Source organism: Scyliorhinus torazame, chromosome 2, assembly GCF_047496885.1.
Source record: "Scyliorhinus torazame isolate Kashiwa2021f chromosome 2, sScyTor2.1, whole genome shotgun sequence".
NCBI lineage: Eukaryota > Metazoa > Chordata > Chondrichthyes > Carcharhiniformes > Scyliorhinidae > Scyliorhinus > Scyliorhinus torazame.
In genome coordinates this window covers 335,242,784-335,771,426 of record NC_092708.1, presented here as the reverse complement: position 1 = coordinate 335,771,426, position 528,643 = coordinate 335,242,784, and the positions used below count along the sequence as shown (strand labels likewise).

The window sequence follows — 528,643 nt, the reverse complement described above, 5'->3', positions numbered from 1 at the left end:
AATTCCCCGGCCTTGCAAATCTCCAAGGGTCCACCCCTCCCATTTGGTGCATAAATACCCTCAACACTCTAGCCGCCGCCGGCTTCCTACCCGTCCTAGACCTGGAGCGATCCCGTGCCGGATCCAACACAGTGTTAAAGTCTCCCCCATTATCAGGTCCCCCACTTCCAAGTCTGGGATCCGACCCAACATACGCCGCATAAAACCCACATCGTCCCAGTTAAGAGCATATACATTGACCAGTACCACCCTCTCTCCCTGCAACTTACCATTATGTACCTACCGCCATTGTCTGCCACACTGCTCAACGCCTCGAATGACACCTTCTTTCCCACCAAGATCGCCACCCCTCGATTTTTGGCATCTAGCCCCAAATGAAACACCTGACCTACCCACCCTTTCCTCAGTCTTACCTGGTCTGCCACCTTCAGGTGTGTCTCCTGGAGCATAACCACATCCGCCTTGAGCCCCTTCAGGTGCGCGAACACGCGGGCCCGCTTAACCGGCCCATTTAGTCCCCTTACATTCCAGGTTATCAGCCGGATCAGGGGGCTACCCGCCCCCTCCCCCGCCGACTAGCCATGACCCCTCCTCGGCCAGCCCCGCGCCCGCACCCCACACCCGGTCCGTTCCCCACAGCGGCAGCCCCCCCCCCATTCGCTCCAGCTCCACCCTGACCTTAGCAGCAATTCGATTCCCCACCCCCCCCCCCAACCCCGGCTAGGACCCATCCAGGCTGGTTTATTCCCCCCGTTGCACTTCCGCAAGTCACCTGACTCCTGCTGGCCCCGGCCACTCCCGCCTCCCCATGGCAGAGGCTCAATTAAGAGCAGATATCAAAACTTGCGTACACTGCTCCCCTTAGCTTTGTGAAATCAGCATCGCGCTTTTCCCCAACCATTGAAATGCATTGATGTTGACTTCCGGTTGCGGCTATGCTGAGCTCAGTCGCAAGGTAGGCAGCTCCCGCCAGAAACGGACTTTTGGGCTCTTTTGAGGAACGCCAGCGGCATTCGTTCGACGATTCCCAGTGTGGGAAGGTGAGAGTACGATTTCCCCCGCACTGTATGGATTGGAGCAGGAGTGGAGCGGTGAAAAAAGTTATTTTGGTGCAGCGAGTGAGAGGGAGGAAGACCAAGATGGCGGCGGGTGGAGACCAGGCAGTGTGGGCGCAGTGGTCGCAAGAGCAGCAGGAGTTTCTCAAGCGCTGCTTCACGGAATTGAAAGCAGAGCTGCTGGAGCCGATAAAGGCTTCGATCGACAAGCTGGTCGAGACCCAGAAGGCCCAAGGGGCGGCGATCCGGGAGGTGGGGCAGAAGGCCTCGGAGAATGAGGACGAGATATTGGGCCTGGCGGTGAAGGTGGAGGCGCTGCATCAGAAATGGCAGGACAAGTTAGAGGACATGGAGAATCGGCCGAGGAGGAAGAACCTGCGGATTCTGGGTCTCCCGGAGGGAGTGGGGGAGTCGGATGCTGGAGTATATGTGGTCACGATGCTGAACACATTGATGGGCGCGGGTGCCTTCCCGAGGCTCCTGGAGCTGGATGGGGCCCACTGAGTCCTGGCGAGGAGGCCCAAGTCTAATGAGCCGCCAAGGGCGGTATTGGTGCGGTTCCACCGCTTGGTGGACAGGGAGTGTGTCCTAAGATGGGCAAAAAAGGAGCGGAGCAGCAGGTGGGAGAATGCAGAGGTCCGGAGATACCAGGACTGGAGCGCTGAGGTGGCCAAGAAGAGGGCCGGGTACAATCGGGCTAAGGCGGTTCTGCATCGGAAAGGGGTGAAATGCGGGATGCTGCAGCCGGTGCGACTGTGGGTCACGTTTAAGGACCGGCACCATTACTTTGAGACGCTGGAGGAGACGTGGACCTTTATTCAGGCCGAAAAGTTGGATACGGACTGCGGGTCGGTTGGGAGGGGAGGTCGCGGGGGGATACTGTAGTTACTGTGCTTTGGGGGATGTTCTGTTCTGTATTGTTTCCTTGGGGGCTGGGTGGGGTAGGGTGAAATGGCTCGAAGTGGGGATTTTGTGAGAGTGTGGGCGTCGTGGTTGGAAGGACGGGGCCCCGTTGTGGGGAGGGGAGATGGGAGGCCCGAGGTGGGGGAGCTGGGATTAGGCCGCTAAAGGGAGCTGCGCCAGAGAGGGCCAGGCCAGTTTGATGGAAAGCGCGGGCTTTTTCCTGCGCTAGGGAAGGGAGCGGGGCCGGGGGGAAGGGCGGTGTTGGAGAAGAGCACCCGCTGATGGACAGGCGGTTTGGGGGGGGGGTTGAGAAGACTACCACACTGGGGGGTCGATGGAGTGGCGGGAGTGGCCGGGGTCAGGAGTCAGCTGACGTACAGAAGTGCTATGGGGGGAGCAACGCAGCTAGGGGGGGGGGACTGGATTGCTGCTGTATTGGCCAAAGGGGAGCTGGAGCTCGGTGAGAGAGTCGGGGTGGGCGTCTGCCGCTGGGGGGGAATGGAGAGTGCAGAAGGCGCGGGCACGTTGCTGGCCTAGAAAAGGGGATGGCAAATCTGCAGGGGGGGGGGTGGGGAGGTAAGCCCCCTGATCCGGCTGATAACTTGGAATGTGAGAGGCCTGAACGGGCCGGTCAAGAGGGCCCGTGTGTTCGTGCACCTGAAGGGACTGAAGGCAGATGTGGTTATGTTCCAGGAGACGCATTTGAGGGCAGCAGATCAGGTTAGGCTGAGAAAGGGGTGGGTAGGGCAGGTTTTCCATTCGGGGTTGGACGCAAAGAATCGAGGGGTGGCGCTTTTGGTGGGGAAGGTGTCGTTTGAGACGCTGAACATCGTGGCAGACAATGGGGGTAGGCATGTGATGGTGAGTGGTAAGCTGCAGGGGGTGCGGGTGGTATTAGTGAATGTGTATGCCCCGAATTGGGACGATCATGTTGGGCCGGAATCCGGCCCTGGAGGCAGGGAGCTTGATAATGGGGGGTACTGGACCCAGCATTGGACCGCTCCAGGTCCAGGACGGGTAAGAGGCCGGCGGCAGCCAAGGTGCTGAGGGGGTTTATGGACCAGATGGGAGGAGTGGACCCATGGAGGTTTGTCAGGCTGGGGGCCAGGGAATTTTCTTTTTTCCCCCACGTCCATAAAGCCTACTCCCGGATAGACCTCTTTGTTATGAGCAGGGTACTAATCCCGAGGGTGGAGGACACGGAGTATTCGACCATAGCCATCTCAGACCATGCCCCGCATTGGGTGGAGCTGGAGCTAGGGGAGGAGATGGACCAGCGCCCACTGTGTCGCCTGGATGTGGGCTTGCTGGTGGATGAGGTGGTGAGCGGGCGGATACGGGGGTGCATTGAAAGCTATCTCGAGGCTAACGATAATTGGGAGGTGCAGGTGGGGGTGGTCTGGGAGGCGCTGAAGGTGGTGATTAGGGAAGAGCTAATCTCCACTAGGGCCCACAAGGAGAAGGAGAGGAGAGAGAGGGAGAGATTGGTGTGGAAGATTTTAAGGGTGGATAGGAGGTATGCAGAGGTCCCCGAGGAGGGACTACTCAAGGAGCGACGAAGCCTCCAGGCCGAGTTCGACCTGTTGACCACCAAGAAGGCAGAGGTGCAGTGGAGGAAAGCGCAAGGGGCGGTGTAGGAGTACAGGGAGAAGGCTAGTCGGATGTTGGCACACCAGCTTCAGAAGCGGGAGGCAACGAGGGAGATTGGGGGGAGTTAGGGATAAAGGGGGGAACACGGTGCGGAGTGCGGTGGGAATAAATGGGGTATTTAGAGCCTTTTATGAGGAGCTGTATAGGTCTTAGCCCCCGACGGAGGAGGGGGGGATGCGTCGATTTTTGGATCGGCTGAGGTACCCGAGGGTGGAGGAGGAGCAGGTGGCTGGGCTTGGGGCACCGGTAGGGCTGGAGGAGCTGACTCAGGGGCTGGGGAGTATGAAGGCTGGGAAGGCACCGGGACAGGATGGGTTCCTGGTGGAATTTTACCGGAAGCACATGGACCTGCTGGTCCCTCTATTAGTGAGGACTTTCAATGAGGCGAGAGAGGGGCGCCCTACCCCCAATGATGTCCAGGGCGCTGATCTTGAAGCAGGTCAGGGACCCATTACAGTATGGGTCGTATAGGCCAATCTCTATCCTCAACGTAGACACAAAGCTGTTAGCGAAGGTGTTGGCAACCAGAATGGAGGACTGTGCCCCAGGGGTGATTCACGAGGACCAGACGGGTTTTGTTAAGGGTAGGCAGCTGAATACCAATGTGCAGAGGCTCCTTAACGTAATCATGATGCCTGCAGTGTGGGTGTGTGTGGGGGGGGGGGGGGCGCGGAATACTTTCGGCTGTACCAGGGGACGAGGCAGGGGTGCCCCCTATCCCCCTTGCTATTTGCATTGAACCTTTGGTTATGACTCTAAGGGAGTCCAGGAACTGGAGGGGTCTGGTCTGTGGGGGGGGGGGGGGGGGGGGGGAGCACGGGAACCGGGTATCGTTGTATGCCGATGACCTGTTACTGTATGTGGCGGACCCAGTTTGGGGGGGGGGGGGGGGGGGGGGGAATGCCGGAGGTGATGCGGATCCTCAGGGAGTTTGGGGACTTTTCCGGGTATAAGCTCAACGTGGGGAAGAGTGAGCTCTTCGTGGTGCACCCAGGGGACCAGGGAAGGGGGATAGACGAGCTTCCACTGAAGAGGGCGGAAAGGAGTTTTCGGTACCTGGGGATCCAGGGGCCAGGAGCTGGGGGGCCCTACACAAGCTCAACTTGACGCGACTGGTGGAGCAGACGGAGGAGGAGTTTAAAAGGTGGGATATGCTGCCACTCTCCCTGGCCGGCAGGGTGCAGTCGGTGAAAATGACGGTGCTCCCGAGGTTCCTTTTTGGATTCCAGTGCCTCCCCATCCTGATCCCCAAGGCCTTTTTTAAGCGGGTCAGCAGGAGCATCATGGGATTCGTGTGGGCGAAAAAGACCCCGAGGGTGTGAAGGGTGTTTCTGGAGCGGAGTAGGGACAGAGGAGGGTTAGCGTTAGCTGGGTATTACTGGGCTGCCAATGTGGCGATGATACGCAAGTGGGTAATGGAGGGGGAGGGGGTGGCATGGAAGAGGCTGGAGATGGCGTCCTGTGTGGGCACGAGTCTGGGAGCGCTGATGACAGCACCGCTGCCGCTCCCACCGGCGAGGTACACCACGAGTCCAGTGGTGGTGGCGACTTTGAAAATTTGGGGGCAGTGGAGGCGCCACAGGTGTGAGGTAGAGGCTTCGGTTTAGTCCCCGATCCGGGAGAACCATCGGTTTGTCCCGGGGAGAATGGATGGAGGGTTCCTGAGCTGGCACAGGGCAGGAATTAGAAGGATGGGGGACCTATTTTTAGATAGGACGTTTGCGAGCATTGGGGCGCTGGAGGAAAAATTCAGGCTTCCCCCTGGAAATGCCTTCCGGTACATGCAGGTAAGGATGTTTGTAAGACGGCAGGTGAGGGAGTTCCCGCTGCTTCCAGCACTCAGGATCCAGGATAGGGTGCTCTCAGGGGTGTGGGTTGGAGGGGGCAGGGTCTCGGCGATCTACCAGGAGATGCAGGAGGAGGAGGAGACCTCGGTGGAGGAGCTAAAGGGTAAATGGGATGAGGAGCTTGGGAAGGAGATCGACGAGGGTTCGTGGGCGGATGCCCTGGGTAGGGTTAATTCTTCCTCCTCTTGCGCCAGGCATAGCCTGATACTATTTAAGGTTCTTCACAGAGCGCATATGACAGGGGCGAGGCTTAGAATGTTCTTTGGGGTGGAAGACAAGTGTGGGAGGTGCTCGGGGAGCCCAGCAAATCACGGCCACATTTTCTGGGCGTGCCCGGCGCTGGATGGGTACTGGAGGGGTATTGCGAGGACGGTGTCTAAGGTGGTGAACACCCGGGTTAAGCCGAGCTGGGGGTTAGCACTATTTGGGGTTTCGGACGAGCCGGGAGTGCAGGAGGCGAAAGAGGCCGGTATTCTGGCCTTTGCGTCCCTGGTAGCCCGGCGGAGGATTTTGCTACAGTGGAAAGATGCGAGGCCCCCAAGCGTGGAAGCCTGGATCAGCAACATGGCAGGGTTCATTAAATTGGAGGGGGTAAAATTTGCCTTGAGAGGGTCTGTGCAAGGGTTCTTCAGGCGGTGGCAACCGTTCCTAGACTTTCTAGCAGAGCGTTAGGAGGTGATCAGCAGCAGCAGCAACCCAGAGGGAGGGAGAGGGTGTACTTTGTGTTTTCTACTGTGTTTATTATTGCTTAACTGGGGGTTTGCATATTGGGGGAATTCGTGATGTAGTTGTAAGATATTTATTTATGTGTTCTTTGTTTTTCTTTTTTCTGTAGAAAATATGTAAACATTTGAATAAAAATATTTCTTAAAAAAAAAAAGAAATGCATTGATGTTGCAGTAGTTCATAACTATTGCACATATAATCTCCCCACAGAAAGTTAAGCCAAGTGATTTCAAAAAGCCTTTTAACAACATGTTAAGTGCTAATTAATCATATTGGCACTGAAAATCAAATGTTTACAGAACGCAGTCTCATTCTTTTTAAAAAAAAACTTTTCTTTTACAAATTTAGAGTACCCAATTATTTTCTTTTTTCCAATTAAGGGGCAATTTAGTGTGGCCAATCCACCTAACTTGCACATCTTTGGTTGTGGGGTGATGCCCACGCAGACATGGGGAGAATGTGAAAACTCCACACAGATAGTGATCGGGATCGAACACGAGTCCTCAGCGCCGCAGGCAGCAGTGCTAATCACTGGGCCACCGTGCTTCCCTAGTCTCATTCCTTCCGAGTTACAAATTATTCAACTTTGAATTTAATTTATGTTAACTTTTTCTGCCTCTTTCTTTTGCTCTTAATCCAAATTTTACTTTCCCTATTTTCTTTCAGAACTTGATTTGACATTGAAGTCACCCACTGTAGTTTACACTTCCGGCCCACACTGCCATTTCCTTCACAATCCTTCCATGAGATTAGTAAAGAGATACAGTTGCTTACTCTGTTCACTCAGGTCCCGATGCCGTATTACCCTTGCATTAGTGATTTGCCCTTTTAAAATATGCCATGCAAAAATTAGAAAATCTATATGTGCAAGGGTATATTTGAAAGCAGACACTGTTAGATGTCTTTCGTTGCAGCAAACTTTAGCTCAAAATTAGGCATCTGTAGGAGAAATGTATTTGGCATATAGTAGAGATGGAAGGGGATTATATCGGACTAAAAATATCAAGGGCAGCGATCCTTGGAAGAACTGGAATTTTCCCACACAATAGTTTGTCAATAAATATTTTCCTGCTATCTTCAGTGAGCAAAACAATTTGAAATGTAACAGTGAGTTGGGTAACTATGGCTGCTTAATTAGTTTACTGGTACATGTGAGACAATTTGTAGACATTTAAGAATAAATGTGAAGAACTTGGATCCCAACCATCCCCCACTCCATAGAAGGGATTAAAAACAGAAAGAACAATATATATCTCAGCACCAAACTACAAAGCATTCAATTAAGCACAAGTTTCTGGCCAGTCATTATAAATTGAGATGGGCTTATGAACTCTGAATATTCATTAGATAGAATGAATATAATTTGTAAAGTGTCGCTGTTCATGCCACTGTATTTTATTGTATACGTTTACATAACACTTTTGTTAAGCAGTGTATTACTATCAACTATGAAAAAAAAGTTGTCACTTAGTCATACATAATATAGCCCACTGTTATAATCTTATACATCACAATATTTACATTCAATACTACCCTGTGCTCAGTTAACAGAGCTGCTCATGAGCAAAAGATTAGATATGAAACATGGTAAACAAGCCAAAGATTGTTTTGTTACATGTATAAACTCATCATTTGTTAGGATGTATGCCGAGAATTATTTCAAAAAGAAAAATGTAATTGGAAAAAATAAATCAAAGATTCTTTAATATAGAAATATACTTGAATACTTATTTCAATGAAGTGCTGTAGTGTTTTGCACCAAAATGTGGTAAAAGTTATTGCATCATTTCCATAATAAACACAGAAGTTAATCGATGACAATATCCTCTGCTCATTTTCACATTCGCTGTTCCATTAGTCACATACACTTCACTTACCTCAAACGACTCAGACAGTGCACCTCACCGTACTAAAACCCTTGTTTCATCTCAACTGCAGCATTGTCACATTACTTAAAATTCTTCTTTCATGTCCAAGCATACATTTCATAATCCTTTAACGGCTCTAATTATCACAAAACCAAATCAAACTCTGCTAGTCCACTCACATGGCCTTTCAACAATCATTATAACTTCCTCCCTGAAACCAATGAAAGTTACATTAAAACACTTCCCTTACCACCATTGCCAGCCAAGCATGCCACATACTAACAATACTGAGGTCATGTGGTTTTCAGATAACACCACTTCCTCTGTGTGTGTGTGTGTGTGTGTGTGTGTGTATATATATATATATATATATGTATGTATGTATGCTTGGTGTGTATGTGTGGTGTGTGCACACGCAGTGTATGTTTGGCATGTTCACACATATTGCATGTGCGCGTCTATGTGGCAGAGTGTGCAGACCCAAGAGTGATATCCAGGTCCAATTGAGTGTGTGGGCCCATGTGCACGTGCAAGTGTGCATGCGTTTGAGTGCACGCACATGTGAAAGTGTGCTTGTGTACACATATGCGTGTTCTTCGGATGTAGCAATGCAACTTTGTTCAGAGAAAAAGCACCATAAACTACTGCATATCCAAATCACAGCACATAAATATCTAGTTCTTTGTCGAGGAGGAGAGCACCTCCATTGTGTAGCATATCGTGTCCGTTCCAGATTCTGATTAGAAGGAGTAAAGAATATTCCTAAGCCAGAGATCGCTGCCGGGGCTTTATTCTAGGATACAACTGTAACAAAACAAAAATAATAGGACATCAAAATGATGATTATAATATTACTTTATTATACTTTCCACACAACTGTTTTCCTTCTTCAGCAGCAGATTAAGAGACAACCTGAGCTATGGGCGACACAATAGTCAGTACTAACACTGCTTTGAATTCAATGACAATTAACATTTATAGGAATATATGTAGCGATGAAGAATCAAATGTCCAAAGGTGGTTTACTGTAGAATATGACGATAAAAATTAGCCCAGAGTAAAGGGAGGAGATATTAGGTGATTAAGAGCTTGATCAAAGACGTACATTTTAAGGAGGGTCTTTTAAAAAAAAAAGAGGTGGCAAGTTTGGAGGTTTAGAGGAGCAATTTCATAACTTGATTCCTCGACAGCCAGGAACAGTGAGGGATGCATAAATCCAGAGCTGGAAGAATGAAGAGTCCTTGGAGAGTTGTAGGCCTGGGTGAGGCAAAGCAGGGATTTGAACATCAGGTTGGAAAATTTGAAAAGGTTGCCTCCATTTTGAGGCTGAGTTGGCTATAATTATTAGTAAATTACCTCTTTCTTCATCTAAATCAATTTTGTGATAATTACTAGCAAACAAAGGGGCTAAATACATTCAAGTACATTAATGAACTCCCTCCATTTCATAGTAGTGTTCTGATAGTAGAAAGATTGATCCATGCCATAGGAGACTGCTATTCGGCTCACTGTGCTAGTGCCAGCCAGAAAAGTGCTATCTGTTTTAATCCTACCTTCCAGCTTTCGTTCCATGCCTCAAGGGCATTTGGAATTGACTTAATGCACTAGCTAGTGCAGCTCTGGGCTATGGAGGCCACTGTAAAAGGGTTGACAATATTTGCCCTCAAGGTGAGAGGGCAAGGAGAGTGAACACGTGTGGTTAAACAGTCAATATAAATGCTCTTGAAAAAAGGTGAAAATTCTTATACAGAAATTTACAGAATTTTCATTCATTTTTTTCCATGCCAATTATTTTCTTTTGATCAAATTTGGGACTGGTCTCCCTCGAGTCTCTCTGGTTCAGCTACCCACTGGATGATTATTGGCATTAGTAGCAGTCTATACTTTTTTTTTTTAAACATAATATATTCATATAGCTCACAGCTTTAAAGTATAACTTGGTGTCACTAGCCATTAAATCTTCTTGCATTCTCAGATTTTTATTCTTAATACTAAGCGATTTAACTGAAACTGAAATCAGTATTTGTCCAAAACAGCATCAATGACCTTTCTTTTTTAAACTTGTATGGTAATCTCAACTCTAAAGGATCCATAATTCTATGACAAAGGGTGCGAAAGGGTATAATTACAAGTTCTCTGAGCTTTCTTCATTTCATCCTAAGTAGAGCAGCAACTACAGAAAACTATCTGCAGTCCCCAAACAGCACAGCAGTAATCATATCATAAATTATGACGACGGAGCCAAACTTTATGCTACAATCTTTGCGTTTTACACTTGATATGTTTCTAGGTTGCCTTTAACCAGCAGTTTTGAAAAATAAAGGATGATAAGAAGCACTGCAGTTTGTACGCACAAAATCTTCCTTTGTAACATATAGGATATGTAGTAATTGATCTGAACATTTAATAAATACAGTTTGTACTGTAAAAACTAATGATCCACAAGGATCCATAGGACAAAAGACAATAACTGACATGTAAAATTTAATGATGCACCAGTTGTTAATGCAAATATTTAATTTTTTTTCTTCCATTATGTCGCTTGTCCTTTATACTAGCTTCTATTTTCTGTGATTGGTCCCCAAGAAGATTGCTATAACTAACCTGACCTTTTATACTCTTTAGTTAGTCTCTTTAGCTACTGGTTCGTTCAGCTAGCAGAATTGGATTACGAATTATTGGAACCTTGGGCATAGAGAACATTTTGGCCTCTCCCCTAGGCACAAAGCATCACCCCAATCCATTAAAATTTATGTGTCTAGTAAAATACATGAAGCTACAGGCCTGCAGAATATTTATAAACTTGATAAAATAATCAGAATTACAACATATACACACCACAGGAAACTATTCTTAAATGAGAGACGCATACATAAGGGTTTGGACAGAAGTTTCTAATAAGCTGTACTTATAGGAAAAGATAAAGTTACAGAAATTTGGGTTATAGTTACCCCTAGCAGATTGCGAGGGACATAGCCTTCCTTGTCATTCAAACGAGCCCACCACCAGTCTGTTTCATTGTCATCTTTACGCCTCACGACCGTCAGGGGATCTCCTTCATGAAACGATAATTCATCACTGTTCTTGGCCTCATAGTCCCACAAAGCATAAACCACACCTTTGTTCATGACACCCATTTTTTCTTGTACTCCTATTGTGGATTGAAAGTAATTCTCAATTACCTCAGAAACTGACAAACATGTTGCTGGTCATTGAACAAAATGTACACTTTAGAGCTATGCTTAGAAGATCAAACGCAATTTGTTTTGCCTTCAAAAGTGCACATTTAAACATGTTTAGCTATTGAAATCTTACTGTGGGGATTTCATGACAGTTGCTAATATATGCACCCAGACTTATAAAACAGACCAAGTATCCTCTTAGGTTGGTCACTATCATACATTCCTCTACAGTTAAAGGAAACAACAGCGGTGCTCCTGGATTTCCAGGGGCAAATAGCTCCAGTCTCAAAAGTGATGTTCTGTTTCAGGAATCAAGTCAAATCGTTAGAACAGTATGCTAAAATGACCATTACAACACAATTGAATCTTTGTTGTATGGATGCTGAGGAGATGCTATTAATTTACTCTTTACAATTTTGTATTACATACAAGTGGCAGGACATGTTGAGAGAGCTGCTAATAAAGCATATTGCATCCTAAGTTTTATTAATAGGGTCACTGAGTAAGGAGGTCATGTTGAACTTTAAGATACTAATTAGGCCTCATCTGGAGTATTGCATCCAGTTCTGGGTGCCATACTTGAGGAAGGATGTGAAGGCATTGGAGAGAGTACAGAGGAGATTCACAGGAATGATTCCAGGGATGATTCCAGGGATAAACAGCTACAGCCATGTGAGGAAAAATGTTTCCAATCAGAAGGCAGTTGGAATCTGGAACAAACTTTTTGAGAAGGTGGAGACGACAGATTTGATTGATATATTCAGACGGCAATTGGATGAGACTTCTGGTGGCGGCCATGGAGTAGCAGGTCGCACATTTGGTACCTCCCACTTGTGACAAAACTTTTGGACCTTTTCTCCCGGTTTTTTCGGAATTTTATTGGATAAATCGGTGGAGAGTGAGACAGTGAGGAGAAATTCCCCACCAGTGTATGGAGCATTGGACTAGAAGTGGCCGTGTAAGGAGACATAGTCAAGCAAGGAAGACGCGTGCAGAACCGGCAGTGCAGGAAAACATGGCGGAGGTGCAGGATCCTGGGGTGGTGGCCAAGTGGTCGACAGTACAGCTGGTGAAGTTCTTTGAAGAGAGCTTCGCCAAGCTAAAGAAAGATAAGCTGGACCCGATTAAGGCATCGATTGATCGGGTGGAACAGGCTCAAGAAACCCACGGACGGGCGATTCAGAAGGTGGAGGAAAATGTGTCCGAGCAAGAGGACCATTTAACCGCTTTGGAGCCCGAGGTGGGGCTGATGAAGGACCAACAGAAAAGGTTGCAGGAGAAGTTGGAGGACAGGTCGAGGAGACAGAACCTGAGGATCGTCGACCTCTCGAAGGGCAGTGAGGGATCGGATGCAAGGGCATATGTGGCAAATATGCTGGAAAAGTTGATGGGAGATGGGGCATTTACGCAACCCTTGGAAGTGGACAGAGCGCATAGAGCTCTTGCAAGGAAGCCGCAAGCGAATTAACCGCCGAGGGGATGGTAGTGCGAATGCACTGGTTCCTGGACAAGGAACAGATTTTGCGGTGGGCCAAGCAGGTACAGAGCTGCGAGTGGGAGAACTGGGAGTTGCGCATCTCCCAGGACCTGGTGCAGAACTGGCCAAAAGGCGAGCCAGATTTAATAGGGCAAAATCGGTCCTCTTCAAGAAGGGGGTGAAGTTCAGGATGTTGTATCCAGCGCGTTTTTGGGTCACGTTTGAGGGCCAGGAACTTTATTTTGAATCACCAGACGAAGTTATGAACTTTATCAAGGACAAAAGGCTAGCAGGGGGTTAAGGTCACTGAACCTTGGGGGAGGACATTGTGGTGGCGATTTGGTCAAAATCACTTCTGTGTTCTTTTGAATATTTAGTGCTCTCTGTAACAAGGAGTTATTGTTGTTTCTTGTTCCTTTTTTTTTCTCTTTGGTTGCTTTTGCCCCTTCCTTTTTTCTTTGGTTTTCGTTGTTATAAGATTTTTCAGCAGCTGCTCAGAAATGTAAAGTTAACTCTGTTCCATTGGAAGTTGGGTGGAGGGATTTTTTCTACTGTTTGTTTACTGGGGACTGTGATACCTTGAATATGTGCGGGGGACAATGGGGAGATAGGATGTCTGATGCCATGGGCGGGAGCTCCCAGGCTAGCAAGCTCACGGAAGTGCAGTGGGAAGGGGGAGGGGGGGCGGTCTAGACTGATTACATGGAACGTCAGAGGGCTAAATGATCCAGTTAGGAGGGCTCGCGTGTTCATGCGTCTGAGGGGATTGAAGGAGGACGTGGCAATGTTACAAGAGACACACCTAAAGGTTAAACACCAGACCAGAGTGAGGAAGCAGTGGGTCATCCAGGTATTTCATTCAGGGCTGGATTCTAAGACCAGGGGGGGGTCGCGATCCTGATTAACAAATGGGTGGCATTTGAGACAGGGAGAATCGTGTCAGACGCGGGGGGACAGGTACATTATGGTGAGGGGTTTATGGAGCAGATGGGGGGGGGGGGTGGGGGAAGAGAGAAAATGAGTAGACACATGGAGGTTCGGATGGCCAAGAGTGAAGGAGTTTTCTTTTTTTCCCATGATCACAAGGTATACTCTCGGATTGACTTTTTTTATCATGAGCAGGGCTCTACTGCCGGGGGTGGTTGATACGGAGTACTCAGCAATCGTGGTGTCGGATCATGCCCCACATTGGGTGGATCTATGGGCTAGTATGGAGAGAAGGCAGCGCCCATTATGGAGGTTGGATGTGGGACTATTAGCAGATGGTGCGTGTGTGGGCGGGTGAGCAAGTCCATCCAGAACTATTTGGAAATAAATGATACGGGGGTTGGGGAGATACTCCAGGTGGATAGGAGATATTCGGAAGCCCCGGATGTGGGACTACTGAAGGAGTGGCGGAGGTTACAGGTGCAGTTTAGACTGTTATCTATAGGGAAGGCGGTGGATCAACTGAGGAAGGCAAAGGGAGCGGTGTATAAATATGGGGAAAAGGCCAGTAAAATGTTAGCCCACCAGCTGAGGAAAAGGGAGGTGGGCAGGGAGATAGGGAGAGTAAAGAACAGAGGTGGGAATGCAGCCCTGGACCAGTGGGGGTGAATGAGATGTTTAAGGACTTTTGTAGAAAATTATATGAGTCGGAACCCCCCCCCGGCTGGGGTGGAGGGGATGAGGCAGTTCTTGGGTCAGCTGAGGTTCCTGGAGGAAGAACTGGTGGAAGGGCTGGGAGCCCCAATTGAAATTGAGGAAATAATGGAGGGGCTGGAGGTCATGCAGTCAGGCAATGCCCCGGGGCCGGGCGGCTACCCGGTGGAATTCTACAAGAAGCTCTCGGAGATATTGGGCCTAGTGCTGGTGAGGACATTTAATGAGGCAAGGGACAGGGGAGTCCTTCCCCCAACAATGTTGCAGGCCTCGATCTCATTGATTCTGAAGCGGGAGAAGGACCCTGAGCAATGCGGGTCATACAGGCCGATCTCCCGATTGAATGTGGACGCCAAACTGCTGGCTAAGATATTGGTCACAAGGATTGTGTCCTGGGGGTGATCGGGGAAGACCAGACGTGGTTTGTAAAGGGCAAGCAACTCATGGCCAATGTTAGAAGACTCTTAAACGTTATCATGATGCCCTCAGAGGGGTGTGGGGGGGTGGGGGAGTGGGGGAGGAGATGGAGGTGGCGGCTGCGATGGATGCAGAGAAGGTTTTGATCGGGTGAGTGGAATTATTTGTGGGAGGTGTTAGGGAGGTTTGGGTTTGGTCAGGGCTTCATTGAATGGGTGCAGTTGCTGTACCAGTAGCAAGTGTGCGTACGAATCGGCTGATGTCGTGCTATTTTAAACTGCACCGAGGGGCAAGGCAAGTGTGTCCCCTCTCTCCCGGGGGGGGGGGGGGGGGGGGGGGGGGGGCAATCGGGATGACCTGCTCCTGTACATTTCAGACCCATTAGAGGGGATGTGGGAGATTATGCAGACCTTCGGGGAATTTGGCAGGTTTTCGGGGTATAAATTGAATATGGGGAAAAGCGAGATGTTCACGATCTAGGCAAGGGGTCAGGAGAGGAGACTGGGAGAACTGCCGTTTAGAGTGGTAGGAAGGAGCTTTCGCTTTCTGGGAATCCAGGTGGCACGGGAATGGGAGACATTGCACAAGTTAAATTTGTCCCGGTTTGTAGAACAAATGAAGGAGGACTTTAGGAGATGGGACATGCTCCCGCTGTCACTGTCAGGGAGCGTACAGACCGTGAAAATGACGGTCCTCCCCAGATTTCTGTTTGTCTTTCAGTGTCTCACCATCTTTATCCCGAGGGTCTTTTTTAAACAGGTGAATAAGGTGATTTGGGGCTTTGTGCGGGCAGGTAAAACCCTGCGGGTGAAGGTGGTGGTGTTGGTGCATAGTTGGGGTGGGGGGGGGGGGGGTTTAGTGGCAGAGTCTGGGGGCAGTGGAGGAGATATAGGAGAGTGGAGGGAGCATCTGTCTGGGCCCCGATTTACAACAACCATCGGTTTGTGCTAGGTAGACTGGATGGAGGGTTTCGGAGATGGCAGAGAGTAGGAATTGAGAGGATGGGAGATCTATTTATAGACGGAGCTTCCCTAGCTTGAAGGATTTGGAGGAGAAATTTGAACTGCCAGCAGGGAATGGGTTTAGATATCTGCAGGTACGGGATTTTCTGAAAAGCAGGTTCCAACCTTCCCTCTCCTGCCACCATGGGGGATACAGGACAGGGTAGTTTCCAGAACATGGGGGGGAAGGTATCAGATAGCTACAAAGAACCTATGGAGTCGGAGGAAACTCAGATAGACGAACTAAAGGGTAAGTGGAAAGATGAGCTAGGGGGAGAGATAGAGGCGGGTCTGTGGGCGGATGCCTTAAGCAGGGTTAACACATCCTCATCATGTGCCAGGCTTAGCAATTTAAGGGAGTCTACCAGGCACACATGACGGTGGCCCGGATGAGCAAGTTCTTTGGGGTAGAGGACAGGTGTGCGAGAGGTCCAGCAAATCATGTCCAAATGTTTTGGCATGCCCAAGCTTACTGGGTTTTGGCAGGGTTTTGCTAAGGCTATGCCCATTGTACTTAAAACACAGGTGGTGCCGAATCCAGAGGTGGCGATCTTTGGAGTATCGGAAGAGCCGGGAGCCCAGGGGGAGAAAGAGGCTGATGTTTTGGCCTTTGTCTCCCTGGTAGCCCAGAGTCGGATTCCATTAATATGAAGGAACTCGAAGGTCCCGGGTGTAGAGACCTGGGTTAGTGACATGGCTGCGTTTCTCAGTCTCGAGAAAATAAAGTTCGCCCTAAGAGGGTCATGTTAGGGTTCATCTGGAGGTGACAGCCGTTCGTCGACATTCTCGGAGAAAATTAAAATGTCAGCAGAGGCAGAAATCTAAGGGGGGGGAAAAGTTAGGCTATTGTTTCATTGATTAGGGATGCGAAGAACGAGATAGGGATGGAAATGTTTTATGTACCATGTTTATTTTGCTGTTATTGTTATTATTATAAAAACTACAAATACCCGAATAAAATGGTTTTTTTTTTTTTTTTTAAAAGGCAATTGGATTGCTATCTGAAAAGGAAGAATGTGCAAGGTTTCAAGGATAAGGCAAGGGAATGGATCTAGGTAGGATGCTCTTTCACAGAGCCAATGCAAACTCAATGGGCCAAATTACCTCCTCCTGTACTGTAAATATTCTGTGATAAACCACTCCACAGTGAAAGAAATGTCAGGGTGTCGAGTGTTCAAAAGTATATAATCTAACACTAGTATATGTCCTTCATTGGCAGTTTTCTGATCATACCACACTTGAGACAGAGCACCTAGTGGAGGGAGAGATGTGAATCAATCTAAATACTGGTTACAGTTGAAGAGGCTTAAGTATAGGGTTAAGATAGAACATTTAACTATGACAGGGAAACTTGATAAAGTGGCCAACAGAGAACATTTAGTTTAATTTATTTTGCCGAATTTTTGAAGAGGTGGAACATGAGTACAAGGTTAAACATTTTTATGAAAGAACCACAAAGTTAATAAATACTTGCCATAAAGGAACTGTGAACACTGTACAAAGCCTTCTTCCATCTCCTCACATTTATCTGCTGCTGTTTCAACATCACTGATGGTGGTGGCAAAAATAGCAGCACCAGATTCCACAAGTAGTTTGCAGAGTTGGACACTGTTGCAGGAAGCAGCACAATGTAATGGTGTCCTGAAAAGAAACCAGTACAACTTCAGATAACTTCCAGATTAAAAATCACTCAGATACTTCATGGTAGTTAAGTATATAGTCTTATAACCATGTAAATCATATTTCCATATATAGAATAACAATTCTTACAGGGACAGCTTTTCGAACAGTCCTTAAAATTACAGCTGAGGAGCCGGGTTCGATCTGGCCCCAGATCACTGTCTGCGTGGAGTTTGCACATTCTCCCCATGTTTGCATGGGTCTCAGGCCCACAACCCAAAGATGTGCAGGCTAGGTGGATTGGTCACGCCAAATTGCCCCTTAATTGGAAAAAAGTAATTGGGTACTCTAAATTTATTTTTAAAAAATTACAGCTATAGTTGCCCAGAATACCATGTAGTTATAATGTGGGATGAGTTTGACCCATGCTGCAAATCAACTCGGCTGCAACCATATAGATCAGAAGATTTGAAGGACCATATCAGTTGTGTGCGGATAGGGGGTTGGGTGTGAGTGGCAGGGAAAGAGAAGCACATATAAACCAAGCTATTCATCCCAGGAAAGGCAGTATGAGAATCATTATACATTTTGCTCTTGACACTTGTTGCAGACCCCGTACTTCATTCAGAGGTTTGCAAATTCCTTTTCTTAATAATCAGCTGGCCATGGAAAGGCAAAGATACAGCAGTTATTTTTGGAACTTACCCAATTGAGAACATTTTCAAGCAATATCAAATTTCCTTCCCATTTAACACGAGGATAACCGTATATTTGCATTATTAACACACCCTTGAATTTTGTCTTTAACTCGGATACTGCCAATAAAGTATTCAAGGTATAGCCTGACCATAGAAATGTATAGTTTGAAAACTATCCCCTCTATATTATATTTGTTGATTGCTTCTCTAAATTGATTGAATATGTTTAATATCAAGTTTAAGATTCCCAATCACCTGCAGCTGTGTTAACAAAGTACACATGACATTTATTTTTCTTTCCTATCGACAGTACTTTGAACCAGTTTGCTTTAATCTTCATCTGCCTTTATTCTATGCACATACATAGTTTGTCAAAATAATTGAGCAATGAAAATTCTATTTGAGCATTCAATACAGCAAGGGTAGAGTCAGCTATAATTTTTACCACACTGCTCGATTCTCCAAGGCACAGAGCATCACAGATTCATTTATTTACTGACAATCTATTTCACTTAGTGGAAATGCATTTAATGGAGGGACGAATCATTTTACTTTGTTGCATTTAACTCCAAAAAAAGAAATTAAAATTTCCTACGGATAGAAAATAGACTCCACAACTGTCCTCTGTTGGCACAATATGTACCGAGAACTGTACATGTGAGGTAGAACTATCCTACTTGAAGTTCATAATCAACCATCACATTAAATTGCCATACTTGTAACTAATTTGTTTCACAGTAATTCTACCGTTGATAATTTTTTTTTTTTTTAAAAAGGCTTTTTTTTTAAATGGGGAGAGAGAAGTAGGGGAAGAGAAAAAGGGCAAGAGGGAAAGAAAAAAAGCAGAAAAAAACAAAAAAGATGGAAAGAGAAAAATGGGAGGGCGAGAGAGCAAAATTGGGTTACGAGCACGCAGACTGTGGGGCAAGTGTGCAGACGGGGGTGGGGCAGGGGGGGAAATAAAAAGGGATTGAGGGAAAAAATGCGAAGGAATTTCAGTCCAGGGAGAGCAAGGCTATTGTGGCTGAATTCCACAAATGGAGAGAGAGATGAGGGAGAATGAGATGAGAAAGAAAATGCAGAGAAGGAAAAAGTTCATACAATTTCAAGTCCAGTTTAGATCAACTAATTGGAAACCTTTGCAACAGAAAAATACAATTATAAGGACAGCTTTAAGTTGAATTAAGGACAGATTTCATCAGCTTGGTCTAAAAACATAATGACCCCATTTCAACCAATATTCATATCAACATGAACATCTCAAGCTTACCATCCATCACTGTCTGCTGCATTTGCATTTACACCAAAATCAACAAGGAACTTCACAATGTGATGGTGACCAGCACACACTGCATTGTGTAATGGTGTTATCCCTTCGTCATTAGGTCTACTGGGATCATTAACCTGGCCAAAACAAAAAGAGCGAACATACTAAGTAACTGTTTAAACATTACTTTCTATTGTGTAGGAATTTCAAATGCAGCACGTAACAATTTACAATTCAAAATGATATAGAAACGTTACCTCATAAATTATGCGCTGCACAAGATCGAATTCTCCTTCTAAAGCAGCATCTAGAAGTAAAGCTAGAGGGTCGAATTTTACCCTCATCCCACAACCTGTCCTTTCTGAATCAGGCTTTTTTAAATTTGTACGCTTAATCTGAGGAAATAGTGATTTAAAAGTAAATTCAACAATTAGCAGAACAGAAACAGATTTTCCCATGACTAATAACTGCTTTCTGCAAGAAAAGGGGTGCACAGATGACTTACAAAGCTGCAAACCAATTACATACAGTGGATTGGTCTCAAAAATGAAAACCATAATAGAAATATTACTGTACCATTTAAGGTTGTACATTTTAGGTGTGAGTATCTCCAGATTTATGCAGAGGAAGAACAAAGCCTAGGTTTATTGCACCTGATAGTATAGTTTAAGAGACTACTCGCCATTTAAAAAGAAACTTACTTTAGGTAAAGCGATCACTTGAATAAACTTATCCATTTTTAATCTAATTTCAAAATTCAACATAAAATGGCACAGTAGGATATAAATTATTGCCCATTCATAGTAATGGGCTGCAAATATCAATACACAAGAGTTGCTTGAATTTAAAGCGACAAGCCCTTTTGTGATGCTGAATCTAAACTCAACAGACAAATTCCCTGAGGTTTTTGGAATTTTAACCAACTTTGCTTGATAGATACTCACACCTCTAATCTTCCATTCACAAAAGGTCAAAGCACCCACAGTGCCAAGAAACAAATGGCTATTCAATGCAACTCTCGTTGAATAAGGGACCTGAACGGGGAATGCTTGGCCGAGGCTGTATATAGCCCTGTTTTGTACAGTGGGGAACTCTGCTCGCCGGGTCTCCCAATTTGCAACGAGAGATTGGGGCACCATTTTTAAAAAACGATCCCCGACCTCGCCCCCAGCCCAAATGCAATGTGGGAGGGTCCTTGGCCCCACCCAACACTCACGCTGAGCAACCCTGCCCACACATCGCAACGTCTCGCGGGATTGCATCGAATCTCACAAGGCGTCGTGAGCGGGGTACATCTCAGGAGCGGGGTTTCCCGGTTTTCAACAACCATGCTGCGGCTAGCTGCTTTTCCTGCGCAGCGTGGCCTTTGGATCGCAGCCCAAGTCTATGCTTTTCCATCTTTGCCAATCGCTGCACCATAAATCTCTTTTCACAACTAGTGTATTATCCCAGATATCATACTGGTGAATCTAAGCTTTATGTTCCTCATGACTTCATTTTTCTTTCAACGACCTGCCTAAAACCAAGTACCCCAATTATGCGGTACCAAATTAATCTTCATTTATACAATGGGTTTTATACCTAGGACATTCAAAAAGTGTTCAAAGCCAATGCAATATCGTTGAAATATCACTGCTGTAATATGGGTGTGGCCAAATTGTTACCTCTGCTTTTATTTATGGAATTGGAATTATTTATGGAATTATTCATGGAATTGTGTCTATGGAACTTTAATGACCATTATGCTGCTCTTTAATGTTTTTCCATTGTGTATATACATTCAATCGCTGCTTTTTTTCTGAAAACTTGACAGCAATAAATATATATAGGAGGAACAGAAAAATTAGGAAGGAGACATGTTGGCAAGAAGGAACACATGGCATAGAGGGGGATAATGTAGACATGGAGGGGTATAAACATTGCCCAAATAGTTGGATTGGCAAGATAAAAAAAAGAAATTGCATCATTGGTAGGCATAAATTGTCGGAATAAAGTCACTGTAATCAGCCACGAATCGGAGTCGAGTAGGAAATTCTGTTCCGATTGATTTTAATTATTAATTTATTTATTAGGCCATAAGAGTAAATAGAGAAAAGGGAATGAAAATCGCTGAAAAAAGATGTTGCTACAGGCTTCGATTTCACTCATTCTCAAACGGGAGAAAGATTCGCTACAATGTGGGTCCTATAGACCGATATCGCTCTTCAACGTGGAGGCCAAATTGCTGGCCAAGATTTTGGCCGCTCGAATTGAGGACTGTGCCCCAGGGGTGATATGGGAGGATCAGACAGGCTTCATTAAGGGCAGGCAACTGAACTCCAATTGTCGGAGGCTCCTAAACATTATGATGCCCTCAGAAGGAGGGGAGGCAGAAGTAGTGGCTGCGATGGATGCAGAGAAAGCCTTTGACCGGGTGGAATGGGAGTACCTGTGGGAAACGCTAAGAAGGTTTGGCTTTGGTGAGGGATTCATAGAGTGGGTCCAACTACTTTATCAGGCCCCCGTAGCAAGTGTATGCACGAACAGGGTGAGGTCGGAATACTTTAAGCTCCATCGAGGGATGAGGCAGGGGTGCCCCCTCTCCCCGTTATTACTCACCCTTGCAATAGAGCCGTTGGCCATAGCGCTGTGGGCTTCAAAGAACTGGCAGTGGTTGGTTTTGGGAGGGGGGGGAAAAAAATAGAGCATTGGGTCTCGCTCTATGCGGATGATCTGCTCCTGTATATTTGGGACCCACTAGAGACGATGGGGGAGGTCACACAGATTTTGAGGGACTTCGGCAATTTTTCGGGGTACAAATTAAACGAGACGAAAAGCGAGATGTTCGTGATCCAAGCTAAAGGGCAGGAGAAGAGACTGGGAGAGCTTCCGCTTAAGCTGGTGGAGAAGAGCTTTTGGGACCGAGGTATACAGGTGGCTCGGAACTGGGATGCCCTCCACAAGCTTAACTTATCCTGGCTGGTAGAGCAGATGGAGGGGGGCTTTAAAAGGTGGGACATGCTCCCGCTTTCTCTAACGGATAAGATGACGGTCCTCTCCAGATTTTTGTTTGTCTTCCAGTGCCTTCCCAGCTTCATCCCGAAGTCCTTCTTTAAGCGGGTGAACAAGATCATCTCAGGATTTGTATGGGCAAATAAGACCCCGCGAGTAAAGGGACTATATCTAGAGCGCAGTCGGGGGGGGCTGCTGAATCTTTACTGCTACTATTGGGCGGCTAATGTAGCTATGATTAGGAAATGGGTATTGGGGGAGGGGTCGATGTGGGAGCGGTTCGATGCGACCTCATGCAAAGGCACCAGCTTAGGGGCACTTATAACGGCACCTCTGCTGTTCTCGCCGGCGCACTACTCCTCAAGTCTGGTGGTGGCGGCGGCATTAAGGTTCTGGGGTCAGTGGAGAAGAGACAGGGGGGGTGGATGTATCCTTGAGTTTGGACCCCGATATGCAACAATCACAGATTTGTCCTGGGCAAGGTAGACGGAGGGTTTCAAAGTTGGCATAGGGCAGGTATTAAAAGGATGGGGGACCTGTTCATAGACGTGACTTTTCCCAGCTTGAAAGCACGGGAGGAGAAATTCAATTTGCCCCCTGGGAATGCCTTCAGATACCTTCAGGTACGCGCCTTTCTTAAAAACAGGTGGTGACATTTCCGTTGCTACCCCCACGCAGGATACAAGATAGGGTGGTCTCCGGCACCTGGGTAGGGGAAGGTGTTGGGCATCTACCAAGAACTACAGGAGGCGGAGGAAGCCCCAGTGGGGGAACTTAAGGATAAGTGGGAGGAGGAGTTAGGCGGGGAGCTGGATGCGGGCCTGTGGGCAGATGCCCTAAACAGGGTTAATTCCTCTTCATCATGTGCCAGGCTTAGCTTAATCCAGTTTAAGGTGGTCCACCGGGCACACATGACGGCAACGAGAATGAGCAAGTTCTTTGGGGTTGAGGATAGATGTGCGAGGAGTCCAGCAAACCATGTCCATATGTTCTGGGCATGCCCGGCTCTTAAAGGATTCTGGCAGGGATTCGCTAAGGCAATGTCCAAGATCCTAGACACACGGATGGTGCAGTCCAGAGATAGCGATCTTTGGTGTGTCAGACAATCCGGGAGTTCAGGAAGCGAAAGAGGCCAACGTATTGGTCTTTGCCTCCCTGGTAGCCCGGAGACGGATCCTTTTAACGTGGAGGGACTCGAAACCCCCGAGTGTGAAGACCTGGATTGGTGACATGGCTGGGTTTCTCAGTCTTGAGAAAATAAAGTTTGCCTTGAGAGGGTCCATGATGGGGTTCTCTCGGAGGTGGCAGCCGTTCCTCGTCTTTCTAGGAGAGCACTAAAATGTCAGCAGCAGCAACCCCGGGGGGGATTGGGGGGGGGGGATGAATGTTACGTATTCTTGTTCTTTTTTCTGTATATAATGTCAATGTTTACCTTGTTTTGTTAAATGTTGTTAATGGTTATGCAAAAATTATGTTTTGATAAAAATCTGAATAAAAATAATTTTCTTAAAAAGAAAAAAGATGTTGCTGAAGCTCCCGCCTTGCATTCATCAGGATAAACACAAGAATGCACCAATCGTGAGTGCTCTAGTAGCTACAGTATTAAACAATTAAGATAATAACGTGGTTCATTTACACTTGCTAGAAGCAACATACATTCATATGTGGGGACCTGTTCTCTGGAGAGCACTATGCTCATGCCTTGTGCCCTTTTTTAAATTACCCAGGAGCTTGGATTTGTTTATTGTCACGTGTACCGAGGTACAGTGAAAAGTATTTTTCTGCATGCAGCTCAAACAGATCATTTTGTACATGAAAGGAAAATAGGGCAACACAAGGTATACAATGTAAATACATAGACAACGGCATCGGGTGAAGCATACAGGTGTGTAGTATTAATCAGATCAGTCGATGAGAGGATCGTTTGGGAATCTGGTAATAGCAAGGAAGAAGCTGTTTTTGAATCTGTTTGTGCGTATTCTCAGACTTTTGTATCTCCTGCCCAATGGAAGAAGTTGGAAGAGTAAGCCAGTGTGATTATGCTGCCCGCTTTCCCAAGGCAGCGGGAGGTGCAGATAGAGTCAATGGATGGGAGGCAGGTTCGTGTGATGGACTGGGCGGTGTTCACAATTCCTGAAGTTTCTTGTGCTCCTGGGCCGAGCAGTTGCCATATCAGGCTGTGATGCAGCCAGATAGGATGCTTTCTATGGTGCACCTGTTGGGAAGCAATGTTGGTTTCTCCATGGCAATGCCTTACCCAGAGTTAACTTGCCAACTCTTTTTTGGCATTCTTGCATTTGCCCTAATGGTTTTTATAAAAAAAAAAAAAATTTGTTCATACAATGAGGGCATCGTTGGCTCAGCCAGCATTTGTTGCCAATCCATAACTGCCCTTCAATTGAGTGGCTAACTGGGCCATTTCAGAAGGCAATTAAGAGTCAACCACATTTCTGTGGATCTGGAATCACATATAGGCAGACCAGGTAAGAATGGCAGGTTTCCTTCCTTAAAAGACATTAGTGAACCAGATGGGGTTTATATTTTTTAAAACGACAATTTACAATTTACACTCCACCATACCCAGTAACTCTCCCATCATTTATGGCACCATCCCATGCAATCGCAGAAGGTGTAACACCTGCCCCTTTACCTCTTCCATGCTTAACATCCCAGGCCTAAAACACTCATTCCAGGTTAAGCAGTGTTTCACTTGTATCTCTCCCAATTTGGTCTACTGTATTCGCTGCTCCCAATGTGGTCTCCTCTATATTGGATTGACCAAATGCAGACTGGGTGATCGCTTTGCTGAGCATCTTCGGTCTGTGCGCATTCAGGACCCTGACCGGAAGGTTGCTTGCCATTTTAACAAAAGACCCTGCTCCCATGTCCACATGTCTGTTCTTGGCCTGCTGCAATGTTCCAGTGAAGCTCAACGCAAACTGGAGGAACAACATCTCATCTTCCCGGTTAGGTACGCTACAGCCTTCCGGTCTCAACATTCGAATTCAACAACTTCAGATGATCAGCTCTACCCCACCTTGACGCATTTGTTTTCATCCCATTTCATTTTAACTGTCTTTTACCATTTCTTTCTTTCTTAATATATATTAAATCCCTCCCCCCCCCCCCCCAATCTTATCCACCTTTCCTCAACCTTTCTCCTCTTTGCTTCCCCCTTCCCCTCCCCCACATCTACAGTTCATCCTCTGATGTTAGTTTCTCTGCTGTTTGACCTTTCACATCTTTTGTTCTCCCTGGGGACTGTCATTAGCACTCTTTCCCCTTGGTTTCTGTGGCCATTAGCACCCGGTTTCCCTGGGTTTCTGTGGCTATAACTCATCTTTCATTCTCATTCCACAGTATAAATATTTCCCACATTCTCTGCCTGTTAGCTTTGACAAAGAGTCATCGGACTCGAAACATTAGCTCTTTTCTCTCCCTACAAATGCTGCCAGACCTGCTGAGATTTTCCAGCATTTTCTCTTTAATTTCAGATTCCAGCATCCGCAGTAATTTGCTTTTAATTTACAATGGTTTCATGGTCATCATTAGACTCTTAATTCAAAATTTGCATTGAATTCAAATTTCACCATCTGTTCTGGTGGGATTCGAACCCTGGTCCTCAGGACATTGATGGACGTATCTTAGGATCATGAGGCGAGGTAAATATGAAATTGCTAGGACCCTAAATATAATTTTTCAGTAGTCTATTGTGCGTGAATGGAGGGTGACCAATGTAGTGCCCATTTTTAAAATGGGAGACAGAACCAGTCTGGATAATTACAGTCAGAGATCGAGAAATAATTAATTTGCATTATATAGTCAATTTCATGACATTGCAAAGTATTCATAGCCAACAGTATAACATCTGTGAAAGAGAAATATTTGTAAGTAATTTCATCTCTATTTACATAACGAGAAACCAGACGTAGCCAGCATGGATTTCTCAAGGTACAACTGTGCTTAACAAGCCTCATCATTTCCTCGAGATATCTAATCTATTACTGCCTCAAAGAATTTGAAGTGGATATAGTAAACATGGATGTTAGGAAAACCTTTCAAAGGGTGCCACACAGGAGATTACAAGAGAAGAGTAAAAGTAGAATTAAGGAACTGGATTAAAAATTAGTTGGAATGCAGGAGAGGGAGAGAGTTGGAGTGAAGCATAGTTTTTCAGGATAGTTGGAAATGAGTGCTGTCCCATAAATTCACTTCAATTCATTGTGTATACCAATAATTTGGGTCCTTGATCAATATTATGATCCCCGTTTCAGTCCAAACCATCCACATACATGGAAAACAGTCACACAGATGGAACATTCTACTTTAGACACAAATCTCAGTATAATGTTCTTTAACTGCAATGATCAAAATTTATAATGTTTTGGACAAAACCTGTGAAAATGATATGCACATATCACATGATGTAATGCAAAGTTAAGCCTTGCTCTATCCTCTCCGAAACACAGAATAGCTCTCTGCTACATCAATTCTATTTCCCATATCAGGCACACATGCAAGCTAAAAGAAATTCCCAATTGTCTTGTTACCGATTCAGAAGAAACAATCCAAACTAATTTCACAAACTGGATTTCTCGCCAACAATAAAGTTGTATCCATCATCCTATGTTGGATTTAAAACCAGTTGTACAGTATCCTAATTCATTATGCTATTCAGTCCCAGCAAATACAGCTTTACAAAAAAACGCAATGATTCGACTGATATTATTCAGCTTATAGTTTATACTAGGTACAACACAACTTACAGGAGGGGGCAGTGGCACAGCAGGTGGTGGAGGAACGTCTTCCTCTGGTGACATGACCTCTGGCTTAGGACTTGGTAGCTGCTCTGTTTGAACAACAGCAGGATTATTGTTATTGTCCTCTATTGTAGCAGAGATCTCATTGTCATCTGTCTGAATCAATTCAGAATGTGGAGAAGGCAGCTGGTTATCATTGGCATCCGATGATGGTTGAACTTCAGGTAGAGTTGGTGGTTCAGGCTGCACAGAACCAGATTCCACTAGGCTGGTGTTACCATTATCAACATCTGCTAAAGCGCCAACGTAGTCCTGCTGGTTACTGGGGAGATAAAATGGCATGTTATCCATACCCCCAGCAAGTGTATTAAAACGCTGATAGAGTAACTTCTGTATATTTGGTCCACTTGGGCCTTCTGGCTCAGTTATAGAGCTCCGTTTCTTCAGGGGCCTTGGTGCATGCGCCAGTTTCTTCCTTAGAGCTTCAAGATCAGCATCACTTTGATAACGTAATGGCGAGTGCACAATAGGCAATAATTTTGTTGGACTCAGAGGACGTGGGATGTTTTCAACATTTGAGTTTGCTGGTGGCAAGTTCTCATGTTCAAGATCTTTTTCAGTACTAGTTTGGTTTTCATCACTGGTCGGAGGATGGGAACTTTGGAAAGGCTGATTATGAGCAAACGGTAAAGGTGATGGGGAAGCAGAACCAGATCCAGATGGCAATACTGGCTTTCCATACACTAGAAAAGGGAAAAAGAAAATCAAAAGTAATAATTATACTTTACTATACCAAATACCAAAAGTCCCACCATTCATGACTTTCCCTTTCACAAATTTGCTGCTTTGTGCAAAAGACTTGGTTCACCAGATCTCTCATTGCAGGCCCAAATGCTCACTTGCCCGCCGTTTTAAATGGTAAACAATAGAAGCCAACTTAAATGACCAAAAAAACACCCAAGTGAAGTTTTATAAAAAACTGTAGATATCCATGATGCATTTCCTGCAGTAGATAGTGCACATTGCGCATCCGTCATATGCTGTTGCTGCTTGCACATGAGTGTTCGCTGTTGTTGCGATTTAATTCCTGGTCATAGTCCATCTCCACTCTGAAAAGAAGTACTGTAAATGTAGCAAATTTTAAACCGTTCTTGTTTTGTTTTATTAAACAATTTCTCCAATACCCGTCTCTAAATCTGTTAACAGCATAGTTTTGATTGCCTTCAATCCTTTGTGTGTCAAAATTTGAGATAGCTGGAACCTAATTAACTCCCATTGTAAAGTATGTACGTAGTTTGCAATCTCGCCATTTGAGAGTTTTCGCAGGAACGTAACCCATGCAAACAGCGGGAGTTGACTGCATAATATTTATACTTAATTATATCTATATATGGGTAATATATAATAATTATACACCATAGACACAATATTATAAAAGCTATCAAATTATTAATGGCTTTGATCAAACATTTAAAGTTAAACTACTTACTTGCTTTAACAGTATGAGTTTTGTTTAGGGTGTTATATGCAGCCTGTTGATAGTTCTTTGGTGGAGTAGCTTGTTGAAGATACATGGAATAAATCGAACTGGAATTCACGGTTTGAGGCCCTTTGCGTGGAGACTGAGGTCTAGAACCTTTATCAGTCAAGAATGGCCTTACCGCCACAGCTAGTGGTGGATCAGGTCTGTTATCTCCAGCAGGGAACAATGGGGAACCAGCTGGCTGATAAGTAGGGCTTGGAGGCACAGTAATTCTCTGCTGAATTTGTTGCGAGGCACTAGCTTGAAATGTACTTGCAGGTTGTGAAGGCTGGATAGGTCTTTGCCAGCTTGCTGAGGTTATGTTGGAAACTGAACCCATACTAGGCCGAGGCAGAGTGCTATCTTTAATTCTTTCCAGTGAATTGGTAGAACCAATGGTCATGAGAGAAGATTTTGAGTGAGATCCATAAGACTGAGGCAGCTGCTTTACTGCACTTGACACTGATGGTGGTATTTTTCCTGTTTCAATACCCTAAATTAAAGAAGATATTGTTAAAACTAGTCAGAAGCAGACCTTAATCTCCAAAACAAAGCTTTACTTAACCAATTTATGACTAATAGACAGTTTTGAAAACATAAACACTTAGAACAAGAGCAAAATAGTGAAATGAAACCAGAAAATGCTATAAGTATTCAGCAGGGCTGACAGCATCTGTGGAGAGAGAAAGAAAGTTAATGTTTCATGTCGCTGATCCTTTTACAGAACTGGGAATGCTCACGAGATCGATGGTTTAAAAACAAGCCAGGGAAAGCAGGGTGGGGGAAGAAAAGAACAAACGGGAAGGTCTGTGATACAGTGAAAGGCAGGCGATTAAAATTATAAAAGGGATCATAGTGCACAAGTAAAGAAATGAAAGATGTACCCAAAGAAGATGAAAATAGGAAAGTAGAATTACTATCTGCCCAAAGAAAAGGGCAGAAGTAATTCTCTGAATGTTCAGTCAGGAAGTCTGTAAAGTGCCTATCATTATCTTGTTCTTTCATAAAAATCTTTCACTTCATAGTGTACAAGTAAAGAAATGAAAGATGTGCCCAAATAAAATGCAAATAGGAAAGTAGAATTACTTTCTGCCCAAAGAAAAGGGCAGAAGTAATTCTCTGAATGTTCAGTCATGAAGTCTGTAAAGTGCCTAGTTCTTTGTCTGTAAAGTGCCTTGTTCTTTCAAAAAAATCTTTCACTATGTTCATATTATCAAGTAAGAAAAACACTGTTAAATGTTCAAAAACTAAAACTTTGAATTCAGAACAAACTGGATTTAATTGTGTGTCCTGGAGAAGTACAGGCAGGTTGCCATCTGGAGTTCATAGAATCATAGAACTTACAATGCAGAAGGAGGCCGTCTGACCCATCGAGTCTGCACCGACCCTTGTAAAGAGCACCCTACTCAAGTCCACACCTCCACTCTATCCCTGCAACCCAGTAACCCCGCCTATCTTTTTGGACACTCAGAGGCAATTTATCATGGCCAATCCACCTAATCTGAACATATTTGGACTGTCGGAGGAAACTGGAGCATCCGGAGGAAACCCACGCAGACATGGGGAGAACGTAAAGACTCCGCACAGCCAGTGACCCAAGTCGGGAATCAAACCTGGGACCCTGAAGCTGTGAAGCAATTGTGATAACCACTGTGCTCCTGTGCCTTCCCAAAGTTGCTAAAATAAAATAGGCAAAGATAGCCTCCATATTAAATGGATCATCAAAGTATTGCCAAAACCTACCACCATTTTTTCATTGCTTGAAATAGCTGAGGAAGTGGACAATGCCTGACTTGATCCAGCTCCTGGTTTCAAAACTGTATCCATGTTGGATTCCTTCCAGTCATTGTTTGCTGTTGTAGGTAATTTCCCTGTAGTAACAGATCCCTGTGAGTGTGCTGGCCAATTTCCATCGTTAGCTAATTAGGACATGAAAAATTGTGATACATTTAATAAATCCATTGAAGAAAAGATTCAAACAGCTACTTATTTTAATTAAATTGATCACAGCTGATTATTAAATACTCAAGCTTTCCCAATCTGTCACTGCAGTTAGGACAACATGGGAGAGAAGGCACCAACAATTGTTCAAGAACAATCATAGGAGCCATTTTGGGGACAAAGAGAAAATATAATTTCCTTATTCCATTGATGTACATGGCACATGCAAACAGTTGAGTTCAGTTCCAAACTGATTAGATAAGGAATTAATATTTGCTCAATGTCATATGTTCTCTGCCTGAAGGCAGAGTCTTGGCGCACTGTCTACTAATACTTCATTCCAAGCTGTTTTCTTAGTAATTTTTAAATTTTTACTCCACTCTCCAACGCCAATGCACAGAGTGGAACAGGGCAAGCCCTTAATCCAGTTTATTGCTTGCTTCAAAAACCAATTGAAATTGAATCCAATTCATGGCCTCCACAAGAGAGACATACAAGATCCAGACTGACAAGGCATTGCACCTTGTCTTGGGTTTCATCTGACACTTGATCTTAGCGGGAAAAAATGGTGGCTTGTCATTGCCTTCATTCAGTTAATTGACATATCCTAAAGGCAACAATCTTCTAAATACCAATATTACATGTCATTTGTCCAACATGACATAGAACATACAGAGAAGGAGGCCATTCGGCCCATCGAGTCTGCACCGACCCACTTAAGCCCTCCATTCCACCCTATCCCCACAAACCCAATAACTCCTCCTAACCTTTTTGGACACACAGGGCAATTTAGTGTGGCCAATCCACCTAACCTGCACGTCTTTGGACTGTGGGAGGAAACCGGGGCACCCAGAGGAAACCCACGCAGACACGGGGAGAACGTGCAGACTCCGCACAGACAGTGACCCAGCAGGGAATCAAACCTGGGACCCTGGCACTGTGAAGCCACGGTGCTAACCACTATGCTACCGTGCTGCCCACTCACATCATAACAAAAATGACAAAACAAATTCTCTTAAGTGTTTGCTTAGGCTTCCGTTAGCCTGATGGATCAGCACTTTTTTAAATATAAATTTAGAGTGCCCAATTCTTTTTTTCCAATTAAGGGGCAATTTAGTGTGGCCAATCCACCTACCCTGCACATCTTTGGGTTGTGGGGGTGAAACCCACGCAAACACGGGGAGAATGTGCAAACTCCACACAGACGGTGACCCAGAGCCGGGATTGAACCTGGGCCCTCAGCCCCTGCACCACCGAGCTGCCCTTATGGATCAGCATTTTAATACAAATTTACCGAGATGGACAAAGCAGACCTTACAGTTAAGGGGTTTGAAATATTGGGCGGGACAAAATTTCCTCCCTATGTTTAAGATGTTAGCATTCTTTAAAGTACGTCAATCACCAGGTCAAGAAGAAACACATCAGGTTATTAAAGGAAACATGATTGGATTGGTTTATTGTCACGTGTACCGAGGTATAGTGAAAAGTATTTTTCTGCGAGCAGCTCAACAGAAATAGTGGAGATTTCGACCATCACGTTACCAATCCTCTGACCACAGGTGTTGTACCAGGGGACTACAGGGCTGCTTAACTTGTATAGTTCTTGGGAAGGAATAAACCAAGTAATTACACGCCAGTTGCAATTACCTCAGTGGTGGGAAAATTATTGGGAAAAAATTCTGAGACAAGGTATAAATCATCATTTAGAGGGACACTGATTAATCAAGGACAGGATGGATTTGTAACGGCAAAGTGGCTTCTGAATAACGTGATTAAATATTTTGAGGAAGTAACAAGGTGGGTCGATAAGGGTAGAATGTTTTAAGTAGTCTACATAAATTTTACCAAGGCTTTTGTAAAGGTTCCACATTGCAGACTGGTCTGAAATGTAAAAGCCTATGGATAATTGGATCCAAAACTGGCTCTGTGACAGGAAGCATAGGGTAACGATCATGGTGTTTTTGAGCCTAGAAAGCTGCGTCCATTGGGATTCCACAAGGCTCAGTACTTGGTCAATAACTGTTGGTGGTACATATATTAATGATTTAGACCAAAACGTATGGGGCATCATTAGGAAGTTTGCAGATGATATGAACATTAGTCAAGGTGTAAAAGTGTGGAAGAAAGCTGTAGTCTGCAGGAAGATATCCACAAACTGGATAGGTGGGCAGAAAAGTGGTTAATGGAATTCATTCCATAGAAGTGTGAGGTAGTGCATTTGGGAAGGATACAGGCAAAGGAATGCACAATAAATGATATGTACTATGGTATGGTAGATTTTTGTGCCAGGCTGCCCAAATCCCAAAGGGAAACCTGAACAGGCTACCACAGGGTTTGCAATTTGTATGTTTATGAGGAGGTATCTGAAGTCAGGACCTTTCAGATCACTTGTGAATATTTTAAACAACAAGAACACCGTTACACAGTTAACAGTACTTGTACAAATATTTCCCACAATAATTTCCCACAATATTCTCGCTTTAAATAAATTCAGAGCTAAACTCCCTTTTGGTGGCAACAGTCCTCATTGATATTTAATCTTTTTAAGAAATTCTAGTTACCACAATATGTCCTCCAGATAATGGAAACTCTTACTCAGGCTTTTCCTTCTCTCTTATTTAATACTGGGAAGCCAGTAAAAAACACCTTTCTCTGATGGTGGCAGCAGCTGGTTTTTCAAAAGTATGTCCCCAACACACCAACTTTTTTAAAACAAATTTAGATTACCCAATTCATTTTTTCCAATTAAGGGGCAACTTAGCGTGGCCAATCCACCTACCCTGCACATCTTTGGGTTGTGGGGGCGAAACCTACGCAAACACGGGGAGAATGCGCAACTCCACACGGACAGTGACCCAGAGCCGGGATCGAACCTTGGTGCCGTGAAGCAGGAGTGCTAACCACGACGCCACCATGCTGGCCCCCCCCCCCCCCAACACTATCTTGGCAGGATCTCATAGACACATTTTAATGATCTTCAGTTTATCTTTAAACACATTTTGACCTTTGATCCTGCACGCTATTGTTTCTACAGTCCATTTGAAGAAGTTCCTTTTCCCAAAGTTTAACAATCTTTCATTTTATGAATATTTTTTTCAAAATAAAAGTAAATTTACAACTTTGTCTCACCCATTTACAATCTCCCAATTGTATATGTTCCTTTTGAAATATAAGTAAACTTTGAAGCATTTATTCATTCTGTCCACCAGCATTCTATCTTCGTTCTGCACCATTTCCACTTTAACCACTTGGCTTCACACCTATCTTATTGTTCTGACCCTTGCAGTCTGTCTTCAGGTTAATTAAACCAGTCACTTACATATTTACACACACACAAGCCTGTTTCACAGTATATTTCGGTGATAATAGAAAATATTAAGAAGTCCAATTTTCCCTCATAGATTTTGGGAAAGTGTAGAGGAACAGAACGATCTTAGGAGTATATGGCTACAGATCTCTGAAGGTGGCAGAATAGTTAGATAAAGTAGTCAACAAGGCATGGAGGATTCTTTCCTTTATTGGCCAAGACTTATAGTATCAGAGCAGGGAATGTTAAATGAGTATTACTAAGACCGCAGCTAAAGTACTGCCTACAGTTCTGGTCACCTGATTACAGCAAGGATCCGATCACACGAGAAAAAGTACAGAAGAGATTTATAAGGACATTATTAAGAATGCTGAATTTTGGCACTGAGTAAGGAGTAAATAGGCTGGATTTGTTTTCCCTGGAATAGAGCAATCCAGGGAAATTTCATTGAGATGGATAGGAAAGACCTATTTCCATTTGCAGATAGGTTAATAACCGGGAGGTATAGATTTTTTAAAAATGGTGGATGGATTAGAGGCGAATGTGTGTGTAGTTCTTTCACCCAGGTGGTGGGGTCTCAACCTCACTGTCTGAAAAGGCAACAGAGGCAGAAACACTCATAATTTATTGAGCACTTGCGATGCAGTAACCTATGGTGCTGCAAACCAAAAGTTGGAAATTGTGGTTGGACTGGATAGCTCTCTTTCAGTTGGAATGGACACATCCTCTCCTTCTGCAGCTAAAATCTTTCTATATATCCAAGCATGAATTTCTGATCTTAACTGGGTGGATGGAAATGAAATAATCTTTTTTTAAATTAGTGTCACAAGTAGGCTTACATCTGCTTCAAGAAGACCACCATCATAAATGGTGCCATAGGACTGTAGAAGCCAGGTATTTCGAATACAACTAGTATAGGTAAAAGATAGCTGTTTAAATACTCATTTTAAAAATGAAAATTTTAGCACACATAAATTCAGGACTTCAATATGATACATGAAACAGCATAAAATTCCATTATAGATTATAACATTAGATTATAAGATTATGGGGCGATGGATAGTTACAAGGCAGCGAGGAAGGATCTAAAGAGAGAGCTAAGACGAGCAAGGAGGGGACATGAGAAGTATTTGGCAGGAAGGATCAAGGAAAACCCAAAAGCTTTCTATAGGTATGTCAGGAATAAGCGAATGACTAGGGAAAGAGTAGGACCAGTCAAGGACAGGGATGGGAAATTGTGTGTGGAGTCTGAAGAGATAGGCGAGATACTAAATGAATATTTTTCGTCAGTATTCACTCAGGAAAAAGATAATGTTGTGGAGGAGAATGCTGAGCCCCAGGCTAATAGAATAGATGGCATTGAGGTACGTAGGGAAGAGGTGTTGGCAATTCTGGACAGGCTGAAAATAGATAAGTCCCCGGGACTTGATGGGATTTATCCTAGGATTCTCTGGGAGGCCAGGGAAGAGATTGCTGGACCTTTGGCTTTGATTTTTATGTCATCATTGGCTACAGGAATAGTGCCAGAGGACTGGAGGACAGCAAATGTGGTCCCTTTGTTCAAAAAGGAGAGCAGAGACAACCCCGGCAACTATAGACCGGTGAGCCTCACGTCTGTAGTGGGTAAAGTCTTGGAGGGGATTATAAGAGATAAGATTTATAATCATCTAGATAGGAATAATATGATCAGGGATAGTCAGCATGGCTTTGTGAAGGGTAGGTCATGCCTCACAAACCTTATTGAGTTCTTTGAGAAGGTGACTGAACAGGTAGACGAGGGTAGAGCAGTTGATGTGGTGTATATGGATTTCAGCAAAGCGTTTGATAAGGTTCCCCACGGTAGGCTATTGCAAAGAATACGGAGGCTGGGGATTGAGGGTGATTTAGAGATGTGGATCAGGAATTGGCTAGCTGAAAGAAGACAGAGGGTGGTGGTTGATGGGATATGTTCAGAATGGAGTACAGTCACAAGTGGAGTACCACAAGGATCTGTTCTGGGGCCGTTGCTGTTTGTCATTTTTATCAATGGCCTAGAGGAAGGCGCAGAAGGGTGGGTGAGTAAATTTGCAGACGATACTAAAGTCGGTGGTGTTGTCGATAGTGTGGAAGGATGCAGCAGGTTACAGAGGGATATAGATAAGCTGCAGAGCTGGGCTGAGAGGTGGCAAATGGAGTTTAATGTAGAGAAGTGTGAGGTGATTCACTTTGGAAGGAATAACAGGAATGCGGAATATTTGGCTAATGGTAAAGTTCTTGAAAGTGTGGATGAGCAGAGGGATCTAGGTGTCCATGTACATAGATCCCTGAAAGTTGCCACCCAGGTTGATAGGGTTGTGAAGAAGGCCTATGGAGTGTTGGCCTTTATTGGTAGAGGGATTGAGTTCCGGAGTCAGGAGGTCATGTTGCAGCTGTACAGAACTCTGGTACGGCCGCATTTGGAGTATTGCGTACAGTTCTGGTCACCGCATTATAGGAAGGACGTGGAGGCCTTGGAGCGGGTGCAGAGGAGATTTACCAGGATGTTGCCTGGTATGGAGGGAAAATCGTATGAGGAAAGGCTGATGGACTTGAGGTTGTTTTCGTTGGAGAGAAGAAGGTTAAGAGGAGACTTAATAGAGGCATACAAAATGATCAGGGGGTTGGATAGGGTGGACAGTGAGAGCCTTCTCCCTGGATGGATATGGCTGGCACGAGGGGACATAACTTTAAACTGAGGGGTAATAGATATAGGACAGAGGTCAGAGGTAGGTTCTTTACGCAAAGAGTAGTGAGGCCGTGGAATGCCCTACCTGCTACAGTAGTGAACTCGCCAACATTGAGTGCATTTAAAAGTTTATTGGATAAACATATGGATGATAATGGCATAGTGTAGGTTAGATGGCTTTTGTTTCGGTGCAACATCGTGGGCCGAAGGGCCTGTACTGCGCTGTATTGTTCTATGTTCTATATTCTATAACAGCACAGTTGCAAAACAATTTGACACTGCTTGTGCTAATTGTCAAGGACAACGACGGAATACCATAGCAACATGAAGGCACCATTGTCCACAATGCAGACAACAGCTAAGCTCGCTCAAAATCCAGTCTATTGCTGGTAAAGATTAGCAGAATATCACATTCCATAACATGTAAAAATGAAACAATTAAAAAGCTGATGTTGCACATTGAAGGAGGACGGCTTGCCATCAAATCAAATGTGTTTGAGTCTAACCCAAACCAATTAGGATTATATTGGGGTGTGATTAGATGACTTAAGACAGATATGAAAGTGTATAACTGAAAAGTTTCCGCCCGCCATTTTAGTGTTGTCTGTCCTTAAGTTCGGTCTTTGATTCTGTCAGTGAGTCTTTCTGGAGTATCTTTGTGTTGTGTTGTCTTTCTGTTAGTTTAGTCAGTTTGTCCTTAATAGTCTCTGTTTGAGATGTCTTTTGGGGGTTCTGTCAGTCTGTTAGTCTGTGTCAGTGATGTAATGCACTTTTGACTTTGAGTTTGAGTTTAGCTGAAGATTAGCTCTCTCTCTCTCTCTTTCTTCATGTTTCATTGCCAGACTTTGACCGTTTAAAAGTTACTTTCGAGCTGTCTGCCTAAGCAAAAGAAGATAATGTCTGCAATTCTCTGAAAGCTTCGAATTGTCTACGAATTGCCTTTTAAAATGACTTTCAAATTGTAATCAAGCGACTACAAATAAAACAATTCTTTTTGGCACCTGAGAAGTTTTAACTGCAAATTTCTGCTGAGTCCCAGTATTCGCAAAGTGCTACTGGTAACCGAATAGCAGAGATAATATAAATTCCTTCAACTTTACAGTCGAATAATACAAGGAATCGAACAACTTGGCATAGTCCACAAATATTACAAATCTTACAACTTGTCGTATTGCGCCAGGACTTTGATTCATCAACTAAGCTTCCCCCAAACTTGGCGTAGTTTGACAGGTTAAGATCCTATAAATTAAAGATTCCTACAAGGAAAACCACGCAACGTGCCTCAATGACTATCGTCCAGTGGCCCTGACATCGATTGCAATAGTGCTTCGAGAAGTTGGTCATGAGGCACATCAACTCCATACTCCCAGAATGCCTAGATCCATGCAGTTTGCATACCACCGCAGCCAGTCCGTAGCAGACGCCATCTCCCTTGCCCTACACTCTCATCCCTGGAGAATCTCGACAACAAGAACTCCTACATCAGACTCCTATTTATTGACTACAGCTCTGCCATCAACACCATAATCCTAGCCAAACTCATATCACAGCTCCAAAACCTCGGAGATGGCTCCTCACTCTGCAACTGGATCCTCGACTTTCTGACCCATAGACCACAATCTAGCAAGAATAAACAACAGCACCTCCTCCACAATAGTCCTCAATACCAGGACCTCACAAGGCTGCGTTCTTAGCCCCCTACTATACTCCCGATACACACACGACTGCATGGCAAAATCTGGCTCCAACTCCATCTACAAGTTTGCTGATGACACGGCTGTAGTGGGTCGGATCTCGAACAACGATGAGTCAGAATACTGGAGGGAGATAGAGAAGCTAGCGGAGAGGTGTGACGACAGCAATCTCTCCCGCAATATCAGCAAAACTAAAGAGCTGTGTACTAATACCCACTGTGCTACCGTGCTGCCACCGCCCAGTCCATCACACGAACCTGCCATCCACTGACTCTATCTACACCCACTGCTGCCTTGGGAAAGCGAGCAGCATAATCAAAGACCCCTCCCACCTGGCTTACTCATTCTTCCATCGGGCAGGAGATACAAAAGTCTGAGAACACGCACGAACAGATTCAAAAACAGCTTCTTCCCTGCTGTTACCAGATTCCTAAATGACCCTCTTATGGACTGATCTGATTAATACTACACTCCTGTATGCTTCATGTGATGCCTGTGTCTATGTATTTACATTGTGTACCTTGTGTTGCCCTATGATGTATTTTATTTTCATGTACTAAATGATCGGTTTGAGCTGCATGCAGAAAAATACTTTTCACTGTACCTCGGTACACATGACAATAAACAAATCCAATCCAATCCAACATTAACACTGCAATGAAGTTACTGTGAAAATCCCCTGGTCGCCACACTCTGGCGCCTGTTCGGGTACACTGAAGGAGAATTCAGAATGTCCAACACCCCTAATAAGCACATCTTTCAGGACTTGTGGGAGGAAACCAGAGCACCTGAAGGAAACCCACGCAGACAGTAACCCAAGCCGGGAATCGAAACCGGGTCCTTGGCGCTGTGAAGGAACAGTGTTAACCACGATGCTACCATGTCACCCTGGTCAGCACATCAATCGATAATTACTCTGTGGTGTTTGCATTTTAGTAGTAGCAAAGAATTGGTCACTAACGCATCTACTTTCTAGGGAATGGAACATAATGCAATGGCGGCTATCAAATGGAAAAATGGTGCTTTGCAAAATTTTAGTAATATGGTAGCTCATAAAAATACATGCATTATTTTTCCAAATTCAATACTCAGATAATTCAATGTTGGAAGTTTTAAGTTTGTGCAGAATGGTAAAAATGATTCACTTAATACTATTACACTTAAAAATTAATGCAATGTTTAACAACATAATTTTATCATATATTACTAAAAGAGCAAAGCATATATTCTATTTGCCCACAATGCCACAACTGGTGTAATAAAAATAGCTTAATTTAAAGAAACTCTACACCAGCTAATTCTGCCAATTTTCTGCCCATCTCCATTTCTGAAAGCATCAGTTCAGTTTATTTGGCACTACACAGTATGTTAATTCATAATACAATTATACAGGAAAGTTCCATGGGAGGTTTTATACTAATCAGTTTCAATTATGGCAAATTTAACAATCCCGCCATTTACCCACCAAGTTCACTGCAGGGATTGTTTAAACACAACCCAGCCAATTAAATGTTGTTTGGTTGTACACTTAACAGTAATATTGTGACTATTTAATAAAATTAAATTTTATCTGCCTGGATTGTATTGATTAATGGACTTTTTTTGTTACTTGTTGGGATTATGTTTGTAAACGATTGCAAAGCTAGGAGGTACTAAAAAAGTACTTCTGTACTAAAAAATCAACTTTTCCTGTTCTTGCTTATAAACTTAAAATGGTTTTAAAACATTCTGCATTAAGTTATGTTGTGCCTTGGGAAACAGAACTGAAAAGAAAAGATCTTTAAATGCCTGACAAGTGTAAAATCATAGTATTTCAATCACAAATCTTGCTTTCACAAGATCTTGATTTAAAGCTGGGAGAATAATTATTTTAAATAATGAAAGAATAAAGAAATTACTAGAAGGTCACATGAATAATAATTATATTGAGCAGTTTCAAAATAAACATGAAGGAGGAAAATCTTTTAGGCCCATCTTAACTTTTCCATCTAGAAAACCTGGTCACAAATAGATCTACTGTAGTTATATAAAACAGTGTCTTTGCATTCCATATTAATGACTGTAGAATAATAATAATAATCTTTGTCACAAATAGGCTTACATTAACACTGCAATGAAGTTACTGCAGAAAGCCCCTAATCGCCACATTCCGGCGCCTGTTCGGGTACACAGAATTCATAATGTCCAATTCACTTAACATCTAATTGGATCATGTTCATGCAAATGATCACATTACATTTAGCAAAACATTAGAGAATTTGTAACTTTTTATACTACTGGACCATTAAAATCAATGGCAGGCTGTTAGAATTATTTGTGAACCATTGAGTTTTGAGGAGTTAAAGCAGGTGGAAAGGTTTCATTCAGCTTAATGGCAGTTTAACAGCCAATCATAAAATGAAATTCCATGCACCAGGCATGTACAAAAACATGCATCAGTTAGATATACTAAATATAATCCGATCCGATAGATATGCTAAATATAATAAAAACTCTCAAACAGGATTCCAGTTTTAATTGTGGATGCATTATCAGGGGCTTGTAGCATTCAAAATTATAACAAATACATTGGTCTATTTAAAAAAGCAGAACTGTATAAAGACGTACAACCCAAGCATCTGCTTTCATAGTTTTTAAAATGCAAGGATGAACCAGAGTCAAGACCCACATCCAAATCAGACACCACCCAGGAGCCGGTCAGCTTGTGTTTAACGATTTCATCAAGTATAATGGAACAGAAAATAAAAGACAGACAATTGTAGAACACATTAGGCTTAAAATTTCAAATGTTTTTACCTCAAATATTAGCTGCATTTTTAAAAAGATGTAATTTTGTAATCTAGTACTTTTTGAATGAATACATATAGCATTAACATTTAACTCTACAATTATGTTATTTGCAGCTATATTTGGCGGTATGATAATACCCACTTGAATCTACAATAAATTCATAGGACTATTTTGCAACAAAAATATTAAATGTAACCAGAAATGTTCCAACTGTCACTTCGAAGGCAAGCAGCAAGATTGTCTTATGCAAGTTTAAAGCATACAGCAGAATATGTCCTTTAAGCAAAGTCAGTAACAGTTCCACAGACTCACAATGTAGTTTGTCAGGAACAGAAGTTGCCAAGTGGTTCAAACTCTGATCTGGAGACTTTAGAGAGGTAGTAGAAGAAATTAAAACAGGATCCACTATGATGTCTAAATCAGAAACTTTCCAAATTCGTGGAGGTTTTTTCAAACTGCCATCTGATTCTGTCCAAGAAGTCAAAGCAAAGTGAGTCATTGAATGACCCAGCAGAAAAGCAAAAGAGAAGCACAAGGACACAAAAGATAGTAAATTAAACACGAAAGAAAAGCGTTAGAAGAAATCTGAAATGCTAACGTTATAAATTCAAAATATGGTGCTATAAAAAATGTAAACCCAAGTACTTGACAACTTAGTAACTTACTAACAACCGGTAAGAGCTTAAATATAGTATGTGAAGACACCTTAAAAGAATGAAACACTCAGACAGGTATGGTACAACAGTCTGGGAATAAGACCACTTTTGAGCTCTTCCAGGGGAGGGAACTAGTGCCAAGAAATTGTTAAGATCCAAGACTAGACTCCCAAGTTTTTGGTAATATCTGGTTAGGGACGAATAACATTTTGTTTAAAGTAGACAAAATTTGAGAGTCAAGAAACTTGCTCGGAGAATCCACAAGATTCCATGAGTTTCGAACAAACAAAAACAAACTTTACTATTCAATGTCAAAGATATAAAACCATTTAGTGTTGATGTTATACTCTTAACCTTCAGGGTTAATATGAGGGACGTGTGAATAACAGGAAAACTGTAATTGAACACATCACAATTAATAGCAAATGCGACTAAGAGAGATACCACGGATTTCGCAGCAACCTACCAGGTGCAGTAAATCAACCAATCTCTGAAAATCTGTCTGCCACATCAGGATCCCAAACTTTTGAGGACCAAGCTACCAAATTCTCTCAAACCTGCTCCAAAGACTGCACACCTCCCAGGGTTTCAATCTAATTTCCTGGGACCCCATTTGCTTGAATTTTTACATCTGCACTCTAGCCTCTACTTATTGGTGCAATTTCAGCTTCATGGAACTAGCACTGGTTCAAATTTCAGAAAAATATTTTATCGAGGTATTTATATATTTACACATCAAACACAATCACAAAACAAGCCAACAGGACTGCAAATAACCAAATAACACCCCCCATCTCTCCCCCCCCCCCACTCCTTTGCATCCACATTTTATCCCCCCTCCCCCCAATTGCTGACATCTTAACTGTTCTCAAAAAAGTCGATGAATGACTGCAATCTCCGGGCAAACCACTCCACAGAACCTCTCAAGGCAAACTTTATCTTTTCCAGCTCAAGAAACTCCGCCAGATCACTCCCCCACTCCCCCTTACTACTGCCTTTAATGTCTCCCACAGCGTGGCGGCCGCAACCTCACCCGTGTCATTCAGCTCCACATATCCCCAAATGGCAGCCTCACCCACTCACAAACCTCAAGTGCCAGCAGCCTCCACTGCGGGCACTGCACCCCCCCCCCCCCCCAAGCCCCCCATCCCCCTGCAAGTCCATCCAATGCGACGCATGACCCAAAACCACAATTGCAGAGTAGTCAGAATCGACCACTCCAGCCAACAACGTCCTATCCAACACAAAATAATAGATTCAGGAGTACACCCTGTGCACATGGGAGAAAAACGAGACTTCCTTTGCCCTCGGTACACCAAACCTCCACGGGTCTACCCACCCCAATGCTTCCATAAACCCCCTCAGTTCCCTCGCCACCGCCAATACTCTCCCCGACCTAGGACTCGGCCGATCCAATTTGGGCTCCAAAACTGTATTTGGGTTTGATCCTGGCCCTCCATCTGTGTGGAGTTTGCAGATTCTCCCCAGGTCTGTGTGGGTCTCATTCCACAACACAAGAATTGGCAGAGTAGGTGGATTGGTGCCGCTAAATTGCCCCTTAGTTGGAAAACAAATGAATTGGGTACTTTACATTTATGAAAAAAAAGGGAAAGATCATTACACCACTCAGTTCCCAAATTAAAAAGCGACAGAAGGATGCCATTCAGCTCATTGTGCCTTTTCTGGCTGGAAGAGGTATCCTGCTTAATCCCACCATCTAGTTGGTCTGTAGCCTGTAAGGTTACAGAGCTCCTGGTGAGTATTCAAGTTTTTAAAAATGTGATGAGGGTTTCTGCTGCTATCGCTCTTTCAGGCAGTTTCAGAGTCCACCATCCTGAGTGAAAACGATTACTTTAATTTTACAACCAATCATTTCAAATATGTCGCCAGGTTATTGAACTCTTGGTTCTATACACCTCAATGAAATTTTTTCTCAGTCTCCACTGTTCCAAAGAAAACCTCAGCTGCTCCAATCTTTCTCAGCAGCTAAAATTTTCCATTTCTGGCAACATCCTCCTAATTCTCCTCAGCATCCTCTCCATTGTGATCACATCCTTCCTGTAATGCAAAAACCAGAACCGCATGGAATATTCCAACTGTGAGCTAAACAGTGGTGTCTGCAGTTCTAACACATCTTCCCTGTCCTGCTCTTATACCCTAAGCCTTTTACAATAAAGTATGCCTTCTTTTAAAAAAAATATATATATTTATTCAAGTTTTTAAAACAAATTTCCAACAACCCCCCCCCACAACAAAAAGAAAGCAACAAGAACACAACAAGTAGAAATTATACATTGGATTTCCCCCATATACAGTAACCCCCCTTATAACAGTAAACAGCACAAATAGGGGAAAAAAAAAACACCTTAACCCAACCCCCCCCTCCCCTGGCCTGCTGCTGCTGACCTCCTCTTAACACTCCGCGAGATAGTCTAGGAACGGTTGCCACCGCCTGAGGGACCCCGGCACAGACCCTCACAAGGCAAACTTTATCCTCTCCAGCTTGATGAACCCTGCCATGTCATTGATCCAAGCTTCCACACTAGGGGGCTTTGCATCCTTCCATAGTAGCAAAATCCTCTGCCGGGCTACCAGGGACGCAAAGGCAAGAATACCGGCCTCTTTCGCCTCCTGCACTCCCGGCTCGTCCGATACCCCAAATAATGCTAATCCCCAGCTCGGCTTGACCCGGGCATTCACCACCTTGGACATAGTCCTCGCAAAACCCCTCCAAAACCCATCCAGTGCCGGGCACGACCAGAACATATGGACGTGATTTGCCCGGCTCCCCGAGCACCTCCCACATCTGTCCTCCACTCCAAAGAACCTACTCAACCTCACCCCTGTCATATGCACTCTGTGAGTAACCTTGAACTGTATTAGGCTGAGCCTGGCGCAAGAGGAGGAAGAATTAACCCTACTCAGGGCATCAGCCCACAGACCCTCATCTATCTCCTCCCCAAGCTCCTCCTACCCTTTAACTCCTCCACCGAGGCCTCCTCCTCTTCCCTCAGCTCCTGATAAATCGCCGAAACCTTGCCTTCTCCAACCTATACACCCAAAATCACCGTCCTGAATCCCACGTGCCGGAAGCAGCGGGAATTCCCTCACCTGCCGCCTCACAAACGCCCTCACTTGCATGTACCTGAAAGCGTTTCCCGGGGGTAGCCCAAACTTCTCCTCCAACGCCCCCAGGCTTGCAAACGTCTCATCGATGAACAGGTCCCCCATTCTTCTAATCCCTGCCCGATGCCAGCTCCGAAACCCCCCCCATCCATCCTTCCCGGGACGAACCAATGGTTCTCCCGAATCGGGGACCAAACCGAGGCCCCCACCTACCCAGTGTCGCCTCCACTGCCCCCAGATCTTCAGCGTCGCCGCCACCACCGGACTCGTGGTGTATCTTGTCGGCGAGAGCGGCAGCAGTGCCGTCACCAGCACCCTCAGGCTCGTGCCCACACAGGACGCCATCTCTAACCTCTTCCACGCCGGCTCCTCTCCCTCCATTACTCACTTACGGATCATCGCCACATTGGCTGCCCAATAGCCACACAGATTTGGCAGCCCCAGCTCCCCCCTGTCCCTGCTACGCCCCAGAAACACCCTCTTCACCCTCAGGATCTTATTCGCCCACACAAATCCCATGATGCTCCTGCTTACTCGTTTGAAAAAGGCCTTGGGGATCAAAATGGGAAGGCACTGGAACACAGAGAAACCTCAGAAGGACCGTCATTTTTACCGACTGCACTCTACCCGTCAGTGAGAGTGGCAGCATATCCCACCTTTTAAAATCCTCCTCCATCTGCTCCACCAACCGCGTAAAATTAAGCTTGTGCAGGGCCCCCCAACTCCTAGCTACTTGGATCCCCAGGTACTGAAAGCTCCTTTCCGCCCTCTTCACTCGTCTATCCCCCTTCCCTGGTCCCCTGAGTGCACCACAAAGAGCTCACTCTTCCCTACGTTGAGTTTATACCCCGAAAAGTCCCCAAACTCCCCAAGGATCCGCATGACCTCCGCCATCCCCTCCACTGGATCCGCAACATACAACAGGTCATCGGCATACAACGACACCTGGTGTTCCTCTCCCCCCCCCCCCCCCCCCCGAACCAATCCCCTCCATTTCCTGGACTCACTCAGTGCCATGGCCAACGGCTCAATTGCCAGTGCAAACAACAAGGGGGATAAGGGGTACCCCTGTCTCGTCCCACGGTACAGCCAAAAGTACTCCGAATTCCGCCGGTTCGTAGCCACATTCGCCACCGGGGCTCTATATAGCAGTCTGACCCAACTGATGAACCCTTCCCCGAACCCAAACCTCCGCAGCACTTCCCAAAGATACTCCCACTCCACCCGGTCAAAGGCTTTCTCCGCATCCATAGCTGCCACTACCTACGCTTCCCCCTCCACCGACGGCATCATAATCACATTAAGGAGCCTCCGCACATTTGTATTTAGCTGCCTACCCTTCATGAATCCCGTCTGGTCCTCATGAATCACCCCCGGGACACAGTCCTCAATTCTCGTAGCCAGCACCTTCGCCAGCAACGTAGCGTCAACATTGAGGAGCGAGATCGGTCTATACGACCCACATTGCAATGGATCCTTGTCCCGCTTCAAGATCTAAGAAATCAGCGCCCTGGACATTGTCAGGGCAAGGTCCCCTCCTCCCTCGCCTTATTAAAAGTCCTCACTAGCAACGGGCCCAGCAGGTCCACGTATTTCCTATAAAATTCAACCGGGAACCCATCCGGCCCCAGAGCCTTCCTCGCCTGCATGTTCCCCAATTCTTTAACCAGCTCCTCCAGCCCAATCAACGCCCCCAAACCAGCCATCTGCTCCTCCTTCACCCTCGGGAACCTCAGCTGATCTAGGAATCGTTGCATCCCCTCCTCCCCCGCTGGGGGCTCAGACCTGTACATATCCCCATAGAAGTCCCTAAACACTTCATTTATTCTCATCGCACTCCGCATCGTATTCCCCCCCTATCTCTAACTCCACCAATCTCCCTCGCTGCCTCCCTCTTACGAAGCTGATGTACCAGCATCCGACTCGCATTCTCCCCATACTCATAAACCGCCCCTTGCGCTTTCCTCCACTGTGCCTCTGCTTTCCCCGTAGTCATCAGTCAGCTCGATTTCCGTCTGGAGGTTCCGTCGCTCCCTAAGTAGCCCCTCCTCGGGGGGCCTCTGCATAACTCCTGTCCACCCTTAAATCTCCCCCACCAACCTCTCCCTCCTCTCTCTCCTCTCTCTCTTCCCCCCGTGGGCCCTAATGTAGGGCCTGACCACTGCCTTCAACGCCTCCCAGACTACCCCCACCTGCACCTCCCCGTTGTCATTGGCCTCCAAGTATCTTTCAATATGCACCCGCCCGCACACCCCCTCATCCGCCAACAGTCCCACATCAAGGCACCACAATGGGCGCTGGTCCCTCGCCTCCCCCAACTCCAGCTCCACCCAATGCGGGGCGTGGTCCGAGATGGCTATGGCCGAATATTCCGTTCCCTCCACTTTCGGGATTAGCGCCCTACTCGAAATTTAAAAATCTATCCGGGAGTAGGCTCTATGGACGTGGGAAAAGGAGGAAAATTCCCTGGCCTGTGGCCTGGCAAACCTCCATGGATCCACTCCCCCCATATGGTCCATAAACCCCGAGCACCTTGGCCGCAGCCAGCCTCTTACCCGTCCTGGACCTAGAACGGTCCAGTGTTGGGTCCAGCACCGTGTTAAAGTCCCCCCCCTCCATTATCAAGGTTCCTACCTCCAGATCCGGAATCCGACCCAACATGCGTTTCATAAATCCGGCATCATCCCAATTCGGGGCATATACGGTCACTAGTACCACCCGCACCCCCTGCAGCCTACCACTCACCATCACATATCGACCTCCATTATCCGCTACAATATTCAGTGCCTCGAACGACATCCGCTTCCCCACCAGTATTGCAACCCCTCTGTTCTTTGCATCCAGTCCTGAATGAAAGACCTGCCCTACCCATCCCTTTCTCAGCCTAATCTGATCTGCCACCTTCAAATGTCTTTCCTGGAGCATAACCACGTCTGCCTTCAGTCCCTTTAAGTGCGCGAACATCCAGGCCCTCTTGACCGGCCCGTTCAGGCCCCTCACATTCCAAGTTATCAGCTGGATCAGGGGGCTACTCCCCCACCCCCCCCCTTCCGCCGACTAGCCATCTCCTTTTCTAGGTCAGCCACGTGCCCGCGCCTCCTGCACCCTCCAATCCCCCAGGCGGCGGACCCCCGCCCCGACCACCTCTCCTACTTCCAGCTCCCCTTTGGCCAATGCAGCAGCAACCCAGTTCCCACCCCTCCCCCCCCCCGTTAGATCCTCATCTAGTCATTTTGCTCCCCCCATGACACTCCCGTAAGTCAGCTGACTCCTCTTCCTCCGCCAGGCCCTGTCCCTCCAACACCAACGGCCACACTCTCCCACAGCCCCCACATCAAATCCATTCACCTATCCCCACCCAGCACCGAAACAAAAAGAACATTCCCCAAACGCAGTAAACATCCCCCCACGACAAACCCTCAGTTTGAGTCCAACTTTTCAGCCTGGATAAAGTTCCATGCCTCATCAGGCGTTTCAAAATAGTGGTGCCGATCTTGGAACGTGACCCACAATCGTGCTGGCTGCAGCATCCCGAACTTCACCTCCTTCCGATGGAGAACCGCCTTAGCCCCGTTAAAACCAGCTTTCTTCTTAGCCACCTCTGCACTCCAGTCCTGGTAAATATGGATCTCCGTGTTCTCTCACCTGCTGCTCCGTTCTTTTTTGGCCCATCTCAGGACACACTCTCGGTCCATAAAGCGCTGGAACCTCACCACTACAGCCCTTGGTGGCTCGTTGGCTTTGGGTCTCCTTGCCAGGACCCGATGAGCCCCATCCAGCTCCAGGGGCCTCGGGAAAGCTCCCGCGCCCATCAGCGAATTGAGCATCGTGCTCTTATATGCCCCGGCATCGGGCCCCTCCACTCCTTCAGGGAGACCAAGAATCCGAAGATTCTTCCTCCTCGACCTATTCTCTAGGTCCTCAAATTTTTCCTGCCACCTCTTGTGCAGCGCCTCGTGCGCCTCCACCGCCAGGCCCAAGATCTTGTCCTCGTTCTCCGAGGCTTTTTGCCGCACCTCCTGGATCACCGCCCCTTGGGCCTTCTGGGTCTCCACAAGATTCTCAATCGCCGCCTTCATTGGCGCCAGCATTTCTGTCTTCAGCTCCGCAAAGCAGCATTGAAGGAATTCCTGCTGCTCCTGCGACCACTGCGCCCATGCTGCATTGTCTCCACCCGCCGCCATCTTGCTTTTCCTCGCTTGCACTTTCCGCTGCACCAGGATCACTTTTTTTTTTTAAAACCGCTCCACTCCTGGTCCAATCCATATAATGTCGGGGGAACCTTGCTGTCACCTTCCCACACTGGGAGCCGTCGAGCAATTGCCGTTGGGGGCCCTCTGAAGAGCCCAAAAGTCCGTTCCCGGCGGGAGCTGCCGAACGTGCGACCTACCTAGGCATAGCCACAAGCATAAGTTAAAGTATGCCTTCTTCACCACCTTGCCCATCTGTCTTGTTACCTTCACGGATGCGAGTACATTATTACGATCCCGGACCAGACCCCAACAGTGGCTAGGATACAGGACAGAAACCCCAATATTTTATTTGAATTTTGTAAGACTGTGAGGAAAGGATACTTCGCTCCAGGAGTGATTTCACACAAAATAGGAATAGGAAACTTTATTACTAACACAGGATTAAAATATCTTTAACTTCACAACATCACAAGAAAAATAGCTTACGATGAAATGAAAATGAAAATCGCTTATTGTCACAAGTAGGCTTCAATGAAGTTACTGTGAAAAGCCCCGAGTCGCCACATTCCGGCGCCTGTTCGGGGAGGCTGGTACGGGAATTGAACCGTGCTGCTGGCCTGCCTTGGTCTGCTATAAAAAGCCAGCGATTTAGCCCAGTGTGCTAAACCAGCCCCTAATAAGGATTACTCCTTTAGTAATGCTAATCAATATAATGTCACACTAACCCTTAACTGCTATCTTTATTCCCCTCAGACAACAAAACCATCTCTACTCTCAATCCACTTTTAAATACAATTAGCATCCAGGAATACCTGGTGTACAGAGATGACTGGATACTCTGCTTTGAGACTGTTGTAAGAGATTTTTTAAAATAAATTTAGAGTACCCAATTTTTTTTTCCAATTAAGGGGTAATTTAGCATGGCCAATCCACCCACCCTGCACATCTTTGGGTTGTGGGGGTGAGACCCATTCAGATACGGGGAGAATGTGCAAACTCCACACAGACAGTGACCCGGGGCTGGGATTGAACGCCGTGGGGCATCAGTGCTAACCACGGCGCAACCGTGCCGCCCGGAGGCTGTTGTAAGAGATAGATCTAAATCTTGTCTGAACAATGCATAAATTCTGGCTGTATTTCTTCAGTAACTGCTTCTCAGCTTGTTTCAGCTCACCTTCCTGCTACACAATTCTGAACTTCTGAGAAAGAAACTGCTCATCTGGCTACAGAGATATTTAACTGAACTTCAGCGAGAATAGACGCTTGACTTCTGCTCATATCCCAATCTAAAACTCAATAAAATTGCTTTTCTGCAAAATGCTTGGAACATTAGCGTCTTCCATTAATTACATATTACAAAGCGGAAACAAAATGTATCTAATTAATCCAAATAAAACTCCATTAGGCCGAGCTTTTACAATGCCTTAAATGCACCTCTGGTTCCAAAACCTTCAAACCAGGTTTCTTAAAAACACAACTGCAGCAGTCATGCACATTAACCCAGGCTTTTAATCTTTACTGCACCAAATACCTATAATATAATATATACATACATAGATACCAAGAATTTACAGTGCAGAAGGAGGCCATTCAGCCCATCGAGTATGCATCAGCCCTTGGAACGAGCACCCTACTTAAACCCATGCCTCCACCCCATCCCGGTAAAACACCTAACCTTTTGAACACCAAGGAGCAATTTAGCACAGCCAATTCACCTAACCTGCACATCTTTGGACTGTGGGAGGGAACCAGAGCACACGGAAGAAACCCACAGGTGCTCCGGTTTCACCCTACAGTCCATATATCTGAAATTCCTATATTCATCACAACATGCACTCCAAGGTCGCTCTGTTCCTCAACACTTCTCAGAATTCTACAATCCGTCTTGTATTCCCTTGCCTTATTTGCCCTTCTCAAATGGATTAACTCATCTCTTCAGATTGAATTCCATTTGCCAATTTTATGCACACCTGACCAGTCGACTAATATCTTCCTGCAGTTTAGTTTTGTTCCTCACCATCAACACTGCCAATTTTTGCATCATCTTCACAATTGGGATCCCCTTGTTCTCACTGTCCATACCACCCGCCTTCATATTAAATGGATCATACCCCACTGTTCCAACCACCTCCGGGTTGACATCACCAAAAAGGCTCCCAACCTGCATTTAGCATTTAAAGGGTCCATTCCCTTCCTGAAACCCTGACCAAATCTCAAATTTCTCAAAAATCTCCAAATCTCCAACAATTCCTCCCCATTCTGTCAGCTTTCTACGCAAGATTCGGAGGTGTAAAACCTAGCCTTTCAACTTTTCTTCTTACCATTTAATGCCCCAGGCTTTCCTTCCAAGTGCAACAGCAATTTAGTATACTGTATTCGCTGCTCACAATGGGATCTGCTCTATATCAATGTGAAAAAATGCAGACTGGTGACCACTTTATAAAACATCTCCATTTAGTCCGCAGCATAGCTTTTATTTAAACTTTTACACCTTGCTCTCATGCTGACCTGTCATCACCTTCTTGCAGAATTCTACTGAAGCTCAATGCAAGTTTGGTAAACAGCACCTAATCTTTCGATTCTGCACTTTACAACCTTTCAGCCTCAACAATTTCACACCATAACCATTTTGAGTCTGTTTTTTGCAGGCTTTGATTTTACACTCCTTTTCCCTTTTGCATAGCAGCGGTTCATCTCATTCAATCATTCACATGTTCTCTAGACACATCTTTTGTTTCTTTACTTTACCATTCCCTTTGTCCTTGTACCATAAACTCTTTGTCATTTAATCCACACTGTTTTTCAGTTCTTCCTATATGTTTTTCTTCCCAACCTCTCCCCTTTCACTCGCTCAAAACCCATCATATGTTTTACTGATACATAGAAGATAGGACCAGGAGGCGGCCTTTTGGTCCTTCAAGCCTGCTCTGCCATTCATCACAAACATGGCTGATCATCCAACTCAGTAGCCTAATCCTGCTTTCTCCCCACATAGCCTTTGATCCCATTCTCCCCAAGTGCTATATCTAGCCGCCTCTTGAATATATTCAAAGTTTTAACATCAACTACTTCATAGATTACATAGAACATACAGTGCAGAAGGAGGCCATTCGGCCCATCGAGTCTGCACCGACCCACATTCATCCCTCACTTCCACCTTATCCCCGCAACCCAATAACCCCTCCCAACCCTTATGGACACTACGGGTAATTTAGCATGGCCAATCCACCTAACCTGCACGTCTTTGGACTGTGGGAGGAAACCGGAGCACCCGGAGGAAACCCACGCGGACACGGGGAGAACGTGCAAACTCCGCACAGACAGTGACCCAGCGGGGAATCGAACCTGGGACCCTGGCGCTGTGAAGCCACAGTGCTAATCACTTGTGCTACCGTGCTGTCCTCTAGTAATGAATTCCACAGGCTCACCACTCTGTGTGAAGAAGTGTTTCCTTATATCTGCCCGAAATTGTTTACCTTGAATCCTCAGACTGTGATCCCTGGTTCTGGACACACCCATCATTGGTAATATCTTCCCTGCATCTACCCTGCCTAGTCCCGTTAAAAGTCTCCAGGAGGTCCCCCCCCTCATTCTTCTGAACTCCAGCGAGAACAATCCCAACCTAGTCAATCTCTCCTCATATGACAGTCCCGCCAACCCTGGAATCAGTCTGGTAAACCTTCTCTGCAAGGACATCCTTCCTCAGAGAAGACGACCAAAACGGCACACAATACTCCAGGTGTGGCCTCACCAAGACCCTGTATAATTGCACAATACATCCCTGCTTCTATACTCAAAACCTCTTGCAATGAAGGCCAACATACCATTAGCCTTCTTCACTGCCTGCTGCACCTGCATGCTTACCTTCAGCGACTGGTGCACAAGGACACCCAGGTCCCGCTGCATTCCCCTCTCCCAATTTACAATCATTCAGGTAATAATCTGCCTTCCTCTTTTTGCTTCCAAAGTGAATGTCACACTTATCCAAATTATGCTGTATCTGCTATTGATTTGCCCACTCGCCCAACCTGTCCAGATCATGTTGTAGGATCCCTGCATCCTCGTCACAATTCACCCTCCTGCCTAACTTGGTATCATCTGCAAACTTTGAGATGTTACATTTTGCTCCCTCATCCAAATCATTAATACATATTGTGAATAGCTGGGGCCCCAGCACCGATCCCGGTGGTACCCCACTAGTTACTGCCTGCCAATTTGAAAAAGACCCATTTATCCCTACTCTTTGGTTCCTCTCTGCCAACCAGTTTTCTATCCATCTCAATACATTTCCCCCAATCTCATGCGCTCTGAATTTGCACAATAATCTCTGATGCGGGACTTTGTCAAACGCCTTCTGAAAGTCCAAATATACCACATCGACGGCTCCCCCTTGTCAACTGTGCTGGTTACATCTTCAAAGAATTCCAACAGATTTGTCAAGCATAATTTTCTCTTCATAAATCCATGCTGACTCTGACTGATCCTGCCACTGTTTTCTAAATGCTCCGCTATGAAGTTCCGAATAATGGATTCAAGCATTTTCCCTACTACCAATGTTAGGCTTACTGGTCTATAATTCGGAGTGAAGTGAGCTACCTCCAATCTGCAGGGACAGCTCCAGAGTCTATACAATTCCAGAAGATGACTACCAATGCGTCCACTATTTCCAGAGCCACCTCCTTAAGCACTCTGGGATGCAGATACTCAGGCCCTGGGGATTTATCCTCCTTCAATCCCATCAATTTTCCCAGCATCATTTCTCTACTAATATTGATCTCCCTCAGTTCTTCTCTCTCACTAAACCTTTCATTCTCCAGCATTTCTGGTATCCGATTTGTGTCCTCTTTTGTGAAGACAGATGAAAGATTAATCTGAAACTTTAACCATAATGCTTGCCACAGATGCTGCCTAGGCATTTCCTGCATTTTCAATTTTAATGTTAAATCAGGAGCACAGGCCAAATGTTTCCCACAATTAGGGACACTAACAATGTATTACATTGAGAAAACTCAAATTTCTATCTGTAGGTTTAATGCATTTGTGGTTTGCACAGCTCGACACACTGTATAAAATGCCCCAAATCCAAATTAAATAATAATTTACTGGATGTGGGCATCAATAACTAGGGCAGCATTTATTGCCCATTCCTGGTTGCCCTTGAGAAGGTGGTAGTAAACTGCCTTCTTGAACCACTGCAGTTCCAAGTTATAGGTACAAAGGTTTTCTCAGCACACTTTAGCAAATGTTACTTTTTGTCAATCTTTCCATATTATAAATTCCTACATTCATATCAAAAAGGTATTGCTGGAAAGAGAGATTTTGTCGAAGCTTTTCATCTTGCACTTACCAGGGCAATTGCAAGAATACCAATGTCAGGAGAAACAACAATTTTATACTGTATTAGAAAAGGGTGCTGCTTGGTGGCAAGTGGACTCTGACTGGTAGAGGCATTGCCAGAGCTGATGGTGACTACCCAAATATTGTTTGAAATTTAAAACAGGCAGTTTGACTGATTACTCAGGACAATGCCGTGGACCAATGAACCAGAGAATGACCATTTATTTTGTTTAGCTAATCGGGCGCAATGCATGTACTTGTCCTTTCTGTCTGCAAAGAACAGGGCACTGTACATTGCTTCCAGTACAATCAACTGTGCCACATTGCAAGCCTGACTGGCAACCTTGAATTAATTGCCAGCATAATTTTTAATACAGAGGGTTATTTAGCAAAGATTGTCCAATCGTGGAATCACATCTAAAGTTGGACACTGTTCACATTTGCAAGCAAGGATTGTTTGGGTATCTTCTGTAACTTGCCAGTTGCGAACAGCAGAAGGTATATGCCATCTGATATAATATGCCAGTCTTTGGGATGTGTAGCCTCCGTAGCTAGCATCACACTGGCACTGAAATTCATATACCATATTATCCATTTTGGCTTGACGGCAGCATTTCATTAGTGGTGACAATACTCGTGTTGTTCAACTTCTTCAGATACCTTGCCCTTACAGGGTAATCCGAGGTAGACTGGGCAAATTTCTGGACCTTGGGGCCCATTCACATGTTTGCACAATATACAGCACAAAATGATCTGATCAGGGTAGCGGTTATCCCGCAGTATGCCTTTCACGTGCCCTATTTCAGAATTAAGTATGCATGATGAACAAATGGCTCGGCTCCTATTTACAAGGTTACCAATAAGGCCAATTTTATAGCGAGTGAACTGTAAGAATCCCAACCAGTGTATTGACCAACGAAAGTCAACTTGCAGTAGACCATGATAGAGTCCCCCCAACAAATTTCTCAACCAGCACATCAAGGAAACCGTGTTAATTTGGCTTTGACCATTTCAACGGTGAATTTGAGTACAGGATAGACGGTGCCCATTAAGACAAGCAAGGACATTATGATATGTTGCTAAGGATTTAAATATATCATCCACACTACAGAAATATGCAATGGTGGTTAGGTGTCATTTTGTTGAAGACCTGCTTCTCATGGAACCCAACAAAGATAATAATAATCTTTATTAGTGTCACAAGTAGGCTTACATTAACACTGCGATGAGGTTACTGTGAAAATCCCCTAGCCGCCACACTCCGGCGCCTGTTAGGGTACACAGAGAGAGAATTCAGAATGTTCAATTATACTAACAAGCACGTCTTTGGGATTCATAGGAGGAAGCAGGTGCACCCAGGGGAAACCCACGCAGACACGGGGAGAATGTGCAGACTCCGCACAGACAGTGACCCAACACTGGCGCTGTGAACCACTGTTCTACCGTGCCACCCAGATGCGTGCAACTGCTGGGCCTGGATGGTCCCATGGCAACACCATCTATTTGGGTATACACGGTGTTGAGAAAGCTGAACTCAACTTCATATGCTCAATAAATACGGATTCACGGAATGGGGGCAGGTCTAGATCGCCATGATATAGTGCTGCAACACAAATATCTTTGCCTTCCTTGAGTGGTACATTAGTGAAAAGGCTATGTTCCAACCAGCCCATGATTACAAAACTCAAAACAGTGTCCAACATTTGATCCAATTCCACGATTGTAATGTTCACTAAACGAGATAAGTGATAGCTATTCGCTGGTTCATTCCACAGGGCGATGCCTTGACCAGAGTCAAACTATCTGGTTTAAAATCTTTTAATAATGCTTGGCAGTTAACTGTCAGTTCCCATCAACACCAGTCAACTTGCCAACCAATCTGCATTCTCTTATCAGACAGTACAAAAATAACGTTGTTGTTACCCAAGACAATGGTACTCTTGCGATTTTTGTGAACCAAATTATTAATAGGGGGGGGGAAAAATGGGAATTGACTATGTAAACTTGATCCACTTTAATTATACCTTCCTACCGCAGCACCTCAGTTGTGAGATTCATCTCCATAACCATAACATGCAAAAATAAGTAATTAGCCATAGTCGACACAGGGCAATAGGCATCTTTCTCCATTAGAGAAAGACAAGTGATTCTACAAAGCTTGAGGGCACCGTCCGCAAGTGCGGGAGTCGTATTGTAGAGAAGATTCAGTGCTTCAGCCAACTGCTTCCCTAAATTTATTGTTTAACTGCAAATAATAAAATAAAAATGTTACACAAAATAATGTGCGAGTGCGTGTTTTTAAAACTGAATCAGAATACATCTGTATACACCCCAGTCGGCTATGTTAACCCAAGTTAAAAAGAATGACAATTGCTATTTACACAGCACATTTCACTTCCTCAGAAAGTCCTGAAGTGCTTCATCAGCCAACAAATTATTTTTGAACTGTAATCAATTGTTATGAAAGGAAATGCAGCATCTGAATTGGTCACAGTTTAATGTCTCATTTGAAAGATGGCAACTCCGACAATGCAGCATTTATTTAGCATTGAAAGAAATGTCAGCCTTCTGTGGAGCTTGAACTCCCAATGCTACCAAAAAGTTAAGCTGACAAAGGCAATTAAAACAAACCCAAAGTTTAAAAAAAAATCAACTAGATTGATATCTTGGATGGGAAGGATGAGATGTGAGAAAAAATCAAGAAGAATTGGTCATTACTCTCTGGAGTTTAGAAGAGTGAGTGTATTGGTCCCTTGAGGGCAAGACTAAGGAATTAATAATGGAAAACAAGGCAATGGCAGAGGCTTTGAATTAGTATTTTGTTTCCATCTTCACAGCAGAAGACATAAAAAGCATCCTCAGAATAGGAGAAAGTCCCAAAAAGGAGGGAAAAACTTAGTCACTACCACTAGAGAAAAATGGGAGAATGAATGGAAGGCTGACAAACCCCCTGGACCTAATGATCTGCACCCTCGTGTTTGAAAAGAAGTGGTTGCAAAGATTGTTGTATTGGTTGCAATCTTACAAAATTCTCTAGATTCTGGAAAGGTCCCAGCAGATTGTAAAACTACAAATGCTACACCTCTGTTCAAGAAAGGAGGGAGACAAAGCATGAAACAATTGAACTGTTAGCATAACACCCATCATTGGGAAAATGGTAAAATCCATTATTAAGGAGGTAGTAGCAGGGCATCTAAAAAATCATCCGAGGACCTGGGTTCAATCCCGGCCCTGGTTCATTGTCGGTGTGGCGTTTGCACATTATCTCCGAGTCTGCGTGGGCCTCGCCCTCACAACCCAAAGATATGCAGGGTAGGTGGATTTGCCACGCTAAATTGTCCCTTAATTGGAAACAAATAATTGGGTACCCTAAATTTATTTTTTTTAAAAGGGGGGCGCAATTAGCAGGAAACAGAGAATTGGGATAAATGAGTCATTTAGTGGAGTGCCACAAGGACCTATGCTGGGACCTAAACTAGCTATGACCAATATTAAAGATTTGGATGAAGGGACAGCGGTAATGTAGTCAAATTTGCTGAAGATACGAAAGTATGCAGAAAAGCAAGCTGTTGAGAGGATACAAAGAGTCTGCAGTAATAATAATCTTTATTATTGTCACAAGTAGGCTTACATTAACACTGCAATGAAGTTACTGTGAAAATCCCCTAGTCGCCACACTCCGGTGTCTGTTCGGGTATAGGTTATTGAGTTGGATGATCAGCCATGATCGTGATAAATGGCGGAGCAGGCTCGAAGGGCCAAAAGGCCTCCTCCTGCTCCTATCTTCTATGCATCTATGTATTAGACACAACATAAGTGCAATACATTAGTTTTCAATATACTGCATTATGCAAACCCAGGTACTGCCTACGATTCATTTCATAGCTAGTTACCCATTTCAAAAAGATGTAGAGATGCCGGTGTTGGACTGGGCTGAGCACAGTAAGAAGTCTTACAACACCAGGTTAAAGTACAACAGGTTTGTTTCAAATCATTAGCTTTAGGAGCACTGCTCCTTCTTCAGGTGAATAAAGAGGTAGGTTCCAGAAACATGTATATAGACAAAGTCAAAGATGCAAGACGATGCTTTGATTGCGAGCATTTGCAGGTAATTAAGTCTTTACATATCCAGAGAGAGGGGTAATCCCAGGTTAACGTGTGAATTGTCTCAAGCCAGGGCAGTTGGTAGGATTTTGCAAGCCCAGACCAGATGGTGGGGGGTGAATGTAATGCGACATGAATCCAAGGTCCCGGTTGAGGCCGTACTCATATGTGCAGAACATAAGAGCATAAGAACTTGACTATAAGTTTCTGTTCGGCGATTCTGCATTGTCGCACGTCCTGAAGGCCGCCTTGGAGAACGCTTACCCGGAGATCAGAGGCTGAATGCCCTTGACTGCTGCAGTGTTCCCCGACTGGAGGGGAACATTCCTGCCTGGCGATTGTCACGCGATGTCTGTTCATCCGTTGTCGCAGCATCTGCAATCTTACCAACTGAGCTAGCTTGAGACAATTCACACCTCTTTAACCTGGGATTACCCCTCTCTCTGGATCTGTAAAGACTTAATTACCTGCAAATGCTCGCATTCAAAGCATTGTCTTGCATCTTTGACTTTGTCTATATATACGTTTCTGGAACCTACCTCTTCATTCACCCGAGGACGGAGCAGTGCTACGAAAGCTCGTGATTTGAAACAAACCTGTTGGACTTTAACCTGGTGTTGTAAGACTTCTTACTGATTTCAAAAAGAGATAGAAGGGTCTTGATATAATCATACGGAGGAAATACAATCATGATTACATTCATATTTCTTGGTATCCAAAAGCAGAATTCAGAAACCAGGGAATAAGTTGCTTATTAATAGGTTCATTCAAGAAAACTTTGAGACACAGAATATTCTATACTACCTGGGAATGAGGGGAGTCAGAGACAATAGAGCCAAAGTTCCTATTTTACATCTACTGGGAATCAACAATGTTTTGCTCTGGAATACATGTAATTCCCTATTGCTTAAATCATGATTAAATATATCAATCTGAACTGTGAGTTTAGTTTTTACTCAATGTTTTCCCTCTTTCTTAATTAAGTTAACCCCTCTCACAACTGGATCATTGTTTTTCTTTTAAACCGCAACTTACACCCCTGCTTACCAGATTTTGCTCTCATCATAGCACAGCTACCATTGCTAGATGTAGTCAGTGACTGAGGTTTCAAGACTTCTCCTGGTGATGACTCGTTACCTTCTGGTCTTGTTGCAGTAGAAACTTGGATGTAGGGTCCCACAGCAGCAACACGACCTGAGGTATTAGAGTGCGTCTGTGGTGGTGTGCCATTCACTCGATTCAGCTGCTAAAGGAAAAAGACAAGTTTGTTAAATAAACATTATCAGATATGAAGGTCAATCTACTGCAGTAGATTTGCATTTCCTAAGTTTTTTAACAAAATTCATGTTAGGGGAATGAGCGGATCTCCTGTTACAATGAATTGGAGGTATGCCACACCACTGTAGTTGGATGGAAGGGATGTATGGGGAAAACTATGAATGTTGAGTGTCGATTACGGCTTTAAGTAATAATAATAATAACTTATTGTCACAAGTAGGCTTCAATTAAGTTACTGTGAAAAGTCCCTAGTCACCACATTCTGGCGCCTGTTCGGGGAGGCCGGTACGGGAATTAAACCTGCGCTGCTCCTTGTTCTGCATTACAAACCAGCTGTTTAGCCCACTGTGCTAAATCATCCCCTAAACTACCTACTCAACCTGACTAGCCCTAACCTGACTAACCCTCCCAATCCAACTACTGAAAATGAAAAAAAAAAAAGAAAATCGCTTATTGTCACAAGTAGGGTTCAAATGAAGTTACTGTGAAAAGCCCTTAGTTACCACATTCCGGCACCTGTTCGGGGAGGCTGGTACGAGAATTGAACCCACGCTGCTGGCCTGCCCTGGTCTGCTTTAAAAGCCAGTTATTTAGCCCTGTGCTAAACCAGCCCCTAATTGCCAACCCACCTATTCACCCACCTCACACAGCCCACTCATTTATCTAATATTCACACTGGACCTTTAAACTTGCCAACTCTGAAAGAGTTGAAAGAAATTTCAGTGAGCTTGAACATAATTGAATGGAGTTAGCATAACAAGAACGGATAGCTGCAGCAACTGCATACGGTTAAATGAAAGTGATTACAAAGAGGCATCAGTTTCAAGAAAACTAGGAATTAATTACAGTAGTTTAAGAGCTATTGAATTACATAACATTAGGCACAACAGTGCAGTACATTGGTCTTCCAATATGCTGCTCTATGCAAATCCAGATACTGCCTAGCAGAGAATTGATCTATGGCTAGTAGTCACTGGAGGAAGCAAGCTATATAGACAGATGGTAACAGCCAGTGAGGAAAAAGAGAAACACCTAGATGGCCAAGCTTGGAATTTTCCTATTGTCTACATATACTTACTACCTTTATATGTTTCTGCTATAAATTCCAGTTTTTTTAGATTGTATATATCGTTCATTGGTTGAGGAAACAATTAATTTTACAAAGTAATCGCAAATAAATATATGAGCAATTTGACTGCTTGGTTTTATGTAGTTGTTAATTTGTAAATAGTTCAGCTTTGGAAAAAAAAAGTGATTTTGGTTGGTCATGCCATTGCTGCTTGCTGAACTTTCCTACCTACCTAGAGAATGAAACTGTCTTCTGATTGGCTTGAATGCCCAATGACTAAATGCAAACAAATCAGTACAGATAACTTTAAAAGCTATCTGAGCTGTTTGTGTCTTTTGCCCTGTGGACACTTGTTAGATGTGATGCTTTGAAAGATGAGACTAATAATGTACAAAACATGAATAAATTTCAATTATACAAATGATAACGAAGGTGATTCTACTGCCATAATTTTATCACAGTTGCACAATAACCCACAGGAAACAAAAGATGCAACAATATACCACAGTATTATCATTTGGTCATTAACAAAATAAAATTAGTCACATCTTCGCCTCTTAGAAAACGAGTATCCAAACTAAAGGTTAAAAAAAACAAATATGCTGAAAAGGGTATTATAAACACAAATCAGAGCAGTTCAGAATTGAAGTTCTTTCATTGAAGAATTGCACACAATTTGTTCAATTACAAACAAAATTTAAATTTAAAAATAGAAAATCAGCATCATACAGGGATGTTTTCCTTTTGACGTGCATCAGATTTCTTCTTCCACAAGCGCTCACGAAGTTCACTGATTCTTTTGTCCATCATAGTCACTTCCACGTTACGCTTGTTAAGCAGTTCCTTTTGATGCTGAAGTTTAGTATTTTGCTCCTGATTAAGCTTATTGCGAATCTAAAAATGACAGTAAATCCATAGTGTGAAAATGTTTGGTGTCATAATCGGTTTATAAACTCTTCCTCAAGTTCAAGTTTCTTTAGCTGGTCAGGGAAGTTAGGGAGTGTTAAACTTCTCTATTGCTGCTTTTCTGTTGTGTGAAACCTATGCTAATGGTGCTGGCTCCCAGCACGTTGGTGTTGTGCAGCAAGTGCCAACCCCAAATTGAAGCTGCCAGATTGGTGAGGCTGGATGCCAGGATGACTTTTTTTAAAGTAATTGGTCTTCCTAATGCCTGGCTTAAGTGAATCATCCACTTGATAGTCTAGTTTCGTTTGCCTGCCTTCTTAACCATTGTGCAAAATAAGTACATGGAAATGGAATGAAACAGTATATTTTTTAAAATCCTTAATAAAATCTCATTCTTCTATAAATAACTTCTTCAATCCAATGAAGATCTCCATAAAAGTCAAGTTAAATGTAGGTTTCACTTGTAACATTCAACAATACAGTAATAATTAACAAAAATTACAAGGTTCATAGTTCACTTTAAAAAATGAAATCAACTTTGTTCTCGGATCCTTAATACAGTATTATAAAAATGTATACCACAGCTTTGGTTCATTCTCCATGCTTCACCTGCAACTCTTGATATAACTTTTTTAATTCAATTGCAGCGGGTCCTGGCACTTGTCCATTATAAGCCTGCAATCCATTTGTTTTTCCTTTCCTCAAGTCATCAAGTTGCTGCGTCAGTTGATCAACTTTTAACACAGCCGATTGCAACTCCCGCTGTTTCTCATGAAACATATCGTTGATGTGCTCAATTTCAGCTGCTGTGAGGAGAGAGAGGGGGAAAGAAAAGTGAAAAACTGAAAGCCTGAAAATTTGCTCGTTCTGAAAATGCATTATATTTATTTAAATTTCATTTTACGTAGTTCATTTTGCAAAGTGTGAATATAAAACTTTAAAATAATAGAAAGACATTATTCTAATATTAAAGTTAAAGTGGTGTAAAATAGTTAAAACCCACAATGTGCAGTACCACCGGGTTGTGGAATGTCTTGGATGCAATTAAATGCTTTTCAGGGATGATCTTCTTAAGATGCAGCAAAAGTAGGCCATTCGGCCCAACGAGTCTGCTCTGCCATTCAATTAGATCATGACTGATCGGATATACTTCTCAAAGCCACTTTCCCGCGCCTTATCCCCATAACCCTAGATTCCGTATTTTAAATTTAAAGTACCCAATTCTGTTTTTTCCCAGTGAAGGACAATTCAGTATGGCCAAACCATCCACCCTGCGCAACTTTTTGAGTTGTGGGAGTGAGACCCACACAGACATGGGGAGAATGTGCAAACTCCACACAGACAGTGACCCTGGGCTGGGATCGAACCCGGGCACTCAGCGCCGTGAGACAGCTGTGTTAACCATTGCACCATCATGCCACGCTACCCCTAGATTCCTTTACTGATTGAAAATCTGTTTATCTCAGCCTTGAACAGATTTAATGACAGCCTCCACAACTCTTTGCGATAAAAGAATTCCATAGATTATCTGAGAGAAGAAATTCCTCTTCATCTCTGTCTTAAATGGGCAACTCTGTGATTGTGCTCTTTGGTCATACAAGAGGAAACAATCTCTCAGCATCTACTCTGTCAAACCCCCTGAGAATTCAATATGTCTCAATAAGGTCACCTCTTTCTTCCAGACTCCAATGAGTACAGTCCTAACCTATTCAACAACCTCTCCTCATAAGAATAACCGTACATACCTGGATCAACCGAGATGAACGTTCTCTGGGCTGCCTCCAATGCCAGTAAACCTTTCCTTCGATACAGGGACCAAAACCGTTCACAGTATTCCAGGTGTGGTCTAACTAGTACCTCATAGTTTAAGCAAGACTACCCTATTCTTATACTCTATTCTCTTTGAAATAAAGGCAACATTCCTACTACCTGCTGACCTTGCTTGATAGTTTTTTGTGACTTATGCACGAGGACCCCCAAATCCCTCTGTTCTGAAGCTTTCTGCAATCTTTCTTAATTTAAACAATATTCAGCTCCTTTATTCTTCCTACCAAAGTGCATAACTTCACATTTTTCCAATATTATATTTTATCTGCCAAGTTTTTTCCTAGTCACCTAACCTGTCCGTATCCCTCTGTAGACTATGTCATCCTTACCACTTGCCTTCCCATCTGTTTTTGTGTCATTCACAAACTTAGCAATAGTACATTCACTTCCTGATCTATATTATATTTATATATATATCCTTATATATATCTCCGAACAAGCATGTCTCTTGGGACTTGTGGGAAGAAACCGGATCACCCGGAGGAACCCACGCAGACACGAAGGAGAACGTGCAGACTCCGCACAGACAGTGATCCAAGCCGGGAATTGAACCCGGGTCCCTGGCGCTGTGAAGCAACACTGCTAACCAATAAGCCTGTGTTATATATTTCTATGGTATTGTCAATTATTCTGAAATACTCCAAATTAATTATTTAACAAAATATCAATTAGAAAATAGAAAATATAGAAAAAAATGGGAGCAGGAAGAGGCCATTCAGCCCTTCAACCCCTCTCTGCCATTCATTATGATCACGGCTATCATCCAACACAATAGCCTAATCCCGCTTTCCCCCATACCCTTTGATCACCTTCGCTGCAAGTGCCATATCTAACTGCTTCTTGAAACCATACAATGTTTTGGACTCAAATTCTCTTGAAATGAAGGCCAGCATACCATTTGCCTTCTTTACCGTCTGATGAACCTGCATGCTTACCTTCAGTGACTCATGTGCGAGGACACCCAGGTCTCATTGTATGTTCCCCTCTCCTAATTTATGACCATTCAGGTAATAGTCTGTCTTTTTGCCACCGAAGTGGATAACTTTGCTTTTATCCAAATTATACTGCATCTGCCATTTATTTGCCCACTCACTCAACTGTCCAAATCATACTGAAGAATCTCTGTATCCTCCTCAACAGCTCACCCTCCCACTCAACTTGGTGTCATCTGCAAATTTGGAGATATGACATTTTGTTCCCTCAACTAAATGATTAATATATATTGTGAAAAGCTGGGGTCCTGGCACCGATCCCTGCGGTACCCCACTGGACACTGACTGCCAATTTGAAAAAGACCCATTAATTTCTACTCTGCCAACCAGTTTTCTATCCATCTCAATACACCCCAATCCCGTGTGCTTTAATTTTATACGCAAATCTTTTATGTGGGACTTTGTCAAAAGCCTTCTTTCTGAAGTACAAATACACCACATTCGCTAGTTTGCCTTCATCAATTTTTACACGTTACATCCTCAAAGAATTCCAGTAGCTGTTAAACATGATTTCCCCTTCATAAATCCTTGCTGACTTTGTACGATCCTGTCACTGTTTTCCAAGTGCTCTGCTATAAAATCTTTGATAATGCATTCTAGAATTTTCTTCACAACTAACGTCAGGGTTACTGGTCTAGAATTCCCTGCTTTCTCTCTACCTTCCTTTTTAAACAGTCGAGTTACATTAGCCACCCACCAATCTGCAGGAACTGTTCTGCAGTCTATAGAATCCTGGAAGATGATGACCACCAATGCATTCACTATTTCGCAAGCCACCTCCTTCAGTACCCTAGGATGTAGATTATCAGGCCCTGGGGATTCAATCTCATCAATTTCCCCAACACCATTTCTCTACTGATAGTGATCACCTTCAATTCCTCCCTCTCACTAAACCCTGCATTCCCCAACATTTCTTATTTGTGTCCTCATTTGTGAAGACCGAACCAAAGTATGTATTTAGTTGCTAGGCCACTTTTGTCCCGTATTATACATGCCCCTGTTTCTGACTGTAAAGGACCTACATTTGTCTTCACCAATCTTTTTCTCTTCATGTAACTACAGAAACTTTTACAGTAATTTTTAAGTCTCGAAAGACGTGCTTGTTAGGCGAATTGGACATTCTGAATTCTCCCTCAATGTACCCAAACAGGTGATGGCGCATGGCGACTAGGGGATTTTCACAGTAATGTAAGCCTACTTGTGACAATTATAAAGAGTATTATTATATGTTCCCTGCAAGCTTACTTCTGTTCTCTATTATCCCTTCTTAATCAATCCCTTGGTCCTTCTTGGCTGAATTCTAAACAGTTCCCAATCCTCAGGCCTGTTGTTTTCCTTGGCCAATTTGTATGCTGCCTCCTTGGGTCGAATATTATCCCTAATTTCCGTAGTAAGCCATGGATTGGCCACCTTTCCTGTTTTACTTTTGATTAATGCTTGAAAATAAAAATGTTTTCTAAATTATGAATACTCACAAAGATTGCCATTGATAATTTTACTATAGTCCACCTGTCCTCGCATAGCTCGTATCTTCTTCAGCTTTGCTTCCTGGCTCTCCATACGTTCCTTCAGTTTTTGTAATTTGTCACTTTCTGAAATGGATTGCTGCTGGCGCCTCTCTTGTTGTTTCAGATAACGCAAACGCTGCTCCTTTGAGGGAGGAGGAAGAGTAATTACGCATTTTGCTTTTTAAAATTAAGATGTTCAAGAAACAAATACTCACATTGTATCTTTGGGTAGTTCAACACCCGAGAACTTATACAAAAGCAAAATACTGTGGATGCTGCAAATCTGCAAGAAGAACATGACACTGGAAATACTCAGCAGGTCTGGCGACATCTATGGAGTAAAACGCTGCAAAATTATACTGTTGTGTATTTCCAGCATGTTCTGTTTTTACCCAAGTATATAAATTCCAATTGAAATGTTACAATGTTGCACTTAGGGCGAGTAAAAACAATTTGCTGGACTGCATTGGATACATAAAAAAAACTATCCAAACCTCAAGGTAAAGTGCTAGGACAGCTTGATTTAGGGGAACTTTATCTTGTGTCAGATATATGACAGTGCAACAATGATTGGCAGACAAGGAGAAACCTTAGCTTGAGAATTTTATTCTCTTGAATGGCAAAAGTACTTATGCTTACATTTCCCTTGCAACTGGCAGCTTTACATTCTTGCTTCTCATCTTGATCACAGAGAGGTGAAGTATGAGAATTGCAGTACTAAGTGACTATTCTACATATCCTAACTGGACAATTAGCGAGTGACTTCTTGACTTTGCTGCTCTTCATATTTTGGCTGACTGGCTGTCGATGCAGACACGAGAGTTACCAGATAACCTCAGGACACGGGAACTTTTCCTTCTCACTAGCTTAGGAACACTGACACTGACTGTAATAACTCCACTGCCACCCATCCTGGTATCTCCCAAGTCAGTAAAGGCCAGTGATGAAAACTGTCCGCTTCCTCAACTATATTGCTCAATATCCCCTGAGGAAGGAGCTGCGCTCCGAAAGCTAGTGATTCAAAACAAACCTGTTGGACTTTAACCTGGTGTTGTAAGACTTCTTACTGTGCTCAATATCAGTTATAGAACACAATTTACACTGTGCCATCTTTGATTGCTTTGTCTAAAAACATTATGGATGATTTGTTAGAATCAGAATATTGTTGCACCAGATTAGATATCAGATTCATGAATGCATGCAATTTTCTTAACCTAAAGGTACATCTGTTACCTATAAAATATTAGCAAAGCTCATGTGTTTGACAAATTTGGTATTGAGAAATATTTGATTTGCAAAGAAGCGATAGAAATCAGTTCCCAAATATTATGTGCACCTAGCAGATGCAGCTCAATGCTATCATTCAGTAAGATTCTGGATGGGGTATGGGATGATCAATAAGTATGATTACATCCTGCTGAAAACAGTTATCTGAACATGACGTGATTTTATAAATAAGTTTCACTTTGATTTTGTCTAAATCCATTTTCACCTAACATAAGTTGCTAACGGGAAGTGGTGCTGTCAATCTTGCTCTTTTTTTCTAATGATATTATATTGTTACAATGAAACTTTTCTACCACCAGTCACCTTGCAAAGTGTCCAAGCTGCTTTGATATGGCTTCTCCTGGATTTATCGGTTTCCCAGAATCAATAAGAAGTTCCTGCGTGGAAATTTCTATTCTGCTGATAAGAGTTGCCACATAAAATAACTCACTGAAAGCAATCAACTTCGCTAATTATACTAGTTTGTTTCTCATCAGCATGAATTCTTCAACCCCAAACACTGCTTTAAGACTAATGATGAGTCTTTTATGAAACTGTATCAATTGGTGTCAAAGGAATTTCTTGTTCTTTTCATCGAATTTACAGAAACAAACTACTTGCCCACGGCAGCATTTATGCTCCATTAGAGCCGTCTCCTCACTTTTCTTACCCAACCATCAGCACAAACTTCTATCCTCTTCTCCCACATATGCTAACCTAACCTCCCTACCAACTCCTGTGGGAAGGTCCAGATTCTCACCATTTTCATGCATGTTTCTTCAGAATTTTTCATTTGATTTCTTGATGGCCATCTTAAATTATTGGCTATTAATTTTGTACTTCCTTACGTGTGGAATTACTCGGCACCTATTCTATTAAAACTTGTCAATTTTACAAGCCCTCTACTTGGTCTGAACAACCAAGGGAACAGGCCATCTTGGACTGGGTGTTGTGCAATGAGAAAGGATTAGTTGGCAATCTAGTTGCGAGAGAACCCTTGGAATGAGTGACCATAATATGATAAAGAATTCTATCATGAGTTAGTTGATTCTGAGACTAGGGTCCTGAACCTCAATAAAGGTAACTTTGATGGTATGAGCCATGAGCTGGCTATGATAGACTGGGAAATATTACTGAAAGGAAGGACAGTGGACAGGCAATGGTAGGCATTCAAGGAATGAATAGGTGAACTCCAAAGATTGTTAATTTCTATTTGGCGCAAGAGTAGAAGGGGAACTGTGGTCAAACCATGGTTTACAAGGGAAATTAGGGATAATATTAGATTCAAAGAAGAGGCATACAAATTAGCAAGAAAAAGCTAACTTGAGGATTGGTAACGGCTTAAAATTCAGCAAAGGCGGACCAAGGGATTGATTAAGAGGAGGAAAATACAATTGAAAGTAAGCTGGTGGGGAATATAAAAACTGAATGTAAAAGTTTCTACAGGTGTGTAAGGAGAAAAAGATTGACAAAAACAAATGTAGGCCCCTTAGTCAGAAACAGGGGAATTCATACCAGGGAACAAAGAAATGGCTGAGGAACTAAATTCGTACTTTGCTTCTGTCTTCACAAAAGAAGATATGAATAACGTACCGGAAGTTCCGAGAAACACAAGTTTAGTGAGGAGCTGATGGAAATTAGTATTCGTAAAGAAATAGTTTTGGGGAAATTAATGGGATTGAACGCGAACAAATCTCCAGGGCCTGATAATCTTCATCCCAGAGCACTTTTAAAAAAATATATATATTTTATTGAAATTTTTTTCTAAACAACATTTTTCCCTCTTACAAAACAAACGGAACAGTAACAAAATATTTTTTTTTTTTAAACAGTACACAAGTAACAAAACCCCATTATCTATTGACCTATACTAAACTAAACCCCCCCCCCCTCCCCCCCGGGTTGCTGCTGCTGGTCATCTGTCTTCCCTCTAACGTTCCCTTAGGTAGTCGAGAAATGGCTGCCACCGCCTGGTGAACCCTTGAGCCGATCCTCTCAGGGCAAACTTTATCTGCTCCAGTTTAATGAACCCCGCCATATCATTTACCCAGGCCTCCAGTCCGGGGGGTTTCGCCTCCTTCCACATAAGTAGGATCCTGCGACGGGCTACTAGGGACGCAAAGGCCACGACATCGGCCTCTTTCCCCTCCTGCACTCCCGGCTCTTCCGCAACTCCAAATAGAGCTAAACCCCAGCTTGGTTTGACCCGGGCATTCACCACCTGCGAGATCACTCCCGTCACTCCCTTCCAATATCCTTCCAGTGCCGGGCACGCCCAAAACATATGTGCGTGGTTTGCCGGGCTCCCACATCTGTTCTCCACTCCAAAGAACCTGCTCAATCTTGCCCCCGTTATGTGTGCTCTATGTAGCACCTTAAATTGAATCAGGCTAAGCCTGGCGCATGAGGAAGAGGAGTTTACCCTGCTTAGGGCATCAGCCCACATACCCTCTTCTATCTCCTCCCCTAATTCTTCTTCCCACTTTCCCTTTAGTTCTCCCACCGACTCCTCCCCCTCTTCCCTCATCTCTCTGTAAATCTCTGACACCTTGCCCTCTCCGACCCACACCCCTGAAAGCACCCTGTCCTGTATCCCTTGTGTCGGGAGCAACGGAAATTCCCTCACCTGTTGTCTAGTAAACGCCCTCACCTGCATATATCTCAAGAAATTTCCCCGGGGTAACTTATACTTTTCCTCCAATGCTCCCAAGCTCGCAAAAGTCCCGTCTATGAATAAATCTCCCACCTTCCTAATTCCCAACTGGTACCAGCTCTGAAATCCTCCATCCATTCTTCCTGGGGCGAACCTATGGTTGTTCCTGATAGGGGACCCCACCAGGGCTCTCCGCACCCCTCTCTGTCGCCTCCACTGTCCCCATATGTTCAGTGTTGCCGCCACCACCGGGTTCGTGGTATACTTTTTAGGTGAGAGCGGTGGCGGTGCCGTCACCAGCGCCTCTAAACTCGTCCCTTTACAGGACTTTCTCTCCAGTCTTTTCCACGCCGCTCCCTCACCCTCCATCATCCATCTACGTATCATTGCCACATTGGCGGCCCAATAATAATCTCCCAAGTTCGGTAGTGCCAGTCCTCCTCTATCCCTACTACGCTGAAGGAACCCCCTCCTTACTCTCGGAGCTTTCCCTGCCCATACAAAGCTCGTGATGCTCCTATCTATTTTATTAAAAAAGGTCCTGGTGATTAATATAGGGAGACATTGAAATACAAATAAGAACCTCGGGAGGACCATCATCTTAATTGCTTGCACCCTGCCCGCCAGCGATAAAGGCTGCATGTCCCACCTCTTGAAGTCCTCCTCCATTTGTTCTACCAGCCGTGTCAAATTAAGTCTGTGCAAGGTTCCCCAGCTCCTAGCGATCTGAATCCCCAGGTATCGGAAGTTTCTTTCCACTTTCCTTAGCGGTAAGCCTTCTATCTCTCTATTCTGGTCCCCTGGATGTATCACAAATAATTCACTCTTTCCCATGTTTAGCCTATACCCCGAGAATTCCCCGAACCTCCTCAAAATTCGCATAACCTCTATCATCCCCCCCGCTGGGTCCGACACGTATAGCAATAGGTCCTCCAGGAAATGGAGAGGGGTGATTAGAGGGGGAGAAGAACATCGAGTCTCCTTATACGCGGATGTCTTGTTCCCCTATATAATCGGAAATACTCCGATCTATGTCGACCTGTAACTACACTTGCCGTTGGTGCCCCATAAAGAAGTCTAACCCAGCGAATAAACCCGTTCCCAAACCCAAACCTCCTTAACACTTCCCATAAATACTCCCACTCCACCCTATCAAATGCCTTCTCTGCGTCCATTGCCGCCACTATCTCTGCCTCCCCCTCCACTGGGGGCATCATTATCACCCCTAATAGTCGTCGCACGTTAACATTCAGTTGTCTCCCTTTTACGAACCCTGTCTGGTCTTCGTGCACCACCCCCGGGACACAGTCCTCTATCCTCGATGCCAGTACCTTTGCCAGCAACTTGGCGTCCACGTTCAATAGTGAAATAGGTCTATAGGACCCGCACTGCAACGGATCTTTGTCTCTCTTCAAAATTAGCGATATCGTCGCCTCCGACATCGTCGGGGGTAGAGTCCCCCCTTCCCTGGCCTCATTGAACGTCCTCGCCATCAACGGGGCCAACAAGTCCACATATTTTCTGTAGTATTCCACTAGGAACCCGTTCGGCCCCGGAGCCTTCCCTGCCTGCATGCTTCCCAGTCCCTTAATAACCTCATCCACCTCAATCGGCGCCCCCAGGCCTGCCACCTCCCGCTCCTCCACTTTCGGGAACCTCAATTGGTCCAGGAACCGCCGCATCCCCTCCTCTCCCCCTGGGGGTTGAGACCTATACAGTTCCTCATAAAAGGTCTTAAACACCTCATTTATCTTTCCTGGCCTTCGCACAGTGTCTCCCCTTTCATCCCTAATTCCTCCTATCTCCCTCGCTGCTGCCCTCTTTCGCAGTTGGTGCGCCAGCAGGCGACTAGCCTTTTTCCCATATTCGTACCTCCTCCCCTGTGCCTTCCTCCACAGTACCTCCGCCTTTCTGGTGGTCAGAAGGTCAAACTCGGTCTGGAGTCGTCTCCTCTCCCTGTACAGCTCCTCCTCCGGGGTCTCTGCAAATTCCCTGTCCACCCTTAAAATTTCCCCCAGTAATCTATCCCTTTCCTTGGCCTCGGTTTTCCTTTTGTGGGCCCCAATAGAGATCAGCTCTCCTCTGACCACCGCTTTTAGTGCTTCCCAGACCACTCCCACAGGGACCTCGCCGTCGTCATTGACCTCCAGGTATCTCTCAATACACCCCCTCACTCTTGCACACACCATCCTAGAGCACTTAAGTGGCCTTAGAAATAGTAGATCCGTTGATGGTCATTTTCCAAAATTCTTTGGACTCGGGAATGGTTCCTATTGGAGGGTAGTGAATATAACCCCACTACTCAAAAAGGGTGTTAGTGAGCCTAATGTCGGTAATAGGAAAGTTGCTAGAGTCAATTATCAAGGATTTCATACCACAGCATTTGGAAAGCAGTGGTGCAATCAGACAAAATCAGCATGGATTTACAACAGGAAAATCAAGCTCAACAAAATGACCAGAATTCTTTGAAGATGTAACTAGTTGAGTTGACCAGGGAGAACAAGTAGATGTGGTTTACTTGGACTTTCAGAAGGCTTTCAACAAGGTCTCACATAGCAGATTACTATGTAAAGTTAAATCACATGGGATTACAGGTAGTTTGAGGTGGATAGAAAGCTGGTTAGCAAATAGGAAGCAAAAAGTTCGAATAAATAGGTCTATTTCTGATTGACAGGCAATTGCTAGTGGGGTACTGCAGGGCTCTGTGCTCGGACCTCAACTGTTCACATTATATATTAATGATTTGGATACAGTAACTAAATTTATGAACTCCAAATTTGCAGATGATAAATTTGGGTCAGAGGGTGAGCGGTGAGGAGGATGTAGAGATGCTTCAGCGGGATTTGGACAGGCTGAGTGAGTGGGCATATGCATGGCAGATGCAGCATAATGGGGATAGATCCAAGGTTATCCGCTTTGGTAGCAAAAATAAGATGACAGATTATTTTTTGAATGGGTGTAAATTGAGAGAGGTGGATACTCAGCTAGGCCTTAGTGTCCTCGTGCATTCGTCGCTGAAAGCAAGCACGCAGGTACAGCAGGCAGTAAAGGAGGCAAATTATATGTTGGCCTCCTCAATAATCACAAGTTGGCTTCAAAAAAGTTACTGTGAAAAGTCTTTAGTCGCCACATTCCGGCACCTGTTCGGGGAGGCCCGTACGGGTATTGAACCCGTGCTGCTGGCCTTGTTCTGCATTACAAGCCAGCTGTTTAGCTCACTGTGCTAAACAACTAGCAAGAGGGTTTGAGTATTGGAATAGAGATGTATTACTGCAATTGTATACAGCATTGGTGAGCCCACACCTGGAGTATTAGGTGCAGTTTTGGGAGTCCTTATCTGAGGAAGGTTGTTCTTGCTATGGAGGGAGTGCAGCGAAGGTTAACCAGGCTGATTTCTGGGATGGCTGACTGTCATATCAGGAGAGATTAAGCCGGTTAGAATCATATTCATTGGAATTTAGAAGAGTGAGAGGGGATCTCATAGAAACTCAGAAAATTCAAACAGGAACCGACAGGTTAGGTTCAGAAAGAATATTCCCGCTGGTGGGGGAGTCCAGGACTAGGGGGTCATAGTTTGAGGATAAGGACTGAGGTGAAGAGAAATTTCTTCACCCAGGGAGTGGTGAATCTGTGGAATTCACAACCACAGAAAGCAGTTGAGGCCAAAATGGGTAATTTCAAGAAGGAATTGATATAGCTCTTAGAGCTAAAGGGATCAAGGGATATGGAAGGGAATGGGGATCAGGGTATTGAACTTGGATGATCAGCCATGATCATAATGAATGGCAGAGCAAGCTCAAAGGGCCGAATGGCCTCCTCCTGCTTCTATTTTCTATGTAGGTTATCCTCAGGTTTCTCTTTTAGAAAGAGACCAATTCTGCTCATCTTGGGTCTTTATTTTTGGAGATCGGCATATTTCTACACAGATCCCATTGTGATTGTTTTTTTAAATAAAATGATCTCCTTACTTTTTGTTGCCAAAATGGAATATCTCACACTTACGTATTTTCCAGTTATATACCCATGTGCCCATATTGCAAACGTATTAATGTCCACTTGTTGCAGTTCCCTTCTGCCAGTTTTATTGAAGATATACATGGCATAATGAAAAACCCTTCTATAGCATTTAAATCACATCTTGGAGGAAGAACAATCTGTTCTCAATTGTTCTGCAAAGCCAGTGAAATTTTAAAATTATTTTTATTGAACTTAACATTGTCAAAAATGTACAAACAAACCAACACGTGCATCAAAAAATTCCAAACGACAACAGTAATAATAAAAGCAAATTACTGTGGATGCTGGAATCTGAAACCAAAGAGAAAATGCTGGAAAATCTCAGCAGGTCTGGCAGCATCTGTAGGGAGAGAAAAGAGCTAACTTTTCGAGTCCAGATGACTTTGTCAAAGTTGAACCCTAGTTACAGAAGTACAACCAATCAACCCACCCCCACTAACAGTTAACAATAACCAATTCCTTGAAGAACAATATGAAAGGCCGCCATTTATGTTAAGAGCCCATCGATCGACCCCCTCATTTGTAAACTTGAACCTCTGGAGGAAACTCCATCAAGTCACCTAGCCACGCTGAGGCATTAGGTGGCGTCGCCCCGTCTCCAGCCCAGAATACGCAATCAATGAGGCAAATATCGGGCCATCCTTCCCTGCGCCCGTCCTCAATTCCAGCTGGTCCGACACCCCAAATATAGCTACTAACAGATAGGGCTCCAAATCAACACTTACGATTGCCAATATAGTGCTGAAATAAGACCCCCAAAAACTCACCAGTTTGGGACAGGACCAGAACATGAGTAGTTCGTGGGCCCTCTTGAATACCAATCCCACCTATCTTCAACCGCCGCAAAAAATCGACGCATTCTGGCCTGGGTGAGGTGCACCCTAACACTACGTTCAGTTGGATCAAGCTTGTCCCGAAAGATGTGCTTGTTAGGTGAATTGGACATTCTGAATTCTCCCTCAGTGTACCCGAACAGGTGCCGGAGTGTGACGACTAGGGGATTTTCACTGTAACTTCATTGCTGTGTTAATATAAGCCAACTTTTGACACCAATAAAGATTATTATATCCACGCACAGGATGACATAACATACACCCTGTGGAGGGACTCACCCCACCTGTCCTCCTCCAAAATGGGCTGCAGCTCCTCCTCCCACCGGGCCTTCACCTATTCGAATGAGACCGGCACTTCCCCGCCCCCCCAAGATCTGTCCATACAGTCTGGACATGCTGCCCTCTTCCTGCCCCAAAGTATCCTCTCCAATAAATTGGACTTCAGCGCTACCGGGAATGTCTGCCGAACAAAGTCCCGTACCTGGAAGTACCTCTCTCTCTCTTCTTATAAAATTCTACTGGAAACCCATCTGGCCCCAGCGCCTTCCCCATCTGCATCTTTTCTAAAGCTGTTCAAACCCCCTCCGACCTATAAAGTCCCTTGTAAAAGGTTCAAAATACCCCAGACGGAGACCAACTATCCCCCTGGTTCCCTCACCTGCATAATCTCCCAAGCAGCCGCCTGTCACTGTAACTGGTGGGCCAGAAGGAGACTAGCCTTCTCCCCATATTTGTACACCACCCTCTTTAAGCGCTGCAGCTGGCGTAAAACCCGGTCCTTGGATAACAGGTAGAACTGCATTTGCAGTTTCTTCCTGCATGCCCATAGCCCAGGCATTGCATTACTTGCATACTCCTGAACCACGCCCAAAATCTCGTCCACTAGCTTCTGACGATCCTCCTTATCTACATATGCCTTGTATGAATGATCTCCTCCTGCCCAATCACTACCTTTAATGCCTCCCACAAAGTAGAAGGCGGGATTACCCCATTCTCATTCAATTCAATGTACTCCTTTATGGCCCAAGACATCTTCCAACAAACTCTCATATCCGATAACAGTCTACATCCAGCCTCTATCCCATGCGCTGCACCCAACTTACTTTTGACATAAAGTCCGCAAAGTGCGGCACGGGGGAGCAGGGTCCTACCCAACAAGAAAGTCAATCCTCAAATACACCTTGTGTACCTTACCCCCCAGGTATCTAAACCGTGATGGTTCGCCCCCACCCCCAACCCCCTCCATGAATGCGGCTAACACCTTCGCTATCCCCGAAGGGACCAGCGACCTCCGCCTGGAACGGTCCAACTTTAAATCCAACACGCAGTTAAAATCCCCCCCCCCCAAATTAATTGGTGTGTATCTAACTCCGGCATTGCAGCCAGCAACCGTCAACCTTGACGTTGTTCCAATTCAGGGCGCACACGTTCACTAACACCACGGCCTTCCCCTCCAATATACCTGTAACCATCAAGTAATGGACTAACATCGTCAGGGGTCTCACCCCGCCCCTCCTCACGTCAGCCATCCCCACCATGATGCAATACTCCTATAAAAATTCCTGGGTCCCAGGTCTACCCAAGGTGGCTTCCAGCCCCACCTCTAGGATGGGACAAAGAGGATACCCATGTCACTGTTAGTGCACCCTCCCCACAGTGAAATAGACCACCATAAGATGTGCAGGAGCAACTCTTCACTTGGATGTTCTTGCTGTGAGGAAGCACCTGGTCTCTAGTCGGTGCTTTCTTATGGTAGCAGAACAGAAGGGTGGAATCTCAGCCTGGGACTTCAGTCACAAACATTCCAGCTATGCCAAATTACAGTACCAAACTGAACTGAATCAAGGAGCTGCAACAGCTTATGGAGGGTGAGGATTTGGGATGGTTTGCAGTATGGAGAAACTTGCAAGGACATAAGGAGGCTACAAAGGGATATAAATATAAGTGCGCAAAGATCTGGAAAATAGATTAAATTGTGAAATTATCCATTTTGGGACAAAAAGTAAATTATCTAAATGGTGAACGATTGCAAGCTCTGAGATGCAGAGGGATCTGAGTGTCCTAGTGTATGAATTGTAAACAGTTAGTATGCAGGTACAAAGTAATTAGGATAGCTCATAGAACGTTATTGTTCATTGTAAGGGGATTTGCATATAATAGGGAGGCCCACGTCTGGAGTACTATTAACAGTATTGGTCCCCTTATTTAAGGAAAGATGTAAATGAATTGGAAGTAGTTCGGAATTTTATTAGACTAATACCTGGAATGGGCAGGTTGTTCCTTGAGGAAAGGTTGGACAGACTAAGCGTGTATCCTTCGGAGTTTAAAAGAGTAAGATGCAACTTGATGGAAACAAACTAACTCGAGGAGTTTTGACAGGACTGATATGGAAAGAGTGGGAGAATCTAGGACTAGGGGCCACTATTTAAAAATAAGGCATTACTCACTTATCATAGATGAGAATTTTTTTCCCTGAGTCTTTGGAACTCAATTCCTCAAAAGGCAGTGGAAGCAGAAGCTTTGAACATTTTTAAGGCAGAGATAATGTATTCTTGATAAACAAGGGGATTATCTGGGGTAGGTGGGAATGTTAAGTTGCAGTTACAATCAGCTCAGCCATGATCTTATTAAATGATGGAGAAGGCTCGAGGGACCTACTTCTGCTCATAATTTGTACTTTATCAAATCAGTTGGAGCAACAGAAAAATAAAGGGAAACTGGAGGGCAAGTTTACTTTGACTGATGTGAAATTTTCTTTTTTATTTAAGAAAATATTTTATTGAGGCATTTATAATTTTAACATTTTCACATTTCAAACAAGAGATCCAACATGCGCAAAAACTCCCCCCAGCCCTAAACCCCGACTGTCCATACATTGGATTCCCTGCCCTTATTCGTCACTTCCATGCCTCCCTCCCCCCCACGGTCAATTCTCCTTGAAGAAGTTGATGAATGGCTGCCTACTCCGAGCGAATCTCTGTACTGAACCCCTTAAGGCAAACTTAATTTTCCCTAACCTAAGAAACTCTGCCATGTCACTGACCTAAACCACCGACTTTGGAGGCTCCGAGTCCTTCCATCCCAACAGAATCCTTCGCCAGGCCAGAAAGGCAAAGGCCAAAACATCAGCGTTCCTGCCCCCCTTCTCCCATAACACGACTTTCAACTCCCCTCCCAGTTCTTCCTTCCACTTCCTCTTCACCTCCCCAATTGGAATCCCTTCCCACTCCATCAGTTCCTTGTATATTTCTGAGACCCTCTCCTCCCCTCCCCCTGTTTTTGACATCACCTTATGCTGTAGTCCCCTTAGTGGGAGTCGAGGGAAGCTCGGGACCTGCCTCTGAACAAAATCCCGCACCTGCAAGTACCGCAACTCAAACTCCTCCTCTAGCTCCTCCAGGCTCGGGAAACCCTCCTCAATGAAGCAATCCCTAAATCTCTCAATCCTTGCCCGCTGCCACCTCCTGAAGCCCCCGACCAGCCCCCCTGGAGCAAACCGGTGATTGTCACAGATCGATGATGATGTGAAATTTTCAAAGGCAGACTATTATATAATGATGGAAACGTTTGATAGGTTGTGGTTTCACTCAATCAGCTCAGGAATTGTATGAAATAAAATGGTGTACAAAGAAACATTTCATTATTTTTTAAAGTATCAATATAGTTTGTGACATTGAAGATAAATCATTAGTATTCAAATTTTAAAAAATTCTTTCATGGGACGTGAGCATAGCTATCAATGACAACATTTGTTACGGATCCCGAATTGCCCAAACGAAGGTGATGGTAACCCGCCTTCTTGAACCGCAGCAGTCTATTGTAGAAATACCTACAGTTCTGTTAGGAAGGGAGTCCAGAATTTTGACACAGCAGCAGTAAGGTATCTGAGGGCAGCTCGGTGGCACAGTGGGTAGCACTGCAGCCTCACAGCGCCGAGGTCCCAGGTTCGGCCCCGGGTCACTGTCCGTGTGGAGTTTGCACATTCTCCCCGAGTTTGCGTGGGTTTCGTCCCCACAACCCAAAGATGTGCAGGGTAGGTGAATTGGTCATGCTAAATTGCCCCTGAATTGGAAAAATGAATTGGCTACTCTAAATTTATTTTTAAAAACAGTGAAGTATTTGGCAATACAGTTCGAAATGAAAATAGCATGACCGTTGGGGGGAGGGGGGGGGGGGGGAAGAGAGAGCCTGCAGTTGGCGGTGCTCCCATGAGACTGTTGCCCTTGTTCATCTGGGTGGTAGATGTTGTGGGTTTAGAAGAGGCCAACAAAGTAGGCTTTGTAAATTTTGCAGTGAATCTTGTATATAGTACATACTGCTACCGCTGTGCTGAAGGAAGTTAATGATGTGGATAAGGTGCTGATCAAGTGGACTGCTTTGTCCTGGATGGCATTGAGCTTTCAAACACCATTGGAGTCGTACTATTCATGCAAGTGGAGTGCATTTCATCACAAACCTACTTGTGTCTTGTGTATGGTAGACTGGCTTTGTGGAATCAGGAAGGGAGTTGCCGGTCACAGAATTCCCAGCTCTTGTAGCCACTCTAGTAATATGGTTTGTCCAGTTCAGTTTCTGGTCAACGGTAACCCCCAGGATATTGATGTTGGGGGGGTTCAGCAATGATAATGTTGTTGGATGACATGGGGAGATGGTTAGATTCCCCCTTGTTGGAGATGGTCATTGCCTGGCAATTGTGAGGTGTGAATGTTACTTGCCAATTACCAGCTCATGCCAGAATGCTGTCCAGGTCTTGGCGCAATGAACATGGACTTCTTCTGTGTGAGTCGTCGCGAATGGTATAGTACACAGTGCGGTCACCTGCATAACATCCCCAACTTTGACCTTATGATAGAAGGAAGGTCACTGATGAAACAGCTGCCTTGATGTCAAAGGCAGTTGCTCTCACCACACCTCAAATTCAACTCTTTTGCCTATGAATTGAAGGTTGTAATGAGATCAGGAGTTGAGTGGGCCTGATGGAACCCAAACTGAGCAGCGAGTAGGATATTGCTGCATGAGTGCCACTTGTTGGCACCTTCGGTAACAAATTCCATCACTTTGCTGATGATCGAGAGTAGAATGATGGAGCTGTAATTAGTCAGATTGAAATGATCCCGTTTCTTGTGGGCAAAACATAACTGGTCAATTTCCACATTGTTGAGCAGATGCCAGCATTGTAGCTGGAGTGAACAGCTTGGCTGCTGACACGACTAGTTCTAGAGCAGTACTACAGCTGGGATGTCACGTGGTGCCATAGAATCCTACAATGCAAGAGGTGGCAATTCGGCCCATCGAGTCTGCACCGACCCCTCTGAAAGTGCACCTCACCTAGACCCACTCTGCAGCCCTATCCCCGTAACCCCACCTAAGCTGTAGACCTTTGGACACTAAGAGGCAATTTAGCATGACCAATCCACCTGATCTGCACATCTTTAGTGGGGGCAGAAACTCTCAGCACAGGTGGCTCCTTGAAGAGCCGTGATCCATAGACCTATTGACCTAGTCCAGGAAGTTGGGTTTAGGCTGGGTAGCCATTGTGAAAACCAAATGTTTGCTAATTAAACGTCAGACATTAAGTTGGATTTGTTAAAAAAAAAAATGTGCATATCTACCTTGGCAACCAACATCTGCTGCTGGGCTTCAATCTGATGCTGCTGTCTGGAAGCCATTTCTTGCAGCTCTGAAAGGGTCAACTCTACCCGAGGATTACCACCCTGTGTGTTAAAGGAAATTAGATGTTAGCACCGTCAGTATTTTGCAAATTAAATATCAGCACTTTAACTCTGAAGAGTCAATATTTTAGATTTTAAATATAACTTCCTCTCACAAGAATTGTTCATTAGCAACACAACCACCTGCGTATTAAGTTGACCTGTTACCAACTGTCCATTCAGTGTCTCAGTGCTCAGTATTTGAAACATGTAAACTCATCTTCTACAAGCGATAATGAGTTTTCAAAATCCAAATTTTTCAGAATAGAATAGAAGCTGCCTTTTTCATGAGTTTTCTCTTTTAGAATTCGTATTCCAGATTTCGTCAGTATGCGCTTAATCATACCTGCCATAGCAAGACAGGTAAATTAGCCATGCAAAATTGCCCCTTAATTGGAAAAAAGAATTGGGTACTATCAATTTTTTTAAAAAAAATCATACCTAACATAGCTAATTAAAAAGTAAATGTTCCCGTTAAGTGCAAGTTCTAATATTTAGTATGGCCAGTTTCATATAAACCATAAAATATTTACCACACCATAGGCCTTTCAGCCATTTGTCTCTATGTCAGTTGACCAAAAGTTACTCCGCCTCATTCCAACTTCTTGCATTAGGTCAACAGATCTGCAGCTCACAGTTCTTCAAGTAATCAATTATGTACATTTTAAATGTTTTGAGAATTTCTGTCTCTGCTATCTTTTCCAACAGCTAGTTCCAGGTCCTTAAATCTATTTCCCTGATCGTTGAGCTCTCTGCTAAGATAAATAGGTTTTGCCTACATATTGCATTTAGGCCCTCAAAATTGTGTACACCTCAATTAAGTCACCCCTCTATTCCAAGGAAAACAATCCCAATCTAATCTTCCCTCATAAGTAAATGTTTTTCCAGTCCTGGCAACATCCTCACAAACTCCTCTGCACCATCTCAAGTATAGATAGTCAACATCTTTTCCCAAAGGTAGAAGAGTCTAGAACTAGAGGGCATAGGTTTAAGGTGAGAGGGGAGAGATACAAAAGAGACCAGAGGCACAGAGGGTGATGAGCATCTGGAACGGGCTGCCAGAGGCAGTGGGAGAGGCGGGTACAATTTTTTCCTTAAAAAAAGTTAGACAGTTACATGGGCAGGATGTGTATAGAGGGATATGGGCCAAATGTGGGCAAGTGGGAATAGCTTAGGTGATAGAAACTGGGCGGCATGAACAAGTTGGGCCAAAGGGCCTGTTTCCATGCTGTAAACATCTATGACTCTATGTTTCCTGTAACATGATGGCCACAAGTGTATGCAGTACTCAAGCTATTGTCTAACTAGTGTTGCTTACAGTTTCAATATAATCTCACTGCTCTTCTATTCTATGTTCGCTAATAAAGGAAAATTTGAGCCTTTTCAACCACTTGGATTTGGATTTTATCTACCTGACCTGTAATTGTTAAGGATTTGTGACATGGCACTTCAAGGTCCCTCTGTTCTTCCACTACTCCGTATCTTCCCATTTATTCTGTATTCCCTCAGCCTTCTGGACCTCTCAAAATGAATTACCTCATTTTTTTGGACTAAATTTAATTTTCTGTCCCTCCTCCTTCAGTCTAAAGCTTTCTAGAAAATACAAAAAACAATGGGGTACTGAGTCCTGCAGAAGCAAACTGCCTTTTGAGTCAGAAAAATAAGAGTCAACCATTACCTTTTGTCTCCTGTCACCAAGCCAATTCTGGATCCAATTTGTCACTGATACATGGATTCCAAGGACACTTCCTTTTTGAAACAAATCAGCCTACCATGTGTGACCTCATCAAAAGCGATGTTAAAATCCATGTGGATCACATCTATCACACTGAACTCATCAACCCCATTTGTCACCGCCTCAAAAAATTCAATGGTCAGACAAGACCTTCCCTTAACCATCCCATGTTCACTTTCCTTAATTAATAAATGACCTTTAATCAATGCCTTTCTAAATTAATGTTTTACTGCCCTACAGAATTAATTCCAATAATTTGTCCAGAACTGAAGTTAAGCTGACTGATCTCAAATTACTTGGAATATCCCGCCACCATTTTTAAACAACAAACACGTTGGCAGTCTCCCAATCATCTATGACACCAATCCTGTAACCATGGAGGGTTGAAATATGAGGGTCAGGGAGTCTGAAATATTTTGCTTCTTTTAACAATCCGAGATATATTTAATCTAGCCTAGCAGTTTATCTATTTTTGAAATTGTTAAACACTTTAATGCATCCTCCTTTACAATATTTATCCCAGCCAATATTTCACACTTCCTTCTTAGCCATGATGTCATCATCAGCCACCTCTTTTGTGAAGGTAGCCACAAAGTGCAAGCTGAAAGCATTAATTAAGAATTTTATACACATTCTCACCCACCACACGCAGGTTAGCTTTTAATTCCCTAATATGTTCTATTATTTCCTTGGGTATCTTCTTGTTCTCCATGCACTTAAAATATCGGTGTCTGACACAAGCTTCTCTTCTTTGCTTAATCTTACCCTGTATGAACCTCATGAACCAGGGGACTCTAGACTTGGCTAACCACCCTTGTTTGTTATGGCAGTTTAATTGCTCAATAGGAGTAAAATGCATACACACCCTTCCTCCACCATTTATTTTTCAGTTGTTGAAATGCTAAAATTACAAAACCAGCTGAATACTAAATTGTCTCCACAATTCTAACATACAGTAAAAAGACTCCTTACTTGCTGTCATCACCAAAATGCCAAATAATACAAAGCACTTCTGGATACATTCTGGTAGAAAATAAAAATGTTCACTTGCTAAAATTTATTTTAATTAAAAGCTACTTCCACTTAGGTGAACAGTGGCATCACTGTAGGATAATGCTAATTTCCATTAAACTCCTTCGCGTTTAAGTGATTAATGGGCTCATTTTTGGGGACAGTACATGGCTCAGTGGATGAATGCATCATGTGGGCTGCACTGATGCATTTGGGCCAGGAAGTTCGATCCACCAGAAATATATGCTAGGATCCCGGTTTCTAAACATGATCAAATGGCCTTTGATAGAATGTATACATATGTATCAGGTGAGGACAGGACTGGAGTCAGCATGATATCCTGTACAGACAACAGCCTACTGACAGTAATTTACTGACACACGTAAAGTGGTCATTGGGACAAGATGGTAGACTAGTAAAAATCAAATCCTGTCACAAGTTATCTTGAGAAGAAAGAGTGAAGAGAGTAGAAAACACCGAGGCGGAAAAATTGAAATGGTGTTCTTTTCTGAACAAAGTTCAACGACTGTCTTGAAACATACAGAGAACCATGTTTAGATTGAACCTTTAGATCCTAGACATGTCTGCTCTCTTTCGCATGCATGTACACAGATGACAGCAGTCACAAGAGATCTTGCGCAATTTTGATGTGAACTTTTAAGTTTTAAAGAATATTACAAGCCTCTTTTTCATTAAGCCCTTTACAAAATACGAGGTCGCCTTGTGGCATCAAAGTAATATAAATACTTTTACAAATATTATAGATTTATAGACCGGCGTGAGGCTCACAATTACAGAAAACTGGACAAAACACAATTCCAAAAAGTTCCTGGCGAGCACCTGTTATCAGCCATGAAACAATATACAGTACAGTTGAATATTTCTTTTTCTAAATTTTGTTCTTTAAATTGAGTGCCCAATTAATTTTTTTCCAATTAAGGGCCAATTTAGCATGGCCAATCCACCTACCTTGCACATCTTTTGGGTTGTGGGGTTGAAACCCACACAAACACTGGAAGAATGTGCAAACTCCACACAGACAGTGACCCAGAGCCGGGATCGAACCTGGAATCTCAGCGCCGTGAGGCAGCAGGCCAACTACTGCACCACCGTACTGCCCCAGTTGAATATTTCTTACAATATCGGAGTGTGATTTAGTTTGGGAGGAAAGTCTGACCAACATTTTTGAGATTTGTGTAATTTTACAGAAAAGGCCGATAATGCTATCAGGACGCAAAGTTCAGGGTTTGGATTGTTAGTGAAATCATTTAACTAGCAGTTTCCATATTCTACTGTAGGCGATAAGAGGACCAGGAATGTAGCAGCTGATAGCATTAGTTTGCTGCGGCTGGGTAGTTCTCTATTTGCTACCAGGCGAGCCTAAAATCTACGCCCATGAGATTCAACTCTAGGACACATGGCTGACAATTATGTCATGGAAAGGTTTGGCGGTGACAACCAACTAAATGATAAGTTTCTCAACAAAAAAAATTACGACATATCATGGATATCCTGCCACTTTGCACAAGTCGCATACTCCAAACCTCTGCATAATGTGGACCTTATATTTTCACCACATTACCCTTGCTACCTTCATCATCATGTCTTTGGCATCTTTGTTATCATATGTCCTCAATCATCAAAGCTCTTTTTTGTTCAACATATTTTGCATTTTCCTTGCCAACCATGTACTAGTTTCCTGCCAGAGTTCTGAATTTCTCATACCGCCGCAAGCAATCCATAGCAGATGCCATCTCTCTGGCCCTACACTCATCCCTAGCGCTTCTCGATAACAAGGACTCCTACATCAGACTCCTATTTATTGACGACAGTTCCGCCTTCAACACCATAAATCCCAGCCAAGCTCGTATCAAAGGTCCAAAACCTAGGACTTGGCTCCCCACTCTGCAACTGGATCCTGACTCGGCAATTGGACTCTTGACTTTCTGACCCATTGACCACAATCGGTAAAGATAAACAACAACAGCACCCCGCAAGGCAGTGTACTTAACCTCAGAATATACTCTCCATACACACACAACAATATTTGGCTCCAAGTCCATCTATAGGTTTGCTGACGACACGGCCGTTGTAGGTCGGATCTCGAATAACGATGAGTCAGAATACAGGCAGAAGATAGAGAACGCAGTGGAGTGGTGTACGACAACAATCTCTCTCAATGCCAGCAAAATTAAAGAGCTGGTCATTGACTTCAGGAAGCAAGTATTTTACAGCCGCCCCCACCCACCCCTCCCCACACACACACTTCCTCAGAAAACTAAGAAAATTTGGTGTGTCCACATTGACTCTTACCAGTTTTTAGAGGTGCACCAGAGAAAGCATCCTATCTGGCTGCATCACATCCTGGTATGGCAACTGGTCGGCCTAAGACCGAAAGAAACTAGTCGTGACACCGCCCAGTCCATCACACAAACCCGCCTCCCATCCATTGACTCTGTCTACATCTCCCACTGCCTTGGGAAAGCAGGCAGCATAATCAAAGACCCCTCCCACCCAGCTTACTCACTCTTCCAACTTCTTCCATTGGGCAATGATCGACCCTCTTATGGACTGATCTGATCTCTTCAACATCGTCTGCTTCACCGATGCCTGTGTTTCTGTATTTACATTGTGTATTTTATGTTTGTCCTATTATGTATTTTGTCACATGCGGAATGATCTGTCTGAGCTGCACGCAGAACAGTACTTTTCACTGTACCCCAGTACACATGGCAATAAACAAATCCAATCCAATCTCTGCTCCATCACTGTCGTCCTTCTCGATCTTAGCTGCCATTGAAGTCTGCCCAGTTTATCATCTCTGCTAGTTGGAGTCATACCTGACACAAAGGAAGATGGTTGTGGTGGTTGGAGGTCAATCTCAGCTCTGGGACATCATTGTTGGACTTACTCAGCCTCAAGGTCGTGTCCTTCGTCCAACCATTTCAGCTGCTTCATCAATGATTTTCTTTCCATTATAGGGTCAGAGGTGGGGATGTTCATAGATGACTGCACAATGTTCAGCACCATTAGCGACTCTTCAGATACTGAAGCAGTCCACGTCCAAATGCCGTCAAGACATGGACAAGATCCAGGCTTGGGCTATCAATTGGAAGTAACATTCATGCTACACAAGTGACAGGCAATGACCATCTCCAACAAGACAGGCTCTAACCACCATCTCTTGACATTCAATGGCATTGCCATCACTGAATCCCCCAGTATCAACAAACTGGATTACCATTGACCAGAAACTGAACTGAACTGGACTTGCCATAGAAATACTGTGGCTACCAGAGCAGGTCAAAAGGCTAGGATTCATGCGGTGAGTAACTCATCTCCTGGCCCTCCAAAGTCTGTCTACCATCCACAGAGCACAAGTCAGGAATGTAATGAAATATTCTCCACTTGTCTGGACAAGTACAGCACCAACAACACCTCAAGCAGCTCAACGCCATCCAGGACAAAGCAGCATGCTTGATTGTTACACCTTCCAGAACCATTCAATCCCTGCACCACCAATGAACAATGGCAGCCGTGTGTACCATCGACAAGATGCACTGCAGGAACTCACCAAGGTTCCTTAAGCAGCACCTTTCAAACCCACAACCACTACCATCTGGAAGGACAAGAGTAGCAGATACCTGGGAACATCACCTGGAAGTTCCCTCCTAGTCACTCAGCATCCTGATTTGGAAAATATCTCCGTTCCCTCACTATTGCTGGGTCAAAAACGCACAATTCCTTTCCTAACAGCACTGTAGGATAGGGTGATCTCGGGTGTATGGGTCGGAGAGGGCAAGGTGTCGGCGATATACCAGGAGATGAAAGAGTGGGAGGCGTTGGTAGAGGAGCTGAAGGGTAAATGGGAGGATGAGGTACCCTCAATAATGATGCTTAGAGATTAAACTGTAAAGAAGGCTTTATTAGGCTAATAACTATGCTACAGATTTGGACGAGAGCTGACTGCTATACAGACCATGAGGCAGGCCTTTATGTATGGCTCCCAGATGGGCGGAGGCAGAGGCGGAGTCCCCAGGGTTCCAAGCCTGGTCTTAAAGGGGACATCACCTTACATGATGATAAGGCAGTAACAGTTCATCACATTCACCCCCTGTTTAAAAAGGAGTCCGGCGGGGGTGAAGTGCCATCATAGGTCCATCCGTCTCGGCGGCCGGATCGTCCTCCTCGATCTCCTCAGTTCGGGCGGTGGTGCGGCGGGCACGGACGTCCCGGTTGAGGGCACATCCGGGAGCACAGCGGTCGGAGCTTCGGTCCGGGTCGGGGCAGAGGAACTAGGCAGGGCCGGGGGTAGTGGAGCCGGGGCAGAGGAACTAGGCAGGGCCGGGGGTAGCGGAGCCGGCGCCGGCGGGGTGTGTAAAGGGGGGGGGGCGCAAGGGGGGGCGCACGGTAGGAGCTCACCAACGGGTGGTAGGGCCGGAAGGGGGTGTGTTGTAGGGGGCGACGGTCCTGCAGGGGAGCAGCGCGGGAAGGGGCGTCTGTGGTGGAGGATCCAGCGGGCGCCAGATCCCGGAGGGAAACCGTATCTTGCCTGCCGTCGGAGTACTCCACGTAGGCGTAACTGGGGTTGGCGTGGAGCAGTTGGACCTTTTCAACTAGGGGGTCCGTTTTATGGCTCCTCGCGTGCCTCCGGAGAAGAACAGGTCCCGGAGCCGTCAGCCAAGGTGGAAGCGAGACCCCGGAGGTAGACTTCCTGAGGAGGCAAAACAATCGCTCATGAGGGGTCTCATTTGTGGCTGTGCAGAGGAGTGACCTAATGGAGTGTAGGGCATCGGGTAGGACCTCCTGCCAGCGGGTGGTTGGGAGATTTCTCGACCGCAGGGCCAGAAGGACAGCCTTCCACACGGTCGCGTTCTCCCTCTCCACCTGCCCGTTTCCCCGTGGGTTATAGCTGGTCATTCTGCTCGAGGCGATGCCTTTGCTGAGCAGATACTGACGCAGTTCATCGCTCATGAACGATGTACCCCGGTCGCTGTGGATATAAGCAGGGAAACCGAACAGGGTGAAGATGCTGTGCAGTGCCTTAATCACCTTGGCTGCGGTCATGTCGGTGCAGGGAATGGCGAATGGGAAACGGGAGAACTCATCGATCACGGTGAGGAAATAGGCATAACGGTTGGTGGACGGGAGGGGCCCCTTGAAGTCCACGCTCAGTCGCTCAAAGGGGCCCGAGGCCTTCACGAGCCGAACCTTGTCTGGCCGATAGAAGTGCGGTTTGCACTCCGCACAGACCTGGCAGGCCCTGACCATGGCCTTGACCTCCTTGGTTGAGTAAGGTAGGTTGCGGGACTTGATGAAATGGACGAGCCGGGTAACCCCCGGGTGGCAGAGGTCATTGTGGATGGCTTGCAGGCGGTCCTCCTGCGCGTTGGCGCATGTGCCGCGGGACAGGGCATCTGGGGGCTCGTTGAGCTCCCCTGGACGATACTTGATATCGTACGAGTAGGTGGAGAGTTCGATCCTCCACCTCAAAATTTTATCGTTCTTTATTTTGCCCCGTTGCGTGTTATCGAACATATAGGCGACTGACCGTTGGTCGGTGACGAGGGTAAACCTCCTACCGGCGAGGTAGTGTCTCCAGCGCCTCACAGCCTCCACAATGGCTTGTGCCTCCTTTTCGACTGCAGAGTGTCGAATCTCGGAGGCAGTGAGGGTTCGGGAGAAGAACGCTACTGGTCTGCCTCCTTGATTGAGGGTAGCAGCCAGGGCGATGTCTGATGCATCGCTCTCTACCTGGAAAGGGATGGTTTCGTCCACCGCGTGCATGGCGGCCTTGATGATGTCGGCCTTGATGCGGTTGAAGGCCAATTGGGCCTCAGCCGAGAGGGGAAAAGTGGTAGTCTTTAGGAGTGGGCGGGCTTTGTCCGCATACTTGGGGACCCACTGGGCATAATAGGAGAAAAGCCCCAAGCACCGTTTGAGGGCCTTGAGGCTGCGGGGGAGAGGGAGTTCCTTAAGGGGGCGCATGCTGTCGGGGTCGGGACCTAGGACCCCGTCTTCCACGACATAGCCAAGGATGGCCAGCCGGGTGGTGTGGAAAACGCATTTGCCCTCGTTATAGGTCAGGTTAAGGGCTCGGGCGGTCTGGAGGAACTTTTTGAGGTTAGCGTCATGGTCCTGCTGATCATGGCCGCAGATGGTGACATTGTCCAAGTACGGGTTTGTAGCCCGCAAACCGTACTGGTCCACCATTTGGTCCATCACCCTTTGAAAGACGGAGACCCCATTTGTGACACCAAAGGGGACCCTGAGGAAGTGGAAGAGCAGGCCGGCTGCTTCGAAGGCAGTATAGGGGCGGTCTTTTGGTCGGATGGGGAGCTGGTGGTAGGCAGATTTGAGGTCGACCGTGGAAAAGACTCGGTATTGGGCAATCCGATTTACCATTTCCGCGATGCGAGGAAGTGGGTACGCATCAAGCTGCGTGAATCGGTTTATGGTCTGGCTATAATCCACGACCATCCGTTTCTTCTCCCCGGACCGGACTACCACCACTTGCGCTCTCCAAGGGCTGTTGCTAGCCTCGATGACCCCCTCTCCCAGTAAACGCTGGACCTCTGACTTGATAAAAGCCATATCTTGGGCACTGTAGCGCCGGCTCCTGGTGGCAACGGGCTTACAGTCAGGAGTGAGGTTAGCGAATAGCGAGGGGGGTGCGACTTTCAGTGTCGCAAGGCAGCACACCGTAAGGGGGGGGCAAGGGTCCGCCGAACTTCAGTGTCAGGCTTCGGTGGCTGCACTGGAAATCCAGTCCGAGCAGCAGGGGGGCACAGAGGTGAGGGAGGATATAAAATTTGAAACGGGTGTATTTGGCACCCTGGATCGAGAGATCCGCAATACAGTATCCCGTGATTTGTACCGAGTGGGACCCAGATGCGAGGGCTATGGTTTGGGATGTGGGATGGGTGCGTAGGGAGCAGCGCCTTACCGTTTCAGGGTGGATAAAGCTCTCCGTGCTCCCGGAGTCGAAGAGGCATGCAGTGTCGTGCCCGTTGACCTGGACCTGCATCATGGAGTCCTGCAGGTGTTTTGGCCGAGTTTGATCGAGGGTGACCGCACCCAGTCGCGGGTAGTCGGAGTCGTAAAATGGCCGCTGCCGTTGGTCGCACGTGTCGGGTCGAGAAGATGGCCGCTCCCATGATTCGCACGAGGCTGATGACGAGTCAGAAGAGGACGTGTCAGGTCGGTGCGCAGCAGCATTGCGAGGCCTTTGTTCTTTGTTTTTCTGGCCCCTGGGCCTGGCCAGGCAGACCCTCGCAGAGTGCCCTTTCTTCCCGCAGTCGCTGCAGATCGCGGAGCGGGCTGGGCAGCGTGGGCGTGGGTGCTGGCCCTGCCCGCAGAAGTAGCAAGGTGTGCCCCCATGGTGAGCGGGTCGCCGCGTGGCGCAGGCCTGTAATATAGGCGAGTCTGAGGAAGTCCGGGGGGGGGCTGGCAGAGTCCGCGGGGTACGTACCCAAGTTGTGTCGGGCCACCTCCAGCGAGGAGGCGAGCGTTAGCGTCTCCTGGAGGTCTTTTGCACCGTTTTCGAGCAGTCGCTGCCGGATGTAGGTCGAGCGGATGCCGGACACGAAAGAATCTCTGATGTGCAGGTTCATATGGACTTCCCCTGTCACATCCTGATGGTCACAGCCCCTGGCCAGCGCGGTGAGTTTCTCAACAAACTCGTCGAGCGATTCCCCCGAGTGCTGCCGGCAGGTAGAGAGCAGATGCCGGGCATGCACCTCATTGACGGGTTTGACAAACCGCTTGCGGAGCAACTCAATCGCTTCCTCATAACTCGTCGCCTTTTCGAGCGTGGCGGAGATTCTGTGACTCACCCGGGCGTGGAGTAGACGCAGCTTGCGTGGCCCCAGGATGGGAGTCTCTGCGGAGTCCAGGTAGGCCTCGAAGCACCGCAGCCAGTATTTAAAAATTTCCTTTGCCTCCGGCGTTCGTGCTTCCAGATTGAGCTTCTCTGGTTTTAGGCCTGCGTCCATCCTGAATCTAGTTTAGCCTAATAAATTGAGGTACCCTCAATAATGATGCTTAGAGATTAAACTGTAAAGAAGGCTTTATTAGGCTAATAACTATGCTACAGATTTGGACGAGAGCTGACTGCTATACAGACCATGAGGCAGGCCTTTATGTATGGCTCCCAGATGGGCGGAGCCAGAGGCGGAGTCCCCAGGGTTCCAAGCCTGGTCTTATAGGGGACATCACCTTACATGATGATAAGGCAGTAACAGTTCATCACAGAGGAGGAGCTGGGGGAGGAGATTGAGGAGGGGCTATAGGCCCTAAGTAGAGTTAATTCCTCTTCTTCGTGTGCCAGGCTTAGCCTGATACAATTTAAGGTAGTTCATGGAGCGCACATGACGGGGGCGAGGCTGAGTAGGTTTTTTGGGGTAGAGGACAGATGCGGGAGGTGCTCAGGAAGTCCGGCAAACCATGTCCATATGGTTTGGTCATGCCCGGCACTGGAGGGGTTCTGGAGGGGAGTGGCGGGAACAGTATCTAAGGTGGTGAAAGTCCGGGTCAAGCCAAGCTGGAGGCTAGCACTATTTGGAGTAGCGGACGAGCCGGGAGTGCAGGAGGCGAAAGAGGCTGACATACTGGCCTTTGCGTCCCTAGTAGCCCGGCGAAGGATCTTGTTCATGTGGAAAGAGGCGAAGCCCACCAGCGTGGAGGCCTGGATAAATGATATGGCAGGGTTTATCAAATTGGAGCGGATAATGTTTGCCTCGAGAGGGTCTGCGCAGGGGTTCTACAGGTGGTGGCAACCGTTCCTAGACTATCTCGCGGAGCGTTAGATGAAGGTCGGTCAGCAGCAGCAACCCAGGAGGGGGGGGGGGGATGTCTTGCGTTGGGGGGGGGGGGGGGGGGGCTTGTTTTGGGGGTATTTGAGCATGAAAATACATGAAGGATCTGGAAAACTGACATGTACGGGAGGAATCAAATGTACAAAGCTCTGTATCATATCGATTTACTATGTTCATGTCTTGCTATGTGCGCTTTCTTTCTTTTTGTTACGGGGGGGGGGGTTGTTTGTAAGGGTGAAAAACGGTGTTAAAATTCTTAATAAATATATTTTTAAAAAACAAAAAACAGCACTGTAGGTGCACCTACACCTCCAGAACTGCAGTGGTTCAGGAAGGCAGTACACCACCACCGTCTGAAGGGAAACTAGGGATGGGCAATATATCCTAGCCTAGCCAGTAAGGCCCAAATCCTATAAATAAATGTAAAAAAACCTTCTCCATCTCCCATCTCTACAACCCTCCCAAGTATCTGCACTGCTCTAATTATGGCCTCTTGACACCCCCAAGTTTTATCACTCCAAAACTGGTGGCCATGCCTTCACTTGGCAAGGTCCAAGCTCTGGAATTCTCTCCCCAAACCTCCCTGCCTCTCTCCTCTTAAAACTGCTACTTTGTCTGCCCTAATGTTGCTTTAGGTGGCTTGATGTCAAATTTTGTTTGATAACAGTCCCATGTCTTGCATCTCTTACTATGGTTTTTTTTTTAAATATAAATTTGGAATACACAATTTATTTTTTTCCAATTAAGGGCAATCCATCTATCTGGCACATCTTTGGGTTGTGAGAGCGAAACCCACACAAACATGGGGAGAACGTGCCAACTCCACACAGACAGTGACCCAGAGCAGGGATTGAACCTGGGACTGCAACACTGTGAGGCAGCAATGCTCACCACTGTGCCACCATGCTGCCCTGCACCTTTTACTATGTTAATGACACTGTATGAGTTGCTGTTTTGCTGAATTTTAAACTTGAGAAAAAAAAATTACTAAAATGTTTATCAAAGATTTTCCAAATAAACAAAACGCTACACACAATTAACCAAAATTACACAATAGAACATAGGAATCAGGAGCAGAAGGAGGCAATTCAGCCCTTCGAGCCTGCTCTGCCAATCAGATCATGGCTGATCTCTTTCTGGTCTCAAATCCACCTCCCTACCTGTTACTATATCCCTTTAATCTGTTTTTTTTTTTAAATATCAGAAATATATCTATAACCCTTCTTGAAACCATTTAATGACTCAGATTCCACTGCACTATGGGGCAGTGAATTCCACAAATTCACCATCCTCTCTGCAAGAAGTAGTTCCTCATCACCTCAGTTCTAAATCTACCACCTCTTATAAATCACTGATATCTGTGATCTCTCGTTCTAGATTGCCCTAAATGGAGAACAATTTGGTCTATGTTTACTATATCAACCCCTTTTAGCATTTTATATACCTCGATCAGATCCCATCTCATCCTTCTAAACTCCAGCAAGTATAAGCCCAAACTGTTTAAAATCTCCTCATCCGTCAATCCTTTCACCCCGGAATCAATCTGGTGAATCTCCTCTGAACTGCCTCCAATGCCATCGCAACCTTCCTCAAACGAGACCAAAACTGAACACAATACTCCAGATGTGGTCTCAGCAACACCCTATACAATTGCAATAACACTTCTCAACTTTTATACTCCAGTCCTTTTGCAATAAACGCTAACATTCAATTTGCCTTTTTAATTACATGCTGTACCTGCATACAGACCTTCTGGGATTCATGAACAAAGACACCCAGATCCCTCTGCCCAGACGCATTTTGAATCTGCTTTTCATTTAGATAATAATTTGCCCGAGTATTTTTTGGCCAAAGTGGATAACCTCACACTTATCCACATTAAACTCCATCTGCTAAATGTTGGCCCCCATCTCCTAGCCTATCTAAATCCGTCTGAAAAATCTTTCTCTCCTCTTCACTGCCTGCTTTCCCACCTATTTTAGTATCATCTGCAAATTTTGGTATGTTGCACTCTGTCCCTGCCTACAGATCATTTATATTGACAAAGGGTCATCTGGACTCGAAACGTTAACTCCTTTCTCTCCCTACAGATGCTGCCAGACCTGCTGAGATTTTCCAGCACTTTTTCTTTGGGTTCATTTACATAGATTGTAAACATAGAAGCAAGAGACGAACAAGCAAAAGCACTTATGCACTTTAACCCCAAAAACTAAAGCCCCTAACAGCTGACAGTGTCTAGCTCCTTAAAAAAGGAAATGTATGGCTGCCATCTTAGATAGAACCCTTCTACAAACCCTCTATTTACACACTTAACCTTCTCCAAATGTAGAAAATACGAGGTCACCCAAACAAGCAGAGGCACTAGGCAACCTCTACCCAAGCAGAACCAACTCCGGGCTATAAACGAGGCAAAGGCAAGTACATCCAGCCCCGCTGAGTAAGATATCCCATCAGCGGACTCAAATTAACAGCGAGCATCTCCGACATGGGTTTTGAAGAAAGAGGCACAGAAGCTTACCAACTTGGGACAAGACCGGAACATAAGAGTGTGGCTAGTCGGCCCCCCAAGAGCAGCGCTCGCACTTGTCTTTCACCCCAGGGAAACAACCACTCATTTTCGCTTTAGTCAGAAGAGCTCTATGCACCATGGGGGGGGGGGGGGGGGGGGGGGGAAAGAGAGATAGCCCGGAGTTGGTTCTGCTTGGGTAGAGGTTGCCTAGTGCCTCTGCTTGTTTGGGTGACCTCGTATTTTCTACATTTGGAGAAGGTTAAGTGTGTAAAGAGAGAGAGAGAGAGAGAGAGAGAGAGAGAGAGAGAGAGAGAGAGAGAGAGAGAGAGAAGAAGGCCTTGTGCGAGAAATCGTGAATCTGAAAGTACCTGAAAAGACTGGAACCAGGAAATTGGAATTTCTCCAGCAACTCCTTAAACTGGCAAATCTCCCCTCCACAAACAGGTCTTCAAATCTTTTCAAACCCTTCCCCTGCCAGGACTTAAAACGTCAAGTCCAAACACATTGGCAGAAAAAGATGGTTGTTGCTGATGGGGGCTAGTAAACACAGGGAACAGAGCTTAAAATGCTGCCCGAGCTGCTTCCAAATTCTCAGCATGGACACAACCACTGAATTCAGGGAAAATCTTACCAGAGAGAAAGGCAACAATGCAGTAACAATTGCACCAAGCCTAGAAACAGTGCAGGAACCTGCTTCCATTTGTCCCCATATGAGGCCAGGATCACTGAACCAAAACAATATCTTCTGAATTGGCTACCCAATAGTAAAACAATACATTGGGCAGAGCCAAGCCCCCTAATGGGTCATTTCTTTGGTGAAAGCCCCACAGATCCTTCAAATTTTACCCACCCAAATAAAAGAGGACATTGATTTTTTGATTTTAACAATAAAGGACTTGGGCAGAAAAATAGGGAGACATTGAAAAATAAATAAAAATCGCGGGAGTACGTTCATTTTAATAGTCCGAACCCTGCCCAAGGACAGGGGGAGGTAATTCTACCTCTAAGTCTTATTTAATAATAATCTTTATTGACACAAGTAGGCTTACATTAACACTACAATGAAGTTACTGTGAAAAGCACCTAATCGCCAGAGGAGGTAGTGGAGGCAGGGACGATAGGGACATTTAAGGGGCATCTTGACAAATATATGAATAGGATGGGAATAGAAGGATACGGACCCAGGAAGTGTAGAAGATTGTAGTTTAGTCGGGCAGTATGGTCGGCACGGGCTTGGAGGGCCGAAGGGCCTGTTCCTGTGCTGTACATTTCTTTGTTTTGTTGTTGTTTGTATTCCGGCGCCTGTTCGAGTACACAGAGGGAGAATTCAGAATGTCCAATTCACCTAACAGCATGTTTTTCTGGACTTGTGGGGGGAACCCAGAGCACCCGGAGGAAACCCACACAGACACAGGGAGAACATGCAGACTCTGCACAGACAGTGACCCGAACCTGGGACCCTGGAGCTGTGAAGCAACAGTGCTACCCATAGTGTCAAATGGGCAGCATGGTAGCACAATCAACCAGATTAGTGCAATTTAATGTATGAAGAATTTTAAACTTGAGACCTTGGAGAATGGACCCAATGTAGGCCAGCAGTGCAGAGTTCTGGAAACAACTGTAGACAAATAGCTCAGCCAAGGGAGAATTGGAATAGTTGAAATGCAACAAAGCCATTGATGAGCAATATTTCATTTTGTTTTGATTAAGTCTTGATAAAGCAGATAGCTGTGGTGGGATGGAGACAGGCGATGCTACAGAGGTAGAGGTTGGCAGTCATTGTGGTGAAAAATATCTGGGGTCAGATGCTCATCTAGAGTTGGGCACCATGGTTGTGATTTGAGGCAGTGACGAAACAACAAATGGAGGCATCGTGAAGGTTAGAGTTTGTGACACCTTGGGCAATCAATAAGTTCAGCTGCAGAAATTGAACATTGGCAAATTAGTAGTGGAAGATGGGAGATGTAGACAGACATATGGAAGCTGGGTGTGGTGCAGATCTAACTGCACCATTTGAAAGAATCTGTTTTTATATGGTAACTTTTCATTTTCTCATGCTTTACAATCAGTGACTTATGTTACCATTACATAGGCAAACAATCAACAATTAAAGGTCCAACCAAGGAATGTTGGCAAGAAGAGCCCTTGCTTTTCTGCAAATAGTGCCATGGGTTTTTTGGTACGTCCACCATGGTTTAACATCTTATCTTAAAGATGGCATATCATCTAAGCATAATACTGAGGGAATGTTGCATTAAGCATCAGCATAGGTTACATGTTCAGTGGGCTGAACATTGTGATTCAATAACAGGAGTGCTACCAGTTAAGCCAATGTGGCAAATTGCTAAGACTTCCACAACCATGCCAATCTCACACATAAGCAGATTTATTTTAAGAAACAAGAGTCTTATTTTCTGATAATATTTTGTTACAGTTCAAAATGCTACATCTTATGCAGCAAACTGTGAAGATTAGGAAATGCTTGAAACTAGCATTTATGATGTGCAAGAATGATGGGTCTGGAAACATGGAGTCATGTTTACTTTTAAGAGTGAACCAATTAGCTTAAGATTTTAAACCACAATGGATAGTCATCACAGTCATGAGTAACATTTGGCTCATCTATATGAAGCTGTAGAAAATAAAATGTATGAGCTTATTGCTCCGACAACAGACAACCAGCAGATATGTTGAACTGGCCATTGAAGCAGCTGTCATTTAAGAATCAACTCATTATACGTGAAACCAGAAAAGGGCAGTTTCCTTGAAAGATTTTGATGTATAAAACAAAAAGCACTGTACAAATTTAAATAACCCACACAGTAGAATGACAAATAGCAATTTCACTAGGTTTCGGTTTGGAAGGAATTTAGTTATTTTCAGTGGTGTCCCAGCAAGCGTCATTTAAAATTAGATGCTAAATTCAAATAGGAAAATCAATTTTTTGTACATTTAAAATCACTTCTACATATTGGTCCAAATTTTCCAATCAGCATCAGAGCTGTTGTGCCAAATGCTGGTTGGACTTCTATGTACTTGCCTGGCTGCATTTAAAGGGCCCAGCTTTCGATACAGCAATGGAAGAAGTCACTCAGCAAAGGAATCCAAGCAGAAATCTGTGAAAAGGATCAGTCCAGAAGGCATGCCCCCATTTGAGAACACAAGCTGCAGGGTAATCAGTTTTGTAGTTACCCAGATGTTAGACTAAGTTTCAATTTGTCTAACATTTCCTGAATTACTATTCAGCTAGGTCCCACGGATCTCTCCCCCTGACTATCTCAAGAGTTGGAGATATTGACCAAGGGTTCTGGGGATCAAGGGAATCACCCATCGGAAGTTGAAACACCCCAGATAATTCCCACATCGGTCTGCATCTCAGGCCTTCCACATTGTCCTGACGTGCATCTCAGTCGTATGTCTGGTTTCCGACCATCCAAAGGCTGAAAGATTTGGCCCTATGATGTTGTTTCTAGAGTCACCATAAACTTTCCAGTCTGGAAATCTGTTGTTCGGAAACACCAGTTGCCTGGAAAATTTTTTGAGCAGGTCCTTGACATCATTTTAGTGCAGTATTTTCAAAGCAGAAACATGGAAGAGTGTGTTTATGTAAAACGAGTTTTATTACAGGTTTATCACTATTTTGTGTTTCAGATAAATACTTATATCAACAGTGCTTTCCGGCCCACATACTTGTAGTTAAGCATTCTAATCCAGCAAATCCCAAAACCCCAAAACATATTGGTCCCAAGAATTTTGGACTCTAGAGGTTACAGTGTAGCATCTCAAGGCTATTTTTGCCCCCCACCCCCAAGGTCAGAAAGCATAGCAATATTATGGTAAAAAATAAATGATTGTCCTGTCTATTAGATCAGTCATTTACTCTAGTCCATGGGTATAACGAACACCTGGCTGTCCCACACAGGCCATTGGCATAATTTCCATATTTCTGCCTTGTATGGACCTTCCACGATATCCACTGAAAGTAATCCGCAAATAGAACTATGATATTGGATTAACTAACACTGCAGATTTAACCAAAATAGTCTACATCAATAAGATCCCTCGGAATGTAAAGAAAGAAGGTAGACCAAAAAATATAAAATAAACACTTTGACAAGTTGACATTGATTATAAACCCCATTTTTGATGATCGGTAAAATTTATTTGTCCAAATAAGGAGGTGTCCCTGATATTCAGATTATATCTGAGAACTGCAAATTCAAAAGCAAACTGCCCATCGAGTGAGTAAATACTTCTTTCCGTTTGTGAAAAAGGTCCTGGGCCTCCAGTGCAACAATTATAAAGGAAACCAGACACAAGATGTCACTTCTGATGAACAGTCACAGATTTGAAATATTAATTGTTTATTTCTCTCCATCGATACTGCCAGACCTACAAGGCTGTTATGCTGTATTCTTATATAACATCATTTGTTCTTGGGATGCAGAGAACGCTTACTTCTTCCATCCCTAGTTGCCTGAAGGGCATCAAGGGCAAACTGCACTTAGGTCAGTTGGGTTTTAACAACAATCCAAGAGCTTACATTATATTTTTTCAGGCTGTAGTTTACAATTGACCAGAATTATTGAATTGAATTTCATAATCGAAAGATCGGAATTCAGGATCATTGGGTTGCTAGGGCAAGTGCCATTACCAACAGGCTGCGACACAGTCATAGGAAAGTCAAACACTACTTCACATATAGAATTTATATATTGCATTATACATTATTAAGACGTCTCAAAAAACTTCACAAATTATGGTACTTCTGGACTGCTGTTGGCATGCAAATATTAAGTTGGTACTGGAGTAGATTGCTTGTAAATGGGGCTGGAGTCCACCGTCATTGACTACATGGATCATTTTTACAGAACAGAATCCCAAGGAGGCCATTCGGCCCATCGTGTCTGCACCAGGGCTCTGAAAAAGCACCCTACATAGGCCCAAACCCCACACTCACTCCGTAACCCCACTTAGGGGCAATTTAACACAGGCAATCCTGCATGTCTGGCATATCTTTGGACTGTGGGAGGAAACCGGAGCACCCAGAGGAAACCCACACAGACATGGGGAGAAAAGTACAAACTCCACGCAGTCTCCATAGGTCGGAATCAAAGCCAGGTCCCTGGCACCGTGAGGCAGCACTGCTAACCACTGTGCTGCCAGTTCTCAAGTGTTTTTCTGATGATTGTTTAATTTAAGAGTTATATATAGCCAATACAAACACTTTCACATTCCATTCCTATATCATTTAAGCAGGCAATTAAATTATAGAAAAAGGGAATGTGAAAATGCTTGTATTAGCTACATTCTAGTGTTATTCCATTTTCTAAAACTTTTCAGATTTCTTGTTTCCAGCTGTTAACCTTTGTGTCTTTGATTATGCAACATGGCAATATTACATGTTTCACATAGTCACTTTTATATTTTCCCAAGATGTTATGAGCCTATTAACCTAGTGCTTATCGCAGTGGATCATCAATCTAAAGGTCGGAACTCAAATAAATGTGGTAATTTGTGGTTGAAACCATGATGGATACTAGATTATGGTGAAATCCAAATGGTCTACATGTGTTTCACATAATGTGCTTCAGTCCAACCCAGGTATGAGCAATAAATTGCCAGTGTTACCCACATACAAAGAACAAATAATGTTAAGAAGAGCAACAACTTGAAATTTAATAAAAAGGATAACTAATGCTTTTAAAACAGTGATTTAATATTGAACGGCTATACCATTAGATCTTCCAGAAAACTATTCCAATTTCAGCACAATTAAGAACTTAAGTGGATAGCACAGTGGTTAGCACTGTTGCTTCACAGCACCAGGGACCCAGGTTCAATTCCCACCTTGGGTCACTGTCTGTGCAGAGCCTGCACGGTCTCCCAGTGTGTCTGTGAGTTTCCTCCAGGTTCTCTAGCTTCCTCCCACAAGTCCCAAAAGATGTGCTTGTTAGGTGAATTGGACATTCTGAATTCTCCCTCTGTGTACCCAAACAGGCGCCGAAGTGTGGAGACTAGGGGCTTTTCACAGTAACTTCATTGCAGTGTTAATGTAAGCCGACTTGTGATAATAAAGATTATTATGAATTGATAACAAAATGTGAGTCAGGTTCCACAACATGTGAGCAAACCTCTATTTTGCATTCCATAAAATTGATTTTCCAAAAGGTTTTCACAAAAAGAAAAAAAAATTAAAAAGTTACTAGCACACACGGTAAGTGTGGTATTCTTTTTTGTACAATAATTCAGTTCTGTACGAATACTTGTCTCCATTTTGCATGTTTAACCTAATTTTAATGGAACGGTTTAAAAATGAAACAGATCAAAGAACTGAGAACAGAGATAAATGTGGGACAAACAAAGGTCATTCCTAAGGTTTTTGGGTTGTAATAATGAGCATGTAACATGAATATGGTTCTGTACAATTTTCAAGGTGTTCTGCCGTTATTCCAGTACCATTCATGGGCTACGCGCTGTGCATTTTCTTTCAAATATAGTGCCCACTTGTACAATTTGCCCATCTCATGGTACAATTTTTAGCTGCCGCCTCTCAATTTATTACTAATTTGCAAATTTGATCAACTTCTGAGTTCAAAGCAACAATGTAAATTACAAACACCAGCAGTTCCAACTCTACCCTGATGTCATTTCTCAAACAAGTACTCAATTGTTTTCGAACCTGCAGGCAATTTCTTATCAACATCCAACATTCGGCTTGAAGGCCCATAGCTTTGAGCCCTAATTGTGTGAAATGTTACCAAAACTCAACGTCACATAACCAATATCCACAGATAATCCATGCCGGTGACCCGCTTAAAAATGTTTCCTAGCAGACAGTGCTAGGAAACAGCAAACAAGCAACAGCTGGGTTGTGGAGTTTGCACATTCTCCAATTTCTGCCCAAACCAAAAAGATGTGTTGGGCAAGTGAATTGGCCACGCTAAATTGCCCCGTAATTGTAAAAGAAAAGAATTGGATAATCTAAATTTATTTTAAAAGATGCAACAGCTGGGTATTGTACACATGGAAGTTGAATTTTTGCTTGTAGCCAAAGTTGGTGCAAATGATGGGGGCACACCAAAGATCACCCTGATGCTATAGTGGCGAACAGCACGATGCTGAAGTACAATAAGCTGTGGCTGCATACTGACATCATATTTCTTAACCTTGAATAACACATTCTCAGCAATGTGGGTAGATTGAATACAAGTTGGAAGGACTTGAATAGATAAAATAAAGTTAAAAGTAGCTTACAGACTTCCGGTGACGGCGGGCGGGAGGCAGCCGCACACTGGAGGGCTCCCGCACGGGAATAGACATTTTGGGGTTTTAACACCCGGTCCCGGGGGCAATGGAGGCTGAAAAGGCTGTAAGAAGGCACAGTGAGGAGAAATGTCCAAGTTTGGGAGAAAAACGGCTGTGAAAAAGGGGGTTAACGGAAGTCCGCCGGTGAGTGAAAAAGTCAGCGCAGGAACTGTAAGGAAAGACGAGGCTGGAGCACCAGGGGAGGCAGCATCGTTCACAGCAGAAGAAATGACCAAGGTGATGGCTGTGGAGCTTGAAAAACAGTTCACAAGACACATGGAAGCGATGAAGGAGATGGGGGCGGTATTGAAAGTGCTGGTGGAGGAGGCGATTGCCCTGGTGAGGGCGGCGGTATCAAGCACAGTGGCAGAAGCAAGGTGAGGCACTGAAGGAAGTGGAAGAGGCATTGTCGCAGCACAGTGATCAACTCACCTCGATGGGGAAGGAGTTGCGGAGAGTGATAGAGGCCAACAAGGGTCTGCGAGCCAAAATGGAAGACCTGGAAACAGATCCAGGCGACAGAATCTGAGGATTGTGGGTCTGCCCGAAGGGGTGGAAGGCCCGAGGCCGATGGAGTATTTTGCCACGATGTTGGCGAAGCTATTGGGGGAGAGGGACAATCCCTCCCGATATGTACTGGTTCGGGCTCATCGATCGTGGAGGCCTATACCAAAGGAGATATATACCAGGACTTTACGTATATACCAGGACGTATATACCAGGACTTTACAGTTGAGCTGGCGAGGAGGCGGGCTGCCTTCAGCCGGGTGAAGAAGGCACTGTACATCAGCAAGGTGCAGTGCGGCATAGTATATCCAGCTAAGTTGACGGTGACCTACAATTCCAGGACTTTTATTTTGGGACAGCGGAAGAGTTTATGAAGGCAGAAGGACTGTGGCAGAATTGAGAAATGGTCGTGTACCGATGTAGCCTCATGGAACTTTATTTTTTCACTGCGTGTTGGTGTATGTACTAAATGAGTCAACACTGTATATATTTGGACAAGGGAAGAGATGGGACTTTCATTTGCAATGATGGTTCTTTAGGGCTTGGGTGTGTATGCGGGGGTTGTGCGCTAAAGGGGAGTTCTTGGTTTTCCTGGGACCGGGCAAGGGGGAAGGAGACCCGGGCGGGGGCCTCCACGCTGGCCAGTTTAAGCCGGCCAGTGAACGCGAGTGAGGTGGGGGGGAGGAGCTGTGGCCATCGGAGCCTGGTAGAACAGGTTTCGGTGAGTCTAGCCGGGGTGAAAAGTTGGGGGAAGGAACCGAGATTGGGGGGAGGAGTTTACAAGAGGAAGTGGAGGGGAGGAGTCTGGGGCGGGGGTCTACAATTCATGGGTGTCATTCACGGTACTCTTTCGGGGATTGGATGGCATTGAATATTAGGGGGGTGGGTTGGGGGGTGGACTGTATATGTCAATGGTGACCATAGGTGATTCCTTTTTCTTTAGCCTTTCTTTTCCCACCTTGGGAGGGTTTGTTTTATTTGATGCTTATATTGTCAGGTGGGCTGTTGTTTGGGTTGGTGGGAGGATGGGATCGTTATTGTTATTAAGGGGATTGACGTTCCGGGTGCGGCGATGACCAGCTAAGTCGCACGTTTCGGCAGCTCCCGGTGGAACGGACTTTTGGGCTCTTGATAGGAGCCCCAACGGCAATTTTAACGGCAAAAAACACTGTGCGGTAATCCAGAAGGGAATCCCCCCTGGACACGGATGGAAAAAAGAGAGGAAAGTGGCCGGATTGCGGTGGATCCTCTAGAGCAGCGGCCAGGAAGGCAGGCACAAAGCAAGATGGCGTCGGAAGGAGGCAGTTTAATATGGGGCCCTGACCAACAAGAGTTCCTGCGGCGTTGCGTGGAAGAACTCAAAAAGGAGATGAAGAAGGAGCTGTTGGCCCCGATATTACAAGCGATTGAGGGGCTAAAGGAGGAGCAAAAGACCCAGGAACAGGAGCTTCGGGTCGTGAAGGCAAAGGCTGCTGAGAATGAGGATGACATACAGGGCCTGGTGGTGAAAACAGAGATGCACGAGGCACAACACAAAAGGTGTGTGGAAAGGCTGGAGGTGCTGGAGAATAATGCGAGGAGGAAGAATTTAAGGATTCTTGGTCTTCCCGAAGGTTTAGAAGGGGCAGACGTCGGGGCATATGTGAGCACGATGCTGCACTCGTTAATGGGATCGGAGGCCCCGACGGGTCCGCTGGAGGTGGAGGGAGACTATCGAGTTATGGCGCGAAGACAGAGGGCTGGAGAAATTCCTCGAGCCATAGTGGTGAGATTTCTCCGATATAAGGACAGAGAGATGGTCCTCAGATGGGCAAAGAAAACTCGGAGCAGTAGGTGGGAGAACGCGGTGATCCGCGTATATCAAGATTGGAGTGCGGAGGTGGCGAGAAGGAGGGCAAGCTTTAATCGGGTCAAGGTGGTGCTGCACAAACGGAAGATTAAATTTGGAATGCTGCAACCGGCAAGACTGTGGGTCACACATCAAGGGAAACACCACTACTTCGAAACGGCAGATGAGGCGTGGACATTTATTGTCGAGGAGAAACTGGAGTGAGCGGGCCAGAAAAAGAACGTTTGGGACAAAGTGGGGGGGTGAATATGTGGGATGAAGGGGGGGGAAAAGAGGGAAGAGATGACTTCCCAAGTTGTTAATCCTGCGACCCTGTAACTTTTCTCTCTTCCCCATGTCGTGGGGGAGGGAGGATGAGGAGCTGAGGGCGCCGGCCATTGGGGGCGGGGCCAAAAGGGAAGCGCGGGCTTTGTTCCCGTGCTATGGTAATCACGGCGGGAACAGGGAAGCAGGAAGGAGGGGGCCTCGCACAGTGTGAGCCGAGGTCACGGGGGGAAGCCGAGGTCGGCCAGAGTTTGCTGACTTCTGGGAGCAACATGGGGGGTGCAATTACGCTAGTTTGGGGTGTTAACTGGGTTGCTGCTGCTGGGGAGAAGGGGGAGCTGGTATTGGGGGGGGGGGGGGGTGGTCGGGGCGGGGGGGGCGCCGCTTGGGGGAGATACGGCTACGTGGGAACCGGGTGAGGAGCTGGATTGAAAAAGGAGATGGCTAGTTGTCAAGGGGGGGGGGGGGGGTAAAGAGCCCCCCAACCCGGTTGATCACGTGGAATGTGAGAGGGCTGAACGGGCCGATTAAGAGGGCACGGGTACTCGCACACCTAAAGAAACTTAAGGCAGATGTGGTTATGCTTCAGGAGACGCATCTGAAGCTGATAGACCAGGTCAGACTACGCAAAGGATGGGTGGGGCAGGTGTTTCATTCGGGGCTAGACGCAAAAAACAGGGGGGTGGCCATACTAGTGGGGAAGCGGATAATGTTTGAGGCAAAGACTATAGTGGTGGATAGTGGGGGCAGATACGTGATGGTGAGTGGCAAATTGCAAGGGGAGGCGGTGGTATTAGTGAACGTGTATGCCCCGAACTGGGATGATGCCAACTTTATGAGGCGTATGTTAGGACGAATCCCGGACCTAGAAGTGGGGAAGTTGGTAATGGGTGGAGATTTTAATACGGTGCTGGACCCAGGGCTGGAGAGATCGAGGTCCAGGACCGGAAGGAGGCCGGCTGCAGCTAGGGTGCTTAAGGACTTTATGGAGCAGATGGGAGGAGTAGACCCCTGGAGATTTAGTAGACCTACGAGTAAGGAGTTTTAGTTTTTCTCCTATGTCCACAAAGTTTATTCACGAATAGATTTTTTTGTTTTGGGAAGGGCACTGATCCCAAAGGTGACGGTGACGGAGCACACGGCTATAGCCATTTCGGATCATGCTCCACATTGGGTGGACCTGGAGATAGGGGAAGAAAAACAACAGCGCCCACCCTGGAGAATGGACATGGGATTATTGGCAGATGAGGGGGTGTGTTTAAGGGTGAGGGGGTGTGTTTAAGGGTGAGGGGGTGTATTGAAAGGTACTTGGAACTCAATGATAATGGGGAGGTACAGGTGGGAGTGGTCTGGGAGGCGCTGAAGGCAGTGGTTAGAGGGGAACTGATATCTATCAGGGCACATAAAGGAAAGCAGGAGGGTAGGGAAAGGGAGCGGTTGTTGAAAGAACTTCTGAGGGTGGACAGACAATATGCGGAGGCACCGGAGGAGGGACTGTACAGGGAAAGGCAAAGGCTACATGTAGAATTTGACTTGTTGACTACGGGTAATGCAGAGGCACAATGGAGGAAGGCACAGGGTGTACAGTACGAATACGGGGAGAAGGCGAGCAGGTTGCTGGCCCACCAACTGAGAAAAAGGGGAGCAGCGAAGGAGATAGGGGGGGGTGAGAGATGAGGAGGGAGAGATGGAGCGGGGAGCGGAGAGAGTGAATGGAGTGTTCAAGGCATTTTACGAAAGATTATATGAAGCTCAGCCCCCGGATGGGAAGGAGAGAATGATGTGCTTTCTGGATCAGCTGGAATTTCCTAAGGTGGAGCAGCAGGAGAGGGTGGGACTGGGAGCACAGATTGAGACGGAGGAAGTAGTGAAAGGGATTGGGAGCATGCAGGCGGGGAAGGCCCCGGGACCAGACGGATTCCCAGTTGAATTCTATAGGAAATATATGGACTTGCTGGCCCCGCTACTGATGAGAACCTTTAATGAGGCGAGGGAAAGGGGGCAGCTGCCCCCGACTATGTCAGAGGCAACGATCTCACTCCTCCTAAAGAAGGAAAAAGACCCGCTTCAATGCGGGTCCTACAGGCCCATTTCCCTCCTGAATGTGGACGCTAAGATTCTGGCCAAGGTAATGGCAATGAGGATAGAGGATTGTGTCCCGGGGGTGGTTCATGAGGACCAAACTGGGTTTGTGAAGGGGAGACAGCTGAATACAAATATACGGAGGCTGCTAGGGGTAATGATGATGCTCCCACCAGAGGGGGAAGCGGAGATAGTGGTGGCGATGGATGCTGAGAAAGCATTTGATAGAGTGGAGTGGGATTATTTGTGGGAGGTGCTGAGGAGATTTGGTTTTGGGGATGGGTATATCAGGTGGGTACAGTTGCTGTATAGGGCCCCGATGGCGAGCGTGGTCACGAATGGACGGGGGTCTGACTATTTTCGGCTCCATAGAGGGACGAGGCAGGGATGTCCTCTGTCCCCGTTATTGTTTGCATTGGCGATTGAACCCTGGCCATAGCATTGAGGGGTTCCAGGAAGTGGAGGGGAGTACTCAGAGGGGGGGGGGGGGTACTTGGGGATCCAGATAGCCAGGAATTGGGGTACATTACACAGGCTTAATTTAACGCGGTTGGCGGAACAGATGGAGGAGGACTTTAAGAGATGGGACATGCTGTCCCTGTCATTGGCAGGTAGGGTGCAGGCGGTTAAAATGGTGGTCCTCCCGAGGTTCCTTTTTGTGTTTCAGTGCCTCCCGGTGGTGATCACGAAGGCTTTTTTCAAAAGAATCGAGAAGAGTATTATGAGTTTTGTGTGGGCTGGGAAGACCCCGAGAGTGAGGAGGGGATTCTTGCAGCGTAGTAGGGACAGGGGGGGGTGCTGGCACTACCGAGCCTAAGTGAGTACTACTGGGCCGCCAATGTTTCAATGGTGTGTAAGTGGATGGGAGAAGGGGAGGGAGCGGCGTGGAAGAGATTGGAGAGGGCATCCTGCAGGGGGACTAGCCTACAAGCAATGGTGACGGCACCGTTGCCGTTCTCACCAAAGAAATACACCACAAGCCCGGTGGTGGTGGCTACATTGAAAATTTGGGGGCAGTGGAGACGGCATAGGGGAAGGACGGGAGCTTTGGTGCGGTCCCCGATAAGAAACAATCATAGGTTCCTTCCGGGGAGAATGGATGGGGGATTTGGAGCATGGCAAAGAGCTGGGGTAGTACAACTGAGAGATCTGTTTGTAGATGGGACGTTTGCGAGTCTGGGAGCGCTGACGGAAAAGTATGGGTTGCCCCAAGGGAATGCATTTCGGTACATGCAATTGAGGGCTTTTCCGAGGCAACAGGTGAGGGAATTCCCGTAGCTCCCGACGCTGGAGGTGCAGGATAGAGTGATCTCAGAGACATGGGTGGGGGGTGGTAGGGTGTCGGACATATACAAGGAAATGAGGGACGGGGGGGGGAGATCATGGTAGATGAGCTGAAAGGGAAATGGGAAGAAGAGCTGGGGTAGGAGATTGAGGAGGGGCTGTGGGCTGATGCCCTACGTAGGGTAAACTCATCGTCCTCGTGTGCCAGGCTAAGCCTGATACAATTTAAGGTGTTACACAGGGCGCGTATGACTGGAGCACTGCTTAGTAAATTTTTGGGGGTAGAGGACAGGTGTGCGAGATGCTCGAGAGGCCCAGCGAATCACACCCACATGTTCTGGTCATGCCCGGCACTACAGGGGTTCTGGGTGGGGGTGGCGAAGGTGCTTTCGAAGGTGGTGGGGGTCCGGGTCGAACCAAGCTGGGGGTTGGCTATATTTGGGGTTGCAGAAGAGCCGGGAGTGCAGGAGGCGAGAGAGGCTGACGTGTTGGCCTCTGCGCCCCTAGTAGCCCGGCGCAGGGTATTGTTAACGTGGAAGGAAGCCAAACCCCAAGGTGTGGAGACCTGGATAAACGACATGGCAGGGTTTATAAAGCTAGAACGGATTAAGTTCGTGTTAAGGGGTTCGGCTCAGGGGTTCACCAGGCGGTGGCAACCGTTCGTCGATTACCTCACAGAAAGATAGAGGGAATGGAAAAGAAGTAGACAACAGCAGCAACCCAGGGGGGAGGAATCGGACGGACTCTCAGAGATGTTATTGTATATGTATAATATGTATCGGTATTTGTTATAGGTAATTGTATATAGGATTGTTGGATTGTATTTTTGGAGAGTATTTATTTTGGATAAGGCAGTTGCCATTCAGTTTTGTTTTTGTTTATATATTATTTATTTATTTGTTTAAAACTGACCACTGTTATTTATATTGCTTTATTGTTGTGTAAAAGAAACACTACGTACTGTTATGTTTGGCCAAAAATCTTGAATAAAATATATATTTTTTTAAAAGGGGATTGACATTGTATTTGTTACCGTTTACGGTTTGTTGGTGGGGTGTAAATTCCAAAGAAAATGTGAAAATGGAGAATAAAAATATTTTAAAAAGTAGCTTACATGTATTCAGGGAAATTATGAACAAAAAAAGAAACTAAATACCCCATTTTCAAAACGCTTGTCAGTAGAAAGGTTTATTCCGTTCCATCTATTCAGTTGATCTTGAGATTGACGTGCATCTGCAAAAGCAAACCAAAGTTTATTTTAAAATATGCTTAGATGGATTCAAGTGAAATCAAAGAGATAAATATATCTGCACACATCAAACAAAAGGATGTGCTGATTATGCGGTTTGACTTTACGGTTTAATATCATAAACTGCATTATTGCCCATGTAAAAAATGGAAAGTCTGAAGTCCTCATGTAGTATCACATTCACTACATCGGGTATACAATGTAGCCAGGTGTTATTGTTTAGTGCATACTATATAGTCAGATGTTATTGTCTATTACTTGAGTATAGTAACTGCAGCCAAAGACTGTCCTCCCATTGTAATTCTCAATCTGTAACTTCTCTCTCTTGTCTCTGAGTTAGTGTGCTTGGGTTTGAGCTCAACAGGCTTGACAACTACTACATGACCATAGGCACTGTATTTCACATAAGCTATCAAACCAAGAGCATGTTTATTTGATCCAGTTACTTACATTTACAGTAAATTCCCATGGTATTATTGGAAGACCAGTGAATGGAAAAAAGGTGTTATAAAAACTGAATGCGGAGATGCCGGCGTTGGACTAGGGTGGGCACAGTAAGTCTTACAACACCAGGTTAAAATCCAACAGGTTTGTTTCGAATCACTAGCTTTCGGAGCGCAATTCCTTAATGAGGTGAGTGAAGAGGTGGGTTCCACAACCACATATATAGAGCACACCTGATGACGGAGCTGCGCTCCGAAAGCTAGTGATTCAAAACAAACCTGTTGGATTTTATAACCTGGTCTTGTAAGACTTCTTATTATAAAATCTGAAGTTCTTTATTTCAAATGAAAGTGAAAGCATAAGGGCATGACAACACATGTTCAGACTAATGAGATGAATTTAAAATGAAATGAGAAAATTCTCCTTTTACAAAATAACTAGCATTTGGAATAAACTTCCAAATAAGAATAGTAGAGGCAAAAATTCTGGAATCATTTAAGGAACAACAAGATGCGAGAATATCAGGACTGTAGGGTCTTTCAGAATTGATGAAAATGCCTTCCTTAACCCTCAGTACCCTGCGATTCTACTTTGTGACATTGTAATGGGATACTACTTCATAATCTGCAGCTCATTTTCCATGCCACCCAATTTTCTTTCCCATCTACTTCAAAGGAGAAAAATGGGAAGAATAGGCCGTTTGGCACTACTGCTCATTAATTTTACTCTCCAAAGCATTAAAATGTGATTATCTAACAATACCTTACAATAGAAATCGAATTTGATCTCTTGTACTAGCAGTTCTGATGATTAGGCCTTTTCTTATGAAGCGCATTGCTTAAATGTTCAGCGGAATCAAATTCAATAGTAACTTTCACCAGGTAATTGGAAATTTGCAGGTCTATGGGGCAAGAGCAGCGGAATGCAACTGTTGGATAGCACTTTCAAAGATATGCCACAGGCACAATAAGCTAAACCGTCTCTGCTCGCGGTGTATGCTTCCATGATTGGGAACTTTTCAGTAATCTGCATTTTCACACAGTACTTTGAAACATCAACATTGCCACAAATAAGTCCTTCGGGAGAATTTAAATATACATATACATTTTATTCATAATTCACAAGTTTCAAAAATGGTCAGTGTTTTACTTGCTTTGTTCACTATTTTCATTGGGTGAATCCTCATGACGGAGAAAGAATTTGACTTCTTCCTTACGAGGTCCCCACTTCTGCAGATGTTCATACATCATATGTTCAGGAGGAATGGCACGCTCTATTGAAGAAACAAAATGTTACCCCTGTATAACATCACAACACTAATTTGGATCAAATTGTTTAAAAGTAAATAAAATGCCAGACTTAACCTACATAAAACATTTTGGTAGTATATTACAATAAATTACCCGGCAACAATCCAAATTAAGTGGTTCTAATGACACATTCAACAGGACCCTTAAAATCTACTGCACGTCATCTGCTTATTTAGGTAACAAGTTTTCAGGTCACGGCGTGTATACAATACAGATGGGTCAAAGGATTAATAAGCAAATGGTGATTTGAGTTTAAAAATATCTGGTGTCAAGGAACCGGCATCGGCATTTTTCTTCTCGATGAATGTAGGAGAAAGAGAGCAACAGTCAAGAAAGTGCACGAGCAAGAATGAGAAAGTGCATGAGAAACGGACTGTATGCGAGAATGCGAAAGATACAAAAGACAATTTAAGGTCCCAAGTATTTCGGTTTGGGTTGGGTTTTCTTACAATATAAATTTGATTGGGAAGGGTTGGAAGGCAGTGGAAGGGAAAATAGTCTGCAAATGGAGCAAATAAGTGGACCAAATAGAAAGAAATTGTGTTATATTGTGTTGGGGGATTGGCTGAGATTAGATGCTGATTCATGCGGATGTTTCTATGTGGGTAGCTCGGTCTAAGATAGGCTCCTTAAGTTAACACTGAAAAAGTTTGTTAAAACTCAGGTAAAAATGCAACAATTATTAATAAAAGGTTGTTACCATGATAATTTCTTATACTGTGTAGATTATAAGACCATACATCAATAAACACTATTTCCATAGGGCAGCACAGTGACGCAGTGGTTAGCACTGCTGCCTCACAGCCCTAAGAATCCAGGTTCAATCCTAGCCCCGGGTCACTATCCGTGTGGAGTTTGCACTTTCTCCCAGTGTCTCCGTGGGCCCCCCCCCCCCACAAGCCAAAAAGCAAAAAGATGTACATGGTAAGTGAATTGGCCAAGATAAATTGCCCATTAATTGGGGGGAAAAAAAGAATTGGAGACTCTAAATTCATATTTAAAAAAACACTATTTCCATTTTATGTATACCTGTTTGAGAAATATGAAACGCAAAAATGAGGAAAATGTTATTGTGTCAGTTAAATTACAATGCCAAATTTTAGGAAAACTTAAATAAGTTGGTCTTGAATTTCTGGGCAGACTGATAAAAATATCTACAGATGAGCTAACTAAAAGGGCCTACATAAGCAACAACCATTTCCAATTCATAACTGGTCACAAGTGAATCCAGATCCACATAGGAACCATTCAGCCATTTGCTTTCGCCACCACTTTCTGGGGAAGAGAATTCCACATACTATTGACCCTTTTGAGAGAAACAATTTTCTCTTCATCTACATCTTAAACGGTAGACCCCTTATTTTTAAATCCCTGGTTCTCGTCTCTCCAGATAACTATCAAGGTTACCCCGAGTGGATGGGTCAGACAGAAAAATGGAAAGATAAGAAACATTCAGGAGAATCTCTTAGGAAAACCCCATTATCCAATGTATTGCATCAGACAATGATTCTATTGTATAGAAAAAAGGGTTGAGGGTTTCATATCCAGATATTGGTCACTTCCTTGCCAGGGTTGCAGTATCCAATGTAAATCGGGAAATTTAGGTAAGACTTGAGAGAAACTGATGTCAATTTGCTATTCCAAACTATCATAAATCAGACAAAACTCAACCGGAGATGGACTTAATACTGCCATTTTAGGTTTAGATAAATTGTCAATCTAAATGGTAGTTAATTTATAATCCAAATCACCTTGCACCAACACCAAATTGTTTTTACTTCATCTGCTCAGCACGAACCACTTTCTTGCCTACTGCCAAGAATTTCTGGTTCCTATCACTTTTACATTTAAAAGAACCATGTCTACATGCAAATAGTCCAATTGCCACATTTCTAGTTGATGTTTTAAATAAATTCACTCACAGTATAGTACTGAGGCACATAAACTAGGTTCCAGTTTCAATCCATGATAGAATTATCTGATCTCAACTAGAGCAATGAATTGTTTTCACCATCCCTGAACTAAAATGGAGATAGAGTAAATCATCCAGAATTCATGTTACTAACTGCAATTCAAAAGGCCTCTGCCAAAAAGTGGGTGCTTCTCAGCAGAATGCAAGTTGATGGGCTTGTAAAGCCCTACTTCCAAAGGAAGATGCGCCATATAGCTAAGTACCAGAGAACTGTTGGAATCACAGGATCATATTCCCTACCACTTCAGATGATCGGGGAGAAAAATGGAAACCTCGTTATATAAATGGGCAACATAGAAACTAGGAGGAGTGGGCCATTCAGCGCTTTGAGCCTACTCCGCCATTGAATATAATGGCTGATCCTCAAGCTCAATGCCATATTCCTGATTTCTCCTCATACCCCTGAAATCTAAAAAAATCTATTTCTTGAATACATTCAGTGACTTGGTCTCCAAAGCCTTCTGCGAGAAAGAATTCTACAGGTTGCGTAATCCTGAGTGAAGAAATGTTTCCTCATCTCAGTCCTAAATAGTCTACCCCATATCTTGAGACTGTCACCTGGTTCTCAATTCCCCAACCAGGAAAAGCATCCCCCTCATCTAGTCTGTCCAGCCCTGATAGAATTTTATACATTTCAATCAGATCTCCTCTCATCCTTCTAAACTTCAGTGAATACAGGTCTGGCCAAACCAATCTCTCCTCATAGAACAGTCTTGCCTCTGCTGCACTCCCTCTATTGCAAGTATATCCTTTATTAGGTTTGGAGAACAAAACTTCACACAATACTCCAGGTGCGGTCTCAGTAAGGCCATGTATAACTGCAGTAAAACATCTCTACTTCTGAACTCAAGTCCTCTTGCAATGAAGGCCAACATATCATTTGCCTTCCGAATTGCTTTCTGAGCTCACCTCCCAACCTTGATTGACTGATGTACAAGGACAGACTTTGCATGTCCACACTTCCCAATATAACACCATTTATATAACACCCTTTCTTTCAGTTTTTCACACTAACTTTTAGTTTTTCACACTAACAAAGTGTATAACTTCACATTTAGCTGTAGTGTGCTACATCTGCCATGTGTTTGCCCACTCACTCAACTTGTCTAAATTCCCTTTAAGCCACCTTGCATCCTCCTCCCGCCCAGTTTTGCGCCATCAGTAAACTTGGAAATGTTACATTTATTTCCCTCATCCACATCATTTATACATATATCGTGAACAGTTTCATTCAAACATATTCCCTTCCAGTGTGTATTATTTCCACACATCCAAGTTTGATCGCCAAATTACATAATATCATGTGTGTGATGGGTAAGAAATGAAAAAATCCCACTCCAGCCATTTAATTGCATATATAGGACCTGCTCAGGCCATTTTATCATGTCTACATGAGAGAACATTTTATTTATCTTTATTCCTCCTCAAATCCAAGCTCATTTTAATTTATTCTTCCCGTTAAAAATGGTACAACGTAGTTGCTTTTAGCCCACCACTTCCTCATTCCAGTCATTTTCTTTGTTCGTTGCAAATACTATTCATTTGAATTTCGGTGTGCTCTTTCACGAGTTACTAGATTTAAACATATTGACTTAAACATACTGGAGGAAAAGTAATAACATGCCTAATTATTTTTAGTAGACTTTGTAAATGGGATAAAAGTAAATAGAAAATGTCAGGGGTGGATTATGAATGCTGTGATAATTTTAAAAATGTATTCATAGAATTTTTCATAGAATTTACAGTGCAGAAGGAGGCCATTCGGCCCATCGAGTCTGCACCGGCTCTTGGAAAGAGCACCCTACCCAAGGTCAACACCTCCACCCTATCCCCATAACCCAGTAACCCCACCCAACACTAAGGGCAATTTATCATGGCCAATCCACCTAACCTGCACATCTTTGGACTGTGGGAGGAAACCGGAGCACCCGGAGGAAGCCCACGCACACACGGGGAGGATGTGCAGACTCCGCACAGACAGTGACCCAAGCCGGAAGTGAACCTGGGACCCTGGAGCTGTGAAGCAATTGTGCTATCCACAATGCTACCGTGCTGCCCCTAATGAGATGGGGGACTCGTTGGAAGCCAGCATTCATTGCCCATCCCCAATTGCCCTTGAGAAAGTGGTTTTCTTGAACCGCTGCAGTCCACGTGTTGTAGGAACACCAAAATGTTGTTAGGAAGAGAATTTTAGGATTTTGACCTGGCGACAGTGAAGGAACAGCATTATATTTCTAAGTCAGGATGGTGTGCAGCTTGGAGGGAAACTGCCAAGTGGTGGTTAATATGTTTATCAACTCGGTTATATGTCTCATGAAAAAAACAACCACAATTTGGGGCTACTCTCGGCTAAGGAAGAACTTTATGATGATTAACCTATGGCAAAGGAACCTGGAGAAGTAGTGGAAACAGAATCCCTCCAGCCCTTGCAGCATTCTGGTTTATGGGGATAGTGTGGGGAAAAAGGTACTGAAGTAGGTGATCAGCCATGATTGTACTGATTGGTGGAGCAGGCTCAACGGGCTGAATAGCCTACTCCTGCTCCTATGTTCCTATCAAATGAGGCTATTAAGATACATGTAAAAATAAAGAATTCTAAACAAAAATGACAGAATTACAGATGTAGAATCAGACCATTCAGTCTAAATGGTTCATGCCAGTGTTTGTGATCCACATGAGCCTCCATCCATCCTATTTCAACTCACCCTATCCCTTTTTGCTTCTAGCCCTTTCCCTTTCATGTATTTATCCAGCTTCTCCTTAAATGCACCCATCTTTATTACTTGGCTCAATTACACAGATTTCAACCCCTCTTCAAGAAGTTTCTCCTCAATTCCCCATTTGCTTATTGATGATTATCTTATTTTTATGGTTCCTTTTTCTCAACACCAGTATCACTGCCCAAGTAAAATCATCTACACGACATCTATTATATCAAATCCCTCTGTAAACAAAAATACAATCAGGCCCCCTCTCAGTCTTCTATTTTTTGAAAGTTAACTGCACTTCCTACGAGAATCCCAATGGGCTTCTCAGTAAATAATGGTTCAGGTTCAGATTATGGCCTATTTTATTCACATTAGACTTTTCGGTGACTCAATCCAAGATTGCTTTTTGCTTTTCTTCTCTAGAAGGATCATGGAGTTTGGGATCTGGGTCCTGCTGGAACTGGTCAATCACTCACATGGTTAAGAGATAAATGTGTAAACAGAAAATTCATGAGTTGGTTACTATCCTTTGGGAGATGGGAGAAGAGGGATGGTTAGTGTATGGACCTGAAATTAACCAAAGAATGGTGGTGAGCACATAGTGGCTGATGGTCCTTTTGGTCTGTACAGATAAAACATTGTTATACAATGATATATACCTGATAATGGTAAATGAGTGAAACACCTACCATTTCCACGCCACACCTCAGCTAAGTGGCAACCAATCTCACCAGGTTCTTTGCAGAATTCAATAACATCTCGACATGTTGTTTCTGGAGTTATGGGGACTTCCGTTAAACCCTGTTCATTGTTGCTCAAGTACACAGTCAGTATCATCTGAAAAAAAAGGACATTTTAGACAGTAAATTTAAAGCATAATTTCTTCCCTATTTTCCAATAAGCACAGATTTCCAAATAATATTATAGGAACATTCAAATTTAAAGAGTCAGAGTCAGAATGAGTCAAATAAATAGTGGGTCAAATAAATATTGCATTGTGTGAATTGAAAGTACAGAAAAAATGAAATCAGTACATATTTAAACCTGTTTTTAAGGTCAAAATTGGATCATGGACACAACATTCTCTATCCTCTAGAGAGCTTGCGCTCACTTTTGCTCTAAACCAAGATAAAAGCAAGATATATTTATTGTTTTTTAAAAATGCCCAGGAACAGAATTAATGTAACAGGAATCTACTTGTCCCTAGTGATATTTTGCACAACCTGCAGTACAGCTATCTCAGCAATACATCAGCAAACATTCAATCCCAGTTAAACTAAAATGTCTCAAAAAGAAATGTCTGAGCCACATTTAACACAATGTCTACACAATTTCCTCGCACATCTGCAGAACCACTAAAAAAATCAACTGCAGATTCTTCTTTCATGTAGTATGCAGATTACTAATCATAGTACACGCTCTTTGTTCTCATCATACACGATAAAATTACATTAAATAATGTTTGAATAATAAAACCATAGATGTTATAATGGATTAGAATAGTGGTATCCAAAAGCACTAAGTGGCTGGTGAAAACTAAAAGTAAAAATCTCAGTTTGAATTATTTTTTAATCATTCCATCCTGTATTTTCATATTAAAAAATCTTCTGATATCTATTCCTTTATTCTATTACAAGTAGGTTTAGTGGTCGGTGAGTTTATAACAAATACAAAACAAAAAGATTGCTAACTTGAATCCAATGGAAATTAAAATAGAAACTGATTAAATGGGCAGCCAACACACAAGCACCAGTTTTATGCCTGGTGGCAAGTTGACTCTCAATGTCTTTTCTGACTTAAATGAAAGGGACAAAAGATAATGGCTATTCATTTGTGAGCTGTAAAAAATATTTCCAGTAATGTTATCAGAAACAAATACTACGTCTGTTATCTCATGTTTTGCCAAAGTCACGTACAAGTCAGTTCAATTGTTTTCCATGAGGGTGCAAAATTGCTGCATGTTTCCAAGAACTTAAGGCTGCATACTAATTGAGTGGAAACTAAACTATATTCTACCTACTCTATTAAAATGCACTGCACATTCAAGACTGCACAAAATGCTGGATTCATCAGAACACTGAAACAATAACAGGACCTCACACTGTTCCAAATTCTGCTTTGCCAAAGTACACAAAAAACAGCAGTTCATGTTTTTATGCCCCCAAATAAACATTAACTTAATGTTTGCATGCGTTTTGAAAGCAAGGTCAAACAAAGCATTCATATACTGTAATAAACTTCCTCCACAAGTTACATTAGTTCAAAGAATACCAGATTACTTATACTTTACCTTCCCATGATTGAAATTCCTTTTATTCATTATATGAAGTTTTTGTCCAACTTTCTTACGTTGCCAAGAATTCTCTCTCGACTTAATTAAGCTCTGCAGCACCATTGCCACAAAATCCATCACGTGCTTTGCATTAATGATCAAATTTAAATGAGAAAATAAAATGGAAAGGGAAAACGAAGAACAGTAAAAGGTTCCAGTGAACTGGAATAGAGTTTCAACGGTAAACCGCCTCCTGGTATGCCTCTGCACTGGGCTCAAATGGTAATCAGCTTGAATGCAGACGTCATTGAGTCCTTGTGTTGCGAGAATCAGCAGGCATATTACGACTTTAGCACTGATAAGATGGCCCAAATAAAACAGGACAGCATTTTCCAGTGACAGCAAGGGCATATCAGGTACACTTTAATCTTGGGTACATTGGGAGAAAACATTCTTCTCAGTGGGGTAAAAAAACAATTTTAGATGCAAAATTATTGAGCTGATAGTATACAATTTTGCAGTACACACTTCAGATGCAGGATGTTCCAACTCCATAGCATTACATGACTAGACAGTAAACATGTCCCACTTGGTGTGCAGCCAATTTCACAGCAAAATGCAACACAATTTGATGCAACATGTTAGACTGTAATTTAATTTCCAGCTTACATAATGTTATGTTTGCTGTGTGCAGCACCATGGCACAGTGGCCAGTGCTGCTGCCTCACAGTGCCAGGGACCCAGGTTCGATTCCAATCTTGGGTGACTGCCAATGTGAAGTCTGCACCTTCTCCCAGTATCTGCAAGGGTTTTCTATGGGTGGTGTGGTTTCCGCACACAGTCCAAAGATGTGCAGGTTAGGTGGCCAGGCTAAATTGCCCTTAGTGTCCAGGGCATGTGGAGTGCTCTTTCTGAGGGTCGGGGCACACTCGACAAGCCAAATGGCCTCCTTCTGCACTGTAGGTATTCTATCCTATGAAATGCAAACAATATGGACTTCCGGTGGCAGCATGTAGGTGGAAGTCGCACGTTGGGCAGGTCCTCCTTGAGGCTCTAGTTATTGGAGTTTAATGTTCCAGGGACATTTTTGAATAAGTTGGTGCAGGAAGATACAATGAAGATGGGGAATGTCGAAGACCCAGAAAAAAGCCGCTGGGAAGAAGGGGGCGAGCGAAAGATCGGCGTCCAGTGATGGGGCCAGACCATCAGCTGGAAAGATGGCGGGGGCTTGGATCGCTAGGTGAGGCTGCGCCCTTCACAGGGGAAACACTGACTGAGGCGATAGCCGGAGGGTTTGAGAGACAGTTCACTAAGCACATGGAGGTGATGCGTAAGGAGATGATGGCTGCGATGAAGGTGTTGGTGGAGGAGGTGAAAGCCCCGGTGAAGGCGGCGGTGTTGAAGACATTGGCTGAGGTACGGGAGCAGGGGGAGAAGTTGAGGGGTGGAGGAAGCTCTGTCGCAGCACAGTGGCCAGTTCACCTGATGGATGAGGAGCTGTGGAGGGTGGCGGTGACCAATAAAGGACTCAGAGCCAAGGTGGAGGACCTGGAGAATAGGTCGAGGCAGCATAATTTGAGAAAAAGTGGGCTTGCCAGAGGGGGTGGAAGGCCGACTGAGTACTTTGCGAAAATGTTGGTGGAGTTATTGGGGGGAGGGGAAGAACCCTTCCAGTATTAGCTAGACAGGGCTCATCAGTCACTCAGGCTAAGCCGAAGGCAAACGAGCTGCCAAGGGCGGTCATAATTTGTTTCCACAAATTCCATGTTAAGGAAAAGGTCCCGAGTTGGGCAAAGCAAAGGCATGAGGTGAAGTGGGAAGGAACTGGCATTCGTTTATACCAGGATTTAACTATGGAGCGGACGAGAAAGCAGGCGGCCTTCGGTAGGGTGAAGGCGGCACTCATCAGCAATGGTGTGAGGTTTGGTGCGGTCTACCCGGTGAAAAATTGTAGGGTGACCTACAATTCAAGGGACAGTGGTGGTGGCCACCTTGAAGATCTGGAGGCAGTGTAGGCAACATTTCAAGTTTGGGGCCTGGTCAGGGGCGATGCCAATTAGGGGGAATCATGGGATTGAGCCGGGAAAGATGGATGCGAGGTTTCAGAGATGGGAGAGGGGCTTAAGGAAATGAAGGATCTGTTTCTTGGGGGATGATTCGCGAGCTGGGAGAGAAGTACGGGTTAGCGCAGGGGGAAGGATTTAGATACCTGCAGGTTCGAGATCTTGTAAGGAAAGTTTTCCCAATCTTCCCAAAAGCGCTGACCTCCCCGGTGCTGTCAGCGGGGGAGGATCCTGGGGGAGGACAGGGTGTCTATGGAGGGGATAAGGCAATGTGGGAGGAAAAACAGGTAGGGGGTGATGGAAGAGGGAAGAGGTGATGTGAGGTGTTGCAGAGGCTAAATACCTCAACCTAGTGTGCGAGGCTGGGGCTGAAACAGTTGAAGGCAGTGTATAGGGTGCACCTCATAAAATCAAAGATGAGCCGGCTGTTTGAAGGGTGGAGGATGTTTGTGAACAATGTGGGAGGAGCCCTGCAAACTATGTTCACATGTTTTGGTCCTGCCCAAAGCTGGAAAAGTATTAGGAGGAGGTATTTATAACAATCTCGGGGGGTTGCATACAGATGTGGAATGTGCTCCCTGGAAGCCATTTTCGGGGTGTTAGACCGGCCCGAGTTGCAGGCGGGTGCAAGGTCTGACGTTTTAGCCTTCGCCTCGCTGATTGCTCGTAGGCAGGTCATGTTGGGGTGGGGGCCAGTTTCTCCATCTGTGACGGGGGCTTGCTGATGTTTTTGACCCTGGAGAAGGTGAAGTTTGAATTGGGGGGGGGGGGGTCCAAGGAGGGGTTTTACAATTCCTGGGGTTTGTTTATTGTGCACTTTTTGGAGTTGGTTGCTGTTAAATGCTAAGGGGGGGCGGGGGAGATGCTTTCTTTTCTGTTTCATATTGTTGGGGTTGTTCTGTTTCTGTTTTGTATGGCGAATATGGTGAATACATTTTTTTTTGAAAATGCAAACGATACAACTTGCATTTATAGCGCATCTTTCATGCAGTAAAATGTTCCAAGGTGCTTGACAGGCTTGTTATTAAACAAAATCGAACACAGAATGCCTTGAAGGAGGGAAGATAAGTTGGGGGTTTCGGAAGGAAATTCTAAGTGTTGGCAAGTGGGTTTAGGTTGGCAAGAATACAATTATTCTAGAAGCACAAGAAATTTGGCTTGTAGCTCTGATAACATTTTTAGAACGAATCATGCTTTGCTTACTTGGCATGAATTGCATTCCTCATATGTGAATCTAAAATCTGCATAAATTATATTGCAATCACAAGATGGTCAATTCATAGCCAACCAGCAAGATTTGAAGAAAACTGCATGATACTGTCAGTCACGGAATTAATTTCAAAAACTGTACAAATTGTTGTGTTATGTACTCTGGGATAACATAGGCTGCAACTTGATGCAGCTTTGACCAAAAGATACTCCAGACTTTGAAGTAAGTTCAATGTGATTTATTGAACCATTAGCACAGTTCTCTGTGAGTTTGACTCTCCTGCTAATCTTGCTATAGTAACTCAGTCTAACTAACCAGTCTGCTCTAAGCCACGTGGTGAGTGTGATGCTTCTGATCTGCCCCTGTCCTACTCTCGAAGTGTTGCCTGTGGAAAGAGACAGAGCATGTGTGCCCTGTCCTTTTATATGGGTTGTGTAATGCCCCCTTGTGGCAATGCCACCTCTGGGTGTCTTGACTGCTCATTGGTTTGTGTCCTATTCTAAGTGTTCATTAGCTGCATGTTTGCATATCATGACATCTCCAGTGCGCCCTCTAGTGTTTACTTAGTTGTAGTGTATTTACATTAACCCCTTGGGTATATACGGTGATGCATATCACCACATCCCCCTTTTTTTCGTGTTACATATTTTCTGTACTTGATTAAAGAAAATTGAACAAAATAGGTAGATAAGTGATGACATTGAGGATTATACAATACCAAATAATAGTTATGACTGAGGATTATACAATACCAAATAATAGTTATGAGTCCAAGGTTCATGAATTTACACGGTCGAGTGGCTTTCTTGTGCTGTTATGGAAGTGTTGTGTTGATGTTGTCATTCCCTTGTGAACGCCGTCAGTGTCCTCGTGTTTACGTAACCAAGAAGTCATCAGATGTTCAAATGGTCAAATCACTTCATTGTCTGAGGCGGACTTTTTTTTAATGGTTGTGGTAGCAATTCTTGATGACATCTTTCCTGAAAGCTGGTTTGCTTGTCCGTAGTGTAGCAAACGTGAATTGGTAAGATGCGTGACATGTCATGGTATGTTTGCACTCTCGCCTTTGTTCTGAGCTGAGCAGTAGCATTGTCCTTCATGGGCAGAGTTGTACCATGTCGTACCAGTTGTTGTTCTACTGTTTTTGTCATTGTTGTTATTGATGTGCTTGTTGTTGTCTTTGTAGCCTTTGGTAAGCTTCTTGTTGTTGTCTTTGTTGTTGTTTTTGTAGGTTTTGTTGTCGTGTTTGTTGCGCTCAATGACCACACCAAATGGAGAATTTGAGTCCATCACAAAGTTACTTGTGTCAGTGTCCTTTGTGGCATCTGATGTTTCATTGAGCGTGCCGTCTCGGATTCCTCGGCGCTCCCCGTCTGGAGTCATGTCCGGTTCAGTGAAATCATCTTTGGCTTGTTGATGCTCCCCGTCTGGAGCCCTTACTGGTTCACCTGAATCAGCCTTGGTTTCTTGATGCTCCCCGTCTGGAATCATTTCAGGTTCTTGTGGAGAGGCTCGAGTAGATGAGGTTTGAATTAACGTGGTGTCACTGGAGTCACTAGTAGCCTCACTTTGATTGTCGAGTGCCTCTGTACATACTAGCTGAGATCTGTCAGTCTCGCTGAGATGTCGCACATCTTGTATGGAAATTATGAAGCCTTTGTCACTTGTGGGGGAGGAGAACACGTCCTGGGGCGGGGGGGGGGGGGGGGGGGGGGGGGGCTGCCTGGGAGGGTGGATGAGCAAGAGATAACATGAAGGGTTGGGGAAACTGGCACGTACGGGTGAGGGCCAGTGTACAAAGCTGTGTAAATATATCATTTTGCCATGTATATATCTTGCTCTGTGCGATTTCTCGGTTTTTTTTGTTACGGGGTGGGGGGGGGGGTTGTTTGTAAGGGAGAAAAATTGTGTTCAAAAACTTTAATAAATATATATTTTTTAAAAAGATACGGTTGCTAGACCTTCATGGTCTTGTTCATGCAAAGACTGCACTCTGGAGTCTTGCGTTGCTTCCATCAGGGAGTCTGTCAACGAGCTTGCTGTGGAGGCTTGTATCGCTCTCTCTGTGGAGTCTGGCATCATTCCCTGTGTGGAGTCATGCAGTGGTCTCGCTGTGGAGTCTTTGTGTTCTCCGTTGGAGACGTGCAGTGGAGTCTGTCATCGCTTTCATAGAATTTCATAGAATTTACAGTGCAGAAGGAGGCCATTCAGCCCATCGAGTCTGCACCGGCTCTTGGAAAGACCACCCCACCCAAGGTCAACACCTCCACCCCATCCCCACAACCCAGTAACCCCACCCAACACTAAGGGCAATTTTGGACACTAAGGGCAATTTATCATGGCCAATTCACCTAACCTGCACATCTTTGGACTGTGGGAGGAAACCGGAGCACCCGGAGGAAACCCACGCACACACGGGGAGGATGTGCAGACTCCGCACAGACAGTGACCCAAGCCGGAATCGAACCTGGAACGCTGGAGCTGTGAAGCAGTTGTGCTATCCACAATGCTACCGTGCTTTCTGTGCGGAGTCCGGGACTCTTCATGGTGCGTAGACCACTCTCTTTCTCTTGGCGTCAGGCCGCAGCAGAATCATGGGTCGGGATGTCGTCTATGCTGGGATGAGGATCCTCAAATCCGAAGAACTCGTCCATGACTGTGTCGGATGCTTCAATGTACAACACATCTCGTTGCGGTTCGGATTTAGCACTGAGGTTGCCACGTCCAATGACGAAATCATCGTCTGAGTCGTAGTCTTCAAGGACTAAATCATCTCTTCGGGCGGTGCTAACTGCTTGTTGCAGGGTTCTGCTGAGGTTACTTTCAGCTACTGGTCGAAGTTCAGGCATTGTGCTGTCATTCCAGGTGAAAGAACTGTGTTTTCTGGCTTTAAAATATTTTTTCACTATTTTCGGACATTTCCCCTTTAAGTGGGTGTGGTCCGGGGCCTCTGACATCATGACACTTGTGGCGTAGAGTGTAGGAATGGATTGCGCATGCGCAGATCATTTTTCCTTCACTGTGCGCTCTTTTCGCAACTGCGCATGCGTGGCTTCTCGCACATGCGCAAAACACTTTCACCGGTTCGCGTCTTCTCGGGTACTGCGCATGTGCGGCTCCTTGCGCAAGATGGCTGCCAATCAAAATTGCTGTTTGCTTCTGTTGGAAGCCTACCTTTGCCTCCTGATGAGTAGAGGCGCCAGTTTTACCGATTTACGTTGTATTCACCTCGCAGTAGTTTTCAAATTTGTCCAGCACTGTCTGGAAGTCTCTCTTGTCCTGCCCTTTGGAGTACTTGAAGGAGTTGAAGATTTCGATTGCACTTTCACCCGAAATGGTGAGTAGAAGATCTATCTTCTCAGCATCGGCCATGCCATCTAGGTCGGATGCTACCACGTAAATCTCAAATCTCTGCTTGAATGCACGCCAGTTGGCACTGAGATTGCCGTGGTACCGGAGCTGCTGAGGAACTGGTGTCTCGATCATCTTGCCTGGGTGCTGTTGCTACTATTCACGGATCTTGCTGAGTTGAACGATATAGATTCAACAGGCACTACTGGTACCATGTTGAGTTATGCATGCTGGGATAACACAGGCTGCAACTCAATGCAGCTTTGACCAAAAGATACTCCAGACTTTGAAGTAAGTTCAATGTGATTTATTGAAGCATTAGCACAGTTCTCTATGAGTTAAACTCTCCTGCTAATCTTGTTATCGTAACTCGTCTAACTAACCAGTCTGCTCTAAGCCATGTGGGGAATGTGTTGCTTCTGATCTGCCCCTGTCCTACTCTCGAAGTGTCGCCTGTGGAAAGAAGAAGAGCATGTGTGTCCTGTCCTTTTAAATAAGTTGTGTAATGCCCCCTTGTGGTAATGCCACCTCTAGGTGCCTTGACTGCTCATTGGTTGTGTCCTGTTCTAAGTGTTCATTAGCTACATGTTTGCATATCATGACATCTCCGGTGCTCCCTCTAGTGTTTACTTAGTTGTAGTGTATTTACATTAACCCCTTGTGTATATACGATGCTGCATATCACCACACAAATTAGTTTTCCACTTTTGTACTATGGTGTTTAAATAGGTTCCAGACACAGGTTCCAGAAATTCTCTTGTAACAGTCTTATGCTGATTTGCAGCAGTGTTTATTTCAGCATAGTCTACTTGGGATACTTGTGTGAATGTGATCAAAGCCCTGTCCGAGATCAAGTACAGAAGTATAGTCAAATTTCAAAGGAGGTTTAATTTCCAGATATAAAACAACAGGGGCTCCACTTGAAAGCTCTTTACTGGGCACAGATAATATTCAAAACTCACTGGAGAAAAAGGACAAAAAACCGTCCTGGGTCCAATTGCTCAAACTTGAAAATTGTAATAAATGAAATTTCCATACTCATTAATATATGAGGGATCAATGCTAAGGAATTAAAATTTCCCACATTTTGTAGCCATTGATAAGCACCCACAATGAAGTTAGTAATAATCCTGGTCAGATATAGTGTAAAATGAACTCCATCTTAAGAACACTGTATATAACAGTGCTGGGCATACTTCTGCATAGACAAATTTATTTACTCTCAGGAATTTCTCTTAAACACACAATTGTGTACTATTCCTATAACTAATGAAGACAGTATATGCAAATTAAAGTTCAACACACACAAGCAGATTCTGGTGCACAACAGAAGGAAACAAGAGTCTCTTACTCAGTTGTAGACTTCAGACACACCCACAAATTAGCACATGGAAGCACGCAGGCCCATTGCATCATTTTATGTGAACCGACATGCAGGGTCACACAAGACGCATTGAATCAGCGTTATTACAAAGTAGGGTGTAAGGTAAAGTCGCCATAGTCCCAGATGACCATAGGCTGCTTTCCCCTTCGAGGGGGAGAGCTGACTGGTGGTTATTTATCCAGAGGATAACCAACCCTCAGACGAGGGACATGGTGCGAGGCAGGGCCTTCAAGAATAACCTCAGCCGGTAAAGGAATTGAACCTGTGCTGCTGACCTCGTTCTGCATTACGAACCAGCTGACTAGCCAAAGTACTGAACTAAATTAGGGTATGCACAGCTCAATTCTAAAATGCTCTATTTTTAACCGCACCCTAGCCAAGGATATAATTTCAGTCAAATGTGCTTTTTAAATTTGCTTCATTGGCACAGATTTTTCACAGTATTTATACAATAAACAGATTGTGTACAAGGCTATCATTTAGACTTCAGTGAATGCAACAGTTACATTAGTAAAGACCAAGAATCTGACCAAGACCAAGAATCAAGAAAGTACTTTACTTGTGTGCCAAATATGCTATTATTAAAAATCATAAGTTTTACATATGGCAGGCTCATGAAAGGAATTCACCTCTTCTGATGCACCATCTCTCCTAACACTTCTGAAATGTCTGTTTTTTCGGACACAATCACAATTCACAATTAAAGACAGACCAACTTGACTTCCGGGTGCGGCGATGACCAGCTGAGTCGCACGTTTCGGCAGCTCCCTGTGAAACGGACTTTTGGGCTCTTGATAGGAGCCCCAACGGCAATTTTAACGGCTAAAAACACCGTGCGGTAAACCAGGAGGGTGTTCCCCCTGGACACGGATGGAAAAAGGAGAGGAAAGTGGCCGGATTGCAGCGGATCCTTTGGAACAACAGCAAGGAAGGCAAGCAAAAACCAAGATGGCGTCGGAAGGTGGCAGTTTCATATGGGGCCCTGAACAACAAGAGTTCTTGAAATGCTGCGTGGAGGAGATAAAAAAGGAAATGAAGAAAGAGTTGTTGGCCCCGATACTACAGGCGATCGAAGGGCTAAAGGAGGAACAAAAGACCCAGGAGCAGGAGCTTCGGGTCGTGAAGGCGAAAGCAGCCGAGAATGAGAACGATATACAGGGCCTGGTGGTGAAGTCGGAGATACAGGAGGCACACCAGAAACGATGTGTGGAGAGGTTGGAGGCACTGGAAAACAACGCAAGGAGGAACAACCTGAGGATTCTTGGCCTTCCTGAAGGTGTGGAGGGGGCGGACGTCGGGGCATATGTGAGCACGATGCTGCATTCGTTAATGGGAGCGGAGGCCCCGACGGGTCCGTTGGAGGTGGAGGGAGCGTACCGAGTTATGGTGCGAGGATCGAGAGCAGGAGAAACTCCCAGAGCCATAGTGGTGAGATTCCTCCGTTTTAAGGATAGAGAAATGGTCCTTAGATGGGCGAAGAAAACTCGGTGCAGTAAATGGGAGAACGCGGTGATCCGCGTTTATCAAGACTGGAGTGCGGAGGTGGCGAGAAGGAGGGCGAGCTTTAATCGGGCCAAGGCGGTACTTCACAAAAGGAAGATAAAATTTGGAATGCTGCAACCGGCAAGACTGTGGGTCACATATCAAGGGAGGCACCATTACTTTGAGACGGCGGATGAAGCATGGACTTTTATTGTAGAAGAAAAACTGGAATGAGTGGATTATGAAAAAGAACGTTTGGACAAAGTGGTGGGGCGAATGGGGGGGGCGAAGAGGGGTTTTATGTTCTAATCCTGCGGTATGGTAACTTTTCTTTCTCCCACAGGTGGTGATGGGGGTAGGTGGGGAGTGAGAGGAGATGGGGCGTTGGCCATGGGAGGCGGGGCCGAGGGAGAGGCGCGGGCTTGGTTCCCGCGCTATGATAATTATGGCGGGAATAGAGAAGCAGGAAGGAGGGGGCGTCGCACGGTGCGAGCCGTGGTCACGGGGGGAAGCCGAGGTCAGCCAGAGTTTGCTGACTTCTGGGAGCAACATGGGGGGAGTAATTACGCTAGCGGGGGGTCTAGCGGGGGGGGGGTGGGAGGGGGGAATTACTGGGTTGCTGCTGCTGGGGAAAGGGGGGAGTGGGTACGGGAGAGGATGGGCGGGGGGGCACCGCCTGGGGGAGATACAGCTGCGTGGGAACTGGGTGAGAAGCTGGAAAAAGATGATGGCTAACCGGCAAGGGGGGGGGGGGGGTGGGAAGCCCCCCAACTCGGCTGATCACGTGGAACGTGAGGGCTCAACGGGCCGATAAAGAGGGCACGAGTACTCGCACACCTTAAGAAACTTAAAGCAGATGTGGTTATGTTACAGGAAACGCACCTGAAACTGATAGACCAGGTTAGGCTGCGTAAAGGATGGGTGGGGCAGGTGTTCCATTCGGGGCTGGATGCGAAAAACAGGGGGGTGGCTATATTAGTGGGGAAGCGGGTAATGTTCGAGGCAAAGACTATAGTGGTGGATAACGGGGGCAGATACGTGATGGTGAGTGGCAAATTACAGGGAGAGATGGTGGTTTTGGTAAACGTGTATGCCCCGAACTGGGATGATGCCAACTTTATGAGGCGAATGCTAGGACGCATCCCGGACCTAGAGACGGGAAAGCTGATAATGGGGGGAGACTTTAACACGGTGTTGGAACCAAGGCTGGATAGGTTGAAGTCCAGGACTGGTAGGAGGCCGGCAGCAGCCAAGGTGCTTAAGGATTTTATGGAGCAGATGGGGGGTGTGGACCCGTGGAGATTCAGTAGACCTAGGAGTAAGGAGTTCTCGTTTTTCTCCTATGTCCATAAAGTCTATTCGCGCATAGACTTTTTTGTGTTGGGTAGGGCATTGATCCCGAAGGTGAGGGGAACGGAATATACGGCTATAGCCATTTCGGATCATGCCCCACACTGGGTAGACTTGGAGATAGGGGAGGAAACAGGAGGGCGCCCACCCTGGAGAATGGACATGGGACTAATGGCGGATGAGGGGGTGTGCCTAAGGGTGAGGGGATGTATTGAAAAGTACTTGGAACTCAATGACAATGGGGAGGTTCAGGTGGGAGTGGTCTGGGAGGCATTGAAGGCGGTGGTTAGGGGGGAGCTGATATCAATAAGGGCACATAAAGGGAAGCAGGAGAGTAAGGAACGGGAGCGGTTGCTGCAAGAACTTTTGAGGGTGGACAGACAATATGCGGAAGCACCGGAGGAGGGACTGTACAGGGAAAGGCAAAGGCTGCATGTGGAATTTGACTTGCTGACTACAGGCACTGCAGAGGCACAATGGAGGAAGGCGCAGGGTGTACAGTATGAATATGGGGAGAAGGCGAGCAGATTGCTGGCACACCAATTGAGGAAAAGGGGAGCAGCGAGGGAAATAGGGGGAGTGAGGGATGAGGAAGGAGAGATGGAGCGGGGGGCGGAGAGAGTGAATGAAGTGTTCAAGACATTTTATAAAAAATTGTATGAAGCTCAACCCCCGGATGGGAGGGAGAGAATGATGGATTTTTTGGATCGGCTGGAAATTCCCAAGGTGGAAGAGCAGGAAAGGGTGGGACTGGGAGCACAGATCACGGTAGAAGAAGTGGTGAAAGGAATTAGGAACATGCAGACGGGAAAGGCCCCGGGACCGGACGGATTCCCAGTTGAATTTTACAGAAAGTATTTGGACTTGCTCGCCCCGGTACTGACGAGGACCTTTAACGAGGCAAAGGAAAGGGGACAACTGCCCCCGACTATGTCTGAAGCAACGATATCGCTTCTCTTAAAGAAGGAAAAGGATCCGCTACAATGCGGGTCCTACAGACCAATTTCCCTCCTAAATGTGGATGCCAAGGTCCTGGCCAAGGTAATGGCAATGAGAATAGAGGAATGTGTCCCGGGGGTGGTTCACGAGGACCAAACTGGGTTTGTGAAGGGGAGACAGCTGAACACGAATATACGGAGGCTGTTAGGGGTAATGATGATGGCCCCACCAGAGGGTGAAACGGAGATAGTAGTGGCGATGGATGCCGAGAAAGCATTTGATCGAGTGGAATGGGATTATCTGTGGGAGGTGTTGAGGAGATTTGGTTTTGGAGAGGGGTATGTTAGATGGGTGCAGCTGTTGTATAGGGCCCCAGTGGCGAGTGTGGTCACGAATGGACGGGGATCGGCATATTTTCGGCTCCATAGAGGGACAAGGCAGGGATGTCCTCTGTCCCCATTACTGTTTGTACTGGCGATTGAGCCCCTGGCGATAGCGCTGAGAGGTTCCAAGAGATGGAGGGGAATACTTAGGGGAGGAGAAGAACACCGGGTATCTTTATATGCGGATGATCTGCTACTATATGTGGCGGATCCGGCGGAGGGGATGCCAGAAATAATGCGGATACTTGGGGAGTTTGGGGATTTTTCAGGGTATAAATTGAACATGGGGAAGAGTGAGCTGTTTGTGGTGCATCCAGGGGAGCAGAGTAGAGAAATAGAAGACCTACCGTTGAGGAAGGTAACAAGAGACTTTCGTTATCTGGGGATCCAGATAGCTAAGAATTGGGGCACATTGCACAGGCTAAATTTAACGCGGTTGGTGGAACAGATGGAGGAAGATTTCAAGAGATGGGATATGGTAGCACTGTCAATGGCAGGGAGGGTGCAGGCGGTTAAGATGGTGGTCCTCCCGAGATTCCTCTTTGTGTTTCAGTGCCTCCCGGTGGTGATCACGAAGGCTTTTTTTAAAAGGATAGAAAAGAGCATCATGGGTTTTGTTTTGGCCGGGAAGACTCCGAGAGTGAGGAAGGGATTCTTACAGCGTAGTAGGGATAGGGGGGGGCTGGCATTACCGAGCCTAAGTGAGTATTATTGGGCCGCTAATATTTCAATGGTGAGTAAGTGGATGGGAGAGGAGGAGGGAGCGGCGTGGAAGAGATTAGAGAGGGCGTCCTGTAGGGGGACCAGCCTGCAGGCTATGGTGACAGCCCCATTGCCGTTCTCACCGAGGAACTACACCACGAGCCCGGTGGTGGTAGCTACACTGAAGATTTGGGGACAGTGGAGACGACATAGGGGAAAGACCGGAGCATTGGGGGGGTCCCCGATAAGAAACAACCATAGGTTTGCCCCGGGGGGAATGGATGGGGGATATGGAATGTGGCAAAGAGCAGGAATAACGCAACTGAAAGATCTATTTGTGGACGGGAAGTTCGCAAGTCTGGGAGCGCTGACCGAGAAATATGGGTTGCCCCAAGGGAATGCATTCAGGGACATGCAATTGAGGGCTTTTGCGAGGCAACAGGTGAGGGAATTCCCGCAGCTCCCGACACAAGAGGTGCAGGACAGAGTCATCTCAAAGAAATGGGTGGGGGATGGTAAGGTGTCGGATATATATAGGGAAATGAGGGACGAAGGGGAGACTATGGTGGACGAACTAAAAGGGAAATGGGAAGAAGAGCTAGGGGAGGAGATCGAGGAGGGGCTGTGGGCAGATGCCCTAAACAGGGTAAACTCGTCGTCCTCGTGCGCCAGGCTAAGCCTGATTCAGTTTAAGGTATTACACAGGGCACATATGACTGGAACACGGCTCAGTAAATTTTTTGGGGTGGAGGATAGGTGTGCGAGGTGCTCGAGAAGCCCAGCGAATCATACCCATATGTTTTGGTCATGCCCGGCACTACAGGGGTTTTGGGTGGGGGTGACAAAGGCGCTTTCAAAAGTAGTAGGAGTCCGGGTCGAACCAAGCTGGGGGTTGGCTATATTTGGGGTTGCACAAGAGCCGGAGTGCAGGAGGCGAGAGAGGCCGATGTTTTGGCCTTTGCGTCCCTAGTAGCCCGGCGCAGGATATTGCTAATGTGGAAAGAAGCCAAGCCCCCGGGGGTGGAGACCTGGATAAATGATATGGCGGGGTTCATAAAGCTAGAGCAGATTAAGTTCGTCCTAAGGGGGTCGGCTCAAGGGTTCACCAGGCGGTGGCAACCGTTCGTCGAATATCTTGCGGAAAGATAGATGGGGGAAAAAAGAAGGCAGCAGCAGCAGCCCAGGACTTGGGGGGGGGGGGGGGGGGGGTATAGCCTGTGACAAGGCAGTTGCCAATTAGGGCTAGTTTTCATTTTTTAAATTTATTTGTTGTTTTTTGTTTATATTAAAAAAAAGGTCATTATTAGCTGTATTGTTATAATGTTGTGTAAAGGATGCACAATGTACTGTGTTGGTTGACCAAAAATTTTCAATAAAATATTTATTTTAAAAAAAAGACAGACCAACTTAAGATACAGTACAGCATATAATATCACTTCACAAAGCAAAGTGTGATGAACATTTACACAACTATGAAGTTCACTTATGTGATTCTTGTAGTACAGATGTGTAGAACCATCACTTTAAACAAATAAAATGAAAGGCTGTGAACAAAAAAAGCTGAAAAAAGTTGTCACTTATGAACGGTGTAGGCGTTCAATGTGAGGGTCTCAATTGAAAGAAATACATTAAGTATAGTATGGTTGGATAAAATTAAGTTGAGCTTTTTTTCAAAAACAAAGCAAGCAAGCTGGCTCCATATATTACTGCGAGCAACCTATGATTTTGATGTTTTCCTTGGTCTATAATATCGTTGTACATACTGTACAAGAAATCTGTATCACCTCTCAACTGACTTGTTACCCTGCTCATCTGACATCAAGTACTGGAGGAGTGGAAATTTCCAATAAAATAATAGGAAGTCAGAAGTCATTGTCTTTGTTTTCAACAACCCTCCTCCCCCTCACGTCTTATTTGCAACAATGATGGAAGTGTACAAAAGGAAGATTTTTCGATATAGCCTTTAACCTCTCTGCCTCAGGAAGCCTCGCTCATCAGTATTAAAATAAAGGAGCTTTAAGTGCACCATTACAAGAGCAAGATACTGTGGGATGTTGGAAATCAAGTTAAATCTAAAAACACTGAAAATACTCATCAGGTCTGGCAACATTTGTGGAGAAAGAGAGTTAACAAACTGGGAGGGCTGAGGGATGTAATTGTTTTTAAGCAAGGCATAATAGGAGTGGAGGAGGTGGGGTGAAAGTACAAATGGGAGAGTCTGTCACAGCTTGGAAGGCAGGAAAGATTATATGACAAGATTAAACAAAACATTAATGGAAAAGTAAACAAGAAATTGATCGGGAAGAGTTGTAAATGAGAAAGAATCACCACCAACAACTGTTCAATAAAAAAAGGGGCTGATGTTATGATCTAAAATTGTTGAGCTCAACACAGAATCCAAAAGACTGTAAAGTGCTCAGTCTAAAGAGGTGTTTTTTCTTAAGCTCTGTTCCTTATTATGTGTTGTATCATTCGAGAACGCTCAGTTAAAACTAATGTCAGCCTCATGTTTTTGTCAGTACCCATGTGAATTCAACTGTATTTTATGTTTTTGTCCTTGGGAAGAAAAGAAACGTGGCAGGTAATCCAGCTGGCGACTGGAAAAGTATCACATCTCAAACAACTAATACCAGTATAGGCAAGTCCAGAAAATTCTTGCTCTTGTGCTTGAGATAGACATGGACAAATCATTAAGTAGCATTTACCATGGGCGCTTTTAAAAAAATGAACAAAAACCATCTGATGTTCCCAATCAAAAGTTGGAAAAATCCAAATTGCAAAAAAAAATAAAAAAAAAAATAAAAAAAAAAAAATTTGCCCACTGGAATAATATGCAATTTAATTCAGAGTTACTGAATTATTTTCCTTTGCCATTGCTCACCTGTTTGAAAATAATTCTTTCCCTAGCCCATGGATCATTAATGGCATCAGCAGAGGGGAGCAGGCAAGATAGCTTGCTTGGTCACTGACCACCACTGATTAGAACATACATGTGAGTAGAAACGTGTAAGTTAAAGATTTTTCCTTTCTGTGAAGAAAGAAAACAATTGCATCCCCTCTAACTCTGTAGTACTCTGCTTAATTACAGCTGTGAACTTGCTAAAACCTAATGGGACATAAATACAGAGTCATATTTAGCTGCACAAAACCAAACATTCATTTTAATCAAAATTACCACTTGAAGGTGTCACATGAATATTGAATTGGCACGATTAGCCACATGTACATTTCCTGGGTTTCACCGAGATTCTGTAAAATTATAAAATATACATTTTTCATAAACTTGAAAATCATACCAGACACTGGTATTGTTTGCTTCCAGTATACAAAAACAGGCAATGAAAAAAGACCTTGGAATTTAGTAAGATGCATTGCGCTTCAGCACTTCATAATTCCTATGTTCCAAAGTACATCGACCAGCCCCCAAATTAAAAAGTTTTATCTGGCTTTCTTATGTTTCAGTAAAACGGACTTTACTGTGAATTGAGACACAATATGATTTAATGCATGAAAACAAAAAGCAATCGGTCTCCTTGCCAAACTACACTAGAAATATTTTCGAAGCATTTTTAATAGTGCTCTTCAAAACTAATCATCTATAAATGCCAAAACAATATTCTTGGTATTACACAAGTACACACTGATAATACATTCATGTAATTTCAAGTGTTTATAAAAGTACCAAGTAATTCAGCCGTCTACTGCACTACTTACATTCTGATAAAATAAATTTGGCAGTACAATATATAAAATAATTCCATGTTAGAAGAGATCCATATTTCAATTGCACAATATTCATGAAAAGATCTGTGCATAAAATATACTAAATTAAAACATTCTGCTTTACTTTAACAAGACAATATGTACATAATGCACATTTTTTATCTGAGCCAGTCACAAAATTAGCAGTAAACAAGTGCTTACCATGAGCACTTAAGCAGTTGCATTTTGTGTTACATAATTCAGAAATACATTATGGACCATTGGAAGAACTATTTGTTTCCACGAGGTAGCAAATTTAAAACAGAGTCGAGGAGAAACTACTTCTCTCAAAGGGTTGTGAATCTGTGGAATTCGCGACCCCCAGTGCAGTGAATGCTGGCACAGTGAGTAAATTTGAGGAGTTAAGGACAGATTTTGAATTGGTAATGGGCTGAAGGGTTATGGAGAACGGACAGGATGGTCGAGTTAAGGCCAAGATGAGATCAGCCATGATCAAATGGCGCAGTAGACTCGGATGGGCCAAATGGCCTAATTCTGCTCCCATGTCTTATGAACTATATTGCCAAATTTCACATCATGTGGATGAAGACTGCTGCTCATTCCTGAATGCCAGCAATTACATGTGAAAGCTTAATCCTTGGCATAGACCCATATTGTGTTGAAGCACATCAATCATGTAAACGAGCAGAGCAGCTCCAACAGTATGTTACTGCCTCCAAGTGATGAATTGTTCAAATGGTGAAGAAAACAATCCTTCACCGTTAAATTATTGTAGCTATGCATAAATTGTGTTAAAAAACAAAGGAAAGTTGGACGTGTACATCAAAAGAGTCAGAAAATGTTTCCTATACTGCATTGATTGCCATAAATGTCTACCCAATTATTTTTTCCAATTAAGGGGAAATTTAGTGGGGCCAATCCACCTACCCTGCACATCTTTGGATTGTGGGGGTGAAACCCACACAAACAAGGGGAGAATGTGCAAACTCCACACGGACAGTGACCCAGAGCTGGGATCGAACCTGGGACCTTGGCGCCGTGAGGCAGCAATGGTAATCACTGCACCACCATTGCTTCTTCTGCCAAATAGCTTAAATCTGTGCCCTCTGGTTCTTAATAATAATCTTTATTATCGTCACAATAATAACACCGCAATGAACTTACTGTGAAAATTCCCTCGTCGCCACATTCCGGTGCCTGTTCGGGTACACTGAGGGAGAATTCAGAATGTCCAAATTACCTAACCGCACGTGTTTTGGGACTTGTGGGAGAAAACCAGAGTGACTGGAGGAAACCCACTCAGACACAGGGAGAACATGCAGACTCTGCACAGACAGTGACCCAAGCTGGGAATCAAACCTGGGACCCTGAGAAGCAAGAGTACGAACCACTGCGCTATCATGCTCCTTTCGCAAATGGGAACAGTTTGTCCCTATCTACTCTGTTCATATCCCTCATGATTTTGCATACTTCTCCAAAATCTTCAAACAAATCTCTTCTACAAGGAAAACAGCCCCAACTTCTCCAATCTATCTTTGTAACTGAAGTTCCTCATCCCTGCAACCATTCTCATGAATCTTTTCAGCACTCCCTCAAATGCCTTAATATCTTTTCTAAAGTGTAGCACCCAGAACTGGATGCAATAAACCAGTTGAGACTGAACCAATGTTTCAATAAGTTCTGTACTTTTGTACTCTCATGCTTTTTAAAATTCTTTCATAGGATGTCAGCGTCACTGGCTAGTCCAGAATTTATTTCCCATCCCTAATTGCCCTTCAGGGCATCATGGTGGGCTACCTTCTTAAACTGCAGTCCATGTGGTATAAGTACACTCACAGTGCTAAGGTAGAATGTCCCTATTAATAAAGCTTAGGATACTACAAGTTTTATTACATTGCTCTCTCAAACTGCCCGGTCACATTCAATGATTTTCACATATCACACCCTTTGCTCCTGCATACCACGAGCACCCAGTTTATAACTGTACCCTTTATTTTATATTCCCTCCATGTTCTTCCTATCAAGATGAATGACTTCACATTTCTTTGCATTGAACTTCCTCTGTCACCTGTTCACCTATTCCACCAACTTGTTTATGCCCATTTGAAGTTCTGCACTATCTAGAATGAGAGGTCATAGGTTTAGGATAAGGGGTAGCAGAGTTAAAACAGAGATGAGGAGAAAGTACTTCTCTCAAAGCGTCGTCAATCTGTAGAATTCACTCTGTAAAAGTCACTATCCCAGAGTGCGGTGGATGCCGGTATATTGAGTAAATTGGAGGAGAAAGACAGATTTTTAATTAATGGGTAGAAGGGTTTTGGAGAACAGGTAAGAAAGTCGCATGGAGACCGAGATGAGATCAGCAATGATCATATTCATAGAATCTACAGTGAAGGAGACCATTAGGCCCATCGAGTCTGCACCGGCCCTTGGAAAGAGCACGCCACCTAAGCCCACACCTCCACCATATCCCCGTAACCCCACCCAACCCAACCTTTTTGGATGCTAAGGGCACTTTAGCATAGCCAATCCACCTAACCTGCACATCTTTGGACTATGGGATGAAACCGGAGCACCCAGAGGAAACCCCGCAGACACGGGGAGAACGTGCAGACTCCGCACAGGCTGTGACCCAAGCTGGGAATCGCACCTGGAACTGTGATCAACTATGCTAACCACTGTGCTACCGTGCTGCCCACAATTCAATGGCAGAGTAGGCTTGAGGGGTCTACTCCTGCTCCTAGTTCTTATGTTCTATCCTCCTCATAATTCACAAGACTAATATCTTCCTCCAGTCCAAAAACCATCCATTAAGGGCTGGTTTAGCTCAGTGGGCTAGACAGCTGGTTTGTGATGCAGAAGGCGGCCAGCAGCGTGGGTTCAATTCCCGTACCAGCTTACCCGAACAGGCGCCGGAATGTGGCGACATGGGGCTTTTCACAACTGCATACTGGTGACAATAAAACGTTATTCTTATTATTATTATAACTACTGCTGTTTCCTGTCATTCAGCCAATTTCATATCCAGGTTGCGAAATTGTCCTTTTTATTCCACGAACTACAAGTCTGCTGTGTGCACCTTGTCAAATGCCTTTGGAAGTCCATGTACACTACATCAACAGCATTGTCCACATCACCCCTTTCTGTTGCCTCATCAAAACAACTCAAGCAAGTCAGTAAAATATGATTTGCCCTTAACAAATCTGTGCTGGCTTTCTTGATTAACTAGCATTTTCCCAAGAGACTATTAATTTAGGCCCAAATGATCATTACCAGAACATTTGGCATCAAAGTTAAACTCTCTGGCCTGTATTTGCTGTATTTAACCTTAACCGAACAAGGTACAACAATTCTCCAGTTCATGAGGGGGTCGAGCAGGTGGAGCAAAGTGGTCAATGATAGGAAGCTAGGAGAGATTGCAACAAAGATATCTTAGGCACAAGGGTGATGATGTATTAATGGCAGTGTGAGGACTACAGAAGATACTGATAATGGAATAAAGATAGCAGAATGTGTAAATAGGAAAATAATGCAAAACTTAAATGACAGATCCAGTGGGTCGGGGGGTGAGGGGTCCTGGATTTTTAAAAAGGGCTCAAGATGGAGGAGAAAGTTGTTGAACTCAAATGTCCAGAGGGCTGTAACATACCTAATCAGAAGATGAAGTAATGCTCCTCCAGTTTGCATTGGGCTTCACTGGAACATTGCAGCAGGCCAAGGACGGACATATGGGCACGAGAGCAAGATGTGGAGTTGAAATGGCAAGCAACAGGAAGGTTGATGGTCATGCTTGTGGATTGAGCAAAGGTGTTCTACAAAGCAATCACCCAGTCTGCATTTCGCCTCTTCTTATACCCTCTTTGCTTTTTCACTTCCCCTCTGAACCTTTAATTCAACCTGATTCTCAGTTGTATTGTTCACCTGACATTTGCCCTCAGTTCATTTTTTTCTATTTCAACTTAACTCTCTCTTCTTTCTTCCAGGGAGCTCGGGATTTGTTTGCCCTGACTTTCCACTTCATGGGAATGTCTGTGCCTGAACACACATTACTCCAAAGGCAGCCCATTGTTCAGATATCGTTTCGCGTGCTAACCTTTGATTCCAATTTACTTGGGCCAGATCGATTCTCACCCCATTGAAGTTGGCTTTCCTCCAGTTAATTCTGATACTGGATTTCTCCTTGTCCTTTTCCATCGCAAGCCTAAACCTCATGATACAATGATCACTGCTCTCTAAACATTCCCCAATTGACACTTGATTATTTGACCCCCATACCATTCCCAAGAATCTTTAATTACAGTAGCCCTAACTTAAAGTTAATGTTGCTTTTCTAAAACATGCTACTTTAAGTGAAACAACTTTACGCAAATCACGAATGTCCTTCAGGGAAGGAAATATGGCATCCTAACCTGGTCTAACCACATGTGACTTCAGACCTACACAGCAATGCAGTTGACTCTTAACTGCCACCCACTGAAATGGCCCAGCAAGCCACTCAATTCAAGGGCAATTAAGGATAAGACCATAAGACACAGGAGCAGAATTAGGCCATTTGGCCCATCAGGTCTGCTCATTCAATCATGGCTGATCTGTTTCTCATTCCCATTATCCTGCCTTCTCCCCAAAATCCCTGACCCCTAATTAATCAAGAACCTATTTATGTCTGTCTTAAAGACACTCAGTGATTTGGCCTCCACAACTTTCTACAGCAAAGAGTTCAACAGATTCACCACCCTCTGGCTGAAGAAATTCCTCATCTCAGTTTTATAGGATTGTTCCTTCAGTCAGAGGCTGTGCCCTCGGATTCTACTAGTGCAAACATCCTCTCCACGTCCACTTTTATCTCGGTCTTTCAACATCCTGTATGTTTTAATAAGATCCCCCCCTCATCCTTCTAAACTCCAACGAGTACAGACCCAGAGTCTCTAACCGCTCGTCTTGATTGCAGGGATCATTCTTGTGAACCTCCTCTGGATACTGTCCAAGGCCAGCACATCCTTTCCTAGATACAGGGCCCCAAACTGTTCACAATATTCCACATGGGGTACGACCAAAGCCTTAGACAGCATCTGTACATCCTTGCTCTTGTATTCTAGCCCTCTTGAAATGAATGCTAACATTGCATTTGCCTTCCTAACTGCCGTCTGAACCTTCACATTAGCCTTAAGAGAACCTTGAACAAGGACGCCCAAGTCCCTTTGTGCTTCTGATTTCCGAAGCCTTTTCCTATTTAGAAAATAGTTTATGCCCACCATTCTTTCTACCAAGTGCATAACCTCATGCTTTTACACATTGTATTCCATCTGCCACTTCTTTGCCTACTCTCCGAATCTGTTTGCCTACTCTCCGAATCTGTCCAAGTCCTTCTGCAGCCCCCCTGGATCCTCAATACTACCTGTCCAGGGTGGGCAACAAATGCTGGCCCAACCAGCAACGCCCACATCCAAAGAACGAATAAAATAAAATCTCTCATTAAACCAATCCAAAAGCTGTATTTAGGTTCTGGAAGACCTTTCTCATCACAAAAAAATTAAAACATTATATTCTAAGTTGAAACGTTTTATATTGCTAAATGGCTATATTGCTGAATGAAATTACTTTTAAAATAAGATGAATTTAAAAATATTTTAAAAATATGGTAACTTTCGACTTGCCACCCACCCACTGCTTCCTGAACCTCCTGCTCACCACACATTATCTCCTGGCCGCTGCAGACTCTTCCTCTCGCCGACCTTCTTGTGCGCACTAGCCTATCACGCTCTCTAACCCACCCTCTCGCTGCTAGCCCTTCAACTTACGGCCTCACCCACTCCATGACTCACCATCTCGCCAATCATCCTGCTCCCCGACTTCGATTCCTGACAGAAGTTAAGGAGCTGCTGAATGCCTTGCTCCTTGCCCGCATTCCTGGCTTATGGCCTCTTCTTTTATTATTATATTTCTGCGTCTCCTCAGTCTCCCAGAGGATGTCCAGGAGTTCGTCAAAGCAAGTGGTGGCAGTGCAGCCATGGGACCTGCTGGCTCGCAGGTTCCTTCCCTCCCTCCCGTCCTTGCTGCTCCTCCAATCACAGATTCTGTCTTTGGAGGAACTGGAGCAGCGAGCATGGGAGAGACAGAATCTGTGACTGAAGGGGCAATTTAAACTCTGCATTATTTTCCCATTTTCACTGCCGTTTTCACTTTCAATGTTCAGCTGTTTGGAGCTTGTATCGTCAGGATCAACTTTTCTTTGTACGTTGTATTTCTTTGGCCCTCATATTATTTTCACACGCTATTTTGAAGACTGAGGGCAAATTCGACCACTGCCCCTGTGTATTTTGAGCCATGTCACAAAGTCTCCCAATAGCTAAAAATGAGTAGTTAACCATTTTCCCACATATTCAGTTAAGAGCCATGCATGAAGAGAAAGCATATTAATTTATTATTTTATTTTTGCCTTATTGTAGGGGGGGGGGGAAGAAAGCATATGGCACTCCAAACAAAACATCCACTTTGAGAAACGAAGTTCATCATGATTTGGCACACAAATTGTAAACCACTTCAATAAAGCTTTTGACAGCACAATGCAGCTCAGACAAGACAATGCCAAGTTTAGTCAATTTGTAATAGTAGATTGTTATGTTCGTTACAAAACTATGCTAGATATGCCTTTTATGGAACAATTTACAATACATTGGATTGCATAATGCATTAAAGTAGACTATCAATGAACTAACAACCAAATGTATTATTACAACATTGGCAGGGGCCAGTAAGTGCAAAATGTAGCATGTTGGAAACTAGAAACTTCTCGGTCATAATCCATCCAAGCATGGTACTTTCTCAATCTGAACTATTTGACATGAATTGGATTTGCCAATTCTGACATAGCGAAGGGCTACTCCTTTCGAATAAGCCTCAAAACATTTTTATTGGACAAATACGCCTGCAGCCATTTCAAACAGCAAATTTGATAACTGCCCACTGACAGATGTATTTGGACTTTCAGAAAACAAATGCTGCAACTTGTTCTCCTTTACTTGAAAATCAAATTACCAACAGTCACACCTTGAAACATAGTACGTTGATTGAGATGCTGGCTAAGTTCAATTCTTATCAATAAATACAGGCTTTTGAAAGTCCTTTAAAATTGTTTTAATTCTCAAAATACTTGCATTTTAGACTGAATTTATTTGAAATGATTTTAGCCTATTCCACAGATGCTTAAATTCCGAATGACAGCATGCATAATTTATCAAGCTCCTTACATAATAAATTCAATAAATTAAATACAGGGAATGCACATTCACTGTTAACTTTAAAAGCCCAAGTTTCTTCATGTAGGGCTTAACTTAAAAATATTTTGTAATTGGTCGGAGTTCAGATATCAAAAGGTATTCAGCAATGACACTTCTATCTCAACAATTTTCCAATTCTAAACTATTCAACACAGAAAGTAAAGGCTAAAAGGTACAAAAATATTTCCTCCAGTTTTTAGGTTTTTCAGATGAGCGATGGATTCATTTTGACCTCTTTTTTAAAAACTAAATCTGGAATAAAAACCGAAAGTTCTGGAAAAGCTCAGTCGTCTGGCAGCATCTGTGCAGAGAGAAACAGAGTTAATGTGCTAAGTCCAATATAACTCTTCAGAAGAAATGCAACTCAAGTCAAATAGTTCAGACTTCTGAAGATGTTATACTGGGCTCGATACTTTTTTTCACTCTCCACAGATGCTGGGTTTTTCCAGCACAGTATTTTTATTTCAGCTCCCCAGCATCTATGGTTTTACTTTATTTTATTGTAAATCTCAAGTCCTGATGACTGGTTACGATTGCAAGGATAAACATTTTTTTAAATTATGGAATATGAGCGCCACTGGGAAGACCAGCATTTGTGGCCCATCCCTAATTGCCCTTGACCCGAGTGGCTTGCCAGGTCATTTCAGAGAGCATTTAAGAGTCACCCACATTGTTGTGGGTCTGGAGTCATGTGTAGGGCAGACTAGATATGGACAAAGATTTCCTTCCCTAAACATACATGAGTGAACCTGATGAGATTTTACAACAATCAACATTACTGAGGCTATCTTTATAATCTAGATTAATGGAATTTAATAATATTTTATTGAGGTATTTGAAAATTTTTATAACAGCAACATAAACAATGACATCAACATGGTTAAATAAACATTTCCCCCCCCAGCCCAATCTTCACACACCTCAGCCATACAACACTCCGCCCCCCCACCCGCACGACCCCCCACCCTTGGAATAGTGCATCTGCTGACATTTTAATTTTCCCCGAGAAAGTCGACGAATGGCTGCCACCTCCGGGTGAACCCTAATATTGACCCTCTAAAGGCGAACTTTATTTTCTCGAGACTGAGAAACCCAGCCATGTCACGAACACAGGTCTCTACACTCGGGGGCTTCAAGTCCCTCCACATTAACAAGATCCGTCTCCGGGCTACCAGGGAGGCAAAGGCCAAGACGTCGGCCTCTTTCACTCCCGGATCTTCCGATACTCCAAAGATTGCTACCTCCGGACTCCGCACCACCAGTGTTTTTAGCACCGTGGCCATTGCCTTAGCAAAATCCTGCCAAATCCCTCCAAGCTTCTCCAGCACTCCAGCAATACTTTCTTCACTCACAGGGTTTTTACCCGCCCACACAAAGCCCAAAATAATCTATTCACCCGCTTGAAAAAGGCCTTAGGGATGAAGATGGGGAGGCACTGAAAGACAAACAGAAATCTGGGGAGGACCGTCATTTTCACGGTCTGTACCCTCCACGCCAGTGATAGCGGGAGCATGTCCCAACTCTTAAAGTCCCCTTCCATTTGTTCTACCAACCGGGATAGCTTTAACTTGTGCAGTACCTGCCATTCCAGGGCCGCCTGGATTCCCAGATATCTAAAGCTCGTCCCTACCATTCTAAGCGACAGCTCTCCCAGCCTCTTCCCCGTCCTCTCGCCTGGATTGCAAACACCTCGCTTTTCCCCCCCATGTTCAATTTATATCCCTAAAAATTTCCAAATTGCCCCAAGGTTCGCATTACTTACAGGTCATCTGCGTAGAGCGAGACCCGGTGCTCTCTCTCCCCTCCCCCCCCCCCCCCCCCCCCCTAAACCAGCCCTTTCCAGTTCCTCGAGGCTCTTAATGCCATGGCCAATGGCTCGATGGCCAGAGCAAACAGTAATGGGGAGAGGGGGAACTCTTGCCTCGTCCCTCGGTGTAGTTTAAAATACCCCGACCTCAGCCGGTTCGTACGCACACTCGCTACTGGTGCCTGATAGAGCAACCGTACCCAGTCAATGAAGCCCTCACCAAACCCAAACCTTCCCAGCGCCTCCCACAGGTAATTCCACTCCACCTGATCAAAAGCCTTCTCCGCATCCATCGCCACTACCACCTCTGCCTCCTCTTCTTCTGAGGGCATCATAATAACATTGAGCAGCCTTCGAACATTGGCCTTGAGTGGCCTGCCCTTAACAAATCCCGTCTGGTCTTCCCCTATCACCCCCGGGACACAGTCCTCTATCCTGGTGGCCAGTATCGTAGCCAGCAGTTTGGCATCCACAATCAGTAGAGAAATCGGCCTGTATGACCCGCATTGCTCTGGATCCTTCTCCCGTTTCAGGATCAATGAAATAGAGGCCTGCGACATTGTTGGGGCGAGGATTCCCTTCTCTCTTGCTTTGTTAAATGTCCTCACCTGCAGTGGGCTCAATATCTGTGAAAACTTCTCATAGAATTCCACCGGGTTGCCGTCAGGCCCCGGGGCCTTGCCCGACTGCATGCCCTCCAGCCCCTTGATTATTTCCTCAATCTCAATTGGGGCTCCCAGCCCCTCCACCAGGTCCTCCTCCACCTTCGGGAACGTCAACTGATCGAGAAACTGCCTCACCCCCTCCACCCCAGGCGGGGATTCCGACTCATATAATTTACTACAGAAGTCCTTAAACACCTCATTCACCCCCGCTGGATCCAGGACAGTATTACCGTTTCTACTCTTTACTTTACCTATCTCCCTGGCCGCCTCTGTTTTCCTGAGCTGGTGCGCCAACATTCTGCTTGCGATTTCCCCGTACTCATAGATCGCCCCCCTTGCCTTCCTCAACTGTTCCACTGCTTTCCCTGTGGTCAACTGCCCAAACTCCACCTGTAACCTCCGCCGCTCCCTCGGTAGCCCCGCGTCCGGGGCCTCCGATTATCTCCTGTCCACCTGGAGTACCTCCTCAACTAACCTGTCCTTTCTCAGCCCGTTCCACCTTTTCTCTGTGGGCCCGTATTGAGATTAATTCCCCTCTGACTCTGCCTTCAAAGCTTTCCAGACTGTCACTGCAGAGACCTCCCCCGTATCATTTGTTTCCAGGTAGTTCTGGATGGACTTGTTAACCCACCCACAGATCGCTTCGTCTGCTAGCGACCCCACATCCAGTCTCCACAGCGGGCGTTGCCCTCTCTCCACACTAACCTGTGGATCCACCCAGTGCGGGGCATGATCCGACACTGCGATTGCAGAGTACTCAGTACCCACCACCTTTGGTATTAGCGCCCTGCTCAGAACAAAAAAGTTGATGAGAGTATACCTTGTGGACTTGTGAAAAAAAAGAAAGCTCCTTCGTTCTCGGCCGTGCAAACCTCCATGGGTCTACTCCCATCTGTTCCATAAAACCCTTCAATTCATTTGCCGCAGCCGGCCTCCTCCCTGTCCTGGATTTTGACCGGTCCAGTTTCGGATCAATGACTGTATTAAAGTCCCCTCCCATGATCAAGTCACCCCCCCCCCCCCCCAATGATCAAGTCACCCCCCCCATGATCAAGGCACCCCCCCCCCCAACTAGCCATCATCCTTTTTAGGCCAGCCTTGAGATCACGCCCTCCACTTTGAGTCCTCACTCGGGCAGTCGCTGTTCCCGACCTCCCATTTGTCCCCAAGTAACAGTTCCTCTCCTGTCAGCAAAGCAGCTCCCCCCCTCCCTCCCCCCCCACCCCACCCCCCAGCAACAGTAGAAACCCAATCCCCCAAGTCCTGCTCCAGCTTAACACCTGCTCACCCCCCACTGCGCTTCCCAGAGTCAGCTGACCCATGCTGACTTGGTAGCTCCCGCCCCTGGCACCAAGCAGTCTGTCTCCCTATTGTTCTCTCCCGCCACATGAATAAACATTTTCCAAGCATCACATTCCCCAGTAATCAATCAGAAAAAGCAGTGAAGAATCAGTCATTTTAGAAAAATAATCACCCAAAAAGCAGAATCAAATTCATAGCCTATCCCCCCCTCTAACCAGGTCCCTGCAAGACAAAGCAACCTTTAACCATCCACACAGCCCATTATTTCACATAGCGCTACTTAAATTTATACAATCCAGTACCACAAATCACCGCCACGGTATTTCTCCAAGGCTTCAGTGTCTTTTAATTCGCCTCCAGCTTAATTTCTTGAATAAAGGCCCATACTTCGTCTGGCGTTTCAAAGTAGAAGTCCCGTTCCTCATGTGTGACCCACAGTCGGGCTGGGTACAGCATCCTGAACTTCACCCCCTTCTTAAAGAGGGTCGTTTTTGCCTGATTGAACCCAGTTCGCCTCTTGGCCAAATCCGCTCCCATGTCCTAATAGATGCGTAACTCACAGTTCTCCCACTTGCTGCTCTGTTCTTTCTTGGCCCACCGCAAAACGTGTTCCTTGTCCATGAAACGGTGAAAACGTACCACCATGGCCCTCGGTGGCTCGTTTGGTCTGGGCTCCCTCGCGAGGGCTCTATGCGCTCTGTCCAATTCCAGGGGCAAAGGGAACACCCCAGCCCCGATCAATTTCTCCAACATATCCGTCAAATAAGCCCTCGCATCCGATCCCTCACTGCCTTCAGGGAGGCAAACAATTCTGAGATTCTGCCTCCTGGACTATTCTCCAGGTCCTCCAGCTTCTCCTGCATTCTTTTCTGGCGGTTGTTCATCATTCCCACCTTGCTTTCCAGCACGGCTTATATACTCCTTGTGCTCGGACAACTTTTGTTCCACCTCCTGGATCGCTCTCCCGTGGGTTTCCTGATTCTGAACAACTTGATCAATCGAAGCCTTAATCGGGTCCAGTGTGTCCTTCTTCAGCTTGGCGAAGCAATCCTCGAAAAACTTCACCAGCTGCTCCGTCGACCACTGTGTCGTCTCCCCGCGGCCCCGCCATGCTGTCCTGTGTTACCAGCTCTACTTGCGTCTCCCTTATAGGTCTTTGTCATCTCACACGGCCACTTCTGGTCCAATTCTCCATACACTGGAGGGGAATTTCTCTTTACTGTTTCACTCTTCACCGATTTATCCCTTGAAATCCAAGAAAAAACGGGGGAAAAAGGTCCAAATGTCCGTTACATCTTCTATGGGAAGCAAGAGATGAAATTGCAGAGCCGTTGGCAATGATCTTTTCGTCCTCACTGTCAACAGGGGTGGTACCAGGGGATTGGAGAGTGGCGAATGTTGTGCCCCTGTTCAAAAAAGGGACTAGGGATAACCCTGGGAATTACAGGCCAGTTAGTCTTACTTCGGTGGTAGGCAAAGTAATGGAAAGGGTACTGAAGGATAGGATTTCTGAGCATCTGGAAAGACACTGCTTGATTAGGGATAGTCAGCACGGATTTGTGACGGGTAGGTCTTGCCTTACAAATCTTATTGAATTCTTTGAGGAGGTGACCAAGCATGTGGATGAAGGTAAAGCAGTGGATGTAGTGTACATGGATTTTAGTAAGGCATTTGATAAAGTTCCCCATGGTAGGCTTATGCAGAAAGTAAGGAGGCATGGGATAGTGGGAAATTTGGCCAGTTGGATAACGAACTGGCTAACCGATAGAAGTCAGAGAGTGGTGGTGGATGGCAAATATTCAGCCTGGATCCCAGTTACCAGTGGCGTACCGCAGGGATCAGTTCTGGGTCCTCTGCTGTTTGTGATTTTCATTAATGACTTGGATGAGGGAGTTGAAGGGTGGGTCAGTAAATTTGCAGACGATACGAAGATTGGTGGAGTTGTGGATAGTAAGGAGGGCTGTTGTCGGCTGCAAAGAGACATAGCTAGGATGCAGAGCTGGACTGAGAAGTGGCAGATGGAGTTTAACCCTGAAAAGTGTGAGGTTGTCCATTTTGGAAGGACAAATATTAATGCGGAATACAGGGTTAACGGTAGAGTTCTTGGCAATGTGGAGGAGCAGAGAGAACTTGGGGTCTATGTTCATACATCTTTGAAAGTTGCCACTCAAGTGGATAGAGCTGTGAAGAAGGCCTATGGTGTGCTCGCGTTCATTAACAGAGGGATTGAATTTAAGAGCCGTGAGGTGATGATGCAGCTGTACAAAACTTTGGTAAGGCCACATTTGGAGTACTGTGTACAGTTCTGGTCGCCTCATTTTAGGAAGGATGTGGAAGCTCTGGAAAAGGTGCAAAGAAGATTTACCAGGATGTTGCCTGGAATGGAGAGTAGGTCTTACGAGGAAAGGTTGAGGGTGCTAGGCCTTTTCTCATTAGAACGGAGAAGGATGAGGGGCGACTTGATAGAGGTTTATAAGATGATCAGGGGAATAGATAGAGTAGACAGTCAGAGACTTTTTCCCCGGGTGGAACAAACCATTACAAGGGGACATAAATTTAAGGTGAAAGGTGGAAGATATAGGAGGGCTATCAGAGGTAGGTTCTTTACCCAGAGGGTAGTGGGGGCATGGAATGCACTGCCTGTGGAAGTAGTTGAGTCGGAAACATTAGGGACCTTCAAGCAGCTATTGGATAGGTACATGGATGACAGTAAAATGATATAGTGTAGATTTATTTGTTCTCAAGGGCAGCACGGTAGCATTGTGGATAGCACAATTGCTTCACAGCTCCAGGGTCCCAGGTTCGATTCCGGCTTGGGTCACTGTCTGTGCGGAGTCTGCACGTCCTCCCCGTGTCTGCGTGGGTTTCCTCCGGGTGCTCCGGTTTCCTCCCACAATCCAAAGATGTGCGGGTTAGGTGAATTGGCCAATGATAAATTGCCCTTAATGTCCAAATTGCCCTTGGTGTTGGGTGGAGGTGTTGAGTTTGGGTAGGGTGCTCTTTCCAAGAGCCGGTGCAGACTCAAAAGGGCCGAATGGCCTCCTTCTGCACTGTAAATTCAATGTTAATCTATGATTAATCTAGGACAAAGGTTCGGCACAACATCGTGGGCCGAAGGGCCTGTTCTGTGCTGTATTTTTCTATGTTCTATGTTCTATGTTACAGGCAGGAGCAATGTGCGACCTACTCTGCCATGGCCCCATCAGAAGTCATTAATGGAATTTAAATACCAGCAGCTGCTGTATTGAGATTCAAAAGCTTGCCCCCAGAACTTTACCCGAGGTCTCTGGATTAATAGTCATGACATTCCCACTTCACCACCATCTACCCTGTAAATTACAGACCTATACAATTTACTGTAGCATCTATGCATTTGTTTTTTTAAACAAAAAATTTGGGTCTGCTTTTGCTATTCAATTTGTTTCAACTAGTTTGGCCAAACCTGCAAAATGACTAGGTCCCTCATGTTCAGAAGTTTACCTCTATAGTTCAGTCTCTAATTTTGCAGAAAATGTCCTGCACAACTGCCATGTAAGACAATTAAAGGAACCATGAATTTCTTCAAAACAGATGGCAATGTAGCAAGATTGCTTTAAAAAGTCTTAGCTCCTCAAAGTCTGTTTAAGTTGAAGTCTCCAATCATTGCCTGCTAGGTCGACCAAGTCCACATACAGCAACCTCATTGTGTCGCCATCCAAAACCAAGCCTTACTTAAAATGGACTCAATCAAAAGATGGCTCAAACAGATCAAATGACTCACCAGATTGGTCTCAGCTTCTGTAAATTTCCAAACATCAGTTACAAGTCAAAAGTGTACTTCATCGGTTACCAGGGGGCATAGGTTTAAGGTCCATGGGACAAAGTTTAGAGGAGATATGAGAGGCAGGTTTTTTTACGCAGAGGATGGCGAGTGCCTGGAGGGGGGATTGCCAGGGGAGGTTGTGGAAGCAGATACATTAAAGATATCTTAACAAACACATGGATAGGATGGGTATAGAGGGATACGGCACAAGGACATTCTGAGGGTTTTGGCAAAGGTTGGTATCATGACCAGTATAGGCTTGGAGGGCCCTGTTCCTGTGCTGCTTTGTTCTTTGTTCTAAACTATAAGAAAGGGAGAGCTCTTCAAAACCTGATATCCCTGCAGAGGTACTAAGAGCCACCATTTACCTTAAGGCAGAAAACAGATTTGATCATTTGAGAGGACTGAAGGCGGACGTGGTAATGCTACAGGAGACGCACCTTAGAGTAACTGATCAGATCAGATTAAGGAAAGGATGCGTCGGACAGGTTTTTCACTCGGGGTGGACTCGAAGACTAGAGGGGTCACGATCCTGATTTTTTTTTTTTTATAAATAATATTTTATTGAAAATTTTTGGTCAACCAACACAGTACATTGTGCATCCTTTACACAACATTGTAACAATACAGATAATAATGACCTTTTTTAAATTTAAACAAAAACAACAACAAATAAATAAATATTAAATAACAAAAAATAAAAACTAGCCCTAATTGGCAACTGCCTTGTCTCAGGCCACCCCCCCCCCCCCCAAAGTCCTGGGCCGCTGCTGCGTCACGATCCTGATTAATAAGCAAGTGGTATTTGAGGCGGGAGGAATAGTTGCGGATGTGGGAGGCCGGTACATTATGGTCAGTAGGAAACTGGAGGGGTTGCAGGTGGTACTAGTAAATGTGAACGCGCCAAATTGGGATGATGTGGAGTTTATAAAGAGGATGCTGGGGAAGATCCCGGACCTGGATTCGCATAGGTTGGTCATGGGAGGGGACTTTAACACAGTTATTGACCCTGGGTTGGACCGATCGAGCTCAAGGACGGCAGGGTACCAGCAATGGCAAAGGAGCTAAAGGGGTTTATGGAGCAGATGGGATGGAGATTTGGGCAGCCGAGAGTGAAGGAGTTCTCCTTCTACTGACACGTGCATAAAGTGTACTTCCGGATTGATTTTTTTTACTTTAAAGAGGGCTCTACTAACGGGGTTAGTGGGCACGGGGTATTCGGCGATCACAATCTCACATCATGCTCCACACTGGGTTGACCTACACTTTAGCAGGGAGAGTAGCCTGCGCCTGCACTGGAGGCTGGACGTGGACTTTTAGCTGCCGAAGGGGTGTGCGGGCGGCTGAGGAAATGTATTCAGAAATAATTGGAAGTCAACGACACGGGTGAAGTTTCGGCAGCAGTGGTCTGGGAGGCATTGAAGGCGGTGGTTAGAGGGGAGCTGATCTCGATATGGGCCCATAGGGAGAAGGTAGACGGAGCAGAGATGGACCGACTGATAAAGGAGATATTGCAGGTCAACAGGAGGTATGCGGAGACCCCAGAGGCAGGGCTTTTAAGGGAACGACGGAGGCTACAGGTGGAGTTTAGCTTGTTAACTACAGGGAGGGCGGTAGAGCAGCTGAGGAAGGTGAGGGGTGCGATCTATGAGCATGGGGAGAAGGCCAGCAGAATGATTGCGCAGCAGCTTAGAAAGAGGGGGGGGCAGCCAGGGAGATTGGGAAAGTAAAGGGCGGGACGGGAGCCTGGTTGGAGACTCAGCAGGGGTGAATAAGGCGTTCAAAGTTTTACAATAGGCTGTATGGGTCCGAACCCCCAGCTGGGCCGGAGGGGATGAGGCACTTTTTAAGGAGGGCTGAATTTCCCGAAGGTGGACGGGGGATTGGTAGAAGGGCTGGGGGCCCCTGGGGGTTGGAAGAGATAGCAGACGGTCTGAAGGCCACGCAGTCGGGTAAAGCCAGTGGAGTTTTATAAAACGTTCTCTGGGATATTGGGGCCGCTGTTAATGAGGACATTCAATGAGGCAAGGGAGCGTGGGGTGCTTCCCCTGACCATGATTTTCGGGGGTATAAACTAAATATGGGGAAAAGTAAGATGTTAGCGGTCCAGGCAAGGGGGCAGGAGAGGCGATTGGGGGAACTGCTATTTAGGGTGGTAGGGGGAAGCTTTCGGTACCTAGGCATCCAGGTGGCACGGGAATGGGAACGGTGTGGTCTCCAATCTGTAATAATCACCGGTTCGCCCTGGGAAGGATGGATGGAGGGTTTCAGAGAGAAGGGATTGAGAGGATGGGGGATATGTTTATAGAGGGGAGCTTTCCTACCCTGAGGGAGCTGGAGGAGAAATTTGGAGTGGCGAGGGGAAATGAATTTAGGTACCTGCAGGTGCGGGACTTCCTACACGGACAGGTCTCTACCTTCCCACTCCTACCACCAAGGGGGATACAGGACAGGGTAGTTTCTAGAGTGTGGGTGAGAGAAGGGAGGGTCTCTGACATTTACAAGGAACTCATGGGGTCAGAGGAGGCGCAGTCCGAAGAGCTGAAGCGCAAGTGGGAAGAGGAGTTGGGAGGAGAGATCGAGAATGATGGTTTCTGGGCAGATGCATTGAGTAGAGTCAACGCGACCACAACATGTGACAGGCTCAGCCTGATACAATTCAAGGTCGTTCACCAGGCCCACATGACAGTGGTCCTGGTGAGCAGGTTCTTTGATAGGTGCGCAAGGTGTGCGGGAGGGCCAGCGAACCATGTCTGGGCATGCCCAAAGCTTAGGGGATTCTGGCAGGGGTTTGCGGAGGTCATGTCCAAGGTGTTAAAAACAAGGGTGGCACAGAGTACAAAGATAACGATTTTCGGAGTGTCGAAGACCCGGGAATCCAGGAGGAGAAAGAGGCAGACGTTCTAGCCTTTGCTTCCCTGGTGGCCTGGGGACGAATTCTATTAGCTTGGAGGGACCCAAAGCACCCGACAACAGAGAGCTGGCTAATTGACATGGCTAGCTTTCTCTGTCTCGAGAAAATCAAGTTTGCCTTGAGAGGGTCAATGTTGGGGTTCGCCCGGAGGTGGCAGCCATTCGTTGACTTCTTTGCGGAAAATTAACCATCGGCAGAAGGGGGGGGCAGTGGGTTAGATTAGTTTAGAATAGGGGGGTAGTAAAGGTGGGACCTGCAAGGGAGGAAGATGGCTTTTGCACTATGTTTATAAATTCATGTACATTGTTGTTGTTGTAAAACCATAAATCCCTCAATAAAATGTTTATTTTTTTAAAAACGGATTTGACCAGAGGCACAAAAATTGTTCATAAATCTGTCCTTTGGAACACATAATATTACATATCAAGACTTATAAGTCTGTAATGTACCTCTAATCTGCAAGATTCAACAGCGGGACACCAGACTAACAAAGCAACCTGCAACAAGTCTCAGCTCCTTAAAAGCCTGATTAACTAGAAACTCTGAACAAAGTTTGTATACAGGAAACTTAGCTCGCTACATCGCCATCAAATTTAAAGAGATTTTGCACTGCGGCCATTAGCCAAGAACTAACTTCTCCAAGAAGGAACCCCACTCTGGACTTTTACTTTCAGACTTTTGAAATCGAATGAACCGGTATTAATTTATTTTCCTGTTAAAAATTTATAGGTGTCTATGAAGATCCCCCCTCATTCTTCTGAACTCCAGCAAATACAATCCTAACTGATTCAATCTCTCCTCATACGTCAGTCCTGCCATCCCAGGAATCAGTCTTCCTTGCATTCCCTCTAGAGCAAGAACATCCTTCCTCAGATCGTGGGCAGCATGGTAGCACAGTGGGTAGCACTGTTGCTTCACAGCTCCAGGGTCCCAGGTTCGATTCCCAGCTTGGGTCACTTTGTGCGGAGTCTGCACGTTCTCCCAGTGTCTGCGTGGGTTTCCTCCAGGTGTGCTGGTTTCCTCCCACAAGTCCCAAAAGACGTACTGTTAGGTCGTTTGGACATTCTGAATTCTCCGTGTACCCGAAGAGGCACTGGAATGTGGCGACTAGGGGTTTTTCACGTAACTTCACTGCAGTGTTAACGTATGCTTACTTGTGACAGTAAAGATTATAAAGATTATAATCGGAGACCAAAACTGCACACAATATTCCAGGTGTGGCCTCACTTAAGGCCCTGTATAATTGCATCAAGACATCCCTGCTCCTATATTAGAATCCTCTCGCTGTGAAGGTTAATATTCTATTTGCCTTCTTCACCACCTGCTGCACCTGCAAGCTTACCTTCAGCGACTGGTGTATGAGGACACCCAGGTCTCGTTTCCATTCCCCCTCCTAACTTATGGCCAATCAGATAATAATCTGCCTTCCCGTTTTTGCTACCGAAGTGGTAACCTCACATTTATCCAAATAATACTGCACCTGCCATTCATTTGCCCACTCACTCAACTTGTCCAAATCATACTGAAAGATCTCTGCATCCTGCTCACAGCTCACCCTCGCACCCAGCTTTGTGTCATCTGCCAATTTGGGAGATATTACATTTTGTTTCCTCATCTAAATCATGAATACATATTATGAATAGCTGGGGTTCCAGCATCGATTTTTGCAGTACCCCACTAGTCACTGCCTGTCATTTGGAAAAAGACCTGTTTATTCCTTCATTTGTTTCCTTTGCCAACTAGTTTTCATCCATCTCAATACACTGCCCTAATCCTATGCGCTTTAATTTTACACGCTAATCTCTTATGTGAGACATTGTCAAAACCTTCTGAAAGGCCAAACAAACCACATCCACTGTCTCCTCCTCATCAACTCTACAAGAAGAGACACCATTGACCAGAAACTGAACTAGCCATATACTACCACAGCAGGTCAAAGGTTAGGAATCCTGTAATGAGTAATTCACCCCCCCCCCACCCCTGCCAAAACCCTGACCATCCAACAAGGCACAAATCAGGAGAGTAATGGAATACTCTTAACTTGCCTGGATGAATGCAACTCCAACAGCACTCGATAAACTTGACACTATCCAGGACAAAGCAGCCTGCTTGATTGCTACCCCTCCCACAAACATTCAATCTCTTCACATGCTGCGTGTACCATCTACAAAATGCACTGCAGGAACTCACCAAGATTCCTTAGGCAGTATCTTTCAAACTCACAACCACTACAATCTGGCAGATACCTAGGAACACAACCACCTGGAGGTTTCCCTCTAAAGTCACTCATCATCCTGACCTGGAAATATATTCTAGTTACTTCACTGTAGCTGGGTCAAAATCCTAGAATTCCCTCCTGCACATCATTGCGAGTGTACCTACACTTCGGACTGCAGCAGTCCAAGAAGATGTGGCCAAATGGCCAACGGCCAGAGAAACTAGGCCCGATACAGAATTGGAAATCAAACCACAGCCAACAGCCCCACAGCCAGGCCTGATGGGAATTAGGACAAAGCAAGTTCAAACACACCAGCCAAAGAAAGGAAAGCCAGGGCAAGTTGGGCTTATCCAAATAAGGACAATTGTTCAGACTCTCTGGCACCTGGGATTCCCGCTGTTACCTTATATGGAATAGGGTAACATGCGGACAATACACCTGAAGATGGATCCTTGGGGTTTCTTGACGTCTTACAGATTTGGAATCGGCAATTCCATTAGGGGTGCTGTGCCCCTGCCCAGTGACCTCATCGGCAAAAGGTCAGAGAATCTTCTGGAAGGGCGCAAAGAGGGGGGGGGGGGGGGGGGGGGGGAATAAAAAGGGGCTCCTGAAGACTATCCTCAGCGAAGACTCAACCCAGTCTTGCAACCATGGAAGAGGACGTGCAAGATGAATTTTGTGAAGGCCACAGAATCACAGGATAATGGTGCAGAAGAGGCCCTTCGGTCCATTGAATCTGCACTGACGCATGAAAAACACCTGCCTGCCTGACCTCATTTGCAAGCACTTGACCTATAGCCTTGAATGTTATGACATGCCAAGTGCTGATCCAGATACTTTTTAAAGGATGTGAGACAACCCACCTCCACCATCTTCCCAGGCAGTGCATTCCAGACCGTCACCACTCTCTGGGTAAAAAAGATTTTCTTCAAATCACCCCTAAACCTCCAGCCCATCACCTTGAACTTGTATCCCCTCGTAACTGACCCTTCAACTAAGGGGAACACCCTTAATCACACTGTCCATGCCCCTCAATCTTGTACACTTCGATCAGTCTTCTCTGAAAAACACCCAAGCCTATTCAACCTCTCTTCATAACTCAAATGTTCCATTCCAGGCAACATCCTGGTGAATCGTCTCTGCATCCCCTCCAGTACAATCACATACTTCCTATAATGTGGCGACCAGAATTGTATTCCAGTATTCCAGCTGTGGCCTCAAAAGTTCTGAATAACTCCATCATGGCCTCCTGCTTTTGTAATCTATGCCTCAATCGATAAAGACATCCCTTATGCCTTTTTCACCACGCTATTAACCTGCCCTTCTGCCTTCAGAGATCTATGGACAAAGGAGAGAGGTTCCTTTGTTCCTCAGAACTTCCCAGCGTCAGGCCATTCAATGAATACTTCCTTGTCACAGTACTCCTTCCAATGTAGCACCTCACACTTTTCAGGGTTAAATTCCATCTGCCACTTTTGTGCCCATTTTACCACCCCACCTTTATACTCCTGTACTCAAGACACTCAACCTCACTTAAAAAAAAATTTAGAGTATCCAATGCGTTCTTTCCAATTCATTCTTTCCAATTAAGGGGCAATTTAACATGGCCAATCCACCTAATCTTTTGGGTTGTGGGGGCGAACCCAAGCAAACACGGGGAGAATGTGCAAACTCCACATGGACAGTGACCCAGAGCCGGGATTGTACCTGGGACCTCGGCGCCATGAGGCAGCAGTGCTAACCACTGAGTCACCGTGCTGCCCTTCAACCTCAGTCAACCACCCAGCCAAGTTTTGTGTCATCCTCAAACTTACTGATCCTACCTCCCACATAGTCATCTACGTTGTTTATATAAATTACAAATATAGGGGACCCAGCACAGATCCCTGTGCTATGCCACTGGCTTCCAATCACGAAAGCAGCCATCTGTCATCACCCTCAGCTAATTTTGAATCCACTTCATCAAGTTACCCTGTATCCCATGTGCATTTGCCTTCTTTACAAGTCACTCATGTGGGACCTTTGTCAAAGGCTATGCTGAAATCCATGTAAACTACATCAACTGCACTACCCTCACCTGCACACCTGGTCACATGCTCAAAACAAAAATCTAATTTGTTAGGCATGTCCTCCCTCTGACAAAGCCATGCTGACTATTCCTGATCAAACTTTGCTTCTCTCCTTCAGAATTTTCTCCAATGGTTTCCCAATCACTGACGTGAGACTCACCGGTCTGGCTTCCCTGACTTATCTCTAGTTCCCTGGCTTATCTCTACAACCTTTCTTAAATAGTGGGACCACATTTGCTACTCTCCAATCCTCTGGCACCTCCCCCAAGGCCAGAGAGGAATTAAAAATGTGGGTCAGAGTCCCTGCAATCTCCTCCCTCGCTTCAATATCCTGGGAGACAATTCATCTGGACCTGAATATTTGTCCACTGCACCTCCAATACCTTGCCACTCCCGATGACAATTTGCTCAAGAACCTCACAGTCTCTCGCCCAGAGTTCTATATCTATCTCCTCATTCTCTTGGGTGAAGACAGATATGAAGTATTTATTCAGCACCCTGCCAATGTCCTCTGGCTCCATCCACTGATTTACCCGGTGGTCCCTAATGTGCCCTACATTTTCCCTGGTTATCCTCTTCCCAATGAAATACTTACGGAAAATATTGGGATTTTCCCTTCTTTTATCACCCAGAGCTTTCTCACATGCCCTCTTTGCTCTTCTAATTGCTTTCAGCTCCATCATGCACTTTCTGTACTCCACTAATTCCTCCATTGATTTGCTCCTCTTGTACTTGCTAAAAGCCTTTCATCCTTCTCATTGTATCCAAATGTCTCTGGTCATCTATGGCTCTCTGGGCTTGCTACTCCTTCCTGTTACCCAAGAAGGAACATGTTGAGCCTGTACCCTCCCATTTCCTTTTTGAACACCCTCCACTATTCTGTAGATTTCCTCACAAGTAACTCTTTCTAGTTGACCTTGGCCAGATCTTGCCTTGTTTTACTAAAATCTGTTCTCCCCCAATACAAAACCTTTTTTTGCAACTTGCCCATAAGAAATGAAAATTGTACCACAATGTCACTATCATCAAAATACTCCCCCACCAACACATCAACCATCTGTCCTGCTTCATTCCTGAGAATTAGCCAGAATTGCGCCGTCCCCTAGTTGGACCCTCAACATATTGAGCTAAAAAGTTCTCCTGTACACATTTTAAGAACTCCACTCCATCTAAGCCCTTAACACAGTGACTATCCAAATTAATATTGGGAAAGTTGAAATCATCCGATACCCTATTATTTTACACACCTCTGCGAATTGTGCACACATTTGTTCAATTTCTCACTGACTATCTGGAGGTCTATAATAAACACTTAGCAATGTGGTTGTCCCATTTTTGTTCCTAGGCTCCACATTCAAAGCTTCATTTGATGCCCCCAAGATTTCATCTCTCCTTACCGCAGTAACTGACTCCTTAACGAATAATGCAATGCCACCTCCTCTTTTACCTCCTCCTCTGTCTTGTCTGAAAATTCTATATCCAGGGATGTTGAGCTGCCAATCCTGCCCCTCCCTCAACCACCCTGAGCTTGTGAGTCGGTGGAGCTCAGTGAACTGGACTCAGTCATTTGATCAAGTTCATTGACATGGGTAGTATCTGTACTCTCAGACAGATAGCTATCGAGACTTAAGAGTTACTTTGTAGGAGGATTAAGAGGTGTTCTATCAAAAGTTGAGTTATTTTAAAAGTGAAGAGCTTTGTACAAAAAAAACAGTTGAATAAAATTGGGTTAAACCGCAAACCTGTTTCTGTCCTTTGTTCATTCATCTTATAAGTAAGGGCACCTGGGTAAATGTTTTAATAATAGTCAAAGTGTCTGATAATTCACCAGACAACGAAGGTAGTTCATCATCACCTTCTGAAGGACAACTAGGGATGGGCAATAAATGTTGGCCTAGCCAGCAAACACCCACATCCTTTAAATGAATAAAAAATACTGCAAGTCACGTTTAAAAATTGGACTTCACAAACAGTGGGTAAACACTTGCTGTCAATTTTTTAAACCAATTAAATAACACCTCAGCTTAGGGACAGACAGGAGTTCTGTTTGCTGTTCTACCCGCAGCAGTACTCTGAATAGAGAGCAGACAATCACATTTTTTTTCCTGGTCAGTGGTTAGTGTAGTAGAAGGGTCTGGCACATATGGGCTTATTGTAGGATTGCGCACAGTACCACCCACACAGTAAAATAAGGCAGCACATGACCGAGGGTCAATGTGATTTGGCCAGAGATGTGTTAAGATCTTGGATGTAAATAGATCCATGCCTGCACTCTTTACTGTATAGTTGTATATAGGTACAAGTAGTTAATAAAGGCAATACATAGGGCAGCATGGTGGCACAGTGTTAGCACTGCTGCCTCACAGCACTAGAGACCCTGGTTCAGTTCTGGCATTGGGTGAATTATGTGGAGTTTGCACTTTCTCCCCGTGTTTCTTCCAGAGGTGCTCCGGTTTCCTCCCAGTCCAAAGATGCGCAGGTTAGGTGGATTGGCCACGCTAAATTGCCCCATAGTGTCCAAAAGGTTAGGTGGGGGTACGGGGATAGGACAGGGGAGTCGGCCTAGGTAGGATACTCTTGTTGAGAGTCAGTGTAAACTTGATGGGCCGAATGGGCTTCTGCACTGTGGGGATTCTATGATTAGACTTGCTGATAACATACAGAAGACTTCTTTAACACTAACTCTGCAACCACCCCAACACTCCAGATCAAAAACACTTATCCTCTCAGAATATTCAACGGCTAAGAAAAAGGACATCTTCAATGGATTCTGAACTGAAAGAAACTCCCAACTGAAGCTGCAGATGCTGAGGAAACTCACTGGAAAAAAGCTCCCGAGAGAAGAGTCTGTAAGCCAAGTTTTACTGTAGAAGATGACTCCACAAAATCTCTCTTGGAAATTCACTTCAGCATGCAGAGTTTATGGCATGCAAGGATTACCCAGTTCCTTTACACTTCCAGGCTATAGCCAATCCTAAGAAGCCGTTTTGCTAATTCAGACAGGCTGTTGTTCGAACAAAATCCATTAATCTGGATTCCCTGACTCCAAGCCTCAAAACATAGCCTCCAAGCTGAATAGAAGCAAAACAAATGAACAAGTAACTTACTCAACTCTCAGGAATCTCCCAAGTTTGTTCATTCAAACATCTTGCTACTCGCAACATGACTTCGCTGATTAAATGAATTCTGCAGACCGCCAAACCCATGGAGCCATTGCTGAAAATTCTTCTTACTGAAGGACGTTGCAGCCATTTTGTGAAGCCCCCAAAATCAGCAAGAACGGGAAAATAATTGTTTGGAGTGAACAGCGACACCATCTTGGAAGCCCACAAATTCTTAAAGCAGAACCTACACTTTTGAAATCTTCAATTCCTCAGTTCGAACTCCACTGGACTCACCCACGGCACAGACACAAATGAGTCGGAGGGATGCATTTACAAAATGGGACAGAATTGCTCCAGACTTCAGCAAAACGTCTGCATGCCTGCAAGCTATGGGTTATCTTACCCTAGACAAGACAATCCAGCTGGTTGGATTGTGACCTACGTGCAAAACACAGGGAAATTTTAAGGGTAGAGAATGCAACATATGACAGAAGCCAACATTCAGTCCGGCTCATCTGGTCACAAAGATGCAGGGACAATCAAACTCAGGGAAAGCAATTCCCAAACAGCCCAGTAGTGCGACCTCGTCAAGCACCCTCACAGAATAGGTCACTTTCCTGTGAGCACTGCCCAATGCCTCAATTGCAATAGACAGGGATACTTTGATGAACTGTGGAAGTCAAAACCCCAGCACAAAGTTATGCACAAAGTCAAGCCTGACAACCCAGAAGTATGTTAGGAAGCAGAGGTACCATGGTCCATATATGTATTGTTGGATATTAGAAATAAAGTATAGATTTGTGTTGAATTTAGTGTTCTGTGTAAGAAAGGGTTAGATGTTTGCATGCATGGGGCTTTGGTTTAATTTCAAACTACGCCTGTGTGGTGCGTAGTGTTTACGATGTGGAAAGCAAACAAGAAAGACTGAGCTGTTGCATAGCAACCACCTTTAGAAAGACCTTACTGGATTCAAGGCAGTAGAGCTTAGCAGCTAGAGGAAACATCTCTCAGCTCTGCCAGAAGGTACCATGCTACCCGCGTGGGCAGCACAGTAGGACAGAGCTTAGCACTGTTGCTTCACCTCCAGGGTTCCATGTTTGATTCCCGTCTTGGGTTACTGTGTGGAGTCTGCATGTTCTCCCAATGTCTGCATGGGATTCCTCCGGGTGCTCCGGTTTCCTCCCACAAGTCCCAAAAGATGGGCTGTTAGGTAATTTGTACATTCTGAATTCTCAGTCTGTGTATCCGAACAGGCGCCGGCATGTGGTGACTAGAGGCTTTTCACAGTAACTTCATTGCAGTGTTAGTATAAGCCTACTTGTGACAATAAAGATTTTTTTTAAAAGAAAACCAGGAGAACGGAAAGAAAGCAAGTCCCAGAAATTAAAGAACAGCTAATTCTAGAAACTAGGGAAAGAGAGATCCCAGAAAGATTGAAGTAAAAAGGAACAAAAAGGAACTAAAATTTGAACAAGGTACTGTTCATTGAAGTTAAAAACAGAGTTGAAGGGCAGCCGGTGGCGCAGTGGGTTCGCCCTGTTGCCTCACGGCGCCGAGGTCCCAGGTTCGACCCCGGCTCTGGGTCACTGCCCGTGTGGAGTTTGCATATTCTCCCCGTGTTTGCGTAGGTTTCGCCCCCACAACCCAAAGATGTGCAGGGTAGGTGGATTGGCCATGCTAAAATTGCAATTAATTGGAAAAAATGAATTGGGACTCTAAATTTAAGAAAAAAAGAGTTGAAATATGCAGACCTGGTGAAACTGGTTAGCAAGAAGCCAGATATCTGAAGCAATCCTAAGGTCGGTGACTTGAGTACAGCCTGTGAAACAGTAGTGTTCTATTGATGGCTGGATAGCTGAGAGATCGTGGGGAAGTTGTAAGTTGGAAATCCTGAAAGTGAATCCCTGCTGAAAAGGGCCGAGAAAAAGCATCGTTTTGAAGAAGATTCAAAGTTGTGTTTTTGAGAATAGAGTTGGGAAACACACACGAGATAATCTTCGATTGGGTGGCATTTGCCACTTGGTTTCAGAGTCAGGTGTGCCTGGTCACAGTTGGCCTATTGATTTACAGGGAGTGTATTTACTGAGAACATTACAGCAAAAGATAGATTCTGTGACCAGTGTTATTCTTAAAATCTGCACACATTTGTGAAGGTACAAGTGGGGTGAAAAAGAGTATTGTATTATAGTCAAACTTTCCATGTTTAATTAATGCTTTTTTCGTTGTTGAAAACTAAACTGGCAGCCCTGTCACTCTTAGATCTGAGATTTCTAAAAATAAAAGAATGGAACCCTGGTCTTGTGAACCAGGGTTCCATTCTGGGACCTTCCAGCCCAGTAGTAACGTCAACTGGGATCATAAGACACAGCCATGCTTCTCTGAGTTGATATCAAAGATTGAGGTTCTTCATGTTGCAATGCTGAAATCCTGGGAAATGGGGATCTACCAAATTTTAAATTAGATTCAGGTGCCAGTGTCACAGTCCTGTCAGACAAGGAACCATGGCTCAAAGAGCTCAACTTTAAACAACGGACACTTTGCTTCACATGGCAAATGGACACAACCTTCCAGCCAAAGTGTAGTCTGCAGGCAACGGAGGTACAAGATCAAAACAATCTGAACAACCCTCCTCATGGTCTACAACCAGGAGATTACGCTGCATTAAGCCTACGATGCCTGCAACAGATTGATTAGGTCAACCGGAAAAGCGTCTGGTTCCAAAAACAGATGGAAGTTTCTCAAGTTCTTCACGGTTCTGGTCCACCTGAAAAATGCCTACAGGATCACGCTCAGGAGTAACAGCAAGCTGGTGTGCTTTTTCACTCATGGATGGGACCCCTACCCAACCATGAAGGAAGAACTGCAGCATCTGGACATAATGATGAACATGAGTAATTTTCCCAGTCAAACAAACGACCATATGGTGCTTGGATAAGGTCCCAGTCTGAAAACCGAATGGGTCTCTCCACATCTGCATGGACCTTATCCTCAGTGTTTTCCAAACCAGATGTGAACAATGGTTTCTAACAGCTTCCCTCGATGAGGGCATCTGCCTTCTGGCTACATTATGTCCTTTGGCAGATTTTGCCTGCCCTCGAGAGCTAGAATATCTCTGGTGCTAATGTCAGACATACTGCAGGCCTTCAAGGGGTCATTCCCCACATGGACATGTGTCTTGGTCCTCAGGCACTTGGTGCAAGAACACTATGAAAGGCTTACAAAAGATTTGGAGCGGCTGCGTTGAACAATAAATGTGAGTTCACAAATACTTCCATTCAGTTCTTGGACTACACCAACAGTACAAAGGCATCAGAGCAGACCCACAAAAAACCAAAGCAATCACCGACTTCCTCACCCTTTCCTCCATCTGGTAAACCAGCTAGCAAAGGTTTCACCTCACTTGGCACAAGTAATGGGACCATTGAGACATCTGCTCAAGAAAGACCAAGCGTCTTACTGGGATTGCTTGCATCAAGGAGGTGTTGCACTCCAACAACATTCTGGCCCACTATCACCCAGCCTTGCCCATAACCAGAAGCAGCCGATGCTTCAACCATCGGCCTCGGGCTGTTCTCGGTCAGAAACAATTGGATGGCAGTCGGTGACCCATTCACTCCGCTTCTCGAGGGCTGTTGGACATAGAAACCAGGCATGCAGTTATTGCGAAGGCAGCTCGTGGTCAAATTGAGGCGGCACAGTGACAGAGTGGTTAGTACTGCTGCCTCTCAGCTCCAAGGACCCGGGTTCAATTCCAACCTCGAGTGACTGCGTGTGGAGTTTGCACACTCTCCTCATGTCTGCGTGGGTTTCCTCTGGGTGCTTCGGTTTCCTCCCACAGTTCAAAGATGAGGCGGATGGGCCATGCTATATTGCCCCTAAATGGGGCTACGGGGGATAGGGTGGGGGATTGGGCCAAGGCAGGGTTCTCTTTGAGGGAGTCGGTGTAGACTTGATGGGCTGAATGGCCTCCTTCTTCACCGTAGGGATTTTAAGGGCCAGAGAGAGATTTTCTGATGACACATTGGCCTCAAGGTCACAAATCAAGATAAACCATAAACCACTGCTCTCCTTGTTGAACAAAAAGGAGCTCACAAAGATTCCTCTTCGGACCCAGAGGTTTCGCTTACACTTCCATAACAGTTGCCTACGAGATCGTCAATGTCCGAGGGGAAAAAAAGACTATGGCAAATGCACTTTCAAGGGGCATACTGGGTTTTCCAACTAGAAAGGATGCAGACTTTGTCACAGACCTGGAGGCTGACTCCTAAACCACTACCAGGCCTGCAAACAGCCATGACCAGGCTACAACAGACCTACCAAGAGCAGCTCTGCACATCTGCATCTACTGTCAATGAGCATGGCCTTGTCAGAGACCAAGTGGTGCTTCAGCCAAAACATGGTTCAAACAGCACAGCCACATTCATAGATTACCTCCTGGTCATTCCAACCTCTCTGCAAACAGAAATCCTTAATGATACCAGGAGTATCATTAACTGCAGGGCACAGGCCCAACAGGTGGTCAGGTATCTCCAAAGCATTAAAGGAGAACATCACAAATTGCCAGGTTTGTGCATTGTACCGGTAGGACCAAAGGGAGTCACTCATTCCCACGCAATTCTCCAACAGGCCGTGGGAAAGGCTGGCCACAGACCTGTTAGTCTACAATGGCAAACCTTTCCTGAGCATCACAGACTTCTTCTCTGGATGAATGGAAATATAGCAACTTCATCCAGCCTCCATGGAAGCGGTCATCAAAGCATTGGCATCTGGAGGAGCTCATTTCAGATAACGGCCCACAACATCTGACAAACGCTTTGAATCCATAGCCAGCTTCTGCCGCCGCACCAGTTCCCTCGGATACCCGCAGTCAAACAGTGAAGTGCAACATGGGGGCCATAGACTGAAAGCCTTCCTGAAGAAAAAGATTTCCTCACCGCACTGCTCATTTACAGGCCCCCTTAAAGTGCAGCCTATTCCCGTCTAAGCCCCTGATGGGCAGGAAACTTCATATTGTTATGGGCCAGGGTTTAGAGAACCCCAAAATGTATCATGGAGTTCACCTGACCCACAACTTTTAATAGATTGTGGTATGGGGAGCACACGGCCCACTCTACAGGTGTGGTACAGCAGAAATGGAAAAGTATTTTTTAAAGCAAAATTCTATGAGCTCAAGTTAACCTTTTTAAAACATAGTGAACATCTTAGCAACCATTAATTCGAATACAACCCCCAAAGAATACAACACTAAGTAATCCTTTAAGCTTTCCTTTTAACATCCATACGTCTTAAAAACAAAACACATCAGGTTAAAGTCACGACTGAAAACATTTATAATTCTGAATTCACCAAATGATCAAGAGATAGTCTTTTGATGTCAGAAAGAACAGCAGTACACCTGCTTGGTCTGGCTTCAGCTCCAACACTGAAAACGAAACTAAAACACACCCTGCAGCCTGCTCAAAAATGAAAGTAAAAAGCTGACAGAGAGCCCAGATCCACCCACTCTCTGACATCACTGCAGTAGTAAACACCCATTTCTTAAAGGTACTCTCACTACAAATATTTATATACACACCCATTTATAAACACCCATTTCTTTAAGGTACTCTCACATGACAATATACAAATCCCGATCCTGTTAAAGAAACTCCTTCCAGGGTTGGCAGCCAAGGACAACCAGGGCGTACAAGTAAGAGAGCACTTCTACAGTTAGAAGCAATCTTCTACCAACCAAAAACGGCACCGCACAAAGCACTTGCCACAGCTGTAGCTGGGTGACAAAGTTGGATCCCTGACCTTGGGAATCGAGGAACAGTTCTCCGATGTAACGAGGATGAGCCTCAGTTCCACCAGATTGGTATTCCAGAGTGCACAGTCAGACACAACACGAGGGGTCTCCACTCTCCAAGACAGGTTCTCTCCATTGCATGGTGGAGGATTATTGACGAGGATACCCAAATGCCAGTCCAACCTCCGAGCCAACAAGAACCAGAACCAACAGAATCTACCACCTACAGAACACCGAACAAGATGTGCAAAGGTTAAGGCCTCCAGACTGGTTGAACCATGAATTTCCAGTACTCGAGGGGAGATGGGGTACTGAGAATCATGTTAAACCTACTACTGCAATAGCAAAAATGTTGGAATAGCATTAAAGTTCTTACAGTAAGGTAAATACAGAAGACTTATAACAATGTAAGACTTGAAGTAAACAAAAGTAACTCTGTTCATGGGATAAAGACTTGGGGGGGGGGGGGGGGGGGGGGGGGAGTATGTAGAAGGGCCTGGTATATACAGGGTTCATGTAGGGCTGCGTACAGTACTGCCCACATCACGTGACCTAGAGTCAGTGTGGTGTAGGCCAGAGGTATGTTAATACCTTTGATGGAGATCGCTTCATGCCTGTATCCTTTACTGTGCTTTTTTTTTTTAAACAGGTAAAAGTAGTGAACAAAACATTGTTAATATACATAAGACTTATTTAGTAGATATGCTCTGCGACAAACACTAACCTGACAGTTAGCTATAATATTGATGAGCTACATCTTTCTTTTTTAAAATAATTTTTATTAAGGTTTTCACAAAATATCAATAACAAAATGAGAAAGGAACCCAACAGGGTTAAATACAAAAGTCAAAAAACAACCCTCCGTATCCCCCTGCCCCTGTACAAAAATAATAAATTAACACCCCAACTTAACACAGAGCCAACATAGCAAATATATACACCCCCTCAGTGTAATTAAACATAAATAAAGTAACCCCCCCCCGCCCCCCGAGTTGCTGCTGCCATTGACCAATGTCTACCGTTCTGACAGGAAGTCTAAGAATGGTTGCCACCGCCTGAGGAACCCTTGTACCGACCCTCTCAAGGCGAATTTCACCCTCTCCAACTTAATAAACCCCGCCATATCGTTGATCCAGGATTCCACGCTTGGGGGCCTCGCGCCCTTCCACTGAAGAAGAATCCTCCGCCGGGCTACCAGGGACGCAAAGGCCAGAATACCGGCCTCTTTCGCCACCTGCACTCCCGGCTCCTCTGCCACCCCAAATATTGCAAGCCCCCAGCTCGGTTTGACCCTGTATCCTACCACCCTCGACGCCGTCCTCACTACGCCCTTCCAAAATTCCTCCAGCGCTGGGCATGCCCAGAACATATGGGTGTGGTTTGCTGAGCTCCCCAAGCACCTAACACACCTGTCCTCACCCCCAAAAAAATGGCTCATCCTTGTCCCGGTCATGTGTGCCCTGTGCAGCACATTAAACTGTACGAGGCTAAGCCTCGCGCACGAAGTTGACGAGTTCACCCTCCCTCGGGCATCTGCCCACGTCCCTTCCTCGATCTCCTCTCCCAACTCCTCCTGCCACTTACCTTTCACCTCCACCACCTAGGCCTCCTCCTCCTCCTCCATCACCTGGTAAGTTTCCGAGCCAAAAGTCCGTTTTTTGCGGAAGCCGCAACCGGAAGTCTGATGAGCTCCATCTTAATTTCCAGCCAAGGGCTGCTTCCAACAAGTCCCTCATGTGTTTGCTCTTCTTGTTGCCACTCAGGTCAAGTAGTGAGGCTCGCTTCCTGACCCTTCACTTACCCAGCAGCAGGTAAATACAACTCGACGGGTAAATACAACTCAACATCGAAATTATCTCAAACCAAAAATATCTGATGTTTACTGAAGAGCTTATCAAGATAATAACTATCTACTAGTGTCGCAGAGTAAGGGATCATTTTGGCTCATATGGCTTGACTACGCTACTTATTCGTCATGGATTCACTTTAATTTAAACATAAATCACATCTCTGGAAAAATAGTTTAAAATTCTGAAATATCAACTTTCAAATAGTAAACTTTAAGCAGCAAATGTTCCACCGCATCCTCAAACATCTGCAACAATAACTCCAGCCTGTCCAAAAGCTTATTATAAAACTCCACTGGGAACCCATCCAGTCCTGGTGCCTTACCCATTTGCATCGTCCCTATCGCCACCAGAACCTCCTCAATCCCCACTTTCTCCTCCTGCCCTGAACTCTCCTCTCGTAGGACTCTCCAAACCCCCACAGAAAATCCCCTCAGCTCTGATTCATTGCCCAGGGGCTCAAACCTGTACAACGTTTTATAAAACTCAAATGCCTTGTTCACCTGCTCCAGCGCTACCACCAGCTCTCCTGTCCCATCCAGTACCTGAACAATCCCTCATGCGGCGCCTGCCGGCAGAACTGGCCCACCAACAAGCAACTGGCCTTCTCCCCATACTCGTATACTAACCCCTTCGCCCGCCTCAACTGCCGCACTACTTTCCCTGTAGACCAAAGTTCAAATCGTGCCTGCAATTCCTTTCTACTCACTAGAGATTCCAGAGTGGGATCCTCCACACACATCCCAACCACTTGCAAGATTTCCTCTACCAGCCACTGCTACTCCTCTCTTGCCTATCTACCCGAGTCTCAACAAATGATCTTGCCCCTTACCCCACCTTCAGCACTTCCCAAACCATTCCTATTGAACCCCCCATAGTCATCACTCACCTTCCCCATCTTTATTTAAAAATTTGGATCCGCCAGCAGCCCCTCATCCAACCTCCACACTGGCCTCTGTGCAGGCTCCTTCTCCAGGACCACATCCACCAAGTGCAGAGCATGACCGGAAATAACATTTGTCAAGAATTCCGCTTTCCTCAACCCCCACAACCAGAACTTTCCATATGAAAGAAGTCAATCCTTGGGTACACATTATGCACTGGAGAAAAGAAATACTCCCTACCCCCTGAATGCAATAACCGCCATGGATCCGTTCCCCCCATCTCCTTCATAAACAAAGCCAACAGTCTCCCCACCACGTGCCCGGCCACTACCACCAACGCCCCCCCCCCCCCCCCCCCCCCCAACCCAGTGAGGGGGTCAGCGAGCGCAGCCTAGACCAATTCACCCTCGGATTAAACACTGTATTTAAGTCCCCATCCAAAATTAACTGATACGCATCCAAATTCGGTACGGCAGCCACCATCCTCTTCATAAACCCTGCAATCATTCCAATTTGGGGCATACACGCTGACCAACACCACTATCCACCCTTCAAAGCACCTGTATCTGCACCCCCCCCGGTCTGCCACCACCTTCTCCATCTGAAACCTCACCCACCAGTATCATCCCCCCCCAACCCGGTTATCAAAGCCTGAATGGAACACCTGATTCACCCAGCACTTCCGAAATCTCACATGGTCCTTCACCCTCAAATGGGTCTCCTGCAACAGCACCAAGTCACAGTCAGCTCAAGTTCTTCAAATGCGAAAAGACTCTTGCTGACTTCACTGGTCCAGCCAACCCCCGCACGTTCCACGTCATCATCCCGACCGAGGGTCTCTCATCCCCCCCTGCCTGTCAGTCATGTTCACCAACCTAGCCCACCCAGCGAGTGGGACCCAACCCTGCCACCAGTCACCGTCAGCTAGTTACACCTCCTCCCCTTCAGAATCCCCCCAGACACTTCATCTGAAAGCCACATTTCCCTGCAAACGCCCCATCCCCCCCACCATTCGCACCTCCCAGGCCTATCAAAACACGTCCACACAGGCTCCAACGGCCGCAGCCTCCCCCCCCCCCATCCCCACCCCCCTCGCTTTCATTCACTAGCCAACTTGCGTTTGAACAAAGAACCAATACAGCACAGGATCAGGCCCTTTGGCCCTCCAAGCCTGTACCGGTCATGACACTACCCTTGGCCAAAATCCGAAAGGACAAAGGCTAACAAGGTGGTCCCAGCCAGAGCTCCCTCCCCTCACATGCCCAATACCAAAAAATCAAAACAAAGCCCCCCCCCACACACACAGTCCTTCCAAATAGCCCAACATAATAGACTCCCAAACAAAGGCAAACAAACCCCAACATATTACCCCAATGTCCCAGTACCATCCCCTCCCAATCACAACAAAAGAAAAAACAAAGCCCAAACTCAGTTCAGTCTCAGTCCTTCAGCCTTCACAATCGCTTCCGTGTCCTCCGCCATCTCAATGTAATAGCCCTTGGAGTTATGCATAACTCTCAACTTTGCAGGGTGGACCACACAAAGCCACATCTAACTTTTGTACAACGCTGCCTTCGCCCTGTTGATGGCCACCCCCCATGATGTCCTGGTACATACAAATACCACTGCCTTCCCACCTCACTTCTAGATTCTGCTTTGCCAATCTCAGCACCTTCTCCTTCATCTGGTAATTATGAAAACAGACTATCACAGCTCTTGGTGGTTCATTCGTCTTTGGCTGGAGCGACCGATGAGCCCTATCCAGCTCAAAGAGACTCCTCCTCCTCCTCCTCCAACAACTTAGCGAACATCCCCAAATAGCACTCTCTTGGCCTCCGGCCCTCCAGCTACTCAGGCAGTCCACAAAAATGTGCAGATTCTGCTGGCTTGACCAGTTCTCCAGGTCCTCCAGTTTGGCTCTAGGCGCTTGGTTGTTCTCTGCCAGCCTGTGCTCTACTCTCCCAGCGAGCTGAGCTGGTTGCTGTGCCACGACAATGCCTATGTCACCCCCTTCAACACCTCTTCTTGCTCCCGCACCAGCAACGTTTTTCAAAGAGCCTCCTTTGTCGATCCCAACATATCGTCCACCAGCTGTGGTCATCATCTCCTTCCCACGCCACTCAAAATGCTTGGGAAACTGCCGCTCAAACTCCACCGCCATCACCTTGGCCAGCTGGTCCACCGTAAAGGGCGCAGCCCCACCCGGCAAGCTTGCTCCCGCCATCTTTCCAACAGAACTCCGTACCGTATTTTCCCATTGGGGTTTTGACATCCTTTAGTCACCACAAATTTACTGAAGATCAATCATATGAAATTTCCCCCCAAAATCTGGGTGAAAAGGGCCAAATAATTGAAAGCTCCAGCAGGAGCCACACGTCGTGCAACCTCCACCTACATGTCACTACCAGAAGTCAGCAGCAAATGTTCATGATGCCTCAACAATCATCTCTATCCTCACTGACATGAATTTGTTCCTTGTCCTTCAAATCTTTGTCCTTGCATTCCTTTTAACAAAATAATTTAGAGTACCCAATTCTTTTTTTCCCAATAAGGGGCAATTTAGCGTGGCCAATTCAGCTATCCTGCACATCTTTGGGTTGTGGGGTTGAGACCCACGTCGTCACAGTTTGTCCTCGCATTCTTTTCCGACCTCATCCCAATGCATCTCTGCAACCTCCTAAAGTTTTGTCCTGGCCCACTCCCACTTTTCAGCCACCTGAGCCCAATTTTACACAATTTCCCAATTTAACTACTATAGTTATCTACCTTTAAAAATGCATACGTTAAACAAAGCTTTCAGTCATCTGTTCATTTCTAACCCTGCTTTATGATTTATTGGCCATTTCTTTTCCGTTTTTCCCCCCATTTCCATTTCCTCTCGTAAAGCATCTAAAGATCTTTTACACAAAGATGTTATCTTTTCAGAGTCTTCGTCGGCAACAAGATTCACCAGTTAGAAATCCTTAAAGAAAACCAAAACTATTCTTCAAAACAAATTAAAACTACACAAGAAGTTATGCCGAACTAACATATAGCTCGGTTAAGCCACAACTATAGCTGTGCGCCCAGTTCTAGTCATCATACTTGAGGAAGGATGTGAGGATTCATAAGAGGGTGCAGGGGAAATTTATCAGAATGGCTTAAAGAAGCTGGGATCATTCTCTTTGGCGCAAAGGAGATTGAGGGGCATTAGCTATATACTGGTTTGGAAGAATGGCCCGTTTCTGTGCCATATATATCCTATGTAAAGGTAGACAAAGAAAAGCTGTTCCCATTAGCTGATGGTACAAGGACTAGGGGACAAAGATTCAACTTTGGGCAAGAGAAGTGGGGGAGGGCGGGGGGAGAAGAAATGTGAGAAAGAACTTCTTTTTTAAAAAATTGTGACGAGGAATTGCCTGGACTGGGGTGTTTTAGTTATGAAGAGAGATTTGGTACACAGAGGTTGTTTTCCTTGGAGCAGGAGAGACTGAGGAGGGACATGATTGAGATGTATAAAATTATATGGGGCATAGATAGAGTAGACAGAAAGAAACATTTCCCCTTGGTGGAGGGATCAATGACCAGGGGACATAGGCTTAAGGTAAAGGGCAGGAGATTTTGAGGGGAAATGAGGAAAGAATGTTTCACCCAGAGGTGGTGGGAGTTTGGAACTCACTACCTGAAAGGATGGTGGAGGCAGAGGCCCTCATAACATTTAAGCAGTATTTAAATGTGCACTTGCGATGCCAAGGCATACAAGGCTGTGGGTCAAGTACTGAAAAATGGGATTACAATACTTAAGTGGTTCTTTTTGACTGTAACAGACACGATGGGCTGAATGGCCTTTCTGTGCTGTGGATCTCTATTACCTGGAACTCATGGGTGGAAACAAAGATGAAGAATAATTTTTAATGTACATTGAATGGGCATCTACAGGAAATGGGACTGATTGGATTGCTCTCGGAAGAGCCAACATGGACTCAATGAGCCGAATGGTCTCCTTCTGTTTCATTATGACATACTCTACACAATCAAGAAACAAAACATGCAGATTTTCCAAAGTGCTTCATTTGTGTACATCGAATGTAACATTCTTCAAAAGTGTAACTCTTAGTCTTGTGCACTGTACTGTTGCAGTTCAGCATAAAGCGTGGATTTGCACATCTACGACTGAGTTTATTCTGTTTGTACTTCAGAGTGTGGAAATTTTTAGCTTGAATCATACCATTAATTTGGTCAGTAAAGGGAAAGATATGCATCAGTATAAGCAGCCAGCACAAATTCCCAAACTGTTCTACAGTGAAGGTCAATTTCAGACAAATATAAAGGTGATAACTTTATGCAAACTAGTACTTTGTCAATACTTCGCTACTGGCTAGTTAAATAACAGGCCGAAAAGAATAGGTAAAGTACCGAGGAGGTGCAACAACTGTGGAACCTAGCAAGGAGTCACACCATCAGCAGCAGGAGGAAGAAAATTGAACACAAAAATTGGAGTTCAAAAATGCAAATCTACCCAACATTTATATTTAGGAGATTTTTTTTTTTTTTTTAAATGACAAGTTTACAAATAGAAACAAGAATAGTTACAGGATAGGATTTGCATTGTGTGGTGCCAACCATAATGTCAATGCCAGTCCAACCATGACATATTTTAAAAATCATATATGCAAGAGTCAAACATACTCGACATGTTCTGTATACATGTTCTAGTTATTCCTTGTAAAGTGCGATGATGTATTATAAATTGGGAGGTCAATGTTTTTAGTTTTCATAGCATTCAACAAAACAAAAACAAACTAGTTCAAGGAGTCAACATTAATACAACCTAGAGCCACTGCACATTCCTAAACAGCATTTAAATCAGAACATTTAAGAGGATAGGTGAAAACTTAAATTTAATTCTGTAACTTTTGAAGTGCATACTTTATCAACAAAGAGTATGGTCTGTTCAGAATCCAAAAGATGTGTATGCATCCCAAATTATCTAAAAAGCAATTTTCTTTTTAAAAAAAAAAAACGTTTTGTTGGGGTATTTGTAGTTTTTCTAATGACAACAATAACAGCAACATAAACACGGTACATCAAACATTTCCATCCCTACCCTATACTTCACACCCCCAATAATGAAACAATAGCTTAACCCCCCCCCCTTCTAGATTTCTGCCTCTGTTGACATTTTAATTTTCTCCGAGAAAGTCGACGAACGGCTGCCACCTCCGGACGAACCCAACATTTACCCTCTTAGGGCAAACTTTATTTTTTCTGAGAAACCCAGCCATGTCACTAACCCAGGTCTCTAATTTCGGGGGCTTCGAGTCCCTCCACATTAACAGTATCCGTCTCCGGGTTACCAGGGAGGCAAAGGCCAAACGTCAGCCTCTCTCGTCCCCTGGACTCCAGCTCTTCCGACACTCCAAAGATCGCCACCTCTGGACTCGGCACCACCTATGTATTAAGTACCATGGACACAGCCTTAGCAAAACGCTGCGAAAACCCTCTAAGCTTCGGGCATGCCCAAAACATGTGGACATGATTTGCTGGGCCTCCTGTGCACCTCGCACACCTGTCCTCTCTGAAAAGCTATTTTCAATTCTCCAGAATTCTCTACTTCACAAATCTTCTGAGCAATTAAAAAGTCCCACATATGGGTTTTGATATGTGGATTTACATCAATGCATGTCTTTTAAATAAATGTCTTTAAAAAGTTTACATGACTAGATTTTCTTGCCTATAACGGATAAACTACAATTTAAACTCAAGTTTTAAATTCACAATAAAAACAATGCAACGACTTTAATACAGCCAAGAGCCATATGAAATACATCTCACTAGAGACAGCGAGTTGGAGTAGTTGTTTTGCAAATGTGAAACACCCAGAACTTAGGAGCGCCAACAGTTTCAGGCCACCAAGTAAAAGAAATCCTGTGAACTCATTTGTCACCAAGCAGATGCAATTTATTCTGCAGTTTGGGTGCAAGGCTCCAAAGAATATATAGGTACCTACCTGAACTTTAACATTCGTTAAGTGGCTGTCAACCAAACCTTTAAGGCTTTCTTATTTAAAAGAAAATCTCCCCTGGTGTTTCTCACAGGAACCAGTGGAAGCCAAAAAATATATAGCAAATAAATAACAGGATCTTCACTACTTTTCCAAATTAGTGCTCAACATTAAAGTTGCACATTTCCAAGTTCACATGTATATTCAGCCTATATTTTCTGCTTTAAAAAGAGAGGAAAAACAAAATCTTAGTTGATAGAGGGGTAGAAGAGAGGAATTGGGAAGAATTTAAATGATTGCAGATTAGGTTGCAAAGGGAGGGGTTCCACTGAAAATATTTTTGCCCAGAAGTTAAAACAGACAGCCACGAACATAAAGTTATTGACTGCAGAAGCACATCAATCCTAAAAATATTTGAAGAATAATCTCTCCAGAGATTCAAAAAGTTTAATAAAAAATAATGGGATAATGCAAACTTACCACCAGGCTGGTTCTAATTTTCGAATATAAAAATGTAGGATATGGCCATATCAAGCCAAGATATTCTTGTCAAACAAGTTCTTGATGTTACAGTTTCTATCTATGGCAGAAATGTTTGGTACAATATTTGGAAGGATAAAGGCTATGCTACATATAAAACAAAAGGTAATTCTTGCTTTTCCGCTACTAAAGGTAGTACATACAATCGCTATGTTGGTTGACATGTCACCAAAATATTACTTGTATCCAAAGTGAACCTAATTTAAATTCCACACAATTATTAAGTTCCGACTTTTAATTCAAAGTTTGTTTTTAATGGAGTACAATAACCTGACCGTACTCACCATAACCAGTTGTATTTTTACTTTTCATTCGCCGCGCATCGGAGTCGTTATTAAATCACAGCAATTACAGTGGTACAAGGGATGTGTAAGCATCAAAACTCATCCAGGCCAAGAATGCCCAGAGGTTTCCTCTCAGTTTATTGAAATAATATTTTCGTCAGCGTGAATATTAAAATATAAACAATACAGCATTAACTGTGAATGCCTTGGGAATGATCTGGTAGAAAGGAGCTCACTGCGGTATTTTAGTTATTGCTTTCTTCCAGCACGGTAGCGTCAAAACCGCCCCCCAACCCCACCCCCAATACAGTAAATTCCTTTGACTCCCCCCTCCCCTCGGTGGGGGAGATATTATCTGAAAAGGGTAGTCAGCTTCTCCTGAAGTCATGTTAATTCACGTCCCTGGGCTGAAGCAAACACTCACCGGCATCATTTTGGCGATATCTCCGGCCAGCACAATCCCACCATACGACCAAGGGAAAATATTTAATTTCTTCTGCTCCCGGGTCAATGTGAGCAGCGACGGCGGCTGGCAAACAGGAGCAGCTGGGAGGAGAGGGGTCTGACTGAGTGGGGGGCAACACCAGGCCGCTGCTGGCTTCACCCTTCACTCTCGACCCAAGCGGTCGGCAACGTCAAAAACGGGCGGCGATTTAAAAATGGCAGCAGAGCGCGCTGGCGGCTTGCAAGGGCGGTGGGTGGACCCTGCCCGCAGCTCCCCGCGGGGAGGCTCGACGGCGCTGGCGGGGTTTGAAGCCACTTTCCGTTGAGGCTCGGTCCCGGGCGGCGGCGGCGCGCGGAAGCCGCGAGCGGGAGCGCGAGGCCCAGTCAGCTGACACCCCGCGTCATCGGGAGCCTGAGCGTCAGGTACGACTGGCGCCGGCGGCCGGCAGACGCTTCAGTTTACGGCGTTTCTTTCGAGCGCCAAATCTTTCTTTTTAAATAAATATAGCTGCGCGCACTGGCTCCAACCCGCCCCCCTCGACTTTCCTTTACTGAAATCTCACCAGTGGTATCCCCGAAACTGCCGTGGTTTACACGAACGCTCTGACAAGCGGGCGGGAGACGCCAGCACAAGTTGTTGGCATCCCAGGAATGTACTCATCGCCGTCTCCTGATTGGCTGAGCAATGCAGAGGGAAATGAGGGACATGGCGTTGAAGCGGCTCGCCCAGAATTTCACACGAGCTGTCATGCACACGGATCGCCACCTGCTGTCCACCGGGGCTTTAAACCAAGAACTGGCAAGCTCTTGGGAGGAAACGATCAAAAGAAAACTTGATCTGCCGGCCCAACATCGTCTCTAATTTTCTGCTGGCGATTAGTGCCAAGTGAGGAAAGGGGGAACAAAAATTTAGTGAGCCAACCGTAGCCCGCAAGACAGTTTGGCACGAACCCCGAAAGTGCAGGGGTGGGGAGCATATTTTGGTTAACAAAAGCTTGACATTTCCTTACTTGAAAATTATTTTATTGGTTGAGTTTACCTTGTATTACGGCTACTTGACAAGTCAAAATTTGAGCATGTTTCTGAGTGTAATTGGCAGCATTTACAAGTTTAAATAGGTAGGGACTTAATGTTTCAGACCAATGACCTTTCCTCAGAACAGATAATTGGCAAACGTACCCCAGGCACGATGAGTTTGTGTTTTACACTAAGTTATGATGATTGGAATATACTGCCTGGAATGATGGGAGAAGCAGATTTTATAACTTTCAAAACAAAACTGGAGAAATAATAGGTGAAGCGAACTAATTGATGGCTTTTGAGAACTGACTGTAGCATGTTGGGCTGAATAATCTACTGGGCTCTGATATTGTAAAATCAGGAGTATTTATGATCCTTTATGACTTTTCACACTTTTTGATGACATTTACATGCAGCTTTGAATCAACTATCAGGACTGATAGTTGATATTCTTTTTATAAAAATAACAATGGGTGGAGGAACGAACGCATATCCTAAATAGTTGATATGAATAGTTGCAATAAATAGAACATGTACACACCCGACAACTGCTTCCACCCAAGCTTGTGCAATGAGACCTTGGAAAAATAAAAGTAATCCAAATAATAAATACAAGTATTCAGCATTTGCCTCCACCCACTCATTCCAAACTGGTGATGCAATCTTGATTAAAAAGCAATAACAGTAAGATCAGAATAGCACAATGAAAGTAAAACTACTACAAATACTTTTCTTAACTGATTGTTTAGAACTAGTTTTAGAACTAGTTTAGTTTGTTTGGAAGTCATATTTTCATTATAAAAATAACAAACAGAATATCCATTTAAAAAGACACTTGTATTTCCAAAGCATCATTTATTGTTATAATTTCATCAACATTGCACAAGTTTGAACAAAATACACAGTATGCTTCTGGATGATGGTCATTCTTCTGTAACCCATTTTGTTCAGTGGTGGTTCACATGATTCTCGTACAAATCCATGTACCTCAGTAGTGGTATCAATGTCCTTGACTGGAAGATTCTAGATATGGTTTAAAAAAAGTCAAAACGTTAACACAATTTTGATCAAACATTTGTAACTCAAATTGAAGTTAAAACAAAATGGCAATACTCAATAAGAGAAAAGCAAGTGATTGTCCACTGTGGGAACAGCAGATAAAAATAAAATCTTTATTTCTATTAATTAAGGATAGGTCACACAATTATTGACTGCTGGTGGTTTGAAAAAAAAGACAGGTAGCAGCACATCTGGCCAGGCAGCACCCCGAATACTTAATCTAGTTCTGATCTCCAAAACAATACAAGTGCTGGAGCACAAAAAATAGCCTCAAACATCATCCTTAGATTTGTAAGATCCCCAACACCACCAGGAAATATTTTTGAATTTATCCAGACTGCTGCCTCACAGCACCAGGGACCCAGGTTCCATTCTGGCCTTGGATGACTGTGTGGCGCTTGTACGTTCTCCCAGTGTCTGCGGGGGTTTCCTCCCAGTCCAAAGAGGTGTGGATTGGCTATGGTAAATTGTCACTTAGCGTCCAACGGTTAGGTGGGGGAGGAGCCAGGGTGGGTTGCTCTTTCAGAGGGTCGGTGCAGACTCAATCTGCCAAGTGGCCTCCTTCTGCAGTCGGGATTTGATGGTAGATTATCTCTTCCTTTTCTGCAGATATTAACTTACACCCATTTGGTTGCACTTCAGTATAAATTACATTTGGATTATGATCCTTGACCAGCCCCCAACAATATCTAAGATAATGGACAGAAACCAATATTTTATTTTAATTTTCTAAGACTGAGGAAAAGATACCTTGCTCCAGGAGTGATTTCTTGCCAATATAGGAATATGGGATATTAAAACAAGCAATATTAAAATGTCTTTAACATCACACAAGAAAAATGGTTTACAATTACCCCTTATTGATGCTAATCAATAGTGACACAATAACCCTAAATTGCTATCTTTGCTTCTACTCAAACAACAGGACCATCTCGGATGTCAATCCACTTTTAAACAATAGTTAGCAGACACAGGCATACTTAAGAGATTTTCTTTGAGAATTAAATAGACCTGAATCCTGTCCGAATAATGCAGGATCTCTAGCTGAAATCTTCAGAAACTGTATTCAATATTTGACCTCCAGAAACAAACTCACTTATCTCTGCTTCTCTTCTAAAATGCCTGGTACTCTAGCTCCTCACATTAATTACATCATCTTAATAGCTGAGCACAGATGTCTCTAATTAAATACTCCACAGGGAACCCTCTTTATCCAAACAAAAATCCAATAGCCCAAGATTTTACGATGTCTTAATTGCACCTCTGACTCCCAAAAGGCCTAGCTGCCTTGCAAACCAGGATTTTAAAAAACACTACTGCAGCAGTCATACACACACTAACCAGGGCTTTTAACCCTTACTGTACAATATATCTAAAATTCCTATATTCATCATGGTAGAAAATTGAACGTTGTGGGAAATCAGCAACACTAGGACTTGGGAACACGAGACGGCTATTCAGCCCTTCAAGCATGCTCTGCCATTCAATAAAATCATGGCTAAACTGTTTGAGAGTCCAACTACACTTTGCCACCTGCCTCCCATAACCCTCAACTTTATTATCCATCAAAAATCTATTGAACTCTTCTTGAATAAACTTAATGACCCTGCCTCCACTGTTTTCTTCAGAAAATAATCCTGCATTCTTGCAACCCTTTGAGAGAAAAAAAATCCTCATCTCCATCTTAAGCAGTAGACCTCTTATTTGTAAACTGTGTTCCCGGTTTTGAGTCTCTCACACAAGTGGTAGCCTCAGGATCTATTTGCTTCATTGAGATCATCTCTCATTCTTCTAAACTCCAATTCCTAACTAACCTTTTGTCATAACTCCCTCATTTCAGGAATCAGTCAAGTGAACCTTCTCTGAACTGCTTCTAAATGTGCAATTATATTTTAAATAAGGAGACCAAAACTGCCCACACTACTCCAGATGTGGTCTCATCAAAGCCCTGCATCATTCCAGCAAGACATCCTTACTTCTATACTCAATTATACTTGCAATAAGCAACAACATTCTATTTACCTTCCTAACCACTTGCTCTACCTGCAGTAGGGGACATTACAGTCAGGGAGATAGATAGAGCTTTCTGTGACCGAGAGCATGAATCCAGAGGCTGTGGGAGAGAAATGGATTTTGATTCATGGGGACTGGCACCTGTAATGGAGAAAGTGGGAACTGCACTGTTGGGATGGTCTTCACCTGAACCATGCTGGGACCAGTATTCTGGCATGGCATATAACTAGGGTGGTAGAGAGGGCTTTAAACTTAATAGTGGGAATGATGGATCATGTGAGGGAAGATGTGGTAAAGTAAAGCAAAAGGTTAAGGTAAGAGAGCAAGGTAGCAATAAGGGTAATGATAATCAGAAATTGGCAGGAAGGGACAGAGCATATAAACTAAGAAATGCACCAGCAATAAGGCCAGAGCTTTCAAAAACAGTATAACGGCACAGTTAAAGGCTCTGTATCTGAGTGTCTGCTTATTCATAACAAAACATACAAATTGTCAGGTCAAATAGAAATAAATATGTATGACCTGAAATAAATGTATAGCCTGATAAACCATTACAGAGACATGGCTACAAGCTGACCAAGGCTGGCTCCCGAATAGTCAAGGGTATTTGAAATTTCAGAAGGACAGGAAGTTAGAAAAAGATGGTGGGGTAGCTCTATTAATTAAGGATGACATGATTACAATAGCGAGATTACCTTAGTTCTGTGAAAGCTAAGGTGTTAGTGAATGGGATAGATAGAGATTATATCCCAGTTCCCTTGTATAAAATACAATTGGAGTGTGATTTATTATCAGGTCCAGTAGGTGTCTGAGTGGTTAAGAAATTACCACTAGACGGAGTAGAGTTACTTTTGGGGAATGATTTGGCAGGTGAAGGGTATAGCTTCGCCCATGGTTACAGAGAGTCCAAGGGAAGATAAGGAGACATAACAGTTACAGGAACAGTTTTCAGATATTTTTCCGTTATGTGCGGCAACCAGGGAAATGGTTAAACAAAGTCGACCACCAGAGATTGAAGTCTCACCACCATCAGATGATAGCATTGCCAAAACTATCCTCAAGGATGAGGATCATTCCAAGTAAGTGTTTAGTAGGAGTTCATTACTTGAGGCCCAGAAGTGATCAGAGCTCAGAGGTGAAGGGAGCCATTTTCTCTCTCTGCTGCCTGCTGTTTGTAGATGGAAGCTGAAGATCTTTAAAGTGCATAAAATCCAGCAGCTTGTTGCTCTTCAGAGGTTGAAGTAAAAGAACTGATCTATTGATTTGAAAGTACTGACTGTCTTGCCGTGAACCAGAAATGATGTTGAATCTGCAGGGAAGGTAGACAACCTTACCGGAGAAAATCATATCAAGCCTGGAATAAAAGAAGTACTAAACCGAAAGCCTGAATTTCAGAAAGACTGGAAGTCATCCCTGTGAATCAAAGATCCCTATCCTTTTATTTCATCAATATTTTCTTTCCCTTTCCATCACCCTTTCCCCTCTATGTTGTGTGTGTATGTAAAGAGTAGGATGAGTTAGAAAGGGCAGATTGGGAAATGGGTAGTAGATAACCAACTACATTTTACATCTGTTAAATCAATGATACTGTTCATAATAAAAGGTTACTCGTGTTTTAAAGTTACAAACTTGTGACTGTAAAAAACCATGGGTATTTAAATAAATGAAATTTTACTGGTGTCGCGACTCTGGGTCAAGTGGGGTTGGAACGGACTACTCACTAGCCCAGGGTGTCGTAACAGTCGAACATTTGTCATAAGAAAAATGCTAGAATCTGTTATTAGCAGGGCACTTGTATGAATGCAATCCGACAGTCAGCATGGTTTTGTGAAAGGGAAATCATGTTTGACAAATTCAATGGGCGACATGGTGGCACAGTGGTTAGCACTGCTGCCTCACAGTGCCAATGACCTGGATTCGATCCCAGCCCCAGGTCATTGTCCGTATGGAGTTTGCACATTTCCCCCCCCCCCCCCCCCCCCATGTCTGCGTGGGTCTCACCCCCACAACCCAAAGAACTGGCCACGCCAAATTGCCCCTCAATTGGAAAAATTAAAATACATTAAAAAAAATCTTTGACAAATTCACTAGAGTTCTTTGAAGTAATAGGCAACTTGGATGAAGGGAAGCCTGTAGATGTAGTATACTTGGATTTCCAAAAGCTATTTGATGAGGTCCAACATCAAAGGCTACTGCATAAATAAGAGTTCATAGTGTAGGGGTAACATATTAGCATGGATAGATTGGTTAGCTAATGGGAAGCAGAGAGTAAGGCTAAATGGATCATTTTTGGGTTTGCAAGCTGTAAACTGGAGTGCCACAGGCACTTGTGTTGGGGCCTCTATCTATATCAATGACCTGGATGAAGGAACCAAATGTATGGTTATTAAATTTTCTGATGACACAAAGACAGGTAGGAAATTGAGTTGTGAGGACAGGAGTCTGCAAAGGGATATAGATAGGTTATATGAGTGGGCAAACATTTGGCAGGTGGCATATGTTTGTGGAATGTGGAAAATGTGAACTTGTCCACTTGGCAGGAATAGAAAAACAAAATATTACGTAAATGGAGAGAGAGTGCAGACATCTGATGTACCAAGGCACTCGGGTCCCTCTGTACCTCAATCACAAATGTTACATCACCTGCCCTGCCATCCAGTGCTTCAATTAACTAATTATTTTCTTGGTTAAATTTTAATTAAGGCCTCTAGTCTTACTTGTATTTTTATTCTCATTATTTCAATAAATGTTCTTTATACCCAGATTCGAACTCCCTAGTTTAGATCAGCAAGAAAGAGAAAATATTTGCCAACCAGTCACTTACTTCCCTGTAATGTCTCACCTCAATTTTTCTTTCCAAACGTGAACTCTGAACCTAGACTGGTTCCTGGTTCTCCGGTTTAACGGTGCCAAAGTCTCATTCCTGTGGCGAAATCCAGGCCAAATGACCTTTTTGGCCGCAAGTTTGTATGCACTGTTAATGGTTCCCTATGATTCTTATGTTATGATTGGGCATATCTCCCTTTCAAAACAAGCACACATTTCTTTAAAAACCAATGTCCTCCACATTTGTTTAAAAATTAATGTCACTGCTTTCAGTTCAAACCATGACCACCATCACCATTCCTTTAGCACTAACTCAAACTTGCTGCTGGGGAAGCAGAATCAAACCACTCAATAATTCTGTTCTGTTCATCTCACAGCTGAACTTCAAAGCCGTCCCTCTGCTAATCTTAAATTTACTTTCCCAACACCAGACCACACTTTCGTTATCCCTTAATTTTCCTTGTTCCATAAATTCCAAATTGTCCAAAACTCAACTTGTAATCTTATCCAAGTCCAGTTTACTCATCAGCCTCATCCTTGACAATGTACACCGATTTGTGTCTTCAAACTCACTGAACTTTAAATTTTAATTAACAAATCCATTCACTGCCTTGGCCCACCCCAGTTCCACCTTCTCCAAACTTACAATCCCTTATTCCTTTGGTCATGTATCCTTCCTCCCAGAATAATTCAGTGTCCGTTCCATTTTATTCCCCACTGCAAAGCACACAACACTTTCTACGTGAACATTGCTATGGAAATGCAAGCAGCTGGTTCTGAAAATTAATCGAAACATGTTGCAAAATACCATACAAGCCAAGAGGTTTCTTATCCTAGAAGGATCACGATGCTATTGTTTATTTATTTGACTGTCACCCACACTTTGTGTTTGCATAGCAACTTTCACATTCTCAGAAAGAGTCCCAAAGAATTTTAGAGCTAATTAATTACTTTTGAAGTACAGTCACATATGTGAGCAACCACTTTAACAGCGAGATCCAAAAAGCACTGGGATAATGTCCATGCAGAGTCATTTATTTTGGCGGTGTTGGTTATTTTTATTCATTCTTGGAATGTGGGAGATGTTGGCGAAGTAAAACTTACTGTCCTTCCTTAGTTGCCCTGAGAGCATTGCAGATTAACCATTAAGTGTGGAACTGGAGTCAATGTAGATCCAATTGAATAGGAGAGGCTGGTTCCCTTCCGCAAAGGATGTTAATGAACCAGTTATGTTTTTACAAAAATCCAGCAGATTTCACAATCAATTCCTGTTACTTGCCCATGTTATTAAATTTATTGAATCCAGTTTCACAACTAGCCATATTGAGATTCAAATTCTAGCTATTAGTCCATTAGCTTAACCATACAATGAGAGATTGTTAGTCCAAATATCAGAACACTTCTGTTCTTTTTCCAATCGTACTTTGGGGCCTGAAGAATAGGACCTCAATTAACTATCTCATTCAAAAGAGGACAATGCCGTATCCACCTAAATTAGCTGCTAAGTCCTGCAATAGCTTAAACCATCACCAATTTCTGATTCAGAGGCAATTTTTTTTTCCTTTATTCTTTCATGAGGTGTGGGTGCCACTGGCAAGGTCAGCATTTGTTGCCCATCCCAGATTGCCCTTAAACTGACTGGTTCACTCAAGCCATTTCAGAGCACATGGGGGACAAAAGTATTCTCGATTCGGAGGGGAGGTGGAGGATGGTTCAGGGTGGGTAGGGAGGATATGGTGAATGATAATTGTTATTCCTGTGAAATATAAATACACCATGCAGCTCGGTTAGGGTAGTCAGTAACAACATCCAACTCCATTGCAAGATAATGAATAAACACTGGTATTTCTAAATATATTGCAATTGATTTAATGCAGGGAGTCTGCTTGCAACATTGCAAGACAGCACATAAAATATATACTGTGGCTGTAATGGTGCAATTTGCTAGATTATGAACAAACAGCAGTCAACCCACCCATATGATTCACTGAAGTCATGGAGTGACATTGACTCATGCTTGGATGTAGTTCCAAGACACTTTTCCATCTTCTGTGGGTAAACTTATAACATGAATATTGGCAAATTATTTTACCATAGGTGGGAAAGAACACACGGTTATGGGGAGAGAGCAGGGAATGTAATTAGTTTTGGATTGTTTGAATAATGAACCAATACAGATATGATGAGCCTCCTTCAGTGTTAGAAACATCTATGGCTCCTTCAGGTTATCAAATCTGGGACCTTGATAAGCTGCATGTTTCAGTTCTATCATAGACAACACACGTACAAAATTAACCTTTTCCATACCATTTCTGGCTAAACAACCAGAACAAAACAATTTGATGGCTGATGGGCCATATAAAAAGTGTATTTTAAAAACATTCCTGCAAGTGAAATCCTGATCCTTTTGTCAGCTCCAGATTCAGCTTTTCCAACACCCTCGTTGTTGGCCTTGAGCTCAACCATACCATGACCTCAAACTCACAATTTCACAACCCACATTCTATCTGATAAAAATAATTCTGCTCCTTTATCGACCTCATCCTCATTTATGTCCTTTGACTCTCCATCCTTCAGTTCATCAATTGCAAAGCAGTCATCTCATCAAACTTAGTTCCATATGTTATCTGTTACATTTCCTCTATCAGCAGTGGAAGACATAGGTCCATTTGAGTTCCATTCTGGAGCTCAATCTACTGCCACCTTCATGACCACTATCCTCAAACAATTTTCTATTTCTGTTCAAATCGGGTCCCTAGTATGTTGTGAGGGATTTTGCTGAAGGATCTCTTACAAACGCAAACTGTTAAGTTGTTGTAGTCCTGTAATCAATTGCAGCCTGTTCCATGGCATCAGAATCTTATGACATAAGATTATTTCTGAAAGCAATTCTGTAACAAAAGCTGCACCTTTAAAAGAAACCAAGCTAAAAGAAAGCAACAAGCATATTATCAGTAAAACATCCAATAAACATTGAGTTTCCAGAGAAACATTATTAATGGCCATAGACATCTGTGTTTCTAGGAGTGAAAGAAGTTACAAAAACGCAGCAGCCATTTTTATACAGCAAGGTCCCTTATACAGGAATTAGCACATCTGTTTTTATTGTTGGATTATGGATAAGGACCAGTTTACTGGTAGGATTTTCCCACTCGACTTCCGGTGGCGACCACTGAGTGAGTAGTTGCACATTTGGCAGCTCCCGCTCGAGCTGCATTTTTTTGTTCCTTCCCCACCCGAATCGTGGTGTTGGGATGGCAGAAGTTGAATGAGCACTGAGGGAATGCAAAATTCCTCTGGTGGGACTGGTTTATGGCTCATCGAACAAGAAGTGCAACGAGAAAGAGACAGCATCTTGAGGAAGAAGTTTTTGTGGTGCAACACTGGAGGATGGCGGAGAGCAGGGGGGGCAGCGTTGCCCACTCAGTCGTCTACAGAGCAGCTGGTGGAATTTCTTAACAGCAAGTTCCAGCAGCAGAGGAAGGAGGTCTTAGAGGTCTTGGTTAAGGTGATGAAGCCACTTAGGGCAGTAATCGAGTGTGTGGAGCAGAGACTGGAGACACAGGGCCTGCCGATCCAAAAGGTAGAGGAGTCGGTGGGGGAGCATAAGGATCAGTTGACATTGCTGAAAGCGGAGATCGGGATGGTGACGACGAGCAGCCAGAAAAAGTTGAGGAAGAAGCTGGGGGATCTCGAGAACTGCTCCAGGAGGCAAAAACCTGCTGATCTTGGGGATGCCTGAAGGCATTGAAGGTGCAGAGGCCTCCAAGTTTGTGGCAAGCATGCTGGTGATGTTGATGGGGGAAGGGGACCTTTGACCATATTCTCAAGGTGAACCAAGCACACAGGGGTGCTGAGGAGGCCACAGGTCAGGAGCCACCGAGGGTGATGGTGGCGAGGCTGCATAGTTTCCTTGACAAGATGATCTTGAGGTAGGTGGGGCAGACCAAGAAGTGGACTTGGGAGGAAAGCGAGCTGTGAATATATCAGGAACTGGGAGCGGAGTTGGCCAAGCAGAGGGCCGGGTTTAACGGGAACATGTCCCCCCCTCTGCAAGAAGGGGGTGAAGTTTGGGGCCTTGTACCCTGCTCGCTTGTGGGATACCCACCAGAAGCAAGAGTTTTAATTTGACTCACTGGAGGAGACAAAAGACTTTATGAGAGATGATGGGCTGGGATGAGTACGAGAACATTGACCTTTGGAGTGAAGTTGTGTAAAAGGTGGGCACACAGGGTGGGTGGATTGGCAAAGGTTAAGACAGGGGGGGGGAGCGGTGAGGGTCAGTGTGCCTTTTGTTTCTCCTTGCATGTTTGTTGTTCGGAGGGATGGGTGTGAGAAGCTGGAGGGGATGCCGGTGATCCCAGGGAATGTTTATGCCCCAAATTGGGACGACGTGCACTTTCTAAGGTGGGTGTTAGGGAAGATCCCGGATGACATGCACTGCCTTATAATGGGGGGCGCTTTTAACGCGGTTTTGGATCAGAGGTTGGTCAGGTCGTGCCCCAGGTGGTTGAACGCGTCGATGGTGGTCAAGGAATTGAGGGGTTCATGGACTGTACGGGAGGGGTGGGCAGATCCGTGGAGGTCAGGGAGGCTGAGGGCAAATGAGCTCTCATACTTCTCACATGTGCACCGGGTATACTCCCGGAATGCTTTTTTCGTGATGGTCAAGGCACTGTTGGTGGGGGTAACCGATTTGGAGTATTCGGCAATTGTGGTCTCTGACCACGCACTGCACTGGGTGGATGTGCGCGAGAGGGGGAGGACAACCATTCAAGGGGATGAGGAGCGGAATGACACAGGGGAGGTCTCGGCCTCCACGTTGTGCGAAGTACTTAAGGCAGTAGGGCAAATTTATCTTGATCCTTGTGTACGGAGAGAGAGTGGAACGAGAGTAAAGAGCGAGGTAAGTGGATGAGATTTTGAGGGTGAATTGGAGGTGTAAGGTTATGCCAGAGGAGGGGCTACTATAGGGGGCAGCGGCTCCAGATGGAGTTTGGGTTGGTTGTCCACAGGGAAGGCAGTAGGGCAATTGCAGAGAGCCAGAGGGGCAATGTACGAGTATAGGGAAAAATCAAGTAGCATGTTGGTGCACCAAGTTGAAGAAGCAGGCAGTGACAAGGGAGATTGGTAGGGTGAGGGATGAAAGGTGCAAGATGGTGTCGGACCCAGAAAGTGTGAATGGGGTGTTTGAGGCCTTCTACAGAAGGTTGTACGAGTTGGAGCGTCCGCCAGGGGAGGAGGATATGAGGTGGTTCTTGGACGGTTTGGAGTTCCCCCAAGGGTAGAGGCTCGATTGGGCTGAGGGAGGTGATGTACGGCACAGGATCAATGTATGCAGGGAAGGCCCCGGGCCAGATGGGTTCCCAGCAGAGTTTTATAAGTTTAGTGCGGAGCTAGGGCCTCTGCTGATGGGGGATGCATGAGGCTTGGGGGGGGGGGGGGGGGTCCCCTCCACATTGTCGCAGGCGTCCATTTCACTGATTTTAAAGAATAATAAGGACCCAGAGCAGTGTGGATCATAATGCCAAATTTCGCTGCTAAATGTGGATGAGAAGTTGTTAGCGAAGGTGTTAGCGGCGTGGATAGAGGACTTTGTTCCTGGGGTGGCAGTGGAGGACCAGACGGGATTTGTGAAGGGGCAGCAGCTGTCGGCAAATGTGCGCAGTTTGCTCAATGCCATATTGATGCCTTCGGAGGATCAGGAGGTAGAAATAATGGTGGCAACGGATGCGGAGAAGGCGATTGATCAGGTATAGTGGGCTTATCTGTTGGAGGTGCTGGGTTGGTTCGGGTTTGGCGGATTGGGTTTGGCTGCTTTCCAGGGCACTGATGGCTAGTGCCTGGACGAATAGGATGAGCTCTGGGTACTTCGGGCTAAATGGGTGGATGAGGCAGGGGTGCCCGCTCTCCCCATTGTGTTTTTTGCTCTGGCAATAGAGCCATTGGCAATGGCACTTAGGGCTTCGATGGGTTGAAGAGGGATTGAGGGGCGGCACAGTGGTTAGCATTGCTGCCTCACGGCACCGAGGTCCCAGGTTCGATCCTGACTCTGGGTCACTGCCCGTGTGGAGTTTGCACATTCTCCCCGTGTTTGCGTGGGTTTCCCCCTCACAACCCAAAGATATGCATGGTAGGTATTTTGGCCACGCTAAATTGCCCCTTAATTGGAAAAAATGAATTGGGTACTCTAAATTTATTTTTAATAAAGAGGGATTGAGGGGGCGGAGCCGAGCAGAGTCTTGTTGTATGTGAGCAATCTTGTGTTATACATTTCGGAACCGGTGGGCAGCTTCAATCGTGGGGGAATTTGGCCAGTTTTCAGGGTATAAATTGAACATGGGGAAAAGTAAGGTGTTCCCATTTAATGCTCGAGAGGAGGAGAGGCTGGGGAGGGTTGCCATTCGAGGTGGTGGGGGCGAGATTTTGGTATCATGGGGTTCAGGTGGGATGGAGTTAGGTGCAGCTCCATAAATTGAATTTGGCACGAGTGGCAGAGGGAATGAAGGCGGATTTTAATAGGTGGAATGAGTGACCGCTGTCACTGGCTGGGCGCATGCAGACGGTTAAAATGACAGTGCTGCCCAGGTTCATGTTCCAGATCCTCCCATTCTTGATCCCAAGTCTTCTTTTAGAAAGGTGAACAGAACAATTTGGGGGTTTGTGGGGGCAGGAAATAAAAGGGGAAAGTCTGTGCAAACTGTGGACTGTGATTGTATGGAGTGTGTATTTTATATTTTGCTGCTTTTACATGTTTGGAATAAAGTACATTTTTAAAAAATGTCTAAGTTGTAAAAAAAAAAAATAATTGGCCCAATTGTAAAAGATATGTTCAGCTTGGAGCAGACAAAAGTTTAAAACAGATAATACTTACTGTCTTTTACTGCCTTTTTACCTGCAAGATCAAGAACAACAAGATTAGTGTCATGCAATTGTCGGTCAATATGTAGCATCACCGTCTCTGAGCCAGAGGTTCTGGTACAAGTCCTGCTGCAGGACTGGCTGGCCATGGGAGCAGTATTCACTATGTGACCAAAGAGGTTGACAAATCAACTGCTAACCCTTCCAAGAAGCCTATGGTAGGAGCGGGATAGATTCCCGATTAGTTATGGCTGTTGTGGAGTGGTGCTTTAAGTTATAGCCACTTGTCTCTCTAAGGCTTACAATTACAGTCCCTCGCAGCATATGGCTAACTTGCAGTCAAGCATTTCTACAAATAAGAAATTTGTAAATTAGTACAAATCCCCAGGGTTAAACTAGAAAAATCCAAAAGCTTTGAACTTTAGTTGGAAAACTTAAATCCATTGTTCCCATAAACAAGCAAGTTCTTCATTGTACCAATCTGATCCAAATTAAGATGTGACTGGATTTCTAACATTTGCTTTGTTTTTGAAACAAGTTGGATGTGTGGAACAAACGCAGAAATACTCAGGACAGGCAGCATTTGTGAAGAGATAAACAGAGTTAACGTTTCAGATCATTAGTTTTTCAGCAGAATTGAGAGAGGTTAAGAGTTTCTTTATTCTTTCACAGGATGTGGGCATCACTGGCTTGCCCAGCATTTATTACCCAACTCTAACCACCCTCAAGAAGGTGGTGAGTCACCCTCTTGAACCCTTGTAAGTCGATGTGGTAAAAGTATCTGCCGTGCTGCTGGGAGGGAGTTTCAGGATTTTGACCTAACAACAGTGAAGGAACTGTGGTATAGTTCCAAGTTAGGATGGTGTGTGGCTTTGAGGGGAACTTGCAGGTGTTGGTGTTCCCATGCATCTGTTGCTCTTTTCCTTCGAGGTGGTAGAGATTGTGGGTCTGAAAGTGCTGTCAAAGGAGCCTTCGTGATTGCAGTGCATTTTCTAGATGCTACACACTGCTCATTGTGTGTTGGTGGTGGAGGGAATTAATGTTTACGGTGGATGGGGTGCCAATTTAGAAGGCTACTTTGTCCTCAGTGGTGTCAAGCTTCGAGTGTAGCTGGAGCTGCACTCAACCAGCCAAGTAAAAGGTTTTGACCATAGAATCGTGGAATTGAGTGCGAAGGAGGCCATGCAGCCGATCGAGTCTGCACCGGCCCTTGGAAAGAGCATCCTATTTAAGCCCATGCCTCCACGCTATCCCTGTAACACAGTAACCCCATCTCACTTTTCACAGAGGGGCAATTTGGCATGGCCAATCCATCTAACCTGCAAATCCTTGGAGTGTGGGAGGAAACCGAAGCACCGGCAGGAAAACCACAAAGACACGGGGAGAAAGTGCAAACTCCACAGTCACCCGAGCCTGGAATTGAACCCGGGACCCTGGAGGAAACCGGAGCACCCGGAGGATACCTGCGCAGACACGGGGAAAAAGTGCACTCCTCACAGTCAGCCAAGGCTGGAATTGAACATGGGTCCCTGGCGGTGTGAGGCAGTAGTGCTAACCACAGTGTCACTGTGCTGCCCCAAGAGCTGGATGGGACAAGGACAACAAGATTTGCAACAGGGAGAAAGACAGAAGAGAATGATTAATAGAAGAGTTAGTCTCCCAAATAGCAATACAGCAAAAAACAACATGTAGTGGCAACACGGTGGCACAGTGGTTAGCACTTCTGCCTCTCACCGCCAGGGATCCATGTTCAACTCCAGCCTTGGCTGACTGCGTGGAGTGTGCACTTTCTCAGTGTCTGCGCAGGTATCCGCTGGTGCGCCGGTTTCCTCACGCAGTCCAAAGATGTGCAGGTTCGATGGGTTACGGGGATAGGGCGGGGCATGGGCCTAGGTAGGGTGCTCTTTCAGAGGGTTGGTGCTGACTTGATGGGTGAATAGCTTCCTTTTGCACTGTCGGGATTCTACGTTGCTTAGGCAGGTATGCTGCCAGAAACCATCATTTTTGTCAGAACATCATGCCCAATCTGAGAAGTTTTTTTTTCTTCTGAAAACCTTTTACTGGAAACATAATTGCTTCAAAATGTCATTAACAACAATCCAATAAGTAACATTGGGGGTGGGGGAAGGGGTGATGGGAAGAGGTCATTATCAGAACACCAATAAGGCTGTATCTAATATACTAAGACAAATAAAACAGGTTCACATTCTGCTCCAAGGACACTCACCTCCATATGATATCTTGTAGAACAAGACGGCCGTGATAGCTAAACTCGGCCATAATTCCCGATAAGCAATGGCATAGGGTTTCATTGCTGACCACCATTCTGCAATAGCGCGACCGACCATCATCTGCGGATTAAAACACATTTAAGATGTGCAGTAAACGAACTGCTAATCGCCCTCAGACATCCCGGCGACTCATTCTCAAAACGGTCGCAAAAACACAGAAATTTAAAATCAGTCAAAAACTGTTAATTTGGCTTCAGGTCCCACCTCAAGCAGAATCGTCGCCAGCTGCAGATAATCCGACTGACTGCGGCCTCAGCCGGTCAAGGGGTTAAAGCAGCTTCTTTGACTGCTGGGCCTGAGCACCAGCCATGGGCTGGGACCGACCGACAGCACTTGGCGGGGGCGAAAGAGAATTCGCGATCCCACACCCCTTACATTACATAACACAGAGCCCGCGTCCCGACATATTGAACCAGAAACAAGTATTTATAACCTATTTCTTCACTGCCTCAGTCCCAAGAAGGTCACCAACACCTTACACCGCTCGAAATGGATAGTCGGTGCAAGAGTCGGCGGTCGTCCAAAGGCAGCAAGAGCAACCAATTCGTAACTGGCACCGTGCACAGCCCCCACTAGTGGAGGGGCCAGTACTGCTGGTTAGTCTGTGTTGGTCAAGTTAGTCTGTGCTCAGTGGGATGGTAGTGCAAGGAATGTTGGAAGGATATCCATGAAAAGTTGGGTTGGTGGAATGAATAAGCCTGGAGAAAGGCTGAATGGAACATTTATCAGGATAATAACATTAAAAGGTCGCTGTTGTTAGTAGAATGATGATGAACCATTCAATTGTTCTCACCGCAGACTGACCTGCTACGTATTTCCAGAATTTTTAAGTTTTTATTTCAAGAGGTGCAGCGTCCACAGTATTTTGCTGTTTTATAAAGTAAGTAATATACTTTGCAATAAAAATCTGGCATGTTGGCGCAGTGGTTAGCAGTGCTGCGTTGAAGACCCAGGTTCGATCCCAGCCCCGGGACACTGTGTGGAGTTTGCACATTCTCCCCGTGTTTGAGTGGGTCTCATCTCCACAACCCAAAGATGTGCAGGCTAGGTGAATTGGCCATGCTAAATTGCTGCTGAATTGGAAAAAAGAATTGGATATTCTAAATTTATATTTTTTTTAATCTGGTGTAGGGTGCATGGCCCATTAAAACCCTGTGGTAAACCACTGTATTGTATATTATGTGTATCGTGGTAGATGGCCACTGTATTACAGTGAATGTGGTAAACCACTGCCCGATGGCTCCGCCCCCCCTCAGGCCCGGTATAAAGGTGGTTGGTCTCCGCCTCCGATCCAGTTCAGGATCAGAGGCCAGGAGGCTTTCAGTTTAGTGTATTAAAGCCTCAGTTACGTTCACCACTCATCGTGTGTTTATTGATGGAATATCAATTTAATACACTAAACTTCTAAGATGAACTCATCACTCAAGCCGGATCGCCTGGAGCTGGACACACAGGCAGCTGACACCACGGCAACATTCGAGCACTGGCTAAGCTGCTTCGAAGCGTACCTCAGATCCTTCACTGAAGACTTCACAGACCTCCAAAAGAAGCAGATTCTCCACGCTAGGGTGAGCCCACGAGTCTTCCTTCTCATCAGGGACGCCCCCTCATATACGGAGGCAATAATGCTGCTGAAGGGACAATATGTGAAGTCTGTAAACGAGGTGTATGCTAGGCAACTCCTTGCCACGTGACGACAACGCCCTGGGGAATCACTAGCAGAATTCCTGCGTGCTTTGCAGGTACTCTGCCGGAACTGTGATTACCAGGCGATATCGGCTACCCAGCACGCGGAGCTGTTGATCAGGGACGCCTATGTCGCAGTTGTGCAATCAAACTATATCCGCCAGCGATTGCTGGAAGGGGGTACACTCGGCCTCCCAGAGACAGTGCAACTTTCAAACTCGCTGGAGGTGGCCTCCCAAACATGGATGCCTACACCTCCGACCGCGCGGCAACCTCGTGGACCTCGTGGGCGCCACCAACGTCCGGCCCAGGTGCGACGCAAGCCTGTGCCGCGCAGCGGCCCACCAATGCCGGAAGCCCGAGGTGCTACTTTTGCAGCCAGGGAATCATCCCAGACAATGCTGCCCTGCACGGAACGTGACGTGCAACGGTTGTGGAAAGAAGGGCCACTTTGCAAAAGCCTGCCAGGCCCGATCTCTCCCCAAAACCTCTAGGCCCAGCAGCATTGCCTGCTGCCTGTCGGGGCCGCCCCCAGCTGCTGCGCCACCTGCCATGTGCGACCCGTGGGCGCTGCCATCTTCAATTTTGGCTGCCACGTGCGACCCATGGGGGCCACCATCTTGGACGCCAACGCCGATGCCACCGGCCACACCCGACTCACGGGGCTGCCATCTTGGGACCACTCCACAGCCTCCCAGGAGCCTGCTCACCAGAACGTACGCTGGCCGCCGCTACCTCCGACCGGCCTACCCATCGCCTTCCGAAGCTCGCCTCCATCACGCTCGACCAGTCCCGGCCTCATCACCTCACGAAGCCTACAATGACCGTCCGGATCAACGGGCACGAGATGGCCTGTCTTTTCGACTCCGCGAGCACAGACAGCTTCATACACCCAAATAAAGTAAGGCGCTGCTCCCTTCCAATTTTACCCGCGACCCAGAAAATCTCCCTGGCTTCCAGATCCCATGCAGTAGAAATCCGGGGGTACTGTGTCGCGACCCTTACTGTACAAGGTGTAGAGTACGCAAACTTCAAACTCTACGTCCTTCCCCATCTCTATGCTGCCCTATTACTGGGGCTCGACTTCCAGGGCCACCTCCAAAGCCTTATTTTAAAGTTCGGTGGACCCCTGCCCCCCCTCACCATCTGTAGCCTCGCGACTCTTAAGGTCGTCCCACCCTCGCTCTTCGCTAACCTCACCCCGGACTGTAAGCCCGTCGCTACTAGGAGCAGATGATACAGTGCCCGGGACAGGGCCTTTATCAGATCGGAGGTCCAGCGACTCCTACGAGAGGGGATCATTGAGGCTAGTACCAGCCCCTAGAGAGGTCATCAAGACTGGGGAGAAGCACCCGATGGTCATCGATTACAGTCAGACCATCAACCGGTACATGCAGTTCGATGCGTACCCCCTCCCCCCGCATATCTGACATGGTCAACCAGATTGCGCAGTACCGAGTCTTCTCCACGGTTGACTTGACGTCCGCGTGCCACCAGCTCCCTATCCGCCCGGAGGACCGCCAATACACTGCCTTCGAGGCAGATGGCCGCCTCTACCACTTCCTCAGGGTCCCCTTCGGCGTCACCAATGGGGTCTCGGTCTTCCAAAGAGAAATGGACCGAATGGTTGACCAGTACGGGTTGCGGGCCACGTTCCCGTACTTAGATAATTGTCACCATCTGCGGCCATGACCAGAAAGACCATGACGTAAACCTCCGGCACTTCCTCCACACCGCTAAACTCCTGAACCTCACCTATAATAAGGAAAAATGCGTCCGCCGCACAACCTGCCTAGCCATCCTCAGCTACGTCGTGGAACACGGAGTTCTCGGGCCCGACCCCGACCGCATGCACCCCCTCATGGAACTCCCCCTCCCCCACTGCCCCAAGGCCCTGAAGAGATGCCTGGGGTTCTTCTCATACTATGCCCAGTGGGTCCCCAATTATGCGGACAAGGCCCGTCCACTTATTAAAGCCACCATTTTTCCCCTGACGGATGAGGCCCGCCTGGCCTTCAACCGCATCAAGGCAAATATTGCCACAGCCGCGATGCATGCTGTGGACGAGTCCATTCCGTTCCAGGTGGCGAGCGATGCGTCGGACTTTGCCCTGGCCGCTACCCTCAACCAGGCGGGCAGGCCCGTGGCTTTCTTCTCCTGGACCCTTCATGCCTCCGAAATGTGACACTCCTCCGTCGAAAAGGAAGCCCAAGCCATTGTAGGCCGGTAGGTGATTCACTCTCCTCACTGACCAACGGTCGGTTGCCTTCATGTTCAACGCCGGCATCTCCACTTCATGTTTAACAATACACAGTGGGGCAAGATCAAGAATGACAAGATTCTGAGTTGGAGGATCGAGCTCTCCACCTACAACTATGATATCTTGTATCAACCAGGGAAGCTCCATGAGCCCCCAGATGCCCTATCCCGCGGTACATGTGCCAGCGCACAAGTTGATCGACTGTGGGCCCTACACAACGACCTCTGTCACCCGGGGTGTGGTAAACACGTATATTGTATGTATTACGGCACTGCCTGTATATTACAGGTACAACGGTAAATCGCTGCCTGCTGGCTCCGCCCAGCAGGTGGCGTATAAAGTGTGTGCTCTTCTGTGCTGCAGCCATTCTGGTTCCAGCTACAGGAGGCACAACATCTTGTTCAATAAAGCCTCGATTGTTTCACCATTCTCGTCTTGTGGTAATTGACGGTACATCACGGGGTTCACCCGTTTCTTCCATTTTATCAAGGCTCGCAACCTGCCTTACTCCATCGAGGAGGTCAGGACCATGACCAGGGACTGCCAGGTCTGCGCGGAGTGCAAAGCGCACTTCTATCGGCCAGACAGGGCGCACCTGGTAAAGGCCTCTCACCCCTTTGAGTGCCTCAGCATCGACTTCAAAGGGCCCCTTCCCTCCACTGACCATAATGTGTACTTCCTCCGCATTGTTGACGAATACTCAAGATTCCCCTTTGCCATCCCATGCCCTGACATGACCTCTGCCACCGTCATCAAGGCCCTGCACAGTCTTTTCACCTTGTTCGGGTTCCCCACCTACATCCACAGCGATCGGGGCTCCTCCTTCATGAGCGACGAGTTGCGTCAGTTCCTGCTCGGCAAAGGCATCACCTCCAGCAGGAAGACCAGCTACACCCCCGGGGCAGCGAACAGGTGGAGAGGGAGTCGCGACGGTTTGTAAGGCCGTCCTTCTGGCCTTACGGTCTCGAAGCCCCCCAGTCTCCCGCTGGCAGGAGGTCCTCTCCGATGTGCTCCACTCCATCCGGTCGCTTCTGTGAACTACCACCAACGAGACCCCTCATTGCCTTCCCCAGGAAGTCCACCTCCGGGGTCTCACTCACAACTTGGTTGACAGTCCCAGGGCCCGTCCTCCTCCAGATACATGCGAGGAGTCATAAATCAGATCCCCTCGTCGAGTAGGTCCTGCTCCTCCATGCCAATCTGCAATATGCCTACATGGCACATCAGGACGGGCGACAGGACACAGTCTCCCTCCGGGATTTGGCACCTGCAGGTTCCCCAGCGACCATCACCACCAACCCCGACCCTACACCGTCTCCCCCCACCTTTACCCACCTACTCCAAGAATGTAAGCCGAGAAAAAGGAGATGCAGGAGAAATTGCCAAAAGCTTGACGAAAGAGATAGGTTTTGAGGAGAAGGTAAAAGAATGAAAGAGCTGGAGAGACGGGGGAGGGCTAAGTGTAGAGGTGAGGGGTAGTGCATTGCACAAACAGCCAGAATCCGAGAGCTAAAGTTCAGACTTAATAGGCTGCAGAGTTTTGATTGAGCTTGTTTACAAAGGATGGAGAATGGGAGGCCTGTTGAGGAGAGCATTAGGATAGTCAAACCTGGTGGTAACAGAAACTTGGATAATCGTTTCCTCAACAGGTATGCTTGAGGTTCGGGCAATATTATGAAATGTAGAAGGTAGTCTCTGTGATGGCCAGAAGCTTAATTCAGGTTTAAACAAGATTTTGACATTGGACAAAATCTAGTACAGCCTGAGACAAATGACCAAGAAAATGGATGGAGTTGTTGGCAACGATATGGAATTTGTGGGAAAGGATTTAGTTTTCTTATTATTTAATTGGATGAAATAGTGCCTCATCAAAAACTAGATGCTGTCTCAGCAATCTAACAGAGGCAGTGGAGGAGGTTGCTTTAAATTTGTTGAGGTGCAGCAATTACATTGGAGTTTGCATAATGTTAAATCACCCAGTGTATAATCTGCATTTAGCAAAACCAGTGGCTGTTCCCGGATGTGCTCGGTATTTTTGTACACATTCGGTTTCACTTTTTATTGGAGCCATATAGTGTTCTAATTTGTCTAATGTTATACAAATATGCATTTTTCTTTTTAATTAAGGGGCAATTTAGCGTGGCCAATCCACCTCCTGTGCATTGTGGGGGTGAAACCCACGCAGACATGGGGAGAATGTGTAAACTCCACATGGACAGTGACCCGGGACTGGATCATGTCGTGTTGGTGCTCTGCTACATAGACGAACCAACACGGTTGCGGATGGTACAACTCAGTTTTATTACTAACAATAACAACACCTGTAAACTGGTTACTGTGGTTCGTTCATTACCCTCTAACCTGTGGACCTAGCCCTAATACTATCTTGGAGAAGCACTCAGCACATGGTGAATGTCTGAGTGGCTTGCTGTGAGCTCTGTGCCCTGAGCTGTCTCCTGCTGGAATGAGCGGGAAGTGTCATGTTCCCTGTTTTATAGTGTGTATGCTCTTGCCTGTGATTGGCTGTGACGTTGTGTGTGTATTGACTGGTCCGTTGATCTGTCCATCAGTGTGTATGTATGTTTGCACCATGATGTTTATCTGAATATCATGACATCCTCCCTTTTTTACAAGAATATGTGCCTATCTGGTAATAAATAAAGATGTGTACTGACTGCAGCTGAATGTGTGTGTGCAATATCTACATGTACATGAGGCTAAACTATATACATAGGAAGGTGTCAGGTGCAACATAGCAACGAGGTTGTACCATAAACAAAACATGTGTAAACATCAAGCATCAAAATGAGCTCCTGTAACGACAAAAAGAGAAACATATTAACATTGTGGCATAATACGTCAGTGAGTCCAATGTTCAAACAGGCTCATAAGTCCAGCCTAGTAGGTGGGCGACGAATTCGGGTTGACCGCCTCAAGGGTGGGTCAGGATCCACCGGCTGTGGAATGGGCCTGGCCACAGGCGACAGAGGAATGGGCATGGTGGCAGGAAGCTCCACGAAGTGGACATCAGGAACAACAGGAGGACGTGGCACCGGTGTATGATCACTTAGCGAACGCGGAAGCAGGCGAAGAGCCCGGCGATTGCGCCTGAGAATAGAGCCATCAGGCATGCGAACCAGGAATGAGCGGGGAGCCATGCGTCGGAGAACTTCGGCAGTTGCCGACCAGCCACCCTCTGGTAGGTGGATGCGGACGTTGTCTCCAGGCGCCAGGGCAGGAAGATCAGTTGCCCGAGTGTCATGTGCCACCTGAGCACGCTGCTGTCGCATCCTTTGCAGTACTGGAGCATAGTTGGGTGTAGGGACCAGAATGGATGGCACAGTGGCCCTGAGGGCGCGTCCCATCAACAGCTGGGCTGGTGAGAGGCCAATGGCTAGTGGGGCCGAGCGATAGGCCAGCAGGGCTAAGCAGAAATCCGATCCGGCATCAGCAGCCTTGCAGAGGAGCCGCTTGACGATGTGAACGCCCTTTTCCGCCTTGCCATTTGACTGGAGATGCAGAGGGCTGGATGTCATGTGTGTGAAGCCATACGAAGCAGCAAAAGAAGACCATTCTTGGCTTGCAAAACAGGGCCCATTGTCCGACATGACAGTAAGCGGAATGCCATGGCGAGCGAAAGTGTCTTTGCATGCCCTGATAACAGCGGACGATGTCAAATCGTGCGGGCGTATGACCTCTGGATAATTCGAAAAGTAATCTATGATGATGACGTAGTCCCTGCCAAGCGCATGAAAAAGGTCCACACCCACCTTCGCCCAGGGGGACATTACCAACTCATGGGGCTGAAGCGTCTCAGGGGGTTGCGCCGGCTGAAACCTTTGGCAGGTGGGGCAGTTGAGCACCATGTTGGCAATGTCATCGCTGATGTCCGGCCAGTAAACCGCCTCTCGGGCCCTCCCTTTGCACTTCTCAACCCCCAGATGGCCTTCGTGTAGTTGGTCGAGGACCAGCTTGTGCATGCTGTGTGGAATCACTATCCAGTCCAGCTTTAGGAGGACACCGTCAATGACGGCCAAGTCGTCCCAGACATTGTAGAATTGTGGGCACTGTCCTTTGAGCCACCCTCCCGTTATGTGGCGCATCACCCGTTGTAGAAGGGGGTCAGCCGCAGTCTCCCGGCGAATACGGTCCAGACTTGAATCATCGGCTGGCAGATTTGCCGATGTGAAGGCCACCTGCGCTTCGACCTGACAGACGAACCCCTCCGAATCGGGCGGTGTGCCCACTGCTCTGGATAGGGCATCCGCAATGATGAGGTCCTTTCCCGGGGTGTAGACCAGTTGAAAGTCGTACCTCCGGAGCTTGAGCAGGATGCGCTGGAGGCGAGGGGGTCATCTCATTCAGGTCCTTATGTATGATGCTGACCAGCGGGCGATGGTCGGTTTCCACGGTGAACTGGGGGAGACCATACACGTAGTCGTGGAACTTGTCTATGCCGGTTAACAAACCCAGGCACTCCTTTTCGATCTGCGCATAGCGCTGTTTTGTGGGGGTCATGGCCCGCGAGGCATAGGCGACCGGGGCCCATGATGCAGTGTCATCCCGTTGCAGGAGTACCGCCCCAATGCCGGACTGGCTGGCATCAGTCGAGATCTTCGTATCTCGAGATGTGTCAAAGAACGCCAATACCGGGGCTGTGGTGAGATTAATTTTGAGCTCCTCCCATTCCTTCTGGTGTGCGGGCAGCCACTGGAAGTCCGTGGACTTCTTTACTAGGTGGCGAAGAGCCGTTGTGTGGGAGGCAAGGTTGGGAATGAACTTCCCCAGGAAGTTGACCATGCCTAGAAAGCGTAGCACTGCTTTCTTGTCTGCCGGCTGCGGCATGGCTGTAATGGCGCTAACCTTGTCTGCATCCGGACGCACTCCTGACCGGGATATGTGGTCCTCCAGAAACTTTAGCTCCGTTTGGCCGAAAGAACACTTGGCTCGGTTGAGGCGCAGGCCATGTTCCCGTATCCGCGCAAAGACACGCTGGAGACGACTGATGTGCTCCTCTGGTGTGGTGGACCAGATGATGACCTCGTCAACATAGACGCGCACCCCTTCGATGCCCTCCATCATCTGTTCCATGATTCTGTGAAATACCTTGGATGCCGAGATGATGCCAAACGGCATTCTGTTATAGCAGAACCTGCCGAAAGGAGTGTTGAAGGTGCACAGCTTCCTGCTGAACTGATCCAGTTGGATCTGCCAAAAGCCCTTCGAGGCATCACGCTTTGTGAAAATTTTAGCCCGGGCCATTTCGCTCGTGATCTCTTCCCGTTTGGGTACGGGTAGTGTTCCCTCATGATGTTGTTGTTGAGGTCTTTCGGGTCGATGCAGATCCGGAGTTTGCCAGAGGACGTCTTAACGCACACCATGGAGCTGACCCATAGCGTGGGCTCCGTGACCCGGGATAGCACCCCTTGGTCCTGGAGATGCTGCTGCTTGAGGCGGTCTTTGAGTGGTGCTGGGACCCTGCGAGGTGCGTGAATGACCGGGGTGGCATACGGTTTGAGCCGTATTCTGTAGGTATAGGGCAGTGTGCCCATGCCCTCGAATGCCGCCTGGTTGTGGGCGAGGAGCGAGTGGAGCTGTGCCCTAAATTCTGCATCCGGGAAGCCTTCTGGAGGCAGAGCGTGTACCCGCTGAACGAGGTGGAGAACCTTGCATGCCTGTGCGCCTATCAGGGAGTCCTTCGATGATCTAACTATCTTGAAGGACAGTGTGGCCGTGTATGTATTGTGTGTCACCTGGAGCTGGCAGGATCCCATGGCCGGGATAACGTTTCCGTTGTAGTCGACCATCTTAGAACGGGATGGCCGAATTGGTGGTCGGACCTTCAAGGCGTAGAAGGCTGACCATGCTATTAGGTTGGCGGACGCACCAGTGTCCAAACAGAATGTTATTGGTGGTCGGTTGACCATTAGGGTGGCACACCATTCATCACCCGGATTGACACTGTTCACTGGCATCGGCTGGTGGGTCCTGCTTGGAGACATCCGGTTCCTGTCAATGACCGCAATGTGGAAGGCTTCCCGGTCGTCTGTATCACCAGTTTGTATATCGTCCGGGTATGACTCGGAGTATGGAGGCTGAATGGTCCGCACGTCCCTGCGAGGCTGTCGGAATTGGAGAGCGTTGGCAGGTTGAGCTGCTCGACAGCAGGCAGCGTAGTGGCCCATCTTGCCACAGCGGAGGCATTGTCGGTTCTTTGCCGGACATTGCCGCTTTAAATGTGCGGATCCACAGTTGCCACACGTCGTGACGTCATGGCGTTCGTTGCGCCATCGCGCATGCGCAGTTCGGTCCGGCGTAGAGCGCGCCTGCGCGTCACGTCCCTCTGCGTCGACGTCTCTTTTGGCGTGTACAAGCGCGGGAGGCCGCGGAAAGTGCGCGAAATGGCTGCCCACGTCCGGGCCGCGGGCCGGGAGGAACTCGATCGCCTGGACCCGCTCGGCCTCGTAGGACCCCCGCCTTGCCAATTCGGCCGCGTAGGACCCCTGCTGTGCCAATTCGGCCGCCTGGAATTGGGGGTAGCGGCTGGTCGCATTTTCATGGAGGACGACGGCTTCGATGTCGGTGGCTAGGGTGAGGCTTTTAATTTTGAGGAGCTGCTGGCATAGGGTGCCCGAGGTGACCCCAAAAACAATCTGGTCCCGAATCATGGAATCGGAGGTGGCCTCGTAACCGCAGGACTGCGCGAGGATACGGAGGTGTGTTAGGAAAGATTGAAAGGGCTCATCCTTACCCTGCAGGCGCTGCTGGAAGAGGTACTTCTCGAAACTCTCATTTACCTCAACGCTGAAGTGTTGCTCGAGTTTGTGAAAGACCGTCTTGTACTTCGTCTTGTCCTCACCTTCCGCGAACACCAGGGAGTTGTGGATGTGGATGGCGCGTTGCCCTGCCGTGGCAAGGAGGAGGGCGATTTTCCTGGTGTCCAAAGCATTCTCCATTTCTGTGGCTTCTAGGAAGAACTGGAAGCGCTGTTTAAACAGCTTCCAGTTGACGCCGAGGTTTCCAGCGATTTGGAGCGGCTGCGGTGGGCTGATGGTGTCCATGGCGCAGGATGGCGGATTCCTTAAGATGCGTAGGTAGGTCTCACAGTTACTGGGTTCCAGTCCTGGTACTATGTCGTGTTGGGTGCTCTGCTACATAGACGAACCAACACGATTGCAGATGGTACAACTCAGTTTTATTACTAACAATAACAACATCTGTAAACTGGTTATTGTGGTTCGTTCATTACCCGCTAACCTGTGGACCTAGCCCTAACACTATCTTGGAGAAGCACTCAGCACATGGTGAATGTCTGAGTGACTTGCTGTGAGCTCTGTGCCCTGAGCTGTCTCCTGCTGGAATGAGCGGGAAGTGTCGTGTTCCCCGTTTTATAGTGTGTATGCTATTGGCTGTGATTGGCTGTGATGTGTGTGTATTGATTGGTCCTTGATCTGTCCATCAGTGTGTATGTATGTTTGCACCATGATGCTTATCTGAATATCATGACAGATTGAACGCGGGTCCTTGGTGCCGTCAGGCAGCAGTGCTAACCACCGGGCCACTGTGCCGCCCCTTCTACAAACATGCAAAACGATAAAATAATATTACGCGATTTTCAGTCCATCAACAACATGGAAATGGGAGCTCGGAAGCGACAAACATGATCATAAGCAGTGGGTTTTATACCTTGCCACAAGAGTTTTTTATGAGATTGGTCAAAATATTGTTGCATTCAGTACATGCAGTCCCAAGTGTTACAATAACAAATTAACCAACTGTATGCACACAGGTGCAGGACTTCATTGGATCAATTAAAACTTTAAACTCATCAAAATGAGGCCCACAAGCCCACGCCGATCTTATTGAATGGCAGAACAGACTCGAAGGGCCAAATGGCCTCCTCCTGCTCCTATGTTCTAAGTTCTTGAAAGGTGCGAGCTGGTGTGTGATGAAAAAACTAACTGCAATTTCTTAATTCATTTTATCGATCAAGCGCTCAAAGTTGCAAAATAAATCGAGTTCAGTGATCTCTCTAAAATCAGCTTAAGATCGATCAAGAGATTATTCCTAAGGCAAGGTTTTGTTTGGTCTGACTATGAGCAGTATAGTGGAATTCCATCCCCAGTTTAGCATGGCAATTTAGCGTGGCCAATCCAACTACCCTGCAAATTCCACATGGACAGTGACCCGGGGCCAGGATCGAATCCGGGTTGTCATCGCCATGAAGCAGTAGTGCTAACCACTGGGCCATCTTGCTGCCCTATTCTGGTTCCATTGTTAACTGTATCAATGTATGTAGCTCTTCTCCCCTGAGGTTTTACCACTTGAACCAAAATAGACTTCTCTTGTGATATGCCATCAATCAAGACGGAGAACGCAGAGGGAATTAACTATGGCTTTAATTGACTTACAACAGAGCTGGCAGTGTGCCCCAGAATGAGGCAGCATGAAAGGTCGGCGGCCTATATACCCAGGCCCTAGGGGGAGGAGCCACGGGCAGAGCCAAAACCGTACAACATGTAATATAGTGGCAATACTGTACAACACGTAATACTGTGGCAGCACAATACAACACAGTGGTTTCACCACATTCACCCCCTGTTTAAAAAACAGTCCGGTGGGGATGAAGTGAACAAGTTGCATCAGAGATTGAGCCTGACAGGGGCTTTGATTGTCCGCCGTGACCGCCTCAGTTCCGGCAGTGGTGTGGGCATCGTAGTCGGCGGAAGCGTTGAGGCCGGCGTGTCCTGGAGCAAGACAGCTTCTGTGTTCCCAGACAGGTGGGCAGCAACAGGGGAAGGGTGTATAGGGTCGGGTCGAGTAGTAGTAGAGAGGGGAGGAATAGGGTCGGGAGCGCCGGTGACAGTCGCTGGGGAACCTACAGGTGCCAAATCTTGAAGGAAGACCGTGTCCTCCCGCCCGTCATGGTGAGCCACGTAGGCGTACTGGGGATTCTCATGGAGAAGAACCTTTTTGACCAGAGGATCCGACTTATGAGTCCTCACATACCGTCGGAGGAGGACGGGCCCCGGAACAGTCAGCCAGGTCGGGAGCAAGACCCCCGAGGTGGACTTTCTGGGGAAGGCAAACATCCTCTCGTGGGGGGTCACATTAGCAGCGGTGCAGAGAAGTGACCGGATGGATTCGAGCACCTCGGGAAGGACCTCCTGCCAGTGGGTGACTGGGAGGCCTCTAGACCGTAGGGCAAGAAGGACGGCCTTCCAGACCGTTGCGTTCTCCCTCTCCACCTGTCCGTTCCCCCGGGGATTGTAGCTGGTAGTCCTGCTTGAGACAATGCCCTTGCTAAGCAGGAACTGACGCAGCTCATCACTCATGAAGGAGGAACCCCGATCACTATGGATGTAAGTGGGGAAACCGAACAAGGTGAAGACACTGCTCAGGGCCTTGATGACTGTGGCAGAGGTCATGTCTGGGCATGGGATGGCGAAAGGGAAGCGTGAGTACTCGTCAAGGATGTTGAGGAAGTATACGTTACGGTTAGTGGAGGGGAGGGGCCCTTTGAAATCCGTGCTGAGGCGTTCAAAGGGGCGTGAGGCCCTTACCAGGCGTGCTCTGTCCGATAGAAGTGCGGTTTGCACTCCGCGCAGACCTGGCAGTCCCTGGTCATGGTTCTGACCTCCTCGATGGAGTAAGGCAGGTTGCGGGCCTAGATATAATGGAAAAGCCGGGTGACCCCTGGGTGACAGAGGCCGTTGTGGAGGGTCCGCAGTCGGTCGACTTGTGCGCTGGCACAAGTACCACGGGACAGGGCATCTAGGGGCTCATTAAGCTTCCCAGGACGATACTGGATATCATAGCTGTAGGTGGAGAGTTCAATCCTCCACCTCAGTATCTTATCGTTTTTGATTTTTCCCCGTTGTGCGTTGTCAAACATAAAGGCTACTGACCATTGGTCGGTGACGAGGGTGAACCTCCTACCACCTAGGTAGTGCTTGTGCTTGTGCTTCCTTCTCGACAGAGGAGTGTCGAACCTCGGAAGCATTGAGGGTTCTAGAGAAGAAGGCTACTGGCCTGCCCGCCTGGTTGAGGGTAGCAGCCAGGGCGACGTCTGACGCATTGCTCTCGATCTGGAAGGGGATGGACTCGTCCACCGTGTGCATGGCGGCCTTAGTGATATCGGCCTTGATGCGGCTGAAGGCCGAGCGAGCCTCAGCCGTCAGGGGAAATGTAGTGGTTTTAATAAGTGGGCGGGCTTTGTCTGCATTGTTGGGGACCCACTGGGCATAGTAGGAGAAAAGCCCCAGGCATCGTTTGAGGACCTTGAGGCTGTGGGGAAGGGGAAGATCTGTGAGGGGGGCACATGCGGTCGGGGTCGGGCCCTAGGACTCCGTTTTCCGCAACATAACCGAGGATGGCTAGCCGGCTAGATGGCTCCTTGTTGTAGGTCAGGTTAAGGAGTTGGGCAGTGTGGAGGAATTTCTTGAGGTTAGCTTCGTGGTCCTGCTGATTATGGCCGCAGATGGTGAGATGATCTAAATACGGGTATGTTGCCCGCAGCCCGTACTGGTCCGCCATTCGGTCCATCGCTCGCTGGAAGACAGAGACCCCATTGGTGACGCTGAAGGGAACCCGGAGAAAGTGGTAGAGGCGGCCAGCTGTCTCAAAGGCAGTGTACTGGCGGTCCTCCCGGCGGATAGGGAGCTGGTGGTACGTTGGCTTCAGGTCCACGGTGGAGAAGACCCGTTACTGCGCAATCTGAATGACCATGTCAGATATGCGGGGAAGGGGGTACGCATCGAGCTGCGTGTACTGGTTGATGTAGTCAGTGACCATCCATTGCTTCTCCCCAGTCTTGACGACCACCACCTGAGCTCTCCAGGGGCTGTTACTGGCATCTATTATCCCTTCTCTCAGGAGTCGCTGAAGCTCCGACTTGATGCAGGTCATGTCCCGAGCACTGTATTGTCTGCTCTTAGTGGCGACGGGCTTACAGTCTGGGGGGAGGTTGGCGAAGAGCGAGGGAGGGGTGACCCTAAGGGTTGAGAGGCTACAGACGGTGAGAGGGAGCAGGGGTCCATCAAACTTCAGGGTGATACTCTGGAGGTTGCACTGGAAGTCAAGACCCAGAAGAATCGCCGCGCAGAGGTGTGGGAGGACAAACAGCTTAAAATTTTTGAAAGATACCCCCCCCGCCCACCCCCCCCCCCGTACCATGAGGGTCATGACACAGTACCCATGGATTTGCACGGTATGCGACCCAGAGGCCAAATGTATTTTTTGGGCTGCGGGTAAAACGTGTCCGGGTGTATGAAGCTGTCTGTGCTCCCGGAGTCAAAAAGGCAGGCCGTCTCGTAGCCGTTGATCCGGACCGCCATCGTAGATTTAGTGAGGCCACGAGGCCGAGACTGGTCTAGGGTGATGGAGGTGGCCACCGGACAGCGGGCTGGCTTCAGGCGGCGGGTGGGCTTCGGACAGCAGGCAGGCCGGTCGAGAGTAGCGGAGGCAGTTGACGGACGGGCGAGCCGGAGTTCCGGGAGGCGGCGGTGGACTTCAAAAATGGCGTCGGAGGTCTTCAAAAATGGCGTCGGAGCTGGCAGCCCCTGCGGGTCGCACGTGGCAGTTTAGTCGAAGATGGCAGTGCCCGCGGGTTGCACGTGGCGGGTGGCGTCGAAGATGGCGGACCACGCGGGTTGCACGTGGCGGGTGGTGTCGAAGATGGCGGCCCCCGCGTCCCCAAGTGTGCCGTGTGGTCGGAGGCATAGGTACCCACGTCACGGAAGGCCTCCTTTAGCGACTCAGCAAGCTGCACCGTTTCCCGGAGGTCGAGTGTCTCCCTCCCTAGCAGGTGCTGGCGAACGCAGTGTGAGTCAATGCCGGCAACATAAGCGTCCCGGATCAGGAGTTCGGTGTGCTTAGCAGCCGCCTCGCAGTTGCAGGCCTCGCCAAGCACCCGCAAAACACGCAGAAATTCTACCAGCGACTCTCCAGGGCGCTGGCGCCGTGTGGCAAGGAGGTGCCTGGTGAACAGTCCGTTAACCCGCCCCACATACCGTCCTTTCAAAAGAGTAATGGCTTCATCAAACGTGGCCGCGTCCCAAAAGATGAGAAAAATTTGTGGGCTCACCCGGGAGATGAGGACTCGCAGCTAGTGTTCCTCGGAGACGACGGCGGCAGCAGAATTGATGAAGGATTCTAGACAGCGAAGCCAGTGTGTGAAGAAGACATTGGCGTCGGCTGATTGGGAGTCAACCTGCAGGAGGTCCGGTTTGATATCCGGATCCATGTTAAACAGCTCTTTGATTTAATGTAAGTCAATTAAATTGATATGCCATCAATCAAGACGGAGAACGCAGAGGGAATTAACTATGACTTTAATTGACTTACAACAAAACTGGCAGTGTGCCCCAGAATGAGACAGTGTGAAAGGTCGGCAGCCTATATACCCAGGCCCTAGGGGGAGGAGCCATGGGCAGAGCCAAAACCGTACAACATGAAATATAGTGGCAATACTGTACAACACGTAATACTGTGGCAGCACAATACAACACAATGGTTTCACCACATTCACCCCCTGTTTAAAAAAAAAGTCTGGCGGGGTGACGTGAACAAGTTGCATCAGAGATTGAGCCTGATGGGTGTGGTAGTATGCATTAGGGGTCATGTGGGACTGTGAAGCCGTGATGTCATTGGCTGACAGATCCCGGGTCCTGGTTGGCTGTTGACCTCCAGCTCCGCCCTGAAGGCGGATTATAAGAACCAGGAGTTCTCCCCCGCAGGCCAGTCTGCTACTGAACTGCGGGGAACAAGTCATGCTTAATAAAGCCTCATCGACTTCATCTCTATTCGTCTCTCGTGAGTCTTTGTGCGCTACAATTTATTAAGCGTGCTTAAAGGACTATGGAGCTCAGGATCATCCCGGAATGCCTGAGGATCAGCCCCCACGCAGTGAACTCAGCAGCAGTTTTCAAACACTGGCAGACTTGTCTCGAGGCCTACCTCAGAACGGCCCCCGGCCGGGTCACAGAAGACAGGAACTACAGGTCCTGCACTCGAGGGTAAGCCCGGAAATTTTCTCTCTCATCGAAGACGCAGAGGATTTCCAGACGGCGTTCGCAGCACTAAAGAGCATCTATGTTCGCCCAGTGAACCAGATCTATGCACGCTACCAACTCGCAACGAGACGGCAAAGTCCCGGAGAATCGATAGATGAATTCTACGCCGCGCTACTAATTTTGGGACGGGCCTGCAGCTGCCCGCCGGTAAACGCGATGGAACACACGGACATGTTAATGCGTGATGCTTTTGTGGCTGGTATGAACTCTTCCCAAATCCGCCAAAGACTTTTAGAAAAAGAGTCGCTAGGACTCTCAGAGGCACGGGCCCTTGCAGCCTCCCTGGATGTGGCCGCGCGAAACGCCCACGCCTACGGCCCCGACCGCGCGGCAGCCCCTTGTGCTCCATGGACCCCCGTCGCGACAAACCCCCCCCTCCCCCCCCACCCCACAGGCTTGCGCGGTTCAGACGCCAAGTCGTCCCGGGGGAGCCCGCTGCTATTTCTGCGGCCAGGCGAAACACCCCCGGCAGCGCTGCCCGGCCCGCGCAGCGATTTGTAAGAGCTGCGGGAAAAAGGGCCATTTCGCGGCTGTGTGCCGGTCCCGGGAGGTCGCCGCTGTCCCCGGAGAACAAGGAGTCCTGCGCGCTTCTAACGCTCCCCAACCCCCCCCAGCGCCCCATGTACGACCCGCAGGCGCAACCAGTTTGGGTCCCGGCCACCGCTGTCCAGCGCCCCATGTACGACCCGCAGGCGCAACCAGTTTGGGTCCCGGCCACCGCTGTCCCCGGAGAACAAGTGACCTGCGCATTTCTAACGCTCCCCAACCCCCCCAGCGCCCCATGTGCGACCCGCAGGTGCCGCCATTTTGGGTCCCGGCCACCACGAGGGGAGGAGGGGCGCCGCCATCTTGGGACCCCCCAGACCTGTGCGACGCATGGGGACGGCCATTTTGTCCACCCCGCCGCCATCTTGTGACCCCCCCAGCCATGTGCGATGCATGGGGGCGGCCATTTTGTTCACCCCCGCCGCCATCTTGTTCACCCCCGCCGCCATCTTGGACGGCAACAACGGACCCCAGTGTCGACGGCTCCACGGGGTTCGAGGAAGACGCTCAAGCACTACGATCACGTCTGGCCTCAATGACGCTGGACCAAGCACGGCCCCGGACGCTCCAGACGACGACAACAACGGTGCTGATAAACGGGCACGAGACACCATGCCTGGTCGACTCCGGGAGCACGGAAAGCTTCATCCACCCCGACACGGTAAGACGCTGTTTTTTGACCATCCGTCCCAGTGCGCAAAAGATTTCCCTAGCTGCAGGATCCCACTCTGTACAGATTAAAGGCTTCTGCATAGTGACCCTAACGGTGCAAGGGAGGGAGTTTAAAAACTACAGGCTCTACGTCCTTCCCCAACTCTGCGCGCCCACATTATTGGGATTAGACTTCCAGTGCAATCTGCAGAGCCTGACCTTCCAATTCGGCGGCCCAATACCCCCACTCACTATCTGTGGCCTCGCAACCCTCAAGGTTGAGCCCCCATCCTTGTTTGCAAACCTCACCCCAGATTGCAAACCCGTCGCCACTAGGAGCAGACGGTACAGCGCCCAGGACCGGACATTCATTCGGTCCGAAGTCCAGCGGCTACTGAAGGAAGGCATAATCCAGGCCAGCAACAGTCCCTGGAGAGCACAGGTGGTAGTAGTAAAGACAGGGGAGAAGCAAAGGATGGTCATAGACTATAGCCAGACCATCAACAGGTACACACAACTAGATGCGTACCCTCTCCCCCGCATATCCGACATGGTCAATCGGATTGCCCAATATAAGGTCTTCTCCACCGTGGACCTCAAGTCCGCCTACCATCAGCTCCCCATCCGCCCAAGTGACCGCAAGTACACAGCCTTCGAGGCAGACGGGCGATTATACCACTTCCTAAGGGTCCCATTTAGCGTCACAAACGGGGTCTCGGTCTTCCAACGAGAGATGGACCGAATGGTTGATCAACACGGGTTGCAGGCCACGTTCCCGTACCTCGACAACGTAACCATCTGCGGCCACGATCAGCAGGACCACGACGCCAACCTCCCAAAATTCCTCCAGACCGCTAAAGCCTTGAACCTCACATACAACGAGGACAAGTGCGTTTTTAGCACAAACCGGCTAGCCATCTTGGGATATGTAGTGCGCAATGGGATAATAGGCCCGACCCCGAACGCATGCGCCCCCTCATGGAATTTCCCCTCCCGCACTGCTCAAAAGCCCTAAAACGCTGCCTGGGGTTCTTTTCATATTACGCCCAGTGAGTCCCCCAGTACGCAGACAAGGCCTGCCCCCTAATACAGACCACGACCTTCCCTCTGTCGACAGAGGCTTGCCAGGCCATCAGCCGCATCAAAGCGGATATCGCAAAGGCCACGATGCGCGCCATCGACGAGTCCCTCCCCTTCCAGGTCGAGAGCGACGCCTCCGATGTAGCTCTAGCGGTCACCCTTAACCAAGCGGGCAGGCCCGTGGCCTTTTTCTCCCGAACCCTCCACGCTTCAGAAATCCGCCACTCCTCAGTGGAAAAGGAAGCCCAAGCCATAGTGGAAGCTGTGCGACATTGGAGGCATTACCTGGCCGGCAGGAGATTCACTCTCCTCACGGACCAACGGTCGGTAGCCTTCATGTTCGATAATGCACAGCGGGGCAAAATTAAAAACGACAAGATCTTAAGGTGGAGGATCGAGCTCTCCACCTTCAACTATGAGATCCTGTACCGTCCCGGAAAGCTGAACGAGCCGTCCGATGCCCTATCCCGCGGCACATGTGCCAACGCACAAATTAACCGCCTCCAAACCCTCCACGAGGACCTCTGCCACCCGGGGGTCACTCGGTTCTACCACTTTATAAAATCCCGCAACCTCCCCTACTCTGTGGAGGAGGTCCGTACAGTCACAAGGAACTGCCACATCTGCGCAGAGTGCAAACCGCACTTTTTCAGGCCGGATGGTGCGCACCTGATCAAGGCTTCCCGTCCCTTTGAACGCCTTAGTCTGGATTTCAAAGGGCCCCTCCCCTCCACCGACCGCAACACATACTTCCTGAATGTGGTGGACGAGTACTCCCATTTCCCCTTCGCCATCCCCTGCCCTGACATGACAGCGGCCACAGTCATTAAAGCCCTTAACACCATATTCACACTGTTCGGTTGCCCCGCATACGTCCACAGCGACAGGGGGTCCTCCTTCATGAGTGACGAGCTGCGCCAGTTCCTGCTCAGCAACGGTATAGCCTCGAGCAGGACGACCAGCTACAACCCCCGGGGGAACGGGCAAGTAGAGAGGGAGAACGGCACGGTCTGGAAGACCATCCTACTGGCCCTACGGTCCAGGGACCTCCCAGTTTCACGGTGGCAGGAGGTCCTCCCGGACGCTCTCCACTCCATCCAGTCGCTACTGTGTACTAGCACTAACCAAACGCCTCATGAGCACCTCCTTGTCTTCCCCAGGAAGTCCTCCTCTGGAACGTCGCTGCCGACCTGGCTGGCGGTCCCAGGACCCATCTTGTTCCGAAAACATGTGCGGGCGCACAAGTCGGACCCGTTGGTCGAGAGGTCGCAGTACGCTTACGTGGAGTACCCCGACGGCCGACAGGACACGGTCTCCCTGCGAGATCTGGCGCCCGCCGGCAACACGCACACCCCCCGACACCAATCACCCCCTCCCTGCCACCGGCGCACCCCGCGAGCGCCCCCTTCCCGGGAGGATCGGTCCTCCTCCCAGGTCCGACCAGAAGTGAAGCTGAAGCAGAAACCGTAAGGCTCCCGGAGACGACAACACTGGAACAAGCACCACCACCGGGGCCGAGGCGATCGACGAGGACGACCAGACCGCCCGACCGACTCGTGGCATCGATGTAACACTACAATGTTGTGGACTTTAACGAGAACTCTTTCTTTTTCCCCCTTTTTACTGTAAATAGTTCAAGACAAAAAAAAAAAACCTCTGTACATACTGTGATGACATGCAAAAGTTTTCCTCCCAGGACCAGCCTTGTAAACCCTTACCACCATGCGAAGCACCACCCCGCCGGGTTCATTTTAGTGGTTCACTATGGCAAAGGTTTGATCTTCAGCCTCTCCTAGTCCTTGATGGCCTCTTTTGACAACCACATCTGTAAGCATGGGATTAGTTTCAATATACCTCCCAACAACACCCAGCTTTACCTCTCTGCCTCAACGTTTGGTCCCATTGTAGCTGCCGTGCGATCTGAGTGCTCATCGGACATCAAATCTTTTTTCCAGCTCAACACCAGCAAGACCAAAGGCATCCTGTTCAATTCCCACCTGAAAATTTATACTTTAGGCACTGATTCTTCTTTGATCAGTTACAGCTTCATCAGGGCATGTAAACATGAATGGTATCCTATCTTTCCGAGAGCTGAACGGCGGACAGATGCTCCTGTGTCAAGATCAATTACTTTAACCTCTGGAAGATCATATTCCAATTTCTCTGCCTCACCCCTGTCCAGACGATTGACAAAACCCTTACCTATAATTTTGCTCACTCAGCATTTGTTTTGCCAGATTTCCTAGGTATACCCTATACATACTTCAATTCAGAAGGAACGCTACATTTCACATCCCATCACACACAGAATCCCACCCAGAAGGACACAAGAAAAACCATTCAATACAATTATGTATAATTTTTGGCTTCAGTTACATTTTCCTGCTTGCTCCCCACATCCCTTGATTCTTTGAAAGACCAACAGTCTGTCTATTTCACCCTTAAATATATTCAAAAATGGAAAGTCCACAATCCTTTGGAGTAGAGGATGCCAAAGATTCACAACCCTTTGAATGAAAATCTTCCATCTCAGTCCAAAATGGTCAGCCTCTTATCCTGAGACTATACCATGTTCTAGACCCCTCATCCAGTGGAGATGTACAAATCACGTCCTTGCTGAAATCCACTGATTCTCTCTCCCACAGTGTACCTCAAAATCCTTTTAATATTTAAATTCCTCCATAATCTCACTCATCCAACATCCCAGTCTGCACTCTCTACCTTCTGACTTTGGTCATTGTGCTCTGCTCTTTACAATCTTATAAATGGTAGAGCCTTTGACTGTCATTCACTATGCCACACTCCCCCTAAATCTTTCGACCTCTCTTTCCATCTTCAGAAGACTCCTCAAACTCATTCCTTTGCCCACACCTAACTTCTCACCTGTGCTGAGCTTAACATCCACTATTTTTCTTTAAAGTTCCCTTGAATGTTTCATTCAGTGAAAGATGTGACCAACCATTGGTAGAACAGTTTATTCCATGATTCCTATTGAGTACTTAATTTTAATAAAATGGATGTTAAATTCACCTCAAATATTAAATATTTTATGTTGATATATTTGTGCATTGTGGTGCACCAATTTCAGCAATCAAAGTATGAAATTGCGCAACACAATTTCAGCCAATCACATTGAAGAATTCCTTCCAATCTGAGCTCAGCCCCCATTGTTCTTTTAACTAGTACATAACAAGATCCCAGGTTTAGGAATTGGGCACCCCTAAATTTTAAGTATGAACTGCAGTGGCATTGAAGCCACACCAAATACTTAAATGTCAAAATCCAGCAACTAAAATGATTAAGCGTCAGTCTGATTTTAACCTCACAGAGCAAAAGTCTGCCAAAAAGTACTTGTTGTCCACATGACTAAATTAACCCCTTGCGGGACAATTAAATATCTTTGACGAGAAACAAAGTATCTCTGATCCCTGGAGTAAAGAGTTTGTCATATGAGGAGCGGTTGAGGGCTCTGGGTCTGTACTCATTGGAGTTTAGAAGGATGAGGGAGGATCTTATCGAAACACACAGGATAACTGACTGACCGAGATAGAGAGCGGACATGGAGAGGATATTTCCACTAGTAAGAAAAAGTAGAACACGAGGGCACAGCCTCCGACTGAAGGGACGATCCTTTAAAACTGCAAAGGGGAGGAATTTCTTCAGCCAAAGGGTGGTGAATCTATGGAACTCTTTGCTGCAGAAAACTGCGGAGTGCAAATCACTGCTTGTCTTTAAGGCAGATAAATAGGTTCTTGATTTTTAAAAAAAATTTGTTCATGGGATGTGGGCGTCGCTGGCTAGGCCAGCATTTATTTCCTCTCCTTGAGGATATTGAAGAGTCAACCACATCACTGTGGATCTGGAGTCACGTGTAGGCCAGGCCAGGTAAGGACACAGATTTCCTTCCCTCAAGGACATTAGTGAACCAGAAGGGTTTTTATGACAATCGACAATGGTTTCATGGTTATCTTTGGATTTTTAGTTTCAGATATTTATTTAATTCAAATGTAACCATCTGCCATGGCAAGCATCGAACCCTGGTCTCCAGAGCAGAATGGGGATGAGAAACATATTAGCCATGATAGAATGGTGGAGCAGGCCCGATGGGTTGAATGGCCTAATTCTGCTCCTATATCTTATGGTCTTATGGTTTTATCTCACTGGGGAACCTAATATACCCAGAGCACCGCCCCAATTGTATCTCAGATCAGTTGGCAGCACTCCTCCCTTTGAATAAAAGAAAACAAGCAGGTGTAGGTCATTCTGTCCTTTGACTCCGCTCTGTATCTATCCCAACTCCACCTTACTGCACCATTCCCATATCACTTAATTCCCTTTGTATCTAAAATTATGACCATCTCAATGGCTAAGCACCCACAGACTTTAAGATTCAGCAAAAGGCTACTAAAAATAGAATCAAAAGAGCTAATATGAGCTACAAAAGGAAACCAGCAGAAAACATAAACACTGATATGAAAAGCTTCTATAAGTATATAAAGAGTAAGAGAATAGCTAAAGTAAATGTGGGCCCTTTAGATGAAGATACTTGTGAGGTAATAATGGGGAACACAGAGATGACTGAGGCAGTGAACCAATATTTTGCCGTTTTCTTCATGGTAGAAGATAATAAAACATTTCCAAAAACTACAGTTAATGTAGAGGAATTTGGTGCAATAACCATCACTATGAAGGCATATAGACATAGAATTTACAGTGCAGAAGGAGGCCATTTGGCCCATCGAGTCCACACCGGAAAGACCAACCCACCTAAGCCCACACCTCCAACCTATCTCCGCAACCCAGTTACCCCACCTAACCTTTTTGAACACTATGGGCAATTTAACATGGCTAGTCCACCTAACCTGCACATCTTTGGACTGTGGGAGGAAACCGGAGCACCCGGAGGAAACCCACGCACACACGGGGAGAACGTGCAGACTCCGCACAGACAGTGACCCAAGCCGGGAATCGAACCTGGGATCCTGGCGCTGTGGAGCCATAGTGCGAACCACTATGCTACCATGCTGCCCGGTATTGAATACACTAATGGGATTAAAAGCAGATAAGTCTCCGGGTCCTGATGGCCTGCACCCTAGGGTATTAAAGGAGGTGGCAGCAGAGATAGTGGATGCATATGTTCTGATATTTCAGAATTCCCTGGATTCTGGAAGGGTCCCGGTGCATTGGATTCACGATATGTGATGCCCCTATTTAAAAAGGGAGAGAAGCAAAAAGTAGGAAACTATAGACCTGTTAGTTTGAGCTCTGTGGCGAGGAAGGTGCTGGAATCAATCATTAAGGAGGAGATGACTGAACATTTGGTTTGAGTAAGTTAAGTCATGCTTGAGAAACTTGCTCAAATTCTTTGAGGACATAACTGTGGATGTAGTACTGTGGATGTAGTATATCTAGACTGCCAGAAGGTGTTTGACAAAGTGCCGCATAAAAGATGATCCAGTGGATGAGATTGCAGGGGATTAGGATAGAGTACTAGACTGGACTGGATTGGGGGTTGGCTGACAGAAAGCAGAAGGTTGGATTAAATGGGTCCTTCTCTGGCTGGCGAACTGTAACTAGTGGGTGCCGCAGGGGTCAGTCCTCGGACCTCAACTGTTTACAATCTATATAAATGATCTGCAAGCAGGGACAGAGGGTAACACAGCAAAATTTGTGGATGGTACTAAAATAGGTGGGAAAGTAGGCAGCGAAGAGGAGAGAAAGATTTTACAGACGAATACAGATAGGCTAGGAGATTGGGCCAAAATTTGGCAGATGGAGTTTAATCTAGATAAGTGTGAGGTTATCCATTTTGGCCGAAAAAATAGAAAGGCAAATTATTATCGAAATGGAAGGCAGAGTCAAAATGCATCTGCGCAGGGGGATCTGGGTGTATTTGTTCATGAATCGCAGAAAGTCAGTATGCAGGTACAGCATGTAATTAAAAAGGCAAATAGGACTTCCGGGTGCGGCGATGACCAGCTGAGTCGCACGTTTCGGCAGCTCCCGGTGAAACGGACTTTTGGGCTCTTGATAGGAGCCCCAACGGCAATTTTGACGGCTAAAAACACTGTGCGGTAAACCAGAAGGGAATCCCCCTGGATACGGATGAAAAAAGGAGGAGAAAGTGGCCGGATTGCAGTGGATCCTTTAGAACAGTGGCAAGGAAGGCAAGCAAAAACCAAGATGGCGTCGGAAGGTGGCAGTTTAACATGGGGCCCTGAGCAACAAGAGTTCTTGAAATGCTGTGTGGAAGAGCTCAAAAAGGAAATGAAGAAAGAGCTGTTGGCCCCGATACTACAGGCGATCGAAGGGCTAAAGGAGGAACAAAAGACCCAGGAGCGGGAGCTTCGGGTCGTGAAGGCAAAGGCAGCCGAGAATGAGGACGACATACAGGGCCTGGTGGTGAAGACGGAGATGCATGAGGCACATCAGAAACGATGTGTGGAAAGGTTGGAGGCACTGGAGAACAACGCAAGGAGGAACAACCTGAGGATTCTTGGTCTTCCTGAAGGTGCGGAGGGAGCGGACGTCAGGGCATATGTGAGCACGATGCTGCACTCGTTAATGGGAGCAGAGGCCCCGGCGGGTCCTTTGGAGGTGGAGAGAGCATAGCGAGTGATGGCGCGAGGACCGAGAGCAGGAGAAATTCCCAGAGCCATAGTGGTGAGATTCCTCCGTTTTAAGGAGAGAGAAATGGTTCTTAGATGGGCAAAGAAAACTCAGAGCAGTAAATGGGAGAACGCGGTGATCCGCGTTTATCAAGACTGGAGTGCGGAGGTGGCGAGAAGGAGGGTGAGCTTTAATCGGGCCAAGGCGGTGCTTCATAAAAAGAAGATAAAATTTGGAATGCTGCAACCGGCAAGACTGTGGGTCACATATCGAGGGAGGCACCACTACTTTGAGACGGCGGATGAAGCGTGGACTTTTATTGTGGAAGAAAAACTGGAATGAGCGGGTTATTAAAAAGAACGTTTGAACAAAGTGGTGGGGCGAATGTGGGGGGCGAAGAGGGGGGTTTAAAAGGGGGAAAGAGGAGTTTTATGTACTAATCCTGCGATGTGGTAACTTTTCTCTCTTCCACAGGTGGTGATGGGGGGAGGAGGGGAGGTGGAGGAGATGGGGCGTTGGCCATTGGGGGCGGGGCCAAGAGAGAAGCGCGGGCTTGGTTCCCGCGCTATGATAATCATGGCGGGAATAGAGAAGCAGGGAGGAGGGGGCGTCGCACGGTGCGAGCCGAGGTCACGGGGGGAAGCCGAGGTCGGCCAGAGTTTGCTGACTTCTGGGAGCAACATGGGGGGAGTAATTACGCTAGCGGGGGGGGGGGGGGGGGGGGGGGGGAGGGGGGAATTACTGGGTTGCTGCTGCTGGGGAGAGGGGGGAGCTGGTATGGGAGGGGATGGGCGGGGGGGCACCGCCTGGGGGAGATACAGCTGCGTGGGAACCGGGTGAGGAGCTGGAAAAAGGGGATGGCTAATCGACAAGGTGGGGGGGGTTGGAAGCCCCCCAACCCGGCTGATCACGTGGAACGTGAGAGGGCTGAACGGGCCGGTAAAGAGGGCACGGGTACTCGCACACCTTAAGAAACTTAAGGCAGATGTGGTTATGTTACAGGAAACGCACCTGAAACTGATAGACCAGGTTAGGCTACGCAAAGGATGGGTGGGGCAGGTGTTCCATTCGGGGCTAGATGCGAAAAACAGGGGGGTGGCTATATTAGTGGGGAAGCGGGTAATGTTCGAGGCAAAGACTATAGTGGCGGATAACGGGGGCAGATACGTGATGGTGAGTGGCAAACTACAGGGGGAGACGGTGGTTTTGGTAAACGTATATGCCCCGAACTGGGATGATGCCAATTTTATGAGGCGGATGCTAGGACGCATTCCGGACCTAGAGATGGGAAAGCTGATAATGGGGGGAGATTTTAATACGGTGTTGGTACCAGGGCTGGATAGGTCGAAGTCCAGGACTGGAAGGAGGCCGGCAGCAGCCAAGGTACTTAAAGATTTTATGGAGCAGATGGGAGGTGTAGACCCGTGGAGATTTAGCAGACCTAGGAGTAAGGAGTTCTCGTTTTTCTCCGATGTCCATAAAGTCTACTCGCGAATAGACTTTTTTGTGCTGGGAAGGGCGTTGATCCCGAAGGTGAGGGGAACGGAGTAAACGGCTATAGCCATTTCGGATCACGCTCCACACTGGGTAGACTTGGAGATAGGGGAGGAAACAGGAGGGCGCCCACCCTGGAGAATGGACATGGGACTAATGGCAGATGAGGGGGTGTGTCTAAGGGTGAGGGGGTGCATTGAAAAGTACTTGGAACTCAAGGATAATGGGGAGGTCCAGGTGGGAGTGGTCTGGGAGGCGCTGAAGGCGGTGGTTAGAGGGGAGCTGATATCAATAAGGGCACATAAAGGGAAGCAGGAGAGTAAGGAACGGGAGCGGTTGCTGCAAGAACTTTTGAGGGTGGACAGACAATATGCGGAAGCACCGGAGGAGGGACTGTATAGGGAAAGGCAAAGGCTACATGTAGAATTTGACTTGCTGACTACGGGCACTGCAGAGGCACAATGGAGGAAGGCACAGGGTGTACAGTACGAATATGGGGAGAAGGCGAGCAGGTTGCTGGCCCACCAATTGAGGAAAAGGGGAGCAGCGAGGGAAATAGGGGGAGTGAGGGATGAGGAAGGAGAGATGGAGCGGGGAGCGGAGAGAGCGAATGGAGTGTTCAAGACATTTTATAAAAAATTATATGAAGCTCAACCCCCGGATGGGAGGGAGAGAATGATGGGCTTTTTGGATCGGCTGGAATTTCCCAAGGTGGAAGAGCAGGAAAGGGTGGGACTGGGAGCACAGATCGAGGTAGAAGAAGTGGTGAAAGGAAGTAGGAACATGCAGGCGGGAAAGGTCCCGGGACCGGATGGATTCCCAGTCGAATTCTATAGAAAATATGGTAGTTGCTCGCCCCGGTATTGACGAGGACCTTTAATGAGGCAAAGGAAAGGGGACAACTGCCCCCGACTATGTCTGAAGCAACGATATCGCTTCTCTTAAAGAAGGAAAAGGACCCGCTACAATGCGGGTCCTATAGACCTATTTCCCTCCTAAATGTAGATGCCAAGATCCTGGCCAAGGTAATGGCAATGAGAATAGAGGAATGTGTCCCGGGGGTGGTCCACGAGGACCAAACTGGGTTTGTGAAGGGGAGACAGCTGAACACGAATATACGGAGGCTGTTAGGGGTAATGATGATGGCCCCACCAGAGGGGGAAACGGAGATAGTAGTGGCGATGGATGCCGAGAAAGCATTTGATAGAGTGGAGTGGGATTATTTGTGGGAGGTGTTGAGGAGATTTGGTTTTGGAGAGAGGTATGTTAGATGGGTGCAGCTGTTGTATAGGGCCCCGATGGCGAGCGTGGTCACGAATGGACGGGGATCTGCATATTTTCGGCTCCATAGAGGGACAAGGCAGGGATGCCCTCTGTCCCCATTATTGTTTGCACTGGCGATTGAGCCCCTGGCGATAGCATTGAGGGGTTCCAAGAAGTGGAGGGGAGTACTTAGAGGAGGAGAAGAACACCGGGTATCTTTGTATGCGGACGATTTGTTACTATATGTGGCAGACCCGGCGGAGGGGATGCCAGAAATAATGCGGTTACTTGGGGAGTTTGGGGATTTTTCAGGGTATAAATTGAACATGGGGAAAAGTGAGTTGTTTGTGGTGCATCCAGGGAAGCAGAGTAGAGAAATAGAGGACCTACCGTTGAGGAAGGTAACAAGGGACTTTCGTTACCTGGGGATCCAGATAGCCAAGAATTGGGGCACATTGCATAGGTTAAATTTAACGCGGTTGGTGGAACAAATGGAGGAGGATTTCAAGAGATGGGACATGGTATCCCTGTCACTGGCAGGGAGGGTGCAGGCGGTTAAGATGGTGGTCCTCCCGAGATTCCTCTTTGTGTTTCAGTGCCTCCCGGTGGTGATCACGAAGGCTTTTTTTAAAAGGATTGAAAAGAGCATCATGGGTTTTGTGTGGGCCGGGAAGACCCCGAGAGTGAGGAAGAGATTCTTACAGCGTAGCAGGGATAGGGGGGGGGCTGGCACTACCGAGCCTAAGTGAGTATTATTGGGCCGCTAATATTTCAGTGGTGAGTAAGTGGATGGGAGAGGAGGAGGGAGCGGCGTGGAAGAGATTAGAGAGGGCGTCCTGTAGGGGGACTAGCCTACAGGCTATGGTGACAGCCCCATTGCCGTTCTCACCGAGGAACTACACCACAAGCCCGGTGGTGGTGGCTACACTGAAGATTTGGGGACAGTGGAGACGGCATAGGGGAAAGACTGGAGCCTTGGGGGGGGTCACGATAAGAAACAACCATAGGTTTGCCCCGGGGGGAATGGATGGGGGATATGGAATGAGACAAAGAGCAGGAATAACGCAACTGAAAGATCTGTTTGTGGATGGGAAGTTCGCGAGTCTGGGAGCGCTGACCGAGAAATATGGGTTGCCCCAAGGGAATGCATTCAGGTATATGCAACTGAGGGCTTTTGCGAGGCAACAGGTGAGGGAATTCCCGCAGCTCCCGACACAAGAGGTGCAGGACAGAGTGATCTCAAAGACATGGGTGGGGGATGGTAAGGTGTCAGATATATATAGGGAAATGAGGGACGAAGGGGAGACTATGGTCGATGAACTAAAAGGGAAATGGGAAGAAGAGCTGGGGGAGGAGATCGAGGAGGGGCTGTGGGCAGATGCCCTAAGCAGGGTAAACTCGTCGTCCTCATGTGCCAGGCTAAGCCTGATTCAGTTTAAGGTATTACACAGGGCGCATATGACTGGAGCACGGCTCAGTAAATTTTTTGGGGTGGAGGATAGGTGTGCGAGGTGCTCGAGAAGCCCAGCGAATCATACCCATATGTTTTGGTCATGCCCGGCACTACAGGGGTTTTGGATGGGGGTGACAAAGGTGCTTTCAAAAGTAGTGGGGGTCCGGGTCGAACCAAGCTGGGGGTTGGCTATATTTGGGGTTGCACAAGAGCCGGGAGTGCAGGAGGCGAGAGAGGCCGATGTTTTGGCCTTTGCGTCCCTAGTAGCCCGGCGCAGGATATTGCTAATGTGGAAAGAAGCCAAGCCCCCGGGGGTGGAGACCTGGATAAATGACATGGCAGGGTTTATAAAGCTAGAGCGGATTAAGTTCGTTCTAAGGGGGTCGGCTCAAGGGTTCACCAGGCGGTGGCAACCGTTCGTCGAATACCTCGCAGAAAGATAGATGGAATGGAAAAAAGAAGGCAGCAGCAGCCCAGGATCGGGGTGGGGGGGGGGGGGGGTGGGAGGGGGGTGGGGGGGTGGGGGGGGGGGAGGAGGAACCAGAAGGACTCTCAGGGTTGTTAATATATACTGTATAATATGTATAGGTCGTTGCTACAGATAATTATATATTGGACTGTTAAATTATATTTTTGGAGAGTGTTACTTGTGATAAGGCAGTTGCCAATTAGGGTTAGTTTTCATTTTTGTTATTTATTATTTATTCATTTTCTGTTTATGAAATAGGTCATTGTTATTTGTGTTGTTATAATATTGTGTAAAGGATGCACAATGTACTGTGTTGGTTGACCAAAAATTTTCAATAAAATATTTTTTAAAAAAAAGGCAAATAGAATGTTAGCGTTTATGGCAAAAGGACTGGAGTATAAAAGTAGAGAAGTGTTGTTGCAATTGTAAAGGTTGTTGGTATGAACTCATCTGGAGTATTGTGTCCAGTTTTGGTCTCTTTAATTGAGGAAGGTTGCGGTGGCATTGGAGGCAGTTCAGAGGAGATTCACCAGATTGATTCCGGTTGATGTATGAGGAGAGATTAAACTGTTTGAGCTTATACTTGCTGGAGTTTAGAAGATGAGAGGGGATCTGATCGAGGTATATAAAATACGAAAAGGGCTTGATAAAGTAAACGTAGATCAAATGTTCTTTCTTGTAGGGCAAGCTAGAACGAGAGGTCACAGATCTAGGTTGAGAGGTGGTAGATTTAGAACTGAGATGAGGAGGAACTACTTCTTGCAGAGGGTGGTGAATTTGTGGAACTTGCTGCCCCATAGTGCGGTTGAACCTGAGTCATTAACTGGTTTCAAGAAGGAGATAGACATAATTCTGATATAAAAACGAGTTCAAGGGGAACAGATAGGGAGGTGGATTTGAGACCAGGAAGAGATCAGCCATGATCTGATTGAAGGGCTGAATTGCCTCCTTCTGCTCCAAATTCCTTTCTCTGACATCTAGCAGCATGGAATTTCAGTTTCATAACCTGATATAACCCATGAGACCTACGGGAAGGGACCGAATAGTCTCCCCATAAGCCTCGAGCTCACTCACTGAGGGGCCGAGGCTCATCAGCGGGGAAATTGATTATGGACATAAATGGCCAGCCCACATAGGAACCTAGGCACAGAAGTCCCACCTGGGAGCTGGATTGTGACCTGTAAAAGCTTGCTTTAACAATAAATCGTTTTCATTATACTGTCGTATCTGACTCATCTGTGACCACTGAACAACCCTTTGAGTGAAGACATTTTCCCCTTATTCAGCCTAAATGGCAGAAGCATACTCCCAGCATTTATCTTTTAAATCCCTTAAGAACTTTATATGTTTCAATTTGATGGCCTCTCATTCTCCTAAATTATAGGCTACTTAATCTCTCCTCACCAGTCCTTCCCCTAATCCCAAAAATTAGTCCAGTGGACCTGCATTGTACTCGCTCGAAGGTATCTTTCCAGTGTCGAGCAAATTCTGGAAAATTAACGCCAATGCATCTACTACCTCTTTAAAACCTGAGGATGGGGCAGCACGATGGCACAGTGGTTAGCACTGCTGGCTCACAGCGCTGAGGACCCCGGTTCGATCCCGGCCATCACTGTCCATGTGGAGTTTGCACATTCTCCCTGTGTCTGCATGGGTCTCACCCTCAAAAAGATGTCTACGGTAGGTGGATTGGCCACGCTAAATTGCCCCTTCACTGGAAAAAAAGAATTGTGTACTCTAAATTTATTACAAAATAAACCCTGGAATGAAGTCCATCAGAATCCGGTTCAACATTTCATCCAAAGGATAATATCTGATAATCCTTCATTACTCAAAGGCCCAAACTCAAAGCAGCCTTTAATACAAAGAGATTGAAATATAAGAGTAAACAGTCTTAATGCGATTAATTAGGGCTTTGGTGAGACTACACCTGGAGTAGTTTTAAGAAGTCACCGTCAGTCCACACCGAGTTGTATCAAAGATACGTAGATTTGTTTACAAGGCATTCATCAAGGGGAGGTCATGCCTGACAAATCTGTTAGAATTCTTTGAGGCGGTAACGAGGAAGTTAGAAAAGGAGAACAGGTGGACGTGACCTATTTGGATTTCCAGAAGACCTTTGACAAGGTGCCGTACTGGAGTCTGCAAAAGAAGATAAGAGCCCAAGGTGTTAGGGGCAAGGTACTGGCATGAATAGAGGATTAGAGTAAGGATAAAGGGGTCCTTTTCAGGATGGCACCAGGGACTAGTGTTATTCCTCAGAGGTCAGTATTTGGATCACAACTATTCACGATATACATTAACGATCTGGAAGAAGGAACTGAGGGCATGGTTGCTAAGTTTGCAGATGATACAAAGAAATGTCGGGAGGGTCAGGTTATGTTGAGGCAGCGGGGAGGCTGCAGAAAGACTTGGACAGACTAGGAAAGTGGGCAAAGAAGTGGCAGATGGAATACAATGTGGAAAAGTGTGAGGTTATGCACTTTGTTGGGAAGAATAGATGCATTGAATATTTTCTAAATGGGAAAAGGCTTCAGAAATCAAAAGCACAAAGGGGCTTTGGAGTCCTCGTTCAGGATTCTCTTAAGGTTAACATGCAGGTTCAGTTGGCAATTAGGAAGGCAAATGTTGGGAGGGCCAGAAGACAAGAGCAGGAAAGTATTGCTGAGGCTATATAAGGCTCTGATAAGACCTAATTTGGAAGATTGTGAGCAGTTTTGAGCCCTGTATCAAGAATGATCCCCGGGATGAGGACTCTGGGGCTGAACGCGATGGAGTTCAGTAAAATGACGAGGGACCTAATTGAAACTTAGAGAATACTGAGAGGCCTAGATAGAATGGACATGGAGAGACTGTTTCCATTATTAGGAGAAACTAGAACCCAAGGGCACAGCGTCAGACTGAAGGAACAATCCTTTAAAGCAGAGTTGAGAAGGGATTTCTTCAGCTAGAGAGTGGTGAATCTGTGGAACCCTTTGCCGCAAAAGGCTGTGGAAGCCAAGGCACTGAGTGTCTTTAAGACAGAGATAGATAGGTTCTTCATTAATAAGGGAATCAGGGGTTATGGGGAGAAGGCAGGAGAATGGGGATAAGAAACATATCAGCCATGATTGAAATAGCGGAGCAGACCCGGTGGGCCAAATGGCTTAATCCTGCTCTACATCTTATGGTCTTATGGTGATTATCTCCCCAGATGGATGCACAGATGGCTTTCGACAGCGTCAAATGAGGTATACCTTGGAGGTACTGGAATGGTTTGGGTTTGGGCCAGGGTTCACCTCATGGGTGAAGCCACTGTACTGCACTCCCATGGCGAGCGTACAGACAAACATCACCAGCTCTGAATACTTCTGGCTGCACAGAGGCACGAGGCACAAGGCAAGGATGCCCTTTATCCCCACTGATATTTGTCCTGACAATCGAGCCACTGGCTATCGCTCTCAGATCAGCAAAGAGGTGGACAGCCATCCAGAGGGGAGACAGGGAGCATAGAGTCTCACTCTATGCATATGACCTGCTCCTCTATATCTCAATTCTTGTCGTATGGCCTGATTTATATTACAAGAACACCTGTAGCTAAAGCTATAAACAATTTATGAACATTAACTGTGGGTAAATTATATACAAAGCAACAGATGAATAACAGTAAGATCAAGCACAAGCAACCTCTCCCCAGCTTCCTCCAGCCAGTCTGATGGGTCACCTGACATTCACTTATACACTAGTGAGACTCCTAGTGGTTAGTCGGTGAATTACAACACAACCATGATATCACTACATCCCCTTTCCTTTGAAGGAATAAATTAATAAATTAATATATTACCATCAGCATATTTACATGTGAAATCGTGAGCCTATGAGTCTAACAGTATTATTATTTTTTTTAATTTTTAGAACTGGTTTACAGAAATATATATATAAGAACAGCAAGCATAGTGTGTACAGGTAGTCCAAACCTACAAATTGAGTCGATCAGGTTTTCTTCCCACTCTGATTGATCTTCTCAAAGTTTGACCTTGCTGCTCAGAACTTGTAGATGCAATGTTCGCCATGACATTCTCATGCTCAGGAACTGCAGAACTATTTGACATTGCAGATTCTGATGTAGATTTGTCATCCATCACGTTGTTGTGAAAGTCTTCTCTGGTTTTCAAGAGTGCGCGGCGATTTCTTCGTAAAACCAACCCATCCTCTGTCTGCACATTGTAGCAATGAGGTGCTACTTCTTCAAGTACAATGGCTTTTCTCGACCAATTCCCTGAATTTTCTACTCTCACAATGTCATCACTACTCAGAGGTGGTAACGTTCTCAACACTTTATCACATAACTGCTATTGTTTTGATTTAATATTTTGCATTTCCTGCAGTACCACAGTATTCTCCTGCTTCTTTGCCAAGTATGGAAGTGTGGTATGCAACCTTCTATTCATGGGTAACTCTGCTGGTGATCTACCATGTGACAATGGTTACAGCTAAAACAAGGACCGTTGTCACTGACACGACTTGCGGAATTCTGTGTTGAGCAAAAATTGACTTGGTATGCAGTTTTATACTGCTTGCCGTTATGCTTGACAGCAGAGCCATTTCAGGATAGTTTGGAAATAGTCTATGATCATCGAATAATCTTTCCCTCGTAGGTGAAAGAGATCATTGAACCCACAACCTTCTGACTCAGAATGAGTGCAGCCACTGAGTCAAGGCTGCCGCCTCTGCATGAGGAATCTTGGCTTTGTATTGTATGGCATACTGCGCTTGAAACTAGGTTATTTTTGAAACTAATATCGTCTGATTCATGACTTAAAAATGTTAATTGTTCTGTTAAATTTTGAACGATGGCTGGATTAAAACAGTAAACTCCGGTTGAGGTTTGTTGCCCAGTGTTGCTCTCTTTGGTTGACTCTTAATTTGGCTCTGTTTAATTATGTTTGCTCAAGAGTCGCCAGGTATCTTTCGACACCGCCACAATGTTCAGAACCGAATACTGATCAATGACTCGGTACACCAGTTAGTAAGTTCAAAAGCAATGCTCATTTATTTACACACAGTCAAATCTACTCATGCATAAACTCTACAAACGAAACTACCACTATTATTAAAGCCTGTACTTAGCTTTGTGTGCCCACTCAGTCAGAGAAACAATGGCCGTTGCTCGGTTCTGAGGCTGCTGGGTTGAGCTGTTTACAGGGTAGCAACTAGAAGTGTCTATCTCGTAGCGTGCATTGACTTGGGACTTACTTGGTCTGCTGTAGCTGCTAGGCTGGTGTCTCTCTTCGGGACAGCCAAAGCCAAAGGAGAAAGATTCTCCGTTGGGCGATACCTTTTATACTGAAAAGGGCTTCGTGCACTTTTGGGCGGGCCTTGAACTTGCCTCAACTAATTGAGTCTTTCCCAATCATCTGCATCGATTTTCCTCCAATAGAGGGGTTGTTCCCTGATCGCTGGGCGTGTTCTGGTGACTGTTAGTCTGCTTTGTCTTAGCTTCTTCTGGCGCCGGGGAGTCTGCCTTAACATTGTGTATCTAAATGTTTCTCTTTTGTCCCTGGAGATGGCTCATTAGTATGTAGATTGCTTGGTAGTTTCTGTCCTGTCTGAGAGTTTAAGGTTCTTTTTTTAAAAAAAAAATATTTTATTGAAAATTTTTGGTCAACCATCACAGTACATTGTGTATCCTTTACACAATAATATAACAGTATAAATAACAATGACCTGTTTTATAAACAAAGAATAAATAATATATAACAAAAACTAAAACTAAAACTAAATGGCAACTGCCTTGTCTCAGATAAACACTCTCCAAAAATATGATTTAACAGTCCAATATACAATTATTTATAGCAACGACCTATACATATTATACATATATATTAACAACCCTGAGAGTCCTTCTGGTTCTTCTCTCCCCCCCCCCCCCCCCCCCCCCACCCGGGCTGCTGCTGCTGCCTTCTTCTTTTCCATTCCCTCTATCTTTCTGTGAGGTATTCGTCGAACGGTTGCCACCGCCTGGTGAACCCTTGAGCCGATCCCCTTAGGACGAACTTAATCCATTCCAGCTTTATAAACCCTGCCATGTCATTTACCAGGTCTCCACCCCCGGGGGCTTGGCTTCCTTCCACATCAACAGTATCCTGCGCCGGGCTACTAGGGACGCAAAGGCCAAAACATCGGCCTCTCTCGCCTCCTGCACTCCCGGCTCTTGTGCAACCCCAAATATAGCCAACCCCCAGCTTGGTTCGACCTGGACCCCCACTACTTTCGAAAGCACCTTTGTCACCCCCACCCAGAACCCCTGTAGTGCCGGACATGACCAGAACATGTGGGTGTGATTCGCTGGGCTTCTCGAGCATCTCGCACACCTATCCTCTACCCCCAAAAATTTACTGAGCCGTGCTCCAGTCATATGCGCCCTGTGTAACACCTTAAATTGAATCAGGCTTAGCCTGGCACACGAGGACGATGAGTTTACCCTACTTAGGGCATCCGCCCACAGCCCCTCCTCAATCTCCTCCCCCAGCTCTTCTTCCCATTTCCCTTTTAGCTCATCTACCATAATCTCCCCCTCGTCCCTCATTTCCCTATATATATCTGACACCTTACCGTCCCCCACCCATGTCTTTGAGATCACTCTGTCCTGCACCTCATGCGTCGGGAGCTGCGGGAATTCCCTCACCTGTTGCCTCGCAAAAGCCCTCAGTTGCATATACTGGAATGCATTCCCTTGGGGCAACCCATATTTCTCGGTCAGCGCTCCCAGACTTGCGAACTTCCCATCCACAAACAGATCTTTCAGTTGCGTTACTCCTGCTCTTTGCCATATTCCAAATCCCCCATCCATTCTCCCCGGGGCAAACCTATGGTTATTTCTTATCGGGGACCCCACCAAGGCTCCCGTCTTTCCCCTATGCCGTCTCCACTGTCCCCAAATTTTCAAAGTCGCCACCACCACCGGGCTTGTGGTGTATTTCTTCGGTGAGAACGGCAATGGGGCCGTCACCATAGCTTGTAGGCTAGTCCCCCTACAGGACGCCCTCTCCAATCTCTTCCACGCCGCTCCCTCCTCTTCTCCCATCCACTTACTCACCATTAAGATATTGGCGGCCCAGTAGTACTCACTTAGGCTCAGTAGTGCCAGCGCCCCCCTATCCCTACTACGCTGTAAGAATCCCTTCCTCACTCTCGGGGTCTTCCCGGCCCACACAAAACTCATGATACTCTTTTCGATCCTTTTGAAAAAAGCCTTCGTGATCACCACCGGGAGGCACTGAAACACAAAGAGGAATCTCGGGAGGACTACCATTTTAACCGCCTGCACCCTCCCAGCCAGTGACAGGGATACCATGTCCCATCTCTTGAAGTCCTCCTCCATTTGTTCCACCAATCGCGTTAAATTTAACCTATGCAATGTACCCCAATTCTTGGCTATCTGGATCCCCAAGTAACGAAAGTCCCTTGTTACCTTCCTCAGCGGAAAGTCCTCTATTTCTCTGCTCTGCTCCCCTGGATGCACCACAAACAACTCACTTTTCCCCATGTTCAGTTTATATCCTGAGAATTCTCCAAACTCCCGAAGTGTCCGCATTATCTCTGGCATCCCCTCCGCCGGGTCCGCTACATATAACAACAAATCATCCGCATACAGAGATACCCGGTGTTCTTCTCCTCCTCTAAGTACTCCCCTCCACTTCTTGGAACCCCTCAATGCTATTGCCAGGGGCTCAATCGCCAGTGCAAACAATAATGGGGACAGAGGGCATCCCTGCCTTGTCCCTCTATGGAGCCGAAAGTATGCAGATCCCCGTCCATTCGTGACCACACTCACCACTGGGGCCCTATACAACAGCTGCACCCATCCAACATACTCATCTCCAAAACCAAATCTCCTCAGCACCTCCCACAGATAATCCCACTCCACTCTATCAAATGCTTTCTCGGCATCCATCGCCACCACTATCTCCGCTTCCTCCTCTGGTGGGGGCATCATCATTACCCCTAGCAGCCTCCGTATATTCGTATTCAGCTGTCTCCCCTTCACAAACCCAGTTTGGTCCTCATGGACCACCCTCGGGACACAATCCTCTATCCTCATTGCCATTACCTTGGCCAGAATCTTAGCGTCTACATTTAGGAGGGAAATAGGTCTATAGGACCCGCATTGCAGCGGGTCCTTTTCCTTCTTTAGGAGAAGCGATATCGTTGCCTCAGACATAGTCGGGGGCAGCTGTCCCCTTTCCTTTGCCTCATTAAAGGTCCTCATCAGTAGCGGGGCGAGCAAGTCCACATATTTCCTGTAAAATTCAACTGGGAATCCGTCCGGTCCCGGAGCCTTCCCCGCCTGCATGCTCCTAATTCCTTTCACTACTTCCTCTATTTCAATCTGTGCTCCCAGTCCCACCCTTTCCTGCTCCTCCACCTTGGGAAATTCCAGCCGGTCCAGAAAGCCCCTCATTCTCTCCCTCCCATCCGGGGGTTGAGCTTCGTATAATTTTTTATAAAATGCCTTGAACACTCCATTCACTCTCTCCGCTCCCCGCTCCATCTCTCTTTCCTAATCCCTCACTCCCCTCTTTCCCTCGCTGCTCCCCTTTTCCTCAATTGGTGGGCCAGCAACCAGCTCGCCTTCTCCCCATATTCGTACTGTACACCCTGTGCCTTCCTCCACTGTGCCTCTGCAGTACCCGTTGTCAGCAAGTCAAATTCTACGTGTAGCCTTTGCCTTTCTCTGTACAGTCCCTCCTCCGGTGCCTCCGCATATTGCCTGTCCACCCTCAGAAGTTCTTGCAGCAACCGCTCCCGTTCCCTACTCTCCTGCTTTCCTTTATGTGCCCTTATTGATATCAGCTCCCCTCTAACCACTGCCTTCAGCGCCTCCCAGACCACTCCCACCTGGACCTCCCCATTATCATTGAGTTCCAAGTACTTTTCAATGCACCCCCTCACCCTTAGACACACACCCTCATCTGCCATTAGTCCCATGTCCATTCTCCAGGGTGGGCGCCCTTCTGTTTCCTCCCCTATCTCCAAGTCCACCCATTGTGGAGCGTGATCCGAAATGGCTATAGCCGTATACTCCGTTCCCCTCACCTTCGGGATCAACGCCCTTCCCAAAACAAAAAAGTCTATTCGCGAATAGACTTTGTGGACATAGGAGAAAAACGAAAACTCCTTACTCCTGGGTCTGCTAAATCTCCACGGGTCTACTCCTCCCATCTGCTCCATAAAATCTTTAAGCACCTTGGCTGCTGCCGGCCTCCTTCCAGTCCTGGACCTCGACCTGTCCATCCCTGGTTCCAACACCGTATTGAAATCTCCCCCATTACCAACTTTCCCACCTCTAGGTCCGGGATGCGTCCTAGCATACGCCTCATAAAATTGGCATCATCCCAGTTCGGGGCATATACGTTTACCAAAACCACCGTCTCCCCCTGTAGTTTGCCACTCACCATCACGTATCTGCCCCCGCTATCCGCCACTATAGTCTTTGCCTCAAACATTACCCGCTTCCCCACTAATATAGCCACCCCCCTGTTTTTCGCATCTAGCCCCGAATGGAACACCTGCCCCACCCAACCTTTAGGAGCTACAGGGAATGGAAGTGCATGCCTTGGGGCGCAACCCTTTCCGTCCGAAAACGTCCCCCCGCACTCCTGCGGTACCTTGGGCGAGGCAACGTCCGGACCGACGCCAGTGGCCATCCGACATTCCTCCCCGAAGGGAGCCTTCTCCAGAGCCAATGGATGAGGAGCCATGTCCGTGTCAGACTTGTAGGCGCCGACCCTGTCGCGCACGGCGGTCCTGGGGACGCCAGAGGCGCCGTCGATCCGACCGAAACTGGGACCAGCCCAGGGGCCGTAACTGGGACCAGCCCAGAGGCCGTACCTTCCATGTGGATGAACCTGCGGCGACTACTCCTGAGGACGTGGAGACGGAGGACGACTGCCTGCAGCTGCATTGTGTGGCAGCTCCCCGTGTGGCCCCCATTAAGGTGACAGTACGGGTCAATGGCCACCCGCTTGAGATGGAGTTGGATACTGGCGCAGCGGTCTGCGTGATCGCCCAGAGGACATTCGACCGCATCAAGCAGGGTATACAGACCCTTACATTAACCGACTCACAAGCCAGGTTGGCCACCTACATGGGGGAACCACTGGACATTGCAGGAACTACAATGACCCCTGTTGTCTATGGACGCCAGGAGGGGCGTTTCCCACTTATCGTGGTGCGCGGCCATGGGCCCAGCCTGTTGGGTCGGGACTGGTTGCGCCATTTGCGGTTGCAATGGCAGCACATCCTCCAAACAGTTTCTGAAGGGTTGACTGAGGTGCTAGGACGATACCCAGATGTATTCCAGCCTGGTTTGGGGAAAATAAAAGGGGCCGTAGCCCGTATCCAAGTTGAACCAGGAGCCACGCCGCGCTATTTCCGGGCGCGCCCAGTGCCTTACGCCTTGCTCGAGAAGGTAGAAGGGGAGCTCACTCGTTTGGAGAGTTTGGATATTATCAGGCCCATCCGTTTTGCTGACTGGGCAGCACCAATTGTACCTGTAATGAAGCCAGATGCCACAGTTCGCTTGTGTGGCGACTATAAACTTACAGTGAATACAGTTTCCCGACTCGACCGATATCCAATGCCTCGCATAGAGGATCTCTGCGCGAAGCTTGCAGGTGGACTCTCGTTCACAAAATTAGATATGAGTCACGCCTACCTGCAGTTGGAGCTGGACCCTGCCTCCCGACCATATGTAACGATTAATACACACCGGGGCCTGTATGAATATACACGGTTGCCCTTTGGAGTATCCTCTGCCTGCGCAATTTTTCAACGTGTTATGGAGGGAATTTTGAGAGGTTTACCAAGTGCGGCTGTCTACCTAGATGACGTTTTGATTACAGGGACGTCGGAGCAAGAACATTTGGAAAATCTGGAGGCTGTCCTTAGATGCCTTTCGGAGGCTGGAGTCTGTTTACGTCGCACAAAGTGCGTATTTCAGGCAAAGGAAGTAGTCTACCTAGGTTATCAGGTGGACCGCGAAGGTCTGCACCCCGTCGCAGAGAAGGTGCGTGCAATTAAACATGTCCCCGCCCCGACTGACACTTCGCATCTTCGTTCTTTTCTCGGTCTCGTAAACTATTACGGGAAGTTCCTCCCCAATCTGGCAACTACGCTGGCCCCTTTGCACCTTCTGCTAAAGAAAAATCACACCTGGGTTTGGGATCAGCCGCAAGAAACCGCTTTCCGGCGGGTAAAGCAACAATTGTCGTTGTCTGGGTTACTAACCCACTATCATCCTGGAAAGCCTTTGCTCGTCACATGTGATGCATCCCCGTATGGTATTGGGGCCGTCCTGTCCCACAAGATGGAGAACGGGGCCGAGCGACCGATAGCTTTCGCCTCCCGCACATTGACTGCAGCGGAGAAAAAGTACGCGCAGATCGAGAAGGAGGGCCTGGCAGTGGTTTTTGCGGTGAAACGCTTCCACCAGTACGTGTACGGCCGCCATTTCACTATCGTGACTGATCATAAGCCCCTGCTGGGACTTTTCAGAGAGGATAAGCCAATACCGCCCATTGCTTCTGCACGGATCCAGCGCTGGGCTTTGTTGCTTGCTGCATACGAGTATTCTCTGGAGCACAAACCAGGAACGCAGTTAGCAAATGCCGACGCACTGAGCTGATTGCCTTTATCGACCGGCCCCATGTCGACCCCCACGACCGGTGAGGTGGTTGCAACCCTAAATTTAATGGACACCTTGCCTGTCACGGCATCACAGATCCGTGAGTGGACCCAGACAGAGCCAGTCCTGTCAAAGGTTCGGCACATAGTCCTGTATGGTGGGCAGCATAGACAGCTCCCAGGCGAGTTGCGGGCATTTTCCTCCAAGCTGTCAGAATTCAGCGTGGAAGACGGCATCCTCTTGTGGGGGACGCGTGTGATTGTCCCGGAAAAAGGCCAGGAGCTGATACTATCAGACTTGCACAATGGGCATCCAGGCGTGACCAAAATGAAAATGTTGGCCTGGAGTTATGTCTAGTGGCCAGGCCTCGACACGACATTGAGATGGTGGCCCAAAACTGCTCCATTTGCCAGGAGCATCAGAATCTTCCACCGGCCGCGCCCCTACATCACTGGGAATGGCCAGGGCGGCCTTGGGCACGCTTGCATGCAGATTTCGCAGGCCCTTTTCAAGGATCCATGTTCCTTCTACTAATTGACGCCCAGTCCAAATGGCTAGAGGTGCATAAGATGCAGGGGACAACGTCCTGCGCAACAATTGAAAAGATGCGTTTATCGTTTAGTACGCATGGCCTCCCCGAGGTGCTGGTCACGGATAATGGCACTCCATTCACGAGTGAGGAGTTTGCTAGGTTCACAAAGGTGAACGGCATCTGCAATATCCGCACTGCCCCTTACCACCCGGCTTCAAATGGGTTGGCGGAGCGCGCAGTGCAGACATTCAAAAGAGGCCTAAAGAAGCAGTCTTCCGGATCAATGGACACGAGACTAGCTCGCTTTTTGTTTACGTACAGGACCATCCCCCATGCAGTGACTGGGGTAGCTCCCGCAGAACTCCGAATGGGCGGGAGACTTCGCACCCGCCTTAGTATGGTTTTCCCGGACATTGGCGCAAAAGTACGCCGCACACAAGAACGGCAGGGACAGGGATTTTCTTGGCATCGTCCGATTCGGCAGTTTGCGCCCGGTGACCCAGTATTCGTTCGGAATTTTGCTGGTGGTGCCCAATGGGTTCCTGGTGTAATCGTTTGCCAAATGGGCCCTATATCTTACCAGGTGCAAGCCCAGGGTCGCCTCCAGCGAAAACATGTAGACCACGTTCGGTCCAGAAGATCATCCCCTCAAAAGATTCCCCGCCCCTGGAGCTAATTTCTACAGCCGCAGAGACAAGGGAAGGTAGTCCTCACAATCTTCCACTGGTGCCTCACTCGAAGCCTGCGCAGGTCGTTACGGGACCGAATGGAGATAAAGACGCTGACATGACGGAGGCAGCAGACTCTGACTCCGAGATGGAGACACAGGATGCATCAGAGGGGGAATCTGCGGGTCCACGGGCCGTGGATGTACAACCGCGCCGTTCATCACGGAAGCGCTGGTCTCCGTCTCGTTACACGCCGCCTGATCCAACGCCGTGTGCAAATGGCGTCCGGCCTGCATCCGACGCCCTCCTTCGCCAGGGTCTTCGGTGGATTCCTTGGACTTTGGGGGTGAGGGATGTTATAACCTGCCTACTTACCATTGGCTGGGGACTAATGACTATCCCACAATCCTGTGGGAGTATGAGGTTCCCCAATGAGGGGGGGCGGAGAAACCACTAGTAAACTCCTAGTATAAATAAGCTGTCCAGTTCAGGAACCAGGAGGAAGGAGTATGTAGCAAGGGAAGTTACTGCTACTGTCATGTATATATGTTATAGTAAATAAATGTTATTACTTTGTATCCTTAAAACTCGTGCTGGATTCTTCGTGGCCCTTACAAAAGTTAATCAAAATGCTAAAGTGTTATTGTTTGGTATTATTCTTTGGGCAGCACGGTAGCAGAGTGGATAGCACAATTGATTCACAGCTCCAGGGTTCCAGGTTCGATTCCAGATTGGGTCACTGTCTGTGCGGAGTCTGCACGTTCCCCCCGTGTGTGCGTGGGTTTTCTCCGGGTGCTCCGGTTTCCTCCCACAGTCCAAAGATGTGCAGGTTAGGTGGATTGGCCATGCTAAATTGAGTTGGGTGGGGTTACTGGGTTATGGGGATAGGGTGGCGGTGTGGGCTTGGGTAGGGTGCTCTTTCCAAGAGCCGGTGCAGACTCGATGGGCCAAATGGCCTCCTACTGCACTGTAAATTCTATTCTATGATCTATGAACAGCTACTTTCTGCCATGGTGCTGTAGGTAAATCAGATATTTGCATAGGTTTTTTTGTTTGCTTGCAATGATGCATCTGGCATGTGTCACAACAACTGACCATCCTGTTGATATCCTGGTTTATACCTGGCCAGTAAACAGAATCACGAGCTCAGCATTTACGTTTTCCAATCCCTCGATGTCCGTTGTGTATCGTCTTAGTACATCCTTGTGAAGAGATTGAGGTATGACTATAGTGTTCAAACAAAGTACCACTCTATTAATGATACTGAGTTCAGATCTTATATTGTAGAACTTCATTCATTGACCTCTGGGTCAGTGTGAGTTATAGAATCATAGAATACCTATAGTGCAGAAAGAGGCCATTCGACCCTCTGAATAATAATAAAATAATCTTTATTATTGTCATAAGTAGGCCTACATTAACGCTGCAAAGAAGTTACTGTGAAAAACCCCTAATCGCCACAGTCTGGCGCCTGTTCGGCTGCACTGAGGGAGAATTCAGAATGTCCAATTCACCTAACAGCACGTCTTTCGGGACTTGTGGCAGGAAACTGGAGCACCCGGAGGAAACCCATGCAGACACAGGGAGAATTGGCAGACTCCACACAGACAGTGACCCAAGCCGGGAATTGAAACTCGGACCCTGGCACTGTGAAGCAACACTGCTAGCGAGCACTCCACCCAAGCCCACACCCTCACCCTATCCCCATAACCTTGCAACCCCTAGGATCCGTAAGAGCGTCCTGCAAAGATGGAGGAATATAGGGGGCCAGGCCCTCCCGGCCCTCCTATTATATCACTGGGCGGCTAATGCATAAAAGGTACGGGGGTGGATCAGAGAGCTGGAGGTGGAATGTTTATGAATGAAGGAAACCTGTTGTATGGGGCATCCCTCTGAGCACTGGTCATGGTCCCATTCCCATTTTCTGCAACCAAATACTCAAAACGACCTGTGGTGGTGGCCGTGCTAAGGACCTCGAATCAGCTCAGGCACCATTTCAACCTGGGTGCAATGTCCACTTCGGCCCCCATCTGCAAAATCCATAAATTCACCCTCGCAACAACAGGCACCTCCTTTAAAAAGTGGGGACAGGATGAGCGTTTACTGACAGTTGGTGACCTTTACGTGGACTGCAGAGCAGCGACCCTGGCGGAAATAACAGACAGGCTCCAGCTCCCGAAAGGGATCGAGCTGTGGTACATGCAACGAAGGAACTTCCTCTGCAAAGAGACAGCAACGTTCTCCCAGCTATGTGGACACACCCTGCTGGACAGACATCTAACATCAGACAAACTAAGGGTCAGTAACTGCACTGACATGTACGGATGACTGCTAGATGAGGCAAGGATCCCACTTGACGAGACACAGGAAGAGTGGGAGGAGGAGCTGGGCATGGAGATAGGGAGAGGACTCTGAATCAAAGTAATGCAGAGGGCGAACTCCACCTCCTCATATGCAGGGCCGAGCCTAACGCAACTAGAGGTTGTGCACAGAGCGCATTTGGCCAGAACATGCATGAGCAGGTTCTTCCTAGAGGTGGAAGACAAATGTGAACAGTGCCAGGGAGGCCCAGCCAACCACATGTTCAGGGCCTGTCCCAGACTTGTCTGGCACTGGACCGCCTTTATTGAGGCCATGTCGAAGTTTGTGGGGGTGAGTGTGGAGCCATTCCCACTAGCGGTGGTTTTCGGGGGATCGGAATGGCCAGAGATCTTCATGAGGAGAGGGGCAGATGCCCGAGCCTTCCCTTTCCTGATCGCCCGCCAGAGACACCTGTTCAGCTAGCGACCAGCGGCACCACCCAAGGCCACAGACTGACTGTTCCACTGAGCAGAATTCCTCAAATTAGAGAAGATAAAATTCACCATCAGAGGATCAGAAGAAGGCTTCTGTAATACATGGAAGCAATTTACCTGTCTGTTCGAGGACCTGTTCCTGACCAGCAACCGATAAGAGAGGGGGGTGGTGGGTGAGGGAGGAAGGAACGAACGAGACAAAGGGAAAGAAAAGAGGGCGAGGAGGTGGGAAAAGGGAGGATAAGGGAAGGGAGGAGGGGAAGCATCATCCAGAGAGCAAGGGAAATAGGTGCAGAGGAACCAAAGGGTACCGAGGTAAAGAATACTCCTGGAGGTGGCCACGACAAACAACAACAGGGTACACCTTGGTGGCCTCAAATGCACGCCTGGTATGTTTTAATACCATGGGGCAACATGTACAGTATAGTTAATAGTACGTTTGTAACAACCGATTAATGTTAATATGCCTTATCTGTGTACATGTTTGCTATGTGTTCATACCTGTTTATCTTCCTTTTTCCTTTGTGTCCCTTTCCTTGTTGTTACAATTATATACAAAATCCAATAAAAATATATATTTTTAAATGTACCCTGGTCTGCTGTTGACACTGCAACCTGCTTGGCCGAACTACCTCCCTGGTTTTCTGGATCCAGGTTGGAACAAATTATTTCACCATGTCTGTGGGCGGTTAGATTCACTTGATGCCGGTGTTGCAGAACCAGTGCACAGAAAGGATGCATTACTTTCTCCGCGCCAATTACATGACAGAGAACGAGCGCCAAACGACCATTCTATTGATGGCCTGCAGAGCACACATGTTCGTGCTGATCCGGAGTCTCACATACCCGCCGGCACCAGATACGCAATCATTGGACCAACTCGTGGCACGTGAGGAAATACGTTAATATGGCGGAGAGGTTCCTTCGGTGAGTCTGTCACCAAGTTCATATCACGGCTTTGGAAGATAACTGAATTTTGTGAGTAATGGAACTGCTTTATCGTATATGCTTTGCGATCGTTTGGTCTGCAGTACAAATAATATGGAAACACAGAAAAAACCTTTGGGTGACACCGTCCCTGATTTTTCAGCAGGCGCTGCAAATCTTCTGGTCCCAAGAAAACGTGGGATGAGGCTTCCAAAAGATACAAGGGATGTTTTGAGGTATCATCGTTCATGTGGTATCTTCACAGTCCGGACCGACCATCAGGTGAAGAGCCCACTGTCAGGACTTGGGACGCTCCTGGACCCGGCTGAAGGCAATTCCCGCCTGTGCGTGACTTGCGGGCACCGGTCTAGGTGTAACCGCAAGCAGCAGGAGGACCAGCGCTCCAGGCGAGGTAGGCTTCAGCCCCAGGGCTGGATCTTGCATCTGGATTACCCAGAAGAGACCGATGATGAGGCCGAGATGCAGCTGAACTGTTTAGCAGCACCCCGTGTGCCCCCCATCCATGTCCCAATACAGGCGAATGCCCATATGGTCCAATGGAGTTGGATATGGGAGCTGCCGTTTCTGTGGTGGTGCAGAGCACCTTTGATCTTATTAAGCGGGGTGGTGCATACTTTGATTTTGGCTGACACGGCAGTTTGTTTGGCCACTTCTGTGGAGGAATGACTAAATATTGTGGGGTCCACCCTTACTCCGGTAGTTTATGGGCGCCAATCTGCTCGCCTTCCCCTTAGCGTTGTGTACAGAAGCGGTTCTAGCCTATTGCGCCACGGTTGGCTGCACCAGCTGCAGTTGGATTGGCAACATATTCTCCAAGTGAGATCTAGCAGTCTGTGTGCGGTTCCCTGAGGTTTTCCAGCCTGGCTGTAAAGGGGCCGTGGCCAAGATCCAGGTGGACGACCCCGCCCGGTTCCCTACGCTTTAGTGGAGAAAGTCGAGACCTAGCTTTGTCACCTGGAGAGTGATTAGAGTCACCATTAGATCTGTGTGCTTTGCCGATTAGGCAGTGCCGGTGGTCTCCATCACGAAATCAGATCAGACAGTCCGCCCATGTGGAGACTATAAATTGACGGTGAACATGGCTTTGAGGTTAGACCATTAATCTTTACCATACATCGAGAATCTTTATGCTACATTGGCCAGTGACTGTACGTTTACAAAATTGGACAGAAGCAATGCTCATCTACAGCTGGAGCTCAACAGATTGTCATGGAACTACCTCATGATTAATACACACAAGGGACTGTTGTGAGTACAGCCAGCTCTCATTTGGAGTATCCTCGACATGCGCAGTCTTTCAGCACATCATGGAGAATATCCTACGCAGATTGCGGTTTATTTAGACAACGTGTGAGTCATGGGGACCACAGATCAAGAACATTTGCAGAACCTTGAGGTAGTGTTGAAACACCTGAACCGCGCAAAGTGTGTGTTTCTCGTGAAAGAAGTTGTATATATTTGGGGTATCGGGTGGACAGAGAAAGTGAGAGACACCAAAATGGTCCTCACCCATGAGATGCCACAGAGCTTCTTTTCTTGGGATGGTCAATTCCTATGGCTGGTTAATCCTGAATTTGGTGACCTGCCCTCTTCACTTGCTCCTCAAGAAGCATCAGCCGTGGGAATGGAGCAAGGCCCAGGATGAATTTAAGAAGGTGAACAGAAGTTGTCCTCTTTGGGGGTGTTGACACATTTCGCCCTTTCAAACTGTTATTCGTCACGTGTGATGCATCGCCGTATGGGATTGGGCAGTCCTGTCTCATCGGAAGAGCAATGGCCGTGAACGTTGAATCGCCTTTGCCTCCCAGATACTGCTGACTGCTGCGGCTGAGAGAAAATACACTCAGATCGAAAAAAAAGGACTGGTGATCATATTTGGTGTAAAGTATAGCCGCCATTTCTTTATCATCACGAATCTCAAGCCGTGCTGGCCCTCTTCCATGAAGTCAAGGCGATCCTGCCGCTAGCTTCCGCAACGATTCAGCGCTGAGCCTTGTTGTTGGCTGCTTACGAGTACTCTTTGAAGCACCACCCAGGGTCCCAGATTGCACATGCTGATGCGTTGAGCCATCTTCCCCTGCAGACCGAGTCCACAGATCCCCCTACAGCAGACAAAGTGGTCACTGTCCCCCCCCAGCGACCATAGAGTGATTGAGCATTTGCTTCTCCACCCATGGGATCGTAACAGACAACGGGGCCACTTTCACGAGAGAGGAATTTGCCACTTTTGTGAAAAGCAACGGGATTCCACGCTGCCCCATACCATCTGGCATTGAATGGTTTGGCAGAGAGGGCCATACAGATGGTTAAAAGGGGTAACTAATGAGACAGCATTTGGATCCCATTTGCTCACGGAGGTTGCTCCCTTGTGAGGTTTCATCGGAAAAAGCTGATCTCCGACTCCATTGCTGAACCACCCTGCTGTGACGCCTTCAGTCCCTCTCAACGTCGACATGCCCAACATTGTATCTTCCAACTCTGAAATGGAGGCGCACACATCTGAGCTCTCGGACGCCGATTCAACAGTACAGCTGCCTCCTGTTGATAATCCACCATGGCGTTCCTGCCGCAGACGATGTTCACCGATGAGGTATATGTTGACTGATCCAGTGCATCAGGTGCATGACGATTTGCTCGAGCCAAAGAGAATCCAACATCTTCCACCTGAAACTCCTTCGCCTCGTCGGTCGTTGAGAAGACAGGTTAAAAGAGCGTGAGGAGACCTGCGGAGATGCAGAATAAAAGAGCCATGAGGAGAACTGTGGAGATGCACAAGTAAAAGAGCCACAAGGATGGCAGCAATTCGCAGCCAGTTCCAGGGAACAGTTTCAGAGGGCAGAGAACCAGAGCGGTGAGTATATAGAGTAACGTACCTTGGGTGAAAAAAATGAAAAAACCCTGAAGGAAAGCTGTGATCTGATTGGCTGTTAGGGAATCTGCACTGAATTTGAAAATAAAACATTGATAAACTAGTTAAACCTAAATAACTAACTAAGTAGGGGAGTAACTAAACCAGAGGGAGGAGATTACTGTATTTACATTTAATATTTTTAATAGAAACCATATAGCCAATTATAACTTAATTTAGTAAGGATTTAATAAGTATTTATTTTAAATCAATTCATTAATTAGTGCTAGAAATGTCAGTTAGAGGGGTAAAGTGCTTCAACTGTGAGATATGGGAGATCCATGAAGCTCCCAGTGTTCCGGATAACTCCATCTGCAGGAAGTGTATCCGATTGCAGCTCCTCACAGACTGCATGGATCAGTTGGAGCTGCAGTTGGATGCACTTAGGAGCATGCAGATGGCAGAAAGTGCAATAGACAGGAGTGGTCTCTAAACTGGAAGGACACAAATATTCTGGCGGTGAGGTTTGCAAGTGTCACTCGAGAGGATTTAAACTAGTATGGCGGGGGGGGTGGGAGCCAGAGAAGTAGGTCAGCGGGTGAAATAACTGAGGAGTGAACTAGTGAATAAGGACTTTATTTATGGTCTTTTCCAAGTTGTAAAATCGTGTTTTATTCACGTTTGAAATTTGAAGCTGGATATTCAAACCCTTACTTATCTTGTAAGGGCCCTTCCTGTTGATTCCCTTATTTCCCATTTTTTTACTTTGCCGCTTTCATTTTTGATCCATAATTGTTCAATAGACATAAATCTTTAAATCGAGCAGAGGAAGTGAGAAATTCCAAAGTTTCAAAATAGTACACTGTGCTTGATTTTGAACAGAAGAACTCAGACTTTTTGGCACCTGAGAGATCGGAGGGATTTGGTTTGATTGGTTGGTGACTGTTGTGTTTGGTCCCTTGTACTTTATGAAGTAACTCACCAAACACTTTGATATGTCCAAACCAGGATCCTTTTATTGTGTCTCGTGTGGTAAGATGGCAATCTGATACAGAGCACGTTATCATGGAGTCTTGTTACTCCTCTAGAACTTACATCTAGCACTGACCAATTAAATGTATGTCTTATTACCCTCTCAATCTTCTTCTGAAGATGGCTGGATGTGTCTCCCTTTATATCTGGTTCTCAGGTCACATGACCTTGGTCTGGAGACTGCATGGTGTGTCTATACTGCCACCTGCTGGTTGGAGGTCACACACCATCCACCTATGATATAGCCCATAGGCATATCTCCACATCCCCCCCTCCTCACAAAACATTAATATAAAATTATTTTTGCAGACAACATTACATATTACATTTTATACGGGTATGGCATGTCGCTGGAACAGTGAGCAAATTTTTACAAAAAGTGTCCATTTGTATTCTGTGCAGACGTTCATTCTTTGAAGTCGGTGCCCACTTCCGCAGAATCTGACTTGCTTGCCGGCTTTTCTTACGCTTTGCCTTGTGTCTTTGAAAGACCTGTGTCCAAGACTGACATATTTGCGTTACCAGTCACTTTCGCTTTCTGTCATGTTGTTGCTTGTTACCTGCAAGTGCTTTCGATACTGGTTGGCTGATGGAATGCAGTAGTTCTCCCTGTCTTTCCTTTTCATTTTCTGAATTTGGTGAAGTATTCTAGTGTGTCTCTTGGTTGGCTTCTTTGTAGCAGCCTCTGGCATGGCGCTGGCTGTTGTTACATTGTGAGGTGTCTGAAGAGGTCTAGGTATCTCCTCATCTCTGGTCGGTGTGAGCAGGCCCATTTCTACAGCCTCATCCACATGCTGGATCACCTTGGTTTCTCGTGCTGGCATGGCGGATGGAACCATGGTTGGCAGTCTCACCTCACCTCATCTCAGCGTGGTGGAGCATCAATGACTTGCTTGTGATCATTGGAGATGACTATAATTCCTGGCTTAGCTGATCCAAGCCCTGGGTCTTCTAGATCGAAGTCGTGGTCCGTGGAACTGAATAATGACATGGTCATTTGGTCGCCTTCAGAGTCAGTGTCAGAGTCAGAGTCTAATAGTTCAACCTCCACATCACTGTAATCAGCATCTTCATCAATGTCCTCCCACTCGTCATCGGTGCCGTCTACTGCTTGGGAGTAAGTTACTGGAGCCATTTCAAATACTTGTGCCGAGACATCACATATCTCCGAGGCCAGTTGTTTCCAGATTGGTACAACTTCTTGTGTCCCTGGTCCCCTCACTAGCTGATCGTCAGTGGTATCAGCAGTCTTGAATTCTACATACTCCATCTCCAAACTCCCGCTCTCCACAGAGTCCAGCGTGGTCTGGGCGTCCCCCTGACCACCTTGTCATTGTTGTAGACCACCGGAGCCTTGCCGTTGGAACCTCATCTGTGCTGCTGGAGAAGAGATGTACAAGCATCTCATAGTGTTCATCATCTATTTCACCCTTCAGATTTTCATAGTAGCCAGCCTCAATTTCAGCATCATCGTCAGTCTTTTCACTTGAAAAATATAACTTTGCATACGGAATTATTTGTTTTCGAAATAGCGCGGCAAGTTCAAAGTCAACTTTTTTTTGGCTGCCAAAACTTGTCTTAAAATCCCCCTGTGGATCTTCAGTGGGACTGAAGAAGTTGAATGATTCCTTGGATGTGTTCTTGTCACTGTTCTCGCATTGCTTCGACCCCTGTTCATTGGTTATGTTCGAATTGTTCGTACTGTTACATTTTTGTCCTCCCTTCAGTCGATTGTGCAGCCTGTGCAGCTGCTGATCTGCGGCTCTATAGAGTTGATGGAACAAAGGTTCACATTTATGGATTAGCTCTTAGTCGTTAGCCATAATTGCTGCTTGCCTAGCAGTCACTACCCCCAGGTCTTCAACATGGGTTCTTATCATAGAAGGTAGGGAATTCTTAAATTCATCTCAGAGAATTTAAAGATTTATCTTATTCTATTTTCTTCAATTTTGCTCCAATTCATTTTCTATATCCCTTTTCCCCCTTTAAACTGATTTAAATTTCTGATATTCGTTACTTAACCAAGTTTGAAAGCAATCTTAACCGTTCATTTTTAACTTGTTTTGAAAAGTTCAAATTGGAATGCTGCCGAACTGCAAGCTTATATCGGAGGTTGACTCAGACCTGAATTCAAGAATTGTTGAATACAAGCCTGTATTTCATTTACAACTGAATTCATTCTTTAATTTAGCAATTTTGTTCTAACAATTGTCTCTCTGAGGTAGAAACAGCACTATTTCAACATTCCTTACCTGGGTCCGTTTGGGCAGTGCTTTCATCACCATTTGAAAAGGGGCCACCTGTACCAGGGGTGGAGATTGGCTGCCTCTCCCTTAAAATCCCAATCAGAGGAATCAGTCAGCTGCGGCGACCTGCACCTCAGCTAGGGGAGCGGTCGTCCCCATTTTGGGTAGTTTTCACAGCCTCCACCCGAGTGTCAGCCATGGGGTTTGAACTTTGTTGATGCATCAACATTAAGTGTCATAATGGATGTGCAAAATGTTGTTTAATGTGCTGCACAATACCCTGGGCCCTCTACCGCCGATTATGGGAGAGCTTTTCCTGAGGAGACACAGATAGAGCATCATTAGCCACACGCGTGGTTCAGTGGTGGGAGAGGAGGTATGAGGGTGGGGTTGGGAGGGAGGGCTGGAGGTCACTTGGAGAGTTGGGGGTGGATGCTCCCTTGGAGGGGTGGGGTGGGGGGCGTTGGTGTCTACTCACTCGTGTTGCCCGGTGTTGGTCATTGACCTTCTTCCTGCACTGCTGACCTGTCCTCTTGGTCACACTGTTGGAACTGGCTGCTGCCTCCACCTCGTCCCAGGCAGCACTGGCTCGCCCTTCGGGACCCCTGGGGGAACAGGACATCCCTCCTAGTCTCCACTGCGTCCAGGTGCCTCCCCAGGTCAGCGTCCCCGAATCTTGGGGCAGGTCTCCTCGGCGTCATTATTGCGAGCTGGCTGGGGTTGGCTGAGCAAATACAGCTTAAGTGCTGCTGGGCCTTGTTAGTGGGGGGGCGGGGCCTGGCGAGCGTGGTCCCGGGGCAAATCGACTGGCGAGGCATTATTGGCGGCAAGGAGCCTCTGAGGCCTCCTTAAGTAGACCAATTAATGTTGGATTGCATTGCTGGTTTTGCTGTGCCGAGCGCCAGGAAACCCGCAGCAATTCCTGCTCGCTACAACACTTGGAAATTTTTCTGGAAGACCATGCCCTATGTATTTAATGTTATGCCAAACTTTCTCTCTTTGCAATTTGGTCATCGCCCTTTAGTGAGAAAAAGTTTGAAATGTGGCCCCCCCCCACACACGAAAAAGCTGGACAAGCCTAATCGAGAAGGACAGGGACAGAAGGTGCATGGGTATAGACCAGTTGGAAGATCCTCTCCAAGTCACTCACTATCCTGACTTGGAAATATATCGCTGTCCCTTCATTGAAGCAGAGTCAATATCCTGGAACTCCCTCCCGAACAGCTCTATGGGTGTATCTAGTCCATATCCCATTATGGGAGAGCTTTTCATGAGGAGACACAGATAGAGCATCATTAGAGACACAGATAGAGCATCACTAGCACTATGGGTGTATCTATGGGTACATCCCAGAGTGCTTAAGGAGGTGGCTCTGGAAATAGTGGACGCATTGGTGGTCGTCTTCTGGGATTCTATAGACTCTGGAACTGTCCCTGCAGATTGGAGGGTAGTTCACGTCACTCCGATATTCAAAAAGGGAGGTAGAGAGAAAGCAGGGAATTATAGACCAGTAAGCCTAACATCGATAGTGGGGGAAATGCTTGAATCCATTATCAAGGACTTTATAGCGGAACATTTAGAAAGCAGTGGCAGGATCAGTCAGAATCAGCATGGATTTATGAAGGGAAAATAATGCTTGACAAATCTGTTGGAATTCTTTGAAGAGGTAACCAGTACAGTTGACAAGGGGGAGCTGTCGACGTGGTATATTTGGACTTTCAGAAGGCATTTGACAAAGTCCCGCAACAGAGATTATTGTGCAAAATTAAAGTGCATGGGATTGGGGAAAATGTATTGAGGTGGATAGAAAACTGGTTGGCAGAGAGGAAACAAAGAGTAGGGATTAATGGGTCCTTTTCAAATTGGCAGGCAGTAACTAGTGGGGTACCACAAGGATTGGTGCTGGGACCCCAGCTATTCCCAATATATATTAATGATTTGGATGAGAGAACAAATTGTAACATCTCAAAGTTTGCAGATGATACCAAATTAGGTGTGAGGGTGAATTGTGATGAGAATGCAGAGATCCTACAGCATGATCTGGACAGGTTGGGCGAGTGGGCAAACCAATGGCAGATGCAGTATAATTTGGATAAGTGTGACGTTATTCATTTTGGAAGCAAAAAGAGGAAGGAAGATTACTACTTGAATGTTTGTAAATTGGGAGAGGGGAGTGTGCAGTGGGACCTGGATGTCCTTGTGCACCATTCGCTGAAGGTAAGCATGCAGGTGCAGCAGGCGGTAAAGAAGGCTAATCGTATGTTGGCCTTCATTGCAAGAGGTTTCGAGTATAGAAGCAGGGATGTGTTGCTGCAATTGTACGGAGCCTTGGTGAGACCACACTTGGAGTATTGTGTGCAGTTTTGGTCTCCTTCTCGGAGGAAGGATGTTCTTGCTCTCGAGGGAGTGCAGCGAAGGTTTACCAGACTGAGTCCAGGGATGGCGGAACTGTCATATGAGGAGAGATTGACTAGGTTGGGATTGTTCTCGTTGGAGTTCAGAAGAATGACGGGGGTTCTAATAGAGACTTATAAAATTATAACAGGACTAGACATGGTTGATGCAGGGAAGATGTTACTAATGATGGCTGTATCCAGAACCAGGGGTCACAGTCTGAGGATTCAGGGTAAACCATTTCGGACAGAGATAAAGAGACATTTCTTCACACAAAGTGTGGTGAGCCTGTGGAATTCATTACCACATAAAGTAGTTGATGCTAAAACTTTGAATATATTCAGGAGACGGCTGGATATAGCACTTGGGGAGAATGGGATCAAAGGCTATGGGGTGAAAGCCGTATTAGTCTATTGAGTTGGATGATCAGCCATGATCGTGATGAATGGCGGAGCAGGCTTGAAGGGCCAAAAGGCCTTGTCCTGCTCCTATCTTCTATGTATCTATGTATATCACTAAACTATTTTTCCAAAAAAAAAATATCAGCAGCAACATTCAAATCCATTGCAAGATAAATGAAACAACACTTATTATTCTAACAGTATTAATTAATTAATTTTGAAAAGTACTTTTATTCGACAGATTTTCACCATTTTCACAATCCAAAAACAACCCCAGCCAAACAGAAACCCTCCCCCACCCCATGACCACCCCGAACTTCCACTCAACAATCAACGTTAACCAACTCTCGAAAATGCCTGATGAATAAACCCCAACAATTGTAGAACCCCTCCTTCATCCCCCTCAGATCGAACTTCACCTTCTCCAAGGTTAAAACTCCAGCAGGTTCCCCCGCCACGCCGCAGCACAGGGTGGAGAAGCTGACCTCTACCCCAGCAAGACCCGCCTATGAGCGATCAGCAAGGCGAAGACTTCAACATCTGCCCCTCCCACCCACTTGCAGCTCAGGCCGGTCCGACACCCAGAAAATGGCTTCTCGGGGGCTATACTCCACACACAAGATCCTCGAGATTGTACTGAACACCGTCCTCCAAAACCTTTCGACCTTTGGGCAGGACCAAAACATATGAACACCCTCCCCCATCGCTCACAGACAACCTCCACCCCCACGAACAGACGGCTCATCCTTGATTTTGTGAGGAGCGGCCTGTGCAGTACCTTCAACTGTATCAGCCCCAAACTCGCACATGAAGTCGAGGCATTCACCCTCTGCAGCACCTCACACCACAGTCCCTCCTACTCCCACTGCCCCTTCGTTCCTTCCAGGGGCACCCTATTCTCCTCGAGGATTCTCCCATAGATAGCCGAAACAACCCCCCCTCTCCAACCTCCCCGCTGACACCATTGCCTCCAGCAACGAGGAGGCCAGCGCTACCGGGAAGGTTGGGAAAACCTTCCTTCCAAAGTCCCGCACCAGCATGTATCTAAACCCTTCCCCTGTGCCAACCCATATTCTCTTCCAGCTCTTCTAAGCTTGTGAATCGCCCCCCAAGGAACAAATTCTTCATTTCATTAATCCCCCTTTCATCCCATCCCCGAATCCTCACATCCATCCTTCCCAGCTCGAATTCATGATTCCCCCTGATTGGCATTCTCCCTGACCCAGGCCCCAGTTTAAAGTGCTGCCTAAACTGCTTCCAAATCGTCAAAGTGGCCACCACCACCATACTCGCCAAGTACTTTCCTAGGGCCATCAGGAGCCGTGTCATTGCCAGTGCCTGAAACCCCGACCCTCTGCAAGAGCCTGCCTCTATTCTCAGCCACAGAGCCTCCCCCCCCTTGCTCCAGCCCCGCATCTTCTCCGCCCAATAATACAGCAAGTTTGGGAGGCCTAACCTTCCCCCCGCATGCCGCCCCTTCAGCAACACCACCCTCCTAATCCTAGCCACCTCTCCCCCCCGCAAATGAACGAGGAGATCAACTGGTCCACCCCCTGAAGAAGAACTTAGTTAAAAAGACCGGTAGACATTGAAATAAAAAGAGGAATCGCAGCAAAACATTCATTTTGACTGCCTGCACCTGGCCCACCAACGACAGGGAGATTGTCCCAGCTGAACAGATCAGCTTTCACCCTCCCCACCAAACTAGTGAAATTAAACTTCCGAAGCCCTGCCCAATCCTGGGTCACCTGTACCCCCAAATACCTAAAGTGGGTTGCTGCCAAGCGGAATGGTACCCCCCCAGAAGATACTCACTTTTTCCTCGATCCAATTTATACCCCGAGAACGTCCCGAATCCCTGGGCAGCTCTATTCTAATCCCCATCAACGTGCTTGGTTCAGAAATATACAGCAGCAGATCATCGGTGTATAGGGACACCCAATGCTGCACCCTCCCCTCACTATCCCCTTCCACATCCCCAATCTCCTTAGCGCAATGACAAGGGCTCCAGAGCCAATGCAAACAATTGGGGGGACATAGGGTATCCTGCCTCTTACCCCGGTGTAGTGATAAGTACCCCAAATTCATGCTGTTAGTGCGAACATTTGCCATCGGTTCCTTATACAACAGTTGCACCAAATTCCAAATCTCTCCAATACCACCATCAAATAATCCCCCTCTACCCGATCAAATGCCTTCTCTGCTTCCACTGCCATCACCACCTCTATCTCCCTCCTCTCCGCCGGAGAAAGGACCATATTCAGAAACCTCCTCCTCCAGGAACAACGGCCTTCCCTTCATGCACCCTGTCTGGTCCTCCCCAATTCGGGAGACACCCTTTCAACCTTGACGCCTACACCTTTGCCAATATGTTGGCGTCTACATTCAGCAGAGATCTGGGCCTATACGACCCACAGTCCACCAGATCCTTGTCCTTCTTTAGCAGCAACGAGATGAAAGCCTGTCGTTCGTTTGCGCCAAGTATCCCTACCTGCCACACCCTCAAACATTCCCACCATCAATGGCGCCACTTTGTCCTTGAATTTCTTATAAAACTCAACTGGGAACCCTTTGGGCACCGCGGCCTTTCCTGCCTGCATCCTCCCAATCGCTTCTTTCACCTCCTGCTACCCCACTGGCTCCTCCAACCCTGCCCTATCCTCCTCTCCCAGCCTCAGAAATTCCCTCATCCCCCGCTCCTCCTCTGGTGGCACCAACCTATTGAGGTCTCTGTAAACTCCTCAAATACGTTACTAATCTGCTCCGGAGCCACCACCAACTTCCCTGTCCTATCTCATACCCAAACTATCCCCCTCACTGCTGCCTCACTCTGGAGATGGCTGGCCAGCATACACCCTGCCTTCTCCCCGTACCCATAGACAGCCCTTGTGCCCTTCTCAACTGATGCACCACTTTCCCCGTGGGCAATTGGTCGAACCTCGCCTACAACCCCTTCCTCTTTGCCAGAAGATACAGGTCCAGGTCCCCTGCATACCTCCAATCTACCTCCAAAATCTCCTCCATCAGTCTCTTGCCCACCAATAGCCTGCCCCCCCGAGATCTACTATCAAACTCGAGTGAAACACCTGACTCATCCAACCTTTCCTTTTTTAAATGTAAATTTATAGTACCCAAATATTTTTTCCAATTTTTGTAAGGGCCCCGAAGAATCCAGCACGAGTTTTAAGGATACAAAATAATAACGTTTATTTACTATAACAATATATCCATAACAGTAGCAGTAACTTCCCTTGCTACCTTCTCCTTCCTCCTGGTTCCTGGACTGGCCAGCTTATTTATAGTAGGAGTTTCTCCGCCCCCCTCATTGGGGAACCTCATACTCCCACAGGATTGTGGGATAGCCATTAGTCCCCAGCCAATCGTCAGTAGGCAGGTTATAACATCCCTCCCCCCCAAAGTCCAAGGAATCCACCGTAGGCCCTGGCGAAGGAAGGCGTCAAACTCGTTTGGCCGCAGGCCGGACGCCATTTGCACGCGGCGCTGGATCAGGCGGTGTATAATGAGACGGAGACCGGCGCTTCCGTGATGAACGGCGCGGTTGTACATCCACGGCCTGTGGACCCGAGGATTCCCCCTCTGATTCATCCTGTGTCTCCATCTCGGAGTCAGAGTCTGCTGCCTCCGTCATGTCAGCGTCTCTATCCTCATTCGGTCCCGTCATGACCTGCGCAGGCTTCGAGTGAGGCATCAGTGGAAGATTTGGAGGACTACCTTCCCTTGTTTCTGGTCTTTGCCGCTGTTGAACTGAGCTCTGGGGGCGGGGAACCTTTTGCGGGGATGATCTTCTGGACCGGACGTGGTCTACATGTTTTCGCTGGAGACGACCCTGGGCTTGCACTTGGTACGATATAGGGCCCGTTTGGCGAAAGATTACACCAGGAACCCATTGGGCACCACCAGCAAAATTCCGCACGAATACTGGGTCACCGGGTGCAAACTGCCGAATCGGACGATGCCGAGACAATCCGGGTCCCTGCCGTTCTTGTGTGCGGCGTACTTTTGCGCCAATGTCCGGGAAGACCATACTAAGGCGGGTGCAAAGTCTCCGGCCCATTAGGAGTTCTGCGGGAGCTACCCCAGTCACTGTATGGGGGGGGTGGTCCTGTACGTAAACAAAAAGCGAGCCAGTCTCGTGTCCATTGATCCGGAAGACTGCTTCTTTAGGCCTCTTTTGAATGTTTGCACTGCACGCTCTGCCAACCCATTTGAAGCCGGGTGGTAAGGGGCAGTGCGGATATGGCGGATGCCGTTCAGCTTTGTAAACCTAGCAAACTCCTCACTCGTGAATGGAGTGCCATTATCCGTGACCAGCACCTCGGGGAGGCCATGCGTGCTAGATGATAAACGCATTTTTTCAATTGTTGCGCAGGACGTTGTCCCCTGCATCTTATGCACCTCCAGCCATTTGGACTGGGCGTCAATTAGTAGAAGGAACATGGATCCCTGAAAAGGGCCTGCGAAATCTGCATGTAAGCGTGCCCAAGGCCGCCCTGGCCATTCCCAGTGATGTAGGGGCGCGGCCGGCGGAAGCTTGTGATGCTCCTGGCAAATGGAGCAGTTTTGGGCCACCTTCTCAATGTTGGTGTCGAGGCCTGGCCACCAGACATAACTCCGGGCCAACATTTTCATCTTGGTCACGCCCGGATGCCCATTGTGCAAGTCTGATAATATCAGCTCCTGGCCTTTTTCCGGGACAATCACACGCGTCCCCCACAAGAGGATGCCGTCTTCCACGCTGAACTCTGACAGCTTGGAGGAAAATGCCCGCAACTCGCCTGGGAGCTGTCTATGCTGCCCACCATACAGGACTATGTGCCGAACCTTTGACAGGACTGGCTCCGTCTGGGTCCACTCACGGATCTGTGATGCCGTGACAGGCAAGGTGTCCATAAAATTTAGGGTTGCGACCACCTCACCGGTCGTGGGGGTCGACATGGGGCCGGTCGATAAAGGCAATCGGCTCAGTGCGTCGGCATTTGCTATCTGCGTACCTGGTTTGTGCTCCAGAGAATACTCATATGCAGCAAGCAACAAAGCCCAGCGCTGGATCCGTGCAGAAGCAATGGGCGGTATTGGCTTATCCTCTCTGAAGAGTCCCAGCAGGGGCTTATGATCAGTCACGATAGTGAAATGGCGGCCGTACACATACTGGTGGAAGCGTTTCACCGCGAAAACCACTGCCAGGCCCTCCTTCTCGATCTGCGCATACTTCTTCTCCGCTGCAGTCAATGTGCGGGAGGCGAAAGCTATCGGTCGCTCGGCCCCGTTCTCCATCTTGTGGGACAGGACAGCCCCAATACCGTACGGGGATGCATCACATGTGACGAGCAAAGGCTTTCCCGGATCATAGTGGGTTAGTAACCCAGACGACGACAATTGTTGCTTTACCCGCCAGAAAGCGGTTTCTTGCGGCTGACCCCAAACCCAGGTGTGATTTTTCTTTATCAGCAGGTGTAAGGGGGCCAGCGTAGTTGCCAGATTGGGGAGGAACTTCCCGTAATAGTTTAAGAGACCGAGAAAAGAACGAAGATGCGAAGTGTCAGTCGGGGTGGGGGCATGTTGAATTGCACGCACCTTCTCTGCGACGGGGTGCAGACCCTCGCGGTCCACCCGATAACCTAGGTAGACTACTTCTTTTGCCTGAAATACGCACTTTGTGTGACATAAACGGACTCCAGCCTTCGAAAGGCGTTTAAGGACAGCCTCTAGATTTTCCAAATGCTCTTGCTCCGACGTCCCTGTAATCAACACGTCATCTAGGTAGACAGTCACACGTGGTAAATCTCTCAAAATGCCTTCCATAACACGTTGAAAAATTGCGCAGGCAGAGGATACTCCAAAGGGCAACCGTGTATATTCATACAGGCCCCGGTGTGTGTTAATTGTTACATATGGTCGGGAGGCAGGGTCCAGCTCCAACTGCAGGTAGGCGTGACTCATATCTAATTTTGTGAATGAGAGTCCGCCTGCAAGTTTCGCGTAGAGATCCTCTATGCGAGGCATTGGGTATCGGTCGAGTCGGGAAACTGTATTCACTGTAAGTTTATAGTCGCCACACAAGCGAACTGTGGCATCTGGCTTCATTACTGGTACAATTGGTGCTGCCCAGTCAGCAAAACGGACGGGCCTGATAATACCCAAACTCTCCAAACGAGTGAGCTCCCCTTCTACCTTCTCGAGCAAAGCGTAAGGCACTGGGCGCGCCCGGAAATAGCGCGGCGTGGCTCCTGGTTCAACTTGGATACGGGCTACGGCCCCTTTTATTTTCCCCAAACCAGGCTGGAATACCTCTGGGTATCGTCCTAGCACCTTAGTCAACCCTCCGGAAACTGTTTGGAGGATGTGCTGCCATTGCAACCGCAAATGGCGCAACCAGTCCCGACCCAACAGGCTGGGCCCATGGCCACGCACTACGATAAGTGGGAAACGCCCCTCCTGGTGTCCATAGACAACAGGGGTCATTGTAGTTCCTGCAATGTCCAGTGGTTCCCCCGTGGAGGTGGCCAACCTGGCCTGTGAGTCAGTTAGTGTAAGGGTCTGTATACCCTGCTTGATGCGGTCGAATGTCCTCTGGGCGATCACGGAGACCGCTGCGCCAGTATCCAACTCCATCTCCAGCGGGTGGCCATTGACCCGTACTGTCACCTTAATGTGGGGCCACACGGGGAGCTGCCACACAATGCAGCTGCAGGCAGTCGTCCTCCGTCTCCACGTCCTCAGGAGTGGTCGCCGCAGGTTCATCCACATGGAAGGTACGGCCTCTGGGCTGGTCCCAGTTACGGCCCCTGGGCTGGTCCCAGTTTCGGTCGGAACGACGGCGCCTCTGGCGTCCCCAGGACCGCCGTCCGCGACGGGGTCGGCGCCTACAAGTCTGACACGGACATGGCTCCTCATCCATTGGCTCTGGAGAAGGCTCCCTTCGGGGAGGAATGTCCGATGGCCACTGGCGTCGGTCTGGTCGTTGCCTCGCCCAAGGTACCGCAGGAGTGCGGGGGGACGTTTTTGGGCGGAAAGGGTTGCGCCCCAAGGCATGCACTTCCATTCCCTGTAGCTCCTGTACTCCTCGCTCTGCGCTCTCTCGGGACAAAACTATTTGTATTGCCTGTTGAAAAGTCAATGTTGGCTCCGCTAACAACTTTCTCTGGGTGGCTGCATTGTTAATACCGCAAACCAAACGGTCGGGTAACATTTCTGACAAGGTCTCACCGTAGTCACAGTATTCCGCAATCCCACATAGCCTGGATTAAAAAATCGGCAAGGGATTCTCCAGGGGTCCTCTCAGCGGTATTAAACCGGTAACGCTGGACTATCGTGGACGGGGTTGGGTTAAAGTGTTGCCCCACTATATTCACAAGTTCGTCAAACGTTTTGGTGTCCGGCGCAGCTGGGTACGTAAGGCTCCTAATCACCCCAAACGTATGCGGCCCGCAGGCAGTGAGCAATATGACCACCTGGCACTCGTTTTCAGTGATATTGTTTGCCCGGAAATAGTAACGCATCCGTTGCGTGTACTGGTTCCAGCTTTCCAGCGCAGCATCAAAAACATCCAAACGTCCATACAGAGGCATGGTATAATAGAAAACAACTTCCAACCTGTATCCAACAAAAATCCAGGGAGGTGGCTTCAGCAGTGTAGACAGCTATTCACTTTTACCTTCGTCGCCAGTTTTGTAAGGGCCCCAAAGAATCCAGCACGAGTTTTAAGGATACAAAATAATAACGTTTATTTACTATAACAATATATACATAACAGTAGCAGTAACTTCCCTTGCTACCTTCTCCTTCCTCCTGGTTCCTGGACTGGCCAGCTTATTTATAGTAGGAGTTTCTCCGCCCCCCCTCATTGGGGAAGTTCATACTCCCATAGGATTGTGGGATAGTCATTAGTCCCCAGCCAATCGTCAGTAGGCAGGTTATAACACCAATTAAGAGGCAATTTAGTGTGGTCAATCCACCTACCCTGCACATCTTTGGGTTGTGGGGGTGGGGTCGTGGTCATTGGAACCTGGTCGAACAGATTTTGATGGGCATAGGAGGTGTGAATGGTAGGAGGATGGGATCAATACTGGGTGAGGTGTTTGTAGGATTAAGTGGATGGGGGGTTTCTGGGAGGGGGTGGGGTACGATGGTAACGAAAGATTGGGGCCGATCTGGCTAGAGAGGCAGAGCCCAGGGTTACGATGTTGGAGGACAGGAAGAGCAGAGGGGGTGAGAGGTCCCTGGTCAGAATATTGACATGGAAGGTGAGGATGTTAGGGGGACCGGTGATTAAATCAAGGGTTTGGGCAGCACGGCGCCGAGGTCCCAGGTTCGATCCTGGCTCTGGGTCACTGTCCGTGTGGAGTTTGCACATTCTCCCCATGTTTGCGTGGGTTTCGCACCCACAACCCAAAAGATGTGCAGGTTAGTTGGATTGGCCACACTAAATTGCCCCTTAATAGGAAAAATGAGACTTCCGGGTGCGGCGATGACCAGCTGAGTCGCACGTTTTGGCAGCTCCCGGTGGAACGGACTTTTGGGCTCCTAAAAGGAGCCCCAACGGCAATTTTAACGGCTAAAAGTACTGTGCGGTAAACCAGAAGGGAATCCCCCCTGGATACGGATGAAAAAAGGAGAGGAAGGTGGCCGGATTGCGGTGGATCCTTTAGAGCAGCGGCAAGGAAGGCAAGCAAAAACCAAGATGGCGTCGGAAGGTGGCAGTTTAATATGGGGCCCTGAACAACACGAGTTTTTGAAACACTGCGTGGAAGAACTCAAAAAGGAAATGAAGAAGGAGCTGTTGGCCCCGATATTACAGGCGATCGAAGGGCTAAAGGAGGAGCAAAAGACCCAGAAGCGGGTGCTTCGGGTCGTGAAGGCAAAGGCTGCCGAGAATGAGGACGACATACAGGGCCTGGTGGTGAAGACGGAGATGCACGAGGCACACCATAAACGATGTGTGGAAAGGCTGGAGGCACTGGAGAACAACGCGAGTAGGAACAACCTAAGGATTCTTGGTCTTCCTGAAGGTGCGGAGGGAGCGGATGTCGGGGCATATGTGAGCACGATGCTGCACTCGTTAATGGGAGCGGAGGCCCCGTGGGCCCGCTGGAGGTGGAGGGAGCATACCGAGTGATGGCGCGAGGACCGAGAGCAGGAGAAATTCCTAGAGCCATAGTGGTGAGATTCCTCCGTTTTAAGGACAGAGAGATGGTCCTTAGATGGGCAAAGAAAACTCGGAGCAATAAGTGGGAGAACACGGTGATCCGCGTATACCAAGACTGGAGTGCGGAGGTGGCGAGAAGGAGGGCGAGCTTTAATCGGGCCAAGGCGGTGCTTCACAAAAAGAAGATAAAATTCGGAATGCTGCAACCGGCAAGACTGTGGGTCACATATCAAGGGAGGCGCCACTACTTTGAGACGGCGGATGAGGCGTGGACTTTTATCGTGGAAGAAAAATTGGAATGAGCGGGTTATTGAAAAAGAACGTTTGAAACAAAGTGGTGGGGCGAGTATGGGGGGCGAAGAGGGGGATAAAAAGGGGGGGAAAGAGGAGTTTTATGTTATTAATCCTGCGATGTGGTAACTTTTCTCTCTTCCACAGGAGGTGGTGGGGGGAGGAAAGGAGGTGGAAGAGACGGGGCGTTGGCCATTGGGGGCGGGGCCAAGGGGGAAGCGCGGGCTCGGTTCCCGTGCTATGATAATCATGGCGGGAATAGGGAAGCAGGAAGGAGGGGGCGTCGCACGGTGCGAGCCGAGGTCACGGGGGGAAGCCGAGGTCGGCCAGCGTTTGCTGACTTCTGGGAGCAACATGGGGGGTGTAACTACGCTAGTGGGGGATCTAGCGGGGGGTGTGGGAGGGGGGAATTATTGGGCTGCTGCTGCTGGGGAGAGGGGGGAGCTGGTATGGGGTGGGATGGGCGGGGGGGCACCGCCTGGGGGGGGACACAGCTGCGTGGGAACCGGGTGAGGAGCTGGAAAAAGGGGATGGCTAATCGACAAGGGGGGTAAAAACCCCCCAACCCGGCTGATCACGTGGAACGTGAGAGGGCTGAACGGGCCGATAAAGAGGGCACGGGTACTCGCACACCTTAAGAAACTGAAGGCAGACGTGGTTATGTTACAGGAAACGCACTTGAAACTGATAGACGAGGTGAGACTACGCAAAGGTTGGGTGGGGCAGGTGTTCCATTTGGGGCTAGATGCGAAAAACAGGGGGGTGGCTATATTAGTGGGGAAGCGGGTAATGTTTGAGGCAAAGACTATAGTGGCGGATAGCGGGGGCAGATACGTGATGGTGAGTGGCAAACTACAGGGGGAGACGGTGGTTTTGGTAAACGTATATGCCCCGAACTGGGATGATGCCAATTTTATGAGGCGTATGCTAGGACGCATCCCGGACCTAGAGGTTGGAAAGTTGGTAATGGGGGGAGATTTCAATACGGTGTTGGAACCAGGGCTGGACAGGTCGAGGTCCAGGACTGGAAGGAGGCCGGCAGCAGTCAAGGTGCTTAAAGATTTTATGGAGCAGATGGGAGGAGTAGACCCGTGGAGATTTAGCAGACCTAGGAGTAAGGAGTTTTCATTTTTCTCCTATGTCCACAAAGTCTATTCGCGAATAGACTTTTTTGTTTTGGGAAGGGCGTTGATCCCGAAGGTGAGGGGAACGGAATATACGGCTATAGCCATTTCGGATCACGCTCCACATTGGGTGGACTTGGAGATAGGGGAGGAAACAGAAGGGCGCCCACCCTGGAGAATGGACATGGGACTAATGGCAGATGAGGGGGGGTGCCTAAGGGTGAGGGGGTGCATTGAAATGTACTTGGAACTCAATGATAATGGGGAAGTCCAGGTGGGAGTGGTCTGGGAGGCGCTGAAGGCAGTGGTTAGAGGGGAGCTGATATCAATAAGGGCACATAAAGGAAAGCAGGAGAGTAGGGAACGGGAGCGGTTGCTGCAAGAACTTCTGAGGGTGGACAGGCAATAGGCGGAGGCACCGGAGGAGGGACTGTACAGGGAAAGGCAAAGGCTACACGTAGAATTTGACTTGCTGACAACGGGTACTGCAGAGGCACAGTGGAGGAAGGCACAGGGTGTACAGTACGAATATGGGGAGAAGGCGAGCAGGTTGCTGGCCCACCAATTGAGGAAAAGGGGAGCAGCGAGGGAAATAGGGGGAGTGAGGGATGAGGAAGGAGAGATGGAGCGGGGAGCGGAGAGAGTGAATGGAGTGTTCAAGGCATTTTATAAAAAATTATACGAAGCTCAACCCCCGGATGGGAGGGAGAGAATGATGGGCTTTCTGGACCGGCTGGAATTTCCCAAGGTGGAGGAGCAGGAAAGGGTGGGACTGGGAGCACAGATTGAAATAGAGGAAGTAGTGAAAGGAATTAGGAGCATGCAGGCGGGGAAGGCTCCGGGACCGGATGGATTCCCAGTTGAATTTTATAGGAAATATGTGGACTTGCTCGCCCCGCTACTGATGAGGACCTTTAATGAGGCAAAGGAAAGGGGACAGCTGCCCCCGACTATGTCTGAGGCAACGATATCGCTTCTCCTAAAGAAATAAAGGACCCGCTGCAATGCAGGTCCTATAGACCTATTTCCCTCCTAAATGTAGACGCTAAGATTCTGGCCAAGGTAATGGCAATGAGGATAGAGGATTGTGTCCCGAGGGTGGTCCATGAGGACCAAACTGGGTTTGTGAAGGGGAGACAGCTGAATACGAATATACGGAGGCTGCTAGGGGTAATGATGATGCCCCCACCAGAGGGGGAAGCGGAGATAGTGGTGGCGATGGATGCCGAGAAAGCATTTGATAGAGTGGAGTGGGATTATTTGTGGGAGGTGCTGAGGAGATTTGGTTTTGGAGATGAGTATGTTGGATGGGTGCAGCTGTTGTATAGGGCCCCAGTGGCAAGTGTGGTCACTAATGGACGGGGATCTGCATACTTTCGGCTCCATAGAGGGACAAGGCAGGGATGCCCTCTGTCCCCATTACTGTTTGCACTGGCGATTGAGCCCCTGGCAATAGCATTGAGGGGTTCCAAGAAGTGGAGGGGAGTACTTAGAGGAGGAGAAGAACACCGGGTATCTCTGTATGCGGATGATTTGTTGTTATATGTAGCGGACCCGGCGGAGGGGATGCCAGAGATAATGCGGACACTTCGGGAGTTTGGAAAATTCTCAGGATATAAACTGAACATGGGGAAAAGTGAGTTGTTTGTGGTGCATCCAGGGGAGCAGAGCAGAGAAATAGAGGACTTTCCGCTGAGGAAGGTAACAAGGGACTTTCGTTACTTGGGGATCCAGATAGCCAAGAATTGGGGTACATTGCATAGGTTAAATTTAACGCGATTGGTGGAACAAATGGAGGAGGACTTCAAGAGAGGGGACATGGTATCCCTGTCACTGGCAGGGAGGGTGCAGGCGGTTAAAATGGTAGTCCTCCCGAGATTCCTTTTTGTGTTCCAGTGCCTCCCGGTGGTGATCACGAAGGCTTTTTTCAAAAGGATCGAAAAGAGTATCATGAGTTTTGTGTGGGCCGGGAAGACCCCGAGAGTGAGGAAGGGATTCTTACAGCGTAGTACGGATAGGGGGGGGGCTGGCACTACCGAGCCTAAGTGAGTACTACTGGGCCGCCAATATCTCAATCATAGAATCATAGAAGTTTACAGCATGGAAACAGGCCCTTCGGCCCAACCAGTCCATGCCGCCCAGTTTTTACCATTAAGCTAGTCCCAGTTGCCCGCACTTGGCCCATGACCCTCTATACCCATCTTACCCATGTAACTATCTAAATGCTTTTTGAAAGACACAATTGTACCCGCCTCTACTACTACCTCTGGCAGCCCATTCCAGACACTCACTACCCTCTGAGTGAAGAAATTGCCCCTCTGGGCCCTTCTGAATCTCTCCCCTCTCACCTTAAACCTATGCCCTCTAGTTTTAGACTCCCCTACCTTTGGGAAAAGATGTTGACTATCTACCTTATCTATGCCCCTCATTATTTTATAGACCTCTATAAGATCACCCCTAAGCCTCCTACGCTCCAGGGAAAAAAGTCCCAGTCTATCCAGCCTCTCCTTATAACTCAAACCATCAAGTCCCGGCAACATCCTAGTAAATCTTTTCTGCACTCTTTCTAGTTTAATAATATCCTTTCTATAATAGGGTGACCAGAACTGCACACAGTATTCCAAGTGTGGCCGTACCAATGTCTTGTACAACTTCAACAAGACGTCCCAACTCCTGTATTCAATGTTCTGACCAATGAAACCAAGCATGCCGAATGCCTTCTTCACCACCCTGTCCACCTGCGACTCCACCTTCAAGGAGCTATGAACCTGTACTCCTAGATAATAATAATCACTTATTATCACAAGTAGGCTTCAAATGAAGTTACTGTGAAAAGCCCCTAGTCGCCACATTCCGGCCTCTGTTTGGGGAGGCCCGTACAGGAATTGAACCTGCACTGCTGGCATTGTTGTGTATTGCAAGCCAGCTATTTAGCCAACTGTGCTAAACTAGCCCTCAATGTTGAGTAAGTGGATGGGAGAAGAGGAGGGAGCGGCGTGGAAGAGATTGGAGAGGGCGTCCTGTAGGGGGACTAGCCTACAAGCTATGGTGACGGCCCCATTGCCGTTCTCACCGAAGAAATACACCACAAGCCCGGTGGTGGTGGCGACTTTGAAAATTTGGGGACAGTGGAGACTGCATAGGGGAAAGACGGGAGCCTTGGTGGGGTCCCCGATAAGAAATAACCATAGGTTTGCCCCGGGGAGAATGGATGGGGGATTTGGAATATGGCAAAGAGCAAGAGTAACGCAACTGAAAGATCTGTTTGTGGATGGGAAGTTCGCAAGTCTGGGAGCGCTGACCGAGAAATATGGGTTGCCCCAAGGGAATGCATTCCGGTATATGCAAATGAGGGCTTTTGCGAGGCAGCAGGTGAGGGAATTCCCGCAGCTCCCGACGCATGAGGTGCAGGACAGAGTAATCTCAAAGACATGGGTGGGGGACGGTAATGTGTCAGATATATATAGGGAAATGAGGGACGAGGGGGAGATTATGGTAGATGAGCTGAAAGGGAAATGGGAAGAAGAGCTGGGGGAGGATATTGAGGAGGGGCTGTGGGCGGATGCCCTAAGTAGGGTAAACTCATCGTCCTCGTGTGCCAGGCTAAGCCTGATTCAATTTAAGGTGTTACACAGGGCGCATATGACTGGAGCACGGCTCAGTAAATTTTTTGGGGTAGAGGATAGGTGTGCAAGATGCTCGAGAAGCCCAGCGAATCACACCCACATGTTCTGGTCATGTCCGGCATTACAGGGGTTCTGGGTGGGGGTGACAAAGGTGCTTTTGAAAGTAGTGGGGGTCCAGGTCGAACCAAGCTGGGGGTTGGCTATATTTGGGGTTGCACAAGAGCCGGGAGTGCAGGAGGCGTGAGAGGCCAATGTTTTGGCCTTTGCGTCCCTAGTAGCCCGGCGCAGGATACTGTTGATGTGGAAGGAAGCCAAGCCCCCGGGGGTGGAGACCTGGATAAATGACATGGCAGGGTTTATAAAGCTGGAACGGATTAAGTTCGTCCTAAGGGGTTCGGCTCAAGGGTTCACCAGGCGGTGGCAACCGTTCGTCGAATACCTCACAGAAAGATAGAGGGAATGGAAAAGAAGAAGGCAGCAGCAGCAGCCCAGGGGGTGGGGGGAGGAACCAGAAGGAGTCCCAGGGTTATTAATATATAGGTATAATATGTATAGGTCGTTGCTATAAATAATTGTATATTGGACTGTTAAATCATATTTTTGGAGAGTGTTTATCTGAGACATGGCAGTTGCCATTTAGTTTTAGTTTTCGTTTTTGTTATATATTATTTATTCTTTGTTTATAAAACAGGTCATTGTTATTTATACTGTTATATTATTGTGTAAAGGATACACAATGTACTGCGATGGTTGACCAAAAATTTTCAATGAAATATATCTTTTTTAAAATAGGAAAAATGAATTGGGTACTCTAAATTTATTTAAAAAAAAAGAAATCGAGGGTTTTTACACATTTGAAGAGCTTAAAGGCAGACGTGATGATGCTGGACACCCATTTGAAGATGAAGGATCAGGTGTTCCTTAGGAAAGGTTGGGTGGGGTGACATGGTGGCACAGTGGTTAGCACTGCTGCCTCACAGCGCTGAGTACCCGGGTTGGATCCTGGCCCCCGATCACTGTTTGTGCGGAATTTGCACATTCTCCTGTGTCTCGTTCACTAGCCAACCTTCGCTTGCTAGTAGAGGCCCCTGTCCAGTGCCCCTCCTCCCAATTCCCTCCTCCATAACCCAGTCCCAGAAAAACAAACAAAACCAGTGCAATACCACCCAGCACCCTCTTCACAAATCCCTGCTTGCGCCATATACGCTCACCAGTGCCACCAACCTGCAGAAACCCGCCACAGCCCCAAAACCCAAAATACTTGTAACCAAGTTTATTTAGGTAAACTACAGTACTCCATCCCGAGCCTAACCAGTGCTCTTATAGCTCCAGCATAATTTCCCTGATCTTATATCCAATGCCTCGGTTAATAAAGGCAAGAATCCTATATGTCTTCTTAACCACCTTATCTACCTGTCCTGCTGTCTTCAGAGGTCAGTGAACCTGCACACCAAGATCCCTTTGATCCTCTGTACTTTCAAGGATCCGACCATTCATTGTTATTCCCTTGCCTGTTAGCCCTCCCAAAATGTATTACCTCACACTTTTCATGGTTAAATTCCATTTGCCACTCTTCTGCCCTTTTAAACAGTCCTGTAATCTGATGCCTTGATCCTCGCTGTTTACACACCACCAATTTTCATGCCATCTGCAAACTTGTATCTCCTACATTCACATCCAGATCATTCACGTACACCACAAACAACAAGGAACCCAGCACCAATCCCTGTGCAACACCACTGGACACAGGCTTCCAGTCACAAAAACAATCTTAAACCATCACCCTCTGCCTCCTACCACTCAGTCAGATTTGGATCCAGTTTGCCAAATTGCACAGAATCCCATGGGCTCGCACCTTCTTCATCAGCCTCTCATGTGGGACTTTTTGTCAAAAGTCTTACTAAATGCCATATAGACTACATCAACCTTACTACCCTCATCTACACACCTAATCACCTCCTCAAAAAATTCAGTCAAATTTGTAAAACATACTCTCTCTTTGACAAACCATGTTGATTATACTTGATTAATCCTTGTCCGTCCAAGTGGAGATTAATTCTGTTCGTCAGAATTTTTTCCAGTAGTTTCCCTACCACTGAAGTTAGACTCAGTGGCCTGTAATTTTCTGGTTCGTACCTACTTCCCTTCTTGAATAATGGCACATTAGCTGTCCTCCAGTCCTCTGGCACCTGTCCTGTAGCCAGAGAAGATTTTAAAATTATCATAGCTGCTGCAATCTCCTCCCTTGCCTCCCAGATCCTGGGATACATCTCATCTGGCCCTGGGGATTTAGGCCACTTATTCCCTTTGCTTTCAGAAGGCTGCCACCCTGTCATTCCACCTTCTCTAGGCACCTCTTTTGTTTCTTTACTTGTCCCACTACTACTCCCTGTGGCTTCTGTACAAGGATACTTTGTGTCATTTAATCTATCCTGCCCTCCATCATATCAAAGACTTTCCTTTTATTCTTCTTTCCAACTTGTCCACTTGTAATTGTTTGAAATCTATTAAATTTGTAATTTTTCTCAGTTCTGTCAAAAGATCATCGACCTGAAACATTAACTGTTTTTCTCTCCACAATGTCAGACCTGCTGAGTATTTCTAGTCTTTTGCTTTTTTATTTCAGATTTCCAGCATTTTGCCTTTGTATACAGAATATTGCTTTCTCCAGGGTCGGCGGCGACCCTTCCCTATAACGAGGCAGCTGCAGAAAGAGGGAAAGATTTATTTGCGAGATCGCAACTGAGGCTCTGAAATCGTCCCTCTGACAATCAGTTCGCCAGAGCTGACACGTTGGAAGCATTAGGTTTCCAATGGATGCAATTCTAATTGTGTGAAACATGTGGAGGTCTTTTAAGGTTAATCAACTAATTACACCGAAGAAACAAACCTTAGGAACTGGTCGGGGCAACGAAAACTTGCCCAACATTAAATCAAAATGTGGCTCAGAGGGTCGACAAAACACTCCAGCCCCTGCGGCGCCCATCGGGCACGGCAGTCCTTGATGGTGCCCGTGGACACCGCATGTGTCCTCTCCAGGGACAGCTGACCACGAACATAGCTGGGGAAGAGGGGCAGACAGTCCGGCCAGGTAACACCCTCGGTCTCCCGCTGCCTGGACTTACTGATGGCGAGTTTTGCCGGGCCCAGGTTCACGAGGAGTTGTGAAATGTGCGCATGTCTGCGATTACCGAACGAGCTGCCGCATGCGCGGGCGTCAACCGCCGCCATCGTGGCGGCAGTGCGCAGGTGCAGATAAGCCTCGCCCTCGGCTGCCGCACGCCTGGCTGCTGCCGCTCCTGCACCATGATCCGGAATCTGGTGGCGCAGCAAATACAGGACTGGTTCACCATCGGCAAAACGGTTACCGGCGTCGAACCGTTGGGAGGAAAACGGGTTTCTTTGGCCGCTGATGCCTGGAGATCAGCTGCGGGGCAGTGCAGCCCGGAGCCTGAAACCCCGCGAGCGAAGCGGTGAGAATCGACCTGAGCCTCGACAGGCACCGCGTGTGGGTGGGCGGACCGGGCTCATGGTGGTTCCCTCTGCATTGTTAGCAGCTCCATGTAGAGAGGAATAAACATTTACTGCTCCATCGTCAGCATCCAGATTTCACATAGCCGGGCGCACACAAAAACCTGGGTGATCTTTATCTACCCACCTATTTTGCGTACTAAGTTTGTTGGCTACATTTTCAAATTAGTTTGATTGAAAATATTGAGTGAGGAGGAGCAGACTTCATTCCAAGAGTGCCTGCTTTTTTAGATTTGTCACCGTCCCCATTCTGTTTTTATGTAAATAATTTGTGGCTCTTTAGATACAATATTTGCAAATGGCGGCATTCTTAAGTGACCTTAAGGCTGTGTCGCTGAGGAACAAAAATGTTAGTAGTTCACAGTAAGCACTTGTTTAGCAACTTTCTGGTCCTTGGTTTCTCCCAAAGTGTCAGGTAGACCTGGTCATTTGTTGTCGAGACATTTGGCAGTTAGTGTACAGATCTGGTAGATAAGTGTCATTTTTTTTTCTGGCATCCTTTTTTGCATAGACTTTAGCATTGCAAATCATAAAATCGCCAGTGTAGAAGATATCCTTTGGCCCATTGAGTCTGCCCTGATCTTTCAAAAGAGCACTCTACCTAGGCCCACTCCCACCCTATCCCTGTAACCTCACCTAACCTTTTGGACACTATGGGGCAATTTAGCATGGCCAATCCACCTAACCTGCACATCTTTGGACTGTGGGGGGAAACTTGAGCACCCTGGAGGAAACCCACGCAGACACGGGGGCGAGTCACCCAAGGCTGGAATTGAACCTGGATCCCTGGCGTTGTAAACCTTCTGAAAGGAGAGCAAAGCATGAGAACTCTTAAATTTTTTTTTGCAGGAATGTGATGTAACTGGTAAAGGTAGCATTTATAGTCGATCCCTAGTTGCCTTTGAGAAAGTGATGATGCGTAGCTGCATTGAACAGCTGTGGTCATGTGGTGTGGGTATGCTGTCATTGCTGTTCTGGAGGGAGCTCCAGGATGAGGGTGTGGCAGTATACACCTCCAAATCAGGATGGTGTGTGACTTGGAGGGCAATTTGCAGATTATGGTGGTCTCATGTGTCTGTTATCCCTGTTTCAGGCAATAGAGGTCTTGTGTTTAAAAAGTGTTATTGAGGAGGAAGTCTTCCTGCAGTGCATTTTGCAAATAATACATATTGCAATCAAGTTACATAGAAACTGAAGTAGGCCAATTTACTTTGAGTTGGTGACCGATTTAACCTAGTTCCATGTACAGTATTTTATTTTGCTGCATCTTCTTCAATAACCTATGCTCACAAAAATCTATCGATCTCAGTCTTAAAACTCAATTGATCTAGCATCAGTTGTCATTTGTGGAAAGAGAGTTCTAAACTTTTTACCTTTTCCGATGAGAAGTGTTTCCTCATTTTCACTCCTAAAGAGCCTGGCTCTAATATTTTGACTATGGCCTAGACTGGTAGCTTCTCTCAATCCATCCTTTCTGTTCCCCTTAATATTATGACAAGTTAAATTAAATCATACTTAACCTTAAATTCTAGGGAATGCAACCTTTGGCTGTGATGTGAGAAAAAAATCCTTTCACACTGTGGTTTGGGTGTGGAATCTACTGTCTGGAAATGTGGTGGAGGCAATTTCAATTGAGGCATTCCAGAGGGCATCAGATGATTGTTTGAATAGAAACATTGTGCAAAGTTACGGGGAAAGGGCAGGAGAATGGCATTATCATCCTCTGGATATAAAGGTTTGCATTCAATTTGCCTTTTTGATACTTTCTAAACTTGTTTTGACATCTTGATTGATCTTTTTACCTGAACCTGAACCCACAAGCCTCTTAGGACCTCCACTGGTTTTAGCTTTTCACTATTTTGAAAGAATCCTGCTGCATCCTTTTTGGATTCAAAATTAATGACCTAAGTAGACAACTTAGGTCATTCATTTTGAATCCAAAAAGGATGCTAAGGCATTCAGCAATGACTCCAGGATGGTATGTTGCCTCCCTGGTGCCAGGGTCCAGGATGTCTCCGAACGGGTAGAGGGCATCCTGAAGGGGGGGAGGGCAAACAGGCAGAGGTTGTTGTACATATTGGTACTAACGACATAGGCAGGAAGGAGCATGAGGTCCTGCAGCAGGAGTTCAGGGAGCTAGGCATAAAGTTAAAAGACAGGACCTCTAGGTTTGTAATCTCGGGATTACTCCCTGTGCCACGTGCCAGTGAGGTTAGAAATGGGAAGATAGAGCAGCTAAACACGTGGCTAAACAGCTGGTGTAGGAGGGAGGGTTTCCGTTATCTGGACCACTGGGAGCTCTTCCGGGGCAGGTGTGACCTATGTAAGAAGGACGGGTTGCATCTAAACTGGAGAGGCATAAGTATCTTGGCCGCGAGGTTTGCTAGTGTCACACGGGAGGGTTTAGACTTGTATGGCAGGGGGGTGGGCACCGGAGCAATAGGCCTGAAGGTGAGAGCATTGAATAGGGAATAGGGACAGTATGGCTCTGAGGCAGAGCAGACAGGGAGAAGTTGCTGAACACAGCGGGTCTGGTGGCCTGAAGTGCATATGTTTTAATGCAAGAAGTATTACGGGTAAGGCAGATGAACTTAGAGCTTGGATTAGTACTTGGAACTATGATGTTGTTGCCATTACAGAGACCTGGTTGAGGGAAGGGCAGGATTGGCAGCTAAACGTTCCAGGATTTAGATGTTTCAGGCGGAGTAGATGGGGATGTAAAAGGGATGGCGGAGTTGCGCTACTGGTTAGGGCGGATATCACAGCTGTACTACGGGAGGACACCTCAGAGGGCAGTGAGGCTATATGGGCAGAGATCAGGAATAAGAAGGGTGCAGTCACAATGTTGGGGGTTTACTACAGGCCTCCCAACAGCCAGCAGGGAGATAGAGGAGTAGATAGGTAGACAGATTTTGGAAAAGAGTAAAAACAACAGGGTTGTGGTGATGGGAGACTTCAACTTCCCCAATATTGACTGGGACTCACTTAGTGCCAGGGTCTTAGATGGGGCAGAGTTTGTAAGGAGCATCCAGGAGGGCTTCTTAAAACAATATGTAGACAGTCCAACTAGGGAAGGGGCAGTACTGGACCTGGTATTGGGGAATGAGCCCAGCCAGGTGGTAGAAGTTTCAGTAGGGGAGCATTTCGGGAACAGTGACCACAATTCAGTAAGTTTTAAAGTGCTGGTGGACAAGGATAAGAGTGGTCCTAGGGTGAATGTGCTAAATTGGGGGAAGGCTAATTATAACAATATTAGGCGGGAACTGAAGAACCTAGATTGGGGGCGGATGTTTGAGGGCAAATAAACATCTGACATGTGGGAGGCTTTCAAGTGTCAGTTGAAAGGAATTCAGGACCGGCATGTTCCTGTGAGGAAGAAGGATAAATACGGCAATTTTCGGGAACCTTGGATAACGAGAGATATTGTAGGCCTCGTCAAAAAGAAAAAGAAGGCATTTGTCAGGGCTAAAAGGCTGGGAACAGACAAAGCCTGTGTGGAATATAAGGAACGTAGGAAGGAACTTAAGCAAGGAGTCAGGAGGGCTAGAAGGGGTCATGAAAAGTCATTGGCAAATAGGGTTAAGGAAAATCCCAAGGCTTTTTACACGTACGTAAAAAGCAAGAGGGTAGCCAGGGAAAGGGTGGCCCACTGAAGGATAGGCAAGGGAATCTGTGTGGAGCCAGAGGAAATGGGTGAGGTACTAAATGAATACTTTGCATCAGTATTCACCAAAGAGAAGGAATTGGTAGATGTTGAGTCTAGAGAAGGGTGTGTAGATAGCCTGGGTCACATTGAGATCCAAAAAGACGAGGTGTTGGGTGTCTTAAAAACTATTAAGGTAGATAAGTCCCCAGGGCCTGATGGGATCTACCCCAGAATACTGAAGGAGGCTGGAGAGGAAATTGCTGAGGCCTTGACAGAAATTTGTGGATCCTCACTGTCTTCAGGTGATGTCCCGGAGGATTGGAGAATAGCCAATGTTGTTCCTCTGTTTAAGAAGGGTAGCAGGGATAATCCAGGGAACTACAGGCCGGTGAGCCTTACGTCAGTGGTAGGGAAATTACTGGAAAGAATTCTTCGAGACAGGATCTACTCCCATTTGGAAGCAAATGGACGTATTAGTGAGAGGCAGCATGGTTTTGTGAAGGGGCGGTCGTGTCTCACTAACTTGATAGAGTTTTTCGAGGAGGTCACAAAGATGATTGATGCAGGTAGGGCAGTGGATGTTGTCTATATGGACTTCAGTAAGGCCTTTGACACGGTCCCTCATGGTAGACTAGTACAAAAGGTGAAGTCACACGGGGATCAGGGGTGAGCTGGCAAGGTGGATACAGAACTGGCTAGGTCATAGAAGGCAGAGAGTAGCAATGGAAGGATGCTTTTCTAATTGGAGGGCTGTGACCAGTGGTGTTCCGCAGGGATCAGTGCTGGGACCTTTGCTGTTTGTAGTATATATAAATGATTTGGAGGAAAATGTAACTGGTCTGATTAGTAAATTTGCAGACGACACAAAGGTTGGTGGAATTGCGGATAGCGATGAGGACTGTCAGAGGATACAGCAGGATTTAGATTGTTTGGAGACTTGGGCGGAGAGATGGCAGATGGAGTTTAATCCGGACAAATGTGAGGTAATGCATTTTGGAAGGTCTAATGCAGGTAGGGAATATACAGTGAATGGTAGAACCCTCAAGAGTATTGAAAGTCAGAGAGATCTAGGTGTACAGGTCCACAGGTCACTGAAAGGAGCAACACAGGTGGAGAAGGTGGTCAAGAAGGCATACGGCATGCTTGTCTTCATTGGCCGGGGCATTGAGTATAAGAATTGGCAAGTCGTGTTGCAGCTGTATAGAACCTTAGTTAGGCCACACTTGGAGTATAGTGTTCAATTCTGGTCGCCACACTACCAGAAGGATGTGGAGGCTTTAGAGAGGGTGCAGAAGCGATTTACCAGAATATTGCCTGGTATGGAAGGCATTAGCTATGAGGAGCGGTTGAATAAACTCGGTTTGTTCTCACTGGAACAAAGGAGTTTGAGGGGCGACCTGATAGAGGTCTACAAAGTTATGAGGGACATAGACAGAGTGGATAGTCAGATGCTTTTCCCCGGGGTATAGGGGTCAATTACTAGGGGGCATAGGTTTAAGGTGAGAGGGGCAAGGTTTAGAGTAGATGTACGAGGCAAGTGTTTTACGCAGAGTGTAGTGGGTGCCTGGAACTCGCTACCGGAGGAGGTGGTGGAAGCAGGGACGATAGTGACATTTAAGGGGCATCTTGACAAATACATGAATAGGATGGGAATAGAGGGATACGGACCCAGGAAGTGTAGAAGATTGTAGTTTAGTCGGGCAGCATGGTTGGCACGGGCTTGGAGGGCCGAAGGGCCTGTTCCTGTGCTGTACATTTCTTTGTTCTTTTGAATATCATGGAGAGGTGATTGGACTGTTGTGGTCACTGCCTGGCACTTGTGTGGCACTATTGTTACTTGTCACTTATCAAACAGTCCAAACCTGAATGTTGTCCAGGTTTCACTGTCTGTAGGCAATGACAACTTCATCGTCTGAGCAGTTGAAGCTGGAGCTGAACACTGCATTCATTAGGGAACATCCCCACTTCTGGCCTCAGGATGGGAGGATGGTCATTTAAAAAAATATATTTTTATTGAAGCATTTGCAAAATTTTTATAACAGCAACAAACAAAACAATAATAACATAAACATCAACATGGTAAACTCGACATTTCCCACCCAACCCCTTCTGTACATCCCTTAACCATATTGCACCTACCCACCCGCCCCCCTTTCAGAATGCTGCTTCTGCTGACATTTTAATTTTCCCGAGAAAGTCGACGAACGGCTGCCACCTCCGGGAGAACACCAGCAAACTATCCCTGTAACCTCACCTAACCATGCTAAATTGCCCCATAGTGTCCAAAAGGTTAGGTGAGGTTACAAGGATAGGGTGGGAGTGGGCCTAGGTAGAACCTCGAGGCAAACTTTATTTTCTCCAGCTTGAGAAACCCAGCCATGTCACTGACCCAATGGGTGTATCTGTTTGTGGTGTTGGGTCAGTTCGGGTATAGGCAGGAGTTTGTGGATTGGGTTCAGCTGCTGTACAAGGAGTCCAAGGCAAACGTTCAGAGGGGCTGGGGAGGTCCGAGCACGGAGTTTCTTTATCTGCAGATGACCTCCTGTTGTATATTTTGGACCCGATTGGGAGCTTCAATAGGATCATGGGGATTCTCGGGAGAATTTGGCTGCTTGTAAATGTGGGGGGAAAAGCAAGGTGTTCCAATTAATGCGCGGGGACAGGAGAGGATGCTGGGGGAATTGCAGTTTTGGGTGGTGGGGGTGAGCTTTCACTGACTTGGGGTACAGTTGGGCCCAGCTGCACAAGCTGAACTTGGCGAGGTTGGTGAGGGAATGAAGACTGACTTCAAGAGATGGGATGTGCTGCCACTGTCTGTGGTGAGTGGATGCAGACAGTGAAGATGATGGTGCTGTCGAAGCTTTTGTTTGTATTTCAGAACCTCCCAATTTTTGTCCCCAAGTCCTTTTTTAGAAAGGTGAATGGGTTGATTTTGAGATTTGTGTGGGCGGAGAAGGTTCTGTGATGAGGAGGGTGTTCTTGGAGAGGGATCGACGGGGTGGTGGTTAGCATTGCTGAGTTTGTTGAGTTACTATCGGTCAGCAAACATTGCAGTGGTTAGAAAATGGGCAGTGGGGGAGCGGTTGGTTTGGGGACAGATGGAGGCAGCCTCGTGTAAGGGGACAAGCTTGAGGGCACTGTTGTTGGTACCCTTTCAGTTCTTGCAGGTTCGGTACTCCACGAGTCCGGTGGTCGTATCGGCACTGAGGGTTTGGAACCAGTGTTTCTTTTTTTCCCTAAATTGAGAGTACCCAATTATTTTTTTAAGGGGCAATTTAGCGTGGCCAATCCACCTACCCTGCACATCTTTGGGTCGTGGGGGTGAAACCCACGCAGACACTGGGCAAACTCCACACGGACAGTGACCCAGGGCCAGGATTCGAACCCGGGTCCTCAGCGTCGTAGGCAGCAATGCTAACCACTGTGCTGCCCCCGTGGAACCAGTGTTGACAGCACTTTGGATTGGAAGACATGTCGCTGTGGGCGCTGATCTGGGACAATCATAGGTTTGCACCAGCAGGGTTGAATGCAAAGTTCTTGGGGTGGCGGCAGGTGGGGATAAAGTTCTTCAGGGATTAGATCATGGGAGAAAAACTTGCAGACCTGGAAGAAAGAGCTCAAGGAGACGTACCAGTTACCAAAGGGTAATAAGTTCAGGTATCTGCAGGTTAGGGATTTATTATAAGGAGGTGCTGCCTTTTCCAGCGCTGCCACCCCCGGTGCTGCAGGATAAGCTACTGTACGAGGATGAAATTGGGGAGGGCAGGGTTGCGGACATGTATGGGGAGCCGATGAAGAGGGAGTGTGCCCCCGTGGAGGAGGAGTTGGGGAGGGCATGGGGGCCGGAGTGTGGAGAGAAGGTCAGTGGAGGGTGCTTCCATCCTCGTTGTGAGCTAGGCCAAGTTTTATCCAATTTAAAATTGTGCATAGAGCTCACATGATGGTATCCAGGATGAGTCAGTTCTTCTCAGGTGAAGGATAGGTGTGGTGTTGTGCGGGGTGACCGGAGAACCATGTGCATATGTTTTGAGTATGTCCGGGTTTGAGGGAGTGTCGGACGTAAAGTCAAAGAGTTTGGGGGTAGAGATAGCTCCGAGTCCGGAGGTGACTATATTTGGAGTGTTCAGAAGATCCAGGAGTACAATTGGGGAGAGAGGCCGATGACTTCGGCCCTTGCCTCCCTGATAGCCCAGAGACTGATTTTGCTGTGTTGGCGGGACTCTGAGTTGCCAAAGGCAAATCGGTGGAGGTTGGCGTCGTGGTCCTGCTGATCATGGCCGCAGATGGTTACATTGTCCAAGTACGGAAACGTGGCCCGCAGCCCGTACTGGTCCACCATTCGGTCCATTGCTCGTTGGAACACCGAAACCCCGTTTGTGACGCCAAAGGGGACCCGGAGGAAATGGAAATGGTGGCCATCTGCCTCAAACGCCGTATAGTGGCGGTCCTCCGGGCGGATTGGGAGCTGGTGATATGCAGACTTCAGATCTACCGTAGAGAACACGCGGTAGTGCGTGATCTGATTTACTATGTCTGCAATCCGGGGAAGGGAGTACGCATCGAGTTGCGTAAAGCGGTGAATGGTCTGGCTGTAATCAACAACCATCCGGAACTTTTCCCTGGTCCTGATGACCACCATCTGAGCTCTCCAGGGGCTATTGCTGGCTTCTATGACCCCTTCCCGCAAGAGACACTGGACCTCGGACCTAATGAACATCCTGTCCTGCATACTATACCGCCTGCTTCTGGTGGTTATTGGTTTACAATCGGCGGTGAGGTTCGCAAAAAGGGGGGGGGGGGGGGAGGGGCCCCCCCGAATTTAAGAGTTAGGCTCCTGAGGTTGCACTGAAAATCGAGTCCTAAGAGGAGAGGAGCGCAGAGGTCTGGGAGCACAGTTCAAAATTAGTGTACTCAGCGCCCTGGATTGCTAGGGTTGCAGTAGTGCTCCCTTGGATTTGCACCGAGTGCGACCCAGAGGCGAGGGAGATAGTTTGTTGTGTCTGGAATATTGGGAGCAAACAACGTCTTGCCATATCTGGGTGAATGAAGCTCTCTGTGCTCCCGGAGTCAAAAAGGCAAGGTGTCTCGTACTTGTTTACCCGGACGGCCATCATGGAGCTCTGGAGGTGCTTCGGTCGCGACTGGTGCAGGGTGACTGCGCTGAGCTGGGGGTAGCCGGCGGTGTGATCGGAGGTGCTGGGGCGGCCCCGCAATGGCTGCTGTCCATGTCGTTCGTACGTCTCGGGCGGTGTAGCAGATGGTGGCCTCCGTTGGTCAAGCGTGGTGGGCGGTGAGGACGATGGCGTCCAAGATGGCAGCACCCATGGATCACATGTGGCCGGCCGCGTGGGGGAGGATGACCAAGATGGCGGCCCCCATGAGTCGCACGTGTTATGCGGAGGCGGAGTCGACAGACACGCTGCCACTTTGCGGGGTCTGTGGATCGGGTCTGTGAGTTCGAGTTTTTAGACCTGGCCAGGCAGACCTTGGCGAAGTGTCCTTTTCGCCTGCAGTTACTACAGTTCGCGTTGCGGGCCAGGCAGTGCTGTCGGGTGTTGGGACTGGCTGCAAAAATAGCAGGGCAGCCCCCCCATGATGGGCGGGCGGCCGCGCGGCGCAAGCCTGGGGTAGTCTCTGGTCGGGGGCCCACGGGGGGTCGTGTGGTCGGCGGGGAACGCAGTAAGGCTCTGAAACGTGACCTCCAGAGAGGTAGCTAGTGTTACCGTGTCCTCCAGGTCCTGGACCCCTTTTTCGAGCAGGCGCTGTCTTACATAGTTCGATCGGACCCCCGCCACGTGAACGTCTCGGATAGCGAGCTCCATATGCTGAGGGGCCGTAATGGCCTGGTAGTTACAGTTGCGCGCGAGGGCTTTGAGGTCGCATAGGTAGTCATCTAGCGACTCCACTGGGCGCTGGCGGCGAGTGGTGAAGATGTGTCGCGCGAAATCAGCTTACAACTGAGCCTGGCCTGTCTGTGACCGGTACAACAATGAATGCGGCCCCGCAGGTCAGCTGCCTTTATACTTCCTGTAAGGGGTGGAGCCATGGGCGAGCCCGTACATGCCCGACATATCCCCCTGTGGGTGAAGCCGTACAATGGCCCATAGGTGGAGCCCACAGGGTTAAACACATAACGTAACACGATACAGCAGTAACATGATATCACAGTGCACTGGTGAATTAACAGTAGTCCCATTCACCACATATAGGGCCACCGAATTTGAAGGTCAGACTTTGAAGGTTACACTGGAAGTCTAAACCCAGGAGTGTAGCCGCGCAGAGGTGGGGAAGGACGTAGAGATGGAAATTTTTGAACTCCCTTCCCTGGACTGTGAGGTTTGCTAAACAAAACCCCTTTATCTCCACTGAGTGGGAACCGGAGGCCAGTGAGATTTTTTGATCAATGGGGTGGATGAGGAGAGAACAGCGCCTTACCGTGTCAGGGTGTATGAAGCTTTCCGTGCTCCCAGAGTCGATTAGGCAGGACGTCTCGTGCCCGTTGATGAATACGGTCGTTGTAGCAATTGAGAGTGTTCGAGGCCGAGACTGATCCAGAGTCACCGAGGCTAATCGAAGCAGTTGAGAGTTCTCTTTGGGCACTGCGTGGTCAGCCGAGCGGGGGTCCTGGGGGTTCATCCAAGATGGCGGCTCCCATTAGTCGCACATGGCTGGGGGTGCACAAAATGGCGGCGCCCATCCCTCCAACGGGGACGGCGCCCGGGGTCCGCACGTGGCCCTGGAATATGAAGATGCCGGCGACCGCTGGCTGCACGGGACCCGTGGAGAAGTTTGTGGTTGCGGTCCGCATTCGCCGCCGGAGACCGCAGCAACCACACGGGCCTGGCATACCCCACAAAAGGGCCCTTTTTGCCGCATCCCTTGCAGGTGAATGAGCAGGCCGGGCAGCGCTGGCGGGTGCTTGGCCTGCCCGCAAATGTAGCAGCGGGGCCCCTTGGGGTTGCCAGGCCACCTTGCAGCGCCAGCCTGTGGGTGAATGGGGGAAGTCTCTGGGTCGGCCGCGGAGGGGTTCCACGCTTCCCAGGGGGCTGCCGCGCGGCAATGCAAGCGCGGGCGTTCCTGGAGGCCACATCCAGGGAGCCTGCAAGGGCCCGTGCCTCCCTGCAACCCAGGGTGTCCTTTTCTAACAGACGCTGGCGGATTTGTGAAGATAGCATACCTGCCACGAAAGCGTCCCGGACTAGTTCCGTGTGTTCGCTCGCCGAAACTTGCGGGCAGCTGCAGCTTCTTCCCAATACCAGAAGTGCGCGGTAGAATTCCTCCAGCGATTTCCCCAGGGGTTTGTCGCCTTGTTGCAAGCAGGTGCTAGGCGTAGACCTGGTTTACTGGGCGAATATAGTGTCCTTTTAGTAGCCCTATTGCTGCATCGAAGTCTTCTGCTTCCTCGATGAGGGTGTAAATCTCCGGGCTCACCCTTGAGTGCAGGACGTGCAGTTTCTGCTCTCCCGTGGGTGCGTTTTCGGCTGTCCCGAGATACCCTTTAAAACACGCCAGCCAGTACTTAAAGAATGCCGCTGAATTCACCGCGTGGGGGCTAAGTTGCAGACATTCCGGCTTGATTCGGAGCACCATCCTTTCTTCTTAAAACAAGTAGCTTACTAAATTGATGCACGATCAATGACCACTAAAGCGAGGTTGTAGTCCAACTGAAGGCTTTAATAAGCTAGATGTTTCCCCCAGCAGCTCAGGTACAGAATGAAGGCTGCTGGGGCGGCACTGGTTCTTGTACCCCGCCTAGTACCCCGCCTAGCAGGGCGGAGCTATCATACATTCTAACCAATAGAAAGCATACAGTTTCCACCAATGGTGCTTTAGCTTATCAGGTACCGTAATACCTATAATACCACACCCTGTGCTAAAGCAGCCCATTAATGCTGGAATATTGTCAGGGCCATAGACTTTACAGTATCCATTTCTTGATGATATGTGAAGCGAATCAAATTGACTGAAGACTGACATTTGTGTTGCTAGTGACCTCTGGAGGAGCAATTTGTTTTGTACCATTCTCCTTTTCCCCATAAGCCTACATGTTGTTCCTTTTCAAATTTCTAATTCCTTCATAAATGCCTCAATTGAATCTGCAGAGCAGTCACCCAGTCTGCATTTAATCTCCCCAATGTAGTGAAGACTGCATTGAGAGCAGCAAATAAATAAAACTAAAGGGGTGATCTATTAACAAGTTCTGCTCGCTGACCTTCACTCCATTGACACATTCTGCTACCATACCTTTGTGCCACTATTAGCACTTCTCAGGCCTTAATGCCACTAATTTCTTTACCTTGTGTCCTTGACAACATAGCCCTGACCTATTCTGCTCCACCTCCCTAACCCCCACTCCAACTATACAATTAATTACATTTATATTCCTGTTAGTTCTGTAGAAGAATCATACAGACTTGAAATATTAACTTTGTTACTCTCAGGGCAGCACGTGGGTTAGCCCTGCAGCCTTACGGCGCCGAGGTCCCAGGTTCGATCCCGGCTCTGGGTCACTGTCCGTGTGGAGTTTGCACATTCTCCCTGTGTCTGTGTGGGTTTCGCCCCCACAACCCTAAAAGATATGCATGCTAGGTGGATTGGCCACGCTAAATTGCCCCTTAATTGGGGAAAATGAGTTGGGTACTCTAAATTAAAAAAAAAACTTTGTTGCTCTCGTCACCCAGATGCTGCCAGACCTACTGAGTTTATGCAGCATTTCCGTTTTTATTTCCGGTCCTGGGGACTTATAAACCTTCAGCTCCACTAATTTCTCCAAAACAATCTTCTTACTAATACTAATTTCCTTCAATTCCTTATTCTCCCTTGGGTCTCTGATTCTGAGAGATGTCTTGTATCTTCCTCAAAGCAATCATTTCACTTCTCTGCCATTTCTCTGTTCTCCGTTATAAATTCTCCTGACTCTGCCTGTGATGGACCCACATTTTCTTTGGCCAAACCTTTCGTCTATACGTACCTTTTAGAAGCTTTTACAGTCTGGATTTTATTTTATAGTCTAGTTTTTATGTTTTGCTAGTTTACATCCATATTCTGTTCTCCCTTTATTAGTTTCTTGGTCCTCTAATGCTCCCAGTTCTCACATTTGTTACTATTTCTGGCATATTTATGGGTCTTTTCTTTTAATCGTATACCATCCTTGACTTTGTCAGCTACGGTTGACTGACTTCTTTTGGGCATTTGTGCTTTGTGAGCTATGACTTGGCTCACATGTTTGCTGTATTGTGTCAAATGCCTTTTGGAAATCCACATTCAATAGCATCAACCCTCATCCTGCTCTTCAAAAAGCTCCAGCAAGTTAGTTAAACATGATTTTCCCTTAAATCATGCTGACTTTTCATAACCAACCTGCATTTGTCCATGTAACTGTTTAAAAATTCCCCACCACCAAAGTTAAATTGGCTGGGCTGTGATTGCTGGGCTTGTCTTTCGACCATTTTGTTGAACACTGGTGTAATGTTTTCAATTCTCCAGTCCTCTGATGACCGGATATCTTTTTATGATGTGGTTTGCATGATAAATATTGACCAGATTACTGGGAATAACACTCTTGCTCCTCTTCAAAATAGTGTTATGGGATCTTTTACATCCATCGAAGAGAACACTTAGGTCCTCCTCTGTTTAAAGTCTGCCCTACAAGATGGCACCTCCTAAAGTAGAGTATTCTCTGCACTGGAGTATCAGCGTGGATATTTGTGCTCGTGCCTCAGCAGTGGGATTTGAAACTGCGACCACTGGCTCAGGTGAGAATATTCCCCATTGAACCACAGCTGGCACTTCTGATGATGATCTATCTTTATTTCATTGGACACAAGTGAAAAACATTTACAGCCAGTTTCAGTTTGAACAACAAAATCTCTGTAATGTCTGAATAAAACATGATTGGATGAAAAAAATGCTGCGCCTATATTCGTCACCACACATCAAAAGCAAGAGGCCTGAGAATTGATGGACATTAGCTCTTGTGCTATTTGGCACGAGCTGCTGGCATAGGTTGCAAACATCAATGTTGGGCCACCTGTCTCACCAGCAGTGGCCCTCGACTGAGCTGTGATATGCACTTTGTGGCTGGGTTGAAGGTGGGTTATTTCCAGACCTCTGCTGTTGCTGCTTTGAGTTGATCATTATATGATAGTGGCATATGATGTATACCAGGTCTATGTTTGAGGCACATGGCAGTGACCGTGGCATCATTACCTGTGACATGCGACCTTGAGATGTCCAGCTTCTGATACCCTCCCAAAGGAGCACAGCCAAGCTCTGGAAGTTGAAGGTGTGAAGTTGAATCGATATTGATGCGACATTATGTATGTGTAGTATGATATATATTATTCTCTGCCTACATTATTGGAAGAATAACATTGTGGAAGTTTCCAAATCTTTTGCGTTATAGTTGGACAAATGTTAAGTTGACTTTTATCCACATAACTGGAAATAGTTGGAATTTCTTCTTTGTATTGGAAGACTCTTTTGGAAGCTTTATTAAATATGTGTTTTTTAGTCCATTGTTGTTTGATACCTAGCTGCTCAGCATCTTCAGCTTTGTTGATGGAGTCCTGCAGAACTTGCTTAAAAAGATTGATTAGTTCCTGAGGTATGAGTTCAGCACCTGCTGACACTTCTCGACATCTGTTTAAAAGAACATTAATAGAGTTAAATAAGTGACATTGCTGCTTTATATAAAAGTACGCATTTATAAATAAACACCCTTTTTGCACCTATACATTAAATTATTTGAAACATTCACTTGTATAGAAATGGATATTATTCTAGTGCTGCCCACTACACTTACCACGAGGTGAATATGTGTGACATGAAGTAGGCCATTCAGTCCATTGACCCTGCTCCGCCATTCAAGAGATCATGCCTGATCTGCTGTGAATAATCCTCAACTCCACTTTGCTGCCGTATACCCATAACCATGATTCCATTACTGATTAAAATTTGTCTAGACAACCTTGAACATAAGAACTAGGAGCAGGAGTCAGAAATTCAGCCCCTCGAGCTTAATTTACCTGCCCATTCTCCATAACCCTTCAACCCATTACTAATTGAAAATCAAACTATCTCCTCAAATTTACTCAATGTCCCGACATCCACCGCAATCTGCGATAGTGAATTCCAGATACACGACCCTTTGAGAAAAGTAATTTCTCCTGATCTGTTTTAAATCTGCGACCCCGTATCCTAAAACTATGAGCTCACCATAGAAATGAGACAGCACAGAAAGGTGCCGTTCAACCCATCTTGTCCATGCTGACCCAAAGACACCCAGGTGCCATTTCCCATCTCCCTGCATATGGCCCACATCCCTGCAGTTTACAGCACTTTAAAAAAAAAAAAAAAATTTAGAGTGCCGAATTTCTTTTCCAATTAAGGGGCAATTTAGCGTGGCCACTTCGCCCAGCCTCACATCTTTTAGGGTTGAGGGGGTGAGACCCAAGCAGACATGGGGAGAATGTGCAAACTCCACACAGACAGTGACCTGGGGCCGGGATCGAACCCGGGTCCTCTGTACTGTGAGGCAGCAGTGCTAACCACTACACCACCGTGCCGCAGTTTGCAGCACTTGAGGAGCTTTTGTTTTCCTAATCCCATTTTCCACGACTTGGTCCATAGCCTTCTATGCTGTGGTGTTGCAAGTGCTCAACTGGATGCTACTTAAATGTTGAGGTTTCCTGCCTCTACCACCCTTTCAGACAGTGAGTTCTAGATTCCCACCACCCTCTGGATGAAAAATTATTTCCTTAAATCTCCTAGTCCCCCCTGGTTATTGACCCTCTTATTAAGGGGAAAATATCTTTCTGTCTACCTTCTTTATGTCCTTCATAATTTTATACACCTCGATGAGGTCTCCTCTTCTCCTCTCAATGTTCTTTGCTCTATCTGGTGAGCAATTTATATTTTAAGAACCCATTTTGTTGAAAATTTCAACATTTCAGTATTTTCGTTTCCTGGAACTTCTATTATCAATTTAAGACACTTCTCTGCTAGGTTGACAAGGTGCTTAAAGGTCATTCATTCTCCCCTTTGCATGTCAATGATCGTTAATGACGCAGAGTTGATTCCCCCTCATAAATCATCTATATAGGATAGTTAGATGGACAATTCTAAATGCCCTCTCGTTCTTGGTTTCCCCACAAGAGGAAGCATCTGCTCTACATCTACTTTGTCATATCTTTTATCATCTGGTATGCTTCAATTAGATTTCCTCTCATCTTCTAACCTCGAGAGAGTATATCCCTGAACTGCTCAATCTCTCTTCATAAGACAATCCTCTCATCTCTGGAATCAATCTAGTGAACCTCCTCAGCATTGCCTCTAAAGTGACTACAGTCCTCCTCAAATAAGGGGGCCAAAACTGTGCACAGGATTCCAGGTGTGGTCTCACCAATACCTTGTACAGTTGCAGCAATACTTCTCTACTTTTATAATCTATTCTTTCAGCAATAAAGACCAAAATTCAATTAGCCTTCCTTATTACCTGCTGTACTTGCACGCTAGTTTTCTGTGATTTATGCACGAGGACACCCAGATCCCTCTGCACCGAAGCACTCTGAAGTGTCTCTCCATGTAGATGAAAAGTTGCCGTTCCATTTTTCTGAACAAAATGGATAATCTTGCACTTGTTCACGTTAAACTCAATCTGCCAAATTTTGGCCCACTCACCTAACCAATCTATATCCATTTGTAAATTTCTTACTTCCTCATTGCAACTTACAATCCCACCTCCTTTAGTGGCATCTGCAAATTTGGCTATAGTACCTTCTATTCCTGGATCCAAGTCATTAATATATATTTTAAATAGTTGGGGACCGAGGACCGAATCCTGTGGCACCCCACTAGTTACATCTTGCCAACCAGAAAAAGACCCATTTATCCCTCCACTCTGCATTCTGTTGGTAAGCCAGTCTATCCAATCTAATAAATTGCCCCTATTCACATTTGATCTTGCCTTGTGTATTAACCCTTGGTGCGGCAAGATATACTACATCTACAGGATGTCCATTATCCACTTGGCTTGTTACATCTTTCAAGTACTCGAAACAAATTAGTCAAACATGATTTGCCCTTCATAAAACCATGCTGACTCTGCTGGATTGCATTTTTACTTTCCAAATATCCTATTATTACTTCCTTAATAATGGATCCAAACGACTTCTGGTGGTGGCTATGAAGGAGTAGGTCGCACATTTGGTGGCTTCCGCTCGGGTCGGACCTTTGGACCTTTTCCCCTGGTTTTTTTACCGGACTTGATTTGGAAAATTGATGGTAGAGGCAATTGTTGATTGGATTCCCACATCGGTGCATGGAGAGGCGGACTAGAAGTGCTCGCAAAGGAAGAAACAGACAAACCTTTATAGAGTATAAAAGTAGAGAAGTATTGCTGCAGCGGGGGAAAGCATGGCGGTTGACTGGAGTCCTGGCTTGTCGTCCCAGCGGTCAATGGAGCAGCTGATGCAATTTATCCAGGAGGGCTTCGCCAAGCAGAAGCAGGAATGCTTGGACCCGATTAAAGAATCAATTGCGCGGCTGGAGCTCAGATTGGATGCCCAAGATCGGGTGATCCAGAAAGTAGAGAAGGTGCTGGCTGAGCAGGAGGAACATCACACTGCGGTGGAGTTGGAGGTGGGAATGCTGAGAGACCAGCAGAAAAGGCTCCTGGAGAAGGTGGAGGACCTAAAAAATAGATCCCCTCGGCAGAACCTGAGAATTGTCAGTCTCCAGGAGGGGTCTGAAGGAGCGGACGCTGGGGCATACATAGCGGGCATGTTCGAGAAGTTGCTGGGGGATGGGACGTTCTCCCGACCCTTGGAGGTGGACAAGGCTCACAGAGTGCTTGCAAGGAAGCCATGAGTGGGGGACCCCCCGAGGGCAATGGTGGTGAGATTCCACAGGTACTTGGACAAGGAGTGTATTTTACAGTGGGCCAGGCAGACGCAGAGTTCTAAATGGGAGAACAGTATCCCGGATCTATCAGTACCTGAGTGCAGAGGTGGCCAGGAAAAGAGCGGGGTTGAATCAGATAAAGTTTTAAGAAAAAGATGAAGTTTGGACACCTGTATCCGTCCCGTCTCTGGGTCACGTATGAGGAGCAACATTTTTATTTCAAGTCGCCTGAGGAAGTGATGGACTTCGCGAAAAGGAAAGGACTGGTCGCCGCCGGCGGACTGAGGACTTTGAACTTTGTGCAACGTTCACGTTAAAAAAGTTTCTTGTTTTTCATTTTTTGGACGTTATTTGTAGTGCCTTATGGATTGATTTGGGGCCAGCTGCAGAGCTGAATTAGTTAAAGTTTACATTTGCACAGATCGGGGATGGAGGCGTGTTTGTTAGATGCCGGATCTTCTGTTTGATCTTTTCTTTGTTTATTTTTTTTTCCCAGGGCAATTGTGTTGGGACTGGTTCTTAGTTTGAGTATGTGTATATGGGTTGGGTTGGGTTGGGGTTGGGGGGGCGAGAGAGAGGGAGGAAAGGAACAATAGGTGGGAGAATGTCTGGCTCCATGGGCGGGGGTCACCAAACGAGCTCGGCGGGCTAGCTCACGGAAGCGCAGTGGGGGGTGAGCAGATGTTATGCTTGTTGAAGGGGTTGGTTTACATTGTGCTGTTACTGGGGAAGGGGGGGAAGATGTTCTGCTGACAAGGGAGGGACTGTTGCTGAGGGACAGAAAGACGGTTGGGGGCGGAGGCTGCCTGGGGCGGACCGGTGGAGGTGTGGGGTGCGGGCTGGAGACTGGCCCAAGAAAGGGGATGGCTGATCGGCGAAGGCGGGGGGGGGGGGGGCGACGAACCCCCCCCAACTTGGCTGATTACCTGGAATGTAAGAGGACTAAATGGGCCAGTTAAGAGGGCACGTGTGTTCGCGCATCTGAGGGGACTGAAGGCGGACGTGGTAATGCCACAGGAGACGCGCTTAGAGTAGCTGATCAGATCAGATTAAGCAAGGGCTGGGTCGAACAGGTTTTTCACTCTGGGCTGGACTCTTAAGACTAGAGAGGTCGCGCTCCTGATTAATCGAGTGGTGTTTGAGGCGGGAAGAATAGTTATGGATGTGGGAGGCCGGTACATTCTGGCTGCTGGGAAACTGGAGGGCGTGCGGGTGGTACTAGTAAATGTGTATGTGCCAAAGTGGGATGATATGGAGTTTATAAAGAGGATGCTGTATGTTAAGTAATGGGTTAAGAGCCATTGCAATTAGTTGTCTCATTTATGTTAAGTATCCATTAATTGGCACGGATATGTAAAGGGGCTTCAGGTGGCCACTGTCAGGTGATGTATAGTGAGTTTTGTGCAAAGGCTGTTGGAATGAAATAAATGTGTTTGTGAAAAAGGAACAGAACTTTAGACTCTTCTTCATATCACAGCAACTAAAACGTCTTAACAATTAGAACATAGAACATAACAGCGCAGTACAGACCCTTCAGCCCTCGATGTTGCGCCGACCTGTGAAACCACTCTAAAGCCCATTTACACTATTCCCTTATCGTCCATATGTCTATCCAATGACCATTTGAATGCCCTTCGTGTTGGCGAGTCCACTACTGTTGCAGGCAGGGCATTCCACGCCCTTACTACTCTCTGAGTAAAGAACCTACCTCTGACATCTGTCTTATATCTATCACCCCTCAATTTAAAGCTATGTCCCCTCGTGCTAGACATCACCATCCGAGGAAAAAGGCTCTCACTGTCCACCCTATCCAATCCTCTGATCATCTTGTATGCCTCAATTAAGTCACCTCTTAACCTTCTTCTCTCTAACGAAAACTGCCTCAAGTCCCTCAGCCTTTCCTCATAAGATCTTCCCTCCATACCAGGCAACATTCTGGTAAATCTCCTCTGCACCCTTTCCAATGCTTCCACATCCTTCCCATTATGCGGTGACCAGAATTGCATGCAATACTCTAAATGCGGCCGCACCAGAGTTTTGTACAGCTGCAACATGACCTCATGACTCCGAAACTCAATCCCTCTACCAATAAAAGCTAACACACCGTACGCCTTCTTAACAACCCTCTCAACCTGAGTGGCAACTTTCAGGGATCTATATACATGGACACCGAGATCTCTCTGCTCATCCACACTGCCAAGAATCTTACCATTAGCCCAGTACTCTGTCTTCCTGTTATTCCTTCCAAAATGAATCACCTCACACTTTTCTGCATTAAACTCCATTTGCCACCTCTCAGCCCAGCGCTGCAGCTTATCTATGTCCCTCTGTAACTTGTAACATGCTTCCGCACTGTCCACAACTCCACCGACTTTAGTGTCATCTGCAAATTTACTCACCCATCCTTCTACACCCTCCTCCAGGTCATTTATAAAAATGACAAACAGCAGTGGCCCCAAAACAGATCCTTGTGGTACACAAACTAGTAACTGGACTCCAGTCTGAACACTTCCCATCAACCACCACCCTTTGTCTTCTTCCAGCTAGCCAATTTCTGATCCAAACTGCTAAATCTCCCTGAATCCCATGCTTCCATGTTTTCTGCAGTAGTTTACCGTGGGGAACCTTATCAAACGCTTTACTGAAATCCATATACACCACATCAACTGCTTTACCCTCATCCACCAGTTTGGTCACCTTCTCAAAGAACTCAATAAGGTTTGTGAGGCACGACCTACCCTTCACAAAACCGTGTTGACTATGTCTAATCAAATTATTCCTTTCCAGATGATTATACACCCTATATCTTATAAACCTTTCCAAGATTTTGCCCACAACAGAAGTAAGGCTCACTGGTCTATAGTTACCGGGGTTGTCTCTACTCCCCTTCTTGAACAAGGGGACAACATTTGCTATCCTCCAGTCTTCTGGCACTATTCCTGTTAACAAAGATGACTTAAAGATCAAAGCCAAAGGCTCAGCAATTTCCTCCCTAGCTTCCCAAAGAATCCTAGGATAAATCCCATCCGGCCCAGGGGACTTATCTATTTTCACACTTTCCAGAATTGCTAACACCTCCTCCTTATGAACCTCGAGCCCTTCTAGTCTAGTAGCCTGAATCTCCGTATTCTCCTCGACAACATTGTCTTTTTCCTGTGTGAATACTGATGAAAAATATTCATTTAGCACCTCTCCTATCTCCTCGGACTCCAAGCACAACTTCCCACTACTGTCCTTGACTGGCCCTACTCTTACCCTAGTCATTCTTTTATTCTTGACATATCTATAGAAAGCTTTAGGGTTATCCTTGATTCTACCTGCCAAAGACTTCTCATGTCCCCTCCTGGCTCTTCTTAGCTCTCTCTTTAGGTCCTTCCTAGCTAACTTGTAACTCTCGAGCGCCCTTACTGAACCTTCATGTCTCATCTTTACATAAGCCTCCTTCTTCCTCTTGACAAGTGTTTCGACTGCCTTAGTAAACCACGGTTCCCTTGCTCGACCACTTCCTCCCTGCCTGACAGGCACATACTTATCAAGGACACGCAGTAGCTGTTCCTTGAACAAGCTCCACATTTCCATTGTGCCCATCACCTGCAGTTTTCCTCTCCATCCGATGCATCCTAAGTCTTGCCTTATCGCATCATAATTGCCTTTACCCCAGATATAACTCTTGCCCTGCGGTATATACCTATCCCTTTCCATCATTAAAGTAAATGTAATCGAATTGTGGTCACTATCACCAAAGTGCCCACCTACCTCCAAATCTAACATCTGTCCTGGTTCATTATTCAGTACCAAATCCAATACGGCCTCGCCTCTCGTTGGCCTATCTACATACTGTGTCAGGAAACCCTCCTGCACACATTGGACAAAAACGGACCCATCTAAAGTACTCGAACTATAGCGTTTCCAGTCAATATTTGGAAAGTTAAAGTCCCCCATAACAACTACCCTGTTGCTTTCGCTCCTATCCAGAATCATCTTTGCAAACCTTTCCTCTACATCTCTGGAACTTTTCGGAGGCCTATAGAAAACCCCTAACAGGGTGACCTCTCCTTTCCTGTTTCTAACCTCAGCCCATACTACCTCAATTGACGAGTCCTCATCAAACGTCCTTTCTGCCACCGTAATATGGTCCTTGACCAGCAATGCCACCCCTCCCCCTCTTTTACCACCTTCCCTGAGCTTACTGAAATATCTAAACCCCGGCACCTGCAACAATCATTCCTGTCCCTGCTCTATCCATGTCTCCGAAATGGCCACAACATCGAAGTCCCAGGTACCAACCTATGCCGCAGGTTCACCCACCTTATTCCGGATGCTCCTGGCATTGAAGAAGACACACTTTAAACCACCTTCCTGCCTGCCGGTACACTCCTGCAACTTTAAAACCTTACTCATGACCTCACTACTCTCAACCTCCTGTATACTGGAGCTACAATTCAGGTTCCCAAGCCCCTGCTGAACGAGTTTAAACCCTCCCGAAGAGCATTAGCAAATTTCCCCCCCCAGGATATTCGTACCCCTCTGGTCCAGGTGTAGACCATCCCGTTTGTAGAGGTCCCACCGACCCCAGAATGAGCCCCAGTTATCCATAAATCTGAAACCCTCCCTCCTGCACCATCCCTGTAGCCACGCGTTCAACTCCTCTCTTTCCCTTTTCCTCATCTGGCTATCACGTGGCACGGGTAACAACCCAGGGATAATAACTCTGTCCTAGATCTAAGTTTCCACCCTAGCTCCCTGAATTCCTGCCTTACATCCCTATCCCTTTTCCTACCTATGTCGTTGGTACCTATGTGGACCACGACTTGGGGTTGCTCCCCTTCCCCCTTAAGGATCCCGAAAACACGATCCGAGACATCATGCACCCTGGCACCTGGGAGGCAACACACCAACCGCGAGTCTCTCTCGTTCCCACAGAATCTCCTATCTATCCCCCTAACTATGGAGTCTCCAATGACTAATGCTCTACTCCTCTCCCCCTTCCCTTCTGAGCAACAGGGACAGACTCTGTGCCAGAGACCTGCACCCCATGGCTTACCCCTGGTAAGTCTCCCCCCCCCCCCCCCCCCCCCCCCAAACAGTATCCAAAGCGGTATACTTGTTACTAAGGGGCTGACTGCTTCCTCCCAGCCCCTCTCACCGTAACCCATCTATCTTTATTCTTCGGAGTAACTACATCCCTGATGCTTCTATCTATGACCACCTCTGCTTCCCGAATGATCCGAAGGTCATCCAGCTCCAGCTCCAGTTCCCTAACGCGGTTTCTGAGGAGCTGGAGATGGGTGCACTTCCCACAGATGAAATCAGCAGGGACACTGTCGGCTTCCCTCACCTCAAACATTCTGCAGGAGGAACATTGCACTACCTTCCCTGCCATTCCCCTGGTTAAAAAAATAAAAAGCTTACCTGTTATTCACTCCCCTTCTCAGCAAGCACTCACTCAGCAACCTCTGCGCCCTGCACGATAACACCTGAGGGAATATAAAAGAAAAACTACATACCAGTCACCAGCCAATCCCTTGCCTGCAGGCTGTGCCGTCACGGTTCAACTTCTTTCTACTTTTACCTGACCTCGAGCCTTCCTCTTGATCTTTACAGTGGTTGGTTTTTTTTGGTTAGAGGAGGGGTTAGTGAGGGAAACACTGAAGAAGTGTTTCAGGTTTTAAGTGTCACTTGCCAACAGCTCCTCCACAAACTACCTTCAAATTAGGGTGACCACGACGGAGGTATGCAAATTTCCCTTGCAACACCAATCAGCAACTCCGCTGTACTGCCCTCTGCTGGATGCTTGTCTTCACTCGAACAGCTAGGGTCTTTAGCTCGGGTACACCTTCAAATTAGGGTGACCACGACGGATGTATGCAAATTTCCCTTGCAACACCAATCAGCAGCTCCACTCTACTGCCCTCTGCTGGATTGGTAGCGAGGATGGTTGCTGTGTAAATGTGAAGGGTTGAAAGATACAACTTTTCCAGATGAAACCAAGGAGTGAGTGAGAAAAAAAAAAGAAAAGGGGTATATGGTTGAACCGAGGATAAAGATGGCTGGCTATGACTATCCTCCCTTATTTTCTGAAAGGGAATCGTACGACCAATGGAGAAGTGCAGTAATTATGTGGACTAAAGTAACTGCTTTGGGAAAGAGAAAACAAGGTATGGCATTGGCTCTTTCTCTACCATATGGCAGTAAAATCCGAAACAAAGTGCTTTCTGAGCTGGAATTGGAAGAGTTAGATTCAGAAGAAGGTCTGGAGACTTTATTACATTATATGGATAAGATTTATAAGAAAGATGACTTGTTAAGTGTGTATGAAGCATGGTCGGATTTTGATAAGTTCCGGAAAATGGAGGATATCTCCATGGAAGACTATATAATGGAATTTGGCAGACTATATAAAAGGCTGCAGAAACACAACCTGGAATTTCCACAGTTTGTGTTGGCCTTTAAATTACTTTTTTTTTAATAAAATATTTTATTGAAAATTTGTGGTCAACCAACACAGTACATTGTGCATCCTTTACACAATATTATAACAACACAAATAACAATGACCTATTTTATAAACAGAAAATGAATAAATAATAAATAACAAAAATGATAACTAACCCTAATTGGCAACTGCCTTATCACAAGTAACACTCTCCAAAAATATAATTTAACAGTCCAATATATAATTCTGTAGCAACGACCTATACATATTATACAGTATATATTAACAACCCTGAGAGTCCTTCTGGTTCCTCCTCCCCCCCCCCCCCCCCCCCATGCCTTTAAATTACTTGACTGCTAGATTGAGCAACATGGATAGGCTCCTGGTTTTGACAGGAGTTCAGTTTACTGATAAGGATACCTTATTCGAACAGATGACAAAAGCTTTACAAAAGTTTCTGGGGAAACATTCGATTCCGATGGCTCTGATTACCCAAATAGGTCAGCCTGCAATAAGGCAGAATATGGAAGATACACTACTAACAGGATGACAAAATCGTATGGCTACGAACAGGGCTCAAGACTATAGAAGGAGACCGAGACAAGGAAATTATGAAGACAGAAACCCAGTTAGAACCTACAATAGGAAGATGAACCCTAAAAATACATGGGGCATGATAAATCGATGTTTTCGATGTGACTCTCAATACCATTATGCTTTCAACTGTCCAACTCATTATGATAGTGTTTGAAGCGACACATGACACTGAAGAGTCAGAAGAGAAAAAAGATAGTGACCAGAAAGAAGGCATTGTCCTATTGGCGAGCAGTTTTACGCCAGTAATGCGGGTGTTGGTTGTAGAATCCTTCAAATGTGCTGTGTTGCTAACTTTGGTTGGCTCTTAATTCGTAATTTGCTCTGTTTCTATAATCTTGGCTCTAGAGTCGCCAGGTATCTTTATGATACCGCCACGAGGTTCAAGTTCAAGTACTGATCAATAACTCAACACACCAATTCGTAAGATTCAAATCAAAACACATTTATTATATACAGTAAGTCACTACTTATGCATATAACTCTACTTTCTAGACAATTTCTATCACTAAAAGGCCTATACTTAGCTTCGGAATTTGCCCACCAGGCCAGGGGAACAAATGGCCTTTCGTTCAGGTCCTGAGTCTGCAGGTGTCAAAAGCTGGTATGGACTTGTAGCTAGGAGCGCCTATCTCGTAGCGAGCGTTGATTGGAGACTTACTTGGTTGGCGTGGCAGCTGGGCAGTTCAATCTCCGAGGTTGCTTCAAGTTGTTGAGTGACCCTGCCAAGAAGAACGATTTGAACTTGGGGATTTTACTTTATAGTCCCCAGGGGCTTCCCGCCTTTTGGGGCGGACCCCGTACCTGGTTCCAAGTGATTGGACTGCGTTCCGATCACTGGGATTGATTTCTCCAATGTTGGAGCAGTTCCCTGATCGCTGGGTGGTCCCTAAATGTCTGTTGGCCTTCCTTTGTCTTGGCTCCCGCTGGCGCTGAGGAGTCTGGCTTGGTCTTGTTTACCTGAAGTGCATCTATTGTGCCTGGGAATCGCTCATTACTATGCAGATGGCTGCTGGTTTCAGTGCTGTCTGTTTTTTGCAAGTTCCAATACACAGGATTTCTGCACTTGCTAGTCTTTGCCTGTGTTAGCTGAATTTCCCTTTAGTCTTTGCGGTTCTCTATTTTAAGCCGGGAAGTGGCCAACCCAGGTGGCTACAGCTGTATTGGACAGTGGCTGCACATCTACTGTGTGTGGAATTGACTGGTCAAAATGTTACCTGGACTCTTTGAATGCTGAAAATCGTAACAAGGTTCAGGAATTTGGAAGTTCCACAAGTTTCAGGTTTGGGGATGATAATACTCTGAAGTCGCTGAAAAGGGTGGTGATCCCTTGCAATATTCCCGGAGTGAATCATTTCATTAGCACGGATGTTGTATCAAGTGAGAGACCTTTGCTTCTGAGCAGACCGTCGATGAAGAAAGTACACATTAAACTGGATATGGAAAGGATAAGGCAACAGGTTTTGGAAAGACGGTGGACTTACAATTTACACAGTCGGGACACTATTGTATTCCATTCCTGACAAATAATATTTCAAGTAGAGTGGTTAAGGATGTGTTAATGACAGTTAAAATGGGACTTTAGCTGATAAAAAGCTTGTGGCATTAAAACTGCATAGACAATTTGCACATCCGTCTCCTCAGAGGCTGAAAAATGTATTAAAGGATGCAGGGGTAAGGGATGACGACTATACTCAACTGATAGACCAGGTTAGTGACCGCTGTGAAGTTTGTAGGAAGTACAGAAGGACACCAGCACGACCGATAGTAACCCTACCTTTGGTCAGGGATTTTAACGACATTGTGGCCATGGACCTTAAGATTTGGGATAAAGCAAATAATATATCTATTTAGCATTTTGTAGATTTAGCAACCAGATTTAGTCATTGTATGAAGTAAAGAAAATAGAGTAATTCTGGATCAAATCGTGTAAAAATGGATAGGGACAGGAATGGGTCCACCGGCAAAATTCCTTACGGACAATGGGGGAGAATTTGCTAATGATGAGTTTAGGGATATGTGTGAAAACATGAATATCAGAGTTCTGAATACGGCTGCAGAAAGCCCATTTAGAAATGGTGTCTGTGAAAGAAATCATGCTGTCATCGATGACATGCTTAGGAAAATTTTGGCAGATCGACCAAATTGCAGTCTAAATTCAGCTTTAGCATGGGCAGTACATGCAAATAATTCATTGCAGATGGTTGGGGGCTATAGTCCTTATCAATTAGTGTTTGGTAGAAATCCTAAAATTCCGTCCATTTTGGATGACCATCCTCCAGCTTGGGAGGGGACTACAATTAGCTCTGGTTTTGCTGAACATTTAAATGCATTACATAGCAGTAGAAAAGCTTTTTAGGAAGCAGAAGTCTCTGAAAGAATTCGCAGAGCTTTAAGACATAACGTACGGCCATCAGATGCCGTTTTTCAGCAAGGAGGCATGGTATACTATAAGAGAGACAATTCTAATGAATGGAAAGACCCAGGGAAGATCAGAGGCATAGGTGGCAAAACAATTATTTTGCAACATGGTAATCAAACTGTTAGGGTACATTCATCAAGGATAATGGATACAGATTACAAATTTTCAAATTTAGACAGAGCAGACAGACATGACGAGGAACCAGAGTCATCTGGTACGCATGTGTTACAGAACTGAGGACCAATTAACTAATATAGACCGGGTTTCTGTGGAGGAACACAACACTCCTGATGAATTAGAACAGGCCATTTTTCCGAAAGGGCAACTGCCAACAGTTGGTACAAAAGTGACATACTTGCCTGAAGGGTCTAGTCAATGGAAGGATGCAACTGTTATTAGTAGAGCAGGGAAGGCCACTGGAAAGTATAAACATTGGTTGAATGTACAGCATTCAGGGGAAGGAGTCAAGACAATGGATTGGGAAAACGAAGTTCAAAAATGGAAGGCACAGAAACGCTGTGCCAGTTCAGATAGTACATCGGATAGTGAACAGGTCCGCAGGAAAAGGTCGAGAAGTATTGAAAGGACATCCCACAGCAGGAGGGAAAGATCAAGCAGTAGCAGTACAGAACGAGATACCAGGCGGGAGAGGGGATGTAGTTTATCAAGATCTCGGAACATGAATAAGACTACGAATACTAATAGGCGTAGAAGCCCACATGCATGTGAGATTTTGGTGGCTTCAAATAAATTAGATGAAAAAGTTATCAAAGAAGCTAAACAGCAAGAATTGCATAGTTGGAGTGAATTTGGGGTATACACGGAAGTACTGGATGGGGGACAAAGAGCTCTACCCCACAGATAGATTTGCACGGAAATGGTTCTTCCGGATGGAACTTCTAAGGCAAAGGCCAGACTTGTGGAAAGGGGATTTGAAGAAAACTTAGAAGATCAGGATTTCAGGGTAGATTCACCTGCAGCAGGAAAGGTTATTTTAAAGATCTTCTTGGCTCTATTAGCCACAAAGGCATGGGAATACAAATCTATAGATATAAAAGCTGCTTTTTTGCAGGGGCATCAGCTCCAGAGAGACATTTTCCTCCATCCTCCTAAAGAAGCAGCCAACACAGAAGGGGTACTCTGGAAGTTGAACAAATGTGCATATGGATTAAATTATGCATCTAGAGTCTGGTATTTTTCGGTAAGGTCAGTTTTGTTAAAGTTAGGCTGTTGCCAGTTGAAAGCAGATGCTGCAATGTTTTACTGGCACTATAAAGGAAATCTTTCTGGCATTTTTATGATGCATGTCGATGATTTTTTGTGGGGTGGGACTAGTGATTTTGAAGCTATTGTAATCTCTGGTTTGAGGAAAGAATTTGGGGTTGGAAGTCAGGCTACCGGTGCATTTAAACATATTGGACTGGAAATTGGACAGACTAAGTTAGGGGCAACTTTACGTCAGCAATCTTATTTGGAAAGCATCAGCCCAATAGCAATTAGTCGTGGCCGAGTTTCACAAAAAGACGCAATGGTTTCAAAGATCGAAAAAGAGCAACTGCAAAGTTTAATTGGGCAACTGAACTGGTTAGGTAGACAGACTAGACCAGACGTGAGTTTTGATGTCTTAGAGTTGAGTACAAAAATGAATGATCCCGAAGTGGAAGACATGATAAGAGCAAATAAAGCGTTTGCCAAACTAAAAATGCAGAAGTGTGTTTTGAAGTTCCCGGTTTTGCGTGACCCGTAGGCACTCAACTCCTAGTTTATAGTGATGCATTCTACGCAAATGTATGTGATGGGGTTTCAAGCGCAGGAGGTTTTATAATTTTCCTTTTGGGGAACAATGGTAAATGTTGCCCTCTTGTGTGGGAAACAAAGAAAATAAGGAAAGTGGTAAAAAGCACTTTGGCTGCTAAGACGTTAAGCCTTGTAGAGGCGGTGGATATGGCCTTTTATACAAGTATGATATTGACAGAAATTTTGGGATTAGGGGATTTGGGTAATACACCTATTGACTGTCACATTGACAATAAATCCCTGTGGGAAAATGTGCACTCTACAAAAAGTGTCAATGAAAAGAGGTTACGGATAGACACCGCAAGTTTGAAGCAGATATTGAACAGAGGGGAAATAACAAAAATTAAATGGGTCGACAGGAGCTATCAACTGTCAGACTGTTTTACGAAAAGAGGGGCAAGTTCACAGAAACTTTTGGATATTGTTAATGAAGGGCGCTTGTTTCTGTGACTTTTGTTTTTCTTTCTTGTCCAAAAAAAAGGGGGGGAAATCATGTGTGTTTGAGTTTCTTGAAATTTTGTTTTCACCTAATTATTATTTTTTTCTCCAAGGAAGGGGAGACTGTTAACTAATGGGTTTAGAAACATTGCAATTGGTTGTCTCATTTATGTTAAGTATCCATTAATTGACACTGATATGTAAAGGTTTCAGGCGGCCTCTGTCAGGTGATGTACAGTGAGTTTTGTGCAAAGGCCGTTGGAATGAAATAAATGTGTGTTTGTGAAAAGGGAAGAGAACTTTAGACTCTTCATATCACAGCAACTAAAACGTCAAACACTATGGGTCGGAACCCCCAGCGGGGCCGGAGGAGATGAGGCACTTCTTAGGGGGGTTGAATTTCCCGTGGGTGGACGGGAAGGGCTGGGGCCCTGATCGGTTTGGAAGAGATAGCGGAGGGTCTGAAGGCCATGCAGTCGGGTAAAGCCCCCGGGCCGGACGGGTATCCAGTGGAGTTCTATAAAAAGTTCTCTGGGATATTGGGGCCGCTTTTGATGACATTAAATGAGGCAAGGGAGCGTGGGGTGCTTCCCCCGACGATGTCACAGGCTACGATCTCCTGAAGTGGACCAAGGACCCGGAACGGTGTGGGTCCTTTCGGCCGATATCTCCATTGAATGTGGACACCAAACTGCTGGCCAAAATCTTGTCCTCTGATGCATGATGAATGGCCACTAAAAGGAGGTTGTAGTACAACTGAAGGCTTTAATAAGCTAGATGTTTCCCCCAGCAGCTCAGGTACAGAATCAGGGCTGCTGGGACTGCACGGGTTCTTGTACCCCGCCTATCAGGGCGGAGCTATTATGCACTCTAGCCAATTGCAAGCATATAGGTTCTACCAATGGTACTTCAGCCTCTCAAGTACCGTAATACCTATAATACCACATTCACCCCTGTCAAAAAAAAAAAATCCGGCGGGGGTGGTGGCCAGCAACTACAAAACATAACAACATGGTATAATTAGTTATGGAGGTACCGTAATACCCCCGTACAGTGTTTAGTAACTATTTACAAGTCTGGTAGCTATGTACATTCGGTGTTTTATGTTTACAGATTACAGTTAAAATGAAGCAATCAGTTGATCGGGGACCCTGGTCTGTGATCGTCGGAGCCTCGATGGTGACTCCGGTGGAGGCTCGGGTGTTTGTGACTTCGGGAGCGTGGCTTCGATCTCCATGGCAGCTTCGTCACCCCTAGACGGCGCTGGTGGGGAAAACGACTGACCTGATGAAGGGAGCGCCTGCGGGGGGGCGTTGGTGGGTGTGTGGGCCTAGGCAGGGGCAGCGGAAGGACCGATCCTCCTGTAAGGTGCTGCGGTGGAGGGGAGGGCGGGACTGGTGGCTGGAATGTACGTGGAGTTCCGGTGGGCGCCAGGTCCCGTAGGGAGACCGTATCTTGTCGGCCGTCGGGGTACGCCACGTAGGCGTACTGGGGGATAGCATGGAGCAGATGGGCACTCTCGACCAACGGGTCCGACTTATGCGCCCGCACATGTTTTCGGAGCAGGATGGGTCCGGGTGCTGCCAGCCAGGTCGGGAGCGAGGTCCCAGAGGAGGACTTCCTGGGGAAGATGAGGAGATGTTCGTGAGGTGTCTGATTGGTGGTTGTACAAAGTAGTGACCGGATGGAGTGGAGGGCATCCGGGAGGACTTCTTCCCAGCGGGAGACTTGGCGGTGGCACATGTGCCGCGGGACAGGGCGTCAGGAGGCTCATTTAGCTTCCAGGGACGATACAAGATCTTGTAGTTGTAGGTGGAGAGTTCGATCCTCCACCTCAAGATCTTGTCATTTTTATCTTGCCCCGCTGTCATTATCGAACATTAAAGCCACCGACCGTTGGTCCGTGAGGAGAGTGAACCTCCTGCCGGCCAGGTAATGCCCCCAGTGTCGCACAGGTTCTACTATGGTCTGGGCCTCTTTCGACTGCGGAGTGGCGGATTTCTGAAGTATGGATGGTATGGGAGAAGAAGGCCACGGGTCTGCCCGCTTGGTTGAGGGTTGCCGCTAGAGCTACGTCAGAGGCGTCGCTCTCGACCTGGAAGGGGAGGGTCTCGTCGATGGCATGCATCGTGGCCTTTGCAATGTCTGCTTTGATGCGGCTGAAGGCCTGGCGGGCCTCTATCGACAGGGGAAAAACTGTGGTTTGTATCAGGGGATGGGCCTTGTCTGTGTAGTTGGGGACCACTGGGCGTAGTAGCTAAAAAAAAAACCTAGGCAGCGTTTCAGGGCCTTGGGGCAGTGAGGGAGGGGGAACTCCATAAGGGGGCGCATGCGTTTAGGGTCGTGGCCTATATCTCCATTTCGCACTATGTAGCCAAGAATGGCTAGACGGTCGGTGCTAAAACGCATTTATCCTTATTGTACGTTAGGTTACGGATCTTTGCGGTCTGGAGGAATTTTCTGAGGTTGGTGTTGTGGTCCTGTTGGTCGTGGCCGCAGATGGTGACATTATCTAGATACGGGAATGTTGCCCATAAACTGTACCGGTCAACCATTCGGTCCATCTCGCGTTGGAAGACTGAGACCCCGTTAGTGACACCAAAGAGAACCCTTAAGAAGTGATAGAGCCGCCCGTCTGCCTCGAAGGCAGTGTATTTGTGGTCACTAGTGCGGATGGGGAGCTGGTGGTAGGCGGACCTGAGATCCACCGTGGAGAAGACCTTATAATGCGCGATCCTGTTTACCAGGTCGGATATGCGGGTGAAGGGGTACGCGTCCAGCTGCGTAAACCTGTTGATGGTCTGTCTGTAGTCGATGACCATCCTATGCTTCTCCCCGGTCTTTACCACCACTACTTGAGCTCTCCAGGGGCTGTTACTGGCTTCAATGACCCCTTCCCTCAGTAGCCTTTGGACCTCTGATCTAATAAAGCCCTGGGCACTGTAGCATCTGCTCCTGGTGGCGACGGGTTTGCATCCTGGGTGAGGTTTGCAAACAGGGAAGGTGGGGCGACCTTGAGGGTCGCGAGGCCGCAGACAGTAAGGTGGGGTATAGGGCTGCCGAATTTGAAGGTCAGACTTTGAAAGTTACACTGGAAGTCTAAACCCAGGAGTGTAGCCGCGCAGAGGTGGGGAAGGACGTAGAGACGGAAATTTTTGAACTCCCTTCTCTGGACTGTGAGGTTTGCTACACAAAACCCCTTTATCTCCACTGAGTGGGAACCGGAGGCCAGTGAGATTTTTTGATTTAACAGGGTGGATGAGGAGGGAACAGCGCCTTACCGTGTCGGGGTGTATGAAGCTCTCCGTGCTCCCAGAGTCAATTAGGCAGGACGTCTCGTGGCCGTTGATGAAAACGGTCGTCGTAGCGGTTGAGGATGTTGGAGGTCGAGATTGAGTCACCGAGGCCAATCGCAGTAGTTGAGAATTCTGTTCAGGCAGTGTATGGTCGGCGAGCTGGAGTCCTGGGGGCCAATCCAAGATGGCGTCTCCCATTGGTCGCACAAGGCCGGGGGTGCACAAAATGGCGGCGCCCGTTCCTTGAGCGTGGCATCCGTGGAACAAGATGGCGGCACCCGCTGGCCACACGGGGCCCTTGGAGAAGTTAGTGATTGCGGTCCGGAGTCGCTGCTGGAGACCGCAGCCACAGCTCGGGCCTGACATACCCCATGAAATGGCCCTTCTTGCCGCATCCCCTGCAGGTGGATGCGCGGGCCAGGCAGCTCTGGCAGGGGTGCTTGGCCTGCCCGCAAAAGTAGCAGCAGGGCCCCCCGGGGTTGGCAGGCCACCTTGCAGCGCAGGCCTGCGGGGGAATGGGAGAAGTCTCTGGGTCGGCCGCTGCTGGGTTCCACGCTGCCCAGGGGGCTGCCGCGTGGTCGGGAACGTAGGCGCGGGCGTTCCTGGAGGTCACATCCAGGGAGCCTGCAAGGGCCCGTGCCTCCCTAAGGCCCAGGGTGTCTTTCTCTAACAGGCGCTGGCGGATTTGAGATGAAAGCATACCTGCCACAAAAGCATCCCGGACTAGAGTTCCGTGTGCTCGCTCGCCGAAACGTGCGGGCAGCCGCAGCTTCTGCCCAGCACCAGGAGTGCGTGGTAGAATTCCTCCAACTATTCCCCAGGGGTTTGCTGTCTTGTTGCAAGCAGGTTCCGGACGTAGACCTGGTTTACCGGGCAAATATAGTGTCCTTTTAGTAGCTCGATTGCTGTATCGACATCTTCCGCTTCCTCGATGAGGGTGTAGATCTCCGGGCTCACCCTTGAGTGCAGGACGTCCAGTTTCTGCTCTCCTGTTGGTGCGTTTTCTGCCGTCTCGAGGTACCCTTTAAAACACGCCAGCCAGTGCTTAAAGATCGCCGCTGAGTTCGCTGCGTAGGGGCTAAGTTGCAGACACTCCGGCTTGATTCGAAGCTCCATCCTTTCTTCTTAAAACCTAGCTTGTTAAATTGATGCACAATCAATGACCACTAAAACGAGTTTGTAGTACAACTGAAGGCTTTAATAAGCTGGGTGTTTTCCCCAGCAGCTCGGGTACAGAATGAGGGCTGCTGGGACGGCACGGGTTCTTGTACCCCACCTATCAGGGCGGAGCTATTATGCACTCCTATCAGGGCGGAGCTATTATGCACTCTAACCAATGGCAAGCATATAGGTTCTATCAATGGAACTTCAGCCTCTCCGGTACCGTAATACCTATAACACCACATCCTCTAGGATTGAGGATTGTGCTCCCGGCGTTATTGGGGAGGACCACATTTGCTTTGTTAAGAGAAGGCAGTTGGTGGCCAATGTAAGAAGGTTGTTAAATGTGATCATGATGACCCCGGAAGGTAGGGAGGTGGAGGTAGTGGTCGCAATGAATGGATGCAGAGACGGCTTTTGATCGAATAGAATGGGAATATCTGTGGGAGGGACTGGGACGGTTCGGATTTGGGCGGGGCTTTATTGACTGGGTCAGGTTGTTGCATCAGGCTCCTATTGCGAGCCTATGGACGAATAGGACAACATCGGACTATTTTAGGCTGCATCGGGGGACGAGACAGGGATGCCCCCTCTCCCCACTGTTGTTCGCGTTAGCCGTAGAGCCACTGGCAATTGCGCTGAGAGCCTCAAGGGGCTGGAAGGGGCTGGTCCGAGGGGTAGTGGAACACAGAGTCTCGCTTTACGCAGACAACCTGCTCCTGTATGTATCGGACCCATTAGAGGGGATGGAAGAAATTGAGGATTCGGCCAGTTTTCGGGGTATAAACTAAAAATGGGGAAAAGTTTGCGGTCCAGGCAAGGAGGCGGGGGAGGCGACTGGGGGAACTGCCGTTTAGAGTGGTAGGGGGATGCTTTCGGTACCTAGGCATCCATGTGGCGTGGGAATGGGAATGGCTGCACAAGCTAAATCTGGCCCAACTGGTAGACCAAATGAAGGACGATTTTCGGAGATGGGACGCGCTCCCGTTGTCACTAGCTGGGAGGGTGCAGACAGTGAAAATGACGGTCCTCCCGAGATTTCTGTTTGTGTTTCAGCGTCTCTCCATCTTTATTCCGCGGTCCTTTTTAAAACGGGTCAATAAGGTAATTACTGGCTTTGTATTGGCGGGCAAGACCCCGCGAGTAAAAAAGAGGATTGCTTGAGCGGAGCCGGGGGGCGGGCTGGCGCTGCCGAACATCAGTAATTACTATTGGGCAGCGAACGTAGCCATGATCAGGAAGTGGGTGGTGGGGGGAGGGTCGGTATGGGAGCGTGTGGAGGCGGCTTTGTGCAAGGGCACCAGCTTGGGACGTTGATAACAGCGCCTCTGCCGTTTCCGCTGGCCCGGTACTCCTCCTGTCCCGTGGTGGTGGTGGCCCTGAGGGTCTGGGCGCAATGGAGGAGGCATATGGGAGCGGAGGGAGCATCGGTGTGGTCTCCAATTTGTAATAGTCACCGGTTTGCCCTAGGAAGGATGGATGGAGGGTTTCGGAGATGGCAGGGATTGAGAGGATGGGGATATGTTTAGAGAGGGGAGCTTTCCTAGCCTGAGGGAGCTGGAGGAGAAATTTGGATTGGCGAGGGGAAACAAATTTATGTACCTGCAGGTGCGGGACTTCCTACGCAGACAGTTTTCAACCTTCCTGCTCCTACCACCAAGGGGGATAAGGACAGGGTAGTTTCAAGAGTGTGGGTGGGAGAAGGGAGGGTCTCTGACATTTACAAGGAACTCATGGGGTCAGAGGAGATGCAGACTGAGGAGCTGAAGCGCAAGTGGGAAGAGGAGTTGGGAGGAGAGATCGAGAATGATGGTTTCTGGGCAGATGCGTTGAGTAGAGTCAATGAGTCCACAACATGTACCAGTCTCAGCCTGATACAATTCAAAGTCGTTCACCGGGCTCACATGACAGTGGCCTGCATGAGCAGGTTCTTTGGGGTAGAAGATAGGTGCGCAAGATGTGCGGGAGGGCCTGTGAACCATGTCCACATGTTCTGGACATGCCCAAAGCTGAGGGGATTCTGGCAGGGGTTTGCGGATGTCATATCCACGGTGTTAAAAACAAGGGTGGCACCGAGTCCAGAGGCGGCGATTTTCAGAGTGTCAGAAGATCTAGGAATCCAGGAGGAGAAAGAGGCAGACTTCTGGCCTTTGCTTCTTTGGTAGCCCGGAGACGGATATTATTAGCTTGGAGGGACTCAAAGCCCCGAAGTCGGAGACCTGGCTATCTGACATGGCTAGCTTTCTCTACATGGAGAAAATCAAGTTCGCCTTGAGAGGGTCAATGTTAGGGTTCGCCCGGAGGTGGCAGCCGTTTGTCGACTCCTTTGCGGAAAATTAACCGTCAGCAGAAGGGGGTGGGGGGCTGTGGGTTAGATTAGTTTCGGGGGGTAGTAAAGGTGTGACCTGTAAGGGAGGGAGACCGCTTTTGCACTATGTTTATATAAATTTATGTACATTGTTTCTTTTGTTGTTGTTGTAAAACCATAAATACCTCAATAAAATGTTTATTTAAAAAAATAATGGATTCTAACAATTTCCCAGCAACAGATGTTAAACTAACTGGTCTACAGTTTCCTACTTTCTGCTTTTCTTTTTAAATAAAGGTGTTACATTGACAATTTTCCAATCCACTGGAACCTTTCCCGCATCCAGGAAATTTTGGAATATTATCACCAATGCACCCACTATTCTCAACTGCCACTTTAAGACCCAGGATGTAGGCCATCAGGCGCTAGGAACCTGTCTGCCTTCAAACCCAATCGTTTGATTAGTACTTTTCCTCTCTATTAATTATAATTGTTCTAATTTCCTCACTTTCTATTACCTGTTACTATTGTGATGGTAGTGGTGTCCTCCACCATGAAAACTGAGGCAAAATATTGATTTCATATCTCCGCCATTTCTGTGTTCCCCACTATTAACTCCCCGGTCTTGTCCACCAAGGGGTCAACTTTCACTGCTAGTCTCTTTACTTTTATAAACTTATAGAAGATTTTGCTATCCTTTTTTTATATTTTGCGGCAGTTTTCTTTCATAATTTATTTTTGGTCTTTTTGTTACTTTGTAGTAACCCTTTGTTGATCTTTTAAAGATTCCCAATGTTCCAGCCTCCCACTGGCCGTTGCAATATGGAATACCTTAGTTTTTGCCTTTGTTATCTTTTAACTTCCTTGCTTAGGTATGGATGTTTTATCTCCCTCTTACAATCTTTCTTTATTTTTTTTAAATTAAGGGGCAATTTAGTGTGGCCAGTCCATCTAACCTGTATATCTTTGGGTTGTGGATGTGAGTTCTACGCAGACACAGGAAGAATGTGCTAAATACACATGGACGGTAACCCGGGGCTGGGATCGAACCTGGGTCCTCGGCACCATGAGGCAGCAGTGCTAGCCACCGTGCCGCCCTGAACAATATTAATATCTCTCTGGAATCTATTTTAGTTGGGTGGAATATCTACTTAAACAACTGTTACAGCTAATCAACTGTCCTACTTCCTGCACAGTGAACCATGGCCAAATCTGTCCTTGTGCCAACGTAATTACCTTTGTTTAACTCTGGAACGTTAGTGTGAGACTCCAATTTCTCGCCCTCAAACAGAATTTGAAAATCTATCTTGCTATGATCACTGTTCTAGAGGATCCTTAACTATGAGGTCATGAATTAATCCCTCCTCTTTGCACAATACCAAATCCTGAATAGCCTGCTCCCTGGCTGGTTCCACAACATATTGCTCCAAGAAACAATATCTAATACATTCGAGGCTACCTTTGCCAATTTGATTAATCCAGCCTATATGCATATTAAAATCACATTATTATCGCCGCACTTTTCTTACAGGCCTCCAATATTTCTTGGTTTAAACTGTGCCCCACAGGATCTATTCTTTGGGGACCGATAGATTACTTGCACCAGGGACTTCCTTTGATATTTCTTATTTCTACCGAGACTGATTGCACAACTTGATCTCCAGTGCTGATATAATCTCTCACTACAGCGCTGATCCCTTCCTATACTAGCAAAGTTACAGCACCTCCTTTACCTTTCTGTCTATCCTTCTGAAATACAAAGTACCCTTGGACATTCCAGCGTTTTTCAAAGTGCGGGTTGCGACCCGTGGGCGGATGTCGGGAGGGTGATGGAGTGATCAGTCACACCATTCCCACAGTGATCCCAATTGTGGGAGAAATGCTCAACGGCTGCTACTGATTTTTTACATTGAGAATGACAGCTGCTACCGCCTTTTAAATGGAAATAAATGAGGCTGTGCGATATCTTCCAACCAGAAGCGGCCGCAGGGAGCAGGCCCTGAACACACACTTGACTACAGGCACCTTCCAGGTACGTGCTTTTGGTGCCAAATCACCAAGCAGTGCTGCTTACATTTTCAAGCTACTGGCAAGCAAAGCAACTGAACTGTGCAGATTAATGGTTTTCTTAAAAGTAAGATATGGCCAGAGACTCGTAGGCAGTTTGCCTATTGGACAGGATCTCACAACAGAATCTGCTGGAGAGAGCTGCTCAAAAGAGTTCAGGGCAGGACAGAGCAGTGCCAGTGTTAGCTCTGCAAAGAGTTAGAGGGCCTCTGGCTAACAGCCTGTAAAGAAGAAACTCAACTTGGAACAAAGCAGTATAAAGATGATTTCTTGAGGTTCGGTTTTGTCAATTGTGCCGATGCAAAGCCCATGTGTGTTATATGCAGGGAAGTACTGGCAAATGAGCGAAGTTTCAGATTTAGAAAGAGAAATGGTCGATGAACAATTCTGTTTGAGGTTGAGACCCCAGAGTCAGTGAGCTGACTCCACATGAAAAGACTAAACTGCTGTAGCTGACCTCTGATACCACATTAAAAACACACCAAAAGCCCATGAACCTGTCAGCATTCTGGAGTAGCATCTTCCAGGGCTATCCAGCGCTGAATAAAACATTTTGTTTCCATTGCCCTTCACAACAAACTACATGTGCAAGGTTGGCTTTCATGTTTTCATGAAGATGAAGATGGCACAAAGGAACTGATTGAAGTCTGCACTTGAAATGTGCACTGCCCTCTTTTCCTTTAAAACTGATTGGAGAGGCAGCACGGTGGCACAGTGATTAGCATTGCTGCCTCACGGTGCCGAGGTCCCAGGTTTGATCCCGGCTCTGGGTCACTGTCCGTGTGGAGTTTGCACATTCTCCCATGTTTGCATAGATACATAGATGCGTAGAAGATAGGAGCAAAAGGAGGACTTTTGGCCCTTCCAGCCTGCTTCGCCATTCATCACGATCATGGCTGATCATCCAACTCAATAGCCTAATCCTGCTTTCTCCCCATAGCCTTTGATCCCATTCTCCCCAAGTGCTATATCTAGCAGCTTGAATATATTCAATAATTTAGCATCAACTACTTCCTGTGGTAATGAATTTCACAGGCTCACCACTCTGGGTGAAGAAATGTTTCCTCATCTCTGTCCAAAATGGTTTACCCTGAATCCTCAGACTGTGACCCTTGGTTCTGGACACACCCATCATTGGTAACATCTTTCCTACATCTATCCCGTCTAGTCCTGCTAGAATTTTAAGTCTCTTATGAGATCCCCCCTCATTCTTCTGCACAACAGCGAGAACAATTTCTGAACTCCAGCGAGAACAATCCCAACCTAGACAATCTCTCTTAATATGACAGTCCCGCCATCCCAAGAATCAATCTGGTAAACCTTGGCTGCACTCCCTCGAGAGCAAGAACTTCCTTCCTCAGTGAAGGAGATCAAAACTGCACACCGTACTCCAGGTGTGGCCTCACCAAGACCTTGTATAATTGCAGCAACACATCCCTGCTTCTGTACTGGAAACCTCTTGCAATGAAGGCCAACATACCATTAGCCTTCTTTACCGCCTGCTGCACCTGCATGCTTACCTTCAGCGCTGATGCACAAAGACACCCAGGTCCCGTTGCACACTCTCCTCTCCCAATTTACAACCATTCAGGTAGTAATCTGCCTTCCTATTTTTGCTTGGGTTTTGCCCCCAGCAACCCCAAGATGTGGAGGGTAGGTGGATTGGCCACGCTAAATTGCCACTTAATTAGGAAAAAATGAATTGGGTACACTAAATTTAAAAAAACCAGAAACTTTTGAGTAAGATTGTGAAGGGTAAACAAATGGGCTTGGGTCACAAAGGTGGGCCGGCGCGCAAAAGTGGGTCCCGAGAGGGGGGAAATTTAACCCCCAGACCAGGTCTCCTTGTAAACATGTCTCGGTAATCAGCACTAAATCTTACCCCTTTGTCTCTTTGCGCTGTTAGCGTCTTAATATTGTTCCGAATGCATCATGCATTCAGTCACAGCCTTTAAGCTCCTTCTGTTATCAAATTTCTCTACTCATGTCTGATTCCTTGGTGCAATATTTTGACCCTTTTGTTTCCTGGTAACAATCCACCTCATCATTAACCTGCACTCTGACCCTCTCCTTTACCATTGATTTTCTAATTTTCCATACAACTGAACCCCCCCCCCCCCCAAGTTAGTTTCCGACAACCCAGCCTCTATAACCCTCTGCAGTACAGAATTCCACCGATTGAGAGATAAAATTCCTCCTTATCTCTTGTCTTAATTGGGCGATCTTTTAGCCTGAGATTATCCCCTCGGGTCTCTGACCCTCCCACAAGGGGAAAGAACCTCTGAACTCTATCTACCCTGTCAAGCACCCTGAGAATCTTATGTCTCAAAAAGGTCATCTCTCATTCTTCTAAACTCCAATGAGTACAGGCTCAACCTACTTGACCTCTTCTGATAAGAAAAGCACTCCATATCCAGAATCAACCTAGTGAACCTTCTCTGGACTGTCCAATTCCAGTATATCTTTCCTTAGATAGGGGACCAAAACTATTCACAGATTTCCAGGTGATTCCTGTCACTTTTCCAGGAAACATGAGAACTAGATAACCTAGTGAACTTTCTCGTCCCATTTCCAATTTGATTTTGAGATTACAAATTTGAAGAAATCATGATCAAACTCTTGAGATTTCAGGTCAAACCAAATCTTGAATGCGGTGTCCAGTTTTGGTGACTAAAACTCGAGCAATGAGGAAAAGATCAAAAGGCTGATCCGAGTGTCAAACATCTGTTATAACGTTAGATTACAGAATTTGGCTCATTTTAACCTCCAAAGTTTATCTGGAAGGTGATCATATTGAGGTACATAACAGTAGTATAGAGAAGCACACCAAAAAATGTCATTACAATTGCAAGCATAGAACAATTGGTTTGCACGTTTGAATTAGTAATATGTGTAAATTTAGAATTGTCTGCATGAAGTTGTTTGTATAGACAGTAAATATGTGGGATGAACAGTGTAGTGGAGGTGAAAATGCTTAATTGGTTTAAAAAAAAGATGGCATCCTGCAGTGGTGGGCATGAAAAAAAGTGATTCTCGCTAGACATGTTGAGGTGAACCAAATAGTGGTCCTTTTCGCTGTTATCTTGCTGTGCAACAAATCACTGACAAACGCAGATAAATGAACAGCTGAATGTTGTTTTTCATTCGTACTCTAGGAGGTGTACCAGTCTGTCTTGTGCCTTTATTCCGTGGCTCATTGAATGCCACAAGCAGCAATACAATGTACAGTTGAAATTAAGAGCAACTTTTGTCATTCACATAAAGTAAAGTAAGCACTGATTGTATTTATCAGTGTATACATTTCTGAGCTAATTTTGTTCTTAGTATTAAAGTTGCATTTCCAAAAATATTGACTAAAGCCATCGTAGTTTAACTTCTGGATGTGTAGGGAATTTTGTTTTCTGGATCTGGCAAAATCATTTTGAACAGTAATGCTGTAAGTGACTGGATTGCATGCACATGCTTTATATTGGATTGCAATATTGGACTGACTCTGCGTAACAATACTGAGTGCTGAACTATTGGAGGTGCCACCTTTTGATAAAACATTAAAATTTATGCCCATTGTCCTCAGGTGGACATAAAAGATCTTCTGGCACTATTTTGAAGACAGACAGGGAAGTTCTTCCCAGTGTCCAGGCTAATATATCTATGCTAATATATATCCTTTGATAATCTCTCACTAAAACAAAATATCAAATCATTATCACAATATATATCCTTTGATAGTCTCTCACTAAAACAAAATATCAAATCATTATCACATTTCTGTTTGAGGATCTACAGCATCACATCACAAACTAGAATTCAATTGTACTTCATGGGTGTAAAGCATTTTGTAATGTCTTGAAGTTGGGACAGATTCTGTTTTTATACTAGTCTGTCTTATTTTTGCATTACTAAAGAGGATCAGCACTGGTAGAATCTGGGGATCAGAAGTTGGTTGACTTTGTTTCAGTTAAGCAGGATCTAAAAAGGAGATCTGGAGGGTGGATGTTGGGAGTGGAGGAATTAAAGCAATATGGTTATTGATGTGCAATCAATTACACTCAAGACAAAGTGATTTCATAACTGAAGGCTTTAATCTGCTAGAACCTTTTCCCCAGCAGCTTCGATACAGAAAGTGAAGGCTGCTGGGACGGCACCATCTCTTATACCCCGCCTTCAGGGCGGAGCTACATAATACAGCCAATGGTAGACTCCTGGGTCTAACCAATGGTCATCAGCCCCTCGGGTACCGCAATACTTGGTACTACCACATTCACCCCTGTTACAAAAGAGCCCGGCAGGGGTGGTGGTCAGCGTTAATAGTCGCCTTTAGCATGGTATGACCAGGTATGGAGGTACCGTGATGTCGAGGATATGTTCAAAGTGTTCATAGTGCAGCAAACAGTCGATTGGGCGGCCTGGTCGTCCTTCTGGAGCGTCTGGGCTTCGGCGGTGATTCTGACGAGGGTCCCGACGGTTGCGACTCCGGGAGCGTGGTGTCGTCCTCCCTGGCAGCTTCGTCACCCCTAGGCGGCGCTGTAGGGGCAAGAGGTTGACAGGGAGGGGGGGCGCCTGTAGGGGGTGTCGGTGGGTGGTCGGGCCTAGGCAGGAGCGGTGGGAGTACTGACCCTCCAGTGAGGTGCTGTGGGGGAGGTGGGGGTGGGGGACAATGGTTCGGGTGCGCGTGGGGTTCCGGCGGGTGCCAGGTCCCGAAGGGAGACTGTGTCTTGCCGGCCGTCAGGGAACGCCACGTAGGCGTACTGGGGGTTAGCGTGCAGCAGGTGGACCCTCTCGACCAACGGGTCCGACTTGTGCACCCACGCGTGTTTCTAAAGCAGGATGGGTCCGGGTGTCGCTAACCAGGTTGGGAGCGAGGTCCCGGAGGTGGACTTCCTGGGGAAAACAAGGAGACGTTCATGAGGCGTCTGATTTGTGGTTGTACAGAGCAGCGACCGGATGGCGTGGAGGGCCATCGGGAGGACCTCCTGCCAGCGGGAGCCCGGGAGATTCCTGGATCGAAGGGCCAGTAGAACGGTCTTCCAGACCGTTCAGTTCTCCCCCTCTACCTGCCTGTTTCCCCGGAGGTTGTAACTGGTCGTCCTGCTCGAGGCGATGCCCCTGCTGAGCAGGAATTGACGCAGTTCGTTGCTCATAAAGGAGGACCCCCTATCACTGTGAATGTATGCGGGGAAACCGAACAGTGTAAGGATACCCTGGAGGGCCTTGATGATGGCGGTCGTGGTCATGTCCGGGCTGGGGATGGCGAATGGGAACCGGGAGTATTCGTCAATCATGTTCAGGAAGTACGTGTTGCGGTCGGTGGAGGGGAGGGGGCCCTTGAAATCCATGCTGAGGCGTTCAAAGGGACGGGAAACCTTTATCAGGTTCGCCCTCTCTGGCCGGTGGAAGTGCGGTTTGCACTCCGCACAGATTTGGCAGTCCCTGGTGACTGTCCTGACCTCCTTGATTGAGTAGGGCAGGTTGCGGGTCTTGACGAAATGGAAAAAACGAGTGACCCCCGGGTGGCAGAGGTCCTCGTGGAGGGATCGGAGGCGGTCCACTTGTGCAGTGGCACAAGTGCCGCGGGACAGGGCATCAGGAGGCTCGTTCAGCTTCCCCGGACGGTACAAGATCTCGTAGTTGAAGGTGGAGAGTTCTATCCTCCACCGCAAGATCTTGTCGTTTTTAATCTTGCCCCGCTGTGCATTATTGAACATGTAGGCAACCGACCGTTGGTCCATGAGGAGAGCGAATCTCCTGCCGGCCAGGTAATGCCTCCAATGTCTCACAGCTTCAACTATGGCTTGTGCTTTTTTGACCGAGGAATGGCGAATTTCAGAAGCATGGAGGGTACGGGAGAAGAAAGCCACGGGCCTGCCCGCTTGGTTGAGGGTGGCGGCCAGAGCTACGTCGGACGCATCGTTCTCGACCTGGAAGGGGAGGGACTCGTCGATGGCGCGCATCGTGGCCGTTGCAATGTCTGCTTTGATGCGGCTGAAGGCCTGACGGGCCTCCGTCGACAGGGGGAAGGTTGAGGACTGGATCAGGGGTTGGGCTTTGTCTGCGTAATTGGGGACCCACTGTGCATAATAGCTGAAAAACCCGAGGCAGCGCTTCAGGGCCTTGGGGCAGTGAGGGAGGGGGAACTCCATAAGGGGGCACATGCGCTCAGGGTCGGGGCCTATGACTCCACTTCGCACTACGTAGCCTAGAATGGCTAGACGGTCGGTGCTAAACACTCATTTATCCTTCTTGTATGTCAGATTAAGGATTTCCGCGGTCTGGAGGAAGTTGCGGAGGTTGGTGTCGTGGTCCTGCTGGTCATGGCCGCAGATGGTGACGTTATCCAGATACGGGAACGTTGCGCGTAAGCCGTCCCGGTCAACCATTCGGTCCATCTCTCGCTGGAAGACCGAGACCCCATTAGTGACACCAAAGGGAACTCTTTAAAAATTGATAGAGCCGCCCATCTGCTTCGAAGGCAGTGTACTTGCGGTCACTAGTGCGGAGGGGTAGCTGGTGGTTGGGGGACTTGAGGTCCACCGTGGAGAAGACCTTGTATTGTGTGATCCTGTTTACCAGGTCGGCTATACGGGGGAGAGGGTACGCGTCCAGCTGCGTAAACCTGTTGATGGTCTGGCTGTCGACTATGACCATCCTATGCTTCTCCCCGGTCTTTACCACCACTACTTGAGCTCTCCAGGGACTGTTGCTCGCTTCGATGACCCCTTCCCCCAGTAGCCTTTGGACCTCTGACCCGATGACAGTAAGGGGAGGTATAGGGCCACTGAATTTAAAGGTCAGGCTTTGCAAATGGCATTGGAAGTCCAGCCCCAGGAGGGTAGCCGCGCAGAGGTGCGGCAGGACGTACAGACGGAAATTGTTGAATTTCCTGCCTTGGACAGTGAGGTTCGCTAGGCAGAACCCCGTTATCTCTACCGAGTGTGACCCGGAGGCCAGGGAGATCCTTTGATTTACAGGGTGGGTTACAAGTGAACAGCGCCTTACCGTGTCGGGGTGAACAAAGCTTTCCGTGCTCCCAGAGTCAATCAGGCACGATGTCTCGTGGCCGTTGGTGAGGACCATCGTTGTAGCCGTTGCGAGTGTCCGGGGTCGACTTTGGTCCAGTGTCACCGAGGCCAGATGAAGCAATTGCGAGTTCTGATCGGGCAGCGTGTAGTCGGCCGTGCTGGGGGCCTGGGGCCCCATCCAAGATGGCGTCACCCATGGGTCGTACATGGTGTCCGGGGATGAAGAAGATGGCGGCGGCGATGGACAAAATGGCGGCCCCCACCCATCCAGCGTGGAGTGCGGGGGGCAAGATGGCCGCACTCGTGGGTCGCATGTGGCGCTAGGATAGGGGGGTGGCGTTGAGCGCTGTCCGGTCGGGGCCTAAAGGGGGGGTTGCTGCGGCGGTCCAAAGTCGCTGGAGACCGCGGCCACGGCGCGTGCCTGGCAGACCCCCACAAAGTGGCCCTTCTTGCTGCACCCTTTGCAGGCGGCGGTGCGGGCCGGGCAGCGCGGGCGGGGATGGTTCGCCTGCCCGCAGAAGAAACAGCGGGGCCCGGCAGCGTTAGTGGGCCGTCTTGCCGCGCAGGCCTGCGGGGTCAGGGGGAAGGTCTGAGGGGCTGCCGCTGCGGGGTGCCATGCAGCCCGAGGGGCCGCCGCGCGATCGGGTGCACAAGACGGCGCGTTTTTGTAGGCAACGTCCATGGACCCTGCCAGGGCCTGTGCCTCTATGTCCCAGAATGTCCCTTTCTAGGAGTCTTCGGCGGATATCGGGGGAGCTCATACCGGCAACGGAAGCATCCCTGATTAAAAGTTCCGTGTGCTCGCTCCCCGAAACTCGCGGGCAGCCACAGTTTTGGCCCAGCACCAGTATAAAATTTCATAGAATTTACAGTGCAGAAGGAGGCCATTCGGCCCATCGAGTCTGCACTGGCTCTTGGAAAGAGCACCCCACCCAAGGTCAACACCTCCACCCTATCCCCATAACCCAGTAACCCCACCCAACCCCTTTGGACAGTAAGGGCAATTTATCATGGCCAATCCACCTAACCTGCACATCTTTGGACTGTGGGAGGAAACCGGAGCACCCGGAGGAAACCCACGCGCACACGGGGAGGACGTGCAGACTCCGCACAGACAGTGACCCAATCTGGAATCGAACCTGGGACCCTGGAGCTGTGAAGCAATTGTGCTATCCACAAGGCTACCGTGCTGCCCCCAAGTAGCCCAGTAGCGCCCGGTAGAAATCTTCCAACGTTTCCTCAGGGCTTTGCCGCCTAGTCGCAAGCAGGTGACGAGCGTAGACCTGGTTTACAGGGCGGATGTAATGTCCTTCTAGCAGTTCGATAGCGGCAGCATAGTTCTCCGCCTCCTCGATAAGGGGGTAGATCCCAGGGCAGACCCGGGAGCGCAGGAGGTGCACCTTCTGTCCTTCCGTGTGGGTGCCTACGGCTGTGTCGAGGTAGCCCTTAAAGCACGCCAGCCAGTGTTTAAAAATAGCAGCAGAGTTCACCGCGGGGGGGCTGAGCTGGAGGCACTCCGGTTTGATTCGGAGATTCATCCTTCCAACTTAAGTTGTAGCAGATTAAATTGATGCGCAATCAATTACACTGAAGACAAAGTGATTTCATAACTGAAGGCTTTAATCTGCTAGAACCTTTTCCCCAGCAGCTTCGATACAGAAAGTGAAGGCTGCTGGGATGGCACCATCTCTTATACCCCGCCTTCAGGGCGGAGCTACATAATACAGCCAATGGTAGACTCCTGGGTCTAACCAATGGTCATCAGCCTCTAAGGTACCACAATACCTGGTACTACCACAGTTATGAATTGATTCATTACAATGTTAACCAAATGCACTGGATTAAAAAAAAAATACTCACTTGCAAAGCACAGCTTCAACGTGATGGGGATGGATTTTCGAGCACAAAAACTTTAAGTGATTTTGATCTTCGGGTTGAATAGACATTTCCTGATTCAAGCAGGAGGCAGATTTCTGGATTTTCTGTTCATCGCTGGATAAGTTGACCAACCTTTGCGATTCTTTCATGTATTGTATTAATTCCGTCATAAGAGATTCATTTTTGTGTTTTGCATTTTGAATGCATCTATGAGATTCGTGTCTTGATCGCATCATCCACTCGAATAAAGTCATGCTATAATTTAAATGAATGAGAGCAAACATTTTAATATCTTGAACATTGTATGACAGCAAATGACTGTTCAGAATACAAACTAGGAACATGAACACTGAACTCCTCGTTTGCTCCGCCATTTAGTAAGATCATGGATGATCTGACGATAACATCCTGCCGATCCCCATAAGATTTCATCCGCACACTTCAAGAATCCATCTCTCTGTGCTTAGAAAACCTTCAAAGATTCTGCTTCCACTGCCTTTTGAGAGAGTGCCAAAGACACTCTACTTTCTGAGAAAATTGCTTCTCGTCTGTCTTAAATAGGCAACCCCCTATTTTTAAACAGTGACCCCTAGTTCTAGATTCTCACACAGGAGGAAATATCCGTTCCACATTCACCATGTCAAGACCCCTTGGGATGTATCAAAACAGGTTACAGCAAATAAACATCCCGGGAGACACACATTTCCCAACAATCATCGATACAGTCTGTACAGATCCCATCTCCTCTCTCTCCCCCCACCGTGACGAACAGCTCCTCAAACACGATCACAAACATCCCCCACCTCTTCTCAAACCCCCCTTTATCTCTACCCCCTGAAAGAACCCACTCATTCTCGCCCGAGTCATATGCACCCTGTATCAGGCTCATCTTTGCACAAGAGGAGGACCTGTTTACCCTACGCAGTGCCTCATTCAATACACTCCAATTGATCTCCCCTCCCAACTATGCTTCTCATTTCTCATTGATCTTCACCACCCGGTTGCCTTCATGCTCCCCCAACCACGTACATATATCTCCAATTCTTCCCTTCCCTTCCACATCCGGAAGCAGCAGTCCCTCCAGCAGGGTGTATCCCGCCAACCTAGGGAACCCCCTCCAGACCTTTCACGAAAGTTCCTGAATTCCTTCCCCCCTCGGCAGCTCTACCCTCTCCCTTAGCGCCTCCAGACTGGCGAACCCTTCCTCCAAATACAGATCGCTCTCCTTGACCAGTCCCACTTCCCTCCACCTCCTGTACACGCGATTCTCTCTCTTCCCCCCCCCCCCCCCCCCAACCCCGGGCTCAAACCCATGATTCTCGCTCAGTGGCGTTAGCCCCAACATCCCTTCCACCCTAAAATGCCTCCTCAACTGATTCCACATGTTCACCGTGGGTTGCACCACCGGGCTCCCTGAATACCTACTTGGCGCCATTGGCAATGCAGCCGTCACCATAGCCCTCAAACTAGACGCCTTACAAGATTCCTCCTCCATCCTAACCCACTCTACCCCTTCTCCTTCCCACCATTGCCGCACCTTTTCTACATTCGATGCCCAATAATAATGGAGCATGTTCGGCAACGCCAACTGCCCTGCCACCTCTGCCTATCTAGCAGGGTCCTCACCACCCTCGGCGTCTTTCCCGCCCATACAAAGCCCAAAATGATCGTGTCCACGACCCAAAAGAAGGCCTTTGGTGTAACGATCGGTAGAGCCTGAAAGATCAAGAACCTTGGCAGAATATTCATTTTCACCACTTGGACCCTCCCCGCCAACGTTATGTGCAGTGCATCGCACTATCAAGAGCCTCCCTGGCCTCCTCCACCAGCTTCGTTAAGCTCCACTTATGCAGCCCCGTCCATTCCCTATGTTTTAAATTTCAATCAAGGCGCCTCTTCCTATTCTAAACTCCTGTGCATGCAAGACTAGTCTGTACAATGTTTCCTCTTAAGACAACTCAGTTTAGTAAACATTCTCTGAACTGCTAATGAATTTTACATCTTTCCTCAAATTAGGAGACCAACACTGTACAGAAGACTCCAAATGTGGTCTCAACAGTGTCCTGTGCAATTGAAACATAACCTTCCTACTTTTGTATTCAATTTTCCTCGCAATAAACAAGAACATTCTATTAGCTTTCCTAATTACTCACTGTTCTTTTTTAAAGATTCATTTATGGGATGTGGGCATCTGGCTAGGTCAGCATTTACTTCCTATTTCTAATTGCCATTGAAGGTCGTGGTGCGCTGCCTTTTTGAATTGCTGTGGTGTAGGTACACTCGCGGTGCTGTTACTTCTTATCCTAAAATTATGACCACTCGTTCTAGATTGTCCCACAAACCAAAACATCTGCTCTACGTCTACTTTGTAAATACCTTTTATCATCTTATATGCTTCAATTAGATCGCCTCTCATTCTTCTAAATTCTAGAGAGTATAACGCAAAGATTATTGCCATTGAAGTTCTGCTTTTTAAATTTAGTGCCTGGTTCCTCATGCTCTCTATGCAGAACCTGCTCTCTCTGCAGAGCCTATTTTCTAGTTCTACCTATAATGTTGGTACCTGTGTGGACCATGCCAACTAGATTCTCCCCCTTTCAATGCAAGTTCCTCTCCAGCCCTGAGTTGACATCTCAAAGCAACACAGCCTTCTGGACTGTCGCTCTTTGTTTCTAGAGAACAGCGTCAATCCCCTTCACTATTTTATCCCCAACTACCACAACACTCCGTTTTGGTCCCCCTTTTGACTTCCCTGTACAATATTGCCAAAGTCAAGTTTCTCATCCACCCTGCAGCCCCACTCTCATCTAAATAAACTGAGAGAACCTCTATTGGACAGTTGCAAAGGCTGAGGCTCCCGCTCTCCAAATCATCTTACTGTCTTCATTTGTTTAATGCTTTAGGAGCTAAGTTGTTTTGGAATAAATAAGGCAAATGTTGCCATACTTGGGCAATTCAAGCATAAAACAGAATAACATGTTCAGAAAACTTTCGCTGAAGATCATTTTCTAATATGTGATTTGTATTTCAAAGAGACAAACAGCATTTTCCAGGTTCTTATTGTTTTAGTTCATTTTAAAATTCTGTTAAGATTAGTCAGAATTAACAAAAGCAACTAGAAAGTAAAAATGTAGCTGACTACAGAACATTGAACATTTTCCAGTTTCTTTTTCTTTTGCTTCTCTTTGGCCATCATCTAATGTTGCTTGACTTGAGAGGCTGAACATATACTTTCAGCCATTTGATCTTGGTACTCTTGTACTGGCATCTGGAAGACATTTGTTAAATGAATACGTTCAGTAAATTTTTAATGTTATGCTCCCCTAACCCATGAAAAAGTTCATCCTTTGCTTGATACCCCATGGAAGGTCTAACTGAGTTTGCTTGATGCAAAGAATTGCAAAGGAGAACCTGTTAATTATTCCTGAAGTTGGTGCAACACAATGGTGTTAACAAACTGTCCTTGCATTTTTCTTTTACAAATAGAATTGAAGGTTCCTGAAATATCACTTGCAATAGTTTCTTGTACTCAATTGTACTTCAATATGAAATATCTTTGCCTAAATAAAACATGTAAATCTACCAACATGTACAATGCTGAACTAATCTTCAAATCTTCTTACCTTTCACTTTGTTTTCCTTTTGACATTGGGAGAAATATCTCTAAATGTGATCAAATCTTCTGAATTTTCTGTGCAGCTGAGGGAAGCAGTTGGCAGCTAATATTTACTGACAGCTGATGTTCACTGTTTTATATAGCTTCCAGTTAATAACCTCATCTGTGGAAGAAAAATCCAGTTCTGTTGCAAAGTAGCTTGATGTATGTTGTAAATACCATACAAGTTAAGTTAGCAAGTAATGTAAAGTTTGATTGTGGCTTTCAGTCATGATCTGCTAATGTAGACACTCGGTTTCTTGCAGGGGCTTTTGATGCGCGAGGCCTTTATTGTTGGTAAGTGAATTGGAAGTAAATCTTTGAGTTGAATTGAACTAGACACACGCCTATGGGGACAACAGTTTTATTCATTTCAGTTTAAGTGTTCCAACTTCAATCATAAGTTATCTTAGAAAGATTTTAAGTACGTAATATATTCCAGTCAGTGTTTTATTTTTGTGATCTCAAAATGGGGTGGCAGTTTTTGTGTAGTAAGATCTTTACCGAAGAAGATAGTGGATAATGCTGAGCTGTGGATGTTTCCAACAGATCAGAAAATTTAGCACAAGTATATTAAATTTATAGAATTGTAAAGTAGTCATCAGTGAGATATTGATAAATTCAAGTAGATTGGAAAAATAAGATGATATGGTCAAATGCTATAGAATAGTTGGTTAAGCACAGCAAAGTATGATTCATGCATAGATTGTAACCCATATTAATGGCATATGTGCGATGCTCCTTTTTAAAAAAAAAAAATATATATTTTATTCAAAATTTTTGGCCAACCATGACAGTACATTGTGTATCCTTTACACAGTAATATAACAATATAAATAACAATGGCCAGTTTTAAGCAAGAAATAAATATTATATAAACAACATCGAAATTAAAAAACAAAACTAAATGGCAACTGCCTTGTCCCAAATAAATACTCTCCAAAAATACAATTTAGCAGTCCAATATACAATTACCTATAACAACAACCTATACATATTATACATATACACTAACATCCCTGAGAGTCCTTCTGGTTCCTCCCCCCCCCCCCCCCCCCCCCGGGTTGCTGCTGCTGTCTTCTTCTTCTTTTCCATTCCCTCTATCTTTCCGTGAGGTATTCAACGAACGGTTGCCACCGCCTGGTGAACCCTTGAGCCGATCCCCTTAGGACGAACTTAATCCGTTCCAACTTTATAAACCCTGCCATGTCATTTATCCAGGTCTCCACACCTGGGGGCTTGGCTTCCTTCCACATCAACAGTATCCTGCGCCGGGCTACTAGGGACGCAAAGGCCTAAACATCAGCCTCTTTCGCCTCCTGCACTCCCGGCTCCTCTGCAACCCCGAATATAGCCAACCCCCAGCTTGGTTCGACCTGGACCCCCACCACCTTCGAAAGCACCTTTGTCACCCCCACCCAAAACCCCTGTAGTGCCGGACATAACCAGAACATGTGGGTGTGATTCGCTGGGCTTCTCGACCATCTCGCACACCTATCCTCTACTCCAAAAAATTTACTGAGCCGTGCTCCAGTCATATGTGCCCTGTGTAACACCTTAAATTGTATCAGGCTTAGCCTGGCACACGAGGACGATGAGTTTACCCTACTTAGGGCATCCGCCCACAGCCCCTCCTCAATCTCCTCCCCCAGCTCCTCTTCCCATTTCCCTTTCAGCTCATCTACCATAATCTCCCCCTCGTCCCTCATTTCCCTATATATGTCTGATACCTTACCGTCCCCCACCCATGTCTTTGAGATCACTCTGTCCTGCACCTCCTGTGTCGGGAGCTGCGGGAATTCCCTCACCTGTTGCCTCGCAAAAGCCCTCAGTTGCATATACCGGAATGCATTCCCTTGGGACAACCCATATTTTTCGGTCAGCGCTCCCAGACTTGCAAACGTCCCATCTACAAACAGATCTCTCAATTGTGTTACTCCTGCTCTTTGCCATGTTCCAAATCCCCCATCCATTCTCCCCGGAGCAAACCTATGGTTATTTCTTATCGGGGACCACACCGAGGCTCCCGTCTTACCCCGATGCCGTCTCCACTGCCCCCAGATTTTCAGAGTAGCCACCACCACCGGGCTTGTGGTGTATTTCTTCGGTGAGAACGGCAACGGCGCCGTCACCATAGCTTGTAGGCTAGTCCCCCTACAGGACGCCCTCTCCAATCTCTTCCACGCCGCTCCTTCCTCTTCTCCCATCCACTTACATACCATTGAGATATTGGCGGCCCAGTAGTACTCACTTACGCTCGGTAGTGCCAGCCCCCCCCTATCCCTACTACGCTTCAAAAATCCCCTCCTCACTCTCGGGGTCTTCCCGGCCCACACAAAACTCATGATATTCTTCTCAATCCTTTTGAAAAAAGCCTTCGTGATCACCACCGGGAGGCACTGAAACACAAAAAGGAATCTCGGGAGGACCACCATTTTAACCGCCTGCACCCTCCCTGCCAGTGACAGGGATACCATGTCCCATCTCTTGAAGTCCTCCTCCATCTGTTCCACCAACCGCGTTAAATTTAACCGATGCAATGTACCCCAATTCTTGGCTATCTGGATCCCCAGGTAACGAAAGTCCCTTGTTACCTTCCTCAGCGGTAAGTCCTCTATTTCTCTGCTCTGCCCCCCTGGATGCACCACAAACAACTCACTTTTCCCCATGTTCAGTTTATATCCTGAAAATTCTCCAAACTCCCCAAGTATCCGCATTTTCTCTGGCATCCCCTCCGCCTGGTCCGCCACATACAACAACAAATCGTCCGCATACAGAGATACCCGGTGTTTTTCTCCTCCCCTGAGTACTCCCCTCCACTTCCTGGAACCCCTCAGTGCTATTGCCAGGGGCTCAATCGCCAGTGCAAACAATAATGGGGACAGAGGACATCCCTGCCTCGTCCCTCTATGGAGCCGAAAATATGCAGACCCCCGTCCATTCGTGACCACGCTCGCCATCGGGGCCCTATACAGCAGCTGTACCCATCTAATATACTCATCTCCAAAGCCAAATCTCCTCAACACCTCCCACAAATAATCCCACTCCACTCTATCAAATGCTTTCTCGGCATCCATCGCCACCACTATCTCCGCTTCCCCCTCTGGTGGGGGCATCATCATTACCCCTAGCAGCCTCCGTATATTCGTATTCAGCTGTCTCCCCTTCACAAACCCAGTTTGGTCCTCATGGACCACCCCCGGGACACAATCCTCTATCCTCATTGCCATTACCTTGGCCAGAATCTTAGCGTCTACATTCAGGAGGGACATAGGCCTATAGGACCCGCATTGCAGCGGGTCTTTTTCTTTCTTTAGGAGAAGCGATATCGTTGCCTCTGACATAGTCGGGGGCAGCTGTCCCCTTTCCCTCGCCTCATTAAAGGTTCTCATCAGTAGCGGGGCGAGCAAGTCCACGTATTTCCTGTAAAATTCAACTGGGAATCCATCCGGTCCCAGAGCCTTCCCCGCCTGCATGCTCCTAATTCCTTTCACTACTTCCTCCATTTTGATCTGTGCTCCCAGTCCCACCCTCTCCTGCTCCTCCACCTTAGGAAATTCCAGCTGGTCCAGAAAACACATCATTCTGTCCTTCCCATCCGGGGGCTGAGCTTCATATAATCTTTCATAGAATGCCTTGAACACTCCATTCACTCTCTCCGCTCCCCGCTCCATCTCTCCCTCCTCATCCCTCACTCCCCCTATTTCCCTCGCTGCTCCCCTTTTCCTCAATTGGTGGGCCAGCAACCTGCTCGCCTTCTCCCCATATTCGTGTTGTACACCCTGTGACTTCCTCCACTGTGCCTCTGCAGTACCCGTAATCAGCAAATCAAATTCTACGTGTAGCCTTTGCCTTTCCCTGTACAGTCCCTCCTCCGGTGCCTCCGCATATTGCCTGTCCACCCTCAGAAGTTCTTGCAGCAACCGCTCCCGTTCCCTACTCTCCTGCATTCCTTTATGTGCCCTGATTGATATCAGCTCCCCTCTAACCACTGCCTCCCAGACCAATCCCACCTGGACCTCCCCATTATCATTGAGTTCCAAGTACTTTTCAATACACCCCCTCACCCTTAGACACACCCCCTCATCCGACATTAGTGCCATGTCCATTCTCCAGGGTGGACGCCGTTCTTTTTCCTCCCCTATCTCCAAGTCCACCCAATGTGGAGCGTGATCCGAAATAGCTATGGCCGTATACTCCATCCCCCCTCACCTTCGGGATCAGCGCCCTTCCCAAAACTAAAAAGTCTATTCGCGAATAAACTTTGTGGACATAGGAGAAAAACAAAAACTCCTTACTCCTATTTCTACTAAATCTCCATGGGTCTACTCCTCCCATCTGCTCCATAAAGTCTTTAAGCACCTTGGCTGCTGCCGACCTCCTTCCAGTCCTGGACCTCGATCTGTCCAGCCCTGGTTCCAGCACCGTGTTAAAATCTCCACCCATTACCAACTTCCCCACCTCTAGGTCCGGGATACGCCCTAACATGCGCCTCATAAAGTTGGCATCATCCCAGTTCGGGGCATATACGTTCACTAAGACCACCGCCTCCCCCTGTAATTTGCCACTCACCATCACGTATCTGCCCCCACTATCCGCCACTATGGTCTTTGCCTCAAGCATTACCCGCTTCCCCACTAATATAGCCACCCCCCTGTTTTTCGCATCTAGCCCCGAATGAAACACCTGCCCCACCCATCCTTTGCGTAGTCTAACCTGGTCTATCAGTTTCAAATGCGTCTCCTGTAACATAACCACATCTGCCTTAAGTTTCTTTAGGTGTGCGAGTACCCGTGCCCTCTTTATCGGCCCGTTCAGCCCTCTCACATTCCACGTGATCAGCCGGGTTGGGGGGCTCTTTACCCCCCCCCCCCCCCCCTTGTCGATTAGCCATCCCCTTTTACCCAGCTCCTCACCCGGTTCCCACGCAGCTGTGTCCCCCCCAGGCGGTGCCCCCCCGCCCACCCCACCCCATACCAGCTCCCCCTTCTCCCCAGCAGCAGCAACCCGGTAAATCCCCCCCCTCCCACCCACCCCGCTAGATCTCCCACTAGCGTAGTTACACCCCCCATGTTGCTCCCAGAAGTCAGCAAACTCTGGCCGACCTCGGCTTCCTCCCGTGACCTCGGCTCGCACCGTGCGACGCCCCCTCCTTCCTGCTTCCCTATTCCCGCCATAATTATCATAGCGCGGGAACAAAGCCCGCGCTTCCCTTTTGGCCCCGCCCCCAATGGCCAATGCCCCCAACTCCTCCACCTCCCTTCCTCCCTCCCCCACAACCCGTGGAAGAGAGAAAAGTTACCGGGTCGCAGGATTAACAACATAAAAATCATCTCTCCCCCCCCTTTTTTTTCCCCCCCCTCTTCGCCCCCCATATTCGCCCCACCACTTTGTCTCGAACGTTCTTTTTTAATAACCCGCTCATTCCAATTTCTCTCCAACAATAAATGTCCACGCCTCATCCACTGTTTCAAAGTAGTGGTGCTTCCCTTGATATGTGACCCACAGTCTTGCCGGCTGCAGCAATCCAAATTTGATCTTTTTATGAAGCACCGCCTTGGCCCGATTAAAGCTCGCCCTCCTTCTCGCCACCTCCGCACTCCAGTCTTGATATACGCGGATCACCGCGTTCTCCCATCTACTGCTCCGAGTTTTCTTTGCCCATCTTAGGACCATCTCTCTGTCCTTAAAACGGAGGAATCTCACCACTATGGCTCGAGGAATTTCTCCAGCCCTCGGTCTTCGCGCCATAACTCGGTAGGCTCCCTCCACCTCCAGCGGACCCGTCGGGGCCTCCGATCCCATCAACGAGTGCAGCATCGTGCTCACATATGCCCCGACGTCCGCCCCTTCTGCACCTTCAGGAGGACCAAGAATCCTTAAATTCTTCCTCCTCGCATTATTCTCCAGCACCTCCAGCCTTTCCACACATCGTTTATGGTGTGCCTCGTGCATCTCCGTCTTCACCACCAGGCCCTGTATATCGTCCTCGTTCTCGGCAGCCTTTGCCTTCACGACCCGAAGCTCCGCTCCTGGGTCTTTGCTCATCTTTTAGCCCTTCAATCGCCTGTAATATCGGGGCCAACAGCTCCTTCTTCATCTCCTTTTTAAGCTCTTCCACGCAGCGTTTCAAAAACTCGTGTTGTTCAGGGCCCCATATTAAACTGCCACCTTCCGACGCCATCTTGGTTTTTGCTTGCCTTCCTTGCCGCTGCTCTAAAGGATCCACTGCAATCCGGCCACTTTCCCCTCCTTTTTCCATCCGTATCCAGGGGGGATTCCCTTCTGGTTTACCGCACAGTGCTTTTAGCCGTTAAAATTGCCGTTGGGGCTCTTATTAAGAGCCCAAAAGTCCGTTCCACCGGGAGCTGCCGAAACGTGCGACTTAGCTGGTCATCGCCGCACCCGGAAGTCATGCTGCTTTTTTTAACATTAAGTTGTAATCCTTCCCTTCCTTTTCTGAGGTAAATTCTTCATTTTAGTTTCTGCTATTTCTGTCTTGAGGTTGTTACAGTACAAAAGGCGGCCATTTTAACCATCAAGTCCATGTTGACTTCCTGAAAGGGTAGTTTATCTATTTCCACCCCCACAACCTTTCTCACTACAACATTCACAAGTCAGGACGAGGTGTATTTCATTTTTCTAAATTACGATTTTCTGTTCCGAAATCCCGTTTAAAAAAAAAAAAAAAAATCTTTCTTTTTTGAAAGAAATTTTTTTTGAGGCATTTATAATTTTAACACTTTTCAACAACATCCAACAGAGACAGAACCCACAACAAAATAACCATTATCCCCCCCGAACACAAACCCCAACCAACCTGGCTTATAAAAACACGCCGCCAGCCCTTCCCGGCCCTCCCGCCATTGGTTTTCCTCCCCTTATTCGTCAATTCCCCCCTCCCCCAGCTGCCACCTCTGAGCGAACCCCTTTAATGAATCCCTCAAGGTGAATTTACTTTTCTCAAGCCTGAGAAACCCTGCCATGTCGCTAACCCAAACCCCTGACTTCAAGGGCTCTGAGTCCCTCCATCCCAGTAAAATCCGTCTCCGGGCCACAGGAAGCAAAGGCCAAAACGTCGCCCTCTCTCCCCCACTAGGCTCCCGGGCCTTCCAGTACTCCAAAGATCGCCACTTCTGGACTCTGAGCCACCCTTTCTTGCAGGACTTATGACGTGGGGCGGGATTCTCCCCTACCCGGCGGGGGCGGGGTGTCCCGGCGGGATGGAGTGGTGTGAACCACTCTGGCGTCAGGCCGCCCCAAAAAGGTACGGATTTCTCCGCACCTTTAGGGGCCAACCCCTCACCTTGAGGGGCTAGCCCCGCATTGGAGTGGTTGGCGCGCTGGCGGGAAAGGCCTTTGGCGCCATGCCAGCCAGGGCCGAAAGGACTTCACCGGTCGGCGGAAGTCCGCGCACGCGCGGGAGCGTCAGCGGCTGTTAACGTCATCCCTGCGCGGGGGAGGGGGGGGGGGGGGGGTCACTTCCGCCTCGGCTATCGCGGAGGCTGTCGCCGAGGCGGAAGGAAAAGAGTGCCCCCACGGCACAGGCCCACCCGCTGATCGGCGGGCCCCGATCACAGCCACCCCCCCCCCCCCCCAACCACGCCTCTCCCAAGGACCCCGGAGCTCGCCCGGGCCGCCAGTCCTGCCCATAAGGTAGGTGGTTTGATTCACGTCGGCGGGACTGGCATGACTGCAGCGGGACTTCGGCCCATTGCGGGCCGGAGAATCGCCGGGGGGGGGGGGGGGGGGGGGGGGGGGGGAGGGGGGGCCTCTGACCGGCGCGGCATGATTACCACCCCCGCCGAATTTTCGGTGCCAGAGAATTCGGCGGGGGGGGGGGGGCTCTGACCGGCGCGGCATGATTACCACCCCCGCCGAATTTTCGGTGCCAGAGAATTCGGCGGGGGCGGGATTCACACTGCACCCCGCCGATTCTCCGACCTGGCGGGGGGGTCGGAGAATCCCGCCCATGATGTCAGCAAATCCCTAAAAAACACAGTCTTTCTGATGTTTCTATGGTTTTTGTTTCTCCAGCTTGTATTTGGGAGGAAAACACAGACTTGGGCCTCTGGCAAATGGGGTTGCTCTTGATCTGACCATTGATGTTATAGATGTGTCTGAGGATAATATTTTTTACTTTCTTGTTGTTTTCTCACTGATGTCAAGGTCACATCCATAAAGTATTAGCTCCCAACCTGTTTGAACGTAGCTAATATTTTCTTATTTTTTTGCATTGCTGGATATATTTATAGTTACCGGATATTTATTTGAATATGCTAGAATTCAACGGTTTTTTATTTCAGGATTTGAGGTGTAATTTTATAAGCCTAGCATTTAAACAGTTTTCTAAAGTCGCTCATGAACTGAAGTAATGTATTAAGAACATTGTTAAATTGAATTTTCTTTTGTGTTGAACAGGAGCATTTCTGCTTCAAAGTAAGGCTGTTAACACTTAGTAATGTAGTTCTACTGTTGTGGCGTTGTAAGGAAGCGTCTATTTTCTTACAACATAATTTCCATATAATGTAGAAATTCATAGAATCCCTACAGTGCAAAAGGAGGCCCTTCAGCCCATCGAGTGCATTGACCCTTTGAAAGACTACCCTACCTAAGCCTATTCCTCCAACCCACCTTAAGGGATAATTCACTTAACCTGCATAGTTTTGGACTGTGGGAGGGTACCAGAGTACCCAGAGAAATCTCATGCAGACATGGGGGGGGGGGAATATGCAAACTCCACACATACAGTCACCCGAATTCGGAATCAAACCCGGGTCCCTGATACTGTGGGGCAGCAGTGCTAACCACTATGCCACCATGCTGCCCGTTTAAATTTTGATTTTCAAACTTCTGTTTTGTGATCCCTTTTAACTTGGTGAACTTAATGTCATTTAAAAAAGCATTGTGGTTTCATTTGCAGGGTGATATGGGTGAGATTTTGGGCACTTTGGAAGATTTTATATCTTCGTAACCTTTTAATAAACTGGTCCTGAACCCTTTCTTTGCACATCAAAAATAAGTGAAGTACTGACAATACATCCATATAAAAAAATATTTTCCAGACCTATTTAGTAAACTTGAGTTTTATATTTTCCATACACTGCTGTTTACTGTTGCATCTACATAGATAGTATATACTATGATTTTAACCGCACAATGCTTTCGAACAAATGAAAACATATTTGTTTGCAGTTGCATATAGTGTGCAAATATAGGAAATTGTTTTTAAAATCGAATTTTGCTTAGTAAGTGTGCCCTCGAGCACTCATTGTGACTGGTTTGCAGAACTCTTTGTCGCTGAACAAAAAAGCTAGAAGAAGAGTATTTCTATTCATGGAAAATGCTGGACAAAATGTTCCCTCATGCAACTGGAAGATTTAAAGTCTCTGAACTGCTGCTAACTTCAGCTATCTGAAGTGTCTAATGTTGGTACCGTGAAACTAATAAAAGATCAGACCTGAAATTGCTCTATCCGTTCATAACTTGCTCCAATACATTTAAAAACATAGAAACATTGAAAATGGGAGCAGGAGTAGGTCGTTTGGCCCTTCGACTGCCCCACCATTCCATTTAATCATGGCTGATGATCTATCTCAACATCATACTCCCATTCTCTCCCCATTCCCCTTGACACCTTCTGGAATCTAGAAATATATTTTTCTTAAATCTATTCAGTGACTTGGCCTCCACAGACTTCTGTGGTAGAGAGTTCCACAGATTCACCACACTTGATGGTAGAAGTTTCTCTTCATCTAAGTCTTGCATCATTGGATCCGACAGCGCAGAAGGAGGCTTTTAAGTCCATCGGTTCTGCACCGACCCTCTGAAAGGGCACCCTAAGTATCATTCCTGTAACTAGTCTGTCTGGTCCTGACAGACCGTCATATGTTTCAATGAGATCCCCTCTCATTCTTCTGAATTCCAGTTAATGCAGATGTAGTTGACCCAATTTCTCCTCCTATGACAATCCTGCAATATCAGTCTGGTGAACCTCCGCTGCAATCTCTATAGCAAATACATCTTTTTTTAGGTAAGGAAACAAAAACTGTACACAGTACTGTAGTTGTGATCTCGCCAAGGCCCAGTACAACTGCAGTCAGACATCCTTGCTCCTGTATTACAAGTCCTCTTGCAATGAAGGCCAACACGCCATTTTCCTTCCTAAATGCTTGTTACACCTGCATGCTTGCTTTCAGTGAGTGGTGTATAAGGAGACGAGGTCCCTTTGTACATCAACAATTCCAATATAAACCACTTAAATAATACTCAGCTGTTCTGTTTTTCCTAATGAAGTGGAAAGATTAAGAGTTATCCACATTACACTGCACCTTGTAGTTGCCCACTTATTCCACTTGTCTAAATCCCGTGAAACCTTTTAACATCCTCTGCAGCACTCAAATTCCCACCTAGTTTTGTATCGTCAGCAAACTTGGAAAGATTACATTTGGCTCCCTCGTCGAAATCATTTATAAATATTGTGAATTGCTTGAGCCCAGGCACTGATCCCTGCGGAACCCCATTAATCACCACTTGCCATTCCGGAACACCATTTATTCCTCCATCCTCTTCCTCCCTGGTTTAAAATGTTTTTTTTTCTCTCGTTCATGGGATATGGGAATCGCAAGGTGTGACAGCGTTTATTGCCCATCCTAAATTGCCCTTGAGGGGGCAGTTAAGAGTCAACCACATTGTGGGTCTGGAGTCACATTTAGGCCAGACCAGGTAAGGATGACCGATCTCCTTCCCTAAAGGACATTAGTCAACCAGATGGGTTTTTACGACAATGCTTTCATAGATGTCATTAGACTTTTAATTTCAGATTTTTATTGAATTCAAATTTCACTATCTGCAGTGGCAGGATTTGAACCTGGATCTCCAGAGCATTACTCTGGGTCACTGATACAAGTCCAGTGACTATGCCACCGCCTCCCCAGACCAAAGCCCCAACCACTAACCAAATCTAAATCTATGTCAGTATATTACTCCAACTAAAGTTGGTGTGCTTTCATTTTATACACCAACATCTTGTGGGACTTCATTAAAAGTTTTCTGAAAATCCAAGTACACCACATCCATTGTTTTTTTTGTCTTATCTATTCTGCTTGTTGTGTCCTCAAAAAAATCTCCAGTAAGTTTGCCAAACATGATTTCACTTTCATAAATCTGTTTCAGGAATGTCTTCTCATGAATTTGTTGCTCTTATTAGCTTTAGTTTTATTAGCTCTAATTCTGTCACCTTTGCTCACGAGTCGCCAGGTATCTTTCTGACACCACCACGTGGTTCAAGCTCAAGTTATGATTAATAATGCAGCACACTGCCTAGTAAATGTTAAATCAACGATCATTTATTATATACAGCAATAAATACTTATACAATAATCCTACTTCTAGACTACTACCTACCACTAAAGGCCAATACTTAACTTTGGCGATGGCCCACCACGTCAGGGAAATTAATGGTCTATCATATTGGGTCTGGCCTGCGGGATTCAAAAAGGCTGGTATGGGTCGATAGTCTGGAACACCTATCTGGTAGCGATCGCTGGAGTAAGACTTGTTTCTTCGTCGAAGGGTCTCGAAGGTTGCGAGTAGGAGAAGAAGGGTCGATCTGAACTTGGCCCCTATTTTTATAGTCCCTAGGGGCTTCCCGCCTCTCGGGGTGGACCTTGACCCTGGTTCCAAGTGATTGGACTTGGTCCCAATCACTGGGTTCGATATGCTCCAATAATGGAGCGATTTCTTGATTGGGGGGTGGTCGTCCACCTTTCTTTGTCTCGGCCACTGCTGGCGCCGAAAAGTCTGGATCGGCTTTCAATTGCTAATTTGTAGCAATTGTTCCCGGGGATGTCTGATTAAAATGCAGATGGCTGGGTTGATGTGCTGTTAATGGTTGCAGGTATCGGTCTGGGCCGACTTCCCCAGAGTGGAATACAATGTTCTGCCTGCAGCTGTCCATTTGAGTCCTGTTGGCTGATTTTCCCATCAGCCTCTTTCGTTCGCCATTTTAGATCGGGGTTTGACCAATTTAATCGGGAATCAGCCATTTTAGGTGGCTACATTTCCTCCTTGTGATCCTAACGCGAAGTGTGAAGGATCACAAATTTTGTTCTTTCCATTCCCTGACCGGGGGACACAGCTCCTATATGGCCACTGCTCTGACCCTAGCTATGCACAAAAATGTTTTACCTAAACAATTCTAAGGGCGCTATGTCAGGCAGGGGCATGCATTTACAAAATAAAAAACTTGGAACCTCTAATTTTACCTAAATACACTATACTCACTAAACATTGCATTATCCTATCTTCCTAAAACAGACACCAACAATCACAACATTTAATATACTCTTTCCTGGCTTGGCATTCAAGCTCAGGATCATACATTTTTTTTTGTTGTTGTTCATGAAAAGTTTTGTACATCTTTTTATTTACAGTAAAAATGCAAGTGCATGTTCTTTATTATTGTGTTATAGGTCGCGGGGGTCTGGTCATAACCGAATATAGGGGATCGGATCCGATATACCGGGGTTCGAGCGCGGTACGCTCCTCCATTTGCGGAGGCGCATAGTCTGCACTACACAGCAGAGTATCGCCAACGCTAACAGTGCTTCAATCACGTAGGACAGGGAGTACCAGGTTATGAACCCGGCACACCAGGAAGATGCAGTGTTGCTGGTGACTGGGCTTTGGGTACTGCGGGGCAGTGAAACATTAACGGCAGGGAGGTTTGAAGTCATGGGGTCCGTGTTCCCGCGCAACCAAATGTTCATTAAAAAAAATGTTGAGCATGATGCAAGAAGTCCTCATGGCTGTCTTCTTTCCTTTTCCTTCTCGTGGTCTTTGTTTCCTCCGGTCCTGGAGCCTCTGGAATTCTGTAAAAAACAAGCATAGTATCTGTAACTACCTTGGTTTAATATCTGGTGTATCAGTGTGTCTGTCCTTTTTGGGCCAATTATACCCTTATAATTGGTCACTATGTGTGACTCCCTCATTTTTTTCCTAAAAACTTTAGGACACGGCACACTTCCCAATGACGGACCAGTGCTGATTTACCATCCAAATGTTCCAGGATGTAAATAGCATATGGCAGCAACCTAAAGGTCACCTAAACAAATAAAAACTTTTTGAAATGTAAAATGTCAAATGAGGTGCGTATGGGCCGCGACGGGTAAGATTTGGATGGAGTCCCCGGGTAGGATGGCTACCAATGCCGTATCTCCCCTACGCGAGCGTGTTTGACCAACGGTGGGGGGAGGTCCCCAGGCAGGGCGGGTCTCACGCCGTTTCTCCACTGCCTGAGCAACCAACAAGAACGGGCAAAAATGTAGTCATCGTGGTGGGGTTGCTACAGTGATTCTATCCTTGAATCACAAGAGCAGCTATGATCGGGCGTCTGGTACCCGACCGGTATCAGCTGAAGTGTCTGCAGACAAGCTAGTTACGCTGAACAAGCGTCTGGTCTGTTGACCAGGTATCTGCAGATAAGTTGGTACCGCTGAACAAGTGTCTGGAAAAAAAATTCTCCTGTCGGACGAACAACACAAATCAAACGTACGAACAACGTAAAACATTCTGCAGGTTCCATCAGGAAGGACAACACTTAAACAAACGTACGAACAACATAAAACATCCTGCAGGTTCCATCAGAATACGGGACATCGTAAATCACATTTGGGCTGGGGTGTAATTAGCATATGGAGGGAGTGCAGCGTGACCAAAGAAGAGAAAGGGAGGAGTGAAACAAAAATGAAATGGCCTTGCTGAGGTAACGCTGCCATGAGAAGTGGTGGGTAAGCGCTCAGTGTGCATGGGGCAGCTGGGACCTTGTAGCTGCTGTGGGTGGTGTTCTCTTTCATATCTGGGGGCTAGTCTAGCTGGTGGGGGGTCTTCGGGCGAAGTGTCCTGGCTGCTCACAGTTGTAACATGACCCCTGAGGCACATAAGGTGGAGCAGGCTCTCTGCTGCATTGTTCCCTTGGGTGTGGTTACCTGGGTGGGGGGGGGGTTGGGGCTGTTGGTTTCTTTGCTGCTTCGGGGGACATTTGTGGGCTTATCCCGTTGCTGTTTCAGGGGGGCTTTACATTCTCGTGCGTAATGTCCTAATTGTCCGCAATTGTAACATTCCGGTGGTTTCTGTGGGGGGCTGTTCCTTCCTTCGTTTACCCATGCGGGGTTCTGGTGCGTTTTAACTGGATGCATGTCTGCCTGCTCTTCCTTGGGTTCCCTAACTGTGGGTTTGTCTGCTTCTGCCTGCTGTTCTTTGGGATTTTTAACTGGGTTTGCTTTGTACAGACTGCTCCCAGGTGCGGGACAATCTTTTTAAAACCCATTTCTTATTGTGGGCTTCCTCTGAGGGGTCATAATTTGTACAGGCTTTTTGTCCTGCCTCTGTGGCATGGGAGATAAGGGTGCGGGTCCATTTGGCCATACCATCTTGGGACAAATGGGCGCGTTCTAAATTACTGAAAACTGCTGTGAAATGAATCCACAGGCGTCCAGCAAAGGCTGTGGGGTGTTCTGTCTTTTCCTGCCTGCACTTATTGAGGCCATCTACGGGGTCACCCTGGTTATACCCGATCGCATCCAGGATCGCGGTATGCATTTCTGCAAGGGTGCCTCCTCCTACGTTCTGTGGGTCGGGAGGGGCTGCTGCTACCGATGGATCTAAACTTAGAACCATGAGCTTTGCATGCTCTCTCTCATCCAGGCCGTACATGTTCGCCTGATGTTTGACGGTGGCAAAGAAATGGTGTGGGTCTGAAGCGGGGAGGAATGGTGTGATTTTTGCTCATGCGTCCCGTAATTGGGTCACTGTTAGGGGGGTGGAATATAGGAATTCCGCCTCGTCTGATGTGGCTGTGCGGTGGGTTGTTACAGGGTTCATTGGAGCCTGAACTACCTGCTGTGTGGGGGGTGGGGGTGATTTTCTCCTTTGGGGCTTTCCCTGCGCACATGTTCCCTGAACATATCTCTGCGCTGTTTCCTGTAATTCTTCCCAATCAGGGCTGTCTTCCTGGTCTAACTTTTCCCCAAAAGGTTTCTTGAAATCCCTTCTGGACAGAAAGCAGTGACTGCAGGTCTGCAATTTGCTTCCGGCACTTTGCATGGTCAATGGTGCTCTGCCTTTGTTCTGTGGTTGCAGCGTGGAGCGCTCTCGGGGCTGCCTTGAGATCACTACATTGTTTCTGCAGCGTCTCCACCTGCTTCTCTGTTTCTTTCTTTGCCAGGACTGCACGCCGCGTGTCCTGATAAGCCTTTTCGTACTGGGACCGGAAACTACTCAAATGTGCCAGACAAGACTGGTGACCCCGTTTGGCGTCAGCCACCTCTTCGTCCTTTGCTGCTAATTTCCGCCTTAATTCCAGATTCTCTTTCTCCACCTCGCATACATCGACTTTACTCATACGATGTATGCCCTCTACTTCTTTGCGGAGCGTCCTGACGACCTCCTCTGTGTCTCGCAATTGTGCCAGACAGGACACAATTGCCATCGGCTTGCGAGCTTTTGTTAAGTTCTTTTTATGGATCTCACTCATGTTCTCCCACCAAGTATGCCCTATACTTCCAGGACCTGAGTCGTCATTATTACAGAAATCATTCCACATGGGCCATCCTTTGCCCTTGAGGTATTTCCGAATTTCCTCTTCCCAAGTGGGGCACTGTCCCACTCTACTGCTGCTGGTTGCTGCGACCGCAAATTCCTCGGGGTTCATGAGGCGTTGCATTGCCTGCATGGCCATCTCTCCTATCCGCTTGCTTCGGTTTAATTTGGAACAGGGGGCTAAGGTGGTGTCGTAGATGCGGGTACGACTTGCGCTAATTTCCGAAAATACAAACTTCCGACAGTTGTGACGCAACAAAAATCTATCCGTTTTACCTTGTAGCCCTGTTAGTTTCGCATGCATACACACACTTCCGAATTATGAATTATTAATCAGAACCGCTTGAACACTTGTGGTTTTTTGTTTCCAATTGGATTCTAATTCAAAATTTCTTGGGTTCTCCCGGAGTGGTTTTCCACTTCTCGATCGGGTCCCGTCAGGATGTCGCCAAAATGTTGCTCTTATTAGCCTTAGTTTTATTAACTCTAATTCTGTCACCTTTGCTCACGAGTCGCCAGGTATCTTTCTGATACCGCCACGTGGTTCAAGCTCAAGTAATGATTAATAATGGAGCACACCGCTTAGTAAATGTTAAATCAACGATCATTTATTATATACAGCAATAAATACTTATACAATAATCCTACTTCTAGACTACTACCTACCACTAAAGGCCAATACTTAACTTTGGCGATGGCCCACCAGGTCAGGGAAACGAATGGTCTATCGAATTGGGTCTGGCCTGCGGGATTCAAAAAGGCTGGTACGGGTCGATAGTCTGGAACACCAGCGATCGGTGGAGTAAGACTTACTTGTTTCTTCGTCAAAGGGTCTCGAAGGTTGCGAGTAGGAGAAGAAGGGTCGATCTGAACTTGGCCCCTATTTTTATAGTCCCTAGGGACTTCCCGCCTCTCGGGGCGGACCTTGACCCTGGTTCCAAGTGATTGGACTTGGTTCCAATCACTGGGTTTGATATGCTCCAATAATGGGGCGATTTCTTGATCGGGGGGTGGTCGTCCACCTTTCTTTGTCTCGGCCACTGCTGGCGCCGAAAAGTCTGGATCGGCTTTCAATTGCTAATTTGTAGCAATTGTTCCCGGGGATGTCTGATTAAAATGCAGATGGCTGGGTTGATGTGCTATTAATGTTTGCAGGTATCGGTCTGGGCCGACTTCCCCAGAGCCGAATACACTGTTCTGCCTGGAGCTGTCCGTTTGAGTCCTGTTGGCTGATTTTCCCATCAGCCTCTTTCGTTCGCCATTTTAGATCGGGGTTTGACCAATTTAATCGGGAATCAGCCATTTTAGGTGGCTACAAGTTCCAGTGCTTTGTCTCATATAAGGAAAAGTGAGACTGTAACTAGCAAAATGGCGGTGGAAGAAAAGGAGTAGGGAGGATTTAACTATAGGATTTGCATTGGAAAGAGAAGAGAAGAGCTGAGTGGCAGTTTCTGTACCATTAAAATTAGCCCAAGCTAATGTTCTGGGGGCACCGGTTCAAATCTTGCTGGTTGAATTTCAATTTAATGAGTGTAAAACGTTGTATATAAAACGAGGTTCAAGAATGGTGACCTTGATAATTAGCATCAATTGTTGTAAAAATCCATCTGGTTCATTTAGGGAGGAATCCTTACCTGGTTTAAGCTAAGTGTGACTTTAGACCTATTAGCACCGTGGTTGACTCTTAAATGCCCTCTGAAATGGCCAAGCAAGCTGTTCAATTCAAGGGCAATTGGGGATGGACAACAAATGCTGACCTTACTAGTGATGCCACGTCACCTTCAAACAGGATTATTTAAAATGTTAGTTTCAAAAGATTTAATAAGCTCACCTTTTTTCTATTCCTCTGAAGATGATATAGAGACGAGTATTTAGAATATTGAATTAAAATACTCGTGCAGCTTTTGACATATGTACCATGAATTTGATAATGGTGTAAATATTGATCAACAATACTTTTAATTTGCCCCCATTGTTGAAATTATTCAAATTCACTGCTGTAATGAGAGGAAATCATGCAGTTGATCTATGCCAATGCAGATAACTTGGCACTTGTGTAATCAAGGACCAAATAGAGAAGGCATCAGGGGTCTCTCGGTGCCCACACAGTAACCATGTGTTTTTGCCTTGCTATGAGGGCAAGCATTGAGCAGATCAATATGCTGTTGTATGTGATGGGGTGACTGTATGGATGATATCCTTGTCACACAGGGTATTGATGAGGAGCAAACCAGAAATGTAGCCCTGAGTGACAGTTGGGCAAGATTATGGTCTTCCATTGTCTCTGCATTTTACAAGGGTTCTCTTGACCATCTATTTCTATACTGCTGGCATAGACTGCATGTCGATGCCAATCTTTTGAGGTCTTCCCAGTACACAGCTGATCTGGCCCTGAGCTTCTTTATTTTAATGTGACCGTCCTATATCTTCAGAAAAAGTTCTTCCTGCATTGTTTTGTTTTAGAAAATATTTTATTGAGACATTTATAATTTTACCAATTTTAAGCAACAAATTTTAACGAGAACTAAACCATAACAATATACCCAACACACCCCTCAAGCACAGACCCCAGCCAACATGGCTTACATAAACCGTGCCACCTCCCTCAGCCCCCCTCCGTTAGTTCTCCTGCGCTCACTCATCTCTCCCATTTAAAAAAATAGTGTACCCAATTCATTTTTTTCAATTAAGGGGCAATTTAGCATGCCAATCCACCTAACCTCATCTTTGGGTTGTGGGGGCGAAACCCACGCAAACACGGGTAAAATGTGCAAACTCCACACGGACAGTGACCCAAAGCCGGGATTGAACCTGGGACCTGAGTGCCATGGGGCAGCAATGCTAACCACTGTGCCACCGTGCTGCCTTTGCCCGTCTCTCCCGTGCCCCCCCCCCCCCCCTCCAACGCCGCTGACAGCTTAATTTTTCTCCAAGATGTCGATGAACAGCTCCCACCTCTGAGCAAACTCACGTAATGGGCGCCTCAAGGCAAATATGAATTTTCTCAAGACTGAGAAACCCTGCCATGTCACTAACCCATACCCCCCCGACTTCAGGGGCTCCAAGTCCCTCCATCCTAGTAGGATCCGTTTCCTGGCCACCAAGGGAGGCAAAGGTCAGGACATCGGCCTCTCTCCCCCCTGGGCTGCCGGATCTTCCGACACACCAAAGATCGCCCCTCTGGACTTGGCACCACCCTCACTTTTAAGACATGACGTCAGCAAACCCCTGCCAAAAAACCCTCAGCCTTGGACATGCCCAAAACATGTGGACGTGGTTCACAGTACCCCTGCACAGCGCCCGTACCTATCCTCCATCCCCTCAAAAGAACCTGCTCATCCGGGCCACAGTCATGGTGTCGTCGCCCCCCATGTTCTTCTTCCACTTTCTCTTCACCTCCCCTATCGGGGCTCCCTCCCACTTCATCAGTTCCTTATATATCTCTGAGACCTTCACTTCTCCTACTCCTGTTCGTGACACCACCTTACCCTGCAGTCGCTGGTGCGGGAGGTTTGAAACCTACCTCCACACGAAATCCCTCACTTGTAGATACTGGAATCCATTCCCCCTGGCAACTCAAACTCCTCCTCCAAACTGGGGGAAACCCTCATCATTAAACAGATCCCCAAATCTCGATCCCCACCCCCTGCCATCTCTGGAACCGCCCATCCACTGGTGGTTATCACATATCGGTGCCCACACTGACCCCCCCTCCAACCTTATGTGTTGCCTCCACTGTCCACACACCCTCAGGGCTCCCACTACTACCGGTCTTGTGGATTACCGAGGCGTTGAGAACAGCAGAGGTGCCGTTAACAGCGCTCCAAACTCGTGTTCTTACATGAGGCCACCTCCACCCACTCCCATACCGACGTCTCCCCCACTACCCACTTTCTGACCATCGCAATATTTTCCGCCCAGTAGTAATTAATGAGACTCAGAAGAGCCAGCCCCCCTCCCCATGCCCATGCTCCAGCAGCACCTTCTTGACCCGTGGGGTTTTACCCGCCGAAACAAATCCCGACATCACTGCATTTACTTTTTTGATGAATGCCTTGGGGATAAAAATTTTAAGGCTTTGAAAAACAAACACAAACCTCGGGAGGGCCGTTATTTTAACTGTCAGAACCCACCCCACCAATGACAACGGGAGCGCATCCCACCTCCGAAAGTCCCTCATTCTACCAACCTGCCCAAATTCACTTTATGCACCTGCTCCTACTCCCGCGCCACCTGGATATCCAAATATCGAATGTTCCCTCCCACCACCTTTAATTGCATCTCATCCAGTCTCTTCTCCTGCCCCCTCGCCTGGATCGCAAAGACCTCCCTCTTACCCATATTCAATTTGTATCCCGAGAACCGAACAAATTTCTTTAATATCCCCATAATCCCTCCAATCCCCCCCCCCCCCCCCCCCCCCCCCCCCCCCCCCAAAAGCGGGTCCGAAATGTACAAAAGTAGATCGTCTGTGTAAAGCTAGACCCTGAGCTCTGCGCGCCCCCCGCACCGGCCCCTGCCCACCCTCCATGTTATTAATGCCATTGCCAACGGCTCTATGGCCAAGGCAAACAACTGTGCGGAAAGTGGACATCCCTGCCTCGTCCCCTGGTGTAACCTGAAATACTCTGATCTCACCTAATTCGCCCGCACACTCGCCACGTCTTGGCATAGCAACTGGACTCGGTCCACAAATCCCTGCCCCAAACCCAAACCGCCCCAGGACCTCCCATAAGTATTCCCACTCCACCCGATGAAAGGCCTTCTCTGAGTCCATGGCCACCACCGCCTCAACCACACGCTGCTCTGGAGGCATCATAATTACATTAAGCCATCCCCTCATGTTGGTCGCCAAATGCCGCCCCTTAACAAACCCTGTCTGGTCCTCCCCTGGGATGCAGTCTTCGATCCTTGTGGCCAGGATCTTCACCAATAGTTTGACATCCATATTTAACAGGGAGATCGGCTTGTATGACCCACAGTTTTTCGACTCCTTATCCGCTTTAAAATGAGGGAGACCGACGCCTGTGACATTGTCACGGGGGAGCACTCCCAACCCCTTTGCTTCATTGAAGGCCCTGACCAACAGCGGTCCCAACACCCCTGAGAACGTCTTGTAGAATTCCACCGGGTACCCGCCAGTCCCGGGGCCTTGCCTGATTGCATCGCCTCCAGCCCCTCTACTACTTCTACAAGTCCAATTGGGGCCCTCCACCAGTTCCTCATCAACCTTCGGGAACTCCAATCCTCCAAGACACTGCCTTGCCCCCTCTTCCTCGGCTGGGAGGTTCCGAGTCGTAATTTGCTATAAAATTCCCTGAAACCCATTCACCCCCGCTGGGTCCAAGACCGTATTATCGCCTGTGTCCTTCACTTTCCCAATCTCTCTCGCCACCTCTTGCTTATTCAACTGGTGCACTAACATCCTGCTCGCTTTCTACCCATACTCTTATAGCATTCCTCTCACCCTTCTCAACTTCACTGCTGCCTTACCTGTGGATTACAGCCCGAATTACATTTGCAACCTCTGTCATTCATTTAGCAGCCCTTCCTCTGGGACCTCTGCATATCTCCTGTCCACTTACAGGATTCCTTCCACTAACCTTTCTATATCCACCACTCTGCCTTCTCCCTGTGCGCCCGAATCGAGATAGACTCTCCCACTGACCACTGCCTTCAGTGCCTCCCAAACTGTACCTGCTGACACCTCTCCCATATCATTAATCTCAACATCCCCTCATGCACCTCTTCCTCCGCTAACAGTCCCACATCCAGCCTCCACTGTGGGCGCTGCACCCCCCCTTTGTTCACTGGCAAATCCACCCAGTGCGGGGCATGGTCCGACACTACTATTGCCGAATACTCGACATCCACCACCCCTGCCAACAACGTCTTATCCAACACGAAGAAATCTATTCGGAAGTACATCTTGTGCACATGGGCTTAAAACGAAAATTCTTTCGCTCTCGGCCTCCCAAAAACTAATAATAATAATCTCTTTATTGTCATAACCCTTGACGTGCTTCACCTGGCATGCTCTACCGCTGCATCTAGGAGTATCCCCAGGGTGAACGTCGGAGGTGGAGGTAGCCTGCAACTTTCCACATCCTGTGGCCTTCGATGCCCCTGGTGGGCAGGTGTCCGCTGGAGGCCTCTCCACAGATCCATCCACCACTCCCCACCCCAATGTGCTTCATGAACCCCCGAAGCTTCTTAGCTATAGCCGTCACCCACCCCAACCTCGAGTCGATCGGTCCAGTCTCGGATCCAGGACCATATCAAAGTCCTCTCCCATAATCAGCCGATGAGAGTCCAGGTCAGGAATCCTCCCCAGGATTCACTTCATGAATTACACCTTGTCCCAGTTCGGGGCATAGATGTTTAACAACACCACCGGCATTCCCTCCAGTTTCCCGTTTAACCATAACATGCCGTCTCCCAGAGCCAGCCACTATATTTCCCACCTCGAACGCCACCTGCTTATTGACCAAAATCGCCACTTCCTTCATTTTAAAGTCCAATCCCGAATTGCTTGCCCAACCCATCCCTTCCTCAGCCTAATTTGGTCCCCCATCCTCAGGTGAGTCTCTTGTAGCATGGTCACATTTGCCTTCAGTCGCTTTAAGTGTGCGAAGACACTGGCCCTTTTGACTGGCCCATTCAATCCTCGCACGTTTAAAAGACCTACCCCTGTCGGGAGTACTTCTCCCCCACTAACCTTCCATTCACCTCCCCACTGCGCTTCCATGAACTAGCCTGTCCAGCTACCCTGGCAGCCCCCGCCCATGGCGTCTAGCATCCTACCCTCCATTGATTCCACCCTCCGCTCGAACATTAGTGCAAACGAATCAAAACAATCCCTCCCTAAGCCCAAACAAAGAGGCCAACACTCCATCCTCCAACAAAGAACAAACCTGAAGCTGAAAAAGAAATGTCCCCAAACACAAGTTTCCAGCAGCATCACAGCATGTCCAGCAAAGTTCAAAGTCCACCTTCTCCTGCCAGTCCATTGTCTCTGACAAATTCTACCACCTCCTCTGCTGAACCAAAGTACAATTCCCGGCCTTCGTACGTCAGCCACAGACGTGCCGGGTACAGTAGCCCAAACCTCACCCCCTTCTTGTAGAGGGTTGCCTTGACCTTGTTGTAGCTCGCTCTCCTCTTGGCCAGCTCTGCACCCATGTCCTGGTACACTCTGATTTCACTGCCCTCCCAGGTGCAGCGCCTCGTCTGCCTGGCCCACCTCATATTTTGCTCCTTGTCTAGGAACCAGTGCAACCGCACCACCATTGCCTCGGCGGTCCGTTCTCCTGGGGCTTCCTCACTAGCATCCTGTGAGCTCGGTTCACCTCCAAAGGATGTGCAAACGCACCCTCTCCGAGCATCCTCCCCACATACGCGGCAGCATCGACTCCTTCACTCCCCTCCGGCAGGCCCACAATCCTTACGTTCTGCCTGCGGAACTGGTTCTCCAGGTCTTCAACCTTTTCCTGAAGCCGCCTCTCCTGGTCCTGCATCAGCCCCATCTCCGCTGCCATCGAGGCGAACTGCTCCTTGTGCTCCCCCGCCACCTTATCCATCTTCTGGATCACCTGACCCTGGGCCGCCAGCTTTGTTTCCAGTGGTCGACCACCTCCTTGATCGAATCCACCGCCGAGGCTAGGTCCTCCAGACTCTCCTTACGTTGCTGGGTGAACTTCTCATTCAGGAAGCTCACCAGCTGGTCCATCGACCACTGAGCCAACAGGGCCATTCCCTCCCCTTCCGACATCTCCACGTGCTTCGCAGGCACCGCACCAACTCCAACCGACTGATTCCCTCTTTTGCGACCACTTCTGGCCATCAGCTCCATACCTGAGAGGGTCAATCTCTTCCACTCACTCTCCTGCACCTATTTTCCATCTCACATCCACCTGTTAACCGGGGAAAAGGTCGGAAAAAACAGCCACGAGCGGGAGCCACCAAATGTGCGACTATTCACTCCATGGCCACCACCGGAACCTTCCTGCATTGTTTGGGTGCGATGATTCTGGATCTGGCCAAGGGAAGTAGTCTCTGATCAATATTGCATTAGTATAGACTGTGCTTGTGGCACCTTTATTAATCCAACCTTGGATCACTTGCTGAGGCGAGCATTTATATATCTGCTCAAATGGGTGATTACTCTCCAGCAATAATTTCTCCCATAGAGGTATCTATTGAATTTGTCTCTTTCATATACTACTGCAAACATCTCTTTCTGTATCGGCATATCTGGTATCAGTTGATGTTTGAGCTTTGGATGTGAACACCATTGATTTTCCCTTTTCTACCAGGGCTGCTCCCAGTCCTTTGTAGAACTACCTACTTGTGAAGTAACAGGTTTCTTCCTCTTTCAGTGTGACAGACTTGTCATCTTGCCCACTACTAATTGAGTTTGGTGAAATTTCTTTCCTGGTAAATTTTCTCTCATCAGCTCTAATTGACTTGCTGTGTTCTGACTTGTGAAGTGTGAAAAAACCTGTAGACGATTAAGCTGGGGCTTCTCTGCTCCGTCTTAGAGTTTCCAACTCTCGAGATGGCTGTGACTGTTTCAAGATTTGGCTTGATTCCTAGTGTTGAATCCCAATTCCACTGCACGCTATCAACATGAGGTTGCTCAGTCACCGAGAGCTTCTTTCTTTGGGTCACCATGTTTGAAAATTTTCAGTAAGATCTTCTAAAATAGTTTGAGCACGATCTTGTTACTCTACTCTGGTATCAGGTTTCAGCTTCAGATTTATCTTTGTGAGATACTTTTTCACCCTGTTCCTGATTTGAATGGTTGTGTGAAATTATTTTCTTTGGAAATTGTTGCTTGCCAATATTTCATGTAAGCATAGAGTTTCCTGTGTCTGTAAACTCACCCTCATCTTCCAGTGTGTAGATGTTTTGGTTAATTTTCCGTTGCATTTGCTTTATTACCCTGTCTCAGGTAATTTTCTTTCTTGTGTGTGATTTGGCTTTCCACAAGTTCTGTGGTTTGATCTGTACACAGGTCGTTTTCTTCTGTCTGAATTTGTGGTGCTCCACAGCTCTTCAACATTTTCCCTCTGTCACCCGGTGTGCATTCTTTTGTTGAGTTTCACTGCATGAATCACTTGCCTTTCCCTTGACTTAGCTGAAGGCTAGCCATTTGGGTAATCATCGTCTACATCCATCTACTCATGGCTTTGTGTGCTCTGATAACTGGCAACAACCAGCAATATTGTGATTGTGTCTTGCTCAATTGGAGCTTCTTGCTGAATTTGCACTTTTGACTACATTTCTCAATCTCATTAAGAAATTATTAACAGGCTCACCAAGTTCCTGTAATGGACTTTAAAATCATATCAGTGGACCTGATTGTTTGATTTTGGCTGAAGTTGTGTGTTGAAATCCAAAGGTTTTGACTGGGTTTTACTGTCCTGATTCGCTTCCCAGCTATTGAAAAGATCTAAACCCCTCTCTCCTTTCCTCTTTGCTAATATCTTTAAAAACCTGCTGAATGTAGTCTGAACTTAAACTGCCCAAATGCCTCCACAGCATCAGCCTCCCAATTCACCATGGGCTGGAGCTGTGTGTTCATTGCTGTGGTGACCATTTCATTTTTGCACAATTTACTCTTTTTTTTCTTTATTTATGGCATTAATTTGAGTTAATTTTTTTGAATATAGTTCGGCATTTATTTCATTTATAATTCTTAAACTTGTTGCTGCAAAGAGAAATAAATGAAGGTGTCTACATTCTGGATTCTTGTAAAACACGATGAGAGGTTTATTCAGATGTTGCTGATACAATGAAGATGGTGATCTGTCCAAAATCCGCGCAAACACTTTGCTGATGTCACTACATGCACGTGATGCATAACCAGCAGGAATGTATTCTCCAGTCCATAACATCCCTCCCCTTTTTACTACATTCGTGCAGTGACAACAATTAACATTAATACAATAGATCCCCATGTGTCTTATTTCTATACATTTCCAATTCAACAAGACCGTCTCTGTGGTGGATATCTATTCTTTTTCGTTGAATTCGATATTCTTAAGCTTGGCTACTTGCGACCTCTAAAGTGTTCTCATTCCTTTCTGTAGTTGGTACTTCTTGAGTAGTTATTTCCGTACCTGCCATTATAGGCATTGAAAAGTCCTCAAGAAACAGAATTGGAACTTGTCACTGTCTCTGCTCTCTGTTCTGATGTTATTGCTCTCTAGATTTTCCAAAGGTAGAATTTCTTGAGACTTTTCTGCAAACTGACTTTGCAAGTAACTGGTCAGTATGATGTTGCCAAACCCTTTCATCATCCGTCTCCATGATGTTGGACCTGTCCTTGCTAGGAACGTAGCTGGTACCCATTTCTCATTGGTGGTGTAGCTCCTAGTTAAAACTCCCTGTTTGAATATTTGCTTTTTAGAGATTTTCTCCTTCCTGGTAATTTGTGACTTGTCATTTGACAATCTCTGAAGTATCAGGTGCAGTTAACAAATCAAACTGTGTTCATAATTTCCTATTGAGCAACAGCACTACTGGTGAACTTTGTGTGGTAGTATGTACAGTGTTCAGTAAGATATTATAGATTCATAGAATTTACAGTGCAGAAGGAGGCCATTCGGCCCATCGAGTCTGCACCGACTCTTGGAAAGAGCACCCTACCCAAGGTCCACACCTCCACCCTATCTCCATAACCCAGTAACCCCACCCAACACTAAGGGCAATGTTGGACACTAAGGATAATTTAGCATAACCGGCACATCTTTGGAGTGTGGGAGGAAACCGGAGCACCCGGAGGAAACCCACGCATACACGGGGAGGGTGTGCAGACTCCGCACAGACAGTGACCCAAGCCGGGAATCGAACCTGGGACCCTGGAGCTGTGAAGCAATTGTGCTATCCACAATGCTACCGTGCTGCCCCCTTACATAATAAGGAATTAGGAATTTGTTTATTCTTGATAATGTCCCCATGTCCTTTTTTTTTTTTTTTTGCATAAATCTTTCAGCCAATCTATTGGTTGCTGGTTGAAATGGAAGCGACTTGATATGGTGTATAATCCTGTGGTCATTAAACTCCTTCGAAGTAAATTGCGTACCATGATCACTGACAATCAGCTCCAGTGTTCTAAATCTTGTGTATATTTCGTCTAGTTTCTCAGTGGTCTGCTCAGTCATCGTTAACTTTGTTATTATGGCTTCTGGCCATTTTGAGTGCGCGTCCACAATCCCTAAGAACATGTGACTCTCCAGTGGACCAGCAGAATCCATGGGCAGGATTCTCCGTTTCTGAGACTGTGTTGACACCGAGGCAGAATTTGTTGACTATTACGACAGCAAAACTGGCGGCATACTTGGACCGATTCCACTACTGTTGAGGAGCTAGCACCGGTGCCACGTGGAACACAATCAATTCTAAAGAGAAATGGTGCTGGATTTGCCGGTTTCGCGATTGACACTAAGGAGGCTGACTAGATGCAGCCGCATATACACACTTCACTCCCTACACACACTATCCCAGCCAACAACATGGCAGTGAGGACAGCAGCCCCAAGGTTGGCAGACGCAGTGCTCAAGACTCTCCTGGACACCGTGGAGGAGAGGAGGATGACCCTGTACTCTGGCCTGGGAAGGAGACTGCCAGCTGCCGCCGTTGGCCGTGCCTGGGCGCAGGTGGCAGAGGCAATCAGCGCCGTGGGCAACGTGGTCCAGACCTGGCCAGCAGTGACGCAAAAAACTGCACAACCTCCTCCGGGAAGTCAGGGTGAGTAGGCTGCACTGTGTCTCCGTCCCACACTCCCGTAACTCAACACCCCTCTCCCCAAAGCTCAGAGGGTGGGTGAACGCACATGCCGGTACCCATACCGGCCGCCATGGACAGGTGCCCTGGCCACTGAGGCCACCAGCTAGAAGATGCCCGCCAATGGGGACCCAGGTCGCAGGGCGGGAATCACAGCAGGCCACCTCCACTCCTGTTCTGTGTGGGGAACCACCTAGACATAGCGTTAGGGCCCATAAGTCCAGAAAGTTAGACATAAGTTACGTTGGCTCGGGTGCAGGGCACAGTTTAGTTCTAGAGGCTAGGGCGTGAATCTGTAAATATTTGTTCACATTAAACACCTGTTACCTCTGTTACAACCTGTCTCGTGCTCTGTCAGACCGGTGTGAGGGGTGGGCTGGCCAGAGGAGTGGGGGAGGGGTGCGAATGTTCTGGTTGCCCCCCCCCCCCCCCCCCCCCCCCCCCCCCCCCCCCGACCTAATCCACTACCATCATCCCAGGGAATCGGTGGGACCGTGTGATGGAATGGCCAGCTTGCATTCAGGATCTCCAGGAGGACGGTGGAAAGTGCTACCGTGGGCAGGAGTCAGACATTCAGACGGTGTAGAGCACCAGAACTCATCGCAGAACGGGTTGTCATCAACCTCCGTCCCATGGACCAGACTCGCTGTTACTGTCAACCCAGAGCCCATATCCCGTAGTGCGGCAGGTATGTATCACTGAGTGAGTTGCCAGGGGGTCATTGAGTGGAACCCCTTTCGGTTTGTGTGGAGCGGCCTGTCATCTGCAGGTGTCCGTCGGGGGACATGCAGCCTGTCAATCACCCCTGGACCCAGGGCATCCTGTCAACGGCAGCGAACCCCGCTGCCAGGACATCCTGGTGGGCTCAGTCTACATTGAAATGGACATATTGAACCGCCTGGCCATATAGGGCCTCTATGATGGAGCGAATACACCTGTGCACCAAGGCCTCAGATATCCCGTACAGGTCCCCACGGCGCCTGGCCGGACCTCGTCGCTTAAATGTTCAGGGCAACCATCACCTTGACGGTCACCGGGAGTGGGTGTCCTCCCCATCGCCCCACGGTGCCAGGTACGCCATCATCTGGCAGATATGTCGCATTTGTCTCTGTTCAGCCGGCGTCTTCGGCAGGTCCGGTCCGGCAGGTCTTTGAACTACCGCCGCTGCCAGTACACACGATGCCTCATGCTTGACCTCCTCCTCCTTGGCGGCTGGCTCGCCATCCTCCTGTTCCTCTGTTGCACGCTCCGCTGCTGTACGTTCCGCTGCTGCAGCCTCTTCCGCCTCGAGCTGCACCAGCTTGTACAGCCCAGGGCATCCCCCAGGGCTGCGGCGACTAGCCCCACTCCCCCCACACACCACTGTCCCCATTGGTGGACAGCACCGTCGGGGCCTCTGGCCTTGATGCCTGTGCTACTACCGTTGCTGCCCTGGGCGGGCTGCCGGCGGGGGATGGATAAAAGGGGAGGCACCCATATGGCCGGTGTCACTGCAGAACCAGGGGCCATGGCGAATGGTCAGTGGGTGCGCAGCAAGATGGCTGCCTTGCAGGCCGCAGTGGGCGGTCCGTGCCTGGGCAATGCCCAGTCCCGTGGGCAGTCAGCCCGGCTAATCTGCCTGTTCCCCATCTCTCTCTCTCACACCACCCCCCCCCCCCACCCCCCCCCAACCACCACCAGTCGGGCCCGGCAACCCACAGTCACTCCTCTGTCTCCTATCTCTTCTTTCTCTCCCTCTTCAACCAAGATGCCGGTATCACGATTTTTAAAAGCACAAGTGAACCGACATGGCCCATCTGAAGAGGATAATCGCAGAGGCCCCAGAGAATACCGGGTCAGGCCCGCTAATGATATGGAAACGGTGTTTACTGTAGCGCGTTCGGAACGCATTGACGGTGCTGTCGAGGTGACGGAGACATGCGATTTTGTGTCAAATCTGCGCCAGCTGCGATTTTGGGATTGGAACTTATTCTCATCCAATCGCGTTTCCTGATTCCGGCGTCGGCCAACAGATAATCGTGCCTCATGTGTATTCTCTGTCATGCCTGTGTCAACCATTCCCATGAAAATAATGGTTGTAATGATGGAGTGTTCCTTAGTTTTGAACAAGATTGGCATGTCCCAACATTTTCTTCAATTTGAGCATCTAATCCTGGTCACAAAAATTAACTGTGTGCTAATTCCGTCATCCTCGCCAAAGCAGGATGTTCCAGGACATTACTACTCGAGCACGGAGGAATAAACACACTAATTCGTCGTAATAAAACTTGGTTCTGCATTGCCAACTCAAGTCTTCATGTGGTTTTGAGCTTGAGGTCTGGATGTTTTCTATAAACGTCTGACAGCATTCTTTTTTGGACCAAGTCCATCACCATCCCCATCACTGGATTAGTTCTTGTATATCTTTGAACTCGAGATGAAGTTGCAGGTACACTATCCACGAGAGAGAAATACAAAATATTGACGATATGTTCTTCATGGTCATACCTGACTTATAATGGCAATCATGATAAGGCATCAGCATTCACGTGCTGCTCTGACTTGCTATACTTGGTATCGTGAGTGTGTGCTGGCCATCTTTGCAATCAACTAGCTGCCTTTATACGGCCCAAAGATTGCAATCAAGGGTCGATGATTCGTCATGTGGGTTCCCTCTGGGTGTTCCGGTTTCCTCCCAAAACGACTAGGGGATTTTTCACAGTAACTTAATTGCAGTGTTAACGTAAGCCCACTTGTGACAATAATAAAGATTATTATTATTAAAAGGGTAAAATGACTCCTATAAAGGTAATATTGGACTGAAAATTATGCTCAAAGCTTTTTCTATTTGAGCGTAATTCATTTCTGCTCCAGTGAGACTGCAAAGCAAATGCTATTGGTCGTTCCTCCCCTGAAGGAATAATGTGCGAGACGACTGCATGAACCCCATAGGGAGTTCATTTTGGGATTACAATGAACCAACAGCTCTGAATGCATTTTCACGTTCTTCTGACCAGTGCCATTCCTGTTTGACACATAGCAAAGTGTGGAAAATCTTCAATCATGTTGCTAAATGCAGCACAAATTTATCATCATAATTAATCAGTGCTAAAATCGAATTCAATTGTCACATTTTGAGGTTGTGGTGCTTTTAAGATTACATTTTCTTCCGCTCCTTTTGTAAAACATTTTTGTCGATAATGTGACTAAGGTAATTTATAGATGACCTGAAAAAGTTGCATTTTTCTTTTTTAACACTCGGGTTATGGCTCTGTAACTGCTTCAGGGTAGCTTCCAAATTCACCAAGTGTTCCTCTTCACTCAAACCGGTGATGCGTATCTAATCTAAATAGCATTGCACTCCATTCAACCTATTTAGAAAAGAACCATGGATCTTTGAAAAAGAGCAAGCGCGGGTGTTATTCCAAAAATAAGTCTTCTGTAACGAAACAGATTGTTGTGCGTTACGATGGCGATGAGTGGCTGTGATTCAGCAACCACATTCATCTGCAGATATGCCTGTGAAAAATCAATTTTACTTAATTTCTGTCCTCCAGAAAATCCAGCAACAGTGGAAGTAAATAATACACACATAAAGCTGGGTTAATAGTTGTAGTAGTTTTGAAATTTTCCGCATGTTGCGCTGTATTTGGAGTGATCTTGAGCTTCATCCACTAATGGGTAGACATGATTAGATTGTTTGACTGTTCTTCTTCTTGCACCTCCTTGGTATAGACGTTTTCAGAGCCCAATATGCATGGCATAAAGCTAGGGGCTTTTCATAGTAACTTCATTGAAGCCTACTTGTGACAATAAGCGATTTTCATTCATTTCATCTCATTTTCATTTAATTTTCATTTCAATGTGGCCCTTCTTGCCAGTTTATTTGATTTACTCCAGCATTCCCCTGCTGAGTGTCCAACCTGTGTATAACGGTGATATCTTTGCACCAAGTATTTCTGGGTGCTAACTGTATTTTAAGTGGATTTGGATCTGAGATGGTTTTATGGTTTGAATGGAAATAAATATATCAGTTAAGGGTTGTTGTGTCACTGTATTGATTAGCATTATTTAAGGGGTAATTGTAAGCTATTTTCTTATGTGATAGGGATATTTTAATACTATACATATTCGTAAAAAGTTTGTTTTAATATACATATCCTTACTGGCATGGTGGCACATGATTAGCACTGCTGCCTCACAGCGCCAAGGACCCAGGTTCAATTCCAGCTTTGGGTGACTGGAATTTGCGCATTCTCCCCGTGTCTGCGTGGGTCTCTTCCGGGTGCTCTGGTTTCCTCCCACAGTCCAAAGATGTGAAGGTTAGGTGTATTGATCAGTTACCCCTTAGTGTCCAAAGATGTGGAGGTTAGATTGAGGGGTTGTTGGGAAAGGGTGGGGGAATGGGCTTGGGTGGAGTGCTCTTTTAGAGGGTTGGTGCAGACTCGATGGGCCAAATGGCCTCCTGCACTGTAGGGATTTTATGAAATCACTCCTGGAGTGAGGTATCCTTTCCCCTCAGTCTTACAAAATTAAAATAAAGTCTTGGGGTTTCTGTTGAGTATCCTAGGCACTGTTGGAGTCTGGTCCGGGATTGTAATGCAATTGGTAACTGACTGCTGGATGATCACTTGATGTCTGTAAGCACATTAGACTCCATTTTCTTGTATCATTTTGTTACTTGACCGAATATTCTATAAGTTTTGGAACTAAAATCTAGTTATTACGACATCAATTTAAGCATTAGTCAACCATAACAAGGCTGAGCTACCTTTTCAGAACATTTGTTGCCTTTTCACCTACTTGCTAAAGCTCCAACATACCGAGTTATTATCTGCTTTAAAAATGTACAGTGGGAGAAATGGGCAGGTACGAATCATTCCATTTTCAAATCAAGAGGTAAATGATGGCCTGAATTTTGCAGTGATAACTTGGCTTATATCAGCTCCTGACAGCAGCTTCTGAAGTCTGCTCATGTGCATAATAACATGAAAGTCCAAAAGTGATCCTTCTCCTGAAGGTGCACTGTTGAGGAACCCCCAGACTGAAGTGAATGGAGATATCAGTGAACTAATGAGAACTTGCAGTGAGACTACTGTAAGTACCCTTTGGGGAAAAAGTTGTTGAGCGAGGTGTAACTTTTTTTATGCGGCATGTTAAATTCATAATAACTTAAGTCGATGGCTCACCACCTAACTTTGAAAACCCTGTGCACAAAGCACAAGGGAAAGTGATGTTAAACTCTCCATTGAATGTGGCTGCTGAAACTTGACATCATTCAGAACAGCGCAGTCCTCTTGTTCGAAACTCCATCTACCACCATAAGCAGCCACACTCCATCACTAGTGTGGATTCTATACAAGATGCACTGCAGAACTTGCCTTGATCTACACATCTTTGTACATTTAAGGGGCAATTTAGCATGGCAAATCCACCTAACCTGCACATTTTTGGACTGTGGGAGGAAACCCGAGGACCCGGAGGAAACCCACGCAGACACAGGGAGAAAGTGCAAACTCCACACAAGACGGTCAGCCAAGGCTGGAATTGAACCCGGGACCCTTGCGCTGTGAGGCAGCAATTTGCTACAATGCTGATGTGAATCTTTGAAAATCTTTATACTTAAGAGTTGCATGTTCCAAATTTAAAAATGAAACTCGCCTTACTTTGATCTATATTAAATAAGAAGATGCATATCTATGTGGCATTGTTATACCTCTTCCTTCTCCGTCTTTGCTTTGCTCAGTGGTTGGATTTTGCAGTCAGCCATGAATGCCACCTTCTCTCGATGTTTATTTACTTCAACACTTGCTTCAAGGTTTGCCAGGTAGCTTAGTGTTGTTGGTATCTCGATTACCACGAGTTTGTTGTTAACCTTGGATCAATGTTCAGTTTTCTTTATAACCTGCAAAATTTGGAAAAGGTTAGACAATCTTAACAAATTCTAAACTTGGTCGTAACTTTTTCTTACCATTCCTATTAATCCAATCTCGATATGTAGAACCATTGTTACTGTCAAAGATATCCTCGTATATCTTGGTTTGCTATAATTAGCTATCTGGTAGTGCTGTCAGTGCCCCAAAAATGTTTTTGACAGAAGATTATGCAGAAAACTTACCCCCCCCCCCCTTTAAAATTGTGCTCAAGCCCTATGCAATTGGAATCTTATTTACCCATGATAATAACTGGAAACTGATGATTGTTTCATAGATTTATCCATTGTATGCCTTAAATCTCTTGTGATTAGTGTACAATCGTCATAAAATTATAAAGTACAGAAGCGGCTCTTTGGGTCATCAAGCCTGCACTGACAAAATAAGCTAATCTACACAAATCCCACTTGCCAGCACTTAACTCATAGCCTTGAATGTGATGACATTTCAAGTGCTCAGCCAAGCACTTTTTAAAGATTGTGAGGTTTCCTACCTCAACTACCCTCCAGGCAGTGCATTTCGGATTCTCACCACCTTGTGGGTCAATTTTCTATCCCCGAAATCACCTCTAAACCTCCTGCCTTTCACCTTAAAATTATACCCCTTTGTTATTGACCTTTCAACGAATGGGAACAGCTGCTTTCTATTCACTCTGTCCATGCCGCTCATAATCTTATACGCATCTTGAGTCCCCTCTCGGCCTTCTCCACTCCGAAGGAAATAAACCAAGCTTATTCAGCCCGTCTTCTCAGCTAAAATGCTCCAACCCAGGCAACATTCTGGTGAATCTCCTCTGCACCCTCTCTAGTGCAATCAGATACTTCTGACAGTGTGGTGACCAGAACTGAGCACAGTACTACAGTTGTGGCCTAACCAAGGTCCTGTACAGCTCTATCTTAACCTCCCTGCTCTTATAATGTATGCCACAACTAATAAAGGCAAGTGCCCCGTATGCCTTTTTAACTACCCTATTAATGTGTCCTGCTGCCTTCAGGGATCAGTGGACAAGCACCCCAAGATCCTGCTGTTCCTGCTTCCTAGTGTCCTGCCATTCATTGAATACTCCCTTGTGTTACTCCATCCAAAGTACATCACCTCACACTTTTTCAGCATTAAATTCCATCTGTCACTGTTCTGCCCATCAGATCAATCCGTCTACATCCTCCTGTAACCTAAGACCACCACCTTCACTGTCAACACTGAGCCAATCTTTGAGTCATCTGCAAATTTACTTATCAACACCCACCCCGCCCCACATTTTCATAGAATCATAGAAGTTCTACAGTGCAGAAGGAGGCGGCCAGGTGTCCAGTGGCATACCACAAGGATCTGTCTGCGAGTCTGCACTGACACTCCGAAAGAACACCCTACCTAGGCCCACACCCCTCGCTAACCCCGTAATCCACCTAACCTTTTGGATACTTAAGGGGAAATTTAGCTTGGTCAATCTACCTAACCTCAACATCTTTGGTTGGACTGTGCGTGGAAACCAGAACATCCGGAGGAAACCGCGCAGACAGATCCCTGTGGTGTGCCACTGGACACTGACCTCCAGTCACACAAACAGCCGTCTGTTTCACCTTTTCTCTCCTATCACTCAGCCAACTTTAGATTAAAATTGCCAAATTACTGCAGATCCCATCTGTTTTTACCTTCATCAGTCTCGCATGTAGGACCTTGTCAAAGGCTTTGCTGAAAGCCATATAAACTACATCAACTGCCCTACCCTCATCTGCACACCTGGCCGCCTCAAAAAATTGAATCAGATTTGTTTGGCAGGACCTCCCTCTGACGCCGTGCTGACTGTCCCTGATCAAACCATGCCCCTCTAAGTGGAGACAGAATTTTTTCCAATAGTTTCCCTACCACTAATTTGTGAGACTCTCTGTTCTGTAATTCTCTGGTTTATATCTACTACCCTTCTTGAAAAGCGGAACCACATTTGCTGTCCTCCAGTCCTCTGGCACCTCCCTGATGGCTGGCGAGGAATTAAAAATCTGTTTCAGAGTCCTTGTAATTTCCTCCCTCATCTCTCACTGCAGTCTGGGATACTACTCATCCAGACCTGTGGAGATTTGCCCATTTTTAAACCCATCAAAACCTCCAGTACCTCTCACTCCCTATGTCGAGCTGCTCAAGAACCTTACAGTCCCTCTGTCTGAATTCTGTGCCTACACTTCCTTCTCCAAAGTGAAGATAGATGTGAAGTACTCGGTTAACACACTATCAACATCATCCAGTTCCCTGCACAGATTACCCCCTTGGTCCCGAATGGGTCCTACTGTTTCGCCGGTTACCTCTTCCCCTCGATAGACTTAATGGAATATCTTGGGATTTTCCATAATCTTATCCTCCAGTGCTTTTTCATGCCCCATCTTTTCTCTCCAAATTGCTATTTTGAGTCCCCCCTGCACTTTCTGAACTCCACGAAGGCCTCTGTAGATTTGCTTCCTTTGTACCTGTTAAAAATCTCTCTCTTCCTTCCTAACCAGTCCTGGATATTCCTCGACATTCGGGGTTCCCTGGACTTGTTGTTCCTACATTTCATCCTGAAGGGAACATGTTGGACCTGTACTCTCACCAATTTCATTTTGAATGCCTCCCCCGTTCTGCTGTACATTTACCCAGAAGTATGTATTCTTAGTCTACACAGGCCAGATCCTATCTTATTTTAATAAAATTAGCCTTCCCCCAATCAAAAACCCTTTTTGTTTTTTGCAAACCATCTTTTTCCTTTGCTTAACAAATTTAAAACGTAGTGTTGTGGTCCCTATCGCTAACATGCTCCCGCACTTCTACCTCTAACACCTGTCTGACTTTGTTCTCCAGAACTAGGTCCAGCGATGCACCACCCCTTGGACCTTCAACATGTTGATATAAAAAGCTCTCTCTTGAGTACATTTCAAGAAATCTGCACCCTCTAAACCCTTTACAATGTGACTATCGCAATTAATGGTGGCGAAGTTGAAATCCCCTAATATAATTACTCTTATTGTTTTTACACACCTCGGTGAAATTGTCCACATATATGCTCTATTGCCCGTTGACTATTTGGTGGTCTATAATACATTACCAGTCGTGATGGCCCTTTTTTTTTTTTGTTGCTCAGCTCGACCCACAAAGCCTCATCAGAAGACCCTTCCAAGATAGTGTCTCCTTATTTCAGTAACTGACTCCTTAATTAATCATGCAACACCACCTCTTTTGCACCCTTCCATGAACTGAAGTTCCTATACCCCGGAATGTTGAGCTGCCAGTCCTGCCCCTCCCTCACTAACGTCTTTGTGATGGCAACAACATTATAGCTCCATGTGTCAATACCTGCTCTTCACTCATCTGACTTGCCTATGATAGTCCGAGCATTAAAGTAGAGGTCATCCAGTATTGCCGTGTTCCATTGAAACGCAACAGACTGTGTCCCTATTGCATTAACACTGTGTCCACTCGCCCTGTCGAACTAGTTTAAATCCCTCACAATAGTACTAACAAACCCACTTACAAGAATGTTTATCCCATCCCCATTCAGGTGCAGATCACCCTGCCTGTACAGGTCCCACCTTCCCCAGAAACTATCCTCGTGATCCAGAAATCTTAAATCTCCCCCCTGCATCATTGTCCTTCGATTTGAGGATGATGCCTACTCAGGATCACAGATTTCTACCATGAATCTTGTTATTGAACTGGCTGATTCTTTATCTGCATATCCTTGGAATTATGCCCCATTAGGTGGTGGAATCCTAGGTTTGCTTCCTTTTCTTATGCAGTCGCTCTGCCTCCTTGTTAAGGTGTTGTTACTCAACCCATGATGAAGCTTGATGGACAGTGCTGCCTTTCTGTATGATTGGCAATTAGCTCCGCCCCCATCATTAATGTCATTGCTGCTTCAAGGAGAGCTCGAGTTTATTTGAAGTGTTTCCTTTGTCCTCCCCTGAAACCTTGCCATTTGAGAGTTGAGAAAACGGAACTTGTTGCTGGAGAGTTTTCAGCCATCTGGACACAAGTGTCCAGTCAATTGAAGTTGATTTTGTAAGAGTTGCGCCTGAATGCTTGTGGAGTTGGCTTCGAGAAGGACATTAGTGTTTGTTTGGCGATTCTCCCTTTAATCTGGAGGATGTGGCAGAGGCATTGCTAATGAAATTTCTTCAGCACTCTTCTGTTGCTAACTCTAGATTTCACTGCACTACAACAAGTGTGATGATGGTAACTGCTCTGCACGCTTACAGCATTGGTTGGCTTGCAGAGGTCTTTCTTGTCAAACTCTCGCTACCGGAGTTTGAAGAAGGCCTGGCGCAGTTGAGCTGGTGTTGAATCTCCTCATCCGTGTTGTCCTTATGAGAGAGATGTCTGCCAAGCTTTGGGGAGCGGTCATCTTATTCCAGAGTGTCTTCGGCCGGAGGGTGCGGGAAGGGTGGAATATATAGTGACTGGATGGATACGAGTTTTGTTTTGACAACATTCAAGGACAGGTAGAGTTTTTGTGTATAAATTGAAGAGATTTTGAGTGACTTGCAAGCATGATGCAGAGTGGGCAACAAAACTCGTGATTTGCAAACTAGATCATGCTGTCTATGGCAGGCCAGTTTAATTTTTGCATGGAAAAGATTTCCATAAATGGTGTTTAGTACTGACACCAGGGGGCAGTGATTTTGTGTTAAACGAATAGCAATGTCAAGTAGATTGGTTGTAAATTGTATGGGGCTATCACATAGCATTGTTTAACCACGGTCTGAATTTTGAAGGTGTCTGTTTCAGATCTCTCGTTAAAAATAATTGCAATCATATCAAATTGAAGGACTTGTAGAATTGTGAAGAAGTTTCTTTGGACATCCAAGTCTTTGGAGCACATTCCACAGAGCCTCGTGATTTCTGTATCAAATGCTTTGCTCAAGTAAATGAACACAATGAAGTGTTTGTGGTGGTGTTTGGGGCATTTTGTTTTGGATTGGCCATGCAACAAAGGCCATGTTGGAGGTTTCTCCTGTTACAGACGCCTGGCCAGCCCTTAGCAGTGGCTAAGATGCAGGACTAGAATGGGTGGCACAATGGTTAACTCTGCTGCTTCACAGTATCAGGGACCTGGGTTCTGGCCTTGGGTGACTGTGTGAAGTTAGCACCTTCTCCCCGTGTCTGCATGGATTTCCTCCGGGTGCTCCAACTTCCCCTCTCAGTTCAAAGATGTACAGGTTAGGTGGATTGACCATGCTAAATTGCCCCTTAGGTGAGATTACTGGGTTACAGTGTGGGGGTGTGGGCCTTCGGAGAGTTGGTGCAGACTCGAAGGGCCGAATGGCCTCCTGCACTGTAGGAATTCTATTCTATTCTAACACGAGTTCCCATTAAACAGCATTTCAAAGGAACATGCAGCTCTGCTTTCATTCCACTACACAGACAGACAAAGGTGATGCTTGCATTTACGAAGCAATTTTTACTTCTGTTAGTGAAGTTCTTTCCGAACCCTTTCCTGGAACAGATATCCATGACACCTCTGGCTTTTCAAATCCTTCTCACTGTACCTCTTCAGTTTTTTTTCTGTCTCTCTGAGCTCCGTCCAGCCCCTCAAATAAATGTTCTCTCCTGGGGTCTCCAGATTTGAACCCAATTTCATTATCTTTGCTGTCTGATTTCCCATGCCCGTTTATATAAAAGAACCGAGCCATAGTACTGATATGCAACTAACCTCCCATTTATGGGCAAAAGAGACCATCCAACTCTGTTAAGGCTAATGGCTAGTCAAACAGGAGTGTCCCGAAGGACAATGGAGTTTGAGTGGTTTACCCTGGCTAAACCGGGCATCCTGTGTATTCCTACTAACGAGCTTAAGTCTGAATGGGACAATGTAACTCAGACCAGGTGTGGGCGTATCCCTCTGACTCCATGCTAGCAGTGTTTTCTCTTCAGTCTGTTTCACCCCTAAATTACCTGCTACACCTTTGATCCAATTTCTGGACGCCATTTCCTAATATCTCCCTCTCTTAACACTCTGCAAGGCTTAAAGCCAAACTGTGTCACACGGGCGACTTCTCAGACATCAGAAGTAGACGATTTAGGAGAATACATGTCAGGATTTTTCCTGCCATGAGCAAGAAGGCTATACCGTGAAGATTTGTACAGCATGATGGATGTTCCCTTGAACATAATTGCAGTTGTTGCGTTCCTGAAGTTGGGACTGGTGGGTGGGGGGCAGCTTCTCTTTCCTCTCAGATCCGGAGGATGGGTGAATGTAGTATTGATGTGATCAAAGCCCACCAGCTTTGAAGGTCTCGGCTACAATACAACTGGGGCTGTAGGTTTGTTTTTCATGCGTTTGGTTGCTTGCTGTTGCTCTCCCATCAATAGTGGTTCACTCGTGGATTCCACCACAGGGTACTGGGGTAGAGTAGCAGCTGCCACTGATTCATGGTTGAGGAGTTGTTCACGGTGATAGTGGAATTGTCATCCTCATGAAGCAAAACACCATGTAAGCAAAGGGGATTTTGTCCATTAACCTTGGTCTACAGATGACCCTGTCATCTTGGAAAAGCGTTGCATGTCATGATCCGCATATTGTTGGACCTCTCCGGCTTTGTCTTCCACCACATGCCCTTTCTGGATTTGACTTTGACACTAACCGTGACCTATTGGAATGCTGCTTTCTTGATTTGTTACCTTGTCTTCCTAGCCTTGACAGCATTTTTTTTTTTCTTTTGGGAGGACACACAATTGCAGCATAATTTTCATCAAACCAGTCCTTGTGACAATGATGCTCAAATCCCATATTCTGAGCACAATAATCAAATACAGTGAACCTTTTTTGATCGCACTGTTCCAGAATTGAGTTGGATGTATGAAAACCAAATTGGCGGTGAACTGCACTTGGAATTTCTCTCTTTAGTCAGGCTGCATTCAGGCTAAGGCATTGATAATCTTCCTCTTGGACTTTGGGGCTTTGTGGTGTATTGGTGCTATGTGGATATTCGTCACCGATTGAACAAGTCGATGACCTGACACTAGCCCGCCATAGAATCATAGAAAAGGTATAGCACAGAAGGAGGCCATTCAGCCCATCTTTCCCATGCTAGCATGAGGCCACCCAGGTGCCCTTTCTAATCCCATCTTCCTGCAACAGGTCTATATCCCTATAGCTTGGAGCACCTAAAGTTCAGGCCCAGTTACTTTTTAAAGGAGTTCAGGCTCTCTGCCTCTACTACCAACTCAGGCAGCAAATTCCAGACACCCACTACCCTCTATGTTTAAAAAAAAAAAAAAAAAAAAAGTTCTTCCTCATGTCCCCTCTACACCTTCTGCCTCTTATCTTGAATCTATGTTCCCTGTATCACTGCTCTATTCATCACACACATCTATTTTGGCTTTTAGCCGTTACTTTTTAGACAGTACCTTGGTCTTGAGGATGACTTGCTACCACTCTAGATTGATCGGTTCTACGATGGCCAAGTGCATGACAGGTAATACTTAAAGGGTCAGGTAGATGAGTTGTTTTGAGGTTTGTACGCTCTCTCCTATGTCTTGACTTTGCACCTGGGTGTTGCTGTTGAAGCCTTGCAATGAGTTTAGTATCTTCTCAAATGAGCCACCTCTATTTTGGTGTTTACAAGCTAGGAACTCCCTGCTGCTATTGAACCGCCTTTCTTGCTTTTGGATTTGGAGGATCATGTGAAGCAACTCCTGGTGCTATTTCTCTAGTGTTGGGCATGTTAGTTTGCGTAAGGATGCTACTGTTGTATCCTGTTGATTGCCACTGGATTTTGAGGACCTTGCAAAGATACCGTTAGTGGTGTTTCTCCAGTGCTTTGTTGTCAAATCTCCAAACCATATAGGAGTACAGGGATTACTGATGCCTGGTAGACCATGACCGTAGTCTCTGGTTTGAGTTCCGGGTGCTTAAATAATCTTTTCCTCAGTCGGTCAGAGGCTGTGCTCATGCATTAGTGGCAATGTTTAATTTCTTTGTCAACATTCCCATTACATTTCGTTGAGTACTAAATAATCACATTGAATTTAATCTGTCAAATATTGGTCTGGCTGCCTAAAATATCTAAAACTGGTTCTAAATCTAAACTGGCTCATAATTTTGTCTTGCCTTGTGCTCTTATGCCAACTGAAAATCTGGAGAATCTAGTATCCTGCCAAAGTTGTTAATTTTATTTTGAAAAATAGTGTGGGTGGCATGGTGGCACTACTGCCTCACAGCTCCAGGGAGCCGGGATCAATTCCTGCCTCGGGTGACTGTCTGTTTGCACTTTCTCCCCATGTCTGTGTGGGATTCCTGCGGGTGCTCCGGTTTCCTCCCACAGTCCAAAGATGTGCAGGTTAGGTGGATTGGCCATGTAGTGTCCAAAAGGTTAGATGGGGTTACTGGGTTACGGAATAGGGTGGAGGCGTGGACTTAAGTAGGATGTTCATTCCAAGGGCTGGTGCAGACACGATGGTCTGAATGGCCTCCTTCTGCACTGAAAGTTCAATGATTCCATGATTCCAAATGTGACTGCAGGTGTACTCTGACCGCATTGCAAAATGATTTTTTCAGTTTCTGGCAGTGGTTTGAAGTGTTAGGTGTTTTTGGTGTTACTGATGACAAGTGACCTAATTAAAGGTCTGTGGTATTGTACAAAAGAAGCTGTGGCATTTTGACTGTTCTTCTGAATTATTTAAAGAGAATAAACTAATATCCCCTGTGTTGCTGCTCACAGGCTGGAGTGTATCTGATATTAATGATAGAACAACTAAAATCTAATGCAAATTTAATACAAGAAATATGGTAAATGCAATTTTTTGGAAGACCTACCAGATTAAAATAGTATATACTTTAATGATGAAAGATAAAGACCATATTTAATCCCTCTGTGCAATAACTCTTTTAGGCTTTTATTCTCATGTTACATTAATTATTTTCTTTGTACCTCAGCTTAGATTTGCAATTTGAAAAAAAAGTTTAAATAAATTTAGAGTACACAATTATTTTTTTCCAATTAAGGGGCAATTTAGCATGGCAAATCTACTTACCCTGCACATCTTTGGGTTGTGGGGGTGAAACTAAGTAAAGCATTGGAGAAAAATTCATTTGTTTTTTAGGTTAAATCTCATCATTGTTGCTTGTAAATTCTTTGCCTGGCCATTATGATACACACGAAAGTATTGTAGCTGCAAAGGAGCAGGGTGTAAACTAGAACTTTCATGTTACACCTACTTGTGCATACACAGCCAGGATACATTTCTTGTCCAAATTCCAGACTGGTGTACAGAACTAGTTGGGGGAAAAGTATGCATGTTTTTTCAATATTGAAACTAATGTGAAGCAGTTTGAATGGTCAGTTTCATAGCAGTACTTGGTGGTTTGCAAATGATAGCGTGGGAATTTTTTAAAAACTGCTTTTTGTTTTTCTCCATCTGCTATTTTTTAAATAACATTTGTCAGAATGGTACTTGGTAAAAATATTTTCGCCAGTCACCTTACCCCTCCATGATGCATTACAGATGTGGCATCTGAAGATTATAACTTTTGAGGTGTGAAACTCGAAGGCCAAACATTGGAAATTGGGATGCAATCAAGACTAGTTACAGATTTGTATAGAACAAAAAAATGTATGTGCTGGAATGTGCTAATGTGCAATGACCAGTGATGTTTTCAAATTTGGAAATCTAGAAGTTCGAACTATAAATAGCTAGTAACCGTTTTGTTTGTTTCAGGTGTGAGTTAGTAGCGCAGATGACCAAAGTCGAAGATGAAAACAGCTCGAGCGATCAAAAGGTTCAATTAATCTCTCACAAGGCAGCTTTTCCTGAAGCAGGTATGACAGAAATGGATTGCTTACCTGAGGCGGGTCAATGCTTTTTCAAGGGCTCCCTTTGAGATATTCTTTTTTTTTAATAAAGCATTTTATTGAGGTATTTGTGATTTTGTAACAATAACAGAAGAAACAGTGTACATACAAATATAAACATAGTGCAAAGGCCGTCTTCCTCCCTCACAGGTCCCACCTTTGTTACACACTAATCTAAGCTAACCGTGCCCCCCTCTCTGCTTTAAAAAAAAAAAAAATGTTTATTCAAATTTTCCAACAGAATTTTTAACAACCCCCCCCCCCCATAACAAAAAGAAAGAAACACAAACACAACAGTCAAAAATTATACAAAACTTATACATTGGTTTTCCCCCATATACAGTAACCCCCCCATATGACATTCAAAGGTAAACATAGGGAAGCCCCCCCACCCCCCCACCCTTGGGTTGCTGCTGCTGCTGACCTCCTCCTAACGCTCCACGAGATAGTCTAGGAACGGTTGCCACTGCCTGAAGAACCCCTGCACAGAGCCTCGTAAGGCAAACTTTATCCTCTCCAGCTTAATGAACCCTGCCACGTCATTTATCCAGGCTTCCACCCTGGGGGGGGGCTTTGCGTCCTTCCATAATAACAAGATCCTCCGCCGGACTACCAGGGACGCAAAGGCCAGGATACCGGCTTCTTTCGCGTCCTGCACTCCCGGCTCGTCCAATACCCCAAATAGTGCCAACCCCCAACTCGGCTTGACCTGGACTTTCACCACCTTTGACATAGTCCTCGCGAAACCCCTCCAAAACCCATCCAGTGCCGGGCACGACCAGAACATGTGGACGTGATTCGCCGGGCTTCCCGAGCACCTCCCACATCTGTCCTCCACCCCAAAGAACCTACTCAACCTCGCCCCTGTCATATGCGCTCTGTGAGTAACCTTGAATTGTATTAGGCTGAGCCTGGCGCAAGAGGAGGAAGAATTAACCCTACTCAGGGCATCAGCCCACAGACCCTCATCTATCTCCTCCCCAAGCTCCTCCTCCCACTTGCCCTTTAACTCCTCTACCGAGGCCTCCTCCTCTTCTTTCAGCTCCTGGTAGATCGCCGAAACCGTGCCTTCTCCAACCCATACACCTGAAATCACCCTGTCCTGAATCCCCTGTGCCGGGAGCAGCGGGAATTCCCTCACCTGCCGTCTCACAAACGCCCTCACTTGCATATACCTGAAAGCATTTCCCGGGGGTAACCCAAACTTCTCCTCCAGCGCCCCTAGGCTCGCAAACGTCCCATCTATAAACAGGTCCCCCATTCTTCTAATCCCTGCCCGATGCCAGCTCCGAAACCCCCCATCCATCCTTCCCGGGACGAACCGATGGTTCTCCCAAATCGGGGACCAAACCGAGGCTCCCACCTCGCCCCTATGCCGTCTCCACTGCCCCCAGATCTTCAACGTTGCCGCCACCACCGGACTCGTGGTGTACCTTGTCGGCGAGAGCGGCAGCGGTGCCATCGCCAGCGCCCTCAGGCTCGTGCCCACACAGGACGCCATCTCCAACCACTTCCACGCCGCCCCCTCTCCCTCCATAACCCACTTACGGATCATCGCCACACTGGCAGTCCAATAATAGCCGCACAAATTCGGCAGTGCCAGCCCTCCCTGTCCCTAACTCGCTCCAGAAACACCTTCTTTACCCTCGGGGTCTTATTTGCCCACACGAAACCCATGATGCTCCTGCCTACCCGTTTGAAAAAGGCCTCGGGAATCATAATGGGAAGGCACTGGAACACAAAGAGAAACCTCGGGAGGACCATCATTTTAACTGACTGCACCCTGCCCACTAGCGAGAGTGGCAACACACCCCATTTTTTGAAATCCTCCTCCATCTACTCCACCAACCGCGTCAAATTGAGCTTGTGCAGGGCCCCCCAACTGCCAGCCACTTGGATCCCTAAGTACCGAAAGCTCCTTTCCGCCCTCTTCAACGGTAGGTCGTCTATCCCCTTCCCCTGGTCCCCTGGATGCATCACAAAGAGCTCCCTTTTCCCTACATTGAGCTTATACCCCGAGAAGTCCCCAAACCCCCTTAGGATCCGCATGACCTCCACCATCCCCTCCACTGGATCTGCCACAAACAGCAACAGGTCGTCCGCATACAGCGACACCCGATGTCCCCCCCCCCCCCCCCCCCCCCCCCCCCCCCGGACCAGTCCCCTCCATTTTCTGGACTCCCTTAATGCCATGGCCAGAGGCTCAATTGCCAGTGCAAACAACAAGGGGGACAGGGGGCACCCCTGCCTCGTCCCTCGGTACAGCCGAAAGTACTCCGACCTCCGCCGATTTGTAGCCACACTCGCCACCGGGGCTCTATAGAGCAACCTGACCCAGCTGATGAACCCCTCCCCGAACCCAAACCTCCGCAGCACTTCCCAAAGATACTCCCACTCCACCCGGTCGAAGGCCTTCTCCATGTCCATAGCTGTCACTACCTCCGCTTCTCCCTGCACCGAGGGCATCATGATCACATTGAGGATCCTCCGCACATTAGTGTTTACCTGCCTGCCCTTTACAAATCCCGTCTGGTCCTCATGAATCACCCCCGGGACACAGTCCTTAATTCTCGTAGCCAGCACTTTTGCCAGCAACTTAGCATCCACATTGAGGAGCGAGATCGGTCTATATGACCCACATTGCAGTGGGTCCTTGTCCCGCTTCAGGGTCAGAGAGATCAGCGCCCTGGACATTGTCGGGGGCAAGGTCCCCCCCTCCCTTGCCTTATTGAAAGTCCTCACTAACAACGGGCCTAGCAGGTCCATATATTTCCTGTAAAACTCGACCGGGAACCCCTCTGGCCCCGGGGCCTTCCCCGCCTGCATGCTCCCCAATCCTTTAACCAGCTCCTCCAGCCCAATTGGCGCCCCTAAACCAGCCACCTCCTGCTCCTCCACCCTCGGGAACCTCAGCTGATCCAAAAATCGTCGCATCCCCTCTTCCCCCACTGGGGGCTCAGATCTGTACAGATCCCCATAGAAGTCTCTAAATACCTCGTTTATTCTCACTGCACTCCGCACCGTATTCCCCCCGCTATCCTTAACTCCACCTATCTCCCTCGCTGCTTCCCTCTTACGAAGCTGGTGTGCCAGCATCCGACTCGCCTTCTCCCCATTCTCGTACGTCGCCCCCTGCGCTTTCCTCCACTGTGCCTCTGCTTTCCCTGTGGTCAACAGGTCGAACTCCGTCTGGAGGTTCCGCCACTCTCTGAGTAGTCCCTCCTCGGGGGCCTCTGCATATCTCCTGTCCACACTTAAGAACTCTCCCACCAACCTCTCCCTCTCCCTGCCCTCTCTCTTCTCCCTGTGGGCCCTGACGAGATTAGCTCTCCCCTGACCACTGCCTTCAGCACCTCCCAGCCTACCCCCACCTGCACCTCCCCGTTGTCGTTGGCCTCCAAATATCTTTCAATGCACCCCCACACACGCCCGCACACCTCCTCATCCGCCAGTAATCCTACATTAAGATGCCACAGCGGGCGCTGGTCCCTCTCCTCTCCTAACTCCAGCTCCACCCAGTGCGGGGCGTGGTCCGAGATGGCTATGGCCGAATACTCCGTTCCCTCCACTTTCGGGATTGGCGCCCTACTCAAAATAAAGAAATCTATCCGGGAGTAGGCTCTATGGACGTGGGAAAAGAATGAAAATTCCCTGGCCAGGGGCCTGACAACCCTCCATGAATCCACTCCCTCCATCTGGTCCATAAACCATTGATGCACAATCAATTACTCTCGAGACAAGGTGAGTCATAACTATTAGGCTTTAATCAGCTAGAACTGTACCCAGCAACTTTGATACAGAAAGTGAAGGCTGCTGGGACGGCATTGGTTCTTATACCCCGCCTCTCAGGGTGGAGCTCTGTACGTTAGCCAATGGTAGACTCCGAGGTCTAACCAATGGTCATCCACCTCTCAGGTACTGCAATACCTGGTATTACCACAGCCGGCCTCTTACCCGTCTTGGACCTAGAGCGATCCAGTGCTGTATCCAGCACTGTGTTGAAATCTCCCCCCCCCCCCCCCCATTCTCAAGCTTCCTACCTCCAGGTCCGGAATCCGACCCATCATGCGTTTCATAAATCCGGCATCATCCCAGTTCGGGGCATATACGTTTACCAGTACCACCCGCACCCCCTGCAACCTACCTCTCACCATCACATATCGACCTCCGGTGTCCACTACAATATTCATTGCCTCAAACGACGCCCGCTTCCCCACCAGTATTGCAACCCCTCTGTTCTTCGCATCCAGCCCTGAATGGAATACCTGCCCTACCCATCCCTTTCTCAGCCTAACCTGATATGCCACCTTAAAATGTGTCTTCTGGAGCATAACCACGTCTGCCTTCAGTCCTTTTAAGTGTGCCCCCCCCCCACACCCGGACTAGCCATCTCCTTTTCTAGGCCAGCCACGTGCCCGCGCCTCCCGCACCCTCCAGTCCCCAGACGGCGGACCCCCGCCCCGACCACCTCCTACTTCCAGCTCCCCTTTGGCCAATGCAGCAGCAACCCTATACTACCCCCCGCCTCCCCCTGCTAGATCCACATCTAATTTGCTCCCCCCATAACACTCCCGTAAGTCAGCTGACTCCTGACCCCGGCCTCTCCCGCCATTCCATCGACTCCCCCCTCCCTGGCAGTCAGTGTGCGCTCCTCTCCAGCACCGCCCATCCCGCCCCGGCCCCCACCCCCGTCCTTCTCTAACGCGGGAAAAAGCCCGCGTTTTCTGAGCCGGCCCCGCCCCCTCTGGCGCAGCTCCTTTTGCGGCCTTACCCCAATTCCCCATCCCCGGACCTCCACTCCCCCTCTTCCTTCGTGGGGGTCTGCCTCTCCAACACCGACGCCCACATTCTCCCACAGTCTCCCCTTCAAATCCCTTCACCCACCCCCATCCAGCACCCAAACCAAAAGAACATTCCCTAAATGTAATAAACACCATATACACTGTAAACATCCCCCCCACAACAAACCCTCAATTTGAGTCCACCTTTTCAGTCCGTATAAAGCTCCATGCCTCATCAGGCGTTTCAAAATACTGGTGCCGATCCTGGAACGTGACCCACAATCGCACTGGCTGCAGCATACCGAAATTCACCCCCTTCCGATGGAGCACCGCCTTAGCCCGATTGAAACCAGCTCTCTTCTTAGCCACCTCTGCACTCCAGTCCTGGTAGATTCGGATCTCCGTCTTCTCCCACCTGCTGCTCCGCTCTTTCTTGGCCCATCTCAGGACACACTTTCTGTCCATAAAGCGGTGAAACCTCACCACTACAGCCCTTGGCGGCTCGTTGGCCTTGGGTCTCCATGCTAGGACCCGGTGAGCCCCATCTAGCTCCAGGGGCCTCGGGAAGGCTCCCGCGCCCATCAGCGAACTGAGCATCGTGCTCACATATGCCCCAGCATCGGGCCCCTCCAATCCTTCGGGGAGACCCAGAATCCGAAGATTCTTCCTCCTCGACCTATTCTCCAGGTCCTGAAATCTTTCCGCCCACCTCTTGTGCAGCGCCTCGTGTGCCTCCACCTTCGCCGCCAGGCCCAAGATCTCGTCCTCGTTCTCTGAGGCTTTTTGCTGCACCTCACGGATCGGCGCCACCTGGGCCTTCTGGGTCTCCACTAGCTTCTCAATCGCCGCCTTCATTGGCGCCAGCATTTCGGTTTTCAGCTCCTCAAAGCAGCGTTTAAGAAACCCCTGCTGCTCCTGCGACCACTGCGCCCATGCTGCTTGGTCTCCACCCGCCGCCATCTTGTTTTTCCTCCCTCTCACTTTTCGCTGCTCCAAGATCTCTTTTTTCACAGCTCCACTCCTGGTCCAATCCATATAATGTCGGCGGGACCTTGCTGTCACCTTCCCACACTGGAAGCCGTCAAACAATTGCCGTTGGGGCCCCCCTAGAGAGCCCAAAAGTCCGTTCCCGGCGGGAGCTGCCGAACATGCGACCTATCTAGGCATGGCCGCAACCGGAAGTGCCCCCCCTCTCTGCTGACAGTTAATTTTCTCTAAAGAAGTCGCCGAACTGCTGCCACCTCCGGACGAACCCTGACATTGACCCTCTCAGGGCGAACTTGATTTTCTCCAGACAGAGCAAGCCAGCCATGTCAGTAAGCCAGGTCTCTGACTTCGGGGGCTTTGAGTCCCTCCAAGCTAATAGTATCCGTCTCCGGGCTACCAGGGAGGCAAAGGCCAGAACGTCTGCCTCTTTCTCCTCCTGGATTCCCGGATCTTCCGACACTCCAGAAATCGGCACATCTGGACTCCGTGCCACCCTTGTTTTTAACACCTTGGACATGACATCCGCAAACCCCTGCATGAATCCCCTAAGTTTCAGGCATGCCCAGAACATATGAACATGGTTTGCTGGTCCTCCCGCACACCTTGCACACCTGTCTTCTATCCCAAAAAACCTGCTCATCCGGGCATGCTGTCATGTGTGCCCGGTGAACGACCTTAAATTGTATCAGGCTGAACCTGTCACATGTTGTGGACACGTTGACTCTACTCAATGCATCCGCCCAGAGACGATCCTCCATCTCTCCTCTTAACTCCTCTTCCCATTTGTGTTTCAGCTCCTCGGTCTGCGTTTCCTCTGACCCCCATGAGTTCTTTATAGATGCCCGAAACCCTCCCCTCTCCCACCCATACTCTGGAAACTACCCTGTCCTGTATCCCTCTTGGTGGTAGGAGCGGGAAGGTTGAGACCAGCCTACGTAGGAAGTCCTGCGCCTGCTGGGACCCATTCCCTCCCGTCAACTCAAATTTCTCCTCCAACTCCCTCAGGCTTGGAAAGCTCCCCTCTATGAACAGATCTCCCATCCTCTCGATCCCTGCTCTTTGCCATCTCCGAAACCCTGCATCCAGCCTCCCCGAGGCAAACCGATGATTATTGTAATTTGGAGACCAGACCGATGCTCCCACATGTTTCCTCCATTGCCCCCAGACTCTCAGCCTCCTCCCCCCCCCCCCCACGGCCACGCTCCAGCGTCATCTTTTTTTTTTACTCATGGGGTCTTGCCCGCCCATACAAAGCCAGAGATCACCTTGTTTACCTGTTTAAAAATGGCCCGTGGAATAAAGATGGGGAAACACTGAACATCAAACAAGAATTTCGGGGGGACAGTCATTTTCACTGTCTGTACCCTCCCAGCCAGTGATAGCGGGAGCATGTCCCACCTTTGGACGTCTTTCTTCATTTGGTCCACCAGTCGGGTCAAATTTAGCTTATGTAGCTGTTAACGTTCCCATGCTACCTGGATGCCGAGATACCGAAAGCTTCCTCTACCACTTTAAACGGCAACACCCCCAGTCGCCCCTCCTGCCCCCTTGCCTGGATCACGAACATCTCACTTTTCTCCACGTTCAATTTATAACTCGAAAACCGGCCAAATTCCCCCAGAATCCTCCATAATTTCTCCCATCCCCTGTAGTGGGTCGGAAACATATAGGAGCAGGTCATCTGCATATGGCGAGACTGTGTTCCACACCTCCCCGAACCAGCTCCTTCCAGCCCCTTGAGGCTCTCAGCGCAATTGCCAGCGGCTCTATGGCTAGTGCAAACAGCAGTGGGGAGAGAGGGTATCCCTGCCTCGTCCCCCGGTGCAGCTTAAAATAGCCCGATGTCAATCTGTTCGTCCGAACACTTGCCACGGGCGCCTGATACAGCAGCCTAACCCAGTCGATGAAGCCCCGTCCAAATGCTAACCAAAACCCCCCAGCACCTCCCACAGATAGGTCCATTCCACCCGAACAAGTGCCTTCTCTGCGTCCATTGCGACCACTACCTCTATGTCCCTACCCTCTGGGGGCATCATGATCACATTCAACAGTCTTCTAACGTTGGCCGTCAACTGCCTGCCCTTAACAAATCCCGTCTGGTCCTCCCTAATCACATCCAGAACGCAGTCTTCGATCATAGACGACAAGATTTTGGACAACAGTTTGACGTCAACATTTAATAAGAAGATCGGTCTGTCGGACCCGTATAGCTCCAGGTCCTTCTCCTGCTTCAAGATCCGTGAGATCGTGGCCTGTGACATCGTCGGGGGAAGCACCCCTCTCTCCCTTGCCTCATTAAATGTCCTCATCAGCAGTGACCCCAGCATTCCAGAGAACTTTTTATAAAACTGCGTACCCGTCCGTTCCCAGGGCTTTACCCGACTGCATTGCCTTCAGCCCTTCTGCTATTTCTTCCATCCCGGTCAGGGCCCCAGCCCTTCTACCAGTCCTTCCTCCACCTTCGGGAGCCTCAGCTCCCTAACAATTGCCTCATCCCTTCCGGCCCAGCTGGGGGTTCTGACTCATATAGCTTGCTATAAAACTCCTTGGCCGCCCAGTTAACCCCTGCTGAATCTCCGACCAAGTTCCCGTCTCAGTCCTTCACTTTCCCAATCCCCCTGGCTGCCTCCCTCTCTGAGCTGCTGCGCAAGCATTCTGCTGGCCATCTCTTCATATTCATATGTCGCCCCCCTCGCCTTCCTCAGCTGCTCCACCACCTTCCCTGTAGTTAACAAGCCAACTCCGCCTGTAGCCTCTGTCGTTCCCTTAAAAGCCCTGCTTCTGGGGTCTCCGCATATCTTCTGTCGACCTGAAGTATTTCCCCTGTCAGTCGATCCGTCTCTGTTCTATGTACCTTCTCCCTGTGGGCCCGTATCGAAATCAGCTCCCCTCTGACCACCGCCTTCAGCGCCTCCCAGAACATTGCAGCCGAGACTTCCCCCGGAACTTCCAAATAGTTCTGGATACATTTCCTCACCCGCCCACACACCTCATTCGCTAACGGTCCGAAATCCAATTTCCAATGCGGGCGTTGGCCGCCCTCCTTGCTCACCAGTCAGTCCACCCAGTGCGGGGCATGATCCGAGACCAGCTGGATACTCAGTGTCCACTATCCCCGTCAGTAAAGCCCTGTTCAAAAGAAAAACCGCACATTGAAAATTCACACCTCCATCCCCCACCAGTACAAATGCAAACTTTAATTTACACAAATACGCGGCAGCTTCAGGATCGATACAGACGGCATTACAAATATAGCGCAAAAACAAAAACATTTTTTACGTGAACACAGTAGCAAAGTTCAAACCCCTCAGTCCCTTGCCAACCCTTTCCTTCTGGCAAAGTACATCGCTTCCTCGGGTGACTCAAAATAGAAGTGTTGCACCTCATAGGTGACCCAAAGATGGGCCGGATATAGAAGTCCCAACTTCACCTTCTTCTTGAAACGGGTCGACTTTACTTGGTTGAACCCCGCTCTTCTCCTGGCTACGTCCGCGCTCATGTCTTGCGCAGGATGCTGTTCTCCCACTTACAGCTCCATGTCTGCTTGGCCCACCGTAAAATACGCTCCTTGTCCAGGTACCTGTGCAATCTCCCCTCCATCGCCCTCGGGGGGAGTCACTTACACGCGGCTTCTTCGCTAGTGCTCTCTGCGCCCTGTCCACCTCCAAGGGTTGTGTGAACGCCCCATTCCCCATTAGCTTCTCGAGCATACCCGCTATCTATGTCCCTACATCCACTCCTTCGGACCCCTCCGGGAGACCAATGATCCTCAGGTTCTGCCGGCGGGACTTATTCTCTCGATCCTCCACCTTCTTCTGGAGCCTTTTCTGCTGGTCTCTCAGCATCCCCACCTCCACCTCCATTGCTGTTTGGTGTTCCTCATGCTCGGTCTATGCCTTCTCCACTTTCTAGATCACCCGATCTTGAGCATCCAATCTCTGTTCCAGCCGAACAATCAATTCCCTAATCGGGTCCAAGTATTCCTGTTTCTGCTTGGCGAAGCCCTCTTGAATAAACTTCATCAATTGCTCCGTCGACCGCTGGGTCGTCGAGCCAGGACTCCGGTCGTCCGCCATGCTTTTTCCAGCTGCAGCTTCAACCCAGGCCTTCTCTGTTCGCCTAGTTCTTCCTTTGCGAGCACTCCTGGTCTGCCTATCCATGCACTGGTGTGGGACTCCTCTTCACAGTCGCGTCCACTATCAATTTTCCAAGTAAAATCGGGGAAAAGGTCCGACCCGAGCGGGAGCCACCAAATGTGCGTCCTATTCCTTCATGGCCGCCACCGGAAGCCTCCCTTTGAGATGTTCTTGAGGAGTATGAGTTTCATGCTCGACATTTTGTTTTCGATGGCTTTAAATTTTTTTTAACCTGAGTTCAGGTATATAGTTCCTTGGCATTTTCTCTTAAATTTGGATTCTAAATACAATTCCCAATTTACAATAAACTAAGATCACATGAATCCCAAATTCCAATTACATGATGCAGTGAAACAAATCACAAGGCCCTGAAGAAAATCTACAAAACAGTTTAACATAAGGAATAAAATGTAACCTAATCAGGAATCTGAATTGTCAGTGAAGCTCAACACATATGCACACACAGACAGACGGTCAATGTGGGCTGCTGTGTACCAGTGCCAGCTGCACCCAAAGTGCAAACTGGTCCCAGTTAAAGCTTTGCCCAGGTACAGTTATGGGCAGATCCCCAGGGCCTGGAGCAGGAGCTTAGCATGCTTCCGCCAACAGGGAAACAATCGCAGGACAATGGGCATGCGGAGCCCCTGGGGGCTCCTCCCTGATGGACAGTGGACCCAGTGGCTGATCCTACTCAGACAAAAACCGCTTTTCCAGAGATGCTCTCCAGTTTCCCATTGGCTGCATCCACCAGCTACTGTGCAGCGCACAAGGGCCACGTGCTGAGTTTGTTGAGGGTGGGTCCCCTGCCTACCTGACTGCAGTTGAGGCTGGCAATGCAACCCAGGACAAGAAGAAAACCCGCATCACTTGCACCACATCCTCACCATCCACACTATGTTCAACAGGATGCCTGGGAGGAGTCGACATAGCCAAAGGTGGGGTCCTGTCCAACACCAGGCCATGCTGCTGCCCACAAAACTGGATAACCCAGGAAGTAAAAGGACAAGATCAGAAAAAAAGACCCTGTGTGAGGGGGCCTGTGAGTGGAGGAGCTGGAGCTTGTCCTGAATCGCGCTAATATTATCTGCAAGGGTATCCTGACTTGGTACACCAGTTTATGGGGCTTTAGTTTTAATTGGTATGGTGTGAGAAGACAAGTGAAACCCAGTGAGAATAGTCAGCCCAGTGGTTGAGTAACAATTATTAAAGACTATTTAGTAAAGAAAAGACAAATACACATGGACAGGACTGCTCTACTTTCCTGCAATTAAGATGTACAAATTGTTAAACACACACACACTTTATATAGAACTACCCCTTGTTCCAAAATATATCTATGATACCTGAACTCTGTAAGACTTCCATTCTCCAAATAACATCCACACTAAATAATGAGACAATACAGGAATGATACAAAGGTCTGGCAAAGGTCTTTTTCTGGTCCAACAAAGATAGTTGAAACTGTCTTGGCTCTAAGTCTTAGAGGCTTATAATATGTAAACTTGACCTCTAGGCTACCATCTGAAATGGTTTGGCCTTCAGGCTTGATGGCTGGAAACTGGCCTGTGTTTCTGAGACTGCAGGATGTTAACTGCCTCCCTACTCTCTCAGGGTCTGGTCAATTACACCTTTGTTCCTCTTTGATTCTGCCTTCTGTGTATTCAATTGTCTGCCCCTACCAACTTCCTTGACTATACATTTATACATGTATACCTTATTGACCATCCCAATCATCTATAAGCTGTTTTTCCTCATAAGCTATTCGCACCTGATTATTATCCACACAAATTTCTAATCTCATTACTGGGAGAGATGCGTATCGATGGGGCCTTTTGTATACTGTTGACTTCTGTCTCGAGGTGAATTTCTACCTGCTGCTGGACATCTTGCATCCTATTATGTTTTGTTAACTTTGTTTTACTGCTGTCGCTAGGCATATTCATGACCAGCAGCAACATGGGAGAAACAGAATTTGTGACTTGGGGAGCAGCTCTTCCAATTCTGTTTCCAGCTCGTGCTCCCTCCTCTAATCAAAGTACTTGAGATGACCTTTCCTGAATTCTTTGCCCCTGCAATTGCGTTTTCGGGGGTTACTTGTGAGGTTTCCGGGGCAAATTTGTCTGCTGCTTCCATGTATTTTGAAGTCTGGTCTGATCCAACTTGCAGGGAAAGCACCATTCGCTTTATAGAATATCCACCTGTTTCTTCATCACTTCCTTTGAACATGGTGCTTCAATTTGCAAAATTAAGATTGATGACTGCTGGAAAATATACAAAACTAAAGGAGAATTAATTTGATATTTGTGAACTTGATTCTGTATCTTGAATATACATTTACCACCTGTAAATACTTCCTGTCCCAAAAGCCTAACTTCGTTGTTAATTGTTTCATGTTACATATTCTTGTGCTGACATTTAGAATTAAAAATGGCAATATAACCTTGCAATTCAGTAATTATTGCCCCCTCACAAGTCATGTGGTATAATGGTTAGCACTGCTGCCTCACAATGCCAGGGACTCTGGTTTGATTCCAGCCTTCAGTGACTGTGTGGAGTTTGCACATTCTACTGTGGGTTTCCTCCAGGTGCCCCGGTTTCCTCCCACAGTCCAAAGATGTGCAGGCTAGGTGGATTGGTCATGATAGTACTCTTTTGGAGGGTCGGTGCATAATTGATGGGCAGAATGTCCTCATTCTGCACTGTAGGGATTCTATGGATTCACTTTTAGATTTTGTAGAATTTTGTATCTTGTTTCCAGGTACTCAGTTCAAATTTTTACATTCTCCACTTGGAAGTCTTTTACCTTCCCTTGTCTTCTTTGAAAATTGTATACATCTCCTACAGTTCTTCAGCCATGGTTCACTTAAGTGCTGCCCCAGAATGTGCTTTATGAGCTTGGTTGTGCACATCCACCATACTTGGTTTTATCATTGTAATTTTTTAAGTCTTCCATTTCGTTGTATCAAACATTACAGAAATGTTGAATAAGATTAAAACCACATGAATCATCTGCTTTGAAGTAGGCACCGAAAACGAGGAGCATCTTGTCCAGTTGTTCCTGCAAAACATTTCACACTGACATTTAGGGACTTGCGCCAAACTTTGGAGAACTGTCCCATAGATTCATCAAACAACATTCTAACCTAGTCGACGCTCAAAACCATTTACCATTGCTGAATACCTGCCATTAATATCCTGGGCATCACCAGAAACTTGGAGGCCAGCAATTCAAATACTGTGTTGAGAAGAGCAGGTCAGAGTCTGGGAATTAGATGATGGGTAACTCGCCTCCCAATTCCCATCCACAAAACACAAGCCAAGTGTGTGATGGAATACACTTCACTTGCCTGGATGAGTGCAGCTCCAAGAACACTCTAGGATCTTGAAACCATCCACAAAGCAACTCGCTTGATTGGTACCCAATTCACCACCTTATATGTTCACTTTTCTACCACTGGTGCAGAGTGGTAGCAGTGTGTACCATCTACAGGATGAAGTGCAGCAACTCACCAACGCTTCTTTTAAAGCACCTTCCAAACCTACAACTGCTACTACCTAGATTAAAGAAAAAGGGCAACATGCTAATAGGAACACCACTATTTAAGTTACTCTATGCGTCTCTCACATCCTGATTTGTTTATCGTTCAAAAAGGTGGCTTACTGCCACCTTTTCAAGGGCAATTATGGATGGGTAACAAATGCTTGCTTAAACAATGATGCTAACATTCCATGAATGAATTAAAAAAAAATTTTTGAGTGAGCTTAGGCCATTATGATGCCCTGCATATTAATTTTTTTTACATTTGCGTATGTATCACCATTTCATATCCTCTGGATCAGGACTGTTCGATTCCTCCATACTCAACTTCCTCTCCTCCTCGCTTGGGATTCCCCAATCCTACTTTTTAATCACCATTAAATAGAAATCTGTATATTGCCATTGCATGTATTCTGTAAATTTAGTGCAGCAAAATAAATTATTGGCTGGAGGGCTTGTGTTATGATTTGAATGCTTTGTTTTTTTTATGCATACACTAAAGCCTACTTCCATAGACAAAACCGCTGTTGCATTTTGGGACACTGGTTATATTGCCATTTGGAGTCTCTTGATGTGTAAACATGCTAAATTAAATGCACAATTTAAAGATTAGAGTCTCGGAACAGCAAAACTGGTAAAAGTGGTTAAATTTCAGGCAAAGCATCTGAAATACTATGATGGTTCATGATTAATTATTGGGCAGCAGATTAGTAGCACCAGTTATGTGCCAATGTGCTAAGTTGAAGAGCTCAATGTATGCAGAACTAAATTTAATAAAGAATTGAAGTGTGCCTGAGATTAATTCTTTGTGGGATTGTTTATAACGACTACTTGCTGTTTAAGTTTATATTTCTAATTATTTATTATTTAAATCCTTGGGTTAGCAGTAGTATGGTGGTTATATATTAAGAAAATGATGTTGCAATGTTATTTAATCATACTTTAAAATTTCATATTTTGAATCTGATTCAAGCATAAATTCTGTTCATATTTAAGCAAATGTGCTTTGAAAAGATATATTTTTTAAATTAACTTTTGAATGTCTTCCAGATGCAGACAGCAGTTTGTTGGAAAAGGTTGATGATGAAGATCTTCCTAACATTTCCCTTCTGACATCAAGGCCTATTCTTTCCACTTTAAAGACAATAACTTATATAGAAGTGGCAGGCTACAGATATCCAGAACTACCTATTACGAAATATAGGGAACAGGTAGGGAGGCTCTTATTTGTGCCAGAAGGAAATGTGGAATAAGCAGGAATAATTGCATACAGATTTTCTTGTGTTATGGTACCAGACCAGACCCCAATTTATATCAGGAAACCGGGTAAGGCACCAATTCTTCAATTTGTAAAACTGTGAGGAAAGGATACTTCGACCCAGGAGTGATTCCACTGACAAAAATGGATTTTGTACATCAAAACCAACTTAACCACATTAACATCACAGAAAAAAATAGCTCTTAATTGACAGTTAAGCAATTTAACTAACGTATCTTTTCTGTCTCCGATTAAGCAAAGCCCATTGAAGGTCAAATACCACTGCTAAATAAAGTTAGAAAGAAATGTTTCCCCTTGGGGGAGGAATCAGTGACCGGCGATATAGATTTAAGGTAAGGGGAGGTTTAGAGGGGATGTGAGGAAAAGCTTTTCCACCCAGATGGTGGTGAGAGTCTGAATCCTCTGCCTGTGAGGGTAGTGAAGGGAGAGCTCCTCATAACGTTTAAGCAGTATTTAGATGTACACTTGCGATGTTATGGCATACAAGGCAATGGGCCAAGTGCTGGAAAGGGAGTTGAATACTTAGGTGGTTGTTTCTGACCATCTTAGATGGGATGGGCCCAAAGACCTTTTCTATGCTGTTGCCCATTATGATTCTTATGGCTCCCCTGTTTGTGAGCTTTTCATGCAGGCTTGTCAGTGTCCAGCTTTCCTCCTCCCAGTCTTCACTTGCCTTCCATTCTTTGTGAACTTTTCAAACGGGGAAAAGGCTTGTCCGTGTCCAGCTTCCCTCCTCCCATGCGCCCCACAATATAGTGCTGTCCAGATGGACACTGGTATGTAGCACCAGTGGGGAAGAAGGCCCTTCTACTCCCCAACCCCAGGTGAACTAATGAACTGAGACAAAGGAGGATCCAGGGGTCCAGCAGCACTGTGCTGTCTATGAACATCAGCTTGGCATGGAGATGGAGAACAGGGACTGGTATGTCCTGGCAGAGCGGTGAACACATCGGGAGCAGTACAGCACTATGGTAAAAAGCTTTGTTTTACTCTTCCAACTGAAGATCCAGGTTTGATGTCAAAGTTTCCTGCTGGCAAGTAATTCAATGCCCTTCCAAACTTAAATGAAGTTAAGGTTTTCCCAACATAATGTGGAAGACGTTTCATTTAGGAACTTGGATATACAGGCTAGCGGTTCTGAAATTGTTCTGTTTGACCAGGTTTCAGTTACAATTAGCTTGGATGTTCAGCTACTGCACTATTGACGTGAAAGTCCAAAGAAGGGGTGGGTGATACCATTCCTCTCATCTGTACTGATGATTTTTGAATTCCAGATTTCTTTTTTAAAAATTGAGTTCAAATTCTGAAACTGCCATGGTGAAAGCTAAACTTGCACACTCCAGATTGGTCCAGGCCTCTGGATTTCTAGCTTCGTAATCTCCACTACGTTGCGTTATCTACTTCTGCCTGAGACTTTTTTCCATTTGTTATATTTTATTGAGCTTTTACTTTGTAATTACAGCTTGTTGATCTCATTGAAAATAATTCAGCAGTCATCATCCGAGGTGCTACAGGCAGTGGAAAGAGTACACAAGTACCTCAATATATTCTTGAATGCTACTTAAAGAAACCTGCATTCTGCAATATTGTAGTAACACAGCCACGGAAAATTGGAGCGATCAGTATTGCGCGCTGGATCTGCAAAGAACGTTGTTTGTCTACAGGAGGCTTGGTTGGGTATCAGGTATGTTAATTCTCACATTCATAAAGATTACATTGTAACTTGTACCGTTACTATTCTTTGTTGCTTAGAAAATTATCTTTTGAAAGTCTGCTACGTTACTGACCATCAGCAATAGAAACAGGAGAAGGCCGTTCATCCCCTCAAGCATGCTCTGTCATTTAATGGGATCATGGCTGATCCGACACTCCTCATGTCCACCTTCCTGCCCTTTCCCTGCAACCCTTGATTCCCTTACCGATCAAGAATCTCAGCCTTATATATACACACAAACTCTGCTCCGCAGCTCTCTGTGGCAATGAGTTCCAAAGACATTCAACTGTTTGAGAGAAGAAATTCTTCTTTTTCTCGGTCTTAAATTGGCACTCCTTTATTCTGAGACTATGCCCTCTGGTCCTAGACTCTCCCATGAGGGGAAACATCCTCTCTTCATTTACCCTGTCAAGCCCCTTAATAATCCTGTATGTTTCAATGAGATCACCTCTCACAATTGACTGCTCTTGTATACATCTTTGAAATTACTTACGATATTGTCCGAGCTGAAAGTGCTTAAATTTATCTTTTACGCTGTTATGAAAAAACATTACTTTAAGAATATATGAATTTACTTTGATGCTTTTGATAATTTTTCTAAGGGTGAGTTTATTCCAAAAACCTACTTTATTAGTTTACTACCTTGTCTGCCATCCTGGAGCTTTTAACTATCCTCATCTTGATCTACTTTTGACAATTTTCATATCATCGTGTTGGATCACCCATCATTGAAAAAAGTAAACTATCTTATCTTTAATGTACGTCACTGCAGATCACCTCCAGTTTGAAAAACTTTTATCTACCACCAACCTTTGCTTTCAGTCACTGAGTCAATTTTACACCATTTTCCATTAATTCTATGGGCTTCCATCTTGTTAAAAGCCTCCTATTTGGCCCTTTTTAGTCCACAGATACAAAGATTTTACCAGGAGTGTACAACTTTACCTATAGTCCTTTGGTAGTGCAAAAATACATTTTGTTCAATACAAAAATACATTTTGTAATTTGATTTTATTTCTGTTCTTCAAATAGGTTGGATTAGAAAAAGAAGTTGGTACAGACACACAACTAACTTACATGACAACAGGTGTTCTACTCCAAAAAATTGTTAATGCAAAATGTTTGACTGAATTTACGCACATTTTCATTGATGAAGTAAGATAATTTCTCATCAACTTTCTCATTAATAGATACTGAAATATGATTTTTTAAAAAACATATATGATTTTGTTTTTAGAAAATTCTTAAGAATTTTGAGTGTCACTGGGGAACAGCATTTATTGCCCATCCCTATTGCTCTTGAGAACATTGTGGTGCGACCTGCTTTCTTGAACATTGAAGCCCATGTGATTATATATATATATATATATATATACACCTACGATGCTGTTAGGGAGGGAGTTCCAGGATTTTTAACCAATGACAGTATAGGAACAGCATCTATACAGTTCCAAGCCAGGATGAGTTGTAGGTGGACAGGAACTAACAGATGGGAGTGTTCCCATGCGGAAGCTACTCGTGTTCTTCTGGGTGATAGAGGTCGCGGGTATGGAAGCAGTCTTGTAGATGGTACACACATCCGCATCATGTGGTGATGGGTGGAAATGAATGCTTAAGGTGGATGGGAACTAGTTAAGCAAGTTGATTTGTTCTGGATGATGAGCTTTTTGAGCTGCACTCAACCAGGCATCAAAATCTTCACTTGTGTCTTGTGGCTGGTGCATAGGCTTTGGGAGTCGAGAGGTCAAAAATATGCCACATAATTCCTAACCTCTGACCAGTTTGGTTTTTGGCCTCGGTGATTCTTGAATTTTGTTTTATTCCTTCATGGAATGTGGGTGTCACTGGCAAGTCTTTTGCCATTGAGAAGGATGTGGTGAATCACTGCCTTGAACCACTGCAGTCCTTCTGGTGGTTTGATATAACTGAGTGGATGGCTCGGCCACGATGGAGGGCAGTTAAGAGTCAACCACATTGCTGTGAGTCTGGAGTCACGGGTAGGCCAGAGCCGGTAAGGATGACAGACTTCTGTCTCAAAATGACAAACAAGGTGGTTTTTTGTGACAATCAGTAGTTTCATGGTCATTGTCACTGAGACTTAATTTCAATTCCAGATATTTTGTTGATTGAAATCATTTGTTGAGTTTAAATTCCATCAGCTGCAGTGGTGGAATTTGCACGTGTCCATCGTGCATTCACTTGGGTCTCTGGAATATATACAGTGATACTGAGCAATGATAATGGCAATTTTATGTCAAAGGGAGATGGTTAGGTCTTCTCTTGTTTTGGGAAGGCGGTGGGGGGGAATATTGTCACTTAATCAACCTAGACCAAAATGTTGTCCAGGCCTTTTGGCATGCAGGAACAGACTGTTTAATTATCTGAGTTGTGAATGGAATTGAACACTCTGCAGTTGTCAACAATCATCGCACTTCTGACCTCATGATGGAATGAATATATAGAATATAGAACAATACAGCGCAGTACAGGCCCTTTGGCCCACGATGTTGCACCGAAACAAAAGCCATCTAACCTACACTATGCCATTATCATCCATATGCTTATCCAATAAACTTTTAAATGCCCTCAATGTAAGATCATTAATGAAGCAGCTGAAGCTATTTGGGCCGAGGACACTACTCTGAGGGTCTCTTTCAGTATTGTGGTGGAGCTGAGATGATTGGCTTCTAACAACCACAGTCATCTTCCTTTGAGCAAGGTATCACTCTGACGAGTGGAAAGTTTCCCCCCCTATTCCTGTTGACTTCAGTTTTACTGGAGCTTTTTGGTGGCGCACCTGCTCAAATGCTGCCTGATGTCAAAGTCAGCCAATCTCCTCTCTCATCTCTGATGTCCAGCTCATTGGTCCATATTGGACCAAGGTTGTAACGAGGTCTGGGGCTAGGTAGTTCTGGCAGAACCCAAACTAAGAATTGTGAGCAGGTGATTGATAAGTGAGTGCCACTTGATTTTTACATAGAATTTACAGTGCAGAAGGAGGCCATTTGGCCCATCGAGTCTGCACCAGCCCTTGGGAAGAACACCCCACTTAAGCACACACCTCCACCCCATACTCATAACCCAGCAACCCCACCCAACCCCTTTGGACAGTAAGGGCAATTTAGCATGGCTAATCCACCTAACCTGCACATCTTTGGACTGTGGGAGGAAACCGGAGCACCCGGAGGAAACTCACGCAGACACTAGGAGAACGTACAGACTCAGCATAAGTGACCCAAGCCAGGAATCGAACCTGGGACCCTGGAGCTGTGAAGCGACAATGCTCACCACTGTGCTACTGTGCTGCCCGTGATGGTGCAGTCTGACAGTTTCCATAACGTTGCTCATAATGGAGAATAGACTGACTAGGCAGTAATAGGCTGAATTGGATTTATTCATTTTGTGGACAGGACCGTTCCACATTGTAAGTAGATACCAGCATTGTAGATGTTTGGAACAGCTTACCATGAGTGTAGCTAGATCTGGAGTGTTCAGTAATGCAATTGAGATATTGAATGGCCCATAGTTTTGATGTCTGCAGTGCCTCAGCCATTGCTTGATATAATGTGGGGTGAACTGAATTGTTTGAAGACTGGCATGTAAGATGTTGGGAAACTCAGGATGTGCTGAGATGGATTACTCACTCGGACCTGGCTGAAGATGGTTGAAAATCCTTCAGCCTTGTGTCTTGCACAGATGTGCTGATCTTGTCCAACATTGAGAATGGGAATGTCGGTGTAACTGCCGTCTCCAGTTCATGTTTAATTGTTCTCCCATTCGTGACTGGATGTGACAGGACTGCAGAACTTTTACCATTGTGTTGTTCTATCTGTAGCATGCTGCTTCCACTGTTTAACGTGCATGTACTCGTGTTGCAACTCCTTCAGGTTAATACCTCATTTTTAGCTATGCATGGTTCTGCTCCTGGCAGGCCTCTATTGCGCTCCTCTTTGAACTAGAGTTGATCTGCTGTCTTGATGGCAATGATAGAGCATGGAATATGCTGGGCCCTGATGTTATAGATTGTGGTTGAATGTAATTTTGCTGCTAATGGGCAACACTGCCTCCAGGGGACTTCCAATACAACAAAGAGCAAGGAAAAGTACAGCACAGGAACAGGCCCTTCGGCCCTCCAAGCCTGCGCCGACCATGCAGCATGTCTAAACTAAAATCTTCTACACTTCTGGGGTCCGTATCCCTCTATTCCCATCTTATTCATGTATTTGTCAAGATGCCCCTTAAACGTCACTATCGTCCCTGCTTCCACCACCTCCTCCAGCAGTGAGTTCCAGGCACCCACTACCCTCTGTACCCAATGAAAGGGATATGCTGAGTAGTCGCACATCAAGTAGCTCTCCTCCTACGAATCTGAAAATAGGCTCTTTTACTTAAAATAGCTGCTAATATAGGGGGACAAAGTATCTCTCTTCGCCCCCCCCCCCCAAAAAAAAATCCAACCAAAAACAACACGAACAGAGATGGTAGCCAACAGCAACTCCAGAGGCTGCAAAGAGACAAAAAATGGGAAAACCCAGGAGAAGCAAGTGGCTGAGCTGGTGGACACATGAAGCTTGGGACACGCCAGAACGGGAAGGACTAGCCCACAGCACAAAGAGCCCCCTCCCCCCATAGTTGGAGGATGTTCCTCTCAAGGGAACTGAGAGAATCTAGAGAGGAGACAAAGACCGATATCCAGGCTGTGGTCAAGGTGGCGGTCATGGAAGCTCTGGCGACCATGCAAGTGGCCGTGGACGAGGCAGAGAGGCAATTGCAGGCCCAGGAGAACACCATAAAGGAACTAGAAAAGGCCTCAACACACAAGAGCGACTGGATCGCTGCCCTGGAAAAGTAAATGACAAGGTTGATCGGGGCAGGGGAGTCTGAGGGCAAAGATAGAAGATCAGGAGAACCAACCAACCTGAGGATATTGGGCCTACCAGAAGGGGTCAAAGGCAGGGACCCCACAGCCTATGTGGCCCAGATGCTGTCTCATTATGAGGACGAGAGTTGCAGCAGAGTGCAGGAAAGGGTGAGGAGAATGGCAGGTAGGGATAACAGATAGAGGGTGACGGGTGGATACATAACTGATCCCGGGGGTGGGGTTGGGGGTCGACACTACACTAGCGGAAAATCTAGCGCTAGGAAGCATGAGCGAGAGACGTGCCGCAGCACATCTCCTGCAAGGGAGAGAGCGCCTGGCAAAGGACGGGGTACGCATCAGTAATGGGGACTAACCAGGGTAAGAAATGTGGTGGGGGGAGAAGTACCAGAAGGGAAACATGGGGACAAGGATAGTAAGAGCTACAACAGGCCACATGTGGTGACTTGGAACACAAAGGCACTGCAAGCAACCACCTTGGAAGGTCCCTGAGCAAAGGGAAACCCAGAGTGTGACCTCATGGGGACACAGGGAAAATGTGCAAACTCCCCACAAGACCGTGACCCAGTGCCAGGATCAAACCCTGGTCCCCAGCGCTTTGAGGCAGGATGCTAACCACTGATGCGTAGCCCCTGCTGTCCCGAGTACCAGACCTATCCAAGCGCCAGGTGGAGGCAGGAACCCCCAGGCGAGACAGCAGTTGGAGGTTTGCTGGATTCTAGGATCCAACTGGGTCCCAGTCAGATGCTGAACCTTTGGACGAGGTTTACCTGGAGCTAATGCAGACACTAAGGTGCGGGCAAGCGATTAAGCAGGGGTTGTCAGCAAGTCCATAGCCGATTGGAGGTGTCCCAGAGGCTACAGGCACAGGAGATGGTGCTGCCAATGCTTGGCAGAGAGGCCAACACTGCAACGGTGGTGATTGCAATGGAGAGCCTGGAGCATGATGTTGGCAGCACGAGTAGAGGTGTTCAAGGCATAAGTTGGTCGGTTCCAGTCGATGGTGGACATGACCCAATACCAGGTAGACCTTGATGAGGTGCTGCGGGCATGTCCCAGTCTCAAGTGGACATTGCCGAGGCCCTCCAGAGCATGCCCCGGTCACTGGCGGAGGTGTCCCAGTGTTATGGGCCAGGGTTTAAAGAACCCCAAAGTGTATCATGCAATTCACCTGACCCACAACTTTTAATAGATCGTGGTTATGGGGAGCACACGGGCTGACTCTGCAGGTGTAATGCAAACAGTAATCTACAGTACTTTTGAATTAAAAGAATGTTTATTTATGAAACCAGTTAACACTTTATAAACCCACAGTAAACATTTCAACAACTATCAACACCAATAAATCCCCAAAGAATACAGTACTCAATAGATAACCCTTAATAAATTCCCAAACAACATCCGGAAGACAAAAGACCCTTTTTAACACAGAGATCAGGTTTAAATTCACAATTGAGAGCAGTCAGCACTTTGAAATCACCCAATTCATTTGGAGACAGTCTTTATTTGCAGAGAGAGATCCTCTTACAGCTCCTTTCTTGGCCTGCAGCTATCTAGCTCTCAAAGCAGAACTAACCACACCCTGTAGCAAACAGCCTCAAACGAAAGTAAGGCAGACAGACCGCCCAGCTCCACCCATTCTCTGAAATCACTGCAGCTCTCTAATAAACACCCATTTCTTAAAGGTAGACCTACTGTAGCTATTCGATAAACCCCCATTTCTTAAAAGGTATTCTCACATGACACCTCCCCCAAGAAAAAATAAATAAACCATCAACTTCAAGATGGTTTCAGTTTTCACCTTTTCACTTTCCTTTAAGAACTATGGACAATGAATATACTTTTTTTTAAACAAAACACGCAAACATTTAATAATAAGTCCATTTTTGTTCTTCTTCCTCCAACTGGAACTCTTCTCGATCCATCCATTTCTCTACGTCTCGGCATTTCTCTTTAAAGTCAGATACTTTAGTTCAATCTGATCACAGAGTCCCTTGTAATTCTCCAACACAGGAGCATTGCTTATCACAGCTTCCAGGCAGTCAACTGTGTGTTGAAACTCTGTTGTCCACTGAAATTCTCGACGTTTCTTCAGCAAGTCCATCAGTGGAGCGACCACACTACAAAAATTTGGCACAAATGATCGATCAAATCCACTCATGCCAAGAAATCCCATTATTTCCCTTTGTGTCGATGGTATTGGAAACTCTTCAATAAGTTTTGTTTTCACATCCCGTGGGACCATTCGACCCTGTCCGATTGTATGGCCAAGGAAAGTGACTTGGGCTTTTTCAAATTCACTTTTGGCTAAGTTTACCACCAAACCGCCACCTGAAGTCGATCGAATAACTCCATCAGATGTTTCAAATGTTCTGTCCATGTCTGGCTGAAAATTACCAGATCGTCGATACAGACCGCACAATTGGGTAATCCTGAAACAACTTTGTTAGTTAACCGTTGAAATGTGGCTGGGGCATTTTTCATACCAAATGGCATAACTTTGAATTGGTGTATACCATCTGAAGTCACAAAAGCTGAAATCTCCTTCGCTCTTTTGGATAAAGGTACCTGCCAGCAACCTTTAAGTAAATCCAATTTGGAAATACAAGGTGACCGTCCCACTTTCTCAATGCAATCCTCCAAACGTGGGATAGGATAAGAGTCCGTTCTTGTAACTGCACTGACCTTTCTATAGTCCACACACAACCGTTGGGTACCGTCTGGTTTTGGTACCATCACTATGGATGAGCTCCATTGGCTGCAACCCACTTCAATTATGCCATTTTTAAGCATACTTTCAATCCCTTTGTTAACCTGTGCCAATTTTAAGGGTTAGGTCTGTATGGATGTTTCATAGAATTTACAGTGCAGAAGGAGGACATTTGGCCCATCGAGTCTGCACCGGCTCTTGGAAAGAGCACCCTACCCAAGGTCAACACTTCCACCCTATCCCCATAATCCAGTAACCCCACCTAAGCCTACTTGTGACAATAATAAAGATTATTATTATTAATGTTAAGGGATGATGGTTAGATCCTCTCTTATTGGAGATGGTCACTTGTGTGGTCTGAATGTTACTTGCCACTTGTCAGCTCGAGTCTTGCTACATTTGGATATGGACTGTTTCAGTATCTGAGTCGTGAATGGTACTGAACATTGTGCAGTCATCCCCACTTTTGACCTCATGATGGATGAAAAATCATTGATGAAGTAGCTGAAGATGGTTGGGCCCAAGACATTACCTTGAGAGGCCTGCAGTGATGTTTTGGAGCGGAGGTGATTGTCCCCCAACCATCATCATCATCTTCCTTTGTGCCAGGTATGACTCCAACCAACGGAGGGGTTTCCCCATGATTCCCATTGACTCCAGCTTAGCTAGGGCTCCTTGATGCCATACTCAGTCAAATGCTGCCTTGATGTCAAGGGCAGTCACTCTCTGACCTTTAGCTCTTTTGTCCATGTTTGAACCAAGGCTGGAAAGAGGTCAAGAACTGAATGACCATGGCGGATCACAAACTGATCCATCTGTGAGCAAGTCCATAAGAGGTAGGAGTAGAAGTAAGCCATTCAACAGGATCATGGCTGATCTGATGTCATACTTAACTCCACTTTCCCACCTTATCCCATAACTGATGAAAAATCTGGTCTATCCAGGCCTTGAACATGCTTAACGACCCAGCTCTCTGTGATAAAGAATTACACAATAGCACAGTTATTGCTGAGCAAGTGCTGCTTGATAGTGGTGTTGATGACCTCTTCCATCACTTGATCGCGAGTCGACTGCTGGGGGTGATAATTGGCCACGTTGGATTTATCCTGCTTTTTATGTCCATACCTGGGCAATTTTCCATATTGTCAATTAGAGTTGTAGCTGGACTGGAAAAGCTTGGCTAGTGACTCAGCAAGTTCTGGAGCACTAGTCTTCAGTCTGGATAACAAGATGAGCCATTTTTAAAAATATGGCCTAAAGAGCTGCAGTGCTGTTGCTCAAATGCCCATAATAATGAAAAACAAAAGCAGAGGCATTTTTATGGGTGCAACACCTTTAAAATTCTTGATATGAATCTTAATTTTTTTCTCTTCTTTGTAGCCACTTCAACCCTTCCAATTATGCCAGTTTTTAACATGCTAAATTCAAACATTAATCAATTTTGAAAAAGGTCTGTCGATCTTAATATTCTGCACAGTCCTGCTGATGAATGTTGATTTTTTGTTGAAGTAAAACAACAACAAAAATAAGGGCCACAGTTGGGTCCCATATAGATGTACATATCTATGCCTGTAAACATGTGCGATAAGCCAGAAAGCAATACATAAGCCATCAACACTGTGGCACATGACAACATTTTGCTTAGCAAAAGAGATTTTTGATCCAACAGATGATAGAATTTTACATTTTTGCGATTAAACATTTTACAAGTTCTAGCCATTAACTGCTAAAATATCAATCTTGAGGGACATTTTTAGACATCTGATATTCTTTTAAAATTAGAAACATATTTAGGTAAAAATTGAGATAGATAACAAAAACTCAATCAATCTAACTCAGGAGCCATGCAAGTCCTTAAGGAGCCGCATTTGGCTCCCGAGCTGCAGGTTGCTGATCCTTGTTCGATAATCCTCATGATTCTGACTCTCTACCATGAAAACACTTCCACTACTCACATCGAGCACTCAGCTGTTTTTCTGTTTCAATGTCACAATACAAACATACTCCTTCCCAGCTGTCTGTCACATATCCAATTTCACACTTACATTCCAGCCTGCAGAGAAACCAACTGGTTTGTATTCATTACATGTAATTTTCAGTATTTTATACACATCGTATAAAGATGCCATCAAATTTTATGAACATGTACACAATATATTATAGAAATAATGCATTTTATATTTCAGATGAAATTTAAACTCACATTTCCAATATTCTGTAAGCCTTTATATACAACTTTGAATGTACAATTTTATTGTAACTTCCAATTACTGTCATTTATTTATTACAATTTCTATATACCACGACTATAACACATCTGTTCTCATCAGTACAAATTGGAAGATGATATGAAATGAAAAGGGGTGCTGGAATCAGACAGTAGCTCAAAGCTTACACACCAAGTTGGGTGAAAATGAGAAATTGTCCCTGGTGTTGTGAAGCAGTAGTGCTAACCACTGTTCTACCATGTTGCCTCAGCCTTGTGGCTAGAGGCCTCCGTGGTCAGTGGGAGTTATGGGTGGTCGGTGGGACAGGCAGGCTTTGTCCAGGGATTGGTATGGCGGACCCGCGGGGGCTGAGACACCCATCCTCCCCGCCCCCCAGCCCAGGCCATGGGTGCCCATCCCCGCATGCTCTCCTTCCTCCAATGGCAATACACCCTGATCGAGGCTGGTTCCCCCGGGGCTCCCCCACCCCCATCTGAGCACCAGGGCAGAAATCCCAGTGCCCCCGGGCTCATTGCCGGGAGTGAAGATGGATACTCACCTCCTCATGTCCCCGCAGCAGCCCTTCCACCAGCTTCACGTTTTTTAAAAAAAGAGCATAATTGGCGCGCACCTGACCACTTGCTTGGGAGGCCATTAGATAGGGGGTCGCTCCTGTTAATTGTATGGATAGTGGGCTGAAGTGGTGATTATTGGTTTCTCACCATGCTATGGGGGATCGTGATTTCAGCCACGGGCAGGCAGGTTAAATTGCAAACCGATCGGTTCACGGGGTGCTCTTTTCTGGACTCCGATGTGATTTAACGGCCTCTTCGAGCTCTCACGTAAGAGCAACACAGCCATTAAATCGCACCCAGGATTTGTTCATTCTGTCCGTGCTCAACCTGAATGGATATTGGATCAAGAGAGGATTATACTTGGCTAAGTTACCCACAATCACATAGCCTACTGTGGTTCAATTGGAGGGAAACACTAGAAAGCTGCCCATGCGTGTCAACCAAACAAGAGGCTGTACTTTTAGGAAATTTGTGGAAACGTGGCATGGAAAGCAAAATAATCTTATTTCCTGATGAATGTTCTTAAAACTCTTTACACTGCTAATCAAATGTTGTTAATTACAGAGTATGGCTGACTATAGCTGACCTTTTAGGTTCAAATGATAACAGGTACAGGTAGAGTATCCTTTATCCGAAAACCTAACATATCCAAAAGCTGCACTTTGTTTGGGACATCATCGATCTTTAACAAGCAATCTCTCTGACCCGAGCCAACGTGACCTGATCCGATATGAACCTTGCTTACCGTACCTGACCTATAGCATAGGAAATCTCTTGACATGAGCTGACGTGAACCTGCTGACCGTACCCGACCTTGAGCACGAGAAATCTAGTTGTTTGTTGCACTGTTTACCTTGTGATTTTCGTCTGCACTGTTTACCTCTCTTACAAGCAGAATCGGTTGGGAACTTATTCCTGGTCATATTACAGATACCCTGTATTTCTTATTCAGTGGTATATCTTACTTTTCGCGCCATTTTATTTACTCTACACAATTGCAATAGGCATCGGCCATTGTAATGTATAGGCCTGTGCTGTATCTAAAACTCTGACAAGTACATGATTTCAGATATATTGGATTATAAACATTTGGTAATTTAAGGGTTAAAAGCCTGGGTTGGAAGGCATTTGACTGCAGTCCTCATGTTTTTAAAAATAATCTTAGTTTGAAAGACTAGAAAGCTTTTTGGAGCAAGAGGTGAAATTAACCATCGTAAAAGTCTGGGCTAATGCACTGTTGTTTGACTAGGGTAGTCCCTGGGGAGTTGATGTGTTTACAGCTTGGGGAGATGATGTCGTTGCTTTGAGACATATTGAAAAATCTTTTGAGTTCCCTCCTGATCTGGCTAACCCTTTGGACCACAAGTAAGGTCTTTTTTCTCTCCGTGGAATAGTTTTTTAAAAAACTTAATAGTATTTAAAGCAGTGCAGAGCTGTCTTAAGGATAAGGGGGAAATTGAAACAAACAAGTTTAAACAGCTGTTTGAAGATATCCAGCCAGAGTCTGCAGGGTTTCTAACAGGAGCCTATTCTGTTCTGGTAAGAAAGTGTTACCATCTGCCATTGGGATACAGGTTGGATTGTGAGCTGTATGTTTTTTTTTCTTGTTGTTTAATTGGGAATGGAGAGTATTTAAGGGTATTGTATTTAATTAATTTGGTAGTATTGTTTAAGGGGTAAGTGTAAGCTACTTTCGTATGTGAAGTTAAAGATTTTAATATTGTGTCAATAATAAAGTTTGGTTTTAAAATACCAAATCTCTATTTCTTCACGCAATCGCCCCTGGAGTGCAGTATCCTATCTGCACAGTCTTGGGTTTCGGTCCAGTATCTGAGCCACATTTGGTCTGACCGTGATTGTAATAAAACCAAAATGATCTGATATCTGAAACACAATTGGCCCGAGGGTTTCAGATAAAGGATAGTTGACTTGTAAAAGGATTCATGCTTTTTGTTGGAATGCTAGCAAGAATTAAATCAAGTTGATGTTGATATAGGCAATAGCAAAAATGAACTGCTTCTGTGACTAATTGTTGTCATAATGTTCAGGTCCATGAGCGTACTGAAGAAATGGATTTTTTGTTGCTGGTTGTCCGTAAACTTCTGCGCACTAATTCACGACTTGTTAAGGTAAGTTTGATGAAAGGTTTAAATAAATTGTTTCAAAGAGTAACACTTGCACAAATTCATTGTCACTTAAATCCGTGCAGCATCTGGGGCAGAAATACAGCATGTTTTATTCAACATTATGAAGTATCTGTTGCAGGGGCTTGTTTAGCACACTGGGCTAAATCGCTGTTTTTTCAAGCAGACCAAGGCAGGCCAGCAGCATGGTTCGCTTCCCGTACCAGCCTCCCTGAACAGGTGCTGGAATGTGGCGACTAGGGGCTTTTCACAGTAACTTCATTTGAAGCCAACTTGTGACAATAAGCGATTTTCATTTCATTCATGTGCTGTAAATGGAACAGCGCAATCTGTTTGAGGGACTAAAGGATCATGCAATTGTTAAAGACCTGTTACCACTTCCCTCTTTCTGTCAAATTTATGTTTGCTAATTATTGTTGCCTTTGTTGGGTGGTATAAGTTGTTGGGCTGTTTGGTCTGTGACATTTGACAACTGCTAACTGTACTACAATGTCTCACATTGCTCAGTGGTAGTAGTACCTTGGTCTTGTCATTGTTTAGCGGGTTGAGCCCTACTACAAAAGATTGTGGTGTATATTCTAGGCCAGGATTCCCCAAACTATTTTCCAATGTGACCCCTTCTTAACATTTGAAAATGATGTGACCCCAGACCCAAACAAAAACAAAGTAGAGCAGTAACACTCAATGTATACTTATTAAAGTTTGTGCATTGGAGACCAACATATGCATTCTGTAAATATGAATCCATATTTTAGTCAACTTTGCAAAAAAAAACATTATTCCACGTACTTGGCTAGGTTTCAGTCACACTTTCCATATTCCGCATTGACAGAAAACTCAGTGAAGGCCTTCTTCGCCTGCTACTTAGGCCAGAATGATTGTGCATGTGCCTTGGTGTACTTTGCTGCCTTTCAAGATGGTTGCCATACCGACAAACTGCTGTACATTATACATTATCTCTGTAAATATGATGGCCATCAATCTGGGCCTTTCACTAGGAGAAGCCCCATAGCTGTTGCTCCATTCGGTGCAATTATGGGACTGGTAGCTTCTTATTTGAGGTTTACAGCCTACACTGCTTATGAAGTCTCCCCGTCTATCTGCTGGCTTCATTGCTTTCCTATACCACCGCCCCATTCTGAGGGAGACAGAGAGAGGATCAGACGAAGGGTTGGCCAGATGTCGCCAGGGCCTTGGTGCGGGTGCGAGGCATACTGTTGAGGGGAGCTTGCAAGCCCATTTGCTGTTTCTGCAACCCCATTGGGGATCGCAACTCAGTTTTGGTAAGCGTTGATCTATGTTGATAATTCAGCGAAGTACTGAGGAAGTCCTGGAGTCTTTCAGAAGTTATGTTGGACCCAGGATGCCCTCTGACCACTCGCGTGTCAGGAATTAACAATCTCATGGCACTATTTATTTATTTATTTATTTTTAAAAATATGTTTATTGACCCGGACTTTCACCACCTTAGATACTATTCCCGCAACTCCCCTCCAGAACCCCTCCAGTGCCGGGCATGACCAAAACATATGGACATGGTTCGCCGGACTTCCTGAGCACCTCCCACATCTGTCCTCCACTCCAAAGAACCTACTCAGCCTCGCCCCTGTCATATGCGCTCTGTGCACTACCTTAATCTGTATCAGGCTAAGTCTGGCACACGAGGAAGAGGATTTAACCCTACTTAGGGCATCAGCCCAGAGCCCCATCTCAATCTCCTCCCCAGCTCCTCTTCCCATTTACCTTTCAGCTCCTCTACCAAAGCCTCCCACCCCTCTTTCATCTCCTGGTATATCGCCGACACCTTGCCTTCTCCGAGCCATACGCCCGCAATCACCCTGTCTTGAATCCCCTGTGCCGGGAGCAGCGGGAATTCCCTCACCTGCCGCCTCACAAACGCCCTCACTTGCATGTACTTGAACGCGTTTCCCGGGGGTAGACCAAATTTCTCCTCCAGCGCCCCTAAGTTCGCAAAAGTCCCATCGATGAACAGGTCCCCCATTCTTCTAATCCCTGCTCGATGCCAGCTCTGGAACCCCCCGTCCATCCTTCCTGGGACAAACCGATGGTTATCCCTAATCGGGGACCATACCGAGGCTCCCAGCGCTCCCCTGTGTCGTCTCCACTGCCCCCAGATCTTTAGCGTTGCCGCCACCACCGGACTTGTGGTGTACCTTGTCGGCGAGAGCGGCAGCGGTGCCGTCACCAGCGCCCCCAGGCTTGTTCGTTTGCAGCACACCATCTCCAACCTCTTCCACGCCGCCCCCTCTCCCTCCATAACCCACTTACGGATCATCGCCACGCTGGCTGCCCAGTAGGAGCCACCCAAATTCGGCAACGCCAACCCTCTATCCCTGCTACGCTCCAGGAACCCCCTCCTTACCCTCGGGGTCTTGCTCGCCCACACAAAACTCATAATGCCCCTGCCTACCCTCTTAAAAAAGGCCTTGGTGATCACGATTGGAAGGCACTGGGACACAAAAAGAAACCTTGGGAGGACCACCATTTTAATTGACTGTACCCTGCCCGCCAGCGAGAGCGGCAACATGTCCCACCTTTTAAAATCCTCCTCCATCTGTTCCACCAGCTGCGTCAAATTAAGTTTGTGCAGTGCCCCCCAGCTCCTAGCTACCTGAATCCCCAAATATCGAAAGCTGCTTTCCGCCCTCCTCAACGGTAGGTCATCTATCCCTTTTCCCTGATCCCCCGGATGCACCACAAAGAGCTCACTGTTTCCCACGTTGAGCTTATAGCCTGAAAAATCTCCAAACTCCCTTAAGATCTGCATGACCTCAACCATCCCCTCCACTGGGTCCGCCACATACAGCAACAGGTCGTCTGCGTACAAAGACAACTCGATGATCCTCTCCCCCTCGAACCACCCCCTTCCATTTCCCCGACTCTCATGGCACTATTTAAACAGCAACATAGGAGTTCTTCTGGTGTTCTGCTCAACACATTACAACATATGAGTTGGTAATTTATCTCTGTGTTGTTTGTGGGACCTGGTGTGCAAATGTTTGCAGCATTTCCTCACAACAGTGTTGACATCTCCAAAGAAACAGATTTCCTAGGTTTTTGGATCTGAGGAATTACATGAATGCAATTTCCTTTTCTATTTTTTTCCCCCTTTTCATTAAACTTATCCTTCATATCCAAACTGGACTACTGAGAAATCTTAAGTGGAATTTCAGTTCCTGATGTGACGTTCAAATTATCTCCCTTTAGGTGTGCACCTCATTTAAGACTAGTGAATTTAGGTGTAGCTTGGTACAAGCTTAAGGTTTTGATCCTTCAAAACTGTTCGAGGCACTGCTGAAGTTTTAACTGAATTCGCACTGCTGCTACAGTTGAGATCGTAGTTGTTGCTTAAGTATTGGATATTAGACTTCCGGGTGCGGCGATGACCAGCTAAGTCGCACGTTTCGGCAGCTCCCGGTGGAACGGACTTTTGGGCTCTTAATAGGAGCACCAACGGCAATTTTAACGGCTAAAAACACTGTGCGGTAAACCAGAAGGGAATTCCCCCTGGACACGGATGGAAAAAGGACAGGAAAGTGGCTGGATTGCGGAGGATCCTCTAGAGCAGCGGCAAGGAAGGCAAGCACAAAGCAAGATGGCGTCGGAAGGTGGCCGTCTAATATGGGGCCCTGACCAACAAGAGTTCCTGCGGCGCTGTGTGGAAGAACTTAAAAAGGAGATGAAGAAGGAGCTGCTGGCCCCGATATTACAGGCGATTGAAGGGCTAAAGGAGGAGCAAAAGACCCAGGAGCAGGAGCTTCGGGTTGTGAAGGCAAAGGCCGCTGAAAATGAAGACGAAATACAGGGCCTGGTGGTGAAGACAGAGATGCACGAGGCACAACACAAAAGGTGTGTGGAAAGGCTGGAGGTGCTGGAAAATAATGCGAGGAGGAAGAATTTAAGGATTCTTGGTCTTCCCGAAGGTGCAGAAGGGGCGGACGTCGAGGCATATGTGAGCACGATGCTTCACTCGTTAATGGGATCGGAGGCCCCGACGGGCCCGTTGGAGGCGGAGGGAGCTTATCGAGTTATGACGCGAAGACCGAGGGCTGGAGAAATACCTCGAGCCATAGTGGTGAGAGTTCTCCGATATAATGACAGAGAGATGGTCCTCAGATGGGCGAAGAAAAGTCGGAACGGTAAGTGGGAGAACGCGGTGATCCGCGTATATCAAGATTGGAGTGCGGAGGTGGCGAGAAGGAGGGCAAGTTTTAATCGGGCCAAGGTGGTGCTTCACAAAAGGAAGGTCAAATTTGGAATGTTGCAACCGGCAAGACTGTGGGTCACACACCAAGGGAAGCACCACTACTTTGAGAGGGCAGAAGAGGCGTGGACATTTATTGTGGAGGAGCAGCTGGAATAGGCGGGCCAGAAAAAGAACGTTTGGGACAAAGTGGTGGGGTGATTACGTGGGGTGAAGGGGGGGAAAAAGGGGGAAGGGATGATCTCTCAAGTTGTTAATCTTGCGACCCTGTAACTTTTCTCTCTTTCCCCATGTCGTGGTGGGGGGGTGGGGGGGGGTGGGAGGATGAGGAATTCTGGGCGCCGGCCATTAGGGGTGGGGCCAAGTGGGAAACGCGGGCTTTGTTCCCGCGCTATGGTAATCATGGCGGGAAGCAGGAAGGAGGGGGCCTCGCACAGTGGGGGCCGAGGTCACGGGGGATGCCGAGGTCAGCCAGAGTTTGCTGACTTTTGGGAGCAACATGGGGGTGCAATTACGCTAGAAAAGGATCTAGCGGGGGTGGGGGGTTTAACTGGGTTGCTGCTGCTGCTGGGGAGAAGGGGGAGCTGGCACGGGGTGGGGTGGTCGAGGCGGGAGGGCGCCGTCGGGGGGAGATACGGCTACGTGGGAACCGGGTGAGGAGCTGGATTAAAAAAGGGAATGGCTAGTCGACGTTGGGGGGGGGGGGGGGGGTGGTGGGGTAGGGTAAAGAGTCCCCCAACCCGGCTGATCACGTGGAATGTGAGAGGGCTGAACGGGACGATTAAAAGGGCACGGGTACTCGCACACCTAAAGAAATTAAAGGCAGATGTGGTTATGTTGCAGGAGATGCATTTGAAACTGATAGACCAGGTCAGACTACGCAAAGGATGGGTGGGGCAGGTGTTTCATTCGGGGTTAGACGCAAAGAACAGGGGGGTGGCTATCTTAGTGGGGAAACGGGTACTGTTTGAGGCCATAGTGGCGGATAGTGGGGGTAGATATGTGATGGTGAGTGGCAGATTGCAAGGGGAGGCGGTGGTTCTAGTGAACGTATATGCCCCGAACTGGGATGATGCCAATTTTATGAGACGTATGTTGGGACGTATCCCGGACCTAGAGGCGGGGAAGTTGGTAATGGGGGGAGACTTCAATACGGTGCTGGACCCAGGGCTGGACCGATCGAGGTCCAGGACCGGGAGGAGGCCAGCTGCAGCTAGGGTGCTCAAGGACTTTATGGAGCAGATGGGAGTAGTAGGCCCCTGGAGATTTAGCAGGCCTAGGAGTAAGGAGTTCTCATTTTTCTCCTATGTCCATAAAGTATACTCACGGATAGACTTTTTTGTTTTGGTAAGGGCGCTGATCCCGAAGGTGACAGGGACGGAGTACACGGCTATAGTTATCTCAGACCACGCTCCACATTGGGTGGACCTGGAGATAGGGGAGGAAAAAGAACAGCACCTGCCCTGGAGAATGGACATGGGACTATTGGCAGATGAGGGGGTATGTTTAAGGGTGAGGGGGTGTATTGAAAGGTACTTGGAGCTTAATGACAATGGGGAGGTTCAGGTGGGAGTGATCTGGGAGGCGTTGAAGGCAGTGGTTAGAGGGGAGCTGATATCTATCAGGGCACATAAAGGAAAGCAGGAGGGTAGGGAAAGGGAGCGGTTGCTGAAAGAACTTTTGAGGGTGGACAGACAATATGCGGAGGCACCGGAGGAGGGACTGTACAGGGAAAGGCAAAGGCTACATGTAGAATTTGACTTGTTGACTACGGGTAATGCAGAGGCACAATGGAGGAAGGCACAAGGTGTACAGTATGAATATGGGGAGAAGGCGAGCCGGTTGCTGGCCCACCAACTGAGGAAGAGGGGAGCAGCGAGGGAGATAGGGGGGGTGAGAGACGAGGAGGGAGAGATGGAGCGGGGAGCGGAGAGAATGAATGGGGTGTTCAAGGCATTCTACGAAAGATTATATAAAGCTCAGCCCCCGGAAGGGAAGGAGAGAATGATGAGCTTTCTGGATCAGCTGGAATTCCCTAAGGTGGAGGAGCAGGAGAGGGCGGGACTGGGAGCAAAGCATTGAGATGGAGGAGGTAGTGAAAGGGATTGGGAGCATGCAGGCGGGGAAAGCCCCGGGACCAGACGGATTCCCGGTGGAATTTTATAGGAAGTATATGGACTTGCTGGCCCCGCTTCTGACGAGAACCTTTAATGAGGCTAGGGAAAGGGTGCAGTTGCCCCCGACTATGTCAGAGGCAACGATATCGCTCCTCCTAAAGAAGGAAAAAGACCCGCTGCAATGCGGGTCCTATAGGCCCATTTCTCTTTTAAATGTGGATGCTAAGATTCTGGCCAAGGTGATGGCGACGAGGATAGAGGACTGTGTCCCGGGGGTGGTTCATGAGGACCAAACTGGGTTTGTGAAGGGGAGACAGCTGAACACAAACATACGGAGGTTGCTAGGGGTAATGATGATGCCCCCGCCAGAGGGGGAAGCGGAGATAGTGGTGGCGATGGATGCCGAGAAAGCATTTGATAGAGTGGAGTGGGATTATCTGTGGGAGGTGCTGAGGAGATTTGGCTTTGGAGATGGGTATATCGGATGGGTACAGTTGCTGTATAGGGCACCGATGGCGAGTGTGGTTACGAATGGACGGGGGTCTGATTATTTCCGGCTTTACAGAGGGACGAGGCAGGGGTGTCCCCTGTCTCTGTTATTGTTTGCACTGGCGATTGAGCCCCTGGCCATGGCACTGAGGGGTTCCAGGAAGTGGAGGGGAGTGTTTAGGGGAGGAGAAGAACACCGGGTATCTTTGTATGCGGATGATTTGTTGTTGTATGTGGCGGACCCGGTGGAGAGGATGCCAGAGATAATGCGGATACTTGGAGAGTTTGGGGATTTTTCGGGTATAGAGGAAATTCGGGAAAATAGAGGATTTACCGCTGAGGAAGGTAACAAGAGACTTCCGGTACTTGGAGCTTCAGATAGCCAAGAATTGGGGAACCTTACACCGGCTTAATTTAACACGATTGGTGGAACAGATGGAGGAGGATTTCAAGAGATGGGACATGGTGTCCCTGTCACTGGCGGGTAGGGTGCAGGCGGTTAAAATGGTGGTTCTCCCGAGATTCCTCTGTGTTTCAGTGCCTCCCGGTGATGGTCACGAAGGCTTTTTTTAAGAGAATCGAGAAAAGCATTATGAGTTTTGTGTGGGCCGGGAAGACCCCGAGAGTGAGGAGGGGGTTCTTGCAGCGTAGTAGGGATAGGGGGGGGGGGGTTGGCACTACCGAGCCTAAATGATTATTACTGGGCCTCCAATATTTCAATGGTGTGTAAGTGGCTGGGAGAAGGGGAGGGAGCGGCGTGGAAGAGATTGGAGAGGGCGTCCTGCAAGGGAACCAGCTTACAAGCAATGGTGACGGCACCGTTGCCGTTCTCACCGAAGAAATATACTACAAGCCCGGTGGTGGTGGCAACATTGAAAATTTGGGGGCAGTGGAGACGGCATGGGGGAAGGACGGGAACCTCGGTGCGGTCCCCGATAAGAAATAACCATAGGTTTGTTCTGGGGAGAATGGATGGGGGATTTGGAGCATGGCAAAGAGCTGGGGTAGTACAATTGAGAGATCTGTTCGTAGATGGGACGTTTGCGAGTCTGGGAGCCCTGACGGAAAAATATGGGTTGCCCCAAGGGAATGCATTTCGGTATATGCAACTGAGGGCTTTTGCGAGGCAACAGGTGAGGGAATTCCCGCAGCTCCCGACGCAGGAGGCGCAGGATAGAGTGATCTCAGAGACATGGGTGGGGGATGGTAAGGTGTCAGACATATACAGGGAAATGAGGGACGAGGGGGAGATCGTGGTAGATGAGCTGAAAGGGAAATGGGAAGAAGAGCTGGGGGAGGAGATTGAGGAGGGGCTGTGGGCTGATGCCCTACGTAGGGCAAACTCGTCGTCCTCGTGTGCCAGGCTAAGCCTGATACAATTCAAAGTTCTACACAGGGCGCATATGACTGGAGCACGGCTCAGTAAATTTTTCGGGGTAGAGGATAGGTGTGGGAGATGCTCGAGAAGACCAGCGAATCACACCCACATGTTCTGGTCATGTCCGGCATTACAGGGGTTCTGGGTGGGGGTGGCGAAGGTGCTTTCGAAGGTGGTGGGGGTCCGGGTCGAGCCAAGCTGGGGGTTGGCTATATTTGGGGTTGCAGAAGAGCCGGGAGTGCAGGAGGCGAGAGAGGCTAATGTTTTGGCCTTTGCGTCCCTAGCAGCCCAGCACAGGATATTGCTTCTGTGGAAGGAAGCCAAACCCCCGGGTGTGGAGACCTGGATAAACGACATGGCAGGGTTTATAAAGTTAGAACGGATCAAGTTCGTATTAATGGGTTCGGCTCAAGGGTTCACCAGGCGGTGGCAACCGTTCGTCAACTACCTCACAGAACGATAGAGGGAATGAAAAAGAAAGAAAGACAACAGCAGCAACCCGGGGGGGGGGGGAGGAGAGGAGATATCTGGGCGGGCTCTTAGGGATGTAATTGTATATGTATAGACATTTGTTATAGGTAATGTATATTGGACTGTTGGATTGTATCTTTGGAGAGTAACTATTTTTGACAAGGCAGTTGCCATTTAGTTTTGTTTTTGTTTCTGTTTATATATTATTTATTTATTTGTTTAAAACTGGCCACTTATTTATATTGCTTTATTGTTGTTTAAAAAAAAAAACAATGTACTGTTATGTTTGGCCAAAAAATCTTGAATAAAATATATTTAAAAAAAAAAGTATTGGATATTAAGGAACTGAATGGGAAGAATACCTACACAAACAGCTGGGATCTTCTGAGGAGTGACTGTCATTGCCAGATTTCCACTTTGCTCGAACTTTCACCCGCCTCAAAGCTGCTCCGTATTTCTTGCTTGGTCCGGTGTCTCTCTCTCTCTCTCTCTCTCTCTTTCCCCCCCCCACCACCACCACCACACACAGACACACACATTTTTACAGCACTACCTACCGAATGGCAAGTTTAAAGGTCCAGTGTGAATATTTGATAAACGAGTGGGCTGTGTGAGGTGGGTGAATAGGTGGGTTGGCAGTAGTCGGATTGGGAGGGTTATTCAGGTTAGGACTAGTCAGGTTGGGTGGGTAGTTTAGGGGCTGGTTTAGCACAGTGGGCTCAGCAGCTGGCTAGTAATGCAGAACAAGTCAGCAGCGCGGGTTCAATTTCCGTACCGGCCTCCCCGAACAGGTGCCGGAATGTGGCGACTAGGGGCTTTTCAAAGTAACTTCATTGAAGCCTACTTGTGACAATAAGCTATTATTATTACTATTATTAGTTGGGATAGTCAGGTTGGGATAGTCTGATCAGGCTGGAGAGGTAGCTTGGGGTTAGAGAGGGGAGGAAGGTGATCAAGGGAGGGAGGGTGTGGGGGAGGGGAAGGGCGGTAGTCAATAGGAGTGTCGGGGCCTGAGTGAATGATTGGATCTGGGAGAGTGTCAGTTTTTTGTAGTTATCCAGGGGTTGGCCTGATTTTTGCCCAACATTTCATGGGTAACTGTCCAAAGTCTCTGACTAACTCAGATTTGGTGACTTTGGAGGAATGTCTCGGGGAGCAGGGGAACTGCCTGTTGGAAGTTGAAACTTACCACAGAGGCCAGCGCACCAAGAATTCCCCAGGGGTTCTGACTGATCTGCATCATCAGTTGTACGTCCTGTCGCCGAGGGTCCAATTACTGTACCACCTGGCTCCATAATTATGCACTTGAGTATTGCATAACTACCCATTTCATATACTGAATTGTTCAACTTTTCACAGAGGATTGACACTGTTCAAATTACTCCCTTCCCCAGTCAAAATTTACAGGACTCTAGGAGTTAGCTCAACCCCAGCACGAGACCCTGCTGCAATCACTTCTAAAAGCAAAACCAGAAATTTTAAACAAAACAGAGTATTCTGGAAACACCAAGCAGGTCATTGGAGAAAACAGGTGGTTTGTATTGGACACAAACTCTTCAGGATTTTTAAGGCTCGGAAGACTTTGGGTCCAGGTCACCTAACCTTGGTTTTTTTTTCTGCCCTTCCCAATTCTAAATCTGGACATGTCCTTCCCCTTTTTGCAGCACTAGCTATCAGAAGGTAAGTTTAAAGGTCTCAGGTGGATGGGTGACTGGACAAACGAGTGAATGGGGGAGGTTAGTAGGTGAGTGGGATGCTAGATGGGTGAATAGGTGGATTGGAAGGATTAATCGGGTTAGGTATAGTCCGATGAGGCCGGAGGGGCAGCCTGAGGTTAGGGAGGGTAGAGGGTATATCGAGCTGGGGTAGTGGTGGTGGTAGTTGGCGGGAGGTGGAGAAGCGCAGTCAAAGGAATAGTCGTTGTGAATGATTAGGGGTCGGAGAACAGATGAGCCAACCTGAGGCAAAAACAACATGAATGATTTAAGAAGCATTCGGATCTTTTAAGGTCACCAGGGCAATTGCTGTCAGGTATGTTTCAGCGTGGAGAAGCATAAAATTGGCTGAAAATCAATATATTTACAAATATCAACACAATGACTGACTAGCTGCAGCAAAAGTTAACGACCTGCATTAGAACAGTAGAAAACAAGTCTAAGATGCTCATACAATTGCTCTGAGCATTAATTGGATGGCATTTTGAGTGCTTATGCAGTTGTGGTCTTGCAAAATATTTTGATTTCAATTTGGATAAGTTAGTCATGGAGAATTTTCCTTCTTTGAAAAGCATTGTTTAATTATTACAGGTGATCCTAATGTCTGCTACAATTAATTGCATAGAGTTTGCAGACTACTTTGCAGTGCCATTCCGAAAGAGTCTGACCCCTGCATATGTATTTGAGGTGGAAGGAATCCCATATAGCGTTGATGAATATTATCTGGACGATCTCAAAGAGCTAACCCACTTCCAGGTGAGATGATTTTTTAAAAAAACCTTTCACTTTTTAGCAAAAGTGATATTAGATGAAGTATTTTTTTGTTCCTTCAATTTTTAAAAACAAATAATGCAGAGCTGCATAGCTTAATTTATATGTCCAATTTTCATTTTTGGAAGTGCTTGTGTGTTTGTTATCCAGTATGGCTCCTATTCTAATAATCTGACTTGAAGGCCTCTTTGGAACATAGGAGCAAGGGTAGGCCATTCAGCCCTTCGAGCCAGCACTGCTATTCAGTAGATCATGGTTGATCTGGCTGTAATTTCACTGTACCGTTCTGTTTATTCCCCATAATTTTTGACTCCCTTGTCTATCTGTCTAATTTGCCTTGAATAAATCAATAGTCCAGCATCCACTTCTTTCTAGGAAAGAGAATTCCACATACTAATGACCCTTTTGAGAGAAAATAATTATCTTAATGATAGTCGTCTTATTCTTAAACTCTATCCCCTGTTTCAAGTCTCTCCCATAAGTGCAACCATTCTCCCAGTATCTACCCTTTCCAGTCCTCACAGGATCTTACATTTTTCAATAAGGTTAACTCTCCTAAACTCCATTGGGTATAGGCCCAACCTGTTCGACCTTTCCTCATAAGATAAAGCCCTGATCCCAAGAGTGAATCACGTGAACCTTCTTTGAACTACTTTGGATGCAATTATATGCTTCTTTTCAAATAAGGAGATCAAAACTATACACTGTTCCAAATGTGGTCTCATTAGGGGACAGAATAATGAACAGCTACTTTGTGAAAAAGAGACTGTCATTTTGAAATACAAGTGTCAGAGGTTGATTTTTTTTGTCAGAACTAGAAACCCGAAGGCCTCTGAAATAGGGCCGACAAAACTGAAAGGAGGGGAGGTCTAATCAGAGTATCAGGAATGCTGACTTGTCATGGAGTCGAGTCAGTAGGTAAAGGCTGGCAGGCAATGACAAGTGGTGGATGATAAATAACCATGGTCTTTGTATGGCAACGGTGCATCTATAAAAGAATAAAGAGAGTAAAAATGGTACACGGTGCAAAGGGGTGGGGAAGGGGGAAAATTGCAAATGTAGAAATTGATGTGCCAAAATGTCAAAGAACCATCCCTGCTCATTTCTCATCCTCTCCAATATCCTCTACTTCAAGAAAATTCAGCCTGAAGTTGCTGTAATTGATCGTTTCGATTAGAGTCTGTGCCAGTAGAAAGTTTGTTTATGCAGGCTAACGACAGAAAGGTCAGATTGGGAATGAAAGCAGAACTAAAGTATTCAATGAAGCATCATTCAATTCATCTGTGTTTATTAGCTCTTCTGTTACAGAGCACAAAGATGTTTATAAAATTGATTTTTATCAAAAGAGGTGAGAGCAAAATGCATAATATGGAGCACGGGTGGTCAGCTCTATCTATCACCGCTTACAAGGGATGTCAACAGATGAAAAGGATTTCAGAAGTTTTAGAGCAGGAAAAATGAGTAGTGAAAACATTGAGACAGTAATGAGGAAACGGGAAAGCCTGATGGCATTGGAATAAGAGTAATGGGACGATGCATAATTTACAAGATGTAGGACTTTTTGTTGGTTTGAAATCCTTCACAGAAAGTCAATGACCAGAGTTGGACAGCACTAAAGGGAAATGTATTAACTATTGTAATCGGTTTAGAAATAATGGGCACAATTCTCCCATCGGGAGACTAAGTCCCGACGCCGGAGTGAAAACCGGAGTGTTTCACTCCGGCGTCGGAGGCCGTTCCCAGCCCCCTATTCTCCCGCCCCCGGGGGGCGGATCGATCTTGCGGGCCAGCGGAGGAAAGGAGGTCCTCCTTCAGAGAGGCCGGCCCGCCGATCGGTGGGCACCGATCGTGGGCCAGACTCCTTTTGAGCCCCCCCAAGGTGCAGGAACCCCCCCCCCCCCCCAACCCCTCAGCGTTCCTGTGCTGTTTACGCCGGCAGTGACTAGGTGTGGATGGCGCCGGCTGGAACCTGTCATGTTGGGCAGGCTGCTCGGCCCATCCAGGCCGGAGAATCGCCGCTCGCCCATTACCAACGGCAAGCGGCGATTCTCCCAGCGGCCAGCCGTGATTCGCGCCGCGCCGGTTTGGGGGGTGGGGGGGGAAGAGAGAGAGAACCGCGTGCGGGCCTCGGGACGGCGTGGCGGGACTCGCGCGGCACCCGGGCGATTCTCCCACGTGGGGGTGGGGGGGGGGGGGGGGGAATTCCGCCCAATAATTATGGCTGCCATTTGGCTGTGGTGGCAATTGAAGCGTTACAATTAATTGCCTTCGGATAGGGAAGAAAATGAGCCAGTGATCCTGCTGCTGATCGCAATCCATTGAATCCTTGCAACATGCTCCATGTGTGGGTTATCAGGTGAGGACAGAATTGGCTGTGGTTTCATACTTCCATTTATCAAATAGTCCATGAGCACTCTTCGTGCCTTTGCATGAATAATGGCCATTTGGCAGATGTAATTGAGGATTATGGACAAGTGTATGCCGTATTCCTGCATGGCATTGATGTCTCCAAAACTGGAGAAAATTGAGGAAAATAAAACATTTGAGTCGAAGTTCAGCATTGAGTTAACTTTCTAGTTATGTTACTGAATTGTGTGGACTAATAACTCAGAACATGATCTCGCAATGGCAGTTTGATCGAAAACAGTCTGTAAAGAAAAGTTCAGATCAGTAACAAAAGGAGAAAAGGCCATTAAAGCTGTCAAATTATCACCAGTAGCCAACTGGTTAACGAATGAACTAGCCATCCTTACTTGGTCTGCCTGATATGTGACAATACTACCTGATGCAGTTAATAGTCATAATTTGAATCAAACTGAGGCAAACTGTATTTATTCCAAAACCTTTCCAACGGAAATTAGGAATGGGCAATAAATAAATATCAATGTTGCCAGAAACCCCTACAGTGGAAGATATTTTTTAAAAACTGCCTTTAATTGTTGGAGTTATCCACTAAGATATAGAATGACTGCTTTCTTGCATATAATTCCTAGATTGCGCCTTCATTTTCTAATGAGCCAAAAATCCTGCCTGAAGTCTATAATGTAGCCGAAACTCTGATCCTCTACTTTGATGAGCTGGAAAGTAAAGAAAATGGGTAAGTGACAAGTGAGCAATTAAATTCCATTGGAAGTACCACGCAATATTTTTGATGATTTTCTGCATGTTTATCCACATACATCAAATAAGCAATTAATTGGGGTGACACGGTGGTTAGCACTGCTGACCCACAGCAATTAAAAATTTTTTTTTAGAGTATCCAATTCTTTATTTCCAATTAAGGGGCAATTAGTGTGTGTACCGTTTGTTCTTTAGTACAACTGTGTTATGAACTGTTTTAATAATCAGAGTATCCTACACCCCTCCCCCTACTGAGGGGAGGGTACCCTATTTCTCCAACACAAAATTAGTGTTTGTACTGTTTGACCTTGTATATATATTTTTTTTACTGTTTTAATAAAAGGATATGGCCAATCCACCTAGCCTTTACATCTTTGGGTTGTGGGGGTGAGACCCACGCAGACATGGGGAGAATCAACACAAACAGTGACCCGGGGCAGGAATCGAACCCAGGTCCTCAGCAGCGTTTGGCAGCAGTGCTAACCACTGCGCCATTGTGCCACCCTGAAGCAACTTTTAATACGGAGTACGTTAACTTGTCTTTTGTTTTAATAGATCAACAGGGATGAGCTTGAATCGTGGCAGTGTATTGGTATTTTTGCCAGGTAATGTTTAGAAATTATTCAAATATGTTTTTAAAATTCTGAATCAGTGACTCATGTTATCTACTATACTTCCTTAACAAGGGTGTCAAACATACTTCAGGTATAAACATTCAGTTCCTCGACTTCGTCATTTCAACCAAACTACACTGGTAAAGCTAGTTAGTAATGTTGGTAGAAGAGCTGAAATAAAAGCAAAATACTGCAGATGCTGGAAATCTGAAATATAAACAGAAAATACTGGAAAAATTCAGCAGCTCTGGCATCATCTGTGGAGAGAAACTGTTACCATTGAGTGTATGACTTCAGACTGAAAGCGAGGGAGAAATGTAATGGATTTTTTACTGTTTAAGAGGGCGTGGAGCTAATAGAAGGTCAGGGATAGGTGGGAGCTCTGAGAAATTGAACAAAAATATCAGGCGCACAAGAAAAAGGGAGTGTTAATGATTGTTTTAAAGACTGAAGAAGGGGCTGATAGTGGCATTAAGGTAAGATAGCAGAATGAGAATATATTAAGAGGCGTACAAGGGCCAGCACTCTGAAAGCAGAACATAGCCCTGCATGTCTGTTAGGAGGGGCATTGGGACAAAAATAGGATTAAAAAAGGATGTCAAGATGGAGAGAGTTTCTGGTCTGAAATTGCATAGGACCTAACCTTCACCATCCAAGGTGATGCACGATCAATTACACTCAACACGAAGTGATTTCATAACTGAAGGCTTTAATCGACTAGAACTTGTTCCCCAGCAGATTCGGTACAGGAAGTGAAGGCTGCTGGGACGGCACTGTTTCTTATACTCCGCCTGTCAGGGCGGAGCAACGTACCAACAGCCAATGGTAAACTCCTGGGTTTAACCAATGGTCATCAGCCTCTTAGGTACCGCAATACCTGGTGCTACCACATTCACCCCCTGTTAAAAAAGAGTCCGGCGGGGGTGGTGGCCAGTGGTAACAGTCGTCTTTAACATGGTATGATCAGGTATGGAGGTACCGTGCTGTCGAGAATACTTACAAAGTGTTCGTTCAAGGTTAAAGTCACAGCGAAGCAATCAGTTGCCTTCTGGAGCGTCTGGGCTTTGGTGGTGATTCTGCTGGGGGTCCAGGTGGTTGCGACTCCGGGAGACTTGTTTCGGCTTCCCTGGCAGCTTCGTCACCCCTAGGCGGCGCTGTTGGGCAAACGGTTGGCACGGGGGGGGGCGCCGCGCCTGTAGGGGGCGTCGGTGGGTGGGCGGGCCTAGGCAGGAGCGGCGGGAGTACTGACCCTCTAGTGAGGTGCTGTGGGGGGGGGGGGGGGGGTTCGGCGGGCGCCAGGGCATCAGGAGGCTCGTTTAGCTTCCTCGGACGGTACAAGATCTCGTAGTTGAAGGTGGAGAGTTCTATCCTCCACCGCAAGATCTTGTCGTTTTTAATCTTGCCCCGCTGTGCATTATCGAACATGAAGGCAACCGACCGTTGGTCTGTGAGGAGAGTGAATCTCCTGCCGGCCAGGTAATGCGCCCAATGTCTCACAGCTTCTACTATGGCTTGTGTCTCTTTTTCGACTGAGGAATGCGAATTTTGGAAGCATGGAGGGTACGGGAGAAGAAGGCCACGGGCCTGCCCGCTTGGTTGAGGGTGGCCGCCAGAGCTATGGCCGACGTATCGCTCTCGACCTGGAAGGGGAGGGACTCATCGATGGCGCGCATCGTGGCCTTTGCAATATCTGCTTTGATGCGGCTGAAGGCCTGGCGGGCCTCCGTCGACAGGGGAAAGGTTGTGGACTGGATTAGGGGTCGGGCTTTGTCTGCGTAGTTGGGGACCCACTGTGCGTAATAGCTGAAAAACCTGAGGCAGCGCTTCAGGGCCTTAGGGCAGTGAGGGAGGGGGAACTCCATAAGGGGGCGCATGCGCTCAGGGTCGGGGCCTATAACTCCATTTCGCACTACGTAGCCTAGAATGGATAGACGGTCGGTGCTATATACGCAGTTATCCTTATTGTATGTCAGGTTAAGGATTTTTGTGGTCTGGAGAAATTTGCGGAGGTTGGTGTCGTGGTCCTGCTGGTCATGGCCACAGATGGTGACGTTATCCAGATACTGGAACGTTGCGCGTAAGCCGTCCCGGTCAACCATTCGGTCCATCTCTCGCTGGAAGACCGAGACCCCATTAGTGACACCAAAGGGAACTCTTTAAAAATTGATAGAGCCGCCCATCTGCTTCTAAGGCAGTGTACTTGCGGTCACTATTACGGAGGGGTAGCTGGTGATAGGCAGACTTGAGATCCACCGTGGAGAAGACCTTGTATTGTGCAATCCTGTTTACCAGGTCGGCTATACGGAGGAGAGGGTACGCGTCCAGCTGCGTAAACCTGTTGATGGTCTGACTGTCGTCAATGACCATCCTATGTTTCTCCCCGGTCTTTACCACCACTACTTGAGCTCTCCAGGGACTGTTGCTCGCTTCGATGACCCCTTCCCTCAGCAGCCTTTGGACCTCTGACCTGATGAAGGTCCCGTCCTGGGCACTGTACCGTCTGCTCCTGGTGGCGACGGGTTTGCAATCCGGGGTGAGGTTTGCAAACAGGGAAGGCGGGTCGACCTTAAGGGTCGCGAGGCCGCAGACAGTAAGGGGGGGGGGTATAGGGCCGCCGAATTTCAAGGTCAGGCTTTGCAAATTGCATTGGAAGTCCAGCCCCAGGAGGGTAGCCGCGCAGAGGTGCGGCAGGACAGACGGGCAGAAATTGTTGAATCTCTTGCCTTGGACAGTGAGGTTCGCTAGGCAGAACCCCTTTATCTCCACCGAGTGTGACCCGGAGGCCAGGGAGATCCTTTGGTTTACAGGGTGGGTAACAGCCTGCCTTACCATGTCGGGGTGAACAAAGCTTTCCGTGCTCCCAGAGTCAATTAGGCAAGACGTCTCGTGGCCGTTGATGAAGACCGTCATTGTTGCTGTTGCGAGTGTCCGGGTTCGACTTTGGTCCAGTGTCACCGAGGCCAGATGAAGCAGTTGCGAGTTCTGATCGGGCAGCGTGTAGTCGGTGGTGCTGGGGGCCTGGGGCCCCATCCAAGATGGCGTCACCCATGGGTCGCACATGGTGGCTGGGGATGGACAAAATGGCGGCGCCCACCCATCCAGCGTGGTGTCCGGGGGGGGCAAGCTAGCCACGCCCGTGGGTCGCACGTAGCCCTAGGATAGGGGGGTGGCGGTGAGCGCTGGCCGGTCAGGGCCTGAAGGGGGGGTTGCCGCGGCGGTCTGGAGACCGCGGCCACGGCGCGGGCCTGGCAGACCCCCACAAAGTGGCCCTTCTTGCCGCACCCTTTGCATGCGGCGGTGCGGGTCGGGCAGCGCGGGCGGGGATGATTCGCCTGCCCGCAGAAGAAACAGCGGGGCCCGGCGGCGTTAGCAGGCCGTCTCGTAGCACAGGCCTGCGGGGTCAGGGGGAAGGTCTGTGGGGTTGCCGCTGCGGGGTGCCACGCAGTCCAGGGGGCCGCGCAGTCCAGGGGGCCGCCGCGTGGTCGGGCGCATAAGACTGTGCGTTTTGGTAGGCTACGCCATGGACCCTGCCAGGGCCCGTGCCTCTGAGTCCCAGGGTGTCTTTTTCTAGGAGTCTTCGGCGGATATCTGAGGAGCTCATACCCGCTACGAAAGCATCCCTGATTAAAAGTTCCGTGTGCTCGCTCCCCGAAACTTGCGGGCAGCCACAGTTTCGGCCTAGCACCAGTAACGCCCGGTAGAAATCCTCCAACGATTCCCCGGGGCTTTGCCATCTAGTTGCAAGCAGGTGACGTGCGTAGACCTGATTTACAGGGCAGATATAATGTCCTTTTAGCAGTTCGATCGCGGCATCATAGACCTCCGCCTCCTCGATAAGGGGGTAGATCCCAGGGCTGACCCTTGGGCGCATGAGGTGCATTTTCTGTCCTTCTGAGGGGATGCCTCTGGCCGTCTCGAGGTAGTCCTTAAAGCACGCCAGCCAGTGTTTAAATATTGCAGCCGAGTTGTCCGCGTAGGGGCTGAGTTGAAGGCACTCCGGTTTGATTCGAAGATCCATCCTTCCAGCTTAAGTCTAGTCGATTAAATTGATGCACGACCAGTTACACTCAAGACAGTGATTTCATAACTGAAGGCTTTAATCGACTAGAACTTGTTCCCCAGCAGCTTCGGTACAGAAAGTAAAGGCTGCTGGGACTGCACCGTTTCTTATACTGCGCCTGGGATTCGTAGAATTTACAGTGCAGAAGGAGGCCATTCGGCCCATCGAGTCTGCACCGGCTCTTGGAAAGAGCACTCTACCCAAGGTCACCACCTCCACCCTATCTCCATAACCCAGTAACCCCACCCAACACCAAGGGCAATTTTGGACACTGAGGGCAATTTATCATGGCCAAACCACCTAACCTGCATATCTTTGGACTGTGGGAGGAAACCGGAGCACCTGGAGGAAACCCACGCACACACGGGGAGGATGTGCAGACTCCGCACAGACAGTGACCCAAGTCGGAATCGAACCTGGGACCCTGGAGCTGTGAAGCAATTGTGCTACCCACAATGCTACCGTGCTGCCCTCTACTGTGCTGCCTGTCAGGGCGGAGCTACGTATCAACAGCCAATGGTAAACTCCTGGGTTTAACCAATGGTCATCAGCCTCTTGGGTACCGCAATACCTGGTACTACCACACAAGGCCTCAAACACTTTATCAGGTGAAACAACATTCCACTTGCACCTCTAATTTTATCTACTGTATTTGCTGCTCCCAGTGCAGTCTCCTCTACACTGGGAACACTAAACACAGACTAGGTGACTGCTTTACTCGCAGTCTGCAAGCATTACCGCAACCTTCCTGTTGCTTGCCATTTCTACTCACCATACCCACATGTCCAACCATGGCCTGCTGCAATATTCCAGTGAAGCATCACACAAACTGGAGGAACAGAACCTCCTATTTCAATTAGGCATTTTACATCCACATCAAGTTAGTGGTTTGTTGTTTTTTCCCCAGAATTATAAGGTGCAGTTGCACTTCAGTATTGTTTATCAACCCAAAATGCCTGCATGCAGCACAGTTCCCATCTTCTGCCTGTGACTATTGTCAGCCAGAATCATTTTAAGTGCAGACTTGTTTCTGATTTCTTTACCAGGATATCTGTAGCATGTACTCGAAAATTGCACGTTTCTCTATGATTCCCGATCTAATTCTTTCTATTTTATATTGTCGATAATGGTAAGATCAAATTTCAGATGTTTGTAAATACAGGTGCCTTTTAATATTCTAAAGTTTCAAAAGAAAGTTGAGAATTACTTTACATATTCAGAATTATTTCTTTTGTTCTTGTTTCTTTTGCAGAAAAGTGAGATGTGCAATATAGCTGAAATTAGATACATTTTCTTAAAAATCTACATTGATGCATTCTCCTGGTCTCCTGCCACTTTTCTTTATTCTTCACCTCTAATGTCTCCTCTCTTTAGGCCTGGCAGAAATAAATCATCTTCATGAAGTCCTCACCTCTATGGTTCAGAAGAGGTAAGGCACTGCCTATTGTGGTTTAATCTCTCTAATGTATGCAACAGAGAAGTAAAACCTCTGAAAGTGTGTTTGGTCATCTAACTGTTGCTTCCGTTTTCCTCATGTCTTTGAAGCAACTTGGAATGTTTTTCACTGTTAAAGGCCATGTATAATTGCAAATTAATAAAACCTGACTTTAGTCAAAAAGCAAATTGTGCAATTTTCTAGAATTTGATGGCTACTGCATCTGATATCTGTTTCAAGTCATATTCCCTCGTTGTAGGTAATTGAGTAATCTGGTGTGACCTATTAGTCCCACTGTTGTAATTTATTACTGCAGTCATCAGGACGGCTCCTAGTTGATAACATTTGAAAAGTTAAAATAGCAGAATCTCACAATACAGGAGGATGCCACTTGGCCTATTGTATCAGTGCTGGGTCTGAAGAACACTAGGCTATTAGTGCTACTTCCCTGCTGTTTCCCTATCACACAGCAATTTTCTCCGCAAAATTTCTTTTTTTTTAAGAAAACATTTTTTTGAAGCATTTATACTTTAAACATTTGAACATTCTAAACAACAGAGCGGTCCGACACACGCAACATCACAATGAACCCCGTCCTACCTCCTGACTGCCCGTATATTAGATTAGATAGGTAATGGCATTATTCTACAATGCCATGCCTCCCCCCGCCCCCCCCCCCTTTCTGCTCACGGCAGTTGTCCTTCAAGAAGTCGACAAATGGTTGCCACCTCCAAGCGCACACCTGAAATGAACCTTTAAGGCAAACTTAATCTTCTCCAGCCTGAGAAACCCTGCCATGTCGCTGACCCACGTCCCTGACTTTGGAGGCTCCGAGTCCCTCCATCCCAGCAAAATCCGTTTCCGGGCCACCAGAGAGGCAAAAGCCAGTACGTCGGCCTCTCTCCCCTCCTGGGCCCGCGGATCTTCCGACACCCTAAATATTGCTATCTCTGGACTCTGAGTAACCCTCCCTTCTAGGACCTCTGACATGACGTCCGCAAATACCTGCCAGAATCTCCTCTGCTTCGGACACGCCCAAAACATATGGACGTGATTCGTTGGACTTTCCCCGCTCCTCTCACATCTGTCCTCCATCTCCTCAAAAACCCTACTCATCTGGGCCAGTCATATGAGCCCTATGGACTACTTTGAACTGGATCAGGCTAAGCCTGGTACACGACAAGGATGAATTGACTCTCCTCGAGGGCTTTTCCCATAGCTCGACTTCCAACTCCCCTCCCAACTCTTCATCCCACTTCCTCTTCACCTCCCCAATTGGGCGCCTTCCCACTCCATCAATTCCTTATATATTTCCGGGACCCTCATCTCCCCAACCCCTGTTTTTGACATCGCCTTATCCTGCAGTCCCCTCGGAGAGAGGCAAGGGAAGCTTGGAACCTGCCTCCGGACAAAGTCCTGTACCTGTAGGTACCGAAATCCGTTCCCAGCCGGTAACTCGAACTCCTCCTCTCATCTATCCAGCCTCGTAAAACCCTATTCAATGAAGAGATTACCAAATGTCTCAATCCCTGCCCGTTGCCAGCTCCTAAAGACCAGAAGACAAAAGAGGAGAATTAGGCCACTGGGCCCATCGAGTCTGCTCCGCCATTCAATCAGGGCTGATATTTTCTCATCCCCATTCTCCTGCCTTCTCCCCATAACCCCTGATCCCCTTATTCATCAAGAACCGATCTATCTCTGTCTTAAAGACACTGTGATTTGGCCTCCACAGCCTTCTGCGACAAAGTGTTCCACCGATTCATCACCCTCTGGCTGAAGAAATTCCTCCTCATCTCTGTTTTAAAGGATCGTCCCTTTCATTTGAGATGGTGTCCTCTGGTTCTAGTTTCTCCTACAAGTGGAAATATCCTCTCCATGTCCACTCTATCCAGGCCTCGCAGTATCCTGTAAGTTTCAAAAGATCCCCCCTCATCCTTCTAAACTCCAACATGTATAGACCCAGAGTCCTCAACCGTTCCTCATACGACAAGTTCTTCATTCCAGGGATCATTCTTGTGAACCTCCTCTAGACCCTTTCCAAGGACAGCACATCCTTCCTTCGAAACGGGGCCCAAAACCGCTCACAATTCTCCAAATGGGGTCTGACCAGAGCCGTATACAGGCTCGGAAGTACCTCCCTGGTCTTGTATTCTAGCCCTCTTGACATGAATGCTGACATTGCATTTGCTGCCTTAACTGCCGACTGAACCTACACGTTAACCTTAAGAGAATCATGAACAAGGACTCCCAAGTCCCTTTGTGCTTCTGATTTCCTAAGCATTTCCCCATTTAGTAAATAGTCTATGCCTAAATTCCTCCTTCCAAAGTGCATAACCTCTCACTTTTCCACATTGTATTTCATTTGCCACTTCATTGCCCACTCTCCTAGCTTGTTCAAATCCTCTGCAGCCTCCTTGCTTCCTCCATACTACCTGTCCCTCTACAGATCTTTGTATCATCTGCAAGCTTAGCAACAGTGCCTTCAGTTCCTTCTTCCAGATCATTAATGTATATTGTGAAAAGTTGTGGTCCCAGCAAAGACCCCTGAGGCACACCACTAGTCACCGGCTGCCATCCTGAAAAAGACCCTTTTATCCCCACTCTCTGCCTTCTGCCAGTCAACCAATCCTCATTCCATGCCAGGATCTTACCCTTAACACCATGGGCTTTTTAAACGTATTTAACAGTCTCCTATGCGGCACCTTGTCAAAGGCCTTCTGGAAATCTAAATAAATCACGTCCACTGGTTCTTCTTTGTCTAACTTCCTTGTTTCCTCCTCAAAGAACTCTTAACAGATTTGTCAGACACGACCTCGCCTTTGACAAAGCCGTGCTGACTTAGTCTTATTTTACCATGCACTTCCAAGTACTTTACGATCTCATCTTTAATAACAGACTCTAAAATCTTACCAATGACCAGCACAAAGAAATCTATCCGGGAGTACACAAAGAACAACAAAGAACAAAGAAATGTACAGCACAGGAACAGGCCGTTCGGCCCTCCAAGCCCGTGCCGACCATGCTGCCCGACTAAACTACAATCTTCTACACTTCCTGGGTCCGTATCCCTCTATTCCCATCCTATTCATGTATTTGTCAAGATGCCCCTTAAATGTCACTATCGTCCCTGCTTCCACCACCACCTCCGGTAGCGAGTTCCAGGCACCCACTACCCTCTGCGTAAAAAAACTTGCCTCGTACATCTACTCTAAACCTTGCCCCTCTCACCTTAAACATATGCCCCCTAGTAATTGACCCCGGGGAAAAGCCTCTGACTATCCACTCTGTCTATGCCCCTCATAATTTTGTAGACCTCTATCAGGTCGCCCCTCAACCTCCTTCGTTCCAGGGAGAACAAACCGAGTTTAATCAACCGCTCCTCATAGCTAATGCCCTCCATACCAGGCAACATTCTAGTAAATCTCTTCTGCACCCTCTCTAAAGCCTCCACATCCTTCTGGTAGTGTGGCAACCAGAATTGAACACTATACTCCAAGTGTGGCCTAACTAAGGTTCTATACAGCTGCAACATGACTTGCCAATTCTTATACTCAATGCCCCGGCCAATGAAGGCAAGCATGCCGTATGCCTTCTTGACTACCTTCTCCACCTGTGTTGCCCCTTTCAGTGACCTGTGGACCTGTACTCCTAGATCTCTTTGACTTTCAATACTCTTGAGGGTTCTACCATTCACTGTATATTCCCTACCTGCATTAGACCTTCCAAAATGCATTACCTCACGTTTGTCCGGATTAAACTCCATCTGCCATCTCTCCGCCCAAGTCTCCAAACAATCTAAATCCTGCTGTATCCTCTGACAGTCCTCATCGCTATCCGCAATTCCACCAACCTTTGTGTCATCTGCACCTTATGCACATGGGAGTAGAATGAAAACTCCTTTCTCAGCGGTCTGCGGGCGGGTGAATAAGTCCATCCAGAATTATCTGGAAACAAATGATATTGGAGAGGTATCAGCAGTGACGGTTTGGGAGATTCTGAAGGCAGTTGCAAGAGGGGAACTAATTTCAATTTGGTCCCATAGAGAAAAGGTGGAACGAGTAGAGATGGAGAGATTAGTGGAGGAGATACTTCGAGTGGATAGGAGATATGCGGAGGCCCGTACGTTGGGCTCCTGAGGGAGCGCCGGAAGCTACAGGCAGAGTTTGAGTTGTTGATCACGGGGAGAGCGGTGGAGCAGTTGAGGAGGGCAAGGGGGGGGGGCGGTCTAAGAATATGGGGAAAAGGCGAGCAGGATGCTGGCGCACCAGCTTAGGAAGAGAGAGATGGCCAGGGAGATTGGGGGAGTAAGGAATAGGGAGGGTAACATGGTCTTGGACCCACGGGGGGCGAACAACGTTTTAAAATAATTTAATAGCAAATTATATGAGTCGGAATCCCCGGCTGGAGCAGAAGGGATGAAGCGATTCTTAGATCAGTTGAGGTTTCCGAGGGTGGAGGAGGACCTGGTGGAGGGGCTGGCGTCCCCGATTGAGGCAGAGGAAATTGTTAAAGGACTGGAGGGCATGCAGCCGGGCAAGGCTCCAGGGCCGGACAGTTACTGGGTAGAATTTTAAAAGAAATTCTCAGAGGTGTTGTGCCCGCCGCTGATGAGGACCTTTAATGAGGCTAGAGAGAGGGGGATCCTCCCCCCAACGATGTTGCAGGCCTCGATTTCACTCATTCTTAAACGAGAGAAGGACCCGGAGCAATGTGGGTCATATAGGCCGATTTCGCTTTTGAACGTCGATGCCAAGCTGCTGGCTAAGATTTTGGCCACCAGAATAGAAGACTGTGTCCTGGGGGTGATAGGGGAGGACCAAACTGGATTTGTTAAGGGCAGACAGCTCAATGCTAACATCCGGAGGCTTTTAAATATAATTATGATGCCCTCGGAAGGAGAGGAGGCGGAGGTGGTGGTTGCGATTGGACGCTGAGCAGGCTTTTGATCGGGTGTAGTAGGAGAGGAGACTGAAGGAGCTGCCGCTCAGGATGGTAGAGAGGAACTTTCACTACCTGGGAATACAGGTGGCTCGGAAATGGGAGGCATTACACAGGCTCAACCTAACCCGGCTGGTAGAGAAAATGGAAGGGGACTTTAAAAGATGGGATATGCTCCCGCTTTCGTTGGAGGGGAGGGTACAGACCGTGAAAATTACGGTTCTCCCCAGATTTTTGTTTGTCTTCCAGTGCCTCCCCATCTTCATCCCTAAGGCCTTTTTTATGCGGGTGAATAAGACTATTTGGGGCTTTGTATGGTCGAATAAAACCCCGTGAGTGAAGAAAATGTTGTTGGTGCGCAGTCGGGGGGAGGGTGGGTTGGCGCCGCCGAACTTCTGCAACTACTACTGGGCGGCGAATATAGCAATGATTAGGAAGTGGGTGGTGGGGGAGGGGTCGGCATGGTAGCGGATGGAGGCGGCGTCATGTAAAGACACCAGTTTGGGAGCACTGGTAACGACACCTCTGCCGTTCTCGCCGGCCCGATACTCCACAAGTCCGGTAGTAGTGGCGGCACTGAGGATCTGGGGGCAATGGAGGAGGTACAAGAAGGTAAAGGGTGCGTCCGTCTGGACCCCGATTTGCAATGACCACAGGTTCGCACCGGGCAGGATAGATGGCGGGTTCTGGGGCTGGCAGAGAGCAGGAATTAGACGGATGGGTGATCTTTTAATTGACGGGAGTTTTCCCAGTCTAAAGGCGCTGGAGGACAAGTTCAAGCTGACGCCGGGGAGTGGTTTCGGATATTTGCAAGTGCGGGACTTTCTGAGGAAACAGGTGTTGGCTTTACCGCTGATACCGCCATGGGGGATACAGGACAGAGCAATCTCTGGTATCTGGGTGGGGGAGGGGAAGGTGTCCGATGTCTATCAGGAGTAGTTGGAGGCGGAGGAAACCCCGGTGGAGGAGCTGAAGGGCAAGTGGGAGGAGGAGCTAGGTGGGGAGTTAGAGGCGGGTCTGTGGGCGGACGCCCTAAGCAGGGTTAATTCCTCCTCATCATGTGCCAGTCTCAGTCTAATACAGTTTAAAGTGGTACACCGGGCACACTTGACGGCGGCGAGGATGAGTAGGTTTTCTGGGGTAGAAGATAGATGTGTGAGGTGCGCGGGAAGCCCAGCAAACCATGTCCACATGTTCTGGGCATGGCCGAAGCTTCGAGGGTTTTGGCAGGGGTTTGCGAAGGCAATGTCCAAGGTGCTAGGTACGCGGGTGGTGCCGAGACCAGAGATGGCGATCTTTGATGTGTCAGAAGACCCGGGAGTTCAGGGAGTGAAAGAGGCTGGCGTCCTGGCCTTTGCCTCCCTTGTAGCCCGGAGACAGATCCTTTTAGTGTGGAGGGACTCGAAGCCCCCCGAGTGTGGAGACTTGGGTCAGTGACATGGCTGGGTTTCTCAAGCTGGAGATAATAAAGTTTGCCTTGAGAGGGTCAATGCTGGGGTTCTCTCGGAGGTGGCAGCCGTTCGTCAACTTTCTCTGGGAAAATTAAAATGTCAGCAGAAGCAGCATACTGAAGGGGGGGGTGGATGGTGCAATATGGTTAAGGGATGTACAGAATGGGTTGGTGGGAAATGTCTATTTTACCATGTTGTTTGTGTTATGATAAAATTCTGCAAATACTTTAATAAAATATTTATATTAAAAAAAAGAAAACTTCTTACTCCTTGGCCTCCCAAACCTCCAGGGTCCACCCCTCCCATGTGCTCTATAACCTCCCTTAGCTCCTGCCATAGCTGACACCTTTCCGGACCTCGGATCCAGGACTGTGTTAAAGTCTCCCCCCCCCATAATCAGTCGATGTGAATCCAGGTCCGGGATCTTCCCTAGCACCCTCCTAACGAACTCAACATCGTCCCAGTTTGGGGCATATATATTCACCAATACCACGGCCATTCCCTCCAGCTGCCCACTAACCATGATGAATCTACCCCACGGGTCCGCCTCTACCTTCCCCACCTCAAATGCCACCCTTTTATTGATCAGGATTGCCACCCCCTCGTTTTAAAGTCCAATCCCGAATGTAACACCTGTCTGACCCATCCCTTCCTCAACCTAACCTGATCTCGCACCTTCAAATGCGTCTCCTGCAACATGGCCACGTCCACCTTCAATTGCCTCAAATGTGTGAACACACGGGTCCTTTTGACCGGCCCATTTAGCCCGTGAACGTTCCACGTGACCAGCCTAGTCGGGGGCACCCTACCCCTCTCCCCTGCTGGTCAGCCATAACCTCTCCTGAGCCATCCTTGGCCCATGCCCCATACTTCACCTGGCCCACCCCCAGGCAGCCACCACCATCAACTCTCCTCCTCCACCAGCTTAAAAGTCCCCTCCCTGTCAGCAGTCTAACCCAACCCCCCTGCACAAAATTTCTTGCAAGGTTGTTGATTCCTTCTAAAGAAGGAGCACTTTGAATAACAAATGCTTGCTCTTACGTTTTCTTTAAGTGTCCCATCAGGAATAGATGTATTTGAAAGGGAATGCCTCAAGCCAGTTGGCTGTTTTAAAATACAGTAACAAGGCATGCACAGACATTTGTAGTCCCATCTCTCACTCCATGTATGTCAAAATTAATTATAAAAGTGTCACTAGTTATCTGCATTTATATTACACCTGTCAGTGACACTGAAAGGGGTTTTCAATGTTAACATAATGATTTGGATCTTGTCAATATTGAAGAAAGAGTGCTCAACACTGACCTCAAAGAAAGCTACCTACAGAAATTCAGCAATTTCTGTGGTACGGTTTTCCCTTCACTGAAAAGCAGTTTAAATCTGCTGCCAAATCCAGGAAATATCTTGGCATGTAACAGGAGTTATGTTCGCAATCAGTCTGTTTTTTTTACTGAGATGAATAGCATAAAAGCACATGTTTTAATTAAATCAAGATTGCAATAGAGATTACAGTTTAGGGAAACCTCAATAGTGCAGCATCTCATTGTGGAGTATGGTGAAGCATTTGAGGGAAACACAATTTGAAGGGGATATACTATAAGCCTTTGTGGTTGAGAATCTGGGGCTTTTAAGAGGTCAGAAAAGGCCATATACAGTGGTTGGTGCTTGTTATAGTGTTATTATTATGCATCATCTTATTAAAATATTTTCTGCTGTCATCGATAAGTACTGTGACATTAATTTTTGTTACCTGTGTATATTCAAATTTAACTGCCATTAGTTCTAATTCTATTATGTTACGGTTATTTTGATGTTTAACTAACTGATCCTGTTTTTTTTTTTTTTTTTTTTTTGTCGTTATTTTTATATATCAAAGAAGATTAACTTACTTTCGACCACCTTTTTGTGGTCAAGTTACACATCTTTTTGCCGATGAGAATTAGAAAAAAAAACAGGTTTCAGCACAAAGTTTTGCGAAGTTTACCGACGGAACACAAGTTAGCAGCACTGTGGCTATGTTTGGGTTTATCAGTGACTTTGTGAAGACAACAAGAAGTGGAATGAATATGTGGAAAGGTTGGAATACTCTTGGCAAATGGGATTGGAGATGAGGCTAGAAAGTGCTCAATTCTCCCGAGTGTGTGAGAGTAGCAAACTTGCAAGCTAGTGAGAAATTTAGCTACACCATGGAAATGGGGCATTTAATTTACGCTTTTAGTTACACTTGGTCAGAATCACCCACAATCCTAAACGCTCAGAACTGTACAATGTTTCAAATTCTATTGTCATTTTTCAGAAGATGGGACAGTTTTTGGCTAACTTTGTTGCAGGTTTGAAAGTCATGCTTTGGGACAGACTAGTTTGTGGCATTAATGAGGACAGCATTCAGGGACGTTTGTTGGGAGAAACCACACTTTTAAGAAGGCTCTAGAAATATCTCAGGACATGGAAATGGTTGCCAATGGCCCACACAGGCAGGTGCACTGCATCAAATAACGAAATAAATTGCAAGTAAAAAAGTGAAGTCAGTGGAGTGTTTCAGGTGTGGAAGATCACACTATGCAAATCATTATGTTTATGGATGCTGTTTGTCACCAGTGTAACAAGAAGGGGCATTTAGCGAAGACGTGCCAGGGTGCTCAAGAAAGTCGAATGCTGAGCAGGGAACTTCAAATGCAACAAAGCTTCAGTCGACGGCGCATCAGTTGGCAAACTCAAACGAAGTAGAGGAGCCCTCTTGTAACATGTTTCATGTGAGTGAGGGGAGTGCAAAGCCTATTTATGCCACAGTGAAGGTAATTGGGCAGAAAATCAAGGTAGAGGTGGATGAACCTCTGAATTGGTAATCACTGAGGAAACCTTCAGGAAGATTTGGGCTCTAAGCAGGCAGCAGCTCTTACTCAGGCAAGAATCAACCTTTGGACGTACACCTGTGGAACTGTACCATTGCTTGGAGTGTTGGAAGTAGATATTGCATACAACAGCCAAGAAGCATGAGCATGGCCCGTGATAGTAAAAGGACATGGGCCTAGTCTACTAGGGTGTGACTGGCTTAGGAAAATTCAGTTGAATTGGGGTGAAATAAAGCAAGTGACAAGACGTTATTCCGAAATACCGGAGGTTTTCAAAGACAAACTAGATACATTGCAGGGTAATACAGTCAAATTGTTCATAGATCCACAGGTTACTCCTCGCTTTTTCAAACCAAGGACAGTGCCCTACACTATGAAAGGCAAAGTGGAGGATGAATTGAAGTGGCTGCGAAGGCTAGAAATCATTGAGTCAATTCAATTTTCATGCTGGGCAGCTCCAATTGGTCCTGTTCCTAAAAGTGATGGCACTATATGCATATTTGGGGATTACAAATTTACCATTAATCCGGTTTCCAAGCTGGACACTTGCTTGTTGCTAAGGATAGACCATCTGTTTTCAATCCTTGCAGGAGGCAAGACGTTTTGAAAACTGGACATGAGCCACACCTATCAACAACTCTTGCTAGAGGAAGATTCAAAACAGTATGTGACTATTAACATGCATAAAGGGTTGTTCAAGTATAATCGCTTGGTGTATCCTCACTTCCAAAGATCAATGGGCAACCTGTCACAACATATTCCTCATGCTGCAGTCTATTTAGATGACACTTTAATTTCAGGTTGGACTGAGGGGGAGCACCTCAGCAACCTGGATCGAGTTTTAATAAGGTTTTCCGAGGCAAGACTGCATCTTAAGTAGAGCAAGTGCATTTTTCAGGCACCAGGCATGGAGTATCTCGACTACATCACTGCATGAGGCTTATCTCCTGTGGAAGGGAAAGTTTGAATGATTTAGGAGCTCTGGAGCCCAGGAATGTGGCCGAGTTCGGTTCATTTATAGATCTGATAAACTATTATGGAAACTTTTTGCCAGGCCTGTCTACAGTGTTGGTTCTAATGTACCTACTTCTGGGGGGTTTTCTGCACTACCAGTGCTGTTGCAAGATCCTCCAAATCCGGTGACTCAACAGCAGCTGCCCCCCAAAATAGTTAAAACAGGGAAATAAGAATACTTTTCCGAATTGGTCTTTTATACCTTAAAATGGGCATCGGTAAAAAACGATAAATAAGCTTACTGGTCGGAACTTTTTTCTTCTGTTGGGTGGCACTTCTCCAGTGCTTGGAGGTGCCTGCAATAGCTTTCCCAAGTCTCCAAAGCATATAGGATCATAGGGATCACTGCTGTCCAGCAACCAGGTCCTTAATCTCAGGATTGAGCTCCTGGTCCTCAAATACTCTCTTCCTCAGTTGGCTGAAGGCTGAGCTGGCATATTGGAGTCGATGATGAATTTTGTTGTTCATGTCTGCTGTCATCAAGAGGAGGCTCTGAAGATGCAGAGAATGGTCCACGTTTTCTGGGATCTCATAATCTCTATCAAAGAGTTGGGGGGGGGGGTATTTTTGCAGTGCTTGTTTGAAAGAGGACGGTAGTTTTCCGGGTGAAAGGTCCATTTTCTCAAATGCTTTGGAGAAGTTGACAATAAACTGGAGCTCAGTTTCTGAGAGCAGGCACCAAAACGAAAAACCAGCTCCGCTAGGCGAGGCATGTTGTTCGTATGCCAGACGTCACTCTCCCGAAGCAACTGCTCTACTCAGAATTTGGTTGTTGCAGAAGATTGTCAGGAGGACAGAAGAAATGCTTTCGGGATGGGCTCAAAGCATCCCTGAAGAGGTCAAACATACTGTCAACTCCTGAAAGACCCTGGCTTGTGACCGATCAAAATAGAGAATGCTCATTTGGGAAGGCACCAAAGGAATTGAGAGACTTCAGGAATGTGCATAGGTGAAGTTGGTGTGCCAGAGGGAGCGCACAAACCTCCAAACAACCTATCTACCTAACCCTTGAGGCACTAGCTGCCTGTATGTGACAGACGTTACAACCATCAGAACCCATCAAACCAGAGTGGAAGCAAGTCATCCTTGATCCTGAGGGACTTCCTAAGAAGACAGAATTACTGACAGCAACTTCAGGATTTCTGCATTATTCTGCGCAGGCGCAGATTTCCAAATGAAATGAAGTGAAAATCGCTTATTGTCACAAGTAGGCTTCAAATGAAGTTACTGTGAAAAGCCCCTAGTCACCACATTCCGGCGCCTGTTCGGGGAGGCTGGTACGGGAATTGAACCGTGCTGCTGGCCTGCCTTGGTCTGCTTTCAAAGCCAGCAAAGCTGCTGTCCGTTTCAGTGTAATTACTTCAGCAAAATCTGGGTCAAAATTGGTTGCTAAAACAGAAGCTGCAATATCGTATACTGTACTAACAATTGAGGAAATAATTGGAAACCCAATAATTCCTGAGCAGTGAGTGGAACCATTGATTATAAAATCTTCAGCTTAGAAGGAGACCACTCAGTACATTTTAGTTGTGCTAGGTCAACAGCAGTGTTAAGTACTCTAGTCCTTGTTCTTTGCTGTAGTCCTTTACTATACTAATAAAAATACTGCATTTTTTTGTGGATCTTTGTCACATTACAGCTTTTTTCCTGAAAGGAATGTTGAAAATTGAGTCACATTTGTGCTGCATTTTGTCTAAACAACAGACATTGTCACTTGTTGGTATATTTGGACGCTGTTGTTGGAAAATGTTGTTATAAAATTGAAACCAATATTTTTACTTTATTAACTTTCCCTTCAATGCCCAAGTGCAGCTAACAAAAACTGGATAGCCTTACTTAATGCATGCTTCTCCATAAAGAGCTCAAAATAAAACATGATGTTCTGATTGTAGGCTGCATGTATACCCACTACATTCAAGTGTGACCTTGGAAGAACAGAGTAATGTGTTCCTGACCCCGGTACCTGGCTATAGAAAGGTGAGTGTGATAGAAACTTTTTAAATAATTTGGGGAAAAAAACTTAATTAGGATCATTTTCCAGTAAAATAGCACCTGGTTTTGTGACTCATTGGAAGTTCAGCTATTATTTCCTCATTTGGACAACTTGTGCAATCACATAGTGCTGTATTTTTTTTAGCTCAATTACTGACAGACAAATTGCAAGAATGTAGCTAATTTGGATAAAAGTGACTTCTAGTTTAATTAAGTCAAACAGTAAATATGCTCAATGCCGAGAAACGTACTGCTGGTCAGTGTTCCTGGATCATTTTGGCTTGCAGGCGTATCACTATATGTGGATAGGTCTGTTCGAAGAGTGAGATGGATATATCCCTCTTAAATGTCGAGGTTGTTTTTGTTGCGATATATATGCTGTGGCAGCCTGCATTCATCTAAGTTGAATTCTAAGAGTTTGAAGACTGTACCTTAGTGAAGGATATTAATAATAATAATCGCTTATTGTCACAAATAGGCTTCAATGAAGTTACTGTGAAAAGCCCCTAGTTCCACATTCCGGTGCCTGTTCGGGGAGGCCGTACGGGAATGGAACATGCGCTGCTGCCTTGTTCTGCGTTACAAGTCAGCTGTTCAGCCCACTGTGCTAAACCAGCCCCATTAGATTGCTGATGTTCAGCTGCTCCTGCAGTAAGTAGGAGTTGCAACAAACACGCAGGGAAAGGGGAATGTATAGTATTTAGTTCACTAATTATTCAATCTATTGCAGTTTTTTTAGCAGGCCAATGAAATACACCAAGGGACAGAACAAAATTATTCTGTATTTAAACAGCTCCAGTATTTTCCAGATGCATGACATTATGAATACCGTGTAGTGTTTGCCAACCTCACCACTTTAAATACATTACAGTTTTATAATTCTGGCTGCTCAGTGATGTTCACTGTGTTAAGGTCAGAGGCATGGTGGTTATAAAATTGTTGCAAGATTAAAGTTGTTTGGTTATGTGGCGTATATGTTCTGATTACAGCTGGTTTGTAATGGGAATCCTGTACCAAAGACTTTATCTGCAGTTCTTGGCAAAAGTACATAATTATTCCTTCGACAGCACCTTCTAAACCTGTGAGCTTCACCACCTAGAAGGACAGAGTTGCAGGTGTATAGGAACACCACCTACAGGTTCCCCTCTCAAGTCCCACATCATCCCGACTTGGAACTACATTGCTGTTCCTTGACCGTTGTTGGGTCAAAATCCTGGAAATCTCTTCCTAACAGCAGTGTGTGTTCAAACAGCACGTGGGGTGCAGCAGTTCAAGAAAGCAGTACACTACCACCTTCTCAAGGGCAATTGGGGATGGACAATAAATGCTGGCCGAACCAGTGATGCCTACTTTTCATTACACATTTTAAAAAAAATTAATTGCTTTTATTAGCTCTGGACTTGACAAATTCAATGTAATTATGGCCAGCTTCCCATCATCCACTTATGTAATCTTAAAGCCAAACAAAATTCTTATTGCCATTATCCTAACGTGACACCAAATACCTTGTATTGATTACCCCAGTGCTTACTGACCAACATTTATTTCCAGATGAGTTATGCCTCAGTTTTAAAATTCTTATCCTTGTTCTCAAGTCCTTCAGTTCCCTTTCGGCTCCCTCTTTCTGTGATCTTCTCTAAGATAAGGAATGCCCTGCCTGCAACAGTAGTGGACTCGCCAACACTAAGGGTATTCAAATGGTCATTGGATAGACATATGGACGATAAGGGAATAGTGTAGATGGGCTTTAGAGTGGTTTCACAGGTCGGCGCAACATCGAGGGCCGAAGGGCCTGTACTGCGCTGTAATGGTCTATGTTCTATTTCTACTCTTTGGTCTCTTGCCCATTCTTGGGACAGGACAGTGGTTAGCATACTGTCTCACAGACCAGGAACCTGGGTTCAATTCAGGCCTTGGGTGACTTTTCGGCGTTTTCACTTTCTCCCCGTGTTTGTGTGGGTTTTCTCTGAGTCCTCCAGTTTCCTCACACAGTCCAAAGATGTGCAGGTTAGGTGGATTGGCAATGCTAAATTGTCCCCCATTATCAAAAGATGTGCAGGTTAGGTGGGGTTAAGGGGTTACGGGGATAGAATGGGGGAATGGGCCTCTATCGGAGCGTTGGTGCAGACTCGATGTGCCGAATAAGACCATAAGACATGGGAGCAGAATTAGACCAATCAGCCCATCCAGTCTGCTCCACCATTCAATCATAGCTGATATCTTTCTCATCCCCATTCTCCTGCCTTCTCTCCATAACCCCTGATTCCCTTATTAATCAAGAACCTATCTATTGTAGGGATTCTATGATTCCTGATTTTAATTGCACCATCTTTGGTGGTCCCTTCAGTTGCTGAACCTCTAAGCTCTGGAGTTTTCTCCCTAAGCGCCTCCCCCTCACCTCTACTCTTTCCTCCTTTAAGAAGCCCTTCAACCCTCTTTTCTCACCTTTCTGATCCCATGTCCTAATATCTCCTTCAATGGCTTGGTGTCAAATGTTATTTGATAGTACATCTGTAAAGTGCCGTGGGACATTTTGCTTCATTAAAGGTGTCATAATGCAAGTTTGCTATATTCATTGCAGAATGACTTACCTAATCTATATTGCGTCCCTTAGCTTGTGGATTTGGAATCTGATCATTATTTTCTTATATATAAAAGTTGCAGTCTAATATAGCACAGATGCTTTATTTCTGGTTATTTTGGCTGAAACATGGTTTGGAATGATGGTATTCTAATTTGTTCATTTAATATTTCACATTGTCATTGTTTGTTCTATTTTCCCTTAAAAATAGATCATTTTGTCCACAAATATCGCTGAGAGCTCTGTCACAGTTTCAGATGTTAAATATGGTAGGCCTTCATTATTTTGTCTTGTTTAAAACAGATTTTACTGTTTATCACTAAGTTTGTACTACTTGGGTATAGAACACACAAAATAGTTCTAAACTTCTAACTCAAATATTTATGACACATGTAATGAATATTTCAATAATGTTTGTTTGAATATATTAAAGCCAAAGCCACAAGATACCATGAGTTGCATTAATTACTGAAGTTTTTTAAACCTAGTTCCTCATACAGTCCATGTGAATTCAGAAGCTGTGGGTTATTTAGCCTGTTCACTCCAAATATATATCCTCCAAGAATGGAAGAGGTGAAAAATTATGGAATTGTTTTGTGGTGGAAGTGTGTGTTGTCTGGTGTTAGCCTGTTCAATGGAAGAGTTGGCCTCTGTATATTTGTACTTGGATGGTTATGGAAAACTGCTGTACTTTTGCAAATGATTCTGTGGTGTTAGTGGAGTAGCCTGAAGATCTTGTACATGAAACTTTAAACAATAATCTAACTCGTGTGGATATGGTAATGGGTGACCCAAGCTCAGACATGGGGCTTTGCAAAGCTCAAGTGGTCATTTCAAAATACTGACTGGAGAATACAAAGGCTGTCTGACCTGTTTGTTGCACTGATATCTCAATGTCTTTGTGATGAGAGGGAATGAAAAGGCCAACCCTCTGGCATATAATAAAGGTGTCAATATAACTTGCTTCATAATTCAGAACGCTGAGGCATGTGATCAAAGGGTTCCAGTAGCTCATGACATACACATGCAAATTGTCAGATAAATGTGCAGCACATGGGGGACATGGTTACAGTGACGGAGAATCTGCCTCCATACATGACTTTGCTATATATTGCTGGATTGAAATGTTAATGATGTGTACACATAATACATGGTGTTGAATTTGGTTACTTAAAACATCATGGTGAGGCACATTGCAAGATATTTTGTCCGTATCCTACTTTACATCGACTCCTAAGTTCATGTTCAAGCTAAGACTTGGTAACAACTGCTGGAAGTTGATATTTGTAGGCTGGGTATGAGAACACAGGTTATATTCAAGCTACAGTATTTACCATAGCTGTGTTCCAGAGTGTCAAGCAGATGCTGTTGAAGCTCTGCATCTTCACTTTTGGAATCATCATTTACTGAAGTGTGTATTTGCAAAACTATCCACCACGGATAGTTTTTTCACTTCACTAGCTTAAAACTCCTGTAAACGCTCTGGGCGCCTTGTGTTAACAGGAATTAAAATAAAATGTTTAGGTCAAACAGCATATGTGGATAGAAGAGCAGTTCATGTTTCGGATCAATTAGCTTGAGTCAGGGCTTCTGGTGGCGGCATGTGGAGAGCAGTCGCACACAAGGTGGCTCCTGCCAGAGTACTTTGATTTTGGCCATTTTTGCCCATTTTTCTTCATTAGTTTGATGGTTCCCAAGTAAAAGGAATGCCCATAAAGTACAAAACCAGGCAAGAGACAAGTAAAGAATCATGGTCAGACTCGAAAGCCTCTCAAGCGTTGTCTGTTGAGAAAATGGTGGAGGCTTCTGCTGCGACTTTGACCACTCCACAGACGGCCAAGATGGTCACAGGCACCTTGGTGGTGGAGCATAAAAGAGTTTGGCTGTCTTTGAGGATCTCTGATAAAGCAATCGAAGGGGCACTGGCCCTCATTGCAGCTTTGGCAAACACAAACTGAGGGTAAATATGCAGAGTGGCCCTCTCGATGCAGAGTACCAGATCCCCATTGCTGCTCATGTTAGGGGAGTTTTAATGGTGAGATGAGGATTTTTTTTTGGGGGGGGGCGTGGAAGATGGGGCTCTTTGTTCGACTTGTTGCGATTTGCTGGTTAATTTGGGTGTGGTAGTGATTGGGGTGGAGGCTAGCTGGGTCACCCCACCTGGTGGGAATGGCTGACTCCAGATTTTGTTTTGAGGGGGGCGGGGGATTAGATGGTCCCCTGTCTGGCTGGGCACTCAGATGTAATAGGGTTCATCAGCCCAGTGAAGAGATCCAGGGAATTCGCTCACCGTAAGATTTGAATGCTGATGTGATTGAGGAGCCTTGGATGACAAGAGAAGTGTAGCTTCTAGTCAAGAGGAAGAAGGAAGCAAGGTTCTGGCATGGCTCTAGAGGGTTGCAAGGTAGCCAGGAAGGAACTCAAAAATGTACTAAGGAGAGCTTGAAGGGGGCATGAAAAGGCCCTGGTGGGAAGGATTACGGAAAACCCCTAGGCGTTCTACACCTAGGGTGAAATTCTCCGTAACCGGCGCGATGTCCGCCGACTGGTGCAAATCAGTCCGGCATCGCGCCGCCCCAAGGGTGCGGAATCCTCCACATCTTGAGCGGCCGAGCCCTCACCTTGAGGGGCTAGGCCCGCGCCGGACTGATTTCCGCCCCGCCAGCTGGCGGGAAAGGCCTTTGGTGCCCCGCCAGCTGGCGCGGAAATGACTTTGCCGGGTGGCGCATGCGCGGGAGCGTCAGCGGCCGCTCACAGCATCCCCGCGCATGCGCAGTGGAGGAGGTCTCTTCTGCCTCCGCCATGGTGGAGACCATGGCGAAGGCGGAAGGAAAAGAGTGCCCCCACGGCACAGGCCCGCCCGCGGATCGGTGGGCCCCAGTCGCGGGCCAGGCCGCCGTGGGGGCACCGCCCCGGGGCCCGCCCGCGCCGCCTTGTCCCGCCGGTAAGAGAGGTGGTTTAACCCACGCCGGCGGGACAGGCATTCCAGCAGCGGGACTTCGGCCCATCCGGGTCGGAGAATCGCCGGGGGCGGGGGGGGGGGCGCCGCCAACCGGCGCGGCGCGATTCCCGCCCCCGCCGAATCCTCGGTGCCGGAGAATTCGGCAACCGGCAGGGGCGGGATTCACGCCAGCCCCCGGCGATTCTCCGACCCGGCGGGGGGTCGGAGAATCCCGCCCCTAATGTGAGAAATAAGAGGATGATCAAAGTGAGAGTAGGGCCCATTAGGGATAGTGGAGGAACTTGTGCCTAGAGTCTGAGGGCGTTGGGTATGCTTTTTTGGGTATGGCTTTTTTACATTGATTATTTAATACCGTCAGGCCCCTGAACCAGAGGTGATTATTTCAATGGATACTAAAATGACTTTTAATATAGTTGAATGGCGCTACCCGTTCAATATTCTTGTAAGGATTGGTTTTGGGCCGAAGTTTATATCTTGGATCCGTCTTCTGTACAGGGCCCCCACTGCATGTTTTCATACAAATGCCCTGAGCCCGGGCTACTTCTAGTTGATCAGGGTATGAGGCCCATTTTCTCCGCCTTTGTTTGCTGTTGCAATCGAGCCTCTGGCCTAGCGTTGAGGTTATCTATGGGCTGGAGTGAGAAGAGAGAGAAGGGAGGGAGCCCTTCATAGAATTTACAGTGCAGAAGGAGGCCATTTGTCCCATCAAGTCTGCACTGGCTCTTGGAAAGTCCACACCTCCACCCTATCCCCACCTAACCTGCCCTTAAGGGCAGCACGGTAGTATAGTGGTTAGTACTATGGCTTCACAGTGCCAGGGTCCCAGGTTCGATTCCCGCTTGGGTTACTGTCTGTGCGGAGTCTGCATGTTCTCCCCGTGTCTGCCTGAGTTTCCTCCGTGTGCTCCGGTTTCCTCCCACAGTCCAAAGATGTGCAGGTCAGGTGGATTGGCCATGATAAATTGTCCTTAGGTTAGATGGGGTTGCAGGGTTATGGGGATAGGGTGGAGGTGTGGCTTAAGTAGGGTGCTCTTTCCAAAAAAAGGGCAGCACGGTAGCCTTGTGGATAGCACAATTGCTTCACAGCTCCAGGGTCCCAGGTTCGATTCTGGCTTGGGTCACTGTCTGTGCGAAGCCTGCACATCCTCCCCGTGTGCGCGTGGGTTCCCTCCGGGTGCTCTGGTTTCCTCCCACAGTCCAAAGATGTGCGGGTTAGGTGGATTGGCCATGATAAATTGCCCTTAGTGTCTAAAATTGCCCTTAGTGTTGGGTTGGGTTATGGGGATAGGGTGGCGGTGTTGACCTTGGGTAGGGTGCTCTTTCCAAGAGCCGGTGCAGACTCGATGGGCTGAATGGCCTCCTTCTGCACTGTAAATTCCATGATGATGAAAACGTTTTGGACACTTCAGGGCAATTTGGTATGGCCAATCCACTTCACCTGCACATCTATGGACTATGGGAGGAAACCGAAGCGCCCGGAGGAAACCCATGCAGACACTGGGAGAATGTGCAGACTCCACACAGACAGTGAGACAAGCCGGGAATCGAACCTGGGACCCTGGAGCTGTGAAGCAACTGTGCTAACCATTGTGCTACCTTGCCGCCATGCTATATGTAACAGATCTAATATAATAATAATCGCTTATTGTCACAAATAGGCTTCAATGAAGTTGCTGTGAAAAGCCCCTAGTCTCCACATTCTGGCACCTGTTTGGGGAGGCCGGTACGGGAATTGAACCTGCGCTGCTGGCATTGTTCTGCATTACAAGCCAGCTGTTTAGCCCACTGTGCTAAAGCAGCCCCTTACTCTCCAATGTAGAGGAGATATACTTTCCGGTGAATTCAGCAGAGAGGGGAGCCGATTTGGGGACGTTGCCTTTTTTTTTCTTTTATAAATTTATAATGCCCAATTCTTTTTTTTTCCCCAATTAAGGGGCAATGTAATGGGCCGATCCACCTATCCTGCATACCTTTGGGTTGTTGCTAACTTTTGGTTGGTTCTTAATTTGGCTCTATTTAATCATGTTTGCTCAAGAGTTGCCAGGTATCTTTCGACACCGCCACAAGGTTCAGAACCGAATACTGATCAATGACTCGATACACCAGTTAGTAAGTCCAAAAGCAATGCTCATTTATTTACACACAGTCAAATCTACTCATGCATAAACTCTACAAACTAAACAACCACTATTACTAAGGCCTATACTTAGCTTCGGGCACCCACTCAGTCAGAGGAACAATGGCCGTTGCTCGGTTCTGAGGCTGCTGGGTTGAGCTGTTTACAGGGTAGCAACTAGGAGCGTCGATCTCGTAGCGTGCGTTGACTTGGAACTTACTTGGTCTGCTGTAGCTGCTAGGCTGGTCTCTTCGGTGAGAGCCAAAGCCAAAGGAGAAAGATTCTCCCTTGGGGGGATACCGTTTATACTCAAAAGGGCTTCGTGCTCTTTTGGGCGGGCCTTGAACTTGGCCTCAACTAATTCGGTCTTTCCCAATCATCGGTATCGATTTTCCTCCAATAGAGGGGTGGTTCCCTGATCGCTGGGCGTGACCTGGTGACTGTCAGTCAGCTTTGTCTAAGCTTCTTCTGGCGCCGGGGAGTCTGTCCGAACATTGTGTATCTAAATGTTTCTCTTTTGTCCCCGGAGATGGCTCATTAGTATGTAAATCGTTCGGTAGTTTCTGCCCTGTCTAAGCGTTTAAGGTTCTAATCAACAGTCCGAGCTTGCACCTGCTTGTTTCTCGGTATTGTCCAATTTTCCCTGCACTCTTTGCAAGTGTCCATTTTGTAATCGGGACGTGGCCATCCCAGATGCCTACAGGGTTGTGGGGGTGAGACCCACGCAGACATTAGGAGAATGTGCAAACACCACATGGACAGTGACCCGGGGCCAGGATTGAACCCGGGTCCTCAGTGCCGTGAGGCAGCAGTGCTAACCACCGTGCCACCGTGCTGTCCTTGGGTATGTTGCCTTTTCGCTTGGCCAGGTCAAGCTTTCGTTATCAGGAATCTGGATGGCCCAGGACTGGGCCTCGCTTCATGGATTGAATTTCGTTGAATGGCGTTGAGTCGGACTTGAAAAGGTGGGGTCACCTCCACCTGACCTTGGTGAGCAGGGTTCAGACGGTAAAAATGAATATTTAAATTTTGGTTTGTGGCTCGCCATTTTTGTCACCAAGTCTTTCTTTGTTAAGATTAATGAGATGATATCTTTTTTTGGGTGGGCAAGAACCCCACTGATTTGTAGGGAGAGGCAGTCAGTGGGATGAGCTGTGCCTAATTTGTTATTTAATTATTGGGCTATGAACATTGAAAAGGCCTGTGTGGTGGCTTTAAGATCCATATTCCATACGGGGCAGATGGAGGTGAGCTCTTTAGAGGGATTAGTTTGAGGGTCTTGGCTACTGCTCCGCTTCCGTTCTCTCTCCGCTTCCAGTAGAAGTGACCACTCTGAGGAAATGGAGGCAGTTCAGGCAGCATTTTAAGCTGGGCTCCATGTCAATGTTAACACTCATCTGTGGAAATCGTCCCTTTTGTGTCGGCGGGTTTGGACTCGCCGTTCGGGTCATGGATGGAGGGGTTGGGAGGTTTGGGGACATGTTTATTGAGGGAAATTTGCCGGTTTGAGGAGCTGTTGGGTAAGGTACAACTCCTGAAGAATAACATATTTAGGTATTTTCAGGCCCGTGACTTTTTGCTCAAGGAGATGCCTTCACCTTCGCCTTGCTGATGGAGCCCAGTGGTGAGTTCTACTTGGGCAGAAGACTCCGGTTCAGGCCAGTTTCTCGTCCTGGTTGAGTGACCGTATAGAATTTTTGCACTTGGGAGAAGATCAAGTACTTCATGAGGGAGTCGGCAGAAGGGTTCTACCCGGACAGCACGGTGGCGCAGTGGGTTACCATTGCTGCCTCATGGCGCTGACATCCCAGGTTCGATCCCGACTCCGGGTCACTGTCCGTGTGGAGTTTGCACATTCTCCCTGTGCTTGTGTGGGTTTCGTCCCCACAACCCAAAGATGTGCAGGGTAGGTGAATTGGCCACGCTAAATTGGAAAAAATGAATTGGGTACTCTAAATTTATATTAAAAAATAGAAGGATTGTACTTGAGTTGGCAGCTATTTGTTTCCTATTTCAAAGAGCTGGTCACCGCCAGGTGCTGGGCAGTGGGGTTTTATTAAGTTCTGTTTTAGTTTTGGGGGTGGGGCTGAGAGTGTGGGTAAGCTTGGAGTTGTATTAGTTATGTGTTGTGGGTTTATTGTATTAGAATGAAATATTTTGTGAACAAAAATATATATTTGTTAATTAGCTTTAGTCAGAACTGGGTATATTTAGGATTGAACATGGAAATTGCAAATAGTTTTGAACTATTAAATTATTGAACTATTAAAATGACATAATTAATCCCAAAACATTAATTGTGAGTTCACATGTATACAAAATAAAATAAACATTAGTCCCTCTGAGGCATATGTACAAGTAATTAAAGGGAATGAGGAAGTGTCAAAGTCATTGAACAGATCAAGGTTTTTGAGGAATTTTATGTGAGGTTGTACAGGTCAGAGCCACCTGGGGGAGTCTGTGAGATGCAGGAATTTCTAGATGGGTTGGAGTACCCGAGGTTAGGGGAGGGGGACAGGGCTATATTAGAAGGAGCGATAGTGGAGCAGGAGATAAAGGATGCGATTGGGAGGATGCAGTCGGGGAAGGTGGCGGGGCCGGATGGGTTTCCGGTGGAATATTATAAAAAATTCAAGGATAAGCTGGCACCCCTGATGGTGGGGATGTTTGAAGAGGCGATAGGGAAGGGGGTGTTGTCGCAAACCTTGGGGCAGGCATCGATTTCCCTGTTACTAAAAAAAGATAAGGATCCGACGGAGTGTGGGTCGTATAGGCCCATATCGCTTCTGAATGTTGACGCAAAAGTATTGGCGAAGGTACTGGCGGGTAGGCAGGAGGATGCCTCCCGAAGGTGATAGGTGAAAATCAGACGGGGTTCGTGAGAGGGTGGCAGCTCTTTTCAAATGTTAGAAGGGTATTGAACGTCATTATGGCACCGGCAGAGGGGAAGAAAACAGAGGTGGTTGTGGCACTGGATGCTGAGAAGGCATTTGAACGGGTAGAATGGGGATACTTGATGGCAGTTCTGGAGCGGTTTGGGATTGGACCAAGACTTGTGAACTGGGTAAAGCTACTATATAAGGAGCCGAGGGCGAATGTCCGCACAAACAACATCAGCTCGGGATACTTTTCTCTCCACCGTGGGACTAGGCAGGGATGTCCTATGTCCCGCCTGCTGTTTGCACTCGCGATTGGTCCATTGGCCATCGCATTAAGAAGTTCGGGGGTATGGAAAGGAATAGTGCGGGGGGTGCATAGAGTGTCCTTATATGCTGATGATTTGCTGTTATACGTGTCGGAATAGAGTGTGTCGATAGGGGGATTATTGGAGCTGCTTTGAGTGTTTGGGTCTTTCTCTGGGTACAAACTAAATCCTGCCGAGTGAGTATTTTGTGGTGGCTTGGCCGGGGGTGGGGGGGCTGGCATTCCGTCGGGCAGGGACTTACTTTTGGTACCTGGGGGTGCAGGTTGCCCGGGAGTGGTAGAGGCGGGGGGGGGGGGGGGGTGGGTGGGGGGTGGGTGGGGGGGCTCCGCAGGTACAGCATTTCTAGTTTGGTGGGGAGAGTGAAAGCTGATCTGGCAAGGTGGGATGGTCTCCCTCTGTTACTGGCGGATCGGGCACAGGTGGTTAAAATGAACGTGCTGCCGCGATATCTGTTTATTTTTCAATGCCTGCAGATTTTCTTGCCAAAGGCTTTTTTCAGAGAGATTGAGGGAAGGATTACTTCGTTCATATGGGGAGGGAAGGTGGCTAGAGTTGGAAAGGTGCTGCTACAGCAGGGAAGGCTGGCAGGAGGTTTGGGTCTTCCGAACCTGATGTATTACTACTGGGCGGCGAATGTGGAGAAGGTGCGGAGCTGGGTCAGAGGGGTTGATTCCCAGCGGGTCAGAATGGAGGAGAGTTTGTGCAGGGGGTCAGGATTGAAAGCACTAGCAACAGCGCCGCTCCCGATAGCCCCGGGGAAGTACTCAGGGAGTCTGGTAATAATAGCTTCGTTGAGAATTTGGAGGCAGTTTCGCCAATACTTCAGATTGGGGGCAGGGTCAAGGGAAATGCCGATTCGGTGGAACCACAGATTTGAGCCAGGGAGGTGGGATGGAAATTTTCGGAAATGGGAGGAGAAGGGGATTCCTGATTCGCTTTTGTCATTTGTTTATGTGAACATGCGGGCTAATGTTTGGTGGGAGGATGGGATCATTGTTATTGATATGGTGATTGACATATTTGTTACTGATTATTGTTTGTTGGTGGGTAAATTTGGGAGAAAATGTGAAAAAGGAGGAGAATAAAAAATATGTTTTTTTTAAAAGAAAGTCGTATGACAGATATTTAATAATAATAGTTTAGTGCCCCTCTTGCATCAGACGCTCAGGTACTAGAAATAAAGAGTCATTTAAGAGCTAATGAAAGTGATGAAATTAAGGTAATTAATATTATCAGAAAAAAGAACTGGAGAAACCTAAAGTATAAACACCCAATCAATCCCTCGGGCCTGGTGGTCTACATCTTGGAGTTCTGAATGAGATAGCTGCAGAGATAGTGAATGCGCTGGTTATGATTTTCAAAATTTCCTAAATTCTAGAAGTGACCCAGTGGATTGGAGGTTATCTAATATAACACTGCTATTGAAGAAAGAGGGAGAAAAAAATCGGAGAACCATGGCCCAGTTGGCCTGATGGATGGCATGACAAGATTTCATATTTCAAGATCTTTACTGTCAGAAAAGACTGAAACTGCGATTGACTGAAAGGGTCTTTACAGGTTACTTACACTTCAAACCACAGGACCATGATACCCTCTTGATGTTAGCACAACCAGAAAATTCAGTACGTTTTACCGTCTTTTAATTAGACATTAATTTCTCCTAAAATCAATTCAAAATGATTCTTGGCTCTCGAGGGTTTACTTCTGTTTCTTTTTCCTTTCTCAGCCAGGTAATTTCTAACCTAAGAACTGTCATTAATGGTGAGAGTATTACTGGGGATCCTCCCTCTTGCGAAAGCTAGGTGACACTTTAAAACGAGGTTTTAAATCCTTAGGAATTTTGTCTTTTTAATCTGAACGTAAGCCTCCACCTGCATTATAGACTTTTAGACTGTAGCTGCTCACTCACTGACAAGAGTAGCCTGCCTCTAATATTCAGTGTTATTTTAGGAAAGCTTGTAGCCTGATATCATCATGGCTTCCACTGGATCCGTGCCTCATCAAAGCCTAACACCACGACAATGTGAATCACACGGGCCAGGCATTCAGATAGAAATGTTGATCATCTATTCTTTAGAACCCAACTCTATTGTGGAATTAAATGTGGGCGGTTTAAAGTGCAACTATTCATAATCCAACATTCCTAATCCTTTCCTGGGTCTTTGTTTAACAGTGGATAAACGCAGGCTGCTGACATTTCAAGTGTAAACATCATCCCACTATCTTCAAAGTCAAAGAATTTGGGCTCTCTTTAACACGAACAATTAAACCAACTAGGCTTGTTGTCAGGCAGGCTTTGACAGCGGACATATGATCCCCATAATTTTCAATTAAGGCACAGTGCCAACATAACAAGCCCCACAATTGTAATATTTATATTGGAGGAGGTATAGGTTCACTGAATTGGTCCCTGGGATGAGAGAATTGTCCTATGATGAAAGGCTCAGTAAATTGGGTCTATATTCTCTGGAGTTTTGTAGAATGAGAGGTGATCTCAAGGAAACATTCAAAATTCTGAGGGGATCTGACAGGGTAGATAGTGAGAGGTTGCTTCCCCTTTCTGGGCAATGTTGAAAATGGCATTGTCTCAGGATAAGGGCTGATCATTTAGTACTGAAATTAGAAATTTCTTCATTAAAAGATTTGTGACTCCCCGGTGTTCTCTACCTCAGAGGACTGTGGGTGCTCCAACATTGAATATATTTAAGACTGAGATCGATAGATTTTTGCCTCTGAATCGAGGAAAATGGGCAGAAAATGGAATTGAAGCTGAAGATTAACCATAATTGTATTGAATGATGGAGCAACTCCTATTTCATGTGCTCTTATGCTTGATCATTGATTTGTTCAACATTGCAAACATTCTTCTGTACAGTGATAGACTTCTGTTTAACTCGAAATCTGGTTTGCGATGAAGACACAAACTACCAGAGCCTTCGCTTGAACTGGGCCTCAAAGATGAGCTGTAATCAGAGGAAAGGTAGATAAGTCTAGTTTTCATTTATTTTATGTTTTGGGGGGGAAAATATGCAGTTATGGACCCTTCCTTTATCTGTAAGACTTGAGCTTATTTAATTTCTCTGGGAGCGGAGACTTTACTTGTATAATTGCTGCATGAGCTAATGAATTTCATTCAAACTATGTTAAATAGATATCATTTGTTCACTAAGGACACGATCCACCGGCTGCACCAGAGACCTCCTGAGTGGTCAGGGTCAGTGCAGAGTGGCCCCTTGCCCTCCTCCAAACGCCAAGGCACCTGTGTGGTACTGCCAAGCTGGCAGGAGCACTACAAGGGTGGCAGTGTCAAGGCTCAAGGGCCGTGGGGGACCATACACATGAAAAGGGGTGGAGGGGGGATTTGAAGGGTGGGGGGTGTATGGCAGATACGTGGGGGCCTCTGTGGAGGGAGGGACAGACAGGTTGGGGTCCTGGAAGGGGGCGACCGACGAGGATCCAATAACGGTATGTCCTCACTTGGGGGAGGGGGGGTGGGGGGCGGGTAGTCCCCAAGTGTGTAGGGGTGAGGTACCCTCAAGCTCACTTAGAGATTGGGCACCCTTTCAAAAGGCTGGCCCGACATCTGAGTTCAGCTCCCCTGTGCTGAAAAAAACTTCTGTAGTGGTTAAACCGGTGAGAAACTCCAAAGGGCCCAAAAGAGTGACTACGGGTGCGATTCTCCTAAACGGGAACATAGTACCCTAGCATGCGCATTTAGCCGAGTGTTTCCCGGCACTTGTAATGAATAAGGGACCTGAACTGGAATGTACAGCTGAGGCCGCAGAGTGCCCCGTTTTGTACAGTGGAGAACTCCAGTGTAGTGAGAGATCAGGACGCTTTTTAAAAATAGAGGCTGCCGGAAAAATCCCCGACTTGTTTTTTCTCCCCCGAACACACTACCGGGGGGTGGTCTCTGGCCCGCCGCGGGCACCCTTGGCCCGATCTCGCGTGCAAAAAAAATGCCAGTTTGGCACTTTCAACCTGGCACCCTGACAGTGCCCATTCCAGCTCCCAGTACCACCTGGGCACCATGGCAGTAACAGCCTGGCACCTAGGTGGCACTGCCAGGCAATCCAGGTGGCACCTGCAGTGCCAGGGCACTACCCTGCCCAAAGGACATGCAGTCGGGGGCTTCTGATCACCTAAGAGACCCCCACAAGTGCCGTTCTGTCTGGTCCCCGTTTCAGTGAGTGCTGAACAATGCTGGGCCATGTTCTCTGAGGCGAAGGGGTTGAATCCCAAAGCCGTGGGTACTTCAGGAATCTGCATGTTAGAGTGAGGCTAGCTGTCTCACTCTAACATTCAGGTGCAGCGAGGCCATTGGATCACGCCCAAAGTGTCATTGGATAGCAGTGGGCAGCTCATCGGCAGAGCCTACCACAAAAGAACTTGGGGCGCGATTCAACGGAAATATTTATAAGTATGTAATTAGTATAGATTTAATGTGTGGTGATTCAAGTTTGAGTGATTAATGTACGTTATTTATTTAGGTAGACTTATCAGTGATTTCAAACATTTCCACTAAAATAATTTCTCCGGCATTATTAAAAGGAAAATAACTTTATATCTAATTATATTTGATAGTCATTGTTATGCAGTAAACTTGGTAGCCAGTTAACTGAGCAAGGTCCACAAATATCAAATACCAGAAAACAGGGAACCCCGCCCATAGTAAAGAAATACTAAGAATGGAACTTGTTCATAGATAGAATTTACAGTGCAGAAGGAGGCCATTCGGCCCATCGAGTCTGCACCAGTTCTTGGAAAGAGCACCCTACCCAAGGTCCACACCTCCACCCTATCCCCATAGCCCAATAACCCCACCCAACACGAAGAGCAATTTTGGACACTAAGGGCAATTTAGCATGGCCAATCCACCTTACCTGCACATCTTTGGACAGTGGGAGGAAACCGGAGCACCTGGAGGAACCCCACGCACACACGCGGAGGATGTGCAGACTCCGCACAGACAGTGACCCAAGCCGGAATCGAACCTGGGACCCTGGAGCTGTGAAGCAATTGTGCTAGCCACAATGTTACCGTGCTGCCCTACAGTATGGCTACAGTATGAAATTGAGAGAAATTATGTGATGGAGTGCTGTAATGTGCCATTAGATATTGCAAAAGGAAGTTGCTAATTCTAATTTTTACGAAAGTTTTTATTGACATCTCAAATAGGCCGGGCTGGTCGTGTTTCAAAAGGGTACTGTTATCGGTTAGTGACCCATGATTTCTGGACACATTGCATTCCTGATCATGCAGTACCAGAGATGCAGGTAATAGCCTCTTTTTCATGAAAGAACTTGTTCTGAATACCTGTTTTTACTTTTAAATGAGACTGACTTGAGTGTTCTTGCTTTATTCGGTTGTTAATACACTGAGTTGTATTGAGACACTTAACATAAATATTTGAAATTTCAAATGACTAAAAATTGTATGAAATACATTAGATCCAAGTCAGACACAAATGTGCAAATTTCTGCAATTGCACATTTCTTAATAAATGCTGTAGAAATGTTTTGCAACTAGATGATTTTTGATTTACCTTGTCAGGTACATGTAGAATGAAAAAGAACCATTTGTTTCTCTGTGAATTTCTTAGCGCTGCCCATTGGGCAGCACTGTACTGAAAGTCAAATTACTGGAAATGGGAGAACCAAGAGCTTTGTTGGCTTCTGCTTTATCTCCACCCAATTTGAGAGACATTGAACGCACAGTGCTACTACTGAAAGAGGCAAGTAGCTGACCAATCCCTCAAAACTGACCTTTTGTAGTAAATCTATGCCAAAAATCTGATATAAAGAAAGGATTTGCTTCTTTATTATTGCAAAAGTATTCACTGTAAAATTGCAACATTTCTTTGAGTGGCAAAAAAAACTAATGGTGGTTTTGTCTTTTTATATATAAAGGTAGGAGCGCTTTCTGTTGAAATGAAAGGAGTGGAAAACCCATATGATGGAGATTTAACTTTCTTGGGGAAAGTATTGGCATATTTGCCTGTGGATCTCCATTTAGGGAAACTTGTAGTCCTGGGATACGTGTTTGGTTGTTTAGAGGAGTGCCTAATTATTGGTAAGAATGTGGAATGTGATGGACCATTAATTTGAATAAACTGGAAAATCAAAATCACTGAATAAAACTTTGACAAACTTCTAATAAACTACATCTTTCCTTTTCAGCTGCTGCACTTTCACTGAAAAACTTTTTTGCAATGCCCTTCAAACAGCACCTTGAAGGATACAGGTAAAGTTGAATTTATTGTTTTGGCGGTTGGAGATAGTGCAATTGGGAGAAGGAAACAGGAAAGAAAAGGATGCTAATATTCCTCCATCCACTGGGCCAAACTTTCTCTGGAGTTCCTTGCTGGACCCAGTTGATTATTTGTATCTTTTTCTTTTAATCCAGTTTCCCCAAGTGCCCCCTCCCAAGGCCATCTTGTTCATGAGACCTTGTATAATGGTTTTCTTTTCTCAGATACCGTCCACCCCTCCATGAATGTTGTCATCATCAACCCTCTCTTCAAAAAAAAAAACAACCATTTAGTGTTTCATCCTTGCAAACTACTGCACTGTCTCAGACCTCCCTCTCCACTCCAAAGTCATCGAACTTGCGGTTGCCTTCCCAGTCCATGCCCATGTCCCCCAGAACTCCATGTTCGAATCCCTTGATCGAGGTTCCTCCCTTGCAACAGCTCTTATCAACGATCCCCGCGAAGAAGTCGATGAATGGTTGCCACCTTCGGGCGAACCCTAATACAGATCCTCTTTTTGAAAAAAAAAATTTTATTCTCCTTTTTCACATTTTCTCCCACATTTACATCCATCAACAATAAACAATAATCAGCAAGATATGTCAGTCCCCATAATAACAACGACCCCATCTACCCACCAACCCCCGAACCTCAACCCACATGTTTACATAAACAAATGACAAAAAGGAATCAGGGATTACCCGTCGTCACCCTTAATCTTACACAGCTCCCCCCCCCCCCCCCCCACCACCACCACCGCAGGTCTCCAGCTCCTCCCGTCCACTGCCTCTTGTAAAACTCCTCCTCCCAACCTCGGTTCCTTCCCCCCAACTTTCCACCCCGGCTAGACCACTCGGACCCTGTTCTGCCAGGCTCCTATGGCCGCAGCCCCTCCCCCCACCTCACTCCCATTCACTGGCCGTCTTAAACCGGCCAGCGTGGAGGCCCCCGCCCGGGACCCTTTCCCACTTGCCCGGCCCTAGGAAAGCCCAAAGATCCCCTTTTAGCACACAAACCCCGCATATCCACCTACACCCCAAAGAACTCTCATTTCGAGTGAAAGTCCCGTCCCTTCCCTCGTCCAAATATATACCACATTGGCTCCTTTAATCTCTACACCCGCGCGCAGTGATACAAAAAAGAAGAAAATACAGTCATGAGGTTACATCGGCACATGGCCATTCCTCAGTTTGTCAGCTCTGCCACAGTCCTTCTGCTTTCGTAAACTCCTCCGCTGCTTCCGCCGTTCGAAAATAAAAGTCCCTGAGCTTGTTAGTCACCCTTAGCTTCGCTGGACGTACAATGCCGCACCGCACCTTGCTAATGTACAGTGCCCTCTTAACCCGGTTGAAGGCAGCCTGCCTCCTTGCCAGCTCCACCGTAAAGTCCTGGTATACACGTATACCAGCTCCAGCCAACTACACCACCCGCTTCTGCTTGGCCCAGCTCAGGACCTTCTCCTTCACACTGTACCTACGGAAGCACAGAGTCACTGCCCTTGGCTCACACGCCTTTGGTACAAGCCGCCACGACCGATGAGCCCGATCCAGTTCATATCGGGAGGGATCCTCCCCCTCCCCAAATAGTTTTGCCAACATCGCGGCAAAAAGTCAGTCAGCTTCGGTCCTTCAACTCCTTCGGGCAGCCCCACAATCCTCAAATTCTGTCGCCTGGATCTGTTTTCCAGGTCTTCCATTTTTACTTGCAGATCCTTGTTAGTATCCATCACCTTCCGCATCTCTTTCCCCATCGAGGCAAGTTGATCACCGTGCTGCATTAACGTCTCCTCCACTTCCTTCAGCGACTCCCCTTGCCCTCGCACCTCCGCCACTGCGCTCGCCACCTCCGTCCTCACCGGGGAAACCGCCTCCTCCACCAGCACACTCAAAACCTCCCTCATCTCCTTCCTCACCGTCTACATGCATTTCGCAATCTGCGCCAACTGCTTTTCAAATTCCGCAGCCATCACCGTAGTTATTTCTTCAGCCGTAAGCAGTGCGGCCTTCCTTGGTGCTCCAGCCTCCATTTTTCCTGGTGACCCCGCGGTGACCTTTCCACTCCCCGATGGACCTCCAGCTGTTTTTTTTCCGGCCGTTTTCTTGCTCACCCTCGACATTTTTCTTTGTTCTTTTTTTCCTCCTGTGTCTTCACTGTGCCTCCTCCGTGCCTTCTCCCTGCTTCTGCCGCCTCCGTGGACCCTGGGACCAGGCTTTAAGCCCCGAAAATGCCGTTGCCGAACGGGAGCCCTCCAGTGTGCGGCCGCCTCCCGCCCGCCGTCACCGGAAGTCTCCCCTAATACAGATCCTCTTAAGGCGAACTTAATTTTTTCCAGCCCTAAAATGCTCGACATGTCTGAGAGCCATGCTTCGGTCTTTGGGGGTTTTGAGTCCCTCGAAGCCAGCAGTAGACGTCACCAGATTACCAGGGAAGCGAAGGCCAAGACGTCGGCCTCCCTCTCCTCCTGGACCCCCGGGTCTTCTGAGACCCAAAAAATTGTCACCACTGGACTCCTCACCACCCTAGTTTTCAGTTCCTGGGACTTGACGTCCGCAAATCCCTCCCAGTATCTCCTAAGTTTTGGGCATGCCCAGAACATGTGGATGTGATTCGCTGGCCCTCCCGCACACCTAGCGCATTTATTCTCCACCCCAAAAAATGTACTCATCCGGGCCACCGTCATGTGGGCCCGGTGGACGGCCTTGAACTGAATCAGGCTGAGCCTAGCACATGTTGCAGTTGAATTTACCCTACTCAGGGCTTCTGCCTATACCCACTCCTCCATCTCCTCGCCGAGTTCCTCCTCCCACTTGAGCTTCAGTTCCTCTGTCTGGGTCTCCTCCCCTTTCATAAGTTCACGGTAAATATCCGAGACTTTCCCCTCTCCTACCTCTCCCCTAGACACTACTCTGTCCTGGATCCCATTTGGCGGGAGGCATGGGAAGGATGGGACCTGTCTACGTATGAAGTCACGTGCTTGCAAGTACCGAAAGTCCTTCCCTCTGAAGGACTTTCTCCTCCAAGGCCCTCATGCTCGAGAAGCCCCCCCCGAATATATCATATATCGCCCATCCTCCCCACCCCCGCCCGCCGCCACGCTCTGGATCCACCGTCCATACTCCCAGGGGCGAATCGGTGGTTGTTGCATATTGGAGACCAGACCGATGCTCCCACCTCCCCTACATGCCTCCTCCACTGGCCCCAGATCCGCAGGGCTGCCACCACTGCAGGGCTGCCACCACTACCGGGCCGGTGGAGTACCTGGCCGGCGGGAGCGGTAGGGGGGCCCTGACCAGGGCTGCCAAACTAGTGTCCTTGCACAAAGCCACCTCCACTCGCCCCCAAATAGACCCCATACCCACCATCTAACTCCTTACCATGGCTATGTTGGCCGCCCAGTAGTAGTTGCTGAGGTTCGTCAGCGCCAGCCCCCCCTCGCTACGGTTCCTCTCAAGCATCGCTTTCTTCACCCGCGGGGACTTCCCCGCCCAGACAAAGCCCATAATAATCTTGTTGACCCTTTTGAAGAAGAACCGCGGGATGAAAATTGGGAGGCACTTAAAAATAAACGGGAATCTTGGGAAGTGTCATCTTTACCGTCTGCACTCTCCCCGCAAGTGATAGCGGGAGTGCATCCCATCTCCTGAACTCGCCCTTCATTTGTTCCACCACTCTAGTCAAATTTAGCTTATGCAGCCTGCCCCAGTCTCGTGCCACCTGTATCCCTAAGTATCGGAAACTTTCTCCGACCATCCTAAATAGCAGCCCCTTCAACCTGTTCTCCTGGCCTCTCGCCAGCACTACAAGCATCTCACTCTTAGCCATGTTCAGTTTGTATCCTAAAAACCTGCCAAATTCTCTCAATATTCCTAGTATACTGTCCATCCCAGTCAGCGGGTCCAATACGTACAGGAGCAGGTCGTCCGCGTACAGCGATACCCTGTGTTCCACCCCTCGCTGCTCTCAGGGCAATCGCCAGCGGCTCTACGGCCAGTGCAAATAGCAAAGGGGAGAGTGGGCATCCCTGTCTGGTCCCCTCTTTAACACACTTCATCACATCATCTACCCCTAATGTTTCCCTGCCATTGTCCACTTGGATGGGACTACACACTTGCCTAGGTCCATTCTTATCTGTCCAGCCATGGCCAGCGGATCAAGCTTTTCGCCCCGCTCCTGCACTGCTTTTATATCCCCCAGGATCTGACCCTCCTCTCCATCTCTCCCCCCATAAAACGTTTCTCATCTATATGCTGCCCCCTTGTGACCTAATCTAAAAACAGTATCAGGTTTCATATAAACCCTGATGACACTCGGCTCATACTCGGCGCTCCTTCTCTCTATGCCTTCACTACCTCCAAGTTATCTGGCATTTAGTACTAAAAAGCAGACCTGTCCTCCAGCTAAATATTGGGAAGATGAAAGCCATTCTCTTTTGTGTGCTCCCGTTCCTCCCTCAAAGTCCACCCTTCCCTGCCAGCTGTCAGTGGCTGACTGAGTGTTTGCGACCTGGTTGCCTTAGATTGCGAAATAAGCATACATCAATGGTGCCACTAACAGCACCTATTTCCACCTTCGTGTTCAATGCTGTCTGCAATAGCTCATCTATTTCTGAATTCCTCAAGAGTGACATTTTTACAATTAGATTTTATTATCTCAACACTCATCTCTCCAGAATCATGGGCCCGATTCTCCCAAAGGGAGACAAAGTCCCGACGCCGGAGTGAAAACCGGAGTGTTTCACTCCGGCGTCGGAGCCCGCTCCCAGCCCCCTATTCTCCTGCCCCCGGGGGGCTAGGAGCGGAGTCACATATTTTACGCGTCCTGGGCCTTGGCGCCGCGTTAAAAGCGGCGCTGCGTAAATGACGCGGCCGGCGTCGCGTAAATGAAGTCACGCCCACATGCGCGGTTGCCGTCCTTCCCAAGGCCGCCCCGCATGAAGATGGCGGATGGATCTTGCGGGGTGGCGGAGGAAAGGAGGTCCTCCTTTAGAGAGGTCGGCCCGCCGATCGGTGGGCCCTGATCGCGGGCCAGACCCCACCGGCAAGTTTGAAGCCTTCAAATAAAATTTTAACAGCGTTAAAGGACACAATGGTGACATTTTGATTGCTGAGTCAAATGTTTTTCATTTGGTTAGTGGCAAGGAACTGAATTTAGCAAGCATTTTTAACGAATTATGCATCACTTTTGGTGGATTGCTTGTTAGTAATGAGCTTGTATAGCCATTTTCCAGCATAAACATGGATATAATTTATAGTTTATAGAATTTAAATGTCGGGGGATCTGGAATGTGAATGTCTTAGACACGTGGATTTTAATATTTAAATTATAATTTATATATGTGCAGGAATAAAATGGAGTTTTCAGATGGAACATTAAGTGACTGTATAGCACTTGTGAATGCTTTCAAGGTAATGAAATAATCACTCAAAAATGATATGTCTGCAAACTTGAAATGTTTATTAAATTGTGCACGATTTACCGGCCTCATCATGCCCGATTGGTACCGTGACAAGGTCAATGCATCTTGTGAGAGGCCTCTTGTGAGATTCGTGACTCATGAGACGTCTCGTAAGATTCATCCGAATCTTGCAATCTGGATCTTGCCAGCACTGTGTGAGATCCAGATTAACATATTTAAATGAGCTGTACTGCGTCTGGGAACTAACGACCTCCCCAACGAGGCCTGGACCTAGTCACGGTACCAAGTCGGGCACGACGAGGCCAGATGGCACCTGAGTATTTCCCAGGCCAATGGGTGGTTGGGGACAGGGCATGGTAGCACCCTGACACCTTGATGCTGTCACCCTGGCACTGCCAAGGTGCCCGGGTGGCACTGCTAAGGGTTGGGGCCTGACAGGACCCATGTCCATGAAAGGGGGGATGAGGAGGAGTGTTGGGGGGGGGGGGGGTGCTGAAGGGCAGGTATGATGTGTCCTCATAAAGGTTGGTGGGGAGGGCGAAGAGAGAGAGGAGTACTAGCCTGCAAGGGGGGGGTGGGGGGGGGCGGGGGCGGGGGCTCAACGACCGCACAGCAGGTGTTCTCACTTTGGGGATGTGTGGGGTCATGCCCATGTGTGCGGGAGGGGGATGTGGGGGTCCCTCAAGCTCACTTAGAGATCGGGGCACAATTTCAAAATGGCGGCCTGATCTCCAAGGAGCTGGTTTCGCCGGCGAGTTCAGCACCCTAGTGTTGAAAAAACATCTCGGTGTGGGCTGGACCACGGAGAAATTCCGAAAACTAAGTGTGGTTGAATGCCGGTGTGGATCTCATACAAAAGAATGGCGAGAAACACCCCGCCAAACTGACCCACAATGATGCACACATTTTTTGATTGAATCACGCCCATAGTCATGTAAAAAGATAAGACAATACTCCACTACTTTGTTGATTGTTTTCAGTAATTTAGTAATTGTTTTCATCCACTGTAATACTTTCAAGGGTCAATTCATTCCTTAAGATCAACACTTCATTATATTTCACTCCATGTAATAGTACAGCAAGAAAAATGTACCATGGAAAGCTGGGAATTTACTTTTGGTACCTACTAAGTCAGTAATGTGGGGGCAGGGGGTCTCGACAGTAGACTCCACTCTCCTGAGTTAGGGGGACAAAGCAAAGTTGGTTTGAGTTCATACACCTGTTCATTATTCAGTTTTTCTACTGAAATTGTACCTACTTGTTTAAAAACATTCGCATATTTTTGACTTTGATAGTTAGTACATCCCCTTCTGAAGTTGAATAGCTTGTTGACTCAACATCAAGGCTCACACATAAATAAATAATAACCATATTGGTGAAGTAGCCGGTCTTAATCATGGAGTAATCCATTCCTTTCATTTCTCTGAACCCATCTTATGTGTCCTGCAGCTTTGAGCATCATATTGAACCACTGGCTATCGCCCTTAGATCAGCAGATTAGTGGATGGGCATTTGGAGAGGGGGCAGAGAGTATAGAGTCTCACTCTATGTGGGTGACTTGCTCCTCTATGTGTTGAACCCCCTAGCCAGCATGGGAAAGATAACTGGACTCATTAGGGAGTTCGGCGCCTTCTCTGGTTACGAACCCAACCTGGGATAGGGTGAAATCTTCCCGGTAAACCCCCGAGAGAGAGAGAGGAGCGGAGCTGGAGGAACTACAGTTTACAGAGACCCATGCCAAGTTCAGGTACCTGGGGATCAAGAGTCCCACAGTGGTAGTAGCCACCCAAAGAACATGGAACCAGTTCAGGTGCCGCTTCAAACTTATGTCCATAGAGGCTCCCATCTGCAACAACCACAGTTCACACCTGCGAGAATAGGCGCCACATTTTGATATCGAGGGAGGACAGAGGAACACTGACAGTACAGGACATGTACGTGGACAATAGACTGGAGACCCTGGGGAACTCCGAGGCGCTCCAACTCCCGAAAGGGAACAAGCTCAGGTACCTGCAACTGCACAACGTTCACCATAAGGAGACAAAAATGTTCGAAAAAGACCTGGACACATTTCTGGACACAATGGTAGGGCTGGACTGGTTAGGGGACGGCAATTGTGGTGACATCTACAGATGACTCGTGGAAAAGGTGAGGACCCCACTGGACAAGACCAGATGGAAACGGGGAGAGGAGATGGGCATGGAGATCGGGGGAGGACTCTGGATCGATGCGCTGCACAGGATCAACTCCACCTCCTCCTGTGCCATGCTAAGCGTGATGCAGGTCAAGGTGGTGCACAGAGCGCACTTTACCAAAGCACGCATGTGCGGGTTCATCCTGGAGGTGGAGCAGTGTCAGGGGGCCTGGCTAACCACACCACATTCTGGTTCTGCTCCAGAATCTGGAGTTCTGTATTACCTTTTTCGAGGCTATGTTCAGGGTACTGGAGGCCAAGATGAAGCCGTGCCCATCTCTGACTGTCTTCGGGATTTCGGAGCATCCAGAGTTTTGGACACAGAAGGGGGCGGATGCCCCGGCCTTCGCCTCACATTGCCAGGCGGAGACTTCTGCTGGGTTGGAAGTCGGTAGCGCCACCAAGGGCCTTGGAATGGCTCTCTGAAATGGCCAAGTTCCTGAGACTGGAAAAAAATAATTTTGCAATAAAAGGGTCCGAGAAGAGATTCCATGCCAGGTGGAAAATATTCAGACCTTTCGCAACCAGCAGATAACTTGGAAGGGGGAAACATCTAGGGAAGGGGGAGGGGCCAGAAAACGCCACCTGAATGAAAGGGAGCTCACAAACAGCAGAGAAGGAATGGGGAGCAGGCCCACCCGCTGGAGGGGGCACAAACCCCTCCCACACACGTCAAACTGAGAAATGGACCGACCTATCCTCACTCAAAATCTCGGGAGGGGAACAGGACCGGCTGAGCGGTGCTTGCCCAAGGTCTCTGAGGTGAAGGGGATGAATCCCAAAACCTCAGGTACCTCGGGAATCTGCACATTAGAGTGAAACTAACTGTCTCACTCTAATATGCTGATTTGCCAAAAAGTGTTCCCGCCCGCAATAGGAGGGATTTATTTCGCAACATCCCGCGAGATCGTGTTGGATCTTGCGAGTCAGGAGATCCCGGGAGTGCGGTCTCCTGGCTTTTATCCGACACACTGCGCCGCGGCAGCTACTTTTTGGGCGCAGCATGGCTATTGGATCGCGCCATGTATCTTTATTGTCTGAAAAGTTCTGTTTTTAAATGAAAAATGTCAATTATTTTTTTTCAAACTTTGAACATCATGAGATTGAGGCGCAAATTATTTGTGAACATTTGTATGAACTTTTTTCATAGGCTTGGCGTACTTGCAGAGAACAAGGCCAGCTGAGATTTCCAAGGGTTAGTGCATATTTCAGTCTCTATTTTAAGAAAAACTACCATCCGTGTACTTAACACACCTATTTCTCCTGTATTTTCATTGAAGAATCTTTTTCTTCAGCTCAGAAATAATCAGAGAACACATCTGAGCTTGCATGCGTTATTGTAAAACTGACCGTTGATCAATGAATCAATGAATATCAATGGCCAAAGAAACGGAGCTTTTCAAAAGCTAAGCTATATTTGATCAGGATGGATTTTTTTTAACAAAGGAAGTAAGTTCGAACTAGATTGGCACATTGTCCTTCAGGTTTTTAATCAAATGTGAACTGGCCTAAAGTGATGAGCTACAGGTAACTGCCGTATGTAAGTTATGGTCAGTTATTATCTACAATGTTAAATAAAACAAAGGTAGTTTTAAGGGATTTATATTTGTATTTTTAAACATTAGAAATAGGGTATAGTTTTAAGTGTGTTTAATTTGATTTTTGTGTGCCTGGAAGGGTCAAATACATAGTTAGGTTCATGCTGGAACAAGGGGCGAAATTCTCCCCCAATGGCGGGATGTCCGCCGACTGGCGCCAAAGGCGGCGCCAATCAGACGGGCATCGCGCCGGCCCAAAGGTGCGGAATGCTCCGCATCTTTGGCGGCCTAGCCCCAACGTTGAGGGGCTAGGCCGACGCCGGAGGGATTTCCGCCCCGCCAGCTGGCGGAAATGGCGTTTGTTGCCCCGCCAGCTGGCGCGGAAATGCGGCGCATGCGCGGGAGCGTCAGCGGCCGCGGTCAGTTTCCCGCGCATGCGCAGTGGGGAGAGTCGCCTCCGCCATGGTGGAGACCGTGGCGGAGGCGGAAGGGAAAGAGTGCCCCCACGGCACAGGCCCGCCCGCGGATCGGTGGGCCCCGATCGCGGGCCAGGCCGCCGTGGGGGCACCCCCCGGGATCAGATCGCCCCCCCCCCCCCAGGACCCCGGAGCCCGCCCACGCCGCCTGGCCCCGCCGGTAAATACCAGGTTTGATTTCCGCCGGCGGGACAGGCAATTTCTGGGCGGGACTTCGGCCCATCCGGGCCGGAGAATCCAGCGGGGGGGTCCCGCCAACCGGTGCGGCCCGATTCCCGCCCCTGCCCAATCTCCGGTACCGGAGACTTCGGCGGGGGCGGGATTCACGGCGGCCAACGGCCATTCTCCGACCCGGCGGGGGGGGTCGGAGAATGACGCCCATGGTGTTTGTATATTTGAGGTTGGTTAAGTTTCCACTGTGTTTCTATTCTACTTATAGTGGACTATGATGTGAAGAATAAAAACAAGTAAGTTGGTGCGAAGCAACAAGAGGCAACTTTCATAGGGTAGGGCTTTCCTTTGTTCTTGTTTTTAACTGGAAGCCAGAGCATTTGGAGCCAGGTCGCTGAGGAGCGAACCATTCTCAATTCTGCAGGAGAAGCTGGACAGAACAAGGGAGTTGCATAGATGCAGGCTTCCTAAGGAACAAGATACAGCCTAAATAACCAAGGAATTGGGACAGTAATAATTTTTAAGACAACTGGAGTTAAGTGAACAGAGACCAAGGTATTGTTCAAAAGAATTCATGGAAGAATAAACAAAGTTCTGAGTGAGACAATTGCAGTAACAAAATTTAAAGTGGGACAGGATGAGTTGGATAAAAAGCTTCATGTTACTTTAATACCATCTGGGTATCGAGAGTTAAAGCAATTGTGAGCAGCTTGCACAGCAGTCAAGACCAAGAAATCTGAAAGGGGTTGGTGTGAAATCCTGGACAAGATTCACTGTTAAATGTTGAGCGGAAGCTTTGTTTGTAAGTGCCATTTGTAAAACTTGGACTGGATTTGAGAATGCAAACTCAAAGGAAAACATGAGATTTTAAAGTGTGTTTTTGGGAGTGGAGTTCGGCAACTTTCATGTTTTGATCATCGGGGAGGATTCTGAGGAGATAACCACAGACACTTGGATTCAGAGCAGAGTGTGCATTTGACCACAGTCATCTTGTGTGCTTAAAAAGGGACCTTTTGTGTTTCTGAGATCAGTGAAGTTTAAGATGTACTCTGTAATCTATGTTAATCCTAAAACGTGTGTGTAATTGTTAAGATTAGGGGGTGAGTAAAGGAATATTGTATAATAATCTAAATTTCTCATGTTTTATAAAAAAAATAAAAGTTAGTCTTTTGACCCAGGGTTCCATTCTGGGATCTTCCTGTCCAGTTATAACATCAACTGGAATTTTAACATCAGCGACTGAAGTAATGACCAACCTCCCCATGACTTTCAGTTGTACTACTATGGTCATGTTACCCCACTATCAACACAATTCGACCAACAATATCAAAATTGGATGCCCATCTCCTGATCCCTGAAATACTTCTATTATCTACAAAGCTAAGTCAAAAATATGATGGAATGCTCACTATTTGCCTGGATAGTTATAGCTGCATTGAAATGCAAGAAGTTCAACATTGTCAAGGCCAGCCCATTGCGTTTCGTTGGTACTTCTGTTAATGGACAAATGTCCACTGTTACGATTCCCTGGGCTAGTGCGTGGTCAATTTCAGCCTCACTTGACCTTCAAAAAATACCCAAAATCTTTGTCCCGTGGCTACCCAATAACTACAGTCACCCAAATTTGTAAATTTAAACACAATTAATTTGATTAATAGTAATAATTATAAATATGCAGCAAATACAACTGGTTAATTAATAGCTATAAAATATATATTATATGTGTTACATACACACACATGCACACATGGCAGACAAACAAACACAGAAGGGAAAAGAGGGGTGTAAAATTATGATGAAAGTAGGATAAGAGTCTTTGTTTCAGATGATTGTCTTCTCGCATACCTTCCTTCAGTCTAGGCTTTCAGTTCAAGGTTTTTGTTTCGTTTGTAATGGTTTTCACTGTAAATTCATCCAGGTTCTCAAATACGGCAGCTATGTAGCTTTCCTGGAGAAAGAGAAAAAGAGAGAGAGAGAGAGACACACTCAACCTCTTTTCTGAGCGCCCAGGACCTGACTGTCGTTTCCTGGTTCTCTGAAAACCATCCCACTTGGATAGGACCCAATGACTGCCTATCGCTGGGCAGAGTACAGCCTTTTGCCAATCCATTGGCCACCAGCCAACTAATCAAACCAAATCGCTCCGATCTCTCTCGGGTGCCAAAAAGTTGGAGTTCTGAGCTAGCACAACTTTTGAGTTCCTCACTTCCTCAGCTTGAGGTACATGTCCATTCAACATCCATGGATCAAGAATGATAATGGCAAAATAAAAGAAATTGGAAGTAAGGGAATCAACAGGAAGGGCCTTTAGACTACTCTCACCACCAGCACACTCAGTTTGCAGAACATACCATTGACATGATGTACTGCAGCAACATACCAGTCTTTCAACAACTGTCCAGCCAGCCCTGTGATCTCTACCACTGAGAGAATGAGAAGTAAGATCATGGGAGTACAGTTACCACCAAGCCACCCTCTGAATCACAAACCACCCTGATTTGGATATCCTTCATTCGTACTCAAATCAAAACTCCATAATTTCCTATCCAGCATTATCATGGGAGCATCATCGACACATGGATGGCACATGGGCAGCACGGTAGCATTGTGGAAAGCACAATTACTTCACAGCTCCAGGGTCCCAGGTTCGATTCCGGCTTGGGTCACTGTCTGTGCGGAGTTTGCACATCCTCCCCGTGTGTGCGTGGGTTTCCTCCGGGTGCTCCGGTTTCCTCACACAAATCCAAAGATGTGCAGGTTAGGTGGATTGGCCATGATAAATTGTCCTTAGTGTCCAAAAATTGCCCTTAGTGTTGGGTGGGGTTACTGGGTTATGGGGATAGGGTGGAGGTGTTGACCTTGAGCAGGGTGCTCTTTCCAAGAGCCGGTGCAGACTCGATGGGCCTCCTTCTGTACTATAAATTCAATGATAATCTATGACTGCTGTGGTAAAGGAGAGGTTCCAACACCAGGATTTTAAATGCTGCAAGCAATCCAAATCAACGGCAATGCCTTTGCAGTCTATTCATTCACAGTTGAAGGTGCAGGGATTGGAAGGGTGTGATGGAAAGCAAATGAAGATTGGAGGGATATAGATTTTTTTTTTAAAGTAGTTGAAAACATACTAATGATATGGAAGCAACTCACTGCAATTGCAAGAGCTTTTCCACCCATTTTCTGTTTGAATATACATCAAAACGTCAGAGTTATTCAGTCAGTGACTACTGTAAGTAGGTTTGGTGATTGTCCCTTTGGAACAACACAGGCCATGTGACCCTTCATCTGCTGTGTTGCCCTTAAAGGGACAATCACACATGGCATGTGCTGCACTTAAAAGGAACAATCACCATAGTAGGTTAATGGTCTTCCTCAACCAGTCTACCCTTAGCCTAATTAAAAATAGTATTCTTGCCAAATTATAATTGGATGGCTATATGATTTTCTTGGGCTGCATTTATGTGGAATCACTGAAGTTTTATAAAACTAGGATAACCCTCTGATATTTCTCAATCTCTATTAAAATAATTGTGCAACATGATAAAAGTCCTTGACTGTCATTGGATCTTTTCAACTTTGAGACTCATAAAACATATGCAGTCCATAAAAATGTAGTCCGATTAATTTGACTTTAACTCTTGACATTATTGACTCTTGTTTATAATTCACTGTTTTGATGTTTCATGACTCAATATTTAAATGTTGTCTTCATCAATTCATGTATCATCCACATATTCTGACTTTTGTTGTTGATGTGACACAGGCTGAGTTAGAATGGGGCAAATCAAATTATGTCCAGATAAAAAGAATAAAAGAGGTGAGTTTATTTTTGTGGATTATTAAATTGCAGTAAGCGTATTGTTAATATGTGATGATTTTCTAATTATCTGGTCACTGTCGTGTTCCTTTCTAAGAACCAGACTTCTTGTTTCCCATATCAAAGAGCTATTCATAGCTTGTTGTCTTCAGTTGTATGTTTTCTGAAAAGGTATACAAAATACTGCTTTTATGGGGAGGAGAAAGTAGCAGATCTAGCACTGAAGTGAATTGCGGAGTTGGGTGGAAGGAATGGAAATCTAATTATAGGAATTAGGAAAAAGAAAAGGATTTGTCTTTGCGTGTATTTTTCTGTAGTAAGGTAATGGAATAGAGATATTTTAACAGGATGGAAATGATGTAACTTACAGAATGAGTTTCTTTACCAAGGAAGACAAAGCTCTGAGACAGAAGAATATCTTTAAACCTCTAAAGATCATAATATCATTTAATGGTTGTAGCATAGAAAGATGCAATTTGGTTTTCTCTCAGAACATTTTGCCTGTCCCACTTTCCTGCCTTTACCTGGTAACCCTGCAAGTATTTTCTCTTCAGATAATTATCCGATTCTTTTTTACAAACCTTGATTGAGTCTGCCTCCACCATACTTTCAGACAGTGCATTTCAGATCCTAATTGTTCTCTGTGTAAAAAAGATCTTTCCAAATGTTGCCTTTGCTTTTTTTGGCAATCACCGTAAATCATTGTGGCATTGTTCTCAACCCTTTAGCCAGTGGGAAAAGTTTCTCTCTGTCTACTTTGTCAAGACACCTTATGATATTTAATATCTGTATCAACTTCTCTTCATCTTCACCTCCCGAGGAGAACAGCTGCAACTTCTGAAACCTATCCATGTAGCTGAAGTTTCTCAGCCCTGCAGCCATTTCCATCAATCCTTCTGCATCCTTTATAATGCCTTCACATTGTTCCAACAGTATGGTGTCCAGAATTAGGGACACTGCTCCAGTTGAGGTGAACCACTGTTTAACAATGCTTCAGAACTTCCTTGCTTTTGTACTTTATGCGTCTTCTTATAAAGCCTAGACACTTGTATGCACTACTAACCATTGTTTCCAAACTGCCCTGCCACCATAAGTGTCCCTTTGCTCCTGCACTCCCATTTAAAATTGTATTATTTATATTATTCTGCCTCTTCACCTTCCTATTAAAGTGTATACTTCACACTTGTGTATTAAATTTAATCTGCCTGTTCCACCAACATTTCTGTGTCCTTTTAAATTGTATTACTGCCCTCCTCTTCAGTGTTCACAATATTTCCATTTTTTCTGTCATCTGCAGTTTTTAGAAATTGTACCCTACACATCCAAATCTGTGTAATTTAATGTATATGAAGAAGTGATCCTGGTACTAGCCCCAGAGGAACCTCACTATATACCTTCCTCTAGTCTGAAAAACACCAATTTACCACTACTCCCGTTTTTGTCATTCAGTCAAATTTTTATGCTTGCTGATTGAGCCCCTTGTGTTCCATGAGCTCCAACTGTGCTGACGAGCCTGTTATGTGACACTTACCTAAGCGTCATTTGGAAGTCCATGTACTTACTCTTTTTAAAAAAAAAACATTTTATGAAGGCATTTATGATTTTATAACAACAAACAATACAAATACAAATGTACACATCGTTCAGTGCGTAATTCATCCTTCCATCTTCCATTGTTCCCGCCTACAAAATAACCTAACCCCCCCCTTATTGAATCTGCTGACAATTTCTCCGAGAAAGTCGATAAACGGCTGCCACCTCCGGACGAACCGGTAAAGAGCCCTAATGTTGATCCTCTCATGGGCGAACTTAATTTTCTCAAGTCTGAGAAACCCAGCCATGTCGCTAACCCAAACCCCTGATTTTGAGGGCTTCGAGTCCCCCCACGCTAATAAGATCCGTCTCCGGGCTACCAAGGAGGCAAAGGCCAAAACGTCAGCCTCTCTCGCCCCCTGGACGCTCGGATCTTCCGACAGTCCGATAATCGCCACCTCTGGACTTGGGGCCACCCTAGTTTTTAGTACCATGGACATGACATCCGCAAATCCCTGCCAATATCCCCTAAACTTCGGGCATCCCCAAAACATATGGACATGGTTTGCTGGCCCTTCCGCACACCTCACACACTTGTCCTGTATCCAAAAAAACTTGCTTATCCGGGCCACCGTCATGTGTGTCCAGTGAATCACCTTGAATTGTATCAGACTGAGCCTAACACATGATGAGAACGTGTTGACTCTGTTCAGGGCATCTTCCCACAGACCCGCCTCTACCTCCCTTCCAAGCTCATTTTCCCATTTACTCTTTAGCTCACCTATCTTGAGTTTCCTCCCACTCCATGAGTTCTTTATTGATATCTGAAACCTTCCCCTCCCCCACCCCCGTTTTAGAAACTACCTTGTCCTGTATCCCCTGTGGCGGTAGAAACGGAAAGGTCGCAACGTGCCTTCACACTAAATCCCTTATCTGCAGATATCGAAACTCATTCCCTCCCGGCAATTCAAACTCCTCCAAATCCTCTAAACATGGAAAGCTCCCATCAATAAATAGATCCCTCAGCCTCTCAATCCCTGCTCTCTGCTACATCCAAAACCCCCCATCCATCCTCCCCTGGACAAACCGGTGATTACTACAAGTTGGAGCCCACACCGACGCTCCCTCCACTCCCATATGCTTCCACCACTGCCCCAGACTCTCAGGGCAAGCACCGGGCCGGCGAACGGCAGAGGAGCAGTTACCATTGCTCCCAAACTCTTCCACCCCCCCACTACCCACTTCCTGATCACGGCTATATTTGCCGCCCAGTAGTAATTACTAAACTTCGGCAGCGGCAGCAATACTTTCTTTACTTGCGGGGTTTTACCCGCCCAGACAAAACCAGAGGTCACCCTATTCATCGCTTAAAAATGGCCTTTGGTAAGAAAATAGGGAGGCACTGGAAAATAAACAGAAACCTCGGGAGGACAGTCATTTTTACGGTTTGTACCCTTCCCATCAGTGACAACGGGAGCATGTCCCACCTCCGAAAGTCCTCCTTCATTTGTTCAACTAGCTGGGACAAATTTAATTTATGTAATTGCTCCCATCCCCGTGCCTGAATTCTCAAATAACGGAAACTCCCTCCCACCAGTTTAAACGGCAACTCCCCCAGTCTCCCCTCCTGCCCCCTCGCCTGGATCACAAAAAACTCACTTTTACCCATATTCAATCTGTACCCCGAGAACCAGCCAAATTCCCCGAATATCCGCATAATCTCCACCATCCCCCCCGAACAGGTCGGAGATCTTTCGGAGTACGTCGTCTGCATATAATGAGACCCTGTGTACCTCTGCCTCCCTCCCCTTGGAGGGCATCATGATCACAACCTTCTAACGTTGGTCGTTATCTGTCTGCCTTTAACAAACCCCGCCTGGTCTTACCCTATCACCTCCGGAACACAGTTCTCTATCCTTGAGGCCAAAAGTTTGGCCAGAAATTTGGCATCGACATTCAGTAGGGAGATCGGTCTGTATGACCCACATTGCTCTGGGTCCTTCCCCCGCTTCAGGATCAATGATATTGAGGCCTGCGACATTGTTGGGGGAAGGGCACCTCACTCCCTAGCCTCATTAAATGTCCTCACCAGCAGCGAGCCCAGCATCCCAGAGAATTTCTTTTAGAATTCCACAGGGTAACCGTCCGGTCCCAGGGCCTTGCCCGACTGCATGGCCTCCAATCCCTCTGCTACTTCTACAATCCCGATCGGGGCTCCCAAATCCGTCACTAACCCTTTCTCCACCTTCGGAAACTCCAAACTTTCCAAAAACTGCCTCATCCCCTCAATCCCAGCTGGGGGTTCCGACCCATAGAGCCGACTGTAAAACTCCTTAAACATCCCATTCACCCCTGCTGGGTCCAAGACCGTTTCCCACCCCCCCCCTCTGTCCTTCACTTTTCCTATCTCTGTGGCCGCCTTCCTCTTAGCTGGTGTGCTAGCATCCTCCTGGCCTTCTCATATACTCGTATACTCGTACTCATATACGCCCCCATGCCTTCCTCAACTGTCCCACCGCCTTTCCTGTGGCTAGCAGACCAAACTCCATCTGCGGTTTCTGCCGCTCCTTCAACAACCCCGCCTCCGGGACTTCAGAATACCTTCTATGCACCTGGAGTATTTCCCTCACCAGCCTATCCATCTCTCCCGCTCCACCTCCTCCCTATGAGCCCGTATCTAAATTAGCTCCCCCTAATCACTTTCTTCAGCGCTTTCCATTCCGTTGCTGCCAAAACTTCCCCCGTATCAATTATCTCCAAATAATTCTGGATGGCCTTCCTCACCCGCCTGCACAACCCCTCATCCGCTAACAGTGCCACATCCAATCTCCATTGTGGGTGCTGACCCCTCTCCTTGCCCACCCATAGATCCACCCAGTGAGGGGCATGATCCGACACAACAATCACCGAATACTCGGTATCCATTACCCCCGCCAGTAATGCCCTGTTTAAAATGAAAAAAATCAATGCCCCCCATCTGTTCCATAAATCCCTTTAGTTCTTTCACCCTCCCTGTCCCTGAATTCGACCGATCCAACCTCTGATCAATGACCGTATTGATGTTTCCCCCCCATGATCAGCTTATGCGAGTCCAGGTCCGGGATCTTCCCTAACTCCTGCCTCATAAACTCTGCTTCGTCCCACTTTGGTGTGTAGATATTCAGTAATATCACCAGCATCCCCTCCAGCTTCCTACTCACCATGATATACCTACCCCCTGAATCCGCCATTATATTCACTACCTCAAATGACACCCGCTTATTGATCATGATCGCAACCCCCCCTAGTTTTGGAGTCTAGCCCCGAGTGAAATACCTGCCCGACCCACCCTTCTTTAGTCTAGTCTGATTCACAACCCTCAGGTGTGTCTCTTGTAGCATTGCCACGTCCGCCTTCAACCTCCTCAAATGCGCGAACACGTGAGCTACCTTGACCGGCCCATTTTGCCCCCTCACACTTGGTCAGGGGGCACCCCCTCCCAGTGCCGATCAACCATCACCCTTTGCCAGCCTCCAGCTCACGTCCCGTGCCTCCTCGGGCCCGCCCTCGGGCGCCCACCGTTCTCAACCTCCAATTTGTCTCCCAACGCCAGTCCCTCCCCTGTCAGCAGAATAATTTCTCCCCCCCCCCCCCCCCCCCTAACTAACAAAATAACAATCCCAGCCCCCACATCAAACTAGTCACCTGCTTGCCCCCCACGGCGCTTCCGTGAGCTAGTCCACCCAGCTAGCCTGGTAGCCCATGGCACCATGCATCCTACCCTCTATTGTTTCCCCCTTTCCCCCCCCGCTCGAACATACAGATGCAAAACATCACAATCCCCAACAAACACAAAGAAGAAAATACGACCCACCATCCCCCCACAAGAACAAAGTTAACCTGCACTCAAAACTGAGCAACTGCCCAAAACATTTGGTACAAACACACTACATACACCGCTCAAAAAGAAAATAAATTTAGCAGCACAGGCACAGAATCACTTGTCCCCAAGGTCAATGTCCTCAATCACCTGCCAGTCTCCTGTCTTTGACAAAGTTTATTGCCTCATCCGGCGATCCAAAATAAAATTCTCGGCCCTGGTAAGTGACCCACAGACGAGCTGGGTACAACATGCCGAGCTTCACCCCCTTGAAGAGGACCGATTAACCTTGTTAAAGCTCGCTCTTCTCTTGGCCAGCTCCGCACCCAAGTCCTGGTAAATGCGCAGCTCGTTGTTTTCCCATTTGCAGCTCCGCGTCTGCCTGGCCCACCTCAAAATCTGTTCCTTATCCAGGAACTGGTGCATGCGTTCCACCATCGCCCTCGGCGGTTCATTCACACGCGGCTTCCTCGCAAGTGCTCGCTGCGTCCTGTCGACTTCCAGGGGTCGAGCAAACGCACTATCGCCAAGCAGCTTCTCAAACATACGTGCCATGTATGCCCCTGTGTCTGATCTCTCGATGCCCTCCGGGAGGCCAACGATCTGCCTGCGCGATCTGTTCTCCAAATCCTCCACCTTCCCCTGCAGCCTTTCCTGATGGTCCCACATCAGATCCATCTCCATTGCCATCGCAGTTAGCTGGTCCTTGTGCTCAGCCACCTTCTCTTCCACCTTCTGGATTGCCAGTCCCTAGCCTTTTCTCCACCCGATCAATCCCTGTCTTAATCGGGTCCAGGTACTTGTGTCTTTGCGTGGCAAAACTCTCCTGGAGGAATTTCAACAGCTGGTCCGAGCTCCCGAACCTCCACCATGTTTTCCTATGCTGCAGGCTGCACTCTCTTCGTTGCCCAACAATCTCCTCTTTGCAGACCACTTCTGGTCCACAACTCTATAAACTGGTGGGTGATTCCTCTTCTCTGCCTCACCAGTCTCCAAATTTACCTGTCAAATCCCCCATAAATTGGGGGAAAAGGTCCCAAAAGTCCACCACGAGGGGGAGCTACCAAATCAGCGACCTTTCACTCCATAGCCGCCACCAGAAGTCGACCATGTACTTACTCAACCCTCTTTGTTACTTCATTAGAAACTCAAACAATTTCCTATAAAAGATGTTCGATAAACTGACTTTCTTTAATTAATCCACATTTGTCCAAATGTGTGTGTTAATTTTGTCGCAGGTTATCATTTCTGAAAATTGCCCCACCACTGAGTGTGATTGCTATTGGCCTGCAGTTGGACTTATCCTTGCATCTGTTTTTCAACAAGGATGTAAACATATGCAATTTTCCAATCCTCTGGCACCACTCCTTTTTCTGAGGAACATTGGAAGATTATGGTCACTATCTCTGCAATTTCCATTCTCTTCTCTCAGTAACTTCAAATTCATTTGATGTAGAAATGGGCTGTTTTTGAAGAGGAGATGTATTCAGGTACAGTCAAAATACATCCTCACGGTGGGGAAAGGTCAGACAACAAAGCCAGAATTTGCTGGATGATGAGAGATAGTGAGATGAAATAGATATGACAAACGTCAGGTGGATATTACAATTCAGAATCGCACGGAATGTAAAAACTTCAAAGTGGAAGTGAAAAAAGAAATGAGAGAAAACCGAGCATTTGAAGAGATTGGCAACTAACATAAAAGGGAATCTAGACATCCTCTTTTAGAAATATAAATACTAAAGTGTGGTAAACGATCCTTACAAAGTGTAGTGGAGGCATATCCTGTGCCATCATTCATGAGGTAATCATAGTTTGGGAATTGGGTGCGGTCTGTGGTAAGGGGTGATGTGGGTTTCAAAGAAAAAAAATTAACTCTGTGGCTAAATGCCCCCTCCTACCTTATGAAGCATGTATTCCTGGAACATTAATTTTTTGACTGGTTCATTTTAGGTTGCACAGTTGTATGAGGAGCTGAAGGAACGTGTCCAATGTTTCAATATGTATATTGATCGCCTGCATGGATGCACAGATGAAGAGTATGTACACAAGCAGAGATTCATTCTGCAGGTACTGTTTTATTTTCACAATGCTTCAATGTTCATATTTTTTTCCAGCTTAATACCTTACCCAAGTCTTGACCGCAGTTTACATTGCAACATGTACAGCCTGATATGTTGTGACGTCTATTATACAACATGCGTATCCCCTGGCGGTTTCCGCTTTTGTGCATCACTAGTCTTGTAAACAATCGGCAGAGACTCTGCCTCTTGAGTCCAAATACAAAGTTCCTGTGTAGACTAGGTTCTGGCACAACAGGAGTAGAGAATGGTCGAGTAACTTCAATCGCTTTGTGTTCTAATGCATTGATGTGGTCTTTTGGTGCGCAATATTTCTATAGATACTTCCCCAAGTGAACTGGGCATGATTTAAAAAGATAGGATGAATTGCATTTTGTACTGACTTTATATTGCAAAGTTCTTTTCCAACAGGTTGTTCTTGCTGGAGCTTTTTACCCCAATTATTTTACATTTGGTCCAGTCTCTCAAGAAATTGCTGTGAAAGAGCTGGCTAGAAAAGATTATAGAACTACAGTAGTGGTAAGTTGATTTGGAAAAAAATGGTGTACTTCATTTTATAATAAATCTGGTATATTTTCTGGAGAGTCCTGATAAAGTTGCATTAGCAAACTTTTAAATGTAAATGCTGTAGTTTGTTCTAAATATCTATATGTGGAGGATACTCTTGAGTATCCATATGGTGGAGGTAAGAATTAACAAGTGGAAGAAGACACTGGTGGGAGTAATCTATAGGCTTCCTTAAAGTAGCTTTATAGTAGGATGGAGAATAAATCAGGAGATAATGAGGGCATGTAAAAAAGGCAGTACATTAATAATGGGTGACTTTAATCTTCACGTGGATTAGGAAAATCAAATTGGCAGAGGTGGCATGAGGAAAAATCATGTTGTGGATCTAACCAGGAATCAGGATATTTTGTATCTGATAATGTGTAATGAGGCGGGTTTAATAAACAGTCTGGGTAAAAGATCCCCTTGGAAACAGTGACCATAACATGGTAGAATTTAGCGTTCAGTTTGAGTGTGAGAAACCTGGGTCAGAAACAACTGCGCTAAACTTAAATAAGGGGAATTACAAAGGTATGGGGGCAGTGTTGGCTGGAGTGGACTGGACAAGGAGTTAGTAGAAAAGACCGTTGATCAGCAATGGTAGACGGTTATGAAAACAGTTCATGACTCACAACAAAAAAGATATATGTGAGGAAGGAGGATTCTAGGAGCGGGATAAAACTACCATTGTTAACCAAAGAAGTTAAGGGAAGTATTAAACTGGAATAAAAAACATATGGCAAATATTTGTGGTAAACCAGAGGATTGGGAAAGTTTTAAAAACCAACAAACGATGACCAGAAAAACAATAGAGGGAGAAGATAAACTATGAGGGTAAACCAGCAAAGAACATAAAAGCAGACAGTTAGACCTTCTGAGAATGTATAAAGCGAACATAGGCCTCTTGGAGAATGAAACTGGGCAAATAATAATCGGGAACCAGGAAACGGCAGAGGAGTTAAATAATTACTTTGTGTCAGTCTTCACAGTAGAAGACACTGATAGCATTCCAAAAAATATTAAATAATCAAGGGGCAAAATATGGGTGGGGTGGGGTGGGCAGAGGAAGTGAATAAATACAATAACTATCACTGGAGAAAAATTACTGGGGAAACTCAAGAGGCGAAAGGCCGATGGGTCCCCTGAGAATGATGGGTTACAGCCTAGGATATTAAAAGTAGTAGCTGCGAGATGGTAGATGCACTGGTAATCCGGAGAATTAGAAAACTGCCAATTTAATACACTTTTTCAAAAAGGGAGGGAGACAAAAAGCAGGTAACTATGGGCCAGTTAGCTTAACTTCTGTCATTGGAAAATGTTATGTCCATTATCAAGGATGTAATTGCAGAGCATTTGGAAAGACACAATATAATCAAGCAGAGTCAGCATGGGCTTCATGAAAGGGAAACCATGCCTGACCAATTAATTAGAATTATTTTTGGTAGTAATGAACAGGATCGATAAAGGGGAACGAGTGGAGGCAATAAACTTGGATTTCCAAAAAGTAAGGTACCGTACTAAAGATGACTTAATAAGATAAGAGCCCATGGTGCTCTAAATTTTTTTTTTTAAATCTCAGAGTAAAGGGTTGCCCATTTAATACAGAGATGAGGAGGAATTTCTTCCCCAAGTGTAGTGGAATTCTGTACTGCAGAAGACTGGAGACAGATGTTTTAATTAGTAAGGGAATCATGGGTTATGGGAACAAGGCAGGAAAGTAGTGTTGAAGATTATCATATCAGATCAGTCATGATTTCATTGAATGGCGGAGCAGACCCCATGGACCGAATGGTGCACTTCTGCTCCTGCGTCTTATGGTCTTATCTATTCAATTTTAAAAGTACTCCTTTTCTACCATTTATTTTATTTGTTATGCCTAACCTCATGATTCAAGAAATATCCTGAACTGTTTGCAGTAGAATGCAAAATGTCTTTGTGCACTTACTTGATCGCAAAACTCATTTTGAAATAACTAAAAATCATTACTTCCACTAGAAGTTAAAATTTTACATAGCTTTATGCTCAACCATAAATGTTGGATTTGAGGTTGCAGGGCGTAAAATCATAATTATGGATTTTGTTCCAATTATGTTGTATTGTCATGAAACAATGCAATTCCAGTTTTTAAATTTCAAAATGATTTGTGCAATGTTGTGAAAGCACTTGACTATTGGCAAGAATGTTTTATGGACCAGTAATTTTGATGATATAGCTGTGTCCTTTGTACTAATGAATATGAACAGCCATTTTTCTGTTTCCTATCATAATTATATACATACATTGTGTGATACAAGAAAGGTGGACAACTATAACCCAGGTGGGTATATCGGAACTGGTATATTTCACAATGGTGCATTTCTTTTCTCTGTGATGATCACAATAGAAGTGGGATTAAAAGACCCTAGTTAACAACTATTTACTTTCTCTATTTAGAAATTGAAATTGTATTAAAAGAGAAAGACCGGGTTGGAAGGGATGGTAATTTTTATGAATTGTTGCAAATGCATGCTGTGCTAGTAAGACATGCATATTTGAAAATCTAGTTTCAACAACTTTGATCCTGATTTCTAATTACCATAATTTGAATTTGCCTCAAGATACTAAACAGACACCTGCAGATTTACCACTCGGGTGTTGATTAGATGCAATTTTTGTGGAGTACTTACGTGGGTCCCAATTCCATAGATCCATAGAATCCCGAGAGTGCAGAAGGAGGCCATTCGACCCATTGAGTCTATATCAACCCTCTGAAAGAGCACCCCACATAGGTCCACTTACTTCCGTATCCTAACCTGCAAATTGTTGGACACTAAGTGGCAATTTAGCATGGCCAATCCACCTAACCTGCACATTTTTGGACTATAAAGTAAACCGGAGCACCTAGGGGAAACTCGCACAGACACGGGAAGAACCTGCAAACCCCACACAATCACTCGAGGCCAGAATTGAACCAGATTTCCTGACGCCGCAAGGAAGAAAGCTGGCTGACAAAATGAGTGATACGTTTCAGGATGACTTAGAGGCCAAGTGAAGAGGCATACTCATTTTTTGATGTGGCCCTGCAGGTCCATATGGGGGATGTTTGAGAAGTATCCTGCAGCCATAGTGGGGGAGGAGTCCTGATCCCCTTTCTGTCGCCTTCTCCTGGAGCAGTTGGTGGTGTTGTGCCTTTCCTCCTGTCCTCCCAGTCCTCTTGCTGGCCAAGGAACCCTGCACGATGCCAATGACCAAGCACTCCCCTTTTCCAGGTGTCTTGTGTAAGCTGTCCGATAAAGTAGCACATCAATTACTCTCTTTCGAGAATTTCCAGAATGTGTTGATAGTGCCCAAGAAAGTTAACTGACGTGCTTCAGAAGTCTCCTTCAAATTTCCAGCAACAATGAACAGTAAAAGATGATGTACCATTAAGTAGCGCTCAAGTCTCTGCAATAACTTGTTATTCCCAAATATATAGTCATTGTTAGGAGCTGATGTCAATCAAGTGCTATTTGCCTTAATATTATGTAGCTGTGTTAATGAATGCCAGCAGGCAATTTAAGTGGCAACAAGTCTTCGAACAATCCTCTTGGCAACATTCCTTGTGCAAGCTTCAACTTGATTGCTAACTTGGTATCTTGCACTAAACTGGTATTTCAGGTGACGATCGCATCTTCATTAACTTGGAGACCCTTCAGCACCTGAGGTATCATGGGAAATTGTCCCCAAAATTTGAACTCTGTTTCCATATCTGGCACACTTCTCTAATACCTCACATTCAGGACAAAATAAGTAAAATTGTTTATCATCTGATGGATTGTTTCAGTCTTGAATGTTCTTTGTTTCACTCTTGAGGTTGCTCGTTGCAGTCTTGCGATTTCTCGTTTGTATCTTAAAATCTTGTCCTTGGGAAAGAGATCTAGCGGGGAGGGGAGGAGGGAGGGAGAAGGGGGGGGGGGGACAACTGGGTTGCTGCTGCGGAAATCCAAAAGGAAATGGCTAAAGAGTGGGTGGGCGGGGATGGTGTGCGACGCTGGGGGAGCGAGCGGGAGCGCGGAGGCGGGATATGGGACTGGCCTAGAGAAGGTAATGGCTAGTCGACACGGGAGGGGGGCAGGTAGCCCCCTAGTGAGGCTGATCACGTGGAACGTGAGAGGCCTGAACGGACCGATAAAAAGGGCCCGAGTGCTCGCGCATTTGAAAGGACTAAGGGCAGACGTGGTTATGCTCCAAGAGACGCACCTAAAGGTGGCGGACCAAGTTAGGCTAAGGAAAGGATGGGTGGGACAGGTGTTCCACTCAGGACTGGACGCAAAGAATAGAGGGGTGGCCATTTTGGTGGGGAAACAGGTCGCATTTGAAGCAAAGAACATTGTAGCAGATAGCGGAGGTAGATATGTAATGGTGAGTGGCAGGCTGGAGGGAATGGAGGTCGTGTTGGTTAACGTGTATGCCCCAAACTGGGACGATGCGGGATTTATGAGACGGATGCTGGGACGTATACCGGACCTGGAGGTAGGAAACTTGATTTTAGGAGGGGACTTTAATACGGTGCTGGACCCGGGGCTAGATAGATCCAGCTCAAGGACCGGAAGAAGGCCGGCAGCGGCCAAGGTACAAAGGGGTTTATGGACCAAATGGGGGGAGTGGATCCATGGCGATTTCTTAGACCTAGGGCTAGGGAGTATTCCTTCTTCTCCCATGTCCATAAAGTGTACTCCCGGATAGATTTTTTTGTTTTGGGAAGGTCGTTGATCTCTAGGGTGGAAGAAGCTGAGTACTCAGCCATAGCGGTTTCGGATCATGCCCCACATTGGGTGGACCTGGAATTAGGAGAGGAAAGGGAGCAGAGAACACTCTGGCGATTAGATGTGGGACTGATGGCGGATGAGGGAGTGTGTGCAAGAGTGCGGGGGTGTATTGAGAGATACCTGGAGGTCAATGACGACGGCGAGGTCCCTGTGGGAGTGGTATGGGAAGCACTAAAAGCGGTGGTCAGAGGAGAGCTGATCTCCATTGGGGCCCACAAAAGGAAAACAGAGGCCAAGGAAAGGGAAAGATTACTGGGGGAGATTTTAAGGGTGGATAGGGAATTTGCAGAGACCCCGGAGGAGGAATTGTACAGGGAGAGGAGACGACTCCAGACGGAATTTGACCTTCTGACCACCAGAAAGGCGGAGGTACTGTGGAGGAAGGCACAGGGGAGGAGGTATGAATATGGGGAAAAGGCGAGTCGCCTGTTGGCTCATCAATTGCGAAAGAGGGCAGCAGCGAGGGAAATAGGAGGAATTAGAGACGAAAGGGGAGACACGGTGCGAAGGGCAGGAAAGATAAACGAGGTGTTCAAGACCTTCTATGAGGAACTGTATAGGTCTCAACCCCCAGAGGGAGAGGAGGGGATGCGGCAGTTCCTGGACCAATTGAGGTTCCCGAAAGTGGAGGAGCGGGGGGTGGTAGGCCTGGGGGCACCGATTGGGGTGGACGAGGTTATTAAGGGACTGGGAAGCATGCAAGCAGGGAAGGCCCCAGGACCAGACGGGTTCCCGGTGGAGTATTACAGAAAATATGTGGACTTGTTGGCCCCGTTGATGGTGAGGACGTTCAATGAGGCCAGGAAAGGGGGGACTCTACCCCCGACGATGTCGGAGGCGACGATATCGTTAATTTTGAAGAGGGATAAAGATCCGTTGCAGTGCGGGTCCTATAGACCCATTTCATTGTTGAACGTGGACGCCAAATTGTTGGCAAAGGTACTGGCATCGAGGATAGAGGACTGTGTCCCGGGGGTGGTGCACGAAGATCAGACAGGGTTCGTAAAAGGGAGACAACTGAATGTTAACGTGCGACGACTATTAGGGGTGATAATGATGCCCCCAGTGGAGGGGGAGGCAGAGATAGTGGCGGCAATGGACGCAGAGAAGGCATTTGATAGGGTGGAGTGGGAGTATTTATGGGAAGTGTTAAGGAGGTTTGGGTTTGGGAACGGGTTTATTAGCTGGGTTAGACTTCTTTATGGGGCTCCAACGGCAAGCGTAGTTACAGGTCGACATAGATCGGAGTATTTCCGACTATATAGGGGAACAAGACAGGGATGCCCGCTGTCTCCATTGTTGTTCGCGTTGGCAATTGAACCTCTGGCCATGGCGTTGAGAGACTCCAGGAAATGGAGAGGGGTGATTAGAGGGGGAGAAGAACACCGAGTCTCGTTATATGCGGATGACCTATTGTTATACGTGTCGGACCCAGCGGGGGGAATGATAGAGGTTATGCGAATTTTGAGGGGGTTCGGGGATTTCTCGGGGTATCGGCTAAACATGGGAAAGAGTGAATTATTTGTGATACATCCAGGGGACCAGAGTAGAGAGATAGAAGGCTTGCCTCTAAGGAAAGTGGAAAGAAACTTCCGATACCTGGGGATTCAGATCGCTAGGAGCTGGGGAACCTTGCACAGACTTAATCTGACACGGTTGGTAGAACAAATGGAGGAGGACTTCAAGAGGTGGGACATGCAGCCTCTATCGCTGGTGGGCAGGGTGCAAGCAATTAAGATGATGGTCCTCCCGAGGTTCTTATTTGTATTTCAATGTCTCCCTATACTAATCACTAAGACCTTTTTTAATAAAATAGACAGGAGCATCACGAGCTTCGTGTGGGCAGGGAAAGTTCCGAGAGTAAGGAGGGGGTTCCTTCAGCGTAGTAGGGACAGAGGAGGATTGGCACTACCGAACTTGGGCGATTACTATTGGGCCGCCAATGTGGCAATGATACGTAAATGGATGATGGAGGGTGAGGGAGCGGCGTGGGAAAGACTGGAGAGAAAGTCCTGTAAAGGGACGAGTTTAGAGGCGCTGGTGACGGCGCCGCTACCGATCTCACCTAAAAAGTTTACCACGAACCCGGTGGTGGCGGCAACATTGAATATCTGGGGACAGTGGAGGCGACAGAGAGGGGTGCGGGGAGCCCTGGTGGGGTCCCCAATCAGGAACAACCATAGGTTCGCCCCAGGAAGAATGGATGGAGGATTTCAGAGCTGGTTCCAGTTGGGAATTAGGAGGGTGGGAGATTTATTTATAGATGGGACTTTTGCGAGCTTGGGAGCATTGGAGGAAAAGTATAAGTTGCCCCGGGGAAATTTCTTGAGATATATGCAGGTGAGGGCATTTACTAGACAACAGGTGAGGGAATTTCCATTGCTCCCGACACAGGGGATACAGGACAAGGTGCTTTCAGGGGTGTGGGTCGGAGAGGGCAAGGTGTCAGAGATTTACCGAGAGATGAGGGAAGAGGGGGAGGAGTCGGTGGGCGAACTAAAAGGAAAGTGGGAAGAAGAACTAGGGGAGGAGATAGAGGAGGGTATGTGGGCTGATGCCCTAAGCAGGGTAAATTCCTCTTCCTCATGCGCCAGGCTTAGCCTGATTCAATTTAAGGTGCTACATAGAGCACACATAACGGGAGCAAGATTGAGCAGGTTCTTTGGAGTGGAGGACAAATGTGGGAGGTGTGGCGGGAGCCCGGCAAACCACGCACATATGTTTTGGGCATGCCCGGCACTGGAAGGGTATTGGAAGGGAGTGACGGGAGTGATTTCGCGGGTGGTGAAGGCCCGGGTCAAACCAGGCTGGGGGTTAGCTCTATTTGGAGTTGCGGAAGAGCCGGGAGTGCAGGAGGCGAAAGAGGCCGACGTTGTGGCCTTTGCGTCCCTAGTAGCCCGGCGCAGGATCCTACTCATGTGGAAGGAGGCGAAACCCCCCGGACTGGAGGCCTGGGTAAATGATATGGCGGGGTTCATTAAACTGGAGCAGATAAAGTTTGCCCTGAGAGGATCGGCTCAAGGGTTCACCAGGCGGTGGCAGCCATTTCTCGACTACCTAGGGGAACGTTAGAGGGAAGACAGATGACCAGCAGCAGCAACCCAGGGGGGGGGGGGGGGGGAGGGGGGGTTTAGTTTAGGTCAAAGATAAAGGGGTTTTGTTACTTGTGTATTGTTTAAAATTTCTGTATTGTTATTGTTGCGTTTGCTTTGTAAGAGGGGAAAAATTGTTGTTTGGGAAAAAAATTTCAATAAAACATTTATAAAAAAAAAAAAAAAAAAAAAAAAAAAAAAAAAAAAATCTTGTCCTTGGGACATAAAATTCCCAAAGCATTTGAATATAGACACAAGGCGATATTAGGGAAGATGACCAAATATTTAATCAAAGAAGTAACTTTTAAGGAATGTCTTAAATGAGGAAGAAGCATTAGGGAGGTGATGAGGTTTAGGGATAGAATTTCAGAATTTAGGACTCCAGTAGTTAAAACCGTTTCCACCAGTGGTGCAGCAATTAAAATCAGGAATACTGTAGGCACAGATATCGGAGGGTTATGACATTACAGAGATGGGGAGCAGGTGAGGCCAGGTCATGAGGGGATTTGAAAAAGAGCGTGATAATTTTTAAGTGGAGGTCTTGCTTCCCCTGACATTACCCCATACTTTCTAAATATATATATATATTTTTAAAAAAATTTATTTTATACATTTATTCACTTTTTTAAAAAATTGTGTTTGTCCTCCACCATATGGTCTGATTCATTCTTTTTCCGGGTTTAAAACTGCAGAATTCTTCTTTTCTGTCTTTCCTTTCTCTTACAATTTTCAGACTGTTCAAAGCCAAATTTGAACTCGTTGAAATTTCTTGATTGACCACTTTATTTTCCTGTTTACTATAATAGTGTGCTGTTCAATGGCAATTCCCTCGCCTGCTGGATAAGGCTGCTGCAATTGACTACTGCTCCTATGTTTGGGAGTGGAAAACTGTCTGGGCTGCCTTTTCTTTATCGTCAACTTGCAATTCCTGGTGCAATGAAATACATCAAAACATTTCATATCTAATGTATTTAAAGGGAAATTAGTAAATGTTTATTAAGAATTGAACATTCACATACATTGTACATTGAGCACCACAGCAACTATCCTGTCAGTTCTGTTTGTGGAACTAAATCCTGATGTCCTTGTGCTATAGGTGAGGAATGTCTCACCTTATGGATTCCTGTACTACCAACAGCTACAGTCCCTGTTCAGGCAGTGTGGTCAAGTTGGAGCTATTTCATTTGATGGTTCAAAGTAAGTTTCATTTGGCCTGCCAATAACTTCATTCGTATGTTTTATATAAACTTGATCTCAATAACTTGTGAATAGTTTCTAAGTTTCATTGGCATAATTGCAATGTTTAGATTGTTTCCTTGTCTATCCAAAATCCTTTGAACTTGTAAGGAAATTTATATTGCATCAAGAAAATATAAAATTCACATTACAAAAAGACTGCAGATAAAGGATAAATGGAGAAGTGCTGCTGAGATGCAAGGTAAAATTTACAATTTCACTATTGATTTCATTAAGATTTTAGTATTTGCATTGAAATATACAACTTCAAGATTATTGATACTTACTGCATGTATTGGTGCTCTGGCAATGGAGGATTTCCTCTCCCATTAAGAATTTATCCCCAGATTAAATCAGCAGCAACATTTGTTTTCCCCCTTCAGAGTATTGAGTTAAGGAAAGAATTCAGCTGTTTGTTAAGATTCTGAATGGAGTCTTAATGATGGGATTGCTATTCAGATTGTTGAGTCTAATTTCAATATACCTGGCTACTCCTGCTTTGATGTCAACAAATATTTTCTGGTTCCATAACCAGAATTGTCCTGGTGACGAGAAATGCTGGAATTAGTGTTGTTGACTCGGCAGCAGGAATGCCCTGGCAGTGAACTATCCTAGAAATATGCCACCATCAAGACAAATTGCACTGAATCCCTTTGAGGGTAAAACATTCCAACCAGCAATATGGAGCTGTCTTAGAACAGGAGTTCAACACAACAAAGTCTTTGGTCACCTCCTGAGCTCGATGCTGAGGCCTCCTTTGAACTGGGCACTTCAGCCTTCACACCTATGGAGTTAATAAAAACGTAATGCAAAACAATGAGAAAATGCCTTTCTAAGGAGAGGACTGATATCCTCAAATTGATTGGGAAAATAGCTAAAGAAAACAGATTTTCTGAGGAGATATTTGTTCTGACAACTTGGTATCTTCAAAATGTGGTCAAGCAATCTGAAATGTATTGGAATCCTAAACAGCAGAGTGTAAAGTTCAGTTCTTTTGCTTTAAGATCTAATTTATCAAAACTATCAGACAGCTGAAGGAAGTTTTCATGTAATTTGTACAGTTCCCTCAGATCATGGTGGCATATCAAAAGACCTAAAATGGTATATATTCTGGTAGCCTTTAAGTGTTTTTATGGCACCTCTGATTCCTTTTGTTGCTGAAGGAAGTTTTTCTTTCTGAAAGCAAGTTGAGAATGATTTTACACTCTGGATTCCCTCTAGAATTTGTCGAATTTGCATTTTGAACCGCATATACTAAAACACAGATTCACTAAAGTTGATGCAAATGATCCTTATATATTTGTTTACAAGTGATGAAAGCTTATTTTATGATTTTCAGTGTCATTGAGAAGACTATAGTAGTCAGGAATCCATGGTGTAAGATTTGACTGACGGATCAATCTAGTCTGGTTGCTAGAATCTGTGTTTCGATGCAGAGCGACAGATGAACCGTGGTCGCACAATTTATGAAATGTATTAGAATTAGTCATAAAGCAGCATTTAATATCGGTGCAACTGCAGTTGACTTTGAACAAAACCCATATAATGAAAATATGTAATATGTGACAGAAAATTATTGGCTCTGGCATTTTAATATATATATCTTTTTTACTTGGGCTGGTGGCAATGGACAAGCTATTTGAGCAAAGTCCATGTTGGGAGAATGATCTCATAACTGGATTGAATTGTTGTAACTTTTCAAACAAAGGCCAAAGAAATTAAATGATTTTTGGAAATTATAATTTGTCAGTTTCAAATCCTATTCTGGCATTTGACAAACCATTGTTTTGATCAATAATAGGGGTTTTATTGAATTTGTGCAAAATCCAATAAAAAGAGCAGAGATCCATCCTGCAGTATATATGGCACTGAAAATGGCCCAGCAACGCATTCCCTTACAGTTAAAAGTTCATCCTGTGGAGGAGATTGAAGCATTGATTCAAGGACAACCTAGTACAAGTTTACGACGCCCAAGGTAATGTCTTATTTCGGTAATAGTGTACTTTTTAAAGTTTTGCAAATTGAAATATTGGGGAATTAATACAGTTTGGATTTGACCATAGATTTGCAGGAAATTCAGATGTCTTGCTGATCTAGAAGAAGAGATTCTACATGGGTACTCGCCTGTTATGATATTGCAACCGTCCCTTGTTAAATCAAGGTATAGAACTGGGATAAGAATTGTGGAGTGCTTTCTACTTGTATAATTAATAATGTGCAGAGACCGAATAGCCTCTTGCACTGTAGGAATTCAATGGTTCTAATTGTGTTAAAATGATTGATGGGGAAATGAGATAGCAGTACCACAGAGAGCAGGGCAGACTCTTTAGCGTGCCAATTCACCTACCCTGCAAATCTTTGGGTTTTGGGGGCGAAACTCAGGGAGAATGTGCAAACTCCACACGGACAGTGACCCAGAGCCGGGATCGAACCCGGGACCTCGGTGCCGTGAGGCAGCAATGCTAACCGCAGTGCCACCGTACTTCCCCCATTTGGAAGATTTTTGATTGTTTTCTGCAATAAAGCGATGATCTTGTAGTCAGTGAAGACCAATTCTGTCTGAAAGTTCTCATGACTACATGAGTATACTGATTTGGTATACCTTGCATGCATATGGTGTCATTTTTGTTCTTGGGATGTGGGAATCCACTGGCAAGAGTGATATTGTTCATCTTTATTTGCATTTGAGAAGGTAGGTGATGGTGGACTCTCTTCAAGCGCTGGTAATGGTTTTCAACACAGAATGGCTTACTAAAATACTTCAGAATGCAGTTAAGAATAAATTATTTTGGCACTCGAGTTACAGAGGAGTAAGGAAGCAAGTTTCCTTCTCGAAAAGACATTAATAAACCAGATGGGTTTTATGATTTTATGACAATCCAACAGTTTCATGATTACTTTTTGGTATAAAAGGAATATCATCCAAATTGGAAGAACAGTGGCTTCATACTGTATAAGTGACAACCTTAGCATATTTCAGCACCATCTTTATCATTGTTTTGGGAATGTGGGTACCAAGAGAGCTGCAATATTTATTGTCATCTCCTTCAAGCATTACGAGTCAATCACAATGTGACCAATTATCTCATTGATGCAGATTTTGTGTAGACTATCAAAATTGGACTGTTCAGCTGATGCCTGAGGAAAAGTCAAGAGGTCCTTTGGGATTGTCTTGCAATCCTGTTCCACTTTTTTTCACCATGAATGTCACAGAGGTAAGAAAACAAATGTGAACTTGAGAGGAATATTTGAGGCAAAGATCATTTCTTTTGCTGAGGGAAAAATTAAAGGATAAATATTTTGAGTAGATGAAGATGCAAAGCTGTAGGGAGAGTTTGAGACAGTAAGATTAGTTTTGGATTGCTCTAGCAATGAACTGGCATAGACACAATGGGCTGAATTGCCTTCTGTGCTGTAAACATTCATGGTTCCAGTTTCAAAATTGTAGTATGATTAGAGTCCAGTTATATACAGAATATATACACTATTTTATATTTGCAAAAGTGCAGAAATCTTGCTAATGCAATTATTGGAATGCTATTTGAAAAATTAATATTGACTACCATTTTGCCAACCATGCAAAGTGAAAATCCTGATGCAACTTTGAATTGTTAGGTTTGAATATAATGCATTCATCATCTAGTAATTATAATTGCAACTGCAGTGCTTGACTTGATGTTAGTTGTCTAATAATGCTATTTATTAACTTTAATGAATTGTTTACTTTTTTCACTTCAGGTTGTTGAAGTTGGACATTTTTGGGGTTACAGAACAGATGGAAAAAGCTTGCACACTCTAAGCAAATTGATGACTGAAATTAATCAGCTGAACTTGACAACACTGACAGTGGAGCCATGTCCTGATTTTTGTCTTGCACCATTCACAGATTGTAGTGAAACCCATTACTACAGAGCTAAAGTCTTGCAAGTTTCTGGTGATTCTGCTGAAGTAATAGTTTAACTTTTCACATCAATTTGTCTTTCTCCCTTGCTCATGCAACATTGATTAATAGCATCAGTTTTGTGGATATTAACTTGGCTTAGGTGCTGGCATACTCCTTGCCTGGATGAGTGCAGCTGCAACAACACTCAACAAGCTTGACACCTTCCAGGACAAAGTAGAACTTTTTTTTAAATTTAGAGTACCCAATTATTTTTTTTCCAATTAAGGGGCAATATAGTGTGGCCAATCTACCTAACCTGCACATCTTTGGGTTGCGGGGGTGCAACCCACGCAGACATGGGGAGAATGTGCAAACTCTACATAGACAGTGACCTGGGGCCGAGATCAAACCTGGGTCCTCAGTGCTGTAGGCATCAGTGCTAACCACTGTGCCATTGTGCTGCCCTTAAAGCAGCACTTTTCATTGACACCCCATCCACAAACACACACTCCCTCCACCATTGACACACAGTAGCAGCAGTGTGTGCCATCTACAAGATACACTGCAAGAACTCATCAAAGCTCCTTTGACAGCGCTTTACAAAGCAACAACCAATGCAATCTAAGGGCGGCAGAGACGTGGGAACACCACCTGGAGGTTCCCTTCCGTGCCACCTAACGTCCTGACTTGGAAACATACCACCGTTCCTTATATTGCCATTCCTTCGCTGTCACTGGGTCAAAATCCTGGAAATTCCTACCAACTGCACTGTGGATGTACCTACCCAACAGAGACTACAGCGGTTCAAGAAGGCAGCTCACCACCATCACCTTCTCAAGGGCAACTAGGGATGGGCAATAAATGCTGGCTTAGCCAAAGGAGCCAAAATCCCATGAATTAATGAAAAAAGCTTTCCGTCCAGAAGACTGGGTTCTGAACATAAGGCCATAAGACATAGGAGCAGAATTAGGCCCATCGAGTCTGCTCCGCCATTCAATCATGGCTGATAGTTTTCTCATCCCCATTCTCCTGCCTTCTCCCCATAACCTCATATTAATCAAGAAACTATCTATCTCTGTCTTAAAGACACTCAGTGGTTTGGCCTCTACAGCCTTCTGTGGTGAAGAGTTCCATAGATTCACCACCCTCTGGCTGAAGAAATTCCTCCTCATCTCTGTTTTAAAGGATCGTCCCTTTAGTCTGAGATTGTGCCCTCTGATTCTAGTTTTTCCTACTAGTGGAAACAGCCTCTCCACGTTCACTCTATCCAGGCCTTGATGTATCCTGTAAGTTTCAATAAGATCCTCCCTCATCCTTCTGAACTCCCAACGAGTAACAGAACCAGAGTCTTCAACCATTCCTCAAATTACAAGCTTTTCATTCCAGGGATCATTCTTGACACAATCTAGGCTGACACTGCAGAGCAGCATGGAAGAAATGCTGAATAGTTGGAGGTGCCATCTTCAGGTTGAAATGTTAAACAGAAGCTCCCATCTACCTGCTCCGATGAATGTAAAAGAAAATCCCATGGTGTGATTTGAAGAAAAACTGAAAGTGCTGGTGTCATAGTCAACATTACTTCCTCAACCAAAACCACCAGAAACAAACTAACCAGGACACCAGGGATAAAGTGGCCATGGACTTTTTTTTTAAACATCCACCTAGAGGGCGATAGGGGCTTGGTTTAACCTCTCATCCAAAAGATGGCATCTCTCTGCTTATTCCATTGAGAACATCTGTCTGGATTTGTCTCGTGTTTCTAGAGTGGAGTTTATTTTGTACTCTGGATGCATAGTTTATGTATATAGATTGAAGCTGGGATTGCTCCCCTTAGATAAGGCAAGGTTGAGGGGAGGTCTGACAGGCGCTCAAAATCGTAAAGTGTCTGGCCAGATTAGATAGAGAGAAACTGTTCTTATTGATGGAAGAGTTGAGAGCGAAACCGCACCAATTTAAGGTAAAAGCAAAATACTGCAGATGCTAGAAATCTGAAATAAAAACATAATATGCTGGAGAAACTCAGCAGGCCTGGCAGCATTTGTGGAGAACGCAAAACAGTTAGCACCTGTGGAGAGAGCAACATGGCTAACGTTTGGAGTCCAATATTGAATCTAAACTTTAACTCTGTTTCTACCGATGCTGCCAGGCCTGCTAGCATTTTCTGTTTCACAACCATTTAAGATGATTGGCAAAAGTACCAGAAGCAACATGAGAAAAGGTTTCTTGCAGTGAGTGATTAGGATCTCAAATGCGCTGCTTGTGCGTGTGTGTATTGGAGGCATATTCAGTTGTGGACCGGGATTCTCCGTTGAGGAGACTATCTTATCCCGCCAGAGCTAAATTGCACCTGATTTGCGCTCACGCGAGTCACAAACCGTAGCGCCACACATTTATGCATGGCGAGGATTGCGGCTATTGGGCTGCCATTTTGAGGGGCTGGCCTGTTGCCTAGGACCGACGGTAGTCCAGTCCCAGCTGACCAAGCTCTTCAATGAAAAACTGCAAGTCAAAATGCAAGATTGAGAGTGACCTCTCCGGTCTCTTCAGTGAGCGTAAAAGTCACAACCTGTGACTGCTGAAGCCAATCTGGCACGCCTGTTTGAAAACCAGCTGTCCCTACCAGCAAAATAGCTTAATAGTAACTGTGAGTGAAATAAATCTCTGCTGTAAAACTCACCTGTGCAATACACCTGGCTCAGGCAGAGGAAGCAGCACCTGTTAATTCCTGGTAAGAGAAAACCAGTCAGCTGAGTTTAAACCCCCTCAGTTCTTTGATCTGCAAGCCTTTCATTCATATCTCTGTGAAATTGCTTTCACTAGGCTTTGATTGACAGCTTCCCCACACACCCAGCTGTCTACATTGTTTTATTCACCTCCCTTCAAGCTTGAATGGCTTTGAAGTACCCAGCTGTGAAACTTGTATTGTGTGGGGCGGAGGTTGGCCCTCCAATGGACAGCATGACAGCATTGTGGTTATCACAGTTGCTTCACAGCTCCAGGCTCCCAGGTTCGATTTCCGGGTTGGGTCACTGTCTGTGTGGAGTCTGCACGTTCTCCCCGTGTGTGCGTGGGTATCCTACTGATGCTCCGGTTTCCTTCCACAGTCCAAAGATGTGCAGGTTAGGTGGATTGGCCATTCTAAATTGCCCTTAGTGTCCAAAAAGGTTAGATGGGGTTACTGGTTTACAGGGATAAAGGGGATAGGGTGGAGATGTGGGGCTTAAGTAGGGTGCTCTTTCCAAGGGCCGGTGCAGACTCGATGGGCTGAATGGCCTCCTTCGGCACTGTAAATCCTACAAAATTCTATGGACTTTGGGGGTAACTTCCTTAAAGAGTTACCCCCTTGACTCACCGCACCAGGGCCACATTTGTCAAGACCTGCACCAATTTTCACCAACGTGATTCCGGCTCAGAGAACTGGAGAATCACACGGGGCCCAGAGGATATGGTGCATCGTCAATAAGATGCAAATTTATCTCAATGACCTGCCGGCACGTGGTATGGACCTCTGATGGGTGCTGATACCGTTTTTTTTTTTTTGCCTGATGCTGGATTCTCCACCCAATCGCAAATTATCCTTCTGGCGTTGTGAGATGGAGAATCCAGCCCATGGTTTTCAAAAGGGAATTGGATGACTATCTGAATAAATGTTTTCAGGGTTCTGGGGAAAAGGTAGTGGGACTAGCTAAGTTGCTCTTCCAGTGAGCCAGCACAGACATGGTGGGCGAAATGTCCTTTTTTGCTGTAACTGAAACATGGTTATAATAATAATCATTATTGTCACAAGTAGGCTTACATTAACACTGCAATGAAGTTACTGTGAAAAGCCCCTAGTTGCCATATTCCGGCGCCTGGTCGGGTACATAGAGGGAGAATTCAGAATGTCCAAATTACCTAATAACATGTCTTTTGGGAATTGTGGGCCAGCATTTGGAGGAAACCCATGCAGACACTGAGAACGTGCAGACTCCGCACAGACAGTGACCCAAGCCAGGAATCGAACTTGGGACCCTGGCTCTGTGAAGCCTTCGTGCTAACCACTATGCTACCGTGCTGCAGGAGGACCGGGACTGGGAGTTAAATGTCCAAGGGTACTCAGCATTCCAATAGGATAGACAGGATGGAACAGGAGGTGGAATTGCTTTATTGGTTAAAGTTGCCATCAAGGCTGTATTAAGAAATGATATTGGCACAAAGGGCCAAAATGTTGAATCAATTAAAAACATGGAGAAAAAACTAATTGGTAGGAGTAATTAACATTCTCCCGAGCAATACTTCCTAATTCGGGCAAAGTATAAACTAAGAAATAATGAGGGCTTGTGAAATGGGCACAACGGGGTGATTTTACATGCACATCACACATGGGTGATTTTAACATGCATATTGACTGGATTAATCAAATTTACAAAGGTAGCCTCGAGGGAGATTTTGTAGAGTGCATGAGGGATTATTTTGTAGAGCATTTTAATAATCGCTTATTGTCTTGTCACAAGTAGGCTTCAATGAAGTTACTGTGAAAAGCCCCTAGTCGCCACATACCGGCACCTGTTCGGGGAGGCCAGTACGGGAATTGAACCCGCGCTGCTGCCTTGTTCTGCATTACAGGTCAGCAGTTTAGCCCACTATGTTATGGAGCCAACCAAGGAGTAGGCTATTTTAGATTTAGTATTATGTGACAAAGAAAGGTTGATAAATAGTCTTGTCGTTAAGGATCCTCTTGGAAGGAGTGATCACAGCATGCTAGAATTTCAAATTCAGATTGAGCGAGAGAGGACAGAGTGCCATACTAGAGTTTTAGCATTGGGCAGAGGTAATTATTCAGGCCTGAGGAAAGAATTGGTCCAAGTAGACTAGGCACAAATAATTGAGGGTAGGACAGTTGAGGAAAAATGGTGGATGTTCAGGGAAATATTAAGCACCTCTGAATTAAATGATATTCTTGAGAGGAAGAGCAATTGTAAAAGGGAGAAAAACGTTCCATGGCTAAACGAGGAAGTCAAGGAGGACATAAAGGCAAAAGCTAGGGCATGGCATACCATACTGTAAAAGCTAGTGGTAAACTGGCGGATTGGGAGAACTTTAGGGGTCAGCAAAAAGCTACTAAAAACAGAATCAAAAATGCCAAGATGAACTATGAAAGGAAACTAGCAGAAAACATAAACACTGATACCAAGAGCTTCTATAAGTATATAAAGAGGAAGAGAATAGCTAAAGTAAATGTTGGCCCTTTAGAGGACGATACTGGTGAGGTAATAATGGGTAACACCGAGATGGCAGAGGCACTAAACCAAGGACTGAACCCTGCGGCACCCCACTAATTACAGTTCGTCAACGAGAGAAGAATCCATTTAACCCGACCCTCTGCTTTCTGTCAGTCAGCCATTCCTTAATCCAATATAGTATTCTACCCGCAGTCCCCTGCGATCTCACTTCTGGATCAATCTTTTATCCGGCACCTTGTCAAATGCCTTCTGGAAGTCTAGATATACCACATCCACAGACTCACCATTATTCACCTTGCTGGTTACGTCCTCAAAGAATTTGAGCAAGTTTCTCAAGCATGACTTAACTTCTTAAAACCAGCCGATAATGGTGGATTGAATGTTGTCTTTTCAAATGTTCAGTCTTCTCCTTCATGATTGATTCCAGCAACGTCCCCACCACTTTCTCCCTTTTTGAACAGGTGAGTTACATTAACATGTTTCCAATCCACCGGGACCTTTCCAGAATCCAGGGAATTTTGAAATATCTTAACCAATGCATCCACTATCTCTGTTGCCACCTCCTTTAACACCCTAGGGCAGCCGATCAGATCCTGGAGACTTATCTGCCTTTAGTCCCACTAGTGTGTTCTCTCCCTCGTGATGGTTATTGCACTCGTTGGCGAACTGTAATTATTGGGGTGCCACAGGGTTCAGTCCTTTTATCTTCATTGTTTATAATCTATATAAATGATCTGCAAGCAGGGACAAAGTGTAACATAGCAAAATTTGCGGATAATACTGAAAAAGGTGGGAAAGCAGACAATGAAGAGGCAATGCAGATTTTACAGATAGATATAGATATGCTCGGAGATTGGGACAAAATTTGGCAGATGGATAAGTGTGAGGTTATCCATTTTGGCCGAAAGAATACTCAGGCAAATTATTATCTAAATGGAAAGCAGATTCAAAATGCGTCTGGGTAGAGGGATCTGGGTGTCTTTGTTCATGAATCGCAAAAGGTCTGTATGCAGATAGAAAATGTAATAAGAAAGGCAAATGGAATGTTACGTTTGTTAAGAAAGGACTGGAGTATAAAAGTAGAGAAGTATTGTTGCAATTGTATGGGGTATTGGTGAGACTACATCTGGACTATTGTGTCCAGTTTTAGTCTCCTTATTTGAGGAAGGATGTGGTGGCATTGGAAGCAGTTGAGAGGAGGTTCACCAGATTGATTTTGGGGATGAAAGGGTTGACGTACGAGGAGAGCTTAAACAGTTTGGGCTTATACTTGCTAAAGTTTAGAAGGATGAGAGGGTATCTGATCGAGATATATAAAATACTAAAAAGAATTGATAAAGTAAATGTAGACCAAGTGTTCCCCCTTGTGGGGCAATCGAGAACAAGAGGTCACAGATATAGGTTGAGAAGCAAAAGATTTAGAACTGAAATGAGAAGGCACTACTCGCAGAGGCTGGTGAATTAGTGGAACTTGCTGCACCATAGTGCGGTGGAGACCGAATCATTAAATGGTTACAAGAGGGAGATAGACATGTTTCTGATTTTTTTTAAAAAAACTGGTTAAAGGGATATGGGGAACATATGGAATGTGGCCTTGAGACCAGGAAGAGATCAGCCATGATCTGATTGAATGGCAGAGCAGGCTCGAAGGACTGAATTGCCTCCTGCCCCTAATATCTATGTTCCTAACTATGATTCTACTACACTTTGTGCATTATAACCTAAGGTAGACTTAATTGCTTTCCCTCTTACACTGAGCAACCTAATAACTTAGTATAATTTACTTCAATGCTGTCTGTCTATCCAAATCCTTGTTTTTCCCTGTCCATTGTTAACTCCTAATTCTCATCCCCCTTGCCAAGATAGTTTAAACTCTCCCCAACAGTAATAGCAAATCATCCAGCAAAGATATTGGTCCCAACCCTGTTTAGATGGAACTCATTCCCCAGAATAAGTCCCACTGCCTGAGGAATCTACAGCCCTTCCTTCTGCACCATCTCTTTAGCCACACATTCACTCACTGTATTCTCTTATACTGACTAGTGCATCACACCAGGAGTGATCTGGAGATTGCAACCTTTCTGGTTCTGTTTAATGGTCTCTTTCCTCGGTCTGTAAAATCTACCTGCAGTCCCTCATCCTTCTATATACCTATGTCATCAATGGGCCACAGCCACATGTTGTTCACCCTCTCCTTAATGCTCTGCAGCCACTTTGACCCTGGCATCAAGAAGGCAGTGCCATCCTGGATTATATCTTTTTACAATCTGCATTTATCCCTCTGTGAACTAAAGCAACCCATTCAAATCCACTCCTCTTGGTTCATTATCATATCAAAACCACTTCTTACTATTAGTTTAGATTCTTGCAGCCACCGTGCCTCTTACTCCAATTAGCCATACTTGGGAATGAATTGATCTAATATTTTATAATTGATTTAAAGTAAATTAGAAGGTTACCAGTTTACTCACCACACATGACCCCTTGTAGTGTGTTGTCACTCTTTGATTTATTGCCACTGTGCTATGAGATAACTATATTGCTCTTTTTATCCCCGTCTTTGCGTTGCTACTGTTCTCACTGTGCACTTGGGTTCTGGCTGCTCTTGAACTGCTGCTACCATCACTGCTTGAACCATTTTCCAAGTTAAGCAATGATGTAATATGGTAAAACTCATTTTTATGGAAATATTTTACAGGTATTCTTTGTGGATTATGGAAATACTGCAAAAGTTGCTACAAATCTCTTACGGAATATTCCACATAATCTAATGGAGCATCCTTTTCAGGTATAGATGTCACAGCAGGTTAACTTAATGTCCTTTGTTCAGCAAGTAACTGGAAGCAAGGGTTAAAACTAAGCCATCCACTGTACCTATGTATATATTTGTGTCACCTGAATTAGATGGTTGTGATATTTTGAGCAAGGTTTTAAATTTAATCCTAAGTGCACAGCAAACAACAGCAAATTTACAGAATGAGGATCCAAGAATGAACAGCAACATGCATTTATACATCACCTGTAACATGTTAATGGTCCCAAGACACTGCAGGTTTGATTATGAAACAAAATTTGACTCCGAGTCACATGAGGATAGGTGATCAAAAGCTTGGACAAGGAGGTGGGTTTTCAGAATATATTAAGTGGTGAAATTTAAGGGCAGAATACCAGAGCTTTGGGGCTTAAGCAGGTAGACTGGTATTCTGTTATTGGTGGAGTGAAGAAATTGAGGGATGAACAAAAAGGCCAAAAATGGATGAGTGCAATGATCTTGAAGGATTTTAAAATTGGAAGATACTACAGAGGTAGGGAGTGGCAAGGCAGTCTGGGGATGGGAATAAAGGTAAGAATTCCAAAACCATAGGACTGGTTTTCATTCAGTTCTATTCTAGTCAAATGTATTGGGAAGGCATGATCTGCTAATCAAAACAAAATCAGAATATTTATCTGCAATATTAATTTGACAATGTTTGAGAATTAGTTGCAATGTTGGAGACTACACCGCTTTTTAAGGAGGCTAATTGGTTCAGTAGCTCTATCCAGTGAGCAGCTAATCAACACCTACCAAATTCCATATCCAATCTGCTGATTTGGCGGTTAGTCGCTGTGTTGATCCCCAAATTTCTTTCTCTGTCAGTCTGGCCTCAATAAAAGTTGAGATGGATTCGCACGTAAAAAGAAGTTATTTATTTAGCTTGCAAGCTTAATTCATCTTACAGAAACATAAGAGACATCCAGCCTCTTAAGCTCCAGAAAAACGACTGAACAAAGAGACAAAGGGATCTCTGTAAAATCAATTCAAATGGTATCAAGTTTCACATACTCGACGGACATAGGTCAGCCTATGTCCCTCCTGACCTGTTTGATCTATTCTGATTGGCTCACTTCCAATCCCTTTCTCTGGCCCCTATCAATGCAGCATCACTCTCATAGACACACCTCTTCCTGCTTTTTCCATGCGGTCTCAAACCCCTTTGTCCCTAACTTCCAGAATCAAAGTGGCTTATTTCTACATTACATTAACTAGTATCTCTAAAGTAACTATTTTATAGCACATTCGTCAGCTGGGCAGTTTTAGATTGGAAGGGTAGGTCAGGATTCCTACCTCATTTGCAGCATTCACTTCTGAACATGAATGGTTTGGAGAAAATTGTTGAGTGGTGGAGTGGGAGGACAAGTTAAAGGAGGATTTGTGTCAATGTTTTTGTTTTTCCTCATATCATTCTGTTAGTTTATAGTAGTTAAAGTAACTTGTTTTGGGGTTTTAGTTAAATGGTTCTTTTTGCTTGTTATTAAAATTAAACCAAATAATGTTAAAATACTACCAGAACAATTCAAGGATGCTTTTTATGGGGCCCTACAAATGAAGATTTACTCATTTAAAAACAAAAATTCTCAAATTGAAAGTTTCCCAGTGATTAATGCTTGTGGTCTTTTCTTGCCTCATTCTCTCAAAAATTCCAGCTCATTAATGTTTCCAGGCTATGGATCACTGTACTCAATCCTGATTTTTCTAAGGAAACTTGTGACAAAAATGGTGTTGGTAGCCTACCATTTTCCTTCAATTGGAAACAAGCTTTCATATATTTAATGTATGTAAATATATTTAATAAGTGATTAAGTTTCAAACTTGTTTTGTCGCACCATCTGTAAAGTGATACTGGTAGGTTGTTAAACTTGTATACACTAGTGGTCGAACCTTGAATTCTAACATTAATGGATTGATTTTCTCTCCCGTTTAGGCCCTTCAATGTCAAATTTGCAACATGCGTCCTTCTGCATATTCTCTGATACATGGAGATCAATGGAGTGCCAAGGCCAGGGGAAGATTCAGCTCCCTGGCGAAAAATTGTGTCCTACTTGTGAAAGTTTTCTCCATTGTGCACAATGTACTGCGTGTAGACCTTAGCATACAGTCTTCAAATGTTGACTGTAATGTGCGGGAAATCCTCATTAATGAGGGATTTGCTGAACCGGCTGAAGAGACGTACGAATCAAAGGTTTGATAATTGCAAATTAATACTGCTCAGCTATGAATTTAATGTACAAACTGACACAATTCCAATACTTGAATTTGGGCTTAAATCCAGGCTACTTGGTTGAATGTTTTCTCTATCTACTGACTATTAAAGGGCTTGTGTGAAATTTCATTCTTTGATGTAAAATGAGAGGGTATAATGGTATTGTAGGGGCACTCAGAGTTACATTGTTGGGGAAGAAAAGATGAATCTTTACTCTGGATATGATTAGTTTGGAAAAGGGAACATGTTGTTTGGAGTGGTGGAGAAGCTGCTGAGCTGAATATAAGGATCTCCAAGAAGGGCTGCAGTTCGATATAAATATAACAAAACAGTGGTGTTAATTGGGATGGGTAAAAAACTGGCATAATAGATTGGTTTTCCGTTTTGCACTCTGTCCCATTTTCTTTCCACTACCAGTTTTCCATCTCCACCAGGTGAAAATTTTGCACATTATGTTTACTGTGCATATGATGCACCACATTGTCTCATATCTAATATTGCTTCTGCACAGTCAATTATTTGCAAATCCGTTCTTTGTCTAGGCAAATTCATTTTTATTTCATTAGCTTACAAATCCAGCTGCTTAGATGTATTTACATAGATTACATAGAACATACAGTGCAGAAGGAGGCCATTCGGCCCATCGAGTCTGCACCGACCCACATTAATCCCTCACTTCCATTAAAATTTAAAATTAATATTTTAAATTTGCAAACAGTACCATGCAGCTATTGCGATTACTATGGATTCCAAAAATTTGAAATAAAAATAGTAGATACTAGAAATATTCAGTGCATCAGGCAGCATTTGTGGTGAGGGGAACAGAGTTGACATTTCAGGTCAATACCAGAGTGACCAATTGCACTGTATTTTACGTGATTGTCCCATCATTTTCCGATTTGTCTTGTATGTTGGCTTCCTGGGGCACCATAAATCCCATATTTTGCCGTGCAGTGACATAAATTACTCAATGTCCACTCATCACCATGCATGTGTGCACAGTGTTGCTGCGCATGCGAGCCCACTCCACTCGACCAGGAGGGCGAGCCAGCACTTTGGCTAGTACCTTTGTAAGTTGTTTGGCAAATAGGTGGTTGGAGAATGGTCTTGGTGGTATGCGGCAGTAGGCTCAAGTTGGGATAGGGGACAGGAAAGCAGTAGGCTCAAGTTGTTTGAGGGGGTTGGGCAGAGGTTCTGGAGCAGGTGCCGGCCTGAGTTGGGAGTGTGACCCATCTGGTGGCATGCCTGAATCAGGGCAGGTAGGGACAAGATGGGGAGAGGGTGATTCGGCAAGTCCGGGGTGGGTGGTTGGTGAGACTGGTCGCAAATAGATGTAAACTGGTATGATAGTAGGGATTATGGAGACATGGGGCGGGATGCTCCCAGCCCCGTGCCGGGCCGGAGAAACCCCGCCAACGGGCCACGCCACCCTGACGCCACCCCGACGCCAGCACGCAATTCTCCGCAGTGCAGAGAATCGGCGCCATTGACACCGGTGTGGTTGGCGGGCCGCTCTACGCGGCCGGCCCTCCGATTCTCCGGCCTGGATGGGCCGAGCGGCCGTAAGGAAAGAGCCGAGTCCCACCGCCGCCGTTCTAATCTGTTCTGGGCTGGCGGACCTCGGCGTGTAAGGGTCAGGTGGAGGCCTATGGGGGCGAGGGGGGCTCCGACCACGGGGGACGAGGGCCTCCGATGCGTCCTGGCCCGCGATCGGGGCCCATCGATCGGTGGGCCGGCCTCTGTGGCTGGTGGCCTCCTTTCCTCTGCACCTGCCCCGTAGTACTGCACCATGTTGCATCGGGGCCGGCGCATTGAAGGAGGCCACTGCGAGTTGGCGCCGGCGCCACCATGCATGTCCTCATTGGCGCCGTGCCCAGTTCGTGCCGAGATCTGCAGCTGGAGCGGCGCAAACCGCTGTAGGGGCCAGAATTAGAAGGGGAGCGGCCCGTTCATGCCATCATGAAACGCGACGGCGTTTACGACGGCGTGGACACTATGCCGCGGGATTGGAGAATCCCGCCCATGATTGCTGGGTGGCTGGGGAAGGGAATTCGACATTCCGCGGTATTCAGTATTTAGGAAGGACAGCCAAAAAGGGGATGGAGATGCATTGCTGGTTAGAGAGGAGATTAACACAATAAGATGGAAGGTTATTGAGCGCGATCCAATGCCCTCAACCGCTCCTCATACGACAAGCTCTTTATTCCAGGGATCATTCTTGTGAATCTCCTCTTTCCAAGGCCAGCACATCCTTCCTTAGATACGGGGCCCAAAACTGCTCACAATACTCCAAGTGGGGTCTGACCAGAGCCTTATATAGCCTCAGAAGTACATGACTGGTCTTGTATTCTAGCCCTCTCGACATCAATGCTAACATTGCATTTACCTTCCTAATTGCCGACTGAACCTGCTCATTGGCCTGAAGAGAATCCTGAAGAAGGACTCCCAAATCCCTTTGTGCTTCTGATTTCCTAAGCATTTCCCCATTTAGAAAATAGTCTATGCCTCCATTTCTCCTTCCAAAGTGCAAAGCCTCACACTTTTAGACATTGCATTCCATCTGCCACTTCATTGCCTACTCTCCCAGCCTGTCCAAGTCCTTCTGCAGCCCGCCTGCTTCCCAATACTACCTGTCCCTCTACAGATCCTCGTGTCATCTGCAAACTTAGCAACAGTGCCTTCAGTTCCTCCTTCCAGATCATTAATGTATATTGTAAAAAGTTGTGGCCCCAGCACCGACTCCTGAGGCCCACCACTAGTCACTGGCCACCGTCCTGAAAAAGACGCCGTTATCCCCATTCTCTGCCCTCTGCCAGTCAGCCAATCCTCTATCCATGCCAGGATCTTGCCCTTAACACCATGGGCTTTTAACTTATTTAACACTTATGTGGTACCTTGTCAAAGGCCTTCTGGAAACCTAAATACATCACATCCACTGGTTCTCCTTTGTCTAACTTCCTTGTTACTTCCTCAAAGAACTCTTAACAGATTTGTCAGACATGACCGCCCCTTGACGAAGCCATGCTGACTCTGTCCTATTTTATCCACCGTGAAGACTGATGCAAAGTACCTATTCAGTTCCTCTGCCATTTCTTTGTTTCCTATTATTACTTCTCCATCCACATTCTCCAGTGGTCCCATGTCTATTTTTGTCCCTCTCTTACCGTTTGTCCATTGAAAAAAACTCATCCTATCTTCCTTTATATTACTAGCTAGCTTGCACTCATATTTCATCTTCTCCCCCCTTATTGCTTTTTTAGTTGTCCTCTGCTTGCTTTTAAAGACTTCCCAATCCTCTGGCTTCCCACTAATCCTCGCCATTTTATATGCTTTTTCTTTTGCTTTTATGCTGTCCTTGACTTCCCTCGTCAGCCATGGATGCCTTGTCCTCCCCTTAGCATATTTACTCCTCCTTGAGATGAATTTCTGTTGTGCCTCCCGAATAACCCCCAAAAACTCCTGCCATTGCTGTTCTACTGTCTTCTGTGCTAGGCTCCTTTTCCAATCAACTCTGGCCAGCTCCTCCCTCATGTCTTTGTAGTTGCCCTTATTTAATTGTAATACTGTTACATTTGATTCCAGCTTCTCCCCTTCAAACTGCAGGGTAAATTCTCTCATATTGTGGTCACTGCTCCCTAAGGGTTCATTCACCTTAAGTTCCCTAATCAAGTCTGCCTCATTACACATCACCAAATCCAGAATTGCCTGTTCCCTGATACGCTCTGTCACAAGCTTCTCCCCAAAAAATCTCTTAGACATTCCACAAATTCCTTTTCTTGGGATTCACTACCAACCTGATTTTCCCAGTTCACCTGCATATTGAAGTCCCCCATGATTTTTGTAATATTGCCTTTTTTACATGCCTTTTCTATCTCCTGATTTATTTTCTGCCCCACATCCTGACTACTGCTAGGGGGCCTGTACATAACTCCCATCAGGGTTTTTTTTTTACCTTTGTGATTCCTCAACTCTACCCACAGAGATTCTATGCCTTCTGATCCTACATCGCTCCTTGCTTTCAATGTAACTTCATTCCTTACTATCAATGCAACCCCACCCCCTTTGCCCATCTGTTTGTCCTTTCAATAGGACATAGATCCTTGGATTTTAGATCCCAGCCCTGATCCCCTTGCAGCCACGTCTCTGTGATGCCCACAATATTGTACTGGCCATTTCAACAACCTCATTCGCCTTGTTCCGTAAACTCGTGCATTTAGGTACAACACCCTCCGTTCTGCATTGACCCCTTCTCACACTTGTCACCTTTTTTGCACTGCCTGAGGGTGATGTTGTTTTCTTATTTTGGTTCTCTATTTCCCCTTCAGTTATTACACCTTCTAAGCTAACACACCGGTTCCCACCCCCCTGCCATACTAGTTTAAATCCTCCTGAATGACTCTGGCAAACCTCCTAGCCAGGATATCAGTGCCCCTCCAGTGCAGATGCAACCTGTCCTTCTTGTACAGGTCCCACATGCCTGGAAGAGATCCCAATGGTCCAGAAATCTGAAACCCTCCCTCCTGGACCACCAGTTTAGCCACATGTTTCGCTGCACTATCTTCCTATTTCTAGCCTCACTGGCACATGGCACAGGGAGTAATCCAAAGATTACAACCCTAGAGATCCTTATTTTTAGCTTACCGCCTAACTTCCTGAACTCCTTCTGCCTATGTCGTTACTACCTATGTGTACTGCGACCTCTGGCTGTTCACCCTCTCCCTTCAGGGTGTCCTGTGTTCGTTCAGAGACATCCTTGACCCTGGCAACAGGCCATCCTGGAGTCTCTTTCACATCCACAGAAGAACCTATCTGAGGCCCTTACTATAGGGTCCCCTATAACGATTGCTCTCCTGCATTTTGGTCTCCGCTGCTGAGCTACAGAGTCAGTTGTGGTGCCACTGTTCTGGCTGCTGTTGTTGTCTCCCTGAAAGGCTATCTCTTTCCCCCTCCACCCCTCCAACAGTATCCAAAACAGTGTACCGGTTAGAGAGGGGGACAATCACAGTGGATTCCTGCACTGACTGCCTACCCTTTCTAGCGGTCACCCATTTGCCTGCCTGCACCTTGGGTGTGACCACTTCTCTATAACTCCTATCTATGATGCTTTCCGCCACCTGCATGCTCCTAAGTGCATCCAACTGCTGCTCCAACCAAACCACGCGGTCTGTGAGGAGCTGCCATTGGTTACACTTGCTGCAGACGTAGTCAACCGGAACGCTGGAAGCGTCACGGATCTGCCGCCTGCACAGATGGCGCCTGCATCCCGCAGAGTGACATTTAAGCACTAGTTAATTAATTTAAAATAAATACTTAAATTGTTATTAGATTAAGTTACAATTAACTATATGGGCCCATAATTATTACTGTAATTACAGTAAAAATTACAGTAATGTTTACTGTAAAATTAAATACTAATTTCTGCCCTCTGGTTCAGTTACTCCTCTACCGAGTTAATTAATTTGTTTTTTCAATATTCTCTTTTTCAAATTGAACAGATTCCCTAACCAGCCAATTAGGTCACAGCTTTACTATGATGTCACTTCAGACCCCCCCCCCCCTTCACCACACACACAATTTGAAAAGGTTGTTATATCACTTAGCTTCCCAGGATGCTCTCTGGATCTTTTCCTGCAGGTTACCAGTTACAAAGCCAGAAAAAATAAAACTAAATACAAAGGGAAAAAGCACCTTCCACTCTACCGAATTACCACACTGCTTTCAATTCCCACTCTGGCTGCCTCACTCACTCAGGCTGCCTCGAACTTCATGTGCGCAAAGCCTCAAGACATCCATCGCAAACATAGACAGAATCAGGATGTGGGCACCCCACTACCTGTTTTGTGTGTGCCCCAGCATGCTGTGCTTCCCTTCTGAACGTGAACAACTGCTTTCATTAGTGCAGTTTTTACCACGTGCACCATTCTGGCCTGACATCTCCAAGACAAATATGTTCAACTCCATGCCAAGTTGGTCTCCCATGTGGAGCACAGAAGATCATTGAACTGTTTCTCACAATGGATCCATGTGCGGTGTACCAAATCATGTTTGTTCACCTGCACAGCTACCTCATTCCAGGTCTTTACTGTCTGGTAGGGTGGTCTCCTCTTGTCATCCAGTGGCATGTGTATTTCATACTCATCGTTCTTTGACTCTCCTAGAATGCGCAGACTGCCGTCAGAGAATCTTGGGCTTGAGTGTCCACCAACATTGTCAGCTTTCCTGCCATGCCCACCGGGAGCTGTTGCACTTACTTGATGAATGCTCCATTAGGCTCCTCCCCAACTCCCTCCAGGAAGCTGGCTGGACTTGTTTTATACCCACCTCAGGAAACCATTGGACCTGGTGCATGTTATGCTCCTGCACATGCCGGCAGCGCTGCACCATGTCCAGCCACATTTTTCACTGCCCAGCCTTTAATTGGCGAGCCAATGTAAAATTGTGTGATTCTGACATTCGCAGCAGAAGCAGACACTGTGGCCGCTTCTGAGTCAGCTGATCACTTATGCTCAACAAGTGCAAAATTCAAGTCACCATGTCTCTTTGCTGTTCTTTCCCTCATGAGAAAAAATAACTTCTTCTATAGCCCTGTGAAACCTGCTTAACTTTTTAAAACCTCTTCAATCTCTTATACTCAAGGCCATATCAGGCCACGTTTATGTAACCTGTTTTCGTAATTCAATCATCTTAAGATGCCTGACTCTTAGCAGCTGCTCCTCACTCTGCACAACTCATGCTCTACCCTCAATCACTGTGTTCAAATACATACACTCTCCATTTCCTCATCTCCCTCCATAATCACTTATTTTTACCATCCTATGCCATTTGCTCCAGTCACCACTTAACCTCTTAAATCCGCCATATTTCCCTCTCTGAACTACACAATACCCCATAATGATTCCGTTCTCTAGACTACTCCTACAACACCTCTCCAAATCATGCAAACCTCTTCTGAAACATCATTTACCACCATCCTAACAGCCACATTATCTGTAACCTTCAACTTTCCATCAACAATGCCACATCAGATTTGTTATTTCCTTTAACAGGAATTTAATTTTCTGGCTTGAAAGGAGCAAAGCGCCAATTTATCAAAGTAATCCATAAAATTGTATAGTACCAAGTAGTGCATTATCCAATGTTGGCCAGTGTTACAGGAGATCTGCTGGTAAATGTTATGACCCCAGCTAATGTTACTATTTGATAAGTCAGTTCCCGAGTGGAACCTGGCTTGATCGATCCTAACTTTTATTTTTTGCTTTGAAACATGGAGGGCAGCTACTGAACAGGGTCACAGGAGTCTGCTGATGAATGTTTAAGAAAAGGATGAAACATTTATTAAATTGAAAAAGATGAACTATATTATATTAGTCTTTCTATACCCGTACATGTAAATACAGATCCGTTAAGGATAACACAGGTTATAAGATCGATCTTGTACTCTAATGTTCACAGTAAGTGTACAGGCTATGTAAACCATTTGCATCCTGTTGTCAGTGTCATGAGAGTACCCTTGAAGAAATGGGTGTTTAAGAAATGTACCTTTAAGAAATGGAGCTGCTCATGTTACTGGAGTGATGTCAGAGTATGGGTTGTAGCCACTTAAATTGGCCAACTCCCGATTCAAAATGGCGAACGGCAAAGGCTGATGGGAAAGTCAGCCAACAAGACAAAAACGCGCAGCTGCAGGTTGGCTGTGTATTTACCTCTGGAAATGCCAGACAAGATCGATACCAGCCACCATCAGCATAACAAAACAACAGCCATCTGCATACTAATGAGCAATCCCCAGGAACAATAAGCAACATTTAGACACACAAAGCAAAACCAGACTCTTTGGCGCCAGCAGGAGCCTACACAAAAAGAGGTGAACGAGCACCTCAAGACCGCCCATCGATCAGAGAACTGCTCCAGCATTGGAGAAAATCGAACCAAGCGATTGGGACAAAGTCCAATCACTTGGGACCAGGTACAGGGTCCGCCCCGAAAGGCGGGAAGCCCCTGGGGACTATAAGAATTGAGCCCCAAGTTCAAATCGCTCTCTTCTCCACCTCTCCGCTCTCTTCACTCTTCAGCAGCTCCTCTTCAGCTCTTCCTGCCTGGGTCACCCAGCAACAACGAACCAACATTGACCGTGACCGGAGCAGTGAAGATCGAACTCGTATGTCGTAATGCAACACTCGCTATGAGATAGGTGCTCCGAGCTACCAATCTGTACCAACTTCGAATCCCGCAGGCTCAGAACCCGAACGAAAGGCCATTTGTTTCCCTGACCTGGTGGGTCAGTTCCAAGTTAAGTATAGGCCTGTTAGTTTAGACGTAGAATTTGTGCATGAGTAGCGATTACTGTGTATAATGAATGTGCTTTGATTTAATCAATTTGGATTATTTTTTTTATAAAAGATTTTATTCAACTTTTTCGGCCAAACAAAACAGTACAAAGGTTTTTCCCCTTTTTACAACAGCAAAGCAATATAAATAACCGTGACCGTTTTTTAACAAATAAATAAATAATATATAAACTAAATGGCAACTGCCATAACAAAAATAATAGCTCTCCCAAATAATAAAATCAGCAATTCAATATACATAACCAAGTACCAATATCTTTACAAAAACACCCCTGAGGACCCACCTGCCCCCCCCCCCCCTTCCCCCCTGGGTTGTTGCTGTTACCTTCCCATTTCCTTCATCGTTCTGCGAGGTAGTTAATGAACGGTTGCCACCGCCTGGTGAACCCCTGAGCCGAACCCCTTAGTGCAAACTTTATCCGTTCCAGTTTTATAAACCCTGCCATGTCGTTTATCCAGGTCTCCACGCCCAGAGGCTTAGCTTCCTTCCACATAAGCAGTATCCTTCGCCGGGCTACTAGGGACGCAAAGGCCAAAACATCAGCCTCTCTCGCCTCCTGCACTCCCGGCTCTTCTGCAACCCCGAATATAGCCAGCCCCCAGCCTGGCTTGACCCGGACCCCCACCACCTTTGAAAGCACCTTCGCCACCCCCACCCAGAACCCCAGCAGTGCCGGGCATGACCAAAACATGTGGGTGTGGTTTGCTGGGCTTCTCGAGCATCTCCCACACCTATCCTCTACTCCGAAAAATTTACTGAGCCTTGCTCCGGTCATATGTGCCCTGTGTAAAACCTTAAATTGTATCAGGCTAAGCCTGGCGCACGAGGACGAAGAGTTTACCCTACGTAGGGCATCTGCCCACAGCCCCTCTTCCCCAGCTCTTCCTCCCATTTTCCCTTCAGCTCATCTACCACGTTCTCCCCCTCATCTCTCATTTCCCTGTATATATCTGACACCCTACAATCCCCCACCCATGTCCCTGGGATCACTCTATCCTGAATCTCCTGCGTCGGGTGCTGCGGGAATTCCCTCACCTGTTGCCTCGCAAAAGCCCTCCGTTGCATGTATCGAAATTCATTCCCTTGGGGCAACCCATATTTTTCCGTCAGCGCTCCCAGACTCGCAAACGTCCCGTCCAGGAACAGATCCCTCAGTTGCACAATCCCAGCTCTCTGCCATGCACCAAATCCCCCATCTATTCTCCCCGGGACAAACCTATGATTATTTCTTATCAGGGACCGCACCGAGGCTCCCGTCATTCCCCTATGTCGTCTCCACTGCCCCCAAATTTTCAGTGTTGCCACCACCACTGGACTTGTGGTGTATTTCTTCGGGGAGAACGGCAGCGGTGCCGTCACCAGTGCTTGTAGGCTGGTTCCTTTGCAGGACGCCATCTCCAATCTCTTCCACGCCGCTCCCTCCCCTTCTCCCATCCACTTACACACCATTGAAATATTGGCGGCTCAATAGTACTCACTTAAGCTCGGTAGTGCCAGTCCCCCCCTCTCCCTGCTACGCTGCAAGAACCCCCTCCTCACTCTCGGGGTCTTCCCAGCCCACACAAAACTCATGACGCTTTTCTCGATCTTCTTGAAAAAAGCCTTCGTAACCATCACCGGGAGGCACTGAAACACAAAAAGGAATCTCGGGAGGACTACCATTTTGACCGCCTGCACCCTCCCCACCAGTGACAGGGGCACCATGTCCCATCTCTTAAAATCCTCCTCCATCTGTTCCACCAATCGTGTTAAATTAAGCCTATGTAAGGTTCCCCAACTCCTGGCTATCTGGATCCCCAAGTACCGGAAATCCCTTGTTACCCTCCTCAGTGGTAAATCCTCTATTCCCCTGCTCTGCTCCCCCGGATGTACCACAAACTACTCACTCTTCCCCATGTTCAATTTGTACCCCGAGAATTCCCCAAACTCCCCGAGCGTCTGCATTATCTCAGGCATCCCCTCCACCGGGTCCGCAACATACAACAGTAAATCATCTGCATACAATGATACCCGGTGTTCTTCTCCTCCCCTGAGTACTCCCCTCCACTTCCTAGAGCCCCTCAGTGCTATGGCCAGGGGCTCAATTACCAATGCAAACAATAACAGAGACAGGGGACACCCCTGCCTCGTCCCTCTATAAAGACGGAAGTAGTCAGACCTCTGCCTGTTCGTGATGACACTTGCCACCGGGGCCCTATATAGCAGCTGTACCCATCCAATGAACCCTGCACCAAAACCAAATCTCCTCAACACTTCCCACAGGTAGTCCCACTCCACCCTGTCAAATGCTTTCTCGGCATCCATCGCCACCACTATCTCCGCCTCCCCCTCTGGTGGGGGCATCATCATCACCCCTAGCAGCCTCCGTATGTTCGTGTTCAGCTGTCTCCCCTTAACGAACCCAGTTTGATCCTCATGGACCACCCCCGGGACACACTCCTCTATCCTCGTCGCCATTACCTTGGCCAGGAGCTTAGCATCTACATTCAAAAGGGAAATGGGCCTGTAGGACCCACACTGCAGCGGGTCTTTATCCTTCTTCAAATGTAACGATATTGTCGCCTCCGACATAGTCGGGTGCAACTTCCCCCTTTCCCTGGCCTCAAAGGTTCTCATCAAGAGCGGGGCCAGTAGGTCTATACATTTCCTATAAAATTCCACCGGGAACCCATCCAGTCCCGGGGCCTTCCCCGCCTGCATGCTCCCAATCCCCTTTACCACCTCCTCCACATCCATCTGTGCTCCCAGTCCCGCCCTCTCCTGTTCCCCCACCTTCGGGAATTCCAGCTGATCCAGGAAATGCATCATTCCCTCCTTCCCTTCTGGGGGCTGAGCCTCATACAACCCCTCATAGAATGTCTTAAACACCCCATTCACTCTCTCCGCTACCCATTCCATCTCTCCCTCCTCATCCCTCACCCCACCTATCTCCCTTGCCGCTTCTCTCTTCCTCAATTGTTGGGCCAGTAGCTGACTCGCCTTCTCTCCATACTCATACTGCACTCCCTGTGCCCTCCTCCACTGTGCCTCTGCCTTACCCGTGGTCAGCAGGTCAAATTCCACATGTAACCTTTGTCTTTCCCTGTACAGTCCCTCCTCCGGTGCCTCTGCATATTGCCTGTCCACCCTCAGAAGTTCTCTCAGCAATCGCTCCCTTTCTTTACTCTCTTGCTTCCCTTTATGTGCCCTTATGGATATCAGTTCCCCTCTGACCACCACCTTCAATGCCTCCCAGACCACTCCCACCTGAACCTCTCCATTGTCATTAAGCTCCAAGTACCTTTCGATACACCCCCTCACCTTTAGACATATCCCCTCATCCGCCAACAGGCCCATATCCATTCTCCAGAGTGGGGTGCTGTTCCTTTTCCTCTCCTACATCCAGATCTACCCAGTGTGGAGCGTGGTCCGAGATGGCTATGGCAGTGTACTCTGTCCCTGTCACCTTCGGAATCAGTGCCCTTCCCAGGACAAAAAAGTCTATCCGTGAATATACCTTGTGAACATGGGAGAAGAATGAGAACTCCTTACCCCTCGGTCTGATAAATCTCCAAGGATCTACTCCTCCCATCTGCTCCATGAAGTCCTTAAGCACCTTGGCCACTGCCGGCCTCCTCCCGGTCCTGGACCTCGACCGGTCCAGCCCTGGATCAAGCACTGTATTGAAATCTCCCCCCATTACCAACTTTCCCGCCTCCAGGTCTGGGATATGCCCCAACATACACCTCATGAAGTTTGCATCATCCCAGTTCGGGGCGTATACGTTCACCAGGACCACCGCCTCCCCTTGCAGTCTGCCACTCACCATCATGTATCTACCCCCACTGTCCGCCGCTATGGTCTTTGCCTCAAACAGTACCGTTTCCCCACTAAAATAGCCACCCCCCTATTCTTTGCATCCAAACCCGAATGAAACACCTGTCCCACCCATCCTTTACGTAGTCTGACCTGATCTGTCAATTTCAGGTGCGTCTCCTGCAACATAACCACATCTGCCTTTAATTTCTTTAGGTGTGCGAGTACCCGCGCCCTTTTAATCGGCCCATTCAGCCCTCTCACGTTCCACGTGATCAACCGGGTTGGGGGGCTCTTTACCCCCCCCCCCCCCCCTTGTCGACTAGCCATCCCCTTTTTTACTCCAGCTCCTCACCCGGTTCCCACGTACCCGTATATCCCACCGACGGTGCCCTCCCGCCTCGACCACCCCGCCCCATAACAGCTCCCCCTTCCCCTTAGCAGCAGCAACCCAGTTAGCTCTCCCCCCCCCCCCCTCCGCTAGATCCCCCTCTAGCGTAATTACACCCCCCATGTTGCTCCCAGAAGTCAACGAACTCTGGCTGACCTCGGCTTCCCCGTTTGCCCTCGGCCCCTCACTGTGCGAGGCCCCCACCTTCCTGCGTCCCTGTTCCCGCCTTAATTACCATAGCGCGGTAACGAGGCCCGCGTTTCCCACTCAGCCCCGCTTTCCTACCCACCGGCACCCACAGTTCCTCATATTCCCCCCCCCCCCCCCCCAAACGAGGGGAAGAGAGAAGATTTACAGGATTAAAGAGTTAACAATTGAAAAATCACCCCCCCCCCCCCCCTCCTCGTCCCACATAGTCACCCCACCACTTTGCCCCAGAAGCTCTTTCTCTCGCCAGACTATTCCAGCTTCTCGTCCACTATGAATGTCCACGCCTCTTCTGCCGTCTCAAAGTAGTGGTGCTTCCCTTGGTATGTGACCCACAGTCTCGCCGGTTGCAGCATTCCAAATTTCACCTTTTTGTGAAGCACCCACAGTTCCTCATATTCCCCCCCCCCCAAACGAGGGGAAGAGAGAAGATTTACAGGATTAAAGAGTTAACAATTGAAAAATCACCCCCCCCCCCCTCCTCGTCCCACATAGTCACCCCACCACTTTGCCCCAGAAGCTCTTTCTCTCGCCAGACTATTCCAGCTTCTCGTCCACTATGAATGTCCACGCCTCTTCTGCCGTCTCAAAGTAGTGGTGCTTCCCTTGGTATGTGACCCACAGTCTCGCCGGTTGCAGCATTCCAAATTTCACCTTTTTGTGAAGCACCGCCTTAGCCCGATTGAAACTTGCCCTCCTTCTCGCCACCTCCGCACTCCAATCCTGGTATACGCGGATCACCGCGTTCTCCCACCTGCAGCTCCGAGTTTTCTTCGCCCATCTTAGGACCATCTCTCTGTCATTATAGCGGTGAAACCTCACCACTATGGCTCGAGGTATTTCTCCTGCCCTTGGTCTTTGCGCCATAACTCGATAAGCTCTCTCCACCTCCAAAGGGCCCGTCGGGGCCTCCGATCCCATTCGCGAGTGAAGCATCGTGCTCACATATGCCCTGACGTCCGCCCCCTCTGCGCCCTCGGGAAGACCTAAGACTCTTAGATTCTTCCTCCTCGAATTATTCTCCTCTTGTGCTGCGCCTCGTGCATCTCTGTCTTCACCACCAGGCCCTGAATTTCATCTTCATTTTCAGCAGCCTTTGCCTTCACGACCCGAAGCTCCAGCTCCTGGGTCCTCTGCGCCTCTTTTAGCCCTTCAATCGCCTGTAGCATCGGGGCCAACACCTCCTTCTTCAGCTCTTCCACACAGCGTCGCAGGAACTCTTGTTGCTCCGGGCCCCATATCGGACTGCCACCTTCCGACGCCATCTTGCTTCGAGCTTCCCTTCCTTGCCGCTGCTCCGATGGATCCACTGCAATCCTGCCGCTATCCTCTCCTTTGTCCATCAACGTCCGGGGGGATTCCCTTCTATTTCACCGCACAGTGATTTTGGCCGTTTAAAATTGCCGTTGGGGCTCTTGTCAAGAGCCCAAAAGTCCGTTCCAACAGGAGCTGCCGAAACATGCGGCTTAGCTGGTCATCACCGCACCCGGAAACCGGTGTGTTGGATTATTGATCATTACTCGGACTTGAACCACGTGGCGGTATCATAAAGATACCTGGCGACTCAAGAGCAAAAGTAATAAAACCGAGCAATTGAACGAAGGCAAAGTTAGCAACAGGGTGGAGCTCAGCTCCACGTCTGCTTTTTTAGTTTCAGTTTGAGAAGAGCTTGGGTGTGTGTTTTTCAGGGAGCTGCATCTGAAGTCTGCCATCCAAAGACTATCTTATTCATTTGGTGAATTCAGAATTATGAATGATTTCAGGAATGAATATAAACCCTAATGTGCTCCTGTTTAGAGGATTGTTAAGTTTTTGGATGTTAAAAGAACAGCATACAGACTACTTAACGTTGTATTCTTTGGGGTGTGTATTTGAATTAATGGTTGCTAAGATGTTCACTTTGTTTTAAAAAGGTTAACTTGAGTTCATAGAATAAATATTGTATTGTTTTTTTAAAACTCCATGATACACTTTGGGATTCTCTAAACCCTGGCCCATAACATCAAATATACCCAACGCTGAAACCAATTAACATGCCACCGAAGCAGATGATATGGATCTCTCATCAACTCCCCTCAGATGCGTGTCACATTTGTGAGCCGACCAGTCTCACTCCCACAGTCTTTCTCCCAAGGGTTTCTAGGCTCCCAATCCTCAAAGTACTCACCTTGGAATCTTCTCCCAAATGATGCTTTAACTTGGGTGGCTCCAATAAGAATCCACCTCCAGAGTTTTTGTCTCTCCTTACGATATACCTTTCCCCTGAATTGCCACATGAATTCAAGCTTCTCCTCCAACACTCTCAGATATTCAGCCACGCCAACAGAACACGACTGCTTCACGGGCCATAGTAAGGAGTCACCCACCTTTGGCTGTCTCCTTGGATTTTCTGGCTTCTTGCAAACCTATTTTGCTTTGAGTCTGCTTCCTGTAGCTTCCTCTGTTTAATTAAGAGCTTTCTCTGCTCCTTCTTCACTGAACAGGACCTGTTTCGATCCCTGTCCTGGTTCCTTGACTTAGCTGCCGTCTTGCGATTTTTTTTTTTTTTTTTTTTATTTTTTTTTTCTTTCTTTTTTTTTTCTTTGCTTCTCCCTATTGCCCTTCTTCTTTAATTTGGGACTTGCTAACTCCCATTTCTGTGTTGCTTATTCTGGCAGCTTACTTCAACTAACTCCAACTTCTTTTGTCTCTAGGCAACAGCATTTTCTTCTACTTCAGGAATCATAAAACCTCATTAGAATTCTCCGGTCGTCGCGGCACCGATCGGGGGCCGCTCAATGAGGCCCCCCGGCAATTCTCCGCGCTCGACGGGCCGAATACCTGCCGAGCTCGGCTGAGTCCCGCCAGCGTCGTTTGCGTGTGGTCCTACCCGGCGGGACCTCGGCGTTCTGGCTATCGGGGAGAGGGGATCCGACTCCGGGGGGTGGGCCTCCACGGTGGCCAGGCCTGCGATCGGGGCCTACCGATCGGCCACCGGACTAATCTGGGGGGGGGCGCTATGTTCCTCCATGCCGGGCCCCTGTAGTGCTCCGCCATGTTGCCCGGGGGGCCGGCACGTAGAAGGCAACCCACGCGCATGCGTAGACCCGTGCCGGCGTGGCACGGGGGCGCGGACCCGTGCCGGCTGTGGCACAAATGCGTGGACCCCCACCGCCCGTGCTGGTGCCCGTGCCATCAGCTGGAGCTGCGTGAAGCGCTCCAGTGCCGTGCTGGCCCCATGTGCGCCGAAGGATTGCTGCTCCTAGCGGCCAGATGATGGCGTCGTACAACGATCCGGCGTTTACGACGGCGTCAACACTTCGCCCCATTATCGGAGAATCCCGCCCCAGGTTCCCCCTTTTTCTACTCCTGCATACAGAAATATAAATTAAAGTTGAACTTAAAGCTATAGCTTATTCCTAACCTACTAATATAACTTGCTTAACTATCCCTATTTCCTAACATAATATAAAAAGACTCGCCCTTCATTGGTCTGTGTTCATGTAATTGGTGCTCTTTTGAGGTCTCCTACTGTGCAATGAAAATATCTAGTCAGTTAAAAAATTGACTAATCGAATGTTTGATCTTGTGCTCACCATTTTGCCTGCAATCTCCCATCTGTAAAGGCAGTGGTTCCTTCGTGAAGTCTGTTTCCATGATATTGGATGTCCGCTGATAGGTTGCTTGAAAGGTTTGTGAGCTTTATGTACTGGAAAGGGAAGTTAGAAGAAAACATGCATGGCAGCAACCCATGGCAAACCCCATCTTATTTACATGCAAATATTCACTGTTGGAGTTGTGGGGTTAGTTGTCAACTACCTGCTGAGGACCTGGGTTCGATCCCGGCCCCAGGTCACTGTCTGTGTGGAATTTGCACATTTTCCCTGTGTCTGCGTGGGTCTCACCCCCACAACCTAAAAAGATGTGCAGGGTAGGTGGATTGGCCAGACTAAATTGCCTCTTAATTGGAAAAAAAAATGATTGGGTACTCTAAGTTTATATTTTAAAAAAAGTCAACCACCAATTTTCACTCCCAGAATAGGAGTGTTGAGGCCAGTTGGTGTTGCCCAAGCATCTTCTTTGCTGAGTTGAGCTATCCTAATGTGGGATTAAACTTGGGATGTTCCTGGTTCGGCACACATACAAACAAATATTTTAAAACAAGAACTGCCCTTGTCTTTCTGCTTTCTGTATATAAAGACATCAAGGGTTACATGGAGCTTTCAGGAAAATGGAGTTAAGGCCAATATTAGACCTGCCAAGATCTACTTTAATAGCAAAGCAGGCTTGGGGGAATCATGCGTCCTATTCCTGTGTCTATTTCTTATGTTCTTACATTATTTCATTAAGTACAAGAAAAAACATAATACATTGCTGATGTTGCAACGTGAAAATGTTTTGCCTCCAGATAAGTCATGAGCAGCTGAAGACCATGTTGCAGTTTCCTCTCCAGGAAAAGTTGGGCTTAAATCAACAAACTACGTGGACCCAGAAGGAAGAAGACTGGAAGCTAATTCAAGCATTAGTAAAGAAATTCTCCTCTTCTAAACTTGGTTTTCCAATTTCAAAGGTTAGTTAATTGTTTCCAATAAAATGGCAATCATTTAAATTAAGAAATATAAACTGCTTTTTAAACTTGACCTACTTTACAGGAATTCTAATTACTGACTCAATTGTCTTTTAATATTTGCCAGGTCCATTTGCATGGTCCCTTCAATCCCTACGAGACCAAGTTTCACAGCATGACTACAATGTCCAGATTCAGGTATTGAAAAAATAATAATTCCAGAGTATAATGTTAATTGTTGCAATGGAACTGAAAGATTCTTTTGCATTCAGAGAATAGAGTTTTTTTATGTAGATATTTGAATCTATTTCGGTACTGAAGAATTTCACTTTTTGTTAATTTTGCAAATTAATCTCAAAAAACCTGCATTAACTGACCATCACAGCAATAGCAAATGGTGCATAAGCAGTGTGCCATTTTACAAAATATGCTTATTTTAAGGGTTGCAGGGTAAAATGACTTGTGCATCAGCACAAAAGGCTATTGCAAGTGAAACCAGCTGTATTGTTTTTTAAACTTTTCCTGAAAGCACTTTTATAAAGCAACAAAATGTGGAGAATCAGGAGTTCTTCTTTTGAAGATACATCTCTGGAATTGCTAGTTCGTGAAATGCTGTTACAGAGGGCTGCTTCCTCTGTTGACCACATAGTCTGCTCCGGAAACTGGCTGGAAATGCCTCCAGGGCGACATCAGTATGGATTAGAATAATCTTCTATGTTTTTGCTCTCTGAGAAGATACCAAAGAAATGTTCTTAAAACATGAAGTGCGCAATGGGAACAGAGTCCTGTAGTACACGTGCAATTAGCTGGGTGTTTCTTGGCGCTCCGAGCACCGAGAAATACCACGCTATCAAACAGCCATTCAGGTAGATTGGGGACCACAGTGGGGAACGCATGGCCGAGGCCTCACTTTGTCCCGTTTCCTGCACTGAGGAGCTCTGCTCTGCAGCATGAGATCGGGATGCCATTTAAAAATGGTATCCTGCTCTCTCGACACCCAAGCCCCAACTCGCCGATAATGCGATCCTCAGGCCCCCCTCGCGTCCCCACAGGACACCCCCGGGCCTGATCTGCAGTGTGGGAAACTGCCAGTCTGGCAACCTGGCAGTGCCAACTTGGCACCTTGGCCGCACTCCTTGCCAGCTGGCAGTGCCAGTCTTGCACCCAGGTAGCACTGTCAGGCTGGCACAAGCAGTGCCAGGGTGCCCGCTAACCAAGGGGCAAGCACCTGGGGCTTCCTATCCCCTGGGAGACACCCACGAATGCAATTCCGTCTGATCCTCGTTTGTGGAGACCAGCATTGAATGGCGCTCGCCCTAGATCTCTAAGGCAAGGGGTTTCAATCCCACGCCTTGGGTAGACAGTGGCAGTGCAAATTAGAGTGAGACTAGCTGTCTCACTCTATTATGCAGATACCCTAAAAAGTGATGTCATCCACAATGGGCAGGATTGACATCGCGAGATCCTGATAGATCTATCGGTTCTGTTGCTTTGCGTCACGCCGCGCTGCCTTTCGGGTGCAATGTGACCGATAGATCTCACCCATAGTTTGCCACTGTCGGTATATAATTTTATGCATGAGTACCAGCTGTAGTTCAATTTTAGTGTACTGCCCTCCGAATCCGAAGATTATGTGCTCAGATCCCACTCTCGAGACTTGAGCACAGAATCTATTCTGAAGCCCAATGCAATGCTGAAAAGTGTTGCACTGTATGAGGTGCCATCTCATTCCTGTTTGCTGGACCTTGCTGTGTGCAAATTGACCATCTGGTATCTTCTGTGAAAACAGTGACTCCTTCAACACTACAAAGATCCATCATTTGCTCCATCTTATTTTAGCTGAATGAAAGTGCACTTGGAATGTTGATTGGAACTCAATTAAGTGGTGTTTGGGAAAAGTTGTATGTTTTTTGAGGTCATAAAACAGAAAACTGCATTATTTATGCAACACTAATTATTTTTAATTTTGCCGTAGGAATGTTTGGATTGAGAGAGAAAGTATAAATTCAGTAGCTCTGAATAATGCTCCTGAAGATATTCACCAGAGGATCCTGATTGGTGCGTCAGTGTCAGTAAATACATCAGGTATTCATAAAGATACTTCAGACAAGGTTGTCATGTCATGGTTGTGAACGTAATCACTTCCTGTATAAATAGATTAGAAAATTACTTCCTGCTGATGAAGCCCCCTCTCACCAGAGTGAGAATGTTTGTTAAGAAATATCTAAATGGCCCAAATTACAAATAAGGTGAATCAAAACTAACAGAAATTTCAGCAGAGAGGGAGAGACCATTTGGGACATCAAACCTGTGCTGCTGCTAGCTCTTTATCAGAGCTATCAACATTAATCTCATTTCCCTGTCCTTTCTCATTAGTGTTGATTTTTCTTTAGACCTAAACTTCTCAAAGTAGGACTGGAAGAGTAGAACCCCATCTTCTCAAATCCATGGTGCTGACCCCATCTGAGATCCTGGGACACAATCTTTTAGGTAGTTGGGATAACCACCCATGCCTGTGAAACCGATTAGCAGCTTCTATCCTGAACCAGAATGTTGTTATCATGGGATCATCATGGTGCACCCAATGTATAAGTCCTGTAACTAGGCTGAACAGCATATCTATTAAAACAAACTGCCAGTGTGATTTGAATTTTGAGAGGTGTGCAAATTACAGTAGAATGCCAATTAGTTACTTTCTTACCTTGTCCATATCATAATGGAACTTTTTTAAATATAGATTGGAATGTTATTATGTTCCTTATGCAGTTTTCTAGCATGTGCAAGAGAAGCAAGAAATTGCAGATTGATGTGTGTATTCAGATGAAAGCAATATTGTGTTTCACTGGAGTTAGATGAATGCATATTAAGGTAACATATTAATTTTGTGGCCATGTCGATTGAGTGCTCCTATGATATACTCGAACCTCCGCATTCTCCCACCTGCTGCTCTCTTTCTTGGCCCACCTGAGTACACACTCCCGATCAGTGAACCGATGAAACCGCACCAACACCGCCCGCGGCGGCTCGTTAGCCTTGGGCCTCCTCGCCAGCACTCGATGGGCCCCTTCCAGCTCCAGGGGCCCCTGGAAGGACCCCGCTCCCATCAGCGAGTTTAACATGGTGACCACATAGGCCCCCACGTCCGACCCCTCCAGCCTCTCCGGGAGGCCCAGGATCCGCAGATTCTTCCGCCTCGACCGATTCTCCATCTCCTCGAACTGTTCCTGCCATTTCTAGTGGTACGCCCAGAACTGGGACGATGCGGGTTTTATGCGGCGCATGTTGGGTCGGATCCCGGACTTGGAAGTGGGGGGCCTGATAATGGCGGGGGGGGGACTTTAACACTGTGTTGGATCCGGCACTGGATCGCTCCAGGTCTAGGACGAGTAGGAGGCCGGCGGCGGCTAAAGTGCTGAGGGGGTTTATGGACCAGATGGGAGGGGTGGACCCTTGGAGATTTGCAAGGCCGGGGCTAGAGAATTTTCATTCTTCTCGCACGTTCATAAGGCCTATTCCCGGATTGACTTTTTTGTTATGAGCAGGGCGTTGATTGCGAGAGTAGAGGATACCGAGTACTCAGCGATAGCCATTTCAGATCAAGCCCCGCATTGGGTAGACCTAGAGCTGGGGGAGGAAAGGGACCAGCGCCCGTTGTGGCGCTTGGAAGTGGGGCTGTTGGCGGACGAGGAGGTGAGCGAGCGGGTCCGAAGAAACATAGAGAGATACCTGGAGGCCAACGATAACTGGGAGGTCCGAGTGGGGATGGTCTGGGAGGCGCTGAAGGCGGTGGTTAGGGAAGAGCTGATCTCCATTAGGGCCCACAAGGAGAGGAGAGAGCAGAGGGAGAGGCTGGTGGGGGAGATGGTGAGGCTAGACAGGAGGTATGCGGAGGTGCCGGAGGAGGGACTGTTGAGGGAGAGGCATAGCCTCCAGGCCGAATTCGACCTGTTGACCACCAGGAAGGCGGAGGCGCAGTGGAGGAAGGCCCAGGGGGCGATTTATGAATATGAGGAAAAGGCAAGTCGGATGCTGGCGCATCAGCTTCGGAAGCGGGACGCAGCTAGGGAGATTGGGGGAGTTAAGGATGGGGGGGGGAGGGAGGGGGGAGGGGGGGGGGGGGGGAAGAGAAGTGTGGTGCGAAATGGGGTTGGCATCAATGGGGTCTTCAGGACTTTTATGAGGAACTGTATCGGTCCGAGCCCCCACTGGAGGAGGGAGGGATGGGCTGCTTTCTGGACCAACTGAAGTTCCCGAAGGTGGAGGAGGGACTGGTGGCGGGATTAGGGGCCCCGATTGGGTTGAAGGAGCTGGCCAAAGGGATAAGGAGCATGCAAGCGGGGAAGGCACCAGGGCCGGATGGTTTCCAGGTCGAATTTTACAAAAAATATGTGGACCTGTTGGGCCCGTTGCTGGTTAGGACCTTCAATGAGGCAAGGGAGGGGGGGTGTTGCCCCCGACGATGTCCCGGGCACTGATCTCCTTGATCCTGAAGTGGGACAAGGATCCCCTGCTGTGTGGGTCTTACAGGCCGATTTCATTGTTAAATGTAGATGCCAAGGTGCTGGCGAAGGTCTTAGCCACGAGAATTGAGGATTGTGTGCCGCAGGTCATCCACGAAGACCAGACTGGGTTCGTGAAGGGGAGGCAGTTGAAATCGAATGTGTGGAGGCTCCTGAACGTTATTATGATGCCGGCGAGGGAGGGGGAGGCGGAGATAGTGGCGGCGATGGATGCTGAGAAGGCCTTCAATAGGATAGAGAGGGGGTACTTGTGAGGGTGCTGAAGAGATTTGGGTTTGGGGAGGGGTTCGTTAGGTGGGTTAGGCTGTTGTACGAGGTCCCAATTGCGAGTGTGGCCACGAACAAGAGGAGGTCTGAGTACTTTTGGTTGCATCGAGGAACGAGGCAGGGGTGTCCCTTGGCCCCCCTGCTCTTCGCGCTGGCGATTGAACCCCTGGCTATGGCACTGAGGGAGTCGAGGAACTGGAGGGACCTGGTGCGGAGTGGGGAGGAGCATAGGGTGTCGCGCTATGTGGACGACTTGCTGCTATATGTGGTGGGCCCGGTGGGGGGAATGCCGGAGGTCATGAGGATTCTTAGGGAATTCGGGGACTTCTCGGGGTACAAGTTCAACATGGGGAAGAGCGAGCTGTTCGTAGTTCATCCAGGAGACGGGGATTGGCGAGCTCCCACTAAAAAGGGCGGACAGGAGCTTCAGGTATCTGGGGGGCCAGGTGGCCAGGAGCTGGGGACCCTGCATAGATTTAATTTCACGAGGCTGGTGGAGCAAATGGAGGAGGAGTTTAAGAGGTGGGATGCATTGCCGCTGTACCTGGCAGGTCGGGTGCAGTCAGTCAAAATGACCCGCTCCCAAGCTTTTTGTTCCTGTTCCAGTGCCTCCCCATTCTTATCCCGAAGGCCTTCTTTAGGCGGGTCAACAGGAGCATAACGGGGTTTGTGTGGGCGCGAGGGACTCCGAGGGTGAGAAGGGTGTTCCTGGAGCGGTGTAGGGATTGGGGGGGGGGGGGGGGGGGGGGCTGGCGCTGCCCACCCTCTGTGGGTCCTACTGGGCCGCCATTGCGGCGATGGTGCGCAAGTGGATGATGGAGGGGGAGGGGCGGCAAGGAAGAGACTGAAGATGGCATCTTGTGAGGCTGGAGGCGCTAGCAACGGCGCCACTGCCGCTCCCTCCAGTGTGGTATACCACGAGCCCTGTGGTGGCGGCTGCCCTCAAAGTCTGGGGGCAATGGAGGCGGAACAGGGGGGAAGTGGGGCCTCAGTGTGGACCCCGATACGGGGGAACCACCGGTTTGTCGCAGGGAGAATAGATGTAGGGTTTTCGGGGTGGCACAGGGCAGGGATAGGTAGGTTGGGGGACCTGTTTGTGGATGGGAAGTTCGCGAGCCTGGGTGAGCTGGAGGAGAAGTACGGGCTTCCCCCCCCCCCCCCCCCCCCCCCTCTCCGGGGAACACCTTTAGGTATCTACAGGAATGGGCATTTGCCAGGCGGCAAGTGGTGGAATTCCCGCGGCTGCTGCCACGCACGGCACAGGACAGGGTGCTCTCAGGGGCGTGGGTTGGAGAGGGGAAGATCTCGGCAACATACCAGGTGATGCAGGAGGAGGAGGAGGCCTCGGTGGAGGTGCTGAAATGTAAGTGGGAGGAGGAGTTGGGGGAGGAGATCGAGGAGGGGACGTGGGCAGATGCCCTAGGGAGGGTGAACTCTTCCTCTTCGTGCGCAAGGCTCAGCCTCCTTCAGTTTAAGGTGCTGCACAGGGCACACATGACCGCGACAAGGATGAGCCGGTTTTTTGGGGGTGAGGACAGGTGTGTTAGGTGCTCAGGGAACCCAGCAAACCACACCCATATGTTCTGGGCATGCCCAGCGCTGGAGAAGTTTTGGAAGGGCGTAGTGAGGACGGTGTCGCGGGTGGTAGGATCCAGGGTCAAACCGGTCTGGGGGCTCGCAATATTTGGGGTTGCAGAGGAGCCGGGAGTGCAGGAGGCGAAAGAGGCCGGAATTCTGGGAGAGGGTGAAATTTGCCTTAAGGCGATCCGTGCAAGGGTTCTTCAGGCAGTGGCAACCGTTCTTGGACTTCCTGGCAGAACGGTAGACGATGGTCAGCAGCAGCAGCAACCCGGGGGGTGGGGGGTGGGTTCTATTTTATTTTTGTTTGTCTATACTGGGGGATCTGAGGGGGTGTATATGTTTGCTATATGTTTTGGCGGGTGTTAATATTTATGTCTAGGGGGGAGGGGGGCACTGGGTTGTTTTGTTTTGTATTCAATTTTATTGGGTTCCGTTTACATTTTGTTGTTGATATTTTGTGAAAACTTAAATAAACAAATTAAAAAAAAAAAATTTTTAAGTGCTCCTATGACCAGTATCGAAAGTTAAATCTATGTATTACCATTTTTATTGTAGTGGAACATTTAACAATCCCATTCAATTGTATTTCCCTTGTACAGCATTAAAGAGCTCTCCCTGCGGGGCGGCACAGTGCTGCCTCACGGCGCCGAGGACCCGGCTTCAATCCTGGCCCCGGGTCACTGTCCGTGTGGAGTTTCCACATTCTCCTCGTGTCTGCATGGGTCTCACTCACAACCCCAAAAAGACATGCAGGATAGGTGGATTGGTCACACTAAATTGCCACTTAATTGGAATAAAAGAATTGGGTGCTTAAATTTTTTTTTAAAATGAGCTCTCCCTTTGAAGTCAGCCACCAGGGGGAGAAAAAGGTTACTTTGGCATTGTTGCTTAATCTCTCCTGAGATATTCTAACTAAAATTGGGATTTTAAAAATATATATTTTTTTAATCTAGCTGTTAACACTGCAGAAAACAATTTAATTGTTCATCTGTTATTTTCATTGCTGACTAATACCTATCACAGTGTTCTGAAATGGCACAAAGCATCTGAGCTGAATTCGGAAGGAATCTAGTGAATAAGACAGCTGAGTTGAAGGAAAAAAAATGGACACTTGGAAGAATTACATTGTAGCTCTTACTGAAACATTGGTTAAAAATAATAGGAATGGCAGCTCAATATTTCTTATTACAAGGTATTAGTCAGGATGGGAAAAGTTTTGTAAAATTTAAAGCAACAATCATGCCTGTATAGAGATGACATACTTGGATGTGTTAAGTTTGATGGACAGATGGTGAAGTAAGAAACCAAACGGCAATCTTTGATGCAATACTAAATGTATTTATGGAATTTAACTTTACAAATGCCTGCCTCCTCCCTAACCAACACTGTGTCCGAGAAGTCTCTCTTTACAAGGCAGTAAATCAAAAGCTTTAGTGTCCTCCTGAATCTTAATAATACAATTAATAGATTCCTCTCTTTTTAAATCAAAACTTTGTAACACAATATTTCAAAACAAATCTAAGAGCGAGGAAAAATTATTTTCCCTATTATGTATATCATTTATACAAGACATCCCTCTCGGGTCTCCAATAATTTCTTTGGACAAGAACTTTTTTCCAGATTATTATCATGCCGGACCAGACCCAAAATACAGCTGAATACCAGACAGGAACCTCAATACTTTGCTCCAGAAGTAATTCCACGCACAAATAGGAATATGGCGTACTAAAACAAACTTTATTATTAACAGAGTATTAAACTACCTTAACATCACAGAAATATTGCTTACAATTACAAGTTAAATAATGCTGAACAATAAAAGGAAACATTTTAACTTTTAACTAATATCTTCTCCATCTCCAACCAAGCCAAATCCATCACATGCCAAAATCCACTTTTAAATGAAGTTAGCAAACACAGGATTACTTGGCGTGTTCAGGATAGAGCATTCTTTGAAAGACTGTTTGTGGAGAAAGGGATCAATTCAGCAAACAAGCAGCAGATCCCTGTCTCAGAGTAATATTGAACCTGACATCCTTCTGAAAAAGCTATTGTTCAGCTCACAGCTTCCAGAAACTTACCTGCTACAGACTGGGTTCTTCGCGTTACTTACATCATCTTTATTCAACACAAATCCCATGACCTCCTTAAGTTTAAACATAATGGGCGGGATTCTCCGACACCAAAATCGCGATCGGCTGGAGAATCCCCGTTTCCGATCAAATCAGGGGCGGCGCCGCTTTCGTGATGCTCCGCCCCCGCCAAAGCGGTGTACTCGCGAGTTCGCCGCGCGCCGTACCGACGGCCTCAGGACGTTGCCCAAGGTGTCGGTCGCGTGTGCTATCATCAGTCGGGAACTGGGGGACGGAGAGGGGCTTTTTCAGGGGCTGGGGCACTGTTGGGGGGTGGTCCAGGGTGTACAAGTTGGCCAAATGGGGAGGGGGGCACTATTTTGCAGGACGGGGGCCAAAGAATAACCAGGCAACGTGCCTCAATGACTACCGCCTGGTGGCCTTGACATCTATCATTATGAAGTACTTCGAGATGTTGGTCATGAGACACATCAACTCCATACTCCCAGATTGCCTTGGTCCGCTGCAATTTGCATATTGCCACAACCGGTCAACAACAGACCCCGTCTCCTTGGCCCTTGCTCATCCCTGGAGCATCTCGACAACAAGGACTCCTACGTCAGGCTCTTATTCATTGACTACAGCTCCTCCTTCAATGCGATAATCCCAGCTAAGCTCATATCAAAACTCCAAAACCCAGGTCTTGGTTTCTCCCTCTGCAACTGCATCTTTGACTTCCTGACCCATACACCACGATCAGTAAGGGTAAACAACAACACCTCCACGATGGTCTTCAGTACCGGGGCCCCGCAAGGCTGCGTACTTAGCCTCCCTACGACACTCCCTAGACAGACACGACTGTGTGGCAAAATTTGGCTCCAACTCCATCCAGAGGTTTACTGATGACACGATTGTAATGGGCCGGATCTCGAACAATGATGAGTCAGAGTACAAGAGGGAGATAGTGAACCTAGTGGCATAGTGTAACAACAACAATCGCAGCCTCAATGTCAGCAAAACTAAAGAGCTGGTTATTGCTTTCAGGAAGCAAAGTATCGTACACACCCCTGCCTGCATCAATGGTGTTCAGGTGGCGATGGTTAACAGCTTTAAATTCCTAGATGTGCACATCAACAACAGTGTGTCCTGGTCCACCCGTGTCGATATGATGACCAAGAAAGCACAACAGGCTATAATTCCTCAGTAATCTAAGGAAATTTGGCATGTCCACATTGACTCTCACCAATTTTTACAAATGTACCAAAGAATGCATCCTGTCTGGCTGCATCACATTCTGGTATGGCAACTGCTTGTCCCAAGACCGTAAGAAACTACAAAGAGTCATTAACACAGCCCAGTCCATCGCGGAATCCCCACTCTCCATTGACTCTGTCTATATCTCCCGTTACCTTGGGAAAGTGGGCAGCATAATCAAAGACCCCTCCCACTCGGGTTATTTTCTTCCAATCTCTTCCATCGGGCAGGAGATACAAATGTCTGAGAACATGCACATAACAGCTTCTTCCCCACTGTTAAGATTCCTGAATGACCCTCTTACGGACTGAACTGATCTCGCCACTCATCTTCTCTACTGAGTAGTACTACACTCCGTAGGCTTCAACCAATGTCTGTGTCTACGTATTTACATTGTGTATCCTATGTCCTTTGTTTTTTTATGTGTGGAACAATCTGCCTAGACTGTATGCATAACAATACTTTTTTCACTGCACCTTGGTACATGCGACAATAAATTCAAATCCAAATTCCATAGCATACAAGGTTATAGACCAAGTGGTGGAAAAGGGGAATAGATAGGTGTTTGATGGCCGGCCCAGACATGATGGGCCAAAGGGCCTCTTCTGTGCTACAAAATTCTATGACTTTATAACTGGAGCCCTATAGTTTAAAAGACAAGGTGTACTGCAACACTATGTACCTTATAAAACCATTGTTGAATTTGTATTGCTAATAGCTGTCATTTTTTGCAATATTCTATAAAGAAAATGGTCTATTTACCTATGGTAATGGCATTGAAGTATATTGTGCTCATTTTTATCAATATCTGATATGCAGGTTCAACTATAATTGTGAGGGAAACTACTTTGATGCCAAATATCCATGGACTTCCAGCTCTCATCTGTATGATATTTGCTCCAGTTGTGGAACTAAGGTACATGTGAAAATGTGAAAGAGGAGAGCTAATGAAATGCCTATACCTTTCTCCTTTGAGTTTCTTTGCTGTCATCTAAGCTCATGCATTCTTTCTTAAATGGAGTCACTTCTCTAATGCAGCTATTAGTAATGTTTGATAACTGGCTATGCAAATATGCAATTTTTTGACATGGTGAGTATTGAAGTTAAAATTGCATGATGGTGGGCATACAGTCTTGCAATTGAGAGCTACCTCTGGTGTGAGGTGAGAGAACTGCTCTAAGATTACTGTTGGTGCCTTTATTCACCAATCACAATGAGGTATAAAATTAGAATTCCAACAGTGCAGATGGAGGCCATTCGACCCATCGAGTCTGCACCGACCCTCAGAAAGAGCACCCAACATAGACCCGCTCCCCGGCCCTATCCCCGCAACCCCATAATCCCACCTAACCTGCACACTGAGGGGCAATTTAGCATGGCCAATCAGCCTAACCTACACTTCTTTGGGAGGAAACCGTAGCACCTGGAGGACACGGGGAGACAGTGGAAACGCCACACAGTCACCCAAGGCCAGAATTGAACCCGAGTTCCTGGTGCTGTGGGGCAGCAGTGCTAACCACTGTGCCACCGCGCCACCTTGTATGTGGGAATAGTATAACTTGTTACAATTTGTTACAATTTTGGGAGCTGGAGTGATTATTAAATTAACCTCTTTGGTTATCTTTGCCTATCTTGACTACTGTATGTTTATGTTTCTGTAGGACTGACAGGCTGAGAAAACGTTACATTGGTGCTCTGTGTGGCTTGGGATGGAATCCAATAACCAATGCCCCTTTATTGGAAGAACATGAGCTGGAAGTTGCATTTGATGTGCATTTTGATGTGAATGATATTTTGGAGGTAGTGTAGCATTGCTGTCTGGTCTGCTGAGAAACTTAACCCTGTTCTCCACCTGAATTTCAATTAGAATGTTTTTAACTTTTTAAAGTTGTAGGACTGGCCCATACCTTCTGGACACATCTTTAATTTTATATTTGGATTATACTTGTAGTCATTAGTAATAATAATCTTTATTAGTGTCACAAGTAGGCTCACATTAACACTGCAATGAAGTTACTGTGAAAATCCCCTAGTCGCCACACTCCAGCGCCTGCTCGGGTACGCAGAGGGAGAATTCAGAATGCCCAATTCACCTAACGAGCACGTCTTTGGACTGGGAGGAAACCGGAGCACCCGGAGGAAACCCACGCAGACAGCTGGCGAACGTGCAGACTCCGCACAGACAGTGACCCAAGCCGGGAATCAAACCGAGGGCTTTGGCGCTGTGAAGCAACATGCTAACCACTGTGCTGCCATGCCACCCATTAAACTGTAATTAAACTGTAAGTGACTTGCATTTGAATATGAATGCATGCAAAGATTCAAAATCTGCCAACATTTTTCAGACCTGGGTAAACATTTCAGAAATTCAGTTGCTGCTGGAGAAGATAATTTTAATTTGGTGATGATGCAGAAGCTAGTTAGGAAGAAGATAGTTTGTTTGTGGCACTTTCGTATTGTAGACATCAGTAGACCCCAAAAGTTAAAATAGTGTTTCATTCACAACACTGCCCTTCATATATAGTCATCTTTTAGTTTACAAAATTAAAATTGAAATATTGTTTTAACAAACACGAGAGGCATATATGATTGAGATGAAAATTGACATGCTGGTGATAGAGAATCAAAAGATGTAAATTGTAATATCCTTTGGCAATTGGTTCATGTATACTTTCATAAAATAATGTTGGAGTTGGATTCTTGCATTAATTCTGTTCCATCATGAATAATGGTTCATTGTATTGCAGATTTGCTCATTTACACTTATTTTGGCAAATGTTATAAAGAAAGTGGAATTTATGACTACACAGATGTTAAAGCTATTTCTTCTATGGCATAGGTGAATTTTTAACTATTTCTTCTATGACATAGAAAGGTGATTTTTTAAAAAGCAAGTGTTCAAATTTAATTAAATTGCTGTATTGCCTTTCGATCTAATGAAAAAAAGTAAAGATTGTTTTCCTTGAGAACTGAACCCCACACTGATATCACAAGTGAACTCTGTGGCTCAAGAACCAGTTTGATATGATTCCGATGGGCACAATATCTTGACATGAGACACAGTTGTTGGATTATTAATTTTTTTTGCATGAAGCACTTGATAGGTTTCTGTTCTCCAAGAAACTGGCAGCATGTCCATAATGGTCTTCTTTCTTAAGAGTTGGAGATCAGTCAGTTTTCTCTGACATTTTCTCAAGTTCATGTTTTGATAGAATGGAATGACATTTTGCCAAATTAGCGTCCCTTTGAAAGTATTCACTAAAATATTTTTCATCTTGAAAATGCTGAGAAGTGATGTTACGATTCTTGTGTTCTTTAGATCAATCTGCTCCGGAGCACTATAAACAAGTTAGTTTGTGATGGGTTACTGCGTTCAGGAAGTCATGAAAAAATACGGAAACTGCAGAATGAAGCTCGGCAGAGATTGATAGAGTAAGGCCGCTGGAAATGCTGTTATTTCATTTGCTGATAATACCCATGCGTATGCAATCGGAAGATGAGATGTTATGCTTCCATACTGAGCATTTGCAAATGAGATAAAATGTTTGAGTCACCTTCTTAAGAGAAGGCAAGTTTAACATTTGCACATTATAACCAAATTCAAAAATTGAGTACTTTGGAAGCAGTCTATCAGTACAACATGTAGCCAAGTTCTTAACAAAATACTTTGTCTAAAAGTAACATCCAAGATTAGGGATACATTTGAAAACTAATAAACATTCGCCCTTTATCAGTACTTCAACACAGTTGCACAACTTGCGAATAGTCAGGAGAGGGGGAATGGAAGAAGAAAGGAGAGTAGGTACTAGAGTGGAATTTGGAGAGAGATTGGCCGAAAAGGCATGTGAGAGAAGACGAGGGGGAAGAGGAAGGGGACAGAGTGAAATGGAGGGTGGAACAGAAGAAACTTAGGGTGGGGAAGAGGAGTGGAGAGAAAGGGACGATGGACATGGTACGAGAAAGAACCACACAGGGAGAGAAAGGGGAGAGGTTAAATTTGACCGAAGATCATTGATAATTGCTCTCAGAATGGGGTTGGAGATGCGGGGTTGATTGGTATGCAATATTTTTTGGAAAGGAAGGAAATGGCACATGTTTCTGTTTTCCAGCATGGTTTGGGGCACTGGAGTTATTTCTTTCAAAGAAGTGGTGAATTTAATCACTTGCATTCAGAGGAGGCGGTGATATCGTAGTATTGTCACTGAACAAGTAATCCAGAGACTCTGGGTAATTTCAATGAAGAGTGCTGAAGGACACTGAGAAGCAGCACCAGGCATACCTAAAAATGAGGGGTCAACCTGGCAAAGCTACAACAACTGTGTGCCAAGTAACATAATCAGCAAGCATTAGACAGAGCCCAGCAATTCCACAACCAACGAATCATATCTAATGTCTGCGAACCTGCTACATACAGTCATGAATGATGGTGAACAACGAAGTGAAGCCCAGCACATCAGTGCAAAAGATAAAGCTGAAGCATTTGTAACAATCTTCAGCTAGATGTACTGAGTGAATGAGCTGTCTCTGCCTCCTCCAGAGGTCCCTAACATCACAGATTCCAGTCTTCAACCAATTTGCTTCATTCCACATGATAACAAGAGTTTCTAAAAGCACTGTGTACAGCAAAATCTATGGGCCCTGACAATATTCTGGCAATCGTACCGAAGGCTTGTGCTCCAGAACTGGCCATATCCCTAGCCAAGCTGTTTCAGTACAGCTACAACATTTGGCAACTTCCTGGCAATGTGGGAAATTGCCCAGGTATGCTCCTTACACACAATGCAAGACAAATACAACCTAGTCAAATTACAGGCCCATCAATCCATCCTCGATCATCAGTGAAGTGAGGGAAGGGGTCATCAACAGTGTTACTGAGCAGCACTTGCGTAGCAATATCCTGCTCACTGACGCTCAGTTTGGGTTCTGCAAGGTCATTCAGCTCCTGATGTCATTGTAGCCTTGGTTCAAACATGGACACGAGCAGAATTCCAGAGGCCAGGTGAGAGTGGCTTCTTGACATAAAGATAGCATTTGACCGGGTGTGGCATCAATGAGCCCAGGAGTGGTGGAAGGTGAAAGGGGGGGGGGGCGAAACGGCCATCATCAAAAAGAGAGGTAAAAGCAAATTACTGCGGATGCTGGAATCTGAAACCAAAGAGAAGACTGCTGGAAAATCTAAGCAGGTCTGGCAGCATCTGTAGGGAGAGAAAAGAGCTAACGTTCCCACCCTTTGTCAAAAAGAGAGAATTGAGCCATCGCCACTTGACATTCAATGATATTCAATGCATTCCCCCACTATCAACATCTTGGGTGTTGCCATGGACCAGAAACGGAACTGGACCAGCCATATAAATATTGTGACCGCTAGACCAGGTCAGAGGTTGGGAATCCTGCAGGGAGTAACTCGCATCTTGAGTCCTTAACGCTTATCCGCCATCTATAAGACTCAAATCATGGGTGTGATGAAATACTCGTCCCTTGCCTTGTTCTGTGCAACTCCAACAACACAAGAAGCTTGACATCATCCAGGACAAAGCAACCCGCTTGATTGGCATTCCATCCATAAACATTCATTCCCTCCACCACTGACATACAGTGGCAGCAGTGTATACAAGATGCACCGTAGGAATTCGCTACGGCTGGTTTGACAAGACCTTCCCAAACCCATCTTGAAGGACAAGGGCAGCAGGCACATTGGAACACCACCACCTGGAAGTTCCCCTCCAAGTCACTCACCATCCTGATTTCACTTTCGCTGAGTCAAAATCCTGGAACTCCCTCCCTAACAACACTGTGGGTTTATCTACACCCGTGGACTATAGCCATTCAAGAATGCAGCTCTCCACCACTTTATCAAGGGCAGTTAGTGATGGGCAATAACTGCTGGCCTAGCCAGTGGCGCTCATAATTCATGAATGAATTTTTAAAAATTGACAATCTTCAGTTGGCTGACTTTTTTCTAGTATGTTCCTATTCTTTACACATTTATTTAAAGTGATCATTTTCTTTGCGTGACATCATTGTTTGGGTTTGCTGCTTTCCGAGGATTTTCTTTTTTTACTTCAGTACGTGATTTCTGATCATTGCTGAAAATGGAGATATACTGTTTTTTGTCTTGTACTTATCAGGACAGATTCGAGAATACTTCAATTTTCCTGCCCTAGAAAAAGGTTGCTAATTGGATGGCAATTGGATTCCGGTCTAGCCATTGTCATGGGGAATACATCATAAAACGGTTTCCCCCAAGCTTTTCTTAAAATTCAATAAAGGCCAGTTAAACTCTGCTCAAGGTGTGATAATTTTCTCTTCATTGCAACGCTGTGAACAACCAGAGTCTAATTAGCACCCTTTTTCTCATGCAGTATAAATTGTTGTTCCCTTTGCAATTTTATATTCTTGCATCTTTCCTGATGAGTGCAAGATGAAAAGCTTCGACAGCACATCTTTTTCAGCAATACTCGTACTTGCAAATGACAATTTGACTTTTGATCATTTTGGCTCCAGTGGTTGTGGGAATATCAAAGCTCCAAAACCTAGGACTTGGCTCCCCACTCTGCAACTGGATCCTCGATTTTTTGACCAACAGACCACAATCAGTAAGAATGAACAACACCTCCTCCACAATAGTCCTCAACACCGGCACCCCGCAAGGCTGCGTACTTAGCCCCCTACTCTACTCCCTGTACACACACGACTGCATGGCAAAACTTGATTCTAACTCCATCTACAAGTTTGCTGATGATACGACCATAGTGGGCCGGATCTCGAATAATGACGAGTCCAAATACAGGAGGGAGATAGAGAACCTAGTGGAGTGGTGTAGCGACACCAATCTCTCCCTCAATGCCAGCAAAACTAAAGAGCTGGTAATTGACTTCAGGAAGCAAAGTACTGTACACACCCCTGTCAGCATCAACGGGGCTGAGGTGGAAATGGTTTTCAGTTTCAAATTCCGAGGGGTGCACATCACCAAAAATCTGTCCTGGTCCACCCACGTCGACGCTACCACCAAGAAAGCACAACAGCGCCTATACTTCCTCAGGCAACTAAGGAAATTTGGCATGTCCGCATTAACCCTTACCCACTTTTCCAGATGCACCATAGAAAGCATACTATCTGGCTGCATCACAGCCTGGTATGGCAACTGCTCAGCCCAGGACTGCACAAAACTTCAGAGAGTCGTGAACACCACCCAGTCCATCACACAAACCTGCCTCCCATCCATTGACTCCATCTACACCTCCCGCTGCCTGGGGAAAGCGGGCAGCATAATCAAAGATCCCTCCCACCCGGCTTACTCACTCTTCCAACTTCTTCCATCGGGCAGGAGATACAGAATGAGAACACGCATGAACAGACTCAAAAACAGCTTCTTCCCGACTGTCACCAGACTCCTAAATGACCCTCTTATGGACTGACCTCATTAACACTACACCCTGTATGCTTCATCTGATGCCAGTGCTTATGTAGTTACATTGTATATGTTGTGTTGCCCTATTATGTATTTTCTTTTATTCCCTTTTCTTCTCATGTACTTAATGATCTGTTGAGCTGCTCGCAGAAAAATACTTTTCACTGTACCTCGGTACACGTGACAATAAACAAATCCAATCCAATCCAAGAGCATTTTATACAATTCTGCTGGTGCTGTGTTCCATTGCCAAACATGGCATTCTTTACAGGGACTGGTCTGTGATGCCAGCGTTATGAATTTGGCATTAAATGGTTCGGTATTCCAGAGGGCTTGACTTAAAACAGCTTGTTAGTTTAGGCAGCATCCTGCAATCACTGATATGTTTATCTACTGATGTCATTGTACCAATAGAATGGAATGATGAGTTCTGAATTTTGGTCTGTTCACAGAATATTTACTGGAAAGAAACCAAGAGAAAGTATTACGCCACAATACCCAGAAAGACCATACCAGTGGAATCAGGTAGATTTGTGTTTTCCTGCTTTTAATATAATCCTAAAATGCTGCCGCATCATAACCTATAAAAGCTTATTAACATTTTCAATTCACAGTTGTGTCGATATTCTAATTTAAACTTAACCAAAACTGATCCTTTTAATGCCTTTCTGAATCTTGGCTCAGTTGTTTGGGGACATGATAAAGAATTGCAGGATTCCTTCCACTGGGTGCATAATCAGGGGGCCAAGATCATCCTCCTTTACACCAAAATAGATCCCTATTTGCTGTTCAGTAAGAACTACAATTGTACTGAGAGCAGAAATGATTGTAACCCTATTGTATTTCTTTTAGCATGACATGGCTTCAGGAGAGAAAAGGAAAGATAACTTAAACCACAACAAATTTCATCCTCCCAAAACCAAGGAGAAAAGAGCAGTCAGCCAATTTTCATATCCCAATTTTCAACCTCTGAGGGTTCATGGAGTTTGGGCTAGTATTTTAGCATAGATAAAGGATTGTTTAACAGAGAGAAGGGAGCGAATGGATATCAGCGTGTCTTTTTCAAGTTGATAGGTAGTGAATGGTAGAGTTCCGCAAGGATCAGTGCTGGGGCCTTGACTGTTTACAATCTAAATTAAGACTTAGGAGAAGGTAAACTGAGTAATGTATCAAAGTTTGATGATGATGCAAGCTAGGTGGGAAAATAGCCTACGGGGAGGAAGCAAAAGGCTGCAAAGATATTAAAAGGTTGAGTGAGTGGGCAACAAGATTTTTTTCTTTATTCTTTCATGGAATATGGGCATCTCTGACAAGGTCAGCATTTGTTGCCCGTTTCTAATTGTCGCTTAACTGAGTGGCTTTAAAAGCCACATTAGAGGACAATTAAGAGTCAACCACTTTGCATATGTAGGCCAGACCGGTAAATATGGCAGATTTATTTCTCTAAAGAGCATTAGTGAGCCAGATGAGTTTTTGTGAGACTCGATGATAGTTTCACGGTTACCATCACTGATGGCTAGCTTTATATTCCAAACTTATTAATTCAGTTCACATTTCATCAGCTGCCATGGTGGGATTTGAACTCCAGAGCATTAGCCTTGGCCTCTGGATTACTAATGCAGTGACATTACCACTAAGCCACCATCTCCCTTATTGATGGCATACAGAATATGATATGTAAAAGGGAAGTGTAAAGTTATTCACTTTGATGGTAAGAATAGAAAAGCAGAATATTATTATAAGATGTAAAACTTGTAAGTGTTGATGTTCCAATAGACTTGTGTTTTGAGTATATTTGAGACTGGGAAAGATCTTTGGTCTTGCAGGTAACTGAGGGATATGGGGAGCGGATGGGAAAATGGAGTTGAAACCCAAGATCGGCCATGAATGTATTGAATGATGGCTCAACAGGGCATGTGGTCTATTCCTCCTATTTCTTGTGTTGTCTGCATGCTTTGAGTCTCCTGGTCACAATGGTGCAGACTCACATTGGGCAAAGCATTCACCCGTTGAACTATCGGAAGAGTTTCATTCCTTAATTTGGCGTTCTTGTGCTGTACTTCATGCATACTATATCCGATTCCTTTATATGAAACAGCTACGATGCAACCTTTGATAATGTGCCACTCATTATATAATTTGGTAGCTGCTACATGTATACTTGAATGGGTTTCCAAAGATACCGTAGTTTTTGAGGGTAAAATGTGTCTTCTTTCCCCATATCTCTTGAAGGCACTGACTTGTGAAAATGAAAGTACCATATAGCATTGTGAATATATCTCAAGACATTTACATGATGAAATACTTATCGGAATGCAGTGAATTGTTGTTACTGATTATCCTTGTGCTGTATGTATGGCTGTTTCTGATTAATGGGCAGAAGAAATTGGGTTGATAATCCATTATGCCAGGACTTTATCCCTTCTGCACATTTCACGCATTTCCTGGAACATTCCCCATGTGGGCAGGCAATTAGTGTTAAGTTCAATGCAGTATTCCTCCTATGTTATCTTGTGATTGTACTGGGTGTTGGGTGGCAGGACTGCCCTTTCAGGTTGGTGAATCTTTAAAGGGGACACCTGGAAGGTAAAGAAGAAATTTTAAAATGACGCGATTTTATGAAATTACAAAAGTTAGTTTTACAAAGCTGTCCTATTGCTCCAAACAGCCCTTGAACTCAAGTTAATTTACTGTGAAAGGTGTACAGAAATGATGTGATTGAAGAATCGGATGTAAAATTATGCGACCATTGATTTTGAAAATAGTTGCATTTTTTTAAGGTAGCATAAACATTTTAAGTCATGCTTCTTCACATTAATCTGCATAGAAATAATGGTGTACTGTAATCACAATTGAAACACGATCAGAATTGACCAAGAAGAATGTGGGATGGATGAATAAAAGTAGAGATGGTTCAATAAATATACAGCTTACACGTCTTTGTTTCTTTAGGTGGACCCAGGACTTCTCTTGAACCAGTCCAGGGAAGTAAACAAAATAGTTCTGTACCAACTGCATTCCTTGGTGCTACTGAATCCATAGCCCATCATTTTAAGACATGGCAGTTCTCCGTGTTACTGTGTTAGGAAGAAAAGGATGGGATCAGTTAAACAAAAACAAAAAATTAATAATGTTTGTTAATATTCAGCTAACTATACCATGTTTTGGAGGATTGAAACAGAAAATGTTAATTTGAAAATCAGATAGTGTAATTCTGGATTGGAAGATACTTGAAAGCAAATTGTTTCTTCAAAACTATCAATGCGCAGGCATATCTTTATACAGCAGCTAGCTTGGTTTTAGCTTTCACTTTTGTTGTCAACTAATGCGTGGTCTGTAAGTTGATATTGAAACCAGTTGTGTGTTAATTGAGGCTAGAAATTATTACACTGGCGAAAAATGTGAAAAAACTGTTGGCATTATGCCTTAATGCTTCTATCTTTTATTTGATTTCTATCTTGAGTTGTCCAAAGGGTGGTCCATATTACACCAGCCATAAAATTGCTGCACAAAGCGCACAAGAATATCTTGCTCGTTGTAGCATTATTTTGTTTAAAGTTGTTAATAAAGACAGCATACTTTTGAGCCTGTAAATCATGTGTATTAAACTGTTCTGAAGTGCCAATACAGGTGTCACTGTTTTGATTGAGGGTGCCAAGTAATAATCTTTATTATTGTTACATGTAGGCTTACATTAACACTGCAATAAAATTACTGTGAAAATCCCCTAGTCACTACACTCCGACGCCTGTTCGGGTACACTGGGGGAGAATTCAGAATGTCCAATTCACCTAACAAGCACATCTTTCGGGACTTGTGGAAGGAAACCGGAGCACCCGGAGGAAACCCACGCAGACACGGGGAGAACGTGCAGACTCCGCACAGACAGTGACCCAAGAGGGAATCGAACCTGGGACCCTGGCGCTGTGAAGCAAGTAGGATGGGAACAAGAAGTGTCCACACTATTCCACAAAAAGACAGGCATTGCTAGGACCCTTAAAATATATATATAAATGTTTATTCCACAATACCTGAATGTAACTGAAGCAGCAACCATTCACTCACACACCAGAAAAGATAATTACAGAAAGAGTAGGATTCACATATGCTTTATTGCTCTTATATTGCAGATGCTGGAAATCTGAAATAAAAACAGGAAATCCTGGAAAAACGCAGCAGGTCTGTCAGTATTTGTGGAGAGAGAAACAGAGTTGATGTTTTGAGTCTGAATGATTCGCCTAACATTAACTTTGTTTCGCTCTCCACCGGTGCTGCCAGAACAGCTGAGTATTTCCAGAATTTCCAGTTTTTATTTCACTATTGCTCGTGTATTTTGAGATGGTTCACTGAAGAAAATGGAAATTGGAAGCTTCTGCTGATTAATTCACAGTGGCCTTCTTTGCTCCAAAGCTGTAGTCCAGTCCCTGTAGTAAAGATCTTGCTTGGTGTTACAATTAAATAGCTAAAAGGCTAGCCCCACTTCTCTGCTGTTGGTAGATTCTAGGCAGAGTTCCTGCTTTGCTGGATGGGATTACTTCCCTCTGTGACCTCTTTGTCTTCCAGATTGACTGTCCTCGAGATGTGTATGAATAAAAGTTTCTTATTACAAGCTGCTTTCGCTCAGGTGATCATAGTACTGATGTTCCCATTTTTCACACAAATGGTCCCTGATGATGCTAGAATAGACAAACAATGGAGTTTGTATCGCGACCATTTGAATTTCCTTGTAATAGGATAATTTTTTTCACATCATTTCTGTAGAATTTCATTCTGCAACACCACATCTATTTGGTCATTGTGTATCACTTTCAGTAGGTATTTTTACAATAGTGCCTGTAAATCAAAAAAAAATCTGTTGAATTTTAAATGTGTTCTCAAAGGAATGTTCCAAAAGATCGTTCACATTTTACTGTCCTGACCAGACCATCATATCACTTTCAACATTGGGAAGTTTCACGTATATTTTCAGACAAAGACGAAGGTCATCTGATCCCCTTGACTCCATCTTGTTACAACGCAAATTTTCCATTCTCCATATTGTTCTTGAAGAAAAGTGTTCATCTTTTGTATATCCGTCGATACACCTACATGGATGTGACAATCAAGTGCAGAAATACTTGGCTCATTGGAACAGCATGACTTACACTCACGGAAAAGGTAAGAGACATTCTGGAATGTGGGTCTGTTAGAGTGGGGTTGGGAGCTGTGAAATCTGAGAGCGTGCAGACAGGGGAAGAGGGTTCTGCGCATGTGCAAGATTTAAAGGACCAAATTACGGGAAAAACATCATCCTTGCAGCATTCAACAGGGGGTGCAGGATAATGGCCTCAAATACAGGATATCTTATTACTTTGCAGAGGTGGGGCTGGGGCAGAGGATGCTGAAGGAGTCAAACTGGAAGGGAGTAGGGTTAGGAGAGGACGATTGTCTAATGGTTACTTCAAGTGCCATCTTCTATTTTTTTTTTTTTGCTATACAAGAAAAATCTATTGATTGCAACAGCTTGGTGATATTTTAGATACGATAATTCAAAATCTAATCTTTTTAAGTATAAATAAACAATCCTGAAACATTGTGCTCATATTAAATCATAGTACAGAATCAGTGGAGTTGTTTACGAAAATGTTGATATCAGATTTTCAAAGGAATAAGATAAACTGGTAGGTCTGAACACATGGAGGGGTTATCGGGGGCAATTTGAAGTGAGATCGATCTGAAGCAAATATTGGAACTGTTCCAATTTCTGTCATTGATTAACAAGAATTACTACGCCACAAATACTGTCTTGTGGATAATTCACACAAAAGGGAAGAAAAATGTTTTCTGGTTATATAGCGCATCATCTCTGGGTTATGGAGGGTACTACCCTGGAGTAGAGGGCTCTCCATGTGCACACCCAAGACCATCAGTAAAATATAGGAGTTTTATTGTGGATTTGTGGCATTATGGACAGGATGACTAACTGTCCCATGTTTTAAGGGACTTTCTCTTATTTGGCTGCCCCACGTCCCTTAAGGAACACCTTATGTCCTATATTTCTAGGACAACCTCTGGGAGACTGAACCTGGGAGTTTCAGTTGAGTGATTTGAAGGGAATTGCAAGACTGAATTTACAAAGAGCAGAAAATATTGTGACACCACAAGATAAGCTGTAAGTTTTACTTTATAATAATATTCATTAGTGTCACAAGTAGGCTTACATTAACACTGCATTGAAATTACTGTGAAAATCCGCTAGTTTCCACACTACGGCGCCTGTTCGGATACTGAGGGACAATTCCGAATGTCCAATTCACCTAACAAGCGTGTCTTTCGAGACCTGTAGGAGGAAACTGGAGCACCTGGAAGAAAACCAGGCATACACGGGGGAACATGCAGACTCCGCACAGACAGTGACCCAAGCCGGGAATTGAACCCGAGTCCCTGGCGCTGGGAAGTAACACTACTAACCACTGCTATTGTGTCACCCTTTATACCACGCCTCCCCATCCCTTATGTTCACAGAATCCCACCCCACTTCCTCTCTCACACACTGCCTCTCTCACTAGAATTGCTTTCCCCATCACCTGCCCCATTCAATTGGTCACAGGCAACCGCACCCCCCCCCCCCAAACACACACACACCTACATACACACACATGAGTTGGTCACCCATAGAGAAGAGTAATTCCTTTGAGTCTGAAGTGCCAACACTGGGAGATCAGCTGAATCTCAACATTAATTTTACACTTTACTCCTTTATACCTGCCTTGATGAAGGCAGAAGACAAAGAGAAACTTTAAAGTACAGCACCCTCAGCAGAAACAATAGAAAACTTTATGGAGCCCACAAGAGCAAGATACATAGTTTGCTTAAGAGTGATGTGAAATCTCATGGCTTGAGATGCAGAGATAAAGTCAGCGGCATATGAAGCATCACACCGGCATATTGTGAAGACATACTTGTAATACATTTTCATGCCATGAAAACTCCTTTGCGTAATTTTTTTAAATTATGTCCTACCTTCGGCAGTGCTTGAGAATCTTGTGGCATCCAGTTTGCATTTGTTTTAAGGTGGCATGCACCAGTTGGCTTTTTGCAGTTGTGTAAGTTCAACGATTTTCCTTGTTTAACTCTATGGCCAAGGAAGGGGAGTAGGAGAATGGGAGCTTCGATGACGGCTTGGGACCTGACCAGGTGAGGTGAGTCAGAGATGGAGGAGTGTGGAGTGGGTTGGGGGCATGGAGGAGGGATCCAAGGGAGGTCAGAGGGTGGGGGTCAGGGACTTGAAGAAGAGAAATAGGCAGGACCTGATGTCCTGGATGTGTTTGGAAGGTTGTGGGGATAAGGTGGGAATAGTCAAAGTAAGGAAATAAGAGGCCTAAAGGACGGTGTAATTCCCGTCCAAATGTGGGTTCATCTCGGTGTTGGCTGGTAAGAGTCCAGACTTTGGTTCGCCTGCAACCTTTCAACTATTTCCTGAGTAATCTCAGATAATGGCCTGCAAGTTCAGGCATGTACCACAGAGTACAACACTGGACACTAATCTGAACAATCAATAAAGAGTGAACAAAAACAAAACCCACATTGTTTCTTCCACAATAAAGGAAATGTCCCTACTCCCCTGTAACCATCAATGCATGTCAAAGATGAGACAGGCCAATTCCTTCGATTCTCTGACTAAAACTAGTCCCCACAAATAACAATGATGCACACATAAATAAAGTAGAACCAAGATAATGTGAAATATTTACAACCAAAATTTAATTTTGAAAACACTTGTTCTCAAGTTTTATATTACTGCCAATGGAGTTGCTCAGGAAAGTTCTGGCTGCGATGAAGAGTTTCTGTTTGAGCAGGAGACTCTTTTATAGACCACCCATAGCTGCAGCATTGTCAGCAGATGACCGCTTTCACCACAGGAAAGCTTTTCCAGGTGCTGAGTCGCATGTGTCTCCTGCGTACACCACCGGTAATTAAAATTTTAATCATGTGGAAAATGGCGGGGGGGGGGGGTGGGGTGGGGGGGGGGGGGGTGGCGGGCGTGGGGATGGTGTAAGCAAGCAAGCAAAAGTGCTTGCACCTCTGATAGCGTCATGAAAGGCATGTCACTGCCAAAATTCCACCAGAGAGCTGTTCAGCCACACGTGCACTTAGTTACAGCGCACATGCATAAGTGTATTGCCGAGCCCAATATCAACACCTCATGTAACGGAGAATTATTGGAGGCATTAGCAGAAAATGGGCTATTTTGTAGATACTAGTTGGAGTTATGTTTTGAAAATTACTTTTTTGTTCATAAATGTATTTATGGTGCAATATCGCAGAGTGGCTGTAAATCAACATGGTGGACGCGATTCTCCAGCCTTGTTGCGCTCTTGCTCAAGTGAAATGAGTCCAGTGTATAGCGGGAGAGGCAAAAAACAAGAACCACGCCAGGCACCAATCTGTGATGCAACCGGCCGGCTCACGTAGGCGAAATCGGGATCTTGCCATAGCGTGTTGAGAAACGCACCACTTAAGCCCCATTTCCATTCAATTAAGAGAGCCACCCCATATCCAACAGCCTTCTGTCATTCAACTGTCTCCCCAGCAAGTGGTCATGTTGGTGCTGATTAATACTCCCTTTGAAAAACGTGAACCTGGTGGAAGGGCTTCTGTCGGGAATCGAGGAGAGGAGTAGCCATTTTGCTTACAGGCAAAGAGCCTGAGGGTGCTGGATTTGCCACCCCAGTGCTCAGTGAGGGGCGGGGGACCTCTGCAGGGTTGGGCCGCCATGGGAGGGTTGGAGGCTGCACTGGGTGGCAACCGGTAGGCAACCGCTCGTGGCACCCCCATGCCAACTCCTGGATCGTGTGTACCCATTCCTGGGGCAACCCTTGTCTCTGCCTGTCTGCCTCACCGACCACCCATAACCCCCACTGACTGCCGAGGCCTCTGGCCGTACAGCCGAAGGCTATCGCAAATGGGGAATTGGCAATTGTGGTTAAGTGAGCACTTCACACAACCTTAGTGCATTCCCATGGAAGGGCAGGCCATATAGCATGTGGGAGTCATTGCCTGGCATCCCAATCAAACCTTGATGACTGGACACTGACACTGTGCTTGAACACTGCAGGAGACAACACCACACATTCAACAGCCAACATCCGAACACCCAGGGGATGGGACACAGCTCCGAGGACATGTGCTAAACCAGAGGGTGGGTGGGTGCCACGGGGAGATGCCTGGAGGGATGGGCCAAGGGTTCAGAGGTCAGCCCGCATTGCGGAAGAAGGTGAGTAGGCCATTTGGCCCCTCGAGCCTGCTCCGCCATTTAATGAGATCATGGCTGATCTTTGTGGACTCAGCTCCGCTCTCCGGCCCGTACACCATATCCCCGAATCCCTTTATTCTTTAGAAAGGTATCTATCTTTTTCTTAAAAACGTTTAAAGAAGGAGCCTCAACTGCTTCACTGGGCAAGGAATTCCAGACATTCACAACCCTTTGGGTGAAGAAGTTCCTCCTACACTCCGTCCTAAATCTACTTCCCTTTATTTTGAGGCTATGCCCCCTAGTTCTGCTTTCCCCGACCAGTGGAAACAACCTGCCCGCATCTATCCTATCTATTCCCTTCATAATTTTATATGTTTCAATAAGATCCCCCCGCATCCTTCTAAACTCTAAGTTGATAAAATGTCAACAGAAAATGATTGCAGGTGGCTCAAAAAGGTTATGGCAGGGAACTAAATATTACTGGATACAAGTTGTCAGAAAATATAGGGAAGTAACATTACAATGTTGGAGAGAGAGCAAGAGTGGCCAGGAACAAAATCTATTTGGTTCAAGTCAAGAAACCGAACCATGATGTTCATGATCAATAAGGGGATTACTTGATTAATATGAAAATGGGTTTGGGGAGAAGGCAGGAGGATGAGGAACATATCAGCCTTGATTCAAAGGCGGCACAGACTCAATGGAGCAAATGGCTTAATGCTGCTCCCATGGGCGCGATTCTCCGGCCTTGTTGCGCTCAAGCAAAATGGGGCCATTGCATAGTGGGAGAGGCCGAAAACAAGAACCGCAACGAGAACTGCGCCGATTGACAAACAGTTTGCGATACAACCGGCCCGCTCCCGTGGACAAAATCGGGATCTCGCCATACTGTGATGAGACACCAATTATCATCACTTAAGTCCCATTCCATACAATTAACAAGAGCCACCCTGCATCTTACAGCCTCCCGTCATTCACTGGTCTTCCCAGCAAGTGGTCATGCTGGCGCTGATTAGTACTCCTTTTGAAAAACGTGAACCTGGTGGAAAGGCTTCTGTGGGGAGCCGAGGAGAGGAGTAGCCATTTTGCTCACAGGCAAAGAGCCTGAGGGTGCTGGATTTGCCACCCCAGTGCTCGGTGAGGGGCGGGGGACCCTCAGCTGGGGGTGGGGGAAGCTCCGCATGGGTGGGCCACCAGAGGATGGTTGGTGGGAGGCGCTGGAGGGCAACCAGGGGGCAACGGCTTGCGGCAGCACAATGCCATCCCCTGGATTGTATGTACCCGTTCCGGGGACAGCCTTTGTCCCTGCCCGCCTACCCTACTGACTACACATAACCCCCATCGACTGCTGAGACCTCTGGCCGTGCAACTGAATTGCTAATAGGGAATTGGCAATTGTGGTTAAGTGTGCACTTCACACGACGGGCAGGCCATGTAGCACTTGGAAGTTATTGCCTGGCATTCCAATCAGACTGTGATGCCTGGACACTGTGCCTGAACACTGTGGGAGGCAACACCACACGTTTAACAGCCAACATCCGAACACCCAGGGGATGGGACACAGCTCTGGAGACATGTCCACGGCCGGAGGGAGGACATGTGAAGTACAAGTTCTCCCACTCCCGATTGTGCCGCCCTCCTCCCCACCGCCCATCCCCCGTTGCCCTCCTTGATCCTCGATGTGCTTGGCCTTTCTAGCTCTACCACTACGTCTAGGTGTCTCTCCAGGATGCACATCAGAGGTGGAGGCAGCCAGCTGCTTACCTCACCTCGTGGTCTTCGAGGCCCCTGACGGGTGTCCTCGGGGGCTCTGATGCCGGAGGACCTGTGCTGCCCTGTCATGTGTGCTGCCTGAGAGATGCAGCCCCATCAGAGGGGTGGGAACTCTGGGGAGTTGCTGGCCACCATCCCCATTCCATGGGACGAATCCGGGTTGGCACTCAGTGCCCCCTCCTCCCGGTCAGTGCCCATAGGGTCCTGGGGTTCAGCTTGGGACAGAGGGGCAGCTGGTTCGAGCCTGGCTGCCCCTGCATCATCTGGCTCTGCTAGCCCTGGTGATTCCCCATGGTCTGCACCATTGTGTCGATGCCCTTGGCGATCCTCCTCAATGACTGGGACATGCTCTGCAGCGTGTCGCCAATGCCCAACTGTGACTGGGACAGGCTCTGCAGTGCCTCGGCCTTTCCCATCTGAGAGTGGGACATGTCCTGCAGATCATCAACGTCAGCCTGGGACTGTGTGACATCCCCAGCGAAGCAGACATTCTGCTTAAACTCTCAGTCATGGCCGTCGCCAACTGAGCGATGCCTTGGAATACCTTTATTGATGATGCCAACGCTGTGCACCAGGCTCTCCACTGCAGTCGCCACCATAGCAGTATTGGCCTTGGTGCTACGTATTGCCGGC

At 46.7% G+C, this 528,643-nt stretch overlaps 2 protein-coding genes across 10 annotated transcripts; one reads left to right on the top strand and one right to left on the bottom strand.

The window, feature by feature from the left end:
- Positions 1-7,540: 7,540 nt before the first annotated feature.
- On the bottom strand, positions 7,541-176,048 carry ppp1r13bb (protein phosphatase 1, regulatory subunit 13Bb). 9 transcript variants are annotated; one of them, XM_072489982.1, is made up of 18 exons: positions 175,936-176,048; positions 116,275-116,422; positions 110,749-110,868; positions 109,059-109,135; positions 80,439-80,540; positions 66,025-66,199; positions 62,340-62,536; positions 61,554-61,718; positions 59,525-59,723; positions 41,374-41,529; positions 30,369-30,544; positions 28,593-29,118; positions 27,110-27,846; positions 19,610-19,747; positions 19,356-19,489; positions 17,242-17,408; positions 11,001-11,200; positions 7,541-8,853 (listed from the first exon to the last, which is right to left on the bottom strand). In XM_072489982.1, exons 2-18 carry the CDS (start codon positions 116,420-116,422, stop codon positions 8,812-8,814), a joined length of 3,459 nt encoding a protein of 1,152 aa, XP_072346083.1. In that variant the 5' UTR covers positions 175,936-176,048; the 3' UTR covers positions 7,541-8,811. The 9 variants fall into 9 exon arrangements, with proteins under 9 accessions (XP_072346083.1, XP_072346074.1, XP_072346089.1 ...); XM_072489973.1 differs by lacking the exon at positions 175,936-176,048 and adding an exon at positions 175,353-175,742; XM_072489988.1 differs by lacking the exon at positions 175,936-176,048 and adding an exon at positions 174,585-174,677.
- Positions 176,049-265,065: 89,017 nt separating this feature from the next.
- Positions 265,066-520,582, top strand: tdrd9 (tudor domain containing 9). Its single transcript, XM_072489934.1, has 36 exons — positions 265,066-265,238; positions 358,902-359,002; positions 373,528-373,688; positions 375,219-375,440; positions 376,503-376,625; positions 387,890-387,970; positions 398,972-399,136; positions 402,145-402,248; positions 402,827-402,876; positions 408,320-408,374; positions 420,528-420,612; positions 423,420-423,477; positions 434,366-434,470; positions 436,669-436,766; positions 437,093-437,224; positions 437,400-437,562; positions 437,670-437,733; positions 443,082-443,145; positions 446,501-446,545; positions 451,296-451,349; positions 458,695-458,811; positions 459,234-459,341; positions 468,344-468,444; positions 470,285-470,458; positions 471,581-471,698; positions 472,222-472,431; positions 480,287-480,376; positions 482,331-482,588; positions 499,739-499,900; positions 500,025-500,095; positions 501,873-501,982; positions 510,411-510,507; positions 511,253-511,391; positions 512,911-513,023; positions 517,455-517,527; positions 519,955-520,582. The coding sequence occupies exons 1-36, from the start codon at positions 265,072-265,074 to the stop codon at positions 520,042-520,044; spliced, it is 4,128 nt and encodes a 1,375-aa protein (XP_072346035.1). The 5' UTR covers positions 265,066-265,071; the 3' UTR covers positions 520,045-520,582.
- The last annotated feature ends 8,061 nt before the right edge of the window (positions 520,583-528,643 follow it).

What these genes read in the sequence shown, in the direction of transcription:
- tdrd9 (XM_072489934.1), top strand. Translation starts at nt 265,072, where the DNA reads ATGATCCGGAATCTGGTGGCGCAGCAAATACAGGACTGGTTCACCATC. An exon ending in CAGTGCTACTACTGAAAGAG is followed by an intron (nt 437,225 to 437,399) that starts GCAAGTAGCTGA and finishes TTATATATAAAG; the next exon opens with GTAGGAGCGCTTTCTGTTGA. An exon ending in AGCAGAGATTCATTCTGCAG is followed by an intron (nt 458,812 to 459,233) that starts GTACTGTTTTAT and finishes CTTTTCCAACAG; the next exon opens with GTTGTTCTTGCTGGAGCTTT.
- ppp1r13bb (XM_072489949.1), bottom strand. Translation starts at nt 117,995, where the DNA reads ATGGATTTTGTGGCAATGGTGCTGCAGAGCTTAATTAAGTCGAGAGAG. An exon ending in TGTTCCTGACAAACTACATT is followed by an intron (nt 30,545 to 41,373) that starts GTGAGTCTGTGG and finishes TGTCCTAATTAG; the next exon opens with CTAACGATGGAAATTGGCCA. An exon ending in TGCAGCGCATAATTTATGAG is followed by an intron (nt 19,490 to 19,609) that starts GTAACGTTTCTA and finishes TGTTTTGGCCAG; the next exon opens with GTTAATGATCCCAGTAGACC.